Source organism: Staurois parvus, unplaced genomic scaffold (assembly GCF_062004578.1).
Source record: "Staurois parvus isolate SC_StPar_1 unplaced genomic scaffold, SC_StPar_1.0 ptg000011l, whole genome shotgun sequence".
Lineage (NCBI taxonomy): Eukaryota > Metazoa > Chordata > Amphibia > Anura > Ranidae > Staurois > Staurois parvus.
In genome coordinates, this window is record NW_028317807.1 from 28,023,938 (window position 1) to 28,512,337 (window position 488,400).

The following is a 488,400-nucleotide window of genomic DNA, read 5'->3' on the forward strand; positions in this document are numbered from 1 at the left end:
CTAATTCCTTAGATACTTGACCATCCTCTTGGGATATTCTACTAGGTAGTTCTCCATCTTGAATATCTCATACAAGATGGCTGTCCTAAATATCTTTACTTCATCTTGGAGCCTTTCTTCCCTAGGTCTGAAAGTTTAAAGCTTGAGCCTTTTTGCGGCCCGCCAACCTCTCCCCCAACTGTAATAGGCAGCAGATGGGGATGCTTGCATTTCACGGCTACGATGCTTCACTTCATGTCCATGAGAAAGTTCACCCAACATGTAGAAAACCACGGGCAGCATGCCTGCCAAATGCGGCACATTAACATAAATGGGGAAGCCAGTTGGAGTGTAACTGTTGGCAAAAATGGTGTTGAAACAGGTTGTAAGGAGGTGTTGCATCACTTTCTCACCGCCTGTTAGTAGCCTCTGAAATGTTATTCAAATGCAGTACAGGCTTCAGAAGCAAGTGAGATTTAGTTGCATGTCTACCCAAAATGACCCCCTTTGCTCAGTGCAATTCACCCCCCACCCTGCTCATTAAAGATCTCAGAAAACTGCATCATCCCTTACCAGCCCCCCCCCCCCCATGTACAGAACTGCAAGAACAGAAGAGACTCACCTCCTCACTGCACTCACTCACCAGATAACATAGTGTTGTACACATACACAGCTGGAACAACTCAGTGTGAGAAGTCTGGAGCAGGGGAAGAGAGAGATGGGAGTGGAGCAGGGGGAGAAAGAGAGCTGGGCTGAGCAGGGGAGGAGACTTTCCTTGCTCACTGAAGTTTCCTTGCTCACTGAAGCAGAAGATGTGGGTTCACTGACAGTTTTTTTTGTGTTATACAACACTAAGGCACTTTTGCAGCCATGGCACCTCTAGTGAACACACACACCTTCTGCTTCAGTGAAAGTGGGAGCAAGTCTCTGTCTTTGCTCCTCCCAGCTCCCTCCTCCCCTGCTCCAGACCTTTCACCCTGCTCTGCCGCAGTGTCTCCTTGCCTTCTCTGAACTTCTCAACCTCCTCTGCCGCAGTGTCTCCTTGCCTTTTCTGAACTTCTCAACCTGCTCTGTTGCAGTGTCTCCTTGCCTACTCTGAACTTCTCAACCTGCTCTGCCGCAGTGTCTCCTTGCCTACTCTGAACTTCTCAACCTGCTCTGCCGCAGTGTCTCCTTGCCTACTCTGAACTTCTCAACCTGCTCTGCCACACTGTCTCCTTGCCTACTCTGAACTTCTCAACCTGCTCTGAGGGGAGGACTGATCATTTGGAAACTCGGGCACTGCCCGAGGGCCCGGGGTCAGTAGGGGGCCCCATGAGATGCCCCTGGTACCTTTTTGATAGGCTTTTTTGAGTTTGGGCAAGGACACAGGGACCCCATGATCCCATTATGCCCGGGGGCCCCATGAGTTGTCGGTCCACCCCTGCCTGCTCTGCCACACTGTCTCCTTGCCTACTCTGAACTTCTCAACCTGCTGTGCCGCAGTCTCTCCTTGTCTACTCTGAACTTCTCAACCTGCTCTGCCGCAGTGTCTCCTTGCCTACTCTGAACTTCTCAACCTGCTCTGCCGCAGTGTCTCCTTGCCTACTCTGAACTTCTCAACCTGCTCTGCTGCTCTGTTTCCTTGCCTGCTCTAGTGGACTTCTCACCCAGCTCTCACTATGACTACACCACTGGAGAAAAGCATGTTAAACCGGGGTCAGCATGATCTACCCGTCATCTGGCCACGATCGATGGGTTGCCGACCTAGGCTAAAGTCTTTATCTTCAGGTCTGTTGAGGGCTACTGTGCCCCCCCTTTGTGTTTTATTGGCCTTGTTACTGCTTGGTCATAAAACTAAGGCATGATGGTTGGAGGCAGTGCTATATTAGAGCTAGCCATCAATATTTTTTTCACTTTGCCAGTGTTCAAACCTCCTGTAGGCAGCAATATAACCCAAATGTCTAAGAATTATTACATTCCTGTGTCCCTCAGTGGACATGAAAAATATAATCTATGGTAAGTAGAAAAAAATCTTGTCTTTCCTATTACTATTTATTGCACCTGAATTTTGGCAGTTGTAGTAATGCAGGTTATGTGCATTGTTGTAAGGAGGTGGCAATAATTCTGAATGACACCCCAGAAAATGTTCCCTGCACACCTATGTTGCAGCATAATGTGCAACAATGCACTAACACTACCAAACATGTTGCATGCACAATTTTTTGTCCATCATGCTGTGTTGGACAGTCCATTCAGATTAATGAGCTGATTTAATGCAACAAACATCACTAAGAATGTGTTTAATCACAGCAGACCAGACTGGTGTGAAGGCCCCTAAACTGTTACAAACCAGACTATAAAGTCTTTCTTGAGGATTTTGAAAATTATTTACTTCACACAACATGCAGGGCAGCTTTGGCTTGTGTACAGCTATTTTACAGCTTGTTATGAATATGTTTCAATGTTTAGGCACAGATGTACTTTATTTTTAGTTGGGAAGAAGTTGAGGCCATGCATACAGCCTTGGCTGAGGGTCCAGTGTCCTCCCCATGTACAAAGTATATGATCGGAAAGCTAGAGAAAAAGTTTACAGGCACCACAAGGCACTTGCATTTTACCAGTAATTTTTTTTTGTTTATACACTCTGGCAGATATGACAGCCTCTCATAAAGTAGTTTTAATTACAGGTTTAATATGAAGGTAAAATTTACAGGTTTCAAATTTTGTATTTTTAAGTCTATTTCTGGAAAAACGTTGATGGTGTCATGATTTTCTTAGCCATGTTAGAAATATGACATTTTGGATTTCTGCTTTTGTCACCCTTGCTGAAGGCAATTTGTATGTGGTTGAGGGACATGTGACCTTTACAACACTTTTGAAAATAACACAAATCAGCTACTCTGGTGAAGACATCAAAGCCTAAACAAGCATTTCTTTGGACATTAGATATATAGAACACAGATGTTTATGAAAACTCGCTTATGAACATAATAATCTTTGTGTTACAATTTACTTGGCTCCTTGGTAAACAACTGTCTGTCGCAATCTCCAGCAAAATACCACATTTTCAGAAAAATATTCCCTTGTTTAGTAATGTTTATGGAAAATACTGTATCATAAACATGATATGATGAGCTATGATAGAGCCAATTTTAGACAGGAGCCAATTATCCTACCATCGTGTTTTTGGAGCTTGGGAGGAAACCAGAATACCCAAGGGAAGCCCACACAGGCAGAAGGAGAACATGCAAACTCCAGAGTCCTGGCCGGAATCAATCCAAGCACGGGGGTGCTTTTCTTAATGAAGAAGAATACAAGATCACAAGCAGTCCTCTACAACAAAAGGGGCAAAGCCCTTCTCTAAATGTATGAAGAGAATCAAAGAAAATGCCCGTCTTTCTAACAATGTTTATTGAAGATCAATAGGAAGCCACTTATACATTTCATGGATCTGCATCCACTTCTTCAGAGGTAATTGTTATGGTTGAAAGGAAATGCTAAGTGAGAATCTTGTAAGAAGCACACTGTGGAGTTTTTTTTTACTAAAACTGGAGAGTGCAAAATGTAATGCAACTTGCATAGAAACCAATCATCTTTCAGGTTTTATTGCCAAAACTTAGTTGAACAAGCTGAGGTTAGAAGCTGAATGGTTTGAATGCACAGCTGCACCAGATTCTGAGTGCACCAGTTTTAGTAAATCTACCCCAGTGTCTTAAAAGGGCTTGTTATCATTTGGAACCAGAGCAATGTTGCTACTGTTCCAAGGCTACCCAGCAGTCACCTAGTTTACTGCTGGACCTTCTTGCCACTCTCCTGCTTGTTACAATCAGCTTATTATTGTACCCTTCCCATTTAACTAAGGAAGAAGGGGATACAGATCCCTGTAATGCTATTTAAACCCTCCATAACCACTTAAGGACCATCAACATGCCCGTACGTCCCTGGGCTTCAAGTGGTTTTACAGGGATGATACCTACAGTTGCCGGTACCATCCTAGTATTGTTATTTAGAGCCGACAGTTCAAATTTCTTGTAAAAGCAATCCTAGAGGCTAATTTAGCCACTGGATTGCTTTTACAAGCAGTGGGGGGAAGAGGGGGGGGGGGGGGGTGGGCCACGACTCCTCTCCTCCTGCCACCTTCCACAGCACTCTTAGGCTCTCCAGTCCCACCAGGAGACCCAACCAAGAGACCAGCCAGCGGTTCTGCTGACTGACCAAAGAGGTAATCAGAAACCAGATGATGTTTTGCCAGTTGCCAGCACCATCCCGGGATTGTTAATTAGAGCCGATGGTCGGATTTCTTGTAAAAGCAGACTTATAAGCTAATTAGCCACTGGCTGACCAAAGAGGTAATTAGAATCCAGAATGGCACTGATCAACTCTATGGTATAAGAAACTGGAAGCAATGAGCATTCATCACTTCCAGTTTTCTGGATGTAATTAGCGCCATTTTTAAACTGGGAAAGCATCTGATCACACCGATCTTGGTGTGATCAGGTGCTTTTAGGGGCAAAGGAGACATCTGGGGGTCTAGCAGACCCCAGAGTACCTGTCATTGCCTATTGCTATTGCAGGGGATATTTATATTCCCTTTGATAGCAATAAGAGTGAAAAAAATTAAAATAACAGTGTACAAAAAAATGAAAAAAATATATATTTTAAAGCGCCCCATCCATCCATGCTCTTAAAGTGAATAAAGAAACAACATTTTCAGACCATGTGTTCTCTTTGATTTTCTTCCACCCTTTGGTTATAGGCCTTGATTGTCTAGTTGGAGTGAAGCACTTGTGATATGCTACGTTTTCTCAAGCATGCAGCACAAGCATCACTGACATAGGGTGCATAGCGTGTATAATGGTCATAGGTTGTGCTCACCTCTACCTGATATCATCATACCAATTCCTCTGAAACATACAACAAGATGAGACAATGACAATGCAGAGAAAAGATGCCCACAAAGATGGGGCATGAGTTACTGCCACATTAACTAAGCAGAGTCTGTTTCTTTCTCTTAGGATAACGCATTACTCACATAATCAGAGATGCGTCCAAAACAGAACTGTACCATTCAACGTGCCAGCCAGGGAAGGACTACATATGGAACCACCAAAATCTCCTTACAAAAAAAAATCAGCGAACTGCTGATATGTAATACATCATTTACAAGATACTTATAAACCCCTAAAACAATGATCAAATATAAATCATGCAGGAGCCCTTTGAAATGTAGGCACACAAAGATCCATCAGGGACTTGAAGCTTTTTTTTTTTTCAAATTGTGCATTCTGCCAAAACTCTAGCCATAGATTGAACATGCAGAATGCCTTGAAATGTTCTTTAGTATACAAATATTGTTTTTTAATTGAAATGTTTTGATCTTTACAGGGATAAATCATGACCCATGAAGATGACACTATGCACAAAGATATTTCATAATTACTCTTTCCTAATATACATGGTGGTATTATGGACAAGTAAAACAGACCATTTAGCATGTATAATGCGATCTAATGTATCAATGGCTATCATCCATGGAATACTTCCTACTACTTCCTATGATTCCAACCAGGATTAATTAGTTGTATCTCTATGTCTCTGAACAAATGAACCAGTTTAATGAAATTGATTACATTCTGCAGATTAATAAATCGCAAAAGAATTTAAATAGCTGTTATTTCCACAAATAGAGACATTAATAGTGAAGTGTTCGTTAACACTCTCCTCAACATTTTAGTGTCGTGTTTCACAATTTCATTATCATTCACTTGACTAAAACTGTATTATTTAAATACATATACGCAGAGAAATGATAACTCTTCAGGGTTTTTCTACTTTCTGTGATGCAAAAATATAATTACTTTTCATTATAAAATAATGTTAATTTCAGTTATCATATTTACTTTTGCAACCTGCCTAAATATGTAAAAAAAATTTTTGATCATACAAAACTTTCTAGATTGATCGTACAAGGCATACATGAATTAATATAGGAACAAATAGAAAAAAAAATCTGTAACAGAATCATTTTGCCTTTATCGTTCTTTTTACCATGGAAGACCACTTAAAATAATTTTCAGGTCTCAGGAAACACCTGCAAAATATATTATATTCACCACTCAGTGTATATTAACATGATCTGTAAATTGTATATACAACATTAAATACAAAATAAGAGAATGTGGTAAATCTACCATATATGACATTTGATCATTTAACTGTCCTGCTCTAAAAGACAAAATTATTTTCAATAATAGACATGAAATGAAGTGTTTAATAATTGTGGGAATAAAAATAAAGGCAGTGAAAATTGTAATGTTACATCGTTGGTTACAACAGAAGTGACCCCTTGCATTGGTAGTCAGTGGGAGAGGTGCCCCCTTACATCAGTGGTCTGTAGAAATAATGCCTGTTGCAAAGGAGGAGGGTGGGAGAAGGGCCACTTAAATTGGTGGTCAGTGGGATAGATGTCATGTGGAATGTACATTTTTCAGTGTAGCAACAGGAGTCTGGACCAATCTTTAGGGAGAGTCCCACCCCATTCTATTGCCATCTTAATCAGCACTTACTTAAAATGGGTGCTGAGCAGAAAAGTGCTTATCAGTCACATAGCATAGAGCAAAACTGGGCAAAGAAGCTGTTGAAGGCTTGTACATAGCACAGCGGAGCTTCCGCCAAAGTTTCTCCTCTGATACTGTGGTATCACATGACCAAGTGCAGGGTGTGGCTTACTGGCATCTCTATGTTGCATTAAAAGTAAACCCTAATCTCCTTTATTTACACTTTTTGGAAAATTTTCCTTTGTTTTGTACATTTGGTGGCATGATTCTTTTCAACCTCAAAACCGACATACTTGGACTTTCTCCAAATAATTTCTTGAAATCTGCTAAATGACTTCTAACACACATACTCACAGCTGCCTGCTGTCTACTAAATAGATGTAAAACAACAACAGCAGACCTTTATTAAGGAATTAAACAAACTGTAATTTTAAATTCACCTATTATGTAACAATATAAGAACAGATTTCATGGTCCCTTGTTTTAACCACTTGAAGGGGAATAGGAAAGCAGGCTAGTCAGCTGAAGGAGTTCAGGTATGTGTCATATCAGGCACACGTCGCACAAAAAAAAATATTTTAGTTACATAAAGTGTGCTCCTAATTATAATGTCCTCTCCTTTAATCTCAATGTTGCAGTAGGAAATGGGGACGTTAACAGACTGAATGCAAAGAAAGCAAGACATATATTATAAGAAAGCAAGGTCAAAGATCATTTGTTAAAATATTGGCTAGACACAGATTCTGACTGTTCCATTTGGCCCTTTCTGCTCTTGTCACAAGATTCAGTACTGAAGAAAAGTAATGAAAAATATGTTTAAATAATGGCAGTTCCAAACTGAACACACATTACTCACAGGCACTCTGTTCACACATGCTCCAAGGAAATAAAGGGGTTACTAAACCTTAAAAACAACATCCCATTGGATTAGAGATTTATGTACAATAAAAGTCCTAGTCTAATTCATTTCATCTGCTGTGAGTTGATATGAATCAGACCATGGAGTGCTGTTTGGGGGATTGCTGGCCTGCTGTGATTAGATTTTGCAGATTCTAATAATCCTGTGCAGAACATTATAGACCATTGCTGGAGCCTAGCCAGGAACACATTTCATGTAATATTTTCTGGGTCTGCTTTTGGCAAAAGACCCATCAAAAACTAAGTTCAGAACAAGCCCATAGCTCCATTAAAGGGTCAGCACATCTGTGGACTTCCATCTGTCCCTGTCTCTTGGAGGTGTGGTGCACAGCTGTTCCCATAAACAATTGTCTCCACAAGGTTCACTCAGCCAGAAGAAAATGAAAGTATAGAATGAATGGTGAGGCTCTGGACAGTTCTGAAATGGCCCAGTAAACGCAATAATTGAGAGTCAGCTTCATGTCTGTTTCATAACACATAGTGAAAAAATTACCAAATTTGTCCCACATACTTGTTTTAATCCACAGAAAAATACATTGTAGACATATAGATTGTTCTTATGTAACTTGCTGGCACAGATTGATGGGTGTGAGTCATAGTTTAAAGAGTGCATGATATTGCAATAAACTTATTATAAATCTCTACTGTCTCGCCACCAGATGCATAATGAGTAATCGGATGATAATTAATAGCATACTTTGAATGCAGTAATGGATTTTAAGTGGCACCCTTCCTTACATTATCCAAATCTAACATATATATATATATATATATATATACAGACATTGAGGGAGATTTATTAAAACTGCAGCACTCAGAGTCTGGTGCAGCTGTGCATGGTAGGCAATCAGCTTCTAACTTCAACTTGTTCAATTTAACTTTGACAATAAAACATGGAAGCTGATTGGTTTCTGTGCAGAGCTGCACCAGATTTTTCATGCTCCAGTTTTAGTAAATCCATCTCATTGAGAAAACAGTCTTAAAAGAGAAGTATGTTTTTTGTTTGTTTTTAAATTGATCTGATGCTGCATCTGTCCCTCAAGGGCTCTACGGTTGAGAGCTGAGCAATCAGACACAGCTTATCGCTCAGTTCTCCCTGCTGCTCTGAACAGAGAGCATTGACTGTCAGTCACCACTCTCTGCTCTGCCCCTCCAGCATTCACTGGAGACCTGGGCTGTGGAGGGCGGCTCACTGAGAGGCTGAGTAAGGTGTCAGTCCATGCTCCTGAGTGGATCAGGTTGGGATCTTTTGCCAGCCTGGCCTGGCTGAATGACATCAGCTGACTTTAGCCCGCTATCAGCTGAAAACGGGTCACAGGATAGCAAAACGAACTGCTTTCCTGTGATCCATAGGAGAATTACTGCCAAACGGGCTTTGCTGAATTGTGAGTGTGCAATTAAAGAAGTACAGCCAAAGACCTGTAGTGAAGACTGCAGGCTGCTTGTGTTATAGGCATTCATCCCTGGGCACATATTACCATAAACAGGGGCGGACTGACAACTCATGGGGCCCCCCGGGCAATAGGGAATCATGGGGCCCCTATGTCCTTGCTCACACTCAAAAAAAGCCTATAAAAAAGTACCAGAGGCATTTCATGGGGCCCCCTACTGACCCTGGGCCCTTGGGCAGTGCCTGAGTGCTCGAATGGTCAGTCCGCCCCTGACCATAAACGTTAGTACCACACATTAGTGTACTGTCCAGCTGCAGAAGCTGCCAACTTCTCAAAGACTTGTAAATGCTGATGGCAGTGGGGCTGGATGTTTCTGTACCTTCCACCTGGGGCAGCATAGTGGCTAAATGGTTAGCACTTCTGCCTGGCAGTAGTAGGGTCATTGGTTCAAATCCCAATCACTACACCTCCTACCTGGAGTTTGCATGTTCCCGCTGTGTCTGCATGGTCTTCCTCCAGGTACTCTAGCTTTCTCCCACACTCCAAAGACATGCTGGTAGGTTAATTGGTTCCTTTCTAAATTGGCCCTAATATGTGTATGTATGAATGTGAGTTAGGAACCTTAGATTGAACTCCCCTTGAGGGTTAGGGACTGATGTGAATGTACAACATATATGTAAAGCACTGTGTAAATTGATGGCACTATATAAGTACCTGTAATAAATAAAAAAAATAAATGCTAGAGTCTCATGCACCAAAGCCAAATGTCCAGTGTGCCATGGGGACTTTCCTGCTGGCAAGAGCAACAACTTGGGGAACTGAACAGGCTAAAGAGATGGATAGCCATGCCACCAGAGGGGTAAGTGTTCCTATGTGTATGGATTGAGTATGCATGTATATACAGCAGTGGCCAGCCATGAATTTCACACCTAGGCCTTTAGTGATGTTCTACCTGAAATAATCCATCAATTGTTGGCTGTAACATTACAAATTCAGCATGGAAAAGCAGGGACATGGAAAAAGTGGGACCTGGATTAGCCAGGGCTGACTGTATAAAAAATTTAAATAAAACACATTTTATTCACCAAAACTATTGATTATCTGTACACAAAATCCATCCTCCTTTCTTTCTGCAAGAAAAGTGCAATTACTCTGTTGTACAGGTTATGTGTGCTTTTCAGTTCCAACAATAAGTTCTTCTCTATCGCCATGGAGAATAATGCTGAAAGTGGAGTCCGTCTAGTGGAATTTGTGGCATAAATTTTAATTTGCTTTAGGGCTGAGAATGTCCACTCAACAGAAGCAGTGAACACAGGAATTGTGTGCCTGCTGGATGGCCCAAGTGTCGCCAACTCAAAATCTGATAAGTTAAAGCTACAGTTTCATTGCCATTTACTGCAAACTACAGGCACCTGCACTGTTGGTTCTGAAGGCCTCAAGGCAGATTTCTTTGACCCTGGCAACACATGATGGCTATCACGGCTGAAATATAATTGAATATAAGCTGTAACATAAACATACACTACTGGAAGCAGTGAAACCAAGAGAAATGCTAAGAAAAGAAGAGGACTATATTGAGAATAACATTCATGGAAAAAAATACATTCAAACATAAGTCAGTGATTCTGATAGTATAGGCAATGTTTAGGCCAGCAGTGAAGGCCTTGTTGGCCCTGATGGCCCACATGGCCCACCATTGGTATACTGTAAGTGTGTACAGTGTCTATGTACAGTATATGTATACAGTGTCTATACAATGTGTATGTAGTCAGTATGTATGTGTATACAGTGTATATGTCTGTAGTGTGCATGGAGTATTTAAAGGAATTGGACATTTTCAATATTTCACTTTAAGCATTAATAAAGTTGAAATTGACTTTTAAACATTTTTTTTAATTGGTATATGTCCTCCAGGTCAGTGTACAACCCCTGTGCCATTAGTTTGACAATCCATAGCCTAATTGCCATGAAAGTTTTTTTTTTATTTTACATACTCAGCTCCCATTTATTGTAATAGGGTTTGGAATCGGTATCCAAACTTATCCAATGTTCACTGAACCCTCCTTGAATAGAATCCAGGTATATTCAGCTCATAGCTAGTAAGCATAACCAAGAATTCTGATTTTCACAATGCATCTACTTTCCTTTTACAGTAAGTTCCCCCATGTATGCATGTATTTGCATGCATCAGCTGGGGTGCTTTCCTTGATCTCTAGAATTCTACATCTGAAAACCTAATGATGCCTATGCTTAACTGTCACACTCCTATGAGCTCAGCTAAGTATTTTCATCTTCTATCCATCAGCTTAAAAATCTGCAAGCCTGCTTTAAAGCAGTTGTAAAGAATATTTTTCTTTTTTTATGTAGTGCTACCCCCTAGAGGACCACTAGGTTTTGGGTCACCCTTTGTCTGCACAGCCAGGCAACATGCATTTTTAGCAGGCACACATAGTCAGAAAACCAGTCCAAAGGCTTTATTTTTGTTATTTATTGGGGGTAAATAACTTGGATAGGGGTAGGGTTGTTATGGGATGCCCAGAACTCGGTCAATGTAGAACTTTGAGAGCAACTTAAGCAATCACAGACTTCTAGCAAATATTCCAGACTACTCCCTCCAGAATAACTGTACATCTTGGCTAGCCACAAGTCCCAGCTTGATTTCAGGTACTTTAGTCTTCCCTGCAAAATGTTCTGAGAATTCCCCAAGCAAGGGTGGAGGATAACAACACACTGTCCCTCTGAGAGCTAAATGGATATTAAACTTGGCTGCAATCTCCCTTGTAGGCTTTGGGGGGGGGGGGGGGGGCAGTGTAGAAGAACTTTGAGGTCCACTGTGGCTACATAGTCTTCTTAGCACTAAACTCCAGACTGTGTTTCCAGAGGAAATTACTTTAAACAGACTGGCAATTCACTTCCAATACTGATCCCAGCACTGGCACATTAGCACAAGATTATCCCAAGCAGGGGGTTGAAGGTTGGCAGTAGCTGTCCCTCCCGAATGGCTAGCTGGGTATTGCACATGGCTGTCTCTCCCCTATAGGCTTTGGGTGGTGGAACAGGCAGAGGTAACTAACTCAGTCCCTTAAGTCCTGCAGCATTGATGGTAAATTTTGGTCAGGCCTCCTGCTGAAAAGGTTCCACTTGCTTGCCAGGGTGTCGCAGCCAGGCCTGGCTGAGGCTGAAGAGGGTGAGCACACCATCTCCCTCTCTCTCTGGCACCTTCTGCCTGGAGGTAGAACCCCCACCAGCACAGGGATCCTCTCTAGGCTTCTGGATCCTGGATTCTCTCTCTACATGGCCAGGCTCCACAATATTTAAGAGCCATCTTCTCACCTTCTGGGCTGTCCTTACCCAGGGATTGGCAGAGATCCTTTGAATATTCAGGCTCTCATCTCCATACCCCCACCCACTCATTTCTGCAACGTACTAGAAATTTCCAGAAGCCAGGGGGCGGCAACAGATACTCAGCATGCAGAATCTGCCAGACCCCAATGGAACCGATTTCACAGGCTAATGTGAAGTCCAACTAAATTTGCCTAACTTATCCCAACTATGTACACATGGAGGTACTACATTTAATTTAATTGTAAGCTCCAAAGAGCAGGGCCCTCGAACCCCTCGTGTATTGTATTGTCACTGTATTGTCTCATGTACTGTCCCCCACTATAATGTACAGTGCTGAGCAAACTTTTTGGCGCTATATAAATACTGTATAATAATAATTAAAATAATAAACATGTTATACTTGCCAATGGTATTGCACAGAGCAGCCTGGAACCTCCCCTCCTGGGTTCTCCCACCAACACTCTTGGCTCCTTCTCTTCTCTGTGTGCCACCATAGGAAACCGTTTCCTAAAATGCACACCTGCAGGCTTGCTCCTGAGCTGGGCTATGTGCGTCTATTGTTACACACAGCGTGGCTTGACCCTGCTCCCCGCTCCCTCCTCATAGGATGTGACTGACAGCAGCAGGAGCCAATGGCTCCTGCTGCTGTTTCTGAGCCTGTGAGAAGAGAGAGAGAGACTAGCACCACTGCAGTTGGGCACAGCACTGGATTGAGATAGGATTCAGGTAAGAATAAAGGGAGAGGAGGGGATGATACAACTAGTGGAACATTTCAGTTATGCAGGTTATGGTGCAGATATTGAACAATCATAATATATCTTCTCTGCTACTCAAAATTAAAAATTACTTATTTAGCAGATTTTGCAGCAGTCATGTGACATGGCCTGTGGGCCAGAAGACGCTCTGTGGATACAAGTGAAACTATGTCAGCACAATGGGAAACTGAAGGATGGCAATGCCACTGCTTTTTTGGAAAATAGTAAGTTTTGTCACCCTACAACAGGAATTCTAGCGGGATGACAGGAGAACCAGGCTAGGGCAAAGATAAAAAAGAATAGGCTCTGCAGGTTTACAGATCAGTAAGCAGCAGCATGCTTAATTTTAGATTTTAGGTTTATATACACTATAAAATGACATTAAAGCTTTGGGGTTTTTTAAATAAAATAACAAACATGTTATACTTACCTGCTCTGTGCAATTTTTGCACAGAGCAGCCCCGATCCTCTTCTTCTGGGGTCCCTTGCTGGCACTCCTGGCCCTTTGGGGGGCCCATAGAAAATGGCTTTCCATGGGGGCACCTGTATGGGCTCGCTCCCAAGCTGTCCTGTCTGAATCCATTGACAACAGTAACATCAGTCTGTATATGCAGTAAAGCATGCTTGTTATACTGTGGAACCTAAGGGGTTAATCATCCACAATGTGCAAAAAGGCTGTTTTATCCTGTCTTCTCTGATCCTCCCCTTCTTTTACTGTTCCCAATCCATCTGCTGAGCCCTAGGAAGCACTCTGCACATGCTCAGTTTGGCATGTATTGCTAAGGAGTGTTTTTTTTTGGGGGGGGGGGGTGTGCATGTGATCAGCACAGGGCCAATCAATACTGTCCAGACAGAGAGTCAGGGGCTATGCAGCATCAGACAGTCAGTGGAGAATGCAAACTGCTCCTGCAAGCTTTAATCAGTGCTCAGCCACACACAAGACAAGAAGTCACAAGACTGCTCTAACTTCTGATGAGAAAAGGTATTTAGCAGTTTATATCTACTAAAATAATTGCATTTCCATGTTGTGTGTACTGTGGGAGACCAGATATAGTGAATGCAGTGTCCTGGGTTTAGAAACACTTTAATGAACTTTGCAGGAAGCAAGTGACAAAGGGGTACCTTGTTTATTTTCTAGGACATGTTCTTTACTTTCCATTGCTGAATATCAGAAAATTAAATGCTCAATTAAGATTCAACATATGGCACCGTTTTCACCTACTTTAACCCTATTCACAGTATTAAACCCAGTGGCACAAATGAATATTGTGCAGACTCTTGCTTTCTTTCTTCCCTCTATACTGCAATTGAACTTGATGTGAGGTGATGGGGGACACGAGGAGCAGAATTTGTATGACAGGTTTCTTGGCGGCATGACCCAACCTTGTCACCAAGCACACAGAAAAGAAGAGGCCTGAAGCAACAGAGACACTCAGATGCTCCCCTACTACATAAAGGGTTTTCTCTTACTGAAGAGACGGTATCCTGGTTCCCTGACAACGTGTATAATGCTATACTGGGTGCCATCAAGACACAACAAGATAGATCCACAAATATTTATATATCTAGCTGACAGCTAGAAAAGCGGCAATGGCATGACACTTATCAATATACAAACTGACATACAGTCAAAACGACTGAAATATTTTCAGGAATTGGGTTCAACATATCACATTCAGTGGTTCATTTGTTGAAGATTGCAATCAAAGTAGCAAAAACTTTCTTTGAAAATACGTTTGCATGACATTGAATAAATACAGGTAAATAACTGTAAAGTGCAAAAGGCGGAATTCCAATTATTGCTACTTTGTTCATTACTTTGGTTTAACATGCTTTTTAATTCGAGTCATACTATAAAATCCATCCTATTTAATGTATATCTTCACTCATTCTATTTTTTCAGACGTTTCTCCTTTATTTTCACATGGAGATTTTGACATTGACCTATTTTCAGTACTAGGGCGACTACGCTCTTTTGCTGTACTGAATCTATGGAGGAGGAGTAGCATTGTCACCCTAGGACAGGAAGTGTGTTAGGACTACAAAATACATTTCCTTATCTCAATACCATTAGGGAGGAATTATTCTGTAGTACACAAAGTGAATTATAAGCAGTGTTAACTGATAGGGCCCCTGACACCTGCGTTCCAGGTATTTGTCCCTGAAGGCATGGGGCCCTACCCTCCAGTACCAGTCAGTGTTCAGCCTTGTCCTACTGCAATATACAGTATTTCAACCTGTCATAGACTTTGACAGGCTGCAGGCAGTAGAGCTGGATGCTGCATCTGTGATCCCAGGCTCACTAAAACCTTGGGATTGATGCACAAGGGCTAGAAGCAATTGAGTGCAAAGGGCGTAACCAGGGGCGGACTGACAACTCATGGGGCCCCCGGGCAATAGGGGATCATGGGGCCCCTGTGTCCTTGCCCAAACTCAAAAAAGCCTATGAAAAAGGTACCAGGGGCATCTCATGGGGCCCCCTACTGACCCTGGGCCCTCGGGCAGTGCCCGAGTTTCCAAATGGTCAGTCTGCCCCTGGGCCTAACAGTGCAGAAAAGGCAGAGAGCATAGGAAGTTCTCAGCTTACAAGACTACTGACAAGATCAACATGTCATTTTTTTGCACTTATCAAAAAGATATAATGAGAAACTTTCAATGACATATTTAACAGACCAAAATACTTTAATAATGTCATGCAGAGTAACTCAAACCAACCAATAAGATTTCACGTTTTATTAGTTTAGAACAGTGAAAACATAACAAATAATGAATATTGATTGGCTGCTACTATACTTCCATGCTTTAATGAATATGTCTACTGACAACACTCAAAAAATGCACACATGTATCGAGAATCTTTGAATTCTACAGGAATACAATCTGATCTGAGCTTCATTTAAAGGCGAAGTCCACCTTTTAATAAAAGAAAAAAAAGAATAGATGCACATTGTAGTATTAATGTTTTACAAATCAGTCTGCAAAGCATTGCAACCAGGATCAGTGGTTTGAACATGCATTGCCAGGGAGAGAACATGTCTCAGTTTTTGTCATACTGGTGTAGAGATGAAGTTTTTTAGAATTTAGTTTCAACGTTACACTTTTTTTTAAGACAGAAACATTCAATGCTCTTGTTTGCTTCAGCCATTAAGGAGTTTGTTCCTTTTTTTTTAACAAAAATGTGGAAAATACCCAATTCACAGCATAACAAGGATTGGAAGGCTCACCTAAACAGACTGGCTTGTTTCCTAAATAGTACAGCTAGCTGGGAAACTTCTCCCCCCTCACTATCTGTCTGCCGTGCCGAGTCATTCATTCACAGCATTCTGTGAACGGGGAAAACTATAAGCCCCACCAGCCTTTGAGGTTGTTGGCTTGTAGTTTTCAATTAAATACCATTATGCTCTACAGCGGCATGGTAGTCCATTGAGCCTTCCTGTCAGTAGTATCTGCTTGCTCGTATGGGATGTACGAGCAAGCAGATATACTGTCAGGTCAGGGGAGACCTGCATAGCACCAACGATCTGCTGATTGCTGGTGCAATGATTTAGAGGCCCCATAAACAAAAAATAATAAATGCACATTTTTTTACCTGCAAAAAAAATGTGCATTTATTATTTTTTATTAAAAGGTGAACTTATCCTATAAGGAAATTAAAGAGTGTAATGAATGTAAAGAGATCCCTAATCATTTTCTTTCATTCAAACATGGGGCTAAAAACTTTGTGTCTTGTTAACAATTTGTGGGCTATATTTTTAGACATACAGTATATGTTTCAATTCATTGTCTTAAAATATTTTTGAATTTCACCCTTTCATCTTATTTATAAAATAAAAAAATATTCAGTAAGTTAAAAATGAGTCTAAAGCTACATTGACTGACAATTATCTATGGCCAGGGATGGCATCCAGCAACAATCGATAGATTTTTGCCTTCGGTTCTAAATGTTGCTTATGCACACAAGGTGAGACCAGTAGCAGTTGTCAGCAGTGGTGTTTCGTGCTTATATGCACTACTTGTCTACTTTTTCCATTACAGTATTTTTTGTGTGTGTATATTGTTTGTATTCTTGTAGCTCAAAACTCATTTGTTTTTTTTTATTTTTGGCACACATGTTAAATATAAATTTTTGGGCTGCAGAATCTTTAAAACCCCCAAAATACCGGTATTAACTGTTTTCTGAAAGTAGATAACCTGTAAAATAAAAAGTTGGTAGTTGCAAATGTTTATGTTGCAGGATATGTGCACAGCCGTTTTACAAACCAACATGTACAGTTAAAAAATACAATAAAATTCATTTTAGCACACATAAACACAATATAATTCTCCTTGTTTTGGTATAATGTAGACTTTTTTGAGTAACTAGATATCAAACATGTCAAGCCTTAAGCCATGTCAAGCTTGCACATCATTAAATGTGCAAAAGACATGCAAAATTGTCATTAGGAGATGCTTTAACAATCTTTACAGCTCATCAACTAAGAGTTAACCAGAGATGATGGCCCTCTCATTCTGTCATGCATGGCAATACCTAATATGTGTTACTCAAATGCCACTTATGTACGAACATGCATCCTGTTGTCTGTGGGGGAGCAAGAGGTCCTTTTTTACTTTATTTTATTATTAAAAACTTTTTTTTAATTAAAATTTAATTTTATTATTATCATAAGGGGTCTGACAAGTCCCTATGTGAAAGCAATAATTTTGCAAAAGGTCCTCTTAATGAAGACACCGTGGAGGATGGGGGATGTAAGTGATTGGTCAGCTTTACAGCCCCCTAGATCACTTCTACATTAAACCAGTTTAATTTGCAGCATGTTTTAACTCTTTTATTGTCATGACTTGTAGTATATGTCTTTGGCAGCAAAAGGGTTAAAGCATATGTAAACCCTAACTTCAGTTTTCTCTTATTTGCTCCCTGTTGGTCTGTTAACTAAAATATACCAGAGTTTTGTTATGTCTGTTTGATAAATACAAAAAGTACTATTGATCCTGTCAGCTATCCAATGCTATTCTGTGTACTATGCCCTGCTATCTCAAAGAATGTTACCAGGAACTGTGTGCGACTACAGAACAGACTTCATGTCTAATGGTGACAACTCTGCTCTTCCACACATCCAGTACAGTGAGTGAGTATTTTCACCCTTTGACAGAAAATGTGTTACTAGCAGGATCACCCAGTAAAAATAAAAGAGAAAAGCTAGATAAAACATAAACTAAAGCAGCCACCACATCCAAGGATTGTAAAGCTGCAATATACAGTGCTCAGCATAAATGAGTATACCCCAACAGATTTGTCAGAAAACCTTAACTTTTCTTTCAGAATCAACATTTTCTATGGGACACTATACTACAAAATACTTCCACACATGCGGGCCATTGATTGTAAACAAGATTTGTTAATTTGCACACACAAAAAAGTATTTTTCCTAACAAATTCATTCAAGATCATGTTGCATATATGAATACACCCCAATGAAAGTCTTAGGAGCAAAGCTACATTTTAGACAACAAAATCCTACTTAACAAAAATTCAAATACAGGTGAGTCTAATTGTTCATTAAACAGGTGTCAGACAGTTGATTATAAAAGGGCATTACAAAATAAAAAGGCTACAAGAAGATCAGGAAAGCAAAAGTGATAAAAAATTAACAAAGATGGAACTGCAACCATCTCACAGAGATGTCCAGGCCATCCACACAAGTTAACACCTCAACAGGAGCATCTTCTTACATAGTTACATAGTTAGTCTGGCTGAAAAAAAGACAAAAGTCCATCCAGTGCTTACAGTGAAACATGGTGGTGGCAGTGTCCTTCTGTGGGGCTGCATGAGTGCTGTTGGTGTAAGGGAATTGCATTTCATTGATGGCTTCATAAATTCACAGATGTACTGCTCTATATTGAAAGAGAAGATGCTACCATCACTCCAAGGGGTTGTTGTGCACTTTTCCAACATAACAATGATCCACACATCTAAGGCGACTGTTACATTTTTGAAGAAGAACAGGGTGAAAGTGATTCAGTGGCCAAGTATGTCTCCTAATCTGAACCCACCTATGAGGAATTCTGAAGAGACAAGTTGAGCATCACTCTCCATCCAGCATCCAGGCTCTAAAAGTTGTCACTCTGTCAATGCTCCCATGGTGGAGACTTTTAGTAGAGTGGAGAAGGGCTGGAACTTTTAACATTACTTCTATTGCTGTCTGTGCCTTTTTGTGCTGATGCATCCCCTTTGTTGTCTTGGGATCACAGGGACAGGAAGTTAGAGAAAATCTTCTGTAACATAGAAATATATCTGATGCTAGGTCCACTTTAAGCTCTATTGGACTATGTTGAACCTGATTAGTTTGGCAGCAATCATTGTATTGCTATCAACTGTCCTTTAGTTGGAACCAGATCCTTCTGTACCTCTTTCTTCCTAAGTTGTCCCTCTTTTGGTGTAATGTATAGAAGTCTAAAAAAAAAAGTATTATTTACATAAAGTTTTTAAGAAAATATTGGCACAGATTTTGGTAAGCTGTGTGTTGTGTAGATAATGGGAGGTTGAATTGCACCAATTGGTGGTCTGTAAGGACACAAAGGGGCACTCTTTGGTCTGCGATTAGTGAAGACTCTCCCAGATCCTTGGGTTGGGATGACCCTTTTTGGCTCTGTGATGTGGGCCGAGATGGGAGAAGTGGTTCAGGTATGGTTTGCTTTTGTGACCTGCCTTCTCCTTATTCCCCACTAGGGGGTGCAGGGTGCTGTTTGTAGCTGTGTATTCCCTTTCTTTATTATTTTCTCCTGTTTTCCACTCTGTGCTTTCCTCTGAGAGGGGCACATGGGTCCCCCCCTTGAGTTGGACCCATGTGCTCTCTGGTTTATCCATGTGGGCAGTTGGAGTGGGTAGGTTTGCTCTCCCTGAACCATAGAACACATACTGGTGATGCTATGGAATATTGTTGTTATATCTAATATGTGTACATTTATTTTTGTACAGCTTGCATTCATTCCAAAGTGGTGTCCTGATGAAGCGCAGTAGCAAAACATGTTGGAACCACTGATGATGCTTGATTATGCACAGGAATTATGACAGATGGAACTTTGATATAGCGTATTTCATGTAATTGTTTTGGGGTTCAAATGTATCATGTTTATCCAATTTGCATTTGTTTTAACAATGTCTGAGTTGTAAATTCAACCATATGTAATAAAAGTGATTTTATATAATACAAAAACTAAACCAATGATGATCTTTTTTGCACAAAAATTATGACAGTTGAAACTTTGATATAATTTACGGTACAAATGTATCATGTTTATCCAATTGTCATTAGTTTTAACAATGTCTGAGTTGGAAATTTAACCTTAAGTAACAAAATTGATTTTATGTGATCCATACAGTATATTTATGTTGCAAATTTTAGCACCTAAAAAGTAACATTTATGATTGATTTTTTATTTTTTGATAAAATTTTAGGGGATGTGGTGCCTGAATTTGGCCTCCCTTATCTGCTTTGAAACTAAAGTGTTATAATACTCTAAAGCGTTCATCAACTCTTTAACTAGTATAAGTGCCAGTTCACAAATATGAGGATTGGATGTGGTCTGAACTGCATCCACTCTGCATGAAATGTGAAATAACATTGCTTCCTATGGTGCCTGTTCACATCTGTCTGTGCACTGGTAGTGTAAATTGAAAAAGAGTCATGTTCAATTTCTGAGCAGTGCGGTCTGGTTCAGGTGCGGATCATAGGCTACTGACTTCTTTGGGAACCGTTTCTAAAGCGTACGTCATCAGTTATGAACAGGATAAAATCCTGACCTGAACCTGATCTAATCCTGTCCTGAACTTGTTGTAAACCTTACCTGAACCACTACTTTATCAATTAGCTGTGAAACCTGAGCTTCAGTCTGCACCACACAAATGTGAATTAGCACTAAAGGTAAAGTAGTGGTAATAAAAAAAAAAATCACTTGTCAGTTTAATCAACTATTAACATTGTCCATTTTTTTCATCTCTATATTGGCATATATGCTGTTATTTAGATGTACTTAGTACAATATTAGCAGAAGTTTCAACCACAAATTGGAGTGTGATAGTGATAACATGGTAAAACGAGCAGGATAAAGTTTAAGGTAATTAGGCTTGACTTGTTTTGGTCCAACAATGTAGAACATTGCCTCTGAGTCACTGTGTAGCCGTTGCTGTGAGTCCAGGTGAGATGGGTTGTGTACATTTGTATGTGATAATTATCCAGCTGCTGGTGACCTCCTGTCTGTAGCCAAGCCTGAAAGTCTCCCATGCCTATAACATAATCCATATTAGTTGCGCCACATCAAGCAAGCCAATTAGCTGTCTGGGTTGGGATTATTTTACATGAACCCTGTAATTATTTTCTTTCTGGTCAAGTTAGTGGAACTCATTTTAAGCTTTTAACAGATTTTGTTGTATTCCAAGCTCTTTTCCCCTTGATAAGACTTTTATAGGCATGAAATTGGTTTTTATTTTTGCTCCTGTTGATCATAAAGTTTCTTTTTTCTTTAAAGAAAATGTGTGATTCTTTAATTCAGATGGATTATCTAAAGAGCTGCAAAGCAATAGGCAGGTTCATACATTTCTATCTCACTCTCAGAACATGACTTTTTACTGCCATACACAAGCATGTGCTTACCAGTATTCAATTGTGAAGTTGTGAACTAAATAATTGACCACTTTCCATAGAAGTCATTACTACTATTTTTAATTGACTGTAGCCTAACCCCTTCACACCTTTATGACCATTGCACAAGAAATGCATTATTTGTTCAACTGCTGTTATGCTTGAATATTGTTTCTTTTAAAACCATTTACCAGTATGCAGTGCATTCATAAAGTAATCAGACCCCCTCAGCTTTTCTAAATTTTAAATTGTTGCAGCCTGATACTACAGTTGTTTAAATTTTTTTTTTTAAATCTAAACTCAGTACTCCATACTGACAAAGTGAAAACAGAATTTTAGAAATGTTTGTAAATGTATGAAAAAGGAAAAACTGAAATATCACATTGGCATAAGTATTCAGAACATTTGCAACACCACTTGAAACTTAGCTCAGATGTCTCCCATTTCTTTTGAACATTGCTGAAATGTTACATGTGGTAAATTAAATTGATTGGACATGATTTGGAAAGGCATACACCTCTCTATAAAAGGCCTCACAGTTGACAGTGCATACAGTATCAGAGCAAAAGCCATGAGGTCAAATGAGCTGCCTGTAGAGCTCAGATACAGAATAATTGCATGGCACAGATCTGGGGAAAATTCCTAAGATCAGCACAGTGGCCTCCATAATTCTCAAATGGAAGATGTTTGGCACAACCAAGACTCTTCCAAGAGCTGGTTGCCCGGCCAAACTGAGGCAAGAAGAAAGGCCTTAGTAAGAGAGGTGACTAAGAACCCAATGGTCACTCTTACTGAGCTCCAGAGATCCTGTGTGGAGATGGGACAAAGTTGCAGAAGGACAACAATCACTGCAGCCCTCCACTGATCTTGGCTTTATGGCAGAGTGCCTAGACGGAAACCTTCCTCAGTGCAAAACACATGAGAGCCCACTTAAAGTTTGCAAAAAAGCACCCGAAGGACTCTCAGACTGTGAGGAACAAGATTTTCTGGTCTGATGAATTAGGAGTGAACTGTTTGGCCTCAGTTCTAAACATTATATCTGAAGAAAACCAGGCACCACTCATCACCTGTTCAATACAATTTCCAACATTGAAGAATGGAGGCAACAGCATCATGCTGTGGGGTGTTTTTAGTAGTTGGGATTGACAGACTGGCCAGGGTTGAGGGAAAGCTGAATGAAGCAAAGCACAAAGATATCCTAAATGAAAACCTGTTCCACAGACTCAGGACCTCATACTAGGCTGAAGGTTCACCTCCCAACATGACAACGGTCTTAAGCACACAGCCAAAAAAACACAGGAGTGGTTTAGAGACAACTCTGTGAATGTCCTCGCATGGTCCAGCCAGAACCATGACTTGAACCCTATTTAACATCTCTGGAGAGACCTGAAAAGGGCTGTCCAATGGTCCACATCCAACCTGACTGAGCTTGAGAGGATTTACAAAGAAGAATGGAAGAAACTCCCCCAATCCAGGTGTGCAAAGCTTGTTGCATCATACCCAAAAAGACTTGATACTGTAATTGCTACCAAAGGTGCTTCAACAAAGTACTGAGTAAAGGGTCTCAATACTTACTGTAAGTACAGTACAAGTCGTATTTAAGTTTTTTCTTTTTAATCAATTCAGACATTGCTTACATTCTGTTTTCACTTTATCATTATGGGGTACTGAGTGTAGAAGAATGAGAAAAAATTAATTTAAACAACTATAGTATCAAGCTGCAACATAAAAAAAATGAAAAAAGTGAAAGTGGGTCTGAATATTTTATGAATGCATTGTAGATTTACCCTAGAAAGTATACAAAAATAAGCTAGTGTGTGTTATTTATTACCAGTACATATACATATCTGGGGATGGCCAAAAAGGGGGAATTAACAGGTATGGTTAGCGTGTTGCATCCAATTGTATGCAGCCAAGGGTATGGTAATGGTGCACATAGTATGCTCTAAAAATGGGCTAACAATGGAGTCCAGAAAAAGCCCATAATGCTGGTGGCATGAGTGAGAGAAAAAAAATAACCTAGTGTCTGTGGTGTCACTAGGAGAGAAAAATACTTGGTGTTGGTGGAAAAAATAGAATCCTGGCACAGTCCTCCTTATACTTCCAGAGATGTGAATGCAGGGAATCCACATAAGTGTTGGCCAGTAGTGTCATCTCGGCTGTGAAACAGAACTCAATTTTGATTTCTAGGTCTGGTTACTAGGCACTGAGTTTTGGGTTCAAACAGTTTTGGGTGGGTTGCAGAGAGGCACAGGAAGGCTCTGGTTTGAGATGTCACCCAGGACCAGAGCTCCACATATAGCTTGCGTTCGGAGCATGCACGCTCCTTCCTCAGGTTAATCTTTCGGCCATCATGAGTGAGGCTTATATGGGCAGTGAGGGCAGGCAGAGCATGAGACCAGTGGGCCCGCCTACACTGCAGCAAGCCGATGGAAAGTAACATATGCATTCAGGTGGCCTGATGGCAGTGGTATATATATGCTACAGACATGCAACAATAACATTCTAATAAAAGGATATGTGCAGTACTTACAATCAATGTTTTCTTACAGAGAGATGTAGTCAAAAAGAAGCTTTCATAAAAGGAAGATATCATTAACAAAAGAGAGGGGCTGTAAACATGACACACAATAGGCGCCTGTGAAAATTAAAATAAAAATAAAAAACATAAGAATCAGACAACAGTAGCACGATGGAGCCCTAGAGAATTAAAGGGAAAGGATAAAGATGTAAGGAATATGATCAAATGGGTCTAATGATATCTGAATGAATGCAGTGGAAATTTTATAGTTAAAAAATGTAAAACATTATTAATGATGTGTAGTATGTTATATTATCCAATAGGAGCATTCGCCCAATAGGATAATATGGGAAACATTGGGCTACATAGCATTAGGGGGAGAATATCAGTATACTATGCCAGAATAAAATCAGAATATAAGGGTAGTAAAAAATATTGGCTAAAAAACATACTGTGGATAGTTCTATATCCTGGTCTGGATTACTATTGTTATTAGTGGGAACAGATGATGCTGAGGAAACGGGGGGGGGGGGGGGGGGGGGGAGGAGATGAAGTTATTGTCACCAGTAGTTGATTGTGTGACACTAACCTGATGGGATGCAACCATAATAGTATGGGGGATGGTTGGTGAAGGGATGGTATCTGAGGCAGAAGGTTCAATGAGGACTGATGGAGCGATCTTATGTGATTGGGATGGAGTGGTGAAATTGGGTCCTATGGTGGTATCTCTATGAGGAGGATTAGGTTTTTGTGTGTTGTTTTTGTAGGGTTTTTTGATTCTTTGCAGTTTGGGAGGATCATATGGGCAGACAGAATTTTTGGACACGAGGGCTGGGAAGAAAGTTGTGGCCTACGGTTAAAAGATGCTGGAGGATATAAAGGCTGTTGGGGAGGATGTTGAACATAGAAGATGAAAGTAGCAAAACTAATGCTTGATATTGGAAGTAGAAAGGAAGAGGGAGAGGAGAAAAACAAGGGAAAAAAAAAAGGGGTATATAAAAATCTAAACAAACATATGCACTGACACATGAACAGATGCATGCGGGGCGAGAGGGGAGAAGCAGGAGGTCGCTGTCCATCCAGGTGGGGCTGAAAATTGAAATTGGTGGTAGGATTTAGCATGAAAGGCTTAAAGTGATGTGGTCGGTAAGGTCATGGGTGGGCCAAACAAAAAGGTCTTACGGCGCAGCCCCTAGTATTTGGAACAATTAAAATATTGTAAAATGTAGGGAGGTCCCCGTAGATGGCAGTGAGTTCCCAAAAGGGAGGACATAATAACATGCATAGTGAAGAATGAGAACACAGGATAATGTCCATGAACATGCATAATAACAAGTATGCTCAAAACAATGGGACCATCCCAGGGCACCCAAGTGGTAGGTGCATGGGGTCCAAAAATGGTGGACCAGCCCCCCAAAAAAAGAAAAAAGGAAGGGGGCAGGAGAAGAAGTGTGGCAAAGATTCAGTCTTCGTCCAGGACATCAGGTCTGGAAGTCAATCTAGTTTGCCTAGAAGGGGGATGTTGTCTTTGTGACAAATGTTCCCAAAGAGGAGTGAGATGAGGAGATTTGCAGGAAGAAGACTGTGAGGCCTGGGAGCCATTGGACGCTGGGAGCATGAGTTGTAGCTTGGTAAGGACTTCCTGAGCTTTTTCCAGCGTGATAAAAGCATAAGTATGGCCTTAGAAGGAGAAAGACAATTTGAATGGGAAATTCCAGCGATATTTGATGCAATGGTTCTGTAACATTTGGACAAAAGTCTGATAATTTTTATTTCCATCAAACGATGGGGCTTCCTTACATTCCTAACAATTAACCCAGTCCATATCAGTATAGCTATCCAACATGATATTTTTCCCCTATGAGATCTGATGTGCTTTCAAAGTGTTCCTTTAATTTTTTTGAGCAGTGTATAAATGATATTTAAATAGTGTTATTTTATAAGAAAGATTTATATAGTAGCATGTAACGTATGAAAAAGGAAACGCAATCATATTTATATCCTAAATTATTATTATATTAGGCTGGGAAAAAAGGATGAAAATTGTGTAGAGTAAAAAAAGAGTGTATACAAAGATGTGGAGGAAATGCCTCTAGAATGAACATATATATTTCTGATGTTCAGCTCCTCAATAAGGCCAAATGGGCTCATCATGCTTACTATATAAATAGAGAATGTTTCCTGGTTACATAATTTAGATGATCATTCTGTGTCAGGAAGCTATCTATTGCAAAAACCTTTAGGCTTTATGTTCCAATGCAAAATGTCTTAGTACACTATAATCCAATGAGCCATTTTCAATAAACCTGTGGTGCACATCAAAATTACTTCTTAAAATAAAACTACAGGCACATTTTTATCATTTTGATAGAGTTTGTATGTTTGTTAGTTTTTTGCCATCTGTGTTCCTTTGGGGAGATTTCATGTCACTGCCTATCTTAAAGCCAAAAGTCAAAAGTGAATCCCCATTGGCATATTTCCTTCATATTACTGTTCTGGGAACCACCCAAAATTTGGGATTATTTTCACTTTCAGTGATACAGTAAACATGCAAAATAGGGTAAATCTCCATAAACAGTAGTAAAGTCCACATTGTGATTTTTCCCTACAGGTAATCTTATTACAAAGCATACCTGTAGGTAAATTGAATGTCTCCTAAATGTGCACCGTTTAGGAGGTATTCACTCTTTTGACAGCCAGCGCATGTACTCTGAATACATACTCATGCCATTCCTTCCGAGCACTGTGCAGTAGCTGTGACTGTCGTGCACATATGGCCTGGAGCTTGCCAACCCAGAAGGAATCTGGGGGAACCAGAGGAATATGGAAACTTTGTCAGCGCTGACAGCACCTCGCTGGAGGGCTTCGTTCTAAGATAAGTATTTCATAATGTGCTAGCATGTGATCCATACTAGCACATTATGCAATCACCTTGCAGGGGATTGTTTTCTTTTTTAGCTGGGCACAGACTACAATAAAAACCTGATGGTTCGCCGGTACAGTCTACATAGATTAAATTGCATGGGCTGTATATGACGAATTCATAACAGAAATTTATCAATTGGGTGATTAGGTATTATTTATCAATGTTAGCCTTTTTGAGAATTATTAGGGGGCATATTTTTGGACTGGAGTTCTATGTATTGTGTTTAAGCTTCATCTTTAGCATCAGCATAATTACCTAGACGTAGGGCCATCTTAACACATGGGCAATCCTAGGCACCACCCAGGGGCCCCAGGTACATGAGTTGCCCCAGAAGTCCCCCCCCCCCCCCCCACAGTTTCTGGCACTATTCTGGTGCTCTTAAGGGTTAAGGAGGTACCCCTGATTGTTTGATCTTTGCTGTCCCTCTTTTACTATTCATACCATGTGATCAAATCACATCCCGTCTACACAAGCAGCTGCAGTAGTGAGATGCTCCACCTTGGGGGTTCCCCCATAAACCCTGCAAAGCACCAGAAGAGTGTCAGAAAATGTTGGGGGAAGGTAGAGGGGAAGATGTCATTCCCACTGTAGATTAAACCCAGTGAGAGAGCGTCAGAATAGGTAAGATTTGTGACAATAGCTTCCCTGCACTGCTCTGCTTGAGGAGACCCTCTCTATATTATACATTATTGCACCCTATACTGTACCTTCCTGCACCCTGTCCATTGTAATGTACCCCCCTGCCCCCTGTACTGTACCCTCATGACCGCTTCACTGTACCCCGCGCCCCCTGTACTGTGCCCTCCTGACTGCTGTACTGTGCCCTCCTGACCCCTGTTGTTTGCCCTGCTGACTACTATACTGTACTTTCCTTCCCCTGTACTATGCCCTCTTGATTGCTATACTGTACCCTCCTGCCCCCTGATCTGTTCCTTCCTGCTTCCCCCCTGTACTGTGCACTTTTTGCCCCTTTACTTTGCCCCACTGACCCTCGTACTCTCCCCTTCTAATGCCTTGTCCTCTGCTCTACTGACTTTTTATATTGTTTAGATATTTTGTGCCCTTGGACACTGTGCCCTCCTGATCATTTTACAGTACCTTGCTGCTCCCTATTCTGTGCCCTCCTGACTGCTGTACTCAGGGGTGTATTTTCCACAAGGCAAACAAGGCATTTGCCTAGGGTGGCATTTTTCAGGGGGGGGCAGCACTGGAAGAAGAGATGGAAGAAGGGACACACATGGCATGGGGACCAAGTGGGAACCGAGAGAGACTGCGGACTGCTTGACAGTTTATGTAGAGCCTGACTCTCGTTCTTGGGGATGTCCAGAGCTGTGGAAGTGAGTGCCTTTCTCTCTCTTGCCGTGGGGGGCTAGTATATGGGGGGAGATGGTACAGGGACAGGGGTGTTGGATGGGACAGGGGTGTTGTTGGTCATGTCAAACTCTCTGTGTGTGGGAGGGCAATTTTTGTGTTGCCTAGGGCAGCACAAAACCTAAATACACCACTGGCTGTACTGTACATTCCTGTCCCCTTTACTGTATGCTCCAGACCGCTGCACTGTACCCACCTGATGCCCCTGTACTGTACCCTCCTGCCCCCTGTTCTGTACCCTGCTGACTACTGTACTCTCCTGCCCTCTGTACTGTGCCCTCCTGACTGCTGTACTGTACCCTCCTGCCCCCTAAACTGTTCCTTCCTGCACCCTCTGTACTGTACTTCCTGTCTCCCCCCTGCACTGTGCCCTATTTGCCCCTATACTTGCCCCACTGACCCCCGTACTCCTCTCTTCTGATGCCCTGTCCTCTGCTCTACTGACTTTTTATATTGTTTGGATATTTGTTCCCTTCGATACCGTGGTCTCTTGATCGCTGTACTCTACCTTCCTCCCCCCTGTTCTGTACCCTCCTGCCCCCTGTACTGTGTCCTCCTGACCGCTGTACTCTACCCCCCTTCCCCCTGTACTGTACTCTCCTGCCCTCTGTACAGTACCCTCCTGACCGCTGTACTGGACCCTTCTGATGTCCCTGTACTATGTCCTCTTGATTGCTGTACTGTACCCCTGTACTGTACCCTCCTGACTGCTGTACTGTACCCTCCTGCCCCCTGTGTACTGTGCCCTCCTGCCCGCTGTAATGTACCCTCCTGTCCCCTGTACTGTGCCCTGAAGACTACTGTACTGTACCCCCCTGCCCTCTGAACTGTTCCTTCCTGCACCCCCTGTACTGTACTTTCTGCCTTCCCCTGTACTGTGCCCTCTTTGCCCCTTTACTTTGCCCCACTGACCCCTGTTCTCTTCAATTCTGATGCCTTGTCTTCTGCTCTACTGACTATTTATATTGTTTAGATATTTTGTGCTCTTGGACACTGTGCCCTCCTGATTGCTGTACTGTACCTTTCTGCCCCCCCCCCCTCCAGGGGTATATTTACCACAAGGCAAACAAGGCATTTGCCTAGGGTGGCATTTTTCAGGGGGGGGGGCAGCACTGCCCCTTGGAAGAAGGGACAGAAGAAGGGACACACGCGGCATGAGGACCTGGTGGGTTCCGAGAGATGCTGTGGGTTTCATGACGGTGTATGCAGAGCCCGACTTTTGTTCCTGGGGATGTCCAGAGCTGTGAAGGTAAGTGTCTTTTTCTCTCTCGCCATGGGGATGGTGGCTGGTGTATGGGGGGTAGTGGTAGTGGAAGGCTCGGGTGGAGAGCAGGGGTGCTCTTGGTCTATCAATGTCAGGCTCTTTCTGCTGGGGGGGTGCCAATATTTGCTTTGCCTAGGGCAGCACAAAACCTAAATACAACACTGCCCCCCCCCCCCCCCCCCCCGTTTTGTGCCTGCCTGACTACTGTACTGTTCCCTCCAGACTACTGTACTGTACCATTCTGTCCCCTGATCTGTTCCCTCCTGATCCCCCCTGTACTGTACATTCCTGTATCCCCTGTGCTGTACTTCCTGCCTTCCCCTGTACTGTGCCCTCTTGGCCCCTTTACTTTGCCCACTGACACCTGTACTCTGCCCTTCTGATGTCCCGTCCTCTGCTCTACTGACTATTGTTTGGACATTTGTGTTGATTAGTCTTTGATTTATGGCATGTTTTCTTAATCGATTTTATTGAAAGTACTAATAAATATATGTTTAATTCTATCAAATATTTATAGTTTAATTTATGAGAGTAGGTGAGTAACTTGGGGCAGGCTGGGAAGGGACCCAGTGCATGACTTTTCCCAGGGGCCCATGATGGTAATAAAATGTCCCCATATAGATGACTACAATTCTTCCTGAGACGATGGCATTGACTTTTTGGAATTTAAGCCTTGTGTAGGAAGGAATTAGTGCCAGTGGGTTTCAAGGAGTACTTGGATAAAATGTGTTCACCGTCATGAAGCAATTCTAGATTCCAAAAAACCAAAGTAGCTGTACTGTAAGCATTAGTGAAGGATAAACATAAATTATTCTTGTTGCAATATGTAACAAAGTATAGGATTCTTCAGGGCCAACTAAAATGGTTAAAATATTGTTACAATGTATTTATTTTCTGCCTGTTTCTTATTCCATGTGTCTTCCATTTTTAGTTTGCCTTTTCTTGTTACATTTGCTACATTTGTTTGAAGTATACTTTCTTTGCTACACTGCCAAGAGCTAACTGTCCTTTATGTTGTAAGTGTGTTTCGCCATCTAGTGGCTGTGTGGTGTAATTTCAGTTTTTTCATTCCTAGCCCTAACAGACCATTGCCAGTGTCATATTTATCAGTTAGTATATACCTTATATTTTATGTCACGTCTGCCTGGTGTTTTTGGTATGTATGCATAATTCTCCCAAAATGTATTTTATATTATGGGCCATAAATGCAGTTTGCAGCCAGTACCCCTAGCATACTACAAAGATGCAAGAGTAACGTGTCCCTATGAGGCTAGGTTCAGATTTGTACACTGTGGGAATGCACAATAATCACTTGTATTCCCACCAATGCACAAAAGACATGCACTCCTTTTGCAGGCGCATCAGTGCCATTAATTTATAATGGGACCCCAATGCACTTTAACAAAAGGTACCAGCATTTTAGTGCAGCACACTTTTAAAAAGAGGTCATTTACATCTTGTGTTAGATTTTCTCTGCAAAATGTGACATGCAAATTCATGTACACATAGGTATAAACAAAGCCTAAGGCTAGGTTTACACCTATGCAGGTTGCATTTGAGCCGTTTCTGCATTGCGTTTCATTTTGCGTTTTTACATTTGCATTTTTGCTGCATTGTTTAAAATGTTTCTTGTTGCTAGGCAGATTTAAAATGCAAAATGCGGCAAAAATGCAATACATGCTTTTCTGCAGCATTTCTATTGAAGTCTATAGAACCAAAAATTCTACTTTTTTGTTCAAAAAAGTACCTGACCCTTTCCAAAAAAATGCAGCGGGTGAAAATGCACAGGTGTAAACATGTCCCATAGGAAATCATGTAAAAAATGGACTGTACTGCGTTTCTGCAAAATGCTGTAGGAAACCCTTAGGTTTTAACCTAGGGTAAGAAGGAGTTGTAATCTGAAGTGTGCCACTTAACAACCAGACCCAGAAGTAGATTCTCTGTTCCACTGCCACAAGGACACAGGTAGCTAAAACTCCCAGTAAAAAATGAGTAACTCTGGCGCACAGGAGTAAAGTAGTGTAAGAGTGAAAAGGATAAAAATGATAAAGTAATAGATGATAATGGAAATATTGCCATACAAGTACTTAAAGCAGGGTATGTAAATGCATTGGTGTACAATAAGTCCTTATAAGAGTCTCTCAGGCAATCTGCCTGGAATCTTTTAGGCACAAAAAGATAGCAGCCATCCTCTGAGCAAGCCAGCTTTGTATGCAGGGACAGAAGAAAAGAGACAGGAAGCGCCCGTCTGAGTGTATAATAGCACTGTATTTAATAGCAAAGAATTAAAAACACTCACAAAAGGAAGAAATAAAACAAGCTCATCTGTGTATATGAGAGATGACCGTTCCTCAAAACGTCCTGCAGGCGCCACCGCTGATTGGTGCAATAGCAGCTGGGCTGATGGAGATGGTGAGAGACACTGTAGTTTTCAATCCTAGAGTGGTGGTGTTGTAGAGCCGTTCCAGATTCCTGTCACTCCTCACTGATTTAAACCTCTAATTGTCATACTACCATGTCACAATCCCGTGCATTGCACAACAATCATGGGTTTAAATCAAGTGGTGAGGAGGCAACATATTGGGGGGGTGGTAAAACCTTTCAGTTGAATCACGGTTTAACAACTCCCAATCCCTACCCCCTATAACTGCTGAGGCAGCAGCCAAAGGTGTACACATGCCGCAGCAGGAATTACACCCCCTCTTGCTTTAGGTGGTACCACCTGTCAATCAAGACCCATTCAAGAAAATGGAGCAACTCTGCAATTGCCCGTAACTGCATGCTTCTGTGGCGTTCAAGGGGTTAAAGCACGTGGTGAGAAAGTAACATAATGCTGCCTGTTTAATCCCTTGTTTGCTGTACTGCACAAGATTGCAGGGCCCTTGCAGAGTGGCCTCATTCACTTAAATTGGTTGTGCTTGGCAGGTTCTACACCCATCAACCATGACAGGGTGTAGGATCCAGCACTATAGAGGAGACACCGCATTATGTGGCTCTTGCTCCCTACTACAGCGCCAACTTTACAAGTAGTCCCTCTGCATTGCAGTCTGCTTGATGCTCTGGAATGGTGGGTCAGCAAGCCCTGACCATGATCTACCAGTCACCTGGCCAAGATCTACTGGTAGATCACAATCTACTGGTTGCTGACCCCCAACGTACTGTATATCTACAATACATGCACATTTTCCTGTGTTTCACACCTCTAAAATACAGAAATGCATTCAGTTCCTAGGTCTTGTTGTGGACTGACAACACACAGAATTTTGTGCACTTACTGATGAAAGATTTGCCAGTTGTGTTGTTAAACCTTTCAAACCCATCCACTCTTTAATCTTTACAACATAGACATTGTTATTCTGCAGTCTAAAATAAGAGCTAAGGGAGTCTAATTAGGATGATGCAAGAAGTGTTCACAGGATAGCATTGAAGTTCTAACATAATCAACAGGTATTTCCTTGCACTTATCAAACAGATATAACAAAATTCTTTTAAAGAAACATTTAACAGAAAAGGTAGCAAACAAGATACATTCATTGGCAGGGTTTAAATACACATTAAATAACAGACCTGAAAGCTCATGTAGGTGGGACTCTACAATGAGCATGCAAGTGGAAAAAGTATAACACAGATGTGAGGATAAAGGTGGGGGTAAGAACATATGGGAATAAGTATGCTAATGCATAAATGAGTGGTATTGTGAGTACTACAGATTACATTTTTCTCTCAAGAAAAAAATGTCTTGCTGTTTACATAAAAGGCTATGACAAACTGTCCCATCTTATTCCCATTAATGAATGCGTTTGTCATGCTTTCATTTAAGTAATTATGAAACGCATTTGCAATTAGCGCTGAAGCTCAGACAGTAATATATTTATTTCCATGCTCATTGCTTCCAATTGAAATTCAGCAGTGGAAGATACTTAATGTTGCTAATTAAGATGCTTCTAATGTCTGATTTAATACATTTTTAGTGCTTTGGCTGCAGCTCCTTGAAAAAATTCTACTCTATAATAAAAATGTACACCGCCACTATCAGAAATTAAAGACCCAGCACAAATGAACAGAATTCATTTGTCAGGTTTGCCTTAAATCCATTAATGCTCATGACTGTACCTGTATCCAAGCAGCACAGCATTTGGATCAAGCAGCAGAGAAAAGGGTAAACATGGGTAGTATATACAAACTGTACAACATTCTACCAGACTGGAAAAGGACAACTATATGTTGGCTGTGTGATAGTCCAGACATTATGTAGCAGTTTTTAGTACTATTATATTAAGTTGCATTATGAGGTTGATGTTATTTATATTCTAAACAACAGATACAGACTTGAACAATAAGGACAATTGCAGATAATAGTGTAACATAAGCGCTACTGACTTCATCTATGTGCAAACAATCAATAATACCAGAGCACTTACAATGGATATATGAGAAATCATGTCTTCAAATTAAAACTATCCAGCAATGTGACATCCCAAGAATATACACAGGGATATTGCTTACCACATATATGAGCAGTGCTCATAGCGTGATGACGTCACTGGAATCAAGCTCTGCTCCTTTACACGTTATGACCAATAAAGGGACTTCTTCAGAAGGTGGAAGCCCAGTGACGTCATCATGCTACAAGCGCCGCAATTGAGGATTATATGTGGTGAGCGATATCCCTGTGTATATTCATTGGATGTCACTTTGCTGGATGGTTTAATCTAATAAAAGAATTCAGTGAGCACTATGAGAGTTTTCTCTTTCATGCAGTTCTATACTGTACATGTCGTTGCATGCTGAGTTGGTGATTTCCTATCTTGATGGAGGAGAGGGAGGAGACCAAACCATATTATTAAACAAGCCGTTTTGCCCTCATATTAGCTTAGAAGTCATATCAATAAAGTGGAGTGTCATTGAATGAAGATTTGTGCACTATACACTGAGACACATAAATGACCACTGGAAGGGCTGGGAGCATTCAGTTGCCTACCTGGATGATTTTGTAGTATTAGGTCCTAACTGGAGATACACTTTTGACATTGGTCACAAGTTCTGGACAAACTGTCAGCAGCCAATTCAACAGTTAAACCCAGTAAGTGTCATACAGGCATGGCAGACGTCCAGTACTTAGAACACCAAGTAAGACACCTTGAGACAGGGAAGATTGAGGCCATCATGGCCATTATTCTTTGGGACAGCCGGATACTATAGGAAAATTGCATACAACTAGTACCTTGGCTATATCCTGGTCCTTTCAGACCTTGAAGGAGACACTGCCTAGTGTTTCTGTGCTACAAGCTCTAGATTTCACAGGTTGGTTTCTAATGTAAGGTGATGCTTCTGCCTATGGCTTGGTTGCAAGCCAGGTGGATAAGTCAGGACAGGAACATCTCATCCTCTACCTGTATGACTGCAGCTTCACTGTAATCACCCACTTCATTCCACTCAACCGGTTGAAATATATTGTTGGGAAGAACAGCAAGCTTTTCCATTGGAGCTAGATGCTCCAGCAATATGATTTTACCATCTAGCATAAAAAAAGAAACTGACAGATTGTCTCAAGAAGTAATTCCAGCAGAAGTTGGTCACATTGGAAATAATTTTGTAATCTCCTAGATGCAATTTCCTAAAGAGAGAAGGTATGACAATACTGTAGTCTGGTAAAAAAGGAAAATAAAGATGTTTTGTTTCTTTTTTTTTTGCTATGATGTTATGATTTGGTTCTTCAGCACCTTTGGATCCCTGCATTTGCCTGCTGTCCTTCCCTCCTTTCCCTTTGCACACACTGCATTGCGCATACATGGAATATGGGGATTTTACATTATGACCACAGACCATTACCACTCATATCTTTTGTGTCATTTGCTTATCATCCTACTTTGTAAGTAGATATATTTGTTACATTAGGATGCGTATGTGTTCAGCTTTTACATTTTCATCATAAATGTCCATTGGATTTGCCCTGAAGAAGAGCAAGTTTCAAAATGCTTTGTATGTACAGGCATGATACCATCTGTATATGAAGCACTGGCCTGCCATTTGGGGTGCTTAAGAATAATTGGTTGATTTATGCATTTTGTAAGGATTTACGATACTCTTAAATACCATTATGTGAGGTCTAACATTTTTGGGCTTTGTGTATGGGTTTTATCTTTGGAATAATACGTTTTCTTAAACTTTTTAAGAATTGTTTTTGATATGGTGCCCTTAAAATCCCTGCCACCCGCTATCCTTTTTTCACTGTATACTAATAGTCTTTGGGATGGGCACAAGCTTAGTTTCAAATCACACCGTCCTGATTTTGTGTGTGTGTGTATATATATATATATATATATATATATATATATATATAAATATATAAATAAAAGCATTAGGACTAAAGTAAGTTTCCTAAAGAAAGCAAACCAATCCAAAATCTGAACTATCCCACTTATCAACTATCAATTAAATAGTACTAGCAAATAGTTGGCTGCTATTGCTCGATACAAATTCAGGGATCCAGGAATAGCTTTTCCTTGAATTTGTGTATAGTGTTTAGGGCATAGAATAGCCCCTATTTGGGTTTGCAGCTGAGGAGATCTCCAGGATCATGGTCACTTTTGGCCACTTCCCCATCCATACCCAATAAAGACTGCAGCTGCCACAGCTGAATCTTCCTTTGCCTATGCCAGGGAAAGCCAGTAATGTGTCTGCAGACACTCCATTGCTGCTGATTCAATGATGATCCATAAAAAGCAAAGTTCTATGGATGGGCCCCCTGTTTTGTCCAGGGCCTTTGAGATGCCAAAGCATTCCGCAACATGTTGTGAGTAGGCTGCAAAATTCCTCAGGCGCTAGACTCCAGCAGAACTGGTCTGAAGGAAATCATTTAAGTAGTGGATGATGGAATCAACCCTCCCCACATCCTGAACTACTCCTATTACTACATCCTGAACTACTACTATTCGAAGTAACTGAATTTTCAAATAATAGATGGAAAAAGAGCAGGCAATGTTCAACAGAGTTAAGCCCCTGCCACACAAATGTTCTGATCAGGTCCACCTGTTTTTCAGATGGACCTGATCAGACAGTCCATTCACCTCTATGGACCAGTGGGTGTAAAAAGACTTACACCCAGGGGCAGACTGACAACTCATGGGCCCCCAGGCAATAGGGGATCAAGGGGCCCCTGTGTGCTTGCCCAAACTCAAAAAAAAAAAAAAAAAGAAGGTACCAGGGGCATCTCATGGGGCCCCCTACCGACCCCGGGCCCTCGGGCAATGCCCGAGTTTCCAAATGGTCAGTCCGCCCCGGTTACACCTGCCAACCTCTAATTTGGTCTGCTAAAGACAAACAGAAAGGGATCCATTCTCTACTGTTTAAGCAGATCAGATCGGAGGTAGTTGGGTGTAAACAGACAGTGGAATCCGTTTACCCCCGACCACCCATACAGCACAGCAGGCTCGGTCTATACCTCCTCTCCAGAAACTGAGCAGACACAGACCTGTCATCTGCCTGCTCTGCTCATCAGCAGGGCATCTGTGAGAGGATTTCCACACTGAATGGAACGGAGTTCACTGCATGTGAAAGGGGCCTATGAACCCTGCTACCAATATAAAAACTGTCAGGACCAGCTTGACACACAGAGAGACTCAGAGACCAGACAAAGGTCCTGAAAGTGGACTGCACGAAGACTTATGTATTTATAGGCAAGTATATACGACAAAAAGGGAGGTAAGGGGAGTTTTCCCTGTGAAATGTTTGGAGTTTTTTGTCATTTCTATTAACTCAGAAATGTCTGAACAAAATGCTAGAGAGCCTTGCTTACTTCTACATTGTAAGACTGTTATTTACCTCCAAATGACGCTGTTATAATGTAAAGTCTGTTACACATTATACAATTGTCATGTTACTTTTCTGCACAAGGAGGACAGTGCCATCTTGTGGTCAATACACACATTTTTAATGGTCAATGTGAATCAAGAGGACTTTTCTACAAAAACAAAACAAAAGGAACTTATATTACAAGCCTTTTATTGGTTCATTAAAAAAAAAACAGACTGGAGGTTTAATTTTCACCCACTTCCAGACAAAACAAGTTAGGGTAACATTTACCCACTTAATAAAAAAATTGAATCTATACAATAATTCATCCCTGCAGTATTTACATTTAAAATGTGCAAGTGGAATAAAACCAGAGATTCTGAGTGACAAATTCTTTGATGAAGACTTTTCACAAATATTAACAGTGTGTAACAGTAAGAATTACTGTTTATATCTCTTAATACTGAAACAAATTACATTAAAAAAACCCCAAAAGTTGGCAAAACATAGGCAGAGCATTTAGAGAAATAATATAAGAAAAGGGGGGTAGGCAGCATGTTCATTACTTAGCAAGGTACAACCAGGTTGATTGGTTTGACACAAAAGCTGATATCTGAAATCTAAATGGGGTATAGTATATTACGTTAGCTGTTTTTGGAATGTTCAGCTTTTGTTGAAGTATCAGTTTATCTTGCATCTAGTACAGTTTCCTGTTGGATTTATTACACTTTAAATATATAGGCTTTTTGTTATATAAAGTGTGTTCATGATTTAAGAAACAGATTGATAATAGCAATGTTGGTCAAAATAATAAAAGTAACTTAAGAAGTTAATTGACTTTAAAGGTCAATTGCTGCCGATAGTCAGAGCATTGAAAGCTTGCTATGAACTTCATTAACCCTGGGTTCACATATGTGCGGGCCGGTTTCAGTGCAATTTGCAAAAAGAGTCCAGTGTGATTTTGTTCAGCAGTTCAGGTGCAATTCAGGTGAGAATTGTCAAAGTATATGATATTGGAAATTGCACCTGAACCAGCATGAAAATTGTACCTCTTCTTAAAAATTGCACTGCAGCCAGGCCCACGCCTATGTGAACTGGCTCCATAGAAAGCTGGTTTGGTGCACATCTTGTGTATATTCCCATCGCACACATTCCTGGAAATATGGCTCATCAATAGCGGGTGCTGTAGCGACTACCAGCTAGGACTGGAAACATCATAGGCAAACGTACATATTTGCCAACACACCATGGATCTCCAAATATGGTCCAAAGAGGTTTTAATGCAAAAAGATCACGTTACAGAAGAAAATGCAATGCGGAGCATGCAATGCGGAGCAGCGCAGGACCCCTTCATCAGGCATGTGATGATCTGCCTGATGAAAGGGTCTTGCGCAGCTCCGAAGCATTGACCTTTCTTCTGTGATGTGATTATTTTTTCAATAAAAACCTCTTTGGACCAGATTTGGAGATCCATAGTGTGCTGGTTTGGTTCACATGTCATGGGAATCAGATATGGTTCAAAACGCTCCCAATTCACATATACAGTTAGGTCCATATATATTTGGACACAGGCACAAATTTTTGTTTTTTTCAGGTATTTACCAAAACATATTCATACTATAGTTATACAATGGATATGGGCTGAAAGTGCACACTCTCAGGTTTAATTTGAAGGTATGTACATGCAAATTGGAGGGACCAAAAGTAATTGAACAATTGAAACAAAAGCGGCTTCATGACCAGGTGTGGGCTACTCCTTTGTTATTTTTTTTCATTCAATTTAGCAGGTAAAAAAGGTCTGGAGTTGATTCTAAGTGTGGTATTTGCATTTGGAATCTATTGCTGTGAACCTACATAATGCGTTCAAAGGAGCTGTCCATGCAAGTGAAACAGGCCATTGTAAGGCTTCAAAAATGAAACAAATCCATCAGAGAGATAGCAGCAACATTAGGAGTGGCCAAATCAACAGTATGGTACATTCTGAAGAAAGAAGAATGCACTGGTGAGCTCAGCAACATAAAAAGGCATGGACATCCACAGAAGACAACAGTGGTGGATGATCGCAGGATCCTCTCTATGGTAAAGAAAAACCCATTCACAACATCCAGACAAGTGAAGGACATTCTCCAGAAGGTGGGCATATCATTGTCAAAGTCTACAATCAAGAGAAGACTTCACGAGAGCAAATACAGAGGGTTCACCACAAGGTGTAAACCATTCATAAGCCTGAAGAATAGAAAATCGACATTAGAATTTGCAAAAAAACATCTAAAAAAGCCAGACCAGTTCTGGAAAAGCATTCTTTGGAGGGATGATACCAAGATTAATCTGTACCAGAATGACGGGAAGAAAAAAGTGTGGAGAAGGCTTGGAACAGCTCATGATCCAAAGCAAAAAATGTCATCTGTAAAACATGGTGGAGGCAGTGTGATGGCATGGTCATGCATGGCTTTCAGTGGCACTGGGTCATTGGTGTTTATTGACGATGTGACAGAAGACAGAAGCAGCCGGATGAATTCTGCAGTGTTTAGAGATACACTGTCAGCCCAGATTAGCCAAATGCAGCTAAGTTGATTGGACAGCGCTTCATAGTACAGATGGACAATGACACAAAACACACTGCAAAAGCAACCCAGGAGCTTTTAAAGGAAAAGAAGTGGAATATTCTGCAATGGCCGTGTCAATCACCTGATCTCAACCCAATTGAGCATGCATTTCACTTGCTGAAGGCAAAACTAAAGGCAGAAAGACCCACAAACAGAACAACTGAAGACAGCTGCAGTTAGAGCCTGGCAAAGCATCAGAAAGGAGGAAACCCAGTCTTTGGTAATGTCCATGGGTTCCAGACTTCAGGTAGTCATTGCCAGTAAAGGATTCTCAACAAAATATTAAAAAAATGAACATTTTATTTATGATTATATTAATTTGTCCAATTACATTTGAACCCCTGAAAATGGAGGGACTGTGTATAAAAATGTTTTATGTTCAACCCCTTGAATTAAAGCTAAAAGTCTGCACTTTCATTTGGATTGTTTCATTTTAATTTATTCTGGTGGCATACAGAGCCAAAAGTATGAAAATTGTGCCTGTGTCCAAATATATATGGACCTAACTGTATAAGAACTGGGGCTAAAGCCCAACTCAAGGATCATGCTCACTTTGAATACACCAAACCCTTTCCTAATGCAAAAGAAAACTGGTGTTTAATTTTGCCTCACTTTTTCTTTAAACTGGAATTGTTCAAATCAATGATGTCCCATCTTTTGCTGGATAAACAAGTTCTTTTTGTGCGCTGGGAGGACAGAAGTAGATACGGCACGTTACATCCGCTCTTACACACAGCACTACATTTTCCATGAGTCAATGAGGAATTTAGGAAATGTTAGTCCTTTGTGGGTGGAGCTGAAAAGTTGGAGGGGTGTGTCGATTGTCTTTATTTGCACAGCTGTCAAATGAACTGATGTAGGCAGGCCACAGCCCAGTTCTATGCTGATCCTTCCTCCCACAGGAGGCCTGACTTTATGAGGCACACTCCTTTTTCTCAGGACTACAATGGGGGACCCATTTTTCCTTATGAAGAAAACAGTGGCACTTGGACACATACACAAAAGCAAAGGATGAACTTTGGGCCAGTTTGGGGCATCACAATGCAGGAAAAACAGACATGATGAGGAAAAGGCTGACATTTTTACAGAGGAAAGGCAAGTACTTTGATGAGAAGATAATAATCATTCTGCTTGTAGTTGGGCTTTAAAGTTACCAATTAAAGGTATTGTAATTACTAGTTATTTTTTTCTGACATAAATTACTTTTCCTGAACTGATTTACACATTCTTAGCACTTTTTAAAAAACAACTAAACTCTCTCAAAATAATACTTTTTTTTTCTTTAGAGCATAGTAAATAAAACAGGATTGCATTTAGTCTGTAAAAATAAATATACATTTTTCTCTTCTTGTGTTTCTTTTTTTGTCTCCCTGTGCAGTACACATCCTGTAGAATACTTGTTCAGCTGCCACTGGACTGCACATGTCTATAGAAAGTTGCTACATCACAGTATATTGCTGTGAACTCAACAAACTGTGCCACCAAACTATGTGTGGACATGAATGCTTCTAGCCCTACTTGGGGGAGCACAGGAAAGAGTGAGAATGCTACAGTTGAATTAAAGCCTAACTCCGATCTCAATTGCATACTCACAATGGTCCAGCTTGGAAGTAAGCATATCTGAGGGACCGATAGGGCAGCTGACAATCGCTGTAGTAGTTAGCGCTACTACAGTGATCACCTTGATCCTTCAGATCCTGTGTGCAGCTTCTGTCCTACTGCACACTGACCACGGGGTCACTGCCGTCATTCACAGAATGCCTTCTATTTTTTTCAATACATACAAGGCATTCTCCAACTGGATGAGGTAGGAACCGTGACATCACCTTCCCTCCTTTCCACCTAGTTCGACTACTACAGTCATTGTCAGCGCCCACAACAGTCCATCAGGAATGAGATACACAAGTGAGACCAATGTAATTATGCAATTAAGATCAGGATATACCTTGCCTACCAGGAATTGTTTGAATTAAAGCACAAAATATAAATAGGATTACATACTTTTTTTGTTTTAAATTTTCCTAACACAGGAATGTGTGCAATATTATATTTGGTGTAAGTCTTTGGTTTTGGATACACTTTAAGATTTCTACTGATTATATTTTATATCTCGCAAATTTTTATATCTTGCCAAGATCTCTGCATAGAAAAATAAAACTGGAAGGGGTGGCAATCACAAGGGTATATACACCCCACTGTACCACATATTCTGAGACAGAAAGTAAAATGGTCTGTTCTATGGGTACAACACCACTATAGATTTGTACTAGATGTCACTGTGCCATCATAAGAAATTGTTTAACACAATTTTTTCATTAAAGGAAACAGTCACGTGACTATAATGCAAGAACAAGTTAGCTGCTCCTGCATTGCATCCCATATTCCCATTATTGTAAACACAGAGTTGTGCTAAATTTTATCTGCTCTCTAAGTCACAAGTAGCTAGCCCTCCATTGAAGGAAATATACTCATACATCCAGCTCTGTATGTGCTACATCCCTAATTTGAGAAAGAAGTATTAATAGATCCCTCATTTATTTAACCTTTTATCCTATAAAGGCGCATTAGACAGCAGCAAAATGTCCACTTTAAATCAGCCACCTGCAGATTTCTGGTATGTGCCAGTCTGGGTAGAGTGAATGCTACAGGGCAGATTGCCCTACTGAAGTTTACAGTCAATAGACAATTTTCCAGTGTGTCGGCTGCTCACATTTCTTTTCTTGGTCTCCACAAAATCGGTTATAGGTCGTCTTTGGGTCAAAACCTAAAATTTCTCTCTCTTCATGAATGCGAAAAGAGAAAGTAGAAACGGAAGTGCCAATAAAATACCTGTAAACAAAATTAGACAAGTTATGATAAAAGAAGTAAGCGTTAGGTAGGGTTCACTGATTATTTCAGCTAATGCTTGTTATGCATTTCTGGAATATGGAACGGAAAAATAGTTTGGCAAGGTCCAGCCAAAATCTTTTTTGTTTTTAAAAAACAGTAAGACCCGATCACACCCTATTGTCCGCAAACACAGCGGTCATATCGGTGCGGTTCTGACTTGGTCAGAGCAGCACCGATTTCTAAAGTAGTACATGCTGTACTTTTGGTGCTATTTGCATAGACATCTGTGTCAGATGTCTTGCAAATTGCACCTGAAATCAGCAAGTCACCCGATTTTGGAATCGTATGACTTCACTGTAAGTCACATGATTTCAAAGTCGAGCTTGATGTGATCGGGGTGTAAGAGAGGATTAAAACATCTGTTTTCTAATTCCACAACCACGCTTTCCTTTTCTTTTCAAGAAATATTAGATAAGGGCAACGGCAATAAAAACCTGACAAATTTGTGGCCTTTCCCCACTCTACTAAATTTGTGTTTCTGTTCCTCTTCCCTCCACTGTCCCCCCAGAAGGAAGTGAGGAGATAGGCAATAACATAAATCCAGAGGTTCTAACATTTCTCACTGTCTAATCCAAAAAAAATCAATATTTTTGGCTGAGCTGGGCTGTACATTTAAGATTCTATAGACCAGATTTATTGGAGGATATTTAACCTTGAGATTTACAAACAATATGGATGGCAGTGTGTTGTTTGACCTGCCGACTTTATTCCTATGCTGTATTTTTCTGTGATTCCAGCAATCAGATCTCTCTGGCAGAACCTTACTACCAACGGCAAAGGAAATTGCTGTGCAAAACACCCAGCCCATGTGCAGCTGACATTTTTATTTTGCATATTAGACAGTAAAATGACAAAGTGAAGCTTTGTGAACCTGCACAGAAAAAAAATAAATGATGGCAGCCACTGTTAACATCTTCCTCCAAAAATGCTAGGGGTGCGAGTGTTACACATACCCCATAGCATCAATACTTTAGGCCAACAATCCAGAAGAAGTTTGCAAATCAGGACTCGAATTTGCTGCTTATTCTAGGTTAGTGATTGAAGTCAGAGACAGCCAGGAAAGTAGCATTTTCGGTCATCACCAATGGAAGGATTCATATTTCTTTTAGTACTACGCACATGCAGTTCACATTTATTTTCTTCTATGGATTTCCAAAAATGCATTGTGGATATACATACTTTACGTACCTGATGTGTAACTATATGTTAATGACAATAATCACTTTCTTCACATTCAAAGTACATACAATTACAGAAACCACCATTTTCCTACCTACACAGGAAAGGGCCTTTGGTAGGAGAGACAGCAATGCTGGAGGAAAGACAATTATAAGGCTTGTATTTAGTTTTACCCTGGTAAAGAAAATTACAATCTAAGGCTTTTATACTGATCCATAGCAAAAATGGGCTAAAAACAGATATGCGTTTATGCCGCATTTGCAGTGCTTTTTACATGGGACATGTGAAAAAAAAAAAAAAAAAACACATAAGACAAAAAAAAACAAAAAGAGGATGTGTTTTTGCTGTGGTTTTCATGCACTTCTATAGGGGTGGTGTGTTTTTTTACCACACCAAACCTGCACAAAAGATGCAGCAAGCAGGATTTTACCAAATCCAGTGGACCTGGAATGGATCAGTGTAAAGAGTTCCATATGATCACATAGTCACACATTTATCTTCCACTTTTTTTAATGCAAAAGCGGACGAAAAAACAGATCAGTGTGAAAGCAGTGTGCAATGTCTCTGCCATCACAAAATGCTTAGCTATAACAGGTACATTTGGTTTGCGGTAATAGAAATGTAACATTAGATTTTTAATTTTTTACCTCTGCCACAAATTAAAGTAGAATTCCAGGTTTAATTTGACTTTAAATAGTCTGTTTGGGCCAAGCTGGCCCAAAGAACTACACTATATTGGCAAAAGTATTGGGACACCTGCCTTTACACGAACATGAACTTTAATGGCATCCCAGTCTTAGTCCATAGGGTTCAAAATTGAGTTGGCCCACCCTTTGCAGCTATAACAGCTTTGACTCTTCTGGAAAGGTCATCCACAAGGTTTAGGAGTGTGTCTATGGGAACGTTTGACCATTCTTCCAGAAGCGCATTTGTGAAGTGAAGCACTGATGTCGGACGAGAAGGCCTGGCTCACAGTCTCTGCTCCGTTTCATCCTAAAAAGTGTATCGAGTGGAGGTCAGGACTCTGCAGGCCAGTCAAGTTCCTCCACCCTAAACTCACTCATCCATGTCTTTATGGACCTTGCTTTGTGTACTGGTGCACAGTCATGTTGGACAGAAAGGGGCCATCCCCAAACTGTTCCCACAAAGTCGGGAGCAAGAAATTGTCCAAAATGTTTTGGTATGCTGACGCCTTAAGAGTTCCCTTCACTGGAACTAAAGGGCCAAGCCCAAACCTTGAAAAACAACCCCACACCATAATCCCCCCCCCCCCCCACCAAACTTTACACTTGGCACAATGCAGTTAGGCAAGAACCGTTCTCCTGGCAACCGCCAAACCCAGACACGTCCATCGGATTGCCAGACAGAGAAGCATGATTGGTCACTGCAGAGAACATGTCTCCACTGCTCTAGAGTTCAGTGGTGGTGTGCTTTACACCACCGCATCCGATGCTTTGCATTGCACTTATTATTACTACTACGAGTTTATATAGCGCCAAAGGGTTTGCTCAGCGCTGTACAATAGAGGGGGGACAATACATGGCACAGTACAACAACAACAAACAACGTACGAGGGGTAAGAGGGCCCTACTCTTTCGAGCTTACAATCTAGGAGATATAAGGCTTGGATACAGCTGCTCAGCCATGGAAACCCATTCCATGAAGTGCTCTATGCACTGTTGTTCTGGAAATCAAGGCCACACAAAGTTTGGAGGTCTTTAGTTATTGACTCTGCAGACAGTTGGCAACTTCTGCGCACTGTGTGCTTCAGCATACGCTGACCCCGCTCTGTCATTTTACAAGTTGCGGTTGTTCCCACTTTGTTATAATACCACTAACAGTTGGCCATGGAATATTTAGTAGCAAGGAAATTACATGAATTGCCTTATTACACAGGTGGCAACCTATCACGATACCACGCTTGATTTCACTGAGCTCCTGAGAGCGACCCATTCTTTCACAAATGTTTGTAGAAGCAGTCTGCATGCCTAGGTGCTTGATTTTATACACCTGTGGCCATGGAGGTGACTGGAACACCTGAATCCAATGATTTGGAGGGGTGTTTGGCAATATAGTGTATTTCCATTACATAATTACGTGGCCACTGTGTGTATGTATATACCGTATTAGGATTAGCTATGGGCAGGGTTTCCACTTGATCAGCACCACTGGCTATAGCCGGCAATGCTGATCAAAGTATTATGACGGCAGGGACGTCTCCCTGTTATCAGAATACAAAGACACAGCAGGTTGATTAAACAAAAATGAACCTTCTATGGGCTCCCTTCCACCGCCACTTAGAGGAAGCCTTGGGAAAAAAAAAAAAGTCCCACTACTGTGAAAAACAGTGCCGTTTCTGTATGTAGCTAAAGCTACTACAGTACAGACAAGTGCCACAAAATTATATAATGGAAATACTTCATTTGGGCCGGCTTGGCCCAAACAAACTATTCAAAGTCATATTAAACTTGGAATTCTACTTTAAAAAGGAACAGAAAATGTGGATTCACATGGGTCACTGAGAGATCTGTATACATCACCATACCTGGCATGAGCACAGATCCACTGATCTATAATTGCCACTCCTCCATCCTTGTACAGCTCCAGCTCTTCCCAGGTGGGTTCATACCTCACCATTTCTGGGATCAACTTTCGAAGTTCTTCAAGATCTATATATGAAAAAATTGTAGCGATTTACATTACATGTTTGTAAATGGAGATTTACATCCTATTTTTATAATAAATGCATTTAGAACATGGAAATACATCTGGCACTGACCTTGTCTGTCGGAATCAGTAGCAATAAATACTTTCTTGAGTTTTTGCTTCTTTAAGAGGCTATGGATTTCTTCAGCTGCTCGTCGTAAGCTAGGCACATCTTCCCTGTGGCCCCAAATAAAGTCTTTCCTTCGAAGATGTACAGCAAGATAAGGTCCTCCTAGAGGTGTGCTTGGCTTTGTCTATGTAGTGAACAAAGCACATTAGCAACTTCACTTTTGAATGGACTGCATTTAATCTATGATTAAAGGAGAACTATATTTTTTATAAAAAAAGTACAGTTACCCTTTTGCCCATTCCTCTTGACCTAAATAAACTCTCCCATTCAAAATGTATGCTTACCTTGACAATATGGGAGCCGTGGTTGCAATATGCCTTTCCCACGCTCCCCCCTGCCAGTATAGGGAGGTGAAGGAGTTTTGTATTGGCGCTCATGGACCCTTGCTCTTTGGTGTGTGTTTTTTTTTTTTTTTCTCTTTCTTTCTTCTCTGCTTTTCTTCTTTCCTTTTCTGTTTGTTTTGATGTGACAGTGGACAGCTGTCTTTAGGTGCGATAATCTGGGTTTCACTGATGTTATTGTAACCTATGTGCCATTGCGGGCATACGTTTTGCCTTATTGGAATTAGAGCGTTGTCTGCTCTATTATGCATTTTCTATCGGTGCAATTGATAGCCCCTGCGTGGGCGTGTTTTGTTGCCTCTGTTTTATACTGTTTAAAATTAATAAAAACCATTGAAATACAAAATGTATGCTTACCCGTATCTGACAATTTTAGTCTCCAGCCAAACTCTTCTTTCTTCTGACTGCATCTATGAACCCCAGAGAAGTCTATACTTCTATTGGGCCACCTACTAATACAGTGGTCACTAAGATTTCTATTGTGCAGGTGCAGCCAGGAGAAAAACCAAAAAAAATTATGGCCGAAGGAGCTGCAGATTCCTGTGGACCATGGATGTTTTTTTCAGGTAAGCATACTTCTTGGGTGGGGTGGGTTAGTTAAAACCAGTGGATGGGGTGTAAAAGAATAACTTAACTGAATAATATTGTCATTTAGGACGTTCTTATAATACCACTCTCATTTTGTCACTCATACAAATTATAAAGATAGTTAAATTGGTTGTAAAGGCTCAAGGTTTTTTCACCCTCATGCATTCTAAGCAGAAAGGTAAAAAACATCTCTGTGCAGCATCTCCCCCAGTCCCCCCTAATACGCAGCTAAGCCCCATCTCGGTTCAGCAATATGCACTGGAGTCTCGACTATCCTGGGACTCCCTCTTCTCACTGGCTGAGACAGCAGTGGGAGCCATTGGCTCCTGCTGCTGTCAATCACAGCAAGTTAGCCAATGAGAAGAGAGAGGGAGAAGGCTAAGCCACAGCTCAGTGTGTAAATAGACACACAGAGCAGTGAGTGGCCCCATAGCCACCCACTGCTGTGGGGGCACAGGACAGGAGGGAGGGGCCAGAAGAGCCTGCGGGATACCCGAGAAAAGGAGGATCTGGGCTGCTCTGTGCCAAACCATTGCACACAGCAAGTATAGACATGTTTGTTATTTTTAGGAAAAAGAAATGTAAGCCTTTAGTATCACTTTAAGCCTGGATTGACTTGTAGCTAATGACAATGTAGACACAATCTAGTTTTTTGTAACTTAGTTCACTTGGGTTAAACAGAAAAAAACAACAGAACACTCTTAAAGGATAAGTTCATCTTTGGGAACATTTTATATGTCCCACCCATTTTCTAGGATGGAACATGTAACATGTTCACGTAGCTACAGCCGCGCCCGCCGCCCCCCTCCCTCTGACAGATAGTACAGGGAGAAGTTTCCCCATACTGTCAGATTTGAAAACAGAGCAGCCGTGCGGGGCTCCACCCACACGACTGTATCATTCATTCATGGACTTCCGTGAATGAATGAACTGCAACTTCTGGCAGCCTTAGCGGCTGTGGACTTGTAGTTTTCAATGAACTACCACGACGATTTGCAGCACCGTAGTAGTTCATTGAAGCTTCATGTCATAATGTCTGCTTGGCTGTACATCCCTGTACGGCAAGCAGATATTCTTACAGGTCTGCAGGAGACCTGCATGGAATCAGCGATCCACCCATTGCTGGTGCAATGCTTTCCAGGCTTCTTTGGACAAAAATAATAAGTGCACATTTTTTTTACCTGCAAAAAATGTGCATTTATTATTTTTGTCCAAAAGGTGAACTTATCCTTCAAAAAATTTTATGTGCACTGTTAGGATCTAATGACCCTTACATTGATCCTGAAGGCAAACATTTAGTATCTCCCAGCTATTAAATGGCTAGGACAATGACATTTGTCAAAGTTCTTTTCACTTGAAATATCTGTGTTTACTTTTAGAGCCCATGCCAGCGTGGTTTTCCTGCAAATGGTGTGTGTTTGGATTGTAAGTCAAACACACGTCAGCAAATCCCAGGACAGCTGGAGAACTTGGTATCAGACACTTGTGATCCCTTGTACAGCAGCATTCGCGGCACACAAATGTGTTGGCAAGTAACAAAGAGGAAAGAAAAAAGCTAAGATCTTATCAGTTTGTTTCTGCTCTTTCACTGTCCAGTCGGCAGGCTGGGGGTGGAGAGCAGACACCACTGTATTCCTTCTACAGTCTAACACTGTAACAGGAATAGTGGTGTCATCTGCCTGGCTGTGCGGTAGGAAAATAATGGACACAAATACAAATCCTTTGACAGGTAAAATGGCTACCTGATATTTATTTCATCTGTGCATTTAGCCACTTCCTTTCAGTTAAGCTTTAACCACCTTCCCGCCGCCCTATAGTAGAATTACTGCTACAGGGCGGCAGGACTGTGCAAAATCACGTATATATACGCGATTTGCCTTTCTGGATAGGTGCGTGCGCCGCCCTACCCGCGCAACCATCGCCGGCTAGGGATGTCAATCACTGGGTCCAGGCCAGAGATTCTCCGCCGGCATCCAGCGATCATCAGGGAAAGCTGACAGAGGAGAGACACAGGGGAAGAAAAAAACAAACAAACTTCTAGCATATATACACCGCCATTTGTAGAAGCTATAACTTTCACGTAAACCAATTAATTTACAGTCAGGTCCATGAATATTGGGACATCGACACAATTCTAACATTTTTGGCTCTATGCACCACCACAATGGATTTGAAATGAAACGAACAAGATGTGCTTTAACTGCAGGACTGTCAGCTTTAATTTGAGGGTATTTACATCCAAATCAGGTGAACGGTATAGGAATTACAACAGTTTGCATATGTGCCTCCCACTTGTTAAGGGACCAAAAGTAATGGGACAGAATAATAATCATCAATCAAACTTTCACTTTTTAATACTTGGTTGCAAATCCTTTGCAGTCAATTACAGCCTGAAGTCTGGAATGCATAGACATCACCAGACGCTGGGTTTCATCCCTGGTGATGCTCTGCCAGGCCTCTACTGCAACTGTCTTCAGTTCCTGCTTGTTCTTGGGGAATTTTCTCTTCAGTTTTGTCTTCAGCAAGTGAAATGCATGCTCAATCGGATTCAGGTCAGGTGATTGACCCAGCCATTGCATAACATTCCACTTCTTTCCCTTAAAAAACTCTTTGGTTGCATTTGCAGTATGCTTTGGGTCATTGTCCATCTGCACTGTGAAGCGGTGTCCAATGAGTTCTGAAGCATTTGGCTGAATATGAGCAGATAATATTGCCTGAAACACTTCAGAATTCATCCTGCTGCTTTTGTCAGCAGTCACATCATCAATAAATACAAGAGAACCAGTTCCATTGGCAGCCATACATGCCCACGCCATGACACTACCACCACCATGCTTCACTGATGAGGTGGTATGCTTAGGATCATGAGCAGTTCCATTCCTTCTCCATACTCTTCTCTTCCCATCACTCTGGTACAAGTTGATCTTGGTCTCATCTGTCCATAGGATGTTGTTCCAGAACTGTGAAGGCTTTTTTAGATGTCGTTTGGCAAACTCTAATCTGGCCTTCCTGTTTTTGAGGCTCACCAGCGGTTTACATCTTGTGGCGAACTCTCTGTATTCACTCTGGTGAAGTCTTCTCTTGATTGTTGACTTTGACACACATACACCTACCTCCTGGAGAGTGTTCTTGATCTGGCCAACTGTTGGGAAGGGTGTTTTCTTCACCAGGGAAAGAATTCTTCGGTCAACCACCACAGTTGTTTTCCGTGGTCTTCCGGGTCTTTTGGTGTTGCTGAGCTCACCGATGCGTTCCTTCTTTTTAAGAATGTTCCAAACAGTTGTTTTGGCCACGCCTAATGTTTTTGCTATCTCTCTGATGGGTTTGTTTTGTTTTTTCAGCCTAATCATGGCTTGCTTCACTGATAGTGACAGCTCTTTGGATCTCATCTTGAGAGTTGACAGCAACAGATTCCAAATGCAAATAGCACACTTGAAATGAACTCTGGACCTTTTATTGCTCATTGTAATTGGGATAATGAGGGAATAACACACACCTGGCCATGGAACAGTTTAGAAGCCAATTGTCCCATTAATTTTGGTCCCTTAACAAGTGGGAGGCACATATGCAAACTGTTGTAATTCCTACACCATTCACCTGATTTGGATGTAAATACCCTCAAATTAAAGCTGACAGTCTGCAGTTAAAGCACATCTTGTTAGTTTCATTTCAAATCCATTGTGGTGGTGTATAGTGCCAATAATGTTAGAATTGTGTTGATGTCCCAATATTTATGGACCTGACTGTATATGTACTTGGATTTTTTTTTAGCAAAAGTTATATAGAGCAGAATACATTTTGGCCTAAATTTATGAAGAAATTTGATGTAATTTTTTTTACTGGATATGGTTTGTAGCAAAAAGTCAAAAATATTGTTTTTTTTTTTCAAAATTGTTGGTCTTTTTTGTTTATAATGCAAAAAATTTAAAAACACAGAGGTGATCAAATACCACCAAAAGAAAGCTCTATTTGTGGGAAAAAAGAGGACATACATTTCATTTATGTACAGTGTTGCATCACTGTGCAATTGTCATTTAAAGTAACGCAGTGCCATATCGTAAAAAAATGGCGTTGTCAAGAAGGGGGGTAAATCCTTTGGAGGGCAAGTTACACACAATAATAACAAAACTCTAAAAAAAATACAGTAGTGCAAAAAATTAAAAATGAGCAAGGAAAATAAAACACCAAAAAACTAAGCAAAAGTGAGTGGTTTGGAAAGGAAGTGGCAGGTCAGAGTGTAAAAGCAGATGGGTAGAAAAGGAAAGTGACTGTCCAGAAAATAAAGACAGCTGGACGGGGTGAAAGAGCAGCAGGCGGGTCAGAAAGCAAAAGCATCTGGTCTCAGCAAAAAAATAAAGCAGCTGGGTAAATTTAAAAACATCTGATTCATTATAAAGTGAAAATGTCCTATTAGATGGGTAAAGATGATCCATCGTTTTAAAGCAGTCCTTAAGCCAAAGAATCTGGAATGCCACTGATCTAGAGGTTAGAATCCCTCACACATACAATATTTTTGTCCTTGCCCAGGAGTGTGTTTCTGCCATTCTGCATATATTATAGGATTTCTATTCCATCATTTAAAAAAAAAAAAAAAAAAAAAAAAAATAATATATATATATATATATATATATATATATATATATATATATATATATATATATATATATATATATTTATTATATAATATGAAACATTCTTTACCTTCACCTTTGTCCAGTCTTCCTTGAATATGGTTTTGTCTGCTTCATCATTAGATTGGAGTAAATGAGCTCGGAACTCATCCCCAATTATTCGTAAATGCTGAGCAAACACCATACTGCGCCGTGTCTAAATGCAGAAATAAGCAGAATTATGTAGAATATTTGTACAATTGTGCACATTGTGGTGATTCTGCTGGTGGCTATATAGATCTTTCACTTGGACAGAAAAACTGATTTTTTTCAGTTATATTCTGTTTTTGGTCAGTCTCACTTTCTCTGCTGCACAGTAAGGCAAGAAGTATAAGATCAACTTGTGACAAGACAGGATGAATTCAGCCTTGCCACCAAAGTCCCTGAGATTATGAATATCAAGTTTGGACGGAATATAGACAAATATAAATGCTCAGAATGCAATTAATTTTATTTTCTCCAGTACTTACATTCCAATAATCTTTGCCTCCATAATGATCATGTAGAAGATTCTCAGCACGGTCTAACATTACTGACCTAGAAGAGGAGAAGAAACATTTGCTTAGGCTGTTATTACAATGGACTAAGTAACATTCAATGGAGCTCAGAAGCATGACTTCTCACCTTGCTGTTGTGTTTTTCAGAAGCACCGATGCAATAATAGATGCAGAACCTTGTATTGAAAGACATGTGACATTTAAACCTCTGGTCTCTTCATAGCCCCAAAACCAGCCTCTGTGAATTGAAAAATGATACATTCATTTTTTTTTCATTCAAGTTTTTCATGTAAAGACTTGCATTTAGCAGTGGCAAAAGCAATAATTTAATATATAAGAGAACTCTCTTGCAACAAAAAATCTAAAATCATCATTGCTAAAAATTTTATAAAGACTAATACAAAATAATTTGTTCCAGATAACTGATAAAGCTGTGCAGGTTAGAGCATGCTCTGATACCAAATTCACCTGTTTGTTTTTGCTGCTTACACAAATGTTTACAAGGCTGACGAGCCTTCCTCTTCACTGCATTAGTTTTTTTATAGAAAGCTTCAGTGAGTAGAGCTGTGTATCTACAAACTTTTATTGTTTACACCTGAAGCGATTGTTGTATATATACACCTGTTTAAATATAATTAATAAAAAATACTGGAGGAAAAAAAAAAAAAAAACTGCTTAGAAGATAGGTCCACAACGCAGGTGGAACATAGTAACAACTGTACTATGCAGATAAGACACAGGTAGTAGTAAATAATGACATTGAATGTAACTGTAAGCAGGAGAACTTAACAAAACATAAAAACAAAGACTAGTAAAATATACATCAAGCCACAAATGGGACCTGTAAAAAAAAAAAAGGTAAAACTCGGCATTCCCACATCCTGCTGGCCAGCCAACACAGTCATGGTAAATACGGAGAATGTGATATACAATATGAAACAAAATGCTAAGGCAAAATTAAGAAAAAAAAAAGGGGGGATAAAAAGGAAGGAAGGGAGAAGAGAAAGACAGAAAGATAGAAAAATGGCTAAAAGTTCGCATTCAGAGAGTAGTGGTTAATGATACATACTCTGAATGGTCTAGAGTTGTCAGTGGTGTACCCCAAGGTTCAGTGTTGGGACCCTTACTTTTAAATATATTTATAAATGATATAGGATCTTGGATTAAAAGTACAATTTCAGTCTTTGCAGATGACACCAAGCTGTGCAGTGGAATAACGTCCTTACAGGATGTCTCCAACTTACAAGCCAACCTCAATGCACTGTTTAATTGGGCAACTATGTGGCAAATGAGATTTAACGTGGATAAATGTAAAGTTATGCACTTGGGGGCTAAGAATATGCATGCATAAGTCCTCATGCACACTGGACGTTTTTACAGCTGCTGTTTTTGGCTTTTGACGTTTTTTTCTACAGCCAGTAAACTCCCCAGCATGTTATCCTGTGTCCATGCACACAGACTGTAATCAGCGTTTTTTGGCAGGGGCGTTTTTTTTGGCTGGAAAAAAAAAAAAACACTGAAAAACACAGCAAAACAGTGTTTTTTTTTTACCAAAAAAAACCCCACCTCTAAAATACGCACAAAGCGCTAATACACAGCTAACGTTACCAGCGTTATTAAAACACCCAGTGTGCATGGAGCCTAATACATACTAGGGGAAGTACAACTGGGGGAATCAATGGTGGAGAAGGATCTGGGAGTTCTGGTAGATCACAAGATTAATAACGGCATGCAATGCCAAGCTGCGGTTTCTAAAGCCAGCAAAATCCTCTCTTGTATTAAAAGAGGTATAGAATCCAGAGAGAGAGATATCATATTACCCCTGTACAAATCATTAGTAAGGCCTCATCTGGAATATGCAGTTCAGTTTTGGGCACCAATTCACTAAAAGAACATTGGGGAACTGCAGAAAGTACAGAGAAGGGCAACCAAACTGATTAGAGGCATAGAAGAGCTCAGCTATGAGGAAAGATTAGAGGAACTGAATTTATTCTCTCTTGCGAAGAGGAGATTAAGGGGGCATATGATCTACATGCATATACATAAGTGGTCCATATAGTGAACGCGGTGTAGAATTAGTCACCTTAAGATCATCACAGAGAACAAGGGGGCACTCTTTATGTCTGGAGAAAAAGAGATTTAATCTCCAAATACAGAAAGGTTTCTTCACAGTAAGAGCTGTGAAAATGTGGAATAGACTCCCTCAAGAGCTGGTTCTGGCCAACTCAGTAGATTGCTTTAAAAAAATGCCTGGATTCTTTCCTAGATACACAGAATATAACTGGACACTAACATTTATAGGTAAAGTTGGTCCAGGGAATATCAGATTGCCTCTTGGGGGATGAAGTAGGATTTTTTTTCCCCTGCGGGAGCAAATTCCGTCATGCTTTGCTGTTTTTTTTGGCCTTCCTCTGGATCAGCTGTGGATAAAGGATTGTAACAATATTTTTTTTTCCCTTTTGTGGTTGAACTAGATAGTCTTTTTTCAGCCAGACCAACTATGCAACTATGTAAGAACTGCTTACTGATGACAAAGGTACAGTATTCTGTGTAAAATTATACTTTTATTGTATATTTTGACTTGCCTGGAATTTATTCATGAAGACTTGTAAATTACCGAAAGGTCCACATTAATGTGGTTTGAGCTCTTATTGTTATGACACAATACGTTTTACCTGTGAACATATACAGCTTTGGTAGTTACAAAAGAATTTGAATCCAACAAATACAAAAAAAAAAAAAAAAAAGTATCAGGAACATTACTTGAATGCAATTGCTGTAGTTTAAATGTCCTTGAGTTGCAGTCAATATTTATCACACAGTAATCTTTACTGCATTTAGTAATAAAGTGAGTAAAAAGGAACATTTTAGGCAGTGTACCTGTAATAGCCATTCTTATCCTCAGAGTACATGAGTTTATCAATGCAAGGTCTCTGATCCACTTTTTCCTCCCATGTGCCTTCTTTCCATCCTTCAGCATAGCCTTGCAGGACGTACACCTGGTCAATAAATGGCCCTCCAGATTCTAGAAGTAATTAGTTTAACAGATTAAATGACAGAAAGAGAAAACAAGTGCATACCAGGAAAAACACGCATATACAATCCAATTTATCGGTTTTGAACACTGGCGTGCTCCTCACATTTTAGTTGCAAACAAATTATTTGTATGTGAACGCTGATGGTTTTTCATTTGTCTTTGGATATGGGTCAAAATTTAGTGCTACAGTCCTGAGGCAGACAAATGGAATGAGGAACCGTTTATAGGGACATTATAGGGTCAGCTAACAACCTCTTTACCTTCCCTTTCCTTCCTCCTATAGCTCAGAAATAAGCATAAGGGTCAGATATGATTAGTGGATACATGTAAGATCAATCTGAGGAAAACAAATTGAAGTATAAGAAAGAAAAAAGGAAAGCTATGCAAAGTGCAGTAATCCTGTGCAGACTGCACCACTTTAATGGATAAGCATATACATGTTTCCGACGAAATCGGTGCCATTATTTATTTGCACTACCACATGGGAACCGTAGTTACCTTATTTCTAAAAACAAATAAAAATTGAACATGCAGCTATGTGCATGGTAAGGCATGGCATTATAAGATGAAAGTAGAATATAGGGAGTACAGCACATCTAGTGCATTAAGCATGTAAACCATCGTTTATTAACAAGGGTTACTTCAGAGGTTGCCAGGGGTTCCATGAGCAATTTCTGACCCTCATAAGTAGCCACAGACCCCAATGATTTTTTAAAACTATCTATACAGACAGCAATCATCCTTTTGACCACCAATATAAGGAGCCTTCTTTCCACTGACCACCAATGTAAAGGGGTCCTTCTCTCACTGACACACTGTTCTAAGAGAGCCTGTCTACACTGACCATCTATGTAGCCCTAGGATCACACCTAACCTGTTCTCCGCAGCGTTTTGCAGAAACACACTACAGTCCATTTAACATGTTTTCCTATGGGACACGTTGATATCTCCGCACCTCCACCGTACGTTTTTTGGAACGGGTCAGGGACTTTTTTAAAAGCAAAAAGTTGCAGTTTTGGTTCTGTAGACTTCAATGGAAAAGCTGCAGAAAAGCATGTACTGCTTTTTTGATGCAGTTTTGCAGAGTTTTAAATCTGCCAAGCAACAAGAGAAAACCCCCCCCCCCCACAAAATACAGCAAAAACGCATGTGCAAAAACACAAAATGCATTGTAGAAACGGATCAAACGCAAACTGCATAGGTGTGAACCTAGCCTAAGGGAGAATTTTACTGACTACTGATGTAAAGGGCCCTTCACTGACCACCAGTATAGGGGGGACACATCTGATAGGACTTCCAAGTCTCAGGAAACAATACAGCTCATGTGAAAATTATTTCAAGGGTTCCTCCAAGTTAAACGTTTGAGAAAGGCTGGTGTAACAGCTTTAATAGTATAAGAACAATCATATTGCTCTCACAAAGCTCTATGAAAAAGTGGATGTAAAAGCCAATTAAAAAGATGGGATCCTTACTCTTCTGTGGCCAACCATCAAGCTATGTAAAGGAGGTGATCCAATACAATATCCAGCGTGAGCAGAGGACCCATGCAAACCTTTTGGGTTTCAGGCATGGGCTAGGTAATGTGCTTTGGGGGATCCTTACACTTTCTTAAGGCTACAGGGGCAGGAGAGCTCAATTGCCATTGGCTCAGTGAAGATTCAGCTAGCTATGACATGACAAGATAAGGCTGTAGTAAAGTACAAATAACTGTAAAAACACATTAGGCTCAATCTATCCAGCTCTATTGTGTTATTTGATGTGACAATCATTATTTTTAGCCGTTATTGACTGCCGTTGCTGAAAGTCTTACTAAACAAAAAATTTTAGCTCTTTCAATAACCAGGAACACCAAGGAACTTTTCAAATATAACATCTTACCTCTGTCTTTCATTTCCGTGTGCTATGAGAACTGTTTCACAGGTCCGGGAAAGTGTAGACATGATTTCCTCTACGTTCAACCTGTCTGCTCTGTGCTTATCAACAATACAAGGTAGACAGATGCATGTCTGCATGCCACAACTGAGAAAAACAAGAAAATGATCATGGATCCCTTGATATATGCAGTCTGCTTTTCACAGCTGAATGGATGGAACTACATCTAATGATATATAGGCACAGTTTAGCTAAACCTGTGCAAGGACTGCCTTTTTTAAGCAGTTTATCTAGTAATTACATGAGTGTAGTACATAAATGATCATTTATGGCTCCTAAACCAAACAGTACATAAAAACAAGTGCTTTGCGTGTTGTCAGTCCTGGTAAGCAGACATGTCTCTCAATGCTATACAGGTTACCAGTGAAGACTGTAGACAGGCCAAATGTAAGCAATGGTCCTGTGATGACAGCTTTCAAAGCACACGTGAAAGTTACATTACCAAAGCTAAGTGGTGTGCCTGGATATAAGAATTAATTTGTTTAAAATACAGATATCCTTCAAGACTGAAAAGATTTCTTCAAGGTAAGATTTAGGGACCACAAACATTTTCTATTAAAAGTTATTGGCAATTCCTTAAAATTTTACGTCTATCAAATATGTTATACTTACCGCACAGAGCAGCCCCGATCCTCTTGTTCTTGGGTCCCTCATTGGCGCTCCTGCTCCCACCCCCGCTCCCTCCTCACTGGCTGCGATGGACAGCTGCAAAAGCCAATGGCTCCCGCTGCTGTATCTAAGCCAATGAGGAGTGAGAGGAGAAAGCTTCGGGTGTCATGAGCATCGCTGGATCAGGATTGGGCTCAGGTAAGAATAAGGGGGGGGCTGCGGGAGAAGCTGCATGCAGAAGGTTTTTCACCTTCATGCATAGAATGTATGAAGGGAACAACCCTTCTGCCTTTACAACCACTTTAAAAATGCTAAGGGCACAGATGCACAAGAGGATACAATTATATTGATGTCATTTTGAGATTATACTATCATGTAGGGAAGAAAATGCTAATTTTTTTAACTATATCTGCTCAGTGACTAAAATTAATGTTGGAATTTAAAGCTGCAATGCATGCAACAACCATAGGAGTGTGCTTAAAGTATATGTGAACCCTTACCTGTTAAAACAACCCATTTATTTTAAAATAGAAATGCAATGCCAAACTGACCACGCTGGGATGGATGTGCTATCATGCCTAGTGTGGTCAGTTTTTAATAGGAAAGTAGAGGCATTGACAGGATCACCATGTATTTAATGCAAAGAAAGTAATTTAATGAGAACAGAATACTCTTTAAAACAAGTACAGAAAGCACAGGGTAGAACATGTACATATCACGAATATGAAATGTTCAGCTGAATCAATCACTGTAAAAATGTAATATATTTCAGCTTACCAATCCTGTTAGTTTTTAGGCTTTTTTTTCCATTATTTTAACCTGTAACCCACTTCCTGTCTTAGGTGGCTCCTCTATCAATGGATACCCTTGGACAACAACACTATCTGAATATGGCAGTGTTAGATGGACTACTAGATTTTGATAGACTTTACATAAGTGACAAACAAATTAAAGACTAACTCCAGTTAAAAGAAGTTTGATTCTTTTTTATTTTAAAATCATACTTACCTAGGTGGATGCAGCATAGATCCAATGCAGCATCTGTCCCCCGCCTGCTCGAAGGTTGAGAACTGAGCAATCAAACACCACTGTGTGCACAGAGCAGTGAGTCAGTCACCGCTGTCTGCTCTTCCCCCCTACTGAAGCGGTGGGCTGTGGAGGGGGAGGGAGTGGCTGGCTCAGGCTCTCAGCTGTCTTGCTGAGAGGCTGAGCCAGGTGCCAGTTCAGGCCCTTGGGTCGATCCAAAACATATGGTCATGATCTTTCCCCAGCCTGGATCGGTTCTGTGATGCAGAAAAACACAGACTGCTTTGTTAATGCCAGTGACAGATTGCATCATATATACACCATTTTTATTTTTGCCTTGTACCACTTTAAAGCACCAGTAAGACACACCATCAGTGAATACTTGGTGAATGTAATAGTTAATGCTTTGTAAATATATCCTATAGTAGTTACAGCCAAATGGCCATAACTGGATTCTCAGTCATGAGCCAAGCACTTGAATCTGCACTAGTTACTTAAACACATATAAAGTGTCACTACACCTAAAGTCCAAGTAAAATGGAAGTCTCCAGGGTGAGAACAGCCGCGTGTTCCAGAACCCAAAATGGCCGCCACGGCACTTCTGGAAAAATGTTAATACGTCACCACGTCACGTGCCCCGGACGCGGCCATTTTGGGTTCTGGAACACACGGCTGTTCTCACCCTGGAGACTTCCATTTACTACCTGGCTCTCCTTCAGAGTGGTATGGCCATGAATATATAGTTACCGCTGAGGAGTGATGTTGTTTTGAACATCTCACTATATAGAAGCTGATCTCATCAAATTTTAATGTAAGTTGCTACAATAAAATGTTTGTCCTCTAATACATATACTGATCCCTGGTCTGTTTATGAGGTCTATGGGAAGTGTTTGGAGAAGATGGTAGAATAATGTTTGGAGGCAATCTCATCTTTATTATGGATCCTATGCCGATTTTATCTATGTTAGGGTAATTATGCACTTTTTATATTGTGTGCAGTGGATTTATTTATTGAGTTGTTGTAGTCCTGACATTTCACGATTGCTGTGGCACCTTAGTTTGTCTGCATGTGACACGTGTGGCACTTTATTACAATACCTGGGATAATACACTATGTTTAGAATCTTTTTCTTTGAGGTATATGAAGATCTTCTGGAGTATACCATCAATCTTATTCGGGGATAAGAATTATTGTGAAATCACCTGCAAGAATTTTTGGACTTTAATTTGGATTTTACTTGGACTTTAGGTGTAGTGACACTTTATATGTGTTTATTTAATCAATTCTGCTTATTATTATTTTTATTTATTTATATACTTCAGGGGAAGGACTGTTAAGTGACTTGTTTGGCTTTTGGGAGAGGTAGTTGAGTGCTGTTTTTGTTATACTGCACTAGTTACTTGCTAGTGCAGATTCAAATCTAATAAAATGTTTTAAAATAACAAATTATTTGAAACAGTTTTTCCCGCAAAGGAAACCTGTGCAGGGTGCCGTGATGACGAATCCCCACAGGAAATGGGTTGAGCATCATGAACCACCCTGTGGTTCATGAAGAGCACCAAAGCTGGACTAGATAGTGGCGAGTCTGCAAGGGACAATGCTGGGGATAAGGTACGTATTGTAGCAAAAGTTTTCACGTTTTATTTTACAAATTCTGGACAACTCATCTTTAATTAACAAAAAAAAAAAAAACAAAACACACTTGAATAGGGTTTTTTTTTTTTTAAACATTCTTTATCTTATGTACTTTATTTCTCAAAAAATAATGTTCACAGTGAATTCTTAATACTAGTAGTATTACTATGGTACCCAGGAACTTAGGTAAAAGAACTGTGCAGTGTCACCATCATGTAGCTTGTTTGTAGTATGTTTGCAACAGTATGATATATAGAAGCTAGACTCCCCCACTTGTATGCTCAAGTATGGCACTGTTCCTATCAAAGATGATTCATTTGTATCTCTTCAAGCTTTGTCATTTTAGTGACAATCATAAACATATAATTTAGCACATTTGTCTAGAATACAGAAGTTTTGTATCCTTACAAACTCCTGTGAAATCTTCACATTTTATTGTTATGACATAGTGTGACTCACCAGCTAAGAAATCTTCATATTCAATCACAGGGATATTTTTGTTGAGGCTGTCGAGATCAAAGAATTCAGCCCAAGGAATGCGTATTTGGTGGATGTCAGGACTCTGCCAGTGGTAAAGCCTCCCCCAGGGAGGCAGAACCAGCACCCACTCTGAACTCTTTCTTAACGTCTTTATAAGTGAGGCCATACGAATATAAACATCTCTGCGCAGATTAAATCCTTCTGGAGGATTCACATCATACAACAGATACCTAGATAATAAAATGATATAAAATTACATAAATAATATTACCTTAACAAATAATCGGGAACACATTTTTAAAAAAACTTACAACTTATTGATCATGTAGATTATAATGAAATAAATGAATGTAAACTATCCAAATAAGATATAATGCTAATAAGTGCTATTTGGAAAATGACTAAAACTAGAGCCATGTAGATTGATCATTGGCCAAGAAAGGCCAATCTCGTTAATCATTCTACTTTCGGAAAGAGCTCAACATGTATGTTTGATAACTATTCCCTAGGCCTAATATCAAAATATGAGGAATTGAAATGTAATGTACATGCTTCATGACTTTAGGGTTCAAATGTATGTATATGCATCATGACTTCAGTGTTAGGGACTTGGGCTCCATGCACACTGGGCATAAAAGTAAAACTGATTTACTAAAACTGGAGAGTGCAAAATCTGGTACAGCTGAGCATGGTAGCCAATCAGCTTCTAACTTCAGCTTGTTCAATTAAAAGGGACACTAGAGCTTCATTTTTTTTTCTTTTTAATGAACAAACATGTCATACAAGCCTGCTTTGTCCAGTGGTTTTGCACAGAGCAGCCCCAATCCTCATCTTTTCGCTGGTGCTCCTGGCTCCTCGGCCTTGAGCAGTGCCCCCAGGGAAAACTGATCACCCTGGGGATACCACTGCGTACTTGTCTCCATGCCGCTGCTCTGTGCGTCCATAAGATACACAAAGCTACACCTTGCCTCCCCCCCCCCCCCACTCTTGACTCTTTGGCTGTGATTGACAGCAGCGGGAGCCGATGGGCTCCCGCTGCTGTCTCAGACAATGGGGAAGAAGAGTCCCCAGACAGCAGAGGCTTGGGTAAGGATTTGGGGGGTGAGTTTGATGCACACATGTTTTTTACCTTCATGCATAGAATGCATGAAGGTAAAAAACCTTCAGTCTTTACATCTAACCACTTATATAACCGCTTTGGCGAAAAAAAACCTGGAAGCTGATTGTTTTCCATGCAGAGCTGCACCAGATTTCCAGTTTTAGTAAATCAACCCCAATGTGTCCTTTTACCGGGGGTGTGACACTATATGATAAGATTGTTTGAATGTCCTAAGCGTCTGTTCTCCCTGGTTTGAGGTTACAGAACAGTAATTCCTGTTTTCAATAAAACTCTTATGGAACAAAAAAAAAAAATGCTGCTTATACAGGCTTTTGGCATTTTCTATTTCAATGGTTTTTATAAATTTTTTAAACAATATAAAACTGAGGCAATAAAACACGCCCATGCAGGGGCTATCAATTGCACAGATAAAAAAAAAAAACAAAATAAAAAAAAAGGAAAAACAGTGCTCTAACGCCAACAGGGCAAAAGGTATGCCCACGCAGGGGCTATCAATGGCACATAAGTTGCAAAACATTAATGTAACTGCCTATAACAACTAAATGCAGCTGTCCAGTCACACCAAAAACAGAGAGAGAGAGAAAAAGGAAGAAAGGAGGAAAGAAAAAAAAAAAAAAAGAAGAGGGGGGGGCAAAGAGCAGGGGTCCAAGAGCACCAATACCGAACACCATTACATCCCCAGACTAGCCGGGGGGAGTAAGGGAAAGGCATATTGCAACCACGGCTCCCATATTTTCAAAAATTTACGCTGGGAGTCGTCGCAGATACTCAACATCTGTTCGTTGAGCATCATAGTGGTCATACGATCCCGCACCCCCTGAAGAGGGACAAACGGACTCTTCCAGGCCTGAGCAATTGTTCTAGTGACCGATAAAAACAGATAGGAAGCCAACTTCTACTGGTGAGCCAAGAGGCCCGGTATGAGGCAATGAAGCAAAGCATACCGAGCATCCCGGCGGATGGAGAGATGGAACAAGGTGAAAAGGAGGCCAAACACACGAGACCAAAAACGAAACAGTCTCGGGCATGACCACCAGATATGCAATACATCTCCACGATGGCCACAACCCCGAAAACATTGATCACTACAGGCAGGGTTAGCCCGGGCCAACCGAGCCGGAACCCAGTACCAACGAAACAATACCTTATAGGCTGCCACCAGTGTGGTCGTATTAAATGAGCATTTAGCTATGAGTGACCAGGCCTTATTCCAGTCCTCCGGATCCACAGCCACTCCCAGGTCGCGCTCCCACTGAACAACATATGAAAGAGAAGTATGCGACGAGCGTCTGTTCAGAGCTGCATAAAGAAGGGATATAAGGCCCGAAGCGCCCGGACGCTGGGCTTTTGGCATTTTCAAGTGTACATTGATTATAATGAAAAATGAGCAGAGGGGAATGTTTTAGAAAAAATGCTTATAAAAGTAAATGCCCATAAACTCTTGGGCAATACAAGCCAGTTTGACCATTTATGTTATCTTTTTTCTGCCAGAGGTCCTGGCATTTTTCAGCTGCCTAGTGTGAATGGGCTCTTAATCATTTCTAGGAATACATGGAAGATTTACAAAATTTAGTGTATAGATGTACTTTAATGCAAACACTAAAATACTTTGCATAATGACTAAAATGCTTTACATATTTTGCATCTCTTCTACTGTTTATATGTATTTTGTAGTTCGTAAACAACCATTTAATACAGGGTACACAGGTTAGTGTTCACCATGGCACTACTGTACAAAAAATTCTCATACCCTCTTGATGCAATCCTTAACAGGAAACGCTGTATAATTGTACCCGACCAATCCATTTTCATTGGCTTGTACTGACTTATCTATAGCATACTTTGAGTATGTTTTCATCTGTTTATAGTCTCAAAAATAAATAAATGAGATACATAGAGTTATAAAGAGATAAAGTTTAAAAAAAAATTACAGGGTACACACTTGACATAAATATCACGGAGCAGAAACTGCTTTCCTTCAGACTCTCTCTGACTGAACCTATCTACAGAGCTATTTTATCACAGCCTACAGGAAGGGCAAGAGATGGAGGCTACATTTCCCCTCTAAACTGTGTGAATTTGAGCTACTGAACTTTGTATACATGCCTTTTTATCAAAAGAGGAGCTTAGAATAGGAAAGTGAACATGTAAAAAGGAGTTTCAAGTTGTCAAAAAGTACAAACTATAAACAACTTGCATTAAAAAGTAGAATTCCAGCTATAGAAAGTTACACTGGTCCAGCTGTGACCACTGTAACTATGCATATACCACATCTCCTAGATTGTAAGCTCCAAGGAGCAGGGCCCTCCTGTCCCTCTTGTATTGAACGGTCTTGTTGCTGTATTGTCTCCGTTATATTGTAAAGCGCTGAGCAAACTGTTGGCGCTATATAAATCCTGTATAATAATAATAATGATAATATCTGTGGGATCCCTCCAGAAGCCAGAAATCACTGAAGCACACACTGCTATTTCAGTGATCTCCACTTCCAGGTCCTGTGCCGTGTGGTTGTTCTACTGCATTCTGAACACAGGAGGTTGGCCACTCAGCACCACATCCATTAAGAGAATGCTTTGCATTTTCTGAATGAATTCAACACTTTCTCTGATTGGACAAGGTGGAGAGATGGGGCAGTGAAGACACAAAATGCCCCTCTTCCAAATGAATGCAAAGCCTTCTCTGATTGGAAGATGCAAAGCATTCTCTAAATGGAGCTGGTGCCAATTGGCGGCCTCTTAAAACAGGCAGTGAAGAGACAACATATCTCAATCCAGCTGCCTGTCAGAGCCCTCTGAAAAAGCAACCCACTGGGATTACTCTTCAGAGGGCTACACTAGTGTAAATGAGCCCTAAATAAAGTGAGCATAAAAATCTTCCCAGTTACCCTGGCCTAACAAGTGCCGTAGCTCAATGGCCACAAATTAAACATCTTAGGGTTCATAAAACAGCTAGCAGAACGCTAATGATGAAAAGCCAAATGTAATAATAACCATAAAGCGTGACTATGGAAACAATGTCAGGATCAGTCGACACCGGTATGTCCAAGATAAAAAGGAGCTTATTAATCCAATGATAAAAACAGCTGTTGGTTCAACAATGGTCGCCGACGGTTTCCTGCGGTCCAATGAGGTCACTTCTGGGGGGGGGGGGGGGGGCGTGACATCACTTCTGGTGTGTAAGTCTTGGTGACTCCAAGGAGATTTCTCCCGACTCTGCTGGATACACCATCCCATGCATGTATTCACCAGCAGATACCATCTGACAGACAAATCCAACATCGAGCCCATCCATCACACCCCCTCACATCCAGACCATAGTAAGCCGTTTTGATTTCACACTTTCAGTGGGGGATTTGAGCCCAAATTGTTGTGATACACAATCCACATTGGATATATGACTTTATATGGAGATTTTTATATTGGATTATTAAACACCGTTTTATCTTGGACATGTTGGTGTCAGCTGATCCTGACATTGTTTCCATGGTCACGCTTTATGGTTATCATTACATTTGGCTTTCCACCATTAGTGCTCTGCTGGTTGTTTTATTCCTACTACATAATACTCCTAAAGGTATCAGAGCAGCTGTGGGACCAGTCCTCATTCTGAACGAGCTACAATAGTAATGCATGGAAGTTAGTGCCCAGCAGTTGGACAATTCTAATGTTAGGGTTCAAGCACACAGATGTTTTTGGCTGTATAATATGGCCTATTCCAGCAGCCACAGGTGTTGTGTATAGCTGCCCATACAAATAAATTACAAGATACGGCTGTCTGCAGGTGTATGCAGTGCCCGGTATAAACGTGCATATGGATGTCCACCCCTGAAGCAGACAATGTGCATCCAGGAGTGTACATCTGTACACACATGCATTTTTAGGCTCCGAACTACATATACCTGCATTCTGCCATATCCTGGAATACATTTGAACAAGTGACTATACACGACATACATGAACCCTAAGGTCTCATTCACATGACTGAATTGATCCTAATGCCAGTGGCATGCAGGCAGCTTTCTGCAAGGAATTCCACATGCATCCCGGAGCGCACATCCATGTGGGTCTGATGCACGGATCAGAAAAGCAGTCTCGCTGTGCCCTGATCTGTACATAGGACCCCCATGGATGTGCACATGACGGTCTGTGCAGATGGCCGCCTGCATGCCCTCTACGGAACACATGTGCATTCCATGCGGCTAAAGACGGCCCTTCACGTGGGTGTATGGAGGAATATGCCCATGTGAACGAGTCCTTAGGGTTCATGTGTTTGAGTGTATCTGGACATATATCGGGGCCCGGTTTTCTGCCGGGGCCACAGGTGTCATGTACGCGGCTTGTCCAAGTGCATTATAGGATACGTTGGTATGCAGGTATACTCAGTTCTGAGCCAAAACATGTGGATGATGGCCCTTTGCATGAACGTACGGATTAGTACACCCATGTGATCGAGCCCTAAAGCTGGCTTCACACTAAGATGAGGTTTGTGCACAGCAGTCATTCATTCCTAATGGCACACTGACCTCCTGCTCTAAACACCACGTACAAAACCCAATGCATGCACCTTCCCTGCAATCCGTGTAATGAACTGCAACCTGTGGGAATCCAGCCAGGCACGGAGATTATGGAGTAAATACACAGCATTTCTGTATGAGGGAAGGAAGATGTGCAGCTGCAGCAATGGCTGCCACGTCCCCAGCCTGGCTTCCTACCTCCTCTCTGCCGCAACTGCACCCAGGGGCAGGGAGGCCGCAGACTGTCCCGGGCTGAACTCCCCCTGCTCTCCCCGGGCCTCGGAGAAGAGGAGAGCCGCACTCCATACAGCACACACCAGGACAGAGGCCGCCATATCCCGACCTACAGCTGCGGCCCGCACTTCCGCCGTCTAGGCCATGGCATTCCGTATCCATGGAGACCTCCGTTTAGTCTCTTCCTCCAGGCCGGCTGAGGTAGAGCTGAAGAATATGCGGCTGTCATGGTTACAGAATGACGGGCTGATAATATCCATCACAGCTGGAGTTTATATACAGGACAAGATACATGAAATAAGAGAGAGAGTCAGACTAACAGCACTAATCACAGTAATGATCCAACAGAACCTCTCAGCTATAGAACACCATGGATCAGCCACAGAACACACCATAGATCAGCCATAGAACACCATGGGTCAGCCACAGAACACCATGGGTCAGCCATATAACCCCATGGATCAGCCAGAGAACACACCATAGATCAGCCATAGAACACCATGGGTCAGCCACAGAACACACCATAGATCAGCCAAATAACACCATGGATCAGCCAGAGAACACACCATAGATCAGCTATAGAACACCATGGATCAGCCACAGAACACACCATAGATCAGGCATAGAACACCATGGATCAACCACAGAATACACCATAGATCAGCCATAGAACACCATGGATCAGACATAGAACACACCATAGATCAACCATAGAACACACTATAGGTCAGCCATAGAATACCCCATAGATCAGCCATAGAACACACTATAGGTCAGCCATAGAATACCCCATAGATCAGCCATAGAACACACCATAAATCAGCCATAGATCAACCATAGAACACACCATAGATCAGCCATAGAACACCATGGATCAGCCACAGAACACACCACAGATCAGCCATAGAACACACCACAGATCAGCCATAGAACACGTCATGGATCAGCCATAGAACACCATAGATCAGCCATAGAACACCTCATGGATCAGCCATAGAACACCTCATGGATCAACCATAGAACATCTCATGGATCAACCATAGAACATCTCATGGATCAACCATAGAACACACCATAGATCAACCATAGAACACCACACATCAACCATAGAACACACCATACATCAGCCATAGAACACACCATACATCAGCCATAGAACACACCATAGATCAGCCATAGAACACAACATAGATCAAATATAGAACACACCATAAATCAGCCATAGAACACACCATAGATCACTCATAGAACACCATAAATCAGCCATAGAACACAACATAGATCAGCCATAGAACACACCACAGATCAGCCATAGAACACTCCACAGATCAGCCATAGAACACAACATAGATCAGCCATAGAACACACTATAGATCAGCCATAGAACACACCATAGATCAGCCATATAACACACCATAAATCAGCCATAGGACACAACATAGATCAGCCATAGAACACCATAGATCAACCATAGATGAGCCATAGAACACACCATAGATCAACCATAGAACACACCATAGAACACACCATAGGTCAGCCATAGAATACCCCATAGATCATCCATAGAACAAACCATAAATCAGCCATAGAGCAACCATAGAACACACCATAGATCAGCCATAAAACACACCATAGGTCAGCCATAGACCACCATAAATCAGCCATAGGACACAACATAGATCAGCCATAGAACACAATAACTCAGCCATAGAACACCATAGATCAGCCATAAAACACACCATAGATCAGCCATAGAGCACAACATAGATCAGCCATAGACCACCATAAATCAGCCATAGAACACACCATAGATCAGACATAGAACACTGGAGCTGCAAGCACTGATGTGAACTATGATATTGACAACCATATAACCTACTTTCTGTGCATTTTGGATGCAGAAAAAAAGCAACTGAAACACATGTAGTGTGAACGGGCCCTTATTCTATATGTTTTTTTTCCCGCACTGGATCAACACAGGTCATCACTAGAGCATGTAGAAAACAATGGTTTTCTATGTGCCCCATTCGCACCATAACACAGTGTGGTGCAATGTGGAAAAATGCAGCGCGTCTGAATTTTTCTGCACAGCCCTAAATGGCACTGCGTGTCACTGCTCACCAGCATAATGTAATTGTGCATGGGCATGAAGAAAGAAAAAACAAACAAGCAGTGTGATGCACTGAAACACACATCGTACTTCTCCCTGAAGAAGCCAGCACTGTACTAGCCTGCACAGTAAAACTAACCCTGGAATTCATAGACTGGTGCAGGAAGATTTTGCTAAAGTGTCACTTATGCATTCTAAGAAGTGAAGAATGTGCCAAATTCTTGTACTTGATTTCAGTCCATGCTACGCCAGTTATAGAAAGGATGTGAAATTTTCCCCAAAATCTGAATTTGGTGCACAAGTCGCTGTCAGAACCAACAGTGTCGCAAATGCTTCATGAATTTGGCACAATACATTAACAAGAGGGATTGATGCCAGAAAAGTGACGCAGCAGCTTTATTGTGTTTTATTGTGCAGGCTAATGTGAATGTAACTTTAAAGGGTTAGTTCACTTTTACCAACAAAATGCCTGTAGCACTACCCTCATAAGGGTCTCTAGATTTGAATTGGGTCCACCTAAGCTCTGCACGGCCAGACAACACGCATTTTCCACACTTCCCACACTGGAGTCATATTTAACATCTATTCTGACCACAGGATGGCAATAAATTGGGGGTCTTGCATATATATATATATATACATATATATATATATATATATATATATATATATATATATGCAAAACCCCAATTTATTGCCATCCTGTGGTCAGAATAGATGTTAAATATGACTCCAGTGTGGGAAGTGTGGAAAATGCGTGTGTGTAGGTATGTATATATATATATATATATATATATATACATATACAGTGGGGATCGAAAATTTGGGCACCCCAGCTAAAAATTTGTATTAATGTGCATAAAGAAGCCAAGGAAAGATGGAAAAATCTCCAAAATGCATCAAATTACAGATTAGACATTCTTATAATATGTCAACAAAAGTTAGATTTTATTTCCATCAGTTACACTTTCAAAATAACCGAAAACAAAAAAATGGCATCTGCAAAAGTTTGGGCACCCTGTCGAGTTAATATCTTGTACTGCCCCCTTTGGCAAGTATCACAGCTTGTAAACGCTTTTTGTAGCTAACCAAGAGTCTTTCAATTCTTGTTTGAGGTATCTTTGCCCATTTTTCCTTACAAAAGTCTTCCAGTTCTTTGAGATTTCTGGGTTGTCTGTCACGCACTGCTCTTTTAAGGTCTATCCATAGATTTGCAATTATGTTGAGGTCAGGAGATTGTGAAGGCCATGGCAAAACCTTCAGTTTACGCCTCTTGATGTAATCCGCCGTGGATTTCGAGGTGTATTTAGGATCATTATCCATTTGTAGAAGCCATCCTCTCTTTAACTTCAGCTTTTTCACAGATGGCATCAAGTTACCATCCAAAATTTGCTGAAATTTTATTGAATCCATTTTTCCTTCTACTTGTGACATGTTCCCTGTGCCACTGGCTGCAACACAACCCCAAAGCATGATTGATCCAACCCCATGCTTAACAGTTGGACAGAGGTTCTTTTCATTAAATTCTGTGCCCCTTCTTCTCCAAACGTACATTTGCTCATTCCGGCCAAAAAGTTCAATTTTAGCCTCATCGTTCCACAGAACTTGTTTCCAAAATTCATCAGGCTTGTCTATATGTTTATTTGCAAAGTTCAAACGATTTTTGTGGTGAGGACGTAGAAGAGGTTTTCTTCTGATGACTCTTCCATGAAGACCATATTTGTACAAGTATCTCTTTATAGTGGAATAGTGTACCACAACTGCAGTGTCTGCCAGATCTTTCTGGGGGGATCGTGCAGTCAAACGTGGGTTTTGAATTGTTTTTCTCACAATCCTGCGAGCTGTTCTGTCTGATATTTTTCTTGGTCTTCCAGATCTTGCTTTAACTTCCACTGTTCCTGATGACTGCCATTTCTTAATGACATTCCGAACAGAGGATATTGACATCTGAAAACGCTTTGCTATCTTATAGCCTTCTCCAGTTTTGTGAGCGTCAACTATTTTCAGTTTCAGTTTTCTAGACAACTGCTTAGAAGAACCCATGGTGCTGATTTTTGGGGCAAGGTCAGATGAGTCTGGGCATTTAAAACCTTTGAGATTGACATCACCTGGTCTTCCAGATGATGATTGAGAACAATCCATGACACTGGCAGGTCTCAGCTTGGCAAAGGGGGCAGTGCATGCTATAAATTCTGCAGGGTGCCCAAACTTTTGCAGACGCCTTTTTTTTGTTTTCTGTTATTTTGAAAGTGTAAATGATGGAAATAAAATCTAACTTTTGTTGACATATTATAAGAATGTCTAATCTGTAATTTGATGCCTTTTGGAGATTTTTCCATCTTACCTTGGCTTCTTTATGCACATTAATACAAATTTTTAGCTGGGGTGCCCAAACTTTTGATCCCCATTGTATGTAGTGTGTATGTATATATATATATATATATATATATACACTACACACATACATATATTCATTTTTTCATTTTGTAAACCTACCACTAGATGGAGCATTTTATAATATTTTTTTCCTTGTCTAATATTTTAGATTCAACATATTGTTAATTAATTTTTGAGAAAACAGCCAAGTAGACAATAACATGGACAACCATAGGTTCACAGTGATGCATAAGCATAAAGAAATATTCCTGATGTTGCAAGAACAGCATCTAAGTAAGGCAGTATGAACCGTAGGGGGGGGGGAGAAGATAAAGGGGGTGGAAGAGGGGGGGGAGGAGATGGAGAAGGGGGGGGGGGGGGAATGGATAGGGAGTTGGAAGGTAAAGGGGGTGGAGGTAACCATAGTAATTATGGGTTTAAAGACAAATAGTTAAACAAACCAGTCAATTCAGCTAGGTTATTATTATATAATTGCTAGTTGTACTCCAAGAACCAAAAAAGGTAAATGCCATAAAATTTTAATTGTGCATTTTGGGTGAAGTGCCCATATATGCCAGGCTTTGCAAAATTTATGGTATGAGAGATTGGAGTTAGAAAATCTCCGTTCCATTTCACATTAAAGATTGAGGTTGGCGATCACTCTTGCTAGAGAAGGGGATTCTGTGGTTTTCCATAGGCTAGTTATGTGGTTTTTAGCAGCGTAGAGAAGGTGTATTATTATAGTGTGGAGTTCTATGGAAAACCTGTCGATTTCTAGATGTAGCGCCAAGTCTGGAGAGGGAGTTATTGGCTTACCAGATAATTCTGAGATTATTTTGAATATGCCATTCCAATAGGATTTGATGGGTTTGCAGGACCAAATAATATGATATAAGGTTCCCAGTTCTCCACATTTTCCCCAACATTTGTCTAATATTATGATATCGGAATATCCTTTATGTTTTATAAATTTACTTTTACTTTGTATCCTAATACTGGATGTGGCTTAATATGAGGTTTATTTTAAAATGTTTAAGAAGATTTTGAGGAAGATTCTGTTAGTTCTGGTTTAGTGAAACATATCAGATACCACTATTTATGCAGACACTTGCATCCCGGCCACGTACTACTGAGGAAGTCACGTGTCTGTGACGATACGCGTGTAGGCAGAGCCAGGCGGCAGGGAGCTTGGGACCGGATGAGACACGGGAGCACCAGTCACAGTCATGCAAATTGTCTTTTAACAGTTTGTAAGTGCATTTTTTATTCAATAAATGTGACTTTTTTATATACTACACCAGTGTTTCTCAACCTTTTTTTCAGTCAAGGCACCCTTTAAAATTAAGAACAGTCCCGAGGCACCCTTTAAAATTAAGGACAGTCTTGAGGCACCCCATTCTAAAATGTGAAAAACTATTCTAATAGCTTTATATAACGCAGCAACATCCATATATGTAGGACACCCAATATTAGAGGTGATTTATTCTTTTGCACACTGGTACCGAGTAGTATTCAAATGTTTCTCTTCTCCCTCAGTTTTTCTCCATCACTGAGCTAATGTGACCCCAGCACCGATGGAGTGGGGCAGGGGAGGGTCAAACTAGGATGCTCTGCAGACAGCTGACATCCTCCTTAGCAACTGATGATGTCATTGGTTGTCAGGACGCAGGCGGCTAGAAGGTTGTAATGGTGCACAATGAAAATCTCTGGCTTTGTGTAACTAAAAGGCAGGCTTGTTCCACCCGCTGGCTTGTATACAAGTTTTGGACAATTTGCTGACATTTTGCCAAGACAACCCTGAAGAAACCTCAAGGCACCTGGTTGAGAAAGGCTGTACTACAGTATGGGGGCCCTTTCTTTTGTGTGAATCTCTAGACCAGAGATCGCTAACTTAAAGGGCCAGTCACATACACCATAGAAGGATCCATTTGAACCATTAAGAATAAGCCATCAGATGGGATTGAGACCATACATGAGAGAGAAATTGCCTTTAGGATTCCAATTATAAAGAAATAGGAATATTGACCTGTAAGAGGGCAGGTCACAGAGTGGAGGTGAGCGTGGAATTGAATGGTGGAGGATTATGCATATATGCATGAGTTTGAAAGAGCACATGGACTTTACTGGGAATATAAAATGATTGCATGTATTTAAGGATGTTTTTTCTTAAGTGATATGCAGTATGCACTATATTATGAGCACTGATTTATGTGATTCAGATATTGGCACAAGTGGGGATTTGTTGATTTTATGCTATTCATGCATTTGCACTTTATAATTATCAGCTCTTTCATGTGAGGTTCCACTAGGGGCGGACTGACCATTTGCAAACTCGGGCATTGCCCGAGGGCCCGGGGTCAGTAGGGGGCCCCATGAGATGCCCCTGGTACCTTTTTCATAGGCTTTTTTGAGTTTGGGCAAGGACACAGGGGACCCATGATCCCCTATTGCCTGGGGGCCCCATGAGTTGTCAGTCCGCCCCTGGGTTCCAATTTAAGTTCCACTTTAAATAAAAAATATACATTGGGCTGGTAGCCCTGAATGTAGATTCTGCCCACTTTCAGACCTTAAAGCGGAGCAGCCCAGTTGAATGCGCAAAAAAAAAAAAACAATTTCCCCATTCACACATATTATAGATAAGATAAACAGGGAGTATTAGGCTAGTGTTCCTAATTTTTGTAATAATTTTCTATTGTTGACCATTGCTTCTGGGTGTATATATATATATATATATATATATATATACACTATATTGCCAAGAGTATTGGGACACCCCTCCAAATCATTGGATTCAGGTGTTCCAATCACCTCCATGGCCACAGGTGGATAAAATCAAGCACCTAGGCATGCAGACTGTGAAAGAATGGGTCGCTCTCAGCTCAGTTTATTGAAGCGTGGTACCCTGATAGGTTGCCACCTGTGCAATAAGTCCATCTGTGAAATTTCCTTGCTACTAAATATTCCACCGTCAACTGTTAGTGGTATTATAACAAAGTGGAAGCAACTGGGAACAACAGCAACCCAGCCATGAAGTGGTAGGCCACGTAAAATGACAGAGTGGGGTCAGCGCATGCAGTGCACAGCAGTTGCCAGCTGTCTGCAGAGTCAATAACTAAAGAACTCCAAACTTCATGTGGTCTTCAGATTAGCACAATAACAATGCGTAGAGAGCTTCATGGAATGGGTTTCCGTGTCTGAGCAGCTGCATCCAAGCCTCAAATTACCAAGTGCAATGCAAAGCATTGGATGCAGTGGTGTAAAGCTTGCCACCACTAGACTCTAGAGCAATGGAGATCTGTTCTCTGGAGTGACAAATCACACTTTTCTGTCTGGCAATCCAATGGGCATGTCTGGGTTTGGTGGTTGCCAGGAGAATAGTACTTGCCTGACTGCATTGTGCCAAGTATAAAGTTTGGTGGAGGGGGGATTATGGTGTGGGTTTTTTTTTCATAGGTTGGTCTTGGCCCTTTAGTTCCAGTGAAGGGAAATCTTAAGGCGTCAGCATGCCAAGACATTTTGGACAATTTTATGCTCTCAACGTTGTGGGAACAGTTTGGGGATGGCCCCTTCCCATTCCAACATGACTGCAGACCAGGAACTTGACTGGCCTGCACAGAGTCCTGACCTCAACCCGATAGAACACCTTAGGGATGGATTAGAGCAGAGACAGAGCCAGGCCTTCTCGTCCAAAATCAGTGCCTGACCTCACAATGCTCTGGAAGAATGGTCAAACATTCTCATAGACACACTCCTAAACCTTGTGAACAGCCTTCGTAGAAGAATTTGAAGCTGTTATAGCTGCAAAGGGTGGACCAACTTAGCTTTGAACCCTACGGACTAAGACTGGGATGCCATTAAAGCTCATGTTCGTGTAAAGGCAGGCGTCCCAATACTTTTGAAAATATAGTGTATATACACAGTTGTGCTCATAATTTGCATACCCTGGCAGAAATCATGGAATTTTTACATTGATAATGAAAATATGACTGATCATGTAAAAAAAAACTGTCTCTTATTTAAGGACAGTGATCATATGAAGACATTTCTTATCACATAGTTGTTTGGTTCCTTTTTAAATCCTAAAGATAATCAAAATCACCTAAATGGCCCTGAAATGTTTACATCCCCTGGAATGTTTGGCCTTGATACAGACACACAAAGTGACACACACAGGTTAAAATGGCAATTAAAGGTTAATTTACCACATCTGTGGCTTTTTAAATTACAATTAGTGTCTGTGTATAAATAGTCAACGAGTTTGTTAGCTCTCATGTGGATGCACTGAGCAGGCTACATACTGAGCCATGGGGATCAGAAAAGAACTGTCAAAAAACATGTGTAGCAAGGTAATGGAACTTTATAAAGATGGAAAACTATATAAAAAGATATCCAAAGCCTTGAATATGCCAGTACTGTTCAATCACTTGTTAAGAAATGGAAAATTCAGGGATCTCCTAATACCAAGCCACTACCTCCCTCTCCACAGCCCAGTGCTCCAGTGAGCGCTGGGTGGGAGCAGAGCAGATAGAGGTGACTGATAGTCACTGCTCTTTGCTCAGAGTGGCTGTGAGAATGCAGAGTTCAGAAATCATGTGATCACTGACTTACCACAGTCAGAGCCGTCGGGGGACAGATGCAGCATCGGTGTCAGGGTCCTGTCCACGGCAGAAGTTCTGGAAAATCTGGCATTTCTGCCAATACTCTACATGACTGCAGAAGTACACATCAGCCTCAGTATAGTGCCATACAGCCTTTATAAGGAGGCTCATCATTTCCTCTAGTTGCTGGATGATCTCTAGCTCCCCTTGCCCTGCTCCTGTTTCCTGCGATTCTGACTTGTGATTACCTGTTACCGACTCGGCTTGCTCCTGTACCTGTGTACTCTGATTTACCCCTGATCTGACCTCGGCTTGGCTTACGGATACTTTTTCTCTCTCGCTCCTCTGTGAATGACCTTGGCTTTCCCATCTGACTACGTCCGCTCTGATTCCCACCTGGTACCTGACCTTGGCTTGAACCGACTACCCAGTAAACATCCAAATCCCGGAAGGGCTTGCATACCACGCACAGGCACCTCCTGTCTGCAGACCTATCTCCGTGCACCAGCTGTGCTTCTGAATGGACCACCAACCAGCACTCCTACAGGTGACCTGTGCAACTTTGGGCCTGACTCCCGCTGTCCCACTCTCAGGGGAGTCTGGAACATATCCACAAGGGAAGCCCTCTCTCCATTGGCCTCCATCACCAGGTACGTGACCAATGCTGCATTCACCTAGGTAAATATGATTTGGGATCCCATACTTCTCTTTTTAGTAGACAGTATTTTGGCATGATCAATCATATTTTCAATATCAATACCACAATTTCTGCAAACTTGTGGGGGAAATCTACTAAAGCTGGTTCACTTAGAATCTGGTGCACCTGTGCATGGTAGACAATCAGCTTCTGACTTCAACATATTTAATTAAGCATTGTTAATAAAACATGGAAGCTGGTTTCTCTGCAAAAGTGCACCTGATTTTGCACTCTCCAGCTTTAGTAAATAAACTCCAGTGTATATTCAGTATACACACAAAAATGAGTACACCCCTAAGGGAAAATGTCCAAATTGGGCCCAAAGTGTCAATATTTTGTGTGGCCACCATTATTTTCCAGCACTGCCTTAACCCTCTTGGCCATGGAGTTCATCAGAGGTTCACAGGTTTCCACTGGAGTCCTCTTCCACAATGCTACAGAGTTGGTGGATGTTAGAGACCTTGCGCTCCTCCACCTTTCATTTGAGGATACCCCACAGATGCTCAATAGGGTTTAGGTTTGGAGACATGCTTGGTCAGTCCATCACCTTTACCCTCAAATTTTTTGGTCGACCATGGTGAGGCCTGTTCTGAATGGAACCTGTCCTGTTAAACCGCTGTATGGTCCTGGCCACCGTGCTGCAGCTCAGTTTCTGGGTCTTTGAAATCTTCTTATAGCCTAGGCCATCTTTGTGTAGAGCAACTATTTATTTTTCAGATCCTCAGAGAGTTCTTTGCCATGAGCTGCCCTGTTGAACTTCCAGTGACCAGTATGAGAGAGTGCGAGCGATAACACCAAATTTAACACACCTGCTCCCCATTCACACCTGAGACCTTGTAACACTAACGAGTCACATGACACCGGGGAGGGAAAATGGCTAATTGGGCCCAATTTGGACATTTTCACTTAGGGGTGTACTCACTTTTGTTGCCAGCGGTTTAGACATTAATGGCTGTGTGTGGAGTTATTTTGAGGGGACACGTTTACACTGTTATACAAGCTGTACACTCACTACTTTACATTGTAGCAAAGTGTCATTTCTTCAGTGTTGTCAAATGAAAAGATATAAGAAAATATTTACAAAAATGTGAGGGGTGGACTCACTTCTGTGAGATACTGTGTGTGTGAGTGTGTGTGTATATATATATATATATATATATATATATATATATATATATAAAGAGGTATATCTGCCCCCTTGTTTTCTCACATGCATTATATCAGATAGCTGAGGTCTGTGATATAGTGTGCATGTGTAGTGACTGCCTTTCTGAATGTTAGTAGGTGAACCTGTTTATTGCAGTAAAGTGTATATGCAGTGCCTGTTATTTCAGTTAACCACATCTCTTATGGTCTGGGTCTCCAGAGCTAGTTTTAACTCGGTACTCAATAACCAGCATAGGCTAAAGCTATATTAGGCATCCAATGGCCCATTAGGTAGTTAGAGGACCCATTGCATGTCAAATTAGAAGTTACTAGGGACTATGATGAAGAGTAGATAAACTGACTGTGAGTGCTAGTACCACACCACAAACTGCATTCCAGACTAGTTGGACAATGGCTGCAGGATATCCCCATCATCTGCTCTTGTTCTTAGGTCTTTGGCATCAAGTTGGACGCCACATCGTAATCATCCTCAGGAGCCCCTGCAATGGAACTTCCACAGCAGTCATTTGGAAGTGTCTTTATTATTAGGTATATGCTGTATATATAAATACACACACACATATATATATATTTATATATAAATATATCTATGTATATATATAAAAATATATATAAATTTATATTAGGGTTGCACTGATACCAGTATCTGTGCCGATAATAAGCATTTGCAATAGTATCGGTACTCATGCAAATGGTTTGATACTATAAACCAATACCTTCAGGCGCATTTTTGGTCAGTTGTCAGTGGGATTTCCCTGTTGACAGCTGAAATGTAAACAAAAGAATGCTGGTAATTATCAGTTGTGAAGGAGCAGGGCCGCCGCTTCCTTAACAACCGGTGATGTTACAGCTGTCAAAGGGATTCTCCTTCCTCTCCCTCCCTCCTCCTCCCCTCCCACCAGCTGCAAAGGGTTATCCTAGCGGGTCTGTCATACTGCATGGTCCAGATGCTTCCTGGTTGTCAGCAGCGGCTATGGGCTGCTCTCCTGTAGTTGTTTTTTCCCGGCTGTTACATCTGCTCCCTTTCTCCCTGGCCAGGAGCTTGTGGTTGAACCATCCATCCGGCATCCTCTCCAAACATAGCAGCATGGACATGTGAGTGGACAATCTTAATTCCATGTGAAAATTAAATGAACAACTTCTATCTGCTGGAACTTTGTTTAGCTTTCTCCTTTGCCCAGTGTTTTCCATGTTTATGTGATACACACAAGCTTAGTATTGTATATACAACGGTATTTTGGGCTTTCTTTATGCAGAGACTGTATATTATCTCAATTCAAGACGTCCCCACTTTAAGGACTTTGCACTACAAGGACTGGTTGTTATGTAAAATTGTTGCGTTTATTAATTCATTATATAACAATCAATTTTTTTTATACTTTTATTTATTTTCACTTAAGTATTAGTATTATTACTAGTATTCCCACCCTACCTTCAACAACCTTGCCCTCACCACAGCCTCACCCAACTCCCTAACTCCCCCCTCACCAACCTCCCAAACCACTCCTCTATCCACCATTCCTAGGCAATAGGTGTATAGGTAATTGGTATTGGCGAATACTTAAAAAAAAGTATCGGTACTCGTACGTGGTGTTAAAAGAATGGTATCAGTGTGTCCCTAATAAATATATATATATATATATATATATATATATATTCAGGTACATGTACACAATTCCACCAGGACTCCTGTTGGGTTCTTTGGTGATATTACCAGTTTGTACATTGGATATACAGTGTATGTATATGTATGTGTGTGTATATATATATATATATATATATATATATATATTTACTGATATTTGACCAGTACATCCTGCATTACTTGATAAAGATCACATAAAATGCTTTTAGGCTTTTTATGTGTTAGTTTACTCACTGCCTTCTCTTTCACAGCTGCCATTCATAAAAAGAACCATCAAGTGCACATAAACTAGTAATCTTTAGGTTTACTGCTTATCCTCATTTTCTTTTAAAGCCAAAATGGTCTTCCAGTTTAAATCAGCTAAATACTTTACAAAAGAACCAAAACGAAACTGTGAAAAAACTTGCTGTTCATTTGCTTTATCAAGCAGCCACAGCCTGAGTAGAAAAACCTGCCCCCTGCATGCTGCATAGAACAACCGCTGGTCTCTGTGTGGAAGCAGCTGTCATCCTGCAGAGATCATAACTCCTCCTGAGTTATAGCTAGAGCCCTCCAATTAGCAAAGCTCCTGTTCCTGGCTGATTAGAGAGCTCTATCTAGTTCTGACCCAGCAGGGATTATTTTGGACCTCTGCTAATAGATCACTGTACAGAAATCAATGGCCATTCTCTGCAGCATGCTGGCAGGTGACAGGCTTTTCTAGTCAGGCTGAATCTCCTTTCTAAAAAAAACTATTAGGATTTTCCCTGCCGCGGCTTAAGTGGCAGAGGCAGCCATGACATCACACAGCTTCCATGCTTTACAGTGCAGCAAAAATGATCCCCTGTCAAGTATGGTTGGCAGTACCACCACCAAACATTACATTTTCATGTGAATAGGGTCGCTTCACAACTGTGAGCCACACACTAGGCTTGTCAGGTTTGGCACTGTATTTGCATTCAAATAGCCAGTTCAGCTGTCAAAAAGGCATTCAAGTGGCAACAGTAGTGTCTCCTGAATACCTCTCAGCTGAGTCGGAATGGCACTGTGAAAAGTGTTCCACTGCAGATCACTCTTCATTGAGCAATGCATGTGTAAACAAGCCCTAAACTTTGTGTACTTTTCATTTTGATACACCTTAAATGTATTTGGCTGAATTAAGTGGGGCCTTATTTTCAATTTTACATGTATAGTATTGTCTGTCTAGCACACATTATCAACATGATGAGTCTTCTTTTATTTGAACACTAGGTGGCAGTCTGCAGCAGACAGTATACTGCTCAGCACTTTACATCAGCTTCTTCTAAAAATGCTGCCACTACAAGCTGAACAGTACTGCTTAGCCCCAGGCCAAACAAACAAAATGCTTTCAATTTTCCACATTCTAAGCATAACAAGGCCATTTGTAAAAAAAAGTGGACAAAAAAATCTTCACTGCACAAACACAAGTGTAATCATGAAGGTCAAATAACTCCCAAAAACATATAGCAAATTTATTTATTATTTATTTCAGGCACTTATATAGCACTGTCAATTTACACAGCACTTTACATACATATTGTACATTCACATCAGTCCCTAACTCTCAAGGGGTGTACAATCTAAGGTCCCTAACTTACATTCACATATTAGGGCCAATTTACACAGGAGCCAATTAACCTACCAGCATGTCTTTGGAGTGTGGGAGGAAACCAGAGTACCTGGAGGAAACCCACGCAGGCAGAACATGCAAACTCCAGGCAGGTGGTGCCGTGGCTGGGATTTGAACCAACGACCCTAGTACTGCCAGGTGGAAGTGCTAACCATTTAGCCACTGTGCATTATTATTAATATTTAATTTTGTTTATTAACATTACTGTCTCTGTGGACATAGCAGACATAGTTTACATTTTAGTATTTGTATTACAATCATATACATTTTATATATAGTATAGACTTAAATAGAAGGGTTTTTTTTCTTTATGAAACTTTTAACAAAAATTTAAAAATAAATTAAAAGACCATAAACACAAATTATTCCATGTGATACAGACATGGGTAGCATTATGCCCAGACAGGACATAGTCAATATTCACCACCAGCAGCACTCTTACCCCTACCTAGGCACTTCCACTGTGTCTTCTGGCTGCAGTGCCCCAACAGTAACATGTGCTTTTACCCAATATATTTTAGCATCTTCACTATTTTCTAGGCACAAGGGGAGCCTTAGCCAGCATGACCGCCATAAAGAAAATTTTTAAAACACCACAATAATAAATTTAGCTGATTCATGTATTCATGCTGTGAATTGTCGATGGAGAAGTAAGGTTTGGATCCAAATCCCAGAGGAGCTCATTTTAAATAACTTGTTCTACTCTATTGGCAGGCTGCCAGGCTCCATGCAGATACCATTACATCATTACACTATAGGGTGCATTTATAAAAAATCCGCAGAGCTATTCGTCCTGTAAGGCCTCATGCACACTGCAATTAAAAAAAGCTGCTTCTTCAAGCATGTGAGCTGTTTTTCTTCTCTGCCTGTAATCTCCCCTCCATGTTAGTCTGTGTTTCCATGCACACTATAGGCATTTTCAGTTTAGTAGCAGGGGAGTTTACAGGCAGAAAAAAACATCACTTGGGCATTCAGGAGAACTTTTGAGCAGAAAAAAAAAAAAAAAGTTAACCAGCAATCTAGCGTTAATGCATTCTAATCGCCAAAATTCTGGCCAGTAGAATGTATTAATGCCAAATGTGGGAACTTGTGTTAACGCACATGAACATGCATTAATGCTCATTAGCGCCCATGCAAATACATGACTTTTTACCACATTTATGATGCTGTAAACTCCTGTACTCAGTACCTCACTCACCGCCCACGAAATTGCCACTCATTTCCATAACAAAATTGATGCAATCCGTCAGGACATAGTCAACTCGCAATCTACCTCCCCACCTAGCCTCCCCCCCCTATCTCCCCCTCATCTCTTCCCTCCTCTGACCTCGCAACCGCACTGCCCCCCTCCACACCCAAGACCCCGCTTACCGTAACCCCACCAGCTCTGCACTCCTTCAGCCCTACTACCACTGAGGAAGTCACCAGGGTCTTCTCAGAAGCCCGCCTCACTACCTGCCCCCTGGACCCTATCCCCTCTCGACTCCTCCAGTCACCCCCCTCTTCCCTCATCTGCTCCCTCACCCACATCTTCAATCTCTCCCTCTCTACCGGCGTATTCCCCTCCCCCCTAAAGCATGCGCACATCACCCCCATACTCAAAAAGCCCTCCCTGGACCCCTCTGACCCAAACAACCTCAGACCCATCTCCCTGCTGCCACTCACTTCCAAACTCCTGGAGCGCTTAGTCTACAACCGCCTAAGCGCCCACCTAACTGACAACAACCTCCTTGATCCACTACAGTCCGGCTTCCGTCCCCTACACTCCACTGAAACCGCCCTCCTCAAAATCACCAACGACCTACTAACCGCCAAAGCCAAAGGTGACTACTCTGTCCTCCTCCTCCTGGACCTCTCCGCGGCCTTCGACACAGTTGACCACCCCCTCCTCCTTAATAAACTACTCTCCCTTGGCATCAGAGACACCGCTCTCTCCTGGTTCTCCTCGTACCTATCCCGACGCTCCTTCAGTGTCACCTACAATGGTGCCACCTCCCCCTCACTCCCCCTCTCTGTTGGGGTCCCCCAGGGCTCTGTCCTTGGACCCCTTCTCTTCTCCATCTACACCTCCTCCCTTGGCAAACTCATACACTCCCACGGCTTCAACTACCATCTCTATGCTGATGACACTCAAATTTACCTCTCCACCCCTCACCTCACCTCCACTTTCTCCGCCCGCATCACTCACCTCCTAAACGACATCTCTGACTGGATGTCGCTCCATTTCCTCAAACTCAACCTCTCCAAAACCGAGCTTCTCGTTTTCCCTCCTGCCCGCGCCCCCCCCCCCCATCCTATCCATCACTACTAACATCACCACCATCAATCCCGCCCCGCAAGCCAAAGTCCTTGGAGTCATTCTGGACTCTAACCTCTCCTTCCAACCTCATGTCAAATCACTCACAAACACGTGCAGACTCCACCTCCGCAATATCGCCAAAATACGCTCCTTCCTTACCCCAGACACCACTAAACTACTTGTGCACTCCCTGATTATCTCACGCCTTGACTACTGCAACTCCCTCCTCACCGGCCTACCCCAGTGCAGGCTCTCCCCGCTTCAGACCATCCTCAACTCAGCGGCTAGACTCATCCACCTCACCACCCGCTCCACCTCTGCCACCCCCCTCTGCCTCTCCCTCCACTGGCTCCCTATCGCCCAACGCATCAAATTCAAACTACTCACTCTGACCTACAAAGCCATTCACAACACTGCCCCTAACTACCTCACCAACCTGATTCCCAAGTACCACCCTACCCGTACCCTTCGCTCTTCACAGGACCTCCTTCTATCTTGCTCCCTGGTCTCCTCCTCACACGCACGTCTGCAAGACTTCTCCAGGTCCTCCCCCATCCTCTGGAACTCACTACCCCAATCCATCAGACTGTCACCTTCCCTCCTCACCTTCAGGCGCTCCCTGAAAACCCACCTCTTCAGGGTAGCCTACCCCACCCTCACCTAACTGCTGCTCTCCTTCATTCCTCCTACCACTCCATCCCCCACAGCCACTTCCTCCTGTACCTCTACCCCCTCCCTCCTAGATTGTAAGCTCGAAAGAGTAGGGCCCTATAACCCCTCGTGTGCTGTTTGTTGTTGCTGTAATGTTTCATGTATTGTCCCCCCCTCTATTGTACAGCGCTGAGCAAACCCTTTGGCGCTATATAAACTCAATGTAATGTAATGTAATGTAATGTAATGCATTAATGCTCATTAGCGCCCATGCAAATACATGGCTTTTTACCACATTTATGATGCTGTAAACTCCTGCAGGAGAAGAAATATTTTTTAAGTGGAACTTTAGTTAGAAAATTAAGTCATGCTAGATCATGTCAGGCTGGCCCCTTTTGCAGGTATAGCTACTGTATGTAAAACATTAAAAATAGGTGCCTATACTGTTTAAAATCCAGTAATACGCTGTCTCACCCTGCTCTGCACATGCTCAGTTGCTCTCCATTTTTAGGCACTGTGCCAAATTTGTAGAGGCCGATCTGTGAGTCTAGAGATTAAAGCAGAACTTAATCTATTGGCTTAACCTTGTAGGAGTGACTCATGCAAATAGTAGAGGAAAGCGGCAGCAGAGAGAAATCACAATTGGTACTTTGGAGAGAGGCAAGTACACACTATGTAGGGATATGCTTCGTTCAGCTTTCATGTCAGAGGTTTACATCCACTTTAAGGGGTTTTTTTTTTTAAGAGGGGGGCATGGTCACCCTGGCTAAGGCTCTCTTTGTACCTAGATACTGTATGTACCTAGAACAAAGTGAAGATGATAAAAAAAAATGTGAAAATGATGAAAATAACTGTATTTCACTTGCGTATAATTAAAATTCAGAACCAATAATAGCATGCTTTTCAGATGCGGTAGATGCAAATTTGAAAACACTTGATTTACATATCATATCACCTCAAGGTAACATAGTTATATAGTTAATCCAGTGGGGTGTTTATTTTTTGTGCTGCCCTAGGCAACACAAAAATTGGCTTACAGAGAGACCCTGACACCAACCAACGCCCCCCTGCCCCATGAAGAGAGCCTGACATTGACTGACAACACCCCAGCCCCACCCCCCACCTGAGAGAGCCTTCCACTACCCCCCCCCCCCCCCCGCTCTGGAAAGTCAGGCTCTGCATACACCATCAAGCATCCCACAGCCTCTGATCAGATCCCACCTGGTCCCTATGCTGCATGTGTCCCTTCCATCCCTTCTTTTGGGGGACAGCTCTGCACCCTAAAAAATGTTGCTGCCTCCCTGAAAAATGTTGCTGCCCCCCCTGAAAAATGCCGCCCTAGGCAGATGCCTTGTGGTAAATACACCCCTGAGTTAATCTGGTTGAAAAAAGACTCCAGTCCATCCAGTCCAACCGACAGGTGTTCTGGTGTTCAGGTGTTTTGAGGTGCTAAGGATGTTCTACAAAGGTACATGACGAGACATGTGAGTGCCTGCACTGCAATTAAACAGTTACTTTGTAGAGTTAAAGATAAACCTTCACATTACCTGCTATAATGACTCTAGGTCCATAGAAAGGAACCCCCAGGTACCAGCTCAACTGTTTAACATCTTCAGATGTTCCTGGGATCTCAATTATGCTACTGGTAACTGCAGATTACAGGGTTGATGTCTATCCCAGCTCTCCCACACTTTCCTTCATATCTGTATTGGCTGGTGATACCCCACATTGCATTTGCTGCCCAATTGGAATGCATGGGGTAGGGTGGTAAGACTCTGACCAGAATATTCCCGAAGTGCCAAAACATGCATTTGTATTTAAAAAAAAAATGCTCAGCTGATATTTCAGCTCTACAGAGAGCTCTTTTGGCAATGGTCAACTAAGAGGGTAATTGGAGCTGTTGATTGATAAAGTACACCTACTATCCACACAAAAATGAAACAATTACATCTTTTCAAATTGCACATGCATAACAAACAATACATGCCCTGGCACTAATGTGCATTGGGTGTGAATACTTACAATGTTAGTGTAGGAGGTAGGTAAAGGAAAGAGACCCTGGTTTACATGGTTGATGCCTCACCCACCTCCTGCAGCCACCCTTTCACACTGTTGGCTAGTAATTTCACCCATTGCAGTTGCTTCCCAATCAGAAAATGTAGGTTGAAACAGGAATTTTGAATAATATTCACACCAAAGACATGCATTTGTATTCAAAAATGATTGCTCTGCTACAAATTGACATTTTGCATTGAGTTTTTTATTTTGGCATAGGTCATTTTAAGAATATAATTGCCCCTGTTGAACTCTAAAGTGCACCTTTTAGCTACACAAAGATGAAGAAATTGCATCTTTATTAATTTACGCATAATTGCACATGCAGAACAAACAATAAATTCCCTGGCACCAATTGGATAATGCTTAATCTGAACAACGTAACTCTACATTGTTCACAAATAAATCACTGCTACAGGATATGTGTCAGATGATTATATCTCAGTGATATGTACTTCATACTAGTAAGCACAGATTTTTATTACCATGAACATCCAGTACTTAGAAGGACCTTTGTGCTGCATACATTACATTATGTTTTGTTTTTCGTTTTTTTTTTTTTAGATAACAGAGCCCCTATAAATGTATGCATTAACACTTAGATCTGGCTGATTGTCTCCTAACTTCTATTTGAAATAAAAAGGAATAGATTGACTGGATAAATGAATAATTATGTTAATGTTGTGTTTATGTTAATCATACATTTTGCAAAAAATATCATAAAAAAGAAATACTTTTTTTTTTCTTTGTGTTTATAAGTGATCACACAACCTCTGTTCTCAGGGGCTTGGAGATGTGGGGGTGCACACTGCAGGGGGCGGGGGGCATGTCAGCAGGATTCAGAGGAAGAGCAGGATACTGATCCTTTCAGTGAAGAGCTGCATTGGGGTGCATGTCGAAAAAGTTTTTGCCATTGGAGGACAGGCAGGCTAGGATGGATTTGCTTCTATGCCAAATGTAGCCCGTCTGAAATAGGAAAGCAGGGACAGCCAGGATCACCAGGTATTTCACACAAAGGAAACAATATAATGAGAACAGGATACTTTTAAAACAAGTACAGAGTACAACATACACATATCAGGTATATGAAATGTTGGGGTAACATACACTTTAATGGTTAGCACTTTTGCCTTGAAGTGCTGTGGTCCCTGTTTTGAACCTCAGGGTTTGCATGAAATTTGAATCAGTTATGCATGCAGTTTGCATGTTTGCACGTTATGTGCTTGTGTCAGGAATGGACTTGCCAGTGGTGGTGGGACTCACCTGCCTTGTGGGCTGCAGTACCAGGGCTGGCCAGCGGGTGCTCTCAGCAACCAGAGGCTCACTCCTGCAATGAGCCATCACCTGAGGCTGATTGCAGCATGTGTATTTAAGGAATGGCCAGGCCTGTGATCAGGGCCTTGGTGTAATGTTTCCCATGAGCCCCTGTACCTGCATCCTGTCTGCTTCCTGCTTGATTCCTGATTCTGCTTGATCCTGACTCTGAGTGAACTCCACCTGTCCTGACCTCGGCTATTCCTGACCACTCTTCCGCTCTCTCCTGGTACCCTGTTTGCCCGTTTGCTACCGACCCGGCCTGCCCGACTACGTTGATTTGTATATATGGTTATCTGTTGGAGTTTGGGTTGTTTGCACTGTGTTATGTTTACCTTGCACTGCGTTTGTGTTGTTTAGTCTTAATAAATTGTCTTATTTTACACTATACCTGAAGCCTGCGTCTCCCTGTGTCACTCCACACATTTCTGGTCATACCCGAATCCCTAACAGCTTGTGTGGTTGCCCTCCTGGTTCTCTGGTTTCCTCCCATACTCCAAAGACATGCTGATAGATTGGCTCATTTCCATGTTGGTTATAATTATGTGTATATATGCCTGTAAAATAGAGATCTTAGCTTGTAAGCTGCATAAGGGCAGACCAATGAGAATTTACAGTAAGTAAAGTGCTGTGTAGATTGTATATAATGTTTATAAATACCCAAAATAAATAAATGGCTTCTGTAGCTTGCTATAATGGAAAGTCAATGCTCAAGTAGTTTTCCCCTTTCAGAGAGAAAGTCAAAAACTTCCACATAAATCTGTACTTCCTCCAAGCAGGAACATCCATATGATCAGGAGAATAAAGAGGGCTGCCAAGAAGCTCCAAGGTAACTCTCAAGTGGTTTTCAATACCTGTACTCTACAGCGTACAGTGGAAACCAATGGGTTTTCAAAAGAAGGCTGGGATACATGAAGAAGCCTGAGGATTCCAAGCAGAATGTTCTGGACAAGTAGTGTGTGTGGATGACTCGGTCATCAAAAACAAACACCCAAAAAAAACACAGCTGCCTTCACATACTTGCAGCAGGTTCTAATACAATGTTTGCAGGGCAAATCTATAAGTTCCAAAAAGCCTTTGGCACCACCAGGTAAGGTCTGCACATGCCATTTTGTCCTGCCCTCACAAAATCCTATTGGCTCTGTCTTGCTGGTCAGTTGGAATGGAGACAGTAAGGGATGGGACAAGCTTTGGCACTATCAGAAAGTGTTGCAGTTTTGCCTGTCAGAACAGACCAATTATTTATTTATTTCAGGTACTTATATAGCACCATCAATTTACGCAGCGATTTACACATATATATTGTACATTCACATCAGTCCCTAACCCTCAAGGGGTGTACAATCTAAGGTCCCTAACTCACATTCATACATACACATACTATGGACAATTTAGACAGGATCCAATTAACCTACCAGCATGTCTTTGGAGTGTGGGAGGAAACCAGAGTACCTGGAGGAAACCCACGTAAGCACAGGGAGAACATGCAAACTCCAGGCAGGTGGTGCCGTGGTTGGGATTCGAACCAACGACCCGAGTACTGCCAGGTGGAAGTGCTAACCGCTAAGCCACTCTGCCGCTCCTTATGTACTCTACATGTACACAATTAGGTATTCGATTCTGCTGTAGATATGGGCATGCTCCACTGCGTGCCACAGCTGCAACAATATTATTCTATTTATTTTTTATTTTTTTACAACCTCATTATAGATGACTCATCAAAATCTCATATAAACACTACTGATTAATAAATTCCCAGCTGCTTAATAAAACTACATTTCATAGCTGCAAATGGAATCATATAGCTTCACATTAGCCACACTTTCCTATAAACGTAGAGTATAGAACTGCCTTATGGAGGACTATAAGACTTCCAGGGCCAGATCATTGATGATGGTCTTATGAGTAGCCCATTTGGATCTCTGGTGGATCTAGGTTACCATAAAGTTTTATCTTTTCACTTTGAAATTAAATCAAAGGTATCAGAAGTCAAATTCTTAATACCAAAAGCAAATGCCAGACATTTTTTGCACATTTCAAATCATATAAAACTCTTTGTCAAACAAAATAGATTGTGCTTTCCGCATATCTTTCATCCAAGGTATGCCTTACAACACATAAATCATTTTGTCTTTGACTAGCTTGTTACCTGTGCAGTTGTGCAGAGTGATGTATAGTCAGATCAGAACTGTACTCTTGAAGGTAAAATTGCCAAACTAGTTGCTTGATTAATGTTGTGCAGGTACTTTGTTAGCCAAATAATTAATACATAATTAATTCTAAAATGGCAACGTGGAGGTATTCTGATGATTGCTCCATGGAAGTTGCCAAGAGACTACTAGCAACTTTTTGGAAAGGCAATTTAGGTAATAACAAGAAAACCTGCTACGGGGTGTAAAAGCCCTTTTAAACTGGAAAAGGATTTTAGAAAGTGGTCAAGTAAAAGAAAGGCGTGGGGCACTGGAACTCTTAATGCAGTAGGTGTTTTCAGTAAGATATTAACCAGAGTGGAAGAAATTAATATTCTTAGGCAGGGTAGTGCCCGAAGCTTGGCTCTTTGCTCATTTAGGATCTTGGTGTGTAAGTAGGGAAGTGCCAAAAGCAGAACATATAAGAGACCTAATCCACATCAGATGGTTTTACCGGCATCTGGAGCAATCATACACATTACCCTTCAGGGTCCCTCCAATTTTATCAGTTCAGTATATGCTTTGTTCATGATTACCAAGACTGAAAGAAGATAGACCCTTTGAACCCCCAAAACACATTAGAATTCTTGTCACACTTTTATGATACAAGAGCCTGCTTCAAATTAAATCTAGATTTAATATGCCCTGCTTTTGGCACTTGCAGCCAGTCTATATTCGAATAGTAAGTATTCAGACATGGATAAATGATATTATAATTTTAGATTGCCCATACTAATTGGACAATGTTTTCTAACCAGCCTGATTTTTTTTTCTTCCCAAAATGTGATAATTATGCCCTGTAGTGTACTGCTCCACAGTGTTTTTTTCCCACCCAGTTCTGCAATTACCAAAGATCAGCTACATAGCACGACTGTAAGCATGTCTCTTGATAACACATGAGCATTTCAACACATCTGACTGGCTCCATATGCTGCTTCTCCCTCTCGCAGTCTGAGCTCTGCTGTAAAGGGACAGCTAGAGGCTGATGCCAGGTCAAGTTCAGGTACTTACACTGCTTGCATTTAAACTCCATTTAATTATTCTTAATGAATACAAAGCTGCATTATTTGTGTTTACCTGCCTCAAGATCAGACTTGTCCACATAAAGTATGTTGGTGCTAATATAGTTTAGTTAAAAGGAAAAGATTAGATAACAGGTGAAAGTCTTCCTGTATCCTCCTCCTACACTGCAGTTCCTATCAGTATTTTTGCTTGATGGTATCTTACTGGCATCAGTAAATCAATGAATTACTAAAATATTTTTAAAAGGAAGAACAAGGGTGATTAGCATCCAAGATTACATAAAAAATGATTAAATACAGCTGAAAGGTACACACCTTGTGCTTAGGCATGTCTTATAATTACTTGGGTGTTTAACAAACATGTCATGCTAGAATATGTGTTTTTCACAAGCACAACCTTTGCGATTACATCATAATCTTGACACATCTACTAGAACAAAAATGAAATAACCATTTAAACAAGTATGCACAAAAGCACAAATTGTATTTCAATTACTTAGCATCTATTATGCAAAAGAGAGATAGTTAAGATAGAAATAAACTGAAGCAGCCATAAAATTAGAAATGCGTAATTAGAGAAATGTGCAATTTACTTCTGTTTTAATGAAATCTAAACCTAAAAAAGAAGGTTCTTTGCTCAAAGGGAAAACTCTCTTTATTTTAAAATACAATTTGGTATTTAAACTCTCCCTAGGGATCCCCAATATCTCTTGAGTTACTCTCATTTTCACCCTGGCATTTCTGTTTTGCATTTGGCTGCTTCACTAGCAGTGCAAGAAAGGTTCCAAGCAGCCCCCCACCTTAAATGAACCTACTACAGCTTTACCCACAAATGTTAAGGAATGAGAAGGATGCTTTACTGCACAGAAGCATGTAACAAGAGACTGTAGTCTTACCATAAAGTCTTATGGAAAGCCCACTAAATAGTGATCAGTGAATTAATTTGCAATGCAGAAGGATCCAGTAGACCCGGCATCCTATAGACCAACTTCCCTACTTCAGAGTGATGTTAAGCTCCTAGCCAAAGTCCTGGAGCCCTGTCTGAATGGGGTTATCACGTCTATTGTACATTCTGATCAGGCTGGCTTCATGCCAAATAAATCCACAACCCTTAATCTATGCACACTATTCCTTAATATGCAGTCCCCATCCGAGAATGTGGACCACAGAGCGCTGCTGTCCTTAGATGCTGCAAAGGCCTTCAAGAGCATTGACTGGGCCTAATTATGGGCCGTGTTGGAGAAATTTGGTTTTGGGAGTCTGTTTATTTCCTGGGTGTGCCTGTTGTATAGCTATCCTCAGACAGCAATTAGGGAATCTGGTAGACTGTCCCTCATGTTTGCTCTTGGGAGGGGAACTAGGCAGGGGTGTCCTCTCCCGCCCATACTATTTGCTCTGGCGATTGAGCCTTTGGTCATTAAAATTAGAACCAACCCCTGCATTAGCGACTTTTGTGCTTGGCAATCGCCAGGAAAAGGTAGTGCTTTATGCTGATGATACCCTATTACTGCTGGGTGATTTGGATAAGCCATGGCCACTATTACAGAGTTCGGTAAATTCTCAGGACTTACCATCAATTGGTCCAAATCAGCACTAGTGCCTCTATACAGAGGCGTCCCTAGGGTTGGTGTCACCCGGTGCGGTAACACTTGGTGACACCCCCTCCAACGATCCCCGCAGAATGGATTGGATCTGTGGATTGAGCATAATGGATCGGACTCCCCGCAGGATGAGGGGATCGCCAGCATGCAACCTATACAGGGTGACACCGAACCCGCTCCAAGAAAAGGTAAGTTGTAAAGAAAGCCAACGATCCCTGTAGGATGGATCGGATCCATCCTGCGGGGATCGTCTGCTTGCTTTACAACTTACCTTTTCGTGGAGCGAGTCCGGTGTCACCCCGTGCAGTCGGTGTCACTCGGTGCGGGCCGCACTCCCCGCACCTGCCTCGGGACGCCACTGCCTCTAGATGTGGATATTTCTCAGCCAGTATCTCTTGCAGCTCCCATTCCCTTTACTACCTCCTTTAAATACCTAGGAGTTCAGATTTCTCCTTTCAATGGAGATTTTTGCTGCCTGAATGTGCTCCCTCTCATTCAGAGGGTTCGGGATCGCATTAAAAGTCTGGAATTCTCTCCCTATATCTGTGGCAGGGAAACCCCTGGTTATACTATCTGGCTGCTCAGCTGCAGCACCAGATTGGTACCATGGGTACAAGGGGCAATCAAGATGTCCCTAATTATACCTCATCTTGTGCAGTGATGACCCATACTGTCCGTAGGGACTCTATACCGCAGGTACTTGAGGTGCAGGTCTTTGGAAAATCGCACAAAGTTTTTTCCACGTATAACCTTATTGAGAAGGTATGGAATAAATCTAAGCACCTTCAGGGGGTCACTGGTTTTACTGAATTTAGCCCCATCTAGCAAAATGAGAACTATATAGCGATAGCTAAGCTACAATATGTGGCAAGGTGGACAAGGTATGGAATTACACTCCTTAGTCATATATTTCACAATGGAATCTTTCTGCCATTTGCCACCCTTCATTTGGGATTTAGTCCACCATCCTCTATGCATCTATACTACATGCAATTAAGACATGCCATTAAGGCTCAGAATACTTCCACCGAATGGATCCTGTCTCCTACCCCCATTTTCAATCTCATTAAAGATGCTGAGAATTCTAAGGGGTTCATATTGCGTTTCTACGCTATGTTCCTACAGTCTTTCCTCCGGTTACATGCGTTGAAGGTGATAGAGAAATGGGAGGGTGATGTAGGTCCACTTACAGGTGACCATTGGGAAGAGGCCTTCCAATCTGTGGAAACTTGCTCTCTAAATGTAACGCAAAGATTAACGCTGTTTTACATCCTTCTACGGCTATATTTCACTCCATACAGGCTGTACACTATGGGTCTCCTGAATGACCCTCTATGCATTTGGTGCAAGCGGGACCATGGAGACCTGATCTATCTCCTGTGGAGATGTCCCAAGTTGCATACTTATTGGACAGGGGTGGTTGATTCCTGAATTTTGTGTTTCAAGCATCCCTCCCCTTGGATCCAAGATGCTGTATACTTAGTATGCTGGATGATCAAGACTTAGAGAAATATACGAAGGAGGCCATAGTAAGGGCCTTGTTCCAAGTGCTCAAACTTATATTGGTCCATTGGAAGTCAGAGGATCTGCCCACTCTGTGGGAATGGATCAAGTATCTAGGCAACAACTTTTTTTTTGTCAAAATAGTTTTTTTTATTGTTTTATGAAATAAAAGTTACAAAACATAGCCTTGGGGCATTCCGTGGCTCATAAAAACCCAGACAACTACATTAACATGCATAGGCCAATGTAGGCAACAACTTAAGATTAGAGAAATGTATTTACCAGCAAAGAGGTTGTCCAAATATGAAAAATTATGGGCTCCATGGTTGGAGGTCCCAGGTCTGGCACCCACGGATCTATTAATGGATAGGTTGTTAGGATGTCACTCTGGGTAGAGACACACTTGTGCCCCCTGCATATGTACTACCTATGCTTAATCATTCTAAGTGATTGTGAATTGTCTTCCCTAATGCAGATGTATACTTCTCATGTGAAACTTGAAGCTGTACTGACTGACTTTATTCTGTAAACGCTCTTTGAAGGGTGAGTTATATTATATTGTTCTGTATGGTAATGTTTCGACTCCTTTTGTTAATAAAGAATATTTTTGGACCAAAAAATTTGCAATGCAAGAGGATCAACAAAATTTGTTTTTGCGTTTATCTGAGGATAACTTTATAATTAAATGTAAGTGAAGTTGCTGAAAATGGTACTTTAGGAAAGAATTTGATGTTTCTAGAATGAGGCCAGTGTCAGACCAAATGACAAATGGTGATGCGATCCTGCCTAAAGGGCACTAATCAGGAAGAGCTGCTGGCCAGCTGACATTGTGCAAGTTGTTCCATATATTATAACATATTTCCTGGCTATTCAAGAATGGAGCCTCCTGCAAGCAACAGCCATCTCTAGTCACGAGATAGCTTAGATTACACTGATCCTCATAAAAATAGGTAAAGGTTATATAAAAGAACAGTTGTCCAGCTGGTGGCTCAGACAGTCTAATGGAGAACACACCAAGTACACATGCAGGTGATACCTGTATAATCAGGTCCTAAGGATCCTGATTGCAAGTACCAGGTCTTCAATCATCCAAGTTATATTTGATGATTCTGCAATGAGGCCAATGTGAGTCCAAATGATAAATACCAAGGCTAAGGTCATTTCTTAACTATACAGACTAATCAAGCAGAACTGCTGGGCAGCTTGCATTGTACAAGATGTTCCATGCATTATAACAGATTTCCTGGCTTCTCAAGAATGGTGCCTCCTACAAGCAACAGCCATCTCCAAAGACACAAGATAGCAGGGGCGGACTGACCATTTGGAAACTCGGGCAGTGCCCGAGGGCCCGGGGTCAGTAAAGGGCCCCATGAGATGCCCCTGGAACCTTTTTCATAGGCTTTTTTGACTTTGGGCAAGGACACAGGGGCCTCATGATCCCCTATTGCCCAGGTGCCCCATGAGTTGTCAGTCCGCCACTGCAAGGTAGATTAGATTTTAGTGACCCCCATAGAAATAAGCAGAGGTTTTATAAAAATACATTTGTCCAGCTGGTGAATCAGATAATATACTGGAGAACAGACCAAGTTCAAGTGCAAGTGATTCCTCAGGTCCCAAGGCTCCTGATTGCAGTACTGACTGTTCATGACTATACCACCCCCACTTAAAGCATATACCAATAAGAAAGAAGACATGACACTGCTTGGCTCAATCACATGACATAATCATGACAGGATCACATGACTCCACTGGTATAAAAGGTTGATTGTTCTCTAATTTGTACACCCGATGAAGGCTATGGCCTAAAACATGATGTGTATGACATCTAGAATACAAGATCAAGTTTAAACATGAAAGTGGTCCTACTTCCTTGTGCGTTCATATTGGGATCACTAATTAGAACAACTACATTAAAATAATTAGAATAACTGACAAATAAATGACAAAAGCAAAAAGTAAACTCCAGGGAAAACAAAAATCCTGACTAAGATGCCATATGACATTGAGACAGATTCCCAGGTCTTGTATACTACTGAATAAACAGTTCCATGAATATCAAGTGGGAGAGCAGCCCAGACACTGTGTCAGTTAATATGCAATCTACATAATTAATCACTGTTCCTGCGAGAGGAAACCCTGTGCTGTTTTACAATGAATGAGACAATAAGCAATTGCAGACACAAGTAGAATAAAATTTAACAAGAATTGCCCAGCAGTTTGTCGCAGAAGAGGAGATTTTAATAAAAATATATCAATGTAAAACAGAGGCATTGTATCACAATAATGTGCGTGTAACTATGAAAAAAACAGTACATCCCTATGTGGAGGGCTTTTTTTCCAAAGAGAATAGGTGCAGGATCTCAACCACGCTCTCCACCTTTCCCTGGGTTTGGGAAAGGGGGGGAAGGTTTGAGCACGGCGCAGTAAATCAGTGTAAGAGGTCTTAAAGGGGCATTAAATACCAAGAGGGTGTTCAAAGTTCAGGAGGGTGCTACGTACAGATTGCAGAGTTCAGGAGGGTGCTACGTACAGATTGCAGAGTTCAGGATGGTGCTACGTACCCAGCGCAGAGTTCAGGAGGGTGCTATGTACAGAGTGCATAGTTCAGGAGGGTGCTACATACACAGTGCAGAATTCAGGAGGGTGCTACATACACAGTGCAGAGTTCAGGAGGGTGCAACATACACAGTGCAGAGTTCAGGGGGTTGCTACATACAGAGTGCAGAGTTTGGGAGGGTGCTATGTACAGAATGTAGGGTTAAGAAGGATGCTACGTACAGAATGCAGATTTCAGGAGGATGCTACATTTAGAGCACAGAGTTCAGGAGGGTGCTGCATACAGAGTGCAGGGTTCAGGAGGCTGCTACATACAGAGTGCAGGGTTCAGAAGGATGCTACAGAGTGCAGAGTTCAGGAGGGTGCTATGTATAGAGTGCAGGGTTTAGGAGGGTGCTACATACAGAGTTCAGGAGGATGCAACATACAGAGTGCAGAGTTTGAGAGGGTACTATGTACAGAGTTCAGAGTTCAGGAGGGTGCTACATACAGAGTGAATAGTTCAGGAGGGTGCTATGTACAGAGTGCACAGTTCAAGAGGTTGCTACGGACAGAATGCAGAGCTCAGCAGGGTTCTGTTTACAGAGTGCAGTGTTCAGGAGGGTGCTACGTACAGGGTGCAGCGTTTCACCCCCAAATCCCCGTCCTTGACAGGATTGTCTTCCACTTTCTAGCACAAGTCCCCCCATCACCCCTCCCGGTATAAATCCTCTTCCCCTCCAGGCACAGCCCCCCCATCTCCCTTCCTGTACAAATGCCACCATAAATGCTTATATTTTTTCCCTCTCAAATCTCCCATCCCAACACAGACCTCAGATGCAGTGCGACTCAATGAAGGGTAGGACACGTTCTTTCTCTCAGGCTCCTCCTCATGATCTGTCATAAGACACGCCAGAGCCAAGTAGGGACCTAGCGGAAGCTTCCTTGGCTCTGTTACACTAGTATGGCAGGCAGATGAGATGCTGCGGGTGCCAACAATTGCAACAGGGCAATGCCTGGATGCCAAGCATTAATGATGCTATTGCCACCCCCTTTGTACAGTACACCAAACTACTGGGAGGGTTCGGTACAGTGGCTCGGAAAGGAGCCGGGCTTCTGTGTTTACAAGTGGCAGCAGTGTGCGGAAAGCACAAGGCCAGTGCTGGAGGTGGTGGAACTTCATTCTGCCATGTTCCAGCTGAAAAAAATCCCTGATTTTTTTTCAATTCTTTTAATAGTTTTTTAAACCAATTTTTTAAATCTTTTTTTGCAATTTCTTTTTTTCCCATATAGTGATCAGAGCAGTGCAGTGTTACCATAGTGACACTGTACTACTCTGGAGAGGTGATCAGGATTATTTTTTTTACACTATGATTGCTTGTAACAGTGATGATCCCTGTTATAAGCATTCATTTTTATGAATGGCAGCCATTCATAGCCAGTATGTACTATTGCGAGAGCTGCGATTGGCCACAACTATTACATGGTACAGATGGGCTGTGATTATCCCTGTCTGTATCATGGATCGGAACACCCAGACTGCAATGAGCAGAGTGCGCGATCATTTGTAGTAACCAATCAGAAACTATTTCGACAAACAGTGAGCGGCATAGTGGCCAGACTGACATCTCCTACACAACTTCCTGACAGGCTTTATGGAATGGTTCCTTCACTAGAATGACCAGTGAGATGCTGCTCCCTTGCTGCTCCATCACCAGAGAGCGAGATTCATTATCATTTGAGGCCAATGAGGAAGCAATTCCACAGAAGTAGGAAGGGTGTTACTAGTGGCAAAGTCACACATCCAACAATCTAACTGCTCAGGGTTTCTCGTTTTTTCACCCAGGCATATCTGTTATTCACCACACCAGCAGCAGCAAAGAGAACCTGCCAATACCAAAATATGGAGGTAACCAATTAAGTCAGTTTCTGCTAACTTGTCCTACATGGAGATAAGTTAGCTGGAGCAGACTATGATATTTTATCACAGCTGCACTAATTTATCATTCAATAATTGTTGCCTGGAATTACTCTTCACTGAGATGCTGCTGACATCTGATTGGCTGCCGAGCATTCTTACATTTTAAACTGTGATGGTAAACATTACTGAAAAAAAAAGTAGTAATCATAGCAACCAGCTATAAGGCCTAAATCCTTGGAGGTGCAAAGTATCTAAAAGCAACAAATCAGGAAGGTTTCTTGGATTTCCATCAACTAAAATCCAACTGGTTACTTATTAATGCTCTGTCTTGTAATATGAGCAGCAGACAGTGGACACTTACAATGGAAATATGCAATTTGTTAGAGGAGTTTCTATTGCAAAGAAGAGCCTAGTTGTAGCTCCAGTTATTACCAGGGACAGCAGATTCAAATACAGATTCCACCTACTGGTAACATCTGGTAGTGTAGAGTGACCATATACATTCAACAGTTCTCTATGGCAGTGGTTTAGATGGCTTCACTTCCATCATCCAAGCAATGTTAAAGTGTTACTAAACCCTGGACCCTGCATTCACTATATCTGGTCTCCCACAGTACAAAGAACATGGAAATGCAACTGCTAAATACATTTTGTGCTCAGCAGTTAGAGCAGTCTTGTGGCTTCTATCTGTGTCCAGCAAAGCACTGTTTAAAGCTTGTAGGAGGCGTTTTCATTCTCCTGTAGGAGGATGCAGGCCCCCTGACCTCTTTCTGGACAGCGCTGATTGGCCCTGTGCTGATCACATGCACTTTCCCAAGAAAAAAAAAAACTCTCTGGCAATACACACAAAAACTGAGCATGTGCAGCTTGCCCCCAGACCTCTGCTCTATCAGGCGATATTTAGAAGACACTGAGAGGATCAGAGAAGACAGGATCAAACATCCTTTTTACACAATGTGGAGGATTAACCCCTTAGGTTCCACAGTAGGTATAACAAGCATGCTTTACTGCATATACAGACTGATTTTACTGTTGTGGGTTTAGTAACACTTTTATGATAGTGGAAGGGTCACAGGGCGAAGGGGCTGCAGAAAAATACAATGAATATGCCCCTAAGCCAGCCAATGGACAACATTTCCATCTCTTAAGGCTCCTTTCACACAGGCCAAATCCATTTTGCTCAGAAGGGGATCTGTCCACTACTGAGTTTATGAAGCATCTTTTGAATTTTATTGTATATATATCTACATACATGGCAATTTTAATGTACTGTGATTAATATTAGGACATCTGGATGGTTGTTTGCAGTACATTTATATCTATTTTTTTATTCACTGTGAGCTTAAATTTTATATTAATATTCTCATCAATATATAGGGATATTTTCAGCATTTTACACCAGCGCACTGCACACATGTATTTGATTGTCTAACTGATTGTTGTGTGCTGGAGAGACACAATTGGGTGCTAGCTGGCTCTTAAGGGAAAATAGCCTTTAATGCTGCGTGGAGATATATATTTTATATTTAAAACCTGGAATAGCCCTGCCAGAAAAATACAGGCTAATCTTATTGTGGTGGGGTTGTATATTCCAAACCTGGTTGATTCACGTGAAAATGGAGAATCAACGTATTAGTCGCCGCTACTACAATGACCCTCGCTGTCTTACGGGTCCTGCACTCACTCAGCACAGATGCCATTCAGAAAATGCTTTGCATGTTCTCCATTCATACAAAGTTCTTTAATTGGATGAGATGAAGAGGAGGGGTGGATATTTCACAATCTCCATCTCATCCAATCATGGAGAAAAATGCAAGGCACTCCCTGAATGATGCCCACGCAGAGCAGGCAACCCCACGTGGTTACTATGCCACTCTGCATAGGATCTGGAATATAGAGAATATCACTGAAGTAACAGAGCCTGCCACAGAGATTCTCTACTTCCACAGGGAGCGGCCAGGTATAGAATATAAACATTGGTCCAGCTGTAACTATGGAAAAAAAAAAAAACATACCTGGAATTTAGCTTTTAAAAAAAATCATATATTTGTAGCACCCTCCTAGTTAGCTAGGGGGAGCTAGACTCCAATTGTTAGCTAGGGCTGAGTAGCAGCCTGGGTGTGATAGCTAGCAGGGGTCAAAATTGGTGAGAGCTGAGAGGCTCTGCAGACCAGCCCTCTGAAATTTCCCTCTGCTCTAGAACTTTGGAGAAATGTCTAGAAGCAGTGGGTGGATCTGAGGAGTGGCTGGTTTGTACTCTTAGAAGATCCTGACCAATCCCCAACAGGAGACTTGGCAAGGGGCCAGGGCAACCTTTAAGAATAACAGCCTGCTCAGCTGCAGGAGAGTTCGGGAGGAAGACACAGAGGATGTGAAGCTGATGACAGGAGCCTGGAAAGGGACCAAGATGGAGAGGGGCTCACCTGCAGGCAAAGGTCCTCAGGAAGGCTGGAAGCTTGGGACTTCACTGGCCCCCTGAGAGAGGACGTCCTGTGTAGCAAGGAAGGAGCAGCCCAGCTAGAAGACCTGGTAGCAGCCACTGACCCACTAGCAACACAGGAGAGGGACCACATGTATAGACCTACACCCCCTGGGCCACATAAGGGAAGGAAACTGAATTAGCTGCTACCTGGGGCTATTTCATTATTTAAAGGGACAGGCACTGGACCTCTGCCCAGGGATTCACCCAGGGCTGCTGGATTAAGGAAAATATGGGATCTGGAGTGGTACACCAGGAGAGGCTGATTAGCTTTCCAGAAGAGGATTGTTTGCTGTAAAGACTTGTAAATAGCTTTAAGAAGTTTGTTCCAGTTCCATTTAGCATCCCATACACCCCTTACCCAATCCAAGTTTATTATCTCCTAATAAAACACCAAAACAAGCTCAAGGACTGGTCACTGTCTCCTAGGATGCAAGTCTGAATGAAAATGCATGTTGCCTAGCTGTGCAGGACTATAGGGGAACCCAAATCTTCAGCAACTCTTAAAGGGGTAGTGCTACGTATTTTTAACATCTCCCTGTCAGGGCTCCGGGTATGACCAGAGATGTGTGGACCGACACAGGGAAACACCAACTTCAGGTATAGCGTGTAAACCAATATAATAATATTAAGGCAACACAGACATAAATGCAGTGCAACAAACCAAACCCAAAACTAACACAAATACATACAACAAGGTGCAACAAACCCAAACCTTAACTGATATATATATATATATAAATATGGAGCATAACGTAGTCAGGCGGGCCGTGACGGTAGCAAACGGGCAGACAAGGTACAAGGAGTAGGCAGAAGATTGGTCAGGAGTAGCCAAGGTCGGTGCAGGCAGAGTTCAAGGAGAGTCAGGATCAAGCAGAGTCAGGATCAGGCAGGAAGCAGACAGGATGCAGGTACAGGGGCTCATGGGAACAATACACCAAGGCCCTGACTACAGGCCTGGCCATTCCTTAAATACACCTCCTGCAATCAGCCTCAGGTAATGGCTTGATTGCAGGAGTGAGCTTCTGGCTGCCGAGAGCACCCGCTGGCCAGCCCTGGTACTTCAGCCCACAAGGCAGGTGAGTCCCACCACCATTGGCGAGTCCATTCCTGACAGTACCCCCCCTCAATGAGCAGCCTCAGGATGCTCCAAACAGTCCATAATGGCACATCGGCTGGGCAGCAGGCAGAGGCACATCGGGCTGGGCAGTAGGCAGAGGCACATCAGGCGAAGCAGCGGGCACCGGGCCATCTGGCGGAGCAGCGGGCACCGGGTCATCTGGCACGACAGCGGGCACCGGGTCATCTGGCATGACAGCAGGCACCAGGTCATCAGGCACAACAGCGGGCACAAGGTCATCAGGCAGGACAGACAAGACAGTGGGCACCGGGGCGTCAGGCTGGACCGCGGGCACTGGGGCGTCAGGCTGGATCGGGTCATCCGGCTGGATCGGGTCATCAGGCTGGGTAGGATCATCAGGCTGGGTAGTGTACACTGGGTCATCAGGCATCCGGGCATCAGGCTGAACAGCAGGCACCGGGGCCCCAGGCTGGATAACAGAAGGCGGGTTCTCAGTCCGCCGGCTGACCGGTTTGGATACTGGCAGGATGGTACTGTTTGGAAAGAATTTTCGCTTCTTCTTGGTTTTAGTTACTGGAGCACTGTAAGTAAACACAGGTCTGTAAATGGAGGGAGCAGCTTCTACAGATGACTTCTTTACAGGGTAAAAGGCAGGATAGGTGCAGCGAGTGGGAACAGGGGACAGACATGTGGTAGATAGCAGGGTATACTGGGCTGTCACTGGGGGTGCTGTGGGAAATGGAGGAAAAGAGCTTTGAGCAGAGGAATGATTAGAAGCAGGACTGGGTTGTTGCAAGCTGACTGAGGCTGGGTGTAACAAATCTGACCATGACTGTAGTACTGGTTGAACAAAGCTCAGCTTACACAAAGCCTGTCTGACCAAAGACTGCACTGCGTTTATACAATCCACTAGCACCTGTTGTGAACATGCTGAATAATGCTCCAAGAAGTAATCCGCATCATCCTCCAATAACCATACCAGTGACTCTACTTGGTCTGCACTAAATGGCGGTAAAAAGTCATCCCTGCTTCCAGGGGTACTAGATGAAGCCAACTCCGCACAAGCCTGAATCAATGGTTGCATCTCAGAGACCTCCGTGCCCTGATCTACTAGGAAATGAGCAATCTGTATGCATTCTAGCAGCTGATTCCTGGCATACTCCTTCAGAGTCTGACAGGCATAAACTCTGTCATCTAAGACTAGCAGATACAAGTACACAACCTCCTCAGGATGCATCCTTCCCAACAACAAGCCAAGATGGCTTCCCTGTGAAGCCAATTCTGGTCAGGACTGGCCTTGGTGTAATGTCAGGGCTCTGGGTATGACCAGAGGTGTGTGGACCGACACAGGGAAACACAGACTTCAGGTATAGCGTGTAAACCAATATAATTTATTAAGGCAACACAGACATAAATGCAGTGCAACAAACCAAACCCAAAACTAACACAAATACGTACAACAAGGTGCAACAAACCCAAACCTTAACTGATATATATAAATATGGAGCACAACGTAGTCAGGCGGGCCGTGTCGGTAGCAAAGGGGCAGACAAGGTACAAGGAGTAGGCAGAAGATTGGTCAGGAGTAGCCGAGGTCGGTGCAGGCAGAGTTCAAGCAGAGTCAGGATCAAGCAGAGTCAGGATCAGGATCAGGCAGGAAGCAGACAGGATGCATCTCCAGGGCATCCTGCCAGCTGCACCATCTACTCAGACAACTAGGAAGTTGCTCAGGCAAAGTGTCCTAGACTGAGCATGTCAATATGTAGGCAGGCAAGGAAGTGATGGAAAGGAAAGAAATAAAACCAAGAGAACAGCAGACAACGCCCATAGGTGAGCACAGACAAACACACATGTGAAAGAGTTCAGGAACAGCACTGCAGCAAGGAGGTAAGAATACACAAACAAGAAACTGCAGGCTAACTTGTGACACAGGCTTAGGTCCCAGTGCCCTAACTGCCTGGCTTACACCCCTGTTCTTTCAAAGGGTAAGAACCATACCGCTCAATGTTTTGGTTATGTATTTTTCTTTAGGAAACCCCTTATTAAATGCTATTTATTTTCCCAACAGCCTCAATTTTGCGTCACCTATGTCAGAGGAGTGGCAGCTATTCAACCTCTTACGCTCTGACAACATTGGAAAGAGTTACCATGAATTCTTATACTATAGGATTGATCAGTACCTGGTAATTTTCTGTTTGAATACATTTTTTAAAAAGAAATAATAAGTGTTGCAATTTCGTACTTTTTTTTACTGATAACACATTTAAGTGATGGCATAGAAATTACAGTGTCCACCATACAATTTAAGAACATTCTCAAACAAGTAGAAGTAATTATTTAGGCATTTTGCGCACATACTGTATACATTTTATACAAGGTTCCAGGGACCGGCCAAGATTCAATCCATCTATGGGCAGGCTGGTTGTACTGAAGTTGATCCATCAATTGACTCCAGTACAACCAGTTAGGTTTTTTTTATTTTGGTAGGGCTATAGCCAGTGTTGGGACCCAGTCGTATGACCTAACCAGAGCTGCCTCAGAATAGGTTAATATAGACATCTTTCCTTGATAGAGTAGCTAGAATAGGCTTAGAATGGAGGTGGAAGTAGGTTTAGGCTTTGTTAGTACTGGACTGGAAATCCACTTTAAATGTTGCTGCCATTTTTTGTGAATGAGGTACCACATCATTTTTTCTTAACTTGTGTTATTGTCAGAAGAGATGTACAGTCTGTATGTACTGTATGTTAGCAACCTGAAAAGTGTGACAAAGTGATAATGTCTCTTTTAAAATATGTCTATACTTCGGGGCCTTCTTTGATGATGTAGTGACCTTTTTTTGGGTTTGTTTCTACCATATTTTATATTACATTAAAAATCCTAAATAAAGAAATTTAATAAAAAAAGTTTAAACAAAACACAGAAGTATAACTTCTGCTCAGTTCTGATCCTCATAACCATATAGGTATTGGTGTGAGGGGGAACTCTGCAGTGCAGTTCCCTGGTTTGAATACCTGTGACAGCAAATAAAGGGGAGCAATTATGGGTAGCAGAATGTATTTTATATTATAGAGAACATAAATGTTGGACATTCTGTGCTGCCTGTTTCCCAAGTTCACAATCATTATTGAAATTAAAAATCATGAGAAAACCTATGTTTAAAAAAAAGTGTCACACTATACTGTATATTTTCAGCACAACCTATTCAGAAAATATTGACATATCAATGTTTTGTATGAATAGATTGAACAACAAGATCTACAGCTTCCCTGATTCCCCATTCAAAAATGAACTACAGAAAAAAAATCATAAATATATACAGTATATATAAAATATTAATGTATTTATTGTATTGTTGTTATTGAAGGAATAGATTAGGCAACAAGATCTAGACCCACAGTGGGCAATACCCTTCTCCATGCCACCAGCCATCATCCCTGGCCACTTATTAAAGGGATTCCTTATGGGCAGTTCCTCAGAAGTTGGAAAAACTGTTCAAATATAGAGGACTACCATGATAAAAGCCAGGAATTAAAGGAAAGGTTCAAAGTGAGAGGATATCCCAGGTCAGTATTAGAAGCAGGTAGAGTAAGTGCATTAAAACAAGACCGGATACAGCTACTAAAAAATACCAAAGATAAGAAGAAACAAAAACATGATAAAGCTGAGTTGGTTACTAGAAATGGAACTCATTGGAGTCAATTAAAATCTGTGTTAAATAAACAATGGCACATTCTTATGTTAGACAAGAGAATACAGACTATAATAGGGAACAGGCCTTGGATTATAGCCAAAAAGGCCCAAACTATAGGGGATACGTTGGTGTGTAGTGAATATAGAAGAAGTAGAAGTGAACCAATGTATATAAAACCACCTATAAAGGGCATGTTTCCATGTGGACATTGTTCCATCTATAGACATGTCGATAAAATTAGAGAATTTCAGGATTCCACAGGTATGAGAACATATTCTATCAACTCATTGTAAGGGACCGCCCGGCGGTACTACTAGCACTCCACTGAATAGGCGTCCCCAGCGCACGGAGTCTAAGTCCCAGGGTGCTTGTTCACCAGGGCCCCTGATGGTGGGGATGGACTTGGAGCTCCCTGAGACCAGGTCGTGACTACCGGGTGCGTCCGTCAGTGGTAGTAGTATGCGCAAGGGGCTCCCACGGGGAAGAGTCTGATGTGAGGAGGTCAGAAGACCCCACTGCACGGGATGGATGGATGGATGAGCAGGGTCAGACGGGCCGGGTTGGTAACAGAGAGGGCGGCAAGGTACAAGGCAGCGGGCGTAGAATGGTCGGGGTCACAGGCCAGGTTCAGCAGGTAGCAAGCAGCGTAGTACAGAGGGTCAGACAGAAGGATGGTCAGGGTCACAAGCCAGGATCAGAGCAGGAGAAGTCAGCAAAGGACCAGAAACAGGATGCAGGACAGATACAGGGCCCAGGACAAACACAACACCAAGGCAGAGTCTGCAAGTCTGGCCATCCCTTAAATACCCCAGTATCATCAGTTCCAGGTGTTAGCTGGCTGAAAGGTTGAGTCTCTGATTGCTGGGAGCACCCGCTGGCCAGCCCTGGTACTGCAGATCAAAAGGCAGGTGAGTCCCACCATTGCTGGCCAGTCCATTCCTAACAGTACCCCCCCCTCAAGGAGCGGCCTCAGGACGCTCCAAACAGTCCTAGCTGGGCAAAATGTTCCACCGCCCGGGTCTGGTAACTGGCGGGATATCAAAGACTGGCACACCGGGCAGGACTCCGGGCAGCGGCACACCGGGCTGGACTCCGGGCAGAGGCACACCGGGCTGGACTCCGGGCAGAGGCACACCGGGCTGGACTCCGGGCAGAGGCACACCGGGCTGGACTCCGGGCAGAGGCACACCGAGCAGAGGCACACCGGGCAGAGGCACATCGGGCAGAGGCACACCGGGCAGAGGCACACCGGGCAGAGGCACACCGGGCAGAGGCACATCGAGCAGAGGCACACCAGGCAGAGGCACATCGGGCAGAGGCACATCAGGCAGAGGCACATCGGGCAGGACTCCGGGCAGAGGCACATCGGGCAGGACTCCGGGCAGAGGCACATCGGGCAGGACTCCGGGCAGAGGCACATCGGGCAGGACTCCGGGCAGAGGCACATCGGGCAGGACTCCGGGCAGAGGCACATCGGGCAGGACTCCGGGCAGAGGCACATCGGGCAGGACTCCGGGCAGAGGCACATCGGTTTACCAGGCGAAGCAGCAGGCAGCGGGCCACCGGGCGGAGCAGCAGGCACCGGGCCCCCGGGCGGAGCAGCAGGCACCGGGCCCCCGGGCGGAGCAGCAGGCACCGGGCCCCCGGGCGGAGCAGCAGGCACCGGGCCCCCGGGCGGGGCGACATGCATCGGGCCCCCGGGCGGAGCAGCAGGCACCGGGCCCCCGGGCGGAGCAGCAGGCACCGGGCCCCCGGGCGGAGCAGCAGGCACCGGGCCCCCGGGCGGAGCAGCAGGCACCGGGCCCCCGGGCGGAGCAGCAGGCACCGGGCCCCCGGGCGGAGCAGCAGGCACCGGGCCCCCGGGCGGAGCAGCAGGCACCGGGCCCCCGGGCGGGGCGACATGCATCGGGCCCCCGGGCGGGGCAGCAGGCACCGGGCCCCCGGGCGGGGCGACATGCATCGGGCCCCCGGGCGGGGCAGCAGGCACCGGGCCCCCGGGCGGAGCAGCAGGCACCGGGCCCCCGGGCGGAGCAGCAGGCACCGGGCCCCCGGGCGGAGCAGCAGGCACCGGGCCCCCGGGCGGAGCAGCAGGCACCGGGCCCCCGGGCGGAGCAGCAGGCACCGGGCCCCCGGGCGGGGCGACAGGCACCGGGCCCCCAGGCGGGGCGACAGGCATCGTGCCCCCAGGCGGGGCGACAGGCATCGTGCCCCCAGGCGGGGCGACAGGCATCGGGGCGACAGGCATCGTGCCCCCAGGCGGGGCGACAGGCATCGTGCCCCCAGGCGGGGCGACAGGGATCGTGCCCCCAGGCGGGGCGGCGGGCATCGTGCCCCCAGGCGGGGCGGCGGGCGCCGGACCCCCAGGCGGAGCGACAGGTCTCGGGCCCTCAGGCGGAGCGGCGGGCGCCGGACCCCCAGATGGAGCGACAGGTCTCGGGCCCTCAGGCGGAGCGGCGGGCGCCGGACCCCCAGGCGGAGCGACAGGTCTCGGGCCCTCAGGCGCAGCGGCGGGCGCCGGACCCCCAGGAGGAGCGACAGATCTCGGGCCCTCAGGCGGAGCGGCGGGCGCCGGACCCCCAGATGGAGCGACAGGTCTCGGGCCCTCAGGCGGAGCGGCGGGCGCCGGACCCCCAGGCGGAGCGACAGGTCTCGGGCCCTCAGGCGGAGCGGCGGGCGCCGGACCCCCAGGCGGAGCGACAGGTCTCGGGCCCTCAGGCGGAGCGGCGGGCGCCGGACCCCCAGATGGAGCGACAGGTCTCGGGCCCTCAGGCGGAGCGGCGGGCGCCGGACCCCCAGGCGGAGCGACAGGTCTCGGGCCCTCAGGCGGAGCGGCGGGCGCCGGACCCCCAGATGGAGCGACAGGTCTCGGGCCCTCAGGCGGAGCGGCGGGCGCCGGACCCCCAGGTGGAGCGACAGGTCTCGGGCCCTCAGATGGAGCGACAGGTCTCGGGCCCTCAGGCGGAGCGGCGGGCGCCGGAGCCCCAGGCGGAGCGACAGGTCTCGGACCCTCAGGCGGAGCGGCGGGCGCCGGACCCCCAGATGGAGCGACAGGTCTCGGGCCCTCAGGCGGAGCGGCGGGCGCCGGACCCCCAGGTGGAGCGACAGGTCTCGGACCCTCAGGCGGAGTGGCGGGTGCCGGACCCCCAGGCGGAACGACAGGTCTCAGGCCCCCAGGCGGGGCGGCGGGCACCGAGTCACCAGGCACAACCGTGGGCTCCGAGTCAACTGGGATGACCGCTGGCACTGGGTCAGACATTGGATCGTCTGGCTGGACAGCGGTCATCGGGTCACCAGGCATCAGGTCATTTGGCTCGACAGCGGGCACCGCGTCATCTGGCAAGGCAGTGGGCTCCGAGTCAACTGGTATGACCGCGGGCACTGGGTCAGACATTGGATCGTCTGGCTGGACAGCGGGCACTGGGTCACCAGGCATCAGGTCATTTGGCTTGACAGCGGGCACCGCGTCATCTGGCAAGGCAGTGGGCTCCGAGTCAACAGGCACGACAGTGAGCACCGGGTCATCAGGTACCGGATTGTCTGGCTCGACAGCGGGCACCGCGTTATCTGGCAAGGCAGTGGGCTCCGAGTCAACTGGTATGACCGCGGGCACTGGGTCAGACATTGGATCGTCTGGCTGGACAGCGGGCACTGGGTCACCAGGCATCAGGTCATTTGGCTTGACAGCGGGCACCGCGTCATCTGGCAAGGCAGTGGGCTCCGAGTCAACAGGCACGACAGTGAGCACCGGGTCATCAGGTACCGGATTGTCTGGCTCGACAGCGGGCATCGGGTCACCAGGTATGACAGCGGGCACTGGGTCACCAGGCATCAGGTCATTTGGCTCGACAGCGGGCACCGGATCAGGTACCGGATCATCTGGATCAACAGCGGGCATCGAGTCAACTGGCCTAATAGGATCGTCAGGCTGGATCAGTTCATCATGCTGGGTAGAGGCATCAGGCCAAGTAGAGGCTTCAGGCCGAGTAGAGGCTTCAGGCCGAGTAGAGGCTTCAGGCCGAGTAGAGGCATCAGGCCGAGTAGAGGCATCAGGCCGAGTAGAGGCATCAGGCCGAGTAGAGGCATCAGGCCGAGTAGAGGCATCAGGCCGAGTAGAGGCATCAGGCCGAGTAGAGGCATCAGGCTGAAGAGAGGCATCAGGCTGCGTACAGGCATCAGGCTGAAGAGAGGCATCAGGCTGCGTACCGGCATCAGGCTGAAGAGAGGCTTCAGGCTGAACCACGGAAGGCAGGCTCACCGGTTTGGATACTGGCAGGATGGTATTGGTTGGAAAGAATTTTCGCTTTTTTCTGGTTTTAACTACTGGAGCACTGCAAGTAAACGCAGGTCTGCAAACGAATGGAGCAGCTGGAGACAGAGAAGAACTGGGGGATGGAACAGGAGAGGGAGCGGTTGCTACAGAGGGCTTTTTTACAGGGTTAAAGGCAGGATAGGTGCAGCGAGTGGGAACAGGGTACTGACATGCGGTAGATAGCAGGGCAGGAGGAGCTGTTGGGAATGCAGGAATAGAGTTTTGAGGAAATAGATTAGAAGCAGGACTGGGTCTTTGTAAGCTGACTGAGGCTGGGTGCAACAAATCTGTCCATGTCTGCAGTATGGGTTGAACAAAGCTGAGCTTACACAAAGCCTGTCTGGTCAATGACTGCACTGCGTTTATACAGTCTCTTAGTACCTGTGGTGAACATGTGGAATAACGCTCCAGAAAGTAACCCACATCATCCTCTAATAACCACACCAGGGACTCTACCTGGTCTGCACTAAATGGTGGCAAAAATTCATCCCTGCATTCGGGGGAACCAGATGAAACCAATTCAGCACAAACTTCAATCAAAGGCTGCACCTCAGAGAACTCTATGCCCTGATCTACTAGAACATGAGCGAGCCGTATACATTCTAGCAGTTCATCCCGGGTATACTCCTTCAGAGTCTGATAAGCATACTCCCTGTCATCAAACACTAGCAGATATAAATATTCAACCTCATCCAGATCCATCCTTCTCATCAACAAGCCAAGATGGCTTCCCTGTGCAGCCACTTCTGGTCAGGATTGGCCTTCTGGTACTGTAAGGGACCGCCCGGCGGTACTACTAGCACTCCACTGAATAGGCGTCCCCAGCGCACGGAGTCTAAGTCCCAGGGTGCTTGTTCACCAGGGCCCCTGATGGTGGGGATGGACTTGGAGCTCCCTGAGACCAGGTCGTGACTACCGGGTGCGTCCGTCAGTGGTAGTAGTATGCGCAAGGGGCTCCCACGGGGAAGAGTCTGATGTGAGGAGGTCAGAAGACCCCACTGCACGGGATGGATGGATGGATGAGCAGGGTCAGACGGGCCGGGTTGGTAACAGAGAGGGCGGCAAGGTACAAGGCAGCGGGCGTAGAATGGTCGGGGTCACAGGCCAGGTTCAGCAGGTAGCAAGCAGCGTAGTACAGAGGGTCAGACAGAAGGATGGTCAGGGTCACAAGCCAGGATCAGAGCAGGAGAAGTCAGCAAAGGACCAGAAACAGGATGCAGGACAGATACAGGGCCCAGGACAAACACAACACCAAGGCAGAGTCTGCAAGTCTGGCCATCCCTTAAATACCCCAGTATCATCAGTTCCAGGTGTTAGCTGGCTGAAAGGTTGAGTCTCTGATTGCTGGGAGCACCCGCTGGCCAGCCCTGGTACTGCAGATCAAAAGGCAGGTGAGTCCCACCATTGCTGGCCAGTCCATTCCTAACACTCATTCATTAACTGTTCATCGTCATGGGTAATATATAGAATTGTATGTCCATGTCATAAGATTTATATTGGTAAGACAAAAAGAGAACTTAGATGTAGAAAAGGGGAACATCTAGCTAGTATTACTTGCAAATATGATGAGTCTCCATTAGCCATTCATTTTAAACAATATCACAACTCATCCCTAAAAGCTAGCTTTGGCGGTTAGCAGGTCGTTGGAGAGTTTGAGTAAATACTATGAGTCCTCTTGGACTCATGTTAATAGGTTGTTGGTGGACATGTGGAGTCTGTGATGAGGAGCAGAGATACAACTAGTACCTGCAGGGTTCCTATGCAGGGGAATCAGGCATTTTGTTTGTAATTGTCATATATTTGAGATTGAAAAATTATTTTTCATCTGTGATTCCACATGGAATCTAGAGTAGTCTAGTACACAGTAATGAGGTATTGTGTAGTTGTATAGATGAATAAAGGTTTAGTGGAGTCTTGAAAAAATAGTATGAATACTGTAGATTCATGAGCGTATCATCCCAAAAAGAACAGCAATCATACATCCAGTAGATGTATGGGACTTTAAAATATGCAGCTCCTGAAGTCTATGAAGCAACATAGAATATATATATATATATATATATATATATATATACAATATTACAAATCCTAATAAGAGCCACCATACATGAGCAATACAAGCAAGTAATTGTATATACGAGAAAATTCCAAATCACCCCCCATGATAATAGCCATAAATAATCTATGTGTTTGGCAGGTGAGCTACTTCTTCAGGACTTGGGATTTATTCTCATGTAGATTCCTACAGCAATGTCAATCCATCTATAAATATAAAAGTATACATAGAAATAAACAGAAATACATGATGTTTCAATCTCCCATATATTAGATTATAGATACAGAATGTATCTCATAATAACTGTCCTGTATGTCATGGTGAGGGGAGAGAAAAAAAACACAACCACAACAAATAAAACCCCTAATCCATCACCTGACAACATATATACATATCCCTTCCAATCTACAGACCACATATTCTCTTACCTAAAACACATGCCCACCACACGGCTAACAAGCAGGTGACTATAATCCCCCTGGCCTGTGGGGAGGCTTAAAGAGCAGTAAAAAAATGTATAAACCTATTTAATAAAAAAAAGGAAAATAATCCCACATTGTATCTCTTAATATAATATAATAGAGATTTTAAGTATACAAAGGGGATAATAGACTACACTTACTAATAGGAGTGTACCGACAGTGACCAGCAGATGTCACTATGGATGCCCTATACTCAGGACTATTTTTTCTCATAAAATAGGTGCGGGTACTCCCCCCTTCCTAGTCACTCCTTGTCACAGCACCCTACCCACCTCCAAGCACTGTCTCCTGGTTTCCACCCCCTAGCCACCTTCCTTTTAAAGAAAAAAGAACCAAGTTTTCTATTGTGATGCTTGCTAAGTAATTTGTATGGAATTTGTTAATGATAAAAAGAAAAGGAGTAAAGTAGATCCCCTGCAGCCAGCAAAATAGACCCCATCAGCAACAATAGATCCCCCAGTGAGTGAGCTGCTGATATGACAAAGTGTTCCACCTTTGACCTGACTTGCATACTTGTATCAGGTCCATGACTCACTAAGTATTAAAGTAGGGGTAATAATGAAAGCCTTGCAAGTTGCACCTTTTAACCCCTAGACGCCAAGAAATATGTGGCCTCTTGGCATGTGGGCCTTGACGCTGAGCGGCCGCATATTTGAGTACAATTTGAAAATACATATGTGCTGAGAACGCACCCTGAGCGCTCCCAGAACATATGTCCGTGACTCACGAAAAGGTACCGATCTCCCCTTGAGATCCGGACCTTTTCCGATCATGTGATCGCAGTGACAGCAAATCACGGTGACACATGACCCTAAAACCCCGCCCTACCTCCCAGTTTCTGAAACCTTTTAAAGGGTCGGGAGGTGCCGGCGCAAAGAGGTAAAAGGATGGCAGCTCCCAGCTTTAAAGCCTATCTCCAAAGAAAGGAAATGCTCGTTTGCATTGGGGATGTCCTCCCATACTGCAAAGGTTAATGCTCATTTAGATCTAGGGGACTCAAAAAGCAGTTTTACTTACTTGATCCTCAGCCCCACAAGCAGCTGGCATTCTTTTCTACTCCCCTATGCTATGGCAGTGGACTGTCCCTTGGCATCCTCACATTCAATGAAGGGCTGTGGGCTCTGTGTTGGACTTGTTGATGTCAGAGGACCTGCAGCTGCTGGGGCATAGAGGAGAAGAGGCTGTGGAGACCAAGCTTACAGCAGTCCCGTAGACCTAAAAGAACTTTTAACCCTTGCAGTGTGGGGGCAGCCCCACTAAAGGGGACAATTTTTCTTTCCCTGAAGTCCAGGTTTAAAGCAGTAGTAAAGTCTCTATCTTTACTTGTACCAACAGGTAAGCTTACAATCAGGCTTACCTGTAGTTAAAATGAATATGTCCTAAACGTACATAGTTTAGGAAGTATTTGCATCGGCAATAGTAGTTTAGTAGTTTAGTACATTATGGCATAAACCTGCATGGGACCCAGCTTTTTTTTGGCTGGTTTACTGCCACTTTAAAGGTGTCCGTATGAAGACCAACTACTGTGGCAGGTTATGTCATTTTTTAACTAAGCTACAGTTTTTCCACCTCTGGGGCAATGACTTCCCTAGCAGGTGAGCAATGCTGTATCTGAAGGATAATTCTAAAGTTCTGTATATGGTCTATATCTTTATTTTCAATACTTAAAGTGCTTTTTTTTCTCTTCTGATTTTCAGCCATCATATATCTCTCTCTATATTTAGATTTGTTGTATTTGGCATTTTTGTATAATTTTGTATGTACTTTAAAACTTTTGTACTTTATTATTATTGTTTTGATGTATCATGATTTTGGTCATGTATATTTATGTGTAATTTACGTGTTTGTGGTTACCTAAATGGTAAATTGTAAAAGTTAGATGGTGATCAAAACTGACTTTGAGGAGGGCACTTGGAATCATGCATGCATGTTTTTATAACACTGTGTCCTTGATATATGTATAGATAGTAGATCTGAATAGCTTTTGTCTTCTGGCTTATTAATTCCTTTCTTTCCTTGTCCAATATTTATGGTGGCTGATTTGTTGTCTAATACTCTACTGTCTTCCTGAATGGACTTTTTTAAGATGGCTGCGACTATGCAACGTCGGGGCGTCATGGCACACGATGCATTCACACCTCGCGTCATGACGTCCACATACGTACGTTGATGACGTTGCCGCGCATGCGCCGTATGGTAGAAACGCCGGCAACTTGGTGGCCTAGTCCGCTATTTAAGACCTGGGAACTCAGACATTATTTCTATGGCTATATTCCAGGAGAGAACTGGGAGGACTGTTATTACTAGACAAAGGATTGGTTTCTTTTTATTGATGTCAGAGCGACCCTTTTCTGCCCTGAACCTTGTTCGATGCGGTATGTACTCAAATTACATCTATAAATGGACCCACACATTATGGCTTTCCTTTTTCCTCTTTTTTTTAGGGGATAGTCAGGATTAAACATATAATGCTTTGAAATATATTTAAATATATGACACAGTATTAAGTTGAGAGTCTTTTTAGGGATATAGTATATACTTTGCCTCCCTTTCTTTGTTGTCCCATTTTCAGGGTTTTAATATATAACTAGTTTGGAGAGTTGGGGTGTAGTTTGTAATGCCCTGGGACACTTTAAACATCTTGATTTTTTTATAATTTTTCAGCTTCTTATTGTGGATTTGTAATTCTGTCCAATTGGCGGACATCTACATTTTTCATTGAGGGATCTCTTCCACTTCTGTCTGGGTCCAATGCTCATGTTTTCCACTGGCCTCCTACAAAGTCATTGATGTTACTAATGGGTAAATGCTAATAGAGCGTTTGTTAGATTCATTATCACTTTTTTCAATATGCTATAAATTTATCTCTATTTCTTTGGCCTATTTTTGTACAGTTTTAGAATATATACTGTGTCTACCTGAAGAAGCGGGCTGCGTCCCCTAAAACACGTCGGAGAAACAAAGTATCAACTTGGAATGATTATGCCAACTATGATATTCATGCTATTATAGGCCATATTCTGCCATGTTATACATTGATTTTGTCTGTTAAGCAATACATGCTTTTTAAGATGAATGTGTTATCTGCTCAACTTTCATTACCACAACTGTGGTTTCAATTTTATCAATAAAGCTGTAGTTGTTATATTCATTGAGTATTTAATGTTGTGGTATGGTGTCTTTAAAACCCCATTAGCTTTTCTAGTTAGTCCTCATACCTTTTGATAACGCTGGTAATGTTAGCTTTTTTAGCGTTTTTGCATTGGCATTTTGCCATGTTTTTCCGCATTTGCGTTTTTATCTTTTTAGCCAAAAATAATCAATTATTTTTGGTGAAAAAAAGTCCAAAAATGTCGGTTTGCGGCATTTTACTGCGTTTTGCCACGTTTTTCAGCATTACAGCATTTTTACAGCTAAAAAACTCCTCTAGAAACCCTGGGTTTTTTTCCAGCCAAAAACGTCCCAGCCAAAAAACGTTGATTACAGTCTATGTGTGCATGGCCACATAGGATAACATGCTAGAGGGTTTACTAGCTATAGAAAAAAATGTCAAAAGCCAAAAACAGCAGCTGTAAAAACATCAGGTGTGCATGAGGACTTAGGGAAATGTATTTTTCAGTGTCTTATTATTAAGAGTCATGGCACTAATAAATCCTACTAGTAAGGGGGGAGAACTTATTGGGGGTCTCCATCTCCCGATTTCCTCTAATTTTACTTTAGATTCACTGGTGTGTGGGCTATAAATATTTACCATCACAATAAAGGCATAGGAATCCTCGCTGATGTGTAATACATATATTGAAAATAAAAATTGACCCAATATTATATCTCCCCAAAAATATCTGATGCAGGCGCTGTTGAGATCGCCCCTTCGTGCTTGGTATTCACAGAAGGAGAGAAGAGAATGACATCCTTGAGCACTTGCTCAGTCTACAAGTTGCTATAGAAACAAACCGTGTCACAGCTGAGCAGAGAACAAACGACTGAATGAGTCTATTTGTGTGTCTGACAAATAATATTTGTATGGATCCAGAGGGATTTTATGCAGCTCTGGGGAACCTGGCTGACTTTTTGCCTTTTCACTGATCCTCCCAGAGAGTTGTGTAACATATCCAGCACAAGAACCAAGTGTGCTTTCTGCATAAGAAAATAGATACGCTTAGATAGTTCATATTTGATTATAAATGTAACCATACAAATCCACTCAAAACAACAAAAACTGACACATTATTAGAAAGTTTTCAATGCTTTTGAACTACATTGTAATTAATTAAACTTTTTAAAATTTTATTTAACCTTCCATGAGATCAAGTGCACGTAGCACTGGGCCCCATTCAGATTTGTCCAGCTGTTCCTAGGCAGGGTGGCCAGGCAATTTAGCCCCACTTCCCGACAATGCAGCTAGAAAGGAGATGGATTTGTTAGTGACAGAGCTGGTTTCTGGTAGCAGGGGATTTGTGTAGGCCAGCACTACTATTCCCAGAAGGCCACACAGCCCCGCAGCACTGAGTGACCCCAACAGTGCTGATTGTTCATTCATAATAGTAACAAAACAGTCAGCTGAGACAGGGGCAGAGCTTAGTACCCTCACAGAACTGCCCGTAAATTGGGCTTCAGAATAGGGTGGAGCTACAGCTAGAATTAACACAAATAAAGAGGAGCTTTTCCTCCGCAGTTGGGTTGGGATTAACAAGTGCTATATGCTTTTGGTCCATTTTTTTAAATGTTTAAAAAAAAAATTTGTGAGAGTTCTTCTTTAATGTTATAAACAGCCAGTTGCAGCAACTGCAATGACCTGATCAGTTGTTAGAATAGTGCAAACCCTTCTTTGTGAAAGAGCTTGAGCTCTTTGGTAGTAAAGGCTGAAGGTATTTTACCTTCATGCATTCTATGCATGACCGTAAAAAACCTTCTGTACGCAGCATCTCCCCCAGTCCTCTCAATACTTAGTTGAGCCTCATCGCGATCCAGCGATGTGAATGACAGCCTCAGCTGCCCCAGGTCTCTGCCTCCTCATTGCTTGAGACATCAAGCTGGGGCCATTGGCTCCCTCTGCTGTCAATCACAGCCAGTGAGTCAATGAGGAGAGAGAAGGGGTGGGGCCAAGCCAAGGCTCTGTGTGTGAATAAACATATGGAGCAGCAGGTGCCCCCATAGGAAGCAGCTTGCTGTGGGGGCACCCAACAGACAGGAGGAGCCAGGAGAGCCTGCGTGGGACCCGAGAAGAGGAGGATCTTCTCGGGTCCACACTAGGACTGAGAACACATTGTGGTCAGTTCTCTAGCTGTGGAGGAAACTGTTCTCCTCCAATGATCAGACTTGTGCTGACACACCTCCCCCTGCACAGCCATTTCAGTGTGATGCTGTTTATCTTCCCTTAGTTCTCTAAGCTCCTTATGCAGCTGAGAACAGAGGGTATGTGATCACTTATAGAAAAAGGAAAAAAAGTATTTATAATGTTTTTTATATGTATACACAAATGTTTTGCCTTTCCTTTCTATTTTAAACTGAATGGGTTGTTTTACAAGACAAGGTTCACACATACTTTAACCACTTCCCGACCGGCCGTTGCATATAAACGGCCGGACGGTGGCACTGCAGGGTCGGGTGGCCGTCTATAAATGTGTAAAAAAAAAAAAAAAAAAATCTTCATCACCCCCCACAAGTAGTACAGTGTCACCATGGTGACACTGTACTCCTAGGGTGATAGTATGTAAAAAAAAATAAAAAATAATAATATAAAAAAATTAAATAAAAATGTAAAAAAATGTTTAAAAATTATAATTTTTGTTATAAACTAATTTGGATTTTTTTTTTTTTTACTAAAAAGATAACGGAATATATTTTGGCAAAGATTTATGATGAAATATTATTTATTTGCAAAATTTTATAAAAAAAACACTTTTTTTCAAAATTTTTGGACTTTTTCATTTACATAGCAAAAAAAATAAAAATCCCAGCGGTGAATAAATACCACCAAAATAAAGCTTTATCTGTTTCAAAAAAATGGTAAAAAATTCATTTGGGTACAGCATTGCATGACCGCGTAATTGTCATTCAAAGCGTGATAGCGTAATAGCGCTGAAAGGCAGTATGAACAGTATGATATGTTTGTTATTTTACAAAAAAAAAAAAAGAACCCTTAGAATCGCTGTAACATAACCAGCTAGTTTGGATTGGGCCAAGCAAGACAACAAGCCATTTCCTACAATGTACTAAGTGCTTTCTGATTGTTACATATATGTTATGTGTGGATCATTAAAGAATTTGTTAATCCAACATTTCCAATTCTTGTTGTGTGCCTGCTATATCATGTACTTATATGAAAAAGGTATTTTGTTCTCTATGTATTGCTTTCTTTGTGTGAAATACCTGGTGTTCCTGCCAGTGTTTCTGATTGCCTATTAAAAACTGACCACACTAGGCATGAGAACACATTGTGGTCAGTTCTCTAGCTGTGGAGGAAACTGTTCTCCTCTAATGATCAGACTTGTGCTGACACGCCTCCCCCTGCACAGCCATTTCAGTGTGATGCTGTTTATCCTCCCTTAGTTCTCTAAGCTCCTTATGCAGCTGAGAACAGAGGGTATGTGATCACTTATAGAAAAAGGAAAAAAAGTATTTATAATGTTTTTTATATGTATACACAAATGTTTTGCCTTTCCTTTCTATTTTAAACTGAATGGGTTGTTTTACAAGACAAGGTTCACACATACTTTAACCACTTCCCGACCGGCCGTTGCATATAAACGGCCGGACGGTGGCACTGCAGGGTCGGGTGGCCATCTATAAACGTGTAAAAAAAAAAAAAAAAAAATCTTCATCACCCCCCACAAGTAGTACAGTGTCACCATGGTGACACTGTACTCCTAGGGTGATAGTATGTAAAAAAAAATAAAAAAAATAAAAAATAATAATATAAAAAAATTAAATAAAAATGTAAAAAAATGTTTAAAAATTATAATTTTTGTTATAAACTAATTTGGATTTTTTTTTTTTTTTACTAAAAAGATAACGGAATATATTTTGGCAAAGATTTATGATGAAATATTATTTATTTGCAAAATTTTATAAAAAAAACACTTTTTTTCAAAATTTTTGGACTTTTTCATTTACATAGCAAAAAAAATAAAAATCCCAGTGGTGAATAAATACCACCAAAATAAAGCTTTATCTGTTTCAAAAAAATGGTAAAAAATTCATTTGGGTACAGCATTGCATGACCGCGTAATTGTCATTCAAAGCGTGATAGCGCTGAAAGCTGAAAATTGCCCTGGTCAGGAAGGGGGTAAAAGTGTCCGGTCTGGAAGTGGTTAAAGATACATGGTAAGCAAAGTATTGGTTTTGTGTTAAAGTAAAACTGAAGGCTCATATACAAAACTCTAAGCAAATATAAAATCCAGTTACTATGTAATACAGAAGCCTCATAGCATAAACCAAAAACAGAATCTCCCCCCTCCCAGACACTGCAGCTCACAGTGGGAGGGTTTTCAACTGCAGAGGCAGTACTGTCAATCCAGAAAGCAGTAGGGAGGGCTAGGTGTGGCCAGTTGCTGAATGACAAAATACAGGCATGTGAATAAGCAGTGACAATGTTGATAGCGTCATCCCTCACAACATTTTCCCTTCCCACTGTAGTGAAAGCAGGCACTGCCTACATGTGTGGCAACTCCACTCTCAATTCAGGAGCAGTGCAGTATTGTTGCCACACCAGCACAGGAAGCTGAAATAGGTGGATTTCACTGGCAGGATCAACAGGTGAAGAGTAGGTAAAACTTGATGAGAAGTAAAACTATAGTTACAACTTTTTTTTTTAAATTTGGATAAAGTTAGGGAGGGTTACAACCCCTGACATTTTTTTGTTCGCCATCTGTGTCCCAATGCAGAGATTACCCTTCACCTTCTGCTCCATAGCCAAACAGGAAGTGCGAGCAAATCTTTTAAAATTAACCACTTGCCCTCCAGAGGATTTACCCCCCTTCCTGACCAGGCCATTTTTTGTGTTACGGAGCTACATTACTTTAACTGACAATTGTGTGGTCATGCAATACCCAAATGAAATTGACTTCCTTTTTTCCCCACAAATAGAGTTTTCTTTTGGTGGTATTTGATCACCTCTGCATTTTTAATTTTTTGCGCTATAGAAAAAAAAAAGACTGACAATTTTGACAAAAAAACAATATTTTTGACCTTTAAACTTTAAACATGTCCAGTAAAAAAAAAAAAATCAAATTTCTTCATGAATTTCAGACAAAATGTATTCTGCTACATGTCTTTGCTAAAAAAAAAAAAATCCCAATACATGTAAATTGGTTTACGTGAAAGTTATAGCATTTACAAATGGCGGTATATATACTGGGATTTTTATTTTTAATTTTTACTAGTAATGGTGGCAATCATCAACTTTAAGCAGGACTGCGGCGGGCATTCTGACACTGGGGGGGAACTGACTTGGTGTCACTGACATCCCCAGTGACACCAATAAAGTGATCAGTGCTAATAAAGCACTGACACTGTAGTAATGGCACTGAGTAGGAAGGGGTTAACATGTGGGGCGATCAAAGGGTTACCTGTGTGCTGTTTTACTGTGTGCTGTGTGTATGTGCTTCACTGTAATCACACTGCTTTGTATGGCTCTGCTATGCAAAGCCATGCATAGCAGTGTGCAGGAGCTGACAGGGGAGAGAACTGTATTGTTTGCTTACAGATCTCTCCCTCTGTCGGTAATATTCCTTGATCACCGGGTGCCGGCGAGTAATCACCAGCCAAGACCCGGTGATTGACAGCTGAGGTGGTAAATAGTGGTGCGGGTAGGGTGCGTGCGTACCCTAACCACTAATGCAAAAATCATGTATATATATGTGCCCGTGCCGCCGTGTAGCAGTATTACCACTATAGGGTAGACGGGAAGCGGTTATGGGAATTCCTTAAAGCAGAACTACACTGAGCACCACAAACCAAAAAGAGCTATTTAATGTATTTTTAATATTGAAAGCAAACTCCCCCATCCATTTCTCCATGCGGAGAAAAACATCCCCTAGCATTCTGAGTTCATATTGAGTAAGGGCAGATGATTCATGTAGCAATTACTTCCTGGAATCCGTCTTGCCCAGGGGCAGACTGACAACTCATGGGGCCCCCGGGCAATAGGGGATCATGGGGCCCTGTGTCCTTGCCCAAACTCAAAAAAGCTTATGAAAAAGGTACCAGGGGAATCTCATGGGGCCCCCTACTGACCCCGAGCTCTCAGGCAGTGCCTGAGTTTCCAAATGGTCAGTCCGTCCCTAGTCTGGCCTCAGATGGATCTAGCTCAAGCATGAAGGCAGGAGGGTGTGCTTAGCTGAGAAAATCCCTCCTCCCCTCCTGAAGACTCCTGGGATGTATGACATGATTTGCCCAGGCATGGAAACTAAATAACTAAAGAATTGTAAACAGTTTAAAACAAGTAAATATAATATACTTCCCTATCTATTTACTATTGCTCGTAGTATAAGAATTCAAAATAGTCAATGTTGATTGAGAAAGTGAAGTTCCACTTTAAGGACCCCCATGTTACCAGAACAAGTGTCCCCATTGGAAGATTTTCCCTCTATTACTTTTCTAGGGACCACCCAAAATTTGGGATTTTCTTTTACTTTCACTGATAATGGTAAACAGGACAAATAGAGAGAACATATCTTCTAATGGGGGACACAGACAGCAATAAAACCTGACAAACATTCTAATCCTTCTGCACTCTATCCAAAGCTATAAAAAAATGCCTTTAGTTATATTTTAAGTGCTGCAGCACCTATTTTCTTTTTATATGAGAGGCCATAGTTCTGCTTTACCCGCAAATGAGAGTAACTGCAGTGAGCGTCACTGAATGAATATAATACAGTAAAATTATTAAATGAAAAAAAAACTGTTTAAACCAGAAATACCTTTACACAAACTAATCTGGAAAATGCCTGAATATCAGATTTACTTTCTAATGCCTATTTAAAGGCCTTTCAGGTACTACAGCTAAAACAAAGAGAAATGTATGTTTTGTTCATTGTACCTAATAAACACAGTTGTTTTGCTTAGTCTTTATTTCACTTTTTCAGGCAGATATTGAATATACAGAATAATGCATTTATCTGTTTGCTAATAAATCTTTAAATGTATGTTTTAAATGCAAGCATTGTAAATACCTGAATCTGACTTGGTATCAGCCATGCAATCCACTGTACAGCAGAGCTCAGACTGGGAGAGTGAGAAGCAAGACAAGGGGCCAATCAGTTGTTTTGCAATGTTCATGTGCTAACAGGTAACATGCTGATAGGAGTAGGAAGCAGGGTGACAGAAAAATTAGCTAACTGGATCTCATTAGCTCAACTGCAGATCGAAGAAAGGATACTATGGCTGCTTCCTTGGCTGTAAAGGATAGGAGGATTTAGTTCCACTTTATTCTCGACTTGGGCAGATGGCAAGATGTCATATATATCTTGAGCCTAGGTCTCAAGGGCTTCTTACAGGAATTAATTTGAAGATGAACATGGGTATTTTAGCACTATCGTACAGTATCGTATCGTATCGTATCATAAGAAATGTTTAAGGCTAGGTTCACGCTAATCCTAATTTGTTGACAGGGATTCAATCTGAAGACCACACAGGCATGTGCACTTTAATATTACTGATATTTTGGGAATGTTTTAGGTAGGATTGCCACCTCATCCCTTTAAAACCGACAGCATATTAATTACACAGTATCTGTTGCTGATTAAGGTGGTCATTAAACTCACTTACCCTAGGTTCACGCCTAAGCGTTTTCTGCAGCGCTTTGCAGAAACGCAGTACAGTCCATTTAACATGATTTCCTATGGGACAGGTTCACATCTCTGCGTTTTCACCAAGTGTGTTCTTTGGAAAGGGTCAGGGACTTTTTTTTAACGCAAAACATTGCATTTTTGGTTCTATAGACTTCAATGGGAATGCTGCAGAGAAGCATGTATTGTGTTTTTGCTGCGTTTTGCATTGAAAACCTGCATAGAAACAAGAACAAAAAAATAAAAAAAAACCCAGCAAAACGCATCAAAAAATGCAGCAAAATCACAAGTGCAAAAATGCAACACAAAACGCAATGCAGAAATGCATCAAACAGAACCTGCACAGGTGTGAACCTAGACTAAGGCTAGGTTCACACCTATGCAGTTTGCATTTGATCTGTTTTTGCCGTACTTTTTTGTGGTTGATTTTGCATTTTTGCATATGCGTTTTTTTCCAGCATTTTGCTGGGCAGATTAAAACGCAAAACGCATCAAAAATGCACTACATGCTTTTCTGCAATGGCTCCATTGAAGTCTATAGAACCAAAAACGCAACGATTTGCATTGAGAAAAGTCCCTGACCCTTTCCAAAAATTGCACCGGGTGAAAATGCGGAGATGTGAACCTGTCCCATAGGAAATCATGTTAAATGGACTGTTGTGTTTCTGCAAATTTAGTGCCTTATCTGCATTAAATTAGCCTCATAACCTGTGTAATTAATATGTGTTCAGGTTTAAAGGGACGAGGTGGCAACCCTAGTTTTAGGCCAGGTCAGGTTTAACTTCATGTTAAATATATGCATCCCTTATTCCCCTGCCAATACGCAGTCTTGCTGTTATGTGATCTATTGATTTCCTTTATTTATGCAACCTTCTTAGAATCAGTAAAACTATTAATCAATGTTGAATATCAGTCAAGATACTTAATAATTGAAGGTAGCTACCATATTTCTCCTAAACAGATCTCCCGAAGCTTCAGCCTTATTCATGTGAAATGAACTGCATCTCTTAGAAACATTCTGCTTCAGTGTTTCCATGGTAACAAAGCTTGGTAAATACATTGGCGTCACCTGAACAGAGACATGTATGGAATCGGAAGATGATGGCTTAATTCTTCTGTTTTTTCACAGTGAGGACCAGCCAATGGTGGGCTTTCATTATCTTACAAGCAACAGACTGTGACGCACATCATGCTAAGATAAATGTTTTATAAGTTTTACATGATTACATTAGTATTATAAAGCTGGAAAATGAATGTATAAATCAATTTGAAAATGTCATGCCTAGAATGCTTGTTATCCACTTAAAGTATTATAGACATTGCAGAAAGTTCTCTGCTGTCTAAATTTCTTACAGAATTGTTACAGAAGTGAATTCTCCAGATTTTCTGGAAGAGGATCTATAAAGTAGTGAAGCAGGCTCTATATGGTGCCAAATCACAAGGAGGTCTGGGACTCCCTTTCTTCCAGAAACATTACCAAGGGACTCAATTTGCCAACTGAGTACCTCACTCATGCCTGGTGACCAGGCACTCCTTTTAGATTTGAGATTGGCTGAAAACTGTACATGGCCTGATATCTTGACATACCCATCTCATGACAATCTTGGGCAATCCACTGTTTCCACCTGGATAGGAAAACCTGGACAGACAGAATAGGTACTTATTGAAGCAGTTCTACACAGGGTGAAATCCTTCACACACTGCAATATGAATATTCCCTTCACATTAGAGCGGCATTGCAGTATCTTCACATTAAGCACTTTCTTCTTCAGATCTTGAGACCCACAGAGTTCACCCCTCATTTCATTTGTATACCCTTCTTCTGGAAACTATACATAAATCACCCCCTGCCCCCAGCTAAATGGGAACAGGAGTTTTGGAGACCTCTTCCAAGGGAAGATGGGCTCAGATTTGGATGGACACAGCTGAATGCTCAACCAACATTGGAGCAGTTGAGGAAAATTATAAACGTCCCAACAAAAAAAGCACTGTGGTTCCTACATACCCATCAAATTGCCATCAAAGTTATCAGGCAGTGGGTGCCTTTCTATATGTGTATATGCATTGCCCAAATCTTAAGAGATTCTTGATCAGAACACACCAACTTCTATATACAGTTGTGGGCATTACTTTTCGCATGGATCCTTACACGGCCCTATTGAACAAAAAACTGGATTGCTGTATGAACACCCAGTTCAGACACATGACCCATATTCACACAGTGGCCAAAATGATGCTGACTTGAGTGTGGAGGTCTGCTACTATTCCCTTTGTGAGGTCAAAAGCCGAGTAGCCTACGTAGTATTTTATGTAAACTCACAGCTATTCAAAACAATACTCTGACTAAGTTCAAAAGTGCTGACCCCAAGGCTTGAATCCAACATGTCCTCTACCTTACCCTGGGTTCTCAGACATTCTAACCTCCCATCTTACTGACAGCTGGTCTCTGCAGTAAAGTTGGCCATACACATATAAACAAAAAAATTCCCCCATCCAAATGATACTGTGCATATATTCCGCTGCCATCACTGTATTCTGATAGCTGGTCTAACCAGCTTTCAAATTACCTGAACAGTGGCTGCATCTTATTGGATGGGAATTTTCCATCTGGCTCCATCGATTTTGCAATTAAGGGAAATCAAATGGGAGGCAGCCGACTAGGCCAGCCACTTACAGCATTTTTTGATGAACTGCCCAAAATGCAAACAGTGTATAGCCAGCTTAAAGTATAAATCAATCCACAGCCAGCATGTAACATATATAAATTAATCTAAGAGTATAAGCTACTACTGTAAGGGGAATAGATTAATAAAATACTTCCAAATACTTTATTTGCTTCTTTTTAGATGCTGGTCATGTGATATCTATTGTCTTTCTCAGTACTGCACCGTGTTATCTGTGGGAGGAGCAAGCAGGAAACCTCTGTGGATATCACTGCAGGAAAGTTTTTTGCCTTTCTAAGGCTGCCTAGCACAGATTGGCTGTTGCAGTAACATGGTTTCATGGGGGAGGTTTCTTTTGTATGTTTAATCTGTTTATTAGGGTTTCAGAACATACAGGCCAAAAACAGTATTTGTATACGGTACATCCGAGTATAAAATGCATCAGAACAAACACGGTATTGCAGAAGTACAGTAGTATATCACAAATCCAATAACTCCAGACATCATATTAGGACTATGAAAAGGAGAAAGATACATGATGTTTTATATATATATATATATATATATATAAAGTGCTGACCCCAATTATTGAATCCAACATGTCCTCTACCTTACCTTGGGTTCTCAGACATTATAACCTCCCCATGTGAAACCATCTTAAAAAATTATTGGGTGGACCATCAAGAACACATGTACTTTGTAATGCCCTAGGAGCTGGCTAACCCACCTCAGATGTCCGGTTGCCTAATTCTTTAGCCCTCTCCCTGTTCTCCTCTCTTTTTGCTTCGCTCCCCCTCTCCTCTTCCAATCCCTTTTTTACTGTCTTTATAAGTGGATCTTAGTTACCCATTGGCATATACCTTAATGATGATGCTGTTGTTGTGTATAGGTGGCTGGTTACCACTACAAACTCTGCCTTTTTGCAGACGACAACCTTCAGTGCCTTTCTAATCCACTGATCTCCTCAACTTAATGACCCTGCTATCACCCTTTGGTGACCTGTCTGGATTACGAGTTAACGTCACAAAATTGAAAGTCTTAAATGTATCTCTATCTGATAAAGGTTTGGACTCCTTGCAATACTCCTTTAACTTCATTTGGTTTTACTGTGCCCTTTACCTACTTGGGTATACACCTAACTGCCTTTTAAGACTACCTGTATCAGACTTATTATCCTAAACTATTCACACACCTATACACCGTGTTAATTGCCTGGGATAACCATGGCCTTTGTGGCTAGGGGGAGAATAGTGGACACGTCAAATAACTTCACAGGATGTGTCAAACTGTTATTTCTTATATATACACAGTATATATATATATATATTCCAAAAACCATTCACAAGAATATTGGCTTATTCACATACCACCATTTTAGCAGGGTTCAGAGCAACTGCCATCTTTTTCCAAGGACAAAGGCATAAGAGGTGTGCATCGCTGTTGTGTTATACTATATACTGCTGTCCTGAAATGAAGCCCACCTGTTTTTTTCTAACAAATGTTAACAAATGTCTAGTCTAGTCTAGTCGCTATGATTTTAGCTACCAATTTCATATCAATATTGATCAGGGATATGAGATGATAATTCATTGAGTAAGTATGGTCTGCTTGCAGATTAAGTGTCAAAGAAATCATGGAAACTAGAGTCTCTAGTTGGTAGGGTTCCCTTGCAAAAATTGTTAAATAATTTTGTCAGGTGGGGTGGTAAAAGCTCTGAGAACTTTTCATAGCATGTAGCGGTAAAGCCATCTGGACTATTTTTTTTCCTGGTTTTCAGGGCCTTGATTGCCTGCTGGTCTCCAAGCTTCTCCATCTATAAAGTCCATAGATGAGGTCATGTAGGGAGATTAAGGTCCACCCAAAATGATGCAGTCTCTCTGTGAGGTACCAGGGTTCTTCTAGTTGGTACAACTGGTAATAGTGCAATTGGTAATGAAAAGTTTTTTAAATCTTAAAAGGGTTGGATGATAAATGTCCACCCGCCACTCATAACCTAAAAGAAACGTGTGGGGCCTAAGTCCCTAAGTTGTGTGGCCAGTAAAATGTCAGGTCTACCTGCAAATCTTGAGAGGCTATGAGAAGATCTGCTTTAAGCTAATATGGGACCCCCGAAGCTTTTTCTTCTATTTTATTAGAGTGCCTCAAATAGTCACTTTATGTGTCTCCCACATTGTTTCAGAAGAATCACGAAATCATGTAGGGAGCAGACAAACTCTCCCTTATGCTGTAATGATAGGAAAAAAGCTAGACCCACTGCATCATAATCTGACTATACTAAGGGAAGAATCACCACTGATGTGATCTGAGGGACTGTGGTGTTATATACACAAATGTGGTCTGTTCAAGAAAACGAGTCATGTGGATTAAAGCAAAATGTTTTCTCCATCCATCAATCAATAATTATCTTGTAGTAAGATGCAACATTTTTTTGATCTTGCTTCTTTAGGAGTAAAGTCGTAACAGATGGTGAGGGTTGTGGGGATCCATTTGAGGGTAAATAACATAACAACAGCATTCTCTTAGTTTGGGTTGTCAGTACCTGTAAAAGTTGTGTAAAAAATCCAATCTGTCTGGAATTCAGAGGCCACAGGCATATACTAGACCACCAAAAGCAACTACCACCTCTCTAAGTCCTAGATTTGTTTTTTTACAAAAAAAAATATTGAATGAAGTAGAGCTATGAAAATGACTCTGTTTTTTTCATGTCTTAGGTTGAGGCAAATCAGCTGTTTACTTTGCAAGGGAATTTTCCCCAGGGCTTAGTGAATGCTGCTGACTTCCATCATCCAATCATTTGTAAGAAAAAAAATCAGTTTTTTTTTATGTTTTCACACATGTTTGTGTATTCTTTGCAAAGTGAAATATCACAATACATTTATAAAGCAAATTTACTTGCAAAGTGAACAGCCTATTTGTCTTCAGTAAATCAACCCCACATTGTATCTGAAGTATCAAAAAGCTTTAACCCATTTCAAGGGCTGATTCAAGCCTTGAGTGTTTAGGGAAATTAAGGTAAGTGACATCTGGGTAGGTCTGCCATGGAACACCCATCAGCAAAGATAAGGAAAGGGTTGCCTAAAGAACTAGGGAATGCATGGAAACAAACCAAAACGAGGGGAAAGAAAAGAGAGTCAACAGATAAAGGCTTCAGGGGAGGGGTGGAGAAATAAGAAGAAACAGGTGGGTATTGGGATTGGCAGGACAGTACTATGTCTTTAGATGCCTGTCAAGATTTTGGTGAATACCTCAGGAACTAGAGGTTGGGGAGAAATTACTTGTCAGCACAGATAGTTTTCAGGCCCACTCATGAGAACGAGAACGTGTAAATCGCTAAAGTAACAACAATATCGAATAAACCAGTACAAAACATAAGCACTAACATACAATTAGGTACATGTATTACTTGACACTTACAAGTCATAAGAACACAGGGTGTAGGATAACACAATACTCGATTGTATCACAGAAATGCAGCAAGAGCATTGTGTAACAATCAATAAACCAGTATGGGACCTGACATCATTGATAATGTCAGGAGTATCAATAGGTCTTGCCAAATCTGAAATAAATTGAACAGATCCAGAAGTCACAACAGGGAGCTGGTGATACATTGACCAGTACTATCCTTAGCCCTAAAGAAAAAAGTATTTACGAAATAGAAAGATAGCTTGCAGAAGTAGTCACTAAATGGCTAGAATAAAGAATACTAACAGGGATCTCAGGTTATAACATAACTATAGAATAGGATACATTGGTGCCACGATTATAATCTTATGTACGGGGGAGGTCACAAACGGGGGGTACAGTAGCAGATGGGGGGCACTATCCTGTGTGAGTGCATTTTCTGCTGGTGTGTGAAACAGCAGTTGAACACAGCCCCCTGATCATGTCCTCTCTGTTTTTTCACAGGTAAATGCTGTTTTGTGATCTCCACCTTAAACTGTCTCCCTGCAATGCACTGCCTTTCTGCAAACTTAGGGTAAATGCTGTTATGTGATCTCCACCTTAAACTGTCTCCCTGCAATGCACTGACTTTCTGCAAACTTAGGGTAAATACTGTTATGTGATCTCCACCTTAAACTGTGTCTGTGCTATGCACTGACTTTCTGCAAACTTAGGGTAAATGCTGTTGTGTGATCTCCACCTTATACTCTCTCCCTGCTATGCACTGACTTTCTGCAATACTCCGGATAATTAGTCGTATATCTTTTTATTTGTTTGTGTTGATTGATTCTCACCTCCTTTGCCTTTCTGTGATGAAAGAATCAATCATCTTTTATGACTTTGGCCTGTGTCTGGTCTGGTTTTGACCAACCTTCCCCCAAAATTCATGTGATCCTTATCAGTTCCTAATTGGGGCGGAGAAGAGTTGCTCATTTGATCATCTCCTTATAAATGTAGACCAACTTATGGAGGAGGTCACAGATGGGGGGCACAGTCGCAGACAGTTGGCATTGTCCTGCATGAGTTCATTTTCTGCTGGAGTGCAAAACAGCAGTTGAACATTAGTTTAATTGAGTGCATTTTCTGCTGGAGTGCAAAACAGCAGTTGAACACAGCAGTTTAACTAAAGCAGGATAACTCAAGCAGCAGTAAGATACAACAAAGAAATTTACTGCATGCTGGATGGACTGCAAGCAAACACCCTGCGAAACATCTCCTACAAGTTTGATTCCCACTCCATGTACCTTTTAATATGCCCCCTCTACTCCTTTTCATATTACTATCTTCTGCTCTCAAAATCTCCTTTCTTTACCCCTCTGCTCTACCCCAAACCTTATACATATCACCCTCACTGCTACCATATCCCTACCACTGCTCTCATCACCTCCTGCTAATACTTTACTCACCTGCTGACCCAAACACCAGGACAGGAAGGCATGTGCACTCATATATACCCTGCTCTCATCTTACTTTCCCCACCCTCCTTCTTCTCCTAACCTCTGGGGATATATCCTTGAACCCTGGTTCTCCAGTATCTCACCCCTACACCAGGCACCTTCCTTCCTCCAGGAATAGCTGCAATCCACTCAATTTAATCTCAATCCCCATGCTCTTAAAAATCACCCTCCCTTTTTCATGTGTACTCTGGAATGCCCACTCTGTCTGTAATAAGCTCACCTCTGTCCATGACCTTTTTGTCTCCCACTCCCTTAACCTACTAGCAATTACAGAAACCTGGCTCCAAGCAGCAGATTCTGCTTCTCCCGCAGCACTTTCCTATGGAAGCCTTCTCTGGACTCACTCACCCCGACCCAGTGATCGGCAAGGAGGTGGAGTTGGTTTGCTTCTATCTTGTCTTCCCCCCTCCTTTGGCCTTTGTTTTGTTTTATTTCTGGTTCGCCTATAGGAGCCAGCTTGTTCCCTCCTCTGGCTTTTCTGAATGTCTCGGCGTCTTCTCGGGCGCAGTGCGCATGCGCGGACGCCCGCCCGCCGTGTCTGAGCTGGCCGCCGAGGTCCTAGAGCTGCCGATTCGTGCATGCACAGTGCGGCTTGATACTACAGCGGCCATCTTTGCTGTGGGCAAAGGTTATTTTTGCCCTTACTTAAATTCCTAGCTTTTTTGCTTCTAGGATGGAATTTGTTTTCCTTTACCCCGCCCCTTCCACTATTTAGTCCCGGGAGATTTAGTATGGCCTCAAGCTCCTGGAAGTATCGCCCGTATTCACCAGTGGTAAATATTCTTTTTTTTTTCTTGCTCTTTTTCTCTTTCTTTTCATCCCCTCTTTTCTTTTTTCTCTCCCTCTCCCCTCTTCCTTTCCCAATGCACCCTCTTTTATTGTTTCCTATTTCCCCTCCCCAAAAAATGGGGGGAGGGCAAAACGTAGTAATCTAAATACTCTTCCTGACTTATAGCTGCTCTTTCTACCCTTTGCTTAAGATGAGCCGTTCACCGCCTGAGCAAGACGCTCCTCTACTTCAAAGGTAAGGGCCTCCAGTTGGGTAAATAAAAAAAAAGAGTGTGCTTATGCTGGTACATTTATGTATTTCATTCCTGTGCGCCAGAAGAGGTCCAAGAGGACATCCAGGCACTGTGAGGAATCCAACGAGGGCAGCCCGATTCAAGCTCGATCTTCCAGTTATAGATACAATTTGACTGGGGCATGTTCTTCTGCCAAAAGACAATGATCCTCATGTGCCCCAAGCCCTAGTTCTCAAAAATGCCAGGCATGTGAAGCCACCTCTCTACCGGGCAAGCTAGTCTGCAGAGACTGTTTCAGGGATTATGCAGTGGAAAGAGGTGCAGAGAGCCAGTAGGTTGCGGACCTACTAAAAAAAGTGGTCAAAGATTCACTCACAGAACTTGTAGCAGCTAATCCTTCAGGTTTAGCTTTTCCCTGGTTCAGCCTTATGTCCAGGCAGTCAAGCCTGCCATTGGTTGGGAAGAAACTGATTCCCCAGCAAGAAAACCAAAGAGTTACTTCCCATTTCTTAAAAAGCGAATCACCTTCTTTCCTCTGATGGATGAAACCAGGGACGTCATAGAAGGGGAATGGAAGAGGACAGAGAAAGGATTTTCTCTCAGTCACCTGGGAAAGCAATATCCGCTTTCAGAAGCAGACTCCAGAGTGTTGGATGGTCCACCGATACTGGATGCAGTGGTGGTCTGCTTAGCAAAAAACATAACATTGCCTATGGATGACTCAACCTATTTAAAGATTCCCTAGACAGATGTATAGATCTTGACCTAAACAGGGCCTATCAGATGGCTGGAAATGCCTGCAAGCCAGCAATTGCATTGACATCTGTCTCCAATGCTTTGCAGGTATGGACAGACAACATAGAGGTGGCTATCCAGCAGGGAGTTCCCAAGGAAGACATAGTCAAGGCTTTGGATGAGCTTAAGCTCTTGGCTGACTTCATTGGTCAAGCACATATCGATACAGTAAGATCTTCTACAAGATCAATGCTGCATGCCGTAATGGCAAGGCGGGCCTTATGGTTTAAGCCGTGGGTGGCCAACATGGCATCAAAACAAAATTGGTGTAAAATCCATTTTGATGGTAAAGCACTGTTTGGGGAGAGGCTGGAAAAGGCCATTTCCTGTATTACAGGAGGAAAATCAGGCCTGTTGCCCCAAGACAGTTGAGCTAGACATACCAGGGGATTTACTTCATGATTTCAGCAGTTCAGGAGCAAGAATTACAGGCAGTTCAGACAGGCCAGAGAGTCAAGGAAGGCCTGGAGAAGCACACAATCAACTTTTTTGAGGACCCACAAACAAAAGGCTCTGCTTAATCTGCAGGACACTCTCAAGTCCTTTTGATGCCAGGCCAGCCCAGGTATTCCCAGTAGGAGCCAGACTGAGGCATTTTGCCAAGGTTTGGATGCAAAGATGCTAGGATCCCTGGGTGGTCTCTTCAGTTTGGACACTTTGAGCATTCGCAGACCGGCCACCTCGTGACTTCTTCACCCCCATGAGAATATCAGAGTTTCCTCAGAAGAGAGAGGCACTTCTTCAGTTTCTGCATTCCCTACAGGCACAACAGGCGGTAATACTGGTCCCTCCATCTGAGAGGTTTTCAGGTTTTTACTCCAACCTTTTTCTGGTACCCAAAAGGAATGGCCATTGGAGACTCGTAATAGACCTCAAGAACATAAACCACTACATACTCTTGGAAAGCTTCAAGATGGAATCACTGCAGACTATTATCCACGCCATTCAACCTGGGGACTGGATGCTGTCAGTGGACCTTCAAGACCCATATTTACATATACCCATACTCCCGCCATTTTGGAAATATCTGAGGTTTGCAGTCGGCCAGATTCATCTGCAATTCCAGAGTTTGACCTTCAGTCTATGTACTTCTCCCAGAGTCTTCACGAAAGTATTGATTGCAGTCCTAGCCCTACTATGGGAGTTTGGGCTCAGGGTATATCACTACCTGAACGATGTCCTACTACTAGCAAAGAATCCAGCCCAACTAACAGAACACAGGGAAGTTCTGATTTCCACACTATCAGAGTTCGGATGGGTGATAAATCAAACAAAAAGTCAACTTATCCCAACACAGCAAATGATTTATCTAGGCGCCCTGTTCGACACTTCCGAGGGGTCAGTGTCCCTTCCCCCTCAGAAAATGACAGCCATCATTCGAAAGATGAAGAAAGTGAGGACACGGTCCCACCTGACAGCCTCGAGCTGCCTAAATCTGATAAGGGTGATGTCAGCATGTATCCCAACGGTTCCATGGACCCATTGGCACCTGATGCACTTTCAATCAGAATTTCTAAGACAATGGAACACATTTTACCTATCCCAGCCCATACGTTTGACAAGTCTAATGCACAGGAGACTGGTGGACAAAGAGAGAAATTCTTATTCTTATAAGATCGCATCCATTGGGGTATCTCTCCTGGACCATAGTTGCCACAGATGCCAGTGCGATCGGCTGGGGGGCACACTGCGACCAAGTGTTAGTTTAAGGAACATGGGCTTTTCATGCAACAAGAATCATCTCAAATATTCTGGAAATTTGAGTAGCTTTTCTTGCTCTGATAGCCCTTGAGTTTCAAATCAGATGCAAGGCAGTCCTTCTCCGAGTGGACAACAGGGCGGCAGTTTCATACATTGTGAATCTGTGGGGTCTTCCGGATGTGGATCACTTTGCTACGGAAGACAACTCCAAGGTGCCGAGGTTCATTTCACGCCTGCCTCACCCCCAGGCAGAAGCAATAGATGCCCTCTTGAGTCCGTGGACATGCAACCTGGCCTATGCATTCTCCCGGCCTCTTATTTCAAAGTTCCTTTTGAGACTTCTGACGGACAACAGGGCGGCAGTTTCATACATTGTGAATCTGTGGGGTCTTCCGGATGTGGATCACTTTGCTACGGAAGACAACTCCAAGGTGCCGAGGTTCATTTCACGCCTGCCTCACCCCCAGGCAGAAGCAATAGATGCCCTCTTGAGTCCGTGGACATGCAACCTGGCCTATGCATTCTCCCGGCCTCTTATTTCAAAGTTCCTTTTGAGACTTCTGACGGAAGTCACAACAGTGATAGCAGTCCTACCGTACTGGCCGAGACATCCATGGTTTCCTGTAGCTGTGTTTCTCAGCTTTTGGTCACCGTTAAAATTCCCACTCATACCTTTTCTTCTGTGTCAGAATCAACACACATATCTGAATCCTCACAAATTTGGTTATTGAAAGGCAGAGCTTCCAGGCCCTAGGATGTTCTTCGGAGGTTATTTAGACTCTACTCAAAGCCAGAAAACCCTCTACAATTAATATGTATGACAAGATTTGGAACAAGTTTAAGGCCTTTTCAGCTAGCAGGAACTTCAATCCAGATCTGCCCTCCATTTCTCAGCTTTTGGACCTCCTCCAGGCAGGCCTTAACCTAGGTTAACCTTAACCTAGGTTTAGGCCTGAGCACCTTAAAGGTGCAGGTGGCAGCAATCTTGACGGCAACATACAAGAGGTGGGCCGAAGATTTGCTTATGGTCCAATTCTTCAAAGGCGTTAAGAAGATAAATGCACCCATCAAAAGAGCTTTTCCCACCAGGGATGTGTCTGTAGTTCTAGAGGCTTTATCCAGCCAACCCTTTTCTCCCTCTGAATAAGTTTCTTTGTGGAATCTGACTCTAAAAGTGGCTTTTCTAACAGCAGTATCATCTGGTAAAAGTGTCAGAACTTTAAGACCTAGGTGCGGAAGAGGACCACATTACTTTCTACCCAAATAGGGCAAACTGCGTGGATTTGTTCCGAAGGTCTCTTCATTTTCCAACATTTCTGAACCATGGGCTCTGCCAACCTTTTCCGGTACCCTCCATGAGCTCAACATTGCCAGTGTGTTAAGGCGTTACCTTCAAGCTACAGCATCCTTTAGGGATTCGTCTAATCTATTTATCATCCCTTGGGACAAAAACAAGGGAAAGGAGGCTTCATTAAGAACAATTGCTTCATGGATAGTCAAGTTAATTCATAAGGCGTACAGGGCCAGGGGTTTGGAACCCCCCGCTTCAATCAGGGCACATTCGGCCAGGTCTGTCATGGGCAGCCAGGGCAAATAGAGAGCATCTACATGGTCACCCCAGCACACATTTAGGAGACACTACAGAGTGGACCCAGAGACTCTCTCATCTGTGGAGTTCAGCAGACAAGCTATCAGGATGGCCATTGCCTGTTCAAAATGATAATCCTCCTACCTTTTGAATAAAATGTTTTTCTAAGCATGATCCCACCCATTTTTGCTAGTTATTTATCACAGGTATACTGCCATGGAGGCACCAGGAAAACAGAAAATTGTACCATACTTACTGTAATTTTCCTTTCCTGGTGCCTATCCATAGCAGCATACAATTCCGCTCAATATTACAGAGAATTCTGGGGGTACCTTAATCCTTTCTTTTTATATATTCACTGGTCCTGAGGGAGGAGTCTAAGGCAGAGCTTATCACAGGTATGCTGCCATGGCTAGGCACCAGGAAAGGAAAATTACTGTAAGTATGGTACAATTTCCTATTTTTTTGTCCTCTAAAACTTATGTGTGCATTGACACACAGGCTAACAGGCAGGGGTTAGAGGTAGAAAAAACAAAACAAAACACACTGACATACACCCCTAGGAGCAGCAATAAAAATGGCCAGAGTGCATGAGGTCTCAAAAATGCTTTTTTTTTTAAAGTTTTGGATAGAGTGGAGAGGGATTAGAACCTCTGCCAGTTTTTATTGCTGTCTGTGTCCCAGGTAGGGAGATCCACCCTCTTCATTTGTCCTGTGTACCAAACACACCAAACATGAAAGTAAAAGAAACTAATGCATGGGTTTCCTCCCACACCCCAAAGGATATGCTGCTCGTTTAATTGGCTCCTGTCTAAATGGTCCTGGTATGTGTATGTACACAAGATTCCTTAGATTGTAAGCTCAGGGCAGGCACTGGTGTGAATACAATAAATGGAGCCATGCAAATTATCCCTGCTGTAATAAATCGATGATGCAGCCAGGTATTAACACTATAATAAGGGTGTAGGGGAGATGATATTAGGGGCTGGCTGTGGAAGGTTGGGGGGACTATTGAAATTTCCCCATTTTTCAAATTTAAGATCACACCATTTCACATCAATTCCTGGCCCTTGTCAACTCCAGGCTGAAGTCTTGGTGTAGTGGTTATGTGGGAAAACGTATGCAATAACATCAACTTGTAATAGCTATGCCAACTGGGTGGAGCTGGGAATTCCCACGTAGACATTAGTGAAGGAGTTCCCACAACACAAAATTTGAATCTACTGTGCAAACACACTTACGTAGTCACCTCCCTGGCTGTTTGGAATGGACTCACGTCCACAAAAGAACATATAAATCAAAATCCCTTCATAGTGATGAAATGTTGTGAAGAAGCAAATAAAAAAAATACATATACATCAATTTACAACATTCATGTGTAGTGTCCTACGTTGTGGTCCTCCTTTCCCAAAGATGGGGGATGCAGTGCCTTTGCAGCCAAGACAGCCGAAACAAGAGTTCAAGAGTCCTGGGAGATCCAATGGCACGGATGCTCTTGCAGGTCCTTCTACAGCTGCTTAGAGACCATAGGACATATAGGACCAGACTTCTCTTTCCCTAAATGACTACTCTTGATTACAAGCAGCAGGGTGATGATGACAAAAGGAAAGGGCATGAGCAGACTTAATATGGTCTGAAATTCTAGTAACTGGAAAATATGGAAATCTGGAGAAATTTTTTTTTTTTAAATAGATGTTAGGGTTGGACAACAGTGTGAAGAAAACAAAAAAAGGGGGAACAAAATAATTCATGATTCCGTTGGAATCCACTGAGATTTGAAAGATTCAATACACTTTTATGACATGATAACATCCTGCAATGCTGTACCCAAACAAAATTTATGACCTTTTTTATACAAATAGAGCTTTTTTCGGTGTTTTTTTATCATCACTGGGATTTTTATTTTTTTGTGATATAAACAAACAAAAAAAATGTAGAAAAAACATAATTTTCTACTTTATGTTATACAAAATATCCAATAAACTCAAATTTTGTCATAAATTTAGGCCAAAATGTATTCTGCCACGTCTTTGGTACAAAAAATTCTCAATACATGTATATTAATTAGTTTGTATGAAAGTTATAGAGTCTATAAACTATAGTATATATATTTGAATTTATGCAGGTTTTACTTTCTGACTGCCTATCACATTTCTTGGGTGCTAAAATGTCAGGATAGTACAAACCCCTCCCAAATCACTCATTTTTGGAAAGTAGATACCCCAAGGAATTTGCTGAGAGGCATGCTGAGTCCATGGAAGATTATTTTTTGCCAACATTTTTTGGAAATTACATTTTTTTTTGTTTTACACAAAGTTGTCACTTAAATGATATATTGCTCACACATGCCATGGGTATATGTAGACCCCAAAACACATTCTGCTTACTTCTCTCAAGTAGGGGGATACCATATGTGAGAGACTTTTTGGCAGCCTAGCCACATACAAGCCCTCAAAATCCAATGATCACCTTCAAGATTTAAAAGGGCATATTACCTTACTATAAGTCACTTCCTCACTACCTATCACCGTTTCAGAGGCCCTAAAATGCCAGGATAGTACAAACACTCTCCCCAAATTACTCCTTTTTGGAAAGTAGACAACCCAAGTAATTTGATAAGAGGCATGGTGAGTTTTATTCAGATACCATTTTTGCCACAGGGTTTTGAAAAAGAAAAAAAGAGAAGAAAAATGCTTTTTTGTTTTCTCTCTTCACTTTCCAAAAACATGCAGCAACAAATGAGATCTGCAAAATACTCACCATGCAAATACCTTGGAGTGTCTACTTTCCTAACAGGGGTCATTGGGTGGGGGGGGGGGGTGCTTCTGCTATCCTGGAATTTTATAATTTTATGCCTAACATTAGAAGCTTAAGCCACACATCACCCACTCTTTTAACCGCTAGGAGACTTTTCTGATTTTTTTTGCTAGGAAATGTATTTGAACCCCCAAACATTATATACTGTATATATTTTTAAAGCATAGGTCCCAGAAAATAAAATGGTGGGTATTTCAATTTTCTTGTATGTCACACAGTATTTGCGCAGCTATAATTCAAACACAATTTTTTTTCAAAAATACACTGTTTTTAATTTAATGTACAAAAACACAATATATTGACCAATTGTTTGATAAAATATAGAAGAGGATGTTACCAAATATGACATGCTTTAAAATTGCGCACGTCTGTGCAGCGGTAACAAACTATGTAAATTTTTAATATCCATAGGCGATGCTTTAATAGCCTTTACAGGTTACCACTTTAGATTTATACAGGAGATCTAGTGCTATAATTACTGCCCTCAATCTGATGTTTGCAGTGTTACCTCACAAGCATAGCGAAATCTCTGTTTACATACTGACACTGGACCGACGCTTGCGTTCGATTTTGCGTGCGAACAATGGAGGGGCTGATTTTTTTTAAATTATTTATCTTGATTTTTTCTTTTGTCCCTTTCAAATTTTGTATCACTTTTATTGTTATTACAGGGAATGTAAATATCCCCTGTGATAGCAAAAGGCGGTGACAGGTACTCTTTTCTGAGAATTCTGGAGTCTATTAGACTATAGATCTCTCCTTTGCTATTAAAGCATTTGATCACACCATCCGGCGAAACTAAAGTGATGAAATGCTCATAGCTTCTGGTTTCTTAGACTATAGAGATGATTGGAGCTATTTCGGTCTCCGAACAGCTCTATGGTCAGCTGGCTGCATTCTCAGGTTCCCCGCTGGGACGGGAGAGCCCTATAAAGCAGTAAAAGGTGGCAGGACACTGTACTAAGGGTACTGGCTGGGTGACAGTGTGATCAAAGGGTTAATAGGGGCGATCAAAAGGGTTAAATGTGCTAATCTAATGCTTGTGTGTAAAATATAGTGCTTTTACTGAGTGTGTTCTCTTCTCTCCCTGGACCAGCATAGGGCAGCAGGCGACACATGCATATGCATGCACACCCAGAAATAGAAAGCAACGTAAGGGTATGGTTGGCAAGTAGTTATTAAAAAAAAACTTGAAAAAAATGTTCTCAACATTCTATTTTTTAACATTATTTTTCTTTTCTTTTTTTTACAGTTTTTTTTAAATACTTTTATCAAAGTAATGCAATGTTACATTGTGCTACCCTGGGGGGTGATCAGGGATTTTATTTTTACACTTTGCATTGCAGGAGCAATAAAGATTATTGCTCTGCAATGTAATGTTTGCTTTGAACTGTCGTGAATGGGATCATGAGTGATCTGTGATTGGCTCCAGCTGGTCACATGGTACAGTGTGCTGTGATTGGCCCATGTACTGTGTGAGAGCTGTGGGCCAATAACAACTCTCCAGGAACAAAAGCAAACCTTTAATGAATCAGATTTTTGTCAGCATTGTGATCATGTGATCGCATAGCATTCACATGATCACTGGATCCCGATTACCGGGATCCGCATTCCACTGTCGCAGTGGTCGCGGGGGGATGCTGTTCCTGTAGCTACCACCTGTCTGCAGTAAAAGTACTGTGGGCAGTCGGCAAGTGGTTAAGGAGCTAATATTCAGTGACTTAAGAGTTACTGCATGCAGCATGGCAATCGGTGGTGCGCTGTGTCCCTGGTACACAGTGGATCATCGATTAGTGGAAAGAGCTGATGAGGTCAGCTCTGTCATGTGTCCAATCACAGCTGATCACATGTAAATAAGTAAATGCAGGTTATCAGCAGTCCTCTCCTCACGCTGACAGCCCGTGAATAGAGGAGATCCGGTAATCGGCATTCCTCAGAGGAGACATGTACACTGATCATCAGGGCACTGATGATCAGTGCCCTGATGATCAGTGTAGCCCCATCAGTGCCACCTGTCAATGCCCATCAGTGCCACATCAATGCCACATATCAGTGCCCATCTGAGCTGTCTACCAGTGCCAGTCAGCGCCACCTATCAGTGCCAATCAGTGCCACATATCAGTGCCACATATCAGTGCTACCAATCAGTGCCACCTATCAGTGCCAGTCAGTGTCACCTATCAGTGCGCATCAGTGCCGCCTATCAGTGCCGCCTAACAGTTCCAATCAGTTCTGCCTATCAGTGCCAGTCAGTGCCGCCTATCAGTGCCAGTCAGTGCTGCCTATCAGTGCCATATATGAGTGTTGCTTTTCAGTGCCCATCAGTGATGCCTGTCAATGCCCATCAGTGATATCTACCAGTGCCTCCTCATCAGTGCCACCTATCAGTGCCCATCAGTGCAGCCTCATTAGCACACATTAGTGAAGGAGAAAAATCACTTATTTACAAACTTTTATAACAGAAACTAAATAATTTATTCCACATTGTGTGATAGGTTCTGTATGGGACCCAGGGGCGGACTGACAACTCATGGGGCCCGGGGCAATAGGGGATCATGGGGCCCCTGTGTCCTTGCCCAAACTCAAAAAAGCCTATGAAAAAGGTACCAGGGGCATCTCATGGGACCCCCTACTGACCCTGGGCCCTCAGGCAGTGCTCGAGTTTCCAAATGGTCAGTCCGCCCCTGATGGGACCTTTCACTTACCAAAACCTCAGAGAATTAAGCACTGTTTCTGGTTACTGGAAGCCCACAAGCGAACTAGCCTAACAATCTTGTTCTTTTCTTTTCTGCTCATTTGGGGAAAATTCCCTCCGTAGGAGAGCTTTGATTAAACTCTGAGTCCTGGAGGTCCATTGGGACTATTTCAAGTGGTACTGTGCTATATTTTATTGTGTATTCTACCTTATGATTCACGTTTGCGCATATCAGTCTCTAATTCGTCATGTGTATAATATTATTATTATTATACAGTATTTATATAGCACCAAAAGGTTTGCTCAGCGCTGTACATTATAGTGTGGGACAGAACATGAGACAATACAGTAACAAAACAGTACACGAGGGGTTCGAGGGCCCTGCTCTTTCAAGCTTACAATCTAGGAGGGGGGGGATAGTGGCACAGGAGGAAGTGGCTGTGGGGGATGAAGTGGTAGGAGGAGTGGAGGAGATTGGCTGTTAAGTGAGGGTGGGGTAGGCTTCCTTGAAGAGATGGGTTTTCAGGGTGTGCCTAAAGGTGAGGAGGGTAGGTGACAGTCTGATAGATTGGGGTAGTGAGTTCCAGAGGATGGGGGAATGCCTGGAGAAGTCCTGCAGTCGCGCGTGGGAGGAGGAGACCAGGGAGCTAGAAAGTAGGAGGTCTTGTGAGGAGCGAAGAGTACGGGTTGGGCGGTATTTGGGTATCAGGTCGGTGAGGTAGTTTGGGGCAGCGTTATGAATGGCTTTGTATGTCAGTGTTAGTAGTTTGAATTTAATGCGTTGGGCAATCGGAAGCCAGTGGAGGGTTGGTAAGGTGGATTAGTCTGGCCGCAGAGTTCAGGATAGACTGGAGTGGGGATAGCCTATGTTGGGGTAGGCCAGTGAGAAGGGAGTTGCAGTAGTTCAGGCGTGAGATAATAAGGGAGTGAACGAGTTGTTTAGTAGTGTCTGGGGTTAGGTTATTTTGGAGATGTTGCGGAGGTGAAGCCTGCATGAGTTTGCCAACGATTGGACATGGGGTTTGAAGGACAGATTTGAGTCTAGGGTAACACCTAGGACTTTGGCTTGCGGGGTGGGACTGATGGTGGCGTTGTTGGTCGTGATGGAAAGGATGGGGGGGGGGAGGCGCAGGCTGGGGGGAAAATTAGGAGCTCGGTTTTGGAAAGGTTCAATTTGAGGAAATGGAGCGACATCCAGTCTGATATGTCGTTCAGTAGGTGGGAGATACGGGTGGAAACTGAAAGGGTGAGGTGAGGGGTGGAGAGGTAAATTTGCGTGTCATTAGAGGTGATAGTTGAAGCCGTGGGAGTGTATCAATTTGCCGAGGGAGGAGGTGTAGATGGAGAAGAGAAGGGGCCCGAGGACAGATATCTCTGCTAATCCATTCTTAATACAGACTGATTTGCTGTTCATCAAACGCTGTGTGATTATTGTGTGTGCTATAGTCTGGAGGATACCTGGCAAAGGTATTATGATGGTGTCAGCAGGGGTTGTGCTCTGGCCAGGGCTCAGAAGTGAACAGGGAATCCAAAATATTCAGTGGCTCTAAAGGGGGTAGCGCTACATACACATTATAGCTGACCTCCTTTTACCTATTTATAAAGTGTTCTACATAGTAAAATCAGTCTGTATATTCGGTAAAGCACGGTTGTTATACTCACTATGAAGCCTAAAGGGTTAATCCTCCACATTGTGTAAAAAGGGTGTTTGATCCCGTCTTCTCTGATCCTCCCCTTCTTTTGTTGTCCCAAATCCATCTGCCATAGTTAGAGCAGCAGTGGCAAGTCTGCACATTGTCTGTATGGTGTGCAGTGCTAGAGAGTTTTTTACTTTTTCTTTTGGGAGGGTGATCAGCACGGGGCCAATCAGCATTGTCCAGGCAGAGGGTCAGGGGTTATGCAGCCTCATAGAACAGTCATAGGAGAATGAAAACTCCTCCTACAAGATTAACCAGTGCTCTGCCAGACACTGATAAAATTCACAAGACTGCCATATACTGCTGGTAAAAAAAGGTATTTAACAGTTTATATTTACTAAAATGATTGCACTTCCATGTTCTGTGTACTGTAGAATACTGGATATAGTGAATGCAGGGTCATGAGTTTAGTACAGGGGCGTACATACAGGGGTTGCAATTGCGACCTGGCCCCATGCTGCAGGGAGCCCGTGAGGCCTTCTCCGTACGTCTGGAAAGGAAGAGCAGCGGGGCCAGCTGCATATAAAGGAACCAATCTTTCCATGTTCCTCCTGCAGCCACTTAATGTCTGTGGGAGGGAGAAGAGGAGAAGTCAGCAATCAGCGACTGCAGGAGGAACATGGAGAGATTAGTTCCTCCATAAGCAGCCACCACCGCTGCTCCTCCTATCCATCTTTTTTTCTGCTGTCCCCATGTGCTCTCCAGCCCCCCAAGCTCTCTGGCTCCTGTACTCTTTCCTGCCCCCCCCCATGCTCTCCAGCCCCTGTGCTCTTTCCTGCTCTCCTCTGTGCTCTTTGGAACCCCGTGCTCTTTCCGGGACTCCCCCCTTGTCCCTCGCAACTCTGTTGGGTACCCCCTCCCCTCTCCTGCTAGCTGCTGTGGGGGATCTGTCAGATCTGCCAGGATGGAGAGCGGGAAGGGGACAGTAAATGTGTTATTTACTGGCCTCTTCCTTTGCACAATGGAGAGTCAGTGATCCATACTGTGCTTACTATGTTTCAGTTTGTGAATGAAGTGAATGAAGTGGAAGTTCTGTACAGAGCTATTCCTATCCATTCATTCAGTGCAGCTGAGGCTGCAGAGATGGAGATTGAGGGCTATGTCCGCAATCTCCTTTCTCTGTCTCAAAGGTGGGACATCAGAGGTCTGTTTAGATCCCTGATATCTCACCAAAGCCCCCCAACAAGGCTCCTAGAAAAAAAGTGTAAAACTAATTAAAAAGAATATTGTAAAAAAAGTAAAAAAATAAAAATAATAACAAAATAAAATAACAAAAATAAAAATAACTACTGACACCAGTGGTGGAACTACCAGGGCCACAAAGGTTGCACTTGCAACCGGGCCCTAGCGTTCCACCTTCTGGTTCGGTTGGAAGGGCCTCAGCCAAGGGTCAGATGGGCCCTTCATGGTTTCTTGCACCGGGGCCCTGAAGGTTCTAGTTACGCCACTACTTTAGTAACACTTTAAGCAGTTACAGCAGTATTTTTTTCCTTTTAGGACAAAGGTTTTATATAAATGAATGAAAACTCATCATTTTAAGCACCCCTATCAGCATTACAGGGTTTGCCTCAACCCTCTACCTGGACAGCTTGGTCTGTTCAAGAATAAGCAACAAACTTACTGGCCAGATTACCAGGTGAAAAAAACAGAAAAAAGCCTAACCTCTTGTTGTGGTAATTGCCTGTGTAATTTGCACTTTTATGGCCAACTGCCGCACATATGCATTCAGGGGAGCAGTAGGTTGTGTGCTGAGATCACACTCACGCTGTCATCAACAGCTCTCCGTTAAGATTTTTGATCAGTAACCAATGGTATGGTCTCCCGATCATGTGACCATTGGGAAATCCAACCACAGCAAAACTTTGTTTTAGGTTTTAGATAGAGTGGAGAGGGATTAGAACGTGTCAGGTTTTAATTGCTGTCTGTGCCCCTGAAGACTAACCTCTCTATGTGTCATGTTTACTGTAATCAAAGTTCTGGGTTGTCACCAGAACAGGAATAGAAGGGAAATCCTCCAATGGGTCCACTAGTTCTGGTGACCCTGGTAAAAACAAGGGATTCCCTTCTTTTGGAGGGATTTTCTGTAATGTTTTTGGGACAGGAAGTGAAGGGAAATTACTCCAGGGGGACACATATGACAAATAATGCTGTGCTTTAACCACCTGGGAGGATGTCATATGACGTCCTCCCACTCTAGCTGCATTTGTGCGCCCCTCAGGGGTGATTGGTGGTGCACTGTGTCCCTAGGACACAGCGGATCACCGATCGCGATATAGAACGTAGGCTCTACCATGTGATCAGCTGTGTCCAATCACAGCTGATCACATGTTAAGAGGAAATGCCGCTTATTGGCAGTCCTCTCCTCATACTGACAGCATGTGAGGAGAGGAGAGCCGGTAAGCGGCATTCCTCAGAGGGGACAGCTACACTGATAATCAGGGCCCAGCCACATCAGTGCTGCATTTCAGTGCCCATCATTGCTGCAGATCAATGCCAATCAATGCCAGATATCAGTGCCCATCAGAGCCAAATATCAGTGTTCATCATGCCACATAACAGTGCCCATAGGAGCTACTTTTCACTGCCCATTAGTGATGCCTGTCAATGCCCATCAGTGCTGCCTATCAGTGCCTCCTCATCAGTGCAGTCTATCAGTACCCATCAGTGCTACCTATCAGTGCCAGTCAGTGCTGCCTATTAGTGCCAGTCTGTAACAGAACCGGACCCCGACTGCACTAGGGTATTTCTGTTAGCCTCCCTGTCCGAACACAGATCCACAGACACCACTGCTGACCATACAAGAGGAGACAGCACCTTACTTGAAGGAAACCAGGAGATATATTGCTTTATTTTAACATAGATACAAGATATATACACATTCAAGGGAACAACCCACCTCCCTGCATATGGACACAGGGCGGGGCAAACCAAATCTAGCAACCAGAGACACATCAGAAGACAACCCCATCAGGGGGAAGGGCTGCCAGAAACACCCCCCACCAAGCCAATACACATAGACACATACAACCCATAAGAGTTTGCTCCTGAGCAAGACATACAATAGAACAATGGGATGCACCACATGGCAGTAAACGATGATCAACCCCCACCTATACATGTCTACACAATATCAGAACATTCCACCCTGTACCCCTAACAGGCACAGGGTGACTTAAACATAATAGGGATATGGGGAGCTGAGACAGGGGTCCCCCCACCCCCCAAAGTCACTCCCGTCACACAGTCAATGCTGCTTATCAGTGCCTCCTCATCAGTGCAAGAAATTCTGAAGGACCCTCTGCACACTGGTATATACCCTTTCAAGCAGACTCTGCAGTAAATAGGGATATTTAGTTCACACATATTGCAATACATGCTTAAGCTGGCCAACTGGGTCATAGTAATCCCTCTATGGCCAGTCCTACTCTGCCCTGCCTACGCAAGTGCTACTGTGGACACAATGCCAACATAGGGGAAAAGACACAATGGGGAGAGCTACAAGGTTCAGGTCTGGCTACTGACCCAACAATACAACAAACAAGAGATACCTTCCTCATCAGTGCAGTCTATCAGTACCCATCAGTGCGACCTGTCAGTGCTGCCTATCAGTTCCTGTCAGTGCTGCCTATCAGTGCCCGTCAGTGCCGCCTATCAGCGCCCATCGGTGCTGCCTATCAGTACCCATCAGTGCCCATCAGTGATGCCTGGCAATGCCCATCAGTGCCATCTATCAGTGCCTCCTTATCAGTGCAGTCTATCCATACCCATCAGTGCCACCTATCAGTGCTAGTCAGTGCTGTCTATCAGTGCCCTTAAGTGCCGCCTATCAGGGTCACATATCAGTGCCCATCACTGCTGCCTTTCAGTGCTAGTCAGTGCTGTCTATCAGTGCCCTTCAGTACCACCTATCAGTGTCACATATCAGTGCCCATCAGTGCTGCCTTTCATTACCCATCAGTGCCATCTATCAGTGCTGCCTATCAGTATCCATCAGTACAGCCTCATCAGCAGACATCAGTGAAGGAGAAAAATTACTTATTTACACAATTTTATCAGAAACTAAGAAAAACTTTTTTCCCCAAAATGTATTTTTTTGTTTGTTTAGCAGAAAATAAAAACCTCAGTGGTGATTAAATACCACTAAATGAAAGCTATCTCTCAAAAAAAAAGATAAAATTTAGTTTGGTTACAGTGTTGCATGACTGCGCAATTGTCAAAGTATGAGAGCACTGAAAGCTGAAAATTGGTCTGGGCAGGAAGGAGGTGAAAGCACCCGGTAGGCAATTGGTTAAAGAGGATCTTCAAAAATAAAAGTCATCAACTATAAATACTGAAGTGTAATTCCTTAGCCATTGTTTACTGAAAATATACATTGTGTAAACATTTGCAAAGATATAATGCAACATACAACATCGGACGTCCCACATTGTTAGTCTACAGCATACATCTTTAGGGGTCTTTAGTACACTGGAAAGCCAATAATGACATTTTAGCATGATATGGCCGCAAAGGGGTTAAAGCTCATGGGCGTCTCCCATAAGGTGGAAGTAGGAGGGGTTTTCAGTCGACAGGGACGCTTTCTCGCAGCTAGAATATCTGGAAAGAGGGTGTGGCTATGATAATAGTGGGCGGTGCTGGCGACGTCCCTGGCTTCACCAAGCCGCAGCTGATCAAAGCGATCTAAGCATCCCGAATGGTGCAGCTGGTGACAGACCGGTCCGGTGAGTACAGTCCTCTCTTCATACATCCCGGGAGGGAGAAGGATCACACACAGAGGATCACAGACATATCTCCACCACAGTCATCAGGAACCTCATTACAGCATATAGTGACAGTGGCAGCTGAGTGCAGGAAGAAGAGGTGATCATTACAGACACATGGAGGAGATAAACTGTATTATTATTGTGTGAAGGCTTTGTGAATGGAGCCTGATGACAGCAAGGTGTCTAATGTCCAACACTGTTCTAGTACACAACCTGCAGTATTATAGTACACATCATGCTCTGCATTGCTATAATATACACATCATTCTTTCCTGTATTATAATACACAGATCATGTTTTCCATTACTGTAATATACAGATCATTCTTTCCTGTATTATAATACACAAATCATATTTTCCAGTACTACAATATACAGATCATTCTCTCCAGTATTGTAATACACAGATCATTTTTCCAGTATTATGATATACAGATCATTCTTTCTTGTAATATAATATACAGATCATTCTTTCTTGTACTATAATACACAGATCATATTTTCCAGTATTATAATATACAGATCATTCTTTCCTGTATTGTAATATACAGATCATTCTTTGCAGTACTACAATATACAGATCATTCTTTCTTGTATTATAACACACAGATCATATTTTCCAGTATTATAATATACAGATCATTCTTTCCTGTATTGTAATATACAGATCATTCTTTGCAGTACTACAATATACAGATCATTCTTTGCAGTATTATATTACTGTATACAGATCATTCTCTCCAGTATTCTAATATACAGATCATTTTTTGCAGTATAATATATATATATCTTTCTTAGAGCTAACATCAAGATCGTCATTTCATTCATGAACAGAAAGCTGTAGCAATCACATGATTGCTCAGACTCCTGCTGCTGCCACCCATCCATGTGTATATATGGTACATATATGTGTTTTTTCTCTATACCCATCACCATTTTCCCTGTTACAGCTGTGTCTGTTGTGTCAGTAAATTACATCAGAACCTGCTATACATGCCTGTTTTCTACAAATGTGCAGCCTCCCTCTACAGCCTCCATTCTCCATCTCCCGTCTAACTGACAGCTGTACTCTTTTGTTACCCACAGCTTCCCCCCCCCACCCCCTTACCCCTGATGCCCATCGTCCTGATCAGCTCAAAATAAAGCCGACAGCAACTCGCCTATGTATCAAACAGCAGCCACGGACGATCATAATATCTTTATTTTCACAAAGGACTGTAGCATTGCATTGCAGCCACCTGTTAATAAGCATTGGCCTTTTTTTCCCTGGTGAAAGGTGGGCATATCACAAACCTGGAGGTTCCTAGTGGTCCTTTTACAAGTCTGTATGTGATTTGTCCATTGTTTCCAAATCCCTGGACACTGGTTGTCTGCATTGCAGTAGCTTTTAATCTGTTGACATGATATATGACTAATGACACAAAACTTTTGTCTGTCTGAGTGTGCCACTCTAGCTATGGGCTCTATTAATTGCTATAGTGCACATACAGATATTTTTGTTGCTTGCTGTCCCTGCAATGCATCTATACATCCTCCCCAGCCTGGGGCGCATTATGCCTGCAGTGCAGCAGTGATACACACTGACAGATCTGAGAGATATTCATACAGCATTGTGCAGTAAAAGGTAATGAGTTCTTCTCCAATCCATACATTACGCTCAACTATAGTGACACATATACTGGTTACTGTAGTAGCCACTGAATGGATGAGGGTTTCATTAGTATAGTAAAAAGATGCAATGAGAGCCATTGATGAAGGATTGACAGGTGCACTTACCAAGAGGCATTACGGATTCTGTTCACTTTGTCAATTCAAATTGCAGGAGGTAAGGTAGTTATACATTTTTTCAGCATTTATTCCGTAGTATGGCAGGCCCCTAGTTCTCTGCAAATTTTTTTTTTTTTCTTGCCTCTCTAATTTAAAACTGTGCTTGGGATGCTGTTAAATATCAGCTGTATTTTGTCAGAGTGCCAGAGCACAAAACGACGAATTGCCCTCCAGAGACCATTTTTTAAAAGATTTATTACCATTAGTACATAAAGCCAGAGGTTATTTTTAAAACACATCTCTTTTCATTAGGCCTCTGAATATAAAACCTAGTGATCCATGTAACTTCCACTTGTCTGATTTTACAGTGAGGAGAAAATGCAGCACAGATGTTCGGAGAAAATGCAGGAAGGGATGCACTGCAGGTGCTAGCATTTCCAATCTGCCTGTGAATTAGGCAGATTGAGTCATTTATAATACATCTAAATATAATCGCACTCTTTATTATCCCCTGTGATTATGACCAGTCAGTGTTAGAGATAGAGTGTAAAAAACGTTGCAAGTGTCCTTTCTTAGAAAACATAAGAAATATATTTATTTTCCAAATGTTATAAATTGAGGTTTTTCTATCTAAGATAAGGGGTTTTTGCTGTTTAAATGGTGTCCTTTAGGGCACTGTGCAATGCTACGAATATTCCAGATCAGCTGTTTGATGAAAAGCAAGCAGCAGACAAAGGAAGGAAGCACCCTCACTGGGTGGGTAAAATAAAAGACGCATGCTCAGAGAATAAAATTAAGCTTAATCCATGACTGCTTCTAACTAGTCCCATGTAGCATGCAGCCCTGCCTTTATAATGGTCCCTGCAGGTGTGGGGGTGGAACCCAATGATCCAGTTTAACGTGTGTGGCATGTATGACAGTGACAAATGACTTAGCATGCTGCAAAGCACTTCTGCTTTATTATCTATCTATATCTCTCCACCCATTCATCCATTCTTCTACCCATCCATCCATCCATTTGTCTGCCAGTCCTTCCGTCTGTCTATCTATCCATACCCATCCATTCATTCATCTACCCATTCAACAATCCATCTATCCATCCATTCATCCATCCTTTTTTCCATCCGTCTGTCTATGTATCTATATCCATCCATTATTTCATCTACCCATCCATCGATCCATCCATCATCTATCTATCCAGTTATTTACCACAGTGCCAGATTTCAATTAGATCAAATCAGTATGGGCGAGGTTAATGATGAACAGTTCAGAAATGCAATATCCTTGAAAAGGTTTTTCTAAAGATATGAACACATACCTAATTTTTACATTAAATGACGTTGCTTTCACACTTAATAACTGATGTGCAGAATCCATTGTTTCGGTCACCTGTTGTAGAAAGACATGCGACCAGCACAAAACACTCGTATAGTCATGATTGCATATTGCTCTGCCTTGATGTCTATAATCCTAATGTTACTTTTAAGAATGTTTATTATACAGTGCAATCCTATTTGATTAAACGTTATTGTTGTTACTGAAACATTTGAAAAGTCCATCTGAGTTTCAAACTCATTCATCACTAGTACTGTTTGTTTAATTTAATCCCATGTTTTAAAATACATATTCATCATTAAATAAACAGTAATAAAAGTATGTGTTATCAGATCATGTTGTGTATAATGTAGGCATGAAAAATGCTGTATTGCCACGTACTTATTTCTTACATATACATTTTGAGATGTATAGGGTGGGGTAGATACAAGATCAATCCCATATTATATCAGAGATTGCTAACATTCATTAAATATAATGGCATATTAACTACAGCAACCATAAACTGGGAAATATGCAGAAGGCCATTGAGGATTTTGATATGTCAGATGCAGCTTTTTCATATGGCATGGAGTTCTGCTTTGTCATGACAGCAAGAGAATGTCTGGCCTGGCAGTTTACTGGATTAATAGGAAGGTGGGGGATGAAAAGGAACAAAGGGCGAGGAATGATGCATAAAATATCTGTCCTAGAATACGAACACTGCTTGCTTGGAGAGATGCCTTCTTGGTCCTTGTTCCAGTCATAGAAAGCATCATTGTGATATTAGTTATGCATGACAGTTCACTGAAGATCAGCAGCCACACACAACTCATACAATGGGATGAAAGAAAAATCCTAGTGCCAGTTTTCCTATTAGTTGTAAGGATGCTGCTGTCCTTTGTAATCTACTTTTTCTTTCACATTAATATTTTCTTTTAAATTAATAAAATCAATATTAAATATAATTTACAAAGCACATATGCAGTTTACTGAACTGAAAATACAGATATTATTGCTGGCTGTTTAAAGGTAGAAATGCAGAAAGAGAACGCATACCTGCACATCAATACATACATATGTGTCTTAAAAAGTGCAGCATTTGCATGTTGATATATAGGCTTCTTTTAAAAATGTTGAAATACAATATAAGGAAATGAGGAATAATGAGTACGAAAGTAATTGTGTGAAGAATGAAACCGCGTCTGTGGGTGTGTGATGGAAAGTGTGCATGTCTATAATTATAGCTGAACTCACATAATAAAATATAATTAACAATGCGGTTATGAATTTATTAAAGCTGAACTCCAGGAAAAATTGATTTTAAAGGTTGGACCCTCTAATGTTTGCTATGTAACATGTGCAGGGGATTACTGATGAGCTTGGGATCGGTCCAAACCAAAGTTTGTCCCAACCCGGAAGTTTGCTGTCATTGCTGGGCCAATGAGCTCCAGGAGGGAGATTCTCTGCTATGCAGTTGACATACACAAAGGAAGGGGGTGATGCTTGCAACATCATTGATCTAATATGGCCATATTAGGTCAATGATGTCATGAGCATTCCTCCCTTTTCTGTATGTGCAGGGTCAGGGAATCTCCCATCCACAGCTCATTGGCCCAGCATTGACAGCTAATTTCCAGGTTTGGACATTACCCAAACTCATCTGTACTAGGAATGGTTGAAGAGTAACTCCACTTTTGAAATAAAAAAATCCCATCTGGGTGATTAATGTACATTGCAGGGATTTTACCAAACTTTGTTGCAGATTCCTACCTTTTGTTATTCTGAAGAAATAGTTGTTTGTCTGTGTCCATGTGCAGAGTGAATGGGAATGGTTTTATAATTATCAATCAGCTGCTGCACCTGCAGGGCTTTAATGAGGATATTGGCAAGAAATCTCATCCATTTAGATGTGATTTGCCCATTAGGAGTATCTCACAAAAAATTACATTTTTGTTGCAGGGGATGGCAAAAATCTGACTTATCTTAGGGCAGACTTCTGGGAAAATCAGTGAGCCAATCATTCAAGCAGGAAATGACATTTTCAGGGGGTATTCTATACACCATCTGTGTACAGAACACCTCCAGGTAGCCATATTGCATTGCCTTTTACAGAACATTACAGCACTGCAGATTGAAAAGGAAAGGTAATTTTTTAATAACCAATTACAATATGACTTGAGTTGCAAATGTATATGCTATATTATTTTTTTTCACACAAAAGTGGAGTTACCCTTTAAATTGTTATTGGTAGTTTGTTCCAGATAGATACAGTCTGAATGGTGATCTTCCAGGGGGTGCTGCAGTGACTTCCTGTCTTTTACAGTGAGTATAACAAGCTGCTCTCTCAGAACCTCTAACATGCAGCAATGGTACAACATGACGTTCATTTCTCCCTTCTCTACACGTTATCCAGTCACATAGCGCCTTGTATCCATTGAAAAGAATACAAGACACTTTTTGAATGGAGTAGATGCCAAACGAATGACTTGATATACACTGCTCAAAAAAAATGAAAGGAACACTTTGAAAATACATCAGATCTCAGTGGGGTAAAAATATCATGCTGGATATCTATACTGATATGGACTGGGTAATGTGTTAGGAACGTAAGGATGCCCCACCCTTTGATGGAAATGAAAACTATCAACCTACAAAGGACCGAATTCAAAGACAGCCCAAAAATCAAAGTGAAAAATGATGCAGCAGGCTAGTCCATTTTGCTGCAATTTCGTTGCAGTAGTATGGTACTCAGTAGTTTGTAAGGCCCCTATGTACTTGTATAATTGCCTGACAACGTCACGACATGCTCCTAATGACATGACGGATGGTGTCCTGGGGTATTTCATCCCAGATCTGTACCAGGGCATCACTGAGCTCCTGGACAGTCTGAAGTGCAACCTGGCGGCATTGGATGAACCGAAACATGATATCCCAGAGGTGTTTTATTGGATTTAGGTCAGGCGAGCATGGAGGCCATTCAGTGGTATCAATTGCTTCATCCTCCTGGAACTGCCTGCATATGCTCGCCACATGAGCCGGGCATTGTCGTGCACCAGGAGGAACCCAGGACCCACGGCACAAGCGTAGGGTCTGACAATGGGTTCAATAATTTCATTCTGATACCTAATGGCAGTCAGGGTGTCATTGTCTAGCCTGTGTGACCCTCCATGGATATGCCTCCTGGGACCATCACTGACCCACCACCAAAACAGTCATGTTGAATAATGTTACAGGTAGCATTACATTCTCCACGGCTTCTCCAGACCCTTTCACGTCTGTCACATATGCTTAGGGTGAACCTGCTCTCATCTGTGAAAAACACAGGGCGCCAGGAGCGGTCCTGCCAATTCTGGTGTTCAGTGGCAAATGCCAATCAAGCTCTATGGTGCCGGGCAGTGAGCACAGGGCCCACTAGAGGATGTCGGGCCCTCAAGCCACCCATATGAAGTTGCTGATTGTTTGGTCAGAGACATTCAAACCAGTGACCCCCTAAAGGTCTTTTTGTAGGGCTCTGTCAGTGTTCATCCTGTCCCTTCTTGCAAAAAGGAGCAGATACTGGTCCTGCTGATGGGTTAAGGACCTTCTATGGCCCTGTCCAGCTTTCCTAGAGTAATTGCCTGTCTCCTGGAATCTCCTCCATGCTCTTGAGACTGTGCTGGGAGACACAGCAAACCTTCTGGCAATGGTACGTATAGATGTGCCATCCTGGAGGAGTTGGACTGCCTGTGCAACCTCTGTAGGGTCCAGGTATCGCCTCATGCTACCAGTAATGACACTGACCCTAGCCAAATGCAAAACTAGTGAAAAACAGCCAGAAAAGATGAGTAGGGAAAAAAATGTCAGTGGCCTCCACCAGTAAAACAATTCCTGTTTTGGGAGTCATTTCATTGTTGCCCATCTAGTGCATATGTTGTTCATTTCATGTGGCATAGTCTACTACTGACTACTGAACATCCCCAGCAGCCCTGCAGATGTTACATAGCAATCAGTAGAGGTAACCACACAGGTCCAATTTAACTTTTAAAAAAACATTTTTTATAGCTTTAAAGCTGAGCTGCAGTCCGATATAAAAGACACAAATTAAAGCAGACCTTGCAGTACAAGCAAGGTCTTCATCTTTACTTTACCACCCCGCCCCCCATTACTAATTAGAAAAAAAAAACTTTAGTTAGTTAATAACTTAAACTTCTGAACTGCAGGTGATGTCACCATTCCTCTGACAAGATCCTGAGGATGCTGAGTAGCCCAAATCACATGAGATGACAGTCCAGCATAGTGCAGTAGCATCTTCTCAGGAGGTTTGGACTACTCAGTATTTATACTAAGAATAAAAAAGGAGAGTATCCTACTAGGTCGGAAAGATATATGTAAATTATACTACCAAATATCTGGGTGGGAGCTGTCCACAATATTCATAATCCAGAAAACGTCATAAAAATGGACACACTTTCACATTGTGTTGCAAAAATGTAAAAGTGGAGCTAATTAACTCTCTTTTGGCGTACAGAGAGAAAAACTGGCTCAGACAGATTTGGCAAAAGTCTCTCGCGTTCATTCGAAAAGTGGCCAAATCCAAATACAAGTTCTAGACAGGTACATGAACTTGTCACATTCTTCACCACTTTTAGAATGCATGAGAGACACTTTTACAAAATCTTCCTGCACCAGTCTATATGAGTTCCAGGGAATGATGCAGAATATTGCTGCCCATAGACATAAGCCCTTAGGGCAGCTTATCTAAAGAGCACTGCAGACCATTCCATAAACTTGCAAGGTTAGCTCTACTGAACTCAAACATTAATCTCTACATGGAGAGGAGGGGGAAGAGGTTACAGATACTGACAGACAGGGCCATGGATAAAGGGGTGCCACCAGTCCTCCTGTACAGAGCCCAGGCCAGCAGGGGGGCCCAGGCAGCTGGGTCAATTGGATGTGGGCATGGAGGGTGATCGGCACAGCAGAGAGGGGTGGAAAATACTGGAACCGATCCCCTGTATGGCTCTCCCTACAACAGTTGAAAGATTCTTCTTCAGAGAGAGCCATACAGGGGATTAGTTAAAGTATGTGCCCCCCCTCCAATGCACCGACCACCCTCCCTGTGCACTTTATATTTCCCCCTACTGCCGAGGCCCCCCTGTGTGCCCTCACCCCTGCAGTGCTGCCAACTTCCCTCCCCTACTTCCCAGCGGCAGCTGCAAGCACGGACCCTTCAGGATAGAGAGTGGGGCAAGGGTCCGGTAAATATGTCACATTTACCAGCCCTTTCCTTTCTTGAATGAACACAGGGAGTGATCAGTACTGATCATTCACTGTGTTCATTTATAAATAAAGCATGGTAAACTGTGTTTTTGGGAGGGTCCCTGTTAGATTGGCTGTATGGGGCCCCGTGGTTTCGAACAGCAGCCCTGCTGACAGACTCTATCAGCCTTGTATATCTTAGGTAGATTTACAGTGAATTGTGCAGGTTTTCTAACTGGTCCCATCAATGCTCCCCCTGAGAGTCGATGTCTGCCTGCCACCAGAGACATGAGCTCATAGTCTGATTCAAACAAGAACGCCATCCTTTTTCGTTAGCTGTGTATACAGAGCTTCATCAGGTGTGAAAAAAGTCAGGAAAATGGATGTTCTAGTTGTTGGGTCCAGAATTTCAACCCCTAAGGGACTATTTACACCAAAGTGCTGTAATAATGCACATTAAGGCTTTGCACGGTAACTCACTTTATGTGCGTTGGTGCACTGTGGTTGCAGCTTGAAGTTTGGTGCTCAAAAGGATACATGAACTTTTTATGGAGATGTCTTGCACTTTTTTGACCCCATAAACCTCAATCAAGGTGTCTGTAAATGCACGTCCCAGGTGTTTTGCATTTTTTTTTTGCTCCTGAACAACTGCTCTCTTCCCTCCCAAAAACCTGTATGTATACAAAGGCTTGCACTTCAAAACACACCTGTATACAGTTGCAAAAAAAAGGTAAAAACCCCCCTCAAAATGCCTGTATAAGTGGTTACCCAAGTCCATACCAGGTGCATGCAGGCTCAGGTTCTCTTTCTTATTCTTTTAGTAACAGAGGCTTCCAGGTCATCCTTTCGGTGTCTTTGTCATAACAATAATTATGATAGTTCAGTTATGTCGACCAGTATGCAAGGAGATGACTAATAAATGCAGTACTTATTTAGACAAATATTGGTGTTCGCACATTGCCTGCATGCTCATATCTGCCGCCTTTGCTGGCTTCATCCATAAACATGACAACAATTGTAATGAACGCAGTAAGAACAAGCAATACCTCTGTTGTCAGAAAGTGATGTCACAGATTGTTTGTCAGTTGGTATTCTCTATACTTATGGATATTGTAATGGTTGTCTGCTCTCTACGTGGGCATCATAAACACATACTGTACATTTGAGCAGTCACGTATTAGCTTTCATTATGTAATTCCTGAAAAATTGACAGCTGGGAAATGACTAATTGTTGTTTTCCTTTTCTCTAGTTTCTATTAGAATTACCTGCATGCATACATTATATTGTATATATGGATAGAGACAATTCAAAGATTAATTTCAAAAGGCAAGTCCAATGAAAATGTCTCCACTGGTGGTAAAATGGGGGCAGGGTTCGATTCCATGCTTGGTCTTCAGTCTTCTCTACAACATTTCCCAAACAACTGGCTGAAAAATGGGCTACCCTTTTCACCAGTTCTCTATATATTTCAAAATAAAATCCACTAGGGGACACATTTGATAATGGGTCCCTCTAAGGCCCCATTCACACTTGCGAATGTGGCTGTTAGCGATTACATGCGGGAGACCCAGCAGAGGTTCCTGCTGATTGGCTGCGGATGGCAGCCCCATTAAAAGCAATAGGAGGCTGGCAGCTCCTGCAACTAATTGTGGCCACTTGTATATAATTGCTCATGGAGTGATTACTTGCATATGATGCATCCAGGGCCAATAATTCACAGGTATTCACTTCATGACAACTGCATGTGAGCAACTGCAATTGGTTGTGGGACCTGTGAGCCTCCCATTGCTTTCAATGGGGCTGCTGGGCCATGGACCCCTGCTGGGTCTCCCACATGTAGTTTCTAATGGCCCCATTCTCAAGTGTGAATGGGGTGTAAAAGGTAGTTCAGCGTTCACCCAAGGCCTGTACTTGTCAATGTACCACCAGTGTCCCTGGAAAAGGGAAGACATGGCCAATGTTGACTCTTACCTATAAATATTAGTGCACCCCATTTTTCTTTTTCATTTGGGTAACAGCTGGTCAAATCATCCAGTGACATTTTGTATGTTACCAAGCTCCACCCCTCTGCCATAACCATTATCAAATTACAGAGGAATATTTTTTTAAAATAACAAACATGTCATACTTACCTGCTCTGTGCAATGGTTTTGCACAGAGCAGCCCTGATCCTCTTCTTTTTGGGTCCCCTGTGAGAGGTCTTGGCTTCTCCCCTCTGCTGAGTGCCTCCAATAGCAAGCCTCTTGCCATGGGGGTGCTCACGCAGGCTCGCTCTAGAGCCGTTCCCCTCTGTATGGACATTGTCCATTCATACACAGAGTGCGGCTTGGCCCTGCCCCTGTTCTCTCCTCATTAGCTCACTAGCTGTGATTGACAGTAATGGGAGCCAATCGGGAATCACATCCAGAAGTTTCTTTTTACCTTAATGCATAAAATTGCCGAGTGCTCCGTAACAGGCTGCTTGCTATGGGGGCATTTGGGCATGCTCACTCCCAAGATGGCTGTGTGTGTCCATAGACACACAGAACATCACTCAGCCCTGCGCCCTGCTCCCTCCTCACTGACTATGATTGAGAGCAGCGGGAGGCAATGGCATGGCTGTATCTGAGCCAATGAAGAGAGAGAGAGCTGAGAGAGCCTTTGCTCTCGTGCACATAGCTAGATCGAGATTTGGGCTCAGGTAAATATAAGGGAAAGCGGGGGGTTTGAAGAGCTGCATTTTGAAGGTTGTTTATCTTAATGCATAGATTGTGTTAAGATAAAAAAACATTTTGCCTTTAGAACCCCTTTAATGTATATTCTGGAGAATGCAGCAGTTAATGTGAAACTACTGAGACAAGTAGACGTAGATATCACCACTGTGGACATGAGAGGTTTAAAAAGAATTTCTGTTTAAATCTGATGTTTTAGGACTCATTCACACTAGTGGTTGGGGGTGGTAAAACTCCTCTGTTGAATCGCACTTTTATTGCCTCCCATCCCACCCCCACATACCTCCTTTAGCTGCAGAGGCAATGACCGGGGGTGTACGCATGCCACGGGAGGTATTAAACCCCCTGTAGTTTTCAGTGGGCACTACTACTTGCCAAATGCGACCCATTAAAGTCAATGGGTCTGCTCTGCAACCCCTCTGGCATGCTATTGCAGGGTTCAAGGGTCTAAAGCAGGCAGTGAAGAGGCAATACAATGCCTATAAAATGCTCTCAGAATTGCAATCTGAACATAGATCGCTCTTTAGAGAGGAACACTATTTATATAAAATTTTGTTTTACAAATAATCATTTGATAAAGAGTACAGTATATCCATCCTTTCTAAGAGCTTTTTGGGGTTTCTGAATGAAGCATAGGAGCAGGAGCTGTTTATTTTCCTCTCTTTAGCCTATGGAAACTCTGGAGTGAGCTAAAATAAAAGAGGGGGAGGGAAATGGAGGGAAGGCAATGAGTCATTTGTCATAGAAACAGAAAATGGATAGCAGAAAAAGACAGAGTGGTCCATCAAGTTTTTTGGGTTTTTTTTGTTGTTTTTATGTGTTTTTTTTGTTAACTTTTTTGAGTATAGATCTGTGCTTGTCTCACACATGTTTGAAGCTATTTACTGTTGACTGGCTCACTACCTCTGCTGGAAGTTTATTCCAAGCATCAAATACTCTTTCAGTAAAATAGTACTTTCTGAGATTAGTTTTGTCAGACTCTCTTGTATGCATAAACAATAGCTTGAGCTACTGAGCTCTGTAAACATCAGGCTTCTTTCATCAAATCATGTGTTTTAAAGTGTATTCTTTAGTTTGACCAAAATAAATGAATATAGGCAAAAACCACTATACACTCCCTTTTGAGTGGTTGTAGACCTCTGAAATTAACACTGAACAAAGTATATCTTTTTGTAGTGTATACCAGCCTCAATCCAAAGCATCTACTGTGGTTCCTATCTGTTAATCGAACTATAAAATAATGTATGTGATACAGCAGGATGCCCACACAAGTAAGAAAGGGTTCTTTGTTATTCTAAATACTTCATGGAACTTTGTATAAACCTGCAAGTAGAACCATTGGATAGGTACTGCCTTTGATAGGGTGACAATGCTATTCCTTATGCAGTGAAATGACTGCAGTGTTGTCACCTTTGCTGCTGCGGTATGTAAATTGCATTTCATTTAGGATATTTTACATGCCAACTTGCCTGAAAATACCTGTTTAACACTTTAAAAGGAGATAGCTAAAGACTTTATATGGACTTTAAGAAGCAACTAAGCAGTTTAGCCCAACAAGATTAAATATGCCTGCTGTGCATTTCCTTGTGTTACTTTCAGAAGATGCTGAACTGGGCTTGGGCAATCAATATAGCAGTATGAGGACTGTATTGTTAGTACAGACAACCCAGAATGTTGCATCAGGCATTTCATCAAAGTGCTATTGATCATCCTTATTTATTTGATCAGGCTGCATTCAATTTCTGAAGGCTAATATAACAGAGGGTAATATTGTAAGCCTGTTTCTTAGTATAGCCCACAGCGGATAGGTTTGGCTTCTTATGCAGTCTGCTGTATTGCTTTAGGTATAAACAATTATGTTGGAAATCCATGTTTTTAATGGCTTCGGTAGATTGGTCTGGGCTCTAATATGATGTTTAATTCTTCACTACTGTAATGGCCATACTTTAAAGAGGTATTAAACCCCAAACCAAAAATGTAATATCTTACCAATCATTAGATGTCGTGGCTGCATCAGTTTTCCTTTTTTTTTTGGCTTTTTCAGCTGGGGATCTGGCCAGTAACACACATCCTGTATTAGTGAGACATCCCTATGATGAATGAGCACAGGAGGCACAGCAGACAGCAGCATTGCCAGTCCGAGGGGGTTGAGTACTAAACGTATTAGCATATTTAAAAACAGTAACTAATTGAAGCCAAACTCCAGATCACACTTTCTAATCAGTCACGGCAGACATTTTTTTCTTTTTAGGATAAAGGTTTTACATAAATAAATAGAATCTGATCATTATAACGCCATCCCCCCCGTTAATGTTAAATGGTTTGTGTCATACATGTAATCTGATACTTTCTGGTGGAGAGCTTGAGCCTTGAAGTAAAACAGACTTGCTGACTGGATCACCAGATGAAAATAGAAGAAAGAAAGCCTAAAAAAGAAAAATAATACAGCAATCACATCTAAGATTTGGTAAGCTGCAATATAATAAATGTTTGGATTTGGGTTTAAAGTGAATCTAAAGGCTGAATGTTTTTTTTACCTGCATACATTCTATGCATGAAGGTGAAAAACCTGCAGTGTGCAGCTTTCCCCACAGCACCTCCATTATATACCTGAGCTAGGGTTGCCAGCTCATCCCTTTAAAACCGAACACATATTAATTACACAGATTCTGTGGCTGAATAAGGTGGTAATTAAACTCACCTAGTGCCTTATCTGCATTAAGTTAGAATCAGAACCTGTGTAATTAATATGTGTTCGGTTTTAAAGGGATGAGGTGGCAACCCTAACTTGAGCCCAATCTCGATCCAGTGATGGGCACAAGATCAGCAGCTCTTCCGGGTCTCTCTCTCCTCCTGAGCCACAGCAGCGGAAGCCATTGCCAGTGGGAATGGGGCAGGACTGAGCCATGCTCTGTGTGCCCCATAGACACACAGAATTGGCTCAGGAGCAAGCACACACAACAGCCCCCAGCTTGATTTGGGGGTACTCAGCAGGGAGGAGGAGCCAGGAGCGCCGGCAGGGGACACGAGAAGAGGAGGATCTGGGCTGCTCTGTGCAAAACTATTGGAGCAGGTAAGTATGCTGTATTTATTATTTTTGAAAAATGAGTCTTTAGAACCACTTTAGTTACAGGTGCTCTGTGTATATGTCCATTGAGTGTATAGTTAGCATATATCTTGCAATACAATACATACTTATGGCAAGACCTACAAATATTACTGGGTCAAAATTCAAGAAGATTACTTTTGTCTACACTGAAACACGTGCCATCCTGGCAATATGATTTCCATTTTTATGTTTATCATGCAAAGCAGTCGTGTTCTGGTTAGGTCTACAGTGGACTAATATACTGTAAATAACCCGCATATGGCCATTATAAATTTGTTGTTGAATTCGGCTTTCTCTTAGGCTTTGTCTGCCTTGCATTGACTGTTGCACAGAACTCCACTAAAGGCAGGAGGAGGCAGAGTTGCTGTCTAGACATAGCTACGCACTGGCAATTCAGATCCAAGATTACCCTATAGCTGTAATGTCTGCTTCCAGTTGGCTAGCTTAATAGAAGATGTAGTGGCTGACCCACTGATTCTCAAGTCTGTAATATTTTTGACAGCCTAGATGCATATTTAATATTTGCCTCCTATATCACTGGCTACTTTATGATATGTGATTGCTAATGTGATAATAACTCGGTAAACTGATTGCATGAAATAATAGATTATGAGGATGAAGGCATATCATCAGTCAAGAGCACCATAAAAGACCATTATTTGACAGATGCTATACAATCATAATCATAATTATAATCATAGAAGACAAATCAGTAAGATATGTAATGCATGATGACCATTCTTCCACATACTTAAATAGTTTGCTGTGTTATGATACAATTGCTATCTTATATATTTGACTCAACCATAAGCTGAGCAAATCTTTGTTTTATTTTATCATAATGTAAACAATCAACTCATGCAGACCACTATGGAGGCAAATGCTTAGGTCACGTATATTGACAAATTTTGTTGTAGCTACACAGTATTAGATCATTATTAAACTCATGCTGACCGCAAGTGAAAGCTGTTTTAACCCTGCATGCCGGGTAATTAAATACAGATTACATCTAAGTTCTTATTCAGAGCTTGTTTACACTAGCGGCCACTGGTGTGTGCTGCGACAGGAGCGGTGCCGATGCGTCATAATGACACATCACACTGTTTATTTTTTCATCTTTGCTGAAATGTCACAAAAATACATTTTATCCATTTTTTATGCACTGCAGCACATTGCAATATGGGGTAGTATGTAGCAACACACTGCACTAAAAAAAAAGTAGAGCATGTCCTACTTTTTTAGCATGCACAACTGTAACACAGTGGTGTAAATTGAACTCATAGGACTCAAGGCAAATTGCCTTGTCTATATGTTTGGACTGTGCTGTCATTGGGCAACCATGCCCAACACATATGTGTATGTTTCCCCACATCATTTGCATGTTACTGTAAGCATTCACGCATGTTGCTGTGCATTGTTATTATTAGGAACAGTGGGATAGGGATAGTTGGTATAGTTATGAGGAAAGAATGAATGTTATTCATTTCAGCTTAAAGCAGATCTCCAGGAGAATACTATTTTCTAATTTTGGGTGTGTAAACAATAGTTATAATCTAACTTGAATACAGGTATAGTGCCTTGAAAAAGTATTCATACCCCTTGAAATTTTCCACATTTTGTCATGTTACTACCAAAACCATGAATGTATTTTATTGGGATTTTATGTGATAGACCAACACAGAGTGGCACATAATTGTGAAGTGGAAGAAAAAGGATATATTTTTTTTACAAATAAATATCTGAAAAGTGTGGTGTGTATTTGTATTCAGCCCCCTGAGTCAATACTCTGTAGAACTACCTTTCGCTGCAATTACAGCTGCAAGTCTTTTTGGGTATGTTTCTACCAGCTTTGCACATCTGGAGAGTGTAATTTCTGCCCATTTTTGCATATTTGCAAAATAGCCGAAGCTCTGTCAATTTTCAAGTCTTGCCACAGATTCTCAATTGGATTTAGGTCTGGACTTTGACTGGGCCATTCTAACACATGAATATGCTTTGATGTAAACAATTCCATTGTACTCAGGCTGTATCTTTAGGGTCATTGTCCTGCTGGAAGGTGAACGTCTGCCCCACTCTCAAGTCTTTTGCAGACATTTACAGGTTTTCTTCTAAGGTTGCCCTGTATTTGGCTCCATCCATCTTCCCATCAATTCTGACCTACTTCCCTGTCCCTGCTGAAGAAAAGCATCCCCACAACATGATGCTGCCACCACCATGTTTCACGGTGGGGATGGTGTGTTCAGAGTGAGGTGCAGTGTTAAGTTTTCTACCACACAGCGTTTTGCTTTTAGGCCAAAAAGTTCAATTTTGGTCTCATCTGACCACAGCACCTTCTTCCACATGTTTGCTCTGTCCCCCACATGGCTTCTTGCAAACTGCAAATGGGACTTTTTATGGCTTTCTTTTAGACAAATGCGTGCTACACTTTTTACATATTTATTTGTAAAAAAATTTTGAAAACCATTTATCATTTTCCTTTCACTTCACAATTATGTGCCACTTTGTGTTGGTCTATCACATAAAAGTCCAATAAAATACATTTACGTTTTTGGTTGAAAGATAACAAAGTGTGGAAATTCTCAAGGGGTATGAATACTTTTTCAAGGCACTGTATTTCATGCTTTTTAGCCCATGTCAGTTCAAGATATGAACACTGTGGGGTTGATTTACTAAAACTGGAGAGTGCAAAATCTGGTGCAGCTGTGCGTGGTAACCAGTTGGCTTCTAACTTCAGCTTATTCAATTTCAGCTGTGACAAACTGAGAGCTGATTGGTTTCTATGCAGAGCTGCACCAGAATTTGCACTCTCCATTTTTAGTAAATCAACTCCCATGGATTTCTTGGAATAGGACATGGGGAGCAAGATAAGGCAGGCTACCTGCAAACTGACATAGCTGTTCATTGGTTTGTTTTGTGTGAATACAGGGGATATTTAGACACCTGTGTTCAGGCTTGTGGAATATTTATGAGGAATTGTGGACAGTCATGTTCTAGTGTTTTGACAAATTTTAATAATTCATCAGGTGATGAAATTTCTTCTGACAGAACAGTATACTGCCTTCGGGTAGTAACCTAGTGCCCAGTTGCAGCACCTTTTACCATTTTTAAAAAATCTCAGTAGATTAAATTTATCTTTTTATATTGCAGTATATCATGCATTTTGAAAAATCGTAACTGCATAATTTAAGAGAAACTTTCTATTGGTTCTGCATCAGTTATTTTTCTAATTTTATTAGTTTTTAAACCCTCTCTCTTTATATATATATATACACACTATATTGCCAAAAGTATTGGGACACCCCTCCAAATCATTGGATTCAGGTGTTCCAATCACCTCCATGGCCACAGGTGTATAGAATCAAGCACCTAGGCATGCAGACTGCTTCTACAAACATTTGTGAAAGAATGGGTCACTCTCAGGAGCTCAGTGAATTCAAGCATTGTACCCTGATAAGTTTCCACCTGTGCAGTAAGTCCATCCGTGAAATTTCCTTGCTACTAAAAAATTCCACGGTCAACTGTTAGTGGTATTATAACAAAGTGGAAGCAACTGGTAACAAGTTTTACTTTCCTTTGCACAGAGCAGCCCCGATCCTCTTCTTTTTGGGTCCCCCGCGGGTGGTTCTGGCTCCTCCCTCCTACTGAGTGCCCCCAATAGCAAGCCTCTTGCTATGGGGGCACTCGAGCAGGCTTGCTCCCGAGCCATGCTCATGTGAATGGACATTGTCCATTCATACACAAAGCGAGACTTGGCCCTGAACCCTGTCTTCTCCTCATTGGCTCATTGGCTGTGATTAACAGCAGTGGGAGCCAATGGTTCCTACTCTTGTGTAATACAATGAGGAGAGAGGCTCGGGAGAGCCGCTGCTCTCATGCACAATGCTGGATCGAGATGGGGCTCAGGTAAGTATAAGGGGGGCTGTGGGGGAGGGAGCTGAACCCAGAAGGTTTTTACCCTAATGCATAGAATGCATTAAGGTACAAAACCTTCTGCCTTTAGAACCACTTTAAATCTTAGACTCTGTGCATAGCGTATTTGCCTGTCTGCTGACCATCTCTTTCTGCAACTTCCTGGATTCCCTTCATGCTTTGCAGCATCACCTCTGCTGTTTAATTTCCATTTCTAAGGACTATAAATATACATAATGTATATAACCTTTAAAGTATATGAGAGGGGCAGGCACCGCAACCTTGTAAAACAACCCATACAGTTTAAAATAGAAATGAAAGGTAAAACATTTATGTATAGATATAAAAATATTATAAATACCTTGTCTCCTCTTTTTTTATAAGTGATCACAAGAACTCTGTTTTCAGCTGCATAGAGAGGTGGGGGAGGAGGAACAGCAGTGCACTGATCTTCCCAGTGCAGGGCAGGCGTATTAGCACAAGTTTGATCATTGGAGGAGAGCACACTGAGTTCCCAGCATAGCTAGGGAACTGACCACACTGTGCCTCTACCCAGTGAGGTCAGGAAAGCAGAGGCACTGATAGGAACACCAAGCATTTCACACAAAGGGATACAAAGAGAGCAGGATACTTTTTATACAGGTATATGGTACAGCAGGCACATATCAGGAAAATTAAATGTTGGGTTTACATACTCTTTATATGAAACCTTACTGACTGTGAAGCTTCTACTGCAAAAGATTAAAGATGGATTACTCCACAGTGCATGCAGCAGCAGGGGTCAGTGAGAGATTATTTTAAAGTTTATTTACTGTTGTTGAGAATTTGAAAATATTTGAATGTCCTGGCCACAACTGTACTTTAAACTTCAGAAATGCAAAAGAGGATTTTCTTTTTTTGGGGGGCATGTTAAAATCTAATGCCATTCTCTGGAAATGCAAAGGCTAAAATTATTTGCAGGATTAGCCCACTACTTTCTTTCTGTACTTGATTCTCATGACTCAACATATTGTACAGTTATTAAGTACAATATTTAATCTCACTAAGCAATCTTTAAATAATGACTACAAGACCTGTATGTTTTTAATTAGCATAATGATTTAAAAAAGTAACTTACATTGTTGTCCAATAAACAACTCAGGCTTGCTCTACTTTTGTAAATGCAGAGTGCATCCTGCGTAGGCTGGAGCGTCTCTCTCGGGGTGGGTGCTGTGAATAGTGTGATTCACGCCTCTGAATCATCCCGTGTCCTCGGGGATTTGAGCAGAGGCTTCTGATTTGCACATCAACTGGTATAAAAGAGTTTAATGCTAAGCATAGGCTATTAGTTTCATCCATGGTCCTGAAATGTTTGTTACTACATAAATATTTGATGGAGTTTATTATTATTATTATACAGGATTTATATAGTGCCAACAGTTTGCACAGCGCTTTACAATATAAGGGAGACAGTACAATTACAATACATTTCAGTACAGAAGGAATGTGAGGTATATATTATATATATATATATATATATATATATATATATGTTGATTTGGCCACCCAAAAGAAGCAGTCTGGATGACACATCATCCTAATATATAGTTACTTTTGCTATAAATCATCACATTTTTTTTTTCATTACAGTAAAATAAATTTACTGTACCAACTTTCAATAAGGATATCATAGGAAGGTGACAGTGTATTATAGCTGTCAATTAGCGAAGGATAGAAAAATATTGAAAAACAAATGTTCCGTATTTTCACTAGAGGCTACTAGATAGTCTATAAAGTGCTCTCCTTATAATCCGTGATGTTGTTCCAAGCAATATAGAGAGATTGTGCACTCACCAGATGTTCAATGTAAATGTGCAATGAGTAAAATCCACAGAAGCCTCCTTTAGGATCTGGCCTGGGATAGGGGAAGATGTCCTCTCTTTGGATGGTTGGTCTGGTCAGGAACACACGGAAATAATCCTCCCTCTAAGTGGGTAATGGTGGTGGAAGCACACAGAATGGTAAGAAGAAGATCCAGCTGGCCAGAGGTCCCCTTAAGGGATAGGTGGATGCAGGTTGCCTGGGTACAGGATCTCCCTTCACTGGAATCTTTGAAGTTGCTGGATCAGGCAGGTGCATCTTGTTCTTTATCTCCCATTATTCTCACGGTGGCCATTTTTACTAAGAGCAGGTGAATCTCCTTTTACTGCCTAGACCTCTAGGTTGGTCACCAGTCAGAAGCAGACCTGTAGCAGACACTGTAGCTACAGGGAGGATTATCTCCGTGTGTTCCTGACCAGACCAACCATCCAGTGAGAGGACATCTTCCCCTATCCCAGGCCAGATCCTAAAGGAGGCTTCTGTGGATTTTACTCATTGCACATTTACATTGTGCATCTGGTGAGTGCACAATCTCTCTATATTGCTTGGAACAACATCACGGATTATAAGGAGAGCACTATATAGACTATCTAGTAGCCTCTAGTGAAAATACGGAAGATTTGTTTTTCAATATTTTTTTATCCTTTGCTAACTGACTGCTTTATTGTACGTTTAGTCATTTGGATTATACTTTTCCTTAATTAATAATTTGCACCACATTTATAGCGCTGCACTATTTTTTATATATTCTGTATAGGGCTTTATCTGGTTTCCTTGAGTGTCCAGCAGTTTACCCCACAGAGCACTCACTTTTATTGCTATTCTTTATATAGTGTATTATAGCTGTTTCTTTTAGTTTAACTTTTGTCCATTATTCTAAACAATAATTATTAACAAAGAGGATGGATCTCAATAGTGTGCGACTGAAGCAGGCAGTGCGGGGGATGAAAATTCTAAATTTAAACAGAGTGGGAAGGAAAAACTAGGAATTTCTGAGAAATGCCCTGTAATTCCCAGTGTGGTTTAAGGTTAGTTAAGACCACTGACATTCCCAGGGACTCTGGCCAACTTTGCTTCCTAATTCAGTATGTGTTATCAGTGCACTTGAATAAGCTCTAATTATACATGTATTTTTGCAGCACTGTACCTAGAAAGTTATAGTGTAGTGATGTTTCCATAATATCATACTATTTCTATTATTTGAGTACAGAAATTTAGAGTGTCCTTGATTATTATTTTTTTTTCTGGGGGGGAGAGGGATATAATTGCACATTCCATTCTGAAATTACTTTTGCAATTACAACTCGAACACTTTTCACCCTGTTAAATATTGATTCCTGTCCTCAACTAGTTCTATTGTTTTGACATTATAATATATCTATTATACATGGATTGTGATTATAGTTCCGAGGAGCAGGGCCCTCCTATCCCTCTTGTATTGGACTGTATTGTTGCTGTATTGTCTCCCATTATATTGTAAAGCTCTGAGCAAACTGTTGGCGCTATATAAATCCTGTTTAATAATAATATAGTACATTTTTGCAATGTTCCATTTATGGGTACATTCTGGTCAAAAAAAAAAATTAAGCCTTAAAATGTGTAAAGGGAACACAGCCAACCTGTACAGTTTATTTTTATTCAGGCATACTGTAGGTGTAGCACACCAGTCTACCTCTCCCCTTTTTTCTTGACCCAAATTTTGTACATATTTGAAACACTTTCATTGCAGATGACTTGTGTTAAGAGACGATGGTAAAGGACCCATGTACTCTGTATTAGCCCACTTCTATATTTAATGTTCAAGCACAGGTTCCTACAAATGATCTGATTCAACATAGTTGTCCCTGGAATTCAGTGCAGTTGGGGCAGAGTTTTCAACTCTAATGGGAAATTACAAGCTAGCTAGGTTTCCATCAGAATCCACAGATATTTTTCTGTACGTGTAGCATGTTTAAAAAGACAAAACATAGGAAAAGTGCATATAGAAATGTATTAAATATATTTCTGTTTATTTTGCCTAGACATATATTAGGCTCATGAATCACAGAAGGTGCTGATACCTCTCCCCTTTTATTATTATCTGCTCAGATTCTGAACAGGCAGGTTTTAATGTCTGGTGATAGGGTGACTAAATCTGCCATTCATATGCAGTGATTGTGCAACAGTTTGCATTTGCATTGCAGTATGGATGTTAGGAATCTTTTTACAGATGAATTACTGATTTTTAGCACTTCTTTATGTTGCCAAAAAATCCTAGCCCAGGTTCACATTGCTGCATTGCCTTTTCATGTGACAATGTGTGTTAATTCTCTGCTATGCCATTCATTCTCAAAGGTACCCCAACGCACCTTGTAGACATGCGTTGCAGCCCAACACTCAGCAATGTAGGAGTTATTGCAGCACAGTAATTTACTGAGTCCACACTGCACTACGATGGCAATGCACTCCTGATGTAAATGTGTTTCAGAGCAAAACACTGCTTTGTATTCTGATGCTTTTCATTAAATAAAGGCCTCATTCACACAAATGAATACTTGCATGTCCTGTTCTGGGCTGTGTTTTCCGGGCACAAGGATGCACAGATGTTACCCCCCACTGGGTTTTTTTTTTGTTGCTAAACAAACTAAAAAAAGCCAAAATTAAAAAAAAGGAAGTTTTTTTTAGTTTCTGTTATAAAATTGTGTAAATACGTAATTTCTCTCCTTCATTGATGTATGCTGATGAGGCTGCACTGATAGGCGGCATTGAGGGGCACTGATAGGCGGCACTGATGGGCACTGAAAGGCAGCACACATACTGTATATGACACTGATAGGCGGCACTGACAGGCAGTGATAGGTGGCACTGACTGGCACTGTTAGGTGGCACTGACTGGCACTGTTAGGCGGTACTGATCGGCGGCATTGATAGGTACTGACAGTCATCATTAATGGGCACTGATATGTGGCACTGATAGGCAGCACTGATTAGCACTGATAGGTGGCACTGATTGGCACTGATAGGTGGCACTTATGGGTACTGATAGACTGTACTGATGAGGAGGCACTGATAGGTGGCACTGATGGGCATTGCCAGGCATCACTGATGGACACTGAAAGGCAGCACTGATATGTGGCACTGATAAGTGGCACTGATAGGCAACATTGATGGGCACTGATAGGCGGCAATTACTGATACTGATAGGCGGCACTGATAGCACTGCTAGGTGGCACTGATGGGTACTGATAGACTGCATTGATGAGGAGGCACTGATGGACATTGACAGTCATCACTGATGGACACGTAATGGCAGCACTGATATGTGGCACTGATAGGTGGCAGTGATGGGCACTAATAGGCAGCACTGACTGGCACTGATTAGCAGCACTGATGGGCACTGATGTGTGGCACTGATGGGCACTGATATGTGGCATTGATGGGCACTGATCAGTGGCAATGATGGACACCGAAAGGCAGCATTGATGATCAGTGCCGTGATTATCAGTGTAGATGTCCCCTCTAAGGAATGCCACTTACCGGCTCTTCTCTCCTTGCGTGCCGTCAGCGTGAGGAGAGCAGTTCCAATAACCGGCATTTTTGTTTACATGTGATCAGCTGTGATTGGACGCAGCTGATCATATGGTAGAGCCTACATCATCGTATGTCAGTGTTCTAATGAAAAAAGCTGCAGGGTCTGCATCACTTTAGAAATAGTTAATCCTTGGGGAGTTTCTCACCAAAACTAAAATTCCTAATTTAGGAGGTGTCTAAAATTTGATTTGTATCTTAGGGCACACTTCTGTAAAAATCAATCACACAAGCAGGAAATGACATTTCTGGGAGCGTTCTGTAGCAACGGCATATGGAAAGCCTCCAGATTGCCCTATTGCATTGAATTTTTAGGAAAATTACATTGGCTGCATTGAATAGGAAAAGTCATTTCTAAAAACAATAATGGCTCTTTCACATGAATATTTGTTTGTTTTTCATCTATCAGTTTCTGGATGACAAATGGGCAGCAATATATTCCTATGGACTTGCGGAAGTAGATAGATGACTATCCATTTACATCCGTGTCTATTTTTTAAAAACAAAACAAGGTTGAGTCCTTTCTTATATCTGAACAGATGTAGATGTTTTTTGTTCATTTTTGTATATTTTGCTTATGTCCATCTTTAGGCAAGAAACATATCTTTTGTTTTTACTTTTGTCACCTATGATTAGTTTCTTCAAGAACTAAAAAAAGGATGAAAAAACTGATGTTAGGACTGAATTGAACTGTACTGAACAGAAGGGAAGTGCAAACTGTTGTGACCAAAATCGGTATTCATCAGTTGTTTCTTAGCAAAAAATGTGACTGAACCAGAGCTTTTTTTCAGCTGAAACACTGGGGAACGCAGTTCCGGCACCTTCAGCACAGAATGTATGTAAGGGCAAGGAGTGCTGGGGTGTGCTGGAAAGTCAGGGCTTTTTTTTCAGTGGGAACACGGGGGAACGCAGTTCTGACACCTCCAGTACTGAAAGTATGTAATGGCAAGGGCTGCTGGAGTGTTGTTGCTGGCTGCTGGGGGATCTATTGTCACTGAAGGGATCTATTTTTGTGTGGTGGTCTGTTGCTGAGAAGGTCTATTGTTAACGGTGGGGGATCTATTGTTGCTGGGGATCAATTGTTGCTGGAAGGGATCTACTATTGAGGGAGGGGTCTATTGTCTGTTGTTGCTGGCTGCTGGAAAGTCTATTGATGCTGGCTGCTGGGAGATCTGTTGTAGCTGCTGAGGGTATATTGGTGCTAGGGTGGTATACTGTTTTGGGGGTCCATTGTTGCTGGAGGAATCTATTGTTGCATGGGGGGGTCTAATGCTGCTAGCTGCGAGGGATATATTTTTATGCTTTTTAATCATTAACTTATTCCATACAAATTATTTAGCAGCATGAAATGATACTTGGCTCTGTATCCTCTAAAAGGAGTAGTACTGGGACTAGGGGGTAGAACCAAGTGAAGGTGCTCCTTGGTGGGCAGGGGGTGGAACCAAGTGAAGGTGCTCCTTGGTGGGTAGGGGCTGGAACCAAGTGAAGGTGCTCCTTGGTGGGCAGGGGGTGGAACCAAGTGAAGGGGCTCCTTGGTGGGCAGGGGGTGGAACCAAGTGAAGGTGCTCCTTGGTGGGTAGGGGGGCAGAGACAAGAAGTGATTTGGAAGAAGGGAGTTCCTGCACCTATTTTTTGAGAAAAAAGCCCTGGAGTGAACTGATGACGCCAGTGTGAAAGGTCCCTTAACCACTTGCCCTCCGCCCTATAGCAGAAGTACTGCTACTGAGCATATATATACATGATTTGCATTTCTAGGTAGGGTGTGCATGAGCGCTGCCCTACCTGCACCGCTGTTGGAGGGTAGAGACGTCAATCACCGGGTCCTGGCCAGAGATTCCCAGCTGTCACTCAGTGATCGTCGGGAAAAGCTGACAGGGGAGAGACCTGTGTGTAAACAACACAGGTCTCTCTCCTGTCAGCATGGACATGCTCACAGCAGAGAAATACATAGCAGCATGCCTCCTTAGTAAAACACAACACAGTGCACAGTTAACCCTTTGATAACCCCAGAAGTTAACTCCTTCCTGCCCAGTGTCATTAGTACAGTGTCATTAGTACAGTGTCATTGCTTTTTATTAGCACTGATAGTATAAAAAAAAATTAAAATTCCAGTATATTTACCACCATTTGAAGACGCTATAACTCACATAAACCAATTAATTTACATGTATCAGGATTTTTTTCAGCAAAGACATGTACCAGAATACATTTTGGTCTAAATTTATGAAGAAATTCGATTTTTTGAATTTTTTTATTGGATATGCTTTATAGCAAAAAGTCAAAAATGCTGTTTTTTTTCCAAAATTGTCGGTCTTTTTTTGTTTATAGTGCAAAAAATAAAAACCGCAGAGGTGATCAAATATCACTGAAAGAATGCTCTATTTGTGGGAAAAGAAGAACATATATTTCATTTAAGTACAGCGTTGCATGACTGCGCAATTGTCAGTTAAAGTAACGCAGCACCGTATCGCAAAACTTGGCCTGGTCAGGAAGGCGGGTGGATCCTCTGGAGAGAAAGTGGTTAATTACAACATGAGTCGTGTAGAAATTGTATAAGCTATGTAATTTTTTTATTTGCTATATTTTTTTACAAAAGTGGAATATATAAAGTGACAGTAAACTCTGGTTTAAAAAAATATATTCAAGTATGTATTCTCAACTCAAAAAAGTACTTTCTATTGCTCTCAGCTTCTTTCAAATCTTCAAATTCCCTTTTTTTGAGGCTGTTATCTAACTTCCTTTTAGAGCAGGGGTGGAAAATTAATTTTCCCAAGGGGCCACAAGAGAAATTGATATCGTGGAGGGCCAAACTTAATTCTTCTCAAAATTGATTTTGGAGATGTGAAGTTCTATAAATATGTAAACAGATAGAAAACAAACACCTGGCACTAGGAATAATAGGTACAACTGCTCATGAAATAGGTCTCTTTCAGATGGAAGGTTGGGGGGGTTGTAAAAACTGTATCCCAGCCACCTACCCAAACTGTAAAATAACAGCTGGATGGCGCTGTTCACATGCCGCGGTTGCAGCATTTGGCGCACAGGAAGAACATGGCGGGACAATGTTGGGAGCATCACCTAGGCAACACTCTCCCACCAGAGCTGAGCCTACCTGCTGTACCGATGAGCTCCTCAGGCTCTCTCTTTCCAGTTCTTCACAAGGACATCTGTCAGCATGCCTCTCTGAGCCTGTAAACCTGCTCAGGCAGAGAGTGGAGGCATTGAGGGCCAGATAGGGCCAGCCTGGGGTTGCAGTTTGGCCAGGCCTGTGTTGAAGTTAAATCAGGCAGTGAGGAGGGGATATAACACCTTCACACTGTCTGTCAACTGCCCTCTGAAAACACTGTGACTGGAAGCAGACAGCCTGAGATGGGTACAGCTGGGATTTCTGCAGATCCTGACCTTGACTGAAGAACAGGTTCATGGTTTCTGGGGTTTGCAGCATGCAGGCGCTAACACAGGAAGAACCTGGCTAGACAATGTCGGGACCATCACCTAGGCAACACTCTCCCACCAGAGCTGAGCCTACCCACTGTACTGATCAGCTCCTCAGGCTCTCTCCTTCCAGTTCTTCACTGTAAACCTGCTCAGGCAGACAGTGGAAACATTGAGGGCCAGATGGGGCCAGCCAAAAGGCCAGATGTGGCCCTGGGGTTGCAGTTTGGCCAGGCCTGTGTTGAAAGTTGGCTATGTTTATTCTCCATGGTCTTACTGTAAGTAGGATCGTAGCCACATCCTCTTGCTTACTCCTGAGATGGACTATGGACTATACTTATGAGATTTGTAGTGTGCATAGAGCAGTCACATGACCACAACTAACGCGTACTGCATGTTTCAAACAAGTGGAAGTGAGTGGAAAAGGAGAGGTTCTGGAGCTAACGGTGGATATTACAAGGCAGAAAAACACAGTAAGAAACAATTTTATAAAAAATAGATTACATAGTCTTTAAACGCCCCATTCACGTGGGGCAGTTTTTTCCACATGTCTTACTGGGACACAGGAGCTGTGTCCATGCAGCCGCATGTCCCAGTAGACAACAATGGTATGCCAGTATGGGGATGCAAGCAACACCTATGTATCTCCATGCCGATAAATGATGGCCCTACTTGGAACATGGAGCTAATCATCCCATTAGAATGTCGCCAAACAGTGGCTAATTTATGGACAATAAGTATGTTGTTTACTATAACATTAATGTGTTACTGAACCCACAACAGTAAAATCAATCTGTATATGCAGTAAAGCATGCTTGTTAAACTCACTTAAGGGGTTTATTCTCCACATTGTGTAAAAAGGATGTTTGATCCTGTCTTCTCTGATCCTCCCCTTTTTCTACTATTCCCAATCCATCTGCTGATAGAACAGAGCTTTGGGGGCAAGTTGCACATGCTCAGTTTGCTGTGTATGGCTAGAGAGTTTTTTTTCTTGGGAGAGTGCATGTGATCAACACAAAGTCAATCACGCTGTCCAGACAGAGAGTCGGGTTATGCAGCCTCATAGGACAGTCAGGGGAGAATGAAAACTCCTCCTACAAGCTTTAACCTGTGCTCTGCTGGACACTGATATAAGTCACAAAACTGCTCTAACTGCTGATTAGAAATAGAATTTAGCAGTTTATATATACTAAAATATCTGCATTTCCATGTTGTGTGTACTGTGGGAGACCAGATATAGTGAATGCAGGGTCCTGGGTTTAGTAACACTTTAAGGAGAGGGTTGTGAGTTTGGGTGAGGATTGTGAGCAGAGACATTTTTGCATGAATTAATATGTATGGTTTTACCTTACATGTAAAATGGATATGACTACAAATCAGATGTACAGTATCTCACAGAAGTGAGTACACCCCTCACATTTTTGTAAATATTTTATTCTATCTTTTCATGTGACAACACTGAAGAAATGACAAGTTTGAGGATGCCCCACAGATGCTCAATAGGATTTAGGTCTGGAGACATACTTGGCCAGTCCATCACCTTTACCCTCAGCTGCTTTAGCAAGGCAGTGGTCGTCTTGGAGGTGTGTTTGGGGTCGTTATCATGTTGGTATACTGCCCTGCGGCACATTCTCTGAAGGGAGGGGATCATGTTCTGCTTCAGTATGTCACAGTACATGTTGGCATTCATGGTTTCCTCAATGAACTGTAGCTCCTCAGTGCCGGCAGCACTCATGCAGCCCCAGACCATGACCAGGGGCGGACTGACAACTCATGGGGCCCCCGGGCAATAGGGGATCATGGGGCCCCTGTGTCCTTGCCCACACTCAAAAAAAACCTATAAAAAGGTACCAGGGGCATCTCATGGGGCCCCCTACTGACCCCAGGCCCTCGGGCAGTGCCCGAGTGCTTGAATGGTCAGTCCGCCCCTGACCATGACACTCCCACCCAGGGGCGGACCGATCATTTGGAAACTCGGGCAGTGCCCGAGGGCCCACGGGTCAGTAGGGGGCCCCATGAGATGCCCCTGGTACCTTTTTCATAGGCTTTTTTGAGTTTGGGCAAGGACACAGGGGCCCCATGATCCCCTATTGCCCGAAGGCCCCATGAGTTGTCAGTCCGCCCCTGCTCCCACCACCATGCTTGACTGTAGGCAAGACACACTTGTCTTTGTACTCCTCACCTGGTTGCCACCACACACGCTTGACACCATGTGAACCAAATCAGTTTACCTTGGTCTCATCAGACCACAGTACATGGTTCCAGTAATCCATTTCCTTAGTCTGCTTGTCTTCAGCAAACTTTTTGCAGGCTTTCTTGTGCATCATCTTTAGAAGAGGCTTCCTTCTGGGATGACAGCCATGCAGACCAACTTGATGCAGTGTGTGGCGTATGGTCTGAGCACTGACAGGCTGACCCCCCCACCCCTTCAACCTCTGCAGCAATGCTGGCAGCACTCATACGTCTATTTCCCAAAGACAACCTCTGGATATGATACTGAGCACGTGCACTCAACTTCTTTGGTCGAGGCCTATTCTGAGTGGAACCTGTCCTGTTAAACTGCTGTATGGTCTTGGCCACCATGCTGCAGCTCAGTTTCAGGGTCTTGGCAATCTTCTTATAGCCTAGGCCAGTGATGGCGAACCCGTGGCACGCGTGCCACAGCCGGCACGTCGAGCCTTATCTGTGGGCACGCCAGGAGAATCCAGCGGCGTGCTGTCTTCCCGGCTGTAGTGTGCGTGACAGCCGGGTCCCAAGTGCGCATGCACAAGAAGCAGTGCTCTTTGTGAATGGTAAGGCGGTACCTGGGACACATGACAGATCCCAGAAGCCGCCGGACCAATCACAAAGCGCAGCGCTTCTCGCGCATGCGCACTGGGCATCCGGCTGTCTGACGAGCGCCCACACTACAGAAGCCGGGAAGACAGCGCGCGGCTGGATAAAGGAACAGGTAAGATAAAAAAAAACTCTGCGGAAGTAAGAGTGGGTACCTGTCAAATTCAGGTACCCGCTCCCCCTCCCTCCCCAAAGGTCAGCAGTCATCCCTGTGCTGTCCGCAGTCTCTGGTCATCCCTGTGCTGTCCGCAGTCTCTGGTCATCCCTGTGCTGTCCGCAGTCTCTGGTCATCCCTGTGCTGTCCGCAGTCTCTGGTCATCCCTGTACTGTCCGCAGTCTCTGGTCATCCCTGTGCTGTCCGCAGTCTCTGGTCATCCCTGTGCTGTCCGCAGTCTCTGGTCATCCCTGTACTGTGTCCGCAGTCTCTGGTCATCCCTGTGCTGTCCGCAGTCTCTGGTCATCTCCTGTACTGTGTCCGCAGTCTCTGGTCATCCCTGTACTGTGTCCGCAGTCTCTGGTCATCTCCTGTACTGTGTCCGCAGTCTCTGGTATCCCTGTACTGTGTCCGCAGTCTCTGGTCATCCCTGTACTGTGTCCGCAGTCTCTGGTCATCCCTGTACTGTCCGCAGTCTCTGGTCATCCCTGTACTGTGTCCGCAGTCTCTGGTCATCCCTGTACTGTGTCCGCAGTCTCTGGTCATCCCTGTACTGTCCGCAGTCTCTGGTCATCCCTGTACTGTCCGCAGTCACTGGTCATCCCTGTACTATGTCCGCAGTCTCTGGTCATCCCTGTACTGTCCGCAGTCTCTGGTCATCTCCTGTACTGTCCGCAGTCTCTGGTCATCCCTGTACTGTCCGCAGTCTCTGGTCATCCCTGTACTGTGTCCGCAGTCTCTGGTCATCCCTGTACTGTGTCCGCAGTCTCTGGTCATCTCCTGTACTGTGTCCGCAGTCTCTGGTCATCCCTGTACTGTCCGCAGTCACTGGTCATCCCTGTACTGTGTCCGCAGTCTCTGGTCATCTCCTGTACTGTGTCCGCAGTCTCTGGTCATCCCTGTACTGTCCGCAGTCTCTGGTCATCCCTGTACTGTGTCCGCAGTCCCTGGTCATCCCTGTACTGTCCGCAGTCTCTGGTCATCCCTGTACTGTCCACAGTCTCTGGTCATCTCCTGTACTGTCCGCAGTCTCTGGTCATCTCCTGTACTGTTTGCAGTCTCTGGTCATCTCCTGTACTGTGTCCGCAGTCTCTGGTCATCTCCTGTACTGTGTCCGCAGTCTCTGGTCATCTCCTGTACTGTCCGCAGTCTCTGGTCATCTCCTGTACTGTCCGCAGTCTCTGGTCATCCCTGTACTGTGTCCGCAGTCTCTGGTCATCCCTGTACTGTGTCCGCAGTCTCTGGTCATCTCCTGTACTGTGTCCGCAGTCTCTGGTCATCCCTGTACTGTCCGCAGTCTCTGGTCATCTCCTGTACTGTGTCCGCAGTCTCTGGTCATCCCTGTACTGTGTCCGCAGTCTCTGGTCATCCCTGTACTGTCCGCAGTCTCTGGTTATCCCTGTACTGTGTCTGCAGTCTCTGGTCATCCCTGTACTGTGTCTGCAGTCTCTGGTCATCCCTGTACTGTGTCTGCAGTCTCTGGTCATCCCTGTACTGTGTCTGCAGTCTCTGGTCATCCCTGTACTGTGTCCGCAGTCTCTGGTCATCCCTGTACTGTCCGCAGTCTCTGGTCATCCCTGTACTGTGTCCGCAGTCTCTGGTCATCTCCTGTACTGTCCGCAGTCTCTGGTCATCTCCTGTACTGTTCGCAGTCTCTGGTCATCTCCTGTACTGTGTCCGCAGTCTCTGGTCATCTCCTGTACTGTGTCCGCAGTCTCTGGTCATCTCCTGTACTGTGTCCGCAGTCTCTGGTCATCTCCTGTACTGTCCGCAGTCTCTGGTCATCCCTGTACTGTGTCCGCAGTCTCTGGTCATCCCTGTACTGTGTCCGCAGTCTCTGGTCATCTCCTGTACTGTGTCCGCAGTCTCTGGTCATCCCTGTACTGTCCGCAGTCTCTGGTCATCTCCTGTACTGTGTCCGCAGTCTCTGGTCATCCCTGTACTGTGTCCGCAGTCTCTGGTCATCCCTGTACTGTCCACAGTCTCTGGTCATCCCTGTACTGTGTCCGCAGTCTCTGGTCATCCCTGTACTGTCCACAGTCTCTGGTCATCCCTGTACTGTCCGCAGTCTCTGGTCATCCCTGTACTGTGTCTGCAGTCTCTGGTCATCCCTGTACTGTGTCCGCAGTCTCTGGTCATCCCTGTACTGTCCGCAGTCTCTGGTCATCCCTGTACTGTCCGCAGTCTCTGGTCATCTCCTGTACTGTGTCCGCAGTCTTTGGTCATCCCTGTACTGTGTCCGCAGTCTCTGGTCATCCCTGTACTGTGTCCGCAGTCTCTGGTCATCTCCTGTACTGTGTCCGCAGTCTCTGGTCATCCCTGTACTGTGTCCGCAGTCTCTGGTCATCCCTGTACTGTCCGCAGTCTCTGGTCATCCCTGTACTGTCTGCAGTCTCTGGTCATCCCTGTACTGTGTCCGCAGTCTCTGGTCATCCCTGTACTGTGTCCGCAGTCTCTGGTCATCCCTGTACTGTTAATTAGTTTGCACTACTGTACGAGTTGTTTTTTCTAAACCAAAAGCTCGATATTCAGGTTTCATTGCAGTGTTGGCACTTTGAAAGAAATAAGTTGGTTTTGGGTTGCAGTTTGGGCACTCGGGCTCAAAAAGGTTCGCCATCACTGGCCTAGGCCATCTTTATGTAGAGCAAGAATTCTTTTTTTCAGATCCTCAGAGAGTTTTTTGCCATGAGGTGCTTTGTTGAACTTCCAGTGACCAGTATGAGTGAGAGCGATAACACCAAATTTAACACACCTGCTCCCCATTCAAAAAAATGTCTAATTGGGCCCAATTTGGACACTTTCACTTAGGGATGTACTCACTTTTGTTGCCAGCGGTTTAGACATTAATGGCTGTGTGTTGAGTTATTTTGAGAGGACAGCAAATTTACACTGTTATACAAGCTGATACCCTCACTACTTTACATTGTAGCAATGTGTCATTTCTTCAGTGTTGTCACATGAAAAGATATAAGAAAATATTTACAAAAATGTGAGGGGTGTACTCACTTCTGTGAGATACTGTATATGTGTTTGAGAATTGCATGTGCAGTGCCTTGATGTCCCTTTATTGTATTATTCTTTGTCTCTCCAAAAGTAATAAAAAAACAAACACATTTCTATGAGAAGTTACTAAAATATTAACCTATTAATATAATGAGTTCATCCATCCATATTGGTTTTGTTTAGAAACCTTTCATGTCAAAGAAGTATCACTTGCTTTCCTCCATACAAAAGGTGAAATTGTCCCATGTTTCTGATGTGTGAATTATTAAAATGCTGTTTACTGTCTGGTTTCAGATAACTTCACTGCTGGACTCGCTCTGGATGCCTCATTGAACACTGGTGAGTTCTATGAGAAACTTTCCATTGTAATTGTACACATGTGGAGGGATCCAGGAGAAAATGAGGTTAATTTAATGCAGTAATTAGCTGAAAATTCAGCAGGTGAGAAGATTAGTACCAGTGTGTCATTTCCAGCTGCACCCTTGTCTAGAACACAAATAATAATCTTTGGTTTTGAAAGCTTGGTGTGACCATATTCAAACAATCTAGAGAATGCCACTCAACATTATTTCTTTTTAAATGGAACATACGCACCAGGGGCAGACTGACAACTCATGGGGCCCCTGGCAATAGGGGATCATGGGGCCCCTGTGTCCTTGCCAAAACTGAAAAAAGCCTATGAAAAAGGTACCAGGGGAATCTCAGAGGTGATCAAATACCACCAAAAGAAAGCTCTCTTTGTGAGAAAAAAATTACAGAAATTTTCATTTATGTACAATGTTGCATGACCGCGCAATTGTCAGTTAAAATAACGCAGCGCCGTATCACAAAAAATGGCCTGGTCAGGAAGGGGGGTAAATCCTCTGGAGGACCTCAGTTCCAGCAATGCAGCTTTCCTCTTCTACCTGTCTGACCGCTGTCATCTTCGAGCAGCCGGTTTCTGGGTCTCAATCGCCGGCCCCTGCAATTGGCTGGGCGGGAGTTCCTCCAGATTCAGCATTGCAGAATTTGTACAGTGAGCATTGATTCGATGCTGCATGTGTCCCCACGTCGGCTCTAAAGGTGAGTTCCCCTCTCCGCTCTGAGCAGAGAGTGGTGACTGACAGTCACCGCTGTCTACTCTGCCCCCCCAGTATTCACTGGAGTGCTGGGCTGTGGAGAGGGATGGGGCAGCTGGCCCAGAGTCTGGGGTGGATCCCGACAATGAATATGGGATCTTTCCCCAGCCTGGACCGGCTGAGTGATGACAGCCAGCTTCTGTCCACTGTCAGCTGAAAGCGGCTCACAGAAATGGAAAACAAACTGCACTTCTAGGAGCCACAGGAGAAGTACAGACAAAAGAGCTTTGAATTTACTTTTCTTTTAATGCAGAAGAGACAATGCATGTCTCTCCTGCATTAAAATTCCTGCCTGTCTGCCATTTTTTTTTTGAGTTATAGTCCCACTTTAATGGTATACTCCAGACAAAATTAGCCATGGCTTTATAAGGCTAGGTTCACCTTAGGTTCCTGTTGTGAAACAGGTTCAAGCTGGCAAAAAGCATTCCTACACGAATAATACGAAACAGATTATGAAAGTTGCACAAACATGCACGCTTCACAGCAATGACTCTGTGGTTCGATCAGAGTAACATGTGGCTCCATAGTACTGTATATTTCCAATAAGACTAAAACAACAGTGTGTCAAACAGAAAATCACTATTATTTAGCAGCGCTACATCACTTATTTTTAGTGAACTAGCCCTTAATGTTATTATTATTGCATTACTGACTTGAATCAATTGTTGGGTTGGCCAGAGAAGGTACCACTGGACTCATCCTGAATTCTTGATAACCTATCCATACTAATAGTCTCTTGTTATGTTACATGCTATGCAATTTTGAAAGTTTCTCCAAGACACTTGCAGCAAATGCTAGTGAACACTTTTAAAGTGAAATTAAACTTGATTTAATGGTTTAAAAAAAAACATGTTTCAAAAAAAATGTTAGCTGTCACATTTGCTTGTGCTTTCAACCAAACTGTGAAACCATCAAATGGTTGGTTTCATAACTGATCATAACTGGTGCAGCACCCTGGCAGTTGCAGATCAGAGTCTATAATGGCAGCTTCTTATTCACACCATAATTCTGTGTTGACTTCATTGTGATAAATCCATCATGTATGCATTTTAGCACAACACAAGGGATGTAAGTGAATGTCAACACAATGCACAGGATAATCTGTGAAAATACAGTATGCTTTAACACTTGTTAAAATGCATGTCAACTGACGTCAAAACGTATGACAACGGATGTCAAAATGTATGTTGACGGACGTCAAAATATATGTCAACGGACATCAGCGTGTGACTAAAATAGATGGAAATGTACATCCATTTTCCATACATTTTAGCGCAAGTCTGTGTGAATTGGCCCTTTTCACTCTTTAAGCAGTTACAACAACAGTTTTTTTCTTTTGGAAAAAAGTATAATTCACATGAATAAAAGTTGACAATCGTAAGAACACTGTCAGCATAATGTGGTTTCCCCAAACCTTGGAAATGGTACTTTTCCTGGACAGCTTGGCATGTTGAATTAAGTGGAAAAATAATGGTCTGATCGAAAGGTGATAAAACGACGTTACAGGGGGAAATTCTGTGAAACAGATCTGTATGTGATTAGCTTTGTACTCATACTTCAATAGACGAAGCCTATAGTTATGGATATATAATAAGGAAACTGGTTCTTTATTGCTTGATGATACTTGGTGGTGTTAACCCATACAAAATTACTGGCAGCTGGCCAGAGAATTCTTAAAATTGTTTTCTAATTCAGATTCAGATAATTCATTAGCACCCATGAGATGCACTCTAGGTGTATCTTTTCCAAGCAGTCGATAAAATGATTAGGCTTTACAGGTCTTTCTTTGTTTATGGGGAGCTAAAGGTGTACACCTGCTGTTCTAATGAGCTCTTTGCGTGTTATTTCTTAACACTGTGCAGTGTTTATCAAGTGCATACTGTGTTAATATTCCTAACATGTACAAGGCAGCACTTAAAGGACCTGATTTGACTGTCCCATCCCTTGAGACAATAGAAAAAGCAGCACATTTATGTACAGCAAACTGTGTCCCCATTGTCTACAAGAGCTCAAGACAGCTGGTGACCAAAGAACAAAGTGGAAATCCATCCAAGTCATTCTTAGAGGTCACAGCATAAGACAGGATTTTAATGTTGTTTTTTTAAAGTGTTTGTTCAGTCATTTTCTGTCAGGTTTTTCCTGCTTTTTGGGGCTCTGATAAAGAGGTTTTTCCTCACTTCTAGTGATGAACTTGGGTTTGGAACAAATTCTAGTTCATCTGAATGCGGAAGTTAGCAGCCATTGCTGAGCCAATGAACTGTGAGCAGGAGACTTCCCATCTGCAAATGATGTACAACAAAAGGGGCAGGAACATCTGTTAGAAATTCTGTATATAGCCATACAGAACAGACAGTGCGTAGTCTACATGTGTTCATCTGCTGCTTCTCTGCTAACAGGAAGCATTATTATATAGAAAAGACACAGGGTTAACCATAGATGCAGCTGCAAACTTGAACTTGGTTGAAGAATATATCTCTACTGAATACTGATGTAGTTGTTGTACAACAATACATGAACCATGTATTCCAACACCCCCACTCAACCGCTACTGCTTATATTAGTCCCATTTTGGATCTCAGTTTTGTCAAAGTATCTGCAATCATGTTATTAGGTTCACAGTACGTAAGTACAATTACAATTTGTTGACCAGATCATGAATGTAATGATGTATGCTTTGTTCTTGCATCGGTGGCAAGTTTGATACATCATTGATTGTCCTCATATACAGGGCCGGTGCTTCCACTAGGCAAACTAGGTGGCTGCCTAGGGTGCACTGCCACCTAGGGGTGCCTGGGCACAGCACAGCCCTGCCCTCTTTCTGTGTGGGACGCCGACACATTATGAATGATCCTTCAGCTGAGGGGGAGGGTGGCAGAGGGGAGGAAGAAAGGACAGAGGAAGATGCTGGGTGTCTGAGGCTAGTGTAGCAGCTGAGCTGCCTCTCCTTCCAGTGTTCCTCTCAGACTCCATCCCTTACTGCAAGCCAGCTGGTGGCTGCTGATCACTGTGGAGTTCCAACCCTTCTCTTCCCATTCATCAGCAGAGGTGGAGCTGCACCTGCGGAGGAAGGTAATGTCTGACTCTGATGTCTCGTGTCTGTGTGAGTGTGACACAGCCAGCTATCTATCACATGTGCAATGTGTCAATGAGTGATGACATCATCATGATCCTACAGCCTGCTCTTCTAGTGCCTGCTGGGCCTGCTGATCTGTGTCAGTGTTGTTTGTTGTGTTGGATCTGTCACTGAGTGGGATCGCTCAGTTCAGCTGCCTGCTGTCACAGCGTTTTATTTCCCCCCATTGCCTGTGGAGTTCCAGTCTGGGATTCTTTATCCTCCACTCACTATGCAATTGCCAGCCACAGATACAGTCTGTCCATGACACTGATTTTGTCTTTAATATTGGTGCTGGTGGCATCTTGTGGCACTTAATTTTGCAAATTAAAAGAACTTTAGCAGTTTCATGTTTCGTTGATTTAATATTCTCTACTGTTTGTAAAATGTTTCATTTATTTTTTTGTGGGGGGTGCAAAATAGTCTAGCACCGGCCCTGCTCATATAAGATTGTAGACTGGGACATTGGCTCTCCAAAATCTTCAAGCAGGTGATGTAACCACACAGCTACTTGACTGGCATAGGCAGTAGCAATGTATTCTGCCTCTGTAGAAGACAAAGCTACTGAGATCTGCTTCTTGCTGGATCAATATATAGAACTGTTTTCTAATTTGAACAAGTAACCACTTTTGGATTTGTGAGTGCTTGGGTCACCGCCCAATCAGAGTCCACATATGCTACAAGTTTCACATCACTGACTGTAGACAGCTTCAGACTCAAGTCTTCCATTTGAAATATCTTATGACTCTCTTAATTGATGTCCAGTATCTTTGACGTGGTTCACTCACATGTCTACAAAGAAGCGACATGGCAGCCATGATGTCTGGACAGATTTCTGATTTAACAGGAAGCTGCCATCTTCTTAATGCTGTATGTTAAATCCAATATAATATGTCACATTCCCAAGATCTTTAGTCTCAAAATGCCGGTTAAGCACTGCAATCAACTCTGCAACTTTCTCATCCTTTTTGTGGGCAGCAATCAAGTCATCCACATAGAGAAAATACACATATATTCAGAATCTACACATTTTGAGGATAGATATGGATCAACTCTGCTTTGTATAAATCCTTCGTCTAGCATGACATTGTTTATTCTTAAATCCCATGCTCAAGCTCATTGCTTGAGTCTGTAGAGAGATTTCTGCAAGTTGCATACAAGATGGTTTTCTCCATTTTTCACGTATCCTTTTGGCTGTGTCATATATATTTCCTCTTCAATATCACCATAAAGAAAGGCTTTTGTACTATCATGCTGCTTCACAACCAATTCCTGAGAAGTCGCCACTGTTAACAGTGTTCTGAAAGTACTTTGTTTTGCAATTGTAGCATAAGTAGCATGATAATCCTCACTAAATTTTTGTGAGTACCCCTTTTCCAATAACCATGCTTTGTATCTACGGACCTTGTCTTCAGAGTTGCATTTGACCTTAAAAACCCATTTGCAGCTGATTGCATGCTTAATATGAGGAAGCTTTGAAAGTGTCCATGTCTGCAGTTCACTAAGAGATGTCATCTCTTCATCAGCAGCTCTGATCCATTTTTGTTTCTCATGGGTTGGAAGTCTTTGCATCTGATCCCATGAATCTGGCTCTGGTTTAAATGCTACTCGAGCAACATAGGACAAAAATTTGCCTGTGATGCCTTTATTGCTTCTGGTGGGTTTCCTGCTTGAAGCCTCTTGTGGCCTGGTTTCTTCTCTTACAGTATTTGGATTGTCTGCATTAATCTCTATTCCATTCCACAGTTCATATGAAGGTTTCTTAGTTGATTTTCCTGGCAGTCAATTTTGGAGATAGCATGTGGTCATAATTGCCTTCCCCCAGTATGTGGTTGGCATATCTGCATCAAACAACATGGTTCTTTCACTTTCACATAGAGTAAGTTCATGATTTCTGGGTTGTATGGAACAGTAGTTTTGAAACATTATACCATGCTTTCTGAGAATCACCTGTGTGTTATCACCTGTATATTCAGTTCCATTGTCTGTGTGCAATGCACTCAACATTTTGTTAAATGTGTCTCTAAGTGCAGTAAATCTAGACATTTTAAAAAAGGACGGTTAAAAACATTTACAAGAGTGATAAAATAACAGGCTCATCAGATGCACATCTCTTCAGGGCTCTTATCACTGTGTGTCAGCCCGCTGTGCTGGCCATCAGCTCAAGGGGCAGCTCAGGATGTGATGCCAAGATGGCCACCACTCTTTGGGGAACCAAACTCAATAATCCACAAATACAAATTTGGGTTTGTGTCAATAGCATCATTTCGACAGTCTTCTGAGGTCATTCAGAATTGAATGAAAGGTGCATATGACCCTCTTCTGACCTGCTTCAAGGGGGTTTTGTATCCCTATAGAATTGCATTGGAAAGTAAAAGCAAACAAAACACTCTCTTATGCCATCCTAGGGAGTGGACATTTTTGTGTTAACCATGCCTTTCAAGTACTCCTTCCATATCTAGAGAAGACCCATGATTTCTATACCAGCTGTGAATTTAACTAAGGACATTTTTTTTAATTTATTCATTGAATTGTTTTGCTATATTGTTTATCAATTGCTTTGTTTAAATCATGAATTTATTTCGGAAGTCAGAAAAAACATTACACTGTGCTGATCTGTATCATTAACTTCTAGATGTGATCTCATTACTGTGCTGTCTACTGCTAGTCCTGATAAGAGTGAGGTGTCTATGTGGCTGGCAGCAAACTGATTACCTGTCTCAGACAGTGAATTCACTGTGATCTTGCTCTTGTAACTATAAGATGTTCAGCAGTGTACAGAACTTGATTCTGTCAGCTGATTTCTTAGAGATTAATACTGCGGTTCCATGTTTCATTACATGGCGAGAGTCTGGGCTTGCAGTAATAATGCATTAATTCTGTTATTATGTAGCATAATTTCCCAACCTCAGTCAGCTTGTAAAACAGTTTTAACTGTGACTGGTGTTGGTAAGTCACACACTCTGCGAAAGTCATATTAAGTGGTTTAATAGAATTATGAAAAAGTATACCCAGACATGTATGGTGAGGTAGACTCATACAACCCAGTTAAAAGCACAGAAGAGCCTTCTTAAAAAGAAGGTACCTACTTGTCTCACTTCCATTATATATATCCCAAAACAAGAGCCATGCTAGTCATTCGTTTAGGCCCATTTGTCAACTTCACACCAAGAACTGCTGATTTACAGCACAGATACAGTCTAATGTTATAGAGCAGTATATGTCAAAGTGTACATAGCTGTTTCAGGCTTGCTGGTCAATGTTGCAGTAGATGGAAACAAATGCTTCCACGGAGTAGGACTTAAGAAGCAAGGAGAACATAGATATGTAAGTTGTCTAGATTATTTATCATTGCTGCACTGTACTCATTTATTTCAGCCATATACAGTTGCAAGAAAAAGTATGTGAACCCCTTGGGATTACATGGAGTTTTGCATGAATTGGGCATAAAATGTGCTCTGAACATCATCTAAGTCACAACAATAGAAGAACACAGTCTGCTGAACATAATACTACACAAACATTAGATGTTGCCATGGTTTAATTGCACATAACATGTAAACATTCACAGTGCAGGGAGGAAAAAGTATGTGAGGCCCTAGCTTAATGACTTCTCCCAGAGCTAATTGGAGCCAGGAGTGAGCCAACCTTGACTCCAATCAGTGTGATGATATTGGATGTGTTGCTGACAGCTGTCCTGCCCTTAAAAAACACACACCTGTTTTGGGTTTACTGGTTTCAAGAAGCACTGTCTGATGTGAACCATGCCTCGCAGAAAAGAGCTCTCAGAAGACCTACGATCAAGAATTGTTGACTTGCATGAAGCTGGAAAGGGTTACAAAAGTGTCTCCAAAAGCCTTGATGTTCATGTGTCCACGGTAAGACAGACTGTCTACAAATGGAGAAAGTTTAGCACTGTTGCTACTCTCCCTAGGCATGGTCGTCCTGTAAAAATGACTGCAAGAGCACAGCGCAGAATGCTGCATGAGGTAAAGAAGAATCCCAGAGTGTCAGCTAAAGACCTACAGAAATCTCTGGCACATGCTAACATTTTTGTTGACACATCTACAATAAGGAAAACATTAAACAAGAATGGAGTACATGGGAGGACACCACGGAGGAAGCCATTGCGGTCAAAAAAGAATATTGCAGCACGTTTGAAGTTTGCAAAAGAGCACCTGGATGTTCCACAGCACTACTGGCAAAATATACTGTGGACAGATGAAACCAAGATTGAGTTGTTTGGGAAGAGCACACAACACTATGTGTGGAGAAAAAAAGGCACAGCACACCAACATCAAAACCTCATCCCCACTGTAAAACATGGCGGAGGGAGCATCATGGTTTGGGGCTGCTTTGCTGCCTCAGGGCCTGGACGGATTGTTGTCATTGATGGGAAAATGAATTCCAGAGTTTATCAAGACATTTTGCAGGAAAACGTACCACCATCTGTCCGCCAACTGAAGCTCCACAGAGGATGGGTGATGCAACAGGACAATGACCCAAAGCATATAAGTAATTCAACAAAACAATGGCTGCAACAGCACAGAATACGCCTTCTAGAGTGGCCCAGTCAGAATCCTGACCTCAACCCGATTGAAATGCTGTGGCATGACCTTAAGAGAGCGATTCACACCAGACATCCCAAGAATATTGCTACACTGAAACAGTTTTGTGAAGAGGAGTGGTCCAAAATTACTCCAGATCATTGTGCAGGTCTGATCTGCAACTACAGGAAATGTTTGGTTGAGGTTATTGCTGCCAAAGGAGGGTCAGCCAGTTATTAAGTCCAAAGGTTCACATACTTTTTCCTCCCTGCACTGTGAATGTTTACATGTTATGTGCAAATAAACCATGGCAACATCTAATGTTTGTGTAGTATTATGTTCAGCAGACTGTGTTCTTCTATTGTTGTGACTTAGATGACGTTCAGAGCACATTTTATGCCCAATTCATGCAAAACTCCACGTAATCCCAAGGGGTTCACATACTTTTTCTTGCAACTGTAAACAGGAGGTATTAGTAGGATCAGTAGTAATCTTCAGTGGTAGCTGAAGGTCAAATCTTGTATTTTGAACCATTAGTTGTTGACCACTCTTGTATGGTGTGAATGCAATTTGCAAAGAGTATACTGTACTTGTTTGTTTGTATACTACTGTGGGGTGTTTTTATAGGGGAATGAATCTTAGACTTGCCTAAAATTCCTAGTTTCCACATATATTTACCAATATGATGTATAAAAATCAAGAAAAACTGTTACAGACATTATACGGCATGTTTCTCTCTTTTCTCTCTTCTTGATGCTATAGTATTGGCAAATACCGAAGCTGCTAAATTTGATCTAGGCACCTAGGCTTCAATTACCTCTGGTCATGAAGGACTTGTACATGCTGGCCCTCTTTCTAAGTCAAAGAGTGTGGTGACAGCATTTTGAAAAGAGTTTGCTTCGACTGTGAGATGTGAAGAGATAGAGGTACTGGAGGATTTTCATTATGCAAAGTGGAACTTTAGTTAGAAAATTAAGCCCTGATAGATTACTTTGTGCTGGCTCCTTTTGCAGTAAAACATTAAAAATCAGTGCATATACTGTTTAAAATCCAGTAAGACAATGTCTCATCTTGCCCTGCACATCCTCAGTTGTCCTGTATTCTCAGAACTGTGCCTAAAAATCAGTGAGTCACTAGAGGCCAATCTGGTGACATCCTAAAGATTTATTGCTGCTGAGGGGGGGAGGAAGCAACATGAATGCCACACACTGTGCCAAGGGAACACAGATTGGGATAAGAGAAAAGAAAAGCAGGAGAGGTGACAGGACCAGCTCTGCCGACAGGGAGGCACAAAAGAGTTAAACCTACCAAGATAGTGTCTTATCTCTTCTCTCTGATATTCTCTCCTTTATCCCTCAGCAGCTGTGAACCTGAGCAGTGTCAGCTACTGCAACCTTCCCTTCTAGCTGAGCCAAGACATACAATCAAGGCTTGGATAAAAAGAAAGGTGTCCTTCTTCAGGGCTGTTGTTCTATTTAATGGCAACAATTCCCATGAATGTTTATGGTGTATCAAGGTTTCAAAAATCAGAATGGCAGGATGCCAGATTTAGTTGCATGGGCAACAATACAATCAAGGCTGGAAATGCACACATTTTAATTACAGAAAGTGACATGTAGTTTTTGAGACTTAAGAGAGGGGGAGAGTTCTCAATAAGGAAGTGACTGCTCTGGGTTTCAACAAAATGTCTGTCTCTGGCAAGAAGAAACCGGAGCAGTGCTGGAGGCAATTGTGCAGCACACACTAATTTTGGTAGCATAATTATTAATGTGGAATATTCTTTGCTAAAGAACATAATTGTTATAGATAAAGTTCCCCTTTAATATACTTTCTATCCAACGTGGTAAAATAATGAAGTGAAGGAGGATTGGGAAATTACAGAGTGATGAAATTAGCTAGTACCCAGTAGCATTCATTAACAGGACAGTTCTGAGCAGTACATGTTAAAAATCCATAGGAAAGCTTAACAATCTTGTTTCTGATCTAGGTTCTATTACAAGAGACAGACAGGGCATTGTAAAGGAGATGAGTAGGCAACAAAGACATTACATCTTGGGTAGAACCATTACAGAAAATGTCCCTCTTATGTTACCATCCCTTTTGAAATTTAGAGTACTATAATAAGCTTTCTCCACTGTTCCACCAACTGGAAGTATAGAAAGTGAATTGGGACTTTGCCTTAAAGAGGACATTTACCATTAAAAAACAATTAGAATCAAAACAACTTTATTCCATAGTTAAAATCTAGTTAAAAGTACAGAGGACAAAATCAATCGCCATATCTGAATTAGTATAATGGTCACATATTTGCAGTTCCAAGTTGGCGTAATGGATCTACGCATTTCATTATGTTCTTGCTTCCTTAGAATCCACGCACTTGTGGAAGTAAATGATATGGCTGTACAAGACAATAATAATGATATAACCAACACCATAGTAGATGAACTCAACAATGCTAAATTATTTCAATATAATTACAAGAAATCTAATGACAGTTGGTGTCTTGAAGACAAGGAGAAAGGAAAAGAAAGAAGTTTTTGGGTTGTTACCAGAGCAGGAAAAAAAGGGATGGTTATTCTTCCTGCTGTGGGAGTTCTAGGTCCATCTAAGGGCTGTTAAGATGGTAAAAAGAACTTTGTCAGGGTGGGAAAGTCCTGGAGGTTTTTGTGATGTAGAAGTGCCCATCGGGGATCAGTTGGCATATTAAGAGGCCGTACTGTATAGGGTAATAAAAGCCCTGATGACAGAAGTAATGCAAATCTTTATTATCAAGAATACTCTATGTCTGTGGTCAGGACCTTTATTCCCCTATATAATATGGTCCATTAATATGCCAACTGATCCACTGATGTGCACCTCTGGGATAAAAAAATCTCTGGGCTTCTTTAAAACCAATGGCTGATCCTTCTGTATAGCCTCTTTCATCGTATCACAGCTGTGACTATCTCTGCTTGTTAAATGAAGTCATTCAGGAAACTGCCAGAAGTCATGCAGGGTATCTGCTGGTGGCCTAAAACATGCAGGGTGCTGCTGTTTCAGTAACCATAAATTATACTTCCACCCCAAAAAAGTGCTAGCAAGTTCAAGTAGAACTATGGACTGAATATTGGATCTAATAAGGGAAGCTTAAAACCCCTCTGAGCTTTATTTTGCCATTGGGGAGATTTAACTTCACTTCCCATTACATAGCCAAAACAGGAAGTGAGGGGAAATCCCTTCAAATTAGGGGAATCTCTTCCCCCCACTCCCCCAGGTTACCAGAACTAGCATCCCCTTTGGAAGATTTCCCTTCTTATACTTTTCTGGTGACAGCCCAAAATTTGGGACTTTCTTTTGCTTTCACTTGCAACTAAAAAAGCTTATGCCTTAACTGATACCTTAATTCACTTCTATTTTAAACTGGCTCTAAAGTGGGTATGCATGAATGTGTTAAATATGCAAAATGATGGAATGCTTTATTACAGATTTAATAATATATTTTTTACACCAACATACAGATATTTAATTCTGTGTTGCATATCTCCAAAAAAAAAAAAAAAGCTTTAAGAATGTCGTAAAATTTGATTACGTCATCTGTGGGGAGGGTGGAATTATTTCTGAGAAAGGCCAGAGATGGGGTGTGGCTCCCATAATGAAGCATTGCAGACAGATATGTCACCATGCTGTTGTATTGTAGGTTCAGTCTATGTACACCTACTAGTAACCACTCCCTCATTCTATAAATATTTGTAACAGACACACCTCAGGGCTATTTTGTCTGAGCATTGCATGACAGTTTTCCTTCTCTCCTTATGATTATTATTAATGTGCTATCTTTCCAGTGATGACATTTCTCATACTTTCTTTTTCAAAGTCCGCGTATTTTCTATCAATCTGTATTTAACTATGCATCTACTAACATTTTTAGTAATTTTCATTAGTATACAATGCATTGCATAAACAAAGTGTAATCTTATGCTGCAAAAAAATAACAGAACATAATATAGGAAACTGGCCGTTGTGAGACATTACTATACATTTTAGACAAGAATTTTTAAATTATAAACCACAAAGTGGTTGATATCTTCCTGCTGACAGTTTATAGTTATCCAGGACTCCAAAGGTGAATATCAGTGCAGCCCAAAAGTACCCATCAGTGCTGCCTATTAAATGCCAAACAGTTTCCACCAGTGCTGCCAGTCAGTGTCCATCAGTGCTGCCAGTCAGTGTCCATCAGTGCTGCCTGTCAGTGCCCCCTATCAGTGCTGCCTATCATTGCACTTCAGTGCTGTTTATCAGTGCTGCCTATCAGTGCCCTTCAGTGCTGCCTATCAGTACCCTTCAGTCCTGCCTATTAGTGCCCATCAGTGCCATCTATCAGTGACCCATCATTGTTTCTTATCAGTGTCCATCAGTGACACATATCAGTGCAGCTTCATCAGTGCCCACCAGTGCCGCCTCATCAGTGCCCATCAGTGCAGCCTATTATTGTCAATCAGTGCTGCCTATCAGTGCCGCCTTATCAGTGCCTATCAGTGCAGCCTATCAGTGCCCATCAGCACAGCCTTATCAGCACACTTCAATGAAGGAGAAAAATTACCTGTTTGCAAAATGTTATAATAGAAACAAACTGTTTTCAAAATGTTTTTTTTTGTTTGTTTATCAAAAAACAAAACACCTAGTGGTGATTAAATACCACCAAAAGAAAGCTCTATTTGTGTGAAAAAAATGATAAAAATGTATATAGGTACAGTTTTTCATGACCACAGAATTGTTATTCAAAGTGCAACAGCACTGAAAGCTGAAAATTGGCCTGGGCAGGAAGAGGGTAAACGTCTATAGTTGGGAAGATCCACATAGATGAGTTTTTGCTGGAAAAAATATTTTAAGCAACAGACAGCATGGATTCATGAAAGACAGAAGTTGTCAAATCTGATTTCCTTTTATGAGGAGCTGAGCAAAACCTTGGACAGAGGGGTGGTGGTGGACATGGTATACTTGGATTTTGCAAAAGTGTTTGACACAGTTTCCCACACATAGCTAATGTGTAAGGTAAAGTCTACAGGCTTGGAAAAATCAGTTTTTAAATGGATAGAAAACTGGCTAAAAGACAATATTTAGAGAGTAGTGGTCAATGATTTATACTCTGAATGGTCTAGCGTTGTTAGTGATGTACCCCAAGCTTCAGTGTTGGGACTACACTTTACTACTGCAAATAAACAGTTAGCACTGGCAGGCAGGGCCGTGGATAAGGGGCTACACCAGTCCTCCTGTATGGGGCCCAGGCCAGCAAGGGGGCTCAGGCAGCTGGGTAAATTGGATGTGAGCTGGGTGGGTGATTGGTACGGCAGGGAAGAAGGGCAGTTACTGGAACTGATCCCTACATCCCATGCCCCCACCCCCACAGTGCTGCTGGCTTCCCTCCTCTCCTTCCTTTCCACCAGCAGCTGCAAGAACACAATGGGATCCTTCAGGATGGAGAGTGGGGGACAGTCACATTTACCAGCTCCTTCCTTTCCTGAATGAATGCAAAGAGTGATCGATACCAATCACTCACTGTGTTCATTTATAACTGAAGCATAGTAAACTGTTTTTTATTGGGGGGGGGGGTCATGTCAGATTGTCGTGGTTTCTAACAGCAGCCCTGCTGGCAGGGCTGTGTGATCTACCGAAGCAGTCTTTGTTTACTAGTAGCCAGTAGATCACTTATACAGCTCGCAGTGCTGACTGTTCATTTATAATAGTAAACAATCAATCTGGTGGTGATGCCTAGAGCTGTGCTATAGCTCCCCTATAGGAGCGCCCCTAGTTTGGGCTTCGGCCTAGTGTGGTGCTACAGCACAAACAGAAGTAAAAATTGAATTTTAGTGCACAAGAGGCCACAGATCTGAATGGGACTGAATGCTACTTGCAAGATTTGAGAAAAATTTTAAAGTAGTGTCTAATTCTTCTTCTCTGATTTCGCCAATGTGCTCCCTAATTGTGCAATAGCTAAGAATTGGGAGTGCTAGGGCACTAGCCATAAACCCCATGTAGCCAATTTATACCCTAAACATTGGTGGTCATAGGAAGCTTATATGCACCCCTATAAGGGTTACAGTTTTACCATGTAACACTAGTTACCATTGTACTTGAGCACTCCCAATTTGCAGCCAGACATTTCCTATATAGGTTGTTGGCTGGACTGTTCAAAGACAACCTCTTCCTCATGAGTTTACTGCTAAGTTGCGACTGTTGCGTGTACCAAAGAAGAGGTGAATTGTCTGAACTAAGCTGCTTTGGGCAGGTGGATTAATGAACAATCAATACATGGAAAAGTCTGCACTTCTTAAATGCTGAAAAAACAATTTCTCAGACATGGATTGGGCCTGTTAGCCCCCAGGGCCCCATAGCAGCTGTATGTTCTACAATGGCTGTAGTTATGCCCTTAAGGAGTGTGCGCTGTCAGGGTAAATTACTTTCTTTGCTCTTTATTTGCTGTTTTTTCTGCAAGCTTGTAAAATTTAAGTGTAAAAGTGGCTGGACTGCACAAGATTACACTGTGTTGCACTTAATGAACAAACATAGACTGGGCAAGAGAACATGACATAGGAGGCAAGATGCACAGAGAGCAATGCAATTCTGCTTTTGTAAAATTTTATGATATCCAAACTAGGCATATTAGAAATTCTGCCAATTATAACTGATTTGGTAATTTTAGTATTGATTGCTGAGAAAATGACAAAAGAGAAAAATAAATTTTTAGTGGATTTACTTTTTAACCAACTTGATTTGAGACTTACTGGTTTCAGAAATCCCTCTGATTTCTGAAGGAATAAAATTACAATATCAAGTCTTGCAACAATAATGCTCAGTAGGACGCTTTGAGTAATAATATCAAGCAGGCCATAAATTACCTCCAGCAACATGTAATTTGATCCAAGTAATAATGCTCAGCAGGATATCATTTGCCCAGTAATAACGTCCAGCAAGAATTTACATTTTTACATAGCAAAGTAAAAATATAATTTTAACCAATCTTGTCATTTGGTGATGGATGGAGTTTAATGTTTTAATTAACATTCTGAAGTTTTATCCATCTGTAGGACTCTAGTAGTGAGATCTGCCAGCTGGAATGCTCACATTGTCCTTTACTTCCATCTAAACCAGAAAGCCATTGGTTGTCCACCAAGTTTTCCATTCATTCCATTTGATCATCTGTAATCATGGGTACAGTTAGAATATTATTTGTAGTCACATTGGGGTAGATTTAGGCTCCATTCACACTAGGTTTTTTCAAATTGCAGGCAGAATCGCCATGATTCTGCCTGTGGTTTGAAAAAGCGCTTTAAAAGTGTAAAAATGCGCAATCACGTTTTCATGTGCCATTCATTTAAGTGGCTTAGCAAACGCACCACAATTGCACAAAAGAAAATCACAGGATGCACGACGCCCAAAAAAGGTACTGGAACCTTTTCTGGGTGTCGATTCCGCCAGCGGTTTGAAAAAACCTAGTGTGAATGGAGTCTTACTAAAACTGGTGCAGCTGTGAATGGTAGCCAACCAGCTTCTAAATTCATCTTGTTCAATTAAGCTTTGGCAATAAAACCTGAAAGATGATTGGTTTATATGCAGAGTTGCACCAGATTTTGCACTCTCCAGTTTTAATAAATAACCCCCATTGCCCTGCTAGTTGTAATTTTGCCAGTTAAATGTCAGTTAAAGCGGAGCTCCACCCAAAAGGTAAAGTTCCGCTTTAAGCCTTTGTCCCCCGCTCTCCATTAAAGATTAGAAGCTTTAGGAAGCGGGTATCCGAATTTGACAGGTACCCGCTCCCACTTCTGCTGCAATCACCTAGGCAAGCGGAAGTTGTTATCCCTCCCTTCTCGTGTATTCTGGGATACGTGTCAGGTCCCAGAAGACTACAGGGCCATTCACAAAGCGCAACACTTCTCATGCATGTGCAGTGGGCACCCTGCTGTGAAGCCTCAAGCTGTCACAGCTGGGTGCCCACACTGAAGATGCCAGCGCCAGGGAGAGAAGGCTGCCGGTGAAACCAGCGGTGGTGAGGGCACCACTGGACCGAGGGACAGGTAAGTGGCTGTATTTTAAAGGTCAACAGCTACAGTTTCTGTAGCTGCTGACTTTTTTTTTTCCAGGTGGAACTCCGCTTTAAGTATTCAAAAGTTTCGAGGGGCTTACAACAGTCATCTTTCATTAATATTATTTAAATCTTTTTTACCCTAAATCCCCTTGAAACTTGAAAATATTTGTTTAGTTTCAGAGATGTCTTGGCTCTGCACATTATATCTTTTAGTGTTTGTATTCTACCTCAGTGTATTATTCTTCCTTTTTTTTAAATCAAACAGGACTTAGAATTTTTATCAAATCTGAAATTGTATATTTTATTTTCTTGGTTTTTTATTGGGAATAAACAGGGGAAAAAATGAAAGAAAAATGTATTTTCCTGTAGTTTTTCCTAATGCAACATTAAGGTGATTTCCACATCATCATATATTTTATTGCAAAATATAATCAGTTTGATGATTAAAATGATATCAAATTACCTTTTATGTAACATGCGTGGTGGTAAAGATCAAAGTGAACATATGCAATTAACTCTAGGAGAGCTTTATTCTCCTTCCAACATTACATTGTGATGCACGCAGGGAAAAAAACTGTTTGGGCAAATTGTTAGCACAGCATTACAATAAGATTATATCAGGTTGACGAGGGCACACATTAGCACAGTGGTGACTTTTCAATGGTTGGCAGTTGCTAAAAATTTGAAAGACATTTTGTTCATCCACTTGAGCATTTCATGCTTGCAAAGTAAAAGCAGATGTCATTAAAATCATCCGATGTTTGCAATCAGCCAGCAACAGATCGCTATAGCAGTGATCAATTGCCGCAAGGGAAATGTTCAGAGCTGCAACATATCTGCCCAAGCCTCCATACTGACTGTTCCGACAAGTAACAACGTATTTGGTTTAACAAACCTGATTGCCCTTAGGGATACATTGCAGTCCATTTTTGACCAGTCTTATCATGGGTCAAAAAAAGACTGATGGAACGCCCATGTGAAAAGGGCCTTATAATCAATGCAAAACACATCTTACAGTTGTAATTAAAAGATTTGGCTAATTATTTGCAACATTTGATATATTAATTCTGTTTTCATAAAATATGTAGAAATGTTTTTCTAGGACAAACAAGATATAATAAATATTATACTTATTGCAGGTTACATATGCTGCTCATAATGCAAATACATTCAATCTGTTACTATATTTTTTCAAAATTTCTAGATTTTCAGAATTCCTCTTGTCAACATACACTTTATGAGTTAGAACTTACTCTTTCTTTTTTCAGGTTTACTTGTGTAGCGCACTCCCTTAGGAGCCACTGGTGAATTTGGCCGTATTTCCCCCTGTAGGGCACACACAGCCAGGTACCCAACATTTTCTTCATTCTTCCACTCGCTCAGAAAATAGTCTACGGGTTCTTTTTAGGGTTTTATTGGGAATGATGAACTTGGATAGGAAAGGGAGCATGGGATACCTGATAAACTGCAACTGAACAATTTGAGGACTCAACTTCTGGCTATACTTACAAACTGCTGCCACTTCTGCAAACTATATGTCCCACTGGATTCCTAATGGTGCTGGTGACCTGTGGTTGCTGAGGAGTTAAAAGCTACACAGTGGGCTCCATTCAAGAAGCGCTATCTACCACTTTAAGAAATGCGACAAAATACTGCTTACCATTTTTCAAAACATTTTTGGCATTCACTAAAAAACCTTTCTAAAATACCACGTGGTATTTTTCTGAAACATGTGGTATTTATCTCATTAAACCATTTTATATCTCATATTTTATCTCATGTGATATTCAATTTGGAAATAATTAAATGCTTGTAGTAATTAAGTAGTGGACATGGTATGCGGCATTTAACCACTTGCCTACTGGGCACTCATACCCCCTTTGTGCCCATGCCAATTTTCAGCTTTCAGCACTGTCGCAATTTGAATAACAATTGCGCAGTTATGCAACATTGTACCCATATGAAATTTTTAGCATTTTTTTCCTGCAAATAGAGCTTTCTTCTGGTGGTATTTAATCGCCACTGGGTGTTTTATTTTTTGCACTATAAACAAAAAAGGGCAAACAATTTGAGAAAAGAAAGGTTTTCTTTGTTTCTTTTATAGAATTTTGCAAACGTAATTTTTCTCCTTCACTGATGTGCATTGATGAGGCTGCACTGATGGGCACTGATGAGGTGGCATGGATAGGCAGCACTGATAGGCTGCACTGATGAGGTGGCTCTGGTGGGCATTGATGAGGAGGCACTGATGATCAGTGCCGATCTCCTCTGAGACAGCTGCCGGTTATCACCAGTACTTTCCTCACACTGTGACAGCGTGATGAAAGTGCTGCCGATAATCGGCAACTGTATTTACTCCGTGATCTGCTGTGTCATTGGACACAGCTAGTCATGTGGTAAAAGGCCGCTGTGATTGGCCTTTTACCTCATCACGTGATCAGCTATGTCTGTCTGACACAGCGATCACAGAGATCGCTGGGTGCACTCTCCTGGGGGCACGTGGGAGGGCGCGTTCTGGGAGGACATCATATGATGCCCTACCAGATCTGGGTAACCATGCTGTAGCCGTCATTCAGCTATAGCTCGCTTACCAAGTGGTTAAGGGATGTAAAAATATAATAGCCAATTTGGAGTAGTCTCTACAACTCATGATACATTAGTGTGATGATCAGTAGGAAGAATGCTCAGTACACTCGTGGTCACGGAAGAATTACCCCCTTATAGATAGCCAAAAAGATCAATGATGTCATTGGGAACTTGTCAGTGGGAAGTTACCCAAAAATAATTGAGAAAAAATAAAATCCCCACAAGATATGACAGGTTCTAGCAAGGGATTAAACATTGTGATAAGTATGTACATTGTATTATGTATGGAGTGATTGGGAATTTTTTGCAGCAAGTGAAATATATAGACAAAAAAGTCTCTGAAAATCTGGTGAAATGACAAGAGAAAATAAAAAGATTTTACTAAAAGTAATGGGGTGGATTTGCTAAAGGCACATAGAATAAGCACTTTGCAAGTGACATTGCTCCAGAGCTTAGCAAAGGAGGGGGAGCTCTGTTGACTTCCATCATCCAATCATGTGCAAGCAAAAATGCAGTTTTTTTCTTTGCATGTGATTGGGTATTCCTTGTAAAGTAAAGCTTTACCTCATTTACTAAGCGCCCCCCCCCCCCCAGGTCACTAGAACCAGTGTTCCCATTGGAAAATTGCTCTTCTATTACTGTTATGGGGACAGCCCAAAATTTGGGATTTTCTTTCACTTTTAATGACAATGGCAGACAGGTGTTGTAATCCATCTATACTCTATCCAATTACTGTTGAAAGAAACGATCCAGAAAAAGGTAGAAACTACTCCAAATTGGCTATTATATTTTTACATTCCTTAAATGCCACATGTCTGGACCACTACTTTTTTATTGCATTTATTTATTTCCTTTTGTGAATTGACTTTAATGCCTTCTCATGTGGTATTTGCAGAGCATTTTGCGGTAAATACTGTAGAATGGAATAAGGAATTGACAACTTCAGGATCTCATGCGATATATTGGGAAGATGTGTCCAGACACCTAAATACTGCATGCAATCTGCTTTCTTTCAGCATTGGGTGTCATCTACTCGCTTAGGCAAAGGATTACTGGTTGCCTCCTGCAGATATCCACCACACTTTTTCCAGTGAGGGAGATGTAGACTCAAACCACTATAGTACAGTTGGACTCTTCCTCAACAACTTCCTCTGTGCTCTCCAGTGAGCTTCCTCCTAACCCAACTTGATCCCTAGACACAGTTCTGCGCATAGGCCCCCCAGCTAAGCCTAGCTGGGAACTCTGTCTTCCTCAAAGCTCTCTTAAGAATCATGCAGAGGAAGAGTCCCTGTACACGGGACTCTACCAGTAGGACTGGACCCAGGAACACTGCTGACTGTGCCCAGGCCTCAGGCTATTTATGGGCTCTCACTTCAGTCCCATAAATATTTATGCTGTCCACTCTGTCCTTCTCCCAACTATGTTTCTAGAATCCACTAGACCACAGGGAAAGTAACAGAGCAGTAGCCTCTGAAACATTGAGCAGCCGTAACCAATCAATCCTCCACTCCTCTGATTACAGGGGAGCAAAGCTACATTTTCCTAGCAACCTGTTCTATACTAGGAGTATGCTACATTTGTTTTGCCTTTAAATTCAAACTGGGAAGATAAAAACCACATCTTTATGTTGAACATTTGAAAGATTTATAAGCATTTATAGTAGTTTAATATTTATTTTGGCTCTAGGAACTGTAATTACTTCACTCAGAAGTTTCCAAACTGAGAATATATTTAGAACAATTATTCTGTTTTGTAGAAGCCGTGTAATAAGAAATGGCTATATAATTACGTAATGTGAGAAAAAAAATCGTAAGGGGATTTCAGTAAGGCTGAATGATGAAGATGTCGTAGGAAGCACTATAGATGATCTTGTTGCCCAAGTCCGCTGTTTTTGTCAGATATTCCTGTTCTCCGGCCATCTCTTTGGGACTGCTCCAATCCACAAAGTTTAGGATGACTAGGTTTTACATAGATTAGCCATGGTCGTTCAGAAATCGGAGCAGGCTTTTGCAAACAGAAGTTGATTGTGGCAATGGTAATATTGCCCTAATGTGATATTCAATGTTTGTGTATCCATGGCAACAATTCTTATTTTCCATTACCTGGAAGAACTGTATGCATTACGTGTGGTTGGACAAGCGCTGCAATGTAACTGTGTTACTAAGGCCTTACTTATGTGGCCAAGTCGGCCATGGTGAGGCATGTATCTTGTGGTAAACTGTGGCCAGGAATCCAGGTATGTGCGGATAGCCGTGGGTGGGAAGCCAGTACAAAGCAATGACCGACTGGCATTGATTGCAGCTATCTGCTGGTGGCTGGATGTAATTGCAAAGGGAGAAATTACCTGCAGTTCGGTACAGGTGATCACCCTGGATGCAAACAGCTTGCATCTGGGGATCCTTCCTAGCCATGGCTGTCTGTACATACCTGGGCTTCTGGCAGGGCCGTGGATAAGGGGGTACCACCAGTCCTCCTGTATGGGGCCCAGGCAAGCAGAAGGGCCCAGGCAGCTGGGTGAATTGGATGTGGGCAGAGATGGTGATTGGTGTGGCAGGGGGGCAATTACTGGAACCGATCCCCTGTATGTCTCTCTCTGCAGCAGCTAAAAGCTGGCTACTTCTCCTCTCCCTCTTGCTGACTTTCAGCTGCTGCAGAGAGAGCCATACAGGGGATCGGTAACAGTAATACCCCCCACCACACCCATCACCCTCCCTGTGCACCGTATGTTTCTCCTTGCTGCCCCCACAGTGCTGCCGGCTTCCCTCTTCTCCTTTCCAATGGCAGCTGTAAGCACATTAAAGGATTCTTCAGGATGGAGAGTGGGGGATGTGTCCAGTAAATATGTCAGATTTACCAGCCCTTCTTTTCCTGAACAAACACAATGAGTGATTGGTACTGATCACTCACTGTGTTCATTCATAACTAAAGCATAGTCAACTGTTGTTTTTTTTTTTTTTTTTTGGGAGGGGGGCCCTGTCAGGTTGCCTGTATGGGGCCCCAAGGTTTCTAACAGCAGGCCTTAATTTCCCGCAAGATACTTGGCCTTGTGAATTAGGCCCAACAGCATAGAAACACCTGCTGTGTGTTTACAGCTGAAGGCTGGCAGACTGTCATGGTTGTGTGTTTTGCAGAGAAAGTTGCAGTGTCTGTGTTAGGAACTTTGAAAACAAAATTCTTTATAGTCTTAAGAAATACTGAGATAAATGAGGGCTTGTTTTTCTTCTGCAATTGCCATTTCTATACAGTATTGTTTTTAATGGCTTACATTGTTGTGTCCCAGTGGTGCCGATCTCCTTCAGCCTCTTTGCTGCCACTTCATGCCTACTTATTTATTTATTTCAGGTACTTACATAGCGCTGTCAATTTATGCAGTGCTTTACACATATATTGAACATTCACATCAGTCCCTAACCCTCAAGGGGTGTACAATCTAAGGCCTACTTGCATGCAATCTAATGATGGCTGCATAGTATTGTTTGGGGTGGGTTTCCATGATGACGCACTGTTGACCATGCCTACATAATGTGTGCTGTAACTGTGACACAGACTTTCGATGGAGACTGCAACATGAGAGACAGAGCGTTGTCACCTTGAAACAGGAAGTGCCTGTGCAAAACCTTTATGGCAGGTTCATCAGGTGTTATTTTATTGAAAGTTACAGATTTACAAATATTAAACATTATTTTTGAAGTGACATGAACATTTAAAGAGTACGTACAGTATATACATTAAATATTATTTCAATATTATTGAAATCAAACAATTGAGACGTAGTCGTTAGTAAAGAACATTGAAATGACTTGCTCTTCGAGTAGATGTTGACTTATTTACTCTGCTTCCATGGACTAAATGAAATACGCCCCCACCCCCTGCTTCCTTTCTCCTTTTTTCCTAGGGAGCTTTTAGGTTTTCAGATAGAGTCGGCTAAGGCACGGTAACCGGTTCCATGGCAACTGGAAGGGAGGTAATTTGGATGCCGGCAAGCTAAGCATATTTTACCCTTTCACTGCCTTATTTGTGCCACTGTGCATCTTTTTCCTTCCTTAGCATAATATTTGAAATATAGATTTAACTAAATCTACATTTGAAAACAAATAACTTGACCAAGTTAATTATTTTAATGACAAGCAGTGTAATTTTTGCCATGCCTGGGAGGCCCACCCGTCTGTAAACAAATGACAGCTGTGTTGTCCTATATTGTTTTGAGCTTCTTTGTTCTTTTAAGCTATTCCATGGTACGCCATGCTATTATGTACTGCTTTATGACACCAGATACTTCTTTATGGTGACCAGAATGGCTTAATGGCACTTTCAACTTGCTGGGTATTATTTTTATTTAGTGCACTTTAGAAAATACTTGGATCTGTAGCCGTGTGTTATCACTTTGCTGTCTATGACTGTGTCAGATCATATTTATGTATATTAGCTATGATGAACCAAGGTATATGTATAGAGAAAGTTAGTAGCTAGCTGGTTTATAGCCACATTATGTTTACAATATCTGGAAAATTCTGTCCTTATTAAATGTACTCCAGTCACAATTAAAAATGAAGCTGTGACCTTAGGATCGGTTGGGGCTCATTCATTCATTTGGGGCCTGCACAGTGTGTGTTTACATTGACACGTGACACCTGACACGTGTTCCATATAGTTGAGGGCAGCAGGCTGTTAGGCCTCATGCATAGGAACAGTTTGGCTTATCAGCAACACATCCTATGTTTTTGGGTGCCCACACAGGCATCCAGCTGCCTGTCAAAATCTATGACAGGCTGGAAAATGTGGCCACTGTACTGATCAATATTCACTAGGGTTGCACTTATACTGTTTTTTTAGTGGCGAGTACCAATATTTGTGCTCAAGTACTTGTCGATACCGATTACCTGTACCTTTTGCAGTGTGATTTGAGCCCATACAAAATGAATGGGCTCAAATCGCACTGCAAAGAATCACGTGTGGTTTGAAAATATTTGCGGTGCAATTCCTGTCTGAATCACATGTGGTTTTCCTGCGAGTGTGGTGTGATTTAAGCCATTAATTTTGTATGAGCTCAAATTGCACCACAAAAGTATCAGTTTCAGGTTTTGGAGCACTTGCACGAGTACGAGTATCGGCACCAATATTGGTATCGGTGCAACCCTAGTATTCACACATAGGGCTGTATGCATCCAGAGATCCTGTGGGTCCTTAGGCAGTACAGTGTCACACACCTGTGTCTACTGGATGTCTGAAAACATCAGGATTTTACACTGATGGGCCAAACCACCCATGTGCATGTAGCCTTAAAAATCAATGGCAGGCTGACATGTGGGCGAGACCGACTTGACCGGTGCAAACTGGGCCTTTTGCGTCTTTGCTGCATACAGGTGCCTCCTGGTCCCACGATACATTCACCTGCTCAGGATGCAATATTTTGAAAGAGACACCACATTGTACTGTCCTGTTCCACCATTCCAACTAGACTCCCAACACCCATCTTCTCAGTGACAAAGCAGAACCTGGAGCCAGTGCAGACCCCGTGTGCATGCATAATTAGCTCCTTCGTATCATACGGCTAGGTCCTTAGGGTCTCCGTCACGTGGATTTGGTCCCAGTTGCTACTCAGGAGGTAGGCCCTGAACCAATCCCCACATTATACCTGAAATATGTCACCCCTGCTGGTACCACTCACCCTATGTCTGGCTGTCATATCACCCTTACCTTGCGCTTGCTGCTTTTAGCAACAACATGTCACCACTTCACCCCATATGTGCATCACAGCTCTGTTCTTCAATACGCTATTACCAGTATGCACGCCTTTGAGTAACTTCAGACCAGGCATGACAATGTTTCAAAAGCTTTACTGGAATAATGCTAACAGTTCACCATAAAGTGCATTCTTTCCCTAACATTCCCAGTCCTTAACTACAGGCTTGTGTACTGCCCTGGCATACATGCTTAGGAAAGAGTCCATGGCTTACATCTTCTGGTAAGACTGCAAGTCCCGACAATCCCCCTACATGTGGAAGGCTCAAGTACACAGGGTTGTACCAGCTTGCTGGAAACAGGAACAGAAACACTCTTCCCCAACTTGCTGACTGTGTCTTCCCTCCCCATGAGTCCTCTCTGGTGATGACTGATAGCAGACAGGTGAAGTTGAGCAGAGCCCCTTTGGACAGATTGGTAGCTGGAGCAGTGTTTCTCAAACTTTTTCAATCAAGGCACCCTTTAAAATTATGGACAGTCTCGAGGCACCCCATTCTAAAATATAGAAAGCTATTCTAATAGTTTTACATAAAGCATCAACATCTACACACGTAGGACACCCAACGTTAGAGATGATTTATTCACACTGGTTAGTATTCCAGTGTTTCTCTTCTCCCTAGGTTTTTCTAAATCACTCAACTAATGTAACCCCAGTTCTGTTGGAGAGGGGCATGGGAGGATCAAACAAGAATGCTGTGCAGATGACCAACATCCTTATCAACTGGTGACATCATTGGTTGTTGGGATGCCGGCGGCTTGAAGGTTGTAATGGTGCACAATGAAAACCAGTGGTTTTGTGTTACTAAAAGGCAGGCAAGATCCACCTCTCCCTTGTATACAATTTTTGGACAATTTTTAGGCATTTTTCCAAGGCACCCCTGAATAAATCTCAAGGCACCCCAGAGTGCCTGGGCACCCTGGTTGAGAAAGGCTGAGCTGGAGGATCAGGCTACATGCAGCTCTCTTTCTCCCATGCAGCTGGACTCTTGTTGATTATTTTTATCTGTAAAGGAACAGATGAACGACACTGGACACAGACAGACTGATTCCATAGCTGCCTCTGTCAGTCTCTCATTGATTTTAAGACTACATGCATGGTTTGGCCCGTCAGTGTCAAATCCTGGTGTTTTCGGATGCCTAGGAGGCATCGGTACATCATACAGCCCCACTGCCAACAGCCTGTCAAGATCTCTGACAGGCTGAAATATGTTGTGCCTGGACACTGTACCAAGCCGTACTCATGATTTGAGCTGTGTGCGTTCAGGGGTATATGCCCCAAGTGGCGGAATTCCATCTGTGAACGCATACAACCCAAAACCCGAGTACCATGTATTGAAATACTCCTTTATAAAGATTTTGACAGGCTGACGGGAACAAGGCTGGATACCCCACCTATGCCTTCTGGACACCCAAAAATGCCAGGATTTGATGCTGATGGGCAAACCGTACATGACCATGCATACTTAAAATCAATGACTGGCTGACAAACACAGCAGGTGTAGGGATCCTCCTGGGCTGTGTATCGTGTAAATACTTGGTTCTGAGGGAAGATCTTTATAGCCACTCCTGTCATTGAACAGGCTACTGGCTGTGGCTGTACGGAACATTTGTCACTCCTGGGTGCATAAACAAACCCCATTTCTGCATGCTGTATGGGCCTCTGCGCCAGTGTGAATCAGCAGATGCACATGACAGTCTCCATACCAGAACCGAGTTTAAGGTAAATTAAGGGATTTGTATGATTGTAGCACAGCTGGAATGTTTTCTGAAACAGCTGGCATATGTCTAAATTTAAAAAAAGCCTCTTTGCCATAATAATCATTGTGATTCTTATTCACTAATTTGCCTCGTAACATGAAGCCAGAAATTTACTGAACATTTTGATGAACCACTGTAGAAATATAAAGATATGTACAATATATTGTGATATGGCAGAGGCAGAGATCACCAGTGAAAGGAAATAGTCTTTATTGGACTCTCAAAACAGGCAAACACAAATGGCATTCTTTAACAAAAATAAAGCAACACAGTCCATTGTCTAGGTATAATAAAAGCATATAACAGGCTCACCACCAGACTCTCAGTCCTACACTTGGTTCAGGGCACCCACCTGTTTCAGGGTACCACAAAGGCTGCAGAGGTTCAGCAACAAGCGTGTCAGTTTCCAAGGAGTTTACTCCCTGTGAACCATTCCAGACTCCATCACAGGCACCTGCTGCTTTTCAAGACTCCCCATGCATGTGGCTTAATTGCTTCAGGACCAGAGTCCCTTTAATCAAGGTTTGGAGGTTTTTCCCACCCAAAACTCTTCGTATCTCCCTAGTAAGGACTTAGCAATCAAGAGAGTACTGAAAATCAGTCTTCTACTCTCCAGCCAAAGTATCCCAGAACCCCTCACTCTGCGAGGGTGAGAACCCATGGAAAACATACCTTCAATTCGTCCCTCTTAAAGGGACACAACCCAAATAGTGAGGAAATATACCTGCCAACCCTGGCGCCTACTTGAAAAAATTACTGTCATGTCACAATATACAGCAGTTTTATCATTTTTTGGTAAAGTGCTACCTTTTTTTTCAGTAAAAGACATCCTTATTCTTTAGTCAAATGACTTAACCTAGCTTGAAATGATGGTATCAGTGTGTTACATGCAGGAGGAAGCATTTCCCTTCTTCTACAGTGATCAGATCGGAACTTGTTAAAGCGGAACTCAACTGTATCTCACCATTACAAACTGAAAACGCTATTTTAAAGCAGATCTTCATCCTCAAAATAAACTTTGCCTCTTTCCAACCCTCATCCACTACACAAATTTCTCTTTTTATGTTGTTTATTCATTTATTTTTTTTAAGAGTTTGGTCCCACCCCCAGTGCATGTCATATATCCCAGGGGGCATAGCCTTTCATTCACAAAATGAGGAGATGAAGAGGAGGGCAGGCCTAGAGGTACATCACTGGGAGGCCTGCTGGCTGAGCACGGAAGCGGCAGCAGCCTCCTGATGACATTATATAAGAACATGCTGGCACGGGACCTGAGCGTTCGCAGAAGAGAAGAGGATCTCAGCAGAACAATACTGGATCCACTGGCTGGGTTAGCATCTGAACTGTGCAGAACCTGGTAGGCAGGGGTTTAAAAAGACATGTCCATCCATGTCTCCATGCTCTATTTTGTTGAGAAATCACTTTTAAAAACACCCCCTAGCATTTCTAACCCCAGCCATCTTGAGTAAGGGCAGATGATTAATGTACCATTTATTTACTTCCTGGAATCCATCTGCCTTCAGGCATACAGGCTAGATGGTGTACTTAGCTGATAAAGTCTGTCCTTCCCATCTCCAGATGAAGGAAACAAATGACCAGGAAGACTCCTGGGATGTATTACATCATTTTGACGTAAGCCAGAAACCAGGAAGCAACTAAAGAAATATTAAAAAAAAGTTTAAAACAAGTAAATAAAACATATCTTCCTATCTATTTACTAATGCTAGAAGTATAAGGATTAAAGATAGTGTTGAGAGAGTTTATTTCTTCTCTAAGGCTAAGTTCACACGGGTAGCTGTGTGACATTAGAAACACATAGTTATTCTGCATTTTACTACCCCTGACTGCTCCCCTACAAGCCAAAATGGCAATTGTTCAGGTTTGTTTACATTGCTGTAATGTTGCTTCGCTTTGCTGTGTGACATTTTTAACTGTCATATAAATGGGATGTAGTTGGGGCATGATAGTTCAAAGTAAAATCTCCAATGAGATTTAAAAAAAAAAAACACATAAACTGCCTTTCAATAGGCAGCAGAATTCCCTCCCAAATGCATGTAGCCAACCCTGTCTCTGAATAAGCAATCACCTCCTTCTGGCGAGAAAAGCATATAAAAGCATTGTACTGCGATCTGTGCGAGGGTTAATATAGCGCTCGAAATTATAAGCAGTGGGTGTAAATGAAAGGATTTCAACACATAATTTAAAAAGCAAAAGGTTGCTTGCAACATTTTCTTCCTTGGATCCCCACTGATACCTCTCTTTGTGTATGGAAAGTACCATCTTCACATCTATTAACAATACCTCTCTATCGTGTTTTAGCTGGGCCCCAGAAACAGACACTGCAATGTAACAAGCACAGTTAGGTTAATAAATAGGTCAGACAAGACAGATAAATGCTGGCTGGGGAATTTATAATGAGCTCATGGTGAGGTTGGAGTGTCCATACATTCATGACAGCTTCTCAGCAAAGCCATGCCCTGCTCTGAGTACTGGCGTACCTTTGTATGGCAGCTCAGAGATGGTCTTAGTGCTAGGTCGCACCAAACCAGACTTTGAAATCATGCAACTTCACTTGAAGCCTCACGATTTCAAAGTTGGATGTCAGTGCGACTTCTGGTTCGTCTTGCAAGACATCTGTGCGACTTCATGCACAGATGTCTATGCAAGTCACATCTGAACTTGCAAAAAGTAGTGCATTCACTACTGTCAAAATCTGTCTGACTTTTACGAAGTCTGAATCGCACCGGTGTGACCACTTCAATTGGGGAAAATAGGGTGCAACTTGGAAACTTGAAAATCGCATGACAAGTCACACCGGTATGAGAAAGGTCTTAATTACCGCTAGATTCCTAATTGATCAGTGAAGTGGCGGAAATTTTTTTTATTAATATGTCCCAGCCATAGAGACAGGTACTTAAGGTGGCAGTAGTAGGAACTACCTGAATTTGCTGCACATGTGCAAATGCTTACCTAAATTAGGTGCAAGTGGTACTTAAAGTGGTTTTAAAGGCAAAAGGTTTTTTCTACCGTAATGCATTCTATGCATTAAGGTAAAAAAACCTTCTGCATGCAGCCCCCCATACTTACTTGAGCCTGACCTCAATCCAGTGCTGTGCACAAGAGCAGTGGTTCTTTTCGCTCTTTCTTTCTTCACTGGATCAGATGCAGCAAGAGGAGCAATTGGCTTTTACTGCTGTCAATCACAGCCAGTGAGGAGGAGGAGGGGGTGGTGTCAATAGACACACAGAAAGCCTGCATAAGTGCCCCTATAGCAAGTAGCTTGCTTTGGAGGCACTCAGCAGGAGGGAGGAGCCAGGAGTGCCAGCATGGGACCCCAGAAGAGAAGGATTGGGGCTGTTCTATGCAAAACTATTGAACCAAGCAGGAAAGTATGGCATATTTGCTATTTAAAAAAAAAAATATTTAGAACTATTTTGAATTCCACTTTGAGACTTTATGACACCTTGTATATAACATAGTTAATTCTAATGGATTTATTATAAGAAATGCATACATGACTGAGCAGTAGAAATAAAACTGCAGCCAGTAAGTGAGCAGAAATGGCATATTTTGTAGGAGCTAGTATCTGTTGAAATGGTGAATTTTGGCACATATCCTGTGAACATATGCACTTGTTCTCTACCACGTGTTGCTGTTATGCCATATGCTCCTATAATTTATTCAGTGTAGTTAAACACCACCTAGTCATTTCAATAGGAAATGCTAGTGTTTAAGCTCAAGGTTAAACACCCACTTCTTCTGGATAGGATTGGATGCATGGTGAGTGCCAATGTAATCAAATTCTTTCCCCTGCAACAGCGATGGGCTAATGTAAAGACATCTTCGTGCTGCAGAATTTCTGTTGTAACTGGGAATAGTTTGGATCTGTTACAAAATATAAATCTGTTTGTATAATAATTCATTCTAGGCAACAAAGGGGTTAGGAACACGTGCATGTGAATTCAAGTATAGCTGGCCATGAACATGAGATGACCAATCAGTTGGTTAACAAAAAATATCCATCCTGGTCGACCACTGTCATTTTTCCTGAGACAACCGATGCACACAGCATACCCATCCCCCTTTTCTTCAAAGGCACGATTCCTGAAAATTCTAATTCTTGATTTATATAAGGTTTCATGTTTACTGATCTTCCAACATAGAAATGTTTCAAATTAGATGTTTTTAAAAAAATTTTGATCATTTTTTTTCAAATAGCAGCATGTCAGAGCTCATGTTGGCAAATCCCCAATCCTATTACTATGGCAACAGCAGTTACTATTTACACTAGCAATTGTAAAGAGATACAATAAAACAAATGGCTTCTGCGGGGTCTTTAGAGTCTTCAAATATGGCCTAACAGTCCATAAAGCAGCAATCACTTGGTACTTTGTATTGTCTCTGCTGTGATTTGTGCTCACACTTTGTTATAATGCTTTTACATCAACATTATTTTCATCTAAATATCTTTAATGGAATTCAGCTAAAGTTTTACGTTTTACAACAAAGGTTAATGTTGTTATACAAAAATGAATCTTCATTCTTTATGTCTATGCAGATACAAGTATAAAGGAGCAGTGCTCTTTTACTCTTGAAGGCTTTTCCTCCTTAAATGATATATTGCTTAAAGTAGACCTTCACTTTCCATAATTTTCCTCCTCTCCACTTCCTATTACACAATCAGACATTTATATATTCTAGAAATGTATTTTTGTGGGACCCAGCCCTCTCGCATAGGTGAGAAGGACAGCAGCCAGGTGCATGCAACCTCTTGGGATACCATGTCACGCTTTCCAGGAGACTTCAAGGCAATTAACAGCATATGTGGCGGGGTACGTCATTAGGGTGCTGCAGCCCTCTAGTGAAATACATGCAAGAACCAGAGAAAGACTTCCAGCCCCTATAGAGAAGCAGTAAAATGGGGAGGGGGGGATACTACAGAGCAACATTGGATTTGTTAGGTAAATGAGTATGATAATGAAGGACAATCCAGCAAAAAGAGTAAGAGGAGTTTGGAAATAAAATGAGAAAGGACATTGAAGTTACTTTTTACGATCTACTTTGGTGGATGTATAAACTAGCTTCGATTACAGACCCTTGTCTATAACCTGGATCCAAAGCACTTCTAGCCATCACTCTCATGATCAGTGGTGTATTTAGGTTTTGTGCTGCCTTAGGCAACACAAAAATCGTCTGCCCAAACAGACACCGACCAACACCCCCCCCCCCTTCCCCCTCCTGCGGAGAGAGTCTGACATTGACCAACAACACCCCTGCCCCCTACTCGGGAGGGCCTTCCACTACCCTCCCAGCGATACAGAGAAAGACACTCATCTTCAAAGCTCTGGACATCCCTGGGAACGGGAGCCAGGCTCTACATCATACACCATCAAGCAGCCCGCAGCCTCTCTTGGATCCGACCTGGTTACCATGGCACGCATGTTCCTTCTTTCATCCCTTCTTCTGAGGGGAGGTGCTGCCCCCCTGAAAAATGCTGCTCTAGACAAGTGCCTTGTTTGCCTTGTGGTAAATATGCCCATCCTCATGATAGGCTGTTTTTTGGAAGTCCTCTGTTTATACAGTGGATATAAAAAGTCTACACACCCCTGTTAAATTGTCAGGTTTCTGTGAAAGAAAATGAGACAAAGATAAATCATTTCAGAACTTTTCCACCTTTTAGTGTAATCTATAAACTGTACAACTCAGTTAAACAACAAACTGAAATCTTTTAGATGGATGGAAGTAAAAATAAAAAAACGAAAATAATATGGTTGCATAAGTGTGCATACCCTTAAACTAATACTTTGTTGAAGCACCTTTTGATTTTATTACAGCACTCAGTCTTTTTGGGTATGAGTTTATCAGCATGGCACATCTAGACTTGGCAATATTTGCCCACTCTTCCTTGCAAAAACACTCCAAATCTGTCAGATTGCAAGGGCATCTCCTGTGCACAGCCCTCTTCAGATCGATCTCACAGGTTTTCCATCGGATTTAGGTCTGGGCTCTGGCTGGGCCATTCCAAAACTTTAATCTTCTGGAGAAGCAATTCCTTTGTTGATTTGGATGTATGTTTTGGGTTGTTGTCATGCTGAAAGATGAAGTTCCTCTTTATGTTCAGCTTTCTAACAGAAGCCTGAAGGTTTTGTGCCAATATTGACTGGTATTTGGAACTGTTCATAATTCCCTCTACCTTGACTAAGGCCCCAGTTCCAGCTGAAGTAAAACAGGCGCAAAGCATGATGCTGCCACCACCATGCTTCACTGTAGGTATGGTGTTCTTTTGGTGATGTGCAGTGTTGTTTTTGTGCCAAAACATATATTTTGGATTTATGGCCATAAGTTAAACCTTGGTTTTATCAGACCATAACACATTTTCCCACATGCTTTTGGGAGACCTCAGATGTGTTTTTGCAAAATTTGGCCGGGCTTGGATGTTTTTCTTCATAAGAAAAGGCTTTCATCTTGCCACTCTACCCCATAGCCCAGACATATGAAGAATATGGGAGATTGTTGTCACATGTACCACACAGCCAGTACTAGCCAGATATTCCTGCAGCTCCTTTAATGTTGCTGCAGGCCTCTTGGCAGCCTCCCAGACCAGTTTTCCTCTTGTCTTTTTGGAGGGATGTCCAGTTATTGGTAATGTCACTGTTGTGCCATATTTTCTCCACTTGATGATGACTGTCTTCACTGTATTCCATGGTATATCTAATGCCTTGGAAATTCTTTTGTACCCTTCTCTTGACTGATACCTTTTAAAAATGAGATCCCTCTGATGCTTTGGAAGCTCTCTGAGGACCATGGCTTTTGCTGTAGGATGCAAGAAAATGTCAGGAAAGACCTACTAGAACAGCTTGACTTTTATTTGGGGTTAATCAGAGGCACTTTATATGATGGCAGATGTGTACTGACTCCTATTTAATATTATTTTGAATGTGATTGCCTAATTCTGAACACAGCTACAGCCCCAGTTATAAGAGGGTGTGCACACTTATGCAACCACATTATTTTAGTTTTATATGTTTACTCCCCCCCCCCCAAAGGATTTCAGTTTGTTGTTCAATTGAGTTGTATAGTTTATAGGTCACATTAAAGGTGGAAAATGTTCTGAAATTATTTATCTTTGTCTCATTTTTTTACATCACAGAAACCTTAAATTTTACCGAGTGTGTAGACTTTTTATATCCACTGTAAGTGATATTTGTGTGTTACTTCACATCCCATGCAAAAGTTGTTTTTAGGCCAGTGGTTTGCAGCTTTAAAGTATCTGCAGTGTCACCTGGTAAATGTAGTATTGTAGTACAACTTTATGGGCTCTTTCACACCGTAACAGGGTGCTTTGGGGCACATTGTGTTGGCAGTTTATACAAAATGAATGGGCTATCAAGGCACCTCACCATATGAAAAAATAAGGCTTGCACCATTTTTTAAATGAAGTGTAATGCAAAATATGGAACATACGTATCTGTGCATTGTGGTCTGCCTTAAAGCAGGTGCATTGCAGAGCACTGTAGATGTGTGATAATAATACACGTTATAATAGGGACGTGTGTTATAATGCGGATTTCTTTGTGAACATGTTTTAAAGGAAACCCGCACAGTGGCAGTATAGAGGCTGCCATTGTTGACCTCCCCTTCAGATATCAGTTCCAGGCTGTTATACTGGTCCAATGTTTGACTTTCTGAGTCCCTGTCCAGAACAAATATATAAGTCAGGACTTCTGACATTTCAGTCACTTTTCTGTTTGCATGCTTGTTCTGGCTAAGGGTCTTGGAAAGAGTTGAATCCTGAGACAACCAGACAACTGGCATTTACAAAAGCAAGGTTGGTTACCACATGGTATTTTCAAAAGGAGAGGCCAGCAATGGTACCCACCACACTGCCACTGTAAAGGTTTCTTTAACCCCCCTGGCGGTATTCCCGAGTGTAGCTTGGGGTTAACTTTCAGCACCAAAAGCGGTAACCCCAAGCTACACTCGGGATTACTCTGCAGCGTTGCTCAGGGATTCCCTCTTGCACTTACCTTGTCCTTCGCTCCTGCGATGTCCCACCTGCAGCGTCCTCGCCCATCTCCTCCGGCCAATGCCGGCATCAGTCTTCAGGGTTCCGTTCCCTGTGAGCGTCGGGACTTACGAGGCGTACGGGGGACGGAACTGGCAAGAAATTTAAAGATTTTAAAAGGGACATTCACTCAATACACTAAAATCTCATAGTATAACATTACTGTATCAAACCATTTCAGATACATTTTGTCCCTACTGCTTTGTCCTGTGCCCTGCCTGTATTTTTACTGTTCTTTCTGCCTGGAAAGTTAGAAAAGTCCATGGCGTCCAAAAAGCGTCCCTTTAGGTTAAAAGTGATTTTAGACGAGCTAGAGAACAGCGATAGTAAATTAGAACCACTTGCAGAATTGAGTGATAATGATTCATAGGGAAATTCGTCATCAGACACTGAAAACCATTTTGAGACTAAGCTCAGTGATGTGCGAACTTTGCGCTCTGTTTCCAATTTCAGTGGTTTTGGTTTGATTACATTATTGAATTGAATTTATTATTGTTATTTTTTATGATTATTTATTATATTACAAATTATAATTTCGTGTTTCAAATTTTATCATACCCGGGATGTTTACTAGACTCTTGTTCGGACAGATTTCAGTGAGTTATTCCTAAGAATTACAGGCCTACAATAAAAAAAGAACATATTTCCATGCAAAAAAATGTACCGCTTTGAGCACAGAAATACTGACATAATCAGACCGCTAGGGAGGTTAAAGGTGCCAATCCTTAACCTTTCTTCACTGCAGTTTGTCACTGATTTGAAACAAACATGTAGGCTAGTGAAGTGTTAGGACTTGTGATGGTCAGTGAAGGAAGAATACTGCTCTGGAGCCTAAGCCCTGGTTCACACTGATGCGGTGCGGAATTTGCAGCGTTTTCAGTGCGAATTCTGCACTGCATCAGAATTGCACCTCGTTCATGTGAACCGCTGCGGGTGTGTATGTTAAGTGCGAATCACATGCGATATATCGCACCGCATATATGTGAACCCAGGCTGAAGGTTCAAAAACAAGTCAGCATCAGCAGCCCTCATATTTCTGTCCTGGGAAATTCCTGTTTGGAAACTTTTGTTTTGAAAGAAATACTGCTGTTGTTTGAAAGCAGGCTGTGATAGGTGAGGACCCATCTGTTACCACCTGTAAGAAAATAAAGCATTTCAAATTTTTTTTGAAGTTTGCCTTACAAAGAAGGTTGCGTTCTTGGAAACCTATGGGACATCAAGTGATTTACAAATACATGGAATTCCTTGTGTTCCAACAAGAATCACAGACAACATGCACACCAGCAGGGGCAGACTGACAACTCATGGGGCCCCCAGGCAATAGGGGATCATATTGACCCTGTATCCTTGCCCACACTCAAAAAAGCCTATAAAAAAGGTACCAGGGGCATTTCATGGGGCCCCCTACTGACCTTGGGCCCTCGGGCAGCGCCCGAGTGCTCGATTGGTCAGTCCGCCCCTGCACACCAGTAATTGGCAGCAGTGGCAGCTTTTATTCTTTGAGGAGTGAATGGGGTGGGGGAGATCTCAAGTGATGGTAGACCTCCAAGTAGAGTACCAAAGAGCTAACTGGCCTGTGGTGTGATGGATCTCATGATTCCTATATTATTAGGAATATTATTCTTGGCTTATGGTGTATAGACATGCTATAAGTGGTCAAATGCTTACTGAAGTAAAAATCATATGTGGGTCTTCTTATTTATTAACATGCAACTAGTATGGCGGTCACTAAAGTCTTTTTAACAATGTAATTTAGGACTATTGTAGACTACTATATATTCAGTACTATTTTCACTCGTCATTGATGTTACAAATTCATGAAAAGTAATTTAGGCCTTGTTCAAGCCACATGCATTGGACTGCATTGGTCAACGCAGCCTTAACGCATGGGCAAAACAGAAATCCCCAGTCTTTGTGACAGTTCAAATCAACACGCTATTGTGGTGTGCACTGACAAAAATTCAGGCAACATTTTTCACAGCACGTTATGATGTTCTGCAGCGTACGTTGTACAAAAGCAATGTATTTTGTTTCCTAAATTATTTTTAAAAAAAAGAAGAAATAAAAAAAAAAAAACAAAAACCAGAAAACCTCCTGTCCATACATAAAGACAGTGAATGCAGAAATACATCATAATGAACACAGTCAGTGCATGTCAACATTCATGCTCTGACGTGTACGTTGCGGTGTTAAACTACCCTTAGATTTTAGTGTAGCTATGTGAGTTCTTCTGCCCAAGATCCATGGAGAAATGCTTCAAAGAGAAACATTAAATGCTTCCCAAGGACTTCTATGTAATTTCATGAGTTTTTTTATTCACTAAGAACTCTGTGAGCTTTTAGATCATCATACTGAGATAACTGTTTAATTATACATAACCATATGTAGTCAAGTGAACTACTGTGAGCAGCAGATATGAGTCCACAGCCATACGGTGATTTGGGATTAGATTTGTAGCAATATTTCACTGCTTTGTTGTTAATTCTTACAGAGCAGCATGATGGCACAGTACATTTGAATAAATGCGCAGAACACAAGTGGTGATCAGCAAATACACATTATTATAGTGAGCTCTAATCTGTGGGCATTTGTAGATAGGACGGTGTTTACTGCAGAGCAATTCAGCTATGATATGATTGAGAATTTGATGATTTAGTGAGACTGATTGTGTTGATTGCAGTTTTTCCTTTTATTGGAAATCTATCATCTAGATCAGGGGTGTCCAACTTTTTGACTTTCCTGGGCCACATTTAAAAAAGAGGAATTGTCTTGGGTCGCACAAAAATACACTAGCAATAGGGATAAATGGTGAGAAGCAACAGTCGGGCTGATCAAAAAGTTAATGATCACTGATATAGATAATGTACCTATCTGAGTAATAAAAATTCTTCTGTAATATTTTTTAATATAAAAGTAAAAAAGGGCAACATAAAAACTAGGGCAATATTTGACGTGGTTTTTGATAAACAAATGCATCAATATCTGGTTCGATGGATGTAGTAGCAATTCTCAATGAATTCTCAAGGTTCAAATCAAATATTTTGGTTCTAATTTTGCCCTTCGTGTAATTCTTCCTTGAAAATAGTTGCTCACAAATATAGGTGCTGCCAAAAACTGATGCCATGAATAAGGCACGATTATGAAGATTGGGATATTTTTCTTTGGGAAGATAAAACCTATAAAAGTCCAGTAAAGGCACATTGTCATGTTTTTCTCTGAGCTCATGTGCTGGCTAAGTGTAAATGCATTAAAAAAAAAAAAAAATCAACATTTTTTAAGTAAGTTTACAATTTTATGTTGGTCTGCATTCATAGCCATCGTGGGCCACAGGTTGAACACCCCTGATCTATTATTATTTATTATTATTATACAGGATTTATATAGCGCCAACAGATTGCTCAGCTCTTTACAATATAAAGAGAGACAATAGAGCAATGATACAGTTCAATACAAAAGGGTTAGGAGGGTTCTGCTCCTTGGAGCTTACAATCTAAGAGGGAGGGGCTAGTGGTACAATAGGTAATAACTGTGGGGGATGAACTGATAAGAAGAAAAAAAGATTCCGTTATTAGCTGAAGGCAGGATAGGCTTCCCTGAAGAGATAGGTTTTCAGAGATCATCTAAAAGTGGGCAGAGTAGGAGATAGTCGGATAGATTGGGGTAGAGAGTTCCAGAGGATGGGGGAGGCTCTGGAGCAGTCCTGGGAACGAGCATGGGAGGAGGAGACAAGGGAGCTAGAGAGCAGGAGATGACGGTTTAGGTGATATTTGGAGACCAGACTGGTGATGTAATTTGGGGCAGAGTTATAAATGGGTTTATATGTTATTGTTAATGTTTTAAATTTTATTCGTTGGGCAATGGGAAGCCAGTGGAGGGTTTGGCAGAGAGGGGTGGCAGATATGGAATGGTTAGTAAGGTGGATGAGTCTGGCAGCAGCATTCATGATAGACTGAAGAGGAGATAGCCTGTGATTAGATAGGCCAATGAGGAGGGAGTTACAATAGTCAAGGCGAGATATAACATGGGAGTGAATTAGTTGCTTAGTTATTTCAGAGGTTAAGAACAGGCGTTTCTTGGAGATGTTGCAGAGGTGAAGTCTACAAGATTTGGACAGTGATTGGATTTGTGGCTGAAAGGACAGATGGGAGTCCAAGATTACACCTAGTACCCAGGCATTAGGGGAGGGACTGATGGTTGTATTTTTGATCTTGTTGGAGAAGTCAGGGGAGGGGGCATAGGCTGGATGGAATAGTATGAGCTCCATTTTGGAAAGATTTAGTTTGAGGAAGTGGAGTGACATCCATGCTGATATGTCACTTAATGTGTTAGTAATGTGAGAGGAGACTGAAGCGGTGAGGTGAGGAGTAGAAAGATAGATTTGTGTGTCATCAGTATAGAGATGGTACTTAAAGCCATGGGAGTTTATCAATTGACCAAAGGACGAGGTGTAGATGGAGAAGAGAAGGGGTCCAAGGACAGAACCTTGAGGGACCCCTACAGAAAGAGGAAGTGAAGAGGAGGAGACAGAGTTATAGGTAACATTGAAGGAGCGTTGCAATAGATAGGAGGAGAACCATTAGAGAGCAGAGTCTTGGAGGCCAAGAGAGTGGAGTTTTTTGAGGAGGAGGGGATGGTCAACAGTATCAAAAGCCGCAGAGAGGTCAAGTAGTAAGAGTATGGAATAGTGGCCATTGGTTTTAGCAGTTAGTAAATCATTAGTGAATTTTAGTAGGGCAGTTTCAGTGGAGTGGAGTGAGCCATACTGCAAAGGGTCATGAAGGTTGTTGTCAGTAAGGTAGGAGCTCAGGCGATTGTAGACTAAGTATTCCAAGAGTTTAGAGGTGAACGGGAGCAGGGAGATGGGTCTTAAGTTGTTCAGGTTGGTGGGTTTTTTTAAGTATGGGTTTTTTAAGTATGGGAGTGATCTGTACATGCTTTAGCGGGGTGGGGAAGGGGAAGGTGCCAGTAGAAAGGGAGAGATTGAAGATGTGAGTGAGGGAGCATAGGATAGAAGAAGACGGTGACCCTAGTAGTTGTGAGGAGAATGGATCCAGAGGGCACGTGGTGAGACGGGCTTCTGAGAAAACTTTAGTGACCTCTTCAGTAGCAGCATGTTCAAAAGAGTAAAGTGTTGAGGGAGGTTTAGTATAAGCTATGCTAAATGGGATAGATGTCTTTGTAGCGGAGATGCCCCTACGAATTGCTTCAATCTTGTTTTTTAAATGATCTGCAATCTCGTAAGCAGTGAGTGAGTTACTGGGTGGAGGTGGACAAAGTAGAGAGTTAAAAGTAAAGAAGAGACGAGGGCTGGATAACAAGGTATTAATAAGAGTGACAAAGTAGGCTTGTTTAGCAGCATGGAGGGAGGAATTGTATGTTAAGAAAGCAGATTTATACAGGGTGAATGCTTGCTGAGATTTGGTTTTACTCCAAAATCGCTCCAGTTCATGACTATGTCGCTTAAGATTTCTGGTGTCGTCAGTCTGCCAAGGTTGTAATGGTCGGGGCCTGATACTTCTTGTAGTTAGAGGAGCAAGTGAGTCTAGTGTGGATGAAAGCGAACTGTTGTAGACAGCAGTGGCCAGGTCAGGGCAGGACAGGGGAGAGATTCTGTTATAGAGGCGGTCAGTTGCAGAGTGGAAAAGGGTTAAAGTTGTGAAGGTTTCTGTGGGTAATTGTTTGCTGCTTGGAGGGCTAGGTGTTTGAAGATGAGGACACTGTGAAGGTTATGGAATTGTGATCAAAGGGGGTGTTGGTGAGGTTGTAGGGAGTTCAAAGGTGGGAGAATTCTGTCATAGAGGCGGTCAGTTACAGAGTGGAAAAGAGAAGGGTTTAAGTTGTGAAAATTTCTGCGGATAATTGTTTGCTGCTTGGAGGGATAAGTGTTTGAAGACAAGGACACTGTAAAGGTGATGAGATTGTGAACAAAAAGAGGAAAGGCCGTGTTTGTGAGGTTGTAGGGAGAAAACAAGGTCTAATCTATTCCCAACAAAGTGAGTGGAATGTATCCATTGTGTTAAGTCAAAAGATGAGATTAGGTTGAAGAGTTGGGATGTAACTGGGTTGTTGACATTAATGGGGATGTTAAAATCTCCAAGAATGATAGTGGGTATTTCAGAGGAGAGAAAGTAGGGTAGCCAAGCAAAGAAGTCATCAAGAAAGCGCAACACCAGTCCAGGAGGCCGGTAGATCACTGCAATCCTCAGAGAAATGGGAGAAAATAGCCGAATGCAGTGAGTCTCGAAAGAAGTAAAGGATAGAGAGGGAGGAGTAGGGAGGACTTGAAAGGTGCTCAGTGGGGAGAGAAGCAAACCAACTCCACCTCCTTTCCGACCACTGGGTCTGGGTGAGTGAGTCCAGTGGAGGCCTCCATAGGAAAGTGCTGCAGGAGAAGCAGAATCTGCTTCTTGAAGCCAGGTTTTTGTAATTGCTGGTAGGTTAAGGGAGTGGGAGACAAAAAGGTCATGGACAGAGGTGAGCTTATTACAGACAGAGCAGGCATTCCAGAGTGCACATGAAAAAGGGAGGGTGATTTTTAGGAGCATGGGGATTGAGATTAAATTGAGTGGATTGCAGCTATTCTCGGAGGAAGGAGGGTGCCTGGTGTGGAGGTGAGATACTGGAGGACCAAGGTTTGGGAGATATCCCCAGAGGTTAGGAGAAGGAGGGTGAGGAAAGTAAGATGGGAGCGGGATGTATATGAGTGCACATGCCTTCTTGCCCTGGTGTTTGGGTCAGCAGGTGAGTAAAGTATTAGCAAGAGGTGATGAGAGCAGTAGTAGGGAGATGGTAGAAGTGAGGGTGATATGTATAAGCTTTGGGGTGTAGCAGAGGGGTAAAGAACGGAGATTTTGAGAGCGGAGGATAGCAGTATGAAAGGAGGAGTAAAGGGGGCATATTGAAAGGTACATGGAGTGGGAATCAAACTTGTAGGAGATGTTTCCCAGGGTGTTTGCTTGCAGTCCATCCAGCCTGCAGTAGAGTTCTTTGTTGTATCTTCCCGCTGCTTCAGTTATCCTGCTTTAGTTAAACTGCTGTGTTCAACAGCTGTTTTGCACTCTATGAGAAAATGCACTCAATTAAACTGCTGTGTTCAACTGCTGTTTTCCACTCCAGCAGAAAATGCACTCAGGTAAACTGATGTTCAACTGCTGTTTTGCACTCCAGCAGAAAATGCACTCACGCAGGGCAATGCCCCCCCCCATCCCTGTCTGCGACTGTGCCCCCCCCCCATCTGTGACCTCCCTTATTAACTGGTCTAAATTTATAGGGAGATGATCAAATGAGCAACTCTTCTCTGTCCCAATTAGGAACTGATAAGGATCACATGAATTTGGGGGGAGGTTGGTCAAAACCAGACCAGACACTGGCCAAAGTCATAAAAGATGATTGATTCTTTGATCACAGAAAGGCAAAGGAGGTGAGGATCAAACACCACAAACAGACAGAAAGATATACGACTAATTATCCGGAGTATTGCAGAAAGTCAGTGAATTGCAGGGAGACAGTTTCAGGTGGAGATCACATAACAGCATTTACCCTAAGTTTGCAGGAAATCAGTGCATAGCAGGGAGACAGTTTAAGGTATAGATCACATAACAGCATTTACCTGAAAAAGCAGAGAGGACATGATCAGGGGGCTGTGTTCAACTGCTGTTTTTCACCCCAGCAGAAAATGCATTCACGCAGGACAATGCCCCCCATCTGCGACTGTGCCCCCATCTGATCTAGATCTTTACCAATCTGGGAATCCTCCAGTAAGAGTAGTCATCTCTGTCAGATTTGTTTTTGTGACTGTAGCTCCACTAGGAAGATTCCTTTCACTGCCTGTCTAACTAAGAACGTTGTCACGAAGACAGAAATTGATCTACCCAGGAGTGAAACAACAGCAATGAAACATTTTTTTGCCAGTAAAATGGGGATGGTTAAAACCTCTGTTGCATGTTTTATTGCGATGTTCCTGTGGAAGATGTTTATTCACTTCCTGCTTTGGTAACAAAAAACACATTAAAAAAAGTGTAACAGAGTAAGCTTAGCAAACTTTAAAAAATTTTTTGTCTTCAGCTACATTTTAAAGTGCCAGACTATACACACTAAAGTATTTACATATACTGAACAAGAAGTAAAATCACTTTACAGCAGGCCCCCATTCAGCTATAGGCATTGTGAGGAAAATCATCTTCAAAATTCCCAACAGGGGTGCTGAAATCAATCTCCTCTCTTCTTTAAGGCCCTTGCACACAGCTGCCAGGGGCCACACAATGAAAAAACTGGGCGTATTTCTGCACCCAGGAGCCATAGACTGTCTGCATTTGGGTTTCTACATCTTTATGCATGCATGCACAGGTTTATGCATTACTGGAGTATACCTGCACACAGCTTCATGCAGCCATTTTTGTCTATGGGGTGGCTTTACGTAGCTTCTGTGGCTCTCGGCAAGGGAAATAGGTCTGAACTTTATCATTTAGGTCCTTTGGTGGTTATGTGTATGAGGCCCTACTTTAAGGTTACCATTCCTCCCTGTTGCCCAGGGACAGTCCCTATTGTAATTGGGCTATCCCTGGGAAATGGGGGCACCGCATTTGTTCCCGGGCACTGTAGTGCATTGCAGTGTGCAAGCTCCAACTTATACTCATACTGTATAAGTTTCTGTCCAAATATCATCATTAGAGTGGCATGTGTGTGTTAATATTGATCACCAAGGATGCAGAGGCTGCTCTAAACATGCCATTTTGGACTGACACTTGCACAGAGTTGCTATATGTGCACTGCAATGCACTATGGGGGCACTACAGACATGATCCTCTGCAACTGGGGTGAGCGGTAAAGAGAAGGCAGATGTTGGATGTGGGGGGCACTACGCCAGGCACAATTTGTGAGTTACTTTCTCCTGACCTAACCCCTGATCTCTGTGCTTTACTTAATCCTGTCCCCTGAACTCTGTGATTTACTTAATCCTGACCCCTGCACCCTGTGTGCTACTTAATCCTGACCCCTGAACTCTGTGCTTTACTTAATCTTGACCCCTGCGTGCTACTTAATCCTGACCCCTGAACTCTGTGCTTTACTTAATCTTGACCCCTGTGTGCTACTTAATCCTGACCCCTGAACTCTGTGCTTTACTTAATCTTGACCCCTGTGTGCTACTTAATCCTGACCCCTGAACTCTGTGCTTTACTTAATCTTGACCCCTGATCCCTGTGTGCTACTTAATCCTGACCCCTGAACTCTGTGCTTTACTTAATCTAAACCCTAAACTCTCTGCGTTACTTAATGGTTCGAAAGGAAGATGTTTTTTTACCTTAATGCATTCTCTTCATTAAGGTAAAAAACTTTCTGTGTGCAGGCATCAGGAGCCACTGGCAGGGGACCCCAGAAGAGGAGGATCAGGGCTGTTCTATGTAAAAACATTATACAGAGCGGGTAAGTATGACATGTTTATTATATTTTTAAAAAGAATCCTGACCCATGCTGTGTTTGTGTTACTTAATCTTGACCTCCGAAATCTATTCATTATTTATTTCTGACTCCTGAACTCTATGTGTTATTTAACCCTAACCCCTGAACTCTGTATGCTACTTAGGCAGCCTATAGGTTGGTCAGTTTTTTTTCATTCAACCAGCAGGTTGAACAAGGAAAATGACAAACTCGATGTGGGTGTGGGAATCCTCCCCGCTGAGCTGTTGTATTGTGATACTGGGGAGACTTCCCCACCTTCAGAATATACTGATCAGTGTTGCAGGCTATAGCCTGCAGCAGGGAAAATCAGACAGGGCAGTTGTACAGAAACCAATCAGTAGATTGACTTCTGTGCAACCTTCCTGCCTATACATTGATCAAAATTCAGCCAGTCCCTGCTGAACTAGCCAAATCTCGATAAATTGATGGCCAACTTGTTTTGAAACATTTTTACTGCTTGGTAAGAATATACAGCAGTCTGGACATATGTGCTCTTTAAGAATATAGACAGTAGAAATTTTAACACTTTGGTCTGAATGCTGTTACATTCTATGTCAGCTAGGTATGTTGTCTTGCATTTGTTCAATATATAATTAGTTGTTTATGCACAGTGCCATTATGGTCTACTAGCATTTAGCGGAGTAAATTCTTCATTTTTTTTTCATTCTTTATGTGTACAGTACATAACAAATACATTGCATGATACATGTCCTTATTTATACATTTATTTGCTAAATGATATTAATGCAAAACATTTAATTAAATATAGAAATTTGTTCACAACAAAAAATTAGGAACTGCAGTTTTCAACAAATTTGTGAAATACGGTTAGAGATAAGCTGAGATAGTGAACATCAGGTAAGAGAGAAAAAGTGTTGTTGGTAAACTAGTATTTAACTTAGAAGTTTGGTACAAATGGAACTCCTTGTCATCGTTGCTAAGGGAACAGAAATATAGAAAAGAAAAGTTACTGACTAATGCAAGTACTTTGTGGATTGAACCTATGATCAGGCTATGAACATTTGAGCACCTTCACTGACTTGATGTCAGAGGGAGTTTAGGACTGAGTGCAAGGCAAACAGCTAAAAGATTAAATGCATATATAGGACCTATCTTACCTGCCAAAGGATTTGCAAGTTTGTCTAGCCAGTCCTGAGATTTACACAAGCCTGCTAGACTTTGGAGATAGGTTGGTGGCTTCACTTCTCTGTGCTGCGGTTAAAGCCCCACTCTGGGATTTAAAAATAAATTACCCTTGAGTAGGGCCTACCCACACTGCAAGGGTTAAATGCCCTTTCGGTCTATGGGTGGTGAAATAAGCTGTAATACTTAACTTATGCCTTGTTCTGGCAAGCTTCTACCACACTGCGCAACTACTCCCCTGAAACCTTTTCTTTTTGGTGCTCCAGTTGGCTAGCAGTCCTAAATTGTACATGAGGACAAAGGGGGCCTGCTCACAACTCTGAGCATTAGATAGAAGTAGAGCGCCAGAAGGTTGCCATAGCAAGGAACAAGTTAAGTGTTAAAGCTTATTTTTTAATAAAAATCTCAGAGTTCAGCTTTAATTAATTCAACAAAGTTAATCCCCTCTGTCCTACATCCTGGAAGGGGATTGGCTCATATTACTAGCTGTGGCAATTTACACAAAAAACAGTCAGGAATAAATTTAGTGATTAGAAATATGTAAATGGATTAAATTATGTTTTTACATATGCCTGAAGTTCAACTCTAAACATTCTAAATGACCTCCGCTATTATTTTTGCTGGACTTAACAACACTTCGTCACTGAAAAATAAATGGAGGTGTCCAGTGATTCCTATAGTGCTGTAGTAGCTGTGGAGATCACAGGTCTGGCTATGTTGTCTGGCTCGGTCACCTAGATTGCAAAACTGGCAGAGCAGAATTTTTTCAGATAAAAGAAGTTCCCATGTACAAGTCAGCTGTGTATTTAGCCGCTTTGCTGGAGTTCAGTAAATATGTGAAGTAGCATTAAATGTGTTTTCACTCAAAATTCACACATCTTTTACCTAAATGCATACTTTTTTTTAACTGAATCGAGCATGAAAGTTGTCTGAATTTTGGGTTAAATAATTGACAAATAGACCTTAATTTTGTTGTTTATTACAATGATGTATTTATTAAGACTCATTTGAAATGCCATTGGCAGATTTTTGCTTTAAGTCATTCACACTCTTCAAGTGTTTTATAATCTGGAGAATCACTTATATTGAGTCTTGTTGAGCAGCGAAACAGCCAAGGTTGAGAGGAGCCCTTAGGATTTGAGACTTAATAATTACAGCAAGCAGCAATTGCAGCTGCTGAAGCATCTTCTGCTGATATAATGAAATCAACAGAATGGAAAGTGAATCTGCACTGTTGATCACTCAGCAAGACTCGTGGGATATTTGTCTGCTTCTGCTGGACATTTTGTTACCTAAATTAAAGGAAAATATCTGAGTCAGTAAAAATGTAAAGTGAGCTGCATTTCGGTAGGAAATGAAGGGGTTGAGGTAATCCAGGTAATGAAGAGATGCACTGAACTCTGCTTACAATAAATGCATGTATACACTATATTGCCAAAAGTATTTGGACACTTGCCTTTACACGCACATGAACTTTAATAGCATCCCAGTCTCAGTCCATAGGGTTCAGTTTTGAGTTGGTCCACCCTTTGCAGCTATAACAGCTTCAACTCTTCTGGGAAGGCTGTCCACAAGGTTTAGGAGTGTGTCTATGGGAATGTTTGACCATTCTTCCAGAAGCGCATTTGTGAGGTCAGGTACTGATGTCAGATGAGAAGGCCTGGCTGGCAGTCTCCTCTCTAATTCATCACAAAGCTGTTCTATCGGGTTGAGGTCAACAAGCTGTTCCCAACAAGTTGGGAGCATGAAGTTGCCAAAAATGGCTTGGTATGCTGAAGCCTTAAGAGTTCCCTTCACTGGAACTAAGGGGCCAAGCCCAACCCCTGAAAAACAACCCCACACCATAATCTCCCCTTTACCAAATTTTACACTTGGCACAATGCAGTCACGCAAATACCGTTGTCCTGAAAACCCCCAAAACCAGACACGTCCATGAGATTGCCAGACAGAGAAGCACGATTTGTCACTCTAGAGAACACGTCCCCACTGCTCTAGAGTGCAGTGGTGGCATGCTTTACACCACTGCATCCAACGCTTTGAATTGCAGTTGGTGATGTAAGGCTTGGATGCAGCTGCTCAGCAATGGAAATCTATTCCATGAAGCTTGCTACACACTGTTGTTGTGCTAGACTGAAGGCCATACAAAGTTTAAAGGTCTTTAGCTATTGGCTCTGCAGACAGTTGGTGACTTCTTTGCACTGTGCACTTCAGCATGAGCTGACCCCACTCTGTAATTTTTTGTGGCCTACCACTTCGTGGTTTGAGTTGCTGTTGTTCCCAGTTGCTTCCACTTTGTTATAATACCACTAACAGTTGGCCATGGAATATTTAGTAGCAAGGAAATTTCACAGATGGACTTGTTACAAAGGTGGCAGCCTATCACGGCACCACGCTTGAATTCACTGAGCTCCTGAGAGTGACCCAATCTTTCACAAATGTTTGTAGAAACAGTCTGCATGTCTAGGTGCTTGATTTTATACACCTGTGGCCATGGGGGTGATTGAAACACCTGAATCCAATGATTTGGAGGGGGGTCCCAATAATATTAATATACAGAATTTAAATAGCGCCAACAGTTTGCTCAGAGCTTTACAATATAAAGGGAAGCAATACCGCAACGATACAGTTCAATACAAGGTTAGGAGGGTCCTGCTCCTTGGAGCTTACAATCTAAGAGGGAGGGGCTGGTAGTACAAAGGTAATAACTGTGGGAGATGAACTGATAGGAGAGATATAAGATTTGATTATTAGCTGAAGGCAGGATGGGCTTCCCTGAAGAGATAGGTTTTCAGAGTTCACCTAAAAGTGGGCAGAGTAGGCGATAGTCTGATAGATTGGGGTAGAGAGTTCCAGAGGATGGGGCAGGGGTCAAAGGTCAGAACCTTGAGGGACCCCTACAGAAACAGAAGTGGAGAGGAGGAGACCGAGTTATAGGTAGAGCTGAAGGAGCGCTGCGATAGGTAGGAGGAGAATCAGGAGAGAGCAGAGTCTCGGAGGCCAAGAGAGTGAAGTTTTTTGAGGAGGAGGGGATGGTCAACAGTATCAAAAGCCGCAGAGAGGTCAAGTAGTAAGAGTATGGAGTAGTGGCCATTGGTTTTAGCAGTTAGTAAATCATTAGTGAGTTTTAGTAGGGCAGTTTGTGTGGAGTGTAGTGAGCAAAAGCCAGACTGTAAAGGGTCAAGAAGGTTGTTGTCAGTGAGGTAGGCGCTCAAACGATTGTATAATAAGTGTTCAAAGAGTTTAAAGGTAAATGGGAGCAGGGAGATGGGTCTTAAGTTGTTGAGATTGGTGGGGTCCAGCAAGGGTTTTTTAAGTATGGGAGTGATCTGTGCATGCTTTAGAGGGGAGGGGAAGGTGCCAGTAGAAAGAGAGAGATTGAAGATGTGAGTGAAGGAGCATAGGATAGAAGAAGATGGTGACCATAGTAGTTGTGAGGAGAAAGGATCCAGGGGGCAGGTGGTGAGACGGGCTTCTGAGAAAACTTTAGTGACCTCTTCAGTAGTAGCAAGGTCAAAAGAGGAAAGTGTTGAGGGAGGTTTAGTATAAGGTATGCTAAGTGGGATAAATGTCTGTGTAGTGGAGATGCCCCTACGAATTGCATTAATCTTGTTTTTGAAATGATCTGCAATCTCGTAAGCAGTGAGTGAGTTACTGGGTGGAGGTGGAGAAAGTAGAGAGTTAAAAGTAGAGAAGGCATGATGAGGACTGGATGACAAGGTATTAATAAGAGTGACAAAATAGGCTTGTTTGGCAGCATGGAGGGAGGAATTGTATTTTAAGAAATCTACACCAGTGGCTCCAGTGCACGACTACTGTATGTCTCTTAACCAGTTCCAGTCCAGACACTTTTACCCCATTCCTGTCCAGGCCAATTTTCAGCTTTCAGTGCTATCACACTTTGAATGACAATTGCGCGGTCATGCAACACTGTACCCATATGAATTTTTTAGCATTTTTTTGAGACAGATAAAACTTTATTTTGGTGGTATTTATTCACCACTTGGATTTTAATTTTTTTTGCTATGTAAATTAAAAAGTCCAAAAATGTTGAAAAAAAGTGTTTTTCTTATAATAATTTGCAAATAAATAGTATTTCATCATAAATTTATTCCGTTATCTTTTAAAAAAAAAATAACCCAAATTAGTTTATGACCAAAAATTATAATTTTTAAACTTTTTTTTACATTTTTTTTATATTATTATTTATGTTTTTTTTTTTTACATGCCGTCACCCTAGCAGTACAGTGTCACCATAGTGACACTGCACTACTTGTGGGGGGTGATGAAGATTTTTTTTTTTTTTTTTACACTGATTGCTTTTACACCCATAAAGGCTGTAAAAGCAATCATTTCTCCTTCTCTCTAGCTGCATTCTTGCAGCCATTGAGAACTACTGTGTGAGCTGTGATTGGTCACAGCTTGTCACATGGTACAAGGCTGTTGTGAATAGCCTTGTACTATGTGACCTCTGTGATCATTCACAGATTTCACACATAGTAAGCAATGATGTCAGAAGTGACATCTTGCTTACTACTCTGCATGTGATCACTGATTGGCCAATCAGTGATTACATGATTGGGACCTCGCACAGAGGTCCCGTCCGACGATTGGTGTTCCACTGTGTCCTCCAGACACAGTGGGCACCGGATTGCGGTGTGGGGCACTCCCAGGGAGCGCGTACAAGCTGGGTGCAGGGAGGCTGTTTATAAATGGCCACCTGACCCTGCACTGCCACCTTCCGGCCGTTCATATACATGGGCCGGATGGGAAGTTGTTAAGATTTCTGGTGTTGTCAGTCTGCCAAGGTTGTAATGCTCGGGGCCTGATACTTTGTGTAGTTAGAGGAGCAAGTGAGTCTTGTGTGGATGAAAGCGAACTGTTGTAGACAGAAGTAGCCAGGTCAGGGAAGGACAGGGGAGAGATTCTGTTATAGAGGTGGTCAGTTGCAGAGTGGAAAAAGGTTAAAGTTTTGAAGGTTTCTGCGGGTAATTGTTTGCTGCTTGGAGGGATAGGTTTTTGAAGATGAGGACACTGTGAAGGTGATGGAATTGTGATCAAAGAGAGGAAAGGGGGTGTTGGTGAGGTTATAGGGAGTTCAAAGTTGGGAGAAAACAGGTCTAATGTATTCCCATCAGAGTGAGTGGAGGACTATGTCCATTGTGTTAAGGCAAAGGATGAGGTTAGATTGAAGAGTTGGGATGTAGCTGGGTTGTTCACATTAATGGGGATGTTAAAATCTCAAAGAATGATAGTGGGTATTTCAGAGGAGAGAAAGTAGAGTAGCCAATCAAAGAAGTCATCAAGAAAGCGCAACACCAGTCCAGGAGGCCGATAGATCACTGCAATCCTCGGAGAAATGGGAGAAAATAGCCGAATGCAGTGAGTCTCAAAAGAAGAGAAGGATAGAGAGGGAGGAGTAGGGAGGACTTGAAAGGTGCTCAGTGGGGAGAGAAGCAAACCAACTCCACCTCCTTTCCGATCACTGTGTCTGGGTGAGTGAGTCCAGTGGAGGCCTCCATAGGAAAGTGCTGCAGGAGAAGCAGAATCTGCTTCTTGAAGCCAGGTTTTTGTAATTGCTAGTAGGTTAAAGGAGTGGGAGACAAAAAGGTCATGGATAGAGGTGTCCTTATTACAGACAGAGCGGGCATTCCAGAGTGCACATGAAAAAGGGAGGGTGATTTTTAGGAGCATGGGGATTGAGATTAAATTGAGTGGATTGTGGCTATTCCTCAAGCAGCCTGGTGAGGGAGCCTGGTGTGGAGGTGATATACTGGAGGACCAAGGTTTGGGAGATATCCCCAGAGGTTAGGAGAAGAAGGAGGGTGAGGAACGTAAGATGGGAGCGGAGTGCAGTAGAGTTCGTTGTTGTATCTTCCTGCTGCTTTAATTATCCTGCTTTAGTTAAATTGCTATGTTCAACTGCTGGTTTGCACTCCAGCAGAAAATTCACACACGCTGGACAATTCCCCATCTCTGACTGTACCCCTGTCTGTGACCTCCCCCATAAGCTGGTCTAAATTTATAGGAAGATGATCAAATGAGCAATCCTTCTCTGCCCCAATTAGGAACTAATAAGGGGGGGGGGGAATTGGTCAAAGCCAGATCAGGCATAGACACAGGCCAGGGTCATAAAAGATTATTGACTCTTTCATCACAGAAAGGCAAAAAGGAGGTGAGAATCAATCACCACAAACAGATAAAAAGATATAGACTAATTATCCTAAGTTTTACAGAAAGTCAGTGTGCATCAGTGAGACAGTTAAAAGTGTAAATGAGACAGCAGCATTTACCCTAAGTTTGCAGATACTCCGTGTATAATAGTGAGACAGTTTAAAGTGGAGATGAGAGAGCAGCATTTACCCTAAGTTTGCAGTCAGAACATAGCACTGAGACAGTTTAAAGTGGAGATGAGACAGCAGCATTTAACTGTGAAAAAGCAGAGAGGACTTGATCAGGGGACTGTGTCCATGTGCTGTTTTGCACTCCAGCAGAAAATGCACTCACACAGGACAATATATATATATATATATACACAGTATATACACAAACACTCACACTGCTCAAAAAATGAAAGGAACACTGAAACCACATCAGATCTCAATGGGGAAAAATATCATGCTGGATATCTCTGCTGGATATCTATACCGATATGGACTGGGTAATGTTTTAGGAACGTAAGGATGCCCCATCATTTGATGGAAATGAAAATTATCAACCGTCAGAGTACTGAACTCAAAGACACCCCGAAAATCAAAGTGAAAAAATGATGCAGCAGGCTAGACCATTTTGCTGAAATTTCATTGCAGCAACTCAAAATGGTACTCAGCAGTTTGTATGGCCCCCACGTGCTTGTATGCCTGACAATTTACAGGCATGTTGCAAATGAGACGAAGGATGGTGTTCTCAGGTATTTCCTCTCAGATCTGGACCAGGGCATCATTGAGCTCCTGGACAGTCTGAGGTGCAACCTGGCGGCGTCGGATGGACCAAAACATGATATCCCCGAGGTGTTCTATTGGATTTAGGTCAGGCGAGTGTGGGGGCCATTCAATGGTATCAATTCCTTCATCTTCCAGGAGCTGCCTGCATACTCTTGCCACATGAGGCCGAGCATTGTCATGCACCAGGAGGAACCCAGGACCCACTGCACCAGCATAAGGTCTGACAATGTGTCCAAGGATTTCATCATGCTACCCAATGGCAGTCAGGGTGCCATTGTCTAGCCTGTAGAGGTCTGTGTGTCCCTCCATGGATATGCCTCACCAGACCATCATTGACCCATCACCAAAACGGTCATGCTGAACGATGTTACAGGCAGCAAAACATTCTCCACGGCTTCTCCAAACCCTTTCACATCTGTCACATGTGCATACGGTGAACCTGCTCTCATCTGTGAAAAGCACAGGGCACCAGTGGCGAACCTGCTAATGCTAGTGTTCAAGGGCAAATGCCAATCCAGCTCTATGGTGCCAGGCAGTGAGCACAGGGTCCACTAGAGGACGTTGGGCCCTTAGGCCACACTCAGTCTGTTTCTGATTGTTTGGTCAGAGACATTTACACCAGTGGCCTGCTGGAGGTCATTTTGTAGGGTTCTGGCAGTGCTCATCCTGTTCCTTCTTGCACAAAGGAGCAGGTACCGATCCTGCTGATGGGTTAAGGGCCTTCTACAGCCCTGTCCAGCTCTCCTAGAGTAACTGCCTGTCTCCTGGAATCTCCTCCATGCTCTTGACACCTTCTGGCAATGGCACATATTGATGTGCCATCCTGGAGGAGTTGGACTGTGTGTGCAACGTCTGTAGGGTCCAGGTATTGTCTCATGCTACCAGTAGTGATGCTGACCCTGGCCAAATGCTAAACTAATTAAAAACAGTCAGAAAAGATGAGTAGGGAAAAAAATGTCAGTGACCTCCACCTGTAAAACCATTCCTGTTTTGGGGGTTGTCTCATTGTTGCCCATCTAGTGCACCTGTTGTTAATTTCATTAACACCAAAGCAGCTGAAACTGATTAACAACCCCCTCTGCTACTTAACTGACCAGATCATAATCCCAGTTTAATTGACTTGATGCTATACTCTGATTAAAAGGTGCTCCTTTAATGTTTTGTAGCAGTGTATATACCTCCCCTTCATCTTTGTGATAGGTATTCCAATAATAAACTAATGTAAAAGCTCACTGCACTTTGCAATCTAACTGTGAAATTTGATTTAGTTCTGTAACACCTATGCAGAACAAGGACCTGTCTAAATGGATGAAATTTAATGTCTAGTGTTGCTAGGGCCTTATATTATAAATTTTTAGTAAATATAAAGGAGTTTTACAAAGTTTATAAATTTAGATTTTAGCACGTTGTATGGTCATCATAAAGTTTGGATACCTCATCACTTTCTGTACTGGAGACAGTGGTCACCAAGACAGATAGAGAAGGTGAATATCACTAGAAATAAATAACCTGCCTGGGGTTTTGTCATTTCCCAACTCTATCCCAAACTTTTAAAAAATCTGGCTTTACATACACTTTCGGTATTCTTTATTCTTTTTTTATAGAACTGTGAAGGCTGTTATTGTTTACTGGAAATGCGAGTTTCCTGGATTTTAGCTTGACCCCTTGCTTCAATGCAAGAAAAGAAAATGACCCATTTGTCTAACATGCAGTAGAGTATTGTCATTTTCTCTATTAGAGCTGCAAGTCAGTGATGTATTTTATTCCTTACTAGGAGCTTACTCCTTTTTGGCCTTCTAGTGTATATTGGATATATAAGGCAGGAGTGTTTATTTAGTATGTTGAGGTTCCATTCAAAATGAACAGGTGAATGAATGTTCTAAAACAAATAATTAGAATGGTATCCTGTGTGTGCGTTAGTCTGTAAGTTATCTACCAGCAGCTAGATAACTTCCTAACTACCACCATCATCGAATGCAGCCATTCTCAACCATGGTTCTTTGGAACTCTAGAGTTCCTCCAGAGGTGGCTAGGGGTCCTATGAGCTATGGTAAACTAACCAACCTGAATGGTGCCTGAATAGTTCCAGTTTTAATGCCATGTATGACTACAACTGTTCAAAAGAACTTCATGCCTTATAGGAAAAAGAGGTACAGTATATGGTCTGTGCTCCTGATAGTTTACACTCTTTTAGGAAAATAAGGTATGAGGATCTCTGCCAGTTATAGGCATTGTTTTACTGACCACTACCTATCTAAGGGACAGTGGGCACAATTCACTAAAGCTTATTGCATGAGTTAAGTCAGTCACATGACCACATATCGCAGGCGATATTGAAAATGTCAATTCACTATTGCTAGTATGCGGTATTTACTGAAAATAGCAAAAACACTCGGTAAATACCTCTTTAAAAGACCATACAGTCAATTCACAAAAGGAAATAAATAATTAAATGCACACAGTAATTAAGTAGTGGTCCAGGCATGCGGTGTGTACTGGTATCTGTCAGTACTGTCATGGGTTGTTAAGTCATCAGCTGTCAGCGGGGTTGCTCACTGACAGCTGAATGTAAAAAAAAAAAAATTGCCAGAAATTAGAAAACTATTTTAAAAACTATGTGGGGTCCCCCCTCCCATCCATACCAAGCCCTTTGGGTCTGGTATGGATTTTGAGGGGAACCCCCACACCAACATTTTTTAAAAAAATTGAGTGGGCGCCCCCCCCTAAAATCCATACCAGACCCTTATCCGAGCATGCAGCCTGGCAAGTCAGGAAAGGGGGGGGGGGTGAGCGAGCACCCCCCCTCTTGAACCATACCAGGCCACATGCCCTCAACATGGGGGGCTGCTTTGGGGCAGGGGGGCTTATTGGAATTTTGAAGGCCCCCAGATCCTGCCCCCCCCCATGTGAATGAGTATGAGGTACATGGTACCACTACCCAGTCACAAAAAAAACAACTGTAGTGTGACAAAAGACAGGAGACAGTCTTTGACAAGTCCTTTATTAGAAGAAGGAAAATAAAAAAATGTCCCCTTCAGTAGATTCACTGTCAATCATGATGCCCGCCACTTCCGCCACCCTGAAAAAGAAAAAAAAAAAGGCTCTGCTCCTGACACTGGCTCCCGAACATCTGACTGCTCCGCTGGCTTGACAGTTCTTAAATATGTAAGGGACAGGGCCACCCAGTGACATCACCCATGCGGCCCAGCATGCTGGAACCCCTCTGACAGCTGAAACATTAAGGCATGGTTTTCACTACTAAAATACCACATGACTTGATAAAATAACTCATGCGGTATTTTAGTACCATTTTTTAGTGAATTCAAATTTTTTTTATACTTGGATGCAGTAGGATACTGCTTAGTGAATTGTGCCCAGTTTCCCAAAGATCCCTGATGAACTAATCTTAGCAGGGGCTCCCTCAGACCTGAAAATTAGTTTAAGGGCGCCTTTTCTGTGTTCAGCTTTTATAAGAGTAGTGCGAACAACAAGCTTTAAAGCAGAAATCCAGGAAATTTTTTTTGGGGCCCGTGTATTGGGGTTGTGCTGGAACTGCATTGATCAAATGCTCGTTTTGTTCTAGGGGAGAGGACACTGAAGATATACTCGCCTGACCCACTGATCCTCCCCACTTAAGGCCAGTCTTTTTGGCTCCTGCCACTCCCTCCCCCCGCAGTCCAGTGTTTTTTTTTAATGGGCTGTTCTTGAGGTCAGCATACTCAATTCTCGCTCCACAGACAGGAACAGTCCATCACTGGACAGTGGGGGAGCATAATTTTCCATAGGATTGGTGGGTCAGGTGAGTATGAGCTTAGTCCTCACCCCTAGAAAAAAATGAACAGCCGATTCATGCAGCGGGGGCATAGTCCCACTGCATGGTAAAAAGAATTCTAACTGGAATTCTGCTTTAACTAAGCACTTGCAGAGTTTGCAGCAAGCTTTCTTTAAGATTTTAAAGTACCATTCAGTTTCCAGTTTGTAAATATGGATCACAGATCCTAATGGGAATGTTGATTGCCACTTTAAACATTCTGCTAGCAAGCTTCAGCACTTCTTGAAGCTTGTTGAAAGCCTGCTGAAGCCTTCTAGCAGCGTGCTTATAGTGGCAGTCAACACTCCCATTTGGACCTGCATTTACAAACTGGATTTGAATGGTACTTTAAAAGCTTCAACAAAGCTTGCTGTTCACAATGCTTTTTTATACAAGCTGAAACCTGTGTGACAGAGACCTTAGGGTAAAAAGTTTGAGGAAGTAATGTATATAGCCTAGTTTTAAAGTTGGAGTGTTTTTATTTGTTATATCACTACTTCTTGTACTTAGTTGTCAATCAGTTCTTACAGGCTGAATATGATAAAACTTAAAGCATGTTATCCAGAGACTGAATGTGAATGGAAGGAAAAGATAAATTCGAGAATTTGTGAATGTGGCAGTATGAAGAATAGCAGGGCTCACAGCATATCTCAGGTCAAGCAGGAATTATGTAGGTAGAAGATTTCCAAGTATAGTTTGTACGACATAGACTCTCCCAGCAGCAAAGATTAGAGGGATTAAACAGGCAGCTAAGATAAAATAAGTGTCAAAAATGACTAAGTATACCACTTTTTCATCTGTCAGTTTTGCCATTTTAGACCAAATGTGATATAACTTTATGGGATTCCTTGATTAATGAGAAGAATAAAACAATACCTGGATTGTTACAGGTTCAAGTCCCTTGTGATTATTAGTCAACTGGTTCAATTGATTATTTGTTTTGTGTTCTTTATTTATTTAAATTAGATTTAAACTGAAGAACAACATTGTGTTATATATCAGATTACCAGTCCTTAGATGTGATTGGTGCATTAGTTTTATTTTTTAAAGGCTTTTTTTTACTTTATTTGAAATGAATGATCCAGTTAGTAATACATTTCCTGCCATAGGGTATCAATGCTCATTGTACTGTATCCATGGAGAAGCAGCATTGTCACCCTAGGACAAGACTACAGATCACTTCCTCCTTTCCTCAACGCCATAACACAAGGGCATATATTCTTTAGTTCACAGAGGATAACTGAACAGGGCTAATAAATCTGCTTGAAATAATACTGCAGAGTCAACACGGAACAGCTTCAAGATTTCTCACTGTTATTTTTTTTTTACTTATAGAACAGATATAACAAAATGCTTCAATTTTATATGTAATAAACCAAAAGGAAGCAAATAAAAGAAGTTAATTGTTATTGTTTATGCTATGGTCCCTTATAAAAAAATATGTGCTGCAACACGTGATTATAATTACATATGCACCTATAGTTTTCTCCTAGTCTGCTTGTACAAAAACAAAATTACTTGTTGATCCTGTCAGTAAAGTCCATCTAATTCAGCTTCCTGTGATCGTGTGGCAATGATGCTACACTGCTCCTAAATTAAGAGCAGCATTGCCACTCTCATGTAGGCTGTACCTGCTTGCGCTACAGTGGGATGCAAATATTTATTATTTGGATGCAAAATGTTGCAGAGGTTTGCCTATCAGTATTGTCACTGCTGATTCAGAAGCCTGTAGCTTTTCTATCGGCCCTTGGCCACACCTAGCCGTGCTCACTGCTTTCTGGATTGACAACACTGTCTTTGTTGCTGAATTACTGTACAAAAGACCCATTGTGAGCTGCAGTGACTGGAAGGGAGAGCACGTGAAACACAAATGAAAGAGAGTTTGGCTCAGTCAGGGAAGGTAAAGTTTTTGTTTACTTTATGAGGTTTGTACAGTACTTGCTGGCCATGGACAATGTGATTTTCGTTACTGCAAACACAGTCAGTGTTGATGAGGGAATCCCGCTCGTGGAGCCATCCTTGCCAGGAGAACACAATGAATATTGCTAGCTTCTATAGCCACTGGCAATAATCGTATGAAAAATCTGACAGGTTGGTTGTACCCAAATCATACAATTGAATTGGGTTCAATCAGCCTGCCCATAGATGGATCAAATCTTGGCTAGTCCCTGCTGAACCGACCAAGATTCGAACCATCTATGGCTGGCTTTAGTAACTAGATTTGGTACTTCTTTAGACACATAGGAGCCCTTAGTTGAACTTGTAGTACATTTATACTAAAAAAATAACACTCATGCTCTACTAATATGCAGCACTTGTGCAGTAGGGAAGACTTGGGCTGTTAGGTCAATTCCTTGTCTCAATCTATTACACATGTGTATTTCTAACCTATTATGATCATTTTTTGGACATTTTTTCTGGCTGAAAATGCTTAACACAAATGATCCTTCTTTTGCCAGATGTTATTTCCACAGGGAAGTCTTTTTACATAATATACTGATAAGTTCTTACCTGACTCTGGATAGTACAAACATTGGTTTTCAGTATTGTTCTTGAAAGGTATATTTAATGAAGTACAGATCACTAAGATGATTGTGATTAGGTGTGTAGCTGTTTTAAAAATGTCAATGTTTTATTGACCTCTGCATGTAAGCAAATATGCCTGTGTTTACCCTATATATGTTCCAATGAGCATGATCTCGGACTGTAGACCAGTAGTTTTTAGTTACACATATTATGGCCTTGGAAAGTCTTGTACCAGTTCCAGTGAGCTGCTCTCCAATTAGCCTGATCTTGAGATACAGTGACATTTATCTTCTTAGGGCTTCCATGTGTGGGGCAGAATGAGACCTGCCCAGTATGACAGTGCTCTGACCTGAACAGCTAATCACCGGTTCTGAACACTGTCATGTGGTGGGTTCAATGATGTCATACACCTGGGTTAACTCCAACACTGGAGCTTACTTAAGGTGGATTCCTGCAATGGGGAGGTGGCGAGAGAGCCCAGATAGGTGAGGGTACCTTGCTGGGGATGTGGGTTATCAGAAGGTACCATCACTCCGCCCTAAATGTCCAGGAGACAGTGTTTCTTTCATTGCCTGGTCATCAGACTAGGGTGACAAAGGACAGGTGACAAAGGAAGTTGTAATAGTTTCTATGTTCACCATCAGATCGAAGAGTTCTAATATTATGATTTCAAGATGGTGAAGGGTGTTGAACTTTGCACATGGATGAACCCTACAGGTATAAATAAGTTAAGATATATATATATATATATATATATATATATATATATATATATAAAACTGGAACCCTGAGGTTATCATATTTCTTGGAGTTCTGCTTTAATGATGCATGTTAATGCTAGTAAAGAAAGCGTTAAGTGTGTAGTTATTGCTGAAATAGATACAAATCCTCAGGGAGAATGGTTCAGCCTGTGGTTTGTTTTCTACATGTATGTAAGTCAATTACTGGACATAATGGTCCCAATTCTCATTTTAGTGTAACACAGCCACTGTTTTAAATTACAGTACACAAGATTTAAAGGTTGCTGTCAGTTCTGTGTTTCATTGTTTATGTAGCACGTGGGGGGGCACATGTATATGATAAAAGCTAATGAAATTCTGTGTGAAGGGGGAGAGCAGAAACAAACATAGCGGTTAATGAAAGCATGCTAACACTGTTCATAAGGCAAAGCCGGCATGTTCCAAATTGATCTTGTGTTGATGAAGAAGCATTTCTGAATTGTTTTTATCTTCCAGAAATCTGATTATAATGGATGTTGGACTTAGCAGCACCACTGTGTATGTCAAGCTGTTAGATGAACGTGAAATTTTATAATTGCATTACTACATGGTTGGTAATTGCCTCTGCTCTCCAGAAAGAAGGCAGTTATAGAAAACCCGTTCTGCTAAATTGCTTATCACCCTCTTCTGTTAAATTGCTGATCATCCTTTGTAATAGTGAACTGGTAAAAAGAAATCCAAAGGACCACTTACCAGTTCACTATGGAGCAGAGTGGCTGTAAGACTTTATGAGAAAGCTGGTCACCAGGTCGGGTCAAATATGAATATCAGATTTAGGACAGTGGCAGCCCCATAGGCTTCTCTTAGTTGGCGCATAGGAAGCCCATAGAAATCAATGGCGCTACCTTGCACCTGTGCAGTTCTGTGTCTAGCTAGTTTGGGGAAAAGCTTGTAAACAAAGCCATAGAGCTGCAGGTCTGCTGTATGCCAGAAAACAAGCTTCTGATCTGCGGTCTACAGTTCTAACTTTCAGTTGTCTTTTCCTTTAATAAATCACTCCAGATGTCACCAGGTGAAGGGTACAACCATGCACATTTGGTGGGACTGCCCAGTGCTGCAGCCTTTTTGGGGGAAAGTCCAACCCACAATTGCACGAGTAACCACGTATAACCTAGACTTCTCCCCTGCACAATTCCTGCTGCACCACTCCTCACTTCCAATCCGGACATATCGTAGATCACTCGCCATGCATATGGTTCATGCTGCAAAACAATGTGTCCCAGTCCATTGGCGCTCAACACGTATTCCCACTATCAGCGAATGGTTTGCTAGGATCAATAAAATTGAGGATATGGAGGAATTGATCTCTGTTGCTAAGGAACATCCCGAGAGATTCAGGGAAACCTGGGCTTGCTGGAGACATATTAAAACCACCCCCACTTACCACCTACTAGTAGAGGACTGAATGATTGGACATATTATGACATTGGGGAGTATCCTGTTTTCTGAGATACCTCTTGCTACATGTCTGGACATGCCTTGGTCTTTCACCACAGCTTATACTCTTGGACATTTAATCCACATTTTATCCTGTTGACTGTTTTGATACACACCACGTCTTAAGCTATAGGTCTATATTTCTATTGCGGCTCATTCAACATGAAGTGAGCCATTCATCCGCAAGTACACAATCCACTTCCCCATTTTACCTTACCCTAAGCCCTCCCCTCCCACCCCCCCCCTTGTTTTTTTTTCCTCTCTCTTTCTCTTTCCCCTTCCTTTCTTTCCTGTATACTTGCCTTTACCACTATACTGTACTACATACCCTTTTCTAACTAACCCTCTCTCTATCTGATCTCTAGCTCACACCTGTATTCAACTCCTATCATTATTTTTATTTCATAAACGATACAGAGCATTGACCTTCAAACAGGTGTGCTATGCTCCATATAACTCACATATCCAATTCATGGACACACGAAACAGAACTAAAGCTGCATCATGTGTTGTTCTTACTCAATACTCCACACTTCACCATTCCTGGATATAAAATCCTGCTCATAGGTCAGAAGACAGTATATCTCCCTGCTTCTCTCCTATACTCTGTACATTTACTGGATTGTAATATTATGTTGTCATGATGTCTTTTACCGTTATATTCTGTATTGCCTTTTATGCTTTGACCCGTCTGCGCAACGGGAGGCGACATGCTATGTTATGTTCAGATTTGGATCCATAACTGTATATGCATTGTTATGCCTGTTTTCTTCTAATAAAAACATTTTTTGGAAAAAAATAAATCACTCCAGGCCCCTGTGTTACATAGTTACATAGCTGGTCTGACTGAAAAAAAACAAAAGTCCATCCAGTTCAACCATAGAAAAAAAAAAGTTATACTCCTATTCCCACAGTTGATCCATAGGAAGGCAAAAAAACCCAGCAAAGCATGATCCAATTTGCTTCAGCTGGGAAAAAAAATCCTTCCTGATCCCCCGAGAGGCAATCAGATATTCCCGGGATCAGCTTTACCTATAAATGTTAGTATCCAGTTATATTCTATGTATCTGTGTGTTAAATACTAATCTTCCTTCCAATTGCAACGATCATCACTGTGTAGTCTTGCCCAGAACGGTGTAGACTTTTTTTAAAACATCCCTGACGGCTGATTTAATTGATGCTTTTGCACAGCTCTGCCCCATATATTCTATAGAACAGTGGTATCCCAAAGAGAGGTTAGAATATGGCTCACTCATAAAAGTGTTTATCTAGCCACAACTCTGTTTTTACATTTTGCCTAGAATAATTTTTTACAATTTGTGTTCTATTATCACTGTGCTACAGATGTCACTAGAACAAGAAGTGAAATCTTCCAAAAGGGACATGTATGCCAGTGCTAATTGTTTAAAAAGGTAATATCCTTTTGTTATTATTACAGGTACTTATATAGTGCTGTTAAATTATGCAGTCCTTTACACATATATATTGTACATTCACATCAGTCCCTAACCCTCAAGGAGCTTACAATCTAAGGTCCCTAACTCACATTCATACTAGGGCCATGTTAGACAGGAGTCAATTAACCTTCCAGCATGTCTTTGGAGTGTGGGAGGAAACCCATGCAGACACAGGGAGAATATGAAAACTCAAGGCAGATAGTGTCATGGTTGGGATTTGAACCAACAACCCTAATGCTGCTAGGTGGAAGTGCTAACCGCTTAGCCACTGCGCTGCTATGCAGTTTAGTGAATTCCACTCACATTTTTCCTGGAGACACATCGGTGTCACAGTTCTCACAAGGACAAATAAAGAGGGGGAATCTCCTCAACAAGGACTCCTGACAGGGATACTAACCCTTCTCTAACCATCTAAGGCTACGTTCACACTAGCCTTGTTTTCAAGCGGCAGAAAGGGCGTTTGGGAAGCGTTTTTACTGCTTCCCAAACGCCTCGGACAATTCTGCCCATTGCAGCACATGGTGCTGTTCTAACGGGAGCAGTAGCATCGCAGCACGTTGCGGTGCGGCAAAACGGACGCCTCTGGTCGAGTCAGGAGGCGTTGAAGCCTCCTATTCTAGTCTATGGTGCCGCTCCGCAAACGCCCGGCTGGCGTTTGTGGTGCGGTTGCAGGGCGTTTGCGGAGCGGTAACACCATCCAAACTTCATTATAGGCGTTTGTGGGGCGTTTTTAACACTCGGCAAACGCCTAGCAACTGCCGCTGAACCGCGCATGCGGCGTTTGCCGAGTGTTAAAAAACGCTCCGCAAACGTTGGACCAACGCTTGCCAAACGCTATAGGGGTGTTTGGCAAGAGTTGGTAAAACAGTCAAGTGTGAACGAGCCCTAAAATTAAATAAAAGGTTTTCGCTAGTGGTATCTTTTGCATTGTTGGTCTATATCAAGGATTCGTACTAAGGGTTCCTCCAGAGGTTGTCAGGGGTTCCTTGAGCAATAAGCAATTTCTGCTTCCTAGATGAGTAACCCTGACATCAATGACCTTTTTAGCCATCTGTAAGGGAGGTGGTTCTTCCCAATGACCACAAATGTAAGTAGCATTCTTCCTACTGACCACCACACTAATGTACTGTGAGCTGTAAATGTAATAATTATTAGCAAGGGTTTCTTGAAACCAAAACGTTATTTAAAGGGGTTCCTCCATGTTAAAAAGGTTGAGATAGACTGGTCTGTATTGTAGTTTGTGCATTGTACAGTACTGCTGCAGTTTTTTTTCATGTAAGAAAGAACCTGCTGCAGCAGCTGGGAAATCTAAAGGCAATTATATGGAATATAGAAGAGTGACATATAGAAGAGTGTATGTGATATAGGTATGATTTATGGTATGTTTAAATAATAAGTGTTTCAAATTTGTTATAAGAGCTGTGCATCGCTACAGTGACATTTTTGCAATATGGATAAGTGTTATCATTGCCTGTTACTGTGTGAATCATCACAGAAAACTATATCCGTGTATTTTGCTATCAAGTTCTTCATTCATTTCATGGTGTGTCTGAGTGTTGATGTCTGCCGATGCTCTTGGCAGGTAGTTATTAGAGTAATTAGGTAGGGGTGGTGTCACCCTGTGCAAGATCTTATTCAGAGAAGAGAATCAAAGATTTAACCTCTATAATCATTGGTTTTCTCTTCTCTGTCATAGATTAAATCCTAAAGGTCTGGTGTGGTGGTGTTAATCTGTTCTCTTTAAAGATTAGGGTCAGTACAAGGGCCATTTATTTTGGATGACAGTAAAGGGAAGAGTCCAGCTGATATCCTGAGTTATATCTGAATGGTATATAGTAGCTGTGGGTTGTTACATTTATTCCTCCTAGGGAGACAGGCTTGTATTGCTTATCTGGTAGCCTGAGTACCACATGAAGCCCTCCTGGCCTTTTTTGGTTATGCCAAACATTTTTTCCTTTCTTGAAGTATATGTAAGTAAAAAAAAAAGTTAAAAATATTTGCTTTAAGTTTTATTATGTTAATGTCATTTTAAAACTTGTTTTCAGCCTTTTCAAATATGCAGCTTTCATTAAAATAATACCTGTTGATCCCACCATGAAGGTCTATATCTGGAGCTTCCTGTTACAAAGTGGAAAAATTGATGTGTCCTTATTTTGTGCCTATATATTCTTTTTAACATTTTGTATAAATAAAATATGGTCTATTAATGTTTTATCTTTTCTATAATGTGCACATAAAGTGTATTAACACACCCTGGTTGAGTGCTTTGGGTGCGCTTCTAGACAAACCATTTTTTTTTAAATTTGCATGGTATGGGGAAGAGTTAGACCCTCCATCAAATTTTGTTTTGCTTTCTATGTCCCTATTTGGGAGATTCATCATAGCGTTTGTCGTGATTACTATTGTCACCAAAACAGAATGAGAGCGGGAATCCAAAGGTAAGGTAAAGTCAAATCTTCCAATAAACATACTGTACCTGTTCTGAAGATGACTATCTAAGAGGGCAATTCCCTTTATTTTGGGAGATTTCCTCTAATATCTTTTTGCACTTTTCAGACAGGAGGTGGAGAGAAATTTCCCTTATGATACACAAACAGCAAAAAATAAACTGGCAGGTGTTTTCACCTTTCCTAAACTAACCAAAACTAAAGAAAGTTACATCTACTTTTCCCTACCAATTAATTGTGAAGAGAAAAAAAGTGGAATCAAGCAGGTATTTAAAAACACATTTACCACAGTAACGTATTCCATTTACCATTTAGGGCCCATCTAAATCAAGCTGGTCGATTGCGGTGCATTTAACGCAGGCACATGAACTTTAGTGGCATTAAGGCAGGGCATCCATATGCTACCCCAACATTTCATATTCCTGATATGTGTCTGTGTACTACCATATGCTTTGTGTGAAATACCTGACCCTGCCAGTCACCTTGCTTTCCTATTTCACACTGACCATGCTAGGCTTGGGAGCACACCCTTCATGGTCAGTTTTCTTATTTGCATTTTGCATGGGAGTACAGCCTGCCTGTCCTCCAATGGTCAGACTGACTTGCCCCCTGTACACCTCCTCACTCGAAAGCTCAGTGTTTCTGCCTCCTGCTGACACACCTCCCTACAATCCCCTCCCCAAAATCCATAAGCCTCCTATGCAGCTGAGAACAGAGGTCATGTGATAAAAAAAAATAGATTATAAAAAAAGAAAAAAAGTTGTTTTTTTTTTACAAGTAGTTTTGTTTACAAGGTGAGGGTTCACATAGTTCACATAGACTTTAAAGGGGCTGTCAGTGTACCACAATGTATTGAAAATTGGTCTTGCACCTTTTTGGTAACACAGTACACTGCGATGCATGCAATACTGTGCATTACAGTTTGCTGCAGGACAGGTGTGTTCCCCATAGTGTGTTTGGGGGGGGGGCATTGAAAATGAATGGGCACCACAACTCACTAATATGTATTTGGTGTATGTGGATTGCATTCTTGCCTGCAATAACCACAGCATATGATGAGTCAACTTCACTTTCACAATGCAGCCAAGCATAACTGGCTTAAAGAGCTGACCTTCTGTCTTCCACTTTAAGTGCTGCTGTGCAGGGGATTATAGGAGGCTGCTAAACAAAATAGATTAGGTTACTTATGCTAGCTCAAAGTAAAATACATTTAATGAGTTTTAATGAATTAATACATGAATTAAACAGTGGCTTTTTACTACTGCCTGGAGTTCAGCTTTAAAATTATTTGGTATCTGTTCTTATCCAGCACCCAAAGGCAGATCAAGTTAGATCATTTTCATTCTTAATCTGTAATTACTCACAAATAATGGTCACTTGCACAGACCAGATGTTGAATTCAGACTATGCTGTAGATACGAAGAAGTCACACTCATTGTCCACAGGGCCTCTAGTCTGTCACTTTAGCTGACCTTCCTACCAGGCAGGATGAGATTCAGCCTGGCTCACATATACTCTGCAGTTCTGAATGCACCATCTTTGCTGCCTGTACTTTTATTTCTTATATTAGAGAGGCTGCCCAAGCTCATTTAAATGCTAATACATAGCCATCTGCTTCTTTAGCATGACTGTGCACTGGGCCATGTGACATCAATTAATATAATTGTGAGCTTTTCATCAGCTCATCCACAGTGTCGCACAGGCAGAGAAGCATCTGCTACTCTTTACCCTCCTTTACAACACACCCTTTGACCATTAGGGTCTGCAATAGTCTACATACATAGAATATACAATATATATATATATATATATATATATATATATATATACAGTATATATACACAGATCACTATAACGGCCATGACATTAAGAAGTGAAAGTTCACCCTAGAATTACTCCATGAACATTAATGAGCCATATGGCACATGTGTCTTGATAAATACATAGCTACATGTTTGACTTCTATTCGCACTATGCTTGTTCAACATTCCGCACTGGAAACTGCTGCCAATTTACCAGCTACACCATGCAACTCATGGTGTTGCTGGTCCCCACCCTCATGCTATATACATCTTTGAAAGCATCAGGGCACAAAGTTAAAGTGGAACTTTACCCATAACAACTTGATAAAAAATAATGTTTTTTAGCAAAGAATATACATTCCATATTAATAATGATACTACTATAATTAGTGTGTGCTGTAAATTGCCTCCAACATTGCTCCTGTTTTGTCTTCCTGGAGGCTGCCATTTTGCTGAAGCCCAGAGCCCCTGTGCAGCAGTAAACCTTTGGGCCATCATCCCCTGGTGGCTCTGATTTTAGGCACAGTGTAAAAAAAGAGATGACAACTGAGCATGTGCAGGGCAGAGAGAGACAGCCTGTGTTACTGCATTTTTAAGAGTATAGACACTTTTTCTTAATGTTTTACATAGCTATACCTGCAAAAGAGGTCAGCCTGAAGTGATAAAGTTCCACTCTAAGAGTTTTCCATTCAGGCTTTGTAATCACAAGATGTAAAAAGAACTGGGATGGGGAGGGTGGACGTTTAGTGACAGTTGGATAGTTTCGCTTGTAAATGGGCGTCAGTTTTCAAAGCAGGATTGCTGAATAACCGGATCACAGAAAGAAGTCAAACATGACGCTATGCATTTATCAAGGCATATGTTTAGTGGCTGTTTAATGTTCATAGAGTAATTCTAGGGTGAACTTCTAGTTTAATGCAGCAGAGGGGTCAGTTGATATCTATGGCATGCTGTTCATATGGACTGCATTCATTTTTTCCTGCATTGTACCATGCAGATTACCAGCTATATTACCATTTGAAGATATGTTATTGAATTCTGAAAACTATAAACTATTTACATTAATAATAATACTGGCAGGCACAGAGCCCTTGTTGAACATAAAGCTTAGGACTTCCCTTCAGCACTTATTCTACAGATGTGTGCTGCATTTGCTATCCCAGCCAGATTTAGCAGCATCTGTAGATTTTTTCTCTGTTTCCTGCACCATCACATCTCTCATTGTGCCTCTGTTTATTCCCTTAAAAAAATAAAGGCTCTCTCCTGACAAAACATTTTTTTTGGTTTAGACAGAATAGGAATCCGTTAGAACATCTCTGAACTTTTTATTGCTGTTTGGGTCTCCACTTGGGAGATTTCCCCCTCAGTTCCTTCTTTAGTGATAAGAAATAGGAGGGACAAGATGTGATGTTAAATATTTCCAATGGGGACAAAGACAGCGACCGAACCACATTTCAATAGGAGATTAAGATTAGAATTTTGTAAGGCAGTGGTCTCCAAACTGCGGCCCAGAGCTCAGATATGCTCCTTTGCTTGCCTCTATCTGGCCCTTTGGACATTATTCCATCAACTGACACCAATGATGGGGCACCATTCCTCCTACTGACACCCTCAATGGGGCACTGTTCTCATTGATATCAACAATGGGCAGTGGTGTATTTAGGTTTAGTGCTGCCCTAGGCAACACAAAATTTGCATGTCCCCACAGACACTGACCAACACAACCCCCCCTTCCCCCTCCCACGGAGAGAGCCTGACATTGTCCAACAACACCCCTGCCCCCCACCTGGGAGAGCCTTCCACTACCCCTCCCCCCCTAGTGATAGAGAGACACTCATCCTCACAGCCCTGGACATCCCCGGGAGCGAGAGGCAGGCTGCACATACACCATCAAGCAGCCCGCAGCATCTCTCTGATCCCACCTGGTTTCCATCGTGCATGTGTCCCTTCTTTCATCCTTTCTTCTGGGGGGAGGTGCTGCCCCCCTGAAAAATGCCGCCCTAGGCAAGTGCTTTGTTTGCCTTGTGCTAAATATGCCCCTGACAATGGGGCAATATTCCTCCAATTACAACCAAAGAAGGGGCACCATTCCCCCTACTGACACCATCAATGGGGCACTATTTTCCTTACTGATATCCTTAATTCCTGCCATTAAAACCGATGATGGCTCATCTTCTACTCCCACTGACCACAGTCCACCTACCCTAAAGTCTAAAGGACAGTAAATGGGCTCTTTGCTTAGAAAGCTTGGAGACTCCTGTTGAAAGGTTTTGATAATGGAGTGGTTGCTAACAAAGGGTGTATTGATCAGCTATAGTGTCTGCAGAGTGGAAGCTACTTTGTAGCATTTGGGTCTTATTTGATTCTAGTCAGTGCACTGGTTGCATGAAGCTGATATGTTCACTCCACATCGTGATGCTGTATGTTACCTTTTGTTTCTTAGTCCAAAACAGGGTCGGTTTTACTAAACAGAATGTTGTGACAATAGGCTGTATTCTATTGTGTGTGGAAACATATAATGAGAAGTTATTAGTTAAGTTCGTTGCAGTGGATTAGTTAAAAAGTTTATCAATATCTGCAGCATTTTTATAGTTCAGGTCTGGAATTTTTGTTCATGTTTTTATCGGGGAAATTCTTCTTAAAGTGTGCTTCAAGTCAAAAACTTTTTTTTCTAGTTTTCGATAAAGTGGGGAAGTGTTAGAACTTCAGTTGGGTTTTACTACTGTACAGGGCTACCTTACAATGGTTTCAGCAAGCAGGAATTGAAGCAAAAATCTGCAACAAATACAAAGGCCATAATGAAAATCTGACAGGGGTTCTAGCCATATCCATTCTACCAATGCAAAAACGTTTTCATTTCTGTCTGTATTGTTTCTGGAGAATTCCCCTACTTCTAGGTAAAATGTTGTCAGCAGGACAGAAAGCAAGGGTAAATCGTTCTAATGAAGTCCCAGATAGCAGTAAAAACCCTTTCTCAATCTGTTGATAAATGTAAACCTTTTATCTTGATGTACTTTATTTCCCATGGTGACACAACAGGAAGTGAGAGGAAATCTCTCCAAATCTCCCCTTATAGGTGGTAGGACCAGGACCAGGCGACACCAGTGGAAACTATCCTCTTATATTTTATTTCAGTAACAACTGTAAAATTTTGGATTTTGGAGAGGATATATTTCCACATGGGGGCACAGACTGTAATGAAATACTGATAGCTGTTGCAACCCTTCATTATTCTATTTAAAAAAATATGTATGTAGTTGGGGTTTAAGTATCTGCTCTTTCTAAACAGCAAAGGGTCTGGCCCTCTTAACAGTTGAGGTCTTCCAAGTTATTTCTGAACAATGCTGATAGGCCAGCTTGTTTGTAGATGCACAGGCTGCACTTGCAGTATTTCTAGCTTTCTGACTTTTATTCAAAATTTTTGCATTACTGCAAAATATTTATCTCAATCTAGATTATTTGATTCAATTCTCTGCTCACTAAATTGATCATTGGGCAAGGCAGAGTGGGCATGAACCAAGAGGGAATAAAAAGGCAGAATGGAGGATAAATATGACAACTGGGGGCCTAGAGGAGGTGAGAGTGGCAGGAGAAGTCAGAGTAGAAAGGAGTCATGGCAGAATGGGGCAGATGGGGCTGTTAGAGAACATAATGTGAAGAAATGTCAGGGAATGCAGTGCAGGCAGTGGAGGAAGGACTGCAACAGAAACCAGTGCAGACACTGGAGGAGTCACAACACGAGTGCAGACCGTGTGTTGCAAAAAGGCAGCAGTGGGGTTGATCTACTAAAGATAAGCTGTTCACTTTGCAAGGGAAGTTGCACTGTGCAAATACATTTTCTCATAGCTTAGTGAATGTGATGAAATTTCACTTTGAAACCATATACCTATGCTCGTGCAAGGATAGTAAAAAAAAAATCAACAGCACTTTCACATGGTTGGATGATGGTATTCAGCAGAGCCTCACCTCATTCAGTTCTGGGGAAAATTCCCTTGCAAAGTGCAACTTGCCTTGGAAAGTGAACAATCTGTTTGCCTTTAGTAAATAAAGCCAATGTGTGATCAGGAAGTGGACACTAATGATTAAATCTCTTCCAGAGTGTGTAATTATTCAGCAACCCATTCCCAGAAAGAGGGCCTCCACAAAGGGTATCTCACGTTCACCATCAGACTATCTATGTATTCTCATAACAGTTTGAAGAATGCAACAGAAGGATCCTAGCTGGCCAATTCCCGATCATTAATACAGACTGAGAGCTGTCTTTGACAGCTCTGTCACTGTGCTAGGAGTGCACAGTGAGCACTCTGTCAGCACAGAAAGCTCTGCCGCCAATGGACACATGTGTTGCATATGTGCGTTATAGCCCACCATCTTTGGAATCACACATATGAATTATTAAATCACTTGGTCTTTATTCTGCTGTCACTTTTCTGTGCATCTGTGTTTTTGTGAATGGCACCCCAATATATTAAGGCTATGCACATCTGTTGCAATACATTGCATAGAGTAAAAATGAATATGCAGATCCTCCTACGCTAACGGTAACCCCTAAAGTGCAAGAGTTGGAGCAAGCACCCAACCGTGATCCAATCAGTGTAAATAAATATAATTAAAACTTGATGTTGCACTACTCAAAAAATACCTTATCAAAAAATCTGAATAAATATAGAAATAAACACCGCACAGAGCACTAAATGCAATCATAAGTGAAATAACAAAAATAGTGACATAAATGCAACAATAAATGACAGACCAATAAATATTGATATAATTAATAGCGAATTAATTCAGTGCTTAAGTAAACTGCAAAATTACTAATAGTGACCAATATTCATATGTGAAATCATATACAAAAAGTGCAAAGTACCAATCAGTGCATAAATCTTCAATAAACTGTGAATCAACCAGTGACCACTGATAAAGCTTCTTCACCAGCTAGCGTGCACACTCACCTCCAGCCACAACCCATAAAGGGTCATACACGCTTCAACTGAATATGCTCAGCGATGATATCCTTAGATGTCCCCTCCGTGCTGTGTCAAGGAAATCCTCTTATATGGATCAAACACCAGCTATGGCTATGGTCATGCATGCTCTAAATAAACGCACCCAGCAGTAATACCTCGGATGTCCCCTCCGTGATGCACCAAAGGAATCCTCTCACATGGGCCACATATGAAAGAACAAATCACAAGGGGCTTCCCATAGTGTAATATTTTCTCAACTGTATTAAAAATAAATGCAGAGTGCTTACTCACATGAAAATCCAGGTCCACAGATTCATACAGGCATGTAGCCCATAAAATGGCAGAGATGGGTGTACCAAGATGGGTGTACCAAGATGGCAGCTGCTGTCCAAAACTGAAAAGCATGGTGATGTAATTTCCAGTTTTGGATGGCAGCTGCTATCTTGGTGCACCCATCTTAGTACATCTTATTACTGCCATTTTATGTACTACATGCCTGTATGGGTCTGTGGACCTGGATTTTTATGTGAGTAAGCACTCTGTGTTTATTTTTAATACATTTTAGAACATATTATACTATAGGCAGCCTCTTGTGATTTGTTCTTTCATGTGTGGCCCTTGTGAGAGGATTCCTTTGATGCATCACGGAGGGGACATCCAAGGTATTACCACTGAGTGCGTTTATTTGTAGCGTGCATGACTATAGCCATAGCTGGTGTTTGATCCATATAAGAGGATTTCCTTGACACATCACGGAGGGGACATCTAAGGATATCATCACTGAACATATTCATTTGAAGCATGTATGACCCTTTATAGAACATGGCTGTAGGTGAGAGCGCACACTAGCTGGTCGAGGAGCTTTATCAGTGGTCGCTGGTTGATTTACAGTTTATTGAAGATTTATGCACTGATTGGGACTTTGCCCTTTTTATATATGAGTTCACATATGATTATTGGTCACTATTAGTTATTTTGCAGTTTACGTAAGCACTGAACTAATTCACTATTAATTATATCATTATTTATTGGTCTGTCATTTATCGTTGCATTTATGTCACTATTTTTGTTATTTCACTTCACTATTTCACTTCCATATTTAGTCGGATTTTTTGATAAGGTATTTTTTGAGTAGCGCAGCATCACGTCTTAATTTCACTGCATAGAGTGTTGCAGTGCATTTCAGTGCATTGTGTTATGAATTTCTTGGCATGTCTGATTTTCTGGAATTTTAGTATGATGGCAACCCATTATTTTCAATGAACTGCCTTAAATTCAACAGATGTTAACATGCCACATAATGTGTTAATGCACTGCACAAATGTAAACGGTTCCTTAAACTTAATGTTTCGTTTTGCCGCGTTTTGTGAAATAATCCTGTTGCCCTTCAGTTGCTTAGCCCAGAGACTTGATACCATTACCCACATTATAGGATCAGGGAAATTACTTGATCCCATTTGCTAGGTGTATAAGTGAAACGTCCCTCATGCTTGTACACTCACTCTATAGACATATTCCTACTAACTCATCTATACTCTGAAGGAAATTAAAACAAGCAGCATCAGTTATCTAGTAGTACTGTGGAGACAGAATAAGGCCATACAGAAGATATTTCATCAGCAAAATTTAGCTGTTTTCATATTACTGCAGAAACTCTTTTGCATTACTTAGCAAAAATGTATCTGTTGTCCTAGTAACCACAGTCATTTTTAAAGAGTAGGTTAGATAATGAAAGTAAATATGCGACTTGCTGCCCTAGGAAGCAGGCCTACTTTGCTTTTGGTCTACTTTTTTTTCCTGATTTTTATGAATTTGTTTGTTTGTCTGCTTTAGTGTGAAGATTCTTAAATGCATTAACATTGGCATATTAATTTAAAGGTCAGCTAAATCCAAAAATTGAAATTTATGAAACATGAAATTAAAGTTCACTCCAATATTACATTGGCATTTTTCATTATAGTTTAAAAACGTGAATCTGAACATTTTCTTCCTGTTATAAATTATAGCTTGCTGTGTATTATCGCTGACCATATCTCCATGTAAGTTATTAACCCTTATAGACTACTTTAATGGAAACCTGCCATTTAAAATACAGCTAGTTACAATATATTGGGCTGACCATTTGTAATTCATTTTCATTTTGAAAAATCCATACTAGAAAGAATCCAAACTTCTTTTTGGCATTTACCATATATTTTGAATTTTTAGATGTTATTGATGAGTTGATTTTAGGGTTGAGATCTGCTGACCAGATAAAACATTTTTTTGGAATTTAGGGCAGCTTTGAGATATGCAGACTAGGAGTGGGGCCTCAAAATAAATGTAACTTAAATAAAAGCTGGACAATGCATATATAGAAACATTGTGCCGCTTTTAGTGCATTTGCACTTATTTTTGAGGCCTCTCTCCTAGTTTTAATCTTATCTGTTCCTGATTCTGCAAAACCTTGCATTTGTGCCCTCCTCAGGACCACAGATCTGCTTGTCAGAGTCTTTTCCATTAGAAATTCTGACGGACCCTCTGCCCACTGGTCTTTTCCATTACACCCATGCATACATGCTGTTATCTCCATTCAATCCTATTGAGAGCTCATTTTCAGCTAGAATAGGAAGTAATGACTAAGGAACACAAATTCAATAAAACTGAATAGAGATAATGGCACCTATTCACTGAAGAAGGTTCTGACTAGCCACTTCCTCTGTGTCTCACAGCCAAGATCTGACAGGGCCAGGGACAGTTTAAGACTGGGAGGAGAGTCATTCATTCCTTGGGGCGAGCCATAGTTATGTTGGCCTCCAGATGTTTATTGGAGTATACCAACTGATAGGAATAGTCACACTATGGAACACATACGCAGTACGAAAAGGTTATGTGACTCTGGGCAGGGCCATGTAATGACAATTTCTTGGAAGCAAGGTAACCATTTTACCAGGTAGACTGCACTCGGTGTTGGGGTGATTAATTTATGGAAAGCCCTACCAAAAGTACAGATGTTTTTTGTACTGTTCTTGCATTTTCATTGACTTGTATGGAAGGGTGGGATGAGGGGAGGGTTCTGATGCATATAAAACTTTGTGTACATAGTCCCTTTAAAGTGTATCTCTGTATTGCTCCACAGCCAGTGACAAATTTTAACTCTTTCTGACAGTTGTATCCTAGGCCAGCTGAAAATCTGATTGGTCACGTAGAGGCAAGATAGAACTTAAATTAAATAAGCCATACAAATGCTGATCTCCTTCCTAAAATGTTAGTTCCTCTGTCATGCTTTAAAAGATTATGAGCACAGACTTGACTTGCAGATCAGGAAAGTCAGACCAAAGTCATAAGTCCATATTTGATAATTATTTTGAGCCAGCAAATTAAGGCATTGAAGCAAACGGATTGCCATCAAAGCCAGAACACTGGAATTTTCAAATGAAAGCAATGACCAACAATGTCAGGGTCTATGTTTCTGTCTTTAAAGGCTGTGGTAGTGTGATGCCGCACCAAGGTGATGTTAACCCAGGATTCTCAACCAGGTAGGTTGAGGGGTTCCAAGGGGTTTGCTTAATTAGGAAGAAATGGATTTTCAGTTTCCTCATGGCTTAGAAAAATCGATTTTGAAACCTGGAGCTCGGAGATTTCTTAACGATCCAGGTGGGATGAGATCTCCAATCCTGGGTCCAGGTTTTCGGAACCACTAGCACACCTACAGGTTAGGTGTGTGTGTGCCTATTAATAGTACCATGGTCATTGGTCTGAGCTCCACCCTCCTGAGGAGTCCAGGTATGTGCAAGGGAGAAGCCAGAGGGGTGCATGTGTGCACAGGAATGGACAGAAACCCAAGTCGAGGGCCAGAGCAGCAAGGGGCTACTAGAAATGCAGGGAGTGTTGGCAAGAAAATTGTCTGTGGGAGACAGACAAGGGCCTGAAGTGGAAGGCCTGAGTAGAACTGCAGTATGTGCAAGCCAGGAAGCTGAATTTACTGTTATTTTGTGTTGGTTGTGGAAACCCCTTGTGTGGGAAACATACATTTTATGGACTTTTTTGTTTTTCTTTAATAAAAGACCTTAAACAACAAGCCCTTAAACAACAACTTCTGTTATGGACTGTGCTTGCTAGCCAGCGCTACAATTGAGCTATTCAACCTCAAACATCATAAGGCATATAATACATGGAGCTCCATGATATTATGTAAGATGCCTAAAGTTCTTAAAGTGTTACTAAGCCAACAACAGTAAAATCAGTCTGTATATGCAGTAAAGCATGTTTGTTATACTCACTGTGGAACCTAAGGGGTTAATCCTCCACATTGTGTAAAAAGGCTGCTTGATCCTGTCTTCTCTGATCCTCCCCTTCTTCCATAGTCCTCAATCCACCTGCTGATAATACAGAGCCCTAGGAGACACTCTGCACATGCTCAGTTTGGTGTGTATTGCTAGAGAGGTTTGTTTTTGTTTTTTTTTGGCGGGGGGGTGAATGTGATTGGCCAATCACCACTGTCCAGACAGACGGTCAGGGGTCATACAGCCTTATAGGACAGTCAGAGGAGAATTAAAACTTCTCCTACAATCTTTAACCAGTGGTTAGCCAGATACTAATAGAAGTCACAAGACTGCTATATACTGCTGATGGGAAGAGGTATTTAGCAGTTTATATTGACTGAAATAATTGCATTTCCATGGTCTTTGTACTGTCGGAGACCAGATATAGTATATTCAGAGTCCTGGATTTAGTAAAACTTTAATTAAGCTTTAGTAAAGTTTTTTTTTCCTCAAGAAGGGCTTTCTAGATATTAGTAAAACTGACCAGATATAATGAATGCAGGATCCTGGGTTTAGTAACACTTAAAGGATCATCTTTCTTGAATGTAGCAGAATTATATGTGCCATTGACATGTCATTTAGAATAGGTTCAGTGTCATGTATATGTATACTGGACATAAGCAATTTCCAGCCAGTAACGTGCAGGCCACATGTTGCTTTGGAGTATTTTATATGTTGCTTAGAGCAGCCTTTCTCAACGTTTTCAACACAGAGGAATCCTTGAAATAACTTTCTGGTGTCAGGGAACCCCTGCTAAAAATTCCTATATCTACAGCTTATGATACGTTAGTGTGATGTCCAGTGGGAATAATGCTCCTTACATTGGTGGTCATTGGGAAGAATTATCCCCTTACAGATAGCTAAAAAGATCAGCGGTGTCAGTGGGATCTTATCTGAGTGGCAGAAATTACTTATTGCTCAAGGAACCCCTAACACCCTCTGGAGAAACCCCAGGGTTTCATGGAACCCTGGTTCAGAAACCCTGGCTTAGAGTAACTTCTAATCAGGTATTTGGCATCTGTCTGAACAACAACTGCATTGTTTATTATCCAGAAAAATTAGGTTGTGTAAGAGTTACCTTATTTATATGATTTTGTTACAATTGTATTCAGTATGATTAATGTGTAATTGTATTGTATCTTTCTTAGGTTCACTGTAGGTTTTCATCAACTGTTGTATTTGAGTGTGTTTTTCAAAACTAACAAAATCTTTTGTTCACTATGTAACAAAACAGAGTTATGAACTTGTCCAGCCTTCTGTCCTGCTAGGTAGATTACTGTTTTATGTCATTGGGCAGACTGTGTTGTTAATGTATAACTATCGGCCCCAGGAACTAAGGTGCTGAGGTTTAGAGGAGTAAAGAATTGTCATTTTTTAGTAAATATAGTGAAGCTATTCTAATTATGAATATGCAGTCAAATGTTGGTCAGGCCTGCCCAGTAACTTTCTCTAGGGTTCTATTGGGGCTGTCTCCAGATTGTGTCCATGTTAGCAATGTAAGTAGCCATCTGGAAAGGGGAGCTAGATTGAAAATGGATAAGTCCAATAAGTGAATTTAGCACTACTGCTACTTCCTTGGTAAATCAACTCCATTACATAGCACTATAATCCAGGATGCAAAGAGTGTAAAAACTGTACAAATACTTTTTTTTTATAGTTATAGGTTTATTTAGTAATCAGGGCAAAAAGCAGTAATAAGCAATACACCATGGCTTGATTGTTTTGGTATATTTCACAACCGTTTTTCACGCACTTTTATTTTGCTCACTCTCTACGCAAAATGTTTATTGCTTTCTGTACATTTGACCTCTATTCAATTCTGGTACAGTGCTCAGGCTATGATAACGTGTGTCAAGCTCCAATCACAGTTTTTTCACACTCATCAGGAAGTTATCACATTTAATTAAAAATGACAAAATGAATACACACTACTCTGCTAAACAAAGGGAGGTGAACAAGAAATAACTTCCTCCAAACAAAGCTACATTCCTGATTCTAGTAGACTAGACATAATAATAGAAATTAGGTTAAAGAAATAGCTATTATAGTATTATTATTGGCATTCTTCAGTAGTAAATGTCCCTGTCTTAAGAACTGATGTTTTCATTCCTTTGTACAGAGGGCACTGATTATAGGTATTGCTGCTGGCATCCGGTACCAACTGTAATGAGTTTTTACAGTTAATAATTTACAGTGACAATAAGAATATGGACACTGGTCATAGTTATGATTCTAATATACAGATTAAAGTGTTACTAAACCCAGGACCCTGCATTCACCATATCTGGTCTCCCACAGTACACAGAACATGGAAATGCATTTATTTTAGTAGACATAAACTGCTAAATACATTTTCTCATCAGCAGTATATAGCAGTCTTGTGACTTTCTGTCTGGACAGTACTGATTGTCCCTGTGCCGATCACATGTACCCTCCCAAGAAAAAAAAACAACTCTCTAGCAATACACACCAAACTCAGAATGTGCAGCATGTCCCCAAGACTCTGTTCTATCAGCAGATGGATTGGGGACAGTAGAAAAAGGGAAGGATCGGAGAAGACCTTAGGTTCTACACTGAGTATAACAAGCATGCTTTACTGCAAGTACAGACTGATTTTACTGTTGTGGGTTTAGTAACACTTTAATTAAAGAGAATTGTTAAACACATTAGTAAAGTTTCTGCTGTTTGTTAAAATGTCAATATACACTATATTGCCAAAAGTATTGGGACGCCTGCCTTTACACGCACATGAACTTTAATGGCATCCTCGTCTTAGTCCACAGGATTCAATATTGAATTGGCCCACCCTTTGCAGCTATAACATCTTCAACCAGGGACGGACTGACCATTTGGAAATTCAGGCACTGCCCAAGGGCCCGGGGTCAGTAGGGGGCCCCATGAAATGCCCCTGGTACCTTTTTCATAGGCTTTTTTGAGTTTGGGCAAGGACACAGGGGCCCCATGATCTCCTATTGCCCGGGGCCCCATGAGTTGTCAGTCCGCCCCTGGCTTCAACTCTTCTGGGAAGGCTGTCCACAAGGTTTAGGAGTGTGTCTATGGGAATGTTTGACCATTCTTCAAGAAGCGCATTTGCAAGGTCAGGCGCTTTTGTCGGACGAGAAGGCCTGGATCGCAGTGTCCGCTCTAATTCATCCCAAAGGTGTTCTGTCAGGTTGAGGTCAGGACTCTGCAGGTCAGTCAAGTTCCTCCACCCCAAACTCGCTCATCCATATCTATATGGACCTTGCTATGCGCACTGGTGTACAGTCATATTGGAACAGGAAGGGGCCATCCCCAAACTTTTCCAACAAAGTTGGGAGCTTGAAATGATCCAAAATGTATTGGTATGCTGACGCCTTAAGAGTTCCCTTCACTGGGACTAAGGGGCCAAGCCCAACCCCTGAAAAACAAGCCTACATTATAACCCCCCCTCCACCAAACTTTACACTTGGCACAATGCAGTCAGGCAAGTACCATTTTTCTGGCAACCGCCAAACCCAGACATGTCCATTGGATTGCCAGACAGGGAAGAGTGATTCGTCACTCCAGAGAACACATCTCCACCTCTCTAGAGTCCAGTAAGGGCGTGCTTTACACCACTGTATCTGACTCTTTGCATTGCACTTGGTGATGTAAGGTTTGGATGCAGCTTCTCAGCCATGGAAACCCATTCCATGAACTCTCTACACACTGTTGTTGTGCTAATCTGAAGGCCACGCAAAGTTTGGAGGTCTTTAGCTATTGATTCTGCAGACAGTTGGTGACTTCTGCACGCCGTGCTCTTTAGCATGTGCTGATCCCGCTTTGTCATTTTACGTGGCCTACCACTTTGTGGCTGAGTTGCTGTTGTTCCAAGTTGCTTCCACTTTGTTATAATACCACTAACAGTTGACCGTGGAATATTTAGTAGCAAGCAAATTTCACGGATGGACTTATTCCACAGGTGGCAACTTATCAGGGTACCACGTTTGAATTCACTGAGCTCCTGAGAATGGCCCATTCTTTCACAAATGTTTGTAGAAGCAGCCTAGGTGCTTGATTTTATATACCTGTGGCCATGGGGGTGATTGGAACACCTGAATCAAATGATTTGGAGGGGTATCCCAATACTTTTGGCAGTATAGTGTATGAAGAGCTACTGTTTGCAGTAGGGTCACAGACAGCAAAAAAAAATCCTATAAGAGCTTGTGAGCATGACTGGGTAATCTGCAAGGCAGCCTAGACAGGAGCCTAGTACCCAGTGGATGTCCTAGCTACAACCTTATGTCCTTGCAGTAATCTAGGGGGATAGCACAATTGGTCAAAGCTTGGCACCTTTCTGTCATTTTATATGGGATGGTGTATTTGTAGGCAGTTGGTATCTAAAAGTTAGACACCATGCCAGTACGGACAATGGGGTAGATGTGCCTATCGCAATCTTTGTGGATGTCAGTTGAAGTGATGGGGACATGGGAGGTAAACCTGCTATCATACCTAGGCCGCTATTCTGATTTAAAACAGTTTAGAGATTAAAGCAGTATTAAACTCACAGCCAAAAATGTATTATATTGCAGCTTATCAGTCATTAGATATGATGACTGCATCAGTTTTCTTTTTTTAGTTTCTTTTTTTCTTCTGTTTTCACCTAGTGATCTGCCCAGTAACACACCTGTTTTATTAGCGTGCTCCCACTCTGGGTGAAGGAGCACAGGGGGCACTTGTGGACAGTACCATAGTCAGTCTAGGGTGCGGGGAGCATTAGATGTACTAGTAAATATATTTACACTAAACAAATTGAAGCCAGACTCCAGCTCATATTTTATAATCAGTTACAGCAACAGCTTTTTCTTTTTGAGATAAAGGTTTTACATACATAAATCAAAGACAGCTATTGTACGGACCCCTGCTAGTGTTAAATGGTTTGTCTCATCTCTGTAACTGATACATTCTGCTGGAGAGCTTGTTCTTCTGAAAAAAATAACAAACTTACTGGCTGGATCACCAGATAAAAATAGAAGAAAGAAAGAAAGCCTAAAAAAGAAAATGAATGCAACCATCACATCTAAGAAATGGTAAGCTGCAGTATAATAAATGTTTGCTTTTGGGTTTAATACCATGTTAAGTATTTACATTCTATCTTTCTTCCAAACTCCACAAACTGATGCAATAATTCTAAGTCAGCTGCTCCATCAGAAAGATCTATCAGAACTGAGAAAAATAGTTTAAACTAACTATAAATCAGAACTCAAATTCATTATTATCATTTAGGTAATATATCACTTCACATTGAGCAGTATAGTGCATATATATCAGACTCCTTGTTTTGTTCATTAGCATTGGGGTTGATTTACCATAACTGAAGGGTGCAAAATCTGGTGCAGCTCTGCATAGAAACCGATTAGCTTCCAGTTTTTTTTTACAAAGCTTAAATGAATAAGATGAAGTTAGAAGCTGATTGGCTACCGTGCACAGTTGCACCAGATTTTGCACTCTCCGGTTTTAGTAACCCCATTGTGTTTTTTTCTTAGGATTTTTTACTTATAGAGGAACTGGGAGGAGAGAAGAATTGAAGTTATCATTAATTTTACAGGAGCAAGCTCCAGGCCTGTATTTCTGAGCCTGGCATCACTATTTAGTTATAGACTAAGCTAGAACAAGCATGCTCCAAGAATTCACACTTTTCAGACTACTCTGGCTATGTTCTTATTCTAGGTCAGGCACTCACCTTGTGGGTAGGTCCAGTTCAGGATGACAGCTTTGGAATCTGTGTACATGTGAATTTAAAACATATATGACAAGCATAGATTAATCATCCCATTAAAAGAGTCATACAAACACACTGGGTCCTTTAGGCCTCATGCACACTGGGTTTAAAAAAATGCTGCTTTTACAAGCGATTGGCATTTTTTTTTAAAAGCACCTCTATGTTAGTCTGTGTGTCCATACACACATAGGCTTTTACAGGTGTATTAGTAGAGAAGTGTTTATGGGTTGAAAAAAAAAACATCACAAGAGAGTCCAGGAGAAAAGCTGAAGAACATAAAAAATGGGTGACTTGCCTAAACACATGTAAAAGCATCTAAACACTTGAGGCATTTAGGCATGTTTGAGCATTAATGCATTCCAGTGGCCAGAATAAATTATTATTTTGCAGAAGTTGTGGTGTTTAGAGGAGAAAAGCAAACACCCACTGTGCATGTGGCCTTTTTATTACAAATGGAATTGGTCATGGTATTTCTTGCATGTATTTTCTTAGTTTTCATAGTCTATGGAAGAGAGGTAACATCTAGAAAATGATAAGTTGCTATGCTTTCTTTTGTTATGGTGCTCACTATATTTTATGAGCACATTTTAGCTGAGTAGGTAAGTAACTGATAAAGTGGTTTTATACAGTTCTTAACTATACACCTCAGCTAAAAGGGTGTGCTAGGACGTAAAATTCTATAACAGCTGGGGAGCCACAGATTTACTAATCCTGGTTTATTATTGAGTTGTAGGCAAGGTCATATTTAGGAGTGCTAACATACAGAAACAAAGCTCTGGACAGTCTGGACAAAACTGAAAGCAAACACATAGATATTCATTATAGTATTGCTGGTCTTATGGTTCCTTAAATTAAACCTGTGAGAACACAGATATGCAAGCTGCCGTTACTGACTTACCATAAAAGTCAGGGATTTCTGAATTGTCTTTCTAAATATTTTCCTTATTTATTTAATTTATTTAGTGCTTATTTCTCAACTGCCTTTTAGCAGACCAAGTTGTCCAGCAAAAATGGCAGTTAGAGGGATGAGAGAAAACCATGTAACATTGACAGGAGTACTTACAATTGTCAGCATTTATTCATTTATGTAAGATATTTATCCCAAAAGGTAATTCAAACTGTTGCTGTCGCTGCTTAGAAGGTGTTAGTGGGAGTTTGGCTTTATTTATTAGTCAAGTCCATCTAAATCTGCTAGTGCACCTAACAATACCTTCTTCCCAGACTGACGGTGCTAAACTGAAATGTTATGTTTTGGGGTTTAATCCTCCAAAACACAGAGCTCTTGTTTTATAAACGTTTATATACTAAGAAATATAATATTTTCATTCAACTGGCTGATAGTCTCAAAACTTTATTTTCCCACCTTCAAACATCTAAAATGACACATTTTGAGGACTATTTACAAGTTTATCTTTCACAGATTTCTTACCACCAACTGGATCCAGCACTGCCTTACCCACCCAAAACAAACTCTGCATCCTTATTCTAACCTCTGTACATTTGAACTTGATCAGATAGTGAGGTGGCAGATCACTTGAACCTGTGGTGAATGAGTAGTCAAATCTAGTGTCAGGTCAAGTTGACTGCCAAGCTGTACCTTCACTCTATCTTCCCCATATGCTTTTGATTCTCTTCAGTACAGAGCTTCTTCTTGGATGAGAACAAATTTTAAACAGTGTCTCTACAAAAGACTTACTCCAACAAACAACAAAGTGCAGATATAAAGCATCTTTCTGAGATGCCACCTGCAGGAGGTTTGGACACTGCCAAACAAGTAATGGTTAAAGTGTTTCTAAACCCATGACCCTGCATTCACTAGTCTCCCACGGTACACAGAACATGAAAATGCGATTATTTTAGTAAATATAAACTGCTAAAAACCTTTTCTCATCAGCAGTTAGAGCAAGCTTGTGACTTCTATCAGTGTCCAGCAGAGCACTGGTTAAAACATGTAGGAGGAGTTTACATTCTCCCCTGATTGTCCTATGAGTCTTCAAGACCCCTTACCATCTGTCTGGAAAGCACTGATTGGCCCTATGCTGATCACATGCACTCTCCCAAGAAAAAAACAACCCTTTAGCAATATAAACCAAACTGAGCATGTGCAAGGCTCTGTTTTCTCAGCAGATGGATTGGGGACTGTGGGAGAAGGGGAGGATCAGAGAGGACAGGATCAAACAGCCTTTTTTACACAATGTGGAGGATTAACCCCTTAGGTTCCACAGTTAGTATAACAAGCATGCTTTACTTCATGTAAAGACAGATTTTACTGTTGTTGGTTTAGTAATACTTTAAGCCAGCTCCTGTATAATTCTGCTTGCAACTGTCCTGCGTCAGTATCATGCTGGTGTCCTAGAAGGTTGGACACCTTTTCACCAGCTCTGCTGAGAAAAACTATAATTTTGTTGTTTAGTTTTATTTTTTCTTAACTTAAGATCTTCCATTGATATTTTTCCTTTGGTAACTTCAATCAAGTTTTTAAGAATGGTTGCTTGAGTTTGTTGCTGCACAGCAGCCATTCAGATTAGGCTGAATATTGCGGGGTTAGCCTGGAATGTTACATTTGGGCCCTGGGTTCTGTATTGTGGCCTTTTTACTGTGTTAGCTGCAGAATACTTCCCAGGTACAGACGCATGGCATAGCCTCTGTGCTTCTGAAGACTCAGAAAGGGATAAGGCCATCCTGCCTGAGTAGATTGGTATTTGAATGCCATATCTGGACCCTGCTGAAATGAAAGATGCAGGACTTGCCAGGAATGTGACATTTTGGTACTGAGCTCTGCACTGTGGTGCTTTACAGAACCGTGTTTACTGTGTTAATCAGCTGAAGAGCTTTCCTTGGGTCCAGAGCTGTGGTACAGTTTCTGGTGTGATCCAGTCTCTGAGGATTCAAACATTGAGTTAAGCCACTCTGATCAACACACTGGGATTTACCTCACAGTTGGTACCGTTGGGAGCCTGCTTCTGCCATTTTACTGTGGTAACAGTTAAGCCTTAGGGAATTAGGTACTGACATCATCCGCTAGGTGTAGTGGTGTGCACTTGCGTTTTGCTTTCTATTTCCTGTCGTCCTGCTTTGAGGATGGATCTTCCTGTAGCTGCTTCTGAGACACCTTGTGATTGATCTGGTCTCTGTTTCCACATCACTACACCAACAATGACTTGGGCATCTCCATCTGCCTGCAACCCTAATCATTATCTTGGGTGTGTGGGTATGCAAGATTGTGCCTTATTTTGGACCTAGTTGTTTTCCTTTATTCAGTGCAACATGTTTTTTTAAGGACACATAGAGGACACTCCCGCTGCAACAAATGACCTCTGCTCATACTCCTGTACTGTTGATGGGGTGAATTCTCAGTATTCTCAGAAGGAACCTAACCTGTAACATAGATCCAGGGACCCTTATTCCTATAGGGTTAGCCTCATCAGCAGTGTTGAGTGTGTCTTCATAGTCTGCACTTTCCTTCTAAACTCAAGTATTGCTTGCAGCTTCCTACATCTCATGATCTACACTATAGAGAGTAAAGGTCATTCGTCTATCAGTCCGATACTTACCTATAGGACAAGCAGACATGACATTCTATTACCTGGCTGCAAAGTTCAGGTCAGTGGGATAATGTTAACCCAGAAGCCTTAGCGAGACCTGCTTGCTGGAAAATAGATTCTTCCCACCCTCTAGCAGACTGTTGTTCTGAGCGCTAGTACATACATTCCTAAATGTAGCCCCTTTAGAACAAATTATGCCCTTTACTGTCCTCAGTTTTATTATTCCTAGAATAATGTATATAATAAATGCTCAAGCAGGCTATATGGTATATGTGGTGTCTGTATTCCTGACACACCATTGGGTATGAGTTGGAAGGTATCCTTCTCATCCTTCTGATGTCCCTGTACGTAAATTCACATTGCAATGTTTCCTCCTTCCTACCTACTCTTTTATATACAGTAGGTTCTTCAGATCACCTCAGCTTTTCTTTTGAAGGGATTTAAGAATATCGTCCATCTGTTTCCAGCTCTTAGTTTTCTTCCTTCATTCTTTATAGATAGAGCTGAGAGCATTATTATACCCATGCATATCTCAGAAGATTATTTAACTATCAGGCTCGATCTTCATTTTATGGACTTTTCTTTTGCTAAACTCAAGGGTGTTCTATTTAAGTTTCCAGTTGTTAAATGGTTAGTCTTTTTTGTTTGGACATATTTTTCCTGTCCAGCTTTCCTTTCTTTGCAGCCAAATATTAGATATCCTACTTTGGCTGTTACCCTAGTAATTATCCTTTTTACTTTCAATAGAATTTTATTGAAGTTTTGACAGAACAAAACAAATAACTATCATCAGTATTAAAATAGACTAGCACATGAGATAAGAAGATAATGAACACATATTGAATACAGAGGGGTGCACCGAATCTGATAGACTGCAGCAATAACAGATAACCTCAAGAAAATCTTGGGAAGGACAATCTTCATCATCCTCTATGTATCGCTCAGTAATCTCCCAGAGAAGGAGCACCCAGTAACTGATACCTCAGGTGTCTGCTTTAAATATACATTAAACTTTAGAAACCGGTAACAGACTACCAGAAAGGAAAAAAAGAAGGAAATAGGAAAGGAAAAGAAGTCAGAAAGACAGGTCCGGACCAAAATGTTAAGGTGGCACCCCCTGTCCCCACTAAGCAATCATTAAAGCAACATTCATATATTCAGCCCAGGGTTCCCACGTATTTTCAAATCTAGCCACTAAATCATGAAGTATACTAACAGTATTCTCCTGCAACATGATCCAGGTGATTTTCTTCTTTGTGTGGGTCAAAGAGACTGAAGGTTGCTTCCAAGTTCTAGCAATGATCATCTTTGTCCCCAGTAGAATAAAGAAAATCAAGCGTTGTAAATGTTGAGGAGCATCCTTCAATGCAGCATTAAATAGAGCCACAGAAGGAGTCTGAGGAGTGGGCAACCCCATAACCTTACGCAGCATAGCAAAGACACCATTCCAAAAGCCTCTCAGCCATGGACATTCCCACCATACATGAAACATGGATCCATTCAAGCCACAACCCTGGAAACAGAGGGGAGAAGCTGATGGATACATTTTAGCTAAATGTATTGGAACCAAGTACCATCTGGAAGTAGTTTAACATTAGCTTCTATTAAAGTTACGTTCATAATACCAGAGTAGGATCTCCAAAAACGCTTATGTCAGTCTCAACCTCTTCCCCCAGATCCTTTTCCCAGTCAGACATATAAGAAAACTCAGAGGAGAATCCTGTAGCAGTCCGTATATCAGAGAGATACCCCTCTTTGGCCTGTGTCCTGTGTGCACCATTTTTTGTATGGTGCACACCCTACATCGATCTGGCTTATTGGGCCTGAGGGAACGCAAAAAATTAGAGATCTGTAAGAAATGGAACTGTACCGTTTGGGGCATTTCCAGAGCCTCTATACAATAGTGTAGCGTAAAAGGCCCCCTATGGGTAAAAAATTGCCTGATCCAATATAGCCCCTTATCAAGCCACCATTTAAATGCCTTAATATCCCTGCCTGGTGGAAAGTTAGGATTATTAAAAATATCACCCAGCAGACAGAAGGAGGAAACCAGTGCGGAATTATGCTTGAGTTTGTTCCATAATGATACCGATTGTAACAATGTTGGTGTGTAATTATCCTTTTGACCACTTTAGTTGTTGGTCTAAAAATTCTTATTCAGGTAGTTGCTTTCCGAAAGCATGGTGAACCGATGTGGAGGAGAACCAATAATGCACCATATTGGTTTTCCTCCACATTGTTAGTTTTTGACAGCAGTTTTCCCTTAGTGGTGATTACCTAACCTACTCTGGAACACCAGGTTGGTTCCCTTTTTTTCTTTGGTTGTGTTAGTTTTCATAATTGCACCCACCCTTTTTTATCTAGTCTTAACTCAAATGTAAACTCCTTCATATACTCCTTGTAGTAAGATTTTCATATGTGTTGGATCTCTATGTAGCTGCTGTACTTAAAATCTTTTTTAAGCCCATTAAGGGACATCGGTCTAGCCCTTCTATACTATTCATCTTATTTAGTGTTTGCTCAAAAAACTAAGGCATGATAATTTTTGTATTGTCAGTGTCCAACCCCCCTGTAGGCAGCAGTAAAACCCAAATGTTTAATATATGTCCCTCAGTGGACTTCAAGAAAAAGATTTTACAAAAATCTTATTTTTTCTCTTCATATTCAGAATTTTGTTAAAATGTGTAAGAACTGCTCAAATGACGTGCTGCTGTTAAATAGAAAAAAGATTAGGTATGCTGTAGAAACCCTTTCTTTCAGCCATCTCTATGAAGGGGTCCATGCTGCAAAAAAAACTCCTAGAATTGTACCCACCATATAAGATGCCTTTGGTAAGGTGTTCTTAAAATTTTGCATTCCCTTGAAGAAATCGTGAAATTTTGGTATTGATATTGAAAATGTGACTGATCATATGAAGCCATTTATTATCACATAGTTGTTTGGCTCTTTTTTAAACCACAATGATAACAGAAATCACCCAAATGACCCTGATCAAAGTTTACATACCTTGGAATGTTTGGCCTTAGTACAAACACACAAAGTGACTCACACGAGTTAAAATGGCAACCAAAGGTTGATTTCTCACATCTGTTGCTTTTTAAATTGCACTTACTATCTGCGTAGAAATAGCCATTGAGTTTGTTAGCTCTCACGTGGATGCCCTGAGCAGGCTAGATACTGAGCCATGGGGAGCAGAAAATAACTGTCAAAAGACCTGTGTAACAAGGTAATGAAACTTTATTAGGATGGAAAAAGATATAAAAAGATATCCAAATCCTTGAATATGCCAGTCAGTATGTTTCAATCACTTATCAAAAAGTGGAAAATTTCAGGGATCTATTGATATTAAGCGAAGGTCAGGTAGACCAAGAAAGAATGCAGCCACAACTGCCAGAAGAATTGTTCAGGATACAAAGAAAAACCCACAGGTAACCTTAGGAGAAATACAGACTGCTCTGGGAAAAGACAGTGTGGTTGTTTCAAGGAGCACAACACAACAATACTTGAACAAAAATGAGCTGCATGGTCGAGTTGCCAGAAAGAAGCCTTTACTGCACCAAGGCTTCAAAAAAGCTTGGCTACAATATGCCCAGCAACACCTTTCAACGCCTTAGAGCTTCTGGCACACTGTAATCTAGAGTGACAAGACCAAAATAGAGCTTTATGCTCACAACCACAAGCTCTATGCTTGAAGAGTGGTCAACAAGGTTTGTAGTGACAAGAATACCACCCCCACTATGAAGCATGGTGCTGACTCAGTTATGTTTTGGGGGTGTGTGAGCTCTAAAGACATGGGGAATCTTGTGAAAATTGATGACAAGATAAATGCAGCATGTTATCAGAAAATACTGACAGACAAGTTGCACATGGGACGTTCTTGGACTTTCCAGTACAACAATGACCCTAAGGACAGGACCAAGTTGACTCTCCAGTGGTTACAGCAGAACAAGGTGAAGGTCCTGGAGTGGCCATCACAGTCTCTTGAAATTAATATCATCAAGTCACTCTGGGGAGATCTCACACGGGCAGCTATACAACCTGTAAGAATGTAGGGCCTCACAGACAACTATTACAAAATAATGCACGCTGTCATTGATGCTAAAGGGGGCAATACACAGTATTAAGAACTAAGGGTATGCAGACTTTTGAACAGGGGTCATTTCATTTGTTAACTTGTTTTGTTTTATGATTGTGCCATTCTGTTTTGACCTACAGTTAAAAGTGAATCCCATAAGTAATAAAATAAATGTGTTTTATCTGCTCACTCGTGTTTTCTTCAAGAATATGCAAACTTTTGAGCACAACTGTCTTTATGGCAGGGAATAACTATATTTCAACCACTTAGCAACACTACATTAGTAATAATTGTAAAAATAATTGTATCGCTACCATATCTAAACAAAGTTGAACATTAATCGTTTTACAACATTTTATAGACATCTATAAGCTGGTGTAGAAAAATTCACCATCTCGGATATATCTTAAAAGTGATGTAGACTTCTGCGGAGTCATTAAATCCAGTGTGTGGGCTGTGAAGGGAATGTAAGTTCCACTAATATTTTCTTAGATTTAACACTTTCGTCTCCTCTTATACCTACACTGCATTTTCTTGTTGCTACCTGCATTGGCTTGAAAGGAGAACATAGTTAAAAAAATTAAATGGAGTATAAATAAAACTACAAAAAGCCTTAGACAAGAAAGTCATGTTTGTACGATGTGGGTGTTTATCAGAGGAAGTCAAACATGGCAGGGTGGGGAGGGTTTTGCGTTCAAGCTTTGAAGATATCATGCTTGACAAGCTGCTTTCTTTACAGCATAATAGGAAGATCCAGAGTGTGAATGTGTATACAGACACCTGTGCCTAGTAAAGATGAATGAACCAATCTTTATCTCTTTATTGCTGATTTAGTTATTCTTTGAGCTACTTATTATGTTTATCTCAGTGGGGTCCAAGACCACATTAAAAGGCTGGGCCTAGCACCCCCACAGCAAAGCAATTATTTGCCACCTTTCCCATGAGGTCCCAAGGTACTCCACCCCATCTTCACTATGTGCTTGATAACAGACATATTCAGATACTTGTCCTCAGCCCTCATTGGGAACATTAGTACTCTCTGCAAATCATAAGGTAGATTTTCCTTTCTAATTGCTCTGCTGTTTGCCATACTATGCCACCTGCACGCTCCATCTGCATCTAGAATGGCTGGCAGCTAAGTCATGTGGTGCCATGCAGCTGCAGTCAAGATTCCTCTTCTCTTAGTAGCTGCAAGGTGCTACAATATGTTGATAAAAGACTTTGGGGTAAGCACTTAATATGTCAGCTCTTTGTATCCTCTTCTCCTTCATTGCCCGATTATGTTACTTTTCCAACTGGTTGATTTTGTTGCCTCTTTTCCTATTTTTTTCTTTTATAAGGTTATCATTCTATAGTTACTTTCTGATTTGATCATAGTAGGCATTGATTGATTTAAATATACACTATCTTATTTTGTATCTATTAGCGAATGATGAATTTTTGGGATGCTATAAGATTTTTTAAATTTTTCTATCAGTTTTCACATATGGCTTTCATTGTCTTGATGGTGGGAGTCATGGTGTTGTAATTGTTTCTATGTTCTTGCTTGCATAGTGACAGTGGGCCTTGCTGATAGCTGCGTGAAGTGCTGAGCCTGTACAGTGAACAGGAGTCTACAGTACATGGTGGGCAACATTTTGAGTTTTTACCATTTCTAGGCTACAAATAGATGTGGCTTTCTCTTAGCTCTATTAGAAACAACCAATCAATCTTTCACCCAGCATGAATATGCATAACAGTGCTCATTTATTGTACAGATTACTGTAATGATTTACTTTTTAAATCAGATGTAGCAGATGTTGTTGTTCCAGTTAATTTCTCTGACACATCATGGCTCAACCAGACCTCTGCAGAGAGACCACTGCTTCTGCACAGACATCAAATGCCCTCCTTTGCAAGGAACAGCCTTTTCTACTTGAGTTTTTTCTATTCAGGCTGTAGCTGTATTCTAAAGAAAACAAATTGTAAGACTTTGCTTGTCTTTTTTTTTAGTGGAATTTATTTAGTGGATTTAAATGGAAATTTTGTTTGGTCTTTACAATTTGTTTAGGGTACACGTTTTTTCACTTTTGCATTTGAATGTATTCTTGTATGAGTATTGCGTATTTGTACACTTTGTTGTGTTTTGCTGAATGTGTTTTATATGTTCTTGTCTCAAAAAATGCCTTCTGTTTGTTTTACATACTGGGTAAAACGTTGGTAAATGTCATTGCATTATACTTGGATAGTGTTCATTTTAATTTACCTTGAGTGCCGGTTCACATATATGCGGTTTGAATGTGGTTTGAACCGCATTCAATTCGCATGACATGTGAAAAAACATTGCTACCTATGGTGCTTTTTCACATATGTTTGGTGCACTGGCGGTGCGGATTCAGAGCGGTTTGAAAAAGAGTCATGTACGATTTCTGAGCAGTGCGTTAAGGTTCAGGTGGGTACTGTTCTATGGGTACTGTTTCTAAACCTCATATGTGTGAACAGGATAGGATCCTGAGCTAATCCTGTACGGAACCTGATGTAAACCTGACATGAATCACTGAACATCTACTGTATCAATTAGTTGTGAAACTTGAGCTTCAGTCTGCACCACACATGTGGATCAGCTCTAAATGTGAACATCAATGCAGTAAAATGAATGAATGCTGTATTTTCTCTAACATACTGTAGTGCAGCACAAAGATAGTTGCAGGACTATTTACTTACCGCTTACGGTGCAAAGTTTATCTGTGTTAGCTGAGTGCTCTTCATCACTTTGAGCAGCTTAGATGGAAACCAGAATTATTATTATCCTTACAAATTCTGCAGAATAAATGGACACTCAGAAAGTAATAAACGAATGTCTGTTAACACTAAGCCCCCATTAACACTAGTGTGTTTTTTGAAGCAGTTGCTGCCATGGAGCACTGCATAGCAATGGAAATCACAATATTGTCTATTGTGCCCATTCAAATCAATGCAGCCTAGCTTCAGTGCGTTTTTTTGAAAAGTTGCAGGTGCTACTTTGGTGCAGTTGCAGAGGGATTTTGGCCCCATAGACTTCAATGGAAACATACCAAAAATGTGTGTAAAATGCATGTACACTTGTTTTGGTGCATGTTTGGGAGAGTTTTTATATATAAAAGACAGTCTCGTCCTACAAAAACCACATAGCACATGAAAAATGCATAAAAAATACAGCAAAAATGTGCATAGTCACACTACAAAAAAATGCACTGAACACTGCATCATGCTGCAACAGTACTAGTGTGAACCTTGTAAGTGTAAAAAAGTTTCTGAGCTACATAATCAAAAAATGCACAATCCCTATAGAATATAACTAAACCAAAAGCACAGGACAGTGATTTAAAAAAAATATTACTATAATAACCAAAGTCCAATCAATTAGTGTTCTGCTGTGGACCCTCCTTAATATAACGACCACCGTGTGCAGCTATCAGAGGATTCAAGTGCAAACTCTCCTCCACCATAAATCTGCTCACCTCCGGCAGTGGGACTTCTCATTATACAATGTTTTGGTCTAACTGTACTTTTGGTCCCAAACGTACTGGACTCTGAAATTCAACTTGCTGAAGATTAACTCCAAGGATGCCCCCTCCAGATAACCGCCTAAGGGTCAGCTGTATTCTTCATAAACAAATGCTCAACATAGTGCTTTATCCTTTAAAACTTTTATTGTACAATGAACCATAAGAAATGCACTCACATTCAGTAGATGCACAACCTCACCAGGTATGATGAGCATCCAGTAATGTACTTCTTAAGGCACAAGATGGCAGTATCGTCTCCAGCAGAACAGACCAGTCAACCCAATACAGGCTCCAAATTGTTACCACACTGTGTAATGCAAGGCAAAGTGTGGGCTCTGTATGTATAATGCAATTGCCTTACTATAATGATGATCCTGGAGTGGTGTGTGGATCAGTGTACCGCTGTTTCTATCAATGGAAATGTTGTGACATCATCTGACACACTCCTTCCCGACGCGTTTCGTCACCGAGCACGTGACTTTATCAAGGGGATCTGATTGGACCATCCGACATTCATTCAGCTTATATAGAGAACACGCGCCATTTTGTTGTTTGTTTTAGCACAAGAACAATGTTTGCTCTGGCAGTGTTTTTCCTGTTGATCTTCAAAACGATGGTGCTGATCGGATTGTGTTGTCACATATCGGTTTGGTCCACAACAAAATGGCACGTGTTCTCTATATAAGCTGAATGAATGTTGGACGATCCAATCAGATCCCCTTGATAAGGTCACATGATCGGTAACAAAACGCGTTGGGGAGGCGTGTGTAGATGACGTCACAATGTTTCCATTGATCGAAACAGCGGTATACTGATCCACACACCGCTCCAGGATCATCATTATAGTAAGGCAATTGCATTATACATAAAGAGCCCGTGCTTTGCCTTGCTTTACACAGTGTGGTGACAATTTGGAGCCTGTATTGGGTTGACTGGTCTGTTCTGCTGGGGACGATACTGCCATCTTGTGCCTTAAGAAGTACATCACTGGATGCTCACCATACCTGGTGCGATTGTACATCTACTGAATGTGAGTGCATTTCTTATGGTTCATTGTACAATAAAAGTTTTAAAGGATAAAGCACTACGTTGATCATTTGTTTATGAGGAACACGGCTGACCCTTAGGCGGTTATCTGGAGGGGGCATCCTTGTAGTTAATCTTCAGCAAGTTGAACTTCAGAGTCCAGTACATTTGGGACCAAAAGTGTAGTTAGACCAAAACATTGTATAATGAGAGGTCACACTGCCGGAGGTGAGCAGATTTATGGTGGAGGAGAGTTTGCACTTGAATCCTGTGATAGCTGCACGCGGTGTTCGTTATATTAAGGAGGGTCCACAGCAGAACACTAATTGATTGGACTTTGGTTATTATTTGGTTTATATAATAATCATTTTTTTGAGTCTCTATCTCTGTTTTTTTAAGTTCACTGTCCTGTGCTTTTGGTTTAGTTATATTGTATATGGATTGTGCATTTTTTGATTATGTAGCGCAGCACTTTTTTTACACTGACATTATTTCACTAGTTAGCCTACTGAGACATGTGTTGTGTGCACTAATGGCTACAGCATTTATATCATATACATATATACTTATTTATTAATTTAGATATTTTGTATTCACCATAGTAAGCGCTTGAGTTATATTTATTATTTTCATTATCACTAGTGTGAACCTTGCCTTAATTCTAATTTTTATATCGTATATACAGGTATGCATACAATTTAGCCTTTGTGATGCAATGAAGCTATGCACTCCTTTATAAAAGTTACTTTTCACCATAGGGGTCAGCTTATGCCAAATGCGCATTCATTTGTGCATATGTATTGTTAGTGCACTATATAACCCTGGGTACATATTCCTTTGCTTGAGAACCTTTAATTGGAAACAAAGCCCAACCAATATGGAGGCATGCTATCATTCCTTGAATAAATTGGCATGGGCAATTGTCTAATTTCTTCTAAATTCATAAAAAAAGATGCCAGTTTAGAAAAAGTTTTTACTTGTGTGCACTGTTTATCTCCAATAAGTGTTAACAATAGCAGTGTCTATTAACACCAGAACAAACATGTTAGAATATTGTATCATTGTGACATAACTGTATTTCTTACAGAAAAGAATTCAAAGTTTGGGGTCTTTCTACTGTTTGGTATCCTTTATCAAATAAATAATAAATGCCCCATAATAAATGCAAATAAATGCCCCATAGTGTGATGATGTTCTCAACCCAACATACTCCATAGTTTTCCCTGCATCTCCTATTTCCTGCCTCATGTTCTGTTTTTTGTTAATTTATTGATGCAAGTTAATTTCTTTACAAGGGTTTTCCTTCATTAAACAAAGCACATTAGGTGCTTGTTCACAGATGGTGAAGCAAGCCACAGCTTTTCCTAAATCTTCCACTCCCAAAATTGCCTGAAGCACATTGGATGGTATTTTACATGCAAGGAGGACCTGACTCCAGGCCCTAAGGCACGATTCCCCACCTCCAAACTTTGACACTCAAAGTGTCCTAATCTAGACATATAGAAGATGAAACACCAGGAAAACAGTTAAAAACACAAATGAAATACATATAGTGGAGTTGTTTTACCTGCCAAATGGTTTGCATCTCTGTCCATCCACTCCTGAGATTTACACAGCTCTTCCACACAAAACAGCCCTGCGTGGTAGGGCAGGAGACTTTTTCTCTGCTGCTGTTCGGTAACACTTACAAGCCTTATTCATTCACATATGACTTAAAGTGATTGCAAACCCTCACCTGGTAAAACAACCCATTTAGTTTAAAATAAAAATGAAAGGCAAAACAAGGAGAACAGGATGAGTTCCCAGCCAGACAACTGACCACAATGTGTTCTCCTATGTAGTGTGGTCAGTTTTTAATATGAAAGCAGAATGACTGGCAGGAACACCAGGGATTTCACACAAAGGAAGCAATATAAAGAGAACAGGATATTTTTTCATGCAAGCACACGGTACAGCAAGCACATATCAGGAATATGAAATAATGAGTTTACATATTCTATAACACTAAATAAGAAAAGAAGTAGGCTGATTTGCTCATCTTTCTGTCACTATACTCCCTCCTCCTATGAGTAGATGACCACTGCAGTACATCTGATTGATTTCTTATTCTGCTTCTCCCTCAACCAATCTTAATTCTGCTGTACAGGTGCTGCACAAGCCTGATACCAAGTCATAGCTAGGTACTTGCAGTACTTGCATTAAAAAAATTATCAATTTGTGCTGTTTATATCTATCCTGAATTCAATTTTAAAGACCAACTCCAGTAAAAAAATGTAAATAGTGCATTGTGCATCAGCTATCTTAAGCCTCATACACACTGTAACAAGTAGTGTTAGTACAGTGATCTCCCATATGTGTTATTGTGTTTGGACAGCAGGGCATCCCCCCCCCCCCCCCCGTACCGTACACGCGGCCAAATGTCATCCAGGTTTTCAGTTGAACTGGCCGATACCACCCAATATTCGTCCCATGTGCCCGTATCTTCTTGGGCAATGGTCCCTCACCACCTCTATTAAGTCCTGCTTCCTCTGGAGCCTATGAGAGAAGTCCTGGCCACTGGTGTTGTCTCCACCAGTAGGTGTCCACATCATGCAGGCAGTTATGTGGACACCTGGAGAAGGACCCAGAAAAAAAATGGAAGAAGAGAAAAGGATCATCATGTGACCATTTCTTCAGATACATAATATGGGCACATCAATGGTTATTAAGAGGGGGTGGGAGAAGGTGTTGCTAATATCTCTGGACATCTCATGCTGTACGGTCATAGTTCTGCAAGCCATGAACCTGCTCCCCCCCCTTCCATACAAAACAAAACATATTAAACGTAGTATGAATCAACTGCATTTCATTTCCCTCCTTTTATTTGTACGTAGTTGCAGTTCCTTTGGGCATATTCATGTATATATGCATGAGTATTTATGAGCATAGGTATAATGTATGCTCACTCTTATACCATGCTAGAAATCCCATCATGCACCACAGACTCCCAGTGAGCTGTAAGTGGTCACAAGCAGTATAATAGCTCTACAATAAAACAACAGAGGGTGCAGAGCTGGGTGCAGCATTACTAATACAATTTATTAGTAGACATACAAGTGGCAACTCACATTTAAAAGGGCATCATGTGCATATCACTTGTGGCACAGCTGTGTTGTGTCCTGAAAACTGGACATCCCGGGATGTCACACTCAGGGTGTTGTATGGGCTACTGAAGCAGGAATCGGTCTGGGGGCCATGGAACACAGGGCCTTGCTGACTGCAAATTATATCAGGGACAGGGAAGGGGTGTGGCTAACACTTTTCGGAGCCACCCGGCTCCCTCAAAGCCCCTTTGAGGTCTTTGAGAACGGAGCTGGGTGGCTCTGAAATGTGTTAGTTACTTGGCCCACACATACCTAAGGATTTAATGTTTTTCACTATTTAATTGTAACCCCTTAAGGCCACGCCTCCTGATAATTTGAGGAGGTTTGGATGCCGAGAGGCTGGGCGGGGTTTTACATCATGTGACCACTGTGATAGGCTGTCACAGCGATCACATGATTGAAAAGCTTGCGATCGCAAGCAGAGATCGGGACCTTTCAGTCAGGCGCCGGTAGCTGTGCTGGTATCTCGCTCACAGCACATGTTTGTTTATATTTGGGTAAACAATATGCAGCCTTGGCATCAAGGCCCACCCTCCGAGATGCCACATATTTGCATATTGATTGCGCAAATTAGTTAATTTACAGCATTTTACCTACAAGAAGCATTGATGCATATGAAAGCACTTATTGTAATTAGTAAATATTATGTTGCTTTTACATTTTAATTTAGTTTTTGGGATGAAAGAATTTACAATTCTTTATAGAAACGTCCTTTTTCCCAGTGTTTTATTCTGTTAGCTACTAAACCCTTAGGCATTCAAATGAACTGACTTGGTGGTGACAATATGTCTCATAGCATGTACAAGTCACAATGACTCTGGTGGTCATTGTTGGCACACATTTGGATGTTTTAACTCTGAGTTCTGCTTGAGGTGATTGTAGCCGTATTAGTGCACTTGCGACAGGAACAATTGAGTACTGTCCGTGATACGTTAGTGCAAATAAAAAAGTATCACGGACAGTACTTAATTAACTCTGAGTTCTGAAATTCCAAATTCTGAGTTCCAAATTCCCAATTCCACATTTTGAGTTCTGGATTCCAAATTCCAAGATCCCAATTCCGAGTTCTGATGATACTGTGAGGAAGAAGAGGTGCAGCCCTGGATGTTTAAATCCCTGGGGGGACAAAGCGCATATAGACCTACTCTAATGTATGTGTATGTGTGTGTGTGTGTGGGGGGGGGGGGTCATAATCATCTGGTGAGTTCTCCAGTGTGGTGTTGGCACATAGAGTGAAGTGCTGAAGAATCACTATTTTTAAAGAATTGTTATGGTGCAGTTTATATGCTTGGTTTTCATGATTTCCACAGAGAACTTTATATAGTGAAAAAGGTATACTGCATGAAAGAGAACACTTGAAAGTTCCACTTGAATGGACACCTAACCTTTTGCACTCTAATGGACATTTGTGTTGTGGATAATGCACTTTATTGATTTTTATATAAGATTTATATTTTTAGTTTTAAGAACACTGTATATTGAGAATATCAATTAGTTTCTAGCAGTTTAGAAATACCTGCTGTGTGTTTATATTAGAAGTCTGAGTGGCTGCCAAGATTCTCCTTACATGGAAAGTAAAGGGAAACAGGTTGTGATTTCAGTGCCGTTGTTGAAAATTTTAAAGATTAATATCTCCAAATGCCTAGAGCTACAGATGTGAATGGGGGCTTATTTTAGAAGACTTTGAAAGCTGAACTAATTCTTTGTAATATATACCTATATTGGTCCAACTTGGCACAATGTAAAGTATGCATTATTCATACCTGATGGACTGCTGGAAAGAGACTGGAGTATTTGACTTTACTATAGTTATAGCTGCGATCTTCTGCTTCCTGCTCAGGCTCTTTGTGAGCAGCTGCCTCACTAAACACTTACTACAGGGTCATTCCAGTGATTTCCAGCTTCCACAATGGTTCTTCATGTATTAGAAATCCATACTGACATTGTGCAAAGCTGGACCACTGCAAGTATGCCATACAAATATTTTCTGGAGTTCAGCTTTAATATTTTAATGTGCTTTGCCTATGCGCAAGTTAATTTTAATGCATGGTTATGGTGTATGAGAAGCAAATATTCTGTACAGTATATTTCAGAGACACCTGTTCTCATTCTTGCTCCCAAAAGCTTTAAAAACTCCTACATTCTGAAAGGCCAATTCAAATGAAAACAGGGGTATGCAAGGTGCATGATAAATATATAGATCACATATTTAATGTGCTTGGGGTGATAAAACACTAATAAATCTTAAACTCTATGTAAAATGCACTTCAAATGCTCAATAAATACAAAAAGCCTATATCAAAGTATAAAGAAAGCACACAATTGTATACAATGAATTGTTACTTTGCTTGCTAAAGCTTACTGTGCCCAGTTTAATATGTCTGTGCAGTGTACAAGGTGCACACATGTTGCTTTACATCAGTGGCACAAAGCGTCCCACCTTGGTGACATCACCACTGTGAGAGTTAATATACTGCATTCTCATGAATAGTGGCTCAGCCCACAACATGGCTGTCACCACACTGTGTAGGTGACAAGGTAATTTTTACATTTTAACTCTGTCAAGTGCCTGCTCCAGTCTCAAAAGTAGGTCCACCTTTAAGTCTTTGTGTATTGGAGGAATGGGAGGAGGTCCACTAATGCTGTAATCTGAGAATATGGCAGGCAGTTTAGATGCCCGTCAGGTAGCTGCCGATCGAATCCTATGACAAGGTCCTCTATGTAGACACCAGGACATCTTCTCATTGAGAGTGAACGATGACGCGCCTCTTGTCTGCCTTTCCTTCTAGAATATTCCAGGGCTGGTGGAGAGCTCTCTGTTTATTCCTAGATTTCGCTCATCATTTGATATGCTTTGCATATTAACCTTTCCTTTCCTGTGTGTTTCCTTGCAACTCGCTCCTTCTTCATTTTCATTTCCCATCCTTTGTTTCCATCATCTTCCTTCCATCTTACCACCTGCTCATTTACCCATCTTTCCTCTCACCGCCTTTCTTGCTCCAATTTACCTCCTCCTCCTCTTCACCAAAATATTTTTCATCTTTTTTTTTCCTCTACTCTTTCTCCTTTCTCTCCCCAACCCCCTCCTTTTTTCCTCCCTCCCTTTCTGCCTCCCTCGCCCCCTCTCCTCAGTACCACTGCAGGCTTCACTGAGACAGGCTGGTGGTTGACACAGTCCTAGGCAGAGGGAGCCGGTGGAGAGGTAGGGAGGGAGTGAATAAAGTGGATCTCAGCCTGTGTCTTTCGCAGGAGGCTATTAACCAGTTCTGCCAGTGCCCTCTTCCTAAGCATCAGCTGAATTAAAACAAAGAGCATTATGCTGCAGTGCCAGAGAACAGAAGGTGTGTTAAATCCACATCGCTGCTGTCTGCAGATCTCCTCTCCTTACAGGCAGTGCATCTTCTTTCAGTGCTTCATACAAAAAAAAAAAACCTAACGTCTTGTCCTTTTGTCCCCCCCACCCCCTGTGTTTTATTTCTCCAGTTCCTGCTTGATTCGTGCTTTTGTTCCTGCCTCTCCTTCCTGCTACAGCATCCGGATAAAGAGGTATTTATGCCAGTGCTGAAATATGTCTATCTTCTTAGCTGCGCCAATAACTTACAGATTGCTACTTGTAGAGATCAGTCAATCCATGCTATTACCGCTACAGTAAATGTATTAGCTAAACTAATGAAAAGGTATTTGCTTTTAAACAATCGACAGATTAGGGCCCACTTTACATTCTAGAGACAGAATGACAGCTGATTCAATAGCTTTGTGCATGGACGTCTTTTATTTCCAGAGGAGGATAGACTGTGGGGTTAGTACGATTCATTTTTTTTTCTGCATTCTATTAACTTATTGATGGTCGTTATCTTTTTTCTGGCTTGTTCTGGAAAATTGTGTTATCTTTGTAGCCAGCGGTTTTAGGGTTAAGTCATAGTATTAGTAGGGAGGGGGCTGTTTTTGATGATCGCTCTGACACCATTGTTTGCGCGTTTTTTTTTGTTTGGGTTTTTTTTTTGGACTGTGTATTTTTTTCGCTGCATCATCCGTGTTGCAGGACTAGTGGAGGTGCAGACAGAGACAGACCCGCCTGCTGAATCAGCAACTAACAGGGCCTCTGTCTTTGAAGGAGCATCTTCATTTAGAGGATTCACACCGCTGTAAAGAAACTAAGTCTGTACATAAAATCATAACCTGTTGTGCATATGATTAATTATGCTCACCATATGTCACTACGCATGTACAATGCAAATTGACTTTAGATTCTCGAACAAGAAATATATCAAGAAAAATATATTCATGAAATAGAATAAAAATCTGGACTTGAGATCTGAGCATTGGAATACGTAATGCTGAAAGTTCGGTTATTGAAAAGGTTCTATGTTTTCTGTACCTAAAGTGGATAAGATGCATTGTCAGCTGTGCAATGCTTTAATGTGTTCTGCTCAAGTCCATAGCCAGTAATAAGCCCCAACGTACTGGAATATGGTGATAAAATGAGATAAATGTATCACTGGTGAGATCATGGGTGGGATATACCATAGCTGCATCAAGCAGCAATCTATAAAGATACTGTAGAATGTAGATGCAGATCTGAACTATGTAGTCCAGCCCAGCTGGCAGTCAGCAGCTTTGCTGGTTTGTATTGCAGTAATTGATAATTTGCCAAGGCTCATAATCCCAGACATGTTTATTAACATATTGTATAGAACAATGATGTGCACTAACCCACAGCAGCCAATCATAGATACCTTTTAGCAGTTCAGTTTTATCAGAATGTAGAAAGCTGAGGTGTGATTGGTTGTTTTTGATTTGCAGCACATAATTCTTTCTTTGTCACAGTTTTTTTGAATAAAGGTTATAGTCTTTGTTGATTTTGTATCACTTATGTGATTCTACTTGGGTTTTGTTGTTTTAGAGTATACAAACAAAGCATTTTTTAATGTTAGGCCTTCAGGGACAATATTTACATTGTTGGGTACAGAACCATTTTGCCAATCTTTGTTTGCACTTTATTGTGTGACTAAAATTAAAGCATTTCCCTCCACCCATATGGCAAAGGCCATGTCATTCTCTTAGAGTTTGGACTTATCAATAATCACATGACATGTAGTGCACTAGACATTTTTAATCATTCATGTCCAATGTGTGCAGGGGCCTCATTGTAGCCATAAAAGATCATGCAACAATTATGGGACCCAGGAGCACAGAGGGCCCAAAACTGTTTGACCACTCAGTAATATAGCAATAGCATTTGGCAGATAAGCTTGGTTAAAATTACATATACACTATATTACCAAAAGTATTGGGATGCCTGCCTTTACATGCACATCAACTTTAATAGCATCCCAGTCTTAGTTCGTAGGGTTCAATATTGAGCCTGCCCACCCTTTGCAGCTATAACAGCTTCATCTCTTCTGGGAAGACTGTCCACAAGGTTTAGGAGTGTGTCTATGGGAATGTTTGACCATTCTTCCAGAAGCGCATTTGTGAGCTCAGGCACTGATGTCGAAAATGAAGGCCTGGCTTGCAGTCTCCGTTCTACTTCATCCCAAAGGTGTTCTACTGGGTTGAGGTCAGGACTCTGTGCAGGCCAGTCAAGTTCCTCCATCCCAAACTCACTCATCATGTCGTTATGGACCTTGCTTTGTGCACTGGTGCACAGTCATGTTGGAACAGGAAGGGGCAAATTATTCCCACAAAGTTGGGAGCATGAAATTGTCTAAAATGTTTTGGTATGCTGATGCCTCAGAGTTCCCATCACTGGAACTAAGGGGCCAAGCCCAACCCCTGAAAAACAACACCACACCATAATCCCCCCACCACCAAACTTAACACTTGGCACAATGCAGTCAGGCAGGTACCATTCTCCTGGCAACAGCCAAACCCAGACATGTTCATTGGATTGCCAGACAGAGAAGCATGATTCATCACTCCGGAGAACAGGTCTCCACTGCTCTAGAGTCCATTGGCGGCATTCTTCACACCACTGCATCTGACATTTTGCATTGCACTTAGTGATGTAAGGCTTGGATGCAGCTTCCTGGCCATGGAAACCCATTCCATGAAGCTCCCTATGCACTGGTGTTGTGCTAATCTGAAGACCACATGAAGTTTGGAGGTCTTTAGCTATTGACTCTGCAGACAGTTGGCAACTTCTGCGCACTGTGCGCTTCAGCATTCGCTGACCCTGCTCTGTCATTTTACGTGGCCTACCACTTCGTGGCTGAGTTGCTGTTGTTCCCAGATACTTCCACTTTGTTATAATGCCACTAACAGTTGACCGTGGAATATTTAGTAGCAAGGAAATTTCACAGATGGACTTATTGCACAGGTGGCAACCTATCACGTTACCAAGCTTGAATTCACTGAGCTCCTGAGAGCGACCTATTCTTTCATAAATGCTTGTAGAAACAGTCTGCATGCCTAAGTGCTTGATTTTATACACCTGTGGCCATGGAGGTGATTGGAACACCTGAATCGAATGATTTTGAGGGCTGGCCCAATACTTTTGGCAATATAGTGTATGTAGTTTGGTAACCTTTATATTGCTATGAAAGCAATTAGTTATCTGCATCCCTAGAGTAACTGCCTTTGAGATACAGATTAAAATGGACCTTGCAGTAAAATGCCCCTACTTACCTTGCCCCTATTTTTAGAACTTCAGGACGTGACATCACCGTCCTTCTAGGGGAATGCAGAGTAGGCTAAATCTTTTAAGATGTCACTCCAGTCCATTGCAAGGGTGTGTTCTTGCTCTTGACTGCTGTGCAATCCCAAATAGCTTGTTGGAAAGAGCATAATGTCACCCTCACCAAGACACCACAGGCAGAAAACAGAGGTAAGATAAGTATATTTTTTTTTACGTAAAGGTACATTTTTTGCAGTACTATTACAGGGGGTTAAGGAAAGAACCTAATAAGCAGACCTTGCCTTTTACGTAAAGATCCACCTTAAACAGTCTAGGGGGCCCTTAATGGTTTTTCTATGGGGCCCTATTAAATATAATTACAGTCCTAAATGTGGGACATTTGGTTTAAACTGTAAGTGTGAAGAGAGTTGCAAAAACGTTTTCTGGCGATGTCCTCAGTGTCAGTGAGATCGTCCTTGTATGCCAAACACACATGGTTAATAACAGGTAACTGGTAAAGTTACAAATTATTCCTGAGTGCTTCTCAGCTAGAAATCTTAACCTGGGGTACATGGAACCCCTAAGTGATCCATGGATGGGTTTCAGGGATCCGTGAGGGTCAGATAAAAAGTAACTTTTACATTCACTATACATCTCTTCCACTGGTCCCAATCAATGGTTTCCTGTTGAAAGAAATTAAAGAAAACATATCCCGTACTGCTGACAGCTGCAACCGCTAAGTGTTTCTGGATTCGTCGTTGGCCCATGTTTACCATTGAAATTTGTATCTTTTTTCTCTGCACAAACACCATCTTGTACCACTCCATAATAGCACAAACTAATTCTCATTTTCTAATAGTAGTATTGGTAGTAAAAGATTTGAACGGAATTAAAGTGTTGAAATGATGATTGTATTTCATTTTTTGTAATGAGTGGCCATTACTTTTTGCATGAAAAATAATTTTTTGTTAAGATTGTTTACTTTATTCAAACTTTGTGTATATCATATATATGAGGCAATTAAAATTCAATAAAATATCAGATTGTTAAAGTGGAGTTCCACCCCAAAGTGGACATTTCACTTATCTGCTCCCCCCCCCTCTGCTGCCACATTTGGCACCCTTTGGGGGTGAACGGGTACCTGGTTTTGACAGGTACCCACTTCAGCAAAGTTTGGCCCCCCCGCAGCTCTCTAGGACACTTCACAGGTCCCAGAAGACTGTAGACCATTCACAAAGTGTAGCGTCCTTCAAGCATGTGCAGTAGAAAACCATCTGTGAAGCTGTTAGGTTTCCTTAGTTCTTAGGTCAAGAGGACAGCGCCAGCACCCGACAGCTGATTGAAGAATCGGCTCTGGGTGAGGACGCCGCTGGATCCCTGGACAGGTATCTGCCCTAATATTAAAAGTCAGCAGCTACAGTGTTTGTAGCTGCTGGCTTAATTCTTTATTTTGGTGGGGGGGGGGTGAGTGTCGGAACTCCTCTTTAAAGGAATTTGTAACAAAATAAAGTTAAAGGGTTGGTTCACCTTTACCTAAAAAGATAAGGGATGTCTGTAGAAAAAAACAAACTGTGCAGCTCTGGCTAAAGTTGAATAATGGTCTTGCTATAAGTGTAGGCCATTTGCATACCTCTTGAAGCCTAACTGGAATACTGCCAAGACGTTGCTAGAGAAAAAGCTCACTCCTGTGATGGTGGAGGTGAACAGTTACACTAGGCCTCCTAGCAAAGTCCTGGGAGTATTCCAATCAGGCTTAAGGAGGTAAGTAATTGGCCCACACCTACAGCTGTAGTCAGAGCTGCAAAATTTTCTACAAGCACCCCTTCCCTGAATAGGCTATTTTTTTTTCGTAAAGGTGAACTAACCCTTTAAGAACCACTGCTCTATTGCATGCTTGTCATGTCCACACAAGTATTTTTTTTAGCATGTTTACTCTTACCAGTTATTAGGGGTCTCAATTCAGCTTCTAAGTTTGTTGATTATGTCAATCTGTTAATCAACAGTACTTATACATTTACCAATAGTGATCTGCAAAGAGTGTTGGAACGGGTGTTTCATACAAATTTCATTATATCTCCAATCTTTCTTCTGTCTCTAAGCACTCATATTTACTTTCTTATTTTTGGTCTAGAGAATTTTTCATATTTATTTTTTTACAGTATTCAGTTAAAAATTCTAACTGTTCCATCAATGAGAAAGTTATCCATATGTACCCATTAATCATTCTCTTTATATAACTGTTCTGCTTCCTCAGACAAGTATTGAATGATAAAAAAGTGTAAGCTTTTCTTGAAACTAAAAAATCTAAATTGTGCTACAATTTTTTTTATCATTAGTAATTTATTATTTTATTCCCCTTTTCACTAGACCCATGTTGGTAATTTGACAAATGAGACATTTACCAGAAGGGCTGGCGAATATGTCATTACTTATTGGCTGGTATGATCTGCCCATCTGCCTTGTTCTAATAAAATGGAAAGATATACTGAAGTTAAATCTTATTTTAGACTGGAGACAGTGTTATAGCATTAAAGCAGACATTGCATGAAAATATGCATTGTATATGTAGGTGTCCAAAGTAAGCTAAATATGTTGAGATATTACCAGCGATTTCTGTTGTTGTAGTCCCAGCCCCACCTACTGCATGTTGGGATGTTGTCATTGATGAGCATGTGATATGTAATGTCAGCGAACTTACTTTTCCTCAGTCCTGGCTGCATTCTGATTCTTATGTGTCTGAGTCTCTTGTCACTTCAGAGGCTGAGGCAACCTTCTAGGACGGGAAATATTAACACCTTTTAGCACAGAATAAACCTCTAATCACAAGGACCATAGTGAATTGTATTGCAAGTATAATCATGTTCACGGCTATTTTTACTGTATTAGCATTTTAAAGTAATTCATTCAATAATCAGAAAAATGGAAAAAATGTTTAGTGCATTGTAAAGAGCTCAGACAGATAAATGATTAATTTATTTATACAGAACAATTCACCAGAGCAAAAAGAGTGACATTTGTCGAGGAATGAGGGACAGAGGAGTTCAGTTCCAACAAAGGGACAGCCCCTCTAAGTAAGAAACAATTGTGAGCTGTGGTTGATGAATGAGTAGGTCATTTTTCTCTGAAAGTCAGAGAAAACTAAGCAATGGCAACTTCACGATGCTCTCACAAGGAATAAGAACTATCATTTAGATCAGTACTGGCACTAACAACCCTAGTATATAATTTATTCTATGTGCTGTTTTTTCTTTTGGGGGGGGGGGAATATTTACAGATTTTTCTCAAAATTGTGATTATAATGCAAGATCAGATTTAATGATTGTTGACATGATAAGCATTTAAAATCCTTGGCCATATGCAGCACCAGATTTCAATTATTCAGTCCCTTGGCTCCTTTTGGATATTTCATGCTCCTTTTGGATATTTATTTTTTTTCCCTTTATTTATAAGTGTAATTATACAACAACATAAAATATGTTACAAATAATAATGGGTGGCCTGCCGCCCCTAAAATTGTGCTACTCTAGACTAGGGTCAAAGTGACCATGTTTTTATTTATAACCTTTTTTTAAAATAATTCATAAATGTGCACAGTCATGCTTAAGAGAGCAGTAGGGCCAAAGTTTTTTTGGCCGTAATTCTCTTGTATGTCACAGGAAAGCACTTATTTTTGCTCACCTTGGAACCAAAGTCAGCTGAGAGAGGGCTATTGCCTGCTCTCAGCTGACATAACAGAGCCGTTCTAGGCTTTGGAAGGATCCTGACCATATTGTCTGGATCCACCCAGCTACCTGATTAACAGTTGGCTCTGCCTCCTCTCCAGCCTGGTGCTCCAGTAAGCGCTGGACAAGCAGAGCTGAGAGCCGTGACTGAAAGTCACTTCTCTCTGCCCTGAGCAGACCGAGAGCTGAGCAATCAATGGTAATGTGATCGCTCAGTCCTCATTCCTAAAGCCAACGTCGGACATCTGCAGCATCACAGTGATGCTGCAGCAATAAGGTGAGTATAAATGTTTGTTGTTTTAAAAACCCCAAACTTTTTTTTAATATACTAGGGCTGCTTTTTAGTTCTTTTCTAATACTTCCAGGCATCCTAAAGAAAACTTAATGACCTCTCCTTCTGAAATTCTAGTCACCTGGCTGTCATACTGGCCCTCTTGTTGCTGTACTATTAAGTTTTTGACCTGAAGCCAGATCAGGACAGAAACTTAAAGTACTGTAAGTACTGACTTTACTGACTTTTTTTCCCAATCTGAATGCTTGTTCCATGTCATATTACTAAAGCCATTTACAGACATCTTGCACTTTCAAAAAGAGGTAAGTAATGAAACCCCAAGATTTTTCTTTATGACAGGTGTACTTTAAAGTGAACTTATAGAGAGAGAATTATGGGAGCATCCATGGCTCACTGTTTATCCTGATTCAGGCTCCATAACATAGGCATTCATCTGGAAAAAGCATCTATTCAATGGAGTCCGAAAAGTTTACACTCCAGTCTTCTATGCTTGTCCCAGGACAATGACATACTAGGAACTGTTGGCTCAATAAGTAGTAAAACTAATATCAGCCTAACAGCCCTGGAACTTACACCTTTTAGAGGAAGTCAGCAATGGCTGACTAATTCACAAGTGCACTCTAAATAAAGCTTTTAGCAGAATTCCAGGATAAACTTAAAGAATCGTAAAAATGCTCTCTCCCCTCCCTTCATCTATGCTGGCTAACCCGTGTAAAAAAGCTGTATATACTTACCTATTTTCAAGCTGCTCCAATCCAGTCACGTGATCCCGCATCATCCAGTGCTGGCTGTAAGGGAGAGTAGAGTGTGCTTGAGAACAGATGGCAATGGGACTGGTGATGACACCTATAGGCTTACTGTGGCCTGCCTGTTGTTGGGGCTCCCTCTTCTCCCCTGCAGCTGCTGCTGGCTGACACAAGGAAGCTAGATCACGTGGCCAGACTGGAGTGGCCTCAAAATAGGTAATATATATATCTTTCTTACACAGGTTAGACAGCATATGTGTTAGAAGGGGGTAGGGAGCACTTTTAAGATTAGTAAGGTATATCCTGGAATTCTACTTTACTTCTTTCTTACATCACAGTACAGGAGAATAGTATATAGTTACCAAGAAGCAAATGAAAAAGTAAACACACATAGGGGTTTATTTACTAAAGCTGGAGAGTCCAAAATCAGACTCCCTTCTGCATAGAAGCCAATCAGCTTCCAGGTTTCATTGCCAAAGCTTCATTGAACAAGCTGAGGTTAGAAGCTGATTGGTTTCTATGCAGAAGGGTGTCTGATTTTGGACTCTCCAGCTTTAGTAAATAAACCCCATAATGTCAAGTACCAAGTAGAGCTTTGGAAGGTTTCAAAGTGTCATCACACAATGACAGGTATTATGCAAACATATTAATATTTGTGTACCATCAAACATTGATTTCCCATAGCATTGGCCAGTAGCAGGACACAGCTGTGCAATGTTATTCTGAATAGCCAGTGGTATTAATTACTTGAATCTGCAGTAGAAGTGCTGCAGCAGCCCAAGCAGTGTGACAGAGGATATATTAATTCCCGGGGGCTGCAATTGGAGCTTTGTAATGTTATGTGCATCAAGCCATAATTTACATGAGATCTCTCGGCTCTGCAGTTAGCACCTCTTAGTGGCAAGTTTAACAAAACCACAAGCATCTCAGTGAATAAATTTACTGTATAAAGAAAGCAGAAACGATAAGGATAAGTGCTAATTATACCAAGCACTGGCAAACAGTATGCCGAGTCAAGAATTTAAATTCACTTTCTGATCATTATAGTGGCCAGATGCTAGATTCTGCTTTAGAAACAAAGGTATTTAACAGAATCGTATCAGTCAAGACATACTTTACAATTTTGTAGTTAAAGCACTACTCCAAGTAGGTATAAAAGATGCACATTAAAGGGGAACTTAAAGTATGCATGAACCATCACCTTGTAAAACAACTCATTCAGTTTAAAATGTACGGCAAAACACTTATGTATACGTGTAAAAAAATATATAAATACCTTTTTTCCCCTTTTTATAAGTGATCACAAACCCTTAGTTGTCAGCTGCATAAGAGCCCAGGGAGGGAAAAAAAGCAGTACTCTGATCTCCCAGTGAATGGCTGTGCAGGGGGAGGAAGGGAGTGTCAGCTGAAGTCAGATCATTGGAAGAGAGCAGGCTGAGTTCAAGCACAGCCGGAAAAATGATCACGCTGTGCTTTCATGTTTAGTGTGGTCAGTTTTTAACCTCCCTAGCGGTATTGCTGAGTGTAGCTCGGGGTAAAATGTCAGTACCAAAGGCGGTAACCCCCGAGCTACACTCGGGCTTACCATGCGGCGCTGCATAGGGATTCCCTGCAGACCTGACCTTGTCCTTCGCTCCCGCGATGTGTCCCCTGCAGCGTCCCCGGCCATCTCCTCCGGCCGATGCCGGCATCTGGCTTCTGTGTTCCGGTCCCTGTGACATCGGGACGTACGGGCGCTGCCGGCGGCGGGAAATTTGAACATTTTAAAAAATGACATTTTTTTCCAAAAAATTTTACATAGTAAAACATTGCTGTTTCAGCCCATTTCACATACATTTTGTCCCTAGTGCTTTGTCCTGTGCCCTGCCTGCATTTTGTCTGTTATTTCTGCCTGGAAACTGAGAAACGTCCATGGCGTCCAAAAAGTGTCCCTTTAGGTCAAAAGCGGGTTTAGACCGGCTAGAGAACAGCGATAGTAAATTAGAACCACTTGCAGAATTGAGTGATAATGATTCGTGGGGAAATTCGTCATCAGATAATGAAAACGATTTTGCGACTTTGCTCAGTGATGTGCGAACTTGGCCCTCTATTTCAAATTTCAGTGTTTTCGGTTTGATTATATCATTGAATTAAATGTATTATTATTATATTATTATTTTTTATGATTATTTATTAAATTTTAATTTATGATTTTGTGTTTCAAACTTTATCATACCCGGGATGTTTAATAGACTCTTGTTCGGACAGATTTCAGTGAGTTATTCCTAAAAATTACAGCCTACAATAAAAAAAACTACATATTTCCATGCAAAATAATAGTACCGCTTTCAGCACCAAAAATCTGAAATAATCATACTGCTAGGGAGGTTAATAGGAAAGCAGAGGTACTGGCAGGAACACCAGGGATTTCTGACAATGGAAGCAATACAAAGAGAACAGGATACTTTTCCAAGCATGTACATGGTACAGCAGGCATATAGTAGGAATATGAAATGTTGGGTATACATATTCCTTATTTTCCCCTCAGAGTTATTTTTGCGTTTAACACCCTCTTACCTTGTCTACTGCATTGTGGTCAAATAGCATACTTACATGGCCACGGATTGCAGCTTTGTCCTGCTGTGATCTGGCACTCTACCACCTTACTCCGGATCCCTCGTTGCCATCTCCTTTCCTTATGACATTGGCAGCTAGCTGTCTCTTTCAGGTTCTTGCAGCTGACCCATGATGACATGATACCTCCTGGGATATCTGACATAAATATCCAAGGAGGCTGCTGGAGTAAAGTAAACACCATTCATGCAAGAATGGGTAGAGACGTTGAGCCAGACCAAAAAAAAAGAAGAAAAACGGAAAGAACAGCTTTTAAAGATTATATAGAGCTGCAAAGAAGCAATGCTGCCAGGTGTTAACTAATTAATTATTACATTATTTTTTTAGAGGGAGCTGGAGCTAAGTACCTGATTTTGACTTGTTAATAGCTTCTGGCAAGTCCCTATGCTGCAGACCAACAAAGGGAGGGGCAAGCCAGGGAGCCGATGATGCTGATTGAAAAAATAACCAAAGTGAGCATAGAGACCACCTCACCAGTCTTTGGCTGTTCTTTCACTGTTCAGTCAACAGGCTGATAGGCGAAAAAAGCACACAATTAATTCCTTCCACAGTCTATAAATCTAAGCGAGAAAAAGGGGCTTCATGCACCTGACTGTGCTATTAAGCAGGATAGTATAAATCTCAGAACTTGATGGACAGAAATACAAATACTTTGACAGATTAAACAACTGCATACACTGTAACCAAAGGTATTTCATCTGTGGATTAGCATTTGCCTGGGTTTTAGAGGCGTGCACAATGGTTATTATAGTGAAACATAATCTTTGTTTAGGAAAACAGTTGAACATTTATCTTCATCTGTTTTCTCTAGAAACTCCAATAGTACTTTTTCTTTCTGTGATGTGATATCAGCTATATTCTTTTCTCCTCTGACCTGTCTGCTCTCACCTTCATTCAGCTTCTACTTCTGTCATCACAGTTTAGGCCTTCATTTATAAAACTCTGTAGGAAGAACTGTTGAATGTGAAAGGGATAATGTTGCTTTGGAGACACTTTGAGGTCCATATAGAATGGGTCTGAATTTAAAATGTACATCAGGACTGAAAATGTACCATACATTGTTTTCTGTCATGTATGTGAGTGCAGTACATTTGGTGGAAGTAGTGCCTGTTCTTTAGTATTGCTTTTTTAGTTTTAAACATTAAAAAGGCAACAAAATACTGTCTGGAGAGAATGCAGCCTTACACAGTGCCACTATGTACACACACGGACCCACCAAGTTCTACAAGAAAAGTCACACTGTGCAGCATTTCTTTTTAATGGGGGGGACATAGGGGTTGATTTACTAAAGCAAATAGGCTGTTCACTTTACAAGGAAACTTTCACTAAGCTTAGTGAATGTGGTAAAAAATCCCTTTGCAAAAAATAACCAATGATATGCAAGGGAAAAAAACTGTATTTTTGCTTGCACATGGCTGAATGATGGATGTCAGAAGAGCTTCACCTCATTCATAAAGCTAAGGGAAAATTCCCTTGCAAAGTGAACATTCTTTTTTCCTTTAGTAAATCATCCCCAGAACTTGGCCTGTAGAAGACTTGTATCTGTTCCTAAAGATACAATCCAATCAAAACTGAATTAAGCCCTAATATACACTCACTGGCCTCTTTATTAGGTACACCTGTTCAATTACTTGGTAACACAAATTGCTAATAAGCCAATCACATGGCAGCAACTCAGTGCATTTAAGCATGTAGACGTGGTGAAGAGGACTTGCTAAAGGTCGAACAGAGCATCAGAATGGGGAGGAAAGGGGATTTTAGTGACTTTGAATGTGGCATGGTTATTGATGCCAGACAGGCTGGTCTGAGTATTCCAAAAGCTGCTGATCTACTTGGATTTTCATGCACATCCATCTCCAGGGTCCAAAAAAGAGAAAGTATCCAGTGAGCAGCAGCTGTGTGGACGAAAATGCCTTGTTTATGTCAGAGGTCAGAGGAGAATGGGCTGACTGGTTCAGGCGATATTCAGATAGTAGGGTCAGAATTTGGCGTAAACAACATGAAAGCATGGATCCATCCTTGTATCAATGGTTCAGGCTGCTGGTGGTGGTGTAATGGTGTGGGAGATATTTTCTTGGCACTTGCAAGGTGTACCTTATAAAGTGGCTGGTGATTGTATATTCCAGGAGTGCTGTCTACAGGCTCAATAGCTTAGTAGTTCATGCAGGCATTTCTGTACTACACCAGTCCTCAACATTTTCATTATTCAGTAATCTAGGGATCTGAAATCCCACAAACACATCCACTGAAGGCTTTGTACTGACTCTCACATCCAGAAAACCTAGGGCAAAAATTTGTCAGGCCTAAGAATTTTCTCCCAACCACCACTTTGATTCAAATGCCTTGGGAATTGGAATGTGGTTGATGATACAGAAAGTAGAAAAATTGGAATGCACACAGAACAGGCTTTACGAACTACACTCTCTGTCACCCTGTGAGATACTCTCTGGAATCATGTTGCAGACTGCATGTGGCTCAGCTTACACTAAACTGAATGGTTTATAGCAAAGTTGCAGTCGCTCTTAATTATAACTGTTGTCCACGTCTGCCTCCTTTCTAGTGTGACGTAAGAAAGTCTAACAATCTAACAAATCTGCCATTTGCCTGAAGGCCTGCTTCTAGAAGAGAGTGGGCTGTCATGCAATGTATGTTAAGGTCTTTTTATCCAAAATCCAGCTATTACTATAATTTTACCATAGGCCAGAAGCAAGGCTGTTTTGGCAGGATACATTTAGCACAGTGTCGAGAGCTCCAAGCTTTGTATCTTTCAGTTATAGGAAGGGCACCAACATTGGTATTTTTTTTTTAAAGCCCAATATATATATATATATATATATATATATATATATATATATATATATATATATATATATATATCAGGCTATATAAACAGTAAAATAAATCTGCTGTTCTCTCCCTTCCATACTCATTTCTCTATGAGATATTATTGAACGCAGCTTTCAGTATTTAATACTGTATTTAAATATGGTTAAAAATACACTATACTATAATATATGTATTGGGACACCCCTCCAAATCATTGGATTCAGGTGTTCCAATCACCTCCACGGCCACAGGTGTATGAAATCAAGCACTTAGGCATGCAGACTGCTTTTACAAACATTTGTGAAAGAATGGGTCGCGCTCAGGAGCTCAGTGAGTTCAAGTACCGTGATAGGTTGCCACCTGTGCAATATAAACATAGGAGAGGAACCCCCTAAATGAATTGGGACTTTAAAGGCATAAATATGTAAATTGAAAATACAAAAAGTACAAACTCTTTATTTTGTTAAATTTTCACAGCATAACAGACCATTCAAGATCATAGTATAACATCACTGTCAAAATATTTGTTTGGTAATACAAATACTATATATGGTCATACATAGTTAACCATTTTTTTTTTAAAACATATTGTGACATCACCATCAACACATATTGTTACAGAGACAATGTCTATAAATCCAATGCGTTTCGGAGTGACTTCACTCCTTCTTCAGGGAAAGACGATAACTTTGGATAACATTGCTTATTTCCACTAGCAGTATTTTTGTGATTTTCAGTCTGTAGATATACTCACAATATATAAAATACAGGAACATAAATTAATCTCCAACCAAATTTAAAAACAGAGAACTTCGTATTGTTGCCACCTCATTGGCCAGGGGACCACCAGCATACCAAGACATTTTGGACAATTTCATGCTCCCAACTTTGTGGAAACAGTTTGAGGATGGACCCTTCCTGTTCCAACATGACTGCGCACCAGTGCACAAAGCAAGATCCATAAAGACATGGATGAGAGAGTTTGGGGTGGAGGAACTTGACTGGCCTGCACAGAGTCCTGACCTCAACTCGATAGAACACCTTTAGGATCAATTAAAGCAGAGCCAGATTTTGCCCTCAACAGTTTTCAGTAAATCTACCCCACTGTTTGTAAACACAGTTCAGATGTTAGATAAGGAGATGCAAAGTAACAATGTTACATTTTCTTTGCTCTGTTTCATTCATCTGCATATCAAAGGGCTAAGCTTACATTTTTTGTTTCTAAAATGTGTTCATTTCTAAAACTTAGTCTACCCTAATAAGCTATAATTAACTCCTTTATTTCTTTTTTTCCCCATTATCATTTTCCTAATTATTTTTCTGTTTATTTCTGTTTTTCTAAGCATTACAATTAGATTTTTCTTTTTATTCATTTAGGTTTTTTTGTAGCGTTGCATTAAAAATATGCAAAACTGATGTAAATAACTTTGCAATACTTTGTACCATAATTTAATGTCATTACTGGACAAATGATAAAATTAAATGTGTATGCATCTATAGTAAATATATTTAAAAAAACAAACCTAACACTGATCAAATTAGAAAAAGGGCATTTCTAGGGTATTGTAGTTTTTTTGTTATTTTTGTCTATGGATTGTTAAAAAAAAAAAAATTTGCAGCATAAAATTACCAAAATAATACCTTGTTTTTCCCCTCAAAATATGTATGAATTTGTTATCTGAAATAATAATAACGTTATTGCCAAACAAACAAGCCCATAGCTAACAGGTAAAAATTGCTGTGGTTGATAGGCGGTGTTCAGGTGTGAGAGCTTTACTGGTTAAAAATCAACTCCAGTGGATCAGCATGACAGCCAAAAAACTTGAATTTTTAGAAGAAGAGTTTAACAGTTTAGCGTTGGTAGCCTTGAAATAACTCCTTTACATGCATCTAAAGGTGTGTGTATAGCCTAAACTTTGTATTTTAGTTTTGGATACAATATTGAAGAGCTAAAACCCCTGCCTAATTTAGTTTATTTATTTACGTCCTGTCCTGATGATGCAACAGGAAGTGAGAGGAATTTTCTACAAAGTGGGTAGAACTCCCTTCTTGGACATTGTTCACTGACACAGGTGTCCCCGCCCATTATAAGATGCAGGTGCACCCCCCATTGTAAGATTACCATTTTTCTCCTAAATATTTAATTTTCAGTCCTGGCGACAATCATCCCCAGGACAAACAGAGAGGGGAAATCTTCCCAGTGGGTGCACAAGTGGCAATAAAAAATTGATATGGGCTCTAATACTTTCCTATTCTACTTTACGGGTTTGTTCACACAAGCAGCGATGGAAAGCATGGCCCAACCCATAAATGCAAGAACACGGCAATTTGCCTTATGTCCTATGACTTCATTTCACACCTATGTGTTGCATTGGTGAATGTAAAAAAATAGGATATGTTGCATTTGTGTGTATCATTTGCATATGCATTGTAACACATTACAATATCCTGCTGACATAACAAAACATTGCAGTTTGGAAAATACAATATGTTAAAATAATAAAGCATTGCAATGTGTGTTAACAATGCATTGCAGCTCAGCACTCCTTACACTGCTGACTAGCATGCATGTTTTTGTGTATGATAATGCATGCACTGTGGAGTGAATAACTATACCACATGCTTTTTCTTTATGTGCAATGCAAAATAGGAACATTTAAGAGTATAGGTTTTTGATGGTGAAAATGCATTAAAGTTTAGGATATTGATTTTGCTTGGTTTGCTACACAAACATTAGCAGTCAAATTGATATACCCGTATGTCTTATTTTTTAATAACAGTAATACACTGATATTTTATTACAGAAAGGCGATCAAAGGAAAATGGACCATAACTGTTCCCATTTGTGATGATTTCTCGATTTTGCCAGCTGTGGTTTCTGTTTCTTCTTTTCTTGTTTTCATTTAATATTTATCCCATTTTTGTGTCCTGCTACCTCTACTTGGCAGTCTGACACATCCTTCTACTGTCTCTCACCTCTGCCTCTCTTATGTTAGTTGATGCTGAGATGCTTTGGTAGCATATGGGAGTCTGTCTCACCCCTCGCTGTTTTCATATTATTTTTTTTAAGGTGTTTACTGTATGTATGTGTTTTACAAACAAATGCCAACTGGCCCATTGCACACTCGCAGGCGTGCTAACAGAACATTGCCACATGCACATACCCACATTTCATCTGCACCAGCACTCACCGGCCACTTTATTAGGAACACCTTGCTAGTGCCAAGAAAATATCTCCCACACATTAAACCACCACCACCAGCCTGAACCGTTGATACAAGGCAGGATGGATCCATGCTTTCATGTTGTTTACGCCAAATTCTGACCCTACCATCTGAATGTCGCAGCAACCAGTCTGCACATTCTCCTCTGACATCAACAAGGCATTTTCGCCCACACAACTGCCGCTCATGCCATGTGATTGGCTGATCAGCAATTTGTGTTACCAAGTAATTGAACAGGTGTTACTTATAAAGTGGCCGGTGAGTGTATATAGCTGACAAAGAGGAAATATATTTTAAGCTTGTCCTACATAATGAGTTAACAAGTTCCTGATCAAGGGGAGAAATCTTTCCCTACATTAGCCCACCAGGCCAGGTTACCAAGTGCATCAATCCAAGGTTGCCAAACCTTATAGTATTTTTGGGGACAAGCCCTACTATTGTATATTATTTTGAATGTGGGTACAAGGTCATCAATAAGGCCACTTTAGTTAAATAAACCTCAGAGGAGTTGTGTTCCTCCTATTTAAAAAAATTGGATTTCTTGCATAGAACAATATAGAGCGAATTAGAATTTTTTGATTATTTCACAAGTTGTATTTGTCTATCAAATCAAACAGGCCAATCTGAGGAATTTTGGGTCCCTGGAAAGCTACGTCTGTTTCTGGGAATCTAAACACTTGACCACAGAGGAATATGTCCAGAACATATGTAGTAGAACATATGTAGTGTATCTGCAGGTGATACTGAACATATGAAGCAGTGGGGGTTATACCCATTTTTGTAACCTCAGTGGTATTTTCATATTCAGCTTTTTGTGTTAATTTGCTCACACAACAAAGCTTCTGAGCCTTTGTAGGAATGACCAGACTTTCTCACAATTGTCATATGAAATTTATGTAAGTTGGATATGTTGGATGTTGGATGAGTTCTGTAAAATTTTCTGGCTGATCCAGTATAATATCCTTCTAGTCAGTGTTCACCTGTGGTGATTGTGTTCTGTCCATATGGGACCACTTTGTTGCACAACTGCTTGGAACTATTATATTTTATTTATTGATACCTTTTACCAGGCATATTACTCATCTCATCTTTTCTTTCATTGAATATTGGACTATTACTATCATTTTTCATTTTCTTTCATTGATAACCTGCTGATCTTGAAAATTTAGAAATCGATCATTTCCCTTTACATTGAAGACATGCTGTGGACCCAGTGTATTAAACATGCTGTATTTACAATATGATAAAGAGGTTATTTATCTTTGTTTTAATAGTTGTCAGTATAGAGTTTCTTCCTGCTCCTGACTGCAGTATGATGTGTATTGATTTGTTGTAATAGGTACTTTACTATCAAGGCTCAGTTATCAGCAGTAGTTGAACTTCACATGCAGAGTTCCTTGAACATCAGGGACTAATCCATGTCCAAATGCATAAAAAGATGCACTGGATGATATTAGACAAACTAAAAAGGTTACAAATTTGGATTCTATGCACTCAAATAAGTTGTTATTTTGACACATTTGAAAATGATAGATGGTCCTCAGATGTAGTCTGTCATCCTATTTTCTTTTCTAATTTACGCTTGAAATATGAAAGAACTTGATTGGTTACAACGGACAACTCTGTTTTTTCATATCTTTTTAATTGTAATGTTATCTTTTGAATATTACAATGGCTATGCATTATTGTCCTACACAGCCTTTTCCTGGGGATAATATGTAGACAAAGGTCAATACATATTCATGAGTTAGAATGGTCCAGTGGTGGCCACAAAAAACCATGGTCCAGCTGGCAGTGTAACTGATTGACATGTGAATAAAGTTAAACAGCTGGAATGGGTTCAGTTTCTGAATCCACAGAAAATGCAGTTGCAAAGAAAGAAAGACAGAATGTATTTCTATTTCAAATGACATATTCAGTTCACTATCTAAAGCAGGTCTTCTGTGCTCTGTAGGTTTAAATAAAGTGATGATTCATATAAATGCATAATGGCGCAGTTTGGTTTGCATATTAATTGCTTTGTGAAAAGCTGGAATTGATTATCGTATAGTGATGCTCAAATGAGAAGGATTCACCTGATTATTTGCAAATCTTGCTGATTTGTGGAGAATCATATATATCAATAGTCCAGGCAATCATGACTCTAGAATCATATGATCTTCTGTGGACTGAACATATCCGAAATCATATATTCAAACATGAAACCATTTGCTTTTCTTCATTTTGACCGAATTGTAAATTGATTTGCTCATCACATAGCAGTCACTTTGTTTCCTGACATAAATTTCTATTATGTATTAAACAAAATAAATAAATAATAAATAATAATGAGAGCTTTCAGTTCACTATTGTTCCAGCCTAGTGTGTTCAAGTACAAACCCCCAGCGTGCTAATCGAACAAGGAAGGAACAGCAGCATACTAATGAGTTCAGCACATTCACTGTCTGTATATACACTGTATGTACACTGCAACATAACCTTAATTGCAACTTGTGCTGGCCCTCACTCTTCAAGTTGGAGTGCTACTGTACAGAGAACCTACTTCCTAGCATAAATTGCAAGACCACAGGTCCTGTGTTGTACTTGATGATGTCGGCGAGAGGGGGGTGGGGTCAACAAGATTGGTTGGAGTTTGCCAGTTAGAGTGGCTTCACTGGAGCCATTGTCACAACTGGGATCGGTGAGGAGAAAACTGGAATAGGGTTGCTAATACTTGTAGTGCTGCACTAAGCAAAGAAGGAGAATGTATATAGTCCCGCTGGTACTCAGGAACGGGGTGCTGGCTCAAAATATCACTATCCAGTAGTGTGTAGCATACTTAGAAAAATCAGCACTCAACTCAATCCAGTCTACAGTGGGAAAAATAATAATATTTATCATAGGTCTATTTTAAATCATAGAGACAGAAAAACCAAAAATCCAGAAAAAACACATGATCCAAATGTTATAAATTGAGTTGAAGTTCAGTGATTAAAAGAAGTATTTGATCCCCAAGTAAAACATGACTTGGTACTTGGTGGAGAAACCCTTGTTGGCAAGCACAGAGGTAAGATGTTACTTGTAGTTGGTTACCAGGTTTGCACTCATCTCAGGAGGGATTATGGTCCACTCTTCTTTACAGATCTTCTCTAAATCCTTAAAGTGAAATCATTCTATATATATGCAGTAAAGCATGCTTATTATACTCACCGTGGAACCTAAGGGGTTATTCCTCTGCATTGTGTAAAAACGTTGTTTGATCCTGACTTCTCTGATCCTTCCCTTCTTCTAGTATCCCCCTCTTGTTTCCTGATAAGACATATCGTGTGGAGACACTCTACACATACTCAGTTTGGTGTGTATTTCTAGAGAGTTTTTTTTTCTCTTGGTAGAGCACATGTGATCAGCACAGGGCCAATTAGCACTGTCCAGACAGAGGCCAGGAGTTCTGCATCTTCCTAGAGCAGAATAAAACCTCCTCCTACAAGTTTTAACATGTGCTCAACTGGACACTGATAGAAGTCACAAGACTGCTCTAACTGCTGATGAGAAAAGGTATTTATCAGTTTATAGTTACTAAAATAATTGTACTTCCATGTTCTGTGTGCTGTGGGAGACCAGATATAGTGAATGCAGGGTCCTGGGTTTAGTAACACTTTAAGGTTTCTTGAGTGTCGCTTGACAACTTGAAGTTTCAGCTCCCTCCATAAATTTTCTATAGGATTAAGGTCTGGAGACTGGCTAGGCCACTTCATGACCTTAATGTGCTTCTTCTTGAGCCACTCCTTTGATGCCTTGGCAGTATGTTTTGGGTCATTTTCATGCTGGAAGACCCATCCATCACCCATCTTCAGTATTCTGGCTGAGGGAAGAAGATTCTCATCCAAGATTTTACAATACATGGCTCCGTCCATTGGCCCCTCAATGCGGCAAAGTCAGACTGTACCTTTAGCAGAGAAGCAGCCCTTCAGATGGGCCTGTACATGTGCCTTCTTGAGGGGGAGGACCTTGTGGGCGCTGCAGGATTTCAGTCCATGGCGACGTATTGTTTTACCAATGGTTTGTTTGGTGACTGTGGTCCCAACTCCCTTGAGATCATTCACAAGCTCCTCCCATGTAGATCTGAACTGATCCCTCACTTTTCTCATGATCATGAGCTCCAGACCGAGGGCGATTGATGGTTATTTTGTATTTCTTCCATTTGTAAATAATCGCTGCAACAGTTGTCTTCTTCTCACCAAGCTTCTTGCTGATGGTCTTGTAGTCCATTCTAGCCTTGTTCAGATCTACAATCTTGTTCCTGATATTCTTTGACAGCTCTTTGGGCTTGCCCATGTTTGTGAGGTTTAAATGGAAGAAAGAGATTCTGTGGACAGGTGTCTTTTATACACATAATGAACACCTTCTTACATTGACAGGACTAATCTGTGTACTACATGAGCACATAGCCAGTCTGTGGGAGCCAGAATTATTGTTGGTTGGTAGGGGATCAAATACTTATTTTACTCACTGAACTGCAACTCAATTTTTAACATTTGTATCATGTGTTTTTTCTGGATTTTTGGTTGATATTCTGTCTATATCATTTAAAATATACAGGTGATAAAAAATTATAGACCCTTAATTTCTCTGTAAATGGGCAAGCTTACAAAATCTGCAGGGGATCAAAAAATGATTTTCCCCACTTTATGTGGTTAACATGTGTAAGATGGCCTCAGGCTTGCACCACTCCACAAACCATACCCTCTGGCATGTCTCCTAGGAATATAAAGTAAACCACAAGGGCACCTGAGGGCATAAATAACATAATCTGTAGAACATGTAAAAAAATGAGAAATAGGATAGTTTTTACCATTGACCTCAAAACATTTGAGGCTATTTGGGACAAAAGCACAGGTTAAACATTTTTTCTTATGACACCTATGACCTGACCTGAGGAGGTAATGTGTGTTTCAAGATGGAGTCCTGTAACAATATTCCCCACATTTTCTTAAAGATCTTTTCCATCCATTTATATTGGGAGTGGAATTGTGTTATAAATCTGGTGAGATTTTCTTTAGTTGGGGGACTATGGGTTCTCTCAGGAGGATTTCTGTAAGTGGCAAAGGTGTGATGAATGTGTTAGCAGTGTAACTTTTTTCACTGAATTTATGTAGCAGGATTTTGCCTTGGTCTAAATAGTCTACATCCAGTGTGCAGTTTCTGCGGAGCTGATGAAATCAGCTTTTTGGGATGTTTTGTTTCCATCTGGGGTTATGGCAAATGCTAGAATGAACATAAGAATTACCCGCAGTCTCTTTAAAATATTTCTTTGTAATGATGTGGGTAGCCATATAGCCTAATATCAAATCAAGGAAAATGAGGGGTTGTTGGTCAAATACATGGGTAAAAGATAGTCCAAACATGTTGACATTACAGTATTGGACAAATTCTAGAACCTTCGTAGGTGGCCCACCCCAAATAATGACAATAACATCAATATACCTCCCGTAAAAAAATAATATGCTGAGCAAAGGGATAATGGTGATTAAGGTGATGAAATTTCCATAGCCCCATAGTTAGATTGGCATAGCTGTGGGCAAAAGAGGCCCCCATAGCTGTACCATTTACCTGGAGGTAACATTGACAATCAAACAAGAAATAATTATGTTTGAGACAATATTTGGTGGTTTCAAAGATGAATTGAACTTGTCAGTAATTTCATTCTGAGTGATATGAAATTAAATATTCCACAGCCTGGAGACCTATCTGATGGGGAAAGGTGGTGTATAAAGAGGTCATATCCAGAGATAGCCAACTATGATTGGACTCCCATGTAAAATTCCTCAATAAGTATCAACAGAATCCCTGATGTATAATGGTAGTTCTTGAACCAAAAGCTGTAAGAAAGTATCTATGTATTGTGACAGTACATAGATACACTTTATTGACAAATGTGTTGGGACACCCCTCCAAATCATTGGATTCAGGTGTTCTGATCACCTCCATGGCCACAGGTGTATAAAATCAAGCCCCTAGGCATGCAGACTGCTTCTACAAACATTTGTGAAAGAATGGGTCACTCTCAGGAGCTCAGTGAATTCAAGCATCGTGCCGTGATAGGTTGCCACCTGTGCAATAAGTCCATCCGTGAAATTTCCTTGCTACTAAATATTCCATGGTCAACTGTTAGTGGTATTATAACAAAGTGGAAGCAACTGGGAACAACAGCAACGTAGGCCAAGAAAAATGACAGAACAGTGTCAGCGCATGCTGAAGCACACACTGCGCAGAAGTCGCAAACTGTCTGCAGAGTCAATAGCTAAAGTCCTCTAAACTTTGTGTGGCCTTCAGATTAGCATAAGATTAGTTCATAGAGAACTTCATGGAATGGGTTTCCATAGCCGAGCAGCTGCATCCAAGCCTTACATTACCAAGTGCCATGCAAAGCGCCAGATTCAGTGGTGTAAAGTAGTGTAGACGTGTTCTCTGGAGTGACGAATCACGCTTTTCTGTCTGGCAATCTGATCCATCCGTGAAATTTCCTTGCTACTAAATATTCCATGGTCAACTGTTAGTGGTATTATAACAAAGTGGAAGCAACTGGGAACAACAGCAACGTAGGCCAAGAAAAATGACAGAACAGTGTCAGCGCATGCTGAAGCACACACTGCGCAGAAGTCGCAAACTGTCTGCAGAGTCAATAGCTAAAGTCCTCTAAACTTTGTGTGGCCTTCAGATTAGCATAAGATTAGTTCATAGAGAACTTCATGGAATGGGTTTCCATAGCCGAGCAGCTGCATCCAAGCCTTACATTACCAAGTGCCATGCAAAGCGCCAGATTCAGTGGTGTAAAGTAGTGTAGACGTGTTCTCTGGAGTGACGAATCACGCTTTTCTGTCTGGCAATCTGATCGACGTGTCTGGGTTTGGTGGTTGCCAGGAGAACGATACTTGCCTGATTGCATTGTGCGAAGTGTAAAGTTTGGTGGAGGGGGGATTATGGTGTCGGTTGTTTTTCAGGTTTTGGGCTTGACCCCCTAGTTCCGGTGAAGGGAACTCCTAAGGTGTCAGCATACCAAGACACTTCGGACAATTTCATGTTCCCAACATTATGGGAACAGTTTGGGGATGGCCTCTTCCTGTTCCAACATGACAGAGCACCAGTGCACAAAGCAAGGTCCATAAAGACATGGATGAGTGAGTATGGGGTGGAGGAACTTGACTGCCCTGCACAGAGTCTTGACCTAAACCCCATAGAACACCTTTGGGATGAATTAGAGCGGAGACTGCGAACCAGGCCATCTCGTCTGACATCACTGCCTGACCTCACAAATGGGCTTCTGGAAGAATGGTCAAACATTCCCATAGACACACTTCTAAAGCTTGTGGACAACCTTCCCAGAAGAGTTGAAATTGTTATAGTTGCAAACGGTGGGCCAACATAATATACGGACTAAGACTGGGATGCCATTAACCTCCCTGGCGGTATTCCCGAGTGTAGCTCGGGGTAACATTTCAGTACCAAAAGCGGTAACCCCGAGCTACACTCGGGAATACCATGCGGCGCTGCTCCGGCATGTGTTCTTCACTTACCTTACCCTGCGCTCCCACGATGTGTCCCCTGCAGCGTCCCCGGCCATCTCCTCCGGCCGATGCCGGCATCCGGCTTCTGTGTCCTGTCCCTGTGACGTCGGGACGTACGGGCGCCGCCGCCGCCGCCGGCGGCGGGAAATTTAAAAATTTAAAAAAATGTCTTTTTTTTTTTTTCATTTTACACAGTAAAACATTGCTGTTTCAACCTATTTCACATACATATTGTCCCTAGTGCTTTGTCCTGTGCCCTGCCTGCATTTTGTCTGTTCTTTCTGCCTGGAAACTGAGAAATGTCCATGGCGTCCAAAAAGTGTCCCTTTAGGTCAAAAGCGGTTTAGACCAGCTAGAGAACAGCGATAGTAAATCAGAACCACTTACAGAATTGAGTGATAATGATTCGTGGGGGAAATTCATCATCAGACACTGAAAACGATTTTGCGACTGAGCTCAGCAATGTGCGAACTTGGCGCTCTATTTCACATTTTAGTGTTTTTGGTTTGATTATATTATTGAATTAAATATTTTATTATTTTTATATTATTTTTATAATTATTTATTAAATTATAATTTATGATTTTGTGTTTCAAATTTTATCATACCCGGGATGTTTACTAGACTCTTTTTCGGACAGATTTCAGTGAGTTTTTCCTAAAAATTACAGCCTACAATAAAAAAAATACATATTTCCATGCAAAAAAATGGTACCGCTTTCAGCACCAAAAATCTGAAATAATCATACCGCCAGGGAGGTTAAAGTTCATGTGTGTGTAAAGGCAGACGTCCCAATACCTTTGGCAGTATAGTGTATATGTAAGTAATGGTTCATCCCATTGACAAAACAAGCAATATATTTTTCATCTACTTGGGTGGTGGTTGTGGGGAAAGGGGAGTTGGATTTATATTTTTATTATAAGCCCAAAGTTAGGTTTCGATGAATACATAACTGTATTGGTTTGTGTTTTAATATGTTCATGCATTATTTGCATCAAGCAATTGTCTTTTCTTTCATTACTTGACATATTTTTTCAATAGGACCTGCTCAGTGGTTTTCAACACAGCCTTTTCATCAGTCTTTTTGTGCAGTCACTAGACTGAGAACCCCCTTGGCAAAAGTGAGAGCAGGACTTTTCTCTTGCTGTGATCTTGTGTATAAGTGATATATATCACATATCTATTAAGTGAAAGTGATATTACATCAAAGTATATGATGTAATATGATCTACATATAGATAAAAATAAGTAGCTACTGACATTCTGTACGAAGTGTATCTAAACCCAAAAATATAACATGTTGCAGCTTACTAGCTTTTGGTGTGGTGGCTGCAATCTTGCAAATAACATACTTCCCATCCCTGGGTGGCTATGTCACTCCTCCAGTAAACCTATTGAGGCAGCCATGGGTATCACCCTAGGCTGCACTTCTGATATGGATCCCAAACATGTCCCTATCACGTCATCTCAATTATAAGAGGGCAGGGCAATTGGTAGCTTGCACGAGATAACTAGAAAGAAAAATATTCTTCAGTGCTGCTCACAAAGGAAGATATTCTTTGTTGCCGCTCACAAGAAGTGACAAGGGCACTGCATTTGAAGACAAAATCAACAGGTAGTTTTGTACTTGCTGAAAATGTTGTTTAGAAAACTAAAGCAGTCACCATATTTAAGGACTGTAAGCTGCAATATATTGCATTGTTGTTCTTAGGCTTAGTCACCCTTTGGGCTGAAAAAAGAAAATGCGAATAGTAGTAACTTGGTTTCAATAACATTACCAGGTCAGGGTTTGTGTTTCAAAAAGTGAAGAGCTTGTAATTATTTATTAAACACTAAGATCTTTGGAGAAAATGTCTTTAACGTAGAGTTAGGGAAATCTTGGTGGGATATTCTAAGGGCAGAAATTACACCTTTTAAATTTGAAAGCTGGACAGTTTTCTGCCTCTACTACTGTCAAACAATGCAGACTATTTACATAATCATGGGGGGGTTCCTTGTACAGTTTCTCTATTTTTGCTATTGCTATGCATATAGTCAGTGTAGATTGTTGCTCTCTGTGGGCCTTCTGTGCTGCTGGGCTCCTTATAAATGATGTGAACTGTAATGGCTCTGGTTATGCCTACAAAAACAATGTCTGCATGCTCATGAGCCCCATTCATAATTAAAAAATGTTGGTGAACCACAGTTCAGTATAAAAGCAAAAGAGCTCAGATAACATAAATCATGATAATTAGAGATGAGCGAATCGAACCAGGCGAAGTGGAATTCGTTTCGAATTTCAGGAAAAATTTGATTCGCGTCGAATCCGAATATTTGCATAATTCGGGTGCGCGAATCGGATTTTTCCCGATCAGCCGGCAAAAGTGTCCCTGCAGAGAGCTCCGCTATTTCTGACAGTTCTCTGACAGTTCCTTCACATGTACAGCGGTTGAAACATTGTATCTATTTGTTTCCATTTAGGATACAGATGTTTTTATTCGGAAATAAATAGATACAATGTTTCAACCGCTGTCAACCGCTGGAACTGTCAGAGAACTGTCAGAAATAGCGGAGCTCTCTGCAGATACACTTTTTGCTGTACTGGAATACTTCTTCTTTTCATTCTTCTTTTCATTCTTCTCATTCTTCTTTTCATTCTTCTTTTCATTCTTCTTCTCATTCTTCTTTTCATTCTTCTTTTCATTCTTCTTCTTCTTTTCATTCTTCTTTTCATTCTTCTCATTCTTCTTTTCTTCTTCATGAAAAGAAGAATGAGAAGAAGAATGAAAAGAAGAATGAAAAGAAGAATGAGAAGAATGAAAAGAAGAATGAAAAGAAGAAGAAGAATGAAAAGAAGAATGAGAAGAAGAATGAAAAGAAGAATGAGAAGAAGAATGAAAAGAAGAATGAGAAGAATGAAAAGAAGAATGAAAAGAAGAAGAAGAAGAATGAAAAGAAGAATGAAAAGAAGAAGAAGAAGAATCTTTTCATTCTTCTCATTCTTCTTTTCATTCTTCTTTTCATTCTTCTTCTTCTTCTTTTCATTCTTCTTCTTCTTTTCATTCTTCTTTTCATTCTTCTTCTTCTTCTTTTCATTCTTCTTCTTCTTTTCATTCTTCTTCTTCTTCTTTTCATTCTTCTCATTCTTCTTTTCATTCTTCTTCTTCTTTTCATTCTTCTTCTTCTTTTCATTCTTCTTTTCATTCTTCTTCTTCTTCTTTTCATTCTTCTTCTTCTTTTCATTCTTCTTCTATTTCTTTTCATTCTTCTCATTCTTCTTTTCATTCTTCTTTTCATTCTTCTTTTCATTCTTCTTCTCATTCTTCTTCTTTTCATTCTTCTCATTCTTCTTTTCTTCTTCATGAAAAGAAGAATGAGAAGAAGAATGAGAAGAAGAATGAAAAGAAGAATGAAAAGAAGAAGAAGAATGAAAAGAAGAATGAGAAGAAGAATGAAAAGAAGAATGAAAAGAAGAATGAGAAGAATGAAAAGAAGAATGAAAAGAAGAAGAAGAATGAAAAGAAGAATGAGAAGAAGAATGAAAAGAAGAATGAGAAGAAGAATGAGAAGAATGAAAAGAAGAATGAGAAGAATGAAAAGAAGAATGAAAAGAAGAAGAATGAAAAGAAGAATGAAAAGAAGAAGAAGAATGAAAAGAAGAATGAAAAGAAGGAGAAGAATCTTTTCATTCTTCTCATTCTTCTTTTCATTCTTCTTTTCATTCTTCTTCTTCTTCTTTTCATTCTTCTTCTTCTTTTCATTCTTCTTTTCATTCTTCTTCTTCTTCTTTTCATTCTTCTTTTCATTCTTCTTCTTCTTCTTTTCATTCTTCTTCTTCTTCTTTTCATTCTTCTTTTCATTCTTCTGCTTCTTTTCATTCTTCTTCTTCTTCTTTTCATTCTTCTTTTCATTCTTCTCATTCTTCTTTTCATTCTTCTTTTCATTCTTCTTCTTCTTCTTTTCATTCTTCTTTTCATTCTTCTCATTCTTCTTTTCTTCTTCATGAAAAGAAGAATGAGAAGAAGAATGAAAAGAAGAATGAAAAGAATGAAAAGAAGAATGAGAAGAATGAAAAGAAGAATGAAAAGAAGAAGAAGAAGAATGAAAAGAGGAATCTGCAGAGCTCCTCTAAGTGTATCTGCAGAATAGAGGAGCTCTGCAGATACACTTTTTGCCGGTTTGGAATTCTTCTTATTTTCATCCTACTTCTTCTTCTTCTTCTTCTTCATCCTCATCCTCTTCTTCTTCTTCTGAGGATGAGGATGAGGATGAAGAAGAAGAAGAAGAAGAAGTAGGATGAAAATAAGAAGAATTCCAAGCCGACAAAAAGTGTATCTGCAGAGCTCCTCTAAGTGTATCTGCAGAATAGAGGAGCTCTGCAGATACACTTTTTGCCGGCTTGGAATTCTTCTTATTTTCATCCTACTTCCTCTTCTTCTTCTTCTTCCTCTTCATCCTCATCCTCATCCTCTTCTTCATCCTCATCCTCAGAAGAAGAAGAAGAAGAAGTAGGATGAAAATAAGAAGAATTCTAAGCCAGCAAAAAGTGTATCTGCAGAGCTCCGCTAAGTGTATCTGCAGAGCTCCGCTAAGTGTATCTGCAGAGCTCCGCTAAGTGTATCTGCAGAGCTCCGCTAAGAAATAGCGGAGCTCTGCAGATACACTTTTTGCCGGCTTGGAATTCTCCTTCTTCTCATCCTTCTTCTTCTTCTCATCCTTCTTCTTCTTCTCATCCTTCTCCTTCTTCTCATCCTTCTTCTTCTTCTCATCCTTCTTCTTCTTCTCATCCTTCTCCTTCTTCTCATCCTTCTTCTTCTTCTCATCCTTCTCCTTCTTCTCATCCTTCTTCTTCTTCTCATCCTTCTTCTTCTCATCCTTCTTCTTCTTCTCATCCTTCTTCTTCTTCTCATCCTTCTCCTTCTTCTCATCCTTCTTCTTCTTCTCATCCTTCTTCTTCTCATCCTTCTCCTTCTTCTCATCCTTCTTCTCATCCTTCTCCTTCTTCTCATCCTTCTTCTCATCCTTCTCCTTCTTCTCATCCTTCTCCTTCTTCTCATCCTTCTCCTTCTCCTTCTTCTCATCCTTCTCCTTCTTCTCATCCTTCTCCTTCTCCTTCTTCTCATCCTTCTCCTTCTCCTTCTTCTCATCCTTCTCCTTCTTCTCATCCTTCTCCTTCTCCTTCTTCTCATCCTTCTCCTTCTTCTCATCCTTCTCCTTCTTCTCATCCTTCTCCTTCTCCTTCTTCTCATCCTTCTCCTTCTCCTTCTCCTTCCTCATCTCCAAGGGCATTTAAATTAAAGGTACAGTGTTCTGCACTAATTTAAAAGCTCTCTGAAGCCTAGAAACCCTTTTTATAAGTTAAATTCGTAGCGAATAAGTTCGCATCGAATCAAATTTCTTCCTCAAATTCGGCGAATCAGCCGAATCAAATTTTTGAATAATTCGCTCATCTCTAATGATAATGTAAACTAATATATTGAATGCTTGCCTTCATTCATGACATATTAGACGTACATATTGTCTTAGACTTACTGAAGGAGCTTTTACTTCCAGAGTAACCCTTTACTTAACTTAGTAAATAAGATGAAGCTGGGTTTTGAATACGTTATCATGAGCAAGTTTCACACTATTAGCTGAGCCAAGTGCACATTCTCTTTGCTTTAGTAAATTAGCCCCAGTATCTCAGATGGACAACTGACAAAGAGACAGCCACACCAAAGGTAACTAAAAGGCAGAAGTGGCTCCTAAACTACGGGTCAGGTCAGGTCAGGTCAAAATTTCCATGTGTGTGTAGATAGCGTTAGAATCATTGTATTCAACTTTTCCTATATTTTCTATAGAAGACCTGAACCAAAAAAAGACAATTATAAATTTTGAATTAATTATAAAGTCATAGTCAGTACAGATTCTAAAAACAAGCCTTGTGATGTTGGTAAAGCTAAAGCCCCCTGCACACCCTGTAGTTGGAGGAAAGTAGGATATATCCACTGACATGTCCAATACTTTTTTATACCTTCTTTAACTCGACATGTACAGTAAATCTGTAGACATTATTTTAATTACCAGTCCATGCTGAATGCAGATTTGAGAAGGACGAATGGAAATTGGATTAACCCTTTAACCCTTTCTTTACCAGATTGCTCAGCTTAAAGGAAACATTGATGTTGATGGCTGTAATTGGCTTATCAGATTGACTAGCGCGCAAGATAGACATCTTGATCTAGTGTTTTGGTCATAGACCCCTGGCACATACTGTACATACCTGGAAAATAGCTGTGACTGTTTCTTTTGTGGTTTAGGAATCTGATTTTGTGTAGAAGCATACTTTTTTCTCTTATAATGATATCTGATGTATGCAAGTTTACCTTTTGTTTTTGTGGGACAATTTTGGTGGAATAAAGCATTACATTGATATGACACTGGCGAGTAGCATTAGGGTGCTTTCTTGCCATGTAGCAAAGGTTTTTGAAATGGACCTGAACTGGGAGAGGCAAGACTAGTGTAAAGACGAGGGTAAAGACTAGTATCATCTTGACATCAATGTAGAGGCAGGCCTTTGTTTCATTATGTCAGTGCTGTCCTCCTGATGACTGGTGGTGTAATATTAAAAAATGTAAGTGGAGCCAATTTTTTTAGTTTCAGATGGAGTACAGAAATGTTAGAGACTTTCTCTGGTTTTTATTAGAGATTATTGCCTGTGTCATGATAACCCTTCCTGTGCTCCAAGAATCACTTTATCTGTTTCTTCTATTGGTTATTGCCACTGGGACTGAAAGTGAGGATAAATCTAAAAGTTTGAGTTGTCACCAGAACAGCAATGGGGGTAAATTTACCAATGGAAACACCTGTCCCAGAGACAACTGTCTAAGAGGTTGCTATTGTGTAAAGAATGCATAGAAAGTTTAATGCTGCTTTATCTGTAAATCTATCATTTTCCTTAAAGTATAACTAAAAGCAAAACTTTTTTTTTTAGATTTGGATAGAGTGGGGAGTGGTTACAGCTTCTGTCCGTGTCATACTGTATCTGTTTTATTTTGTAACTATCCTGATCGATGTCAGTGGCAATGAAAGTGCAGGTAAATCCAAAATTTTAAGTTGCCATCAGAAAAGAAATAGAAGGAAAATTTTCCAATAGGTACATTCAGGTACCCCCAGGGGCCGACTGACCATTTGGAAACTCGGGCACTGCCCGAGGGCCCGGGGTCAGTAGGGGGCCCCATGAAATGCCCCTGGTACCTTTTTCATAGGCTTTTTTGAGTTTGGGCAAGGACACAGGGGCCCCATGATCCCCTATTGCCCGGGGGCCCCATGAGTTGTCAGTCCGTCCCTGTGTACCCCTGTTCTGTAGCCTAATAGCTGTATTTCTACAATGTATTATCTATAACACTGAGGTCTGAGGAAATGAAGCTGTACTCATGCAAGGATCTTCCTGTTCCTGCATTGTTCATTCTATAGAATTGTGCTTCCTCATCTCTCCTGCTGCCTCTTGAATCAGGATTAGCTTGGTGAACCAAAACTGTTTGGCAAACTGTCTATATTTAGTCAGTTTGTCTGAATCTCCAGCTGCTACAATGAAAACAAGGCAGTTGGGGAGTCCAGGTGATATCATTGGTTAAATATGGTTATGACCATATTTGGTTGATAATGTCACCCATGATCCCCTGTACTGTGTTTGTGTTACTGCAACGGTAGATTGTGGCGGAGAAACATCACTGTGCGGTGGGTATGGATGGATTTACGTTGCTGCACAATAATATTTATGCTGGATTTACAGACTAAGAAAGTGTTTACATTGTACTTATTTTTATTTATTTTTTTCGTATTAAAGGTTTTAAGTGAAATGAGTAATGCGGGATACTAATGTATACCATACTCATTCCTCTGGGAGGATGTCTGGGTCCCCCTTTTTTTATGGGAGAGTACACACTTAAAAAAGGAAAGGAATGGAAGACTAGCATGGGGTGCTCTCTAAAGTTCCAACCAGAATCTTTTCAAGACATGCAGCTTGTGTGACTAGGAAAAGAAGAGGAATGAGCATGCAGTCCCCTTTTCCTGTACCATACCAGGTCCCATCCATATTGAACTTGTACTTTGAAATAGGGGTGGCCAAGCCCCCTTGTCCCAATATAAATAGTAAACCTTGCGCTTATGGGGAATTTATTGTTTTTCGTCCTCTATGTGAGCTGCTGAACACTCTCTTAAATCCCCAGTCATGGAAATAGTGATAACTATGTTTTCACAAATACCACTGTGGCGTTTCTAAATAAACCATCAAAATTACCACTGATGTTAAAGGACAAGGGACTCTTTTTCACACATTCTATCCTCCAGAAGAGAAATGGAATTTGTGGACCCCTAGGAAGAGTACATTTGTCTTTAACTCTAACTGGGGCATTCAGAGATCCAATTTGATGCATTTTAAAGCAGAATTCTGGGCAAAAACCTCTTTACATGTCCTTGTTGCTGATTTCCTACATTCACTGATTCACTGGTTCACTCAGTAGTTGCTCTGAAATAGCCTGTTCATTTTCAGATCAACCTGTTAATTCTCTTTGGTTTCCTGCTTGTAAGACCAGTGGCTGCTATGCCTGCTATTCCTCCAGTCACTGGTTTTGGCACATCCCTTTTGTAATTCTTTCTCCAGGAAGCAGTGATGTAATTCAGCTCCACTTGCAGTGGTGGGTGGACCAAGATTCTCAGACACATTCAACATGTACAGGCCTTGTGTACCCACCCACATTCACTACAATTCCCTGTGGTGGATGGGAACTGTAGTTTCCTTTTACTGCAGAGAGAGAGGAGGGAATATGATGTAATCCCTGCTGTTACACCTCCTCCTTGGCAGTGCACTTGCTGTTATCTTTTGAATTACAGAGATGAGGTAATAAAAATTCAATTAGACTTTTCTCCTAAATGGTAAGAATTTTAAAAATTTTATAAACTTTTTAAATTTTAGTGTTTTGTGTAAGGGGTGTACTAATGGATGATTTTTTGCCTATCCTGGAGTTCTTCTATAAATAACTTTTTAATGAGAGAAAATAAAAAAAGATAATATATTTGCAGAAAATAATTTTACAAAACAGACAGTAATTAACAGTAAAATTAGTGATATTCAAAGTACAAATTATTTAAGCAAGGTTTGCTTGGTCTTCGGTTTTATGCAGAGTTCAATTTTCTCACAGCTTGCTTACTAATCCGGTCTGATATATTAGAGTCACTGGATCTCATAAATTACTCTTACCATTCCTTAATAGTTTTTATTTTGAGTGAGATTTGCAGTTGCCATATGCAAAAGCATATTGTTGGCTTTGGAGGTGTTGTCACATATCTAATGGCATCCAATCAAAGGGTCTGAGGAGTCTGTCAATCAGTGTGCTGGTTTATTTATCAAGCTCAGCAGACACAACCTTAAGGACAACTATTTTAATACGTCTATATTTCTATCTGACAACATTTCACAGTCCAACAATCAACATTACTGGTCAGGATAAAATTAAAATTTATTAGACATCAGATTAGATAAAGATATAATGTAGATCTCAATTAAGAGATTTAATGTGTTTAATTCGCCACCTGGACCTTGAAATATAGGGGCGATTAATATCTTTCAATACATTAATTTCACCACTTTTTATGCAGAAAAGTCCATCACAACAGAAATGATGATATATGGACTAGATTTGATTTGGTCCTTAGTAGTTCTAAAAAACAGACAGGATGTGTATTAAAGACACCCACACTTTGAAAAAGGGGGCATTATTTACATTTTAATGGGATTTTCAGTAAACACTTTTCTAAACATTCCAGTTTGTTCATCCTTACTCTTAAATTTGACCTCAGCAGTCATTAGATCACTGGTCATCAGGCAGTATCTTTGCCATAAGGTAGTAAAGGCCTGCTTCTTTACGAAGATGGCCACCTCCACAGAGCAGTACATGGTGGAACAAGGCAAGGTAAGTCAGCAATGGAAAAAAGATTGGCTCAGGGAAGTTATAGTCAATACTGGTGATTAGTACTTTGCCTTCCGCTTACCTTTTCTGGGCATATCTTCCACAGTAGAGGTCCTCATTAACAAAAGTACAGTGCAGTTACATTTGTGCAAATTCATAATTATCTTTACAAGCCTACAGCATTTGTGTCTTGAGTTGGTCTTCTTTAGGCTTGAGGATATTCCTTGTAACAGTAGAAAAGCCTACTTTTTTATTATAGACTTTAGTTACATCTCTTATATTCGGAGCCTGAACATTTTAACAACTATTTGGCAGAAATAAATGGTTTTCTGATCTATCCTAAAAGCATTTACAAGCCTTTTCATGGTAATTTTCATCTGCTACATTAAGAGGGTGTAAAAATGACAGCCAAAAGCAGTGTGTTGAACACTGTTGAAAGGTAGGCTGTACATTAAAGCAAAATGCTTATGTAATCAAAACTGTCCCAGTTTCACCAGAAAAGGCTTGAATATTATAATAGTACATATGCATATTTGTAAATTTATAAGCAATAAAGGTGCATAAAAGCCTATTTACATTAATGAAGGAGTGTATAATATGGTTCAAATTTTAGAATTCCTATGACATTCATTTAAAAATGTACTCCAGGATTGTTTTTTTGTTTTGGATCCAATAGGGAAAGATTTAAAAAGATTTTTATTGCTGTATGGATTTCTGTTTAGAAAATGTACCCTTACTTTTTTCCTGGTGAAACAGCAGACAATAAGGGAGAGGAATACAGACAGCAACAAAAACTTGGCAGAGGTCCTAACCCTTTCCCATTCTACCAATAGAAGTGCTTTTATTCCTGTCTGTGCCCTTGTTAGAGAAATTCTCCTCTCTTCCCATACCTGTGACACAACAAATGAAAACTACAATGCGAACATAATGAAGAAATGTTGCAACTCCTGTTAAGTTGTATTGCCATCTTTGTCCTGCTGGTAGATACACCCTTTTTATTTTTCCTGGTTTCCTTCCCAACAACTAAGTGGGAATTTCTTCTTGTTCCTTGTGGTGTATCTTAGACAGGAACTTAAGTGAAATCTCTCCAATGGGACATGAAAAGCTAAATAAGGTGTTCTGACTCATGCACACTCTATACAAAACAAAAAAAAAAGTTTTGACTTTAGATTTTAGCACTAGCTAGACATTACATTATTCATTTAATCTAGCTTAGGGGACACAGCCTACCTGCTGAATGGCCCAGAATTTCATCCTGGTATTCTTGTACACATACAGTAACTCCCACTATGTTTGCTGGTAAACTCATCTTATAACTGACTGAATTTGAGCCTGCCAAAACATTGGCCCGGATATTCCCCTGGCCCAGCGCCACCCTACTGCATCCTTGTCCCCTGCAGCACTGGAGCAAAAGGAACCATTTACAGTGATGATGCTTCCTGAATAGCCTTAGTAGTTCACTGATTGATTTTACTCATTGCTTAATGTACTAAAACAGTGCTCTAAAAACTGTGGCCTTTATCTGGTCCTTGGAGCACTATTCCTTCCACTAATATAAGACACTATTCTTCCAACTGACATCAACAACGGGACACCATTTCTCCCACTGACTCAACAATGAGGCATTATTCCTCCCCCTAATACTAAATGTGGCGATATTTACTCTCACTAATGCTATAAATATTCTACTCCCGCTGGCCAGTCTGAAGGACAATAAATTGGTCCTTTGTTTAGAAAGTTTGGAGATCCTGGTACTAAAGGAATGGAGACTGGTCACTGAGAAAAGTGTGAATTTTCACTGAATTTAGTGAATAAGGTAAAGCTATGTTCACTTCACCAAACAAATCATATTCTAGATCCTGTTTAAGTTTAATTTCCTTTAGGTATTCAAAGTAAACCCATGCTTTCCTTATTTACTAACATTCACTTTTTAAAAATCAACATACGGTTTGCTATGTCTATCTATAGGAATCTTAAAACTCAATCATTACTGAGTAGAAGCATGGGTTCCACATGTAATGAGCAATTGATGATGCAACCATTTATACAGTTACAAGCTACACATAATAATCCTATTTAAAAAATGATCTCACAGTTTATGCCATCCCAAGAAAGCACTGCAAAATTATGACCCATTCAGCTTATTACTGAGAAAGGCACTTTAACCTGTTTCAATACATATATATATATATATATATATATATATATATATATATATATACACATATATATACTATATTGTCAAAAGTATTGGGATGCCTGCCTTTACACGCACATGAACTTCCCAGTCTTAGTCTGTAGGGTTCAATATTGAGTTGGCCCACCCTTTACAGCTATAGCAACTTCAGCTCTTCTGGGAAGGCTTTCCACAAGGTTTAGAAGTGTGTCTATGGGAATGTTTGACCATTCTTCCAGAAGCGCATTTGTGAGGTCAGGCACTAATGTCAGATGAGAAGGCTTGGCTCGCAGTCTCCGCTCTAATTCATCCCAAAGGTGTTCTATCGGGTTGAGATCAGGCTAGTCAAGTTCCTCCACCCCAAACTCGCTCATCCATGTCTTTATGGACCTTGCTTTGTGCACTGGTGCGCAGTCATGTTGGAACAGGAAAGACCATCCCCAAACTGTTCCCACAAAGTTGGGAGCATGAAATTGTCCCAAATGTCTTCAGTGGAACTAAGAGCCAAGCCAAAACCCTGAAAAAACAACCCCACACCATAATCCCCCCTCCACCACACTTTACACTTGGCACAATGTAGTCAGGCAAGTACCATTCTCCTGACAGCCACCAAACCCAGACACGTCCATCAGATTGCTAGACAGAGAAGTGTGATTTGTCACTCCAGAGAACACGTCTCCACTGCTCTAGAATCCAGTGGCGGCGTACTTTACACCACTGCGTCTGACACTTTGCATTGCATTTGGTGATGTAAGGCTTGGATGCAGCTGCTCGGGCATGGAAACCCATTCTATGAAGCTCTCTAAGCACTGTTGTTGTGCTAATTTGAAGGCTACATGAAGTTTGGAGGTCTTTAGCTACTGACTCTGCAGACAGTTGGCTACTTCTGCGAATTGTGCACTTCAGCATGCGTTGACCCCACTCTGTCATTTTATGTGACCTACCACTTCGTGGCTGAGTTGCTGTTGTTCCCAGTTGCTTCCACTTTGTTATTATACCACTAACAACTGACTGTGGAATATTAAATAGCAAGGAAATTTTAGAGGTCTTTAGCTATTGACTCTGCAGACAGTTGGCGACTTCTGCGTAGTGTGCGCTTCAGCATGTGCTGACCCCGCTCTGTCATTTTTCATGGCCTTCGTTGCTGTTGTTCCCAGTTGCTTCCACTTTGTTATAATACCACAATCAGTTGACCGTGGAATATTTAGTAACAAGGAAATTTTACGGCTGGACTTATTGCACAGGTAGCAACCTATCACGGTACCACGCTTGAATTCACTGAGCCCCTAAGAGCGACCCATTCGTTCACTATTGTTTGTAGAACCAGTCTGCATGTCTAGGTGCTTGATTTTATACACCTGTAGCCATGGAGGTGATTGGAACACCTGAACCCAATGATTTGGAGGGGTGTCCCAATACTTTAAGCAATATAGTGTGTGTATGTGTGTGTATGTATATACAGTATATATATATTCGCACATGAACAATTAAGACAAACTGTTGACATGTTATTATTTTTATTATTTAAAATCCTTTTAGGTTAGTCTAAGTTATGCCAAGTCCCAAGCTATTTGCTTTGCTATTGAAAGGCATAGTGGTCTTCTAATGTCTGTGTCTTTCAGATTTTGTTAAAGATTTAGAGACCTAAGGCTTAAAGTGGATCTAAGGCCAAGAACGAAAATGTAATATATTGCAGCTTAAGGCCTTAGATGTTGTGGCTGTTTTCTTTTTTGGGCTTTTTTTCTTTTTTTTCATCTTGTGATTCTCTAAGTAACACACCTTCTGTTATAGGGTGACAACAGTCACTGTACTTTATCTGTAAAGGACCAGAGTTGTCACACTAGGACAGGAAGTGTGTTAGAATTACAGAACACCTCCCCTTCTCTTCATCTTCACATTTCCACAATATAGGGGAAGTTGTTCTTTAGTATACAGATGTAACCTGAGCACTATTGTAGATTGCACAGAAGATTGCGAGCTTAGTGGATTTCTGTCAAGATCAACATATCTTTGTTTCCACTTATCAAACAAATATAAAACAAATGCTTTCAGTTGTATTTTTAACAAAACAAAAGGGGGCAAATAAGATAAATTCTTAATTAAAGTTTGCATACCCTTGATTTTAGGTTGGGGGGGGGGGGTCATTTTCCATGGATGGGACTTGTTTTTCCAGTACATTTCACAGATGTTCTATTAGATTGAGACCAGGAGAATTTGGAGACCAAGTCAACTCCCAACCCCTGCTGGTCATACAAACCTATAGACTCCCCAGTGGGGGTCTGCCTCTTGCTGGTCATACAGAGGTATAAACTCCCCAGTGAGAGTCTGCCTCCTGCTGGTCATACAGAGGTATAGACTCCCTAGTGGGAGTCTGCCTCCTGATTGACATACAGGAGTGCAAAACTCTCTAGTAGGCAACCTGCATACAGCGCTGTAGACTCCCTAGTCAAAGTGACAACAGAAAGCTAAGGTAAAATACGGTACCAGGGATTACTAAGTAATATGTGGCCATTTGTTGAACAGAGAGCTGAAAGTATTTACTATCAATGCACTTGGTAAAGTGGATATAAAGGCTCAAGGTTTTTTTTACCTTCATGCATTCTAACATCCGGCCTGTGAACATGCAGGCCGGATGTTATTATCTCTACCCTTTGTTGGTCTATTGATGTCTTTTAGTGAACAAGACAGGGAGAATACACAGCACAAATTTTTGTGACAAGAAGCATTGTCTCCCCCCCCCCCCCCCCCAAAGTAGAGAGAGAGTTTGTAACTCAGGCTTCAATTGATTGAAATTTACACTAAGCTAAATTGTATGGATTTTCTAACTAGCATTCAGCAGGTAAGTATAGACATGTTTGTTATTTTACAAAAAAAATTAGTATTGCTTTAACAATAAGTGCTTTACATAAAGAATATGTACTCCCAACTGCCGTACTCCCTTAGGGGTGTAAATATTTACATTGCTCATGTTTGCAGAGACTTTGGTGTGCAAAAAACTGCAGGATTGGCTATGAACAAATCCATTGATGTAAATTTGGTTGGAATTTTAATAAGGAAATTTCAGAAATTAAAAGAATTCAACAAACTTTACTAAAATATCCATTGAATTGAATGTATTTTTTTGTAAAATACTCTTCAATCTGAATTGAAAATTAGGTCTTGCTGTGCATGGAGCGGGGCAAGTCTCACTGGCTAAGGGTTGTTTTTCATACAGCCACAGCTGTAGTGTGCTAGCTGCTTAAAAGAACTGATTCTTGTAATATTGTGTTCCGGAACACCAGTTTATGAGCCTGTGAACATGCAGTCCGGATGTTATTAACGCTACCCTTTGTTGGTCTATTGATGTCTTTTGGTGAACAAGAGAGGAAGAATACACAGCACAAATTTTTGTGACAAGAAGCATTGTCTCCCCCCCATGAAGTAGAGAGAGAGTTTGTAAATCAGGCTTCAATTGATTGAAATTTACACTAAGCTAAATTGAATGGATTTTCTGACTAGCACTAATTAGCTTTAGCACTTCACTGATTGATTTTACTTATTGCCTAGAGTTCAGTTTACATTTAATATCATTCCCCTTGATGTTTTGCAGCCAAATTTAGCAGGACTTTGAAAGTGCTCCTTGGTAAGACTACAGTGTCATTCTATGTGTCACATCCTTCCTCCTTCAGAATTATACCTCCACATATACTGACTTTGGAAAGTAGTGAATGAAGGCAGTGAAAGCAGATCAGTGGTGTGGATAATGTATTCCTGAATCATCAGGGCTACGCATTAATAGAATGTGTGGTCTTTGTCCTGCATAAATACAGTGAGCCATGCATATTAACATTTATGTTGTACTTGTGCCTTCATTAGGACATTGTGTTCAGACTTCTGAACTAGCATCATTTTCAGTCCATATTCAAAACAGAAGGAGCACCAAATACACATAATAAGACAGAATCCAGGTATATATTTTAAAGATACACAAATTACAAAATTATAACCACAAGAAACCAAATGGGTTGATTTACTAAAACTAGAGAGTGCAGAATCTGGTGCAAAGTAGCCAATCAGCTTCTACATTCAGCTTGTTCAATTAAAGTGAAACTTCACTCTCTCAATCAACATTGTCTATTTGGTATCCTACGCTGCTAGCATTAGTAAATAGATAGAAAAGAATATCATATTTACTTGTTTTAAACAGTTGTTTTTACATTTCTTTAGTTACTTTCTAGTTTCTATGTCTAGGCAAATGATGGCATACAGTACATCCCAGGAGTTTTCAGGAGGGGTTTTCTCAGCTACCTCCTGCCTGTATGTCTGAGCTAAGGGCAGATGGATTCCAGGAAGTAATTGCTACATGTATCATCTGCCTTTGCTCAAGATGGCCATGGCCAGAAATGCTTTTTCTGTTTTTCAAAGTGATTTCTCAGCAAAATAAACCATGGAGACATGAATGAAAGGGAGAGTTTTCTTTGAATATGAAAAATTAATGAAATAGCACTTTTGGTTTGTGGTGCCCAGATACAGTGCAGTTCTGTTTTAAATTTTGAAAAAAAAACCTGGAAACTGATTGGTTTCTGTGCAGAGCTGCACCTGATTTAGCACTTTCCAGTTTTAGTAAATCAACCCAACTATGTTTATCAAGGCCAAACAATTTCCCTTTATCAAGGCTTTAACATCTATCACAGTGTCTACTAGACTCAAACAATAACAACTTGCCTGTACTGTATCAGTCAGAGCAAGGGAGGTCTCTATTATAGAGTCAGCATTACACAGTTTTGCTAACACTCATGTAATAGAGAATCCCCTCGCTATAACTTAAAGACCTGATGAAGGGGGATGTTTGACCCCCAAAACACAATTAACTATTCAGGGTATGCTTTTGTCATTTGTAGATCATTAAAATACATACTTGGACTCTGATGACTTGTGTTTGGTGCTCCTGCTATTTAGATATGCATAGACTTCTGACCCTTTTGACTGGGAAGCTCCCTATTTTGAGGGGGCTGACAAACCAAGGTGTTTTAGACCCAACCAGGATCTTCTGTTAACTACAGGAAAACTTGTGTCCAATGCCTCTCACCTACCCTCAGTTGAGTAAGATCTGCAAAACAGGGTGATGTAGTACACAGAACTTTAATGAACAAAAAATCAAAAACACTAGATTAGTAAGCTGTTTCTCCTGTATCTCTTGAAGAGAACCAAAGCAGCTGTAGTAATTTAAATCTCAACTCCTGTATGGTTGAGGAAGCTTCATCTCTCAGAGATTAGTTGATATTTTTATATTTACTTCTATTCTTTCCCTGTCAAAACTAAAGCATCAGGACGTAAGATCATCCTATCCCATGCCTGAGCTAAAACTATGCTGAGCTCAGTGTTAATAAAAAACACTCACAAACTGTCATATATTAAAAGAGTTTTTTTGGATTATATAGAACAAGTGGTTTGTTCTTTGGCAGTTTTACCCTTTTGCTGTGTCACTTGTGACAGGCAAGAGGGGGACAGTCTCCGTGGAAGCTTATTCCCTGACACTGAGCTGTCATTTCTGCTTAGACAAGAAAGGAATAAAAGGAAATAAAAGCACATATTATCCGAGAGAGGTAAGGCTGCACAGTTATAAGATTCATAATCTTACAAATGTCCTTTGCTGACTGGTTCTCTTTAAACACTACTTTTTAAAGTTTTCCTCCATTGTGTTTTAGTTGCAATTTGTCTGTATGTGCAGTGGTTTCCTGAAAGACATTTTGGTCTGTTTCCTAAACACAATTCAGTAAATAATTTGTAATTTCCTGCAAGCCCGGAGCTATGTGTACTGGATATTTGCTGCAATACATTACTGGCATTTCTGGCAGGAGAAGCCACAACACGCATTCTCTGTGCAATAATTACTCTGCATAAATATTTATAAAACTAATTCTTAGCTTGCAGGACAAATGAGGAGGACGATGTGATAACATTAACAACTGAAAACCTTTCCTAAGAAGGCTTAAGGTGGGAGAGTCCTGATGTGCGATTTTGTGACCTATCCGCATACTGCACTTTATCTAACACAAAGGCCTCAGCTCAGTGTGCATCTGCTGAGCCGAGATTCAATTTGGAAGAGATTAGCTAAATGTAATAGGAATTATGGGTAATACTATGCAAATGAGTACAAAATCCAGAGGCAGTAATTGGTGCCAGCTTTAAATTTAGATAGTTTAACTAAAGAGATTCTAGAGCAGAGTGCAGTCTCTGATATGTGTTGCTATCCCACTGGTATTTCTCTATATTTAAAAAAGAACTTACATTTTAAATGTAGTCAAAATACATATGAGTAAGATATCTTACCTGCCAAAAATGCTAAATGTTAACTTCTGTTCCATCAATTTTAGAATCCAAACAGACACTGGCTCATAGAAACACTTCTTCCTTTCCCAGTCTAAATGCTAGAAGATTACAGGAAGCTAATACAAAGACAGATTGAGTAGCTATTTAAAAACACATTTAATCACTTTTAATGGCTGTACTGTATAACTGGATTAAATAGCCAACACTTTAATGTTGTTTACATCCAAGTCTTATTTTATTCTTGTTTCCCATATTTTAAAGTAAAATAAAAAAACATGCACTGCACTGAAGGAATTAATCAAAATCAGCATAATGTACAGCTCCAAGTTCTATGAAAACAAATCCAATACTACACATATAATACATAATTTTAAATATGTCAGTGAAAATTTCCAAGTGAAAATATATAACATAAAGAAATGGACATAAAACCATGTATGATGTGTTCAGATTCCTTTGTGAAAATCCATAAATAAATCAAACTTTTCACATTTCCTAACAGTGCCAGGACATCACAGTGCAAGGATCTCCACCATCACTGAAAATCAGGGCAGACTCTCACCTCCTAAGATGGATCTTTAAATGATAAAAGGTAAAATCAGGCAGTCTCCCTTTCAGAAATGAAAGCCAGGATCAGCTGTAATGGAGGATCCAAACCTCTTCAATCCCTAGGATCCCTGGCTTACTTGTAAATAGCAAACACTTTAATATTGTGTTTACCTCCAAATATTATTATGTACGAGTTTCTCATATTTTAAAGTGACACTAAACATTTGAGTTAAAACACAAAAGAGAAAAAGAAAAACACACACACAAACACACATATATATATATGTACACTATATTGCTCAAACTCATTGGAATCAGATGTTTCAATCACCTCCATGGCTACAGGTGTATAAAATCAAGCACCTAGGCATGCAGACTGCTTCTACAAACATTTGTGAAAGAATGGGTTGCTTTTCAAGCGTGGTACCGTGTTAGGTTGCCACCTAACACGGTGAAATTTCCTTGTTACTAAATATTCCACGGTCAACTGTTAGTGGTATTATAACAAAGTGGAAGCAACTGGGAACAACAGCAACGCAGCCACGAAAAATGACAGAGCGGGGTCAGTGCATGCTGAAGCACACAGTGCGCAGAAGTAGCCAACTGTCTGCACAGTCAATACAATAAAAGACCTCTAAACTTCATATGGCCTTCAGATTTGCACAACAACAGTGCATAGAGAGCTTCATGGAATGGGTTTCCATGGCCGAGCAGCTGCATTCAAGCCTTACATCACCAAGTGCAATGCAAAGCGTCTGATGCAGTGGTGTAAAGCACACTGCCACTGGACTCTAGAGGAGTGGTGACGTGTTTTCTGGAGTGACCAATCACGCTTCTCTGTCTGGCAATCCAATGGATGTGTCTGGGTTTGGCGGTTGCCAGGAGAACAGTACTTACCTGACTGCATTGTGCCAAGTTTAAAGTTTGGTGGAGGGGGGTTATGATGTGGGGTTGTTTTTCAGGGGTTAGGCTTGGCCCCTTAGTTCCAGTGAAGGGAACTCTTAACCTCCCTGGAGATATTCCCGAGTGTAGCTCGGGGTAAAGTTTCAGCACCACAAGCAGTAACCCCGAGCTACACTCTGGAATACCCTGCAGCATTGCTCCCGGATCTCTTCTTCACTTACCTTGTCCTGCGCTCCCACGATGTCCCGACTGCAGCGTCCCTGGCAATGTCCTCCGGCCGATGCCGGCATCTGTCTTCCGGGTTCCGTTCCCTGCGACGTCAGGACGTACGGGGGACGGAACTGGCAGGAAATTTGAACATTTTAAAAGTGACATTCACTAAATTCACTAAAATCACATAGTAAAACATTACTGTATCAAACCATTTCACATACATTTTGTCCCGAGTGCTTTGTCCTGTGCCCTGCCTGCATTTTTACTGTTCTTTCTGCCTGGAAACTTCCATGGTGTCCAAAAAGCATCCCTTTAGGTCAAAAGCGGTTTTAGACCAGCTAGAGAACAGCGATAGTAAATCAGAACCACTTGCAGAATTGAGTGATAATGATTCGTGGGGAAATTTGTCATCAGACACTGAAAACGATTTTGCGACTTTGCTCAGTGATGTGCGAACTGGCGCTCTATTTCAAATTTCAGTGTTTTTGGTTTGATTATATTATTGAATTAAATTTATTATTATTATATTTTTTTTTAATGATTATTTATTAAATTATAATTTATGATTTTGTGTTTCAAATTTTAACATACCCGGAATGTTTACTAGACTCTTGTTCGGACAGATTTCAGTGAGTTATTCCTAAAAATTACAGGCCTACAATAAAAAAAATACATATTTCCATGCAAAAATATGTACCGCTTTGAGCACAGAAATATGGACATAATCAGACTGCTAGGGAGGCTACGGCGTCAGCATGCCAAGACATTTTGGACAATTTCATGCTCCCAACCTTGTGGGAACAGTTTGAGGATGGCCACTTCTTGTTCCAATGGTCAAACATTCCCATAGACACAATCCTAAACCTTGTAGACAGCCTTCCCAGAAGAGTTGAAGCTGTTATAGCTGCAAAGGGTGGGCCAACTCAATATTGAACCCTACGGACTAAGACTGGGATGCCATTAAAGTTCATGTGTGTGTAAAAGAAGGCGTCCCAATACCTTTGGCAATGTAGTTTATATCTTCGCTTCCCTACCGACAATAGTATATATTTTTTTAAGTACCGTAGTTTGGTGCCATTCCACAAACATGCACTATTTTAAAGCGTGACATGTTAGGTATCTATTTACTCAGCGTAACATTATTTTTTATATGTTACAAGAAAATTGGGTTATGTATTGTTTTTTTGCATCAAAATTCAGTAAAGTGTGTTTTTTCCAAACAATTGTGTTTAAATAATCGTTGTACAAATACCGTGTGACATAAAAATTGCAACACCCACCATTTCATTTCTCTTGGGCCTCAGCTTAAAAAAAATATATAATGCTTATGTTATTAAACACTGCGTAAACTGTTGGCGCTATATAAATCATGTATAATAATGTTTGGGGGTTCTGAATAATTTTCTAAAATGATTCTTACATGTAGGGGAGAAATGCCAGAATAGGCCTGGGAAGCAAGTGTGTGTATGTATATATATATATATATATATATATATATATATATATATATATATATATATACAGTTGTGTTCAAAATAATAGCAGTCAGACATCACTAACCTGATCAATCACTGTTTTTGGTACAAATCATATTTCTACATGGCAAATAATTTACTAGCAGGTGTAGTAGAGTAATAGAAATCTAACAGACCCAACAATCATGACATGCATGCTGCTGATTCTGTGTAATTGAATCACTAATTGAAAGGGGCATGTTCAAAATAATAGCAGTCTGGAGTTCTATTAGTGAGGTCATTCATTCTTTGAAAAACAGGTGGCAATTGTTGCCCTTATTTAAGGAAGGATGGCAGCAAATGTTGTACATGCTGGTTACAGTGCATTTCTCTCTGAAATTCTGAGGAAAATGGGTCGTTCCAGACATTGTTCAGAAGAACAGCGTACCTTGATTAAAAAGTTGATTGAAGAGGGGAAAACATATAAAGAAGTGCAGAAAATGATAGGCTGCTCAGCTAAAATGATCGCAAATGCTTTAAAATGGCAACCAAAGCCTGAAAGACGTGGAAGAAAGTGAAAAACTACCATTCGAATGGATAGAAGAATAGCCAAAATGTCAAGAACTCAGCTAACAATCAGCTCCAGGAAGATCAAAGAAGGTCTAAAGTTACCTGTGAGTACTGTTACAATTAGAAGATGCCTATGTGAAGCCAAGCTATCTGCAAGAAGCCCCCGCAAAGTCCCACTGTTGGAAAAAAGACATTTGCTGAAGAGGTTACAATTTGCCAAAGAGCACATTGACTGGCCTAAAGAGAAATGGCGCAACATTTTGTGGACTGATGAAAGTAAGATTGTTCTTTTTGGGTCTAGTGGCCGGAGACAGTTTGTCAGACGACCCCCAAACACTGCATTCAAGCCACAGTACACTGTGAAGACAGTGAAGCATGGTTGCGCAAGCATCATGATATGGGGATGTTTCTCATACTATGGTGTTGGGCCTATTTATTGCATACCAGGGATCATGGATCAGTTTGTATATATCAGAATACCTAAAGAGGTCATGCTGCCTTATGCTGAAGAGGAAATGCCCTTGAAATGGGTGTTCCAACAAGACAACGACCACAAACACGCCAGTAAACGTGCAACATCTTGGTTCCAGACCAACAAGATTGACGTTATGGAGTGGCCAGCCCAATCCCCGGATCTTAATCCAATAGAAAACTTGTGGGGTGACATCAAAAATGCAGTGTCTGAGGCAAAACCAAGAAATAGAGAAGAACTGTGGAATGTAGTCCAATCATCCTGGGCTGGAATACCTGTTCACAGGTGCCAGAAGTTGGTTGACTCCATGCAACACAGATGTACAGCAGTTCTCAGAAACAGTGCTTATACAACTAAATATTCATTAAGTGATTCAAAGGAAAGCAAAATCTTCAAACATTTTTCAGTTTATATAGTGAATGTTTGAGTTTGTAAAGAAGAATACAAACACTGCTATTTTTTTGAACAGTCTAATATTCACCTTTCTTCAATTTCTTTAGAGGAACAACACAAATTTGATATATTTTTCTTCATGTTTTGATTTGGAATAGAATGTGTAGTGTTGCAAATGCATTTGTGTGTATGGAAATAAAAGCTATTAGAAGGATTTTGAGCTTTATTCACTTTTTTCAACACACTGCTATTATTTTGAACACAACTGTGTATATATATATATATATATATATATATGTAATTATATATTCTTATTTCAAAAAAGTACCTTGTTTTGCTATCAGCCTTCCCAAAATCTCCAAATTCTTATTGCTTTGCTATTCTGATTCGACTTAGAGAATGGCTATTTTCACTCTCAGTGGTCCCACTGTATGTGGAGCATAGCCACCCTCTCTTGCTTCCTCCAGAGGTGAACTACAAACTTAGGTGTAGATTCTATCTGCCTGTATGTAGCATAACTTTACTCCTTCCCTCAGCCTAACTTGCATTTGTAATCAATAATCCATTTCATATGCAGTGAGATCAGAGGACTCCATGCTGTATGGGATTTGTAGTATTCATAAAGCAGTGCATGTGGCTGCTTTTTTCAAAGCAATGGAAGTGAGGCAGAACAGGAGAACTTCAGGATCATAGGCAGGACAGTACAGGGGGCCTGAAAAAAACAGTAAGAAGGGATTTCATGAAAAAGCAATAACAGGGCTGTTATCTACGAGATATTGTATGGATGGTGTTTGAAGATTAGTTATTTTTTAGTGTCATATTAAAGCCCCTCCCCCCATCTCCAGATCCATATAGTTACCTTTTGTACACTCCCCCACCATTCTCTTCAGAAGTCAAAGGAAATACCCAGTAGTTCTGAGTAAGAAAGAGCATGTGATCTGGGCCAATCAGTGCTGTCAGTTGGGAAGCCCATAATCCAGAGAAAGCTACAACTCTAGCAACTAGTAACTTTTAAAGCGGGGTTTCCTTTCACTGCCAGTGGCTAAACGAAGCAGCATAGGAGTAGAAGGAAGGTAAGAACAGTTTTTGCCACTAGGGAGAAGAGATTATTGTGAACCTGTTGCCTTGCCCTGCATGGACAAAGCATGGTTTCACTTTAATGTAGCTGTAACAGTAGAAAAATATATCACTATTACGTTTCCATTCTGCATGAGCTGTAGTTACAGTTCATGTGAATATAATGTCGACTAACATCAAATAATGATCAATAGGTCCCTTTGAGTACACAGTGTCAGTGTTGATGATCTTAACTTTAAATGCCAGGTGGTCCCATGGTGCAGCTTGATGCGTTTTTGGTCTTTTTAGAATTTGAATCAATACTTTGTGTACTGAGAGTGTGGTCTTCAAAGTGATCTATTGATTTTGTGATCCTTTGATGCAACGTGAATTTTATAGTAAGCTAAGCACAATGGAAGGAATTAGGGGTACTTACAACAGCTAACGAGGACATTTACTTTATCTTTAAAGCTTTTTCTGTAAATTCAGATTTTGACAGTGTTTCCTTAAAGGAAAAATTTACAAGAGGAATATGAATGGTGCCCTTTGTTGACTTTCTTCTGAAAATACAAGTTGACTGGTAGATCTCAAAGTCTGCATACTTGGAATACTATGCAGCCATTGAATCAGCATGACAGCAAGGGAATTCCTGTTTTTAGAAGGGGGTGTAGGCAAAGACAAACTTTATACATCCTCAGTACTGATTGCATTCATAGTGACCCTGTCATGAATATTGACCTGGCAAAAACATATGTACATATATAAATACATGTAAATATATGTATATATGTAAACATGTAAATATATATGTACATATATTAATACATGTAAATACTTACCTTTGCCACTGCCCATGCTGCTAAATGTTGGTCTGTTGATGAGGAATCATGTGAGAGGAATCATTTAACACTGCAAGGCACACGGTAGGTCAATAGTCCCAATGGACTCTGTTCCTCAGCAGACTTCAGGGGATTCGTCATCAGATCGGTGCTTGGCAGCTTAGGCAGCTGGAGGTGTATGTATTTACATTCTTCCATTGCAGGCAAATCACTTTTGCCAGTGCAGCAGGGTTGATTATGAGAATGATGGGTAGTGAGACTTTTGTCCTTCATTTGTAGCGTGAAAGCCTACTGCTGTCTGTTTCCCATTGAGAATTTATAAATGTAAAACCACAAACATTTATGTTGATGACAGATTCTTTTTTAAATGGGACAAGTAACAACAGGGAAAGGCATTGTGATATTGAGAGACAGATGTGGCTAACACCTTTCTTTCATGTTCTTATTCAGAGTTTATAAAAACAAAAAGTACAGACAATTATGTAGATAGCAGACTGTTTTATTGAATACTTTAGCAATGCTACTAGTTTACGAACTGTCTATGTCACAAAGACAAGTAAACATAAAACATAGGGGTTGATTTACTAAAACTGGAAAGTGCATATTCTGGTGTAACTCTGCATAGAAACCAATCAGCTTCCAGTTTTTTTTTTTGTCAAAGCTTAATTGAACAAGCTGAAGCTAGAAGTTGATTGGCTACCGGCACAGCTGCACCTGACTTTGCATTCTCCAGCTTTGGTAAACTGCACCAGATGTTGGCTGGGCTGCACAAGGAACTCACAGATATGGGTAAGCTTGTTAACCCCTTGGCGCCGATGCCTGCCGGCCCTTTAAGGGTTTCAGAAACCGGGAGGTAGGGCGGGGTTTAGGGGCGTCACGGCAGTCACATGATCGGGAAAGGTCCCGATCGAAAGAGGAGATCGGGACCTTTCCGTGAGTACCAGACATGTGCTGGGAACATGCAGAGCACTCGCTCTCAGCACATTTTTTTTTTTTAATAGAACACAAATGTGCGGCCACTTGGCGTCTAGGCCCAGACGCTGCACATTTGCGTTTGGCCAGCGCCAAGAGGTTAAAGCCTGGAGTGCACAGAGAATTACTCCGGTGCTGGGATGCAAGTTATTGACTGGAACACACAGGGAAACACGCAAGCCCTGGTTGTATGTTGCAGGGAGTTCCAAATGACTGGTACACAGAAGGTGTCACAGAGGATCACTAAAGACATGATCAGGAAGTCACTAGGAAACACAGGGTGTCTGACTGCTAGTGTGTCCCTTTAAGTCAGATTCTGGACATGGACTGGCTAAGGCATTGACAGATGTTGATGTGCTACATGCCATTGTCCTCATATGCTGCAAAATGGAACTGGTGAGTGTGACATCCACTAAAGAAGAGAGACTATTGACAAATGTGTGAATGCTTAGAAATAATTTATGTTCTAAATGCTCTATAGGGGATTGCCTTTATTTTTGTGGTCTATGCTTAGGTCTATAGCCCTATCAGATGTCAAAACATCCCTCTAATAACATTAGGGTAGAGAATTTAATCTCTTCTGTCCCAATTTCTTATACACAGATAGGGGAGTCTCGATCTGCATCTTTTCCATTGAGAAAACATCATCATTCTCTTTACAGAATGAAAGGTGTTCTGTGATTGGGGGAGGATCATGAAATTCATCCATACTGCCTCCATTCACAGAATGCATTGCATTATGTAAAAAGAATGTAAGACATTTTCTCAATGGACAAGGTGCCAAATGAGCGACCCACTATGTACTCCAGCTGTAACTGTGAGTCTCTGCATCAGACATTTGGCGCTTACTGTACTGTAAGAGCTAAATGAAAGTAAAAGTTTTCACAAACGCAGCAGAGTACACGAATGTCACTAGTGGCAGGACTTTTTTTCAGCATAAATGCCAGGGAACACAGTTCTTGCACCTCCAGCAGTGAATGTATGTAATGGCAAGGGCTGCTTGGGTGTGCTGGAGGATCTATTGTTGCTGGCTTCTGGGGGATTTATTGTCAATGAAGGGGATCTATTTTTGTGTGATGGTCTATTGTTGCACGGGAGGTCTATTGCGGCTGCTGGGGGATCTATTGTTGCTGGGGTCAGTTGTTGCTGGAAGGGATCTACTGTTGAGGGAGGGGTCTATTGTATCTGGCTGCTGATGAGTCTATTGGTGCCAGCTGTTGGAAGATTTGTTGTAGCTGCTGGGGGTCTATTGTTGCTGGGGTGGTAACAAATTCTATACAAATTATTTAGCACCACAAAATGATACTTGGCTCTGTATTCTCTAAAAGGAAAGGTACTGGGAGGTGGGTAGGGGGTGGAACCAAGTGACGATGCTCGGAGGTGGGTAAGGGTGGAGACAAGAACTGACTCAGAAGGGGGGAGTCCTTTCACATATTTTTTGAGAAAAAAATCCCCGTTTAGTGGTAAATTATTTTTACAGTGCACATGTCCAAAAATAGTTTTTGACCAGAGCTCAGAATTAAAAGAAGTATCCTCTGTATTGTCTCCAACCAATTGCACATCTTATAAGCAATTTCCATCCCAGTTTTAAGCCATGTGTGGTACATTGCTATGTATCGATGACATTCATACAGTGATTTTCTTAGTGAGGGCTAATGGAAAGCTTTGAGAATTGTCAACAAAATTGTGAAGTTTATGGCCAGTATTAGAGAGTATTAATTGTCCTTTTCTGAACCCCAACCTGTAAAGTGGTGCTAATCTACAGGATATGCTGCAGACAGCAAGTTAGTTAAGTAACTGGTAATATTATCTTTTTAAAAACCACAACTGAGGAATTCTTTCCACGGATAATAAAATGTTTATATCAGATAAATATAAATGTGAAACATCAATAGACTCCTCCAGACAGTGTGTTTGCATTGTGATTTAGTTTTTATTATTTTCCTTTGATCTCTGCAATCCAGAGTATCTCAGTGTTAAAAAAAGGACTAACTTAATAGTAAAATACCTTATATTCTCTAACACAGCGATGGCTATTCATGTGTATCAGGACAGTCTGTATTTTTACCCACATCAGGAATTCAGGACCTTCGGAATTTTGTCCTCCTGGTGTGGCTCCTACCCGAAGGCTTTAATCTACACCTGTCATAGTGTACAAGTACCTAAAATGGCCACATAAATAAAAAGCAGCTGCCTTCAACTGCCTACAGGTACCTATGTTGAAAATACAAGGCTCCTCAGACCTGGATCCCAGGGCTTTTTAGCCACTTGCCTTCCAGGCACTTTTGCCCCCCTCCTGCCCAGGCCAATTGTCAGCTTTCAGTGCTGTCGCACTTTGAAAGACTATTGTGTGGTCATGCAACACCCATATGACATTTTTATCATTTGTTTTCACATGAATAGAGCTTACTTTTGGTGGTATTTAATCATCACTTGGTGCTTTATTTTTTGCACTTTAAATTAAATTTTGAAAAAAGGTTTTCTTTGTTTCTCTTATAACATTTTGCAAACAGGTAATTTTTCTCCTTCACTGACCTGCGTTGATGAGGCTGCACTGATAGGCAGCACTGATGGGTACTGATGAGGCAGCACTGATAGGTAGCACTGATGGTCACCGATAGCCTGCACTGATAAGCTGACACTGATGAGGCGGTACTGGTGGGCATTGATGAGGAGGTACTGATGATGCTGTACTGATATGCAGCACTGATGGGCACTGATAGGCACTAATAGGTAGCACTGAAGGACACTGACTGACGGCACTGACTGGCAGCACTGACTGGCAGCACTGATAAGCGGCACTGACTGGCGGAACTGACGGGCACAGATTGGCAGCACTGTTTGGCACTGCTGGGCAGCACTGTTGGGCACTGATGGGCCCTTTTGGGGCTGCACTGATAATCAGGGCACTGATTATCAGTGCAGATGTCTCCTTTGACAGTTGCCAGTTATCAGCATTACTTTCCTCAAGCTGTGACAGTGTGAAAAAAGTACTGCCGATAACCAGCCAGTGTATTTACATGGTGATCAGCTGTGATTGGACACAGCTGATCACGTGGTAAAAGGCCGCTGTGATTGGCCTTTTACCATGTCACATGATTAGCTGTGTCCAAAGCACACAGCAATGACAGACAGCGCTGGGTGCGTGCCGCTGGGTGCACGCTGGGGGTAGCATTCTAAGAGGATGTTGTATGACTCCCTTCAGCACTTCGGCTTTAGTGCGGTAAGAAAGTGGTTAATATGAAAATAATGGCACTACCCAGCAATGTCAATAGCTCCTGTTTCACATCTCGTACCTTCTTCATGTCCAATAATGACCCCTGTCATAGTGACAGTAGGAAAGCACAGAAGGATGGAGGGGTAGGTCCAATATCAGCACCACTCAGAAGTGTTGAAAAATGCCATATTCAGAGCACCCTGGGTGTTGAGGCTGCCAGGGTTCTCCAAAAGTTATTTCAATTTCTGGGGCTATTTTAGGGATTTTACAGTTTCATAGGTGTACTGTAAATCATTTTTTTTACAGACATGAGCATATTTTACCAGTGTATCCCTCTAACCTTTAACAATAAAAGCATAACTGAATCCTTATTTTTATGAAAAAGAGTTGTACTCCAAAGATGTAATTAGCTCTGAGCACATTAATGGTGACCGTTACTGGTCAAAGCAAGAATACATTGTAAACGAATGTGCACACTTCGTCATGGGTACCCATGGATGTGTGTAGTCCCTAGAGAGCTAAAGCATGTGTAATTTGAATTGAATAAAGAATATGTAAACCCAACATTTCATATTCCTGATATGTGCCTGTTGTACCATCTACTTGTATGAAAAAGTATCCTGTTCTTGTATTGATTTCTTTGTGCGAAATCCCCGGTGTTCTTGCTAGTTCTCCTGCTATTATATTAAAAACTGGCATGATAGCACAGCGTGGTCAGTTTTCTAGCTGCGTTGAGAACTCAGCCTGCTCTCCTCCAATGATCAGACTTGTCCTGGCACAACCCTTCCCCCCTGCAAAGCCATTTACTGGGAAGATCAGTATGCTGTTTCTTCTCCTCCCCCAGTTCTCTGAGCTCCTTATGCAGCTGAGAACAGAGGGTATGTGATCACTTATGAAAAATGTGTTTATAATGTTTTTTATATATATGCACAAATGTTTTGCCTTTCATTTCTATTTTAAACGGAATGTGTTGTTTTCCAAGGCGAAGTTTCACATACACTTTAAAATAAGCAGCTCATATTCACACCATTAGTGTAAACTGTTGTCTATGGTTTTGGTCAAGAAGTGACCAAGAAGTAAGTCAACTGAGAATGTGTAATAGTCTGATATGACAACGATGTTCACCTCAATCCAAGGATGCAATGCTCACTTAATCATGACCGTAGGCTGGCATTGAGTTAGGGTGAGACATCAGGGGTGTCTATAGTGAGTATTCATTGACAGTGGTGTATGCCCTTATGACACGTCAGACCAGATATGAACAAACTGCTGTATAATTCAGCACCCAGCTAATCTTAAGGCACGAGAGAGAGAGAGAGAGAGAGAGAGAGAGAGAGAGAGGAGAGAGAGAGAGACTTTGATGGTATTACCAACTACAGTTAAAATGTAAAAAAAAATGCTAGTTGTATTTTTTGGATGCTGGCTGCAAGCCTCCTGACTAACTGTTCAAAGGAAAATGCTCAAACTATGTTTGGTACCATTGGGGATCTTCTTTGGTTGCATGTACCATTTAGAAAAGACATTGTTAGCATAAATTGTATGTTATGTGAATGTACTTAAACCAAAAAAACTTAACAGATGCAAGCAGAGTAGACTTTAATGATGTCAGACCCAAAGCCATTGTACTGTCAGAATGCATCAAGAGCGCCCCCCACACGGAATGGAGGCAAACACACTTGCTGCATCCATACATAGACTGAGAAAGAAAACATTTGAAATACAAGTTATATAAGTTGCCAGCTAGAGACTTCAAGGCAGAATGTTATTATCACTAAAAACCATTGCCTTGTGGAAAATGTTTACGGCAAAGCCAGGCAGTAGTTGACATGATCTAATTAAATAGCCTCTGTTTTTTTCATCTGTACAATAAAAACATATTAGGTTACCACTAACTGAAAAATTGTCTGTCAAGGGATGTTTCATCTCATGAACAGAAGCTTTCCATCTTTAAGAATAACTATTCATTTGGCTAGTTTTGAAAATCAACTGCCCATTTACTTAAGGGATAGGAAAGAAAATATAGGATGAGGGTAAAAGGGATTATGTTTACTGAGTTTATATTTTATAGCCATTGCAGTTTGGGTGGCCCTTATCTACTATATAAAATAGAATGAAACTGCTTGTAGTACCTTACAACAACCAATCAAATTTTAAAACTGATATTTTTCCCCATTGTATTCAACTGTCACATCCCTGAAAATACCATCATTTCTGTATTTTGTTATCAGTCAATTTTTATTTTCAAAGGGTCTATGAAGGGAGAGGACCCCTCTGTGCTACTAAAAAGTACAATTTAGAAAAATATTTTCTTGGAGGGTTGGCAGCTGTTTAATGGGCTAAACAAATCACTGACATGACTAAACTGATAAAACTGTATTCTCATATATGTTGACTCATCCTGTTATTTATGTCTTCACTGTACATAATGAATTAAAGCCATGGAACTGCATGAAACCAAACCTTTTCATTTATATGTTTTTTTTGTTCTTCTGGTTTTGCTAGGTGACGTGTTTTGATACCTACACTAGGAGCTCTACTCTTCTGTATAAAGGAGAACACCGACTGTGGCAGGGGGTAAGTCTGGGTATTTGTTTAAAATGATCTGTCTGTTAAGTGTGATAGCTGGAGTGCAAAATCTGGTGCAACTCTGCATAGAAACCAATCAGATTCCAAGTTTTATTGCCAAAGCTTAATTGAACAAGCTAAAGTTAGAAGCTGATTGGCTACCATGCACAGCTGCACCAGATTCTGAGTGCACCAGCTTTAGTAAATCTACACCACTGTCTACTAACACACTTCTAATTTGTACAAACCCAAACATTGGTAAAGCATAATTGGGTTTTATCTACAGTGTAGTTTGAGTAAAATGTACTGTAGATACATAGACGGTATAAAATATATTTTTAAATATATTTTTAGGTTCATTTCAAATTGAAGCTGTCAGCAATGTGCTATTATTTTAGGCATTCTTTCAGACAACCTTCCTTATCTCAGGGCATAAATGTGACCTCAAAACGTTTTATAGGGCTCTCATGAGACTGGAGATACTTGAGAGATTTCCTTAGTCTGTAAGTGTCCACTTCACAAAAGAGACCAGTGGTAAGGTTTTGGCTGGAGGATACAAAATATCTCAGCAAGTCATGTTGTCAGGCTCAAGTAAAGACACAGATGGAGTGAGGATGGTTGAGTAAAGGAAATCAGGAGAGCTAGGTAGGGTGGGTGAGTCTGAAATCTGAAAGTACAGTCATCCTAAAAGTATAGCACTTCAAATTTATTTTAATATGTCATTCAAGTCAAGTCTTTTCTGAGTGGTTACTAGTGTTTGGTCATCTGAAGAAGGCCTACTCCTGGAATTTGAACATTCACATTTAGTTTCCTAAAGTTTCTCTTATACCATGTAGAAAATGTGCAAAGCTTGCTATTTATTGTAGCAGGACAGAGGTATGTTGTGTGTAAATGGACATGCTATTGTCATCTTTATAGAAATACGAAAAGTGACCATGATGGCAAACATTTTGCTTTCAGTACTTATGATGCTTCAAGAGACCTGAACCCTCAGGGGAACCAGAGTTTCAGCTGTCCCTCATTGATGCTTTCCATCAAAAAAGTCACCTGGTAACTAAATACTTGTTATCTGGGTCAGTCTCATGCTGATTATTGGTGTTCCTAGCTTTTGATTCTGATTGTGTCATAAGGAGAGGTCTCTGTGAGGTAGAGGTGCTATCCAGCTGCTGGAGCAGCCAGTCTGTGCCTCTGCCTCACAGACATCCAACCCCTTTATATGATCCTAATCAGGAAGTAGCAAGTTGTTGTTACACTGAGGGAGCCTGATTTTGGTAATAGATATGCATTTAAGAGGTTTATTAGTGAATTTATAATCCTAAACAGCAAGATTGGATTGTGGATTGTAGATTCCCTAGTAGGATTAGGTCCATTTCAACTTGGGACAATTTTGATATGAAGCCAGGTGACAATTTGTCTAATGCAGGCCATAGATGGGGAGAAAAACGGCAGATTTTCGGCCGATTAACGAACTATCGGTCGGTCTAAAAAACTTACCTGACCACCAATTATTACGAAAATCGGCCGATTAATGAGTAACCTATAACGGGAAATGATGTCATTTTGTGGCCTTTGTGATCCTTTTTCGGAAAACGATCGTTCGTTTTTGACCATCAATGAGGATAAAGTCGGGCGTTTTTCGAAAATTTTCCAACATCACCGATAATCTGAAAGTCCAAAATACACGAAAAACGGCCGACAAAATCGTCCACTAACGATAAGATAATCGGCCGGTTTTATTTTCGGACGAAAAATCGGCCGTTTTTCTCCCCATCTATGGCCTGCATAAGACAGCACCCTGGAAGCATGAGATTAGTTTCTTCATGGCCTCAAACTGTTTCCCAACAATCCTTAAAAGATGACCAAAAATTCAAGGATGGTCTAATGATCAAGGGTGAGGTTATTTCACTATGGTTAGTTGGTACCATAGAAGGTGAACAAAGGTGACATTTTTACGGGAAGAATAGAACAAGATATGTAGTGTAGTCATACTCCAGAAGCTACAAGGCAACTCATTCACTCCCTTATCATATCACGACTTGACTACTGTAACTCCCTCCTCGCCGGCCTACCCCAACACTGGCTATCCCCGCTTCAGTCTATCCTGAATTCTGCAGCCAGACTCATCCACCTTACCAACTGCTCCGTATCTGCCACCCCCCTCTGCCAATCCCTCCACTGGCTTCTGAATGCCCAACGCATTAAATTCAAAATACTAACACTGACGTACAAAGCTGTCCATCATACTGCCCCAAACTACATCACCAACCTGATATCCATCTACCACCCAAAACACACTCTCCGCTTCTCACAAGACCTCCTACTCTCCAGTTCCCTGGTCTCCTCCTCCCATGCCCGTCTCCAGGACTTCTCCAGGGCTTCCCCCATTCTCTGGAACTCACTACCCCAATCCATCAGACTGTCACCTACCCTCCTCACATTTAGGCGCACCCTGAAAACCCAGCTCTTCAGAGACGCCTTCCCTGCCCTCACCTAACTGCTGATCTCCCCACCACTCCATCCCCCACAACTATTTCCTCCTGTACCACTCTCCCCTCCCTCCTAGATTGTAAGCTCCAAGGAGCAGGGTCCTCGAACCCCTAATGTATTTTATTGTATTGTTACTGTACTGTCTCGTGAACTGTCTCCCATTATAATGTACAGCGCTGAGCAAACTGTTGGCGCTATATAAATACTGTGTAATAATAATAATAATATATGAATTTTGTTATTTTATAATCCTGCCTTACAAAAGGAAATCTAAATGAAAAGTGAGGTTTGGTGAACATATGGTCTCTGTTTCTGTTTACATTTGTTTGGGTAACCTCTAGTTCTCCAGCTGTCTAGGAACTAGAGGTCACAGAAGACCTGGAACACCCTGTTAGCTGTTTGCACGTCTTTGTTGAAGTTTGCTTTTCTTTTGCCTCCTCACACGTTCTTCATGGCAAATATGAATCAAGTTACAGTTGGAACTCAGCTGCAGGTGTTATGTTAGATACTCAGATTTGCAGTTGCTGAGTGGGCTTGCTGTGGACAGAGTAACTAATTGTCTCTGGGATATAGGCACATTGTTCACCAAGGGTGAGTAAATAACTTCACTTCATTAATGATCCTCTTGGCTGTTTTTCACTTGCAGCATTCACCATACGGAAGGTCTCACTGCAGAGTCAAAGTGAGCTGAAATACTGCATTGCAGGCACTGTGTTAAGCCCTAGCTATTTAATTGCTGTCTAGTAATGCAAGAGGGAACATCTCTCCTGGAGCAATTCTGTAGCATGAATATGATTACTGAATACAAAATTCATTAATCCCACTTTTATCTAAACATGATCCAGGATATTATATTATGTTATTAAAAAACTGATATGTTTATACACTATAGAGTAACACTGCATACAAGGAAATTATTTTGGTTATCTTTACATTTTAATTGTTCTTTTTCATCTCTTAATATGGAATCTGTAGAGTAAACTCATTTGTAGGATATTTGACCAATGAGAAAAATGTAAACAAGGTTGTACTTAAATTGTAAAATATCAGTTCTTTCTGATACTTAGTATTCTCGCTTAGTATGTTATTTCCTTACATGCTTGTAGTTTTGGTGCACGATGAATGCATTCTTCTTAGTATAATCCATTCTTTGCTATTTCACTGCTCATGATTGCTTGTTTCCTGTAATAGCGTAATTGCATCCAGTTAGAACTTACTCGGACTGCAATTTTCAATTGATTTTGACATTTTGACTTTTTTTGCACCCTGATCACTTTTTTTTAAATAAAACAATGATGTATTACTTAATAGGGAGCTATGGTGTATTATCTGTAAGGGTATATATATATTTTTTTTCTTAAATGTCATTTTTATGTGGCTTTCATGCTTTTTTTATGCCTGCATTTTCATATTTTTATGTATATTTTCCTTTAGTAGTTATAGTAAGTTTAATTCCACATAAGAAACATTACATTTTCATTAAAAAAGAATATAGATTACTTTAGAGATGTGTACCGTTATCGCATGAATCACATTATCACATATTAATTCAGCAGAATGTAAGTTCCTCCCAGAGTTGCTAGTACTTCTAATAGCTGCACTCATAGTAAAATTAGTGGTAGTAGTATTATTAAAAGTAACAGTAGTAACAGTAGTAAGAGTAATAACTATAGTAGCTAGCCCAGCACCTCTTCTATGGTGGTATGAATAATAATTAAATAATTGAATGGTGTGATTATATACTTGAATATAATAAAGGGAAAAGTTACCTCCTGAGTTTTCATTGTGCCCTCCATGTCTGTGAAGCCTTTTAAGCCTTTAGACAAACAACGATCTGTATACAGTCCTGAGCTGTTTCTGGAAGTGAAGGTTGCTCTAGTTGCTTCCAATGCATTTCAAATTCGCTGTTTCCACTAAGGATAGGAAGTTTTGCTCAGAAAGATTGCTGACATCACACAATACATAATCAGTAAAGCAGGATCTCTGCTGGACCTTCACAGTCTGAATACTGAGCTAAATCAGCAGCATGGAACAGACTCCCCCCCCCCAAAAAAAAATACCACAAGTATTTTTTTTATACGTTTAGTGATCACAGGTGTGAGGGCAGAGTACATTCTATTGAATATTTTCCAGCAAAATCAGTTTTCGGTTGTTCCAAATTCACCATACAGCATATTTTGCTGCATTGGCACTGTATATTCTTACAGCAAGCCTCCCCTTTATTGTTGTTTTTTTTTTACGCTCTAAACTATATTGTTCTAATTATGTGTTGCCTTTGCACATATGTTCATACTAGTCATTTATTCATTAATCACATATTAATTAATTTGTTTGTTATGCAATTTGATTTTAGTTTTCATTATCATAATTCCTTTTGTATGAATCACACAAAATGCAAGTTAAAGTAGAACTACAGGCAAAACGTTTTTTTTTTCATTTTGGGTAGAGGGTTATAACCCCTGTCAGATTTTTTACCCCATCTGCGTCCCATTGTGAAGATTTCCCTTTGCTTCCTGTCCCATAACCTAACAGAAAGTGAGAGAAAATACTTGCAAATTAAGGGAATTCCTCGGGGACCCCCAGGTCACCAGAACTAGTGTTCCCATTGGAAGATTCCCCCCCCCCAATTACTTTTCTGGGGACATCCCAAAATTTGGAATTTTCTTTTACTTTCACTTTCAATGATAGTGGTAAACAGGACAAATATAAAGGGTGATTCTCTTCAATGGGGGCACAGACAGCAGTAAAAACCTGACATGCCTTCTAATCCTTCTGCACTCTATCCAAAACTAAATAAAAAGTTTTGCCTTTAGTTATACTTTTAGTGGTGTTTCTTGGTGTAGCACATCTTTGTTTTAAGAAGACATTAATGTTCTTGCTCTAAAAAGCAAAGACAGTGCATCTATTTTGAATACATTACCAACCTAACACAATAAAGGGAAACCATAATGCGTTTGGACCTATTCAAATGTCTTTAAACATGTATTTAAAACTGATCTTTTATAGATGTATGTAATTATACACTTAATGCACAACAAAGAATTTCCAGAGCACCTTGGGTTAAGAGAAAGCAGAGCAGAAATTATCTCCGTTTGGACACTCCTCTCACTAGTTTATCAGCATACAGTCTTAGCTGCTTTGGTAATAGGGTTCTTACAATGGTTAGCTTTTTTATCTTCCCTGTTTGTACTATAAACTACTACTTCTCATCACCTCATTTCATCTTCTACGTTGATAATCCAGACTGGTAGGTATCTCCAGGAGTCTAGGATTCCAGGAGTTTCCCAGGACAAAAGGGAGAGAATAATTCCTCCAATGTGTTCTAAATCTAAGGCATAGCTTCCCTGAGTTCAACATCCCTGCAATAACTATCAAGAACCTGCCTTATACATGTAATGTCTCCAGACCAACTAAAGTGGCTTATTCAGATATGAATAAGCAATGACTGTTTAGAGTGTCTTCTGAATGAAGTAACACATTCAACCTCTTTTCATGTATCTCTTTTGGGGTGTAAAATATAGTATATCTGAATAGATAAATCAATTACTACCCCTTGGACATGCCTGTTATAGCCTAAGTATAGAGTAGTATCCATATGTGGAATCAAAGGATGTGTAGTCCAAAGCTATTCTCAGTTTGACAAAGAACATGGTTGTTTGAAACCGTTGCTTTACTGCTAAAATGTGATTTGTATACTTGCACTTGGATTTACAAGTAAAAGGGTCATGCACAACCTATGAAAAACAACCCCACACCATAATCCCCCCTTCACCAAACTTAACACTTGGCACAATGCAGTCAGGCAAGTACCGTTCTGGCAACAGCCAAACCCAGACCAAACCCAGACATGTCAATCGGATTGCCAGACAGAGAAACATGATTTGTCACTCCAGAGAACATGTCTCCACTGCTCTAGAGTCCAGTGGTGGCGAGATTTACACCCCTGCATCCAATGCTTTGCCTTGCACTTGGTGATTTAAGGCTTGGATGCAGCTGCTCGGCCATGGAAACCCATTCCATGAAGCTCTCTACACACTGTTGTTGTGCTAATTTGGAGGTCTTTAGCTACTGACTCTGCAGACAGTTGGCGAGTTCTGCGCATTGTGTGCTTCAGCATGCGCTGGCCATCATTTTACGTGGCCTACCACTTCGTGTCTGAGTTGCTGTTGTTCCCAGTTGCTTCCACTTTGTTATAATACCACTAACAGTTGATTGTGGAATATTTAGTAGCAAGAAAATTTAACAGATGGACTTATGGCAACCTGTCATGGTACCGTGCTTGAATTAACTGAGCTTCTGAGAGTGACCCATTCTTTTACAAATATCTTTAGAAGCAGTCTCATGCCAAGGTGCTTGATTTTATACACCTGTGGCCATGGAGGTGATTAGAACACCTGAATCCAATGATTTGGAAGAGTGTCCCAATACGTTTGGCAATAAGTGTGTGTGTATATATATATATATATACACATATATATATATATATATATATATATATATATATATATATATATATATATATATACATACAGTATCTCACAGAAGTGAATTTACCCCTCACATTTTTGTAAATTTTTTTTTGTTATATCTTTTCATGTGACAGCACTGAAGAAATGACACTTTGCTACAATGTAAAGTAGTGAGTGTATAGATTGTATAACTGTGTAAATTTGCTTTCCCCTCAAGATAACTCAACACACAGCCATTAATGTCTAAACCACTGGCAATAAAAGTGAACACCCCTCAGTGAAAATGTCCAAATTTGACCCAAAGTGTCAATATTTTGTGTGGCCACCATTATTTTCCAGCACTGCCTTAACCCTCTTGAGCATGGAGTTCACCAGAGCTTCACAGGTTGCCACTGGACTCCTCTTCCACTCCTCCATGATGACATCACGGAGCTGGTGGATGTTAGAGACCTTGCACTCCTCCACCTTCAGTTTGAGGATGCCCCACAGATGCTCAATTGGATTTAGGTCTGGAGACATGCTTGGCCAGCCCATCACCTTTACCCTCAGCTTCTTTAGCAAGGCAGTGGTCATCCTGGAGGTGTGTTTGGGGTTGTTATCATGTTGGAATACTGCCCTGTGGTCCAGTCTCCGAAGGGAGAGGATCATGCTGTGCTTCAGTATGTCAAAGTACATATTGGCATTCATGGTTCCCTCAATGAACTGTAGCTCCCCAGTGCTGGCAGCGCTTATGCAGTCTCAGACCATGACACTCTCACCACCAAGCTTGACTGTAAGGCAAGACACACTGGTCTTTGTACTCCTCACCTGGTTGCCGCCACACACGCTTGACACCATCTGAACCAAATACATTTATCTTGGTCTCACCAGACTAAAGGACATGGTTCCAGTAATCCATGTCCTTAGTCTGCTTGTCTTCAGCAAACTGTTTGCGGGCTTTCTTGTGCATCATCTTTAAAAGAGGCTTCCTTCTGGGATGACAGCCATGCAGACCAATTTGATGCAGTGTGCGACGTATGGTCTGAGCATTGACAAGCTGACCCCCCCCCACCCCTTCAACCTCTGCAGCAATGCTGGCAGCACTCATACGTCTATTTCCCAAAGACAACCTTTGGATATGATTCTGAGCACGTGCACTCAACTTCTTTGGTCGACCATGGCAAGGCCTGTTCTTAGTGGAACCTGTCCTGTTAAATCGCTGTATGGTCTTGGCCACCGTGCTGCAGGTCAGTTTCAGGACCTTGGAAATCTTCTTATAGCCTAGGCCATCTTTATGTAGAGCAGCAATTCTTTTTTACAGATCCTCAGAGAGTTCTTTGCCATGAGGTGCCATGTTGAACTTCCAGTGACAAGTATGAAAGAGTGAGAGCGATAACACCAAATTTAACACACCTGCTCCCCATTCACACCTTGGACCACTAATGAGTCACATGACACCGGGGAGGGAAAATGGCTAATTGGGCCCAATTTGGACATTTTCACTTAGGGGTGTACTCACTTTTGTTGCCAGTGGTTTAGACATTAATGGCTGTGTGTTGAGTTATTTTGAGGAGACAGCAAATGTACACTGCTATACAAGCTGTACACTCACTACTTTACATTGTAGCAAAATGTAATTTCTTCAGTGTTGTCACATGAAAAGATATAAGAAAATATTTACAAAAATATGAGGGGTGTACTCACTTCTGTGAGATACTGTATATAGCCTTGACTTCAAGAGCATGTAAAATGCGCAGACAGTGACAGTACAGTAGAATGCATCCATCCATGTGCAGCCTACCATATCAGCATGGAGATATTCCTGCAGGTGTCATATGTTCAGCAGAAGCCAGTAGTCAGCAGAAGTGATTAACAAGATGTAAAAATTGACCTGATTTATTTAGATTCACTCAGCTGTAGCACCAGGCCCGAAATTAGAAGGGACTGCTGACAGCTAGTGACCTGGACCTGTCTGGGCATGGAGTGCCCAAGGCTTATATAATTAGGTACTGGAGAGAAAGAAAGCCATCGCATTGAACTCTATCCAAGAATGCAAGAGTAACTGATACAGAAACGTATACTGAGATAAAACTAATATTTTTCTCTAGTTAAATGTCATTTCAGTTAGATAGCATTTTCTAACATTGACAGCAATGCTCACACTTGAAATAGTTATTTCATAGTGAGATTTGAACCTGAAATGTTAATTACTTAAAAACACATTAGTTAAAAATTGGTTATGATTTAACTCTCTGTATGTAACTGCAGATGTCTGTGATAAAAGACTTCCGATTATTCATACCATACCATAGTAGTACAATATGTAGTGCACAATATGTGCCAGTAGTAAAGGGAATGGAACTTTTTGCATTGCCCAGAATACTGATTGTAAGACGTTTGGCTGAGTGCAGAGGTTTCCCAAACTTGGAGTTTTTTATCTGAATATTCAGGCTGTCATTGGTTGAATGAATGACTAAAGACCATATGACCAAAGAGACTGAAGGAAACAGGATTAGGTGAAGAAGACGTTGGAAAACCCCCCAGAGCATGGAGGTTGGATTAAATCAATAACAGCACAGGGATGATTGAAATCAGGGGGTGATGTGCTATGGCCAAGGATTGAGAAGAATTGAGAAAGCATTTGCAGAAAACCATAACTCTGAGTTTTCATACTTATCATGCTGATGATTAACTAGCTCACATATAAAGGTTTCTTAAAGGACCTAATCAGTTTAGAGAAAATATGGTATTTTTTGTTTTCTTTTAAATGAGAAACATACTTTCAAAGCTTATCCTTTAGACATCACTGGTTTGTAATTTACTCAAATAGTTTGTTGTGTTCCTCTCATCTTGGCTCTTAGCCTCTCAATCTTTTTACACTGTGCTCTGCTAGTGAAGAGGATTATCTTGGTCTCCACTAGATGGAGAGATATAGGGTTCACATTCAGATTAACGCAGAACCCTTCTCCTGTCTCTTAACATCTCCATCTAGGGGTGCTTGGCAACAGCATTTGTAACAGCACAGGAGATTTAAAATGCATTTCCACATATGCAGCCAAAATTGGATAACACCTTCTCATTCACATAGCAAAACTTAAAAAAAAATTGCTGCTTACCTGTTTACCTTTAGTTGCTTAAAACTCTTACCTACCTTCCACCTTCTATGTAATGTTAAAGGGTAAGTTCAACTTAAAAAAAAAAAACTAAAATAAATGAATACACATCTTTTTGCAGGTAAAAAAATGTGCATTTATTATTTTTTTACACTGAAGCCTGTAAAGCATTGCACCCACAATCTGCAGATCGCAATGCCAGGCTTCTGCAGACTCTCAGTACATTGTCTGCCCGAACCTCCCGTATGGGTAGGCAGTTTTTCGAATTGCAGGAAGAATCAATGAACTACAAGAGTGCTCATGAACACCCTCACAGTTCATTGAGAACTACAAGCCGTCAGCTGCTGTTCATGGCAATGATGTCACCTAGGTGGATCATATGTAGCCTACATGTTATCTGCCTAGATTACATCACTACCACAAATGCTACACTCCACCTAATGACCAATAAAGATTATTTCCCAAGTAGAGCTTACTACTGACTGATACTAGACACCAATTTTATCACCTTGAACTATGGAAGTGGCAATCTAAACCACAAAACGTGTGTTATTCGGTGAATTAAAGTAATTGACTGTTTTACTAAAGTATACAACTTGTGTCTATCCTTTGAACAACCACATTGGACGCCTCTGTCAATGGAACTGATAACGGGCCTTTTTTTGTGCTGGCTCTTCCTACAAATTAGTTTCACCCACCTGAGAACCCCATAGAGTACTCAGGATGGGAATGCCCACGGCATAGAGAGCAACCACACTGACCCTGCGTGAAGACAGGTTGGTTTTCCCTGCATGGAGACTGGTGGTTTTCTCCACCCACACACCAGGAAGGCCACGTGTTCTCCCCTGGCTGGGTGACTGTAGCCTCAACAGTTGTAAGTCCAGTTTGACCTTTTTTTCCTTTTATTGTGGAAGAATTTCACTTGTTTCTGAAATAATCTACTACACTATAAGGGCTCTCTCAAGTCCCTCTCTCTTTTTTTCGGTGGAAACTCTGAGCTTTACCAGAGACCTCTGACAAGCTCTTCAGAATCTTTTGGTGCACAATCTACCACCACACCCCAGATCCTTTTTCATTAATTGTATTTCAGTTCTTTCAAAAATGGAGGATCAGCATTACATATGGGCATTACCCATGGTGGTCTGTATGTAAATGCAATCTGCCCAAGTACCCCCACCTCTCCTTACTGATATCCACCCTTGAAGTCAGTTAATCAGTTAGAATACCTCCCCACCAGTGTCAGCTAGTTTCAGGTTGCCTGCCAGACTATCACGGTCCCACCGTAAGTCGCTGATCCCCACCATTGCCAGTGTAACGTCATAGTTGCATACATTCCAGTATTTATACCATAATTTGTGGACACTATAACTTTCGCACCAATTTCAAACCAACTAATACACACTTATTTGGATCTTGCCAAATAAGACATGTAGCAGAATACATTTTGGCCTAAATTTATGAAGAAATTTGATTTCTTTATTTTTTTTATTGGAAATGTTTTATAACAGAATGCAGAAAATACTGTTTTTTTCAGAATTTTTGGTGTTTTTTATGTTTATATAATAAAGAAATAAAAAACCCAAATGGCATTTTAATGCCACCGAAAGAAAGCTCTTTTTATGTGAAACCAATGATAAATATTACATTTGGGTACAGGGGCGGACTGACCATTTGGAAACTTGGGCACTGCCCGAGGGCCTGGGGTCAGTAGGGGGCCCCATGAGATGCCCCTGGTACCTTTTTCATAGGCTTTTTAGGGTGTGGTTTGAGTTTGGGCAAGGACACAGGGGCCCCATGATCCCCATGAGTTGTCAGTCCGCCCCTGTTTAGGTACAGTGTTGCATGACCAAGCAATTGCCAGTTAAAGTGGCACAATACTGGATAGCAAAAAAATGCCCTGGTCAAGAAGGGGGTCACATGATTAAACATTTGATATATTTTCTATTCTGAATAAAATATTATGAGTTTATGAGATTTTCAAATGACTGCATTCTGTTTTTATTTAGATTTTACACAGAGTCACAATTGGGGTTGTGTATGTGTGTATATATATATATATATATATATATATATATATATATATATATATATATATATAATCTATCTATCTATCTATCTATCTATCTATCTATCTATCTATCTTCTCTTCATCTCTTCACAACACTTTACTATGTTTACAGTTTCTTTAAATTACTTATAAATATAATAATCAGTTAACATACATTATATGATGTGGAAAGAGAGCAATTTAATATTGTATCTACTTGCTGAATGGTGGACTGTGCTCAGAACGATAAAAAACGATAAAAAGAATCAATTTAACCAGCATTCATTTGACTTGAAATGGAGTAATAGTGTCTAGCCCTTTCCATTCTTGCCACACAATGCAGCCCTTTCACTAGGCCACTCTCTAAATTTCTCATCTTATTGCAAAGTGCTTAACTGTCCTGAAAATGGAGCATTTGTTGGAGCTCTATGAGAAGCAAGTGGAATGATTTATTTGGGGAAAAAAAAAAAGAACAGGAACAATGATGGTCTGTTGCGAACAACAGCTCTGCTTCTGTTAGGGATAAATAATGCAAAAAATTCTGCACCTTAAGTAAAGAGGGATTGAGTTAATTTTTAGCAACAGGAAATGTAACATTTAGTAAACTGGTCATTATGAATGAAATATACTACTAACGTTACCCGTCAACCAGTGGATGCATTTATTTTCTTTTTTCAGTCTTTTTGTACTTGATCATCCCACTGGTAATATATTTGCTATCTTATTGTGAGAACATTTGTTTATATACTGTATGTATGAAAGAGCAGCTTTGTCATCCTAGGCTGCGCATTTCTGATTTGGACTATAAAATACCCCCTTCTCTCCTCGTCTACCTAACAGAAGAGATATGTACTGTAGTTTACAGAGGAGAACTGGGCAGGGATTGCAGCGCAAACAACATAGGAAGTTACAAGCTCACTGGATTTTTGGCAGGATCAACAGAAATTAATTTATGGCTGTCAAACACTTAATAGGCAAAACACATTTAATGGTACAGTATATTTATTAGAGAAAAAGAAGACAAATTAGACAAGCTTCTTGTTAGGGTTTACATACATTTTAAACTTGAAAAATGTACAGTCCCTCCTAAAAGCAGACATTGCATTGTGACTGCTAATAGGCACCCCTGTTTCACTTGCTAATAGGCACCCGTTTCACTTGCTAATAGGCACCCCTGTTTCACTTGGTTACTAAGCACTTTATTTCTTTGAGTTCAAAGCCTTGCCCTTCTTCTGGAGACCAGGACAAGTTTAAAGTGACTGTAAAGCTTATTTTTAAAAAAATTAAAATAACAAACTTGTCATACTTACCTGCTCTGTGCAATTGTTTTGCACAGTGCAGCCCTGATCTTGCTCTTCTCGGGTCCTCCACTTCTGGCTGCTCCCCTCACGAGTACCCACCATAGGAAGCCACTTCCTATAGTGGTCACATAGAGTGGGGTTTGACACTGCCCCCCACTCCCTTGTCACTGGCTCTAATTAACAGCAGAGGGATCTACTGGCTGTATTAGAGCCAATAAGACGTGAGAGAGCCGAGAGACTCGACTCATGCACATTGATGGATCAATATTGGGCTCATGTAAGTATAATGGGGGACTTATATGCAGAAGGTTTTTTACCTTACTGCATTAGGGTAAAAAAAAAACTCTGCCTTTACAACCACTTTAAAAGAAACCTATCATAAGCTAAATATGGAGGCTGCCATTGCTTTGCTTGGGTTTTCTACTGGCCCACTGGCTTCAACTGACATGGAACAAGTGTTCCATCAGAACAGGTAGGCAATTAGAATTGGCAACACTAGAGGTCAATACTGGCAGCCTGCCTGCTTTTCTATTAACCTGATTACTTTGTACCTCCAAATTTATAAAAGTCTAGCACCTAACCAAGTGAAACCACAAACAGAAAGGCACACTGGTTAGCCTTTTCTTGATAACAAAGATAAAGTGTGCTCCTTATGGCACCTCAGCATTTTAACTTACTGACAGGCCTGCTTTTATTGTCACATCTTATATAGTAAACCAAGGATTTAGCAAACAAAGCTTAGGCTCCATGCACAACAGCTTAAACAATGCTACTATAAGCAGCATTTAGCTTTTTTTTTTCTGCCTCTAGAAGCAATGTTGTCCTATGTGTCCATGTACACTTTGAAGTCTAGAGGTGTTGCTTAGGTGTTTAGGAGCAAAAAAAACTCTTGTGGCTTGCATATTTGAGAACGATTTTCCGGCAGAAATAAATGCTGAACACTCTTACAGGCTCCTAAATGCTGCTAACAGCTGTAAATAGTGGGTTGTCAATGAGCAGGCAGCCGCCTCGTCATTAACAACCAATGACTTGGCAGTTGATAGTGGGATTCCCCATTGACAACCTGCTATTCACTGCTAAACATTGGCACAATTCCAGCACAAAAACTTCTAAACACTGAACAAAAACGCTAAATATGAGAAATTTTATCCAGCATTTTTCAGATTTTTTTTAAGCTCCTGGTGTGCATGGAGACTTAAAGGATAAGATCACCTTTGGAACATGTTACTTGCGTATTTAGGGTGTAACGTTCCAGCTGGTGCCCTTCTCACCCATGATCCCTTTCCACTGTGACAGCAATGGGGGATCCTCTCCCTGCTGTCACGTGTCAAAATCAGCATGGCTGACACACAGCCACATCATTTATTCACAGGGATCTGTGAATGAGAAAACTACAAGTTCCACCTGCCCATGGCAAACAGGTTGTATTTCTCAATGGACTGCGAGGGTGCTGATAAAGAGCCCTTATAGTCCATTCGCTTTTCCTCCAGCTTTGTAACTGAACGCCAATTCAGAGGTACAGGGCACAAAAATGGAGGGAAAGTGTGCAGGAGCCTGACATTGCACCCGTGATCTGCTGATTGCGTGTGCAATGCTTTGCAGCCTCCTAGAGGAAAATATAATGCACATTTATTTTCAGCAAAAATATGTGAAATTAATATGTTTCCTAAATGGTAAACTTTAACATATATTTTCTGTATTTGTGTTAACATTTATCTGGTAGTATTATTATTATTATTATTATTATTATTATTACATCGAGTTTATATAGCGCCAAAGGGTTTGCTCAGCGCTGTACAATAGGGGGACAATACATGGCACAGTACAACAAAAACAGACAGCGTACGAGGGGTAAGAGGGCCCTACTCTTTCAAGCTTACAATCTAGGAGGGAGGGGGTAGTGGAACAATAGGATGTGGCTGAGGGGAATGAAGTGGCTGAGGGGGATGAAGTGGTGGGAGGAATGAGGGAGAATGGCCGTTAGGTGAGGGTGGGGTAGGCTTCCCTGAAGAGATGGGTTTTGAGGGAGCGCCTGAAAGTGGGGAGGGAAGGCGACAGTCGGATGGATTGGGGCAGTGAGTTCCAGAGGATAGGGGAGGACCTGGAGAAGTCCTGCAGTCGTGCATGGGAGGAGGAGACCAGGGAGCAGGATAGAAGGAGGTCCTGTGAGGAGCGAAGGGTACGGGTAGGGTGGTACTTAGGGATCTCAATGGACTATGACGAATGACGAAAGTGAGGCTTCCCACTAGTTAGCTAGGTGTCTCATCACACACTGAAAGCAAAATAATGCTGCATCACTTCCATTTTCAATGCAAAGCATATAATCTTTACAACACAATGGGTGTAAATGTTCATCACACAACCGTGTGGAGGGTAGGAAAAAGGAAAAAAAATCCTAAAATAATTAAAAACCAAAATAAGATCAAGATCTTTCTGCTTACTACTTATCGATGTTTCTTATTAACACGTATGCATGCAGCACACCTGATTGGCTCCCAGTCATCTCCCAGTTTGACTGAATGCTCTATAGGGGAATCAGAGCTGCATTGATGTGTGTCTGTTACATCTGCTTGGAGTTCAACTTTAACTTCCTTCCCTTGCATTACTGTGGGGTCTGAGTTTGACCCTTACAAGGGGCACTATAGAGTTTGAATGTTTTCCTTGTTTGGGTTTCTTTCTGCATCCCCAAAAAATAATTGTAGATTAATTGACAGTATGGGTATGTGCAATATGTTGGTACAATTTGACTACTAAATTCACAATTACTTTTCTGTGATTGCAGATTTGTGGTTGGAAGAAGCATGACGGATAACAGGCAGGATGAGCCCAAACCATCCCACTGGGCACCAGGGCAGCTCACTGAGGCCTCATCCCTTCCTCACGCCACAGACATGAAGGAACAAGGAGGAGCAGGAGTCCACAGCTCAAATGGTATTCCCTTCCGAGAGACAGAGGAAAGAGGATATGGGGAGCGGGCTCTCCGGGACTCCCATCCCACAAGCAAGGAGAATGGCATCAATGGAGAAATGCCATCTGCAGATTCAGAAACAGCAGGTATTTACACTTTAAACTCACATACATTTTTATTTAAATTATACATTATAACTTATGCCGATTGCTTTTTATTAATTCATTCATTTCTATGTATATTGCTGAATAATTATGTTTGTCAAGGAGAACTTTTTTTTTGTCCAAAGCAACCAATCAGATTCCAGCTGCCATATTACTAGTAGAAGTCTAAAAACTTTATTCATATTACTGTTGGTTTATAAAACAACAGTAATGTGATTAAAAAAACACCTAGAAAAGTGCTTACACCTTACAAGGGAATGTAGAGAGGTAAGGGAATTTGGCAGCAGAAGTTGCATTGTAGGATACAGTGTAGTAATAGAAGTTCAAGAACATCAGTTCTCACAAAGTAGAGTTTGAGGAGATAGTACAGCTTGGAGGCTTGGTGACTGATGGTATGTGAGACAAAGATGACAGTAGCAGTGTCAGGAAGATCCTGTAGATATAAGCAAGTTATGGGACAAGAAAAAATGGGGAAAGTTTGTTAACAGACACCTAAGGGGCTGGAGTATTAAATTTGTGCTGCAAAAAAAATTTTTTGTTACCGATATCAACTAATCACCTTGAGTGGTTGAACTTCATTTCTGTAGTGCAGGATTAAAGTGGAAGTAAAGGCAAACCCTAACAAACTCTAAACCTACTCTCAACCACAGTCTAAGCCTAATCTATCTACCCCTGTAAAGAAAAAATTGTTATACTTACCTATTCTGCAGTCACTCCGGTCCCGTCTCCAGCGGCGCCCTCTGTGTGCAGGAGAAGCTGAAAATGGCTGGGAAATGCCTAGGAAGTGATGTCACCCATTTCTTTATTATGGGGCTTCCATCGTTGGCTGCCTCTCCTACACACTGAAGCCACCTCTGAAAGCTGAACCTGGAGCCACCTCTGACAGCTGATCCTGGGACCGGACTGGAGCTACTGCAGAATAAGTAAGGATAGCGTTTTTTATGTTACAGGACAGGTTAGGCTTAGACTGTGGCTTAGAGTAGGTTTAGAGTTAGGTTTTGCCTTTACTTCCACTTTAATAAATGAAATAGAGATTGTGGTTTATAGTTGATTGTTATTTGCTCTCGCAGCATACTTTTCATAGTTCAGCCACTAAATATTCTGTCGTTGTCAGTATGACAGTCCCTTCTTTCTAAAGAAAAGAAGCAGTCCTTTTTCCTGGTATGTACTGAAATCGCACAAAGATTGAGGTGAGTCCTGGCAGTGTTGGGAGGAGAGGCAGTTCTGATAACCACATGCATGATATTCTGCCCACTGTAGACACCTTGAGAAGGTATGGAGGTGCTAGACTGATGACACTGAAAGGATGAATCAGATTAGTTTTTGCAAGCAACATTTTTTTTTTCATACCATCACATAGAAATTTTAAATTCATGTAATTCAACATTTTGAGGACCCACACTCAAGAAGAGGTTTAAATTGGTCAGAGGACTGGTGAAGAATCTGCTTGAAGAGGCTCTTCATATCTTTAGTCTTTCACTCTTAGATGATCTATCAGCCCCATTCACACCTGAGCATTTTTCGGAGCTTGAAGCCAAAAGCTCCAAAACGCTTAACACGTAAACTCCCATGCTTTCAAATTGTCCCTGGTCACATTGAGCACTCAGGTGTCTGTAACTCAATGCCTGAAGCTCAGAAAAGAAAAAGTACATGAATTACTTTTAAAGCAGAATGGGGCACTTTTTTTATTGATTTTGATTTTAATGGGAGTGTGCAAAGATGCACATTATGCATGTTTTTTCGGCTTTCCCATAACAAAAGTCTACAGGGTCAAAAGATGCAGGCCAAAAGAGAAGCTCCAATATGACTCTTCTCTGTTCAAAATGCACAAAAAAACTTGCAAAGAAAGCCTCAAAATCGCCTATATACATTATGCTTAAATGTGAAAGCGATTTAGACAAATAGCAGCTGAAGAGACAAAGCCAAAAGATGCTTACTGTAAGACCATGTGCAATTTAATACATGTTTTGTAACAAACCACACATGGCATTACAGTAACAATCTTTTGGCCTTGTCTGTTGAGCTACCTTTTGTCTACATGATATGGGTTACAAGTCAGCATCCATCACTATCAGGTCAATGAATATTAAATCGAGTGCGGTATTCTCAGAGAGTTGTTATTAATACTGTATGTTGCTTGTTAAATGATCTCTTAGCCAGTTCAGAAATAAATATGAATGCACAACTAGTGAATACGGTGAAGAAGGTGGTGGATGGCAGCAGTGTTGGGCCATAAGTCCTTGGGTTCCAGTGACATCTACACCCTCAATCTAGCCCCCTATTCTTCATAGGAGATGCTGGTTGTGCAGTGCTGGGACAGTGTATTTGCTTTTTTATATTATACTTTGTAGTATACACAGCATTTGCTAGCCACTGCAGAGCTTGTTGACTTTGTAAAGCCCCTTTTAACATCTCCCTAGCTACTTTCTAAAGGATTCAGCTTATTAGACTACAATTAGTTTTATGAACCTTAGCTCTCACTAAAGCTTCAACATTGCAGTCATTTTTTTTCTTGAAGCATATGTAGTTGACCGTGGATAGATTGTTAAAATGAATCCCTAGCTAGAGGCATTAAACTGCATTGCTGAAATTCTCTGAAGTATGAAAAGGTCAGCCCTGGTGCCATTTAGATTTTGTTATGATGTTTGGCTAGAGGGAATGTGCTATTCTAGGTGCAAATATGTTCTTTTGCCATTTGGTTGTTTAATACGAGATGGTGGTGCCAGTTACCGATGCATTCACAATTAAATAAGGAATCATGAGCTAGAAATGATGCATTGCAGATGGGAGTTTTTTTTTACCACTTCTAGATCCTGTTTCACAGGACAAACTAGTAAAGGCTTCCTGCTGTTTATATACAGCAACCAGTAGTGATTGTAAACCCTCACCTTGTAAATTAACGTATTCCGTTTAAAATAAAAATAGAAATGAAAGGCAAAACATTTGTGTTTTAATAGAAAAACATTATAAATACTTTTTTTCCCTTTTTATAAGTGATCACATAACCTCTGTTCTCATCTATATATGAGCTAGGGGAGGAGAAACAGCAGAACACCGATATTCCCAATAAATGGCTGTGCAGGGGTAGGGGGTGCTTTCCTCCAATGATCAAGTCTGATCATTGGAGGAGAGCAGGCTTTGTTCCCAGCAAAGCTAGCTAGAGAACTGACCAGGCTGTGCTTTCCTACCTTGCGTGGTCAGCTTTTTATAGGAAAGCAGAGGGACTGGCAGGAACACCAGGGATTTCACACAAAAGAAGCAACGCAGAGAACAGGATATGTTTCCATATACTGTACGTACATGGTACAGCAAGTACATATCAGGAATATGAAATGCTGGCTTTGTTTTCTTAAAGTTGTATGAGGATTGCAAAAGCTTTGAATTACTATGGGGCAGATGTAAACAGCTACTAAACCATCTAAACAAGCTATTAATATGATTTGTAAAACCATTGATTCTATTTAAGTCTGGTACAGAAGTATCTTATGACACAAAAATGATTTGCTCCTTTCCTCTGATTAGAGAGAGATGGAGTCTGCTACTTGATTCCCTTCCAACTTCTTTATAGGTTTTTACCAACTTATAACACATTGATATATTTTTCTTTGTACCTCTAGGCCAAAAGTATACTTGATTACAGCTTTGTTATTGCATTATGTTTTTTATACTTTCATACCTTTGTATTTTGATACCTGTTCACAATAGTTTATCTTGTTTGTTTCAAGCTGCCGGGTTGTTTGCATGCCTAATTAGTTAGCCTTTTAGGAGAGCGCGGTGCCTTGCAGCCCAAAGTCCAAGTAGTGAAATAGATGAGTGTTAGGGGTGGCTGCTTAATGCTTGATGTGTTTGGACTTCTAGTCACTCCAAAGTCATGTGTGCAGAGTGAGTGAACATGGCTTCTGTTGTCACATCATTGGTCAGCATGCTGGTAAATTTACAGCATGTGACCTACTCATGTAAACTTTTACTTTGCTATAAACATTAGAACACCCAGCTAGCATCCTGTCTTGTATACGCATCTAAAAGAACCGTGGGTTCCTATTTTTAAGCTTTACTTATTCTGAAATGGCATTTAGCATGGAACAGTGAGCTGCAGTTTCATAGATATCACATTGCGTATCTTCTGTGCAGATATGACATATTGAATATGGTTTTTACATTTCCTTAGTATCACTTTTATGATAAATTACTTTTTAGCTTTAGCTGTCTTTTGAATATACCATTCAGGGGCGGACTGACCATTTGGAAACTCGGACACTGCCCGAGGGCCCGGGGCCAGTAGGGAGCCCCATGAGATGCCCCTGGTACCTTTTTCATAGGCTTTTTTGAGTTTGGGCAAGGACACAGGGGCCCCATGATCCCCTATTGCCCCGGGGCCCCATGAGTTGTCAGTCCGCCCCTGATACTATTAACTCTTTTATCCATTTGCAATAGATTGCTTTTTGATTAAGATATGTTTATCATGTGATCTACAGCTATACAGGTTTGGTTTGCAGATAGATACAGTATTGCTTAATTTAGCCATAGCTTTGTTAAAGTCAAGACTAGCCCACATGTGGTTAGCTTTATTGATAGATGCACTTATGTCATCATTTGTATATTTCCATGTTAAACACAGATCACGGTGATTTTAAAACATACAAGTGATACTTCCAGCCTTTTAGCTGCAGCTCAGATGACGCACTGTGGCATTAGTCCCAGTCCATACTGCTAATTCCTAACACCTGTCCTTCACAGCGTGTGCTATCGGCAACAGGGATCCATCATAAAAAGACAAGAGAATAGATAATATACACTGATTTTGGGCCTAGTGTTCACTAAGCTTCCTATATATCAAACTGAGATGTTTGTAGAATATTCAAGGAAGGATTTTATAAATAGATTATAAATTATGCAGAATATCCAGCTCTACCTAGATATTCATATGTTTAGCCTATACTGGTTTCTTAGATCATTCAGGAGTCTTTCTTGTAGTATAGGTATATTGGCTGGTAGTTTTTTTCCAAGGCAGCCTTTGTGTGATGCAATTGATTGATGTTAGCTAGCTCTTGATATTGGTTATATTGTAGTAAAAATTTCAGATAAGATGTCAGTTGACCCAGTGCCTTTTATTGGGAAAATTCTGAATACGCAGGAGAAATAGTGATAGTAGACTTGTAGTGTAGATTACCTGACCCTGATCATACAATCTCTTTTTTGTAGACATAACTACTGACCACTTTTACTTAGGGGTTACTACAAATAAAAACACTTCCATTAATTTTAATTAATTCTAGACATTTTGGTCCAGGCAGTGGACACGTTATGAGGAGTAGCTGCATCAATAGATTTTTCTCATCTTTTCATGAACTTTTTATTAGGTATGCTCATGTCTATACAGTTTGATGAAATGAAATAGGTTTGGACATGTTTTATAATCTGTTATATTCATACTGTATATTGTTAATGATTTATTATTAATATCCATATTTATTTATTACTTATATTATTTATTGTAATGTTTAACTGGTTTGGACATGTCCCTTCATTTAGTATACACATAATTTGCTTTTATTATTTATTATTATTACTGGCCATAATAGTGAGAGGCCAGGCTTGTATGACAATAGGTCATTCAAATTAATAATTTACTGTAGATATTTAAATATTAGACAGCAAAGAGGCATAACTGCTAATCATGGTGCTTGTGTAACAAAATTGTTAAGTGGTCTCTTATGAATGACCCATCTTTACTGAGTTTACATGGCCTGGAAGAAACTTACATTGAGAACTTGTAAAAATCAAAGTTCACTTTTTTCTCTATACCAAAACTCCATATCTGCCCCATGTTGCATGAGTGATACATTACTCAAATTTATCTTGTTTGTTCTGAAATTTTCCAAGTGGATGTGGAGGGCCGTTGGGATGGTAGGAGACATTTTATTATGTTTGGTGAAAGACAGCACTGGACTGGTGCCACTGGAGGCTGCATAGTGGCAAGTTAGTGTGTGGAGGGTATAGAGGGAATTTCTTCCAATGGGTTATATCCCAATTGTATGTGTTGAGTAATAGACGCTGTTGGGGGTCTAGGGCTGTTGTCTGATAACGACAATGGAGGCACTAATGCAGGGAACATTGGGTGATTGGAGAGGAGTGCCCAATGTCCAAAAAAATCTCACTTGATTAATTTTATAGTTCACAGATGATAGAAATAAACGAGTAGTGTGTATTTGCTTTTCGGGGGAATTGCCTCCCCCTTCTTCAGGGCTAGTATAATATCCTGAAGAAAGTGGAGGCCTTCTGGTGCTAGTGGCTGTATTTCTTGGAGAATGATTAGACTCTGAGACGGTTAAATAATATTTTGTAGGACAAAATTATGAGAGAGTGCTAAGTTTAAATGCTTATTTCAACTAGAAATGGACAGATAAATAGTGTCAGGCGAGGCATTTTATTGTCACAGTATGGGTCGTAGGTAAAGCCAAAATCTTGGGAGACAGGAGTCCTAAATATGGCAAAAGGTTTGTTTTTTTTTAAATAAGCAACAGTGTGATCCAACCCACTAGTCTTCTTAAACTGACTATTTGATTTGATTGTTACTGGTTAATATACTGTATATCCAATAAGTTTTGGAAGAACATTCACTTTTTTAAAATATGGCTAAGACCAAGATTTCTGTGTAAAGTAGAATTCATCCACTTGTTTATTCACTGATTTGTTCATATGATCATTCAAAAAATTGGCAGAGAATGTAATTTAAAGGCTAATTCCACTTTTTGCTAAATTTAAATAAATAAATAAACAAACAAACAAACAAACAAAAATGCACCCATATTGATTAATAAAAAAAGTGCATTCATTATTTTTTGCATTGGAGCTGCAAAGCATTGCAGTCCTAATTAGTGGATCGCAGGTGCAATGCACAGGCTACTTCAGACTATTAATCCATCAGTGGGTCCATACCACGGTGATCTTCAGTTACGCTGGAGAAGGTATCAATGGATTACAAGTGTAGTGACGTCACCGCACTTGTACTTCGCTGAAAACTGCGAGCCCCTCTGTTGCGGTGGCAGATGGGCAGGTTCCTGTAAATGAATTCTCCTACTGCAAGGGCAGTCATGCACAGCCGCACTGAATTAAAAAATGACAGGAGCCTTCAGGGAGAAAAAACCTCTGGATTCTGTAAAAGTGGATGGGCTGTTTGAGGGCAAGGGGGAGTTGAGGACTGTCACTATGTGTAATGTTACACCCCAAACTTGAGTGTGACATGAAATCTGCTATCTTAGCACATTGATTAAACTGTCACTAAACCCACAAGAGTAAAATCAGTCTGTATATGCAGTAAAGCATGCTTGTTATACTCACTGTGGAACCTAAGGGGTTAATCCTCTGCTTTGTGTAAAAAGAATTTTTGATCCTGTCTTTTCTGATCCTCTCCTTCTTCTACTATCCCCAATCCATCTGCTGATAGAATAGAGCCTTGGGGGCAAACTACACATTCTCAGTTTGGTGTGTATTATTAAAGAGTTGTTTTATTCTTGGGAGAGTGCATGTGATCAGCACAGGGCCAATCAGCACTGTCCAGACAGAGGGTCAGGGGTCCTGCTGGGAGAAAAAAAACTCCTCCTACAAGCTTTAAGCAGTGCTGTGCTGGACACTGATAGAAGTCACAAGACTGCTATATTCTGCAGATAAGAAAAGGTATTTAGCAGTTTATATTTACTAAAATAATTGCATTTCCATGTTCTTTGTACTGTGGGAGACTGGATATAGTGAATGCAGGGTCCTGGGTTTAATAACACTTTAAGCTATAGTATGCTGATAACAAAGTTATATAGTAGCACACAGTATTATTATTATAACCTTACATTTTGGTTACAGAAATGTGTTAGATGTGTAACTGCTGTTTCATACAGAGTAATAAATTGCATATTGATGATTCATGCTTAGTCAATACTGTACTGCTGTATGGTATTGTGCAGTAAAAGGGAAAATATTGTCTGTGTGTAGCAAAATGTTTATGATGAGCAAAGATTGTTTATATACAAGGGTTTCTAGATGTTTCAAGTGGATAATTGGCCAGGAACTGAAAGTTGTCTCTGCTCTTGGTAACAAGCCCAAAATCATCTGATTCCTTTGACTGTTGTCATGACAACCTTCCAGCCAGGCTTGATTTTTTTTGTTTTTTTAAGCTATCGTGCTGCAGGACAACCAATCTCAATAGCTAATGCAGGGCAATAATATCACTATCTTCAAAGCATTTGGAATGAAAGGTCATTGTTTTGGTAACTTTAAATGTCTCTGAAGTGATGAAGACTGCTTACTTCCAAACATATGCACTGATCATGTGCAAAAAGGGTTCATCACATGCAGTGAATCCTGTGAAATCCCATATCTACTGTAAAAACAAAGCAATCACCCCTATTTCTGCTTTATAATTTTCAAGGATTGTAGGAAATATTTATGTAGATCCTTTTTTATTGTATTTCTAGGCAAATTTGCTAGTGTTCTTGGTGAATGTTCTGAGTAAGAAATTCAAATATAATAATACATAGATATAAACTGTATGCAGACTATTGTGTCCTTTCTTCATGTGTTTTGGATATCATGTCGTCTTCTAGACTCTGTGGCTCCTGCTGCCAGCTACAAAGTCACTATATGACACAGTAGTCCAGGGGTGTCCAGCTGTTGCGAAGCTACAAGTCCCATCATGCCTCTACCTTTGGGAGTGATGTTTGTAACTGTCAATCTTGCATGGGACTTGTAGTTTGGCAACAGCTGGAGGACCGCCAATTTCACACCTGTGCAGTAGTCCATAATGATGTATTGGCCAGAAGGAGGAACCACACATCTGGAAGTGCTGGACCCTAGCTTTAGGTTCAATTCACATCTGTATGTTTATGTGCATTTTAGGTGCAGTGCACAAAAAAAATCAGCATGCTGCATTGTTCATCAAAACGCGCATTCTAGAGTTTAATGGTGACATGCCTAAAACATATGGCAAACATGCTTAAGACACAAAAATTAAAAAATGCACTGCATAGATGTGAGCAGACCCTTATGGTCATTTTAAGATACAAATTATTATAGTCAGATAAATGATAACATTAGTTCATTTTTAAATCAAAAGATAAACTCCAGGTATGGATTATCTTTTTGCATGGACCAATGTTGTTATGCATATTTTATACCTGACCAATCTGGATCCCATCTTGACCTGCCAACTTGCTTCATAGTAACCACAAGGGGCATTCTCTGGTTGGGTAAGGTGGAGACTGTGGCATCACCTTTCTGCCTCTCCGCCTTGTCCAATCAGAAAAGGCTTTACATCCCTTCAGAAAAGTGCAAGGCATTCTCTAAATGGCACCCATGGTGAACGAAAGATCGCCTGTGGTTACTAAGCAGAAGGAGTGCTGCATGCAACCCAGAAGACAGTGAAGGTCACTGTAGTAGCAGCGAGGTATGAGTTCAGCCAAATATATAATATGTATACTTAAATTGATCCAAGCAGGACCAATGTGACTGCAAAAACCTTACCTGAAATTCAGCTTGAAGTTAAATGATTTTTTATGTTGGTAGCATACTGAAAAACATGCAGGAGGTAGCTGTTTGAACTACACATTGGGGAAGGATAAATTACTAAGAACTACTTTTACAGCTTCCAACAATATGTAATGCATCGCATATTGACCCATTTCACTTGGATTTATGGCTCATTTTCAGTCTACTTCATCTGGCTAAAGTTGTGAGTGACATATGCTTAGTTGTTGTTTACATATCTTTTGCTTCCTTTATCTTGTGTGTTAGCTTAAAGCAGAAATCCAGGAAAAAAACTTTTTGCCCATGCAGTGGGGATATGCCAGCACTACACTGGATAAATGCTCATTTTGTTCTAGGGGAGAGGACACTGAAGATTTACTCACCTGACTCACCAATCCCTCATGCACGAGACTGGTCCTTTTTGGCTCCTGCCCCCCCCCCCCGTGGTGCAGCAGTCTTATAAACAGACTGTTCCTAACTTCAGCACACTCAATGCGCTTCCCAGACAGGAACAGTCCACCGTTGGACCATGGGGGAGCGTGGTTTTCCATAGGATCAGCGGGACATGTGAGTATGAGCTTAGGCCTCACCTCTAGAAAAAACAAGCAACTGCATGGTAAAAAAAAAATTAACTGGAGTTCTGCTTTAATGTTAATAAAACCTCTCTGCAAACCTGAGGCTTATGTAACCTGAGGCTTTTACTGCAGACGTTTGTGTTACTGACACAGACACTGTCACCTTGTTAGTGCAGGGCAAAGTGACAGTGCCTCTGCAAAGAACCCACCTGAGCCTCTAAACTCACCCTAGAAGCACTCCCCCCATAGCTCCTTTTTCAGCCACAATGGTCCGCAATACCATTTATTTACAGGAATAGTGAAATGTGTGACCTTTGCAGCCAACTGACATCACCATATACCCAGGTCAATAAAACCAGTGATTTGCAGAGGAGAAAGAGACAGCAAGGGGCTGTTTAAAATGTGAAAATGGGGATGCCCACCTCAGAAACACTGTCACTTTTATTAACTTAGGATTATTGCAATAGCCAGTTGTCTGTCAACTTAGGAGTTCCATGGGTTGACAGATAACCCATGGCAACCAGCCAAATTTGAGAAAGCGTTTGTGGCCAAAAGACACATCAAAATTCAGATTTGTAAAAAGGGGTGAAAATGGTAATTAAATATAACAGAGATATTAGGGATCTAGGTGAAAAATGTTAGAGAATGTTAGAAACTCCATCATTTTACCCATTTCCAATTATGTCAAATTAATAGAGCTATGTCCAATGGTATCATTCACAAAACACAGCATGAGCTGTGGTTCTTTCCTGAATAAACATGAGTGGTAAACTTTTACCACTCATTTTTAGTTAAAAATAAGACTGCCAATGCATATTTTTTTTTGTTTAATTCATATCCACAGTGCATTGGTAACACCAGTGGGAATTGCTACATAACATCTGGTTCCTGGAGACCAGCAAGAACAGTTGCATCTTTCTCCCTTATTACACCAATGAAAGCACTATTAGGATTAGTTAATTCGCTGGAAGACACTTTTTGGCTCACAGGCATAATATTTATTTATAATAGATAAAGTGAGGCAATTGTGTGTATGGGGAAGGGGGTAATAATAATAAAGTTTAGAGATGTGGTGAAGGTTCACATTTGGCTGTTTGCCCAGAGGAGTTTAGCTATGCCCCTGAGTCATAGATTGGAATATCTTTATAATTTTGGTGACAGACCAGCTTTTCTATGGTTTAGTTTTACTGGTGGATGGGTGGGGAGCCCACTGTTTGGACATGAGCCATCCTAGAACCAATTAAAAGCAGTTGCCATGGAAACACGTTGCACCCTGCCAGTAAAAGAGAGTCATGTTTTGACTGCACTGCACTGATGATAATTATATCCTTACTTACACTGGCTTAGTTTTTGTATTTATAAATCCCGAGAAGAAAGGCTTCTAGTGTCTCAATAAATTATATAATTTTGTGTAAGATCGGCACTATTTCAGCATTGTCTCCAAATATTCTCTAAAATCTATTACATAAGATGTCCATTATGCATCTATTTTTCTATGAATATATCTCCCTACAGATAATATCAAATAATCTTCTACATCTGATGCCAAATCGCTGTCTCTAGGAATTGTTTTCTCTGTAAGCAGTTGTCTAATTGCTTCCTCTCCTAGCATCAACCATTAGTAGCATGCTTATGTTAATGTATATGGTAGCTCCTAAGTCTAGGTTGATAGCACCAGACAGAAAGCTGTTTCCATTTTCTAGCAGCACAGATAATTTAATTTCTGTATACTGTTAAATGATGCCCATTGCATATTGTACTATGTAAAGAAGAATTAGCAGTTCAATGAGCCGCCTAGACTTTTAGAATAGACTTAAAGGATTTGTTCATTTCTTTATACAGTTGACATCTGTTTTTACTTGGACAGATGTCTGAAAACTGATGTTATGGTCAACTGCAAATATTAAGATCCCACAAAGGGAATACTGTAAGTGCATTGAAGTAAATATTTCTGTAACTACAAATTTAGTTAGTGGTGTTTGCTCATTGGGTCTTAGAATGCAACAGTGTTAACAGTTCATGATGGTACCATCTTGTCTTTTCGATTCAATAATCCAATCATTCCAGGTTCAAGGGTTCACAGATTTCAGGACTACATTGGCAGCTTGTCTGTCCACATTTAGCTACATAACTAATGGTATCTTCAGCAATTAGCACTGTGGGCTTAATCATTTAGGAATGTGGACTTTAGTCTTAAAGTAAACCTGTCACCCAGTGTAAAAGTTTAAGGAAACGTTTCTACCTAACAGCAAACACCAAATATACCTTTATTAGTCAGTAAACTCTACTTTGTGTGCATCTCTAATTTAGTTTCAGTTGCTTGGGTTCTGGGCTATGTTTCACCAGTCTGTCAGCACAGTGCCCAGGAAGAGTGTCCTAAAATACACTGGGGGAGGGCTTAATGCCAAAGTCAGGAAAGTCAGATTCTTAGTATCAAAGGCAAACTACACTCACCTGCCACCGTATTAAGTACACCTGTTCAATTGCTTGGTAACACAAATTGCTAATCAGCCAATCACATGGCAGCAACTCAATGCATTTAAGCATGTAGACGTGGCGAAGACAACTTCATGAAGTTCAAACCAAGCATCAGAATGGGGAAGAAAGGGGATTTAAGTGACTTTGAACTTCGCATGGTTGTTGATGCCAGATGGGCTGGTTTGAGTATTTTAGGATGTTCACGCTCAACCATCTTTAGGCTGTGCAGAGAATGGTCCAAAAAAGAGAAAATATCCAGTTATCCAGCCTTGTTGATGTCAGAGTTCGGAGGAGAATGGGCAGACTGGTTCGAGATGACAGAAAGACAACAGCAACTCATGTCAATATGGACCAAAACCTCCGGGGAATGTTTCCAACACCTTGTTGAATCTACGCTATGAAGAATAAGGCAGTTCTCAAGGCAAAAGGGCCTCCACCCCTGTACTAGCAAGGTGTACCTAATAAAGTGGCCAGTGAGTGTAAATAAAAGAGGCTGTTAGAGGTAATGGAAGACAGCCTGTGGTACTTAGTAACAAATTATATTTTCATTTTTTTAAATGAATCAGGTTTTGAGAGCCCAGAGCTAAGCCTTAATTCCATCACGTAACATTCTGTTGAGAGGATCTCTTCTGGACAGGAAGATGTTGTCACTCAAATTATCAGGTTCAAATTAAATGAGCTATGAGATTCAACTAGCTATGCAAATGCAACCTTGAAATATGTTTTTCCCACCCTACCTAATATTTCCTCTGTTTAAACTTCAGTAGTGTACTGACTTTAAACTTGGCATAAAAATCGGCAAAATGTAGACAGCTTAGGAATGTATCTGCCTGTGACACAATGGCAGTATTGTCTAGTTATTTTAAAAATGTTTTTCAAAGGGAGATCCCTCCTTCCTCAGAGCCAAACCCCTTTGGCTCTGAGGAAGAAGGGATCTCCCTTTGAAACGCGTTAGCTTTCACGAGAGTCTCCCTGTCTGTGGGATTCACATGCTACTTGATTTCATGTGATCTACTCTTGGATACTATATGCTTTTTATACTGTTACGTTTGTGAGTATACATCTTATTTTAATAAAATCTTTGTATTGCTGAGGTAATGTGCAAGGTTGGTGTGCTTTCTTTTGTTATTATTTGCAGTGTTGCTCAGGCTTCCCCAGCCTTACATAAGGGCTGCACAACATTAGATTCCTTGGTGGACAGGTTCTACGGAGGTCGATTTATCCACCTGTTCTGGATCTGAGCGCTGGAGATGTCGTCTTGATTTTCTTAATTAATTTCATTGGCCAGAATAATATTTTATTCTGGCGATTGAAATAAATTAAAGTTCAAGAGCTAAACGGGCCTACCATTAACACACGTTTAGGTGCGTTTACATGCATCAAGTGTTTTTTTCTGCCGAAATGCTGCTACTCCTGGATGCACTGGGCATGTTTTTTTTTTTCCTGCTGGTAAACGCTACTAAAAGCTTCTAAAAGGCTATGTGTGCATGGACACATAGGATAATATGGAGGGTCGTTTGAAAGCAGTAAAGAAAATATTTCTGATGCCCCTAAAAGTGTTACAGGTACAATATCTGTAAATTGTAATTGTTGCTCACACTCTCCTTTTTCTGTCACATGGGAACATCATAATGTGGTAACTCCTTCATATTATTATATTATATTTTTTTATAAAATAACTAGGTTTTTTTTTTCAAGCAGAGAAAAGCATGATAGATATTTTAGAATGTAGTATGTATTGCACTTGACATGGAGCTTAGCTGACAAGCTTTTATTTGATAAATGTACTGAAAAATAAGGGATCTCTCTCAACCTGTGAGATTAAGTCATTGGAAAAAATGGACTCCAGTAAGACATAATGAAACTTGAAAGAATGAGGTGAAAACAAACAAGCTAAGAAGCCAAAATGTACAGACTACGTAAAATTTGGCAGGCTATGTGTTTTTCGCTGTCTGTACCCTTCCTGTTCCTTGAACTTTGGGTGAACCCTTAGGAAAGTACAGCTTGAAGAATATCTGTATGAAGCCTTCAAGGGTAAACCGTACAACGGGCTCCGCTATTTATAGAGGACGTCCATTAGTTTAGAAGTGTCTGTCCCTTTTTCAGCATCATTAATAGTAAAAACACAATTTCCGCCGCAGTGCTTCTTTCTCTTGTCTCTTGAAATAAGCATCAAACTGGAAGATATGAAGCTTCATTGCTCTTGAGGAAATCCCTCAAGGCAGTCTGGTTATTTTAGCTAGTGTTAAAATCTGTGCACATTCATAAAGATACATTTTCCCTATTGTTCCTTGGTGAGCCTATAATTCTACTAGCATTTATTGGCAAGATTTCAGCCAACTTGTGTGCTTAATAGGGTTTCTTTATTATTGGAAAGTAGGCTGCTCACTTTGTACTTTGATTTTGCCCGTTTCAATGGAATTTTGCCTTAGCTTAGTGAATGAGGTAAAGCTCTGTGCTCATGTGCAAATATTTTTTTTCCATTTTCCTTGCACAATATTGGCTATTTTAAAAAAATGAATTTTCACCACATTAAGCTAAGCATAAATATCCTAACAATATGAAAGTTCATTTTGAAATGTGAATATGCGCTATTGCTGTAGTAAATCAACCACAATGGATCACCCACAATGGGGTTGATTTACTAAAACTAGAGAGTGCAAAATTTGGTGCAGCTGTGCATGATAGCCAATCAACTTCTAACCTAAGCTTGTTCAATTAAACGTTGACAAAACTAGAAGTTGATTGGCTTCTATGCAGAGCTGCACTAGATTTTGCACTTTCCAGTTTTAGTAAATCAACACCAATGTCTCACTAAATAGCTTTTCACATTACAAATGAGAATAACTTACATTTTCACAAACCTTGGATAATACCTCCTAGATTGTAAGCTCGAAAGAGCAGGGTCCTTGAACCCCCCGTGTATTGTATTGTTACTGTATTGTCTCATGTTCTTTCCCCCCACTTTAATGTACAGCACTGAGCAAACCTTTTGGCGCTATATAAACACTGTATAATAATAATAATACAGGATTAGACAGAATACCCTTTGTAAGAAACTTAGGAACTATAGTTCATAAGCTCCAAGGAGCAGGGTCCTCAAATCCCTCTTGTATTGAACTGTATTGTTGCTGTACTGTCTCCCGTTATATTGTAAAGCGCTGAGCAAACTGTTGGCGCTTTATAAATCCTGTATAATAATAATAATAGTGGTATTTAGTCAGTATTTAGTCAGTATTATTTTTCTTTAAAGTTTACATGTTCTTAGATTGATATTTTAGATAAATTTTTCATTCTCTGAAGAAAGTATTTATTTTACAAATAAATATGATAGTGTTTGCAGAGAACGATAGCCTCTCTAAAAAGAAATAGGAAGTAAAAGAATAATAGGAAAGCCCACCACTAGCCCTGCACTTGTTGATTATTGCTGCAGCCTTAAGATCCAGATGGCCAGTCTCAAGGTAAAGAGATAGGGGAGGGGTTGTTAAACTGCATTGAATCATTAATCCTTCGGCTGTGTGTGTAAGATGATATCCAACTGTTTAGGTCTGTATTCACAAAAAAGTGATAAATTAGCTGTCTGAAACACCAGAGTACCAGACTTGCTCTTGACACCTCCTGGCTAAAAATGATAAAAATTAAATACACATTTGCAATGTTGTATTGTTATCTGACTAACAAAAAATGTATAATAAAATGTTTTATTTGTTTAGTTCTGAAAATAATACATAAAGATGGCATTTGAAAAAAATCAATCTAAATTCCCTTTAACAAGGAAAAAAAATCCTTCCTGATTCTCGAAGCGGTAGTAAACTTCTTTTTTTTTCAATTGACCTACTGCATGTTTGTGCCATAATGTGCTAGTATGCATTGCATACTAGCACATTATAACAGACTTACCTTTGAAATGGTGCCCTACAGTGCTGAGCTGTCACTGCTCCTGGCGCTTCCATTTTCACCAGGCCTTCATTCTGGGTTTGCGGCTGCTTGACTTGATGGGCCAAAATGACATCACACATGCGCATGTGGCCGGGAGTCACCACTGCAGCTCAGTACTCCCTGCAATCAGGGCACACTTAGTATGCAGTGAATGTGGAGCTACTGTGCATGAGCCAACGACGTTATTGGCTACATCCGATATACTGTAAATATCTACTATAGGTGCAAGAGTTTACTACCGATATAGGGGAAAATGAATTAATAATTGTATCAACTTTCTACTGTATATGAACATTTATATTTGTTTGGAAGCATCTAATGTCTGCAGGAATTACTTTCTGCAAAAAACTGTTCCTTTTTTTTTTTTTTTTGCAGCTCTCATAATAAAACATGTTTTACTTCTCTTTTCTTCCAATTGAAAGGGTTGTCCTCTTATCTTCTTTACAAAATCTCAAAATTTCAGTGTATTGTTTGTATGAGTCATGCACATTTTAAGTGATCTTATCCCAACTTAGTTTCCTGTTTATGAAGTTAATTAATGTAGCTGGTTAATAGCCATCCATGCCCTGTCTTTCTTTCATTGAGTTCTCTGTACTCTATCTATTCCCAGGGCATCCTTTTTATGAACTAAACCAGAACTGAACTGTTGAGGTTGTTCTGTTGTTTTGGGGTCTAAAAATGTTTCTCTACCAATGAATTGCTAAATTTCACCCTATTAGTTAAGCAAACCTTAGTCCCTAAATACATATCTATATTTTTCCACAAAAGACTGCTTTGTTATATAGCACTGTGTACAAGTTGTAAAGAAAGTTTTAAAAATAGAAGTGTTAATAGTTTATTTTTATCAATTACCAAAAAAAGTTAAAAAGAAAAGTAAATGAACAGAAGAGAAATCCAAAACAAATCAATATTTGGTGTGACTACCCTTTGTCTTCAAAACAGCATCTTTTCTTCTACAGTTGTGTCCAAAATTATTCAACCCCCAATGCTGTAAAGGGGTTTAGGGACTATAGTGTACATTTGGAATTGTATTCAGAATCAAATCCTACAAGGACGTTGTAACTACCCAAATGCAACTAAAATGACATCAATTGTTTATGTAATACAGTAGTAAATGGTTCTTATGTGGTTTCTTCATTGCCACAATTATTCAACCCCTTAAAGACTACCACTCTGAAGAACAGAGGTTCATACAGGTGCTTTCCATCAGGTATTGAAAACACCTGTGGATGTCACCGAGCAGCAATCAAGCATAATAAGCACCAATTAGGCAGCTTTAAAATGACTGTGATACTCAGCTCCTTCTAGACATTTACTGGTGTGGTTACAAACATGGTGAAGGCAAGAGAATGGTCCAGGAAGACAAGAGAAGAGGTGATTTCTCTTCACAGGAAGGGCAATGGCTATAAGAAGATTGCAAAGATGTTAAACATACCAAGAGACACCTTAGGAAGCATCATTCGCAAATTCAAGGCAAAGGGCACTGTTGAAACGCTACCTGGTCGTGGCAGAAAGAAGATGCTGACTTCGACTGCTGTGCGCTACCTGAAGCGTAGAGTGGAGAGAAGTCCCCGTGTGACTGCTGAGGAACTGAGAAAAGATTTGTCAGATGTGGGTACAGAAGTTTCAGCCCAGACAATAAGACGCACACTGCGTAATGAAGGCCTCCGTGCCAGAACTCCCAGGCGTACCCCCTTGCTGTCTCCAAAGAATAAGAAGAGTCGACTGCAGTATGCCAAAAGCCATGTGGACAAACCACAAAAGTTGTGGGATAGTGTTCTGTGGACTGATGAAACAAAATTAGAACTGTTTGGGCCCATGGATCAACGCTATGTTTGGAGGAGGAAGAACAAGGCCTATGATGAAAAGAACACCTTGCCTACTGTGAAGCATGGTGGAGGGTCAATCATGCTTTGGGGCTGTTTTGCTTCTGCAGGTACAGGGAAGCTTCAGCGTGTGCAAGGTACCATGAATTCTCTTCAGTACCAGGAGATATTGGATGGAAACGTGATGCAGTCCGTCACACACCTGAGGCTTGGGAGACGTTGGACCTTTCAACAGGACAATGATCCCAAGCATACCTCCAAGTCCACTAGAGCATGGTTGCAGAGGAAAGGCTGGAACATTTTGGAGTGGCCATCGCAGTCACCAGACTTAAATCCGATTGAGAACCTCTGGTGGGACTTAAAGAAAGCAGTTGCAGTGCGCAAGCCTAAGAATGTGACTGAACTGGAGGCCTTTGCCCATGAAGAATGGGCGAAGATACCCGTAGATCGCTGCAAGACACTTGTGTCAAGCTATGCTTCACGTTTAAAAGCTGTTATAACTGTAAAAGGATGCTGTACTAAGTACTAAGATTGAATGTCACTTGGGGGTTGAATAAAACTGATAATGCTGTGAGCACAGAAAAGACATTTGTGGTTATTTCATTATAACTGTTATGTTATATTTGTCTGACCTACAAGTGCCTCTTTAATGTAAATGTAAGCAAGATGACTGAATGATCAAAAGCAATGTCAAACTGGCCAAAACACTCAATTTCAGTGGGGGTTGAATAATTTTGGACACAACTGTAGGTACACTTGCACACAGTTTTTGAAGGAACTCAGCAGGTAGGTTGTTCCAAACATCTTGGAGAGAACCAACCACAGATCTTCTGTGGTAGTAGGCTGCCTCAAATTCTTCTGTCTCTGCATGTAATCCCAGACAGATTCAAATATGTTAAGATCAGGGCTATGTGGGGGCCAGACCACAACTTACAGGACTCCTTCTTTACACTGAAGAAAGTTCTTGATGACATTGGCATGATGGGTAAGTATCTGCCTTTATATCTCAGCATTGTGGAAACCATTGATCCTGACACTTCTGGCCAGACTTCTATGGACAGTGTACCTGGGTCCCACTGGTTTCCACCAGTTCTGTGCTGATGGCACTGCTGGACATCTTCTGATTGCAAAGGGAAGTAGGCATGATGAGTCTTTCTTCCACTGCATTGAGTTTCCTCTGTTGACCACAATGTCTACAGTCCTCAACAATCTATGGTGTCCACAATGATCCTCTGGAACAAGTGAGGACTCAGGAAAATATAAAGGGGGGTAGGGAGGGCAATAAAAACACTGTGACATTTTTAACCTTCAGGCAGAGAATGCATTAAAGTAAACAATAGTCATCCTTTAGAACCACTTTAAATCAATGAAAAACATTTGAACAGCACAGGAAATTCATTTTTTGCCCCAATCGCACAGAATAAATCTACTGGGGTTAGACAAAAAATGGAAACACTACATGATTTGCAGGTGTGAAAGTGACTACTTGTTTTGCATTGTAGGCAGAAGTGATGTAACATTATTTTGCTTCTGCTGTTGATGAAACACCTAGCTAATAGGTGGGAAGTCTCACTTTCATCATTCACTTTGTGTGCTGCCACTAATACGAAGTCGTGTCAGAGCTTACTGATCTTCAAAGAGGACAAATTGTTTGTGCCCACTTAGCTGGTGCCTCTGTGACTGAAGTTACCAATGTATTTGCCACGTCACGAGGTACAGTATTAAAGGTTATGAAGGCATACACAGTTCCCGGGAAAACACATTTTTTTTTACAAATGCACCCCTTATTGTTTGTGTGTGTGTGTGTGTGTGTGTGTGCAAATAAAGTATACCTCACATTTTTGTATAAAGTCCACTTTAATATCTATATGATGGAGGGTGGGTACCAGCACTGATAGAGCTTATTACTGCTGTGGACAATTTTGAAAATGTAGGAAATTGTCTGAAAACCAGTGGTTTGGGTTTCCAATCTGTGACCAGTACTCCATTGTGAATGTGAGGAGTATAGTTAAACCACCAACTTTTCAGATAGTATTTCAGTGAATCAGAAGGCACTCATATTCTTTTTCTTCCACTCCAAGTGTATCTCGGGTTGAAAACACACAAGCTAAAGATGATAGGGAAATATTATAGAAATGCTAATAAGTGAAAGTTCTCAAGGTAAAAGGCTTGTTTATATTATTTTGTCTGCTTTATTTTGATGTGTATGATGTGCAGGATTGTGTGTGTTACAACCGAAATATGTAGGTGTTGTGTGCTGAATGTATGCTTGTGCGTGATCTGCAAGATGTATGTGCGTGCTGTCTGAGGTTCCTGTATCTACTGTTCTTGACTGTGTGTGCATGTCTAAACTGTGTATTTATAAGAGCTGTTTTGCAGTTAATTGAATGTTAACATTGTATGAGTATGTGCTGCACTAGATTATATGTGTGTGCATCTGTGCTTGAATTTTTGCACTTGAAGTCACCACGTAGGCTTGGAAACTCAGACTCTTCTAAACTACATTAACCTACTTCCATGTTTTGGCCATACCAACAATTACCCATAGTAGGCTACTCAAGTGCTAAATACTTGTAAAAATAGTGCTCAGGGAGTTACAGGTCTTTATCAACCACATTGACCACTCTGGAGTATCTAATTGGAAGAACAAAAAAGTGACAAGTGTTGCTGAGGCTGGAAAACAGAAATGTGTTTGGACAGCCATTTTATAATCATGACAAAGGGAGATTTTCTTGCCTTTTGCATTGTTGTTTTTAAAGAGTGATTTGCCCGCTGTGAACATTGTTACATATTGCTTATTATATTACTATTGATAAAGCTAGTATGTCCTGTCTTATATGTCTAGTGTTGGGTCCCACCTTCTCTTCGTTGTGACTCATTTGCATGTCCAGCTTTCTCTTTCTGCGGTGCTCTTTTTCTTTGCTTAACCAGCTTTTTTGCTTATGTCAAGTTCTTGCCTTCCCTTTTTTTTAATATCTTTTCTTTCCTTTTTAAATTTTTCCTAAAACATTACCTTTGCTTTTTATACATTCAGTGCTGTATTTACCATTTTTTATGGATGCAAAACTTGGTCTTTGGCTGTATTGTTTAAACTGGCAGAGTAGAATTATTTTAGCAATGCTGCCACTGTTTTCTATTTAATTATCTGTTTTGTTTCCTATTGTTTAATCATCTTTGTCTTTAAAATGGTAGAGAAATTATATTGGTTGGAAACCAATGAGCTATTGGATGCCCTGTTAGAAATGTATAGCATATAATGCACAGATAACTAAAAGTACAGCCAAAACTAAAATTCCATGTGCCATATGGGCATATTACTAAATCTAAATCATACCCAATATGAAAAATATGCTACTGTTTACTGCAGATGACTAAGGGCAGCTGCAAATGACATTTGGTGGTAATATAGTCACAGTTCATAAACCTACAAGATAGTGCCACCTAAAATTGCCTTATCTTCCATTGTGTTCTGAATTGCATGGTAAATTTACAGTGCTTTGCAAAAAATACTTTGTAACACATTGATGTGTCACACTTGAGTTGCACTTCAGTTTAAGAGCCTGATTCATGCAGTGATCTATGCATGGATGATTGGTCTGCTTATTGAAACAAGGAATATTTATGTTTCAGATGTACAGTAGCTGGCTATATGTTGTTTGCTCATAACACAAAATTTGATGTGTGGTCTGTATAGTAGGTTATCTGTTAGAAATTCTATCCATAAAAAATAAATATTAACCTCCTTCTAAATGTTTTCATCACTCTAAGCTACGACCACATTGTCACTTCTGCATTAGCATTTAACGTAGGGGTATATTTTGAAATGATATTTTGCTACTGTCACCATATTTTTTTAAGCATACTCATGGTACATTCACTTAACATTTATTTATAACATTGCCTGATATTTGTCAACATCTGTTTCTTAATGTAAAAAGGCACGTATTGTAACATTCACCTCTTAAAAGTGTGAACACTACATTCTCTGAACACATTTGGAAATAAAGTTCATCAGAGTGAGAGCAAGAGTGATACCAATATTTTGAGCTGGTATCCATATAGTAAGGGGCAGCAGGAGTGCTGTCCCTTGCCATGTTTGCCCTTTAGTCATGCCCTTTGCCATGCCATGCCCTTTAGTATTGAGGGAGTGCTTTAAGAGTGGTTGCCAAAAATTGTGGTAAACACCATTGCCAAACAGTACCATGCTGCTCACCAATCCTTGTGCCCAGGACAGATTTTAGGCAAGGGGAGGGGGGCTTTTATGCCACCTACCTGCTGCATAGGGCAGGTCCATTTAAAAATAGATTTTTGCTATATTGATACATTGATATTTTTTGTTGTCATTCCAAAACATATTACACATGAAATTCACTAAGTAAGGTAGCTCAGATCCCAGTGAACAATAATGAAGTCAAGACAAACAAAAGAAAAACAATTATATACATATAAATACATAAACTAACATTGCAATTATTAACAATCATAAAGTGCAGTATTATCAATGCCGATTTGCAGCAATGCCCTTAAATGTAATATTAATATATAGCACCGATGGTGCGCATATTGATGCCAGTAAGTCTCTGGCCAGTCTTTACCATCCACTGCAGTACCTGTTTATCTACAGGACAGGAGAAATTACTGTAACAAATGCAAGAAGCAAAGACACTCAACAGCGCACCTGTAAAATGAGATAAGGACTCAAGTACAGGACCAGTACACTTCAATTTACTGAAAAAAGTAAAGGTGTTGATAGGGACCATCTCAAAATCTTCACTGCTGATGTCGAGAGAGTAATATTGATTTTTCTAATATCCATAGTCATTTTTTTAATGCCCTTAGATTAACTAACACCTTCCATGTTCAGTAGTGTCCCTAGGTGGGTGTCCTCTGGGACAAGATCCCAAAACAATCCCTACTTCATCTCTTCTCAAGCTGAGTGAGTCCAGCACTGAAATGGTTTAAAGTGGACCTGTAGTGTGAAACTGTGCCCAAGAAAGTCAAGCAAAGAGCAAAGGACCACTCACCAGTAATGCCTTTAGGCTCTCCATTACTACCTTACCATGCCAAGGTCTGTTCTGTGTCTCTGGTGATCTAGTATTTCAAAACAGCAGCTGGAGAGGAAGAGAAATCCCAAATCCACATATTAAAATCAGACACTGATCTCATACTGCAGATGAGGCCTTAATGATAGTCTGACAGGCTCAACCCTTACACTCAGAATTGGCCCACAGTCCTTATGCACAATGCACATTTCTTATAGAAAATGAAAGCCACTAATTATCAGTCACTCATGGTGTCCTTGAGTCCTCATGCACACTGGACATTTTTACAGCTGTTGTTTTTGGCTTTTGACTTTTTTTTCTACAGCTAGTAAACCCCCAGCATGTTATCCTATATGTCCATGCACACATAGCCTGTAATCAATGTTTTTTTGGCAGGGGCGGTTTTTGGCTGGAAAAAACCCCCAGAACTAGTGGGTTTCTAGAGGAGTTTTTTTAGCTGTAAAAACACTCTAATGCTGAAAAACGTGGCAAAACATAGCAAATCATGTCAAACCAGCGCTTTTGGACTTTTTTGAGAAAATAACCACTCTAAAAAATGCAAACGAAAAAAAAGCGGCAAAATGCCGCTAAACACTAATGCAAAAATGCTGAAAAACTCACGTTTTTAACATGACTTTACTCAGTTAACATTACCAGCGTTATTAAAATGCCCAGTGTGCATGAAGCCTGAAAGGGCGACACAACCACCTCCATGAAAACTGCTGTTGCATCCACTCTTAGCATTCCATAGGGCATACATTTCACCTTCCTGCTGGGTGCTTCTTGTGAACTAAAGAAATGAACAAGTTACACATAAAAAGATGGCCTTTTTCAAAACTCCTGTGTAGATGATTCAGTTGTAAAGACCCATCACTGAGAGAATAAAGGTTTAAAAAGTTTGAAACAATATGTACAAAAGTGTAATGTGTAGAAACCAAACAAAAAACATACAGCATATTTTCATTGATAGCGTAACTGTAGCATTAAAACTTTGGAATATTCAAACCTCTCAAATTTTAATTGTCTTTTAAATGCCTCTCTTTGGCAATTTGAGACATTATAGAATCTGACTCAACTTTCTTCATGGGCCAGATATTTTATTATTTCTTTAGCAAGTTTAGAAAGCTTGTGTGATTGTCATTGGAGATATATAAATTGTAGAGTTGCATAACACTTTGGGATTGATTTACTAACACTAGAGAGTGCAAAATCTGGTGCAGCTCCGCATAGAAACCAATCAGCTTCTAGGTTTTTTTTACAAAGCTTAACTGAACAAGTTGAAGTTAGAAGCTGATTGGCTACAAATGCGCAGCTGAACCAGATTTTGCACTCCCGAGTTTAGTAAATCAACCTCTTTGTGTTTGCTGTCACACAATGTACTAATGAGTGAATCTTTCTCATACTGAACAGTCATGCAGGCATGGTGCATTACATAATCCTATTTAAAGAATGGCAGTGAAACAAAATGAGATTACTTCCCAAGCAGCAGTCTACTGCAGTTCACTTCCCTGTGGAATAATGTCCCTGAGTAAAGCTGGAAAAGCTGCATATCAAAAGGCCAAACTATTTCCAGTCCACTGGGTCATCTACTGAAACAATATGGGGGAATTAAAGAACAATTCTGCTAAGCAGTATTTTTTTAAAATCTAAAATAGCAACATAATGTAACTCCATTTTAACAAAAAACACAATTATTGGTATTCCTGCGCTTTTAGTACACATGCAAAAATTTGGTAATCACATTTCTTTCTAGTATTTTATTATATCTGAAGCAGGAATAGGCGCTGTCAAATGATGGGACTGATTTTGTAATGTGAAGCAAAGAAAATTGGAACAAATGTATATATTGCTCCTACAATCTTTATATTTTCATTTGTTCATCTTCATAAATCAGCTTCATATGTTTGCCAAAGCAAATGCCTGTTCTAATATCATATAGGCGTTTTTTTATAGCATAATTTCTTAGATGTAGCCATTCTATATCTTTAACATTTCATAATGAATATAATCATATTTTACTTGTAACACATTTAACACATAAAACTGATCAACCTAAATTAAAACTGTGAGAAAAAAATATAAATGAAAATAGCGCCAAAGGTGTTCACATGTAATCAATTAACACAAGCAGCTAAACCTTACCCCTAAATAAAGGTTGCAATCATAAAACAAAAAAGGTAGCACTATCAAAATTAAATATTCAAATAAAACAGTGATAAATGAAAAAGTGAAAAAAATTATGACCAGAAAAATGTCTTTAAGAATTTTTCTTTTTCATCAGCAGTGAAAAATGTCCATCACCATAAGAGCAATTTTGTGCAAATCTACCATCAACAGAAATGAATAAACTCACCAGAGCAAATTGCCAGTTAAATTATAAACCAGCAATTGCACGTGTTTGCTCTGGGAGCAATACTCTGCAGGCAGACTCAGCGGTGACCAGGTTTTCAAATTATTCCTCTCTCAGCTTGTTGATGTAGTATATTACAAGTCAGGGAGACTCAGATATTCAGACACTTATTTATCCTCTCTGGGAGCAATACTCTGCAGATCTATAAACTCAGCAGCGAAAACTTCCAGACCAAATTCCAAGAACTTCATACACAGGCTGAGCAAATTGCCAGTTAAATTATAAACCAGCAATTGCACTTCCGTGAAGACGTCGGATGACGAAACGTGTAGGATGGAGCTTCGGACTAACGTCACTACGTTCTGTGTGAGGCTGGCGTTTTGGCTTTCTGTGATTTTAAACAAAATGTGTTTGGTCACCGCTGAGTCTGCCTGCAGGGTATTGCTCCCAGAGCAAACAAGTGCACTTGCTGGTTTATAATTTAACTGGCAATTTGCTCTGGTGAGTTTATTCATTTCTGTTGGTGGTGGATCTGCACAAAATTGTTCTTATGGTGATGGACATTTTTCACTGCTGATGAAAAAGAAAAATTCTTAAAGACATTTTATTGGTCATACATTTTTTCACTGTTTTATTTATCACTGTTTGATTTGAATATTTAATTTTGATAGCGCTACCTTTTTTATTTTATAAATTAAAACTGTGTCTAAGCTATGGACTTTCAAATATTTACATATTCAAAACAAACATAAGTAAATAATAAAAAATTCCCTCACTGACCTATTTTGCTACATGCTTAGATTTTTCAGCACAAGCTTCTAAATTTTACTTTCACATTCTCTCAATATCTCAGCTCCTTCTTGCCAGCAGTAAGCTGGTAGCCTGGCAGCCTGCAAATCTCTAATCTAAACACAGAACAGGTGCACAGGAATTGGGGAGTTCTGAGACCCCCTCTTGAATGACTTTATTGCTTGTATTATCAAATTTAACTTATTGACTGCTTGTTAGACATTTTTACTATTTAAGGCTCCATTCACACTTGCGCCATTTCATTGTGTGACTTTGAGTGCACCTTTGTTCCGATTTTACACTCTCTGAACCTAAAAGTCGCGTTGATGTAGTGCAGGTACCTTTTCAAAATCACTGCAACTTTAAGTCGCATAGATCCAAACGGGTGCCATTGAAAAGAATGGGCTGTGACTTGTCATGTCCAAAGTCTCATGACAAGTCACACAAGTGTGAATGGAGCCTAAATGTCCATAACTTGGCCACAGATCCACTTTAAGGATTATAAAAGTACATTAATTGTGGTTATCCTAAAGGAAAACATCATCTTCATTTCTCTTTAGGGAGATAATATCAGTACAAATATTTTTGTAAGGTTCCACTTTGGGGCCAAATAATGAATACTGAAGGTAAGATAAAGGGGCATTTTGCCTACAGCAACCAGTCATATTATTTTTTTCTTTCTAACCTGCCCTGACCAGTGGATTCTGATTGGTTGTAATGAGTGCAGGGTTATTTTGATAAAGCAGACCCACTGACTGGCTATTGACCATTCTGAGTAAGAAATCTGTAAATTCCCTTCCCTACTATATTAATAATGTCTGTGTTGTTTGCTTGTCTTGTTTTGCCCCCATTGGTGCTTCGGCAGAGGAGGTATCTGCACGAATAGTCCAAGTAGTAACTGCTGATGCTGTAGCAGTCCTGAGAGGTGAACAGGAGAAAGAAGTCCAGCTCAAGGGCCCTCCGGGAGATCTGCCTTTAGGTAAAAGAGGATATAGTGAGTGTGACTTGTACTGTTCTGTAGAATCCCTCTGCAGTTTGTAATTTGCAGTTGGGGATTAAAATGCATTTTAAATGGCACAGGCCTAATATTTCCATCCTCCTGTTACTTGAGCCTTAAAAAAAGCTAACCCTATGTATTACCAATGCAGAATATTCTATGTGATGTTTTGGTCATAGGTGTATATGTGTGTGAAGTATGTGTTCTGATGGTTCTAGATAGGGGAGTATATGATATATGTGAGTATGTGACTAGAGTGTTGTAATTGGTTGTAGGTGAACAAGTGTCTGTATATAGAAATGTACTGTGTCTGTACATGCGAAGGTGTTCCTGGATGAAAAGTATATTATGTTACATGTGAGTGATAATAAGAGGCAAGTGTCCACAAAAACACTAATTAGTCCACTGACACGCTGACCTGCAAATTTTTTAAATTATTTAGCTTTTGGATTTCATTGTGAGTATTTTATATTTTAGATACTTATACTTGGGTTTTATTTTGTAGCATCTTGCAATATACTTTAAACTGAATACGTGTATTTAAATATATACAAGGGTCAATATGGCCTGTGGTACCCCAGGCTAACCACATTGGTATGTCGCACTTGGCATTCACAAACTTGTTATATCTTGTTACTTTGTGAAATATGGATACTAAAATGCATGACTTTTCTGTTAGTACCTTCAAGGGGAAAGCTTTTTGAATTTAATAGTTTTCCGTTACAATGTTGCATTGGGGATTTGTTTAAATAAGCTTTATTGCCTATATAGAAAGGGATATTTTACTGCTATTCAATAGCAAAATTGTCTGGCATAGAATGCAATTGATCATGGAGAGCAGCGCACAGCGAAAATTACTCTATAAGTATTTTTCTCCATAAGAAGAAAGGCAGAAATTGTAACAGTGAATTTTCTTATTTTGTAAGAAGAGTCAGTGGATAATATTAGCTTGTTATGTGATAGCCTGTAGGAAAATGGAAAAACGGTAAAATATATATGTATATATACACTGCTCAAAAAAATTAAAGGAACACTTTTTAATCAGAGTATAGCATCAGTACAGCAAGTCAATTCCAACTCATGGGATATTGATCTGGTTAGCTAAGTAGCATAGGTGGTAGTTAATCAGTTTCAGCTGCTTTGGTGGTAATGAAATTAAGAACAGGTGCACTAGATGGGCAATAATGAGATGACTCCCAAAACAGGAATGATTTTACAGATGGAAGCCACTGACATTTTCTTTCCCTACTCATCTTTTCTGACTGTTTTTCACTAGTTTTGCATTTGGGTAGGGTCAGTGTCACTACTGGTAGCATGAGGCGATACCTGGACCCTACAAAGGTTGCACAGGCAGTCCAACTCCTCCAGGATGGCCAATCAATATGTGCCATTGACAGAAGGTTTGTTGTGTCTCTCAGCACAGTCTCAAGAGCATGGAGGAGATTCCAGGAGACAGGCTGTTACTCTAGGAGAGCTTTACAGGGCCATAGAAGGTCCTTAACCCATCAGCGAGACTGTTATCTGCTCCTTTGTGCAAGAAGGAACAGGATGAGCACTTCCAGAGCCGTACAAAATGACCTACAGCAGGTCACTGGTGTGAATGTCTCTGACCAAACAATCAGAAACAGACTTTAAGAGGGTGGCCTGAGGGCCCTGTGCTCACTGACCAGCATTATAGAGCTCGATTGGCATTTGCCCTTGAACACCAGAATTGGCAGGTCTGCCTCTGGTGCCCTGTGCTTTTCACAGTTTGAGAGCAGGTTTACCCCGAGCACATGTGACAGACATGAAAGGGTCTGGAGAAGCTGAGGAGAACGTTATGCTGCCTGTAACATCATTCAACATGACCGTTTTGGTGGTGGGTCAGTAATGGAGGCAGACCTCTACAGGTTAGACAATGGCACCCTGACTGCCATTAGGTATCGGGATGAAATCCTTGGACCTATTGTCAGACCCTACCCTGGTGCAGTGGGTTCCGGGTTCCTCCTGGTTCACGACAGTGCCAGGCCTCATGTGGTGAGAGTATGCAGGCAGTTCCTGGAGGATGAAGGAATTGATACCATTGAATGGCCCCCATGCTCGCCTGACCTAAACCCAATAGAACACCTCTGGGATATCATGTTTTGGTCCATCCAATGCCTCCAGGTTGCACCTCAGACTATCCAGGAGCTGAGTGATGCCCTGGTCCAGATCTGGGAGGAAATACCCCAGGACACCATCCATCATCTCATTAGAAGCTTGCCCCGATGTTGTTAGTAATGCATACAAGCATGTGGGGGCCATACAGACTACTGAGTAGCATTTTGAGTTGCTGCAATGGAATTTCAGCAAAATGCACTAGCCTGCTGCATCATTTTTTCAGTTTGATTTTCGGATGTCTTTGAATTCAGCCCTCTGTAGGTTGATGATTTTCATTTCCATCAAACTATGGGGCATCCTTACATTCCTAACACATTACCCAGTCCATATCAGTATAGATATCCAGCATATTTTCCCCATTGAGATCTGATGTGTTTTCAAAGTGATCCTTTAATATTTTTTTAAGCATATATATTTATTTATTTATTTTTAATTTAATTTAAAGTGTTACTAAAGCCACAACAGAAAAATCAGTATGTATATGCAGTAAAGCATCATACTTGTTATACTCACTGTGGAACCTAAGGGGTAATCCTCCACATTGTGTAAAAAGGCTGTCTTCTCTAATCCTCTCCTTCTTCTACTGTCCCCAGTTCAATCATTGATAGTACAGAGCTCTAGGAGTCACTCTGCTCATGCTCAGTTTAGTGCGTATTGCTAGAGTTTTTTTTTTCTTTGGGCGGGTGCAAATATCTAGCATGATATTTTTACCCATTGAGATCTGATGTGCTTTCAAAGTGTTCCTTTAATGTTTTTGAGAAGTATATATATATATATATATATATATACACACACACAAGCACCAGAGTATGATACATAAAGTTAGTTGCACATACACTATATTGCCAAAAGCATTGGGACACCTGCCTTTACACGCACATGAACTTTAATGGCATCCCAGTCTTAGTCAGTAGGGTTCAATATTGAGTTGGCCCACCCTCTACAGCTATAACAGCTTCAACTCTTCTGGGAAGGCTGTCTACAAGGTTTAGGAGTGTGTCTATGGGAATGTTTGACCATTCTTCCGGAAGAACATTTGTGAGGTCAAGCACTGATGTCGGACGAGAAGGCCTGGCTCACAGTCTCCACTCTAATTCATCCCAAAAGTGTTCTATTGGGTTGAAGTCAGGCCTCTGTGCAGGCCAGTCAAGTTTCTCCACCCCAAAATCGCTCATCCACGTCTTTATAGACCTTGTTTTGTGCACTGGTGCGCAGTCATGTTGGAACAGGAAGGGGCTATCCCGAAACTGTTCCCACAAAGTTAGGAGCATGAAATTGTCCAGAATGTCTTGGTATGCTGACGCCTTAAGACTAAGACTTAAGACACCTTGGAACTAAGGGGCCAAGCCCAACCCTAGAAAAACATCCCCACACCATAATCCCCCCTCCACAAAACTTTACACTTGGCACAATGCAGTCAGGCAAGTACTGTTCTCCTGACAACTGCCAAACCCAGACACGTCCTTCGGATTGCCAGACAGAGAAGTGTGATTCGTCACTCCAGAGAACACGTCTCCACTGCTCAAGAGCTCAGTGGCAGCGTGCTTTACATCACTGCGTCCTATACTTTACATTGCACTTGGTGATGTAAGGCTGGGATGCAGCTGCGCAGCAATGAAAACCCATTCCATGAAGCTCTCTACATGCTGTTGTTGTGCTAATCTGAAGGCCACAAGAAGTTTGGAGGTCTTTAACTATTGACTCACTGCGCACTGTGCGCTTCAGCATGCACTAACCTCGCTCTGTCATTCTACTTGGCTTCCACTTTGTGGCTGAGTTGCTGTTGTTCCCAGTTGCTTCTACCTTGTTATACTACTAACAGTTGACCATGGAATATTTAGTAGCAAGGAAATTTCACAGATGGATTTATTGCACAGGTGGCAAACTATCACTGAGCTCCTGAGAGTGACCCATTCTTTCACAAATGTTTGTAGAAGCAGTCTGCATGCCTAGGTGCTTGATTTTATACACCTGTAGCCATGGAGGTGATTGGAACACCTGAATCCAATGATTTGGAGGGGTGTTCCAATAATTTTGGCAATATAGTATATATACATTTATACACAGTACTTTGTAAAAATAAAATAAATATCAACAAAGCAGGTTTATGGTTGTTGGCATCAAGTAAGTTGTAGATAAATGAGAGCTTGAATTTAATTGGTTGCTTTGGGGTAGTGACGTCTGGGCAACTCTTGATGTTTAGGAATTTGGAATATGTACTTTGAGCTTGGAATCCTTACTGACCAATTACCTGGTAAGTCCAAAATAAACCATTTTAAATTTTATAGACTCCCAGGGGAGAAGAGGAATTTATTAAAACTCCACCCACATAAGGAGCGACTAAATTGGTGACACACTTTACAAAATTTTACATAGGTGCTTCCAGTAGCCAGATTGCTGAACAGGAAAGCAGTAATGGTTCTAGACAGCTTGCCTGAGAGGAAGCATGCAATGGAAAGCGAGACTGTTTAATATGATATGAAATGACAGTTTCTTCAAACTGGAGTCTTCTGTAAGAGGAAGGCTCTAGGTAGCTTACAATGAGGTTTTGTATGTATAACTATATATTTATGTTTTAGGTTTGAATTGGAGGTTTTGGGTTCTGTAATGTAATGTTTTGGGTGCTTAAATGTAAGCTGTGAGCACTTGTAAGCACTGCATTTTTAAAACATCATTGCAAAAAGTGAATACACTTTCTTAAAGGTACTTTTTTCCAGGTCTTAAGGATAAACATCATTTAACTTAATGCATTTTTCCATTTTTGCAGTCAAATTTGTGAAATCTGCAACACAATATATGTTTGTTATGTGTTCCCATTCACACATCATACAAATTTTTTTTTATATATTTCTAATATTTTGAATGTTTCTCAGGGGAAGGTGTCATGGCTTACTGCAAGGTTTTTTGAGCAATGTCAGAGCAAATCTTCCCTAAGTCTGTCCTCATTAACATATAATGCAAGAAGCCCAGTTCCCTAACCTTCAAGCTGCCCACACATTAGTGAGTTTTTTAGTTCAAACAGTGAGGTGAATGAAGGAAACTGACCTTATTCCCCCATCCACATATTTGAGGTGGATGGGGGACTTCCACCCTGTCAGAATACACAGATCAGCACCGCAGTCTATGACCTGCACTGCCGATCAAGCAGCTAGAGTCTGACAGGGCAGATGAAGAGAAGTCAATTGGTAGATCAACTGTGTTCTGCCACAGTGGCCACATATGAATTGAAATGTGGCAGGTCTCTGCTGAAATGGATGGCCAGCTTTAAATCTTTGTTAGAACAGACAATATTCAAATTTAGTTACCATGGATAATGAAGATCTGCCTGCACAGTGCAGGCTGGGTTAATGATGGTAAGATGCAATTTTTAAACTTTTTTTTAAGTTATGCTATGTGAATGGGGACATGTAACAAATATTAGGTATGTATTATCCCAATTTGACTGCAAGAGTGGAAATATGCTTTAAAATGTCAGTCTGCCCCAGAATATAAGTGTAGGCCCTGGTTTATATACCTTGGTTTAATCAGGATTTTACTCCCATGAATACCAACTTTGTTCCTGTTGACATGTGAGTTTTAAAAGTTTTAACCCACCTTTGTTCCAGCCCCTCCTGTTGTGTTTTCTATTAAATAAAATACATTTGAAAAAAGTCCAACAGGGTGATTGGGAACACACATAGTGCCACAGCAGGAGCGCGGACCTAAGAACTCAAGCACAAGAGAGTCCTCAAGAGATACAAGTAACTGTCAGGTGGTTTATCTTCCTAGCACAGGCTTTCTCAACCTTTTACACTATATACACTATAGGAACCTTTGAAGTAATTTTCGGGTCTCAGGAAGCCCCTGCTAAAAATTATTTTATCTACAAAATATAGGGACTATTTCTCTTATTCCATGTCTAATCTCAGAGCAAGCTCTGCAATCTCTAGGATCTTCTAAAGTCATAAAATACCTGGTGATCTTGCCAGTCCTCTGAGCAAATACGTCCTTCTAGTTTGTCACTGACCATAATAGGCATTGAAGCAGATCAGTCCTAGCTTGTTCAGTTTTTGCCCATTCTTCTGACTTGGGTATTACAGCAAACTATTCCTATGCAAGGAATGGCTGTATTTCCAAAGTTAGATTGCAGCTTTCAAGCTCCCCATCCAGCCCCTCCACAGTTTTAGTGCCAGGGACTCCTGCACATCTCCGCCTTTAGTCTGAAAATGTATTTGGGGCTTTCATATAGCTAAAGGTCTCCTAGGACCTGTGATGTCAGTGGAGGACCTTGCCCTCATCTATCCATCCATAATCTAAGTTATAGACAGTGGCTCCTGTGCATCTTCACATATAACCCAAGAATGTGTTTGGGGTTCCCATGTCAGTGATAGCTGAAAGTGTCCTTTGCAGTCTCCCCACCCTCTGAACTGTGGGACTAAGGGGTTGCGTGATGGCCACTAAAAGCCACCAAAATGGTATTTCTTTGCTTATTTTCCTATTGATACTGCTGTTAAATGTAAAAGATGAATAGATGTAAATAGATGATACCTACTGTGTTTGTGTTTAACAGTTAGTATTTGCATACACTTTAAATACGTTAAACATCATCAGTTCAAGAAATAGACAGAATTTGAATTTTTGCAAGTTTGATTATCACATAGTAAACATCACTGTAATTTATTCCTGAAAAATAATGAAATCATTTTCATATTTCAGATCACTTAACAACAACTTAAATGCTTTGCCTACAAAAGTACAATACAATTCTTCATGTTTAAGTAATGAATACAATTAAAGTATAAGCCAAACCTTTCATTTAGGTTTTCTTTAATAGGGAATGTTTAAAATCTTCCCATTTCTTGTTTGCTTCTGTTCACCTGGGCAGATTTCTCTTCACTTCCTTTTTTGGAAATAAAAGGAAATATTTCCAAAATGGAGGTGAAATTCCAACTTACGCTGTTGTCATCACACTGGAAGATTGTTGCTTCTCACATTCTATTGCATGTGTTTCCACAATGTTGAATCAATTATTTTCTCATATACAGTATATAGTGCTGTTCTTTTCTATATCTATACATATTACATAACGTTCATATTAATTTCTGCCCTCAAAGGAGTTTACTACAGTAGAGTCATAAACAGACACAGTGGGGTTTATTTACTAAAGCTGGTTCACTCAGAATCTCATGGACTTCTGCATAGAAACCAATCAGTTCACAGGTTTTATTGCTAAAGCTTAACTGAACAAGCTGAGGTTAGAAGCTGATTGGCTACCATGCACAGCGGCACCAGATTCTGAGTGAACCAGCTTTAGTAAATCTCCCCCAGTATGTTTAAAGTGACACTAAACTCGGGTTTAAAAATATATTCTATTCAAATATGTATTCTTAACTGAAAAATGCTCTTCCTATTGTTCTCATTCTCCTCCAAATCTCCTCATTTCTTTTTTGCTGCTATAATCCAAAATCCAATTAGGGGGTGGCTATGTTTGTTCTTCATGGTAAGTACTGTAAGTAATAATGTAGCCACTCTCTCTTTCTCATTCCCAAAATGGAGCAGGAACTATGGACTATGGGATTTGTAGTGTGTACTGCAGAGTAATGTCCACTGCTTAGTTCAAGAAAGAGGAGGTTAGGGGGAAAAGGAGAGATTTTGGAAATCAGGGAGAATGTTACAGGGAGACAAAAACATAGTAGGAAAATATTTAGTGAAACATAGATTACAGAGAAATTTAGCAGTGGATGTGTATGAATTATTTTTGAAAAATAAGGATATCATTTAGTGTAACTTTAATTCTAGGTGGCACTCTTCACAAACATTTCGATTGCCATTACATGCCCCTTCTTTGAAATTCTCAACTGGTCATACTTGCATCTGGTTTTAGATTTTCAGTTGCAGTTAATAGGTCTAACACCAGATGTATAACAAAAAGTAAGCACAATTTTTGATCAGAGGCAGCCTGTACAATCCTTAATCCAAAACAATATTAATTGTTTTTCATGCGGTTTGTATAATTAAATAACTAATTTTACCTTTATGTCCACCCAAAATATTATAAAAATATTTTTTCTAAGGATTAATGTAACTTAAAGCAGTTATAAAGGCTCAGGGGTTTGACCTTCATGCATTCTATGCATGAAGGTAAAAAAACATTTTCTGTGCAAAACCATTGCAAAGAGTGGGTAAGAATGACATGATTGTTATTTTTAAAAAAAATGCCTTTAACCTCTTTCCGCCTGGCCTATGGCCGAATGGCGGCCAGCAAAAGCCCTTACCTTTCCAGGCCATATGGCGTCCTTTCGGGCATGTGCAGTTTGCGCGCCTGCAGAGCTGCACAGCGGTGCGATCTGTCACCGGCCGTGTACCTCGGACACAGCCGATGACAGATCTGAATATCGGCGTTGTTGCCAAAACCATGTGACCTGCTGTGACCAATCACAGCAGGTCACATGACAGTTGTATACAATGGATGGCTTCATTCATGCCATCCATTGTATACTAGTGTGTCTAGCTGTGAATGATCACAGCGGTGCGATCTGTCACCGACCCTGTACCTCGGAGACAGCCGATGACAGATCTGAATACCGGCCTTGTTGCCAAAACCATGTGACCTGCTGTGACCAATCACAGCAGGTCACATGACAGTTGTATACAGTGAATGGCTTCATTCATGCCATTCATTGTATACTAGTGTGTCTAGCTGTGAATGATCACAGCGATCACATACACAAACTGGGCCAATCACAGCCCAGCTGTGTCATGTGATTAGCCGTGGCCATATCACCGCTAAGCACAAAAAAAAAAAAACCCTGAATGAATCGATGTCATTCAGGTAAATGCTTGCTTATAGCAAAGTAATTCTTTGCTATAAGCAAATTGTGTAAAAAAAAATAAAAAAAATATAGATCACTTCCCCAAAGTAGTACAATGTTACTATGGTAATATTGTACTACTTTGGTCATAGTTAAATATGAAAAAACAAATCTTAAAAAAAAAAAAAAATTTAAGAAAAAAAAAAAAAAAAATAAAAATTGTAATCTTTTTTTTCATACTGTCACCAGTCAGTGTCCCTGAGCACTGCCATGCCAGTTATATGATGACGCTGTACTGCACTGGTGACAGTATGTAAAAAAAATTGTGAAAATAATTTTTTTAATTTTTTAATTTTCCGAAAAATTATGACAAAAAAAATACAACTTCAAAAAACTCACCATGCCTCTTATGAAGTACGTCGGACTGTCTAATCTGCAAAATGGGGTCATTTGGAGGATATCTGTACTGTTCTGACATTCTTGGACCTCAAGAAATTAGATTGGCTGTCAGTATTTCAGGATTGATCAATATTCAGATATATCCCATAGTTTGTGAACTCTATAACTTTCCTACAAACTAAAAAATACATCCTAATTTGGGTTATTTTCACCAAAGACATGTAGCAGAATACATCTTGGCCTAAATTTATGAAGAACAATTATTTATTTGCAAACTTTTAGAACAGAAACAAAGAAAAACGTGTTTTTTTTTCAAAGTTTTCGGTCTTTTTTTGTTAATTTAGCAAAAAATAAAAACCACAGTGGTGATTAAATACCACCAAAAGAAAGCTCTAGTTGTGCGAAGAAAATTATAAAATTTTAGTTTGGGTACAATGTTGTATGACCGCGCAATTGTCATTCAAAGTGTGAGAGCGCTGAAACCTGAAAATTGGCCTGGGCAGGAAGGGTGTAAAAGTGCCCGTATGGAAGAGGTTAATATCACTTTAAGTAAAATTGCAAAGTATATGCAACTAATTTTTTATCAGAGCATATTGCTAAATCATTCTGCAAATACTATGATCCTAGTTGGTATCCCTGTTCTACATTCTGTATATGCAGAGATTATATATGTTTTTACATGCCTTATTCTTCATAGAGTCCTGCATCTCATTGACCTACTTTACCTTTCTTTAAATCCTAGCTGTAGAAGATACAACCAATCTGCCTCCTTCCCCTCCTCCTTCACCGGCTTCAGAACAGATGGGAACGGTGGAGGAAGGTAAGGCCCTGTTATGGAATTGGTCCTTTGGGAATTTGAATGTGATACACTATGCAAAATGTACAAAACACAGAAGTAATTCTGAAACTTAAATTTATCGTGATCTCATGGTAATAAACCTAAACTATTACTAGTACATACCTACAAGGTATCTTTCACCCATATATATATTTACCATTTCCATATCCATGTTGTACACTGCAGTTCACTTGCATACTTTGCAGTTGGGAATCATCAAATAATATTAAATCATATTTTACTGGATATAATCTAGATTGCTCTTATGGTTTATTTTTGAAATCACATTTTAGTCATATTCTTCTTGGATAACTCTTATTATTTTGTAGGACTTTCTTAGTATTTGAAATGAAATTATGAAAAGTACACTCCATAAGGAGGGATTTTGGGAAAATAAATGGAATTCTTTTATTAATAATAATAATAATAATAATAATAATAAGTCTAATTCTCATTTAGGGCTGATTTAATATACATCCCTAAGGTTGATTTAACCTAAGGTAATGGATGAATAGCTGACTGCAGAAAAAGTGGGGTCTCTTTTAAGAGGTAGCATCTCCCCTAACTTTTTATGCTATTTTTAAAATAATTGTCATTAAACAGTGGAATTCTCTTTTTCCCCATTGCACTCAGATACAAATTGTTGTCCAGCTTTACTGGAAAGCCGATTACTCTTTTCATATATAAAAAGATCCTGTCACATAAGTCAAAAGTTTCAGCAAACCACTTAACTGTAAAGGAAAAAACAGAATACAGAGCTTTTCTGCTGGCCATTTTGATACTGAGAAATCGTTCCATGAAGTTTGCTGGCAAACCCACACTTCGGAGGGTGTTGATCTCCTGAGTCCTCTGCAGCTCTCTGGTTCCTCTTGTTGACCACCACCCCCATGTCACTACTATGTCCTGTAATGAAGTGAAAATCAAGTGGAGAAATCAGTGAGAGCTGTGGGGGACTCAAGGGACATTTTTGAAACTGGTGGCTTCCTAGTGGGCTTTGTGGGTCCATTTCTCAGGATCAGAATGGTATTCAGTGGCACGAGTGACAGGAGAGGTAATTATTTTGTTTCTTCTTTACAGGTACGTGGCATGTGCAATCTTTTTATTTCGATAGGGTCAATATAAGTTGCTATCTAGATTTCTACATTCTAATATTTAGCTGCATTAAATTAAGAAGTTTGGCCTATGGTAACTGTATTTTTGAATGTAATAACTAAGCTTCAATTTGACATATTATGTGCCTTTAGGCTACCGATGTGGAGCACACCAAATTATTCTGTAAGGGACAACCTTTGCAAGTGTGAGAAGCAGCCCCTTGAGTGTTTCTTTTCTAAAGGAGTGGAATGGTTTTGTGGCCCAGTGGTTTAAAGCCCTGTCCACTTCAGTCATCCAAATAATATTTTTTCAATTCACCTGCACGACTGGGTATTTGAAGTGAATACAGCTTCAGTAGGCTAAGAGTAAATTGTGTTCGTGTAGCTAATCTATCTCTTCTCGTGTAGTACCTCTTCCACACAATGTAGATGAAACTAAACCGATACTTATTATAGGCATATATGTTCATTTAATAAAATAAAATGCATTTTGATAATCAAGTCCTATTTTCAGTGTTAGAATGTGTACAAGAAGTTAAAGAGAGACTTGATATAGATAATTTCATCATCAAATATTCCCAAACCATTTTATAATAGGTAATGAAACATAAATTACCTAGTTCACTGACAAGTTAATTTAAAAAAAGATTAAAATAAATGAAATGTACTGCAACATATATTTCCAAGTGCATCAGCAAGTTGACTGAAGAAAAATATTAAATTAAATGTAATGCACTTTAATAGAAATTCCCAGGCACTGAAGATCAGTTGTATAACAGTAAATGCCCAGTCAATTATTGTCCTTAGTATTGCAAGTCATATCCATTTTTACTACACAATAACAATGGCAGATTACAATTCAGAGACAAGGTATGTGCCAAAACTAGTCAGGTCAATGCTACAAATATATATGTAATTCTTTTATTTTTCCAAAATATTTCATTTAATAAGGTGTTCTATTCATAACTCTCCTATGAATGTCTTATTTGTTCTCTCCATGTCATCTTGTTTTTCAACTCCAAAGAAGAGAGAGTTAAGGGTCCTGTGACTGAGAAAGAAGACGAGAAAGCTCAGGGGGGAGAAAGCAGGCCAACTGAGTCCTCCAACTTGGGGCTCAGCCAGGTCCAATCAGATTCAGGATCTGATGACACACAACACCAAGAGGAAAGTGTTGTATGCGAAATAGCAGATGGAAAAAGCATTACAAAAAGTGAAGCAGAATCCTCTGCTGTTGTAATGCCTTCCTTACCAGAGGAAGGTGTGTCCTGTGTATGCTGTGCATGTTATTTGCTCCCTGAATCCAACTTAAACGCTCATCTGAGGCTGTTTCATTCTTATGTGTTGCCATGTTTATTGGCTTTGCTGTTTTCCTAAGCTGACTGCAGTTTGTTGTCTGTCATGGACAGCACAAAGCGTTTCCTACCTCAGTAGCTGATTTCAGGTTACTTTGCCATGATACAAACATGCTTTGCTGCTAAGCTGTTGCTTCGTGTTAGTCTTTCTTCTGCCATGTTAGACGTGTTTGCCAGTCACATTGCTGATGACTATATACCTCTCTGTTTTATTTTTTTATTCATTTATTAAATTCCTACGTTAGTTCTAACTTTTTTTTTTACATAGAGGCTCAGTTTCCCAACTTGATTTTATATTTCATTTGTTAATGTTTGATTTTCTTTTTGTTTATTTTGTTTATGTTGTCTCTTGATTTTTTTTTTTTTTTTTTAATAATTACCGTTTTCTTCTTTAAAGCATGTCTTCTTCCATTCATTGCAGTCTGCGGCTGCCCATTATAAAGCTGTGCTATAAGTTAGCATTCTTTTTTCTTGCCTTGATAAATGTGTAGTTTTGTTGTTTCTTTTCTTCTGTATGTGGTCATTTATGTATTATTAAATATATGATGTCTTAACAGAACCATTCCAATAGATTTATGACACACCTAATTTAATTTATTACAAAAAAACTTAAGGGCGAGATGGGCTTTTGTTGCCCATAGCAACCATTAAGATTCATTGCTTCCTTTTATATCTTGATCTGCTGTGCATAAAAAGGCTAACAGAATCTTATTGGGTGCTATGGGGAATAAGAACATTTTAAATGGTACATTCGTAAGATTGATAAACCAGATGCCAGATTAAGTAACAGAAATAGAATTGGCCTTTGTCAAGTTAAATGGGATATGTAACCCTTTATGTGTTAAATGGAAGCTGTCATGATATGGAAGCTCCCAAGTTAACTTGTTTTAAAGGTGCATTCCCAGGGGTTGTCATAGTAATTCTGCTTTGACTAATTGTAGAGTGGTAACCCATAACTCAGCAATGAAAGAGTGTGTATTTCTATCTTGACAAGTTCCCTTTAAATAACGCATTTAAAAAGATAGGGAAGGGAACATCTGCTTCCAATGGGATTAAATACTTAAGTATATATGCGTATATAATACCATTATCACTTTAGACAACACTTTCTTTAAATATCTTCTCTTCTTAATTTTCTGTGTCACCTACCCTAAGACACATGTTAAAATTCCAGCAAAATAGAAGCAATTTGAAAGCTACCTGTAAAATGTTTTGTGGTTTGTTGTAGATTTCATAACATAATTGCCAGAAAACCCAGACTCCACATCCCTTCTGGACAACAGGTGCAAAAAATTTAGTTTAGCAACTGAGACAGCAGGCAAGATCGTATGTTGTGCCTCTATGGCCTGTTATATGGTACTGACCATGTACAGGCTGATAGCAGTCATTTGTGAGCTTTTTACAGATGTATGTACCAACATGTTCTAATCATCCTATTAATTTCCAAAGATTTATTAATGACTGCCAAACTAATTTTTTGTTGACATAAAACAATTGCGGAACCCAACAGACTTCAGATTTCAGAAATAGTTACTCTAGTCCAAGAATTAAGCTGAGGTTTACAAGCATTTACTTTTTTTTATATAAGAGGCACTGATTTTTGAACTTTTTTATCTTCCAGCCATGCCGTATCTTCCAGAAAACCCAGGTTAAAGACCTCAAAATCTTAATCGCTACTTCATAAACAAACTGTGTTTTGTTGGTGCTTTTTGGGTTTTTTTTAAGATCTGTGACTAAATATTTTTTTGAGCAAGAAAAAAATCTGGAAATTAGTGTAGGGGAACATGGAGTACAATGGAGAAGAGAATATGTTTTTAGAAAGAAAACGTATAATTTTTATATTTGTATGCATTGTAGACATCAATGCAATGTTCAGCATACATATATTCATATATATCAGCATTAAAAATCCAAATCCAATTATAAAATAAATAAACACACACTCTTAAATACTTGAATGTTCATAAAGTCCAACTTTATCCTGTTTTCTTACTTTGCCTGGAGTGGGTTAGAACTGCAGGGGAGACTTCCCCTCGTTTCCTCTTCCAGTGATACCCTGTCACACTATGACATACAGCATGTCAGGCGCAAGGGACAATAGGAAATCTCAGTGGGGACACATGCAATATAAATATTAAAAAGGTTCTACTGTTACCTTTCCCCATTTATTAAATATGTATTTATTGCTGTTTCAGTCTATGTTGGACAGGTTGTTTCTCCTCTCTCCTCTTTATTGAAAAAGCTTTGGACCAAATTGAACATTACATTTTAAATGTTGATAACTGACCTCAGGAGGTAGCTGAAAGCTACCTATACATATTTCTATTTTATTTGCTGTGTCATTTGACAAGTTACCAGAAACAAAGTATTAAGGAAGAGGCAGTGCTGGCTTGTACCTAAGAAATGTTTTTTTTTTTCTATGGTGAATTAAATGTTACTCTTTTTACAACAGGGAATAATACAATTTAAAAGGTGCTATACTTTCTATACCTGGGAAACAATTCTAGAAATGGTTACCCAGTAACACATTTTTCAAATAGGTCTTCGGAGTACTGTGTCAGCAGAGAAATCCTGCAATGTGAATCGCTTATGTTGTTTTGATACTCTCTGTACTGTTTGTCATGTATTTACAGATGCACTGTAACCTGATTAATAGCATATACTGTAAATCCAATATTACTGAGATCATACGTTCAAAGACAAGTTCCAAACTTGGGATTGGATTCTTCCAAATTAAAATTGGATAGTCGAAGAGAGATTAAAGTCTTCAGTCACATTGTCCTTACTGTCAATGCAACACAGTGCAATGCAATACAAATGCTTGATTTACTTTGTACAATCTTTTAAATTGCATCACCTAAATGTTACTATGGAAACTGCATTATTTTCTTTCATAGTAGCTTTGAGGCAATTTTTCTTTAAATTAAATTTAACTAAAACATGTAGGTGGATTGCTTTGTTAAGAAAGACCACAGTCGAATGTTATTTAACAAACAGCTTAAAATAAAAGCATCTAAAGCCCATCCCTAGCCACTGTTTTTAGTTTTTAGCTTGGATTTTTAATATTACATGTGACTTCATTGAGCTCACCAGAAGAAGAAGACAGAGACAACCATAAAAAAGCATTAGAATTTTCTAAATTCTCCCCAAGAAAGTGTATTTGTTGTTGTTTCTGTTCTAGTTTCTGTCAGCTTTGAGCCCCTGCCACTAGGAAGTGCTAGAGTGCTGTATGTTTGATGCCGCATTCAGCGCTCCAGTTAATTTTCTTGCAAATTTTGTTAGAAAGTTTTAAAAAGCAGAAATAGTGCAAAATTTCTATTGTGCCAGGTCAGAAAATAATGAGTGAAGACCCTCTGATGCTATCCTTATTACGATAATGTATGCTTTGCCACAACACATGGTAGCACACTGTACCAGCATTATTGTGTTACAGTGCCTTTATTTCTCACTGACATCGTGAGCCACTAATGCTGGCTATACATTATACAATTTTCTTATTAAATTCCCTTTAGATTTACCTTCAACAATTTAGTGCAAATGCCTGTCTGATTGCATACAAGTTGAAAGTGTTTAGGTTTGACCTATATTATACGGTTTTGGTAAATCTAAAGGAAATTTGTACAAGAAAATTGTATACTGTATGGCCAGCCTAAGGGAAAGTACCTGCAAAGCAACACACCACAACACATAGTAACACACTGCTGTGCATTGTGGTGCATTACCAAATTAATGTGCTGTTTTAACACAACACTCAATAACACATGACATAACGTGCAATGATGCGTGTGTGTTAAATGGACCGGTATGGCGATGCCTTGCCTAATTAAACTGTTTCCTTTCATAGCATCTTTGTTCAAAATTCCTCCCCAAAACATTGACATTTCAGTCAAACCTCTCATGCAGATGCCCTGTACAGTGACTTGATGCAGGGTTTGTATCTCCACTAAAAATAATTGTCTAATTAGTGATAACCCCTATATGATCCCTATTTTTTGGCTTCTGACAAATTTGAAAACAATGATTTATACTTGTCTATGATGTGTCATGTAGCATAATCTGGTTTATTCAGGTTACAGTGTACTGTAATCCCAGGCCCTGCTGTTTTACGTATGAGCTGCTGTGCTTCCTGCTTTGTTACATAAATTGTAATGCACCAGTTCACAGAGGTATCTATGATGAATGATTTCTGACAAATATGTTTTGAAAAAAAGTCAAACTTCTCTAGATTTGCTTTCAGCCTCGAAGATGGGGGCACAAGGACATTCAGATTCTGTTCCTTCCTCCGTGGAAGTTGTTGAAGATATTCCATCTACTAAGAGCAAGACAGAGGAGGAACCAAAGCAAGATATCTTGGCATCACAAGTCCCTGAGAAAGATATCAAGAAGCCAGAGAGGGAAGATGACAAATTGCCTTCAGTGTTAGAAATGCCCAGCACTGATATAGTGTTTGAGGCTCCACATGGTTACTCATTTTCTATAGAACCATGCACCCCTACATCTCCTGAAGCTGAACAAGACTTTATGAAAGCTGAAACTGAAAGCAAAGATAACCTTTCAACTTCCCCAACAAGCAATCTGAAAGAAAACCTGTTCTCTAGTTTCCCTTCAAGTGAAATTGCTGTACCACTTTCGACTATACAGGATAGAGGGCTGGCTGTCAAAGATGAACTTTCTTTACATACCTCAATGCTTGTCACAGATTCATTTGAGAAAGACGTTACAGATAAGACAGATTTCCCACAATTTGCCAAAGATAGTGCCATTGAAAGTTGTCACAGTCAACTGGTTCAGCCAGAGACAGAAACCTTTAGCATATTAAGTGCACAAATGAAAGAAGAGATACCTAGTTCAACAACATCAAGTGATGTGTCTAGTAAAGTTTCTGACAAACAACTTGATGAAAAAGAGGATATTCACACCAAGCCTGGTGAAGCAATAGGTCAAATAAGCATTTTGCCAAAACAAGATGAACCGTTCAGTGGCAAAGCTACTGATAATGAAAAGCAAATTAAAGATAAACAGGAAGCATCAGCAGTAGACACTTTTGAGATTCAAGATGGAAAAGAAATTATGTTGCAATCTCCTAAAGAGAAATCTTTACTAGAATCTAAGGATGATAGCAAAATTGTAACCGAGCATAAAATCAAGCTGGAGGAGGATAAGTCTGGAATGTCCACATATTTTGAAACATCTGCACTGAAAGATGAAGCTTTAGAAGGTAGTGTTCAACAAAGTAGTGATTACTATGAGTTGACTGATGTGAAAGAGCCTCCTTATGAAGCTGCTTCCATCCCACATATAGCTAAAGGGGATGAAGATGAAGATGAAGAGGAGAATGATTTAGCCCCAGCTGTTGAAGAAAAGGTCAGTGCAGCTCATGATGTAGGTTATAGTACTCTTACATCTGGAAAGATTCAGGCAACTGTATATCCAGGGGATCGTTTGTTCACAATTGATCCAAATATATATGCGGACAAATCAGAGTTCCTTAGTAAAAATAAAGATGATCTGACCCTCAGTCGTAGTTTAGGACTTGGCGGAAGATCTGCAATTGAGCAAAGAAGTATGTCTATAAATCTTCCAATGTCCTGTCTTGACTCCATTGCATTAGGATTTAGCTATGCTCGTGCCCATGACCTTTCTCCTCTGGCAACTGATATTCTTTCTAATACAAGTGGGAGCCTAGATGAGGGCGATGAAGGTGACTTGCCAGCCTTCACCCCAGCTATGGAAAAAGCTCCTTCATTCCCAGAAGAACCAGAGCACGAAGAAGAGGAGGAAGAAGAGGATAAACAAGAAACAGAAAAAGATACAGGGAAAGAAAGGTTTGAGTTAGAACCATTATGTGAGTCTCAGTATCCGGCTAAAGAGTACTACAAGAATGGTACTATCATGGCACCAGATTTGCCCGAAATGCTTGATTTAACTAAACCTCGATCCAGGCTAGATTCAGGTAGTGCAGAGGTAGATGTTACTAGAAGAAAGTCTGGAGCTTCTGATATCATTATTGATGAAGGTAGTGTACTCCAGCAAGCATCTGTAATTGAAGGAAGCAGCCTTCTTGTAAAGACAGATAGCCAGCAGGAAGAACTAGGCTACTGTGTGTTCAATAAATACACTGTCCCTCTTCCATCTCCAGTACAAGACAGTGAAGGTGTGAGTGGGGGAATGTCTACCCTTTATGAAGGCCTTGCTGTAGATCCATCCATTATTCAGATAAAACTGGCAGCAGCAGAAAAACTTGGAATAGAAATGCAGGAATCCAGCAGTGACACAGGGTCACCAGGGTGGGAGTCAGAGCAGGATAAAAAGTTTGGTGAGACAAAACTTGATACTGTCTTAGAAAAAGGAGAGGATCTGACTGAGTTAAAATATTCATTAGGGACAGCAGAGATTAAAGACAAAGTAGAAGGCACAGAGCCTGGCTTCAAAGACAAAGAAACCTCTGAGATGAAGGACGAAATAGATAAGATATCTGTAAAAGACTCCAAACCTGAAGAAAGTGAAACAGCCCCTGACACTGTCCCTGTGAAAACTGTAACAGAGACATCTGAACAAGTCAAGCTATCTACAGAAGAAACACTCAGTCAAGAAGTTACTGAGCCTTCTGAGTTGCAGGCACAAGAAGAAGATACGAAAGGAGCAGTTACTGAACCCCAAGTGACTCCAGAAGATTCTGATTCCATGATGGCTAAAGTCATTTCTGATGAAGATGCAGCCACTCTGAAAGAGGGTGCCAAACTTTCTGAACTTGATTTGAAGGAGAAAGGTGGAAAGCCTGACTTAGTACATCAAGAGGCAGTTGACAAAGAAGAGTCTTATGAATCTAGTGGAGAACCAGAACAAGCTCAAGAGCCATCACAGGAGGGCTCCCAGACTACATCACCTGTAGATACTCAAAAACCAGATATTGAAGATATCTCTATGCAGATCACAAAAGAACCAATAGAGACACTCGTTTCCCTTAAACAGGAAGTTAAGCATGAGGAGCCAGAAAAAGTAGAGGAAGAAAAGGTGGAGGAACTTCATTTAGAGCAAACTACGGAGACAGTTGCAACAGAAGAAATCGATCAGAAGATAATGCAACCTGTTGATGAAGAATTTGACAAAGAGATACATGAGTTAGAGGTAACAGTGGAAAGTAGTAAAGACCTAACCCAAGAAATGCCTGAGGAAGTTGAGTTAGAGAATGTTGATAAAGAACCAATTAAGGACCATGCAGAAGAAACAAAAGGAATTATTGAGTCTGTGGTAACAGTGGAAGATGATTTTATTAAGGTAGAGCAAACCACTGTGGATGAAGGTGAATCTGTGGCTCACAATGTCCGCTTTGCAGCAACTCAACCTGCTGAACTTGATGAGAAGCACTTAACAGAAGAAGAAGAGGAGGAGGAGGAGGAGGAGGATGAGGAGGAGGAAGTAATAGAAGAAGAATCCAATGAAGAGCCCAAAGAAGGATCACCTTGTATGCCAGCTTCCCCAGAAAGGGAGGAAACAGAATACAAGACAGAAACACAGGATGATTACAGAGATGAAACAACCATTGATGATTCCGTTCTGGATACAGATAGCATTTGGGTGGACACACAAGGTGAGTTACCATTCTATTTTTCTATTGACTAGACAGTTTTTAAAATTTGTATTTATTGCAGAAGTTGGATTGTCAAGCAATATTTGCTGGAATGGAGTTACAGATCTAAAACTACCCTCCTGCCAAATATAAAAGACACAAAATAGTGCAGCTTAGTATTCATTAATACACTACAGATTGTAATTTTTCAACTGCAAGCACTGTCATTAAATACATTTGACTTGGTATCAGCCTTTTGTAGTCACCTTGTACAGTGCAGCTCAGACTAGGAGAGGGAGGAGTAGCACAAGGAGGCAATCAGTTGTGCTACAGTGCTCATGTGCTAACCAGAAGCATGCTGACAAGAGGATAAGCAGAGTGGCACAGAGACAAGTTCATCAGTTTCTTCCTCCTAAGTCAGAAGGGAACTAAGGGCGGGGATGGGGACACGATCTAGTTGTATTCCTTAAAGCGGAGTTCCAGTTGATTTAGAAAAAAAAACAAAAGTCAGCAGCTACAAAAACTGTAGCTGCTGACTTTTAAAATACAGACACTTACCTGTCCCTTAATCCCGTGGTGTCCTCACCACCACTGGTTTCACTGGCCATCTTCTCTCCCTGGCGCCGGCATCTTCAGTGTGGGCACCCGGCTGTGACAGCTTGTGGCTGCACAGCCGGGTGCCCACTGCGCATGTGCGAGTATCGCTGCACTTTGTCAATGGTCTGGTAGTCTTCTGGGACCTGTCACGTGTCCCGGAAGACTGCGGGAGGGAGGACAACTTTTGCTTCCGATCGCTTATCGCCAAATTTGACAGGTACCCACTCCCCCCCACCCACTCCCCAAAAGTTAGCAATCCTTAACGGGGAGCAGCGGACAAAGTCTTAAAGTGGAACTTCCGCTTTTGGGTGGAGCTCCACTTTAAGTGCAGTAGAGATTAGGTCTCCTGCCTTGAAAGCCGGGGCTATGCTGTGTGGCAGAGCCATGTACTTCTCAAAAATGGATGGACAAAAATAAAGGTACAACATCTTTGTATGTACGTGTTTGTTTGGAGTTCAGCTTTAAGTGATACTTAAACAGTAGATACATCTCACACACCACTGACCACCATTTAAGAGCATTAACATTTTACTTTTTGCAACCTGTTGCAAATGTTTAATAACATAAACTGATCATTTTTATCTACTCTTTACATCTGTGAATTATATGCCTATTTTACATCAGAACAATAGCAGCTACAAAAACCATGTAATGCACTTATTTTTGTACAAAGCCCATACTGGATTAGGCTCCAGCTAGTTTTAATACTGCTTTGCAGCCATGGGAATTCTGAATATGAAAGCAGAGTAATCCATGGGTCATTGCAACTCCAGCTTCACATAATATTTAGAAGAATTACACATGTGATTAGATAACATCTGTGATCAATGGCACTTGTGCATGAAATTTAATGTGCCAAGGTCTACATTATGCAGTAGCATAGAATCCAGATATGGATACACAGTCATATATTTGTGTGGACAAAAAGCAAAATTATATATGTCAGACTTAATTTATATTCAATTTGTTTTTTCGGACAATACACAGAACCTATTCAGCTGTAAATGTCATGCATCAGAGAGATCTAGAACATACAGCATCTTCCACTTGCAAGGAAATATTGAAAGCCCTATTCTACCTCCACCACAAAGCAACTGTGGGTGCCACGTGTAGTTTGAAAGCCTGTACATAAATAAGTGTATCATTAATTGACAATAATATTGGTTTGAGTAATAGGAATTCTACTTTTTTATAGTAAAGTGATGTTCATTTTAACTCCTTCTGTGAAAAAAATCATGCTGTATTTTAGAAAGAAAAGGCGTTTGGCTTCAAAATGCCCTGCCATTGTTTGCACATAATACTGCAGTGAAAAAGTGAGAATAGCTAAAAGCAATGAAGTGTTTTCAGCACAAAGAACAGCTGTCAGCTCTCTGAGCTGGTGACAAATGTGTAATTGCTAGTTTGTTAAGGAGAAGGGGCGTAACAGGTTAGCTGGCAGACAGATAAACAGCTTGTACTTCAACAAAATAATTTGTACTTTGCTATTTGATTTTTAATGAATCACTAAATTCAGAAATGTAGAATATTAAATGAGCTGAAATGCAGAGGAAGCATGTTTCTAGCAAGATGCAGTAACTTATATTGAGAAGCTGAACAATAAAAAAAACACTTAAATGTAGACCTGACACCTACACAGTGGAACTAGCCAGTTTTTTTGGCTGAATTAATAATCATGAAAATGTAGATGTAATATTGTTGATTCAGTACTGTCATTAACACTGTGTTGAAAGAAAAGCTAAATATCTGATGTACAGAAGTCAACCTTAGTTTTATTTAAAACTGAACTCCAGGTACACAACTAAATACAGAGCTGAATACAAATGTGGAGGAAGTATTACCTGTCAAATAGTTTGTAATCATGCCCTATAGTTCTGAGATTTATACAGATCTGACAAACAGCAGAACCCGATTTGTAATATGACTTTTCTCTTCTGTGGTTAATTCACACAGCTTGGTAACCTCCCCATCCCTAGCCTGATTGGACAATAGCAGAGCATCAACAGAGAAAATAAACCAATCCCTCTGTTGATGTGCATTGCCCTTCCACATGCACCTTACTGCAAAAGCTAGTTATAAATTGAAGTGGTTGAATCTTTTTGTGTAGCTTGTTCGCTGGGTTTGGCATGTGGTCACATTGGATGCCTTCAGCTGTCAGTATGCACTTGCTGGGTGTCCAGTGTGTCCCTGTGCCTTTAAGAGGGAGTTGACTCTATCCAGGCAAACCTGCCCTAAGTGTATCCACTGCAGAAATATAGAGTTAGGACTGCAATATACAGAGGAGCCTTGGCATAGGCACTGCAGTTTCCACATATAATTGTAGATGTATACAATGAAACCCTCTGTTTTTAATATGAATTGTTAGACAGGGTCAGTTTTTTTTTTTTTTGCAGGCTATCTGGAAAGTATGCTGGGAAATTTTTGTTTCTGGAAACCCTTCTGTTCACTCTGCTCTCTGTTCCTGTCAGCTTGTCTGTTGTCATCACTTGAGAAAGAAGCGCCATCTATGTGTAGTATTAAAATAACCATTTAATAATCATAAACAATTGCACTCACAAGAAAGGAATATGTTAAGGCATGTGTAACAATATGAGAGTTGTCATCAGTACCGGACCCGGACCACAGGAGGTGGAGGCTGTGAGCCAGCTGGCAGGATGTTCTGGAGTATTTTAATACTACACCTAGATGGCGCTTCTTTCTCCTCTCTCCTGATCTATTCACAGAGTCACCTCCTCCTCTAATCACAACATGCCTCCTAGTGGATATATTGACCTTATTAGGTCTTGTTTGTTTTATTTATGTCATCACATGTGCACTGCAGCATAGCTGATTGACATCTGCCTTTCCCTATCTCAGTATTGTGGTACATGGGTTACAAGAGGCTAATACCAAGTTAAAGTGGAACTAAACACTCCTGTCCTTTACATCCAAGGAAGCAGCCATCTTGGCCTTAGTTTGATTTGCAGTTGCGGTACAAGTACAAGTGCTATGATGCCCAGCCATTTAATGGCTTGACAGTTTTCTTGAGAGCTTACTTAAGCACAGTGCTAATTGTAACAATTATCATTTAGGACATGCCTTGAATATAACTATTTGGGGAACATCTAAATTGGTAGGTTTACTTTACCTTTTTAAGTGTAACTATAAAAAAATACATGTATATTGCAGTTTTTCAATAGTATTAATACAGCAGTCTTTGTTCTATTAGCCCTGTTGTTACATAGTTTTATTACTTGGCCAGTAAGTCTGTTGTTTTTTACTTCCTTTAACAGACCAAGCTGTCCAACAAAGGTGGCAGTTAGAGGGTTTGGACAAACCATTAAATGTTGACAGGGGTGCTTACAATGATCATATTTAATCATTTATGTAAATGGAAAAAAATGAAAAAAAATATTGCTGTAGCTGCCTAAAAAGTGTTAGCTGGAGTTGGGCTTTACATTTTTAGTCATTAATGTAGAGTCCATTTAAATCTACTAGACCATCTAAAATCACCCTCTCCACTGATTGACAATGCTGCTGTCCAAACACCAGACGAAAATTAAGGATTAATATTCATTGTGCTTTCCAAGGCAACTCAAGAGATCACCTGGGTATATATCGATATATTTTTTATAATAACTCGTTTTGTTGTTTTGTATACCTAGTACAGTATTCATACCTCTATAATAATCCCCAAAGAAAAGTCTACCTTTCACCCTTGAAAGTACAAATATCTAAAGCCTTTTCTCCAGCCCTTATAACACACCCCCTAGATCTTACTACAAAAAATGTCCAAAATCAAGTCCAAAGTGTCCAAAAATAAATCTTCCAAATGTTGTGTGAAAATATCCAATTCGAATCCCCACTCCAAGTCCAGGATACCTCAAAAATATGAAACTAAATATAGTGCATTATCCTTAAATATATAAAGTGATGTGTGATTCCATGCAAAACCACTCGTGAGAAAAAAACAAAAAACTATAAGATGAACAAATACAGCACTCTGTGAATCTCAAATAAGATGTGAATATCAACACTTCAAAATTATGAGTACATATAAATATACAATATAAGTGAACAATCCGTGACTCCCCCACTCGTGAGGTAAATTCACAGCAAGCTGCTCAGCCTGTGATAATGTGCTAATTTCCAGTGGTGCCACACTATAATAGGATTCAATGCAATTACCCCCTCTCAGCTTAAACCAGCATATATAAGCATTCCAGGGTATTCTCAGCTTCCACCCTTTGGATATGTCCAATTAAATCTCCCCCGCTCCTCATAAGGGCAGAGAAGGCAATAATCAGTGGAGTGTGAAGGTTAACATAACAACTTTATTCCGTTATTACATTATAAAAAGGAAAAACCGTCCATCCTTCCCAGCAGTTCTCACAGCCGAATTCCAATACCAAAGATGGCAGCGCCGCTCCTTCCGGTTTTACGGCTGACGTCACATCTCTGATGCGTTTCGTCACTTCCGACTTCTTCTCGAGGGATCTCGAGAAGTACCTTTGCTCTTGAGGGTCTTTAATTTTATATACACTTAGGAATCGGTAATCTCTAGTTGCATCCCGAACTGCCCCTGCGTGGGTTAGCAATCAAAGGAAAATCGTTTGCTGTGGTGCGCACTGTACCTTATGCTTGATTACTTTGTGATTGCATAATACCAACAGTACCAAAAAATAAAGGATTACCCCCCTCCCCCCCAAAAAAAAGAAAATTAATGCAGCCACCACATCAAATATTTGGTAAGCTAAAATATTTTAAATTTTTGTTTGGGGTTTAGTTACACTTTCAGTTTAGCTTCTTACACTAGTTGCATATAAAATGTATTTTATAATTTTTTTATGGCTTCAGAACTGCATTAACTGATGTTTTCTTTATATCTGACTAAAGTTTAAATTTACTCAGTGGGCACATTTAAAACATACACTGATTAGCATAAATATATGAAATGCTTTTTCAGGGGTAAAACACAAGTATACCCCTCCTTCCTCTCTCTAAAGTAACAAGACTTCAACAAGAGAAGTCTTCTCTGTAAAGTAACAATAAAGCTTCCTTCCTTCCACAACCTTCTTATGACTCCCAGTTGTCTGCCTTGCAGACTAACTTTGATATTTGAGTTATATTACCAATTACAGTTACATGTCATCACATAATAGCCACGCTGAAATACCAGATGCTGCAAGCAAGATTAATGTGAAATTGGACTTCTTGGAATAATGGCTTTGTTGTGGAAGAGAGGACCACTTTGTGTGGTAACATAAAGACCTTTGGGAATGGCCCATTGTAATCCTAGAAACCCTTCTTAACATGTTTCTTAGTGTGAAATGTTTAGGGTTACAAAAAAAACTGACACCTATAGCATGGTTAATTTGCAGCACTAGATAGTATAATTACTGTTAGAATGTTAGTATCAAATACGTTTCAAAAGAAGTATATTAATCTATAATAACCATCAGTAGTAGCAGTTTCTACTTAGGCTTGCTAGCTTATGCCTTTATTATTTGGAAGTTCTTTGGTTTCTTCAAACACTCATGTATATGCTGCTGTCCTACCTCTTTCCAACTGTACAGATGATGAAAGAAGTATCATGACTGAAGCTATAGAGGCAATTCCAAAGGAGGAGAAGGTAGAGCGAGGAGTACAGAAGGCTCCTATTGAAAGACATAGAAAAGATAAGCCAATCAAAACTGGCCGAGGTCGAATTTCTACTCCGGAAAGAAAAATTCCTAAAAAGGAACCCTGCATAACCTCCAGAGATGAAGCGAGAAGGAAAAAAGGTCCATCACTTATTCATCTTTTATATCCAAGCACAGATTTATGGCTCATCCACGGAGCCTAAATAGATAGATACAACTCAGCAGTGTTTTTTTTTAATTTTACGGTATGTTGTAATTTCCCCTGACTTGTACTTTCTTTCTCTTTTTTCTTATTTTCCTTGTCTATAGCAGTTCTTAAGAAAGCTGAAATTGGTAAAAAATCAGATGTTCAGACCCACTCTCCCTCCAGGAAAGTAATTTTAAAACCTGCGGTCAAGCAATCTAGACCGGCCCATCAGGTCTGCGTGAGGAGGAAGCCGGCAGGTGACCGCTCTGTTCAGTTTTTTGCAAATGTGGCTGGCAAACATGATTTTGGTTAGTTTCCATGTTGCGTTGCTTGCAAATTTCATCCTTGCAAAATTTCTTCTCTTTTTCCTTTTTTGTTTCCCATTTGAAGAATTTCCAGGCTTCCATAATAACTAATTTTCCATGTTAAAGCCTTGCAAACATTTTATTTTACTTTGTGTTGCTTCTTATTTAGTTTCTTGTTCTATTTATTTGTTGATTTATGGATTCTTGTTCATTTCTTTGCAGAATTCATGATCACATTCGCTTGCGAAGCCATAAGCGTGCATTGGTTGTATCTTGGCATAGTGACTTAGTACTTTCTTAGAAGTTTGTATATCCATGTCTCTGTTCTGGTGGAAACCTCATGATCGATTGCAACCATGGTACACATTTCCATTGATATGCCTCTGTCTCATACATTAATTACATCATCTCTAAATCTATTCTTGCCTACTGTAGAGATAAGTAAAATGGATCTTTTACTAGCATCTGTAAATCCCCCCCCCCCCTGTTTATGCATATTCATATTAGCCTAAAGTGTGAGTGTTCTCCGTCTGTACTAAGAAAACCATTTAGGTATTGTACAGTAAGTTCAATGTGTGCAACAAATTGGCAACCATGTCTCCACGATTGCCACATGTTGCCGGTACCTGTTTCAGATCATATTTCAGATCATACTTTCTGGTTACTGACTTTAAATTGCATATCAGTTAGGAAATGCTTGCGGGTTGAATCCCCCGTTGTCCTAATTTATCCTTTGTCATCTCTGCAGTAGTCAAGGCTGCTGCAGGTGTTAAAAAAAAAGAATTCCACTTTTCCTCCTGGATTATATGCACATCATAAATCATGTAGAATGGCATATTAAGAATGAGGTTTCATGGCAAGGTGGGAATATGAGCCATACACTTTGTGAGAAAATCTCCAAGACTAAAAAAAGCCAAAGAAACTCAGCCCAGCAAGGTTTACTTATAACCAATTCATTAGTTGACTGATCCTTTAAAGGCTAGAGCTGACATTGACAGCTGTCATTGTTGAACCTACATACAACCATAATTCAAAAAAGAGTTAGATCGCTGAGTAAAATTTACTTAAAAACAGAATGCAATGATTTGCAAATCTCATAAACCCATATTTTATTCACAATAGAAAATAGAAATCATGTCAAATGTTTAAACTGAGAAAATGTACCATTTTAAGAAAAAATTAAGGTAAGGTAATTTTGAAATTGTTGGCAACCACAGTCTCAAAAAGTTGGGACAGGGCCACGTTTACCACAGTGTAGCATCCATTCTTCTTTTAACAACACTTTGTAAATGTCTGGGAACTGAGGAGACCAGCTGTTAGAGTTTTGGGAGAGGATTGTTGTCCCATTCTTGCCTGATAGGGGATTTTGATTACTCAATAGTCCTGGGTCTTCTTTGTAATATTTTTGGTTTCATGATGTGCCAAATATTTTCAATTTGTGAAAGGTCTGAACTGCAAGCAGGCCAGTTAAGCACCTGGACTCTTCTACTATGAAGATATGCTGTTGTCATAGATGCAGTATGCAGTTTAGCATTGTCCTGCTGAAATATACAAGGCCTTCCCTGAAAAAAGATGTTATCTGGATGGGAACTTATGCTGCTCTAAAACCTGGATATTTATTTTAGCATTGATGGTGCCTTTCCAGATGTGCAAGCTGCCCATTCCATACACACTAATGCACCCCCATACCATCAGAAATGTAGGCTTTTGAGTGCTGATAATAAGACTGAAGTTCACTCTCCTCTTTAGTTTTGACGTACCACCCATGATTGCCAAAAAGAATGTTATATTTCAATTTGTCTGACCAAAGAACAGTTTTCCATTTTTCAACAGACCATTTTAAATAATCTTTGGCCCGGAGAAGATGGTGATGTTTCTGGAGTATATTAAGACATGGCTTTTTCTGTGCATGATAGAGCTTTAACTTGCATTTTTGGATGACGCGACAAACAGTGATTTTTGGAAGTATACCTGAGCCCATGCAGTGATGTCTATCACAGAACCATGCCTGTTTCTATTGCAATGCCACCTGAGGGCCCTAAGATCATGGGCATTCAATATCATGTTTTGGCCTTGTCCCTTGCTCACAGAAATCTCTCCAGATTCTAGGAATCTTTTAGTGGTATTATGTACTGTAGATGATATATTTAAAGTCTTTGAAATTGTGCGTTGCGGAACATTAGCCTGAAATTGTTTAACAATTTGTAGACCCTGCACTTCTACTTCTGTGACACCCTGACTCTCTAAGATGCTCTTGTAATACCTAGTTGTGTTGCGGACCTGTTGTCAATTAACTTAATAAGTCGTAGAAATCTTCTTCCAGCTATTCCTTATTAGTACCGCTTACTTTAACAGCTTTTTCTTGCCCCGTTGAAATGTGTTGCTGCCCTCAATTTCAAAATTACTTTTACTTTTCTTAAAATAGTACATTTCTTATGTGTTCTGGTTTCTGTTGTGAATAAAATATGGGTTTGAGTCTTGCAAATCATTGCATTTTGTTTTATATAAATTTTACACAGTGTCCAAAATTTTTATAATTGGGGTTGTAAAATATTGCAGTATATTGTCATTTCTTTCAAGGAGAAGGAGATTTTCTTTGAAGAGGAATAAAGAAGGGCAAAGTTAGAAAGTTGTCCAGCTGATATTGCTTTCAGGGTCAGAGAGACAGGAAAACGTGTCAGGAATTTTTAACCCCATTGGCATCGGCATCTCCCACACCTTTAAGGGGTTTATGATGCCGAGAGGTGGGGTGGGGTTTGTGACCTCCGTGATTGGCTGATAGGAAAGCTCTTGATCGCAAATAGTGATCAGGACCTTTCTATGAGGTGGTGGAAAATTAGACAGGAGTGCACATATTTGCATACTGGCACATGTTTTTTTGCATTGGATATGCAAATATGCAGCCTCTCCATGTCAAGGATGTTAATAAGCTTTATATATATATATATATATATATATATATATGTTTTAACACTTTAGGGAACAAGCAGGGCCATTTAATTTAATCTGCATTGAACATTATTGTCATGTCATTAATTGCACCTGCATCTATATGCATTACATGCCTGAAATCTTAGCTGTTGCCATAGCTAAACACCGATTCAGGTGCACAAATATGAACAGTGGCTTCAATAGAGGGGTCAGCAGGACTGGCAGTCTTAAGTCAACAATAATTACAGCATTGTATCTAGCTTGCTATACATAGACTGAACAGGGATTTGCTTGGACAAATTTAGCATTTTGGGTAGCTACATCTTAATCATATTTGGTCATACGCCACTAATATTAGTGAGCTAGCCTTTTTGCCTTCAAAGCCTTTTTGCTGTTTTAGTAGCTACATCAGTGCTTTGTCTGTTTTTTTTTTACTTTCCATATGGTATAAGTCCATATATATGAAGAGGATGGTGGAGGAAGGCAAAAGTAGGATATAGGTTATGGATGGAATAAAATAACAAGGTAAATGGGGAGAAGAAAAACACATTGAATAAAAATATAGTTAATTAAAAGAAGGAATGTGGAATCTTGACATAGATTGTGTCTGTAAGTGGGAGAAATGGAAAACATGTCAGGCTTTGTGATATTAAGTCTGGATGGACAGTTATTAACAAGGCTTTCAAATCATTGGGAATGCAATTTCTTCTCTTTTTAATCTATCAGGAAGCGAGCTGATTACCACTAAGAAGCATAATGTTGATTTTAAACAGCATATGCTTTATTTTGGTTAGCTTTGAGGAGGGAAAAGTCAGTGTATACTGTGCTTTGTTTAAGAAAAGCACTAGTGAGGATGTATGGAAGCTGCCATTGATGATCTTGTGAATTTCCTAGTGCGTTGGTTTTCAAGCTATTCTCTATGCTTTGGTACTTTCTAAGTCAATGACTAACACAAATTTGCAGATTAAGATATGTGACTTCACACTAAGTTTCCTGATCTACTAGCCAGTTTTTCAAAGTACTAAAGAGAGAGACAGGCAATTTCAGAAGCCAGTCATAAATGGCAACTTCAATATTTTTCTCAGTTTAGAGATTTTGTTTGAGTCTAAGTCTAGAGCAGAATCTAGTCAGTTTTCTGTAGTTCCACCAAATTCTGGGCATTGTATCCTCAACATTATACCCTTAACATAGATTCTTGAGGTTTCTAGGCACAGCAAGTGCGGTGTGTGTAAGGATCAGATTCAGCATAATAAAACTTTCTGTGCTGTTTGTAATGGCATACCCTTTATAGTGCTGAAACATGGAGAAATACTTAGTACATCTGTGATTGAAGAGTTTGTGACTTATTCCCCTTACTCCCATGGTGCAGCACTGGTTGCCTGAGTGACCAATCACCAGACACCAGCAGTCTCACATGGAGTAGAAGGAGAGCCTTGGTTAAGCTCTGACCAAAGTAACTTCGAGCATATACATGGCTTCTCCACTTTGCATCTGCTGGCAAACATGGGTAAAGCACAAATTCATCTTGACTTACTACACATGGGCAAAGCACAAATCCATCTTGGCTGACCACACATGGACAAATCACAAATCCATCTTAACTGACCACACATGGGCAAAGCACAAATCTATCTTGACTGACCACACATGGGCAATGCACAAATCCATCTTGACTGACCATGCTTGTAATACTCTGTCCAACACTGGCCAAACACATAACAATAATTTAATCATTATTTGTTTAAAATTATCTGTTGCTCAAAAATGAATATTGTATAAACAAAGAACATGGATTTGAAGTGGATTTTCTACCAGGTGCGATCATTCCTTTTCATCGAAAACATTTATGTTCATGGGTTTTTAAATCATGTTATACTTTTATCATAATTATGCACACTGTGACCTTTTCAACATGTGCATATTAGAAGCTGCAGATAGAGCCTGCTTCATTTCCTGGCTGGAAGATGTCCAGCATCATTGAGGACTTTGCCCACCAGCATTGCTGTAACTGGCCCAGCCCTTTCATTTCTTGGATTCAGTTATTGCACTTATGGAGATTCAACATTACTTAGGGCAGTCTACATTCAAATACAGCCTGCCTAAGATTTCTCACTACTCCAGACTGACACCAGCCCATTAAAGTGGAGATAAACTTTGCGATAATTACCTTTGCTTCAGTGGTCCCATGTCCCTCGCTAGCACTGGCATCTTCTACCTGGCTTCTTCCAGGTGCCAGACTGTAGCTGTCTTCATTGGCCAGCATGGAGTAATGTCACTCCTGTGTACATGTAGAAGTGCAGTCATCCTAGCACAAAGGCAAGAATCCTGGCACAGAAAATAAATATCTGCAATGACAGGCTGAACTAATCCTAGTGGAGGGCTATTGTTAGATTAATGGTTAAAGTGTTACTAAACCCACAACAGTAAACTCAGTCTGTATATGCAGTAAACCATGCTTGTTATATTCACTGTGGAATCTAAGGGGTTAATCCTCTGCATTGTGTACAAATGCTGTTTGATCTGGACTTTTCTGGTCCTCCCCTTCTTCCAGTGTCTCATGATAATACATATCGTATGAAGTCACTCTGCACATGCTCAGTTTGGTGTGTATTGCTACAGAGGGTTTTTTTTTTCTTGGGAGAGTGCATGTGATCAGCACAGGGCCAATCAGCACTGTCCAGACAGGTCAGGGGTTCTGCATCCTCTTAGAGCAAAATAAAACTCCTCCTAAAAGCTTTAACCAGTGCTCGGCTGGACACTGATAGAAGTCACAATACTGCTATAACTGCTGATGAGAAAAGGTATTTAGCAGTTTATATTTACCAAAATAATTGCACTTCTGTGTTCTGTGTACTGTGGGAGACCAGATATAGTGAATGCAGGGTCCTGGGTTTAGTAACACTTTAAGGTTGCAATAGTTGGGGTTACCTCTGGAATATATTTCCTTTTCTGCACTAGGGACCCTGCACTGAAAACTACCAGCGTGGGGCTTTTGCCTTTTGCCTGAAAACAACATACTAATGCAGCAACCTTAGACTTAGATAACAACAAATTCCTTTGGCTACAGTATGTACTGTACATACTATACAGAAGGCATAGTCCTTAAGCCTGCAAAATGTGTTGGTTCTATTGTTCTACCAACAAAGGATTTGGCCATCTCTCCATCAGCATCTCTTCTCATGCCTGATTGCCACTTTACCTACTGGTGCTTATAAGCTCACATTGCTATGTTTGCTTTATAATATACACATTACCATGGTCATTATCTGGATTAAGAGGGCGCTCTGCTGTGTTTTCTATCACGTTCCAGTTTGTTAGTGGATTGGAAATACTTTATTCTCCTTCCATACCATCAGCCTCACACCTTTACACTTACCAACATCTTTCAAACCATTAGCCATTCATTAAGCCCTGAGAGTTTTCTTGTTCATCATGTTTTCTTCACTGGTAACCTCGTTTTTTTGCCGATTTTTGTCTCACTTGATGATGGTCATTAAGGAAATAAGAAAATATCTATTAAACAAGGTCCAATCAACAAAAAAAACTTTTAAGAATGTTTTAAGTCAGGAGACATAAGGATAAAACTTTTCCCCCGTGTTTTTATTGCTGTTTTCATGCCCATTGGGTAGATTTCCCATTTTACCTGTTTGACACAGAGACCCTAGATATCAGGCCCAATTTATTTGCTCTGTGTTTACTGACAGATATGCACAAACTTTATCTGATGCTCGTAGGTTAAGCTAGCTGCAGATGCTAATAGCATTATGACTATAATAGCAGTTTAACTGCCATAGGTAGGCCATAGACTATGTGATTTTCATTCCTGTAACCACGGGTCCCTGCCTGGAGAACTAAAATTATTATTGCTAGCGGCTATAGGCGCTGGCAATAATCACATGAAAAATCCGACAGGCTGATTGCACCAAAGTCGTACAACAATCAGCCTGCCCATAGATGGTGCGCATCTAGGCTGGAGCCCACTGAACCAGCCAAGATTCAAACCATCTAAGGTTGGCTTTAGAGTACAATCTAGCTTTAGGTAAGCAGACATTTTTCTTCAATCTCTGACACATCACAGAAAATACAGATACATTAATGGTGAGAATACATTTTTCCAGTAACAATTGAGAACTGTGCATGATACATTTTTATTTGCACTAACATGCAGTTTTTCCGGGCAAGCTTTCAGGGTGTGCCAAGGTCCAAGCAGTACTAATGCACAAAATTTTAGCAGAGTTTTAATAGGGGGGCCAAAAGCTTGTCCTGAAAAATATGTTAGTGCAAATACAAAAAGTAACACAGACAGTACAGTAATGGTTCTGTTGCAAGTGCACTAATACGGCTACAATCACCTCACACATTTCCAGTAATAAAGTGGTAACTATCACTAGTTAGTTTTTTTTTTAGAAAGTAGTGTAGGAAATCACCTCAAAGGTGGGAGTAATTCTTAGAATTTGATTCTTGCTGCGGAACAAGTGTGCCTATGCCATTAGAAATGTGTACGTGTGTCTTGTGTGTCATGTAAAGCTTGCTATTATGTATGGCTTAAAGTTTGTATCAAATTGACATGATGATGTATGTTTATTTTCTTGTTCACCTTTTCATTAGAGCAGGTTTCATTAATGTTTGTCCTTTAATCCTGTCCTAAAAAATAAGTTAGCCAGTATCATTCAGCTAGTGATAACAGTGCTCTAAAGTTAAGCCGCAAAATCATAATCGTTAAAGCATCAGAACCCACTAATACACTTAGAAGAAGGTAGAGTAATGATAATTATGATGTGAAAAGAAGCTGGTCTACCAGGACCTCCTGTCTGGTGGTTCCATCCTATTGAAATGAATGCTTGTAACCATTAAGTTGTTTTTCCTGTGCTATGCCAACAGGGGGAGATTCTCAGCAAACGCCAAGTGCCCTTCGGCAAACCAAGGACAGGATCACTGTGAGTAACCAATCTGATACCTTCTTTTTGGAAGAATGCGGTACAGAGAGATGCAAAATTTAATAGGAAAAGGCATTAAGCATGTAAATCAGGGTAACCTGGCTTGGATTCTGTTACCCCAGAATAGATTGCTAGGTGCTAGATGACTACCGTCAGGTGTTATAAGTAACTGTGACCCCACTGGGGAAATTTCCTAGTAATTTTTGTTATTGGAACAGAAAAAAAAACATGAAAGTGGGCACCCTATCATTCTCTGACCCATAGCATCACAATAAGGTATAATGTCTGTTTGGCAATACTCAGTGGCAGGATAACAGTGATAGGGTCTCTCAGTAACGTCAACTTGATGGTATATGTTGATAACAGCCTAGTTACAGGAACATCTAGAGCCATACATCAAGTCAAAACTTGGACATTGTGCGGGCCCAGACACACCTGAAGGATTAAGGTTCCTCTGCTTGCGGCTTGTGCTTTTTTTGAGAAAACTAAAGCTGGACTATCAAGAGGCAACATGTGGTCTACTTTATATACAGGACTACGTTTTATTTGCACAGGTCATTATACAGGAGAAAAGAGAGACAGGTCCATGTTTTCTGAACTATAAAGAGTCTTCTGATTCTAAATACCCTTCCCCTGTACAGTTTTCTGCCCTTCCAGGCATAGATAGACATGTAATCCCACAAGCTCCGCCTAACCCTGTGCTGCTCTTTCAAAATGTTGAAGCATGCACAGCACTTTATAGGACTGAAGCAGCAGATCAGGTGGGGAGGGACGACAACAAACAAACTGAGAGCAGGCACCTTGTAGTATCTAATACCATCCTGTGATATGACTATTATTTTGTAATACAGAGCAGGGACGGACTGACCATTTGGGAACTCGGGCACTGCCCGAGGGCCCTGGGTCAGTAGGGGGCCCCATGAGATGCCCCTGGTACCTTTTTCATAGGCTTTTTTGGGTGTGGGTGAGGACACAGGGGCCCCATGATCCCCTATTGCCCAGGGGCCCCATGAGTTGTCAGTCCACCCCTGATACAGAGACATGGTAAAAGGATTAGTTTCTACAGCAGTCACGTCAAAATGTACAATCCCATGTCTGTACATCTTTCAATTGTGAATGTAAATAAGCGAAAACCTTACAAACCCATCCAAATATGGGCAGAACATAAAAACACCAAGATATAAACTTTGTCATACTATTTTTCCCATTTGCATGTTCATGTGGTATTACTGTCTTTTTTATAAGGTGCATAATCTTTGGAAGTATTTATTTTATTCCTTGTTTTATTTTAAATTTAGAAACATACAAATAACAGATTAAGGCTTCATGCACACTAGGAGCTTTAAAAAAACGATGGAAAAATGCTGGATAAAAACGCTGATATTAGCATTTTTGTCTGCGTTTTACAGTTTTTGCACCGGCATTTTGCCAGTGTTTAGCAGTGAACAGCAGGTTGTTAAGGAGCTTGTGGCTGCCTGTGTCCTTAACAACCAAAGACTCATCAGCTGTCAGCGGGGCATCCTGCTGACAGCTGATGAATCATCAGTTTCTAAGGATGTGGGCGACTGCCCACTCCTTCGCAACCCACTGTTCACTGCTAAATGCTGGCAAAATGTCATCACAAAAACATAAAAACACTGGCAAAAAGCACTAATATCAGAGTTTTTTTATCCAGTGTTTTTCAGTAGTTTTTTTAAAGCCAAGTGTTAAATGTAAACTAAAGAATGCCATCATTGTAAAAAAAAAAACAGATTCCGGCCCCCACCATGTGAATGAATATGGGGTACATAATACCCCTACTCATTCACAAAAAAAGATTAGTGTAAATAAAGACAGGAGCCAGTCTTTTATTAAAAAAACATTAAAATCATTTTAAAAAATTGTCCTCTGGTGTAGATCCATCGTTGAGCATGATGAACTCAGCTGACCCACATTAAAAAAAAAGAAGTCCACACACAACGCTGGCTCCTCTTCCTAGCTGCCACTAAATAAACTATGGAGGTGGGGCCATGCAGTGACATCACTGGGTGACTCCACCTCCTTGTGGCAGCATGATCACAAGGGGGCGGCTGCCCACTCCGTAACAACCCTCTGCTTAGTGTTTATGAGTGTTCAGTTTTTTTTTCTGCCAGAAAATCGCTCTCAAAAACACAAACCAGAGAGGTTTTTTTTTTCTCCTTCTAAACGCTGAGCTTACGAACCGCCTCTTGACTACAAAGTGTGCATGGACACATAAGATAAAATTGTTTGTTTCTAGAGGCAGAACAAAACTAAATGCTGCTGCTAGGAGCATTTTTTTAAGCTAGTGTGCATGGAGCCTAAAGGTGCTAAGGGAAATACATTTACAGTGGCTCAAGCACTTGCTGTGGTGTGAACTGTGCCCTAGTTTACTAGGAATAAATGTATTGTTATTCCAAGATTGTTGGAAAAGTGATTTTACAGTGTGGTAATTACTTTGCCTTTGGTATTTTGTTTAGGATGGGTTGACTAAAAGTCCGGAAAAACGCTCATCCTTGCCTAGACCTTCCTCCATTCATCCTACCAGGAAGATCATTCCTATAGATAAGGAAGAGAACTCTATATCCACCAGCACTTCTGTGTCTTCCTCAGTGAGACGCACTACCAGTATGTTCATCATTCTTTACTTTTAATCTCAGATAGAGTGGGGAAGGGTTGGGACCGCTCTCAGGTATTTGTTTCCATATACAGTTGTGTTCAAAATAATAGCAGTGTGTTGAAAAAAGTGAATAAAGCTCAAAATCCTTCTAATAGCTTTTATTTCCATACACACAAATGCATTGGGAACACTACACATTCTATTCCAAATCAAAACATGAAGAAAAATATATCAAATTTGTGTTGTTCCTATAAAAAAATTGAAGAAAAGTGAATATTAGACTGTTCAAAAAATAGCAGTGTTTGTATTCTTCTTTACAAACTCAAACATTCACTATATAAACTGAAAAATGTTTGAAGATTTTGCTTTCCTTTGAATCACTTAATGAATATTTAGTTGTATAAGCACTGTTTCTGAGAACTGCTGTACATCTGTGTTGCATGGAGTCAACCAACTTCTGGCACCTGTGAACAGGTATTCCAGCCCAGGATGATTGGACTACATTCCACAGTTCTTCTTTATTTCTTGGTTTTGCCTCAGAAACTGCATTTTTGATGTCACCTCACAAGTTTTCTATTGGATTAAGATCCGGGGACTGGGCTGGCCACTCCATAACGTCAATCTTGTTGGTCTGGAACCAAGATGTTGCACATTTACTGGTGTGTTTCGGGTCGTTGTCTTCTTGGAACACCCATTTCAAGGGCATTTCCTCTTCAGCATAAGGCAGCATGACCTCTTCAAGTATTCTGATGTATTCAAACTGATCCATGATCCCTGGTATGCGATAAATAGGCCCAACACCGTAGTATGAGAAACATCCCCATATCATGATGCTTGCGCAGCCATGCTTCACTGTCTTCACAGTGTACTGTGACTTGAATTCAGTGTTTGGGGGTCATCTGACAAACTGTCTCCGGCCACTAGACCCAAAAAGAACAATCTTACTTTCATCAGTCCACAAAATGTTGCCCCATTTCTCTTTAGGCCAGTCAATGTGTTTTTTGGCAAATTGTAACCTCTTCAGCACATGTCTTTTTTTCAACAGTGGGACTTTGCGGGGGCTTCTTGCAGATAGCTTGGCTTCACATAGGTGTCTTCTAATTGTAACAGTGCTCACAGGTAACTTCAGACCTTCTTTGATCTTCCTGAAGCTGATTGTTGGCTGAGTCCTTGCCATTTTGGCTATTCTTCTATCCATTCGAATGGTAGTTTTTCGCTTTCTTCCACGTCTTTCAGGTTTTGGTTGACATTTTAAAGCATTTGCGATCATTTTAGCTGAGCAGCCTATCATTTTCTGCACTTCTTTATATGTTTTCCCCTCTCCAATTTTTCACAGAATTTCAGAGAGAAATGCATTGTAACCAGCATGTACAACATTTGCTGCCTTCCTTCCTTAAATAAGGGCAATAATTGCCACCTGTTTTTCAAAGAATGAATGACCTCACTAATAGAACTCCACACTACTATTATTTTGAACATGCCCCTTTCAATTAGTGATTCAATTACACAGAATCAGCAGCATGCATGTCATGACTGTTGGGTCTGTTGGATTTCTATTACTCTGCTACACCTGCTAATAAATTATTTGCCATGTAGAAATATCATTTCTACCAAAAACAGTGATTGATCAGGTTAGTGATATCTGACTGCTATTATTTTGAACACAACTGTATGTTACTGGCCAGATCACCAGAGATAAACAGAAAGAAAAAAGCATAAAAAAATAAAACTAATACAGCCACCACATCTAATGATTGTTCAGCTGCAATATGTTACATTTTTGGTTTTGTGTTTAAGTAATCTGATACTTTCTTTAATTATCAAAAATATTGTTATGATGAAATAGGTTGTATGCATTGCTTGATACTAATAAAGTTTTCTGTACAATTAAAGTGTATCTTCTCTAGAGTAATGAAAAATTGCTGTGTCCCTCCACATGTTTTATGATGTTATGTGTTAGGTCAGGGGTAGGCAACCTGCGGCTCTCCAGCTGTTGCAGGACTACAAGTTCCATCATGCCTCTGCATGTCATAGCTGTAACTGTCAGTTTTGTAATGCTGCAATGTAGTTCCACAACAGCTAGAGAGCTGCAGGCTGCCTACTCCTGTGTTAGGTGATTAATCCATTATTCAAGGTAGACCTGTGCCTTTAGACCTCAGGGAAAAAGTCTGATGCTTGTGCAAGATACTACGAGGTGGTATCAAAAAGTTTTGAGGCTAGTTTTGTAGCATGCCAACAGATGGCAGCACAAGGTGGCACACACAGTCACAAGGAGCACCAACCTTCATAAGTCAGTGTGCCAAAAGACATCATCCAGTGTACATCGGGAGCTGTGCAACTGGTGATAATCTGACCAAGGGCGTTAGCACGTCTGCTATTTCATCATGGACAGCAAGTTAAAATGTGAAAATCTACGTGAAACTTGGCAAATCTGCCACAGAGATGTTTGATATGATTTGGCAAGTTTATGGTGATGCTGCAATGAGTCGTTTGAGGTCTTTTGAGTGGCACGAATGCTTGACGAGAGATTAAGAAGACCTTCAACAATCTCAACCCCTGAAAATGCCCTCTTCCTGAAGATGAAGATCCAGCTCATAGGTCGCTGTTTTGACAACATTGCAGATATCAGTGATTTGCCCAGTTTCACGCAGAATTTCACATTTGCTCTTTATTTTAACTTGCTGTCCATGATGAAAATAGCAGTTGTGGTAACACACATGGTCAGAATAGCAGCACCAGTTGCACAGCTCCCGATGTACACAGGATGATGTCTTTTGGCACACTGACTTATGAAGGTCGGTGCTCCCTGTGGCTGTTCTTGAAGCCTTGTGCTGCCATTTGTTGGTGTGTTACAAAACTAGTCTTGAAAATTTTTTATACCACCTCGTATTGCTGAGCCATCTATACTGATATTGGGGCTTATAGAACAGGAAAGCAGAGTTGCCAATAAGCTGAAATAGCACTGCAGAAGGGAATTGGGAATAAGAGAGTTCTGTTTATGGAAAAGATGAGGAGAGTTGTAAGAAAAAGTAAAAAGGAATCTGGGGAAGAATAAATTAGTGAAGGAGGATATAAGAAAGAGAGCCATAAAGAAAACCAGCTGTTCCCTTAGCAACAAAGAACCAACTTGCAAGGAAAGTAAGATAATTAAACACAATTTGTTTCTCTGTTAGAAAAGTATGTTGGAAGCTAGGAAAGTCTAGCCCCTCTTTAACAATGTACTTAGGCAAGCACCCTGTTATAAATGTATTTAGCTTTTTATGGTTCCTGTTTATGCAAGGCCTGCTTTATGTTTTGTGATGCACTTGGGGAGTGCGTCTGATTTTTGTCTGTATTCAAAATATAGGTATTAGTGCAATGGGAGATAGTTGTCAGAACTGCATTAAAATGATAGGTCTTTATGCTATGGGAGTGTCACAAGTTAGCCTGCAGTTTCTTGTTTGTGTTCTTACCTCCTTGCTGCAGTGCTGTTCCTGATCCCTTTCACGTGTGTTTGCCTGTGCTCACCTATGGGCGTCGTCTGCTTTTCTTGGGTTTTATTTCCTTCCCTTCCATCACTTCCTGGCCTGCCATCTTGTTTGCCAACCTATATAAGACATGCTCAGTCTAGGCCACTTTGCCTGAGCAATGGCCTAGTTGTCCAAACTCCTGTGTGTTGCTATTGCCTGTATCCTGCATTGACTAATTGTGTACCGACCCCAGCTTCGTTCTCTGACTGTGCTTGTTTTCTGCCTGTCCTGGCCTCGTATAGTCTATTGGATTTCCGTTTGTCTCCTCCCATTGTACTCTGCTCCCATGAGCAGTCTCCTCATCCTCAGCTGGGCATACCCGGGGGCCGTGACCTGGTCCCAGCTTGCTGCAAGTCCATGCCCACCATCAGGGGCTCTGGTGAAGAAGCAGGCTGGGGCTTAGACTCTGCGCCCTGGGGAACCCCAAGTTGACTATCTACAAGGGCACAATACCACAGGTGCTGACAGTGCTGTTTTATGGTAGATTTTCACCACCAACTTTACATACCAGGTTCAGTAACCATCCTCTACCCAATAACAAAATAGTTTTTAATAAAAGTATTCCTCTCTAGTACTTTTCTTAACAGCTCCTGTAATAAGGATGTATAATTGTTCATTACTATTTGGGAAGAACTTCATAAGTCTTATTAATGTTTGGTTATTGATAGGAATTTAAAGAAAAGTAGAATTATTGCCTAAACTGTTTCCAATCTGTATTCAGGATCTGAGCCAATTTGGAGTCGAACAGGAAAGAGTGGAACATCTACCCCAACCACACCTGGATCTACAGCTATTACTCCAGGAACACCACCAAGCTATGCTTCAAGAACTCCAGGCACACCAGGAACACCAAGTTACTCACGCACACCACGCACTCCAGGAACTCCGAAATCTGCCATGTTTGTGCATACAGATAAGAAAGTGGCTATTCTTCGTACACCTCCCAAATCCCCAGCTACATTAAAACAAATGCGTTTAATGAATCAGCCACTACCTGACCTGAAGAACATCAAGTCTAAGATTGGATCCATAGACAACATTAAGTATCAGCCTAAAGGGGGACAGGTAAAAGCTTCCATTTTGTAGACCAAAAGACTGTGATATCATTATAAAAGTATATGTAAACACAATCATTAACATGTTATATAATCTTTAAAATATTAATTGCAATTTAAGAATAAATTATAATATTGCTAAATCTGCAGCTTTCATGAACCAGATCCAGACTGTGCTTTAGCCAAAAGACGGCTACAGCGCGGTTGGCTAGTTCTGGGAGGGCATTCATGGATGTCCTCCCAGAACCACACCCCACACTGCACGCAATCTGCGATTGCTGTGTTCTTCAGACATAGCTGATCACATGACTAAGGAATGGGCCCATCACAGCTGCTTTTACCATGTGACCAGCTGTGTCCAATCACAGCTGATCACAGGGTAAATAGGAAATGCCGGTTATTGGCAGTCCTCTCCTCTCGCTGACAGCGCATGGGGAGAGGAGAGCCAGTAAGCAGCATTTCACAGGGGGACATCTACAGTGATCATTAGGGCACTAATCATCAGTGTCCTGGTGATCAGTGTAGCCCCATCAGTGCGGCCAATAGTGCCCATCAGTGCCCATGTGTGCTGGCAATCAGTGCCCATCAATTGAATCAGTGCCCATCAGTTGAATAAGTGACCATCAGTGCCCATCAGTTAAATCAATGCCCATCAGTGCCGCCTAACAGTGCCCATCAGTGACTCCTCATCAGTGCCCATCAGTGCAGCCTATCAGTGCCCATCAGTAAAGGAGAAAAATTACTTTTTTTCCCCAATATTTTTGGTCTTTTTTTGTTTAGCAAAAAATAAAAAAACCCAGTGGTGATTAAATACCATCAAAAGAAAGCTCTATTTGTTTAAAAAAAATGATAAAAATGTAGTTTGGGTACGGTGTTGCATGACTGCACAATTGTCATTCAAAGTATGAGAGCGCTGAAAACTGAAAATTGGTCTGGGCAGGAAGGGGTAAAAGTGCCTGGTAGGCAAGTGGTTAAAGTAGAAGTAAACTCCCACTGGACACTTGTAACTACAGGTAAGCTTATAATAAAGCTTATCTGTAGGTACAAGGAATATCTCTTAAATTCAGTGTTCCTGCAGCCAATGACGTCACCGGTGCATGCACTCCTTGCTATTCCTTTAGAGTTCTGTGCTGTGGCCGAGACTTCCGTGCACATGCTCAGGGCTTTGATTTAAGGTAAGTCTTTCATAATGTGCTAGAATGCAATGCATACTAGCACATTATGACTTTTTTTTGCAGGGGAATTTTTTTTTCTTTGGGATGTTTACTACCGCTTTAAGATAATACCTAGTGATGCTGCCATGAAGGTCCTTGTGCCTGTAGTTCCTGGTATAGAGTGACCATGCTCTATTCCTGTCTCTCAGCTCTTCTCTTGCATTGGCAACCTGTCATACACACTGTTTTTGGAGACCAAATAAAGAAGCACATTGCACACACATGGCCCAATTTTGTCATTATCTGTGAAATGAACAGTTGCCTGAGTGCATGCTTGTAAACAGAAAGAGGCTGCAGATGAAATGCAGTGCTGTTATGCAACAAAGAATGAAAAAAGATGAAAATGGAATTTATTTACAAAAATGGCAATCGGTTATGAAACACAAACTTTAGCAAACTAAAATAATTTGGTTAGAGTTTACATCTACGTTTTTATAGTGGAACATGTTAAATTACTATCAGCATATAAAATAATTTTTGCTTTTTCAACAGGAACCAACAATAAGCTATTTCCTACAATCAGTAAACCTCACTTCTTACTTCCCACTATCAATGAATACATTTAGTAAACCAAGAAAATATACTTAGTAATATAGTATAGTCCAAATCCAATAACCAAATTACTGGATTGAAAATCTTCCTAGTTTTTTAACAGTTAGCATATGCAGCATGGCTACTGGTAAGAGGTTGTCTAGATTGGCATTGGACAATGCTAGAGTAGTGTATGATAATTATTTAAATGTACTTAGTGCCGTACATGCAGTTTTGTTTATTCTCATGGAAAAGGATGTTTTTCATCAAAATTCATAAATGATGCATAATCATTATGCTTTTGCAGTCATCAAGGTGTAACATTTTGTGTTATTTTTTGCACTGAACCGCAATACAAAAACAGTGGATCTCTCCTTCTAAATCAGAAAGCTCTAAGGTACAGTAGTGACAACGTTTTCAGCAGTGGTAAAGTGGTTCTAAAGGCTCAAGGTTTTTTACCTTCATGCATTCTATGCATGAAGATAAAAACACCTTCTCTGTGCATCAGCCCCCCTAATACTCACCTAGGCCCCCTTTTGATCCAGCGGTGTGCACTGGAGTTTTGGCTATCCTAGGACTCCCTCTCTTCATTGGTTGAGACAAAAGAGGGAGCCATTGGCTCCCACTGCTGTCAGTCACAGCCAGTGAGCCAATAAGAAGAGAGAGGGGGCAGGGCTGAGCTACGGCTCCATGTGTGAATGGACACACAGAGCAGTGGGTGCTCCCATAGTAAGCTGCTTGCTGTGGGGGCACCTGACATGAGGGAGGGGCCAGGAGCGCCAGTGGGGGACCCGAGAAGAGGAGGATCAGGGCTGCTCTGTGCAAAACTACTGCACACAGCAGGTAAGTATAGACGTGTTATTTAGAAAAAAAAAAAAAATAAGCCTTTTGAAATCACTTTAATTTCATCAACAAAAATAATTTTGTTGATGAATTAACACAATTTATTCGACTAAAATACAACTAAAACTAAAACAATAAAGAGGACTAAAATACGACTAAAACTAAAATCGCATTTTAGTCAAAATACTAAGACTAGAACTAAATCGAAATTTTACGTAAAAATTAACACTGGTTATATATCAAAACTGCTAAACCTGTCTTTGTAGTGCATGCCCAAACCTTAATACCTTAAATGATAACATGTATTAGATTTTTCACTTCAGGAGTAAATAATGCGTTTGTAAATTCTACAAAAATGCTTAACTAACGCATTACTATTTAACTAAACCCATTAGATTGTAGTTGACTAAAATGATTTTAGTCAGTTAAAGAGTAGGAGACTTTAGTCGACTAAAATGTACTGGAGATTTTAGGTGACTAAAATTCAACTAAAACTAAAACAATTCAGATGACTAACATACGACTGAAACTAAAGTTTTAGTCAAAAGACGATGACTAAAACTAAATCAAAATCTACACTGGTTTTCAGTGCTTTTTTTATATCACTTGGGCACACTTACTCTGCCTCCTGTTCCTTTTAGGTTAAGATCTTAAGTGAGAAGACTGATTATAGTGAAGTTCAATCTCGTTGTGGCTCCAAGGATAACATCAGTCATAGTGCTGGGGGAGGTCAAGTAAGTAAGGGCACATTTTATGACGGGATCTCCTCCGCCACTTCCTTGGTGCTCCTTGCAAAATCCTCAAAGGTTCTACCCTTTTCTGTGCCTCACCTAACCTGTCAGCACTTGGTCTGTTCTGTGTGTCTGTCTACTGAATGTTCACTTCTGTAACAAATTCCCAGAGCTTTGTTCACTCGAGCAGCTAATCTGGTGCCACATAGTTTAGTAATATAAAACAAATGAGATCCAGTATTGGTCCTATGTCTCCATGAGCCTCCAGAGCCAAACATCCCAATTCTTGCTCTTGTCATGGCCTCTACTTGGCCAAGCAAAAGCCTTTTCTCTTGCGGCATTCTCTGTAATGTAAAACAAATAGAGATTTAAGCAGTCAAGAGTGAGGCTTTTAATGGCTGTGGTAAGCAAATAAAATTAGTAGATATTGTACATTTCAGGAAACTCCAACAGATAATAAAGGTAGTGTAATGTTCAGCCTGGTAGCAAACACAAAACAACGGAACACCAACTTTGCACATACTGACCCTCTGAGAAAAAAACACAATTATTTCTTGTTACAGTATTTCTAAATGAATATTCAAAATTTGTATTACAGTTTTACATTATTGTGTGTATAATGTGTCATTAACCAGTTCACGCAGGTGCCTCCTGGCCCTTTAAGGGGTTTCTGACGCCGGGAGGCACAGTGGGGTTTAGAGTCATTTTACCGCCGTAATTGGCTGTCATGGTAGTCACATGATCGGAAAGGTCCCGATCACAAGGAGAGCTTGGTACCTTTCCGTGGGATGCAGAAATGTGTTGGGAGCGCACAGGGCGCGCGCTCTCAGCACATGTTTGTTTACAAATGGTACGCAAATATGCGGCCACTTGGCGTCAAGGCCCAGCCGCTGAGAGGCTGCATATTTGCATACGAAGAGGTTAAGTTCAATCCAACACTACCAGGATAGCTGTTATAGTGATTAGTTTGTGTAATGGACACTACTTTGCAGGTTCATTACTATAGAGGCCTTCTTGCAACCTCGGCTTAGGCCCTTCTTTTCAACATTCATCTCTGTGTTGGCCAGCTTTAGGTAGTATTTGGCACATTCAGGACATTTCAGGCAGCATGGCAATGATATCAAGTAATAGGCAAAGATATTAAAATACCTGTAATGCAGTTTTTTTTAATGGTTACATTAAAGCAACCAAACTGTGTCTGCAAAGAATGTTGTAGCAGCAAAAAACTCCTTTATTGGCTTGATTGCAAGTAAAACTAAATATTAAAATAAAATTAATACATAACAATAAATGCCATTGAGCATAAAACTAGAGTCCAGCTGTGACCATCCATATTGGCTGCTTGTACTTAACCACTCCTTGGTGAATTACTAATGTCTTCTGAATATAGTAGCAAGTGTTACCTGCAGTAGATGCTTGCTGCACAACTGACCTGTCTATCCTCACTGCCTCTGAAGCATGAAACATCTTTTGGAAATGCTCTTTTTCAGCTTCCTCAACAACTTTGTTGGTGAAGGGTTTGTGTATTCTCTATATGTTATTATTTCTCCCTCTTGCTTTTTTAACAGATCCAGATTGTAAGTAAGAAGATTAACCTTAGCCATATCACATCAAAATGTGGATCTCTAAAGAACATACGCCACAGGCCAGGTAAACAAAATCTAGATTTCCCAATATTACTATTGACATGCTAACTAAACCTCCAAGTGTGTAAAATAAATAATGATTTTTTTCATATTGCTTTGACTATGTTCTTTTTCGGAGAGACAGGGTAAATAGGAAAGGTGGTGGTGTCTGTCTCTATGTGAGAAGTGATCTCAGAGTGAGTGTGAAAGAGGACCTAGTTGATGGAGAGTGTGATGAGGCTGAAGCATTATGGGTGGAACTGCACATGGGGGTGTGTAGTACAAAGGTAATCGTTGGAGTTTGTTATAGGCCTCCCAGTGTTAATGAGGAAGTGAAGAGCTCCTTGCACAGATCAAAAGGGCTGCAAGGGCTGAGACAGTGATAATAATGGGGTATTTTAACTATCCGGAAATTGACTGGAGTAATGGTACTGCAGGAACAGGTAAAGCACAAACATTTTTAAACCTACTACAGGGTAATTTTATGGTACAGTTCATAGAGTCCCCAACTAGGAATGATGCTCTGCTGGACCTGGTAATCTAAAACCATGCAGAGCTTATTACGAATGTCCATTTAAAAGAACATCTGGGTAGCAGTGACCATAATATTATTTCATTTATTGTTAGCTGTAAACAGCAAGCACATACAGGAAAAATAAAAAACACTCAGTTTCAAGAGAGCTAATTTTCCAAGGCTGAGCGCTGCTCTCCAAGACTTAGACTGGGAGGGAATATTGGCATCAATGAACACAACACAGAAATGGGAGTTCTTCAAAAAGACTGTATGTGAACACAACGCAAAATATATTCCCATTGGCAACAAGTTTAAAAGGCTAAAAATCAAACCTATGTGGCTTACGGCCAAAGTTAAAAAAGCTATAAAAGAGCTTTTATTAAATATAAAAATGAAGAAACGCTATCATCATTTAAACATTACAAAGAATATAACAGAATATGCAAAAAGGAAATAAAGGCCACAAAATTTGAAAACGAACAACAGATTGCAAAAGATAGCAGGACTAACCCCAAAAATTCTTCAAATATTTAAATAGTAAAAAGATCCGGTCCGAGCATGTAGGCCCTTTACAAAATAATCTAGAGTGGGTGACTGGGAACAAAGAGAAGGCAAATTTATTAAATACCTTCTTCAGTTCTGTGTATACAAAGGAGCATGGGGTAGCTCTTGTCCATAATAGGCATGGTATTGACACAGCTCCAGATGATCCACATTGGCTCACAATTGATATGATCCAAAAATATTTAGACAGAATAAAGGTGAATAAAGCACCTGGACCAGATGCCATACAGCCACGGGTCCTATTGGAATTGAGCTCTGTCATTTCAAAGCCATTGTTTTTAAATTGTAGGGACTCTTTAATGACTGGCATAGTACCACTGGATTGGCATAAGGCCAATATGGTGCCAATATTTAAAAAAGGGTCAAAATCTTTACCAAGTAATTACAGACCTGTTAGTTTAACTTCTATAGTTGGGAAGATACTGGAGAGTTTAATAAAAGACCACATAGATGAGTTCTTGCTGGAAAAAATATTTTAAGCAACAGACAGCATGGATTCATGAAAGACAGAAATTGTCAAACAAATCTGATTTCTTTTTATGAGGAGGTGAGCAAACCCTTGGATAGAGGGGTGGCGGTGGATGTGATATATTTGGATTTTGCAAAAGCGTTTGTCACAGTCCCCATACATGGCTAATGTGTAAGGTAAAGTCTACGGGCTTGGAAAAATTTGTATGTAAATGGATAGAAAACTGGCCAAAAGATCGCATTCAGAGAGTAGTGGTTAATGATTCATACTCTGAATGGTCTAGGGTTGTCAGTGGTGTACCCCAAGGTTCAGTGTTGGGACCCTTACTTTTTAATATATTTATAAATGATATAGGGTCTGGGATTATAAATACCACTTCAGTCATTGCAGATGACACCAAGCTGTGCAGTGGAATAACGTCCTTACAGGATGTCTCCAACTTACAAGCTGACCTCAATACACTGTTTAATTGGATAACTATGTGACAAATGAGGTTTAATAATAAATAATATCCTCCTGCGCTTCCAATGGACGTGTGACACCTTAAAAAGCTGCTGACACCCAAACCTATACCTGCATGTCCTGGAATATTGAAGCACCTCTTGCAGTTTTGCACTTTATTGGACATTTTTTATATATAAATGAGGTTTAATGTTGATAAATGTAAGGTTCTGCACCTGGGGGCTAAGAATATGAATGCATCATACATACTGGGGGGGGGGTACAACTGGAGGAATCAATGGTGGAGAAGGATCTGGGAGTTCTGGTAGATCACAAGCTTAATAATGGCATGCAATACCAAGCTGCTGTTTCTAAAGCGAGCAAAATCCTCTCTTGTATTAAAAGAGGTATAGACTCCAGAGAGAGAGATATCATTTTACCCCTCTACAAATCATTAGTAAGACCTCATCTGGGCACTTTTTACGTCTGGAGGAAGATAAATTTAATCTCCAAACAAGGAAAGGTTTCTTCACAGTGAGAGCTGTGAAAATGTGGAATAGACTCCCTCAAGATTTGGTTCTGGCCAGCTCAGTGGATTGCTTTGAAAAAGGCCTAGATTCTGTCTTGGATACACAGAATATAACTGGATACTAACATTTATAGGTAAAGTTGATCCAGGGAATATCCAATTGCCTCTCGGGGGATCAGGAAGGATTTTTTTCCCCTGCAGGAGCAAATTTTATTATGCTTTGCTGGGTTTTTTTTTCCTTCCTCTGGATCAACTGTGGGTGTAGGATTATAACTTTTTTTTTTTTAATGGTTGAACTAGATGGACTTTTCTCTTTTTTCAGCCAGGCTAACCATGCAATTATGTAGCTATGACTATAATGATCACCAAATCCTTGTCCAAATATTACCCAGAGTTCTTGGAGTTTTCACACAGTTTTAAATTCCCCACCTAACTGATTAGAATATTGGGTTTGAATTTTTATTATTGACTAATATTTAACATAATTCATTGCACATGATAAAACATCTAACAGGCCCTATGGGGGATCTGTCCAATGTTTTTTACTGTTGGCATGGCTTTGTTGACAAGGCTTGTTCATTGACCAAGCCTTGCATATTTTTACTTAGCTGTCCATTCTTAGTATCCTTCCCCTCCCACTATTCATGCTTACTACCATGGCTTTAATTACCCCTTGGGCTTCCTGTCTTGAAAATTACATGAAGGTGAAACACCATATCTCTAGGAATTCCTTTTAATATTGGTAACTGAAAATGTTTTAGAGCTAGAGGTACTGAAAGAAGTTAAAGTCAGTGAAAAGCTTGTCAATCAGTCATCATACTGGCAACATGCTCGCTTCCCAGTTCTCTCACTGATGATTCATCTCATCGGCATGGTCAGGTGGGGAGATGTCTTTGTTGAGATTTCAGGGAGTTGTGTTAGTAGACAGATTACAATGCAGTGATCAAGAGTTTTATAAAACTAATTTTGTTCTGCTGGCAGGACCTTTTTATCTTGGGGCTAAACAAAGCACTCCAGAAAAGTTAAAGTATTGTAAGTCATTCATGTAGTTTTAAAGAAAGTAACAGTATGTGCATAAAATCTACATTTTGGAGTTGTTATACATAGATAAATGTATCCATCTGGCCAGATCTCTGCTTCAGCCAGTACTTGTTTCACAATGAAGGCAAATATGGTTTAAAGAATTAAAAACAAGTGCTAACTACCCAGAATGTTCATACTTTCTGTTAAATAGTGAATGTGCTTGTTAATGGAACAAGGGGTTATTCTGTAATTGGATCATCTGTGTTCTTTAAAAAGAAACAGTATTAGGGACATTTTGAGCATCTTGAGCAATAATTGCAACTTGTGGGTGTTTCCAAGTGCAGAGGACTTGTCTGTTAAAAATCTTTTCCATCAGTTTCTAGACATGCTTGAAAATCATTTTTTGGAAATATTGAACAAACTAGTCCCTTGAATAGTAAGGTGGTGCTGGGACCTGCAATGTGCTGCACATCATGAACATTTGTCTATAAAGGGCCAGTCTTAATTTTGACCTTTCTAGAATTAATATTTGCATCAAAATCACAAAAAACGCAAGCTACACAAGAGTGATTAAACAATGTGGGTTTTTTTTTCATGATTTTTCTTCCACATTGAAAGGAGCAATGTAGTTTTATAGTGAGACACAGAGTAATGATGACATGTATGAACCACTAAAATAGAGTTGTATTTTAAGTGACCACAGGAGACCAGTTTATATTGCTTATTGACTTCTTACCAGAAGATAAGATGACTGGCAGATCTCAATATCAGTATTGCTTAGCTGACATCTGGCATTTGATCTGTGTGTTGAAGGAATGTTGTTTAAAAGACAGTTGGTGGGCCTACTGACATATTCTGAATGGGATTAAGATAGAAATCTTGACAACTGCTACTTAGCAATTGAAAAAACTTTTTGTAGTTTGTTTCATATATAATAAATTTAAATAACATCCCCCTGGAAACTAATTCCAAAAACAAGCATCACTGTACTAAAAACTACAAAATGGAGTTGTAATTTACTTTGAAGCTGAGCTAATCAAAGTAATAAACTTCTGCATGCTAAACTGGCACATTCTCTAGTTCACAACTAAGTACAAAAGAACCCAGACTTTCTGTTTCCTTGATCCAAAATATGTATTTAGTAGTTTTAAGTTTACTCTGACTTAACTTGTTTATGCTTGTTATGGAATTCTGAGAATATCTTACTACATTCGTTCACAGAACACAAAAGTATACCGGCCATTTATTTTAATTTTAATATATAATTGTAATATATTTGAACATTTAATAGATTTAACATCTCCTTATAGCAAGGTAGTAACTCCCTATCACTATTCACGTATTCAGTTAGTGGGCACTTTTAGCTGATATTAAAGGCAGATTTAAAAAGAAAAACAAACAAACATGTCATACTTACCTGCTCTGTGCAGTGGCTTTGCACAGAGCAGCCCAAATATTCCTCATCTCAGGTCCCACGCTGGCACTTCTGGTCCCTCCCTCCTGCCTAGTGCCTCGAGAGCAAGCAGCTTGCTATAGGAGATCCCAAATAGGCTCGCTCTCGAGCCACTGCTCTGTGTGTCCAGTCAGACACAGAGCATGGCTTGGTCTTGCCCTCCACTCTCTCTGCGTTGGCTCACTGGCTGTGAATGACAGTAGCGGGAGCTGATGGCTCCTGCTGCTGTTTCAGCCACTGAGGAGGAAGAGTCCTCAGAGAGCTCCTGCTCTCGTATGCATATCACTGGATCAAGTTGGGGCTCAGGTAAGTATTAGGGGGGCTAGGGAGGCTGCTGCACACAGAAGGTTTTTTACTTTCATGCATAGAATACATGAAGGTAAAAAACCTTCAGCCTTTGCAACCACTTTAATAAGTCTGAATTTGGTCTTAAACTGGCTATACATTACTAGATTGTGTTAAAAAAAAGTATTTAAGAACATTTGTCTGATTTTCTAATTGTTAGTGTGGTCATATCAATGTTCATTTTCCACAACAGTAAATAAAAAATTTGAAGGGGCAGAATTTAAAAAAATGCTTTCAAATGAACAAATTTCTAACTGTGAATGCAGTTTTCGTTCTGGAAAGTACATTCATTTCCAAATCGAATTTTTAAAGCAAACAAAATGTTGAAGTACTTTTGAATGAAATTCGTCCAGTCATGGAATGTATAATAAATTTTTGTACAAACGTTCATGAAAAAATATTCATGCAAATAATCGTTTTCAAATCTACTGGTATACAGCCCCCTTTGCACATTCAGGACTGGTAAATAGAAGGGCTTGAAGTGTCTTTATCTTATCACTTAGTCTAATGATTGTGCTCTTTGCAGGTGGTGGAAATGTGAAGATTGAAAGTGTTAAACTAGACTTCAAGGAGAAGGCCCAGGCAAAGATTGGTTCTCTAGATAATGCCCATCATATTCCTGGAGGGGGCAACATAAAGGTAAAAGAACTGAATATATTAGCATTTTAGTATAATATGTTGTGTAAATCACAATATACAACAACAAAATAAAGCAATCCCGATGGAAAGGAGTTGAAGCTCAAAGTCTAAGAAGAAGAAACATAAACTGACAAACCTATGGTACAGCTCAAGTATGGTAGGGCATTTCACATGCATAGAAGCATTACAGAACTATCCTGTTATGTTGACAAGTAGAAAACTTTGGATAACTAGAGTACACAAATGATAGACCTGGAGTTGTTGTTGCATTTAATATGTAAGCTCAAGGATAGTGGCGTAGATAAATAGGGGTGCACCAAAATTTTGGTGGCCGAAACGTTTCGGTCGAAAACACCCCAATCGCTCGTTAGCTGACATGAAAATAAGCACCGATGGTGCCAAAAATAACTACGCCCCCTCGCCGCCACTGCTGCCACCACCCGCCGCTGCTTGGTGGTTCTCAGCCTTACCTGAGAAACCACCAAACGATCCCGATGCTGGGTATAGAGATAAGTGAAGGAAAGATCGCCTCCTCTCATCTCTATGCCCTTGGAGGACCGGAGCAATGTCACTTCTGGTTCTGGCGCCTTGTAATCAAGGCCATTTTTTTTTTTTCATAAAGCACTAGATCAATGATTTTTTTAATCCAATGCATTACATTGTAGAGAAGAGATGTGGGGTCTTATTGACCCCATATCTCTCCATAAAGACCTGTCACTAACTACTTCTATCACAGGGGATGCATGCATTCCTTGTGATAGGAATAAAACTGATTACATTTTTTTTTAAAGGGACAGTGTAAAAAAAAAAAAAATTAAATAAATTGAGAAGAAAAATTTAAAGTACCACAGTCCCCCCGTGCTTGCATGTAGTGGTGAACGCACACATAGCTCACGCCCACATATGTAAATGGTGTTCAAACTACACATGTGAGGTATTGCCACGACCGTCAGAGCAAGAGCAATAATTCTAGCACTAGACCTCCTCTATAACTTTACACTGGTAACCTGTAGAAATTTTTAAAGCGTCACCCATGGAGATTTTTAAGTACCGTAGTTTGACGCCATTCCAGGAGCATGCGCAATTTTAAAGTATGACATGTTGGGTATCTATTTACTTGCCGTAACATGATCTTTAATTTTTTTTTTTTTTTAAATTGGGGTATATATTGTTTTTTTAATTATAAAAAAAAAATTTTTCCAAAAAATATAAATTAATTTTTAAAACCATCCATTTTGGTTTCGGTTTTGGTTTTCAGCCGAGTGCATCCTAAATTTTCCGTTTCGGTACCAGAATTTTCATTTCGGTGCACCACTAGTAGATAATTCTTTATACTTATGGATAGGTGTAACCTATGCAGTGTGAGCTGCAGCATTCATTATGTACCTTACTAATTTAATGCTTCCAATTGTAGCTGTCATTTGTCAATAATATTGCCTATTTTCAACAAAGTAGCACAAATAAATAAAACAAAAAATAAGAAAGTGGAAGTTCAGTCAACATCTAACTAAGGCTAAACCTACTCCCACCCCCATTATAAGCCTAGTCTATCCAACCCTGTAAAGAAAAGATCTGTACACTTTCTTATTCTGAAGCTGCTCCTGTCTGGTTCCATGATTAGCTGTCAGTGGCGGCTTCAATGTAGAGGAGGGGCATGCCCCATAGTAAGCCTATGGGTGAAGTCATCTCCCAGGTACAGTGAGGAACAAAAGTATTTGAACATCCTGCGATTTTGCAAGTTCTCCCACTTAGAAATCATGGAGGGGTCTGAAATTCACATTGCATTCCCACTCTGAGAGACAGAATTTAAAAAAAAAAATCAGGAAATCACATTGTATGATTTTTAAAGAATTTATTTGTCTTGCACTGCTGAACATAAGTATTTGAACACCTGAGAAAATCAGTGTTAATATTTGGTACAGAAGCCTTTGTTTGCAATTACAGAGCTCAAACGTTTCCTGTAGTTCTTGACCAGGTTTGCACACACTGCAACAGGGATTTTGGCCCACTCCTCCACACAGATCTCCTCTAGATCTGTCAGGTTTCGGGGCTGTCGCTGAGCAACACAGAGTTTCAGCTCCCTCCAAAGATGTTCTATTGGATTTAGGTCTGGAGACTGGCTAGGCCACTCCAGAACCTTGATATGCTTCTTACGGAGCCACTCCTTGGTTATCCTGGCTGTGTGCTTTGGGTCGTTGTCATGTTGGAAGACCCAGCCACGACCCATCTTCAATGCTCTGACTGAGGGAAGGAGGTTGTTGCTCAAAATCTCACAATAAATGGCCCCATTCATCCTCTCCTTAATACAGTGCAGTCATCCTGTCCCCTTTGCAGAAAAGCACCCCCAAAGCATGATGTTACCACCCCCATGCTTCACAGTAGGGATGGTGTTCTTGGGATGCAACTCATCCTTCTTTTTCCTCCAAACATGACGAGTGAAGTTTACACCACAAAATTCTACTTTGGTCTCATCTGACCACATGACTTTTTGCCATGCCTCCTCTGGATCATCCAGATGGTCATTGGCAAACTTCAGACAGGCCTGGACATGTGATGACTTGAGCAGGGGAACCTTCTGTGCAATGCATGATTTGAAACCATGACGGCGTAGTGTTCTACCGACAGTGACCTTTGAAACTGTGGTCCCAGCTCTCTTCATGTCATTGACCAGCTCCTCCCTTGTAGTTCTGGGCTGATTCCTCACCTTTCTTATCATCAGTGATACCCCACGAGGTGAGATCTTGCATGGAGCCCCAGTCCGAGGGAGACTGACAGTCGTCTTTAGCTGCTTCCATTTTCTAACAATTGCTCCAACAGTTGATCTATTTTCACCAAGCTGCTTGGCAATTGCCCCATAGCCCTTTCCAGCCTTGTGGAGGTCCACAATTTTGTCTCTGGTGTCTTTTGACAGTTCTTTGGTCTTGGCCATGGTAGTAGTTGGTGTCTGACTGACTGTGGGGTGGACAGGTGTCTTTAAAGAGCTCAGACAGGTGCTACTAAGTTAGATTAATGAGTGGAGTAGAGGTGGACTTTTTAAAGGCACAGTAACAGGTCTTTGAGAGCCAGAATTCTTGCTGTTTCTTAGGTGTTCAAATACTTATGTTCATCAGTGCAAGACAAATAAATTTTGATTTTTTTTTTTAAAATTCTGTCTCTCAGAGTGGGAATGCACCTACAATGTGAATTTCAGACCCCTCCATGATTTCTAAGTGGGAGAACTTGCAAAATCGCAGGGTGTTCAAATACTTGTGTTCCTCACTGTATTTGCAGCCATTGTTGGCTATCTGTCCTCTGCACAAAAGCTGACGCTGGAAAGATCATGTGACCAGACCAGAGAAGCTTCAAAGTAGGTAAGTATATATCCTTTCTTTCCAGCAGTGGTCTCCAAACTACAGACTGGGGACCAGATGCTGCCCTTTGCTTGCCTTTATCTGGCCCTTGGGACACTATTTCATCCACTGGTACCAACAATCAGGTATAATTCCCCCCACTTACACATATGAAGGAGGCACAACGCCTTCCAATTACACCAGCAATGGGGCACAATTCCTCTCACTGGCACCAAACAATAGGGCATTATTTTTTCCCACTGATGTCAGAATCTTTTCTACCCCCACTGGCCTTCCTAAAGTCTGAAGGACAGGAAACTGGCCCTTTGTTTAGAAAGTTAGGAGACCTCTGCTTTACAGGGTTAGATAGAAAAAGCTTAGAATGGGGCAGGAGTAGGTTTAGCCTTAGTTAGATTTTGACTGAACTTTCACTTTGTGACCTGAGTGGAAAAAACATGCTCCCTTAGTGGTCTCAGAGAAGTGATGTAGGTTAACAGTTAATTAAATCCCTTAGCATGTGTTATATGCAATGATGATGCAAATATAGGTTATCTTAGTAGGCTAGTACTGGAGTTTAGGTGGACAACCATGTCTTGGTAGGTTTGCAGTTGTGCCATACTCCTTCCATTATTGGATGATGGATTGAACAGTGCTCCATGAGATGTTCAAAGCTTTGGATTTTTTTTCTTTAAACTAACGCTGCTTTAAACTTCTCCACAACTTTATTCCTGACCTGTCTGGTGTGTTCCTTGGCCTTAATGATGCTGTTTGTTCTCTAATGTTCTTTAACAAACCTCTGGGGGCTTCACAGAACAGCTGTATTTATATTGAGATTAAATTACACACAGGTTGACTCTATTTACTAATTAGGTGACTTCTGAAGGCAATTGGTTCCACTAGATTTTAGTTAGAGGTAGAGCAAAGGTGGGTGAATACAAATGCATGCCACACTTTTCAGATATTTATTTGTAAAAAGTTTTGAAATTCCATTTATCATTTTCCTTCCACGTCACAATTATGTGCCACTTTGTATTGGTCTATCACATATAATCCTAATAAAATACAATTACATTTTTGGTTATAACATGACAAAATGTGGGAAATTTCCAGGGGTACGAATACTTTTTCAAGGCACTGTAACTGTGACAATTGTTATTCATGGCATGTCTTGAATGTAACTGTGTTGGAAACAGTTAAAATCGGTGGCTTTAGTTCTGTATTAATGCTTAAGTTTAGCTAAAAATAAAAACAGAAAAATCTACACAACACAAGGGACATAACTTACAGTTAGTATGATGTGTCTCTTGTGTTGATTCTTCTCTTTCAGTAGAAATCTCCTTCGGGTCCCCCTACCATCATGCTCTTCAGGTTCAGCGGGGGTTAACACAGCTAAGGGGCTGTCAGGAGCTCCTCTCATCAAGAGAACTTCACTATGCCCTTTCCTGCCAGATCTTCTATTCCTAGAAGCTGTACTACAGCCTCTATGAATGACACAGGATTCCTGAATGGAGGGGGTGGAGCTATCAATCATCAACCCATTCCCCCATTTAGAGATCCTGTGTTATTCATAGAAGCTGTAGTATGGCTTCTATAACTGAAAGATCTGGCATAGTCAAGCTCTACTGATTAGGGCTCCTGACAGCCCTTTAGTTGTATTGGCCTCTGCTGCACTCGAAGATCATGATGGAGTGTGGAAAGGGTAGGAGGAAGATTTCTACTGAAAGAAGAAGAATCAACACAAGGGACACGTCATACTAACTGTAAATTATATTCCTTGTGCTGATCCTTCTGTTTTATTTTTAGCTAAATGTAGGCTTTAAGATTCTAATTACTGATTGGCTGGAGGTAGGGGGCAGGTTTTAGTGCTGGGTATAATTGCATTGTACATGGTGTAGGTGGGTTATCTTTTGTCTGGAACTCACCTAAATTGGGCTATGTGTGATGTTTCAAAAAACAAAAAGCAGAGAAAAAAATGCTAGAAACATGTCATTTTTACGATTTTTTTTTTTGTCTGGAATTTTTCTTTAAAGCATCATAGGCAGAATATTGGCATTTACAACTGCATGATGTTCAGAGACTCCTTTTTCATTAATCAGTAAGTCACTGTCCCAGTTGTTCCTGGATAGCAGCCCTGAATCATTGCCAGAACTATGTAAGCAGAAGATAATTTTGAACACTAGTTTATAGAAAAGAATTTTCCAACTCACATTGCTGACCTACATGCTTTATGAAGTGTGCAGATAACACTAAATCATTTTGTATTGCTCTTCTATTTTCTTTCTGTAGATAGACAGCCAGAAACTGCATTTCCGTGAACAGGCAAAGGCCCGTGTAGATCATGGCGCCGAGATTATTACAGAATCTCCAGGAAGGTCCAGTGTGGCTTCTCCACGGCGTCTCAGCAATGTGTCATCCTCTGGAAGCATCAATCTGCTAGAATCCCCACAGCTTGCTACTCTAGCAGAAGACGTCACTGCAGCCCTGGCCAAACAGGGATTATGAATGTGTCCTACTTTTAGCAGTGTATGAAGTTAATATTAAGTAATATTAATAACAAAAATATTTACGCATGAGCTCTTGGCAGGATTTGGGCTCAAAGCAGGTGTCACATTCATTATTTATCCTTCAACACGAAAGAAGCAAATATCACTTCATGCCAAACCTATACACTTGTAGGTTCTTTCATTGTATACATGATTTTCTGCGTGAAGATACCAGATGTACCCATTATGTTACAGACAACAAGTGATGATCTTAGGATAACTGTAGACAGGTAGGTCTGGTCATGCTTCATCACTGTACACTGGAATTAGAAGACCAAATGTCACATATTATAATATTCCCAAAGCATCACCCAAGTTGTTATCACTGCTCTTAACTAGTCTTGCATGGAGCCCTGAAATACTCGGTGTAATTTCAACATGTGCCTGCCAGCCACCCAAACAAAGTTTGCGTAAGAGCCATGTCCAGTCAGAGCGGCTGCTCATCTTCTTGTTCAGTTCAAACAGTGGTTAAGCTCTTTGTTCCATCAGATTCCCAGTCCCCATAGGCTAACAAACCCATTGAAGCTTTGTGCTGTGTCAGAGACCAAGCAAGGTGTGTTTAAGAGAAGAAGACAAACATACACTACTTTTGACGTTAAAAGCAAATCTTCTTAGCAAACAGTTGGTCATGCCATTGCAATGGCAGAGGAAGCAGCCAATTTGAGGAAGATTTTTCAAGGAAGTTATGGGGAATACTGTTGTAAGGGAGCAGTAAATAAAGCACTTGTTTTTTGACTAGTATCTGTATATTTGATGGTCTGTTAGCTACTAGAATGTCTGCTTTGCTTTGTAACATGGCACATTGCAGACTTTTCGAGCAGCTGAGGCCATGAACAGAAAATTTTAGCTTTGTGCATAGGCAGACATTTCCAACACCTTTTTTTCCACCTGTTTGATACAGTATTATTAATCTAGATGTATATATATTTCTCTGTGGCCATGTTTTCATGCATATCCCCAAAAACCCTTTTCATATACTTGAAGATTCCATTTCTTACTCACAGTATCTGTGTCTGTTGCACCATTTGGTAAAGCAGTTTTAGGTAGGCATAATTTAATGTTAGGAAAGCTTCTCTTTTTTCCTATGTAAAAAATACACAAAGCAAGAAAAAAAATGAAGAAAACAACAACATATATTTAAGACAATAAAGAAAAAAAAATGCAGAAAAGCTCTTAAGCATGATGTTGCCCTCATTGGGCTCTTAAGAAGCATTGGCTGTCTTAGATTTCCTTTTTCGCTGGAATGCTCCAAAATGAGAGCTGTTTTGTCAATGATTTTGCTTTTCTCTTGCTCCTCATTTCGAAAGGGCTGCCGTATGCATTGGTTTTTAATCATGAAGGTTCCTGTTTTCTTTTTTACTTACAAAGACTCAGTAGGAAAGAACTGCCTGATTTTGATTTTCCGCTTGCTAAAGTTGAACAAAAGTACATCTGAAGTATTGATTTTGGATTGTGAGGTCTTTAGATTTGACACAATTTTTCAGTGCAGCCTATTAGTTGTATTCTATGTAATAGCTGGTGACCAGTCAGAATGTAACCCCTCTCATCACTGAGGCTTTAATAAGGGGTTATGAGAACTGTAGAAGTGATAATTCTAAATTCACGTATGTCATATCATCATTTATTCCCAAAGAATATGACTTTTTTTATGAATTTTACTATACAACACTAATAGGCTACTATTTAATTATCCATTTTGATAGAAGCTGACATGTATTTTAAACTGATAATCCATATCTACCACCCGTATTATTTAAAGTATATGGAGTGTTGGTAGGTATCAGTTTGCCTAGCAGCCAGTCTTGCAATAGTGTTGTGTAAATTCAGAATTGCTTGCTGTGTAAGCAGGTCCAGTTCTACTTAGGCTGTATATTCATAATTATAATACTTTTTAAAGATAGGATGTCTCCTATAGATTCTAATTAAGTCCTATTGAAACTTCAAAGCCAGAGTTATGCATTTAGTAGTATTGTTTACAGATGAAGTAGGTAAGTACATGGTACTTTGTGATGATATTAGTGTATTTTTAGCAGAGAAAGCAGACATTTGAATACGCAGTAATGCAGTAACATGTATATTACCCCTTTCTAAATTTACACTGTGCTCTAAGCCTTATGTCAAGACAGACAAATTGGGTCTTTATTGTTCCTATCTCTTTTAGGATGGCCACATGGATATTTTACTTGTTCCATATTTTTTTATAGACGAGCACCTGCTGGGCTACCTTAGAAATTGTGTATATCTCTGTAGTAGTTGTACTAGCGCTCAGTGACCTGAGTCAGCTGCAGTCCTTGGGTGGTCTAGAGATGGCTTGCCTGCATCAAATTACAAAAAAAACTGCTTGAGAACAAGTTGCATATTTAGCATAAAAAAAAAAAACCTATTTTAGGATGTTTAACAAGGCATGTAACAGTTTCCATAACCTAAATAAGACACGTTGCATTTCCTAAGTTAATATTTGTGAGCTACATGCTTCTGTACTAATCTGTTCTATTATCAGTGCAAGATAAAAAACATCAGCAATTGTTATCATTTTATTAATAATAAACACGAACAAACTGATTGCTCCTAAAATGTATATCTTTGTGTGACGAATAGGGATCACATATTAGTTGTGGCATGTATCTAGTTGGCTGCAGTCAACACTTTATCAAATACACTGATCTAAGGAAGTCATCAGAGCTACTTGGCTAGGCAATCTTGTAGAGCAGAACTTTCTTCAGAGGCGTGTTGTGTTTGTGGAGGTGTTCTGTATAGTCTTTAAATGTAAAAAATGATGTAGCATTTAAAATGATGTGCTATGTAAGCATTTTATAAATTATGAACAATTTCAAAAGGTTTGGTACATGACAGAAATTTTAGATCAATATGTTCCCCATGCATTCAGATTAAAAGGAACTCATGCTGACTGCCCCAGTCTTATAATTATCCTGCATGCAGCCAGCTTTTCTTGATATCTTGCAGGTGTTTTCCTTCACGGTACAGTAATTAATTTCTAAGTGACCATTACATGTGCTTCTCTACACTCAAATAGCTGATGTTTCACACACCATCTGAATATGGTACAGCTTGTACAGTGTATGTTAAAATATCACTTTTCTTAAAGCAGAACTTTTTGTTCAAGCAAGGTTCACACTAATGCGGTGCGGTACATCGTATATAATTCGCACATGAACCGCACCGCATTTCTGTGCAAATCACACATGCGAATTCTGTGCAGTGCAATTTGAGCCATGCATTATATATGGCTCAAATCGCAACCGCATGCGCACCAAAAAGGTGCAGGACCCTTTTTTGGGTCCACACTAGAATCGCACATTAAAAACTGTGAATTCCGCACCGTATTAGTGTGAACCCAGTCAAAATGACATATTTGTTGCAGTCAGTGCAAATCATTACTGAAGCGCATTTAATTTTGCATTGTGTCTTTTCAACTCTAGAACCCTGACATAATTTTTTTGGGTTGATAACACTATTTCTACTGCAGTGAAATCACTGCTGCATTGTCACTCTGCACTTCCACAATAGGACATAGGGAGTGGGCAGGCAATAAGAAATGTTAATGCTGAATGTCTGCCTCTGCCATGCCTATCATTGGAAAACCATTCTGTCTTCTCCCACATGGTGAACTGGTTTTCACATAACTGTCAGGAAATGCAGTTCAAATAGTAGCTTGCCAGGCACGTGGGAGGACATGAAAAAACTGTTTATTCTGGCCACTCTCTCTGATTCTCTACTCTAACATAGAAAAAAGAGATTTTACTTGAAAAAGAAGGTCATAAAAAAAAAATTAAAAAGCTGATTGCCTGAAAAGTGACTGAAATAGTAAAAGAGAGGTGAAACCTATAGATGAATGTTAATTTATTTTGGTTTGGATGGGCTTCATATTAAAGAGCCTTTAACATGCAAAATTCCAATACTTCCTACTGCAAACAGATCACATTTCTGTTTGAAACTTGCATTTAAAGATTAGAGTTGAAATAAGCAACACATATAGTTTTTTCAGACATTTTTACATTGAGACCAGGATTTGTTACCTATACATGACCACACTTAGTCATTTGAAATATAAAAGAACTGAACAGCTATTTATCTGACAGTCCCCTAGTTTTACAAAATTCCAAAGCCTTTGTAGCTACTGTGCTTTAGCAAAACCCCATTACAGTATTTGATAATGACCAGCAGGACCTAGGTTATCCATCATTCTCCAGTCTTGATCAAGCAAACACATAAGTAATAATATTTTGTATGGAGAAAATGTCTTTATATTTTTTGAAAAAGTGGGTGTAGTCAATAAATATATCATAGTGGGCTTCCCATAGTCCAGGATTAAAAATCTGACACTTTTAGTATCTGTCAAGTGACCTACTTTGACCCAGGGTAATATTGTACACTTGTATCAGTGGACTTAAAAAGTGTAACTTTGGCCATGCAGAAACATATACCCAGAATGCTTTAAATGCCAGGATAACTCTGTGTCCCAGTCTGGAACTGGGCATTAATACTTAGCACTTTTTTCTATTTACCTGAAAGCCTTGTTGCTTAGGTTCCTGGTGAAATGCTGGATTTATTACATTTGGTATTGTATAAAATTATCAAATAGTACAGATCTTATGCTACAACAGAAAACCATAAAAGGTAGACTGAAACAATAATACAAAATCAATCAAATCAATCAAACTTTTCAGGAAAGGGCTTGCACTAAACAATGATGATAATAAAAACTGAGAAACCCAAAACAAGCAACCAGATATAATTTACGGTAATCACAACAGGCCCTCAGATATGTGTGGACATTCAAAGTCTGAATGAAAGTTGAGGGATGATATGTCTGCAAAATAAAATGCAAGCAAAGCCTTTATTTTTATTTAATTTTCACATGTAATAACTTTGTAGAATTAGTTTAAACATTTTCAAGGCAATTTGCATTCTTAAAGTGAACAGTCAAGATAAAAGTGTTCAACTTTAGCAATGGAAAAGAAAAACCGGAGCATTACTTCTGTGCTGAGCTGTGAGGGGTGTGATTTGCGAAACTTGTGCATTTCCCTGAGACCTTTAAAGCCTGTAATAGGGAGGTGTTTATTGAATGGCTGGTGGTAGTTAGTTCATGTTTTTCAATCCAATTTGCAATTGTATTTGTTGCTGTATAGTGATTGTTTTGCAAAATAAACAGCTTGTCATGGTCTGTATTCCTCTTCTTTATTCACACCAATGTTGATGAGGTCATCTGTGTACTTTATCTTGCCCCCCTTCCCTCTAACAGTCTCAATGCTGTTGTATGAGGGTTGGGAAGAGGCGAATACCAAGTCCAAATCAGGTACTTATACTAGTAGCATTTTAAAAAAAAATCTAATGAATAAATTAATAACTAGAAGCATTAATTGTGTCTTTTATATCATACTGGTTGAAATCTCATAATTGCACAACATGTAGCATGTAAGACATAAAAACAAAAAAATTCAAATCAGAGTGCTGTGAGTGCCAATCTTGTCAAAAGCTTTATAATATTATAGTTATAATATTGTTCCATCAGTTTTGCTTTGCAGTATGCTGTGCTTTTGAAGAGTCCTGCTTCTGCATCCTCAATGCCCTGTTTGAAAAATGCACCCACGCACCTTCCATTAAAATCTATGGGAGCTCACCAAAAACATATCAGAAACACACCACAAGTTTTTAAAGTGTGTTTTTTGAGTCACATGTCCATTTTTTCCAGGTGACCAGGGAGGAAAATGTATTCAGAAAGCCTGCAAACTGTATTATGAGTTGCATTGTATTTTAAAGCAATGCATCAAAAATACACTAAAAACACGATATCGCGTTTTACAACCCACAGATGTTAACAGGCCCTAAGTCAATATAGTCAGGCATTGGACCTCCTTGCAACTAAGAAATATAGCCTAGTCCAGGGTTAACTCTAGCATATGCCTGGACAGTGAAGAAGCAGTAGAAAAATGTTGTCTGTGTACTCTAGCCCATTGTAATCTTGTTCACAGTGTTACAGTGATAGGGCTACCACATCATCCCTTTATCACAGGGCATAAATACAGTATATGAATTACGCAGGCTCTGTAAATAACTACACCATATGCAGGTAAGGCACTGATTGCACCTTTATCATCCTCAGAACTTGTGTAATTCATATGTGTTTCGGTTGAAAGGAATGATTCAGCAACCCTGCCAACAATGCTGTGAAAAGCAATCGAGTACTTAGTACCAAGTGCCGACCATTCCTTTTCTAGTTTGAGGTCTGCTGTGCATGTAATACGAGTTCAATATCAAGAAAAAATCAACTAATTGCAGCAGCTCTATGGAAAACATGTTTTTAATTTTTTTATTTATAACTGAATTAAAAGGTGTGAGAACAAACATTAACATACCACACCATATTATATTTTATAAATAAAATACAATTTTTTTTAAATACCAAGCAAAGTTTCTCCAAAAAACAACTATATCCATATTAAAGGAGGAGTAGTGATATACAATTGTTATACAAAATGGGATGGTCCTTGCGTCTCAGATCTCTACACATTTCACTGAACTTTGGAACAACTTCATCAGGAGTCAATCAGGTATTTATTTCTGCAGTATATACATTATATTTCCAATATTTACACATTAATGTGTTTCCATATTATAACCTTACAACAATGGTTTATTATCATTGTATAGTGTACTTACAAAATCCCGCTATTTCATTAGTTCCAGTGCAGTTAGCAAGCAGGAACAATTTCATATATTCACCCCAAAAAGTTTGGTAGGGAGGGGAAAAAAGCAGGAGGGAATGGAAAAATAAACAGACCCACAAATCCTTTCACTTACCATGATGGTTCCCTATAGAATATATATATATTAAGCCCTATATAGGTATTAAGCCCTACTCTAAAAATGCCAATCCTTAAATAAAAATTACCCATAACTGTGTTCACAGACAGTGACTTGAAAATATTCCTGATCCCATGCAATGATATCCATCAGGGAACCATGCCTGTTTTTATTGCAGTGCTTTCTTAAGGTCCGAAGATCATGGGCATCCAATATTGCTTTTTGGCCTTGTCCCTTGCACACATTGAGGAACATTATTTTGAAATTGTTCCTTGATAGTACCACTTACTTTACCAGCTTTTTGTTGCCCTGTCCCAACTATTTTGAGATGTGCTGCCATTATCAATTTTAAAATTACCTTATTTTTATGGTACATTTTCTCAGTTTAAAAATGAGTATGTTTTCTATTTACTATTTTGAATAAATATGGGTTTATGAGATTTGCAGATTCTAAATTACAAATTTCAAGTTTTGAATAAAAGTTTCTGAGGTCTGGATTTCTAATTCCCAAATTCCCAGTTCTGATTTCTAAATTCCCAGTTCCAAATGACAAATTCTGAGTTCTAAATTCCAAATTTCCAGTTCCAGATTCCTTGTTCCAAGTACCAAATTTCAAATTCTGAGTTTCAGAAATTCCAAGTTCTTATTTCCGAATTCTAAATTCTGAATTCTAAGTTCTGAGGTCCAAATTTCAAATTCCAAGTTACGAATTCTAAATTACAAGTTCCAAATTCCAGGTTCCAAATTCCAAGTTATAAGTTCCAAATTCTGACTTCTGAGTTCTAAATTCTGAATTCCAAATTCCAAGTTCTGAGTCCAAAATTCCCAAGTTCCAAGTCCAAAATTCACAAGTTCCAGATTCCAAGTTCAAAATTCCAAGTTCTGATTTAAAAATTTTGAGTTTTAACATCTGAATTCCATGTTCCTAATTCCAAATTCTGACTTCCAAATTACAAGCTCACAAATTCCAAATTCTAAGTTCTGAATTCCAAATTACAAGTTCCCACTTTCCAAATTACAAACTCCCAAGTTCTGAATGCAAAATTACAAATTTTGAGTTAAGAATTCCAAGCTCTGTGTTATGAATTCCAAGTTTCAAACTCAAATTCCAAATTCTGTATTCTGAATTCCAAATTCTGACTTGCAAACAAAGTTTTGAATTCTGAGTTCAAAATTCCAAGTTCTAAAATCTAAATTCCAAGTTCTAAGGTTCAGTTTTCAAATTCCAAGTTCTAAAATGTGAGTTCCAAATTCAGAATTCTGAATTCCAAATTCTGAGTTCCAAATTCCATTTTTCTGAATTCTAAATTCTAGTTTCTTAACTCCAAGTTACAATTCTGAGTTCAAAATTAAAATTTCTGAGTTTTAAATTCCATATTTTGAGTCCCGAATTCCAAATTCTGGTTCCAAATTCTGAGTCCCCAGTTCCGAATCCTAAATTAAGAGTACTGAGTTTTGAGTTCTGAATTCCAAGTTCCAAATTTCAAGTTCTGCCTTACAAATTTAAAATTCTAAGTTCTGAAATATACATATTTAGTTTAGAGTTCCAAACTCAGAATTGTGTATTCCAAGTTCCGAATTCCACATTTTGAATTCCAAGTTCCAGATCCTAAGTTTTGAGTTCCAAATTCCAAATAATAAATTACAAGTTCTGAATTACAAGTTCAGATTCCATTCAGGTGGAACTACACTGCATCTGAGCACCATAAACCAAAAATATTATGTACTTAATTTTTAATATTCGAAGCAAACTCACCCATCCATTTTTGTCTCCATGCTTTATTTTGCTGAGAAATCACTTTGAAAAACACCTCCTAGCATTTCTGGCCATGGTCATTTTGAGTAAGGGCAGACAATTCATATAGTATTTACTTTTTGGAATCCATCTGCTCTTAGCTCAGACGTGCAAGCAGGAGGGTTTGCTTAATTTAGAAAACTCCTCCTCCCCTCCTGAAGACTCTTGGCCTATGATTTACTACTGCTAGAAGGATTCAAAATAGTCAATGTTGATGAAGTGAGTGAAGTTCTGTTTTGTTTTACATACAGACATGAGTTTCAGAGAAGTTAGAGTTGATTTACTGAAAGTAAAAAAGCTGTTCACTTTGCAAGATAGTTTTCAGCTTGCAAGGAAATTTTCTTGCAACAACAGATGTCCAACCTGGCCTATTTAGTAGCCGGTCCTAAGGACTAATTCTCCTCCCTGCCCCTCTACCCAAACCTGACTGTATCACAATAACGGCTTTAAAAAGTTACATGAACATAAGGATGTGATTTAAAATGTTAGAATTATATTATCCACTTGCTCTCCAGGGGATTTACCCCCCTTCCTGACCAGGCCATTTTTTGCGATACGGCACTGCATTAATTTAACTGACAATTGCGCGGTCATGCAACACTGTACATAAATTAAATGTATGTCATTTTTTTTTACCATAAATACAGCTTTCTTTCGGTGGTATTTGATCACCTGTGCATATTTTATTTTTTGCTTTTTACACAAAAAAAGGCCAACAATTAAAAAAAAAAAAAAAAAAAAAAACATTTTTGACTTTTTGCTATAAAACATATCCAATAAAAAAATTTTAAAAATCAAATTTCTTCATAAATTTAGGCCAAAATGTATTCTGCTACATGTCTTTGCTAAAAAAATCATCAAAATAAGTGTATGTTAATTGGTTTACATGACAGCTATAGTGTCTACAAATGGTGATATATACTGTATACTGGAACTTATTTTTTTTTATACTAGTAATGGCGGCAATCAGGACTGCAGCGGGCATTCTGACACTGGGCGGGAACTGACTAACTGCCAATTACATCCACAGTGACACCAATACAGTGATTAGTGCTAATAAAAAGGACTGACACTGTACTAATAACACTTGGCAGGAAGGGGTTAACATCTGGGGCGATCAAAGGGTTAACCATATGTGTTTTGCATTGTGTGCTTGGGAGACATGCTGCTTTGTTTCTCTCTATTGTGCAGAGAGACACAAAGCAGCATGTCCATGCTGACAGGAGAGAGATCTGTGTTGTTTACACACAGATCTCAGCCCTGCTGATGATCACTGAGTCCCGGACAGGAATCGCTGCCCGGGACCCAGTGATTGACATCCCAGCAGCCAATATTGGCATGGGTATCGGCAATATTGTCATGTGCACGCCCCCTACCCGGAAATGCAAATCACGTATATATACTGTACATGATTTTGCGCAGCCATGCTGCCTTGTAGCTATAGTGTGGAAGGCAAGTGTATAAATTATGTGCTGCTTCAAAATAACAGAAGGTTAAAAAAATGTATAAATAAAGACAATTTCTTCTAAAGCTGAACAACTATTAAAATGGAAGAAGGTCTGTATTGCATTCATTTAGATTTAAACCTTATCTCACCAAAATGAAATTCCTGTTGAAAAGGATGCCTAAAATCTGACTTTATCTTATGCAGACTTCTGGGAAAATCAATTAGCCAATCACACAAGCAGGAAATTACATTTTTGGAGGTGCTGTGTACACCAGCAGTGTACAGAATTCTTCCAGGTTGCTATATTGCCATGAATTTTACAGAAAATTACAGAGATGCAGATTGAAATAGAACATTAATTTTTATTAACATAAAATTAAAATATGATTTGCAATATTTTTTCGTGCAAGTGGAGTTACTCCTTAAGGGATGTGCCATCAATGCTGGAATAACTAAAGTAGGTAAATATATCAAACAACTGGTAAAATAAATTTTGGGGTTTATTACCATAGGGCTTGAAGCAGGTATGGAATGAACTACTTGGAGGGTGCTAGTTAGGCCAGGCTGGGAGTCTCCCAGGGTATATTTGTGCATTGGCAGGTTCCAAAGGTTATCCCGCGGAGGATCCTTTACCCTTGGTGCCCTGATTTGTCTGGAATGGGTCAGCGAGTGCACATGGAACCCCATTGGTTGGTTGTAAACATGGAGTACTTGCAGCCCAGCATGCAGCTCTTGTAACATTACACATGATCAGGGCTGCTGTTAGAAATCATGGGACCCCATACGGTCTACCTGTTTGGGCCCCCAACACCGCCACTGACCCCACCCTCTGACTTTGCCCACCTGCCTAAAATAAAATGCAGCTGTGTCTTTAGGGATAATTATCTTTCTCCAGCCTGTTATACAGTAAATTTGATTATCCAAAAGGAATACAATTTTCAGACGAGAACAGACCTCTTTAACCACTTGACAACTGGGCTATAGCTGAATGGCGGCTACAGTGTGGTTGTCCAGTTCTGGGAGGGTGTCATATGACGTCCTCCCAGAATGTGTCCCCTGCATGCCCCCAGTGGCGTGCACACAGTGCTGTCTGTGATTGCTGTGTCCTATGGAGACAGCTATTCACGTGACAAGGTAAAATGCCAATCACAGCGGCCTTTTACCATGTGATCAGTTGACAATGTCCAATGACACAGCTGATCACAAATTAAATACAGCTGCCGGTTATTGGCAGCACTTTCCTCACGCTGATAGTGTGAGGAAAGTACTACAGATGACCGGCAAGTGTCACAGAGGACATCTGCACTGATAATCAGTGCCGCCCCAAAAGTACCCATCAGTGCCACCTATCAGTGCCCAGCAGTACCACCCATTAGTGCTGCACAGCAGTATCACCTATCAGTGCCCAGCAGTGCCGACCATCAATGCCTCCTGTCAGTGCCGTCAGTCAGTGCCCATCAGTGTCACCTATCATTGCCGCCTATCAGTGCCCATCAGTGCTGCATATCAGTGCAGCATCATCAGTGCCTTCTCATCAATTCCCACCAGTGCCCATCAGTGCTGCCTATCAGTGCCGGCCCATCAGTGCTGCCTATCAGTGCAGCCTCATCAACACACATCAGTGAAGGAGAATATGTACCTGTTTGTAAAATTTTATAATAAAAACAAAGAAAACCTTAATTTTTAAACTTTTTTGCTCTTTTTTCATTTATAGTGCAAAAAATAGAAAACACAATGGCAATTAAATACCACCAAAAGAAAGCTCTATTTGTGTGAAAAAAATTATAAAAATGTCATATAGATACAGTGTTGCATGACCGCGTAATTGTCATTAAAAAAGCGACAGCACTGAAAGCTTAAAATTGGCCTGGGCATAAATGGGGTAAAAGTGTCCGGTAGACAAGTGGTTAATATCTACATCTAATATCAGCCGTTAATGAATGAATGAAGCAGTACGGAAAAAAAAATCAGACAGCTGGTGATTCCAGTGCTAAATTCAGCAGGGGACACAGAAACTATAATAGCCCCAAGCTAGGCTATCTGTCCGCTGCAGTCCCTGATTGCAGCAATAAGTCGCTGATTGCTGGCATAAGCCGCTGATCGCCGCCATTATTAGTATTAAAAACAAAAAACTGTATATATACCGCCATTTGTAAGCTATATAACTTTCATGTAAACCAATTAATTTACAAGTATTGGGATTTTTTTTTAGCAAAGATGTCGCAGAATACATTTTGGCCTAAATTTATGATGAAATTTGATTTTTAAATTTTTTTACTGGACATGTTTTATAGCAAAAAGTACAATATACTGATTTTTTTTCTCAAAATTGTCGGCCCTTTTTTTTTTATAGCATAGGCAATCAAATACCATCAAAAGAAAGCTCAATTTGTGGGTAAAAAAATACTTAAATTTCATTTGGGTGGAGTGTTGCATGACCACGCAATTGTCAGTTAAAGTAACGCAGCGCCGTATCACAAACTGCTTCCTGACCACTTCCTGACCATCGTATAGCAGATATACTGCTACAGGGCGGCAAAATCATGTATATATACGTGATTTGCACTCCCATGGTTTTCATGCCCCTCCCAGATAGCGTCAGATTATCTGTCAGTACACTAGTAATCATATTTAACCCCTTGATTGCCAGAAACACACTCATACACAATAAACCTCCATTGCTAGTATAGTGTCTGAACGGATCAATATCTTTGATCAGATCAGCACTATACCAGCGTTCACATTAGTATAGTGTCTCCAAAAACACAGCGTTAGCGGGATCAGCCCTGGCACCTGCCAGCACCTGCATTTAGCCCCTACCCTTACCCCTCCCCCCTTCTCCAACAGCAAGTGCAGTGTCAGTAGGTCACTGTCACTTGATACATTACACACAAAACCGCAGTGTTTGCAGAATCAGGCCTGATCTCTGTTAGCACTTGCCATTAAATTTTGATGACTCTCATATGCAGCAGAGTGCCAGTACTAGTGCCACACTACCTTTTAGTGAACTGCCGAGCACAAGCGGCATAGTACATCCTGGTCTTTCATATACCAGCACTGCAGTATCACTTGGTGACGTGGCGAGTCCCATAAGTGCAGTACAAGCTGGTGCGGTGGCGAGCACAAGTATTGTCCCGCAACCACCAAGAATTCGCACACAAGCCCGTAGAGACCCTAGTATCCTTCCGCATGTGCTTGCAAATCCCGATTGGTAACCCAAAAATTTTGCAGCACCCGTACTTCCCCCATTCACTGCCCAACCAGGAATTTAGGCGTAAACAGCAAATGTAACTACTCCCCTTGATTTTTTTATTATTTATTTCAGGTACTTATATAGCGCCGTCAATTTACGCAGCGCTTTACATATATATTGTACATTCACATCAGTCCATAACACTCAAGGGGTGTACACTCTAAGGTCCCTAACTCACATTCATATACAAGGGCCAATTTATACAAGATCCAATTAACCTACCAGCATGCTTTGGAGTGTGGGAGGAAACCGGAGTACCCAGAGGAAACCCATGCAGGCCCAGGGAGAACATGCAAACTCCAGGCAGGGGGTGCCGTGGCTGGGATTCGAACCAACAACCCTAGTACTGCCAGGCGGAAGTGCTAACCATTTAGCCACTGTGCTGCCCGAGCTATTTTTCACGGAGGATCTGTATGCATTGATTGTGGATCAAAGCAATTTATATGCACAACAATTTATCTCTGCCAACCCAAATTCAAACCTTGCCAGACCATTCACATGGAAACCCATTACGGTTTCTGAATTTACATTTTTTTGGGTCTAACCCTCAACATGGGCATTAGTAAAAAAAATGAATTGCGGTTCTTTGGTCCACAGACCCGATTCATCATATGCCCGTGTTCTCTGCTGCCATGGCCAGGCATACATATGAGAGTATAATGTGTTTTAAGCATTTCAACGACAATACACTCTGTTGTCCTCAAGGTGACCCTGAATTTGATTGGCTCCACAAAATGCAGCCCCTCGTAAATCATCTTAACTAAAAATTTGCAGATGTCTATACTCTCCAGCAAAACATTTGCGTTGATGAGTCCCTCATTCATTTTTCTGGCCACCTTGCATTAAAACAATTAGTCCCCAGCAAGCGTGCCAGATATGGGGTCAAGATGTATAAGACCTGTGAGAGGGCAACAGGCTATACTTGTACGTTTCAGATTTAGGAGGGAAAAGATAGTCACATGGAGCCCCCCGCAGCTGCAGGCATCATCTTGGTATTGTTTTTTTCATCTGGCGATCGGCTTTCATGTAAAAGCAATCCTAGTGGTTAATTAGCTGCAGGATTGCATTTGCAAGCAGCGGGAGATGATGCCCCCTCACCCGCTGCCTTCCACGGCCTTCTCGGGCAGTCCCGTGCCATTGGGGGAACCTGAGAATGCAGCCGGTGTTTCTGCCAGCTGACCATAGAGCTGATTGGAGACTGGAATGGTGCCAATCATCTCTATAGTCTAAGAAATCGGATGCTACAAGCATTTCATCACTTCGGTTTCGCAGGATATAAACAGCGCCATTTGTAAATTGGGAAAGCATCTGATCACACCGATCTTGGTTTGATTAGATAATATAAGGGCAGAGGAGATATCTAGAGTCTGATAAACCACAGATTTCTCAAATAATATATGACAATGCCCATTGAAGTTATAGGGGATATTTGCATTACCTGTGATAGCATTAAAAGTGCAAAAAACAAATTAAAGGGACAGTGTAAAAATAATTAAAAAAATCAAAATAACTTAAAAAATAAAAAAGCACCCTCGCCCCCCCCCCGTGCGCGCATACCTGTATTCTCGAGCTTTGCCCCTGTGGCGGTATGTAAACAGCGATTACACCATGCATGTGAGGTATCGCCGTGAATGTCAGATTATGGGCAGTAATTCTAAAAGTAGACCTCCTCTGGAAATCTAAAATGGTAGCTTGTAAAGGCTTTTAAACATTGCCTGGATATTAAAAACGTATGCAGTTTGTCGCCATTGCACGAGGCACGGGGCATGCGCAGTTTTAAAGCATGTCATGTTTGGTATCTATTTACTCGGCATGCTATCATCTTTTATATTTTACCAAATAATTGGCCAATATATTGTGTTTTTGTGAATTAAAAGTAAAAATTGTATTTTTAAAAAAAAATTGCGCTTGAAAAACTGCACGAGTACCATGTAACATAAAAAATTGCAGTACCCACCATTATATTCACTAGTTTGTTTGCTTTAAAACAATATATAATGTTTGGGGTTTAAATTAATTTTCTAGCAAAAAATACAGATTTTTTTCATGTGAACAAAAAGTGTCAGAAAAGGCTTGATCTTCAGGTGGTTAGAAGAATGAGTGATGTGCAGCATAAACTTCTAATGCTGGGCATAAAATGCCACCAAAACTACCCCTTTTTGGAAAGTAGACACCCCAAACTATTTGGATAAGAGGATATTGAATCAATAGAAGAATTTATTTTTTTACCACAAAGTTTTGGAAAATGATAAAAAAATTTTGTTTAAACAAAATTGTCACTTAAATGATTTATTGCTCACACATGCCATAAGTATATGTGGAATTACTCCCCTAAATACATTGTGCTACTTCTTCCGAGTATGGGGGTACCACATGTGAGAGACGTTTTGGCAGTCTAGCTAAGTAAAAGACCCCAAAATCCAATAAGCACCTTCAGGCTTTTAAACAGCTTTATTTCCTAATTAAACTTCCTGACTACCTATCACAGTTTCGGAGGCCCTGAAATGCCAGGATAGCACCAACCCCCTCCCCAAGTGACCCCTTTTTGGAAAGTAGACACCCCAAGGAATTTGATCAGAAGCATGGTGAGTATTTTGCAGATCTTGCTTGTTGCCACAAGTTTTTGAAAAATGAAGAAAAAAACAAAAAAACATTTTTTTCTTTTTTTATATTTCAAAACCTTGTGACTCACAAATTTGACCCTAACATTTCGGATTTGTGCTGGAGATGCCACTAGGCAACGGGTACACTATTGCATATCTGGTGGGACTGCCTGCTGCAATCTTTCTGGGAAAAAATTCAACCCATAATCATGCAAGTAACCACATATCCCTAGATCTCTCACCCGCACAATTCTTGCTCCACCACTCCACACTTCCATTTCAGACGTACCGTAAATCACTTGCCATGCACATGGTAAACGTTGCAAAACACATGTTCCCACTATTCGAGAATAGTTTGCTAGGATCAACAACATTGAGGAAATGGAGGAACTGATTTCTGTAGCAAAAGACCATCCCGGGAGATTCAGGAAGACACGGGCTTGTTGGAGTCATTTCAAAACCACTACCACCTATCACCTACTAATGCATGAACAGCCTACACCCCCTGACTAAATAACTGAATACAATGTTGTGTCATATATGACACCCTATCCATCTGTGACGCATTTGATGCATACTTAGATGGATTGGGTCTCCACAACATAACCTACCTTTCAGGTTTTTGATCCACATCTTAACCCAACAGATGATCTCGCACATATTGACTCCTAAGCTAAATAGCTATCTTTCTGGCCCGTATAGAACAAAGTGATTTATTGTATTTATGGCTGTCCCTTCTAACATCTCATCTAATCCTTACCCAACCTTCCCTTTCCCCCTCCCTTTTTATGTTCTCTCCTACTACCTCACTTTGTATTGCCTTCTCTATCTTTTCATTCTTTCATCTCTCTGATTCTTCTTTCCCTCACACCTTTTGTATGAGTCCATCAATCATATACCCCCAACAAAATACTGCATAACATGTAATCTCTCATACAGGTGTGACTAGATTCACGTAGATCACATTCTTCCGAAATGGACACACTACTGATAACACAATTATCAACATGGCATATGTTTTCCCGGCATTTCACATTCCTTCAACATAAGGGCATACAAGTAGATAGGCGATAATTAATATACATATAATGATTTACCTATTGCACCTTTTCTATCTGTTGGCGTGCTACACACTTTTGGATATAAAGTTATACCTTATTATGCCTTCTACTACTATTCAAACCCTTAGCCAGTCTGCGAAACGAGATGCTGCATATTGTGTCTGTGTTTGGACTGTAAACTTTATTTGTGTTCATATTGATCTGCCTTAATTCTTCCAATAAAATTATTTTTGGATTAAAAAAAAAACAACAAATTCAAAACCTTGTGAGAAAAAATAAGATCTGCAAAATATTCACCATGCCTCTCTTTAAATTCCTTGGGGTGTCTACTTTCCAAAAAGGGGTCATTTGGGGGAGTTTGGTGCTATCCTGGCATTTCAGGGCCTCCAAAACTGTAAGAGGTAGTGAGGAAGAGAAATGAGGAAGTTACACACCTTCAGGCTTTCAAAATGGTCATTGGATTTCAGGCTCCTGTATGTGGCTAGGCTCCCAAAAAGTCTCACACATGTGGCATCCCCATACTCAGTAGAAGTAGCAGAATGTATTTTGGGGTGTAATTCCACATATACCCATGGCTTGTGTGAGAAATATATCATTTAAATGACAACTTTGAGAAAAATAAAAAATAAATGTTTTTGTCTATTTCCAGAAACTTGTGGAAAAAAATAAATCTTCCATGGACTCAATATGCCTCTCAGCAGATAGCTTACAGTGTCTACTTTCCGAAAAGGGGTCATTTGGGGGTGTTTGTACTATCCTGGTATATTAGCACCTCAAGAAATATGAAATGATGGGCAGTCAGAAAGTAAAAGCTGTGTAAATTGCAGTATCTATACCATAGTTTGTAGACGCTATAACTTTCACACAAAGCAATCAATATACACTTATTGGGATTTTTTTACCAAAAACATGTAGCAGAATACCTCTCCCCCCCTCCAGGGACCCCCCTGCTCCCGCCAGCCGCCGCAACCCCCTCAACCTCATACCTGTGCACCTCCTCCCCACATCCATCCCCCCTCTCTCGGTTGCACTTCTGAACGCCCGCTCGGTTTGCAACAAACTAACTGCCATCCATGACCTCTTTATCTCCCGCTCCCTCAACCTCCTAGCCATCACCGAAACCTGGGTACAGGCCACCGACTCTACCTCCCCTGCGGCACTCTCTCATGGAGGTCTCATCTGGTCCCATTCACCAAGACTGGGCGGTCACAAAGGTGGTGGTGTCGGCCTGCTCCTATCACCGCTGAGCACCTTCCAGGTCCTCCCTAACCCCCCCTCCCTAACCTTCTCCTCCTTCGAGACTCACTGCATCCGGCTCTTCTCACCCACCCCCTTAAGGATCGCAGTGATCTACAGGCCCCCCGGATCCATAGCCCGCTTCCTGGATGACTTCGCCGCCTGGCTTCCCTTCTTCCTCTCCTCTGAGCTACCGACCATCATCCTCGGGGACTTCAACATCCCCATCAACGACCACACCCCAGCTACCTCTCAACTCCTCCACCTAACCACCTCCTTCGCGCTCACACAACACACTCAATCCTCCACCCACATCAATGGGAACACCCTGGACCTCGTCTTCTCCCACCTCTGTACCCTTAACCACTTCACTAACACCCCCTTCCCTCTCTCCGACCACCACCTCCTCACGTTCTCCATCTCCCCTTCCCCTAACTCCCCCCCCCCAGTGCGCCAAACCATCACCAGCCGCAACCTCCGCAACCTGCACCCGGCCCCCCTCCACTCGGCTGCCGACCGCTTGCACGACAGCATCCTTCCACTGTCATGTCCTGACCTAGCCACCACCGCGTACAACGACTCACTATCAGCCACCCTAGACTCTCTGGCACCCCTAACCACACGCAACATCAAACCCAGACCGCTCCAACCATGGCAGAACGACCACACTAAATGCCTCAAACGTCGCAGTCGTGCGCTGGAGAGACTATGGCGCAAAACCAGGTCCCCTCATGCATTCTCCCTCTACAAATCTTCCTTTCTCACCTACACCTCCTCCCTCCACGCCGCCAAGCAGGCCTACTTCGTTGACCTGATCAACACCCTCTCAAACTGCCCTCGCCGACTCTTCTCCACCTTCAACTCCCTGCTCTCTCCCCCCCCTCCTCCACTCAGTACCTCACTTACCGCCCACGAGATTGCCACTCATCTCCATAGCAAGATTGACGCAATCCGCAAGGACATAGTCAACTTGCAGTCTACCTCCCCATCTAGCCTCCCCCCTTCCATCACCCTCTCATCTCTCCCCTCCTCTGACCTTGCAACGGCACTGCCCCCCACCACACCCAAGGCCCTGCCTACCGTAACCCCCCCATCACTGCACTCCTTCAGCCCTACTACCACTGAGGAAGTCACCAGAGTCTTCTCAGAAGCCCGCCTCACTACCTGCCCCCTGGACCCTATCCCCTCTCAACTCCTCCGGTCACCCCCCTCTTCCCTCATCCGCTCCCTTACCCACATCTTCAATCTCTCCCTCGCTACTGGCGTCTTCCCCTCCCCCCTAAAACATGCGCACATCACCCCCATACTCAAAAAGCCCTCCCTGGACCCCACTGACCTCAACAACCTCAGACCAATTTCCCTGCTGCCACTCATGTCCAAGCTCCTTGAGCGCTTGGTCTACGATCGCCTAAGCGCCCACCTAACTGACAACAACCTCCTTGACCCACTACAGTCCGGCTTCCGTCCCCTACACTCCACCGAAACTGCCCTCCTCAAAATCACCAACGATCTACTAACCGCCAAAGCCAAAGGCGACTACTCTGTCCTCCTCCTCCTAGACCTCTCTGCGGCTTTTGACACAGTCGACCACCCCCTCCTCCTTAATAAACTACTCTCCCTTGGCATCAGAGACTCCGCTCTCTCTTGGTTCTCGTCCTATCTATCCCAACGCTCCTTCAGCGTTTCCTACAACGGCGCCACCTCCTCTTCCCTCCCCCTCTCTGTTGGGGTCCCCCAGGGCTCTGTCCTTGGACCCCTTCTCTTCTCCATCTACACCTCCTCCCTTGGCAAACTCATACACTCCCACGGCTTCAACTACCACCTCTATGCTGATGATACTCAAATCTACCTATCCACCCCTCACCTCACCCCCACATTCTCCGCCCGCATCACTCACCTCCTAAACGACATCTCTGACTGGATGTCGCTCCATTTCCTCAAACTCAACCTCTCCAAAACCGAGCTTCTCGTCTTTCCCCCTTCCCGTGCCCCCCCCCCCATCCTTTCCATCACTACCAACAACACCACCATCAATCCCGCCCAGCAAGCCAAGGTCCTTGGCGTCATTCTGGACTCAAACCTTTCCTTCCAACCTCATGTCAAATCACTCACAAATACATGCAGGCTCCACCTTCGCAACATCGCCAAAATACGCTCCTTCCTTACCCCAGACACCACTAAACTACTCGTTCACTCCCTGATTATCTCACGCCTGGACTACTGCAACTCCCTCCTCATCGGCCTACCCCAGTGCAAACTCTCCCCGCTTCAGACCATCCTGAACTCAGCTGCCAGACTCATCCACCTCACCAGCCGCTCCACCTCTGCCACCCCCCTCTGCCTCTCCCTCCACTGGCTCCCCATTGCCCAACGCATTAAATTCAAACTGCTCACTCTGACCTATAAAGCCATTCACAACACTGCCCCTAACTACCTCACCGACCTGATTCCCAAGTACCACCCTACCCGTACCCTTTGCTCTTCACAGGACCTCCTTCTATCTTGCTCCCTGGTCTCCTCCTCCCACGCACGACTGCAAGACTTCTCCAGGTCCTCCCCCATCCTCTGGAACTCACTACCCCAATCCATCAGACTGTCACCTTCCCTCCTCACCTTCAGGCGCTCCCTGAAAACCCACCTCTTCAGGGAAGCCTACCCCACCCTCACCTAACAGCCGCTGCCCTTCCCTCCTCCTACCACTCCATCCCCCACAGCCATTTCCTCCTGTACCTCTACCCCCTCCCTCCTAGATTGTAAGCTCAAAAGAGTAGGGCCCTCTTACCCCTTGTGTGCTGTTTGATGTTACTGTACTGTTTCATGTATTGTCCCCCCCTATTGTACAGCGCTGAGCAAACCCTTTGGCGCTATATAAACTCGATAAATAAATAAATAAATAAATAAATACATTTATAACTAACTTTGAGTTTACTATATATTTTTTATAGCCAAAATTAAAAAATATTGTTTTTCTTCAAAATTTGTGGTCTTTTTTTGTTTATAGCGTGAAAAATAAAAAGTGCACAGGTGATCAAATACCACCAAAAGAAAACTCTATTTGTGTGAAAAAAAGGACATAAATTTTGTTTGGGTACAGCATTGCATGACTGCGCAATTATCAGTTTAATTAGTGCAGCTCAGAGTAGCAAAAAGAGACCTGGTCATTAAGGAGGGTAAATCCTCAGGAAGGCAAGTCCTTAAATTGAGTAAATAGATAAAAAACAGGTCAAGATTAAAAATGGTGCACACCTGTGGCAAACTACGGTACCTAAAATTGTCCATAGGTGATGCTTTAAAAGTCTTTACAGGTTACCAGTTTAGAGTTAAACAGGAGGTCCGCTGCTAGAATTACTGCTTTTTTGCATTTTTTTCGACTTTATTGCTATCACAGGGGATGAATAACATCTTTGGGGATAGCTGTGGCAGTGACAGGTCCTCTTTATGGACAGATCAGGGATCTATTACACCCCTGATCCCTCCCCTGCCCTCCAAGGTAACTGATCAAGAGATCAAACACAGATTTGATCCTGGATGGTACCAGTCAAGTAAACAGAGAATTTAAACACGTAGTGACACAATCCTCGTAGCTTCTTGCTTCATTCATGACAGAGGGGAGGGAGAAATGGATGTATACTACCAACCTGACTGCTTACAGCAGGACAGCCCAGAAAAACAGAGGTGGGCTATGGGTGAACAGAACAGTGGTGATAATTTTAGCTGCACAAAAATCATCAGGCCATGGAATATATATTTTTCCCCCTCCACTGCTTTGCAGCATTAGGGGAAGCAGTTCAGAGCAGTAAAAATGCACAACTGAGCTGCACTTTTTTACCACACCCCCAAACACAAGTGTAAATGAGGCCTAAGGCCCCTTTCACATGATTGGTCTGATGGGGTTCACCTGTCAAGTTTTCAGGCATACCAAATCGGACCCTCCATTCACCTCTATGGTGCGGTGGATGTAAACAGACTTGTGTCTATTTACACCTACCTACCTCCAGTCCCCTAAAAAAAACAGAAGGGGATCTGCACTTCTCTGTCTAGATGGATCAGATCAGAGGGCAGTCAGGTGTAAACAGACAACGAAAGGCCCCTTTCACATGGACGTTCCGATCGGGTCCGCCTGCCTGTTTTTCAGGCAGACCCAATCAGAACCTTCATTCTCTTCTATGGACTTGCGGGTGTAAATGGGCATGTGTCCGTTTATACCCGCCAACATCCGATCCGACCCGCAAATAGGAGGATCCAATTCCCCTTCCTTCTGTCAGACCGGGTCAGATGAAAATGAACAGGTGGTCTGTTTTCATCCTACCGCCCATTGAGAACAGTGAGCTGCTCTGTGTCCACTCTGCAGCAGCGGAGCAGACACAGACCTGTCATCCGCTTGCTCAGCGGGGATCATTGGAGAGATACCCCGCTGAGCAAGTGGATACACTAAATGGGTCCGCTCCGTGTGAAAGGTCCCTTACACCTGGCCGCACATACAGCAGAGCATAAACTGAGTGGACACAGACCTATTATCTGCCCGCTCTACTCTGATCAGCAAGGGATCAGCAGACGGATCCCCTGCTGAACAAGGTGGAGTCCATCCAGTGTGAGAGGGGCCTAAGGCAAGCCACAGATGATGTGATTTCTTGCCTGCAACCACAGGTTGAAGAAAAGAAAGTTGCCTGATTGCCTCATCAACACTGACTGTGGAACCTCTGTGTTCTCCTGGTGGGGAGGGGTGGCAGGAGAACACAGAGATTACTTCTAGCAGCTAAAATAGCCAGCCGCAAGCTATAATCACATGTAAAACCCAACAGGCTGTGTGTGCTAAAGTCATACAACTATGCACTTGGGTATAATCAGCCTGCACATAGATGTTTCCAATTCCCAGCATATCACTGTCCTTCAATGATCATCATCATCATCATGATAATCACACAGTACAGGTGCTGGGGCTCAAAGCACTGTACTGTGTGAGTGTGATTGTCATCATGATGATAATGATGGTCATTGGGCTTCTCCAATGACTACCTGTCATGTGACTTCTGCCAGAGACTCAGAGCTGACCATCTCTCTGTGTCTTCACTGCTGGGCTGCTGAGCGGACCTGCACACTGATCCCTTCCAGATCCAGCCAGCTGCCCCCAGCCTGCCAGTGCTCTTCTTGTGCATGATTCCCTCAGCACTTACATACTGAAGGAGTCAGGCAGTGTTAACCCTTAGAGGACCAAGGGACGTATTTATCCCATGTTTTTAATTGCGTGTATCATCTGATTAAGAACTTAAAACTCTTTTTTTTTTTTTGGTTTGAGTCAAAATATTAGTTCTTATCAACAACAAATGGATCTAGCTTTTTGCCAATTATTTCATGAAATGGCTTAGTTACAGCAACTGAAGTGTACGAACTTTAAAAACAAAAAAATTGATTCTTTTGGCATTCCAAAATCTTACGGTCCTCAAAGGGTTAAAGGCAATCCAAATGATGAATCACTCCGCCAGGCCAGCAGAGGGGACTTATGCAGGCCATAGATGGGGAGCAAAACGGCAGATTTTTCTTTTAAAAAATGAAAAATCGGTCGTTCAAGCGGCCGACGTTACCATCAATGGTAAAAAAAATCGGCCGATTTTCATCCCGTCTAGAGCCGGCAAAAAGTGTCCCTGCAGAGAGCTCCGCTATTTCTTTGACAGTTCTCTGACAGTTCCTTGACATTTACAGCGGTTGCAACATTGTATCTATTTGTTTCCATTTAGGATACAGATGTTTTTATTTGGAAACAAATAGATACAATGTTGCAACCGCTGTAAATGTCAAGGAACTGTCAGAGAACTGTCAGAAATAGTGGAGCTCTCTGCAGGGACACTTTTTGCCGTACTGGAATTCCTCTAATTTTTCATCCTTCTTCTTCTTCTCCTGCTTCATCATCATCCTCTTCTTCTTCATCATCATCCTCTTCTTCTTTTTCTTCATCATCATCATCATCATCCTCTTCTTCTCCTTCTTCTTCATCCTCATCTTCTTTTTCTTTGTATTCTTCTTCATCATCCTCATCCTCTTCTTCTTCTTCTTCTTCTTCTTCTTCTTCTTCTTCTTCTTCATCCTCATCCTCTTCTTCATCCTCATCCTCTTCTTCTTCTTTTTCTTCTTCTTCATCCTCATCCTCTTCTTCTTCTTTTTCTTCTTCTTCTTCATCCTCATCCTCTTCTTCTTTTTCTTCTTCTTCTTCATCCTCATCCTCTTCTTATTCATCATCCTCATCCTCTTCTTCTTTTTCTTCTTCATCCTCATCTTCTTCTTCATCATCATCCTCATCCTCTTCTTTTTCTTCTTCATCCTCATCCTCTTCTTCTTCTTTTTCTTCATCCTCATCCTCTTCTTCTTCTTCTTCTTCATCATCCTCTTCTTCATCCTCATCCTCATCTTCTTCTTCATCCTCATCCTCTTTTTTTTTTTCTTCATCCTCATCCTCTTCTTCTTCTTCTTTTTCTTCTTCATCCTCATCCTCTTCTTCTTCTTCTTCTTCATCCTCTTCTTCTTCATCATCCTCATCCTCTTCTTCTTCATCATCCTCATCCTCATCTTCTTCTTCTTCATCCTCATCCTCTTCTTTTTCTTCTTCATCCTCATCCTCTTCTTCTTTTTCTTCTTCTTCATCCTCATCCGCTTCTTCTTCATCATCCTCATCCTCTTCTTCTTCTTCTTCATCCTCTTCTTCTTCATCCTCATCCTCATCTTCTTCTTCATCCTCATCCTCTTCTTCTTCTTCTTCTTCTTCATCCTCATCCTCTTCTTTTTCTTCTTCATCATCATCCTCTTCTTCATCATCCTCATCCGCTTCTTCTTCTTCATCCTCATCCTCTTCTTCTTCATCATCCTCATCCTCATCTTCTTCTTCCTCATCCTCTTCTTTTTCTTCTTCATCCTCATCCTCTTCTTCTTCTTCATCCACATCTTCTTCATCATCCTCATCCTCTTCATCCTCATCCTCTTCTTCTTCATCCTCTTCTTCTTCTTCTTCTTCATCATCATCCTCATCCTCTTCTTTTTCTTCTTCATCCTCATCCTCTTCTTCTTTTTCTTCATCCTCATCCTCTTCTTCTTCTTCTTCATCCTCATCCGCTTCTTCTTCATCATCATCCTCATCCTCTTCTTCATCATCCTCATCCTCTTCTTCTTCATCATCCTCATCCTCTTCTTCTTCTTTTTCTTCTTCTTCATCCTCATCCTCTTCTTCTTCTTTTTCTTCTTCTTCTTCATCCTCATCCTCTTCTTCTTTTTTTTCTTCTTCTTCATCCTCATCCTCTTCTTCTTCATCATCCTCATCCTCTTCTTCTTCTTTTTCTTCTTCATCCTCATCTTCTTCTTCATCATCATCCTCATCCTCTTCTTTTTCTTCTTCATCCTCATCCTCTTCTTCTTCTTTTTATTCATCCTCATCCTCTTCTTCTTCTTCTTCTTCTTCTTCATCCTCATCCTCTTCTTCTTCTTCTTCATCCTCATCTACTTCTTCATCCTCATCCTCTTCTTTTTTTATTCTTCATCCTCATCCTCTTCTTCTTCTTTTTCTTCTTTTTCTTCATCCTCATCCTCTTCTTCTTCTTCATCCTCTTCTTCATCATCCTCATCCTCTTCTTCTTCTTCATCCTCATCCTCATCTTCTTCTTCTTCATCCTCATCCTCTTCTTTTTCTTCTTCATCCTCATCCTCTTCTTCTTTTTCTTCTTCTTCATCCTCATCCGCTTCTTCTTCTTCATCATCCTCATCCTCTTCTTCTTCTTCATCCTCTTCTTCTTCATCCTCATCCTCATCTTCTTCTTCTTCTTCATCCTCATCCTCTTCTTCTTCTTCTTCATCCTCATCCTCTTCTTTTTCTTCTTCATCATCATCCTCTTCTTCATCATCCTCATCCGCTTCTTCTTCATCCTCATCCTCTTCTTCTTCTTCATCCTCATCCTCATCTTCTTCTTCATCATCCTCATCCTCTTCTTTTTCTTCTTCATCCTCATCCTCTTCTTCTTCATCCTCATCTTCTTCTTCATCCTCATCCTCTTCATCCTCATCCTCTTCTTCTTCATCCTCTTCTTCTTCTTCTTCTTCTTCTTCATCATCCTCATCCTCTTCTTTTTCTTCTTCATCCTCATCCTCTTCTTCTTTTTCTTCTTTTTCTTCATCCTCATCCTCTTCTTCTTCTTCTTCATCCTCATCCGCTTCTTCTTCTTCATCATCCTCATCCTCTTCTTCTTCTTCACCCTCATCCTCTTCTTCTTCTTCATCCTCATCCTCATCTTCTTCTTCATCCTCTTCTTCTTCTTCATCCTCATCCTCTTCTTTTTCTTCTTCATCCTCATCCTCTTCTTCTTCATCATCCTCATCCGCTTCTTCTTCTTCATCCTCTTCTTCATCCTCATCCTCATCTTCTTCTTCATCCTCATCCTCTTCTTTTTCTTCTTCATCCTCATCCTCTTCTTCTTTTTCTTCATCCTCATCCTCTTCTTCTTCATCCTCATCCTCTTCTTCTTCTTCTTCTTCTTCATCCTCATCCTCTTCTTCTTCATCATCCTCATCCTCTTCTTTTCTTCTTCATCCTCATCCTCTTCTTCTTCATCCTCATCTTCTTCTTCATCCTCATCCTCTTCATCCTCATCCTCTTCTTCTTCTTCATCCTCTTCTTCTTCATCCTCTTCTTCTTTCTCTTCTTTTTTTTCTTATTTTTGTCTTCCTCTTGCAGGTCACTGCTCATGCGCAGATTTTTTATCGGTAAAAATCGGCCGATTTGCACATCATTGCCGCGAAAATTGGCCGATCGGCAAAATCGGCGGATTTTTTTTCCAACTTTACCGAAAAAAAAAATCTGCCAAAATACCGAAAAACGGCCGACCAAATCGCCCACTAACGATCCGAAAATCGGCCGATTTTATTTTCGGCCGAAAAATCGGCCGATTTTCGACCCATCTATGGCCTGCATTACTCCATGGTATCATCACAGGAAATTGTGTAAGTCCACCCGAAAATGGAGAAAAAAAGTCCCCGGCGACTGTGATCTACAGTGTCTGAGCTGGTTCCAGTCTCCGGTCAGTGGTGAACAAATGCTCCCCTCCCCAGCTTCTGCCCAGCAGGGAGAATGATTGCCTGGGACTCTGTCAGTGGGGAACAGTATAATATGTACATTCACTGACTGTACACATTGACATCATGAAGCTGCCAGCCGAGCTAGGTGACGGGGCCAGTGTCCCCTACAGGAGGCCCGGTGATACCCCCTTATCGGTGGCCCTGCACATGATCATCAAATAAAAAATATTTTCATTAATATACTGTATGTCATTATTGCATTGTGTGCATGTTAATGTCTATGGAGGATGGGAGATTAGGGTTGGCTTGTTAGACAAGCTTGATCAGGGTCTTATTTCCTGTGGAATGAACATAATTATGAATATAACAGAATGGAATGAACACCATCAGCATTGTATTACTATAATTCTGTGCAGTGAAGAAGAATGAGCAAAAGACGAAAATGACCAGACAGATATCTTTAGAAGACTAATATTACAGAACGACTCAAATGACGGTCATTGCTAGTGCCTCTTATGCCCACATATACAAAAGCTACTGTATTGTTTTCCCAGCACTACCTAAACTAATCTATTGCTTAAAAAGGAACAAATACAGAGATTTCTGATATATCAAAGGGACCATCTGTGCTCACTTATAGGTTAGACAGTCTCATTTGGAAGATGGTTTTGTGTAGCTATGGCAACAATTGGTTCCTATCACAGTTATCACAGTCAGCCTTCCCCCAGACCAGAGCTGGAAGTCAGTGGAATTAATAAAGCACAGAATGAAAAGTATTAGATATAAGACCAGAATACGAAATGTCAATATAATCAGAAATAACGAATACTGAATTATGCATACAATGTACATGGGCAATATTCAGAATCTGTACTATTCATGCCAGAGATTCAAAAGCATCACTAAGATGTCTATAATGAAGAGTATGGACATCACATGGCCCCATCAAGAATGCTCATTAGCCCCTCACCCCCTTCCAGGCCACTTCCACTTTAGCAAATGTTATTACAAGAATATCACTGTATGCTGCAGTTAAAATGATAATAAAAGGCCTACCATATTGAATTTACTCTCATTTTAAAATAAGCAAGGAAATCTTTTATATATATATATATATATATATATATATATATATATATATATATACACTGTATATATACTGTATATATATTGTAATATTATTAACTACTTACCTTTTTAAAGTGTTACTAAAGGCAAAAATATTGTTTAATTAAAATAATAAACATGTTATACTCACCTGCAGCTCAAAACCTCCTCTCCTGGGGGTCCTCCGTCGGCGATCTTGGCTTCTCCTCTTTCATGTGCCCCTATAGCAAGCTGCTTGCTATAGGGGCACACAATGTGTGCACTCTCCAGTGCTGTGTGTTTATGGAACGATAATCCATAGATGCACACAATGGGGTTTAGCCCCACCCACCCATCCACAATGTGTGCTCACTCCAGAGCTGTGTGTGTTTATGAAGCCATAATCCATAGACACACACAGTGGGGATTAGCCCCACCCACCCATCCACAATGTGTGCTCACTCCATAGCTGTGTGTGTCGATGGAGCCATAATCCATAGACACACACAGTGGGGCTTAGCCCCACCCATCCACAATGTGTGCTCACTCCAGAGCTGTGTGTGTCTATGGAGCCATAATCCATAGACACACACAATGGGGATTAGCCCCACCCACCCATCCACAATGTGTGATCACTCCAGAGCTGTGTGTGTCTATGGAGCCATAACAAATAGACACACACAGTAGGGTTTAGCCCCACCCACCCATCCCCTTCCCCTTCACAGCATGTGAGTGACAGCAGCAGGGGCCAATGGTTCTTGCTGCTGCCTAGGTCCTTCTGTGAAGAGGAAGACAGGGGAGATCCAGCTGGGCACATCGCTGGAGCGATTGTATTTAGGGAGGTGGGCCAGGTAGCTAGCTGTAAAACGTGTTTTACCTTAATGCAGGTAATGCATTACGGTAAAAAGAAGTTTTGATTTTAGAACCACTTTAAGTCTCTGTGCTGTTCCTGTCCATTTCAATCCCCTTGGCTGCTTCCACAAGGTGAGCCCATGCTCTAAAGATAACTGAACATCTCTCTTTGATGACATAGGCATTCCATGATTCTTTATGTAACCTGTAGACTTCAAGCTGTATGTGGCTCGCTGTGCATCAACGAAGGGAGTCCATAGGGAACACACATCCTTTGATGACAACATTGCTCCTGTTTAATAAGCCACTCAGGGAGGATTGTCACCCTAGCATAAGAAGTTGGGAACTGGCAAGATTACCAATTAAAAAAATGCAAATTAAAGAACAGAAGAAGCAAAGATTGACATTAAGACCCTGGTCACATCAGGTGCCACTTGGCATGCGATTTGCATGCCAAACAACTTGCAAATCGCATGGAAAGTCGTACCCTATTGTGTGCAATTACAGCAGTCATATCAGTGTGGTTCCGACTTGGTCGGAGCTGCATTGATTTCTAAAGTAGTTCATGCACCACTTGTGATGCAATTTGCATAGACATCTGTGTCAAATTTCTTGCAAATTGCACCTCAAATCGGCATGTCATCTGACTTTAAAATCATGCGACTTCAAAGTCGGGATCAGTGTGACCGGGGTGTAAAGCTTATCGTCTTCTTTTATTAAAATAATAAGAGGTTTATAAATACCTTGCCCCGGCTGCTCTCAGTGTCTCCTGTGAGACCAAGAAGTGAAGGGAGAAGAACTGCAGCTGAGGGACAGCACCGGGTAGATCAGAGGATACAGGTAAGTGTTTTCTTGCTGGGGGTTTAGAAAAGGTAGCTAAACATGTTTTACGTTAATGCAGGGAATGCATTAAAGTGATATTAACTACTTGCCAACCGCAGGCAGCCGAATGATGGCTACACTGCAGCCGGCCAGTTCTGGGAGGGCGTCATATGACGTCCTCCCAGAACGCGCTCTCCTGCGCGCCCCCTGTGGCGCGCACCCGGCAATCTCCATGATCGCTGTGTCCTATGGACACAGCTGATCACATGATGTGGTAAAAGGCCAATCACAGCGGCCTTTTACCACGTGATCAGCCATGTCCAATGACACACTGATCACCGGGAAATGCAATTGCCAGTTCTTGGCTGCACTTTCCTTGCGCTGTCAGAGCGTGAGGAAAGTACTGCCGAGAACCGGCAGTTGTCAGAGCTGGGATCGGCACCGATCATCAGGGCACTGATGATCAGTGCCCTGATGATCGGTGCCCAGCAGTGCCACCCACCAGTGCTGCCCACCTGTGCCCAGCAGTGCACACACCTGTGCCCAGCAGTGCACCCACCTGTGCCCAGCAGTGCCACCCAGCAGTGCCACACACCTGTGCCCAGCAGTGCCACCCACCTGTGCCCACCCACCTGTGGCCACCAGCGCCACCCACCTGTGCCCACCAGTGCCACCCACCAGTGCCCATCAGTGCAGCCCAGCAGTGCTGCCAGTCAGTGCCACCAGTCAGTGCCCAGCGGTTGTGCCAGTCAGTGCCCAGCAGTTGCGCCAGTCAATGCCTAGCAGTGCACCCACCTGTGCCCAGCAGTGCCACCCAGCAGTGCCACACACCTGTGCCCAGAAGTGCCACCGACCTGTGCCCAGCAGTGCCACCCACCTGTGCCCACCCACCTGTGGCCACCAGCGCCAACCACCTGTGCCCACCAGTGCCACCCACCGGTGCCCATCAGTGCAGCCCAGCAGTGCTGCCAGTCAGTGCCACCAGTCAGTGCCCAGCAGTGATGCCAGTCAGTGCCACCTATCAGTGCTGTCTATAAGTACCCATCATCAGTGCCGCCTATCAGTGCCACTTATCAGTGCCACCTATCCATGACACCTGCTTAGTGCTGCCTATCAGTGCCGCCTATCCGTGCCACCTCATTAGTGCTGCCTATCAGTGCCGCCTATCAGTGCCCTTCAGTGCTGCCTATCAGTGCCACCTATCAGTGCCCATCAGTGCTGCCTCATCAACGCACATCAGTGAAGGAGAAAAATTACCTGTTTGAAAATTTTTATAATAGAAACAAAAACTTTTTTTTTTTCAAATGTTTTTGTTTATAGCGCAAACAGTAAAGTGCCCAGCGGCGATTAAATACCACCAAAAGAAAGCTCTATTTGTGAGAAAAAAATTATAAAAATTTCATATGGGTACAATCTTGCATAACCGCACAATTGTCATTCAAAGTGCGACAGCGCTGAAAGCTGAAAATTGGCCTGGTAAAGAAGGGGGTATAAGTGCCCGGTAGGCAAGTGGTTAAACTCAAAAGCAAACACTTACTGTATTGTATCTTACCAATTCATAGATGGCTGCATTAGGCTTCTTTTTTAGTCTTTTTTCTATTTTCATCTGATGATTCAGCCAATAAGTCTGTTGTTTTTCAAAAGAACAAGCTCTCTTGCAGATATATTACATTACAGGGCTGAGACACTATTTAACACTGACAGGGGTGCTTACAATGAAAAGTTTTATTTATTATGTAAAATCTTTATCCCATTAGGAAAAAATGGTTTGCCATTAGCTGCAGTTTGGCTTCAAAGTAGTAGTGTATTTAAATCTGCTAGTCCATCTAACTCTTTCCTCCCCCAGACTAACAATGATGCTGTCCAAAGGTGCCCCCTGTGCTCATTCATTCACAGTGTGGGCACTCTGATACAGGAGGCGTGTTGCTAGCCAGATCACCAGGTGAAAATAGAGGGGAAAAGCCTAATAAAAGAAAAGTAAAGCAACCACCATATCTAATGATTGGTAATCTGCAATACATTACATTTTTGGTTTTGGGTTTAATACTGCTTTAGGCTAAAAAAAAGTTTAAACTTTAAATCCAGCCATGAGGGAAGGTCCTGGTCTCTCAATACATTTGTGAAATTCCGTACCATTGAAGAGAAAAGTCTAACTGAATTTTCAGGAAGTCATCTCTGTAATTCAAAAGAGAAGAATATCTGCTCTGCCAAGGAGGAGGCGTAACAGCCGGGATTGCATCATATCCTCTTCTCACTCCTTACAGGAAAAGGAAATGACATTTCCCATCAACCTCTGAGAATGGCATTGAATATGGGGGGGATACAGTAGGCCCGTTCCTGTTGAATGTGTACTCGTACACTTCAATATAAATCACGCCTCCTCAGTCTCTAGCCCCACTGTTCAGCAGCACATAGCTAAACAGTTAGGCTACACTCATAAATGTAAAGCATGCATGTGCAAAATGTTTAGTTCATTCTATGTAGTCTATTTTAGCTAAATACAGGTGTACCTTGGATTACGAATTTAATGTGTTCTCCAGGACGTTTCGTATTGCAAAACATTCGTAAACCGAAACACGGTTTCCCATAGGATTGCATTGAAAACCAATTAATCCATTCCGGAGGTCAAAAAAAAAGTTTTTAAAAAGTTGCTGTCACTATAGGTGAGTGCTGTTTTTTTTCTAGGGATGCACTGAAATTTCGGCCACCGAAACAAAGCGGCCGAAAATAGCGCTGATAGGAATAATTTAGCCGATACAGGAGACTGTGTGTACTGCATATGTGAGGGGTCGGCTGAGAAAGGCAGGATAGGAGCAATGTATACAGTAAGTAGCTGTCACTATAGGTCAGTGCTGGTTTTTAAATGTAATTACCGGCTTTTTTTTTTCTTCACTATAGCTCACATAATTAGCTGTCACTTTCCCCCCAGCCAAAAGAAACAAAGTTTCCTTTTAGTATATTTCCCCGAGTTAAAAGAAACAACGTTTATTTTTAGTCTATTTCTCGAGATAAAAGAAACAAAGTTTCCTTTATCTCCGGGGAAAGTGACAGCTAATTCTGTGAGCTATAGTGAAGAAAAAAAAAAGCCGGTTAGTACATTTAAAAACCGGCATTGACATATGGTGACAGCCACTCACTGTATACACTGCTCCTCTCCTGCAATTGCCGGCAATTGCATTTAAAAATCGGCACCGATATACACTTCATATTGTGAAAAAAATGTGTAAATCAAGGTATTATTTTCAATGGATTTTCATTCGTAAACTGAAAATTACATTAACCGAGGCATTCATAAACCTGTATTTAATTCTCCCTCTTCTAGGTTTTCTGTTACTGGGTGTGATTGCTGTCTTCACATGCGTTCTCTTCTCCTCCAGCCACAACAGGAGATATGCCAATTGCCCCGACATGCTTTTTTTTAAAGAGGAGGTCCAGTCAAAATAAAATAATAAAAGTCAGCAGCTACAAAATCTGTAGCTGCTGACTTTTAAAAAACAGACACTCACCTGTCCCTCCATCCCACAGTGTACTCACTCCGGCATCTTCAGTGTGGGCACCTGGCTGTGACAGCTTGCAGCTTCACAGCTGGGTGCCCATTGCACATGCTCAAGTAGCATTGTGAATAGTCCCATAGTCTTCTGGGACAAGTTACGTATCCCAGAAGACTACGGGGAGGAAGGGGGGGGACGACTACTTCCGCTTCCGATCACCTAGGCGATCGCAGAAGAAGTGGGAGCGGGTACCTGTCAAATTTCGGTACCTGCTCCCCAAAGATGCCAATCCTTAACGGGGTGCAGGGGAGGAGACCTCAAAGCAGTACTTCCCCTTTTGGGTGGAGCTCCGCTTTAATAACTACCTAACTATAGCCACATGGCCATAATCATATAATATACTCACTGTATTCTGCTGTAATTCAGTATTATAAATATTCCTCCTCCTGCAGCTTTTAGATCTTTCTAACAGCATTCAGAGCTTTTTTGGTGAGCATAACTTTAGCTGCAACACAGAAAGAGCTGAAACATGCTGCTTTACATCATAATGTGGCACAAGTAAAGATCAGCACTACCTTACTAATCAACAACTTAACAATAATGGTGGAACCCTCTAATGTATGGAAATCTCAATACACTTCAATATTGCCACAAAACCGGTCTCTGTGATATGTAACTTCACATTTAATACACATCAAAATTAAAATAAGACATAAAAAATGAAACATAGCAGGGATGGTGGAAACCCCTCCTATAGATGCAGTATTTGTAATACAGATTCACTTCAAGTGCAATAATTCAAGTGATATGTGATTTCACATGTAAAAAAAAAAACATCAAAATGAGAACAAAACATAATTTTTATTTTTTTTAACTTAGCAGGAATGGTGAAAATACATATTTGTAATTCAAATTAACTTAATGTGCTATAATTCACATTATATTAGTAAATAAAATTTATTAAATTCAGTGTAACCCATTATGTTGGCGGGGTTGTGGAGGGAGAGGCACGATGTATCATATATGGTGGGAGTGCCCAAAAATACAAGAATTTTGGGAGAAAATAGTGCATTTGATCTGGAAGATTACTGAAGCTGATGTTATATTAGATCCAGAGATTTGCCTTCTCCATAGTGCGGAGTTCCCAGTGAATAAATACAAAGAATCCGGTATATGGTATTTGAATGCAGCAAAGAGTCTGATACCCAAGATCTGGCAGAGAGGGGAGGTGCAGAAAGTAGAGGATTGGGAGGATAGAGTAGACCAGATATGTAGGATGGAGAAACTTTACCATATGAATGAAGATATGATGGGGAGATATTATGTGAGATGGAATAAATGGGAAGAATTTAAAGTAAATATGGAATATATGGGGGTATAATGTAAAACATTTTGAGTACACCTCTCTCTTTTATCTTTGTTATCTTTTATGTTTTATATGAAGGTGGTGGGAAAACGCAGAGTGGGGGGGGGGGGGTGGGAAAGGGGTGGGGTAGATAGGGGGTGGGGGAGGGGTTTTTGGGAGGGTAGAGATAATTAGGGGAAAGATAAATGTATTTAAATGTGCTAATGTTTTTTAAAAGAATAAGGATGTATAGTTTATTTGTTTGAAAATTAACAAATATTTAAATAAAAAAAAATTCAGTGTAACAATTAGAGATGAGCGAATCGAACCAGGCGAAGTGGAATTCGTTTCGAATTTCAGGAAAAATTCGATTCGCGGCGAATCCGAATATTAGCATACTTCGGGTGCGCAAATCGGATTTTTCCCGATCAGCCGGCAAAAGTGTCCCTGCAGAGAGCTCCGCTATTTCTGACAGTTCTCTGACAGTTCCTTCACATGTACAGCGGTTGAAACATTGTATCTATTTGTTTCCATTTAGGATACAGATGTTTTTATTCGGAAATAGATACAATGTTTCAACCGCTGTAAATGTGAAGGAACTGTCAGAGAACTGTCAGAAATAGCGGAGCTCTCTGCAGATACACTTTTTGCTGTACTGGAATACTTCTTCTTTTCATTCTTCTTTTCATTCTTCTCATTCTTCTTTTCATTCTTCTTCTCATTCTTCTTCTCATTCTTCTTTTCTTCTTCATGAAAAGAAGAATGAGAAGAAGAATGAAAAGAAGAATGAAAAGAAGAATGAAAAGAAGAATGAAAAGAAGAAGAAGAATGAAAAGAAGAATGAGAAGAAGAATGAAAAGAAGAATGAGAAGAAGAATGAGAAGAATGAAAAGAAGAATGAGAAGAATGAAAAGAAGAATGAAAAGAAGAAGAAGAAGAATGAAAAGAAGAATGAAAAGAAGAAGAAGAATGAAAAGAAGAATGAGAAGAAGAATGAAAAGAAGAATGAAAAGAAGAATGAGAAGAATGAAAAGAAGAATGAAAAGAAGAAGAAGAATGAAAAGAAGAATGAGAAGAAGAATGAAAAGAAGAATGAGAAGAAGAATGAGAAGAATGAAAAGAAGAATGAGAAGAATGAAAAGAAGAATGAAAAGAAGAAGAAGAAGAATGAAAAGAAGAAGAAGAATGAAAAAAAGAATGAAAAGAAGAATAATCTTTTCATTCTTCTCATTCTTCTTTTCATTCTTCTTTTCATTCTTCTTCTTCTTTTCATTCTTCTTCTTCTTTTCATTCTTCTTTTCATTCTTCTTCTTCTTTTCATTCTTCTCATTCTTCTTTTCATTATTCTTCTTCTTCTTCTTTTCATTCTTCTTCTTCTTTTCATTCTTCTTTTCATTCTTCTTCTTCTTCTTTTCATTCTTCTTCTTCTTCTTTTCATTCTTCTTTTCATTCTTCTTCTTCTTTTCATTCTTCTTCTTCTTCTTTTCATTCTTCTTTTCATTCTTCTCATTCTTCTTTTCATTCTTCTCATTCTTCTTTTCATTCTTCTTTTCATTCTTCTTCTCATTCTTCTTTTCATTCTTCTTCTTTTCATTCTTCTTTTCATTCTTCTCATTCTTCTTTCTTCTTCATGAAAAGAAGAATGAGAAGAAGAATGAAAAGAAGAATGAAAAGAAGAAGAAGAATGAAAAGAAGAATGAGAAGAAGAATGAAAAGAAGAATGAAAAGAAGAATGAGAAGAATGAAAAGAAGAATGAAAAGAAGAAGAAGAATGAAAAGAAGAATGAGAAGAAGAATGAAAAGAAGAATGAGAAGAAGAATGAGAAGAATGAAAAGAAGAATGAGAAGAATGAAAAGAAGAATGAAAAGAAGAAGAAGAAGAATGAAAAGAAGAAGAAGAAGAATCTTTTCATTCTTCTCATTCTTCTTTTCATTCTTCTTTTCATTCTTCTTCTTCTTCTTTTCATTCTTCTTCTTCTTTTCATTCTTCTTTTCATTCTTCTTCTTCTTCTTTTCATTCTTCTTCTTCTTTTCATTCTTCTTCTTCTTCTTTTCATTCTTCTTCTTCTTCTTTTCATTCTTCTTTTCATTCTTCTTCTTCTTTTCATTCTTCTTCTTCTTCTTTTCATTCTTCTTTTCATTCTTCTCATTCTTCTTTTCATTCTTCTTTTCATTCTTCTTCTCATTCTTCTTTTCATTCTTCTTCTTCTTCTTTTCATTCTTCTTTTCATTCTTCTCATTCTTCTTTTCTTCTTCATGAAAAGAAGAATGAGAAGAAGAATGAAAAGAAGAATGAAAAGAAGAAGAAGAAGAATGAAAAGAAGAATGAAAAGAAGAAGAAGAAGAATGAAAAGAAGAATGAGAAGAATGAAAAGAAGAATGAGAAGAATGAAAAGAAGAATGAAAAGAAGAAGAAGAAGAAGAATGAAAATAAGAAGAATGAAAAGAAGAATGAGAAGAAGAATGATAAGAAGAATGAAAAGAAGAATGAGAAGAATGAAAAGAAGAATGAAAAGAAGAAGAAGAATGAAAAGAAGAATGAGAAGAAGAATGAAAAGAAGAATGAGAAGAAGAATGAGAAGAATGAAAAGAAGAATGAGAAGAATGAAAAGAGGAATGAAAAGAAGAAGACACTTTGGGTCAAATTTGGACATTTTCACTGAGGGGTGTTCACTTTTATTGCCAGTGGTTTAGATATTAATGGCTGTGTGTTGAGTTATTCTGAGGGGAAAGCAAATTTACACTGTTATACAAGCTGTACACTCACTACTTTACATTGTAGCAATGTGTCATTTCTTCAGTGTTGTCACATGAAAAGATAAAATAAAATTTACAAAAATGTGAGTGGTGGACTCACTTCTGCGAGATACTGTACATTCATTCCTTATTCTCTAGAGTATACAGTCAGCTCTGGATACAGAGTGACACAATTTTTTACGTCTTTCACGTTTTTCACACTTATCAAGTCAGGCTCATATAACAAGATACGGTGCGCTCTGCCACTCACGCACCAAAAATGTCGGACAGGCGGCCCCTTAGTTGCTGCAGGCCCTCAGGTCCCATCATGCCCCAGTGGTTTTAAATATGTATTGACAGTGCGCCTTGAGATGGGTCATGGGAATTGGGTCCGGGCAATATTTGGGCTGTAGTTCAGACATTCTTGTCTTCTATACATTGACTGGTTGCTCACTGTTTCTCGTGTCATAATTGTTGTGTTACACTATTTGATTTATTATTATTTCTCTGTGACCATCACGTGTTTATCATTGCTCTGTGTCTTTAAACTGTCTTCTCCTGCCTAACCTGAGCTCTTTCTCTTACTGTTCTTGTGTATATCCCTCCCCCCTGCCTCTCTCTGGTAGTCATTTCACTGTATCCTGTCTTCCTGAATGCATCTTTCCATGAGGCTTACAACCAGGGGAGGACTGACAACTCATGGGGCCCCCGGGCAATATGGGATCATGGGGCCCCTGTGTCCTTGCCCACACTCAAAGCACACCCAAAAAAGCCTATAAAAGGTACCAGGGGCATTTCATGGGGCCCCCGACTGACCCTAGGCCCTCGGGCAGTGCCCGAGTGTTTGAATGGTCAGTCCGCCCCTGCTTACAACATTAATGTTTTTCTGCCTATGATTAGCCACCGTTAAATGGAACATTCGAGGCTTTCCTCATCTGACTTCCTCAACATGTAAGTTTATTAATTGAGTTAAACTGTCTGACCCGATGTAACCCTGTAATTGACGCCAATCAGCTTCTGAGAGTTGGTGGTCGTATAGGGAAATCTAGGCCTAATCTCAAGGTTGGAGATTTCATTCTCCTAAAGGACAAGGAGGTTTGTCAGAATGAATGGCCTATGGGTCTTATTACTAAAGTTATGCCCAGTGATAATGACAAGGTCCGGAAGGTAGAGGTCAAGGTAATCAAGGGAGGATCAACATGAACTTTTGCACAACCAATTACAGAGTTAGTACTCCTTTTACCAAGTGACTGACTTATGCAACCATTTTGCCTTGCTATTGGCACGGCAGGGAGTACATTGTTGCTAACCACGGGTTTTTTACTTGGAACTTTGGTATTCTCTGAAGATGTTACATGTTGGATTACTACAAGTTCTGCCATCCAGTTGAACTTATGTTTATGTTTGCTTGTTGCATATTTCTTGTTACAGGTTCCAAGACATTCATCAGAATAGGACTTATTGAATATATATATTTTGAAGTTATGAAATCTAAAGATTTCAGATGGGGAGTGTTGTGTTACACTATTTGATTTATTATTATTTCTCTGTGACCATCACTTGTTTATCATTGCTCTGTGTCTTTAAGCTGTCTTCTCCTGTCTAATCTGAGCTCTTTCTCTTACTGTACTTGTGTATGCCTCCCACCTGCCTCTCTCTGGTAGTCATTCCACTGTATCCTGTCTTCCTGAATGCATCTATCCATGAGGCTTACAACGTTAACGTTTCTCTACCTATGATTATCCTCTATTAAACAGAACATTCGAATGGTTTAACTCATCTGACTTCCTCAACATGTGAGTTTATTCATTGAGTAAACTGTCTGACCCGATGCAAGAGATAGATTCAATACCACATTGCATAGCTGCATACATCGCTGGAGATAAAGTTTATGGTCCTGTAGTTAGAACATAAAGAGTGGCTTAGTTGCATGGTAGTACGGCAATTCTTTATAGAATGATATTACCCATGTTCATACATACGGACAGGTACACCCGGTTTTGGCCACATGTAAATTGTGTACCGCCACAGCACTTACATTTGGAGGTACATATCATATGGAAAAATTTACCATTTAGGTATACATGCATGCAGTTTACCATTAGAATCATTTCTTAATTATCAACCATGCTAACCAGAATTATTAAACCAAGTTTTATTCATTATATATACCTTTTAGATCAGTGAATACCTGCATCCTTTGCCCATTTGGCACTGCCTTATTATTATTTTTTTTTTTATTTGTATTCCAAGTTTTTTTTTGTTGTCCTCTCTGGGAGAATTCCCTGATAGGTAATTGCCAAATGGGAATGTATTCTATCTGGCCGGGTGTCTCTGTCAGCTTCCAGGTTCTAGTGTCTTCTCAATCTTTTTCAATGACGTCACTTGAAGTGATGTCTCCAGATGCCCAGAGGGCACAGCTGGAATGCATATACAGGCCGAACCTCCGGTTTTCAGCTGGCGTGTGGTTCACAGCAACATGCTGTACCCTGCTTGGCGTTCTATGCAAAACATTTTTTCCTGCTATTCTTTATGGGAACGATTTCTTCAATTGCAATTTATATTAGTACTACCTAACCATGGACAGCATTAGATGCAGGAGAGCCAATGGCCCCACTGATTATATGCGAGTAAAACGTTTATCAGTTGTTGAGGTAATATATTCCTATTGTATTATTCAATTATTTTAGTCATTGTTAATCAAATATATTTTTTTATATTTTTTTATGTGTTTTATGTGTTTTCTATTGATACTTTTATGGGCTAATCATATAACATCTTTATGTCTTTATGAACATGTATTTCCCAGCTCGCAGCCAGATGTATAGTATTTGGGTCTTTACTCCTTCCCTTCTCTGGGAGGAGTCTATTTTACCAATATGACCTCATTTTGTTATATAAAAACATTACTTATGTAACAATTGATATTGGCTTTGATGAAGCGGGGATCGCCCCTTGAAACGCATCAGTCATTTGAGGGTCTTCTTGTGCTTTGGTAGCTGATATTCCTTTGTCAACACAGTTGTTTGTGAGTATATATCTCGTATTAACTCAATAAAGTTAACTCTCAGGCAATACACTTGGCCGGTGCGCCCTATGTTTCCTTGTTTTTGCAGTGGGTCACTTGAATTATTGCACTTGAAGTTAATCTGTATAGCAAATATCTATAGGAGGGGATTCACCCATCCCTGCTAAGTTTTAGAAAAAAGGTTATGTGCTGTAGCAGGCCCAGTGCCCCAATATAAAGAATTACAACTTTCCTTCTCTAAAGCTATAGGACATCCAGGCAGCTTCATATTCTGTGACAGGGACCCAGTCCAAACATAGCTGCTAACAATCTCCTATGTTCTTTAACAGTCCATGCAGTGCTGTATGCAGGCACAGCACCCCACTATAAAGAATTATAGTTCTCTAAAACAATAGGACATCCAGGCTGCCCCCTGGAGTCACACTCATTGAAAGGGACCCCATCCCACCATACGCTCTAACAGTCTCCCATATGCTCATTAACAGTCCATGTAGTGCTGTATGCAGACGCAGTGTCCCCACCAGGGGCAGACTGACCATTTGGAAACTCGGGCACTGCCTGAGGGCCCGGGGTCAGTAGGGGGCCCCATGAGATGCCCCTAGTACCTTTTTCATAGGCTTTTTTGAGTTTGGGCAAGGACACAGGGGCCCCATGATCCCCTATTGCCCGGGGGCCCCAGGAGTTGTCAGTCCGCCCCTGGTCCCCACTATATAAAATTATAGCTTTCCTTCTCTGTAGATAGAAGACTCTGTAGAGGGAAGGCCTTCACATTCACTTGTATAGTCCCAACTTCTAACACTCTCATTGATACATTGCTGTATGCATGTAGAGCCTTCTAATGAATTCTTGCCATCCTCTGTACTGACCGGTCCTAAACACATCCCAGTCCCAGTCGCACCATGAACCAACCCTCTAACACCCTCTGGTAATACATTGCTGTATACAGGCAGGGCATCTCTGTACTGATTGATCTGACACACATGCCGGGGGGGGGGACATTCAGAGGTCCCTCCATGACATACAAATTGTCCTCAACACAGATAATGGAGACAATTGCAAGGGGAAGCTTCCCCTTTCCCCCCCTTGTGAGGCATGGCCACTAATGTTAAAAGGCATGTGGCTTTCCTGGTCTAGCAGGTTGCATGCCAGGACAAGGATCTGGTTGGAATATTAAGAGGAACCCTACACCATTTTTTAATTTTCTTCTTTATTTTAAGGTGTATTGTCGCTTCCATTTTCAAAACATTATCTGACTCTAGGATTAAACCTTATTCTAATATACATCACTAGAGAAGTTCAGGAATGTATGATGTCATTGCTATGTGGACTGCCGTGATCAGAAATGCCCAATTTCACTGAAAGGTAGAAATTTGCCAATAGTTTGGTGAGTCTGTTCTCACTGATGCAAAATTGTCCTGCCACTGGTCAATTTCTATCAAACTCTAATTAAGAATTAATAGACTGCAGATGATTCAGCAGTTCAAAATTTACCAACAGTAGGACACTTTTAATGAAGGAGAAATGGCCGAAATGCACTGGTAGAACTCAGCTCATATGGCTGCTATAGGGCCCAGACCTTGAGGATGGCCCAATTGAGGCACCAAGGATAAGGAAAAGTGGGCACTTCTGTATCTAAATCATTTCCCATTTAGATCTCCAGCTGATCACTGCTGTCAGTTGCTGGCAGAAAAAGGCTTCCATGACTCGTTTTCTCTCCCAGGCTTTGCATTAGATGATGGCATTAGTCAGAGGCAAAGAAAGCAATTAGGGGAAGCATTCTTCTATCGTCTATTTGTTTACAATTGACAGCAGAGATTGGATGAGCTGTCATTGTGCCTGTGGGGCTGCGCTGATGGAGATCTGAATGGGGCACAATTTAACTACAAAACTATCCACCACTCTTCACTCCTGGGGCTGGATGTTGCTGCAGGTTATTTCTATTAGGGCCCATTCACACTGTTGCACATTAATGCGCATTATGCCGCTCACTTATATGGGCTGCCTAACACACCAGAAAAGGTGCATGTACTATTTTTGTACCATTGTGCAACACAATGCATGGTACTGTATTACCAAGCCCTAAACTCTCTTCCTGCTCCGTGCTTAGTAAGGCTGAGGCAGCTGCAGACATGCCCCAACCACTTATGCTCATGCTTTGTCACTCAAAGAAAAGGGAGTGTGGTGACAACTTTTTTTATAGCAGGTGTCAGGCTTTTTTACAGTCTGAGACGGGGTCTTCTGACAACTCATGGGGCCCCTGGGCAATAGGGGATCATGGGGCCCCAGTGTCCTTGCCCAAACTCAAAAAAGCCTATGAAAAAGGTACCAGGGGCATCTCATGGGGCCCCCTACTGACCCCGGGCCCTCGGGCAGTGCCCTAGTTTCCAAATGGTCAGTCCACCCCTGCTCTGAGAGCAGGGAGGATTGCAGCTGACGGGCTGCTTTTTTCCTGTCATACTATGGGCACATGAGTTGAGCTGTTTTGCATAATTATATGAAATGTTCAGTTTATATTTTTTTAAGTTTACAACCACTTTAACAAAACAATACAAAATACAGATACAAAACAGCATGTCTCCCTAGTAAAACACAGCATGCAGTAAAACACACACACAGCACACAGTTAACCCTTTGATCGTATCAGATGTTAATCCCTTCCTGCCCAGTGTTATTAGTACAGTGTCAGTGCTTTTTATTAGCACTGATCACTGTACTGGTGTCATTGGGATGTCAGTGGCAGTTAGTCAGCTCCCACCCAGTGTCAGAATGCCCGCCACAGTCGCTGATCGCCGCCATTACTGGTATAAAAAAAAATTAAAATTCCAGTATATATACATCACCATTTGTAGATGCTATAACTTTCACGTAAACCAATTAATTTACGCTTATTGGGATTTTAACATTTTTTTTATTGGATATGCTTTATAGCAAAAAGTCAAAAATATCGGGGTTTTTTTTTTCAAAATTGACGGTAATTTTTGTTTATATCGAAAAAATAAAAACCACAGAGGTGATCAAATACCACTGAAAGAAAGCTCTATTTGTGCTAAAAAAGACATAAATTTTATTTATGTACAGCATTGCATGACCGCGCAATTGGCAGTTAAAGTAACACAGCTCCGTATTGCAAAAAATGGCCTGGTCAGGAAGGGGGGTAAATCCTCTGGAGGGCAAGGGGCATTATTTTTTATGGAAATTTCTTTTTATTAATTTTGCACATAGAAAAAGTACAAGATATAATAAAACCAGAAACATCACAGTTAAGTCCTGGCTGTGCCAAAAGGACCAGCCAAAAAAGTAGTATGAAACACTATCCCCCCACCCCGTGCAATATCTCCTACTCAATTATACACCAAATAGGAAATCATGCACAGATGTTGACGTAAGACAAATACGGTGTGATATCAACCATACAGAAGGATTACCCAGGTCAAAGTTATAATCTCAAAGGAACAAATAATGGGATACCTTAAGATTAAGTGGGAGAAATCAGCAAGGCCACATCGGAGAAAGTTTCCAACTGAAACCAAGGGTCAGGTCAGGACCGCCTCATGCAAGGGCAGATTTATCTGAAACCCAACTATGCCATACCTTTTCGAATTTCTTAGGGAAGCCTCTCTTTAAATAGGTTGCTTTATACCGAGGCAAAGCCTTATTAATTAGAGTTTTTCAAAAAGTAAAAGAGGGGGCCTCTGTCTTTTTCCAATGCACTAAAATTGCCTTGCGATCATAAAACAAGGTTATAGTAAGAAGGGTTCTCTGTGCTCTAAGATTTGCCATTTCCCAGTCATCCCCCTGAAAATTAGTTACAACTGACATCCACCATTACCTGCACTTTTCTAGGGGTTTAGGCCTGACTGTAAAGAGTTCTTTGTAGACCTCAGACAAGGTTTTTACGCAGGTCTGACTCCCAGCAACCTCTCTAAATCAGAAGATCAAGTTTGTAGGAGTGTAGAACCAAACTGAGACATAAATGAATGATGTAGCTGTAGATTATGAAAAAGCTATCTAATAGGGAGTTGAAACTTAGCTTTCAGTTCAAAAAAGGTGAGCAACCTTCCGCCCCTAATACCCTTAATTTGTTTGATCCCCCTATTGGGCCATATTATAGGATCAGGCATGGTACTGAAACGTGGTAATTTAGGATTATACCAAAGTGGAGTAGATGGTGAGCACCCCACCCCCTCAGTCTGCATGATGTGCTGGACCTTGCCCCACGCCCGGAGAGTGACCTTTATGGAGCCCATCAGTGGAACACACTCCTGGGGGCCCCTGGACAACAGATGATGTAAGCCCTCATAGGATCTCACTAGAGCTTCTTCCAAGACTGTATCCCTATCATTTTTCACTACCCAAAGATGTGCGAAAACCATTTGGCCCACTAAGGGGCATAATTTTTAAGCAGTGAATGTGACTTTCACCAAATTTCACTGGTGGTGAATTAGTCACTGTCATTTAAAACAAATGTACCTGGAAGATTCACCAGCAGGCAATGCTTGGTGCATGTCAAATTCTGGGTATGGTACCGAACCCAAAAGCAAATGTACTATATTGCAGCTTACCAATTCTGTTGTGTGTATAAAAATATACAGTTTTGTGAAAAAGTATTTGCCCCTTCCAATCTTCTATTTCTTTGCATATTTATCACACTTAAATGATTTAGATCATCAAATTTAATATTACACATAGAAAACCCGAGTAAATACAAAATGCAGTTTTTAAATTATGATTGCATTTAATGGAGAAAAAACTGTCCAAACTGTCCTATGTAAAAAATTAATTGCCCTCTAAACCTAAGAACTGGTTGTGTCACATTCATTTTCTGATGTCTACATTCATTTACTTTTTTAGACTTTCTTTCCTTTATTTCATCTGGTGATCCAGCCAGTAAGTCTGTTGTTTTTTTAACAGAACAAGATCTCCTATAAATATATCAGTTAGGAGTGTTGAGACACACCATTTACCACTGGAGTGCATACAATTATCAGCTTTTATTTATTCATGTAAAACCTTTATCTCCAAAAAAAAAAAATGTTGCTGTAACTGCTTGAGAATCTGCAGTGTGAGATGGAGTTCAGCTTCGATTTGTTATGTGTATCTAAATCTGCTAGTATATCTAACATCCTCTCCCCCCAGATTGACAATGCTGCTGTCCAATGGTGCCCCCTGTGCATCTTCATCCAGAGTGGAGGCATATTAATACAGGAGATGTGTTTCTGGCCAGATCACCAGATAAAAACAGAGGGAAAAAAAGTCTAAAAGAGAAAACGAAGGCAGCCACCACATCTAAGGACTGATAAGCTGCAATATTTTAAATTTTTTGGTTTTGGGTACATAAAGTGGAGCTCCACCCAAAAGGGGAAGTCCCACTTTAAGTCTTTGTCCCCCGATCCCCATTAAGGATTGGCACCTTTGGGGAGCGGGTACACAAATTTGACAGGTACCCCCTCCCACTTCCGCTGTGCTCGCCTAAGGCGATAGGAAGCGGAAGTTATCCTCCCTCCCCCCCTACTTGTAGTCTTCTGGGACACGTGACAGGTCCCAGAAGACTACAGGGCCATTCACAAAGCACAGTGGTTCTGGCGCATGCACAGTAGGCAACTGGCTGTGAAGCCACAAGCTGTCACAGCCAGGTGCCCGCACTGAAGATGCCGGCACCAGAGAGAGAAGACAGACGATAAAATCAGCGGTGATGAAGACACAACTGGATTGAGGGACAGGTAAGTGGTTGTATTTTAAAAGTCAGCAGCTACAGTTTTTGTAGTTGATGACTTTTATTTTTTTTTTTAGGTGGAACTCCGCTTTAAGTTAGTGAGAGGGTTGCTTTAAAGGGTAAATGTACTTATTTAACAATGCACGCTTACATTTTTTTCTAGCTCCTGGCTGAATAAGACCCACACTCCCCCTCCATTAATCTGTACTTACCTCAATATCACTGCCACCTCCACTTCAGTCCATTGTCCCCTGCCATGATAATTAGGGTGTTGTAAAATGGAACTGAAAGCCGCTAGGAGGAAGCGGAGAAGCCGTTTTTCAGTTGCTGAAGGGGTGAACTACAGGGGTTCCAGTAAATGCACTTCCCCACTGTATTAATCACCCCCTCCTGTTGAAGTGATGGGGCCCAGGCCCTGTATAGGAGCATCAATGGTACCCCTTTATCAGCAGCCCTGCTCAGACCTGATATGGTTCATGGCCTCACTTTCATTTCCAATCCACAGTGCCAAATGTCAATAATTTCCAGGAAGCAGAGAAGCCATTCTTCAGTTGCTGCAGGAGTGAACTACAGGGGATTGGTTCTAGTAAATGCACTTCCCCACTGTACCGATCACCCCGTCCTGTTCAAGTGATGGGGATCAGGCCCTGTATAGGAGCACCGATGGTACCCCCTTATCAGCAGCCCTGCTCAGACCTGATATGGTTCATGGCCTCAATTTCATTTCCAATCCACAGTGCCAAATGTCTATAATTTCCAGGCAGAAACTTTAGCAGGTTTATAAGTTTTGCCCTTACTCATTGTGTGGAAAGGATGGTCCTGTTCTCCATATGTTGATGATAGTCAATGCCAATGAGGCCTAAATCTATCTTTCTACCCCTCACACATCACTAATTTACTAACATGTAATAATATGGATGTCACACCACTATTTTTTATTCAAAACTGAACTCATAATCCTTTCCCATGTGCCCCTTCCCCTGACTTCTCTGTCAAGGTTGATGGCACAACTGTCAGTCCGTCCCTGCAAGCCAAGTGTAACTCAAGTACCATGCGGTTGGCTGCAGTGTGCTTCAAAAAGTAGTGCCTGCACTACTTTTTTCTGTGATGCAGTGTGTTTTGCAGCCCCTTCAAATGAATGGGTTATCAAAAAGCAAAGCAGGGAAATGCGCTGGATTTGCACAGGAATGCGTGCGTTCAAAAGCATGCATTCCAGTGTGAACTGGCCGTTAGGGGCATACAGTCAAGGAGTTGGCCCCAGGCATCACCAAACCTCTACATGCCACTATATGTCTGTCTTGAATAGAGAAGCACAAAGAGCCAGTGATGACATTACTGGGTCTAAAATTAGGTATTTAATGAAAATGGAAAGTTTTTATTTAAAAATGCATTAACAGGCTGATGATGTAGGGGGGAGGAACCATGGAAGGCAAAATAAAAGCAGATTAACCACTTGCTACCTGTCCGCGGTAAAACTACTACACAGGCAGGCCAGGCAATGTAACTTTACATTGCCACCTGCTTCCAAGTATGCCCCCTGCTGACCTGTGCTGTGATTGTATAGTGAACTCGGTTATTCACCCTGAGGTCATCACAGAGGACAAGGGGGCACTCTTTACGTCTGGAGGAAAAGAAATAT

At 40.8% G+C, this 488,400-nt stretch overlaps 2 protein-coding genes and 2 pseudogenes across 22 annotated transcripts; 3 read left to right on the forward strand and 1 right to left on the reverse strand.

The window, feature by feature from the left end:
* Positions 1–37,635: 37,635 nt before the first annotated feature.
* Positions 37,636–67,784, reverse strand: POFUT2 (protein O-fucosyltransferase 2). The gene is made up of 9 exons (XM_089671939.1): positions 67,600–67,784; positions 61,748–61,998; positions 55,929–56,073; positions 53,176–53,286; positions 53,022–53,088; positions 52,583–52,708; positions 46,896–47,076; positions 46,662–46,785; positions 37,636–42,877 (listed from the first exon to the last, which is right to left on the reverse strand). The coding sequence occupies exons 1-9, from the start codon at positions 67,734–67,736 to the stop codon at positions 42,724–42,726; spliced, it is 1,296 nt and encodes a 431-aa protein (XP_089528065.1). The 5' UTR covers positions 67,737–67,784; the 3' UTR covers positions 37,636–42,723.
* A 25,865-nt stretch (positions 67,785–93,649) lies between these two features.
* On the forward strand, positions 93,650–132,057 carry LOC149474133 (uncharacterized; annotated as a pseudogene).
* Positions 132,058–132,380: 323 nt separating this feature from the next.
* LOC149474134 (lamina-associated polypeptide 2, isoforms alpha/zeta-like) lies at positions 132,381–133,766 on the forward strand (annotated as a pseudogene).
* Positions 133,767–148,340: 14,574 nt separating this feature from the next.
* Positions 148,341–445,602, forward strand: MAP2 (microtubule associated protein 2). Of its 21 annotated transcripts, XM_089671965.1 has the most exons (19): positions 148,359–148,436; positions 181,678–181,722; positions 199,491–199,569; positions 281,989–282,051; positions 337,646–337,717; positions 353,887–354,158; positions 381,557–381,670; positions 391,760–391,837; positions 393,971–394,204; positions 398,524–401,889; positions 408,018–408,224; positions 408,393–408,578; positions 416,388–416,443; positions 418,921–419,068; positions 423,291–423,634; positions 426,854–426,946; positions 428,512–428,593; positions 434,433–434,545; positions 440,161–445,602. In XM_089671965.1, exons 6-19 carry the CDS (start codon positions 353,906–353,908, stop codon positions 440,374–440,376), a joined length of 5,490 nt encoding a protein of 1,829 aa, XP_089528091.1. In that variant the 5' UTR covers positions 148,359–148,436; positions 181,678–181,722; positions 199,491–199,569; positions 281,989–282,051; positions 337,646–337,717; positions 353,887–353,905; the 3' UTR covers positions 440,377–445,602. The 21 variants fall into 21 exon arrangements, with proteins under 21 accessions (XP_089528076.1, XP_089528107.1, XP_089528103.1 ...); XM_089671950.1 differs by lacking the exon at positions 199,491–199,569 and having other exon boundaries at positions 148,341–148,436; XM_089671981.1 differs by lacking the exon at positions 199,491–199,569 and having other exon boundaries at positions 148,341–148,436; positions 408,393–408,527.
* Positions 445,603–488,400: the final 42,798 nt, after the last annotated feature.

What these genes read in the sequence shown, in the direction of transcription:
- MAP2 (XM_089671950.1), top strand. Translation starts at nt 353,906, where the DNA reads ATGACGGATAACAGGCAGGATGAGCCCAAACCATCCCACTGGGCACCA. An exon ending in TGCAGATTCAGAAACAGCAG is followed by an intron (nt 354,159 to 381,556) that starts GTATTTACACTT and finishes GTGCTTCGGCAG; the next exon opens with AGGAGGTATCTGCACGAATA. An exon ending in GATGGGAACGGTGGAGGAAG is followed by an intron (nt 391,838 to 393,970) that starts GTAAGGCCCTGT and finishes TCAACTCCAAAG; the next exon opens with AAGAGAGAGTTAAGGGTCCT.
- POFUT2 (XM_089671939.1), bottom strand. Translation starts at nt 67,736, where the DNA reads ATGGCGGCCTCTGTCCTGGTGTGTGCTGTATGGAGTGCGGCTCTCCTC. An exon ending in ATATGAAGATTTCTTAGCTG is followed by an intron (nt 56,074 to 61,747) that starts GTGAGTCACACT and finishes AATTACTTCTAG; the next exon opens with AATCTGGAGGGCCATTTATT. An exon ending in TGGATCTGTGCTCATGCCAG is followed by an intron (nt 42,878 to 46,661) that starts GTATGGTGATGT and finishes TTTTGTTTACAG; the next exon opens with GTATTTTATTGGCACTTCCG.